Source organism: Microtus pennsylvanicus, chromosome 1 (assembly GCF_037038515.1).
Source record: "Microtus pennsylvanicus isolate mMicPen1 chromosome 1, mMicPen1.hap1, whole genome shotgun sequence".
NCBI lineage: Eukaryota > Metazoa > Chordata > Mammalia > Rodentia > Cricetidae > Microtus > Microtus pennsylvanicus.
In genome coordinates, this window is record NC_134579.1 from 87,177,434 (window position 1) to 87,754,149 (window position 576,716).

General features: G+C 47.0%; 4 protein-coding genes and 3 pseudogenes across 9 annotated transcripts; 2 read left to right on the forward strand and 5 right to left on the reverse strand.

Moving 5' to 3' along the window:
- The first annotated feature begins 46,271 nt into the window (after positions 1–46,271).
- On the forward strand, positions 46,272–116,743 carry Slc7a1 (solute carrier family 7 member 1). Of its 2 annotated transcripts, XM_075971911.1 has the most exons (13): positions 46,272–46,421; positions 79,269–79,357; positions 92,286–92,669; positions 96,279–96,437; positions 98,605–98,779; positions 100,902–101,020; positions 101,585–101,807; positions 103,652–103,791; positions 107,010–107,112; positions 109,168–109,382; positions 109,621–109,787; positions 110,208–110,316; positions 111,868–116,743. In XM_075971911.1, the coding sequence occupies exons 3-13, from the start codon at positions 92,300–92,302 to the stop codon at positions 111,969–111,971; spliced, it is 1,884 nt and encodes a 627-aa protein (XP_075828026.1). In that variant the 5' UTR covers positions 46,272–46,421; positions 79,269–79,357; positions 92,286–92,299; the 3' UTR covers positions 111,972–116,743. The 2 variants fall into 2 exon arrangements, with proteins under 2 accessions (XP_075828026.1, XP_075828036.1); XM_075971921.1 differs by lacking the exon at positions 79,269–79,357 and having other exon boundaries at positions 46,299–46,421.
- Positions 116,744–119,700: 2,957 nt separating this feature from the next.
- Mtus2 (microtubule associated scaffold protein 2) lies at positions 119,701–483,520 on the reverse strand. 3 transcript variants are annotated; one of them, XR_012910593.1, is made up of 17 exons: positions 483,123–483,490; positions 473,801–473,871; positions 368,052–370,423; positions 363,119–363,359; positions 334,305–334,499; positions 229,355–229,516; positions 215,199–215,297; positions 207,874–208,085; positions 159,719–159,785; positions 140,089–140,303; positions 135,233–135,338; positions 132,138–132,211; positions 129,126–129,224; positions 127,591–127,710; positions 124,339–124,436; positions 122,140–122,412; positions 120,372–120,406 (listed from the first exon to the last, which is right to left on the reverse strand). XR_012910593.1 is itself a non-coding variant. In XM_075971941.1 (16 exons), the coding sequence occupies exons 3-16, from the start codon at positions 370,200–370,202 to the stop codon at positions 122,199–122,201; spliced, it is 4,053 nt and encodes a 1,350-aa protein (XP_075828056.1). In that variant the 5' UTR covers positions 370,203–370,423; positions 473,801–473,871; positions 483,123–483,520; the 3' UTR covers positions 119,701–122,198. The 3 variants fall into 3 exon arrangements, 2 of the variants coding, with proteins under 2 accessions (XP_075828056.1, XP_075828065.1); XM_075971941.1 differs by having other exon boundaries at positions 119,701–122,412; positions 483,123–483,520; XM_075971950.1 differs by lacking the exons at positions 207,874–208,085; positions 215,199–215,297; positions 229,355–229,516; ... (3 more) ...; positions 473,801–473,871; positions 483,123–483,490 and adding an exon at positions 172,671–172,917 and having other exon boundaries at positions 119,702–122,412.
- On the reverse strand, positions 318,061–319,624 carry LOC142840177 (U1 small nuclear ribonucleoprotein 70 kDa pseudogene; annotated as a pseudogene).
- On the reverse strand, positions 336,207–337,479 carry LOC142837137 (dolichyl-diphosphooligosaccharide--protein glycosyltransferase 48 kDa subunit pseudogene; annotated as a pseudogene).
- A 46,423-nt stretch (positions 483,521–529,943) lies between the features above and the next one.
- LOC142847960 (beta-1,4-galactosyltransferase 1 pseudogene) lies at positions 529,944–531,220 on the reverse strand (annotated as a pseudogene).
- An 8,119-nt stretch (positions 531,221–539,339) lies between these two features.
- On the forward strand, positions 539,340–554,624 carry Slc46a3 (solute carrier family 46 member 3). Of its 3 annotated transcripts, none has more exons than XM_075971964.1 (6): positions 539,340–539,486; positions 540,106–540,318; positions 546,537–547,407; positions 549,371–549,454; positions 553,125–553,281; positions 553,908–554,624. In XM_075971964.1, exons 2-6 carry the CDS (start codon positions 540,130–540,132, stop codon positions 553,987–553,989), a joined length of 1,383 nt encoding a protein of 460 aa, XP_075828079.1. In that variant the 5' UTR covers positions 539,340–539,486; positions 540,106–540,129; the 3' UTR covers positions 553,990–554,624. The 3 variants fall into 3 exon arrangements, with proteins under 3 accessions (XP_075828079.1, XP_075828100.1, XP_075828090.1); XM_075971985.1 differs by having other exon boundaries at positions 540,106–540,238; XM_075971975.1 differs by having other exon boundaries at positions 539,345–539,581.
- A 6,578-nt stretch (positions 554,625–561,202) lies between these two features.
- Pomp (proteasome maturation protein) lies at positions 561,203–573,027 on the reverse strand. Its single transcript, XM_075971997.1, has 6 exons — positions 572,891–573,027; positions 570,485–570,582; positions 567,519–567,579; positions 566,939–567,040; positions 563,003–563,096; positions 561,203–561,374 (listed from the first exon to the last, which is right to left on the reverse strand). The coding sequence occupies exons 1-6, from the start codon at positions 572,891–572,893 to the stop codon at positions 561,307–561,309; spliced, it is 426 nt and encodes a 141-aa protein (XP_075828112.1). The 5' UTR covers positions 572,894–573,027; the 3' UTR covers positions 561,203–561,306.
- Positions 573,028–576,716: the final 3,689 nt, after the last annotated feature.

Here is a 576,716-nt window from a genome sequence, read left to right on the forward strand (position 1 = left end):
ATACAGGGCCTGCTCTAAGACTTTTTGTTTTGTTTTGTTTTGTTTTTGTTTCTTTTGAGACAGGGTTTCTCTGTGTATCCCTGACTGTCCTGGAACTTACTCTATAGACCAGGCTGGCCTTCAACTCAGAGATTCACCTGCCTCTGCTCCCGAGTTCTGAGATTAAAGGTGTGCACCACCACTGCCCAGCTATGGTGATTTTATCTCAAGACATTTAGTTATACTTGCAAAGATGTGTTTCCTAGGTACGGCCATATTCAGAGGTTCTAGAAGTTAAGAAATATCTTTTCGGGGTCATAATTCAACCCACTTCACTGACCCACTTCAGAATTCTAAAGGACTGTCATGCTAGGCCAACCTCTGGAAGCAGGACAAGCTTCTACAGGGACAGTAGAACCACGGGACATCTGGGGACAAACTGCCACACATGTCCCTTGCTGTCATAGCTTGCCCTTCTCTGAAGAAAATCAGCTGATGGCTTCATTCTGTGGCTGACTCTGAGTGCGCCTAGCTGGACAGGTCCTGCCCACAAGCTGGGCGCTCAGTGCACATCACCTGGCAGGCAGGGACGGCTTAAGACCAAGTGTGGGAATTCCCCCTTCCAGAGTTGTTATCTCATATCAACCGAGAAAGAAAGTTCTGGAGAGGTCGGATACACATGAGGATGAGTCAAAAGCAGCCAGGCTAAACTCCTTGCTCCCGAAGTACAAATTCCTCATCTTTTCCCTCCCAGGGGAACCCACGGAATGTTTGCCCGGCTTGGTTCATCCTGTATCCGTTATTCGCTTAGCTTTTGGCCTGGGTTATTGCTTTGTTTGGCGTGAGACAAAGTCTCATCATGCAGCCCTGGAACTCAACACATAGACCAGGCTGGTCTCACAGAGATCTTTCTGCCTTTGTTTACCGAGCGCTGAGATTAAAGGTGTGTGTCGTCCTCATTTCACTCAAAGCAGATTGAGACTCTTGCTTGGACAGGCCTAGGGCTGCTAACTGCTATTTAGGCAGAGTTTTCCTTTCCCAGCCGCCTGCTCTCAAATAATCAACACAGAGGCTTACGATTACTTATAAACGCTTGGCCAGTAGCTCAGGCTTTTTAGTACTTAACTCTTACATTTAAATTAACCCATATTTCTTTTCTATGCTTTCCCACATGGCTCATGGCTTACTTCCTCATTTTCTACACACCCTGCTTCCTTGGTGGCTGGCTGGAGTCTCCAGACTCTGCCCTTCTTCATCCCAACGTTGTCCTAGTCTGGTTTTCGTGTCTAACCTTATTCTGTTCAGCCTCTTTATTAAACCACTCACAGTGACACATAGCCACACAGTGTAAAGGAATATCCCCCATCACTGCCAGTCTTGGAGAAACTAAACAAAGGAGAAGCCAGCACTGGAAACCCTGGAAATTTGGGGAAAGGGAAGTTACTCGAGGGTGCAGACCTGAGATGCTAGATTCAGACGAGATCTGAACCCAAGATCTTCCGCTGGCCGTGGATATCACTGATGGCGGGTGTGGTGGTTAGAACGAGAACGCCTCCATAGACTCGTATATTTGAATGCTTGGTTCTCAGTTAGTGGAACTGTTTGGGAAGAATTAGGATGTATGACCTTGTTTGCTGTGGGATAATGCTTTCGTACACTGTAAAGATTTGTCACTCATATTGATTTAATTAATGCTGATTGGCTAGTAGCCAAGCAGGAAGTCTAGGTAGGGCCAACAGACTAGGGGAATTCTGTTCTGGGTAGAGAAAAGCCTTAGTCTGCAGTCACCACTCAGATGCCGAGGAAGCAAGGTGAAAATGCTGCACCGAGAAAAGGTGTCAAGCCATGTGGCTAGACATAGATAAGAATTATGGGTTAATTTAAGTTGCAAGAGCTAGTTAGTAATAAGCCTGAGCTAATAAGCCAAGCAGTTTATAATTATATAAGCCTCTGTGTGTTTCTTTGAGACTGAATGACTGCTGGACTGGGCAGGACAGAAACTTCTGTCTACACTTGTTGGAGGGGTTGTGTCACTAGGGGTGGACTGAGATTTAAAAAGCCCCCACTGTTCCATTAGCTCCCTCTGCCTTGTACTTGTGGATCAGATGTAAGTTCTTAGCTGCTGCTCTAGCACCATGCCCTCCTGCCTGCTGCCATGCTCCCTGCCTTGCTAGTCATGGACTCTGCTACCTCTGGAAGCATGAGTTTCTAATTGAATGCTTTCTTTTATAAGTTGTCTTGCTCATGATGTCTTCTCACAGAAAAAGAAGACAGTGTGTAGGTTAGCGTACTACCTTTGTAGTTGAAAGACTCCCCTAAGCTGGGCAGTGGTGGCACATGCCTTTAATCCCAGCACTTGGGAGGCAGAGGCAGGGGGATATCTGTGAGTTCGAGGCTAGCCTGGTCTACAAAATGAGTTCCAGTACAGTCAGGGCTGTCACATAGAGAAACCCTCATTCTCTCAACCCCTGCAAAAGACTCCCCTAGCATTCATCAATGTCTAGTTTGCTCTCCAGCACTGTAAGAAAATACACAAATAAACATAGGTACAGAGGCCTGGCGGTGGTAGTGCATGCTTTTAATCCCAGCACTCAGGAGGTAGACACAGGCGGGTTTCCCTGAGTTTGAGGCCAGCCTGGTTACAAAGCGACTTCCAGGACAACTAGGACAGAGAAACCCTGTCTTAAAAAATCAAAAAAAGAAAAGAAAGGAAGGAAACAAAGAAAGAAAGAAGGAAGGAAAGAAGGAAGGAAGGAAGGACAAAAGAGAAGGCTGGAGAGTTGGTGCATTGGTTAACAGCACTGGCTACTCTTCCAGAGGACCTGGGTTCGAATCCCAGCAGTTTACGACATCTGTAACTCCAGTTCCAATTGATCTGATGCCCTCTTCTGACTTCTATAGGTACTTCACATACATGGTGCACCAACAAGGCAAAATACCCAAACACATAAAACAACACTAAAAAAAAAGATATTGGCCTCTCACACCCATATTCTGACCCCACTGAACTCGGCACTAATGGGCCAGTACCAAGACTGTGAACTATTCACCTTTGCTGGACAATCTCTTCCATTCTCTAGCCTCTCTTGTCATCGCAAAGACTTTTCAATGCCTGGGAAGACATTCTCCCGATGATCTAATTTATGCAAAATCCAAGGTTAGTTTTCTCAATATTAGGGGCCAGGCAGAAGGAATCAATTGCAAAGTACCCTGCCATTGTCTCTAGACTACCGTTCTGGGCCACGAAAGGGTTGTCACACAGTGTCTAACAATCCGCCACTCTTACACTGTGTCCTATGAACAGGAACTAGTTTTCCAGTAAGGTCATGGAACATTCGACAGCTTTAAGGCTGTGGAAGAGGAGACTAAAGGGCTCTTGCGAGTGGCTTCCCAATGACTTCAGCAGGATAGCCTGCCTCACAGTGGGGCTGCTCCCGCCTCACCCTTCAAAAGGAAGCCATTAATTCACTTCCCACGCTGACCTGTGATTTGACCAGGGCTCCAGGCCTTTTCTTCCCCTCTCTTCCACCTCACACCATTTTTCTCTCTTTTCCTTCAGATCCAAGCTGTCCTCACTCCTGAACGGGCCAAGCCTCCTATCTGACACAGTTTCCCTCATCTCTTTGCAGGGCTCGCTTCCTTGTCACTCAAGCCTCAATTCAGAGTCACTTCCTCCGAGTCCGTGTTCCCCCCTTTCAGTCACTGGTCAGCAAGCCTGTTTTGTTTCCTTCTTGGCCTGTTTTTGCACAGTTTCGTTCGAAGGGTCATGAGTTTGCCATCTGTCTTCGCCACAGACAGCAAGGGTCGATGGTGCGCAGGGCTAAGCTCATGGTGCAGAGGCGGGAGAGGTGAGAGAAGGTTTGGGGATGCTGAGCTTGTGGGATGACGGGCAGTGCTTGGCTAGTCCAGGCTGGAAAGAGTATTCAGGAGAGGCAGCCAGGGGCACGGAGGGCTCTACCAGGGCTCAGCAAATAAAACATGCTTCTTGGCTCCACCACCTTCCTTCCAGCCTTGTCTGCCAAGGGGCAACCGGAACAAAGGTGAGGAATGCTCTCTGAAAACCTGGGAGAGGCCAAGGAAGAGCACCTGGATGGAATAGAGGCCCTGGGGGCCACAGCTGCAGCATGTGGCAACACAAACCCAGGAGCAGGAAGTGAATCAGTGGAGGCGCCCATGGGTGGCAGGCGGGACAGCCTCTGAACTCAGCGCCCGCGGCAGAGCTGCAAGCCCCGACTTTCAGACAGGGAGGCAGCATTTAATAACTGCTCAGAGACAGGCTGGTGAGTCAGTCCGAAGGCACGGGGATGTGAGCTGCTGCCCACCGAGGCCCAGCTCACGAGCTACGCTGGTTCACCTGCCAGGAGCCCAGGGCCTGCTGTTCCTGCTCAGGTTCTGCTGCAGCTCAGCGCACAACCCTTCCTCCTGAGTGCAAGGATTGTCTGTTCAACCTAGCTCCTGGGCCATCCCTGTTTGACGTTGCTGTATTACACTTGGCATTTACATGGCGATGCCACATAGAAACTCTTAATGAACAGGGCTGAAGATGGACTGGATATTCTACAGTATAGAACAATTAATTTTTTCCAACTTAAAGGTTACTATTTTTTGAGAATTTCATTCATGGATATTGTGTTTACATTGTTTCTATTCCCGCCTCTCCTCTGCTGACACACATAAGTGCGCATGCGCGCGCGCGCGCGCGCGCGCGCGCGCGCGCGCACACACACACACACACACACACACACACACACACACACACACACACACTCCTGCATGCATGCACGCAGGCATGCACCCATGCACCCTACTGAGTCCATTTAACATTGCTCAAAGGTACACGTGCTCAGGGCTGACAACTTGGGCTTAGATAACCTATCAGGATGCTTGTCTCTGGATTGTCCCTCCCTCAGCGGTCACTGATAGTCGGTAGCTCTTTATCGAGGGGTGGAGCTTGTGAGATTTCCACCATCCACACAACGGTGAACCAGCGTTGTCACTGCACGGCTTGTTTGGGCAGCCATATTGTTGATATTTATCGGGTCCATTCTTTCTCAATGAAGACTTTCTGGTCTCTGGCTCTTACAGTCTTCCTGCCCCTCCCTCTTCTACAATGTTTCCCGAGCCAGAAGTGTAGGGGTTGTGTTTGTAGATGTATTCCCTGGGGTTGGGGAGGACTTTTATTTCTTGTCCTCCAGACACAAAGGGTGAAGGCAGAATCTTGATTGTTAGGGCTCAAACCCGGGACAAGTGACTGAGATACCTGTTTAACACAGCAAAGCAGACGCTAACTGCCAGGTTCTCTCAGCATCCTTCAGTCCCAACCTGTTACAGGGCCCTCCTGGCTCTCTTATCCCATCCTCTACTCGAAACTCCAGCCCAGGGGCTGGGTTGCCCTTCCCTGTTTAATTCAGCCATTTGGATTACCTGGTCCTTGCGGCTACCCTCTTGGATCGTCTCTTGGCCAAGCTGCCCCTCTTGGTTGGTAGCTGTTCTCCTTTCTCCCTTCCTCCCTCTCTCCACACGGCTCAGGGTCACATCCACTCTGGACTCTCCAGATGTCCCTACCTGTGGCTATGCTCGCTTACAAAGCTACCGTAAACTTTCTCCTCCACCATCCCTAGGCGCAGTCATGTCCTTTCTTTTTTAGTTCCTTTTTTTTATTCATTTATGATGTTCACTTATTGGCTGTTAATCTTTTTATTGTTGAGCTGTAGTGTTCTTGATGCGTTCTTAAGCTAGAGGATGATGACAGACAGACAAACAGATAAGACAGCTAGACGGGTGGATGGATAGATAGATGATGGGTTGATAAATAAGTATATGGCGCTTGTGCACCTATATAACTTTTTTCTCAACTTATACTTGATTCATTTTATGACCGTTTTCTTCTTTGGCAAACAGAACTTTAAGGTCCAGTTTGTCACTGTTTCTATTTTGTTTCATTCGTGGTGCTGGAGCCCAAACCAGTGTCTTCTGAACACCTGCAAGTGCTGGGCCCGGCCCCACGAATGCTCTCGGCTGTGGTTAGTACCCACGAATGCTCTCGGCTGTGGTTAGTAGGCTCTGTGTCTTAGTCAAGTCATCTTCTTCCTACTCTAGCTTTATGAAGAGGACTTTCTGTTATTCATACTCTTATAGGCTTTTAGTTTTAACTTTTATGTTTACATTTACACCAACTGATATAATCCTTTCTTAATTATTTTATGGTAACCCTTGAAAGTTATTACTTTATAGTTGATTTATACATTTTTTAATCTAGTCAAAAATTGCTTAGTGTGTCTTAATTCTTTGTCATTCTCTATCATTTTTTTCTGTTTTTTTTTTTGAAACAGTTTCTCTGTGTAACAGCGCTGGCTGTTCTGAAACTCACTTTGTAGAATTATTTTAAGGTACAGGATGAGGCAGGAAATAAAGATTCAGGTTTTTCTCTGTAGCTATCCAGTTGATCTAACAATATTTGCTCGGATGATCTTGTTTCCTCCTGTTGAATGGCTTTGGCAGATCTAATGGACATACACTGATCATATAATTATTATCTGAGTCTGGATTTTGAATCTCACTCTGCTGACCTAGAAGGATTTCCTTCTTCATAACAATACCATGCTTCCTTTCTTTCATTTCTTTTTGGTTTTTTGATACAGGGTCTGATGATATAGCCCTGGCTGGCCTGAAGTTCTCTATATAGACCAGGCTGACTTCGAACTCAAGGGCTGTCTCTGCCTCCCAGAATTCTGGCATTAAAGGCTGCACCACTATGCCCAACTGATAAATTTATACTTTTTTGAACCTAGTTAAAAAATGTTTAGTGCTTCTTAATTCTTTGTCATTATCTATCAGTTTTTCTGGGTTTTTTTTGTTGTTGTTGTTTTGTTTTTTGTTTTTTTTTTTTGTTTTTTTTTTTTTTTGTTTTTTTTTTGGAGACAGAGTTTCTCTGTGTAACAACCCCAGCTGTACTGAAACTCACTTTGTAGGCCAGGCTGGCCTCGAACTCACAGAGATCTGCCTGTCTCTGCCTCTTGAGTGCTGGGATTAAAGGCGTGCACCACCACTGCCTGGCTCAGTCTGTCAACTTCTACAGCAAAGATTGCATCTTGAGTGGGATTGTATTGAATTTATTATGGTGGGGGAGAATCACTTGACAATATTATCATCTAACACATGGATGCACCATGATCTTTTGTTTACTTAAGCCCTTTAGGGTCCCTCAGAGTGTTTGTGCTTCTCAGTATGGACATCTTAAACATACATGTTAAATTAATGTTGATTTCTACACAGCCATCATTTGTTTTATTGAGCTTTAACTTCCAACTCTGCATTTTACAATATAGACCACTTTTGGTTTGTTATTAACTTTGCCCTCCACAACCTTAGTAAATTGCTTAGGAGTATGAACGATATTTTTAAGAGAAGGTTCTGCATGTGCCGCCATGTCATCCAGGAAGAAGGGAAGAGTTGCTTCTCCCCAACTCTTTGTGTTTTCTCATGCTGTCCACACCCTTCGGCCAAGCACTGAACAGAAACAGTGAGTAAAAGCCCTTGGCTTTTTCCTATTTTAGGGAAAAAGCATTCAATTTTGCCCAACAAGTACAAGGGTAAATAATTTCTCATAGAAACTTTTTTTTCAGATTAAGGAAAGTTGTTTGTGTTTTCTTCTCTCCTCCCCTCCTCTTCCAGCTAAAAGAATTTTTTTAAATCTTTATTTTATGTGTATGGGTGTTTTACCTGCTTGTATAGCTATGCTCCACACGCAGTACCCATGGGAGTCAGAAGAGGGCATCAGATCCCCTGGAACTGGAGGTACAGGTGGTTGTGAGTAGGTGCTGGGAATCAAACCAGAATCCTTTGCAGGAGCAGCTAGAGCTCTTAACCACTGAGCCATCTCCCCAGTTCCCAAACTTGTGTTTTCATAACTCGTGAATAGATGTTGAATTTTGTCAGTATTTTATTATTTTTGTTTTTCGAGATAGGGTTTCTCTGTGTAGCCCTGGCTGTATTGGAACTTGCTTTGTAGACCAGGCTAGCCTCTAACTCAGAGATTCACCTGCCTCTGTCCCGAGTATTGGGATTAAAGGCGTGTGCCACCACCACCTGGCTCAAAATTTTTCAGTATTTGAGCTTGAGTCCAAATGATGGCCCCTTTCTCTTTTGTTAATGATGGGTTATAGTGATTGCTTTCCCATCATTCCTGGGACAAGCCACAGCTGTTTTCCTTTCGTAGATGCCTTACTTCTCTTTCCTAAGATTTTGCTGTGAGTTTTTGTGTCCATGTCATTTGTTTTATTTTCCAGTAGCATCCTAATCTTATTTTGATAATAGTATATACCAATCGGGCTTGAATTAGAGAAATATAACCAACTGAGCTCTTTTAACGTACTGGTTAGGGGCTGGCAGGACAGCTCGGGAACTAGGCCTCGGGGAGGCAGGTGGGACCCTTAAGCAAGAGCTGAAGCTGCTGTGGGTGCATAGGTGGAATTCTTCAGAGGAGCCAGAGCAGCATCAGGAATCTCCAGACCATCTCCCTGAATTAAAGTCAGGCAACAGATGCCCTGGGGGTGGAGCTCAGTAGCAGCATTTGTCCAGCACACACAGAGCCTAGATTAGATCCCCAGCAATGAAAAAATAATCCAGTGTATAAAATAGTTGTGTGCTCATGTATATGAACCTTCATGTGCACCCGAGAGGTTAGCCTTCGCTATCATTCCTTAGGGGTCATCCACCTTTTTTTTTTTTGCCAAGATCTGTCACTTGGGTGTGGCACTTCCTGGTTAGGCTCTGCTGGCAAGCCAGTGAGTTCCAGGGGTCCAGTTGTCACTGCTTGGCCGGAACTGGGATTTCCGGTGTGCCTCACAGCACCTGACTTTTCACCGAGCACCTGACTTTTCACCGAGCACATGACTTTTCACCGAGCACATGACTTTTCACCAAGCTGCTAGGGATCTGAGTCCAATTCCGTATGCTTCAGCGGTTTGCATCCTCCCCCTAGCCCCAAATTCACCAACGAAGCTCGACAATTTACCAGAGATGTGGGTGCAATGGTACGCTTGTCACCATTACTGATTCTAGAACATGGTGATTCATTTGGCTATTTTCGGTGATATCTCTCTCTTTCTCTCTCTCTCTCTTTCTCTCTCTCTCTCTCTCTCTCTCTCTCTCTCTCTCTCTCTCTCTCTCTCTCTCTGTGTGTGTGTGTGTGTGTGTGTGTGTGTGTGTGTGTGCACCTGGGGAGACCAGAAGAGACAGTCAGATCCCCTTGAGCTGGACTTACATAGTAGTGAGCTACACGATGTGAAGTCTGGGAACTGAACTCGGGTCCTCTGGAAGGGCATTGAGAGCTCATAAATGCCGAGCCTGCTCCCCAGGCTCTAATTCTAGAATATTTTAATCACACTAGATTAAAGAAAATCCTTGTGTCCATTTAAACTCATTCCCAGTCACCTCTTGCCTGGTCCTTGGCAACCACTAAGCTACTTTCTGCCTCTGAGGATTCTGCCTATTTTGGATGTTTCAAATAAATAAAATTATAGAATGGAGAGCCTTCAGCTTGGGTCTTTTTTGACTTAGCATGATGTCTTCCAGGTTAGTTCACAATGTAATGAATTGTTAGTTCATTTTGCAAACCTTTTATGGCCCAACAACGAACGGTTATAAATACGCCAGTTTTGCTTACTCCAGTGGCTCACTAATGAACATTTGGGTTCTTTCTCCTTAAATAATCTTAAATAAATTAGGTTTTTGGGATTATCTTGGTGCCATATACGTGTGGACCTAAAAGTGCAACCTTCATCAATCAAATTCTGATGGAGAAATTGACACGTAGTCAGAGACAGTTTGACTGCTGAGCTGAGCTAGCAGGGCAGTAGAGATGGAGATCGATGTGAATGTCTACCACACACTCAAAACCCAGTTAGTAACCTCCCTCAAACATGGAAAGTGTATGCTAATTTTAGTGTGCATGGAACAGTAAATCTCAAAGTGCTGCCGCCGGAAAGATGTGTGGTGGTCTGTTTCCTATTACTGTATAACTAAAGGATTACCAATAAGATAGGAAAAGTAATAAATGCTTGAGAATTTAGTAACATTCTTTTCTTTTTTGGGGGGGGGGGATTTTCAAGACAGGGTTTCTCCGTAGCTTTTTGGTTCCTGTCCTGGAACTAGCTCTTGTAGACCAGGCTGGCCTCGAACTCACAGAGATCCGCCTGCCTCTGCCTCCCGAGTGCTGGGATTAAAGGCGTGCGCCACCACTGCCCGGCTCATTATTTTCTTAATTAAACTAATTTTTAAATTTTATATCCCAACCACAATTTCTTCTCCTATTCCCTTCCATTTCCCCTCTGTCCCCCCACCCATTCCTCCTCTGCTTCTGTTCAGAAAGGGGCAGGCCTCCCATGGGTGTCAACAAAGCATGGCATATCAAGTGGAGGTAGGACTAAGCTCCCCTCTTAAGGGATTTTTATTTTCATTCTATCATCTTCATAAAGTTATTATTAAGGTTTTCTTCTGCTTTAGCTGCTCTGGGGTGTTCAGGTCTTGCTCTCACGGGAGAGCTGGGTTCTGGTGGTGCCACGCTGCCCTTCCTGTTACCGACTGTGTTCTTACACTGGCGTTTAGGCATCTGGCTTTGGGATGATTTAGGTCTAGGTGCTGATTCCTGCATTTGTCTTTGTTGGATGGGTGTTTTATTTCTTGGTTTCTGTTTCTTCTCTGGTCTTCTTGGCCTAAGTGGCCAAAAGTTCTGGTGACTGGCGAGTCTTCAGGTCTATCCATGTGTCTCCACTGAGAGTTTTGGGACCTTGGTTCCCAGATCTGGTCTGAGTCTTCTTCTGAAGTTGTAGGCAGGGATATGGAAGCCAGGGGAGGGGGTGCCGTCTGGGGTTGTTTGGTGGGCTTTAAGGGGTGTCAGCCAGCAGTGAGCAATGTTTTACCTGGGGTGCCTAGGACCAGCCTGACATCTGCTAAAGCTCCTGGGGCTATAGGTGAGGGCGAGAGCCACAGGGTGTGCCCTGGGGATCAGGGGCTGGGGAGTGGGGGAACTCAGCTGCGAGGGAGGTCACTCACCTGTCCTCCTGACTGGTGTGGACTGCACCTGGACCCGTGGAGTCTGCAGGAGTTGTGGGGATGGGCTGGCTATGGGGAGGATGATATGGTGGGGGAGGTCGGGTGGTACAGTGGGTGTTGAGGGGACAGAATCCAGGGGGTGGCAGCAGTCCAGCTGGCTGGTGAGTCACTCCCCTGCTCGTTGACTTGTGAGGATTGCACTAGTAACATTCTTATAAAGAACTCATGAGCAAAAAGAAAAATCACAGAAGAATGTATTTTAATTAAATAATAATGACATCCTATAAAAATAGCTAGTATATATTATCAGAACTTCAGTTCTGCATTTCTTTTCTTTCTTTATTTTTATTTTGCTTTTCCCTTCTTCCTTTCTTTCTTTCCTTGTCTCTTTCTATCCTTTTCTTTTTGGGATGTGTCTCTCTATGCAGCCCTAGCTGTCCTGTAACTCACAGAGATCTGCCTGTCTGAGAAAGCAGACGAGCGCAGTAGGAACCAAACGGATGGCAAAGTGGGAAAAGAAGCTGAAGTGCACCGTACTCTTTGAAAGCAGTAAGACTGGCAGGCCTCTCGCTGCTTTATTTAACAGAGAAATGAGAAGCTAGCACACAGTGACATCGGGGATCAGTAAGCACTGTCCCCAGCCCCGTATCAGGAGGAAGACATCAACATAGGCTAGGAAGAACCTTATGGAAATAAACTTCACAGTTCACATAATGATCTTGGCAAATTCCTCCAAAGACACTGAGTAGCAAAATGGACAGAAGAGTAGGAAATGGGACTAATCCAATCTGTAGCCCAGTGTGTGTGTGTGTGTGTGTGTGTGTGTGTGTGTGTGTGTGTGTGTTTGTGAAACACTATAATCCTAAACCTCTATGCTCTTAATGGACAAGAGTCTCGGTATGTGCACGAAAAATTGGCAAAATTGAGTGGAGAGGTAGTCAGCTAAATGAGAGTTGATGCAAGCTGGGTGGTGGTGGCGCAAGCCTTTAATCCCATCACGCAGGAGGCAGAGGCAGGAGGATCTCTGTGAGTTCAAGAGCAAGTACCAGGACAGCCGGGGCTATACAAAGAAACCCTGTCTTGAAAAAATAATAATAATGATAATAATATTAGAAAATAGTGGTTGGAGACTAAGAAAAACCACTTACAATACTAATGGATAGTATTTATTACTAATAATGTCTGGAACACTAGATGTAGGATCAGTAATTTTTTTAGGTGTTTAGGATAAATTATATTAGTTCACAAAACAAGTTTCAGTGAGTTTTAGATAATCAACATCTTATAATAAAGCATTCTGTCCAACCACAATGGAGTGAAATTAGGAATAACAGCCACAGAAGACATCTGGGTAATTTTAAAATGTGCATGAACTAAACAATATAGTCCTAAATAGCCAATGGTTCCAAGGAACTCAGAAAATACACCACGATGGGAAAAATTCAAGCACCACTGTGGAAAAAGGTGTGTAGTATGGCTACAGTTTCATGGCCAGTTTGGGTGGATCGTTTTCCCATTGCGGGCAGCATGGGCAGCTCCATTCCGAATGGCTGGAGTACACACTTCAGTCTTTCACATTCTGTCCTGAAGAGCTTGCTCCACGTCCCCAACAGCTGACTTTATAATCTCCACCACCCAGTGAGCAAAGCCATGCTGTGCATCAGCTAAGTGAGGCGGGAGGAGCCCCATGGTGGTCGCCGCCGTTGGTCCAGCCCGGATGTGGGCTCTTCCAGATGGAGGTGTTTCTGTATCTATGCAACTTGACATTTTGTTTTCTATTTCATTATTATCACAAACAAGATTCCCTACTTTTAAAATAAATCTATTTAAGTATTTAACTTTATCCTAATTTATTTATTTATTTATTTCAGACAGGGTTTCTCTGTAGCTTATGAGGCTGTTCTGGAACTAGCTCTTGTAGACCAGGCTGGCCTCGAACTCACAGAGATCCACCTGCTTCTGCCTCCTGAGTGCTGGGATTAAAGGCATGTGCCACCACCGCCCGGCTTTACCCTACTTTATTTATGTATTTGGCATGTAAGTGAATGTGGTGGTGTATGTGTGTGTGTGTAAGAGAGAGTTTGAATGTATGTGAGTTCACCGCATGTATGTGTGTGTGAGGTGCACATATACATGGGTACATATGAGTATGGAAACTGAAGTCAACATCTGGCATTTTCTAAATTACCACTTTATTTCTTGAGGCAGGGCCTCGCACTGAACCAGGAGAGACCTTGTGCTTCCTAGTTAGTCTAGCTAGACAGCACACCACATAGAGCTCCTGTCTCTGCCTCTCAGGCTCTAGGATGACAGGTGACCACACACCTGTCCAGCTTTCTCATGGGCTCTGGGGATTTGAACTCAGGTCCTCGTGTTTGCCCAGCCAGCGCTTTATCCACTGAGCCATCTCCCCAGCCGCTTACCCTTATTTTAAAATACATTTCTTGGACTGCGGACCTCGCTCGTTGATAGAGTGCTTGCCTCGTATGCTCTTCTTTAAGTAAATAATTTGTTGTGAGCTAGTTTTCCATTTGGAGTGAGGTTGCCGAGTCATGTATAGTTTCCATCCGCCCAGCAGGGCCACCTGATGTGGACATCTTTCTAGACCCTGTGACCCTTGTCAAAAACAGCCGAAGTCTAGTGTTCCCACCAGTGCCTGTCTCCTGCTCCTGTCCTCGTTCACATGGCGTCGAGGCATCAAGCAGTGTCAAGTGCCGACCTCCATCTGGCAGGTGCTCGCTTTCCTTGACAGTCTTGACAACCGCTCGTCAGGAATCTCATAGAACGCCCCTTGGTTCGCCTTTCCTTGATGCTCCCTCGTGGTTAGACTGAGTTTCAGTTTTCAGCCTGATCGTATTTTCTCATCAGACGGCTGCCTGAGTTCCACGATTAAAGCTGCCTGAGAGAAGGAGCCTGGGCTTCCTTTCTTAGTTGAGTGAGCACCCTCTGCTGGCTCCAAGCCGAGCAGGGGTGAAGTCACTGAGGATATACACAGGCACCTCCCCTGTCCAGAGCTCCCCTAATTGGAGTGGCAAAGGGCTTCGTATGATCTCAAATAATCTGGCTTTATGACTTCCAAGTGGTTTCTGTTGAAGGGTAATGGCTTCCAATGACTAGGGGGACTTTGAAGCATGCAGTCACCTCCAGCACAGTGAAATAAGAACAAGAAGTGGGGTAGGGGGTGGGGGTGCAGGGTGGAGTGGTGGTGAAGGGGTGGCTTATGCAGAGGGCTTGCCTGGCCAGTGTGTGAGGCCTGGGGTTCCATTATTAGCACTGACAAAAAAATTAAATAAGAAGTGAGATGGGGCACGGCGAGGGGTGGGGGAGACTTACTCTACTCTTTGTCTGCCACAGATACGGAAAAACTGGAGAAAAAGCCTGTTCTGTAATCCGGGTAAGGCCTGTAGATGGCCCTTCTTCCAGACCCTCCAACGAACACTGCATAGAAAAGCATCCTTAGAAGCCAGGGAGGACCAAGGAGAAGCAGAGAAAGGCAGAAGGCTAGCGCGGGTTTGCTCATAGACACATGTGGTCTGAAGGCCACCGGAGCTGGAGATGCAGGGTGGAACGGGATGGGACCAGGGTCTTGAAGCTCATGTTGGTCTGAGATTTTAGTGGAATTGCCCCGTTGGAGAGAAGCATTTAAAGTGCAGAGTCAGCTTGCTATTTTCCAGTATCCCTGGAAACTCTACGGAGGAAAAGGGAGAGGGAAAGGGGACTGGAATCAGGGTGACCAGCTAGGACTCACTGTCACCCAACAGCCTGGCCAAGAATGAGCAGAAAAGGGGTCTTTCTGGGCACATTGTCAGAATCAGATTCCAGATGCTAGACTAGAAAACACCAAAGCACGTGATGCCCAGTTTAAATTTTTATAAAGACAGCGTAATTTTTTAGTGTATGTCCCATGAGAGGTTTCATTTGTTAAATCTGGCATCCCTAGGCCCCAAAGGGGAAAGGAGGCTGCTCAGTGGTCATAGCTGAACGGCAGCTCAGCATGAACGCTGAGCTCAGCTCTGCCCACGCCTGGGCTTAGCCACAGAGGCAGGTGCGAGCAGATAGGGTATCAGTCATCAGAGAGGACTTGCCTGGGGACGGACCATCCCAGTGAAGCTCAGGTGGCCTTCCTCTATCTCTCCTTTCTGCCCGCGGGCTGTCTAAAGTGTACTTAAAACAGGCCTGCTAGCCTCCTGTGTGCAGGTTTAACTCTCAGAGCAAATTCCATGCCCTGTGACTCAGTGAGCAAAAGCCTCTCAACAGAAGCTTCTCTCTGCCCTGAGGGGTCAGAACCTTTGGACCGGTTTCCAGCCTCCCACCCCCCCAGCCCAATGGGACTCTGTAATTAGGAACTTAGGCAGGTCGTTCGCGCAGATAGCGTCTGCCAGCAGCTTCACCTGCCTGTTTCTACTGGCCTGGAATAGAAAACACCACTGAAACAGAACCATCTAAACAGGTTTCATAAGGCTTTGCCTGAGGTGCCAAACACAGCTATGCTTTTAATGTGCGAGCGCGTGGTTCCTGTGCTCAGCAAAAGAATGCTAGGGTCTGCCAATTCAATGAGTGACGGAGCGGGACTGCAGTCTCGGGAGCCTACCACCCTCAAGTTACCTTGAGAATGCCTTTAAAGCCAGACCCAAACGTTTGGCAGAGGGGCTGCAGTGGAAGCGATGCCGGGTGCAGAGCCCGAAAATGTCCAGGAAGTCGTGCGATCATGAGGGGGACCCTCATCTGCCTCAGGAGCATTTACCTGGGAGGTCTGGGAAGTTGGGTGAACTGTTTCTAAGGCAATGAGGATGCTGGGACCCAGAATGCCAGATTTAACAAATGGAATGTTGCACTAAAAAAAGCGTGCTGTGTGAATCAAAAACCCAAAAACGTCAACGAAGTGGGTGGCTTATCAGCACGCACTGGTTATCTCGGTGTTTTAGGGGTCTGAAGTTCTATGCGTCATGGAATAAAATTGAAATGTGGCCAATACTGTGCTTCTCTTGAATCACTTAGGACAGAATTTGTTTCTCGAACTCCACACCTTCTCGAAGTCGGCACAGCCCTCAGCTACCGCCTTTTCTCTGTGATCAAGCGTTAGTGATCACTTTGACTCCACCTTCTCCATCACATCTGATACCGATTCTCCTGCCTTCTCCCTCACTTCTGGGAACCCTCCTGATTACACAGGATCCACCCAGATAATCCAAGAGACCACCCCCATCTTCTGACCATCATATAACCAGCTCAGCTAAGGTGTGTGAGGTTGTATAGTCCCAGGATAGTACAAGAGCTTGGGGAGACAGGATGGCACGGCTCTGGCTACCCAATTCCAGCATTGAGACCAACATCTGGTCTGCCTTTATTTTTGGTTTGAGACAGAGTCTCACAATATAGCATTGGCTGTCTTGGAACTCATTGTGTAGACCAGGCTGGCTTCAAACTTGCCTCAAAAGTCGCAGAGATTTACCTGCCTTTGCATCCTGAGTGCTAGGATTAAGGCGCATGCCACTATGATTGGCCACCTTTTTTTTTTTAATTATTGTTTGAGAAATTCATAGATGTTAATGAGTTCTGAGTAAATCCTCCCACCCCTAGTTTCTTTCCCTTCTGATCTTCCCCTACAGCTCCATCCTTTTCCCCTCCCAGTTTCATGGGGTCTGTTTTCAAATTCACTGAGTCCACTTGGTGCTGCCTGTATGTGCAAGGCTGTGGGGCCATCTGTTGGAACATGGGCAGTGTCTCCTGCAGACTGCAGACCACATCCCTGCAGAAATCTGACTTCCCCTCCCCCAGAAGCCATCACTTGCTGTGGGTTCCTCGGCTAGGGCTGGGACTTCATGAGCCCCTCCCCAGCCATGCTGGGATTTGGGTCAGCTTGAGCTTGTCCAGGCCCTGTGCATTCAGTCACAGCTGCTTTGAACTCATGTGCGCAATGGTCCTATCTTATCCAGCCAATCCTCTTTCGCTGTGGGTCTCCACTGCCTCTGGCTTGGACGACCTTTCCGCTCATCTTCTGGGATAATCCTTGACTCATCAGGGGAGGGATGGGCTTGGAGCCGAGCACACCTCAGTCTCATTCTCTGTACATGTACGACTTGTGGGGCTGTGTACTAATCCCCATGTACTGGGAAAAGAATGGTTAACACCCTTTAGTGAATTCGATCAACTTTGTGATTTCATCTTACCCCAGTCAGATGGCTAAGATTCAAGAAACCAAATGTCACTACGGTCAATGAGAGTACACACTGTGCTGCCACTACAGACATCAGCCTAGAGGTTCCTCGAAAAGCTAGACATGGGTCCACCACGTGATCCGGCTATGGTCCTCAGTGAACTCCCAAAGGACTCTCTATCCTACTACAGAGATGCTTGCTCATTCATAGCCATCCACAATAAACAGTCATTGGAAACAGCCTTGATGCCCACCAGCCGATGAGTGGATGGCAAGAATGTGTCACATCTACGCAATGGGATATCATATAGCTGAAGAGGAAATTGAACTTTGCAGATAAATGGATGGAGCTGGACATAATCATTCTGAGCAAGGTAACCCTGCCCCGGAAAGAGAAACATGGCACGTTCTCTCGTATGTGGGCCCTGGCTGTGACGCTTCATCTGGGTATTTAATTGGCGTGCCACAGAAGGCAGGAAAGTCATAAGTAACCAAGAATGGGGGAATGGAGGAAAGGGTGGTATGAAGGGGGGTATGGGAAAATGGAACAGGGAGGGGTAAATGGGGTCGGGCGGCAGGTAGAAGGGGAGTATGGGAATGGACAGCCAACACTGAAGGCCTTCTAAAAAGCTATTTGGGAACCTACAAATGGAGACCAGGTTTTGTGAGTTTCGTTTGTTTTTAACCAGAAGCTGTAATCCAGTGAATCAACGTCCCTGATTTGTCACAAGCATCTTAGAATAAAATCAAGCATTTTGCTTCTAGTAAAGACTGTATTCTTTCATCTGGAGAGGGCACCATTTTTTGTGTGTGTGTGTGTGTACTTTGAGTTCCTCTACAAGCATGGATATACTACTGCTCTCCAACATAAATATAGAATCTATTTCTTCCTGTCCGTTGTGCTGGGAGAAGAAAAAGCAAGCAACCATAGAACTGTCATGATGCCCTCCTAATTGGTCCTTTGCCTGCGGGCTCGTCAATCGATTGTCCTCCTTGCTGCCAAAATGCTCTCCATAAAAATCAAATGGGCCTGCCCTGGGCTGCAGCTGAGCAAATATTCAGTTTGCTCCTCCAAACTCCTTGTCCATGTTCCCACCCACGGCTGACCATGTGCATAGCCTCAGTTGGACGCCTAGACTGTATTACTCCATGCAGGCCGTGGGAGGCAGAAGGCGGTGGGGGGGCATGGAACTATTCTCCGGTAGTTTCTGCGTGACCAGGCAATGCCAGCTCTGTGGGTGTGTAGCCTGCAGGATAATATCAAATTCACATTGCTTCAACATCTATTCCTCCAGAATCTTCTGGCTGACCAACCATATGACCCTATTCTTTTTGTTGTTATCTTTTATTTTTGGTTTTTGAGACAGGGTTTCTCTATGTAGCCCTGGCTGTCCTGGAACTTACTTTGTAGACCAGGCTGACCTCGATCCATCAGCTTCTGCCTCTGCCTCCTGAGTGCTAGGGTTAGAGGCGTGCACCACTATTGCCCAGCTTGACCCTGTTCTTACTGTAGTCTAGACTCCTTGCTGTTTCCACAAATACATTGTCTCTTTCTTCTATTTAGTATTCTGTCATTTCTAAGGATGGCGTGAAATGGTTTCCCCTTCTTCCATAGTGTGCTGGTTGGTTTTTTGCCCGTCTGACACAGCTAGGCTCATTGAGGAAGTGGGACTTCAGCTAAGAGAATGCTTCAGTCGGACTGGCCTGTAGGCAAATCTGTGGGACTTTTTCTTAATTGATGATTGATGTGTGTATCACAGATTCTAATTGGTATTCATAATACCAATCCCAGCATCAGATATAGGGGTTAATGCTGAAGATCAGAGAAGCAGAGCACCAGCCGTTAGAGAGTTTTTGTTTTTTTAACTTCTACCAATGCTCAGAGCGCTCAGCCTGCATCTGTTTCCACCAAATCTCAGGCTACAGTGAGCTCCTGTCTCCTCCCTCCTTATATTCCTCTCTTCATCCAGCCATATTCCTTCCTGTCTCCACCTCCCTAGTGCTGGGATTAAAGGCATGCGCCACCACCTCCTGGTCCCTAGTGGTTTAGCTCTGCATTCTGTTTTTCAGACAAGCTTTATTTATTAAAACACAAACAAAGCTGGGCAGTGGTGGCGCACGCCTTTAATCCCAGCACTTGGGAGGCAGAGGCAGGCAGATCTCTGTGAGTTCGAGACCAGCCTGGTCTACAAGAGCTAGTTCCAGGGCAGGCTCCAAAACCACAGAGAAACTCTGTCTCGAAAAACCAAAAAAAAAAAAAAAACCCACAAACAAAATATCACTACATTTCCCCTTTTTGTCTAAAATAAAAAAGAATGCTATAACCATAAGAAAAACTGCATACAGTAAGCGTGATTACTATATGTAATACATAGGCAATAAACATATCAATAATGTCTAGCCCATTTGCATTTGACAAATTCAGAGAAAAAAACTCCATATCTATCCTATCTTTGTGAGTCCAAAGTCTTGTACCCAATTTACTTTCTATCATAACTTGCATTACCATCCAAAACTAACTTTTGACATCTCTTAGTCTTATACAATTACTTTAGTGAGTTTCTTTTCTGCATATGGTAAACAAGGAAAACTATAACTATCTAATATTTGACTCCCTCAGAGACCTGAGAAGAAAATTATATTAACTGAGTAAGCAGGAAGTACAAGCAAGCAACTTCCAAAAAAGTGAGAAATGAAAAAAAAAAAGCTGGCTGCCTGGACAGTCACCCGAGGTTCATCTGCAATGTTGGGGCATCCATCTTTGGCCTAAAAGCCTAGAATATTCGACAGACATTTTTATGAAGCTGAATTTTTGAATGTCTGTCCCACCTTGTCTTGACAAGGAAGGGTAGTCACTCTCTTTTCTGTCCTGCTTGTCCAGTTTGGACAGCAAACCACCAGCAATAGAGGCAAGAACACTTTCTTGCCCAATGGCTTACTCTTGCAGTAAAGAAAGTAAACTCCATGTGGAGTTTCTTTGATGTCCATTATCTTCTTTGAAGTAGATTGGTGCTGCCAGGAACAGACCTGTCTCATTGTCATAAAAAAAGAACCCGTGTTATTAAACCATCTTAAATGCCATAGTCTGTAGATGGCTGAAGTGTTTGAAGATGATCTGTTTATCTAAAGTATATCTGCTTGACCTTTCAAACTTACCTAATATTACTACAAGTTCGATTGTAATAGGTGACTAATTTCTAACCTGCATTTCCTTATTATCCTAAATAGTTGGTAATAAAAACTTTCAAGAACTAGAAATTTGCATTACATTGTTAAATGAGCTGTATAAATACAATACCCTGAACAAGAGAAGAAATGTATATACAGTGTGTTCTAACTAAATTAATCTCAAATTTGTATCAATATGCAAAATTTGATTGTTATACAAAAGTCCAATCCAATGTAGAATATTTAAAACTAGTAGTTGCCTTTTTAAAAAGCAGATTCAGTAATTTCCCTTTTTATCTTATCTATATCCTCCTTTTTTTTTCTTTTCAGAGTAGATTCAATAATCTACCCTTTTATCTATCATATCTGTATCCCCTTTTTATCTTTTCAGAACAAGAACCCTGAGTCTAATCTCCTTTGTTCAGCTTTTTTCCTGACCATTACCAGTAACAACTTGTAACCAATCCCCTTAAACAATGACAAATATCCATAAGCCCATGAATGACCAAAACCCACCCACCCCACCTCTTGGGAAATGGGTATCACGTTCTTAAATTTACTTCCTGCTGTCTGGGGGAGACAGCATGTCTGTATTCGGGCATGTGCACTGGTCTGCCCTCGGGGTCCTCACACAGAGAGGAAGGTGGGATAGCATGTTGTCTCTTGGTTGATTTTGCAAGTTCAGTGAAGCAGAAACTTGGTGGCTAATCCCCCACACAGGAAAGGGGCGTGTGTGGTGGCACCCTTTTCTCTCAGCTGACTCAGCACAAAGCCATCAGCTAAAGGGGCTCCTTATGGCTTCTATTCCCATCCCATAACTGAGCTCAGGACACCTCACAGTCCTGTTCTTAGCTTTGCTCTGATGAGTCCAGCCTATCCCAGCTTCTCGGAGGAGGTGTGGCCTGGTGCCTGGGATCTGGCCAAGGACACAAACCTAGAAGCAGGGCCTTCCTCGGGGAATTGCTTCCTGGAACACGAGCTCTTCTGTCCTGTCTTCCATCTTGTAGCCTGAGACTGAGCCAGCCCGGACTAGGAGCATGAGGTGTTTGTCCCAGGGATGGTAGCTTGGGAAGGAGCCCAACTCACTGAAGATTTTATGGAACTGGCTATAGACTAGATGCCCAAAAGCCCTGAGGCACTTATAGTGGAACTTTTTTTTTTCTTTTCTTTTTCCGACTTACCATTTGAACTATTTATTTACTGGACAGGGGCCCTACAGCAGGGGTAGGGAGATCAGAGGACAACTTGCAGAAGTCAGTTCTCTCCTCCCACCATATGGGTTCCACGGGCTGTGCTCATTCCATCCAGCTTAATGTCAAGGACCTTTCCCCATGGCTTCAGATTTACAGCACCAGGCATGAGTTTCCTCCTGTGTAGCGAACCTTAAATCCAATCAGAAAGTGACTGGTTACTCCCATAACCTACTGCCACTATCACACCCATGGACGTATCTTACCACACTGGTTATTACGGTAGCTCCCAGGGTTCACAGCTATGTGAGACTCTTCCCCAGTGGCCTGCATAGCCCCTTACAGTGCTGTAGGGAGGAAGTTTCCTGGCCAGTACCAACTTGATTTCCCATGGCTTGAGACTGCTATGTGTGGTATCTTAAGCAGTATAGCTTTACCACTGAGTTCCGGCAGGCAACCATTGTTTAGAATTTCCAGCTCAGGGTGTGTGTGTGTGGGGGGGTGCATTCCAGAAAGCCCACTATCAGCAGCTCCTTTCCCGGAGATGCCCGGGACCATGCCTACGGCTATTTAACACCTGGCCCATAGATCTGCCACCTGGGCTTTCCTGCCTTCTGTCTTCCGTCTCCTGCTTTCCTGAGAGCCACCCTAGGGTGCTCTGCTTTGCACGGTCCTGTTTATTAAATCTGGATTTATTAATTCGGTTTGATTTGGCTTATTGCATCAGCAGTGGAGGAACCCAGCAGCCGGGGATCCAATACGTACCAACCATGAGCGGTAGCAAGAGCCTATTTTGTTTTGGTGGTCTCTGGGACACCTCTGACCAATACTGGCCCTGGGCTTTTTATTTAGCAACCTATGGCTTCTGGGATGAAGATGGTCCCCCATGTAGGGTAATTCCAACTAATCTCTTTCCATGAATATGTGAATATCTATTATCTATGTAGCTAGCTAACTTACAGATTAGTAAGGGAAACATGGTCTTTAACTGGACAATTACGGTTAAATGGGATCACAGGATGAGGCTCTTATCCACTAGAACTGCATCCTCATAATAGTAATAGACAGGGTGACCTTGGTCAGAGGAATAGTCATCTGAGGACAGTCATGAGGCAGCCACCTGCAAGCCAAGGATAGACCCCTCAGGAGCAAGCCTGCTCTGCTGGGAGCTTTGGCTTCCGGCTTCTGCAGTGAAGAAGAGAAAACTGTCTCACTCTGCAATAGTTCATCACAGCAGCCCTACCACACACACAGAGGAAGTCACAAGTATTCTTCACTCACTGGGTGGCAAGCCTCAGGTCATTACTTAGTGCCTGCCACTAATGGATTCTGCAGGGCACACACATCCCGTGGAAGCTAGTCACGGAAAACTCAAATTCAGAGAAGCAACGTGTTCAAGGTTACACACGCTGAAGCCTTGACTCAGACCTCTAGTGTCAGAACACCCAGAGCTTTCACCGTTAGAGGTTAGAAGACACGCTGCCGAATCCTTGGAACTCAGTAGAGTTTCAGAGTTCTCTCTATGGTCCCCAAGAGCTAGCGGGCTGGGTCTGCCCTCTCCATTTCTCATAAGCTCCCAGGAAGAGCCAGCCTGCACCGTTGCTGTCCTTCGTGGGGCTGTGCGAGGAATATTTTGTTTAGTGGATTTTTCACTTTTGGTAAGGAGACATGTAGATGTCTGGGGTCAGAAAATCAGTTAAGCGTCTGTCTTAACTGCTCAACTGTACAGGGATTCTGGGAGACAGTTTTCCTCAGCTGTTATGACAATGCTTCTAACAATGTCAATTCCAGATACAAAAACATCAGCTCTCATTTTAGGGAGTCACTGGTCCACGGACACCCTCGTAGCCTGGAAGTCTCTGCTCTTCTTAGTGTATTCCTCAAGTTCCACCTGGCGCGGCATCAGCAATATAGAAAATGCACAGTTGCCTTGGAGAATGAGTCGGTAGTCTTTCTTAACGCTTCATAAATTTGTCAATTTTTCTCATCACTCTGGGGACAAACATAGAGTTTTTCCTTTCTTTTCTTTTTCCTCCCTCCATTAATTATCATTCAAAGCAGGAAATTAGAAAAACACTGGGCATTCCCTGTCTTCTGAACTGTCAGTTAATCTTCTTAGCATCAGGAAAGATCCTTTCTCAGTGTGTGTCATAGCCCAGAGACCTGAACAGGCTGAGTACTTCCCGAGCTGACGGGAGCATAATTTGCCTCTCTGGGATATTTTCTTGAAGCCCCATGTAAGCAAACAAACAACACAACACAACAACTACAACAACACCAAACTTCTCTTCTATTTTTAAGAATGCAGTACATTCAAATGTTCAGGACTGCTAGCTAGTTTTGTGCCTGTTTCTCCAGGGGAAAAAGCAGAAGTGAGGAGATGTGAAAAATCAATAGAGGTTGCATGAGCTAGCTCCTGCTCACATCAAGAGGCTGAAGTGCACTTTCTGAACACGGGAGCCAAGGATGAGCTGTGGGTACCACTTGACTTCAGCATCCCAGGCAGGAGGTGGATGTCAGCTGGAGGCAGGGATGGAGACTGCTGTGCTCTGGTTCATCTGTCCCAGAGGGAAACAAACACAAGAAGGACCCTACTCCCGCAAAGAGCCTTGGCAGTAAATAGTTTGCAGCCCGGAGGATAAAAAGGAGCCTGCAATGAACAGACAATCCCAGGCTCAGGTTGCTATGCTACACTCATTAAGAGGGTGGATTTTGCTGGATGGTGGTGGTGCACGCCTTTAATCTTAGCACTTTCTGAGTCCGAGGCCAGCCTGGACAGTCAGGACAGTCAGGGATACACAGAGAAACTCTGTCTTGGAAAAAGAAATAAAAAGACAGATTTTATGACATAAGAATTATTGTTTTCCCATTTCCCCTCACTGAGAAGTAGCTACCCCTCAAAGCAATGAAATTTCCTTTTAAATATTTTCATCTCGGGCTGGGTGGTGGCACACACCTTTAATCCTAGCACTCAGGAGGCAGAGGCAGGTGGATCTCTAAGTTTGAAGCCAGCCTGGTCTACAGAGTGAGTTCCAGGACAGACAGGATTACACAGGAAAATTCTGTCTACAAGGAAAAAAATAGATAGATAGATAGATAGATAGATAGATAGATAGATAGATAGATAGATAGTTCTATCTCTTATGACTCACAAACATCAGTTCTCACTCTCTGCTGACCTTAAAAGTGGTCAACACCCAGGAAAGATGTATGTCAAGGTTGATACTGCTGTTACTTTCAGGCCTACTATATGTGGAACTAGGCATGCCACTTAGTGGCAGAGCTTGGCCTTAGTATGATGTGAGCGTTCTTAGTTTGGCCCCTTCCAGGACAAATAAATAAAGATGGTACAAGGTAAACAGATGAGTGTCTGGACTCAGAACAGCCCGCAAAGAGGGGTAACCGCAAGGAAATGATGTTGGGACTTTACTCATTTCAAATATATATCTTTACAGTTTTTGAACCATCAAGAAATAAGTGCTAAGTGGAATACATCTTAATTGCTTGAAATAATTCTAGCATGGAGATTTTAAAAATGGTGCCCAACCATGACTCATTCAAGAGGATTGAATTTGTCTGCTTTCGTATTCGAGTCTACTTTTCTCAAAAAGAATAGGCTAAGGAATAGTTAAAAGTTTTTTTTGACAAGAGGAATTGAAAGACCCTCGGAGAGGACCTTCCCTCAGGAGGAGACCCCAGGACCCAAAGAACAGTCCGAGACCACTGGCTGCAATCAGCAAGAGGTTTATTAGGTGTACACAGGTACCTGCGGGCAGCAAAGTCTTTTCAGAGGACTTGCGCGCCTGCAGACTGGGAGAAGGTCTTTTTATAGGAAAAGGGGTGGCTGAAGCAGTCATACAGAAGCAAATGCATGGTTACAGGGATCTCATTGGTTGGTTGGAATGAGGTGAGGGGCATATGTGGTTTTTCCTCTCCCAGCACAGATGTATAGCCACAGATATCCTGTTTTGCAGATATCCTATTTTACAGATATACTGTTTTGTGGCTAGGGGCCCTGACCTCACCCTGCACTTACATTTGTTTTTTGTTAAAGCCTTGCAAAATGACGTTACAGCAGTTAAGCTGGGGTCTTTCATAGGGGCGACTGTTCCTTTTGTGAACTGCTAACATTCTAAGTTTGGCACATGTGCCGACTACAGGTATCCTGTTCTCCTAAGCAAACGGGATGTTCTCATGAGAGCAGGGTAGCTGCAGGTCCTGAGGGGGTCCTGAGGGTCTCAAGCAAACAGGATGTTCTCATGGGAACAGCCAACTGCAGGTCCTGAAAATCTTTCAAACAAACAGGGCGTTCTCACGGGAGCATGCTAGCTGCGGGTTCTGAGAAGGGGTCTGTAGGGTCATTCAGAATAAAGAAAATACAACGGCACCATCACCACTCCCATCCCATGACCTCTCTTAAAAATTAACGATCATCACTAGGCATCGTGGTATAGACCTTTAATCCTATCATGTAGGAGGCAGACAGATCTCTGTGAGTTCAAAGCCAGCCTGGTCTACATAGTGAGCTCCAAGTCAGCCAGAGATACTTAGTGAGGCTCTCTCTCTCAAAAAAAATCAAACTAAAAAATTGATCATAACATGTCCAGAGAGATGTCTCAGTGGTTAAAATCACTTGTTCTTACAGAGGATCAGTGTTCAATTCCCAGAACCCATATGGTAGCCAATAGCTGTCTGTAACTTTAATTCTAGAGGATCTGATATGTTGGGGGATATTATTTTAAGATATGTTGCTTTTGTTTATGCTGCTTTTGTTTAACTCTGTGAAGCTCTGATTCTTTGCCTGTCTAAAACACCTGATGGTCTAATAAAGAGCTGAATGGCCAATAGTGAGGCAGGAGCAAGGACAGGTGGGGCTGGCAGGCAGAGAGAATAAATAGGAGAAGCAAGGAAGAGAAGGAGCAAGACAAAACAGGAAGAGGGGGTTATCAGGGGCCATCACCCAGCCAGAAGCAGAGTAAGAGTGAAGGTAAGATATACAGAAGTAAGAAAAGGAAAAAGTCCAGAGGCCAAAGGTAGTCAGGATAGTTTAAGTTAAGAAAAGCTGGCTATAAACAAGCCAAGCTAAGGCCAGGCATTCATAAGCCTCCGTGTGTGATTTATTTGGGAGCTGAGGGGTGGGTCCAAGTATAAGAGTGAAAAACAAGCAACACCAATGCCCTCTTTTGACCTCTGCAGGTAATTCATACACATGATACACAGCAAAGCATCCACACACATGAACCAAAGATAGAGTTTTAATTTTTAAAGCATCGATCATAGTAAAAGTTCCTTGTTCATGCCTCCCAGCTGACCCCTTGTTGGTTGGCTCTACTCAATGAGTGCCAGAGAATCTGTGATTGCCCCTCCTCCTGTCGCCCACAGTCAGGGATGGAGTTCTCTTAGGCTCTCTAGCTGTGAATTCCAGAAAATGCCTCTCAGGAAGTAGGAGTTTGAGGAAAGCTTTGTATTGGTGACTGGCCATTTTTGCTTTCTCTGTAGAAACGCTTTTGTCTCTGGTAAGAGGGTATTGGCCAGCCAGAAGCTGCTCAGGGCCAGACCTGCTTCCTGGGAACACATGTTCCATGGCCACAGTTTCCACGGAAACTGAGTGAGGAAGGCTCTCCTGCACTCTTCCCCGAGGACAGTCCTCCAGAGCAGGCCTCCTAGCCCGTGCTAACCCACCACAGCTGCTCTCTGAGCTTGTGGGTGAAGCAGATGCAAGTAGTGTCCCTCAAGCTGTAAACTCAAAAAATGGAAATTGCTGTGGAACCAACCCTTTTTCATTTGTTCCTCTCTGATTATACTTGGAATTACATTTTCTTCAATGCATTTTCATGGTCTGCATGACTAAGTGCCGTAAGCCGTTCTTTGGAAATTAAGGATATAATTAAAAGTTTTAGTTCCTCCCAGTTTCTTGCTGGTAGTTAAGACGGGTTTCATCATCGTCATCTTTTTCTTTCTTTTTCTTTTGTTCAGCAGAGTTGGAGGATCCAAAGTTGCTTTTATGTAAATAAGGGAAAGAAAATTCACAAACTTCACAAATAAAAATAAGAACCATACACTAGGCATCTAAAGTGGCTCATCAAGTTAAGGCCAGTGCCACCAAGCCTGGCCATCTGCCTTTGATGCCCCATATGGTAGAAAGGGAAAACTGATTCTACCAAGTTGTCCTCTGATCTCTACGTGTGTGTCAAGCACACACACGCCCCCTCGGTTTTACAGTTGTACCAAGAATGTCTCCAGGACCCAGTCCTCTGCCAATCAGCAGCAAATTGGAAAAGATGTCCACAGGAACAGATGTTGCTCCTTGGTCCTCTGTAAAGAAAGGTCCTTGCTACGTCTACTCTACCCATCCATGAGGAGAGATAGTTCCTTGGTGGAAATGTCAGAAGTGGATCCTTCTAGATAAGATCTTCCTCCTTAATGCCATTCAGAGACAGCAACTTTACCTTGGAAGATTAAAAAGACAGTGGAAGGGGGCTGGAGAGGTTATTCAGGAGTTAAAAGCACTTGCTGCTCTTCCAGAGGGCCCCGGTTCCATTCTCAGCACCCACAGTGGTTCACATCATCTGTAACTCCACTGCTGGGAGATTCGATGCCCTCTTCTGTTCTCTGGGGGTACTGCAAACACATAGTGCACATACATGTGCAGGCAAAACATCCATACATAAAATAAAACAATTAATTTATAAAATCATAATATATGAGGTATAGGATCATCTCTCTCTCTCTCTCTCTATATATATATATATATATATATATATATATCATAATAATTATAGAACTTACCAAAATTCAGTGTAACTATAACCAATTATGCTTTAAATTTCAGGCAACAGTTATATTTTCAAAATGGCTCCCATAGCACCCTCAGGTCCCCAACTCCAACTACAAGGGACGGATAGGAACGATGCTCTTACGCAGTTGTAACTATTCTTCTCTTTCATTGTCCTTGCTAAGTGAGTCTTTGATCTACTTGTCAGTCACAGCTTCAACTGCATTTTATTCTGATGTGGTCATGATATGTGTCTTAACAAATCACTTAATATATAATCCACAATGCCTTTGCTCTCATTTCATATGCTGAAAAAAAAAAGGCTCAGGCCAGAGATGCGAGGACATGCCTGGGACAGACAGAGATGCGAGGACATGCCTGAAATCTTCTTTTCCAGGGCACTACTCTTGTCTTGTAGAGAATGCCTGTCTTTGCAGAAGGACAGACGCTAATAACCCAGTGCATCAAGAGGATCTCAGCACTAAACATGGGAAGGATCAAAAGGAGACAGCTAGAGGTCTCATCTCTGACTTCAGACGTGTGTAAAACCATGCTCTTGGGAAAGCTTTATTAAGCTTTGAGAATCAACACTCAGAGCAAATACCCGTTTTGAAGAAGCCCGGGTGACATGAAGTCTGAGAGTTGGGTTGTCAGTTTCTCAACATTAGTGTAAGCACTCAAGCCAGGTGGACATCAGCCAGAAAGAGAGTGATGTGCTGGCAGAATCCAATGCCCTTGGTTTAAAGCCGACTTCCTGGGAGTTAACATCAGACTTTTTTTCCTGGCCAGGTATGATTAATTCTTGTAATGATTCAGTGTGCTTCTGCCATGGCTTGTCCACATACTTTACTTGCATAATCTTCTGTCAAAACTCTTTAGGTTGAAATGCATAGAGACCAAGGAGTAGAACATTTCTGGAACATTTCCGTTGTTCCAGTGGATTCCAGGACCCGGTTCATTTCCCCATAAATTAGCTGGGTAAAACTTTGAACAAAGCAGGGCAGTTCTGTCCCTCTGGGAAGGTCTTTCCCTTTGGATTGCAGCAGCAGTAGGAAGCAGTGACTGCATTCTACCCTTGCTGTTCTCCATAGCGACAGGTCTCCACCATATCAGGAAGACTCAGCTCTGGCGTGGATGGAGGCACACTCCACGCTGCACTTTGGAAGATAGTTCATGAGTTGGGCATGTGATTCCTCGGCCGTACAGCGTGGTGTAGGGACAATGAATGCATATATTCTCCAGAAACTCTGCGGTTCTGAGAATGTCAGTTAGTGGTAGATCAACTGCCTAACTTGTGTGGGGTCTTAGGTCTGCTTCCCAGCCTTATACGTTCCCTAGCTAAAAGGAAGAGGCAAGAAAGGCAGAGGAGAAAGAGGAGGAACAGGGGGAGGAGGAGGGAAGCAGGAGGAGAAGAGGAGTGGAGGAAGAGGGAAAGGAGGAGAGGGGCAGGAGGAAGGGAAGAGGAAGGGAGAAGGAAGGGAGGGGGAGGGAAGGAGGAGGCAGCAACAATGGTGTGGGTGGTGATGGCTGAGAAATGAAGAGGCCATGAGTTTCCAGATTGCTGTATTCCTACCTCAAGGATAGAATTTAAGAAAACACTATATATATATATATATATATAATCTTTAATTCTCTCTCTCTCTCTCTCTCTCTCTCTCTCTCTCTCTCTCTCTCTCTCTGTGTGTGTGTGTGTGTGTGTGTGAGAGAGAGAGAGAGAGAGAGAGAGAGAGAGAGAGAGAGAGAGAGAGAGAGAGAGAGAATATGATAGATCGCCTGAGCTGAAGCCACAGGTGGTTTTGAGTGCTGACATGGATGCTGGGAACAGAACTTGGGTCATGAAAATTCAGCAAGTGATCCTAACTTCTGGGCATCTCTCCAGACCCCTTCAGGAGACATCTCACAGAAGCCAGGACAGAGTATCCTGTGATGTTAAAAACAAATCTGTTTGCAGGCACCGAGGCTGATTGTGTTCTCTAGCATCACCCATGAAAGGTTGGCCACAGGGTGGTTCTGTGGTAGAGCCCATGCTGAACATGTGATGTCCTCAGGTTGGTCCCCTAGCCCAAGAAGAGAAGGGGGAGGAGGAGGACCCAGGTGACTGCGCTGTCCTTTGGGACCCAGGCTACCACTTCAGCCTCTGCTTGAGACGTTTCTGGTTATCCAGAAAACAGAAAAAAATCACACCTGGGTCCCCAAAACACCTACCTGGGCTCTTCTGCTCATATTTCATTGTCCAAAGCAACACATATTGCCACTACGGCAAATCTGTTACGTGGGCAGATATAGGTGCTCTCCCAAACAAGGCTAGTGAATATGTGTGGACCTTAAAACCGTCAATAACCATGACTGGATACTTTCATCACTTGGACTCTTTTGAACATCTCTCGACACTTATTTTCCACTTATCTTTAATTTTATAAATGACACACAAATGCACCTTTATTGAAAAATAATCAAACAATAAAAACAAAATGGGCTCTCAAAATACTAAAAAGTGAACTAAAATATGACCTAGCAATGCTGTCACTGGGTCTATAGTCAGAAGCATTGAAAGCAGCACTTGCACACTGTGTTCTCCACAATAGCAAAGGGAGGTTACTGGGAGCCGATGAGGGCAGCAAGGGAAATGGAGTTTTAACAGCCCTAGCTGTTCTGGAACTAGCTCTTGTAGACCAGGCTGGCTTTGAACTCACATCAATCCAAATGCTTCTGCCTCCCTAGTGCTGGCTGGGATTAAAGGCGCGTGCCACCACCACCCGGCCTGGCAGCAAGGGAAATGAAAGGCACTAAAGAAATGACAAAGGCACGTACAGATAAAGCTGGGATCATATGGGCTGTGCTTGCTCTAATAGAGAGCACCCACTATGCAACCTGGAGACTCAGTATGTTTATTAGATTCAGCACAGAACAGGTGGCGCACACGTTAGCTAGTCTTCATGTGAGGTCTCTTTAGGGCCACAGTCTCAGACTGTAAGCATCCAGGGGAGGAAACTCTGGTTGACAGTCTCTGCATGCTTTGTCAACATTCATACTTGGACCGACCAGGAAAAGCCTTCCCACTTCCATGGTTTTGAAGAACTGGCGGTCCTCGACATGGCTGTGCTCAGATCAGTAAAACACATTTATTCAACTTCATCACTCCTTGTCCATTGCATCCTCTACTCCCCGTATGGAGGATGCAGCCCAGCATCTAGGTCCACGAGGGAACGGAGTGTGATGTAAACACTCAATGGATATGCCTCACTCAGCACATTCTGCTGCACGGAGGGGGGGGGGGGCGGGGGGGAACTACATTACAAAGGCTTTATATTCATTCTCAGCTGCCCAACGAATCTGTTTGAAGGGGCACTTAGAGGGTCAGGTTATGGATCACAAAATATGATGGTGGCCACCAGGGCTGGGGAGGTGGGAAAGAAGCGTTGCTCAATTGCTGAGGAGTTATTGTCTTAGAACCTGGGAAAGATCTGGAGATAGGTTTACAGTGAGGTGAAAATTTTAACTAGGGTGTGCCTGGAAAAAGGAGGACATTGATTGTGTTGGTCCTTTACCACCCGTGTGACAAAATCAGGGTTCTGTCTGCTTTCAGAGAGTTCAGGTTTCATTGCCTCTGGAACTGTGGGGGAGGATGAGTGTCACGTGGGGAGCGGAGCACAGCTGCTTGCTCCAGGGAGTCCGAAAGGGGCTGGGGAAGAGCGTATCTACCCAGAGGGACACTCTCAATTGCTACCGCCACCTGCTTTCTGGTCTCTAGCACCTCCCAACGATGCCCCTAGGTCACAACTCGGTCAGTGGATGACTCTGTTGAACAGCTCAGAGCCCTCCTGGTCTAGACACCTTTGAGTAATCCATTTCATTGTTTGGGGAATACTTAGGATATTTTTGGCCAGATACAATGTTTATATTAAAAATTTTGTGGGATTTTCACCCCCCTTCTACTTTAAAATATATCACCCGGGCCTGGAAATGTAGCCCAACATAGAAGAGCATAGCATCTGTGGAGTCCTAGGTTCAAATATGCAGAACTCCCCAAAAATACAAATAAGGATTGTCATGACACAACGTTGTTTATGAAAATCTAGAAATGCTTCTTTATAAAATAATTATGTAAATGAGCATATGCCTGGGTGTACATATGTGTACCATGTGCATGTAGAATGCACCTCACGTGCATTCTGGCCTATGGAGGCCGGAAGAGGGCGTCAGATCCACTAGAACTGGAGTTACAGATGGTTGTGAGTCACCATGTGCTGGGAACTGAACCTGGGTCCTCAGCAAGAGCAGCTGGTGCTCTTAGCCGCTGAGCTATCTCTCCAGCCCCTAGGAAGCCTTTGTGATGTAGTTTCTCCCTCCCTGTGATATCTGTTTTTCTTCCTCTGCTTACTTTCAGATCTTTTTCTTTTGATTCCCTGCAGTTTGACTATTGTGTGTTTTGAGTGTTTCTCTTCCTAATTGTCTTGTTTCCAGTTTGCTGAGTGTCTCCAATCACCCTCGGGAAAATTTTGCCATTTCTGCAGATGTCTTTTCTGCAGAGTGTGCGACTTTTGGACAGAAGCGAGTTTATCTTCCAGCAGCCCCCTGCTCTGGAGGACCTGGACTATGGTTCCTTCCGTGGGCTGTTAAGGCCTTTTGGGCAAACCCTTCAAGCATTCACACTTTCCATCCGCATTTCTCCAGGAGGGGAAATCACAGCGCTCATCCCATGGGGCTCCACAGACAGTGAAGTGGGAATGGCGCTCAGAAAGGATTCTGAACATGTGAATCCATGGTGAGCATTGTTCCATTTAAAACACTTCCCCAGGAAGTTTCTGTCAGAGTGTACCTCCAGCCGCTGATTCTCCATTGAGGGCCCTAAAGGCTCATTGGTCTTGTTATAGGGCTAAGGGCAAAGTCCCAAAAGATGATGGATGGGTAGGTAGGTGGGTGGGTGGATGGTTGGCTGGCTGCCTGGGTGGGTGGGTGGCTGGCTGCCTGGATGGCTGCCTGGATGTATGGATGGCTGCCTGCCTGGATGGATGGATGGATGGATGGATGGATGGATGGATGGATGGTGGATGGATGGATATATGGATGCCTGTATTAATGGATAGATGGATGGATGGATGGATGGATGGATGGATGGATGGATGGCTGCCTGGATGGATGGATGGATGGATGGATGGATGGATGGATGGATAGATGGATGGATGGATGGATGGTGGATGTATGGATATATGGATGCCTGTATTAATGGATAGATGGATGGATGGATGGATGGATGGATGGCTGCCTGGATGGATGGATGCATGGATGGATGGATGGATGGTACTTTTGTTCCTGCTGTACTTAGAAGGGGGAAAATGAGGTAAAGTCCTTCAAATGGGCTACAAGTGGAGAAAATCGGCAAATCTGAGCCGATACAGGTTTGCTAGCCAGTATTGGATAGCTGCATGTCTTTTCCAACTGATAGGCACAGTGTTGATCCTATTTTCAAGTGTGTACCATACACAATAAAAGGCAGTATTAGCAGCGTCAACCCTGTAGGATACTCCACTACAGCTGTTCCAAAGGTAGCTGATTCCTGCCAGGGGCATGCTCCCTTGCTGCCACTCACGGCTCTTATCTGATGGTGTTCTTCTGTACACACACACACACACACACACACACACACACACACACACACAATCTTCAGAAGAATGGCGATTGAATTGAACCTAGGATCTTACACATCCTGGGCAACCGTTAACCTGCCAAACTACGTCCTCAGCCCCGTTTAAAACTTTTAGTTGGGAACAAGATCTCCCCGTGTCAGCCAGGCTTGCCATGAGCTCACATTCTGCCCGCGTGGCTCTCTCAGCCCTGAAATTACAGGAATAGTGCTGAGATTACAGCCAATAGTTTCACACCCAGGAGAGATAAACAAGGTTGCCAAATGACCTCTGTCCTTCCCTTACTTTAAGACACTTGTGTTAGTCAAGGAGGTGCTGGCACCAAGTGAGGCTCCTGGGTGGCTGCCCGAGAGATCATTGGCAGTAAGCGCGTACCAGGCATGCGCAAGATGGAGGCAAGATGTACAGATAAGGGTAGTGATGACATCTGTGAGTTTCAGTAAGGGAGCCTGCAGGTCAGCGGAGAGGAAGGACAAGAGTCTACAGGCTCTCCACGGGAGAACAAGACCATTCTGGTGTTGAGAAGTTGCCACAGTTAACAGCCAGCTGATTGCTGCTTTTGTGGCAATGCATCTCAAATATGGGAAGAAATTTTTTGGTGCAGACTTTCAGGCAACACCACAAACATGCTTTCGGTTACAAGAACCTAAGCCAAGATCTCTGACCCTCTCTCTATCCCTCAACTTTTAAAACTTCTGCTTGTAGTTAATTGCCCTGGTAACAGCACCCAATCCTTGCTGTTTCATTTATAAACTTTAAAAAGGAAACCTAAGATTTATTTTCTTCTTCTTCTTCTTCTTCTTCTTCTTCTTCTTCTTCTTCTTCTTCTTCTTCTTCTTCTTCTTCTTCTTCTTCTTCTTCTTCCTCCTCCTCCTCCTCCTCCTCCTCCTCCTCCTCCTCCTCCTCCTTCTTCTTCTTCTCCTCCTTCTCTTCTTCTTGTTCTTCCTCTTCCTCTTCTTCTAATAGTTGTTTGTATATGTTAGGTCTTAGGCAGCCCAAATATTCAGAAATGAGCTCAAAAGCCAGCATTCCTCAGGAACTGGTAAAACTGGTTCTTATCTGCCAAAAGGAGTCATTTCCCTTCCTTCTGGCAGGAGGGACAGATGGCTCCCGTGACATATACCTGTGGCTGCATATTAAAGCCCACACGGGCCCCCAGGCCCCCTCCATCCCACACACAGGCACTAATTACACATTCCAAAGTCCACATTGGCCTCTCCAGGCTTCCCTCCTCCCAGAAACCCATTTCCCCTTGCTCCCTCTCCTCACTATTTTCTTTCTCTTCCTATTCACAATTCTCTCTTCTTTTGCTAGTCTCCCTTCTCTTGCAGATAGTCCTAGTCATGCCCAGTCTGCTTTCTTTTTCTCTCTGCTCTGGACTCTTCCAGATGCCTCTGGATATACTTGCTCTTCTTTTTATTCCTACAATAAAAGCCTCCCTTCTTCGCTGTACCACTGAACAGTCATGATGGCAGTTTCTTTTCTGCACCCCTTGCATACAGTAGGTACATGGGGATGTTATGACGGGCAGTATACACACTTGTAAACATGGCTGTGCGCATGTATGGAGGTCATATGCACATGTGTATATCTACATGGAGGCCAGGGGGGTCAGTGTTAGAGGTTTTCCTTGATAGCTCTCTGCCTTTAGTGTAGTAAACAAGTTTTTAAAAACACATTTATTTGGTGTGTGTGTGTGCGTATGTGTATATGCATGTGTGCCCGCCGTAGTGCACATGTGGAATTCAGAGGGAACCTGTGGGAGTCCTTCTGTCCTTCTGCCATGTGAATGCTGGGGACTGACCCCGGGTCGTCAAGCTTGCCAACAACTGCCCTTATCCACTGGGCCGTATCTCAGGTCCTCCTCACATTATCCTTCAAGACAGGGTCTCTCAGTGAATTCATCTAGTCTGCCTTACCAATGAGCATCAGGGACCCACCTATCTCTGCCTGGCACATGGGTTCTGGAGTTCTGGGTATGTGTTACCTTGTTCAGGTTTTGGTTTTTAATGTGGATTATGAGGATCTGAATTCAGAATGCAAGCTCGCCTGGCAGGCACCTTACTGAGCCATCGCTCCTGTCCTCAATGGAATAGAGAAAGTCAGACTGACACTTCCCAAAGGAAGAACAAACCACAAATACCAATTTGCATGTTAGGTCTTTGTGGTGGCAAAGTAATTCTACCCAGAACTTCCTCTTTGGTTCCAGGACCTCTTCTTTTGGTCCCTGGCACTTTGGGACTTTCTCCTCACATAGACACAGCTGAATCTGAGAACCACACATAGCCAGACCTGCAACCAGCACACAAGTGGCCTCAAGGAACCTCTGTCAGAAAGTCTGGCCTCTCTTACAGGAAAGGAGCTTGTGTTTTGCCTGAAGATGATGCAGCCACCAAAAGGAAAGCTTTGAGCGTCTGAGCTGAGACTATTGGGGTCCTCATAAAAACCCAAGAAGACACCCAACACAAGTTCAGTCGACTTCCGTCCACTGTGCAAAATAAGCTTGGGACATGCACTTTTCCCACATTGCCAAGGTCTTAGGAGCTGGCCAGAGACTAAGGGCAAGGCCAAAGGAAGGCCAGGACTCAGGACTGTGGCTCTGGCCGCAGCTCTGTCCCAGGCTTCTAACGGCTCACACTCCAACAGGGATCCAGAATAGCAGTTTCCATCTTCCAGAGTGAGGACAGGACTGTGTGAGCCTGGATGGGTCATTAGGCCGGTGCCATCCTTGTGTTGTTTGTTCAGATAACTGTGAGGCAATAAAAATGTGAATTCTGCCCAGTCAGCTGGGTAGACCCTCAGGGTCAACAAGCTGTTCTGAACAACTAACTGATAACTGCATCCAGAGAAAACTCATCCAGGAAATGGAGTCAAGAATAAAATAATCCGCTTGAAACCCGTACGGTGGTGATTCCCGCTTGTGTGTCCATGAGTTGCCTTGCCTGGCAGGAGCATTTAGAGTGTTCAGCTGACCTCACCTAGGGTGTGGTGGCACTAAAGACAAGGGCATTGTCTGAGAAGGAACTCAGCACACTTGGAGGGTTCAAGTCTTCAAGTCTAGGTCAAGGCCAGTGTTGATGGGGAAGGAGGGGTCATTTGAGAGCTAGCTCTGTAGCTCATGTGGAGTCCCTTCGTCTTGACCCCTTGAGAGAGAAGACGAGGCAAAAAGAGGAGAAAACATGACAAGTGTCTGGAGTGGTGAGAGCCCAAGGCAGCAGAGTATAACGCTGAGTGACAGGCATTAGCTCCTTTGCTGCACACAGGCAACACTGCCCAGGACAGGAAATAGCTGGAGAGATCACAGAGGCTGGGTAGGGTGATGTCTATTCTTGGTTGTCAACTTGTCAACATCTGGAACTAAAACTCAAAAATGGAGGACATGCCTGTGAGAAGCTTTTGCTTAATTTGAAGCAGGGAGAGCCACTCCTAATCCAGATCTCTGAGGCAGGAAGACACACCTTTAATCCACATCTTTGATTCAGATCTAATTTGAGCCATGCCTTCTGTTGGAAGTCTCTATAAGGGCATGGAAGAAGGAAGCTTTTGCTCTTCGCTTGCTTGCCCCTTTCTTTGCCATTAGTTCCATCTCTTCACTGGCATTGGGACCTACTTCTTCAGGATTCCAGTGTCTACTGAAGACCTGCTGAGACATCTATCCTCGTGGAATGAGCAACTACAGGATTCTTGAACTCTCCATTCATAGCCAGCCAATATTGGATTAGCTGGGCTGCAACTTGTAAGCCATTATCATAAGTCTTCTTTCTATATATGTATAGAAGGATTCGTTCTGCAAGTTTTGTTATTCTAGAGACCCAATGGATACAGTGACCATGCTCTGAGTTCTAAGCGGCCATTTGTAGGTGGTTGCGGTGGTTTGCTCATCGGGATGGGACTAGCTTTCTGTGTACAGTGAAATGCTAGCTACAAAGGCTACCACCCCATAGCTGTTCCCACACTGCACACTGGCCGCTAAAGGATAAAAGAATTACTGGCAGTTAACTGGTATTTCCTTGTATCAGCAAAGTATACGTTAGGAGAAAGTTTTTTTTTATGACAGCGATAATAATAAATGGTAACTTTTATAGGCTTATTATTATTCTGTCCAGGCAATGTTCGGGCGCCAGCAACCTTTACCTCCGTCCTGCCAGTAGCTCATAATTAGTTGTCGCATGCATATTTTAGATGAGGCAGCTAAGGCTGAGAGGGGCTGGTTACTTCCTGCAAGCTGTACTCTGAGCCTGGCTTTGCCATCTATGCTCTTAGCCACGCCACGGCACTGTGTCCTGCTTGTCTACACTTGTAGCAGGGGCGTTTGATGTAAGGTACAAAGGCAGGGACCTCATTCCAAGGCTGAGACGTGAGACCAGCATTAATGCAGGAATGGGTTGTTTAGTATTGGGCACAAACTGTGTAGAAACCTGCAGCATTTTTGCCTAAAGGTTATGGAGGTGAACCAGGTGTGGTCCGCACGCACCCCTAATCCCAGACCTGGGAGGAAGAGATGGTAGAACGCTGAGTTTGGAGTAGCCTGAGGTGTTTAGTAAAAGTCTTCCAGAAAGAGAAGGGGGGGGGGAAGATTGATTTGTTTCACCAAGTAGACATTTCTAGAGTTTTAAAAAGAATTGAAATATTTATTTTATTTTGTACTACAGTGTAAGAGGACTTAAATAGAAATTTTTGTCATGGTGTGTGTGTGTGTATGTACGTGTGTGTGTGTGTGTGTATGTACGTGTGTGTGTGTGTGTGTGTGTGTGTATACGTGTGTGTGCGCGCGCGCGTGAATGCATGATAAGCATGTGTGAGGGCACAAATGTGGCGGTCAGAGAATGACTTTGGGGAGGGGGTTCCTTCCTTCCACTGTGAGAAACGAGCAGTAGCGATAAACTCAGATCATGAGGCTTCCTACTTACCCCTGAACTCTCTCTCAGCTCGAGAGTTAAAATCTTTAATGCTTTGTCTGTCTTCATGCAGCATTGTGGCTGGCACACTTTCTAGAGAGCCAAAGAAGGGAATGGCTTCTGTCAAGCCAACTGCACTCAGAAATTAAGCGTCTCTTCAAAAGGATCTGAGTCGGTGAGTCACCCCCAGGTGCCAGATAGAAGGCTAGTAAGGGCCACTTGCACCCTTCCCCGGTTCACGAGGCAGGTGTTTGTCAGTGGGGACAGAGATGGAGGCCCAGGTCCTGATCCCCTGCCTTCTGGCAAGGGGGAGAAGACAGATATCGCAAAGAGGGTGGGTCAGAGCTCATGCTGTTGACCTGGCTTCGTACACACTATCGTCAGTAGGGTCAAATGGGAAAACTGTTGTCTTCCTTTATGGCTTAAGTAACTTGACCGAGGTCTGCCATTTGATTAGTACTGACGTCCAGTTTCACACCCACGCCTGCTCGATGCCAAACGTTCCATTTCCCCCACTCCGCAGTGCACAGGAGGCAGCAGACTCTGGGCTGATAGCATTGTGCTCCTGTCTGTACAGAGCCGAGCAGTGCTTGGCTTGGCAGCACATCTACCCAGTGAGAAATGATGAAGGCCAGGGGTGGTGGGGAGCTTCTCCGTGGCTCCCCCTTCTTTCTTTTTGGATATGTGGGCCGAGAAGGGGAACAACGACTGTAGGAAATACCCCAAAGGCACAAATTGATTTAAAACAAAAGTGAATGGAGCCAGGGGGTGGTGGCGCAGGTCTTTAATCCCAGCACTTGAGAGGTAGAGACAGGAGGATCTCTGTGAGTTCAAGGCCAGCCTGGTCTACAGAGTGAGTTCCAGGATGGCCAAGGCTACATAGTGAGACCCGGAATCAAAAAACCAACAGATAAAAAAAAAGAAAGGAAAGGAAAAAGTGTTAGATAGGATAGAATGGTGTTCAGTATGGGGGCTTGACTGTCTCTGTGACCTATGACTTTGGTGGCATGGGCTCGGCCAGACCATGCCCCAAGAGGTGCTGCTCATGTCTACTTTGGCTTTGACTGTCCACCCTCCTCTTAAACATGACTTCCATCATGTTAGCTTCCTTGGGCTATCATGACAAACCCCACAGAGTGGGAGTGAACATAGCGATATCACCGATGACCTCAGGGTTCTAGAGTCTACGAGTTCAAGGCCAAAGGGTCTGTGGAGTTGCTTTCTTTGGGGTCTTCTCTCATTGACTCCAAGACAGCTGCCTTCTGCTCTCTCACAAGGGAGGGAGGCCCCCTCCCTGCCTCCACTTTCCTTCATTTCCAAATCTCTCCTACGGACACCAGTAAGATTTCTTAGAACTTTTCATAATGGCTGTCTTTATCTCACCAAATATTTTAGAATGTGTTCCTATGTTGCTTAAGTATTTCCCCCCTCCATTTTGAATTTTTCATATGTGCTTATGTGTCCGTGTGTGAGTATGTGCACACGGGAGTTGGGCTCATTGGAGCTGGAGTTCCAGGCACTTAGGGAGCCACCTGACACGGATGCTGAGAATGAACTGGGGTCTTCTTGCAGCTGCTTGCTCTTAGCGGGGGAGCCAGCCCTCCAGTGAGTGACTTGTTCGTGCAGACAGATTTTTCTTTGGGTCACCAGCTCACAAAAAAAGAAAGATGCAGGGACTTATTGTTAATGATGATAACTCAGCTTTAGGTTAGGCTTGTTCCTAACTAGTTATTTGTTTTAAATTTATTTATTTATTAAAGATTTCTGCCTCCTCCCCGCCACCGCCTCCCATTTCCCTCCCCCTCCCCCGATCAAGTCCCCCTCCCTCATCAGCTCGAAGAGCAATCAGGGTTCCCTGACTTGTGGGAAGTCCAAGGACCACCCACCTCCATTCAGGTCTAGTAAGGTGAGCATCCAGACTGCCTAGGCTCCCCCAAAGCCAGTACGTGCAGTAGGATCAAAAACCCATTGCCATTGTTCTTGAGTTCTCAGTAGTCCTCATTGTCTGCTATGTTCAGCAAGTCCGGTTTTATCCCATGCTTTTTCAGACCCAGGCCAGCTGGCCTTAGTGGGTTCCCGATAGAACATCCCCATTGTCTCAGTGTGTGGGTGCACCCCTCGCGGTCCTGAGTTCATTGCTCGTGCTCTCTCTCCTTCTGCTCCTGATTTGGACCTTGAGATTTCAGTCCAGTGCTCCAATGTGGGTCTCTGTCTCTGTCTCCTTTCATCGCCTGATGAAGGTTAATATTCAGGAGGAAAAAACAAGGCCTTCTTGAATTTTGCATACAAATGGATGGAAATAGAAAACACTATCCTGAGTGAGGTAAGCCAGACCCAAAAAAAGGAACATGGGATGTACTCACTCATATTTGGTTTCTAGCCATAAATAAAGGACATTGAGCCTATAATTCGCGATCCTAGAGAAGCTAAATAAGGTGAATCCAAAGACAAACATATAGGCATCCTCCTGAATATTATCCTAACTAGTTCTTATACTTTAAATTAACCCGTATCTTTTCCTCTACGTTCTTTTACGTGGGTTGCTTACCTTCATCCTGTACTACCTGTCCCGTTCCCTCTCTGTCTCCCTGGCCACTCTTGGTCTAGAGGTCCCTGCTAAACCTCCTGCCTAGCTATTGGCCATTTAGCTTTTTATTAAACCAAACGCAGTGACACGTCACACAGTGTAAAGGAATATTCTACAACATGTTTGTTTCCTGTTTTTTGTTTTTCTCCCCCTTGAGACAGGGTCTCACTGTGTAGTCCTGACTAGTCCCAAACTCACTAAGAGCCTCCAGTCCCCCACCTCCCAACTGCTGGGATGAAAGGTGTGTGTCATCAGGCCGAGGTTTAAATGTCAGTAGACATAATAGCATCCCTGTGTTTAGGAACATGTGTTGGACATGAAAGTCTTCCAGTCACTGGGAAATGACCTTGCTATCAGAACAGGGCTAAGCTGAGAGGGGGAGCCGGGACTCTTCTTCAGTGATGACTTGGGCCAGGGTTCAGGTTATAAATTACCTGCAATCAAAGCTAGATACCGACTGATCTTGCAAACCAACCCTTGTTGCCTAGGGCGCTGTTTGAAAAATATGCTGTTAAAGAGAAACAAACAAACATAACAAAAGGTGCATGGAGGAGAACCAGGGAAGCTTGTGGAAGAGGGCAGGAGGAGCTCCCTCCTTGTGCTGACTTCAGTGTGCTTGCGATGGATTACTGACAGGCATGTCAGAGGGAGTCACCATCTTCTCAGAGCTCGGGGCTCTGGTTAGCTGGTGCTCATAGCCATAAGAAGCCTCAGTACTGGACCCCAGGTTTAACTCTCTTTCCTGACAAACTGAAGAGACATCAGGAATTAGATGACGGCTCAGAACACATTCCTGCTCTCTTCAAAACAAGAATGCTGGAGGTTGACACTTGAATTGAGGAGACAGATAGCCTGGTGCTGTGCCCCAGGCCTTTAATCCCAGCACTCTGAGGCAGAAGGATCTCTATGAGTTTCAGGCCAGCCTGGTCTACAGAGTGAGTTCCAGGACAGTCAAAGCAACACACTAAGACCCTGTATCAACCCTACGCTCCTAAAAATATTAAGAATCACATGTGAATATTCTGAGACATATGGTATGCAGTGGGCTAATTGTAGTACACCACCACCACCCTGCTAAAAGTAATTGAAGGTCTAAAGGTTCTGGGGTGATATGGATTTGAGGGGCAAGGAAGAAGTTGACATAAAACCTAATATTTTGGTACAACTCTGATTTTCAAGAAGGTTTATTAAGTTTATTGTAAATTTTCAGTGTAAAGAGTTGAGAGTAGGCACACAAAAGAATTAGAACTCAGGGTTAGAGAAATGACTTGGAGAAGCTCAGACTGCTTCTATAGAGGAACTGGGCTCAGTTCCCAGCATCTAAATCCAGGGGATCCATCGCCCTCTTCTGGACCCCACCAGTACTGCATGCATGTGGAGTACATACATAAACACAGGCACTCACTCCTACAGAAAAATAAATAAATCTTAAAAAAAATCTATGAAAAAGAATTAAGACTCTCACCAGGTGGTGGTGGTGCACGCCTTTAATCCCAGCACTCGGGAGGCAGAGGTAGGCGGATCTCTGTGAGTTCTAGACCAGCCTGGTCTACAAGAGCTAGATCCAGGACAGGCTCCAAAGTTACAAAGAAACCTCGTCTCAAAAAAACAAACAAAAAAAGAATTAAGACATTAAGACTCTCTCTAGGGGTAGCATATTTGAAGTGTTTTCATCTTGGCTATACACAGTATTTATGTACATATAAACATGTATATGTGGGTATATGCATGAACATGTCCACACACAGTCATGTGTGGCACAAGGATACTTGGACTTCATATATAATACTGTTCCTCAGGGCTATATTATCTGGTGAGGCTGTGTTAGTGGGTTCACTCTGTGATGTCTTGTACAATGACAGCCAAAGAACAGCTTTCTTAGAACATACTGACTTCGTATAGAAAGTTGGAATTACAGTGCAGATAAAACATTGTAAAACATTGTGCTGTTTTATAGTCTGAGCGCTTCCATATAGTTAAGAAACCTTTGGGAGCTTTATTTTCTATGGCCCACATAGTATTGAATCTTAGGAATGCTTCAGGCTGCTTTTAACCACTGTTTTTTTACATGCTATGGCATTTCTCCTTTTGCTGTGACAATTTAAACACACACAGTCTCACATAAACCTCTCTGAGCAGCTCTCATCATTTCTGCATATCTGTATTTTCTTCTACGGATTGTGAGCGGAGCTCTTCCTCTTGAGAGATGGCACATTGCTATTGTGGAGAGAAACCATCCTTTACCATAGCTCAGACATGCTGGCAGCCCTTTCAAAAGTCACTAGAGGGATTTGGTGGAAAAACAGCATCTCCTGGGTGACCTGGACCACAGTTGAGTTTACCTGCTTCAAACTGATCCTTTTTCTTGTTCTGCCCCGAAGTCCCTTTGTCTTAGCCACTTTCCTGTTGCTGTGAAGAGACTCCATGACCACGGCAACTCATATAAGGAAATATTTCATTGGTGGAGGCTTACAGTTCAGAGGGTCAGTCCATTATCATCATGGTGGGAAACATGGAGGTGCTCAGGCAGACATGGTGCTGGAGAAGGAGCCAAGCAGTTCTGCATCGGGATCAGCAGGCAGCAAGAAGAGAGAGTGAACCACTCTGCCTGGCTTGAGCTTCTGAAGCCCCAAAGCCCACCCTAAGTGACACACTTCCTCCAACAAGGCCACTCCTCCTAATAGTGCCAATGGGGGCGGGGGCATTTTCATTCAAACCACCACACACACCATCGCGGGTCCTGTCATTGAGGGCTTCCTCGTGTTGGTCTGAAGGTCATCTTCCTAATGGAATCATTGAACTGAGCCCTGTGCTAAAAATCTCCTAGGTGGATGGAATCTAGGTTGGTTTTTATGTGGAATATTTGTAAAGTTTTCAAGCCCAAAAACAAAACAAAAAAGAAAAAGAAATGAAAAAAAAAAAGATCAGGGGCTGGAGAGATAGCTCATTGGCTAAGAGCAGCAGTAGCTGCTCCTCCTGGGTTCTCTTCCCAGTACCCGCAAAGAAGCCCACAATTGCCTATACCTCCAGTTCCAGGGGGCCTGAAGCTGTCTTCTAACCTCCAGGGTTGCCTGGCGAAGCTGGCTTTACAGACAGAAAGGAATTAAAGCCCGCAGAATTCAATTTGCCTGCATACTAGAGGCGGGAGAAGGAGCACCAGGAAAGTAACTGGTTATCGGTGCTTCAGCTTGCTCTTTTTGCTAACGGGTTTAAGCAAAGGGAACTCTCTATTTTGACAGGCTAAACTGGCTATCCCTAATTCCTTGAAAAGTCAGTTTAGTTCAGCTTGGTGATGTGGGATTTTTATCGCGAGTGACTCCATTTTGATATTCAGCTTGCTCTGTCGAAGTCTAGTGCACTAACTTAGTCCTAAACAAGGACTGACAATAATTTTTAGGAGGACACAAATTTTTATAAATAGTAATGAAATAATTTGTGGAGGACACACAGTAGATGAAGTGATCAAATTCAGAGTCATCCGATGTTGACCAGCTTTGGCGGTCTCTGATAGGTGAGAGGCTTTCCCTCTGAGGATGGGACACCCTTCACAGAGAGGTCAGATGGTAAAGGTTTCTTTCCGAAGAGTCAGGAGACCTCCTTACAAGATTGGCAGGTATGTTATCACTTGCATGATTGACACTTCATTTAGCTGTTTTAAAACAACACATGTGGGCTGGAGAGATGGCTCAGTGGTTAAGAGCATTGCCTGCTCTTCCAAAGGTCCTGAGTTCAATTCCCAGCAACCACATGGTGGCTCACAACCATCTGTAATGAGGTCTGGTGCCCTCTTTTGGCCGGCAGACATACACACAGACAGAATATTGTATGCATAATAAATAAATATTTTTAAAAAAACAACGCATGCTTGGTGCCTTATTATAATCCCAAACACTGTTCTAAATGCTTTAACGCCATCGACCTCCTTCGATGTGTTCATTAAAGCTTTCTGCTGGGCAGTATACATTAATAAATCGTTAATTCCACAGGAATATCACATCTGTGACTGACGATGACCCCCATTACTGATAAAGGACACTTGAGAACACGTACATATCCATTTGTTTTTCTACGAAGACTGTGGGGCCATGAAGATGTTAATATCTCTTTTCTTCTCCCATGTCCCGTGATTATTGGGCCTTTATAGATGTAGCGCCCCCCTTTTTAAAAAAAAAACTTCATTTTTTGTGTATTGGAGTTTTGTCTGCCTATGTCAGTATTCCGCATGCGTGAGTTACAGACAGTTGTGAGCCACCATGTGGGTGCTGAGAATTGAACTGAAAGAGTAGTCAGTGTTCTTCAGCCCCGTAGATTGTAATTCTTGCTTTTGGAGCAGAGATCAGAAAGAATCCCAGAGATGAAGACTGATTTGGGGTAATAAACTTGGGGTGAGTCCCTCCGGAGTGAGCTGGCTCCATTGACCCATTAGCCTAGGGAGGAAGTACTGTATCAAAGGGAGGCTAGCGGGCTTTGGGGCCCTCCCTGACAGGGGCGAGGCTAAGGCGTTAGCTAGGACACTGCCGTAAAGAAGTCCAACGACAAATGAAGATTTACAACCAAGTCCTAAAATTTCTTTAAAGTATGTCTCATGTCTCACATCGTTTGAAGCAGGAACCCTGGTAAGGTTAGCTGTCAGTGGCTCCCCAGGCGGGGGCTGGCACGGCTCAGCCTGTGTCACCCATCAGCTCTGACCAAACCACCGTTGTAGCTGCTGGCGACCAAGGGCGAGCGCCGGGGAAAGCCCGGTCTCGGGTGTCCCCGCCCACAGGGGCGCGGCCGCGCAGCACACTCATTGGTGCTCGGGAAGGTGACGCGCATCACTGGCCGTGGCCGCGGGGCCCGCGGAGGGCGGCGCGCGGCTGATGAAACCGGCTCGGATCCCTCCCGCGCGCGCCATCCCCTCCGCCAGCAGGTGTGAGCGGTTCTTTACCCTCGGTTCCTACCCAGCTCAGCATCCCGTCGCCTCCTCGGTGAGTACGCGATCCCGGTGAATGTCCAGGGAGCTCTAAAAGCCTGTGTCACCTCTCTCTGTGCGTGGGAACCCAGGGCCTCGCTTGGCCGCTCAGACAGGGCGAGGGTTCTTCTTAACCTCCCCATCTCCGGGGATGCTGCGTGGGGCGGGCACCCGTATTCCGGTCGCCTCCTCCGAGTCCATCTTGGTCCTTTACAGGCGCGGCGTGGTGTATGATGCAACAGCGGGAGGGAGTGGGCAGAGCGACCCAGGTAGTCCGGCCACGCGTGGTCGTGCGAAGGCTCCACGTGGGCGCGGGAACTCGTCCACGCTGGCCGCCCCGGGTGACATCCGGAGCCGCCGCTGCCTGGGAGATCTTCCCTTACATGGCGCGGTGCGCGGCACCCCGCCCCGCCACGCGGTCCGAGGCAGTGTCGTCAGCCGAGTCGCGCGCAGGGTGTACTCCATCAGGTCCCCCAGACAGGTCCCCTGTAACCGGAGACCTGAGATTCCCGCTCTCCAAGTCGCTTCCGTAGTCCTCAGAGGTCGCTTTGGAGGGATTCCTTCTCGGGTGGATTTTCCTTGTGACCTAATTCGGCCTGCACAGACTGTTCTTCCAGATGGTGTGGAGTGGGAGGAAGTTCTTCCGGCTCCATAGACAACCTGTGCTCAGCGTGTTCCTTTCTGCGTAGGGGAAGACTTCCTGGGCACGGACAGGTCACCCGCCACTCGTGTCCGCAGAGCAACCTGGTGCCAGTGTCGCTCGCCCCAGTCCACGTCCTGGTGTGTTGAGATAGCCAGACATGTGCTGGGATAGCCAGACATGTGCCGTCAGGAAAACAAAACAAACCAAAAAACTACATTTCCCAGCACCCACGGTTATACTCTCACGTGCTGGAGGACACGGCTGGGCTTTCAAACATAGGTGTATTTTTCCTAAAGGCAAATAAAGTTTCCCTAGAACCCCGAATATTATCCCTGGCTGAATATCCTCTCGGTGATGGGGTCAGTTTGTAATTTACTTGGGATTTTCTTATCATTTCTTGCCCTTCACGTGTGGTTGAGATAATAGGAAACCACCCTGGTATTTTTAGTTGGTCTCAATGGAAATCATTATTTTTATATGAGCACGCCCTTCTGTCACTAAAACAAAAGGGTTTAAGTCATGTGACCCAAATAGAAATTTAGGGGGAAAGCCAACCCTTGGATGGAAACAGCTTTGAAAAGTTTAGCATTTTGAGATCATGTTTTATCTAAGGGTGAAATTTAGAGGGTATAGAAGAGGGCTTGAATAAACAAACAAAGAGTTGAGAAGAGAACAGAGATACCTCAGAGACTGGGGCTGAGTTTCACAGCCACAGGGCTTGGCCCATCATTACCGGGCCTTATGTATATATGTATGTATTTAAGGTGTGAAGACCACATGGTTCCGTTAGGGATTTCTCTTCTAAGATACAAGGTCATCATATTTGGTAGATCTGTCCCCCCACCCCCCACCCCCACCTTGTCCTGTACCCCACCCCCATACCCTTCATGTTGGTCAGACTGGCCTCAAACTTGCTACTTAGCAAAAGATGACCTTGAGCTTCTGTTCCTCTTGCCTCCCTCTGCCTCCCAAATACTGGGGTTACAGCCCTGCACCCGGGATCCAACCCAGGGTGTCCTGCATCCTAGGCAAACACTTTACCAACTGAGATACACCCTCCAGCTCAGACATTACTGAAAAGCTTTCAGTCATTTTCATGTATTAGTCTCGGGTGTGTCTTTGATATGTGTAGGGGTGTGCGCGTGCCACTGTGCACATGCAGAGGCCCGTTCTCTTGTACCTTTATGTGGGTTTTGGGGATCGAACGCGGGTTTCAGGCTTGCATAGCAGACACATTGCAAGCCGGGTTATTGTGTAGGCCCCAGATGACATTTTTAATGTCATTAGTGCATTGATTGGTGTTTAAGTCTCTTTTCTTTTTACTAAGCCCAATTAAAACAGGTACCTGTAAGGTGAACGGAAGCCTTCCTCCTTGCTGGCCATGGAGTTAGAGGTGTTTATTAGTCCTCGGGAGAGGTGTAAGCGGAAGTCCTTGTTAGGGACTTGTCCGGTAGCCCTGGGGAAAACTAGACTTCTGTGCCACGTCCCTCACAGGCATCAGCTGTGTCTCATCCTTTCACCTGGTTCTTAGCCATCACTCGAGGCAGGACCTGTAGGACCTTAGTTCAGTGGCTCTCCACCTTCCCAACGCTGCAACCCTTTAATACAGTTCCTCATGTGCTGACCCTCAACCATGAAATTATTTTGTTGCCATTTCATAACTGTAATTTTGCTGTCATAACGATTCATAAATCCTAAATGTAAATGTCTGATATACAGGATATTTGACACGTGACAGGATTCTTTGACCCTAGTCCTTTTTGTTTTGTTTTTCCCTAATTGGTCCTTTCAGGCTGGGGAGGTATGGGAGGGTGGTATATGTGCTTGGGATCAACACCTGGCCTCTAACATCCTAAACATATGCTAGCTACTCTGTCACCGAGTTGCATTCCAGGCCTACTGCCTGGATATATTTTATCAGGAGATTGACTAGTGCTTCTGGGTGAGGAGAGAGAGCAAGATGATGGGACAGGTAGTGTGCTGGGTGGAAGACGGACATTTACATAGTGTGTGTCCATGTGAATTTATGTCACGTGTTTGTGGGTGCCCATAGAGGTCAGAGAGAGTGTTGGATTCCTTGGGGCTGGAGTTACAGTCTATTGTCAGATGTCTGAGGTGGGTGCTGGCTGTGAACCTGGGTCCTCTAGAAGAGCAACAAGCTCTTGTAAATGCTGAGCCATCTCTCTGGCCCTGGAAATAAGGACTTTGGAAAAAAAAATCACAGAATAAATTGGCTATTTTATTTTGTCTGATTTAGTCCTTCAAACTCTTTCTGTATAGAGACCAAGGTGGCCTCAAACATGAGGTCCTGCTGGCTCAGCCTCCAGAATATTGGGATTATAGATATACACTACCATGGCTGTCACTGCAAATAACCTTTTAAAAATTCCTTGATTATTTAGAGACGAGGTCTTACTGCTTTGCTCTCAGCCAGTCAGGAACTCACTATCTAGGCCAGGCTTCCCGGGATTCACAGAGATTCACTTGCCTCTGCCTCCTGGGTGCTAGCATTCAAGGTATGCATGTTTACTTTTTAAAATTTGTATGTATATATGTGTACCTGCTTCTCTGTATGCGCACCATGCGTGTTCATTGTCCTCAGAGGCCAGAAGAGAATGTCTGATCCCTTGGAACTGGAGTTACAGGTGCCTGTGAGTCTCCTTGTGGGTGCTGGGAACCAAACTCTGGTCCTCCATCAGAGCAGCAAGTGTTCTTAACCACTGAACCATCTCTCCAAATAACTTTGGGTACCCTCACTACTAAGGGATAGGTTTGTACTGATGGAGCCTCTGGGGACAATCCACCCCAAAGCTGGGGTCTCTTGTAGTTTTGTCTGCTGTGCATCAGCTCCTTTGGCACACTCGCTCCTCCAGGTGTTAGTGTGGTGTTGTGATTGCCCTGTGGGAACCCTCTGAACTTAGAATTCCATCTCTATCTATCTATCTATCTATCTATCTATCTATCTATCTATCTATCTATCTATCTATCTATCTATCTATCTATCTGTTGGTATGACTGCTCTGTCTGCATATACCCCTGCATGCCAGAAGAGGGCATCAGATCCCATTATAGATGGTTATGAGCCACCATGTGATTGATAGAAATTGAACTCAGGATCTCTGGAAGAGCAGCCAGTGTAGTGCTCTTTTTTTTTTTGTTTGTTTTTTCGTTTTTCAAGACAGTGTTTATCTGTAGCTTTAAAGCCTGTCCTGGAACTAGCTCTTGTACACCAGGCTGGCCTCGAACTCACAGAGATCCGCCTGCCTCTGCCTCCCGAGTGCTGGGATTAAAGGTGTGCACCACCACTGCCTGGCCAGTGTTGTGCTCTTAACTGCTGAACCCTTTCTCCAGTCCCACAAAGCCTCTTTGTGCTATAGCTGATCTTAGATAAAGACCCGGTTTCTAAACTGTGGGTCAAAGGAGATGCTCCACCCTTTCCCTAAGAAAGGGCTGAATCCCAGAGTGGGCTTATATCAGACTGATGCCTCTTCTAAGGTCCTTCCTTGTAGCCAAATGTACAAATGCTTTTCCATAGTTCATTCATAATAATTGGCTGAGGCTAGAGATGACTCAGAGGATAAGAGCACTAGCTGCTCTTCCAGAGTTCCTGAGTTCAATGCTCAACAACCACATGGTGGCTCACAACCATCTGTAGTGAGATCTGGTGCCCTCTTCTGGCCTGCAGACATACACGCAGGCAGACCATTGCATATATAATAAAGAAATATTTTGAAAAAGTAACTGGCTATAGGTAACTTGTTGGTTTTTTAAGACAGGATCTCAGTAAGTTGCCTAGTGTATTAGCTACTTTTCAGCCGCTACGACAAAACACAGTGAACAAGGCAGCTGATAGGAGGAAAGGTCTCTATGGGTTCACAGGTTCTGGAGGGATGAGTCCGTAGTAGCCGGAAAGCAAGGCAGCAAGTAGCGTGGTGGCTGCAGTGGAATGCTGAGGGCTCCTGGAATTCTCTGTGAGCATAAGTGGGGTGAACTAGGAAAGGCACGAGACTTTGAAACTTCAAAGCCAGCAAGGCCATACTTCCTAGACCTCCCCAAATAGCGCCACCAACTGGGAACCATGTGTTCAAATACGTGAGCCTTTTGGAAATATTCTCATTCAAGCCACTACACCCTGGCTGGTCCCTGAACTCCTGGGCTCATGCAGTCCTCTGCTTTAGTCTCCTGAGCAGCTAGGACTACGAAGCACTGACTTCTTAGCTGCCTTTTTTTGGACTCCTTCCAGGAGAGTGGTGATTTAAGTGAGATGGTCCAAGTCATCTTAATCCAGAGTCTGGCTTGCATCAAGCCTAGCTGTTTGATTCTGTTTACTTTTCTTGAGATTGTACCTAAATTAAGGATGTTGGGAGGCATCTGGGCCTCAGAGACACCAGCTAACAAGTTCTCCATGCCATGCGGTCCTGGATTTGTGCCTTTGGCTTCAACTGCCAGGATTTTCCTTGAGGCTGATTCTGGACCCCGGTACAACCATATAGGCTACAGGTTCTCTTAGGCCTCAGGATCCATTCTTGGGCTAGGTTTGTCCCAGGATCTCTGGGATGCTCCTTAGCATTTCCTGTTGGGAGGGTGTGGGATGGAGCTTAGACGGACACAGTGGCTGCTATTGGTCATAATCACCATTGCTCTAATGACAGCATTTACCCAAATTTCCTTGGAGGTCTTCGTTGGGAGAAGTGCCAAGAACTGAGGGCTACCTCTGTTTGCTGTGACATTATTCTTCCCTTGAGGTACCCCAATGGGTAAGCAGAGGTGAGTGTTCAGGGACGGGCGAGCAGTGAGACCAGAAGGCAGGAGAATGTTTTCATTCCTTGCCGTGTTGACTGTCATCCTCCTCTGAGTAGCTTCAGCTGATCAGCCGAAGTTGCCTGCAAGTGTCCACCTCTGTGTTTTCTATGCTGGCCAGGCACCGTCAGCCTAGCTCTTAGCATCTCTCAGTAGGAGGGGAAAGAGTGGCTTCATAGCTGAGCACGGCTAAGGGTCAAATAGCTTAGGATGGCTTGGTAAGTCTGAGGTGTGTTTTCTCGAATTCTCCTGTTGTTCTTGTTATCCAACGTGTTGCGAGGGGAGGGGGCGGGGTTCACAACCCCAAACCAGATCCTGTCACCTCAATAAGCCAATTAAAAGAGCCCAAATACAGTGTGGCAATTTCTCAGAAAATTAGGAAACAACCTTCCTCAAGACCCGGTAATACTACTTTTGGGTATATATCCAAAGGATGCTCAATCGTGCCACAAGGACATGTGCTCAACTATGTTCATAGCAGCTTTGTTCGTTGTAGCCAGAACCTGGAAACAACCTAAATGCCCCTTGACCGAAGAATGGATAAGAAAAATGTGGTACATTTGCACAATGGAATACTACACAGCAAAAAAAAAGACCTTTTGAATTTTGCAGGCAAATGGATGGAGCTAGAAAACATCATTTTGAGTGAGGTAACTCAGACCCAGAAAGACAATTATCATATGTGCTCACTCATAAATGGTTTTTAAACATAAAGCAAAGAAAACCAGCCCACAAATCACAATCCCAGAGAACCTAGACAGCACTGAGGACCCTAACAGAGGCATACATAGATCTAATCTTCATGGGAAATAGAAAAAGACAAGATCTCCTGAGTAAATTGGGAGCATGGGGACCTTGGGAGAGGGTAGAAGGGGTGGGTAGGAGGAAGGGGGGGAGCAGAGAAAAATGTAGAGCTCAATAAAAATCAATTTAAAAAAAAGAGCCCAAATAAAACTAGAAAACAGAAACATTTATTCAGCAATTCAACACGGCCATCCTGGGAAGAGGGACAAAGATATCCAGAGAGGCCCCCAAGTTCATCCTCAGGATCCTGAGGTGAACTCAGAGTTTCTATAGATGGCCGAGGATATACACACCTAAGCAGTCCTGGGCAAGGTGTGGTCCTGCCCACTGCTGACCGTCCTTGTCTGGGCTTCAGTCTCCTGCTGTCAGTGGCCGGACAAGCTATTAGTTAGAACCCTGCGGAATCTCCTTCCAGAGACAAGGTCCCCTCTGGCTGGTCCTTTTCCTTCTCCCAGCTTGAGATTCCTGGAGAAATTCCTTCTTTAGGGCCCATTGTCTGACAGGCACAAATATCTCTTTAGAATATCTTCCTGTCTGTGAGATTCAGATTGAGGGAAGTGGGGACGGGTTGCCTTTGGGCGCTCTAGGAGGCTGTAAGTGGCAGAAGGGAGATTTGAGTCCAGGTGATCTGGCTTCAGAGTAACCCCCAAGTGCGGAAGGTATTTGGGTGTTAGGCTTGTGGGTCTCTGGCCTTGGGATGTTTCGGGCATTCTGGGTGCATATGGAGACTGTCCTGCACACTGTCCTGGCTGTCCACTCTGTTTTTAAGTACATGAAGTAGTTAGTACTCAGAGAGCCACCCCACCACTGCCTGCCCTCACGTGCTCCTATTTCTCTCTAGCCTGGGACTGCGGGTCTTCCTGGCACAGCTGGACCTGGGTTCCAGAGGCAGCTGTGCAGGGTGCAGGGCCCCGAAGCTGGCATGAGTGGCAGAGGCTGGGCTCCATTCTTCCATTCATTCAGGTCATCAGTGTCTGACTGGACACCTGCCCCAGGCCCAGGAGTGCGCATGGGCTCTGCTCCACATTGCACAGCGCCCCTCTGCAGGGGCTCCCGTGGGAACAGAGGCGAGCCTCTAATCTTCACGAGACCAATGGCAGCTGTAATCCTGACCCTGCTCACTCTCCTGGCCTTCCTTTGCTGCTTTCTATCACGTGACATGGGATGTCCCCCTTCCTTCGAGGCCCCCAGAAAGCCTGAAACAGAAGCTGGTGGTCAGGGCCTGCAGCAAACCTCTGTTGTAGCCCCTCAGAGCAACTCTTGGGATCACAGCATGTCACCCCCATTCTCCCTGGAATGAGTGGAGTCCAGAGAAACATGTGCCTTGGATGGATCCCTTGATGCCCTTTGGGCCTCTGGGAAAAGCGGTATTGATCAGGACAGTAATAAGAATACCTACCCCATTTTTCTCTGCCAGCTTGTTTTTAGAGTAACACTTCAAATTCAATGTTGTACGAGTTCGGGGGACTCCTAAGCTTCCTTAACTGTGGTCCACCAGCTGTTTGAGTTTCCCTGCCTCCTTCTTTCCACCAAACGCTCCCCCCACTTCAATTTACAAATCCCTTGTATTTAAAAAATGTATTTCCCAGAAACAAGGTTGGTCTCTTCGGCAGACTTGGTATGCTATCTTTGTTTTGGGTTTACTTGTGGGTGCTGGGCCTCATGCATGCTAGGCCAGTGCTCTGCCACCGAGTCGCATCCCAGCCTGATGGGAAAATACTCAAGTCAGAAAGGCATTCCTGCAGACCTGTTATAATCTAGCCCAGAGTCCACACTCGGCTCTCAATGCCCACACAGAGAGCTGTTAACAAACCTTTTGGGGTGCTCAGGATGGGCTCTTTGTACCTCTAAGTTCCCCCTTTAAAACATGTTTCTCTAAGTAAGAGCCTTAAACACTTGGGTGTTGCAGTAAAGCAGAGGATGGACCAGGTAGCAGTTCCCGCGCAAAGGCGTGGCACTCTTACCAGGAGACCGGCTTGTAAGAAAGACGCTTGCGGGGGTTTTCAGCTCCAGTTTACCTGACCACCCAAACCTGTTTCCCAGCACTCCCACACTCCAAGCAGAAGCCACACGTGTGGCCCAGTCTGCAGGCTGTCTTTTGTGCCTTCACCCACCCCTTGGGTGGCTGCCCACCTGTGTGGGCTGCTTTAGTCACCTTTGATGGCGCGTGTGTCCTATGTGTGTATCCTCCGGGTGGGGGAGGATGGAGAGTGCTAATAAATATCTGGAGCACATTTGAGACCTACAATGTTGCAAGCTCTCTCCTCTCTCCTGCGCCCAAACCCTTGCCTTCTAGACCCGGTAGAGATTAAGGGCCCTGCATGGCACTTGGCTGAGGGCCACGGCCTTGGCCTTTTGCTGGTTTTGTCTTGGCCGAATCATACAGCAGTTATACTTGCCTTCGGGTGACCCCCTGGGTCTTTTAGATGCCCCACCCTTGGGAAATAAAAGACACTTTCTGAATTGAAGTTTTGCCCCCGCTAGTGCCTGCTTCTCAAACTTAAGCCTGAACTGCAGACAGTTTCCAGTCATGCATCTCGAAGCTCCTATCTTTTCACTATTGCTTCGTGCTGCCCACGTTCTATCACGCATCAGTCTCAGAGTGAGCTCCCCCCTGCGTCTTGGCCTGGAATGAGGATTCTGGAAGGTTTTTTTTTTTGTCCATTGTCTGAAATTTGTTTGTACCTCAGTTTCCCCCAGATGTAAGCCCACAGCTGCATGAAGAGCCCTCTGAAGGTCACGATCAAAAGCTCCTAGTAATTTTCCATGGTTTGTTTGTTCTTCTCCAGCCCCAGACCCTCTCCTTGAAGGAGCTGGCCTTGACAGTTACTCTAGTGGGCAGCGGCCCAGAGTCGGGGTCCCCTGCTGAGCTCAGTCACTCCAGCCTGGCCGGAGCAGCACCAAAGGGCCACTCTTCAAAGAGACCCTTTGAAGCGCAAACATTTCCTTTCCTGAAAAGAAGGGAAATTACAATGAAAACGTATTGTTCTGTGCGGACAATGTTCGCTTCGATCAAAGAGGAATCCGGACTTATAAAGGTAGATTCACAAATTAAACCTGGGCGCCTCCTGCGTGTGTTACTGTCACCATGGAAGGGAGCACTGTGGGTCTCTAAGTCTGGTAAGGCTCCATTTCCTCTTTACCTTAGGGTCCTAGTCTAGGTCTGATATATTGTAGTGTGTCTCTAGCACATGCCTGAAAATGTCTACTGATAAGTTATGATATCTTCAAGTTAGAATATTACTTAGTCACCAAAAGTGGTACTTTCCAAGAATATTTAATCTTAGGGGAAATAGTCATTAAAGGTGAAAAAAAACTGGCTCTATTGCACAGAAAAAAAGAAAAGGTGGCTAAAATTAGATTCTAGGGACTGGGAATGTATCTCAGTGGTTAGACATGTGTTCACGAGCATTTGAGAGACCCTAGGCTATATCCAGCAGTGTAAATAAACAGTTTTGTTCACTGCTTATAGAACCTAAAATATTGTTCAACAAATGCCTACTGAATATTTATGTAATTAACAAAATATATTTAAAGGAAGCGTGTCTTTGAGGCGAATAGTAATGCTTTAGCAGGTGGAAGGGGGTCATAAATTGTTTTTAATTTCTGTTGTGATCCTGCCCTGGCTTCTGAGAATGGGGTAAGTTTTGTTCTTTGCTACCCATGTGTGCTGTGGTTGGTTCTTGGGTGCCAGCCATACAGGGTATGGGTGGATTTAGCATTCCAGTCAATGTTACAGGATGTTGAGTCCTTTTAGATTGGTTCAGTCTGGTCAGAGAGGGTCAAATCGTGGCCTGATTGTCACTAGTCACTGCCCACTGTGGTGGAGAACCCCTGCCTGATTGGCCCATGATTTCTCGCCTCTGAGTACCATCTCTAACAAGATATTCTGGCCCTGCGTCATGCCGGCTTTCGAAACGCATCATTTTCTGAGGTAGGGCTTTGCCTACCTGCAGCGTATGTTGGCTCTGAGATGTTCCTCAGTCAGGGACGGTGTCCAGCACCATCCCCTCTGTCCTCTCGCTGGCTCTGTCCCTTTGCCTGATAATGCAGGTGTGTGATGGGTGTGAGGTCCGAGAAGGCTGGTCTCAGGGACGCTTTCTCTGGTCTGGCAGTCCCCCCACACTGCTGGCCCCCGGGCCGAGTCTTCAAATTTCTTTGACTCCAAAATGCAGTAAGAAGTAAATTTACTTGTGACCAAGTACACACAGGGACACAGACTGATATGAAAGTTTGCTGGACTCTTCTTCATCTCCACCCATGGTACACGCTGTGTGTGTGCACACCCTAGAAATGGGTTGTGTAGCTGTTAATTTCAGTGCTTTGATTCCTTGGTTCATTTCATCCAGTGAGATTTGGGGAAGAGCCCATCCAAAAGGTTAATAACCTTGGCCTTCAGAGTTAAGCACTGTGGGAGGAACTGGAAAGAGTTGCTCACAGAAAGATAAATTTGAGGCTGTCGAGTCTGATGGCTTGAAAATCCACCAAAATGCCGCGCTATTAAGTAGTTCTTGCAAAGGCTGGGGCTTTTACTTAAGTGTTTAAAGTTTTGCTTGTGGCTTAGCAAATGAATACCTTGTCTGCTCACCCCAATTTTAAAATAATCCTAACCAGTGGAATCACTTGTCTCCAACAAGGCCACCGACTAACAGAGCTGACTTCCAGTTTATTAAAACAATGTTCAAATATCCGTCCTTGTCCATTGGAAGCTTAAAACAAAGAAACTGCTTCTCAAAATGGCTATTTTGTAGGGATGCAGGATAGTTCATTTGCAATGTCCTAAGAGAAGCGTGAAGAAGTTGTAAGTATTGTCAGCACTGTGAGCCTCTGGAAAGGAAGTCCCTGAATTTTTTTTTTTTGTATGTGCATGCATTCATGCATGTGTGTGGTGTGTGTGTGTGCACACGCACTGTTCTGTGAGGAGGGATAATGCACAAATTAAAACAATTCTTCCATATATCTAATTACCTCAAAATATATACATTTTTAACATTTATTTAATGTGTGGGGAGGGAGTGCAGACGCGGTGCCCCTGTGGAGGTCAGAAGACAGCTTTTTGGAGCTGGGGACTCTCATTCTGCTTGGTGTGTTCCGGGCTTCGATCTCGGGTCAGCAAGCTTTGCAGCAAGCACCTCTATCCCCTGAGCCATCTCGCCAGCTGTGACCTGGAAGTTTTAGCATCATGTTTGGTTTTGTTGAATAAGCTTTTGCTGGAAGATATTTCTTTTTGGGTTAGCTTTCTCCCGAAAGGGCCATCTTGGGTGGTGCTAGGCAGGAGCCCTCACGAATTCTCGGAGGAAGGGGTGCCTCACTGGTCTGAGAGCTTGATGCAATCAGATATTTAGAAAATCGGTGCCTCATTTGTCCGTGGTTTCCTGCCTAATTGTTAACGCCTCTTTGAATTTGCTCTAGCCAGTGAAGGCCTTTCTTGGATGGTTTAAGCAGGGAAGCAGTGTTAGGGAAAGCAATAGTTCTCTACACATTTCAAGTGTCTTGTCGGGCTCTCCAGACTTCTGCTGTACTGCAGTGAGTGTCCGCAGGGGAGTCTCACTGTATCACACTGCACAGCCTGGGAGTTAGTGAGAGCCTCGGGTTTCCAGAGACGGCTGCTTCCTTTTTCCAGCACGTCCAGATGTGCTGAGGAGCTGGCATTTTATTCTGAGAAACCCTGGGAACTGAAGCAGCGGCCAACAGATCCTCTACCTAGCTAGCAGCACTGTAAGAGTATGGAGCCAGGCGTTTTAGCCTGGCCCTTCTTGCAGAACTTCACAGTCTGTTTTGACTTAGTTGTGGGTATGCATGACATGCTGTCTTTTGCCTGTACCAAGTGGCTTGTGGGCGATATCATTCCTGCTAGATCTAGACTCCCAGGAAGGGCCTGTGCCTACAGATACAAGCTATGCACTAGTAAATATGATGACTCCAAGTGTAGAGGACATTAGAAGCATTTCCACTGTCAAGGCCTCACGGCTCACTCTTTCAGGTTCCTGCTGCCTTTTCATTTATCTAGAAAGAGTGCAAACAGGAGCCTACCGAGCAACTGGACGGATGTGCCAACAGGGGCAGGTGATAAAGGCTGACGGAAGGAAAAGGCTGCAAACACAGCCTTGAGAATTTTGCATAAGGTGCTTCTCCATGCCTTTCCTGTCTGGGAAGCCCAGAGTGTTTTTAGGGGTGTAGGCATCCGGGTGCCTGCCAAAGCCCTTCTCTGGGAACCTTGTGAAAACCATATGCCGTCCCGGAGGTCCTGAGTGGGTCTGTGAGATTGCGTGGAAGCAGTTTTTAGGAACCCTTGGAGGAGCAAGCCCCTGGATGACTGCAGGAAATTCAGATCGAAAAGCTGCCTGGCACAGAGCAGAGGCCTCTAAAGTGACCTTTCAGCTGAACTGTAGGGTTGCTTCTCCCCACATTCCTTGCCTGGAGGCCCCTGTCTGGCCTGCGTGTTCATTTCTAGCTAAGCTGGTTATCTCAGCCGACTTGCAGATAGGACAGAAAGTTCTGCAGGGGTGGGGCTCACTGATAGCCGAGGGCCTGGCGGGCAGGAGGGGGCAGAAATAAATGGAAGAAGACGCAAGAACTTTGTCGCCGAAAGGGGCTGATGGAGCCGAGAGGCAAGCCGCCCTCCCCATTGCTGGAGCTCTGAGTGGCATGAGCTGTCGCAGCTCTGCCTCCGTTTCTGCATTTGAAGTCACAGGTCTCACTTGGGGGGTTAAAGCCTAGGGTCAGCGTGAGGCTCAGTAAAGACAAACTGTTCTTAGGACGAGTGCTTACAGCGTTAAACTTCAGCCTCCCGAGGCTTCTCCAGGAACCCCACCCCCCGGGTTGCACATACTTGTGTCCTTGCTTTGCTGGTAAACGAGTAGGTACCAGTTAACATGCGTAGAGATGTTTCCAGAAGGACTGGGTGGATGTGAGATGGGCCAAGGCTTGTTCCCTCTTCCTCAGGAAATTCTTCACTGAAGAGGTGGATGCCAGGGGCTGTCTAATTAAGAGCAGGCACGGAGAAGACGAACCCAGCTTGGAGCGGGATTAGAGGGGTAGACTTGGCACTGTCAGAGCCGGCGTGGGTGCCAGGTTCCAAGGTCCCCTGCTTAGAGAGCCTTAAACCGGGGTGCCACTAAGAATAATATCTGGTGTATGTTGCGTGGTTAAGTCTTCTTGTGGTTTACGTTTGCTCGTTTTTTTAAGATCTCAGGAAGGGTGGCCAGGGAAAGGAGGTGCTTAGACATGGGTCCCACCCACCACCACCTCCCCAGGGGTGCCGAACCTGCCAAGAGGAAGGATTTGGCTTAGAAGCATTAGACTAAACCTTGGCTGTGTTGGCCTGTCATCGAGTTCAAAGCTGTCTGCCTGGTGCAGGCTATGGCAGAGGATGAGAAGTCGGTCCGCAAAGAGCCACGTCGGGGTCCTGTGCCATCCCAAGGGTTTCCCCGTTCACTGTGACAATGTCCCCCAGTAGACAGTCTCCCTAATTAAAATGGTTTTCTTTCATGTCGTCATAGAAAAAGAAAGGAAGGGATTGTAGGAGGAATGGGGTACCATGAAATGGCAGGTATTATGTGATTTTTCTTTTTTTTCAGTTTTAATTTTATTTTTACTTATGTGTATATGTGTGTAGGCATCAGGTCCCTTGGGGCTGGAGTTATAGGTGGTTGTGAGCTGCCTGATAGAGGTGCTAGGACCTGAATTCTGATGCCCTGCAAGAACAGTGTGTGTTCTTAACTACTGAGCCATTTCTCCAGCACCCCTATTTTTTTTAAACAGGATCTTACTACATGATCCTGGATGGGCTGGATTTCACTATGTAGAGCAGGCTGGTCTTGAAATCACAGAGGCCCCGTCTCTGCCTCTCATGTGCTAAGATTAAAGTTGTATTCTTCAATGGCTGTCTCACAAATGTCTTTTCTTTCTCTCTCTCTTTCTTTCTTTCTTTCTTTCTTTCTTTCTTTCTTTCTTTCTTCCCAAGAGACAGGGTGTTTTTGTTTGTTTGTTTGTTTGTTTTTTCCTGCACAATCTTGACTGTCCTGGAACTCACTCTGTAGAGCAGGCTGACCTCAAACTCAAGAGATCCACCTGCCTCTGCATCTTGAGTGCTGGGATTTACACTCCATGCCTGGCTGTGTCTCACAAATTTCTGTTGTGTTGATCCATTAATTCATTTGCTGTCACAGGTTTCTGTTAAATATATAGAAAGGTGCCATTTATAAAAACAGAAATCACCAGCAGTGAAGCAAATGTTATTCCCGCTTTTCCCTTATAATCTGGTAATCTGTAAGATGAGTTGAGCTGGGACCTTCCAAGGGCGGTCCTGGATGGTGATGGAGGTTTTTTTGGGGGGGGGCAGGGAATCGAGGGCTTAGGCTTTGCTCGGTGTCCTTAGTAGTTGGTCAGTGTTACCCCATCCGTGTGCTGGGAAGTGTTAATCGTGGATTGTTCTGAGAGAAAGCTGGGTTGGTTTGTGAGCTCTCCTTCAGGAGCCTAGAGTTTATAATCGTCTTCATCTAGGCTGTGCTCACTGGAACCACGCACTCAGTTTTTACCCGCCTCCCCAGGCGTTTAGGGTTAAGGGCACGTCATGACGGCGAGTCTGCAGCTGTGCCAACAGCCTTCGTGCCTTCCAGAGGAGGGATCGGGGTGGGTCACAGCCAGGGGATGCAATCCGAATGTGCTTGGAGGTTGTCCTAATTTGGTTCCTACTGCTATGATAAAGACCATGACCAAAAGAGCGACTCAGGGAGGCAAAGGTTTCTATCAACCTACAGTTGTCAGGAGGAGAAGCCAGGGGCGCACAGCAGGAACTCGAAGGCAGGAATGGAAGCAGAGACTGCAGAGGAGGAACACTGCTCACTGACCTGCTCAGTTTGCTTCCTCTGACAACCCAGGACCATTTGCTCAAGAGTGGCATCCTCTAGCTTCCGTATTCACCATGAATCAGACTTGGGGCCAATCTGAGGGAGACTTCCTCTCACTTGAGGCTCTCCTTCCCGGAACATGCTAGCTTGTGTCCTGTTGACAGAAAATCAGGCGGGACAGAGGTGCAAGAGGATGCCGTGATGGAGGTGCCGTGAGGGTGACGCCGCGAGATGTGGTGCATGCCACCCGTCATGATGCTATGCACGCTGAGTGTGAAAAGGCCAATGGGGAACGGGTCTTTTCAAAATGTGGAAATCCTGGGCTCTCAAGTGCTTTCAAACAGCCTCCGAACCTGAAGATCCAGGAAGGTCACCTTTGTTATCCCCTGCTGGCCACACAGAAGCAATGCCTGCTGGGTATTCATCTCTCTCACCGGCAGGTGAGGTAGACTCAGTGTGTGTCTACCTAAGACTCGGCTGCCTTTCCCCTGGCCATGGATGGGGCAAGGTGTTCCGACTCTGGGCCAGAGCCTCTGCTTTGGGATTTGGAAGGGATTCTTTAGGGGACTGTTTCCATTAGGATTTCCATCCCTGATCAGGAAGTCATGACATTTTGAGATTAGGGAGCCACCAAAGAGCACTGGGCAGTGAGGAGACACTGGGAAATTATGTGTCAGATAGAAACAGTGGTGACCATGTGTGGTGGAGAGAGAGACAGGAAGTCTGGGGTTGGGACAGTGACAGAGGTGGCCATCTAGATGCCTTCCCATGCCTGGTTTAGTTCAGAAATGACCAACAGGTATGGCTATAAGGGAGGAGAATGGGGCCCCGGGTCCCAATTCAGATGATCCGCCAGATCTGTGCTGCTCGAAGGAATAGTCCAGAAGAGCTTCTGCCAACAATCTCTTCATCTCAGTTGTAGAAAAGTGAACGAACGGCCTCAGGCCCGGCATTCCACGCCCAACAAAGCACCATTGGACGCTTATCCTGCTATGGCAGGGCCAGGCATTTCCTGGTGTCAGGTCAGTGGCTGCCATGTCCTGTTGTGCTGGGTGTCTCTGGGGGAAGGCTGGAATGTCGGGATAGGCCATGAGAAGTCTGGGTCCCCAGCTGTCTCACCGGGGAGGAAGCCTATGGTTATTTTTCAAAAGGTTCTTCACTAACCGTACACATCAAATACATATAGCTCCCATCAAAGAGAAACGAACGGATTTTTTATTTATTTATTTTTTCCCCATGGAAACGAACCCTGTTTGGATCTGGGGGGAAGCATTTGGGCAGTAGCCGAGCCCAGCTGATGCTCTAGGGGAGAGGTCTGGGAAAACTGTCTGGAGGAGCAGAGTCTTCAGGTAAACTTCATGGTATTCTCTGCATTTCCCGCCATCCCGCCTTAGCAGACCAACACGAACAGCAGCAAGAAGAGTTGAGGGCAAGCCCCCGACTGCTACAAGACACTGCATGCAAAGACATGGGCTAGGAGCTGGACGGAATTCCAGAACTTGACAGTAAAGGACTCTGAATGAGCCAGGGACAGGGCACTGTTCAGCTCTGGAGAGCCCTCGGGGGAAACAAAGGACTCTGAATGAGCCAGGGACGGGGCACTGTTTCAGCTCTACGGGGCACTGTTCAGCTCTGGCGAGCCCTCGGGGGAACGAAGAACACTTCCCAGTTACATGTGCAGGATGGAAGCCTGCTTGTGGTACCGACTGTTGGCTCTCTGGGTGGGTGCCTTGCAAGAAGAAATCGGTAGTTTCCAGTAGATCGTTCTCTATGCGTCCCTGCACCTGTGCCTTGCTTTCGCTGGACTCCGGATCAGTTGGGAAGCAGTTCAGTGTGGGTACCCAGGAAGCAAAGCGTGGCCTTTCACTCCAGTGTTTGCTTACGATCCTTTACATTTGTCTGGGTAGGAGTGATCTGGTGAAGAGGGGCGCCGTTATCTAGAGCAGCGGTACCCTTTGGCTCCGAGGTGTGCCCCGGTTCACTTGAAGTTCACAGAAGGACAGGGGGTGGCAAGGAGCCAGATGCACAGAAGTCTGACTTCAGTGCCGTCCGTGTTCAATATCTGCTCTCTGGACAGAAATCCGTTAAGGGTTGCATTACAGAAGGGCGAAAGTTATAGGCTGCAGGCTCCAAAGAAGCCTTTCTCTTCTGTTTGGGGCTGGGAGTGCATGTCAAAGAAGGGAGGCCGGATCAAGGGTTGGAGATGTGATCAGAGATTCAGAGAGTGGTGGCCAGGGTGGTGAGGAAAACCCCAGACTCTCCTAGCAGCTCCAAAAGTCAGTGTTCCTGTCAGACCAGAGAGTGTTTTGGAATAAATAAAAAAGCAAAAAAACTTTGCATAACTGATCACAAGGTAGGGAAAGCAGAAGTGGCCCTGGATATTGGTAGTTCTCTGGTACGCAAGGGACAAGGGATTTTGGAGTTCGTCACGAGTCTTTGGACAATGTTATCATGGGACACGCCTGCTCACAAAGGTTGCTTTGTGAGGCTCTCCCAAAGCAGGACACTTGGCTGGAGTAGACTTCACTTCCCTGCGGTAGTATTTCTAATGTTCTTGGCTCCCCAGACACAGGCTGGGTGGTGGGTGTTGGCAGAGAGGAACAGGGCAAGCTTGGGTCCCAGCTGTTACCTGATGTAGAAATTTCCCCGTGAGGAATTTTCTCTAGGGTATTTGCTTCTCCCCTCTGCATTCTTCAAGACTGGACAGAGCCGTGCCCTCGGGACATCGCTATGAAGTTAGTGTCGCTGTTCCCCTAGGTGCCCCTAGCAAGGTGCTTTGGTTACTACAATGGAAGCCCTATAGAAATAGTGCCATGACCCTGATGGTGGAAGTAGAGAAGGGTCTGGATTCCAGCCAGGCCACCGGAGGGTGTTGCAGTAAAAAACCAGAGCCAAGTCTGCTGGAGGGAAGGTGACCTGAGCTATCGGACCAGGGACCTTCAGCCCACCTGGCTAGAACGCACCGTGCACAGTTAGCTGCGTCATGCCGCTAGAGAGACTTTGATTTGGATTTTACAGTTGACCTCCGTTGTCCTCCGGTTGGACACAGTGTCTTATGACCTTTCATATTGATGCTTAAATCTGCGTAATTCAAGGAAAACACAGCAGTGACTTGACGGGCTAACAGGAAGGTGTGAGGTCATCTTTGACTCGGTGCTACCTGGTCAGGAAGGGTGCAGGGGTTCTGGTGTCAGAGAGGGAGGGTTGCAACTTCGGCCACGATGTGGACCAAACGCAGGAATTTGCTTCTTGACCTCATCTAACATCTTTGGGGTCCTGAGGATAGAGGGGGTTTCTTTCAGGCTCTTAGTACAGAGCTGTGTGTATAACAATGATACAGGACATTGCTGGTCTCTTCAGTATTGTTTCCCATGTCCTTCTCAACCCCTCTGTGACAGGGTCTCACTTTGTAGCCCCGGGTGGCCTTGAACTTGGCATTCAGTCTGCCTCTTTCCCAGGTGCACTCTTTCATTTTTTTACGTATCTTTTTTATTAAAATTCATTTTATGTATGAATGTTTTGTCCACATGTATGTGTGTGCGCCACATACATGCTTGGTGTCCTCAGAAGTCAGAAGAGAGCCCCAGCTCCTCTGGAACTGGAGTCTCAGATGGTTTTGAACTACCCCATGGATGCTGGGAACTGAACCCGAGTCTTCTGAGGGAGCAGCCAGTGTTCCTGACCGCTGCGCCAGTTCTCCAGCCCCTCTGTTTTTTCTTTTCTTTCTTTCTTTTTTTTTTTTCATTTTTTTCAAGACAGGATTTCTCTGTGTAATAGCCCTGGCTGTCCTGGAACTCACTCTGTGGACCAGGCTGGCCTCAAACTCACAGAGATCCACCTGCCTCTGCTTCCCTGAGTGCGGGGATTAAAGGCGTGCGCCACCACCAACCTTGATTTCATTTTTAATGGGGTTAGAGATAGTGGTTCAGTTGTTCTGAAAGTCTGCCAAGTGCTCTCCCTGCCCAGGCTCCTTTGCTCGATCAGAGGTAGGGCCAGCTATTTAAGCAACAGATTGGCCTTCGAGACATCGCTTCCTCTCTCCTCTGTCTGCAGTTTCAGCTTAGGATCGATTCGCAACCAGTTTTACTGGTGTCAGAGAGCGACAAACGGAAACTCCGTGGCCCTAAGAAGCAGTGACACAGAGCAAATGAGAGCCCCCAATCTTAACAGCATGCTAGCTGCATTAACTAGTTCCCTGCTGTTAGAAAATGTCTCTTGGGGCTGGAGAGACAGCTCAGAGGTCGAGAGTACTGGCTGCTTTTCTAGAGGTCCTGAGTTCAATTCCCAGCAACCACAGATGGCTCACAGCCCTCTGTAATGAGATCTGGTGCCCTCTTCTGGTACATGGGTGTACTTGCAGGCAGAATATACATAATAAATAAATATTTAACAAAAAAGAAAGAAAAGAAAGAAAATGTCTCTTATTTATCCGAGAGGTCTGTGGTCCCTTCCATCTGCAGGAAGTGTGTCCTACAAATCCAGGCACACTCATGGGAGCATACATAGGCTAAGCTTGAACATCTGGTGAAAATTAATAAAAACTGGCCCCTTTGGCTTTGAAGCATAGATGTAAGCTGATGGGGTGTAGCTGTTGGCACCTGACTGTGTGGCCACCAGTGTCCGGTTGAGGACAGACAATCATTTGGAATGTCAGCCTTTCAGGCCACCGTTTGAACCCCCGCCCCCAATTCGTTTACATATAAACTCACCTTTTAGCCCAACTCCACCGTCACAAACACCAGCCAGTGGAGGGGACAGACATGGTTGTCCTGCTTCGTGTCAGGACGTGTTTAGTAAGCGGCGTACTTCAGTGCCGAATCCGTGCTGTTGTCTCAGGCTCAGTTTGTTCCTAGTTCTGTGAGAGACAGCACAGCTCACAGCGGCAAAGCAAACGAAGGCGTCTCTTGTTTTGTTGTTCGAGACTGGGGTCTCTGTTATATAGCTCTGGGCCTACCTAGACCAGGCTGGCCTCGAACTCACAGAGATCTTCCTGCCTCTGCCTCCCTGGTGCTGGGAGCCAAAGCTGTCTTTTCTCTTTTTAAACTTAGAGGTGGATATGGTAGAACATGCCTTTAGTCCCAGGATTTGGAAGCAGAGGCAGGTGGATCTCTGTGAGTTCCAGGCCAGCCTGGTCTGCAGAATGAAGTCCAGGGCTACACCCTGAGACGCTTTCTCAAAAGAAGAGAAAAGAAAAACAACAAATGGACATGGGGCTTAACCACAGACTAAAGCATTATCTTCTTTAAAAAAAATCCCTTCTCTTCCCTCCTCTCTTTCTTCCTTTCTCTCCTCCCTTTCTTTTTTTTCCCTTGTGTCCCAGCCCCTTTCTGCTCATCATTGTCTTGACAAGGCATCTCCGGGAATCCTTCCAGCAAAGATCAAGAGCTCTTGGTCGTGGGTTGAATATAAATGTAAGAAAACCGAGGTGTTCTTTGATGTTTACTTGGTTGGCCATGCCCGCTCCCCCCACTTAAGAACAGTTGCAGCCTTTCGATGAAGGGGAAGAGGAACTGTGCCCAGCTCTGCTGTGGGAGGTGGCAGCCAGCTTCTTTCTGTCTTCTTTTGTCTAGGAGGAGGCGCTTACACGGGCTCTGTCAGGTGGGCGGGCAGTTCTATTGATTCTGTCTGGGCTTCACACAGGCGTTGGTGGTCTGGACGGCACACTTAGCAGACTGGGTGACTAGTGAAGAATGCTAATTCTTACAGGAGTCCTGGGACTTGGTAAGGTTTACTCTCACTTAATTGGCGCCTTTAATTATAGCAGGTGTCAGATTGCAAGGCCCGCCTTTAAGGAGTACTGCAACTGGTTCTTAGATATTACAGTGGCAGATGGTAGTTAGAATCTGTGATTGTCGCCGGGTGTGGTCCCAGCACTCGGGAGGCAGGGGCAGGTGGATCGCTGTGAGTTTAAGGCCAGCCTGGTCTACACAGCAAGTTCCAAGACAGCCAGGGCTGTTACACAGAGAAACAAAACCAAAACAAACAAGTATCTGTGACTGTCATCTCCACCACCAGCAGCTTGACAAGATCTAGAGTCGCCTACGAGACACGCCTGGGCATTTCTAGAGAGGTTTGAATGTGGAAGGAAGACTCACACTAGATATGGACTGATCATTCGGTGGTTTGGGGTCCTGACTGGATAATAAGAAAAGGAAGAGGTTAAGAGCACTGGGTTCAATTTCCAGCACCCACACGGCCCCTCACAAGTATCTGTAACTGTTTCTAGGTGATCCAGTGCCCTCTTCTGGCCTCCACTGCACACCACGCATACTACGCACATACATATATGCAGTCAAATCTTACAGAAAATAAAATTTAAGATTCTTTATGGATGGGTTGGAAACTATATAGCTCAATAAAAAAATCTTTAAAATTTTTTTTTTAAAGATGGGGAGGAAGCAGGCTGGCATCAGCATTCTCCCCTCTTCACTTCCTGGTTGGATTCTGTGGCCCTCTTCCCTCCATTCCTGCCATCGTGTCTTCCCCTTCATGATGGACTTTAACCCCCAAATCATGTGCTCTCTCTATGATTGTGTGTGTGTGGTTTTTTGAGTCAGGGTTTCTCTGTGCGGCCCTGGCTGTCCCGGAACTCTCTCTTAAAGGCGTGTGCCACCACCGCCTGGCAAGGCCTTCATTCTTCAGGTGCTCTTGTCAGATCTTTGTGGCAGCAATGATGCAGCATCCCAGAGGTGAAGTCCTCCGCTGGCAGGTACCTGTCCCTCACGGCCGTACTTAGTTCTTAGGGGTCTGTGGATACTGTGATAACTCAAACCGTTAGTGTGCGCCCCATTTCCGTAGACGAGCCTGCCCGGCACACTCTTGGCACTGGCTTTCATCTCTGAAAACGAAGCTGCTGCTTGGTAGGAGCTCAGCCCAGCTCTGCTCTCTCATCCCCACGCTTTGCCCTCACCCTCCATCCTCGTGTGGCTGGCCGTTTCTTTCTTCTACAGTTTCTCCGGGGTAGCTGAAGTAGGCTCCTGCAGGCACCAGATGGGGCCCCTTGTCAAATAAGGAAGTCGCCATCACTGGCTTGGTCTGGGGAAGTGCCTTTGCAGGAGGCAGTTGGCATGCAGGCTTGGAGACTGGGCCTTGCGACGTGGGATGGGGCCAGAGCTCTCAACAACACACATCAAGTTATAATACTGGACGCCCAGTTAAATTTGCAGCGGGTATGTTTTGGTATTCCCTCCTTTCTCTGATGCACTTTAGGGCCTTGCCAGCAAAGGTTAAGTTAAGCCTTCTGCCACTCAGTACCCAGGATAACTTTAATAATTTACAAAATGATTTTTTTAGCAGTACTTGGAACATAATGATGATATATTTGGGGCATACTTTCATTAAATAGTTACTTACTGTTCACATGAAATTTATCTCATGTTTGATTTGGCAGCTTTATGCTCGCTGAAATCAAGATGGGCTGGGCATTGCCTCAAGCTTACTGAGAAAAATAAGGGCATGGGATTTAAGGAAGACGGAGAAGGACGCTAAGTCTACCTTTGGACTCTTTAACATGGCTGCAGTCTCCTTCGTTAGTGATGTGCTTCCTTCATTGGCTCCTTAAATGTGGGTCCGTGTCCTTCTCTTGTCAGGGTGCTTGCCTCCGGGAGAGTCCTGCCAGGCAATGCTTGATTCTTGGTAAACCCAAACCCCTAGTTTTCAGCTCAGAACCTCACACCCCAAACTGGGTGCTAGATAATTCCATGTGCCCTCCCTGCTGGACACCCGATATCGTGATAATGTATTCTGTTTCATTTGACAGTCTCACTCAATAGCCCAGGCTGCCTCAAACTCACTCTCTTCTCTCTCCTGAGTGCTGGGATTATCGGCCTGCCTGCCAGCACGGTTTTGATGTAAGGATATTTCGACTTGAATTTAGGACATAATATTTTTTATCAGAAATATGCCATCGTTAGTGAGTTCTTGAGGAAAATATTTTCCCAAGTGAACCTCAGCTGGTCCTCAAATTTTCAGAGCACAGATAAGTCCTTGACAACCAGCTCACCATAATGAAATGAAATAAAGGCTATTGACAACCATGCCAATTAAAAGGTTTTTTGTTTGTTGTTTTTCAAGACTGGGTTTCTCCTGGAGCTCACTCTGTAGAGCAGGCTGCTCTCAAACTCCTAGAGATCTACCTGCCTATGCCTCACAAGTATAGGATTAAAGGCGTGTGCCACCACTGCCCAGCTCAATTAAAAGTTTTGAGTCCTTTATTAATGGACAGACCAAGAATGGGTCCACGCCTCTGGCAAGTCTCTTGGTGCTCAAACTCAGGGGTTCCAGACAAAACAAAAATTACATCAGTGCCTGAGCAGGGAGTCGGAATTGGGGTGTTCACATTAATGAGGGATTTAGAGTTGCTTGGTGACATCTGCTTTCCTTGAAAGGCTCAGGCATCTTCCAGACACATACTACGTGTGAACCATGGTCAAGGTCATGGGCCATCCTAGACTGTTGCCAAGGTGAATGTTATTGTCGGGGGTGAAAGGCTGAGAAATGATCAGGCAGGCACAAAGTAGCCTTGATACATGATGCCATTGCCAATATTGTCCTTTGTTTCTCTGTGTTCCTCCTGAGCCCTGTGAAAATACTGACCCAGATGGAGCAGGCCTTTGTCTGTTGTGTCTGTGGCTTTCGCTTGCTGGTCTGGGCATGCTAAGGGCTCATGTTGCTTGTTCTCAGTGGCTTTTATTGTCTTCCAGCGCAGAGTGTCCTGGTGGGAGCCCAGATGGCAAAGCCACACATGTCTTACTTCCTTTGCTGGCCTGGAACTTGCAAGGTAGACCAGGCTGGCCTTGAACTCACAGAGATCTGCTTGCCTCTGCCTCCCGAGTGCTGGGACCGAAGGTGTGTGCTAGCACGTGCTGCAAACTTAGTTATTTCTAATTCTAAATTTAGAATTACTATCAGCCATCCGGATTGGAGATTTGAAGGGATTAATCTTTGACTCATCCCTGTTTTCTGTGAGTCACACACAATAATCGATCACAGCTACTCTCTTCCACTCGCGAGGTTCACACCTTGTTAGTCAGGTTTCTCTCTCTGTAGGTGAAGAAAATCTGGGAAGTATGTCTTGGGCAAAGCATCCTGGCTCTTTTTTTTTTCTTTTTCTTTTTTTCTTTTTCGAGACATGGTTTTTCTGTGTGACCTTGGCTGTCCTGAAACTCACTCTGTAGGCCAGGCTGGCCTTGAACTCACAGAGATCTGCCTGTCTCTGCTTGTCCAAGTGCTGGGACTAAAGACATGGGCACCACTGCCCGGCCATCCTGGCTCTTCTTGTGGGGACTCCAGGACCTAGCTAGGTGTGATGGGGATGGATCTGGTGCCAGATGGCATGATGTGCCACCAAGAGCCACCGAGCCTACCGGCAACTGCCACGCCTGGTCCATCCATATTGTGCCTGGGTCCCAACATGTCACAGCCTCGGGGCTGAGCCCTGGGTGCCTTCCTGGCTGTTGGCTACCTGGCGTCTTTCCCGGTGACATTTCACTTTGACTTTTCCTTTGAAGAGGTTTCTGAAGGGAGATTGTTCCTCGTAAAGGCCAACAAAAAAGAGTGGATGATATGCTGACAGAAATGTAAGTTCAAAGGCAGGAAGTGAGATGGCTTAATACAATTAGATTGGAGAGGATTGGGTTAAAAAAAATGGGTCCTTGAAATTATTCTTTAATTCTTTTTCTTTAGCTTCTTAAAGCAGGATGTGGATGTATACACACTTTGGCAAAACAAATAACGGTGCTTTTGAGCATCCAGACCTCCTGGACAGAGGAAGGTGGCTTCCTGGTTGGGCTTTTTTCTCTTTTTCCCCAAGTTTAGACAGGAAGAATGGCTTCATGGTGGAGCAGGCAGAGCCCAGGCATACTGTGGTTTTGTCTGCCTGTGAGGTGTGTGTGAGTGTGGGGGCCAGAGGTAAATGGTGGCTGTCTTCCTCAACTGCTCCCTACTCTTACTTTAGACAGGCTCTCACTATGTAGCTCTGTCGGTCTGGGACTCTCATGTAGACCAGGCTAGCCTCAGACTCCGAGGTCTACCTGCCTCTGGCTTCCCAGGCTGGGGCTAAAGGTTGTGCACCACTGTGACCAGCTCCGCCAAGGTGTTGAGTGAGACAAGGAATCTTCACTGAACTTGGGGCTCACTAGCGACTGCTTGACCAGTGAGTTCTAGGGACCCTCCCGTCCCTGTCTCCGTCTCCAGCATGAGCTACAGGGACCCTCCTGTCCCTGCCTCTGTCTCTGGCATGAGCTACAAGGGACCCTCCTGTCTTTGACCCTGTCTCCAGCATTAGCTTTTTATGAGCTGAAGATTGAACTCAGTTCCACATACTTGTGTGACAAGCTGAGATTCACAATGGCCTCACAGATAAAGCTTTTGTTTTACTCTATAGAGACTGGACACCCCAAAGTTTAAATATATGAAAATGAAAATTTGAACTGAACTAGGCTGGCCTTATTCATAGAGGTCCTTCTGTCTCTGTCTACTGAGGGCTGGGGTTAAAGCCATGTGCCACCATGCTTGGTGAAACTTTATTAAAATAAAATAAATTATACATATGGGTTTTTGCCTGTGTGTATGCCTGTGCATCATGTGTGCAGTGCCCCCAGAGGCCAGAAGAGGGCGTTAGAGTCCCTGGAACTGGAGTTACAGAGTGGTTGTGAGCCACCATGTGTGTGCTGGGGACTGAACTCAGGTCCTCTGCAAAAGCAGTCAGTTCTCTTAACCACTTGAGCTATTTCTCCAGTTCCAAAACTTTCATTTTTAAAACTGTGTATTTGTTGTCCCTAGATCTGAGAATGCTTAAATGATAACAAAGGCCAGATTCCTTTAAAGGGCACACTGACGACTGTGTCCATGGTACATGGGCTGTTTGGGGATGGATTAGCTTGTTTTCTCATCCTTCCAGGCACCATATTTATTTCTTCTGCAGCTTCTTGGGGCCCCTTCTCTCACTCAGGCAGTGCGGAATGTCCGGCCTCCTGTCCCCTCTAGAGAGGAGGAGGGTCTCCTGTGTTGCAGGAGCGCTGAGGCGCGTGGCTCTGCACTGCAGGTTCACCCCACGCCTTTCTGTGTGCCTAGGATTTGAAGCAGCCAGCTAGCAATTTAGCCCCAGGAGAACAAATTACTCACGGGCCTATAAAAGCACAGCACTCCCGAGGCCAAGGTTTTCGGCACTTGCCCAATCCCCCACGGTAATTGCAGGACTAGCACAGACAGCCTTCTCAGGGACTTTTTTAACCTGTGGACTCTGGGCTCCATCCCAGACCTATTTATCTTTAGGGGTGGTTCCAGACACATATGCGGGAAGGAAGAGGTGTCTGCCACCACCTGCACAGAGTCGTTCCCATCAAAACCAGACGTCCCACAGCATCACAGGAAGTCGCCTGGCAGGCGGGTCGCCTGGTGGGTATTCCTTGGCAGCCACGAGGCCATGCCAGTGCGCCGATTGTGAACCTCCTGCTCACGCTGCTGGGGATGTCTTCCAGCTTGCCTCTGCCTTCCTGAACCGAGCACGCCTTCAAGGCGTTGCTCTTAAACTTTAAAAATAAAAATCTTCTTCGCGATCGGTTTTTAAAGTCATCTCATTTTCTCAGGCCCCGGACCACACACACACACACACACACACACACACACACACACACACACACACACACATTCTAAGTAGAAGGGTTCCCACGCTGCCCTCACTTTGGAGCTGAAAGCCTAGAAACCATGTATGTGGCCTTAGTTAGCAAAATGGTGTAGCCTTCCTTCATTTTATTCTGTGACCTGACACTGCTCTATGCAAGCTTCGAGCCGAGATTGGGTTTTCTGTTCCTGCTGGAACGGAACAGCTCTGCACAGGCTGGGTGTGTTTATTAAGCCGGAGTGCGTTTCGTGTTCCTGACGCTCTCAGAGCAGAATGGCCATTCCATGTAATAAAGGACCCCGTGAGGATGGTGGGGAGCATTTGCCGGCTGCAGCTGGGGTCCACCTTTTGGTCTGGAAGGGTGGAGGTAAGAGTTTAGACTGAAATATGTGGAGGGTAGGCTGCTGGCAAGAGCATCGTCCTGTTCCCTGGTGGTGATGGATCACTCTTAGCCATTCTGTCAGATTTTTTTTCTCCCATCAGCATCTTAAAATGTCATTTACTTGCTATGATGTTCATTGGTTTGAGTGAAACTTGGTGCTTTTTAGTGACTACAAAGTCTTATCCAGCCGTCACTGTGATTCTAGGATTTCCACTACTCACGCCTATGTAACCTGCTCATTGGCTCCTCTTTCCCTTCTCCTCCACTCCCCCAGTTCTGGACAAACACTAAGTTCTTTCTGTCAGGATCCCAGACATTTTGTACAAACGATCGGCTTCTTCCACTTAGCATGGTATTGTCCAGGCCTGTCCATGTTGTTGCCTGGGTCGGTACTTCATAACTTTCTGTGGATGGATGATAGCCCACAACACGGAACATTTGGGTTGTTTCCACTTGGGTGCTATAATAAATTTGGGGGTGTCTAGTTGTGAGTGGAGTTGCTGAACTTCTGTTTAGCTGTTTCAATCCTTTAGGTATGTGTTGGGGTCCCTTCGAGCCTCACGGCCTACAGGGAAATGATCCACGGGAGGTGAAGAATGGGCCAGCATCACCTTAGCAGGCACTGGGTCAAAAACTTCTGGAGTCTGGCCTCCCGCGTTTATTTTTCTTACATGTTTAAACACAGTAAAACTCCGGGAGAAAGTCTACGCGGGGCAATTATCACAGCAAAGCTGCAGGGGCGGCTGCATTGAAACTCTCTCGCAAAGGAGCAAAGCACCTGTGTGACCTTTACAATAACAAAGAATTTTATTGGCTGATAGCACTCAGGGTAAGGGCCTACGGAGGAAGGGTTTAGAAGAAAGGTAAGGATGGGTTCTGTTGATGGAGATTGAAAAGTACTTGTGACCTCTCTCATAAGGATGGGTTCTAGGCATTGAATAATAATGACTATCATTATCTATTATTGTTTATTAGTAGTGGTCTAGTGCTGAACTGCAACCTGGGGCTTTAAACCTGTTTACCAACTGAGGCAAGATGCACCAAGGAGTGGCACGGTGCCCAGCAAGGAATAAGGAGAATGGTATGGCCAGGTGCACTGAGAGGCACAAGAAGGGGCGTGGCAAGGCCTGGGAGGATGCTCTGGGCAAGGTGCTAGGTGCTTCAAGGGCTGGTTTTGGGGAGGGAGATAGCAATTGGTCTGTCTGCATCCTGGGGGAAGGCCCACTGAGCGTGTCCCTAGGCCACTGTCCTTCCGAGGCACCACTCCAGGGCACTGTGAGGGAGCCCTGTTTCCAGCTAGTTAGTTTTCTATGATCTACTTGGGGCCCTGGCAGTTGGCATAAGAAGATCTTGGGGACAAAGGGCTGTAGAAAGTGATTACTGAGGAGCTGCGGGAGAACATGCAGGTGTGGAGGTCTAAGTCTGCCTTGATTTTTAGGGGAAGCTTGAAGACATCCTTATGAGTAGCACAGAACCTTCAGCGCAGGGCTCCGCCCTTAGCTCTCTCCTGCCGGAGACACGTGCCCTCCCTAGTCAGGCCTTCTGAGCTGCTTCTGCCTGCTTCCATCTAGGGAGGTCCTCCCTGACCTCTCTGGGTTGAATCTTTGGGTCTGCTGTATCTCCCGCTCCAATATCTTTTTCTTTGCCGATTTGGGCTTTTTTGAGACAGGGTCTTGCACTGTATCCCAGACTGTCCTCAAACTCTCCATCCTGCTGTCTCAGACTCCTGGTGCTGGGATTATAGCTGTGAGCTACCTTCATTTCTGCACTCACTTTGTTGGTGATCTGTAGTGTGTGTTTTGCATTTGTGTGCCCTGCAGTGTGTGTTTTGTGTTTCTGTATACAAGATGCATCAGGTTAAGAGCACTGGCAGCTCTTTCAGAGGACCTTGATTCTCAGCACCCAATGGCAGCTCACAGACATAACTCCAGGTCCATGGGATTTGGCGCCCTCTCCTGGCTTCTGTGGGCACTGCACACACATGGTGCACATACATGCACACAGGCAAACACCCATATACAGAGAACTTAAAAAACAAATAAAACAAAACAAAGAAAAACCCCCAACAGCAGCAACCAAAGAGTAGCTCTCCTCATTTTACCCTCACTTTCTCATTGTTAGGGCTGTATTTTGTAGACAGGCAGACGGGCGCGTTGCATGTCCAAATTCAGGATGGGTGCCATTGTCCCCTTGGGCACCTCATTAATGAGATAATTCTTTATTTTAAAAGACAAACTGTAATTAAGAGCTAATCATTCACCCATCAAACAATTCTTTACTCAAATCCCTTTGAATAGCCTCCTCCCCTGGCAACATTTATCAGGGCAACTCATCAGCTGCGGGGCAGAGATCTCCTCGCCTGCTGAGTGTGAGCACCCAGGGCTGAAGAGCAGAATGAGATACAGAGAAAGTGTTTGTGGATCCATGACATTTATTCTAAGAAATCCTCCAAGAATGCATTTATTAAATTAAAACAAATACTTAACAGATTTATATGCCATCTCTGTCTATCATCAATCCATCAACCAATCTAAACTGTTATAGAGTCGCACTGTGTAGCTCAGGCTGGCTTCTGCCTATCTGTCTATTAATCAATCAGTCAGGATTGTGACAGGATCTCACTGTGTAGTGCAGGCTGGCCTTGATGACATAGGAACCATAGGTGTCCAGCTAGGAACACTACTTGGGAGCCACCTGTACGGCTTGCAGGGCAGAGTGGGCACCAGCGATCCTGTCTCTCCAGACCTTGCCCACTGTCTGTCTTCGGCAGGGGCTGCAGACTCATTCCTGGGCTGGTACCTCTATCCACGCTTCTTCTTGTTTCATGTGCTTGGTTCCTGTCTCGTGGTTTGGGGCCATCCAAGTTCCTCAAGGGATGTCGCAATGAGGTTTTGGGTTCTTGGGAATACGTGCTCATTTGCAGATCTTGCTGTGGCTCTTGGGCTGGGGATTTAAGAGTTAGAGTGATCTCCAACCCACTTGATTAGACGTGGAGCACTTTATAGTCCCCAGGTTCAGGCCGGGAGGCATGGCCTCCCCACCTCCCATTGAGGGTAACTCTTAGCTGGAACTGTGCTGTGCATTGTAGGTTATTTTGTAGCATCCTTGGCCTTGATCTGCTGGTTACCTGTTAGCCCTCCATGTGTCAAATGAAGATGTCTCTAGACATCGACAGATGTAGACAGATGTAGACAGATGTACCGTGGGGGCAATACTCACTCTCCTCACTCCCAGTTCTTCCATTTTCAGCCATTGTTTGATTTTTGCTCAGGGGTAAGACTCTCTCTCCTTCACTGGCCTTTTCCAGTGTTCAGCAAAGAAGAGCATTGAAGCCCCTGTCTCAAGGATTTTGTCTTGAAGGATGAATCGTCAAATTTGGAGCCAAATGATCTTGGTCCAGAGTGGACTGGGGTAATTTATTGAAGGCCTGAGGCTAGGATGTATATCTTAGCCATTCTCTGTAGACCACGCTTCCTTTTGACTGTCAGTTTTACTGGCTGGTTTCCCTGGCTTCCTCAGCTGCTCTCTTCCACAGTGCTGGCACCGCCCCGCAGAGAGGTAGCCTACTGAAGCTGAAACACGTGAGGAGCAAAACCCTCCATTCACGGCTACACAACAAAAGAAAGAAGGGCCTGTGTCGCACTGTCCCCTTGAAGGAATGCCCTCTGTGGCCTGCCTTCCTCCCACTTGTCCCCACCTCTTAACGGTTCCACCACCTCCCAATAGCCTGTAGACTGAGGAGCAAGCCTTTGCCGTACGGGCTTCTGGGGAACAGTGAAGAGGGAAACGATGACATGATGTTTCCAGACTGAAGGACGGAGGGGATTTCCCTGGATACTGAGACCCAGCAATGGCCACCTCTGGGCAGGAAGACTGTGCGAGTCAGTGGTCAGAGCCGACCAGAGAGAGACATGGCAGGTTCTGTGCACTTAGGAACTTAGAGCAGCTGAGCTGGCTGCACAAGATGGATCTAGTGACAGTCAGCATGGAGGGGGAAGGGAGACTTATGAGCCCTCACCCCTAGCTGAGGAGCTATAGATGTCTTCTGGGGGAGGGACTGCCAGTTTTCATTAAAGGTGTGGCTCCTCCTAGGTCAGCCACACTCCAGTACGGGGGTTCTCGATTCCTAATGCTGTGGCCTTTTAATACAGTTTCTCATGTCATGGTGACCCGTAATCATAAAATTACTTTTGTTGCTACTTCATAACTAGTTTTGCTACTGTTGTAAGTCATAATGTAAATATCTGTGTTTTCCGATATACTTAGGGGGCCCCCAAAGTGGTCGAGATCTGAAGGTTGAGAAGCACTGCTCAAGTGGATGGTTCCACACGCAGGAACGTATGGGAAGCGCAAAATGGAACTGATGGGTTATTTAAAAAAAATGGCACAGAGGTCAAGGGTCGGGGGTGGCTCTGGAAGGAGTTAAGAAGAGTTGGAGGTAACTATGATCAAAATACATCGCATGAAATTCTCAAGAAATTTTACAAAAAAAAATGGACCCTTAGCATGCCTGTCAGCATGGTCTCGAGACGGCCAGTGGTCACTAGCTTCCCAGCGCATGGGCTACAGGTTCCAGATGCATTCGCAGAGTCCTGCCGTGCTAATGGGGAAGATCTGACTCCTGACTTAGAAGTTGGGCGGGGCGATCTGCTCGCTAATACTTGAGTACCTAGTTCCCCTGGGCCGGCCAGTTTCCACTCTGTGCGTGACCACATGTTCACAGCCTCCTCATTCCCGGGAACCAGTGTCCACTCTGTGTATGCGTGACCACACGTTCACAGCCTCCTCACCCCCGGGGGCCAGTGTCCACTCTGTGTGTGCGTGACCACACGTTCACAGCCTCCTCACCCCCGGAGACCCCGGGGGATGCAGCTTAAATGCTGCCTGCTTTGCCATAACGTAATTGGTGCTGAATTCTTTGGGTATTAGGTGTATGGTATTTTTTTTTTTTTTTTACTGTTCTGCTTCTAACAAAGGAATTTGCAAGTCTGGAAAATCAGACTGAGTTGGTTGGAGCATTTCTTGGATTAGGAAAAGCGGTCCTAATGAATTTATTCACGATGCATTCCAGGCCACTAATCCCAGTAGGTTCTCCCTGGATTAATGCAGGGCACGCATTTTCTTTCGCTTTAATTTAGCATTAATTGTTTTATATACTATAGCAGAAAAATGTGACCCAAGCAAGCCTCCTAAACAGCTATTTAAGCCTTCCCTCCTCCACCCTTTCTCCTTTCTTTTTCAGCCCTGGGGATCAACCTAGGGCTATTTTGCATGCTACACAAGCACCGTCTACACTCGCAGGCCAGAGTCACCTTCTTTAGATCAGTGCGTTATGTTTCTTTTGGATATGACACCAAAACTCCATGTGGGTTCTGAAATCATATTGTGAGGGCTTTTAAATCCTGAAACACGTGGGTGTTTGCACTTTGGCTTGATCTCTGATTCGCCTATTTACTTTCTTAACTGATACACACAGATTCTTCCTAATGTTGGCATGTTGCAGTATGCCATTTAAAAAACAAATGAGGCTGGAGAGCTGGCTCATCAGTTACAAGCCCTGACTGCTCTTGCAGAGGACACAGGGTGACTCGTGGTCATCCGTGATGTCTCCCGTGCCTAGTCCACTCGGTGTCCATCTCTGGACTCCTTCAGGCGTGGAGCCCTGCTTACCACAGCAGAGCTTCCCTGGCAGCCCCAACTGGGAGGCTCTGGTGCCCAAACTGAGCTGTGTGACGATACTTTTTTCATCTGTCTTGCAGAAGCTTGGAACTACCACAGGCTCCACTGTGACCTCTCGTCCCCAGGCTCCAGTCATCTGCAGTAAGAAGGTTCACGAGTCCCGCTCCAGGTACCGTCTGCCCCTTGGTACCCCTGAACACGAACAGTTTTTGCACTAGACTGTATTATTCGTTTCAACCCAACCTAACCGATGACTGTAGCCCCAAGTTGTCTTTGTGTGTGAATTCGGACATGGACCTCGGATCTTGCTTGTGTAGGATAAACACTCTACCTCTGAACCTTGCACCCAGCCCTATCTTATTTTTAAAATTCCCAACTCTTTTTCAAGCTTGAGAGTTTTGAGTGGAGTTAGGGGTCTGGAGGGTAGAGGTTGAGAAATGAGGGGAAGCAGGGGGAGAAGTGGGGGAGTTGGCCAAGGTTGGCCAGAGAGACTGCCTTTCTTTTCTTTTTAAATAAAAGTAACACACACACACACACACACACACACACAAATGTTTGGGTTCTGCATAGAAAAAGGGTGCCACTGGAAATATACTTTTAAAATCTATTGCTCTAGTCGGGGTGGTGGCACACGCCTTTAATCCCAGCACTAATGAGGCAGAGGCAGGCGGATCTCTGTCAACATGGTCTACATAACGAGTTCCAGGAAAGTCAGGGCTACATAGAGAGGTTCTGCGCTCCCCCAACTAATTAAATAATTAATTAAAATCCAAGTCATTGAGGGGGGAATCTACTGCTCTGTTTTCTGTTGAATTACAAAGATTCACTGGTGTGGAGATTCCGTTCTTGCTGCGTTATCATCAGAAAATCTTGAAGGGTGGAGCTTTCAGTGTGGATAGAGGGCACACAGGGGTAAGGAGGGGTGTGTGTGTGTGTGTGTGTGTGTGAGAGAGAGAGAGAGAGAGAGAGAGAGAGAGAGAGAGAGAGACAGAGAGAGAGACAGAGAGACAGAGAGACAGAGAGAGACAAAGAGAGAGCGCAGCAAACCTCTCTCACACACTCTTACGGTCATTTCTGGCCAATTGCAGTCCTCATTCTGTGCCTCTGTGAAGAATGCACACATAATCAGGTTCAGCAGATCCTCCTTAATCAGAAGGCATTTGTGGGAGACACAGCAGGTGACCTGTGTCACGTGTGAGCCTTGCAGGGAGGATTAAGAAGGGCGGAGGAAGGAGCCGGGGAGCGCGGATCTGTAGGGGAGATTAGGCTACAAGCAATACCTGTGGATGAAGCTGCTGTCGCCTCATTAATAATGTCTTCCTGGCATTAACTCTGTTAATATTAATTCCATTATAATTAATAATCAGACCTTCCTGTCTTGGCCAGACATGGTTATGCCTCCGTCTTCATCGAGGACAGGGAGCTTCATGTAGTCTGAGTCCTGAGCAGGGGAGGGGTTGTCGTATACAGTAGGTGCTCAATAAATACTTGTTGTGCCTAAACAACCACTTGCTTTCTTCCCGCATAGCTAGTGCACTGTGAGGTCAGGGGGGTGTATGGCTCATCTTTTGTAGGTTCTGCAATCCTGGAATGATGATGGCCCAGGGTGGAGACCTTTTTTTTTAGAGACAGGATGGCTCGGAGCTCCAGGCCCCAGACCAGGTTGGTCATCCCTGTCCCTCAAGAGCTAGGATTAAAGGTGTGTGCCACAATGTGCCAGGGACATATTTTTGATGTAACTGTATTTTCTTTTTTTTTGTCAGTGTCATATGTATTTTATATATTTGCAATGTATTGTGGCCAATTTTCTTATGGTGTCGGACTGACTGGGCAGAGCTGCCGGCCAGGCAGGGTGAGGTAGCTAGCTCAGCTTAGAGATCTTTCTGCAGCTTTTCATCAAGTGGGCTATCCCAGCGTGGCAGCTTTGTCCACCAAACCAGCATGGAGGGGCTGCAAAGCAGATAGAGCCCCGAATAACTGACCCGACAGCGGGAGAGACAGCATCACTGTGGGGTTCTAAGGGTCTCTGAGGTCCAGGGCTGCTTCAGGCTGTCCGAGTGGGGATGTGGGAGAGCTCAGCTGGCTGTGCTAGGGTCTCTGGGCCCGTTAGTGTGCTGGCTGGTGGCTCGTTCCAGGATTCGCAGCCTTAGGGGGAACATGGTGGCATCGGCTACTCTTGAGAAATGCCTCAGTTTTTTGGTTGTACGGGAAAACGTGTTCTGGAATCTTAAAGGACTTTCTCATTGCTGTGGCAATCGAGGCGTCCTCAACGTAGGTTGTCTGGTGATGGGGTGGGGGGGAGGGCGACAGTGGTTCTTGGTTAAGACCTACGTGGAAGTATCTGGATTCTGGTTTTAGGAGTTCTTTAAAGGGCTGGGAGTGTAATGCAGCAGTGTGTCCAGCACATTCCATCCCCAGCGCCAAACACCACACACACACACACACACACACACACACCACACTCATACACACACATACCACACACTCATACACACACACACATACCACACCACACACACACACACACATACCACACACACACACACACACACCACACACTCATACACACATACCACACACTCATACACACACACACATACCACACACCACACACACACACATACCACACACACATACACACCACACACACACTACACACTCATACACACGCACCACACACTCATACACACACACACATACCACACACCACACACACATACCACACACCACACACTCATACGCAAGCCTCAGATAGACCTATGGCTTTCTTCTCGGAGGTACAATCGATTGTCAGAAAGAAGGGAGCATTTCACCTAGTTGGGTCTAGAATGTTGTTATGTGAGTGAGGCAGTGGGTCAAGTTCAGGTCCTGGAGTTTGTGCGGTTACCGTGTTACATTAGAACGATGAAAGCAAGCAGCTGACATATCCACTGACCTATGATAAAAATCGTTCTTGGTGGCCACAACACTCTCCCAGGGGGCAGTTAGTTTCATTCCTTTAGAATTCCTCCAGCATTCTGGGTGCCTTTCTCCACCTCCACCTGGCCTCTGTGCTGTTCTCTGATCGTTTAGATAATAATAAACATTCCGATCTTTGAAGACCTTTGTGTAACTGGCCCTTTTCTTCCTGTTCTCTGAAGGAATCTTAGGCAGACCAAGCTTTCTCTATTTGAGGCCTCCCGGGGTGGCCCTGTATGCACACTACACAGGAGGAAGCCTGTGGCAGGGACGCTCTGACTAGAAGATTTTGAAGACTGAGGACAGGCTTGGCCTGAAGGAATATTTCAGAATATAAATTCCGTCCTTTCAGAGTGAGCGTCTGAGGTTTTGGCCACCAGTGAAGTGTGGCTTGGAATAAGACAGGAAGACCTACGACAAAAGGTGGCATTTCCTGTGTAGGGGTTATTTGCGCACGACTTCTGCCTAGATAGTACCCATGGCAACCAGGGGTGTGTGTTTTGTGTACCTGAAGGCTCTTTGAGGAAACAGGGTCGAGAAAACTGGCAGGTAAGTACAGCAGGCTCTAACATTTGTTTATGCAAAGATGCTTTCACCAAACAGATTAAGATACTGTGCAAGGAGGCGTGGAAACACGATGCTGTACCCCAGCAACGGGAAGTCCTTGGACTTGTCATGTTGTGTTGTGCGCCCCCCCCTCAGTGTTTTTCATGACAAATCTGAATTAATCTTCCCCTAAGTCGAGGTATGAATCTCAAGGAGTAAGTCACATGGCCAGGCTAGACTCCTCTAGGGTTTGGTTCAGCCCATCCCTCCCTCCTGTCGCTCCCTGGCTTCTAACCAACACGGCAGTTGTCTGCTGCCCCATGTACCAGCTGCAGTGTGTGTGTGTGTGTGTGTGTGTGTGTGTGTGTGCTGTTTCTCCCTAGTACTGGCTGGAGAGTAAAATTCCCTAGGCCCCTCACAGCCTGCATCACAAAAACGTGTGCTGGGAAATGCCTCCACCCCTCTCTCCACCTCTAGCACAGCAGCCATGAGCTTTTGGCTAATCTAGGAATTATCTGCCCCCCCCAGCCTAATCTTCAGAATTCATGCTGGCTCCTCCAGTACCAGCTTGAGGGAGAGGTGGCTGACTTTTCTGTCTTAATTCTGAAGCTCAAAAGAAATATAGGAAAGCAAAAGCACAGCTGGAGAGGGCAGCCCTGGTCTTTTCTACTCTTGGCTATTTTATAACGCCAATAAAAACGGTTCAATACTAGTAATTTCATATGTGTAGTCAGACTTGTCTTTGGCACTGTCCGCTCCCCAATAACGACACGGAGACTTATTATGAAAGCTCGACCATTAGCTTAGGCTTATTTCTGACTAGCTCTTATTACTTAAATTAACCCATATTTATATTAATCTATGTTTTGTCTCATGACTTTTTGCCCCTGTTCCATCTTGCACCTCCTTTTCCTCTGTCTGCCTGGCGACTCTGCCTTCTTCTTCCCAGAGCTCTCTTTGTCCAGAAGTCCCGCCTATATTTCCTGCCTAACTATTGGCCGTTTAGCTTTTCATTAAACCAATCACGATTACACATCTTCACACAGTGTGAAGGAATAATCCACAACAAATACAGTCCAACCTGACTCTCTGCAAAAGACTGTTTCACTCAGTACATGGCAGTGACTACTAATAATATTGGAAGCGGTCTGTTCCGTGGGGTGTGGAGTGGAGTCTGGTGTGGGGCTACAAGCATTTCGGGGTTAGTTGTAGGGGGTTTCCTTTTGTATTTAATTTTGGAAATTTCCAGACCTGCACAGAGATGGAGAAAAACATAACAGAATCGCACAGACCTAATTACCAGCATTTCCTATGTAGACATGAGATGGGTTGAACCTGTCAGGGATCTTCTAATCTTCCCTTTTCCCTCCTTTCATTAGAGAGATTTCTCCCTCTAATTCAGAAGCATTACACACTTGTTATTGGGGGAACAGTAAAAATTCAGGAAATAAGAGGCCTATAATCCTCTAGAGAGGCAATAGTCTCAATCCTCCTGCCATGAAAAATATATATTCTTCTGTTTTACAGACATAAAATATTTCAAGTGTGTTTGATCTTTCTGATTCTGACTTGTCTGGAGTTCCCTCTACATACATTTTCCAAGCCCCGGTGTCTCTATGATTTCCTATCACAACCCTGGGTGGTTCATGCAGCTGAAACTAGCCACGTTTACCTCCCCCGGAGTCTCCCCCTCTTCACAGCCAGCAGCAGGAGGGGGTGGGTGATACCCTCGAAGTCCTTCTGCTGTGCTTGGAGGGATCAGTTCAGTTCTGCGTTCAGGAACTCGTTTCCCCAATGCCTGTCAGTCATTCTGTGTTTGTAGGTTTCGGATGGGGTGACCCAGTGAGAGCTGTCAGGCAGCAGGAGGCATGTTTGGACAAAGCTGTGTCCGGCAAGGCAGGAAAGAGAAAAGGTTTCACGTGCTTGTCCTGGCTGCTTGGGATTCTAAAGTAGGTTCAGGGTCAGTCGGGCTACATGGCTGGACTCCGATGGACACAAGACAAGTAGGTGCCTGGTGGTGTGACTAGCGTGCCTGAGGCTCTGGGTTTCATCCCCAGCACCAAAGAATAAACAATAACATCAAACCCAAACCGAGTCAAGTTAGCCCTGGCAGAGAACCCGGCTTTGGAAAGCAGGTGACTTGCATTCAGGTCCTGGCCCTGCTACATCTGAGCTATGTGAGTTGAGCAACATAACCTTCGCGGCTCCACCCTTCTCTCCTTATAAGAGGACAGACAGCTGAACTTCTGACTTTAAAGACACGCTGCATGGGCCTGGCCTGGCTCCGGTGTCTCGTCTTGCTTCTTCCTACCAGGCCCCGCTCACCAAGTTGTGTTGTTTTGTTTTTTCTTCAGTTCCCTTGATTACTCCTTTTCTGCAGCTTCTTCTCTTTGTCTGCTTTTGAACCATTGGATTTTGTAGGAGTTCCATGGTTTTTTGTTGCTGTTGTTGTTTTGTTTTTCTATGTTGTTTGTGATGGTGGGAAGACTTGAGGAGGAGTGAGTGAAGTTTCTAGAAGTCCAGGAGGTAAGGTGTGTTCCCTGGTTTGCATGTATATGGGGACCAGCCCAGGTTCGTTAAGGTCGTGCTGACTGAGTAAATGAAAGAGCTGGGAAAGTATTCGCTGGCTAGCCAATCGAAAGTGAAATGGATTTAGGTAAGGTGTGTTCCCTGGTTTGCGTGTATATTGGGACCAGCCCAGGTTCGTTAAGGTCGTGCTGAATGAGTAAACGAACGAGCTGGGAAAGTATTCGCTGGCTACCCAATCGAAAGTGAAATGGATTTTTGCATGGAATCCTCTGCTTTATTATTGTTCCTGGTCCTCTTTCAACATGTTTCTCAAAGGAGCCACAGAAAATTGCTGTCACCGTTCAGGATATCTTGAAGGCCCAGGGAAGTAACGGCCCCCACGTTCCATCTCAGGGGAAGACAGATGAAGTCCACTTAATGGGCATTCCTGCTCCTCGGACCCAGACCCCAGTTACTCCTGCTCCATTGGGACTGCCCCTGGCAGGCTTGGGAGCCTCCTATACCCCGTGCACATAGCTTGTCCCTGTGTGCCCCTGAGAGGATCTATGTCGCTGTTCTGGTTGGTGTCTTCCATACTCGGGGTGGGTCATTTCTGATTTGGGCTATCGGCTTTGAGAAGGCCTGTGTGTGGTGAGGCAGATGGAACCAGTGGGGTCTCTGTGACAAAGCAGGTTCAAACCCCACTGCTGTGAAGAAGCCAGAGCCGACCTCATGGCCTGCCTGTCTTGTGATCAAGATTTCAAAGGAAAACAGGGATACTGATGTGATGATAGAGATTCTAAGGTGGCTTTTAAGAAAAGCACAGTTGACTTTTTACATCGTCCCCCCATGCTTTATCCTGCTGGGGCCTCAGAAGACCTGCATTGCTGAGGCAGGGATAGTGATCTCCATGATTTGTGTGTGTGTGTGTGTGTGTGTGTGTGTGTGTGTGTGTAAACCATGTGCGTGCGAGTGCCTGCGCAGCCGGAAGAGGGCCTTGGGTCCTTAGGGAGCAGGCTGGGTGCCTCTGTCACACCCAGGTTTGTTTGTTTGGGCCTCTGCAAGGTGTATGTGGGCTCTCGATACTGCTCTGCCATCTTGGAGCCATGAGAAAGTCCTTAACTTCTTACATGGCTGAGGCTATGTTAGTGGCTTCTCCCCCCCCACTCCCCCGCCCTCCCACCCCACGTCTGTACCTTGGAGGACAGTTTGTTAGCATGGGGGTGCGAAGTGTCTTCAAAAGGCCTGTGTATTGGGTGGGTCTCATCATTGAGAGGTTATTGGATCTTGAAGCCTCTACTTAACCAATGAATCAGCCCACTGATGTTTCATGATTCAGTGGCATTCTTAGCTGACAGTGGTGTAGGTGGATTTTTCTTTGGGCTGCCAGCTGACAAGAAATGATGTGGAGACTCATTATTAATTATGAAAGCCTGCCCTTTAGCTTAGGCTTGTCCCACTAGCTCTTATAACTTAATTAACCCATTTATATTAATCTATGTTTTGCCTCGTGGCTTTTTACTTCTCTTCCATCTTGCTCCTCCTGTTTCCTCTCCTTCTCTCTCTGCCCAGAAATCCCGCCTAACTCTCCCTGACTAGCTATTGGCCATTCAGCTCTTTATCAAACCAATCAGCCAGTGCCTTGGCAAAGACACAGTAGAAAAGGATTTATTCCATAACACAGGACCTGCTTGGGGAAATGCGACAGGGGCATTCTCCTGGCTGTGTCTCGTCCTGGCTGCATTCTTTGCTCTCTCTCTGGCCCCGAGAGGAGCCTTTTTGCTGTAGCACATGACTGAGATGCTGTGACGTTCCTCCTCAGGTCTGGAGCCAGTGAAGCCAGAGGAAATCTTCCTTCCCTCCTGTTTCTCATAGGTGTTTGTCCCTGGTGGTTCTCCTATGGTTTTTGAAAGTTGTCCCAAGCCATGTCCGGCCCTCGACCCCAGGCCTCTTTCCTGCAGCTCCCCCGCATGACGCGGCTTTAGTTTTAGGATGGGAGGTCTGCCTTTGGCCCCTTTTGAATCAGCAAGAAGATAATGAGGCTCTCGGGCTTTCTGATGGTGTAAGAGGAGGTTGAGGTTAAAGTTATCAAGACCTGGACAACTGTCGGGCACTGCTGGCTGTCACAACAGCATTGTGCCTTACTGTGACAGGCTTGAGAGAGCCATTCTGTGTGTCTTGAGGGCCTCAGGAGAGGGCCACGTCTTAGAACCAAGGCTCCTGTGTGAGGTGAAGGGTCTGACTGGACTTGGAGCCTCTGCTGTGGGTGAGATGGCACATTTCTGGTTCTTCAGGAAAGCAGTGACAGGAGGCACAGCTCAGCCATTTTCTGGATCTGCTCTCCTCTCTCAGGCCCCCTTACGCTATGTGCTAGTTTCTGGAGACATGCAATTTTTAAAGATTCAGTATTCATTTAAATGAGTGTCTGTTTCTGATTACGTGTATGCAATGCTCATGGAGCCCCAGAGAGGGCATCAGATCCCCTGGAACTTGAGTTACAGACAGTTGTGAGCACCATGTGGGTGTTGGGACCAGAACCCCAGTCTTGTGGAAGATGCTTTTATCTGCTGAGTCCTATCTCCAGGCCTGTGTGGTTTTATTTGTTGGGTTTTTGTTTTGTTTTCTTTTAGATAAGGTTTCTCGGTGTAACAGTCCTGGTTGTCCTGGAACTTGACTTGTAGAACAGGTTGACCTCAAACTCACCAAGATCTGCCTGCCTCCCAAGTGCTGGGTTTAAAATTGTGTCACCATCGCCTGGCTTGTGTAATTGTTTTTAAAGGCTACATTGTTTTGTCTAATATTTCTGTAAATTCTTCATGGTTCTTGTTAGGCTGCTGTGTGAGGGGGGATGACGCTTTCTCCTGTCTTTTTCACGTAGTGACATCCAGAATGAAGTGAAATTTCAGTCAGTATTTGTGGCTCTTTCGCGTGTTGATCCATTAGTGCTGTCCACATGTTACGGACGTGGTTTCCATGAATGAAGGTTCTCCTGGGATGTGTGTTAAATGGCTGAGGTGTATCCTCCTGATACCGCTCCTCCCCAGACTCACAGCCTCCCCTCAGACTTGCTCTTTTGTGTTTTGTTCCTGTTGAATCCCCTGGGTCAAGAATCCAGTGCCTTGTGAACACATGAATTCACCACAGACCAGAAGTGAATTCCTTTGATCACTTCTTTGATCATCTTGGCCATGGTCATTGTCTTAGTCAGGATTTCTGTTGCTGTGAAGAGACACCATGGCCACAGCAACTCCCTATAAAGGAAAACATTTAATTGGGGCTTGGTTTACAGTTTCAGAGATTTGGTCCATTATTATCATGAGGGAGACATGGCAGCGTGGAGCTGAGAGTCTTGCATCTTGATCTGCAGGCAGCAAGAAGAGACTGAGGCACACTCTTTCCAACAAGGTCACACCCACTCCAACAAGGCCACACCTCCTAGTAGTGCCTATGGGGCTGTTTTCATCCCAAACCACCATAGTCATGACGACAGTCTTCTTTCCCTTTTCCTTTCTACCTTGAAATCACTTCCCCTCCATAACCTTCTCCTTCATCATGTCACCAATGCTCCTCCTCCACAATGGCCAGCATCCTACAACACTCTTTTTTTTTTTTTGGACCTGGTAGCAGGTCCCTATATTGTGAGCATCCCGCCCTTCATATGAAAGCTCCAAGCCCCCACACACCACGGTCCACCAGGTGCAGGGCTTGGCAAGCTCCTGTGTTGTCTCTAGCGACTGTGTGGTGTGGTTTCTTAAACCCTGAACAAATGCAGACTTTCTTCTGTTCCCCGCGGGAATGGTGGGTTAGTGTGTCACACCAGACAGCAGGCGGGAGCTGGCCGTGAGGGCACAGGCCATTCTGAAAACCCAGAAAGACACGTGTGTTAAGGTTTTAAAGGATGGCATTTGGGGACAGTGTCTAATAGCTTCTTTCTAACCCCTCTCTCCACACACCATCAGACCGGAAGGAATCAGAGATTAAATTTGAGACTAAAAAGGTCATACCCCTCTTAACTCTCCGCTTTGAGATTTAAAATATAGAGCTCAAGGAAATCTTTCTGAAGCCCTGGCCTATTGGATCATTTCACTTCTATTGTTGTTATTGTTATTATTATTATTATTATTATTCAAGGTGAGTTTCTTTGAGTAGCCCTAGCTTGTCCTGGAATTTGCTCTGTAGGCCAGGCTGGCCTTGAACTCACAGAGATCCACCTGTCTCTACCTCCTGAGTGCTGGGATTAAAGGTGTGTGCCACCACAGCCAGTCATTTTACTTCTGTTTTTACTTCTGTTTTTTGAAAGATTTTTTGTTATTGTTTTTAATTGTGTGTAACACACACATACACACTCGTCCACAGGAGGCCAGAGCTATTGGATCCGCTTGAGCACGGAGTCACAGGCATTCGTGATCAGCCTGATGTGAGCAGTGGGAATTGAACTTGGGTCCTCTTGCAAGAGCGGTGCATGTAACCACCGAGCCTGCTCTTCAGCTCTGTTTGACTTTTGTTTGTACTTGGCAATAGCTAGGGTACAGTTTGGAGATAGAGTTTCTGTGGGAAAGGAACACATCGCTCCTAAGGCAAGTGTTCTGTAACAATCAGTACGGAATATGACGGGGCAGAGACTTCACGTTGCAAAGACTCCTATCAATACCTGTAGTAAACATCAGTCGGGATGCTGTGTGCACATCACCCTCCCGCCGGAAACGGCTAGCTTAGTCTAGATCCTGCTTTCCTCACCTGGCGACTTCCTGTGTGAGTCCCAGCGGCAGGAAGTCGGCCTCCGATTTACTGCTGGGATTGCAAATGAATGGATTTCTCTATACAGAGATACCTCATCTCTTCCGCAACTGCTGGTGGTAAGTCCCGCTGCGGAAGCCTCGCCTGAGTGGAAGAGGTGGACCGATGCATCCAAATCACTGACATCATCTTCCTGAGAGTTTTTAAATATCTCTGAAGAGACACAAAGGGTGCTTCTTAAAATAAACCTTGAGTGTAGTGAATTAGTATTGCATCTCTCTCACCCCACAGGGTGGAAATGGACACCTTGCTGTCTCAGTTAGGGAGACAGTTAGTGTCCTCTTCAGCAGCCCACAGCACCTGGCACAGCCTTGCTCCCAGCTGTGCCCCCTCTCACTTCCCTGTCACCAAGAGATACGCCAATGGCAGAGGGCCTTTTTCTTGCATGTGTTTGGGGGGACGTGAGCTACAGCCCTGTGGTTACACTTTCTTACCCTCTTCCCAATGCCTGGAGACCAGGAGGACCTCTCTATCTGGCTAATGATCCTCAGTCTGAAGGCGACTTTGAAGTCCCTGCAGTATAAGTGAGTTGGTTCTTGGAGTGGGTGTTCGCTGGCGTCCTGTCTTTGCTGGTGGAGACCCAGGTAGGTCTGTCTCTAAGTATTTTGCGCCCAGGCTTAGCCAAAAGAGCCGTTTTGTCCTGGTCTGAGGTCTCTGAGTTCACTTTCTACGCTAAGGGAATTATGCAGAAATCCATTCCTGGGGTGTGGCTCTCAAGAGGCGATGTGGGGAAGTTGTACGTTTTACTTTCTTCAACACGCTGGGGCTGGAGTGAGGGGCAGCATGCCGTTTGCCAAAGCTGAACCTTCGCTGTCAATGGCTAACCCAAGCACTTACTCGCCAGTTGATTTTGTCCACGTGCCCGCTGTATGCAGCAGTATCAGGACTCAGTACTTCCTACTTCTCCTGGCACCCAGAGTCTTGGCCTGATGTTCAGGAAGCTTGCTACTTCCCAGGCACGCTGCCCGCTTAGCAGACACCAGCATCCAAAAATAATCCCTTCCTTGTAGACACTGGAAAGCCATTGAACTCTCTTACATGGACTTCACACTCTGGGGTTCTGGGATTTTCCCTCTCTGTGACCTGCCCATCATTTCCTTGAGATTCCGCCCCCACCTAGGTGTCAGGGGCCATCACTTCCTTCCCACCTGCAGGGCTGCCTGGGTCCCAGAAGTGGATCAGAGCACTGGGACCCCTGTGACCTTGTTTGACCCTAGTTACAAGTTATTTTTCCTCATCCAACAGGGGGGATTCCCAGGTCTAACTAAAACTTTTACGGGTCTCGATGATACGATTTTCTACGGAGCCAGCAGATAAAACACAGGAAGAAACAGCCGCAGCGACTTCGTGGCCTGGAGCCTGCGGTGATGTCAGGAGACAGGCACACTATCGCTGCCGTGGGTGGTTAGGAGTAGACTTTTCCAGACCTGAGACTTCTGTTTATTAGCGTCTTACTTCATTGTTGACCTAAATCAGGTCAACAAAAGACCAACTGATGGTCGAGATGAAAGCTGTGAAGGGCAAAAGAAAGAATAACTGTAGTCTTCCGAAGCTGTCCTGGTAGCTCCCCTCTGCACACGCCTGCTGCCGCTGACGTATACTCTTCCCCCCGAAACAGACAGCTTTATGTTTAAAGAAAGACGGTGAAGATAGTTCAGACTTCGCATAAAGCCTGTGCCCGGTTTCTTCTGTTATTTGTTTGTTTGCTTAGTCTACGGGTGGATCCCACGGTCTAGAGCAGTGAAGGCTGCGACCCTTTAATGCATTTGCTCATCATGGTGTGGTGACCCCCAACCATAAAATTATTCCATTGCTACTTCATTGCTGTAATTCTGCTGCCGTTATGAATCGTGATGTAAATACCTGATGTGCAGAATGGCTTGACCCACGGGTGGAGAGCCGCTGAGCTCGGGAGTACTGGCTTGCTCAAGACTTAGGGGTTTTAGTAATTACTCTATAATTTGGTTGTGTTTCATTATAATACAGTATAAGTCACAGCTGAAGTTGGGAGCAGTGTCACTCAGTTAGCTGTCACCTGTACCCATAAGAACTAAAATGAATGTGGAGGCCCCGGCATCTGGGACAGGGCAACTCTGTGTATCTGTGACCCCAAGACCATCCCCATGAAATCTGACGGTTGTTGGTGGAATGCTAAGCTGAAAATGTTGTAGCAGTGATGTTTTTTATAAAGGGCTTCGTCCCTGTGCTCCTTCCTGCAGCAACGTGAGATTGCAGGTGACACGTGGCAGTGGCTGAACCAAAGACTGAGTCTTTCTCTTCTCTGCCAGGTTTGCTCAGCACAATGGATTGCAAAAACCTGCTCGGCCTGGGCCAGCAGATGCTGCGTCGGAAGGTGGTGGACTGCAGTCGGGAGGAGAGCCGCCTGTCCCGCTGCCTCAACACCTTTGACCTGGTAGCTCTTGGGGTAGGCAGCACCTTGGGTGCTGGCGTCTACGTCCTGGCTGGTGCAGTGGCCCGTGAGAATGCTGGTCCCGCCATCGTCATCTCCTTCCTGATCGCTGCCCTGGCTTCGGTGCTGGCTGGCCTGTGCTATGGCGAATTTGGTGCCCGCGTTCCCAAGACAGGCTCAGCCTACCTCTACAGCTACGTGACGGTGGGGGAGCTCTGGGCCTTCATCACCGGCTGGAACCTGATCCTCTCCTACATCATTGGTATGTCCTAGGGTCTCCTCCTGCCTGCAGCCTTTGTCCTCTGACCCCTGTTTGTTACGGATGCTCTCCTCTCCCCCAAAGATTGACTGGGTGTATCTCCAGCGGCCTCCAGCTTGACAGCTGTGTGTGTGCCTCTCGCTTTTAGCAGGGAATAAAGGGTCTTTAGGAGTCACTGTTGTGACGTCACTCATCTGCATCTGTCCTGGTTCACTTTCTGTTGCTGTGACAAACAAGACCAAAAGCAACTTGGGGACACAGGGGCTTATTTCAGCTTACAGATTGCATTCCATCAGTGAGGGAAGTCAGAGCAGGAAGCTGGAGGCAGGGGCTGAAGCAGAGAACCTGGAGGAACGTTACTTACTGGCTTGCCCACTTATGCTACCCAGGACCATCAGCCCTGCGGTGGCTGGCACCCGTAGTCAGCTCATCCTCCATATCCATCATCAACCATGAAAAGCCCCGAAGACTTGCCTACGGGCCATTCTGGTGGAAATGACCCTTTAGTTAAGGCTCTCTCTTCCCCATGACTGCGACTTGTGTGAAGTTGACAAAAAGCTAACCCATGAGGGGGACCAAGCCAGGCCAACTACGACCATCCTTGCTGATCCATTGGATGCATAGGATAATTCTAACTTTAAAACGTAGTGTTGTTTTTGCTAGGCCCCCCTCCCGTCATTGCAGTAAATATATCACCATAGACAACACTTTGGGAGACAGAAAAGTACAAAGAATAGAAACACCCAACCTGATAACGAGCAGAAACAGTATTTACTGAGTATCACTTTGCTCTGGCCATTTTACTGGAGGTGTGTGATGCTAACAGTTAGGGCCTTCCCATTGTTAACAAGTTAGGGTTGAGTAGAGATGCAGGGGCTCGCATATGCTAGACATATGTCCTTCCACTAAGTTATACTCCCAACTCCTAAGTGTGTATGTGTGTGTGGATTCTCTTTATAAATCAAAATATCATAATGGTTTCTCCATGGCAATATTCCATTGACTGCTTCTTCTTGTGTCTATGGGTTTATAAGTACAAGACACCTTACTGCATGACCTTCTGCACTGTTTGGATTATACTTGTTGTTCTCATTAATAATTATACATGTACTTGTAGACACAGCCACAGTTTCTTCCCCTTGAAGCTACTTAAGAAGCAGAAGGTCTAGGTCTAAATTTCTGCCTGTTTTAAACCATTGTTCACTCTGATCCTCCATCCCACCCAGCCTTTCTTCCAAACAGGGTTCCTCTGTAGCTTTGGTGCCTGTCCTGGAGCCAGCGCCATAGACCAGACTGGCCACGAACTCACGGAGATCCACCTGCTTCTGCCTTTCAAGTGCTGGGATTAAAGGCGTGAGCCACCACCGTCCGGCCCACCCAGCCTTTCTTATATATATCACCAAGCGTTAGCATTAAACACAGCCCCTGTGAAATCCCAGTCTACTCCCCTCTCGCAATGAACCCTGGCCATGGTCCTGTCGCTGCCTTCAGGGACCTCCTGGTCCTGTCGGGTTGCATGGGGGATGCCATAGCCAGCTCGTTAGGCTATCACCAATGCTCAGGCGGTTCTTCTCTCTCCTAGCAGCTCCAGTGTCTGCAAGCCAGCAGAGCTCGCTCTAGTGGTTCTAATGTAAAATTCATCATTTTTCTTTTCCTGTTCAGCCTACAGCCTTGCAACCACAGATGCCGCTCACATGGCAACACTTCTCAGTGGGAGCGGAGCTTTTGAAAATAGGCTGTTACGTTTCCAGGCGGTTTACCTGGGCGTAAAACAGCCATGAACTTGAAGTGTTGGTTGCTGTTAGACCAACAAAATCACAGTCTTTCTCGGAGTCCCAGAGTTCTGAGACTCATGAAAACGAGCTGGGAATCCATACTCGGTTTTGCTATTGAGGGAGGAGAGTTTTTCGATTTTAAAGAACGTGACTATGGTTATGCATTTTAAAGTCGTGATTCTGAAATGGGAACAGGGTAGCCTGGGAAGGAAGGCTGGGGTATCCCGCAGTGCAGGGCTTGGAACGTCACTGCAGCAAGCGGCTTCCTTGAGCAGGCAGGGCAGACAGACCATTTTTCTCCATTAGGCTCATAGCCTTCGTGCACAGAATTCCTAATAAGTGGATGAAAAATGAGGTTAAAGTTTTGAGTTGTTGGAAAAACACTTAGCAGGAAAGCAAATAATGAAGTTGAGTCCTTGTGTGTATCCCCCTGCGTTCTATGGTCAATTCAGACCCTAGTCCTGGGCAGGGCCCCTGGAATGAAAGGAAAAGGCCAGGTGCGAATATTGGCTCTCCAGTGCTTAACAGACAGCACCGGAGAGGCAGCGGGCATCTTCAGAATCAAAGAAAGGGAATGAGAGCAGACAGTTCTGCCGGCTGTTGGGGCACAGCCCCCTCGCTCTCTGTAGCTAGGGCACTTGGGTCTGGCTCCTAGAAGTAAGATGAGCCTTCACCGTGGTCTTGCAGTCTGGGGGAAACCAGGACACCTGGGTTCAGGTACAAAGTGGCAGGCTTGGGTGGTATAGGCTTGGCCCAGAGATGATGTCACTTCATCTGTAGACCACCTCTGAGGTGAGTTCTTAGGGCATGGATGCCATTTTCCCTGCTGCCAATGGTTCATGGGAGGACTTCCCGAGCAGTGGTTACCAGACTGCATTAGGAAGTCGGTTTCCTGACTTGTCAGTGTTAGTCCTTTGAGTAAATCAAACGAGCAAATGATGTCAGGCTGCGTCAATTGCGGAGGGCAGTTATTTATTTTATTGTGATATACACATGCACACACATTCACGCTCATACATGCCATGCCGTGTGTTTTACCTGCACATCCAGATGCTTCCCCGCCCATCAGTGTTACATACTAATACGTAGATCATATAACTAAAGTATCAAAATGAATGTGGTATGCTCTTGGGATTTCAGTACTTGGGAAGCTGAGGCAGTTTGAGGCCAGCCTAGGCTGTATGCCCAGACCCTGCCAATCAACGCTCCCCTCGAAAATATAAATATAGTGAAAATACAGGCAGTCCAAGAGCAGACCCTCCACCTAAACTACAATGTCCCCACCTAGAAGCAGCGTCCCACTCCTGTCCCTCAAGGGCAGGGCTGACTGGTCATTGGCTCTCTCCGGCATTGCCACATGCGAAATATTGCTAGACCCTTAAAAGATAAAATTCACAGTGCGACTTCTACTGAATGCACTTTGCTGTCGCTATATTAACACACAGCTGAAAAATCCAAAGTCTGAATTTATGATCAAGATTTACTCTTGTATATCAATGTAGCGCGCGCGCGCGCGTGCGCGTGCGCGCGCACACACACACACACACGCTCACGCTCACGCTCACGCTCACGCACACACCCCTGAAACACAGTATAGATCTTGGCTGAGGATACAATGTACTTCTTTCTGAGCTCCAGCAGCCCCTGTGAGCATCTGGCTTCACCCCCCCCAGGCTGTCCAGCTGCCCCTTCTGTTGTAGCATAGGCTGTGGTTCAGCTTCCGCAGCTCCATGGTGACGTGGCAAGAAGACCCTGAATGGGCGCTGTCACAGCAGACGTGAGGAGGGGCCTCCGCTAACCACCACTCCTCTAATTGTCACCGTGTGTTCTGTGGCAGGTACTTCAAGTGTGGCGAGAGCCTGGAGTGCGACGTTCGACGAGCTCATAGGCAAACCCATTGGACAGTTCTCACGTAATCACATGGCCCTGAATGCCCCCGGGGTGCTGGCCGAAAACCCTGACATATTAGCTGTGATCATAATCCTCATCTTAACAGGTAAAGCCCCATTTTGACAGACAGGCTGTGCTGGGGGCAATGGGTAAAACTCCTGTTGTAAGATTACTTTGTTTCTTACACTTATTTGTCCGTTCATGTATTGGTGATACTAGCGATGGAACCTTCAGCCTCACCAGGCGTGACCAGTGCTGTTACCAACCACCAAGCAAGACTCCAGCCTCTCTTGTTTACTTGCTTGGTCTCTTTGGTGCCTCTCCCAACTTTCTATGGTTTCTTTTGTAATGTATGTAGATAGTTTGGTTTTCTCCCCATCCCCATGGTTGCTTACAGATTATCCCAGGGTTTGCCTGTGTAACAACTGCTGAGGTCTGTGGTGCAGTCTCCGGTGAGGTCTTGTTAGCACTGAAGGCTGTCCCTCCTTTTGACTCAGTGGGTGACCATTTGAATAGTAGTTCGTCTGCCAGGAAAACGTGGGGCAGCGAGCGCCCTCTGGAAGAGGAATGTACGCCTGGGCTCTAAGGCATCTGGCGCGGTTTTACTGACACTTTTGCAACCATGAAAACATCCTGTCACTGTGTAAGTCGCGCTTGCAGAATTTCAAAGTTCCAGGTGCTGCAGGACACCGCCAATGGCAGTTGCTCGCTGGTGACAGTGGTCTGTGTCCCTGATGCTCAGATGAGCATCTTTCTCCACAGAGCATTTGCTAGACCCACACGGAACATAGTTCTCATCAGACGTTAGAAGTTATGAAGTCCTGGATAAATCTTGAAAGCAGCATAGTTTTCCTTCCACACTGCTCAGCCGAAGTCACCTCACGCAGGCCAGCCTTGGCAGTATTCTCGGTCCAGCTGGCAGAAGCAAATATCAGAAAATAGGTTTGCACTACTCTAGTTAGGTTTTTGTTTTCCTGAACACGAGAGGGAGGAACACTGAAGAAAACAACACACAGGAGCCTAGTGGCATGTTCCCCTCTGATTATTGGCTCCTTCAGTATTTCTGAGTTCATCTGATGTGTTCAGTGGCTTTTAATAAATGTGTAGAGGTTGCCAATGGGAAGGGCATGGTCTCAGATCATACTGGTTGGTTCCTGGGTGACATTGGCCCCCTTCTCAGGTCTATCACAAGTTAGCCATGTGATAACTGTCTTTCTATCACTGTAGTTTGCGTCGTCTTAAGAAATAAGGTTTCTTTAGGCTCACAGTGTTTGAGGCTTCAGTTCGGTCAGCTTGCCCCATTATTTCAGGACTGCAGTGTGGAGGAATATTGTTATGGGACCATGAGACTGAGCCAAACTGTTCATTCATGACTGGATAGAGAAAGAAAGGAAGGGGCCCCATCCTGCCCTACATTCTACAATTCCCTTCAAGGGCAGCCTCCATAACTGTGATCTCCCAGTATACCCTACCTTTTGAAAGTGACTCCCAACAGCACCACCTAGTGGAATATACTTTAACTACATGAGCGCTCTGTGTGTGTGTGTGTGTGTGTGTGTGTGTGTGTGTGTGTGTGTGTGTGTAAGAGAGGCACTTAAAATTCCAAACTGTGGGAATCCCAAGGCTGTGAGGATGTTTTGGGGTCACTTGATTATTCTATTTTGTTTTTTAATGTGAGTTTATGAGCTAGAGCTGGTCAAACTTAGACATTATTTTATGTATACTAAGTATGAGGAGGGACCATATATGCTACCAGTTCCTAGAACACGAAAAATGGTCACTGCCATCATGACTGGTATCGCCAAGTAAACCTACATCATTCCTCATCGATAAACCCCTCATCCTACCAAGAAATTGAACCAAATGACGTTTCCTCAGAGAGAATAAATTCCTTTAACTTCCTTGTATTCTCTTTCCCCTGCTTGATGCAAGGATCAAGACTTTGCCCATCCTCCACCAAGGGCTTGCTCGTTGTGGAAGGCTGACTGCCATGGTCCAGACTTCTGCAGACCTTGAGGGCAGCACAGTGCCCTCCTCCAATCCCTAAGGATCAGGAACGCGAGCATCTCACTATCTGTGGTTGTTTCGATTTCCGCTCCTAGAACAACACACACTTCAGCCGTGTTCCCTGAGACTCGGAGATCTTTGGAGGTCCCGCGCCCATTGTCTTCCTCCTCCCCTGTCTTTTTGTCCCCTGTCCCCGCATGAACAGAACTCGTATATGGTACGTGGCCAACACTTCCACACGGCTTTCTGTTTGTGCCTTTTCTTAGGCTTGTTAACTCTTGGTGTCAAAGAGTCAGCCATGGTCAACAAAGTGTTCACCTGCATTAACGTCTTGGTCCTGTGCTTCATCATGGTGTCGGGATTTGTCAAAGGGTCCGTTAAAAACTGGCAGCTCAAGGAGGAGGACTTCTGGAATAGATCCAGCCCTCTCTGTGGGAACAAGTGAGTTTGTTTTATGTGTTCCTTTGGCATGTGACAGTTCTCCGTATTTGGTATTTTGAGTCACATACAGGTGATGCAGTTTGTAGGATAACACATACCTTTAAATATTACATGATTTTAACTTAACTTGTAAAAGTGCTTTGCTTTGTTTTCCTTTTCCAGTGAAGTAGCTGAAGAGTTTTATTTTTAAAAGATAATTGATTAATGTATTTATTTACTGTGTTAACCTAGCCGGCCTCCATCTCCTGGAGATCCACCTGCTTTTGCCTCCCAAGTGCTGGGACCAAAGGTGTTCAGCACCGCCGCGCTACAGTGTTTTCTGCAAGTCCCAGACATTGAGGAAGCAAAGCCCAATAGTTACAGTGTCATTTTAATCTTGGTCAAATTTTCAGCTGCATCTTTGTGTCTCAGGACACTCAAGGGGAAGTTGTCTGTGGTTCTGTTTTTATTAAGGCTAGTGCTGAAATTGCCACGATGAGGGGACTTTTGTGAGACACCGTGGCTTTCCCAGAGAGCGGCTGGCCACCTTGGAAGCCCAGATGTCTTCATTTGCTCTGTCCTGTGTGGTGACGACTCTTGGCGTCCATCACTCCTTAGTGCTGGACGGGGTGTGCGAACATACCCTAGATTTTTCCAGAAGGGAAACTAGAATAAGGTACAGACAGGGTGTGCCCACAGTGTCTGAAGGTGAGCCTGGCACACCTCTTCCACTTCCTCTCCCCGGCCCATCCACATGCTTCTACCCGCTACCCCCGTCTCCATTCTCTGCACCAGAATCCAGTGATTAACCACATGTAGCTACAGAGGAAGCTGGAACGTGCTGCCCGCGCTAGAGATCTGAGCCGTCGTGAACACCAAGTTGGGCACTGGCTACAACCTTTATTACGATTGCAATGGAAATAGGAAGGTGTTGAATTAGATACACAAAACTCCCAGTGCTACTATCCTCTAATGATCAGTTCAAATAAAAGTAGTTTTTTTTTTCCTTTTACAAATTCTGCTGTGGAGAAATGTGGACTTTGACTGCCTCATTCCCAAACATCCTGGAGTCAGTTATATTTACGCCACATTTATTGGTCCACTTGAATTGAGGGTGGAGTGAAGCCAACTCAAAATATGCTTTGAAGCGCCACGGTAGACTTTGGAAACTCTGGAGGTCACATTTCATTGGCTGCTATTTACAGGCGGGAGTGAGACAGCGAGGGCTTTTCTTGTTTCCTGGTGGCGAGTGAGGGCTCACGTTTGTAATTGCAGCTCGCATGGGCTAGCGGCAGTAATTGCGTTTCCCGGTCGTCCCGTCACTGGCCACCGTAGGGATGGTTTACACAGCACCCACGGACCTCCCAGACAGGGTGACATTTGTTGCCTGGGTGGGATTGCTGGGTCACAGGGGACTGCTGCTTTAGGAGCAGCTTTCTACAGGCCAGGCGCCCAGCTCTTCCATTTTCGTAGTCTATAAATGGTCGTAGCTAATTCATTTATTCATTTCCCCCTTTCCAGCTATAGATTTGCATTTTTTCACAATAGCCCTGTGTAGTCACATATGAAGTTGCTTGTCCCTCAGTGACAGCCCCACATCTTCCTCCCAGACTCCCTCACGTGGAGGACCCTCCAGCCATCTTTGTGAGAGCAAACACCCACACTTTATCTGCAGTAATTTCCCCCATTTACACGGGAGTTCAAGGAATGGGGCGGTTGACTGAAAATCAGTTGCCTGTGTAAAACCTTATTTTGTTTAGAAAGGTCTGGTTTTAGACTTAAGCTCTTGGTGCACACGGGGCCTGGGTCAGAGTAGTGTTCCCAGCCGATGGTTTCCTGGGGAGAAGACCGGGAAGAGCTCATACACAGCGTCAAAATTCTCCCGCGTCCCATCAGACTTCTGCCTCTCCCTATCAAAATCTTTACGTAGAAAATGTTTCTGGAAAAGTTAATAGTGTGTGCCATTGGGGCCCTGGGCCCTGGGGAGGAGAGGCCTGCTATCCTCTGAGCGCCCTTATTGGGGGACTGGGGACTGGAGGTTTAAGCACTGTGTTTTTTTTTCAGAGCAGCGCTGTCCCCCAAATGAAGCTGTGCAGCAGGTGTTCTAATCTTTGCGTTTTTTTTCTCTTTCTTTTCCCCGTAGTGACACAAACGTGAAACATGGAGATGGAGGGTTCATGCCCTTTGGGTTCTCTGGCGTCCTGTCAGGGGCAGCGACATGCTTCTATGCCTTCGTGGGCTTCGACTGCATCGCCACCACAGGTATGTGGACTCCCCTCCCGTGGGGCCCTGCTCCTTTGCAGCCACTGCTAGTAATTCCTTTCCTGTTGGCACACTCCACTCGCTGCTCTGGTCCCACAGGAGTAACTGTGTAGGTCTGTCGTTTCCTGCTGATCTCTTCTTACTCTCTCTGCTGCCTTCTGACCTCCCCTAGGAGCAGGGCCTGACAGGAAATTACATCATTGACGTCAGCAGGGCTGTGTCGTTAGCATGGGACAATGACAGTGCGGCTGCAGCCTGATTTCATATCTGCACGCCCAGGCCATTGTAATAACAACGTCCTGGCAGACGGACAAGGTCGGGCTCCCTCGAGCCTCTCAGCTTCTCTCAGCCAAAGGAAACGAGCCTCTCCCTTAGCTGACCTGTGATAGAGAGGTCAGGAACACCCTCTCGGGCTGTGGTTGTGTGGCGGGCGTTACCCAAGGCCCTGCTCTGTCACAGGAAGGGCAGGCTGAGCCCTGTGGGCATGCGCTTTAGTGTGATCATGTAGAGGATGCGACACCTCTTGCTCTGGTTCCCTCACCAACTGACATCTGCTGCTTCCAGGCGAAGAAGTCAAGAACCCCCAGAAGGCCATTCCCGTGGGCATCGTGGCATCGCTCCTCATTTGCTTCGTAGCTTACTTTGGGGTGTCCGCAGCCCTCACGCTCATGATGCCTTACTGCTGTCTTGACACCGACAGCCCACTGCCTGGTGCCTTCAAGTACAGTGGCTGGGAAGGGGCTAAGTATGCAGTGGCCGTCGGCTCCCTTTGCGCACTGTCTGCCAGGTGAGAGCAGCTTCCTGAGTGCTGCCAACCCCAGCACAACCAGTGGTGTGACTTGTGTGTGCGAACCCCAGCATCCCAATGCCAGTGGTGTGGCTTGTGTATACGAACCCCAGCATCCCAATGCCAGTGGTGTGGCTTGTGTATACGAACCCCAGCATCCCAATGCCAGTGGTGTGGCTTGTGTATAGGAACCCCAGCATCCCAATGCCAGTGGTGTGGCTTGTGTATACGAACCCCAGCATCCCAATGCCAGTGGTGTGGCTTGTGTATAGGAACCCCAGCATCCCAATGCCAGTGGTGTGGCTTGTGTATAGGAACCCCAGCATCCCAATGCCAGTGGTGTGGCTTGTGTATAGGAACCCCAGCATCCCAATGCCAGTGGTGTGGCTTGTGTATAGGAACCCCAGCATCCCAATGCCAGTGGTGTGGCTTGTGTATAGGAACCCCAGCATCCCAATGCCAGTGGTGTGGCTTGTGTATACGAACCCCAGCATCCCAATGCCAGTGGTGTGACTTGTGTGTGCGAACCCCAGCATCCCAATGCCAGTGGTGTGGCTTGTGTATACGAACCCCAGCATCCCAATGCCAGTGGTGTGGCTTGTGTATAGGAACCCCAGCATCCCAATGCCAGTGGTGTGGCTTGTGTATAGGAACCCCAGCATCCCAATGCCAGTGGTGTGGCTTGTGTATACGAACCCCAGCATCCCAATGCCAGTGGTGTGACTTGTGTGTGCGAACCCCAGCATCCCAATGCCAGTGGTGTGGCTTGTGTATACGAACCCCAGCATCCCAATGCCAGTGGTGTGGCTTGTGTGTACAAACCTCAGCACCCCAACGCCAATGGTGTGGTTTGTGTGTATGAACTCCAGCACCCTAACGCCAATGGTGTGGTTTGTGTGTATGAACTCCAGCACCCCAACGCCAATGGTACAGCTCATTGTGTATCAGTCCCAGTACTCCAATGCCAATAGTATGGCTTGTGCATTTTGTTGCTATAAGTTACTTGTGTTATTAATACAGGTATTCTCCTTTATCCACGGGGAGCTACACTCTGAGATCTCTAATGGATTCCTGAAACAATAGATCATTCCAAACCCTACATAAATTTGGCACAGTAAGATTGACACCAGTAGCTAAGGGTATAATAGAAACATTATTTTGTAGTGACCTTTAAAAAAAGTAAAACTATCAATTGCATATTTCTGGAATTTTCCATCTAATATTCATAGTGTCATTGACTACAGAAAGTGAAACTCAGTAAGGGGAGGCCACCATACTTTTGCGAAGAACTGGGGCCAACTTTGCATGAAGCTTGGCAAGGAAATGGCTTCCTGCTCCTGACTTTGACCTCTGAACCAGGCCCCCTCTTTGATCGCTGCATTTTTGGCTTCTAGTTTGGCCGTAAGGCAGAAGCTCCTTTAAGTAAAGAGTGGGTGCCTTTTAATGAGGCACATAACCCCCAACCGCAACACGCAGCAAGCAAGGCTCACACGCTTGCAGTGCTTCCCCGCCAGCTTGTGTAAACGGGAACTGTTTGCTAATAATGAGTGGCCTCAGCCAGGAATGATTGAAGGTGTCAGTGCAAGCGCTTCCTCTTGGATGTTGCTCCTGGATTGCACACTCCCTTATGTTAGGTGCTCCTGTTCTTTTCATTGCTCTTACACCTACAGTGTGAGTTCTGTGAGGCGCTGAGTCCCAGAGGCTTGGGTGAGAGGCGTTATGGAGGGTGTGGATCTTGGTGCAGGCAGATACCTCTCCTTGGTGGTGGTCACGCCTGGGTCTTCCGAGGCCTTTTTGGCCAGTGCCGTATTTTTACTCGCGTGTTTTGCCTTTTTCTCACCCAGTCTCCTAGGCTCCATGTTTCCCATGCCCCGAGTTATCTACGCTATGGCTGAGGATGGATTACTGTTTAAATATTTGGCCAGAGTCAATGAGAGGACCAAGACACCAGTGATTGCTACGCTGACCTCGGGCGCCATTGCTGGTAAACACTGGGACACGTTTCCCATTCTGCTGTTTGAGCAGCTAAGTCAGCATTCTTAGGGTGACACCTAGAAGTCTACTCGTCTGCGTGAACTGTGAAAACTGCAGCTCATCCATTAGCGCTTTCGAAACTACAGCTTTTTATACTCAGAACAGGGCTCACTAAAAGATAACTGCCTTTCAAAGAAAATTTTTTTTAGTGTGTGACTGGTGCCCATGGAAGCCAGAGGGGACATCACATCCCCCAGAACTGGAGCTCCAGATGGCTGTGAGCCCCCTGCCAACATGTGTTTGCTGGGAACTGAGCTCAGGTCCTCTACAAGAGCAGCCAATGCTTTTAACTGCCGAGCCAGCTCTCTAGCCCTAGATAACCGTACGTTTGATAAAAGACAAAGAAGGCAGGTTTCCAGAGAATGGGATGGAATTATTCTTAGAGTTTAACTTTTGCTGTGATCTCTGTAGGCAGAGCTCACACACGTATGACTATCCTTTCAAAGACACCTGTCTTCCCTGCCTACTGAGTGTTTCCTTGTGTAGCATTTGGTAGGCTGGCCTTTTGTAGGACTCATGGGTAAGCTCCAGCAGTCTAGTGTCCATGCATCTTAGCTTATAGATTCACTGGAGCATGAATGCCCTGAACAGTCATTTTTTTTTAAGCTTGTACTATCTTTTTCCCAGGGAGCATTTGTAGGGTTTTGCTGTTTGCCCTCAAATAACGATAGAGCCAGAGCAGAGGACGTTTTCTTTGCAATCGTGTTCATCCCCAGGAGTATAGCTGTGATAGATGAACTCTGTAAACTAAAGAACCTTTGGACAATATTGGGGGACCTGAAGGAAGCCCGCGTGCACACTGGCGTGCATCCGGCCGTCTGTTATTTCTTCCTTTCACGACTGAGGTTAGAGCCTCAGTTCAGCTCGAGAAGTGGTGAGCCAGGGTCACACCCAGGAAGGCAGAGCTGCTCCTGATTCCTGTTTGTATCCATGCCAGAAGAAGTTTCCTACAGAACCCTCATGGTACTACACAAGTTGTATCTTAGTGTCGTGTCAAATGGCAACTAGTAAGACCATTGACTATCTGTCTCCATCTGTCCTCTGTGGATTTTCAGGACAGGGTTTCTCTGTGTAGCCTTGGCTGTCCCGGAGCTCACTTTATTGAGCAGGTTGGCCTCGAACTCACAGAGAACCTCCTGTTTCTGCCTCTTGATCACTGGGATTAAAGGCATGTGACACCACCACCTGACTGACAATTGATTAAATTGTCATCTCAAATGAACAAATGATCTACTAGTTTTATTAGTATGTATACCTTAGTAAAGCATTTTAGTTTTGTGACTATTATATTAAAAAAAAGAAAACAAAATCATTTACCAATATTTCTGCATGTAATTATAGCAGTCAGGTTCTGGGCACCAGGTCACATTATGACCTGCAGACTCAGGTAACTGAGTCATTTGTTCAGTTCCCACAGAATTTGATATGGTTTCCTTGCTGTCCTCATAAAAGGATGTCCGCTATGACCTTTCAGGTGACTTTAAAGTGCACACACTTGTCAAGCCGAGTATTTGTCCATTTCCCCACCTTTGGTGGGATTAATATTTGGTATTCTAAAACCACCTCACACGGTAGCAGTTTGGGCTTCTCTGTGACCGAGAATGGAGGCGGGTGCAGCATGCATGGGCGGAAGGTGGTCTGATTGTATGGATGGCCTCCGCTACTCTCTGATCTTAGTATTCATCATCAACTTAAATTTGTTTGGCTTGCATTGATCTGGTGGGACTTCATAAACAGAGATGTTTATGGGAAATTGATAGTGTCGTGGTCTGCTTTAATTTGTATTGATTTGCGTGTGACTTGAAAATATCCCAAAGTAGATCCTGCCAACTTATTGTTTAAATGGGAACATTGGCATTATTCATTGACATTAATAGACACACAGGGAACTTTTAAACAAACGCATGTTTATCATACCACTGGAGACTGAGCTGGCATTTACTAGGCTAGTGCTGTACCATGGACTCAGACTTCTCAGCATGTATGTTCAGTTCTTCTAAAGGCCAGCGTTGGGTGGCAGGATTGCCAGGTTGGTTTGGTGTCAGGGATAGTACCATTTAGGGAACTTGTCACGTGTGAGGATGACGTGTGAGGATGACTCCTTACTTACCTGCCTAGGGTAGGAGCTTCCGGGACCTCCCATCCCCATTATCTCCTGATACATGTGTCTTTAGGCGATACGCTAGCAGGCCAGACACCATGGTCTGCCCTCTTCAAGGCTGGGTACCTAGAACTCTTCAGCAGTGCTGGCTGGCTGGGTGGATGGTGGATGGAGGAGGCATGGGTGGTTGATGGCTATGGTAGGATGGATGGAGCAAGGATGGGTAGTTGCATGTGGGAATAGAGTGTGGATGGATGGAGGAAGGGAAGATGAGTGGGTAGAAGAATGATGGAGGTAGATGCCCAGATGGAAGAGAGACATATGAGCAGATGGAGGATGGATAGAGAGATGGATGGGTGGATGGAGGAAGGCTGTTTGGATGAATACAGATAAATATGGATAGACGGGGAAGATGAATGGGTAGGTGATAGATATATAGATGGACGCATGGATGTGGCTGTCCATGAGTCACCAACATGTGGCAAAAGTCACAGTGGGGTCAGAATTGCAAGAATCTGATAAAAGCTGGGCGGTGGTTGCATGCATGGGAGGCAAACGCGGGTGGATCTCAGTGAGGCCAGCCTGGTCTACAGAGCTAGTTCCAGGACAGCCAGGGCTTTTAACACAGAGAAACCCTGTCTCGAAAGAGAGAGAGAGAGAGAGAGAGAGAGAGAGAGAGAGAGAGAGAGAGAGAGAGAGAGAAGAAAGAACAATAAGAATCTGGTGCAGATTCTGTGTCTCCCATCCACTAGCTATAAACTCTTAGCTGAACTTGCTAGCATACAGTATTCATCTGTAGTTGGGTTTACCTTGGAAGATTATCCAGAAGGAGGAGGTGGAGTAGGGGGAGGAAGAAGAAAGTACTCTATGCAAATGTCAATGCTAATTATTTCTATTTCTTGAGAACTTTTTCAACTTGAGCCTGTCTTCAACTGAGCAATATTTCTCTCATGGTCAGGCTGAGTGAGGGTGGGACTGGGTGTACCCCAGATTACAGGTGAGGGGTAGTCCTAACTATAATGTGGGCTGAGGGCCACTCGCAACCCTGATGTCTGTCTTCTCCCCAGCTGTGATGGCCTTCCTCTTTGAATTGAAGGACCTGGTAGACCTCATGTCCATTGGCACACTCCTGGCCTATTCTCTGGTGGCAGCCTGTGTATTGGTCTTAAGGTAGGTGTGGCTCTCTTGGTTTCCATGACAAATCTTAGACAGCCCCATTTATGGCTGTTTTAACATTTCTGACAAATGGTGCATGAGTTCATAAGGTGTAATATTCAGGCTATATTAGCTTAATTGGAGGCTGCTGAGTAGAAAGTGCAACGTGGTCAGCCCCTCCCTCCCATGTGTCTCTTTGTCATCTCATCCATGTGCCCCGCCCCCTTCCCACACGTAAGCCGGTCCCTCCTATCACACCCTCTATTTCTGTGGCTAAATGCTAGAAGGTTAAAGACAAGTCCGCAGCGCCGGCATTGGTCTGAGTCTGGGGTCCAAAATTTAGAAGGCTTAGGGCAATGACTTCGGTTGGCCCAATTGCTGGCATAGATGATCCTGGGAGCTTAGCCCCAGATTACATCAGCAGAATCTAAGGCCTATGAAACCGGGTCAGTATGATGCTTCTGTCCCGTAACGTGGTGTGGTGTAACTTTCAGGGAGGGACACTGGATTCTAATTGGTCATCTTTTGAGGGGAGTAGCATTAAATTGGCTTTAGAGCTACAAGAGCTTGGATCCACGGTGTCTCCCCCACCCACAGCTTTCCAGAGCATGGGCCTCCACTCCATCTTTGCTTGGATGTGGAGGAACAGGAATCTGCTCTAAGGACAGCCAGAAGTGGCCTGTCATGAGAACATGTATTCACAAATATTATCACTCAGCCAGAGCTCCCTTCTCTTAAGGAGTTTCTCCTTGGAAGGCAAATGGCTTCGTTTTCTTCCAGCACCCAATTTCCATAAAACTTAAGCTGGTCCCTACTAGTGACTTGGCAGGCTCAGCTCAGACAAGTTCATGCACCCCTAATTCAGTTCTAGGAGCTCCACACTAATGTGTTCCCTGAGCTCCACCCACTTTCTTAATTGGCCAAATCACCAGGCATAGCTGAATCTATGGGAAGAACGGTTAGCTGCCTTGCTGCACGCTCTTCTGGTACTTGGAACTGATTACCCACAAAGCAGTTCACAAGGTACCCTGCTTCGAAAAGCTGGCGAGAGCCTGTCTGGTTGAGGCAAGGACCCGCCCTCGTGTAAACACGTCTCATCCCCAGGTAGCTCGTTCGTGTCTTGGAAGTCATGCCACCGTCTTAGTTCTTCCCTGGCTCTGCAGTTACTCTAGGATTTATAGTAGCTTCGTCAGGTTAGGTCATGCAGACAGAGCTTGTCCATCCACCAGCCTGTGGTCAGCGATTCTCCAGTTTCCTGTAGCAAGTGGAATCCCCGTGTTACCGCTTCTTATCTTTGTCCTCACTTTGAGCTCTGGACAATGGCTTGGCGAGAAGGGCCCTAACGTTGTCACATCCAAGGGCCACTGCTACTTCCTTGATCAAGAGAACCTTTCTGGGACATTTCATTGGACTGCTGTTCAGTGGTCTCCCCATTGTTACACCCAGAGTGGAACACCAAGGTTGAGTATTGACCCGAAGTGGAAGGACTTGATCTGTCCTTTGTTCTTGTATTGCAAGAGACTGCACTGTTCTCTACCCATTTATAGCCCATGCCTCATGTCCTTATCTTTGAAGGCCCATTGAGAACTTAAACTGACGTGTGTGTATCCTTTCGTTTTTTTTGGGCGGGGGGAGCGGAGGAGTGGGCAGGGTTTCTCTGTGTAACAGCCTTGGCAGCCTGGAACACATTCTGTAGACCAGGCTGGCCTCAAACTCACAGAGATACACCTGCCTCTGCCTCCTGAGTACTGGGATTAAAAGCCTGCGCCACCACACCGGGTATGTGTGTCTTTTCTTTTCCATTTTGGCTTTTTAAAACAGGGTTTCTCTGTTGTAGTCCTGGCTGTCCTGGAACTGGCTTTACCGACCAGGCTGGCCTTGAACTCACAGAGTTCTACCTGCAATTTTATTTAGATTTAGTTTTTATTTTATGTGTAGGAGTATTTTGCCTGCATATATCTGTTCACTCCATATGTGCTGGTGCTTGAGGAGGTGCTGAGCCTCTATGTGGGGCTGGGAATGGAAACAAAAGCAGGAAACAACAGTTGTGCTGTGGTTATGTCTTTACAGGTACCAACCGGAGCAACCTAACCTGGTATACCAGATGGCCAGAACCACCGATGAGTTAGATCAAGTAGACCAGAATGAGGTCAGTGCCAGTGACTCACAGACGGGCTTTTTACCAGTAGCCGAGAAGTTTTCTCTGAAAACCGTCCTGTCACCCAAGAATATGGAACCATCCAAATTCTCAGGGCTAATTGTGAATGTTTCAGCCAGTCTCCTAGGTAAGAGCTCCCCTTTCCCTGGGAACGAGTTTGAGGTCTGTCTTGGTGTCATGTGGCTTCTGGTCCACAGGGAGGAGAGCAGGGTTGGTTGGGATGGGGAAGAAGGTGGGAAAGATGAGTGACACCCACTTTTCATTCTCATTTAACTCATGACCCGGATGCAGTCTCCCTTTGAAAGACTTGGGGAGATCTGTGGTTTATATGGGGGTTCTTCCCCACTCTTCTTTTCCTCTCTCAGCCGTCCTTATCGTCATCGTGTGCATTGTGGCCGTGCTCGCGAGAGAGGCCCTGGCTGAAGGGACGCTGTGGGCAGTCTTTGTGATGACAGGGTCAGTCCTCCTCTGCATGCTCGTGACAGGCATCATCTGGAGACAGCCTGAGAGCAAAACCAAGCTCTCATTTAAGGTGAGCAGGCCTGTAGGGGATGTACTGATGGGTCACAGGCATTTTCTGCCGGAAAGCTGGGCCCTTGTGACTGGCCAGTCCTGGGAATTTAAGCTTGGGGACCCTCGGAGCACAAAATGCCTTGCTAAGTCAGGGCATATCTCTAGAAACAGGAGCCCCTCTCTGACCCGGTCCTCAGTTAGTGGGGCACACACCTCGTCTCCAAGGGCCTCTTATTAAACGTCCTGATGTCATGGCATTCCTTGGCGCTGGAGGTGACTAAGGCAGCTACAATTTACAGATAACAATAACAGCCTAACCTTGGGGATAAAATGGATGTCCCTCTTCTAGGCTGTTATGAGGAATGTGTGGGGCGATTCTGTTTGGAGCACGCTGTTGAGTTTGCCCCCTCTCATCTGATACTGCCTCGTGTCTCTGCAGGTACCCTTTGTCCCCATACTTCCCATCTTGAGCATCTTTGTGAACGTCTATCTCATGATGCAGCTGGATCAGGGCACCTGGGTCCGGTTCGCAGTGTGGATGCTGCTAGGTACGCCAGGTCGTGGGTTTTGCTGAGCGACACACATTCGGTATCCCAGCTTCTCTTGGAGTCCACTGTGTAGGCTTGCTCGCTTTCCCTCCTGCTTCTTAGAGAGTTCGTGTTCCAGAACCTGCCTCCTTTCTCCTTGGCCAACATAAAGACACATAGGTAGTCAGTGGCCTGGCTCTAAAACAACATTGAACTCCTGGTATGTTTGTGGGGCCACCTTCCCCTTTCAGATACTTTTAATAGGCTGTTTCCCAAGAAAGTAATCTCACCAGGCTTGATCTTGAAGTTTAAAAAGCATGAGGTATGAGGGCTAGTTACTCCTAAAGCCCCAGTTATCCCAGACAGAAAGTCTAGGTTGCATCTCTTGGTCTGTACGGACTCTAGGCTCGTATAGTCCCTCTCTATGAATACCTCGTACAGAGTACCTCTGCGAGGGGCTGGAGAGATGGCTCAGAGGTTAAGAGCACTGGCTGCTCTTTCAGAGGTCCTGAGTTCAATTCCCAGCAACCACATGGTGGCTCACAACCATCTGTACTGAGATCTGGCGCCCTCCTCTGGCGTGCGGGCATACTTCGAGGCAGAATGTTGTATACATAATAAATAAATTAAAAAAAAACAGTACATCTGCGAGCAGGGCTGGTGAGGCCTGTTGTCAGGCGGGAGCCTCCTGATAGGATGGCATATATCTTGTTTGGGGTTGGTTGCCTTCGCTAGGGCTGATGGTGTGTGGCCCGGCCCCCATTCCTCCACCCCAGGCATCTAACCTTAGGGCTGGCTGTAGGTACTGGTTTCAGTCCTTTTCATTCAGTGTGTCTGGGTTGTGCTGATGGCGGGGGTTAGGGTGGGGGTGGAGGGGGAGGACACGATGACGACGGACACGGGACTGGCCTTGATGTGTGTCCTGGGACCCTGAAAGCTCATGAGTAGCACTTGCACCTTTTCTTTGTATGGACCTGGAAAAGGGACCTCGTTTGCTACCCATTTCTCGGTGGTGGAGGTGTCTGGGTTGTAGAGTGTGATGTCCTTTCCTGGACTCCAGGCAGCTGAGCCCTTTGGGACGGCATTCCTACGTCGATTGCACAGGTGGCCCTGAGCCATGTGCTCACAGTCCCCTGTGGGTCGTTCACAGTAGCCACTGCCGATGTGGGGAGCCCTGGGGGCTGGGTCAGTGCATCCTGTGCTCACTGCATTTCCTGTTGACTGCCTTCTCCGGTCTTGGAAAAAACAGAGCCCGTGGGCCAGTCTAGGCAGAGTACCTGCTAGAAGTCCCATCCTGGAAAGGAACAGTGTCTCTCTGGTACTCTGAGGCCACCTAGTGGCAGACAACAGCCTAACATCCTGCTACTCAGGAAGGCCAATGTGTAACCACCTACCTAGTTTTGCCACTGTGCAAGCAGGACACTGTGACTGTGACTGTGACTGACCTCACTCCTGGGGCCCTGTGTTGTCTCTACGGGTCTACTTGGGCAGCTCCCTGTGGCTCCTATGCCAGGGTGGGTCTGACAGCCCTGCCTCCTTTCTTCTCACCTCTGCTCCCCTCTCTACCCATAGGCTTCAGCATCTACTTCGGTTACGGGCTGTGGCACAGCGAGGAGGCGAACCTGGCTGCTGGCCCAGCAAGGACTCCTGACAGGAACTTGAACCAGTGCAAATGACGCGAAGCCCCACTCCCCCAAGGTGGCAGCGGTTGAGGGGTGCCCCTAGAGGCCTGGGACTTCACACTCCCTCCACCCATGCCGTAGGATCCGTCCACATCCCCGGTGTCACCAAAGGTGCTGTGAGCTGGACTGCAGCTTCAGCCACAGCTGACATAACCCGGCCAGACAGCCCTGCAGCCAGCTCCTGAGGTCCTGGTCACTTCCAGAAAGCTCCTTGGTCTCATATCCCCATGAACAAAGAAAACAGCCTTCCTCCCTGCCCGCTGGGCACTCTTTGCTGCTGCAGCCCCCAGCAGAAGCAAGGCCCCCTTCTCCTCTTCTTTGGAAAGCAGGCCTCCCTCCCCGGGACCACGCTGGTATTGTTCATGTGCACACTCCCGATCCTTAGAGCGTCTCTCTGTCCGCCCAGTCAGGACAGCCTACCCACCACAAGATCCAAGACTAACCCTATGAGATGGCAAGTCCCCAGCAACGCTGCCCAACGGCCAATCAACTGCCGAGTACCTAAAGAGAAGGAACTGACTCTCATTTGAACTGTTTCCAGGCTGGAGTGATAGGTCGGAACCTCAGTCCACACATCTTTTCCTGGCCTCTGACACGGTGACAGACCTCAGCATGGTAAAGGCCATTCATCTTAAGCACAGAAGGCGGAAGACCCCTAGAGGGATCAGTGGTGTCAAGGTGGGAAGGCCTGCTCTGCCTGCGAGGACTAGGGGACGTTCTCTAGTTCAATTCCTGGCTGGCTCTTGGCATCTGTCCTCACTGTCCTGAGTTATTGGAACATGAGGTCTTAGCAGGATTGAGTCAGGCTCTCAGGTTGCCTGAGGTTCTTCAGACAGTTGGTAGCTCAATGTGAGGTTGTGACGCTTTTTCTGGCCACTGACGCAATCCGTGTGGCCTCTTACATCTAAGGAGGGCTGTGACTCACCCCGCCAGATTAAGTTGGGGCTTAATGTTAACTTGGAAAACAGCCAGATAATTGCCAAGTGCCATCAGCTTGTGGCTCAAGGCATGTGGTCTTCACATGACATTGCTATTCTTCCTGTATTCTCTGTCTTTCAAGCGCTATGGTAGCTTTGCCTGCTGGCGGTGAGATTTCCACCCGGGCCTGGACCTTATGCTTCCTGTGTATGCCTGCATTTCCCCTCCCCCACACCCTCAGCTCTCTGGGTAGGGCATCAGGGACTCTGTGTAGACAAACCAAGGATGGTGAAAATGCCGGTGGATTCTCATTTCAGAGCCATTCAGAGCCAATCCCTCACCCCATGTTGAAGTGGAGAAGGCCAGTGTCTCATACTAATGTAAATGATGTTTTTGAAGCCTACCTATCTGGCCTTTGAAACGAGTTTGGTGGAAATGGACAGGGTACACTGATGTCTTCCCGTTGCTCTAGAAGGTTCTTGGAAACACAGGATAGCGTGTAGTCCACTTGCTGCAGGCCATAGGTATAGCACTTGCCTGGCATATGCAGGGCCTCAGCTTCTGTCCCCAGGACTCCAGAAAAGTAGGGAGGGCAGCTGGGCGGCCAATCCAGGCCCTGGCCACCTTCTGGGTGCTTTGCCTCACAGGCTGTCTGAGAATATTTCAAAGGGAGTATTGTAAGACCCTAAAGGTTGAGTTTCCAAAGATAGGTATTTAAATTTATGTAGATTGGTGCTGTAAAATATTTTTGATAAATATTAACTTATTTTGTTCAGGTCTTGATTATCTGTTGTCTTCTTAGGGCCTGTTTAGTATCTGTCTGATTTTTTTTTTTCCCTTGTTATTTTTCTACATAGACAAAGATGAAGAGAGTGCCCAGTGAGGTATTAGGAGAAATTTTTTTAACCTTAGTTTCTTTCTTTTAGTTTCCTTTTTGGGATAAGGTTTCACTCTGTAGCTGGCCTAGACCTAAGCATTGTAGCCCAGGCTAGCCTCTGCCTCAGCCTCCTGATGCTAAGATTAGAGGTGTAAACCACCACTCCAGCTTACCTGTCACTGCTTTCTGAGTGAAACCTTCCTGTCTGAAGCAGCGTAACCACGTGTTTACAATGACATTTCAGCCTGCAGCCTGTCACCTACCAAACAGGAAGGTGTGGTGAGGGATTCGATCCACCGCCATCTCTCTGGAGGACCTTACTAATGGTGGCAGATCTGCCCTCCATGTCTCACTGTATGACACAGAAGCACACACTGGCCCCAGTACCCACTTCTTCGTCAGAAAAAGATGCTCAAGGGTGGCTTGCATAGTAAGTTGATTGGCCAGTGTGCTTTTCCTAAGAGTGGGTGGTTGCCAGGGGAGCTGTTTTGGGAGGGAGGCCCAGGAGCCTCGGCACACAGAGTGGTCCCTGGAGGGCACCTTCCCTACACTTCTTGTCACACTACAGTTCCTTTCTCCTGAAAGAAAAATGCGCAAGCAAAAAACCAAAAACAAAACACGTTGACGACAATCCCTCAAAACCAGGTGGTGTCCGTCTCTTAGCCCCCAACCCACAGAAAGGTCCCATTCTGTTGCCCGGCTTGGCCAGTATTTCCTACCTGGTTGGGACTTAAACATTCTAGAAACATATCCCCATGTCTTGTTTATCCCCACCTAGAGTATTCACATTGGAAAGACCCGTTTTTCCATAAGTTTGTGCCCTTCCTGTCTCTGGGTCTAAGCTCATGAAGAAGCCGGTACCCAAGGAACTCTGCTTAGAAGTGGGGTACAAGATGTCTCCACCTTCCAGAAGGTGACTGATGGAGGAGGGGGATGTTTTTTATGGAGACATAGGGCCCTCTGTATATGTGTGGACGTATGTGTATGCACCCATGCCCATACCCCATCCCTGCCCGCACCCTACAGCCAGGCTGTTGTGGGTTTACTTTACAAACAAAGAAAAAGTCGAGTCCTGTCCAGGACACTTCTCTGGAAGATTGCTGGGCTTATACTGTTCTCGGTTGCTCACAGTTGGGTTTTACAGTGGCATCATCTCATACCTCCATCCGACAGCCATCCAGTCCCCTGAGCTGATGAGCTGGTTTGGACACCATGTCTTAGTGGCCAGAAGTGACTACAGGGCTGTGGGGGACATTGGGCTTCTCCACTTGCCCTTAGTGGTCAAGGGTTGGATACACTCCCTCCTGCACATTTGGCTCAGCCGGTGTGAGCTCACCAAGGGAATATGTAATCCACTCCGCCCTGTCTACTGCCTGCTGCTTTTCATGCATAGTGTTGGGAAATTCATGAGTACGTTTGTACCTACCCCTTCCCCCAGGCAGACCTGAATTGGCTAGCGTTTACAGTCCCCTCTAACGAGGAACTCGTCTAACACAGGATGAAGCTTGGAAGCAGCAGTGTGAAAAACTGGGTTCCTGGGATAAGTGCAGGCATGCCCCACAGGCCCACCCATACCTGTCGGCAAAGTCACGGGCACTGCTGGTCTGTGTACCTACCTACAATGCAAATATTCATGCCTGGCTCTCACCAGGGCCCATCCTTTCTGACTTGAATGCCTTATGTCCCCACAGATACTTAAATCTTTTTACTCAAAGCCAACTGTTCGGTTAGCATCCAAGCACTAAGGAATCTTAGTGGGGATCGAAGTGCCAGGGTGCCCATCCCTTGGGGTGTTGGTGGTGGGAGAAGGAAGTTTGAGTCCACGTCTGGCTGAGCTCCTAGCGAAGGGAGTCGCTGGCCAGAGAATACATGACACATGGGAACTGTTACAGAATTCAAATTCGGAGTTGAATGTATGTTATGTACACTTATTTTACGTAGTTTGAACCTTATGTTTGCTATCGTAATGAGAAGATTGTACATAAGGCTCCCTGGAGGAGAGCAAGCTGTCCAACTCGCCACACTCCTGAGGCCAACTTGGTTGTGATGGATTTTTATTTTTTTAAAGACAAAAAAATTTTTACCAATTGGCTTTTACCTCCCTCACTCGAATCTAGTCTTTCTGTACCCACTGCTCCATTTGAGCTGGGGAATACGGTGTGGCCAATGGTTTGGGGACACAGTGACCAAGGGGGGCTCTCCTGGACCATTCTGTTACATGTCTGAATGGCTGGCTAAAACGCCCCGGGGGAGATGGAAGATCATATCCAGACATATTCTCAGGGTGCTGGCATGCCCAGCGGGGCCAGGAAGCAAGGTTTAGGAAGACATATATGAACTAATTTATTGACAAGGGTTACTTTTGTGTTCCTTGCCAAGCTTTTTGAGTTTGGGACTTATTTTCCCATTTGAGAAGTTATAATATATATATATGTATTTAAGATATTTCCTGCTTCGTTTGTGCCTTGCAGCTTCGAAGGGTAAAGGATCACAAAGGGTCATGATACCGATGAGGGTTGGTTTATTATCAAACCTGAATAGTTGTGGTTTCTCCAGGACAATTTTTTTTCCTTCTACTGAACATGGAGCCGTTATTAAAAGTTATGTGTGGTTTTTCATTATGTAAATTGTATATATTTTTTTGCTTGTTTGAGGTTCTATTTTTCTAATAGTCTTCTTGCAGTTTCTTATAACGGTAATGTTAGATTAAGACTGATGCTAACTGTAAATCAAGCTGGTCTCTGCTGGATTCCCGTGCTTTAATTCTCTTTTATTTTAAGGCCAAGTGCAGGTGTCATCCATGACCTTTTTTAAGAATGTGAAACTTGTGTTTCCCCTCGTTGCTGAAGACATTGTACACTGGCCCCCCCCCCCCCCCGTCCCGCAAGTCCGTGTTGTAAAATCAAAGCTACTGTGTGGTACCTTCTCAAGCTTTTGCAGATGCTAATAAATCCTGTCTGGCTTCCACGCACACCGTGTGATCTTGGGTGTCCTAGCAGCTCTTGGCTGGTTCCTGAGTCTGTTCCAGTCTGAAGAGTCAAGGGCCTGCTAGGCACCTTCAGTATCTTTCTTCTGCCTTGCACACAGCCAGTGGCTATGCTACTGTGGCCTCGATTTTCCTAGAAGCCATTTGGGGAAGACTTTAGGCCTGACCTTCTAGATTCTTGCTGTCTCTCCATTTAACCCCTCCAGACTCACCTGGACTTAGGGTTCATCAGCCATCAATCTTAAACTAGAGGACTTTGGTCTCAGCAAAATCCCCCCAGCCCACAGACACCAGAGACTTGCCCTGGCTGCCACGCACACCGTCTTGGAGGAAACAGTTTTGTGCAGAACACAGGCTGGGCCTAAGACTGTAACGCATCTAAGGATGATGGATATCTGACTCCCTGGCGCTCTAGGGAAGGGCACACTTAGCATCTGTTCATTCATTTATAACACAGGAGGCAAGTCCCGCCAGTTGGACTTCAGGCCCTACTTGGAGAACAGTGATTCATAGGCTGGAAGCTTAGCTTTATCCTTGGTGCTTTCCGAGTTGACGGTGGTGGCAGACACCCAGGGGTGTATTTCTGGCACCAGGCACCAAGTCTAAGTGTCAGGCATCTATCTAGAAGGGTGCACATCACACACCTGGTTCCCCTTGACTGAAAGTTAGTGTTGACTCAGCACCCCCGAGACCAAGTTCTCAACACAAAGGAGATTCATTTGCCCCAGAAGAGAAAGCCATGGCTCATAGGCACATGCTGGTTTATAAAGGTAAGAAGGGAAACCCCGTGTTAGCATGAGGCATTTAATTTTAGTTGGGCATGTTAATTAGGTGAGCCAGAGGGGCTTTTGACTGTTGGATGTCAATACTTAACAAAGTAGTATAATAGCTGGACCTTGGTAGTCAGTCTCAGGAGAAGGAAGTAGCCAAATAAGGGAATAGACCTTGGTGGCTAGCTTTAGGAATGTAATCTAAAGGCTTTTAGCAAGGCAGAGGGAATGGGGGAAAAGGGCAAGGCCTGCCAAAGCCATGCTCGAGTGGGCTAGTGCCCCTTCATTGCTGACCTGGGAAAGCAGCTCCCTGAGCTCAGGCAGTGTTGGGGGGTACAGGGTGCCTCCACTGCGGTGCAGTTACTGTTGGATACAGCTTATGGGGGTGCAAGAATCAGCCCAGTCCCATCTCACAACAGTCACCCAGAGAACGCCCCATGCATCCTGGAACCGAAAGGCACAGGTGTCTTGATCCTGAAGTTCAGTCAGAAGGAAGCTGTCAACTAGGCATGGCGGCGCAAGCCTTTATTCCCAGCACTTGGGAAGCACAGGCAGGTGGATCTCTGTGAGTTCAAGGCCAGCCAGGACCACACAGAGAAAGCCTGTCTCCAACTCCTCCCTATCCCCTGCCCCCAAAAGGCTACCACTCTGGTCAGTTTGAATTGAGCGAAATGCAGCCTGGGTGGGTCCTGGCTCCTGCAGCTCCCCAGTGCCATCTAGTGGGTGACACTGGGTACTGTGCTCATAGACTTTAAAGGCATGCAAAGGCATCAGCAGTTTCCAGAAAACCCTTTCCAATGTGGGGTCCGGATAGGACGTCCTGTGGGAGCAAACGTTCCTTCACACCATTTGGTTATGAAACACTTCTGGTGAGTCATATCTGTCCCCTCTGGCTCAGTATTCTATGAACTGGAAGAATCTGTATGGCCCCATAGCCCAGAGAGTTGCCTTGTCTGCCAACTACACAGACCTGGGCAGAACATAAGGCTGCAGTGGGCGGGATCGGAAATGGCTGTTGTAGCCTGTCAGCCCTTGCTCAAAGGGATCAGCCCTTTCAGTTCACTGAGTTAAGCTTGCCCACCAAGCTAGAACTATTGTCTAAAGAGGCATGTGCACACATGTGCACAGCTGACGCAGACCCCAGAGTGGGCAGGCTCCAGACCCCATCACCATGCACGAGAGCCCGGGGAGTCAGAAGACCACGGTTGTCCATTGGTACCATCCACTAATGCGGCACCTCCTTTGAGAGCAACCTCTGGTGCTAACCATAGGAAGGGTGCCATCTGACAGGGTCCTACTTGACGTGATACAGGTCTCCCATACAGGTGATCTGAGATCGTCAAGGCTCTTTGATTCAGAAAAGGCGACGAGGGGTTCGAGTCCCAAGTTCCCTCTGCCTGCAGAGAATCAGCCATGGGCGGGAACACGGTTTCCCACAGCTGGCGTCGATCTCATTTCCTGAACATGCCAGGGGCTGGGTCACCACCCAAACCCCCAATAAACACAGGTGGTGGTGTCACACAGGGTGTGGATGAGAACAATGGACAGTGGCTACTAAAATGTGGGGGCATGCTATATCCCTGGAGAAACTAAGAGTTCAGGACCTGGTGACACATCGGGCATCAATCATTAGGTTTCTATCAATAATTCGGGAAGCTTGACTGGCATTCAAGAGACCCTGGGGGATTCATCATAGGTCCAGGAAGTGCCACGAACACAGGGCCCCCTAGTTATGGTCTCTCTGCCGTTCCTACACATTCCACCAAAATGAATACGGGGAACTGGAAAATTTGGGTCTCCCCCATGACTCCCCCCAGGCAATGCCAGCACCTGTGGGACACTGTGGGGTCAGGCTAGGTTGGATAAATGGCCATAATCCACAGTGGACGGCTGGTGAGAGGGGAAGAGTGGCCAATTTCGGGCGGAAATGAACAAATGTGCCCCTGACGTATAAGCCCATACGATCATAGGCTTGGCTCCCAGTTGGTGGGCTGTGGGGAAAGTACAAGCTTTGGACTTGCTGAGTCTGGGAGCAGAGGAGCCGCTAGACTTTTCTTGGTGGCCATCAACTCTGGCACACCCAGAAAGGGGTATAAAAATACCTTTGCTTCATTTCCCGGCATCTCGAGCCTGAATGGGACATGTCTCCAGTTACACACACCACACGGATATCATGGAAAATTCCTCAGATTCGTTTTAATAAGCTTTAGAGTTCAACACAAATATGGAACACAGAAACTGGAGGGGCAGGAAAAAGAACATTGTGCCCCTTCAACTAATCCCAGAGTATCAGACCCCCAAGCCCCAGACCCATCCTGACATCACCAGAACCTGGTCCCAGCCCATGGAGAGGGAGTGGAAGCAGGTCAGCAGGACCTCCTGGCTCCATCAAGAGCCTAGCCCTGTTTGGTAGGTCTGTCTGTGGCAGGAGGGGAGGACGCTGTGTCCCAGCCTGGGGATGAGGCCAGACACCGATTCCCACGCTTGAGAGGTCTAGATCACAGCAGCATGGAGACAGAAGGATGGTGGAAGAGGCACAGCAGCTCGGGCCGCCTGAATCTCAGGATTCAGTTCAAGTGTGGCACCATACGTGAGAGGTGTCTGTGATGGAGAAACAAAGCCAGGGCCATGGGGAAATTGGTTCAAGTGCCCAAGGTCAAGGCTGATTAGGGCAAAGCTCTAGTCCACCTAGTGAGGGTATATAGCTCTAACATCGCTACCACTTTGACCACAACAGTCTAACATACTGTACCACATTCTATACTCACATCAAAGTCTGTATTGCTGAGGACCCGCCATCCGCAGGTGCGGCTGTGGAGGCAGGTCCTGATTCGGAGAGCTAAGCAGCCACCAAACTTATATCTGCAGGTTGGGCCTGCTAAAAGAATAAAGAACTGTGTGTTGAATTGACATGGCATGAGCTACTCTTATGGGATGCCCAACTCAGTATCCCAGTATCATGCAGAGCCGAAGGCAAAGGACCTGTGTCTTCAGTGTGTCTCTACTGTGGATGTCTCCACAATGGGCATGGCCCATGGAGGTTAACTACAGTCACATGAACGAGTCGCAGGAGGGATGTAGACCACATCTGCCTCTGTGTTGGCTATGTGTGTCCTTGGACAAGCTGACACCGTCCCCAGGCTCTTCCTGGCTCAGTGGCTCTTCTCATCTTGGACATGCTCAAAGACAGGCCCATGCTTAGGAAGTGAAGGGTCTTTGTCACATACAGGAAACAAAGGTATCATCACCACTGTGCTGACTGATAAACTACGTCTCTTCTGTGGGTCATGCTTCTAATCGTCCATAGCACTACATGAATACCTTTCATGTTCTAATTCTACCATCTTAGAGACAAAGACCAGTCCAGCGGCTGCTGGCCGCTAGCCGCTGGCCGTTACACCGGCCTCCCTTATTTGGGAGAGCCTTCCGGGGCTAAGATGGGACCACAGCCAGGGGCAGCCCTGGTGATCCTCCATCAGAAAGAACATGATCTAGCACCTTTAGAACCGGGTCCCTCCCCCCACCCCCAGACAGAAAGGTTGGTTTCTGGAAGCCCTGACTAGAACCCCTGAGCCATCTTGATGTGTGGTGGTGATGGGGTTGAGTCAAAGAACCAAACTGAAAATGGAGGTGGGAGGGGGAGTGCTGCCTATGAAAGCCAATGACAGGAGCCCGCGTCCTTATTCCGCGCCTGGTCGAATGTGGCCCCTATCAGCATTCTTCCTTCATGAGGATGGACCATGCAGGGTATTGCTTTCCTCCAAGATCATGCTCACCCTTATTACAAAGGTCACACTCCTCCGTATCTTCCTGAGGATTCAGTAATAGCTTAATGATGGACTCGGAGATGCTATTTAGGTGGGGGGTGGAGAGGAAGCTAAACTGGTGTTTCCAAAACTATCATGAATCACTAATGGGAAAAATATCGGCCAAACCCCTTGGTGTCCCCACCCGCCCCACTACTTTTGTTTCATCCTCTCAGGGTGGGCGGAGTCACAACTAAATCCTGCAATGGGGTAGCAGGGACCCCACCTTAATAGACTAAGAAGCTAATTGCTCCAAAGGTAGTTACCATCTACAAATCGCTGGTGTTTGTGTTAAGCAGGGTACCACTCGGTGGCAGACAGAAATGCTTCTATCTCTTTTTTTTCTTTTTTTCTCCTTCTATTTTGGGTAGAAATATCTCCAGGAAACTACATAGAAATGCATTTTCATTTTCCAATAATTCTTAGGCACAACTTAGAAAACTGCTGACCGTCACTAAAATATGTCAGCCCATCATGTTATAAAAAACGCAATTCAGAATCTCCACGTGTGTATACCCACGTGTCTGAATATACCCACGCGGTCGTACAAGGAGGGTTTGTGCATTCCAAACGGAGCTGTTTGTAACCGACCTAAACATCCGCTGTGAAAGCTCATCGGTCAAGAACAATTGGAGTTGTTTCTCTTTTGCCTCTAACTACACTAATACATTTTGGGACACCGGACTCTGCTGCTTACACCTTTCTAAGCGTCAATACCAGGACGGTCTCACACGGGGGTCAGAGAGGACGCTGCCTAAGACGCACATGCAGCTACTGAGCATGCGCACAGGATGGCCGCCAGCACCTGGCCAGCACTCCCTCAGACGGACAGAAGCCTGAGCTCCTGGAGGTGGCAGAGCGATGTCATCTAGGTGTGGTGCCAACTCTGGCTGGAGAGGACGGTCCAGAGGAGGAGCCTCTATACACTGGGGACGTCGGGGACAATTTAATTGGGCTGGTGGGGTCCCCAGTTTGGAGCTTCCAAAGTAGTTCTTCATTGGTTCGGCTCAGTCTCTTCTTTTCCTGGGTCTCTTTCTCCACATATTCCTGGAGGTTAGCATTCTCCTCCGACAGTTGTCTGCATGGGGGAGAATGTCGGTCAGGTAGCAGGCCTACCAAGGACACTCAAAGCCAGCTGGTGGGCAGAGGGTAGGGCTCACAGGACTTTGCTGAGTAAAGGGAGGTGGAGCTTGGACGCAGAGCAAAGGCTAGAGGCTGGAGTAGAAAAGAGAGGTGGGTGGGCAGTGTGGGCAGGCTGCTAGAGGGGCACAGGAGAGGCTGCCTTCTCGAGGTAGAGATGGAGATTGTCCATGAGAACGGTCAGGGTACTGACTGACAGCTGTCAATCAGCCAGAAATAGCTCGCCACTACCTTATGCCCTGGGTCAATGCCTCTGTGACCAAAGTCATTAGCTCTGCTGTACAGCCACCTGTCTGCTGGACAAGCCCTAGGAAGCAGGATCGAGGCTCTGTTATGTTCTTGACTGGCATTCAGCATGGCACCCAGAAAAAAGATGCCTACTTACTGTTTGCTGATAAAGGTGGAAGAAAAGTCAATTGTGTGTGTGTGTGTGTGTGTGTGTGTGTGTGTGTGTGTGTGATGCTTAAGTTGTTGCCTTTGTTGCATGTTTTTAATGATTTTTTTTTACTTTATATGTGTTTCGCCTGCATGCATGTCTGAGAGCCACTTGTGTGCAGTGCCTGTGGAGGCCAGAAGAGGGCGTTGGATCCCCTGGAACTAGAAGGTTGTGAGCTGCTATGAGGGTGCCAGGAATTAAACTTGGGTCCTCTTGAAGAGCAACCAGTGATCTTAGCCACTGAATCACCTGTCTAGCCCATTTTGTATTTTTAAAAATGACAGCCTCTTCAAGGAATGAACAGGAAACACAGACACATCTTCCAACTGGATGGGCTAGAGTCCAGGAGCGCTACTCTGGACTAATGCCTGTACTTGCTGTCTGAGGAAGGTGGCTGGGTATGTGTGGGCATGTGGAAAGAGTGGAGTGTGAGTGTATAAGCACACAACTGTGAGTGTCAGTATATGAGTATAGGTGTGAGCATGTGTGTGCCTGTGTCAGCAGAAGTGTGTGCACACGAGTGTATGTATATCATACATCATGGCTGCACAGAGGAGAATGGTCCAGCTGAGTGAGAAAGGACTCGGGCCTGGGTCTCACTAGTGTTGTAGAATAATCTTTTTGTACACTGTGAACACGTGTCTTTATCAAGTTGATTGGTTTAATAAAGAGATGAATGGCCAATAGCTAGGCAGGAAGGGGTTAGGTGGGACTTCCGGGAGAGAGAGAAGAAGAGGAGCTGAATCTAGGCATAGGAGAGATGCCAGAGGACATGGAGAGGAAACAGGAGGTGCGAGGTGGAAGATAGGTAAAAAGCCATGAGGCAAAAATGTAGATTAATATAAATGGATTAATTTAAGTTATTAAGAGCTAGTGGGACAAGCCTAAGCTATAGGCCGAGCTTTCTTAATTAATTATAAGTTTCCATGTCATTTTGTTGGGAGCTGGGTAGCGGAACAGAAAGAGACTCATGACACACAAGCCTTGCTGATCAGAACAGTCTACAGCTGGCCTCCAAGCCCTGCTTTCACCCCACTCTGACCTGGGGTCTAGCGTGATTCCCAATCCTTCCTTGGAAGTAAGGCTGCTGAGAGAGGGTCCTGTAGGGACAAACTGACCTGAGCTTCTGGAATCTTGGGGTTGTCACCTAGCCATGGTTCTTTTTAGCCTTGCCAATTAGCCCTCTCCTAATCTCCAGGAAGTAATCACAGCACTTGCTGTGGCTGTGGTCTATACTCTCTTGTCCCAGGGAATGGGGAGGGATGTGACCCACAGCCAGGATGTGTTCTAAGGGGCCACAGCCATGTGCTTTCCTTCTGATCCTTTGAGAGGCGCGGGATTATTCAGGCTGGACACAGGGACATGCAGATGTTCAAGGAAAGCCATCTGAGCAGGACATGTCATCAGAAGCCAGGTGCGCTCACTCACCTGGTAACAACCGTGTTCTGGTCAATCCTTGCTTTGAGGTCCTCGTTCTGCTGCTGAAGAACTTGGATCTTTTCCTCTAGGATGATGTTCTTCTCCACCTAGGAGAGAAAAACTACTGAAGGACTCCCGCAGGCCAGCAGCGGCCCTGGCTTCGACACCATGGGGGGTTGCCAGGAACAGTTCTTCACTAACTGTTCTCCACAGTGGCCTTGTGGGCAGAAAGTCAGGTGAGATGGATAAGGGACCAGCGTTTCGCATTTCAGAGAAACAGGACAGAAAATACCCAAGTGCAATGTAGGTAGAAAAAAGCAGTGTGCAGTACACAAATGTGTGTGTGTGTGTGTGTGTGTGTGTGTGTGAGAGAGAGAGAGAGAGAGAGAGAGAGAGAGAGAGAGAGAGAGAGAGAGAGCGCTAGTTATGAGTTCCAGTTAAATAACTTGTTTTTTTCTGTTGTTGTTGTTTTTGTTTTTACAGTAAATGTTCCAGGTCACTGTCATGGTCAGAAAGAAGCTGTGGATACCACCAGAGCCTTGTTTGACCAGTGGGTCCTGTGTCATCTGAAGTGAATCACTGTCTCTTGCCAAGTGTGCACACTGCCCTACTCAAGAGCTTCTGAATTAACAGGGCTGGAGAGCCAAGTATTGTGGGCACACTTTTTCCTTTCCAGACAGAAACACAAAGCAAAGAAGCCTAGAAGCCTTAGGGCTCTTATTTGTCATGAAGGATACAGAAGCAGAGGTCAATTTTAAAAACAGGGAGGAAGTCTTGGCACCCTATTGGGGAAGCCTCTGGTGGCTGCTGTTCTCCACTTCATGACGTCTGTCTGTCATTGGGGGAACTGCTTTCATTCTACATTTAGATTTTTCTTTCTTTCTTTTTTTGAAGTATGGTTCACTTTGTAGCCCATGTTGGCTGGAACGTGTCATGTGACTAAGGCCGCCCTGGAACACATGGCAACCTTCCTGCTTTAGCCTCCTAGCTGCTACAGTGACTGGGGTGAGCCCCTGGGCCTGGATTGTCTTGTGGAAAGGGGAGCACACTGATGGTTCACATAGCTAATCTTTAAAGAAAACTGCAGCTTGCCTATGACTAGGCCTTGGGATCCATGCCAAAGCCTGGGGCAAGGCACCCGATCTTGCCTTCATCTTTATTCCCAGGAAGCAGAAAGTAGATTCCTGGGACAGGAAGACAGTAGGCCTCCTGCAAAGCCAGATCATGGCTGAACATAGCCAGATCAGCCCAGGGGCTTGCAGGTGAGCCTATGCAGACAGTCCAGCCACCAAGAGGAAGATGGATGGCTGTTTGAGGGTCACCCTGGCTGGGATACAAGGCAAGATCAGGTCAGTGCATCCCCTGAGGTTCGTGGTAGGCACTGGGTTGCTGGAATGAGCCACGTGGCCTCCACCACCCAAGACCATGGTAACGTCCCACGGTCTAGCATGCACCTACACAACAAGAGATACCTGCAGACAGAGAGCAATGCATGGACTAAATGCAGCAGCTGCTGCTGGGCCAGCTCCTGCTTTAAGTAAACCAGTTACAAAGAATGTTCCAGAAATGAATCAGGATGAGGTGTCCAGGAACTAAGTCTTCGAAGGTGAATGTGTGACACACACCTGTAATCTCAGTACTCAGGTGGTGGAGGCAGGAGGAAAACAAGTTTCAGACCAGCATGGACTAAACAGCAAGTCCGTAGCTGGAAAAACAAAACAAAACAACAACAACAAAAAACCTGTTTACTGGAAGTGGGCTATAAAACATTGTACAAGGCAAAATATGGTGTGTGTGTGTGTGTGTATGGATGTATGATGGGGTATCAAGATACACCTCTGAAGCCGGGCGGTGATGGCACACGCCTTTAATCCCAGCACTCGGGAGGCAGAGGCAGGTGGATCTCTGTGAGTTCGAGACCAGCCTGGTCTACAAGAGCTAGTTCCAGGACAGGCTCCAAAACCACAGAGAAACCCTGTCTCGAGAAACCAAAAAAAAAAAAAAAAATACACCTCTGAGAAGTGTTAATGTAGAAGGAATATGATTTTTTTTTGTCAGGGAGGGGTTTGATTTTTCTGTGTAACCCTGGCTGTTCTGGAACTCACTCTGTAGAACAGGCTGGCCTTGAACTCACAGAGATCCACCTGCCTCAGAGTGCTGAGATTAAAGGTGGGTCACTACCTGGCTGGAATATGATATTTTAATTTTCTTGGTTTTTTTTACCTTACTTTATAATTTCTTATAATGTATACATTCTCTCTTCCTTTTTATAGTAGCAAATAATTTTTTAAAAATAATAAACAGGGCTAGGGCTGGATGACTTTTGTGGGCCTGAATTTGTTTCCCAGCACACATGACCATCTGTAACTCAGCTCCAAGGGAATCTGATGCCCTCTTCTGGCCTCTGTAGGTACTACACTCACAAGCACATACCCATCCATACACAGTCATGCACATCGATACATAATTTAAAAATAAACATGAAAAAAATAATAAAAAAACTCATAAACCATTTATGGCTTTGGGCCAATTTCCTATTGAAGACTGACTCTTGCAGAGGTCAGTATCTCTACACTGTGAATTCCTTTCAGGAACACTAGCCCTTCCCTGGGTCTCGGGCCTCTAGGAGAGGGCAAGACATGGCCCTGTTTCCCTAGGGGTTTCCCTGAGTTCCCAGGGACCAAGCTGAGGACTGAGGTACAGAGACTTTGTTATGAACTGGATGCTCCTGTCCTCCCAAGACAGCTATGCTGATGCCCACTCCCTGAGGTGACAGTACCAGGAGGCGACTGACTCCTGAAGGTGAACCCCCATGACTGCTCTCTCTGCTCCTTCTGCCACGTGAGGATGTGGGAATATTCCACCAGGGTTGCCACGTGGCCTCAGCCACTCACAGGCTGGGTGCAACTGTCCCTTTCTGAGGCTTCTCTTCTGGGCTCATGGCAGCACCTACTGCCCAGATGAGCTACTGGAAAGGAAGGCCAGAGCTTTTCCCAGCCTGGGACATAGCAGTGCTGGACAGTTCCTGCTGCGGCCTTGGTGGTGGAAGGCCATGGCAAAGACTGGCGAAGTGACAAAGGAGGCTCCTGAGACTGCTCGTCAGAAGCCCTGGCTGTGTGAGAAGGGCTTCCAGGCTCAGCTGTGAGTTTCCTGTTCACCTGTGAGTGACAGGCAGGGAGGGGATGCCACACTGAGCACTGTCATCGGCAGGGACACTGAGAGTCACAGCCGTTAGTCTCCGGAGCAAGCAGAGCAACTCACCAGCTTCTCCAACTCTATAATTTTCTTCTCCTGCAGGTGGATTTGCTGGTTCTTCATCTCTAACACCTGCTTCAGGCTCTGCATGTCTTCTTCCAGGTGCTGATAGGGAGCCAATGCAATCTACAAGGGCAGAGAGGGTGCGCTTTAGGACAGCAGCCTGGAACAGCCCTCTGGGACCAAGGCTATGCATGTGTGCCCACGGTATCTGTGAGGGAGCAGGTGCCAGCGCTTCCGATGGGGAATTCCTGGGTTAGCACAGGCTCTGAACAGCCTTCCAGAGGACTTGATTCACAGGGCTCTGGGGCCTCACATGTCCCACCTGTGCCCGTGAGTAGTCCCATAAGTTCATGCCTACAAGATAAGCCAAGTAAAGCAGTGTGGATGGGGGAGATCTCACCTGGCCCCATCCCTAGATGAAGAGCTATGGGCAACCAATGGCTACTGAAGGAGGGAGAATCAGTCTTCTCCAGGGACACGCCCCCTGACAGGTCATCCAATCCCAATCACATGTGCTTGTGAGCAACACTAGATGGACTCCGTAGGTTCTGTCTGTCTGTCTGTGTGTTTGTCGCAATAGTAATCAAAGAAGAGGTCATGAAGTTGAGGGGAGCATGGAAGAGTTGGAGGGGAAAGAGTGTGGATTTAATGATGTAAATACAGTACTTAGGTATGAAGTCTAGCAATAATAAATGTTGAAGGGCATTTAGCATGCTCATTGTATTAAAGATACTCTCCTCTGTTTTAAAAGCCATTTATGAGAAAGACATGTTAGGGTCGGTGGATGTAAGCAGTAAAAAGGCAGGACATTGGTTGGAATTGGAATTTCAGGTAGAAAACCTTGAAAAAAAATTCAAGCCGGCTCTGGCCGTTTAGGCTTGTAATCCTAGGCCCTCAAAGAGGCAGAGGCAGAGGGGTGGGTGGAAAGTTCAAAGTCAACCTAGGCAATTTCATGAGACTCTGTCTCTAAATGGGAAAGAGCGGGAGGGGGGCTAGGGATTTGGCTCAGTGGAAGAGCACTTGTCTAGCCCACGTGAAGCCCTAGCTTCAATCTATGACACCGCAGGATAAAAAACAGTATAGTATTTCAGCAGAAGATGCTCATCCTCAACCTTCGCCTCTCTCCAACACTGCATCAGATGGTAGGAGGTTTGCTAGTTATTCTTGAAAAAAGTTAGCCTTTGACCTCATAACTCACATCTTAGTTGGTCCTGTCCTGCGCCAGCTTAAAACACAGTTGGAGAAGCACGGTGTGGGCTGTCTCCAGGCAGAGAGGAGTTTACACCATAGGCACCCAGGGACCCTGCCTGACGAGTGCTGTGGGTTTTGGCAGAAAGAGCAGGTTGCTGGAGAAACCTATGGTTATGGTCAGTCTCGGAGAGAAGTGCTGACAGGCACTGCATACACATCTTAATGCAGCTGGGACCAGCGCCCTCTGCAGCAGCAGCTTCAGTGTGGAGGCCTCGTCCCTAGGCAAGACTGCAGGGGAAGCCAGTTCATGTCCCCACCCACTAGGAGGCCCAGGTAGTGATGACTACCTCCAGCTGCTCTTCTGTGGTTTTCCGTAGGGCTTCCTCAAAGCGCTGGGCTCTGTCCCGCAGAGACTGGCTCTGAAAAGTCAGCATGTCCACCTGGTCCTGTAAGTGACAACAAGAGATGTTCCCCCGGGGCCACATGGATGGACACTAGGGGTTGGGCAGAAGGGGGCAGGTCAGTTTTTATCACCCTGATACAAGTTCGGAAGAGAGAACTTCAAATGAATTGCCTCCATTGAATCACACGGTATTCTCTATTGATGATGAACATGGACGGGCCCCGCCCACTGTGGACAGAGCCATCCCTAGGCGGATGGTTCTAGGCTGTATAAGGAAGGCAGTACTACTTCACAGTCTCTGCATCAGTTCCTGCCTCCAGCTTTCTGCCTTGAGCTCCTGCCTCAGCATCCCTCAATGATGGGCTGTAACCTGTCAGCCAAAGAAAACTTTTCTTCCGCAAGATGCTTTGGGTCAGTGTTTTCTCACAGCAACAGAAAACCGACTAGAACGTGGAAGGGAGGACCGGCTGCCTTGCCCAGGATCCTCTCATTCCAGGCTTACTGCTGACCCTCAACGCATCTTTCTGACTTCAGAGCTGGGCTGTTCTATGAGGGGAGCCACCCATTCTCCTCCAGTTTAGTTCTCTCCCCACTAGACCAGCAAGCAGCCCCGCCTTGTGGCCGCAGTCTGTGTGTGCAGAAGGAATGAAGGCATACATGCCTATGGTACACTGGGCTCCTGGTGAGCTTCTGAGCAAATGTGGCTAAGGAGATCCTCTCAGCCACGGTGACAGTGATGTCACCACAGCACAAGAAGGGTGCTTGCTGGTGGCTCTGAACTCTCCGTGACTAAACAGCACCTCTTCCCACAAGTCCCCCTAATGGCTCCATTTCTGCTGGGTTAAAACAGAGGGGCCAAGGGCTGTCATGAACTCTTCTGCAAGAGACACGACTCAGCCAGTGATCAGAAAGAGCCGGGACTTGCAAATGAGGTGACTTTGCACGACAGCCCCATGCGTGTGCCAGCCCACAGGGCTACTTCCTTCCTTCACCATGGCAGAGAGCCTCGGTTTCCCCACTTCCCTGGGCAGGTTTCTTTTCCTTTCTTTTCTTTCTTCCAGTTACTTGCCTTTCATTTTTAAGAAGCAAAAGTCCCCATATTGCCATTAAAACACGTGGGGACCATACGGATGCCAGTGGGAGTTTGCATTCATATGAGCCAAGGAGTCAAAATGTCAGTTTTGAAGAAGCTCCCGTGGGTCAGCACTGGGCTACGTCACCACCGCCTTCACCTTCCAGAATGGACTACAAAATGTCTGGTGCTATCTGACTTGCCATACTTCTTAGGAGTTACCTAAAGACATTTCTGCGCTCTCTCTCTCTCTCTCTCTCTCTCTCTGGTTTTTCGAGACAGGGTTTCCCTGTGTAATACTCCTGGCTGTCCTGGAACTCACTCTGTAGACCAGACTGGCCTCGAACTCACAGAGATCTGCCTGCCTCTGCCTCCTGAGTGCCACTGCCACCCGGCAGGAAGTATCTCTTGTAAGCCTCTTTCCCACCATTAAAAATCAAAACAACACAAAAGTCTAAACAACAACTACCCAGATGGATCTAAGCCATCCAACCGACATCTTCCTGCCTTGTTCACTCTTCCAAACAGACCAGCAGGGATGGAAGGATCCTGCCGCAGTCAAGACAGGAAGAAATGATTCTCAACCCATGTGGACTACTTTAGATCCTTCGAGTGGTCTGACCCAGCACGGGCCTCTCGGAAGTCAACAAATGGCATGCTAATAATAAACGCCGCGCTGCTGGAAGAGCTCGTGGTAGCTGTTTCTTCTTGGTTCTCATGCAAAACCATCTAGGGTTGTTCAGCCTCTGAGCTTGATCTCCTTCATCTGCTCACATTTGGAGAAAAAGCTACTGTTAGCCCCATTTCACGGGCAGGTACCTGAGGTGGACAGAGGTGCATCGCCATCCCACCTCCAGAGCTAGGAAGATCTGACAGAGTGCAGAATGGATCTCTAACTGCTCAAGCAAGCAGTTGCTCCAGGTGCGGAGTAGTGCTAAGCAATGGGCTTCAGTAACTCTATGCTCCACACGCCAACATTCAGCTCAAAAAGTTTGCGCCGGATGGAGAGGTACAGAACTCTACAGCCTCAGGGGGCAGGAGGGGAAGGGAACTCAGTTGTTGTACCTCAGTCTCTACGTTTTCTGCAACGTTCTCTCTGTGAGCTTGGATTCTTTCCTTGTGGGGCGGGCTCATTGTGACAGAGACATCACCAAAGAAGCAAGATTCTCACACACACACGTTCCAGTCCTGGGAACAGTATTCCCAATTTCCACACATGAGTGACCATGACATTTGAAAAGCCATGTTCTTTAGTCAGAACCTCCCCAGCTGGGATCAGGGCTTATCTGTCCCATCCCTGAAGCTTCCCAGGCAGCTCACTCTAGCCCTGGGGCTGCTGCTGGCCTTTTGAAGGCAGCTGGCTGGTCTCCTGAAGGCAGGGGGGTGATGAATGTGCCTGAAGGACTCCACACCCTCCCCCTAAAGACCAGGAGGAAGCCAGGCAACTCATTTGACATGAGACCAACACCCTCCTCCGAGCAACAATGAGAGGCAGAATGGGGGATTTCCATCCTGCCCATCTCCAGGTAACCTAAGTCCATCTTAAAACTGCCAGGATGTGGTCTAACCTTTGCAATTCTGACCTCTGCAACATTATTAGCGTCTAGAAGTTTCTCTTCCCACCCCCACCCCACTTTTCAGGTACCACAGACACAGCAAATGCTTCATTAACTTCATTAGCATTCTCTGTATTATTCATGAGGCACAAGTGGCTTCTTGGTGCTTTTATATTTTTTCCACAGCTCTGTCAGGGGAGGATCAGATTCTAAAGGATGGGGGATATGTTTCCATATTCGAGTACACAGTAGGCATCAGATAAATGCTAGCCAGTGAGCACAGTGCTGAGACCTCTTCATCAGTCAAGGGAACAAAGGAGCCACGAACCTGTAACGACAGACGCAGTTTTTCAAAGTTTTCTTCCAGTTCCTTCTTCTCAAATTCATGGGCAGATATCAGTTCTGGAAAGAAGGAAGAAGAAATCACATCGTTATGAAATGGACCTTTCTTCTGAGAAGCACAGAACAAGGCTGTTTGGGCGGATGAGGACACGTGACTTTGGGTACACAGATGATGGACGGCTACAGCAGATTCAAGGTTTCTTCTGCTCGTCGGAAGTCAGCTGTGGTGATCGGAACGTGGTTTGTGAGAGAAAGAAAGAAGTGACAGGAAGAAAGAGAGCTGAGAGAAAGCACATGCGTGTTCACCAGTACGTGTGCACACGTACTTGGGTATGCTGCATGTGAGGCCATGTGAGAACCTCTGTCAACAGCACCAGCTGAACGTCCCACCTTTCCTAACACTGAAACAGTTGTTTTCCTCCGTCCCCAGGATTTGCTTTCCCGGCTTCAAAGCATCCATGTCAGGCTGAGGAAGCAATTGGAGATGACATCTTGCCAACCATGCCAGCTTCACAGTGTGCTTGAGGGATCAGTGCTGAGTCAACAAAGACATCTTAGTGGCCTCTGGGTCATACTCTGCGGACTAGGGATCCCCAGAATTTGCTTGAACAAAGACTGGTTATAAGACATTCGACCTGAAGGAAAGGTTGACTGCTCTGTCTCTCTCAGGAGTTCTGCTCTGTGTAAAGTCACATCCAGGAAATAACTTAGACATTATGCAGATGAAGGTGATGATGTAGGTGATATAGGTTATGATGTTGGTGGTGTAGGTGATGATGTAGGTGATATAGGCGATGATGTAGGTTATGATGTAGGTGATGGAGATGATATAGGTTATGATGTAGGTGATGATGTAGGTAATATAGGTTATGATGTAGGTGATGATGTAGGTAATATAGGTTATGATGTAGGTGATGTAGGTAATGATGTAGGTTATGTAGGTGATATGGGTTATGATGTAGATGATGTAGGTGATGATGTAGGTGATAATGTAGGTGATGTAGGTGATGGTGTAGGTGATGTAGATGATTGATGTAGGTGATGATGTAGGTGATGATGTAGGTGATGTAAGTGATGATGTAGGTGAAGTAGATGATGTAGGTAATGATATAGGTGATGTAGGTGATTGACGTAGGTGATGATGTAGGTGATGTAGGTATTAAGAAAATGCATTCCGACCCCTCTAGAGAGGAAGAGTCTTATTATCTGGGTAAAGCCCATCTTATCCTGGGTAGACCAGCAATTTGTTTTTGTGGTATGACTAGAAGGGTGATGGTCTCCTTTATCAGCCTGTATCCTGTTTTTGGAACAAGAGAGTCCTGGGGATACCAACAATTACCATTTGGGTCACTAAGAGTTGTATCTAAAAAATCCACGTAATTTCCATGAGCACAGATCTTTATGGTGAAGAGGGCTGTTAAGAATCTAGTTTCCACAGCCAAAGTTTTCATCTCTGGAAAAATAAAATTTGTGTTTATTTTATGGACTTTATTTTTTTAAGTTTATTGTATTTTGTGCATGAGCGTTTGCTTACATGTATGTATGTGTACCATGTGCATGCCTGGGGCCCAGGAAGGCCAAAAGAACTAGAGTTACAGATAGTTGTGAACTATCATGTGGGTGCCGGCAACTGAACCTGGCTCCTCTGCAGAAACAGCCAGTGCTCTTAACCACCAAACCATCTCTTCAGCCCCCCAGTTTTATTGACTATATGAATTGGCCTTCTGGTCTATTTGCCTCTGTGTACTATTAGTTTTATTGGCCACTGAGACCATCACCCTACATATCACAATGAATTTTAAGCTCCTATTATATAGATTCATACCATCGCAACTTCATACATAACAATTCAAAGGCCTTGGATGGGGTGTCTAAAGCAAGACTTCATTGGTCAGAAAAAAAAATCGACCAGGCTTATTAGTGTGAAAATACAAGGGGAAAAGAAAGCAGGTACATCACAATTTACAGAATCCATACATTCAAAGCCCCTCCCCTGAGGGACTGTGTCTGTAGCTTGGGAATGAGCACTGCTGGGGGGGTCCCAACACCCCAAGGGAATGGAGAACAAATATTATTGCTTACTATACAATATTGGCTTCCCACAATGCATTTCTTTATTACAAAGTCATGATGCTCCGTCCCTGCTCTTTAAGGTAATTCTTCTCGACTCCTGCTGCATAGTAGAGTTTTGGAAAGTCTGGAATTTCGGAGGCAGGGTCTACATGCCATTCCCTTTTAAAGTCTCCAGGTTATTTCAGAGTGTAGCCGAGGGAACGGATGTGCAATTCAAGACACGGGTGTACTGGACCAGTTCTTGGGGCCCTTTTCTCCCTTGTCTCCCGTTTGGCTTATGGCAAAGGTGCTTGAGGGAGGAGACAGGTGAACATCAAGTACCCTACAGCCAGTTTGTTGTTAGAAAGATTATTTTAAAACAAGAAAAAATTGGGGGCTGGAGGGGTGGCTCAGAGGTTAAGAGCATTGCCTGCTCTTCCAAAGGTTCTGAGTTGGATTCCCAGCAACCACATGGTGGCTCACAACCATCTGTAATGGGGTCTGGTGCCCTCTTCTGGACTGCAGGAATACACACAGACAGAATATTGTATACATAACAAATAAATAAATAAATAAAACCAATAAAAAATTCCAAAGTAAATTCTCATATTGAAAATACATTGATTCAATGCTAACTTTGATTGCTTTTAATAGATAGTTGAACAACCAGCTGACTGGGAAAAATAAGCAAAAGGAGGAATTCAGGCTGGTAAGAATCTCATGGGGGATTTTTAATATTTCCTCAAGGTTTACAGAACTCCTCTAGAGGAGAGAGGTAAGCGCGAGGATTCATAAAGCTTTAGACATGGGCCTGGCGATGGAACCCTGGGCCTCCTATGTGCTAGCCACGCTCCCCCAGCCCTGCCTGAAGCCTCTCTTTCTAGTTCTTCTCCTCACAGGAATGAACACAAAAGCTTCAGTAGAAAGGGGGAAAAAGGACAGAAAAGAAGGAAAGGAGGGATCCTTTGCTCTGCCGCCAGAGGGGCTCAGCATGGCCACTCTGGCCTGCTGCTCATGGCTCGTAGATACCTTGAACTTTGTGGTCATGGTCATCCTGCAGGATCGTGATGGCAACCGTGTGGTTGTTTTCCATCTCCAGCAGAGCAGCCTCGTGGCTGGCAGTGATGTCTTCCACCTGAAGGAAAGGCATGGTTACTGGTTATCCAGAGAGCTGGGGTGGCTGTTGGAATCATCTTTGCTGCTGGGAAAACATAGGTGCAGCTCAGTAAGATGACAAAGCTAGCAGTCCTGCCAAAGACAAGTTACTCTGCCGGGATGATTGGCACCCCCAGTCTAGTGCCAAAGTGCCACAACCTAACTCAATGAAAAGAGATAGAAGCTCAACTCAGCCAGGCAGTGGTGGTGTGCACCTTTAATCCCAGCACTTGGGAGGCAGAGACAGATGGGTCTCTGTGAGTTCAAGGCCAACCTTAAGAGGGTATTAGATTCCCCCAAGAACTAGGTCTACTAAGATAGCTTCAGGATAGCAAGGGCTACACAGAGAAACCCTGTCTCAAAAAAACAAAAAGCAATCAAACAAACAAATAAGCCCCACCCCGGAAGGACTGTCCCAGAGACCTCTGCAGAGTCCTGGACCACTCCATCATGTTCTTCCATCACCCTGTCAGGAAGTGATGGGGCAGGAAGAGTTCTCCATGCCTCCTCCCAAAGTATCCCAGTGTCAGGTGAGTGGGAACTACTCTTTCCTAAGCTCTCAGTGAGCATCTACCCCTTCCGCCCATTTTGCAGATGAGGAAACAAAGGCTTAGGTTTGACATGTGTGGGGGGTGGGGTGGGCATGTGTGCAGTATGAGGCCATAGAGGGTATTAGATTCCCCCAAGAACAAGGGGTTGTGAGCAGCTCCACATAGGTGCTGAGACTGGGCATGGCTCCTCTGGAAAATTAGTCAGGGTTCCTTCTTCTTTTTTTTAAAAATAGATTTATTTATTTAATGTACACTGGACTTTTGCCTGTATATATGTCTGTGTGAGGGTGTCAGATCTCCTGGAACTGGAGTTGCAGACAGTTGTGCACTGCCTTGTAAGTTCTGGGAACTGAAGCCAGGTTCTCTGGAAGAGTAGCCAGTGTTCTTAACCACTGGGCCATCTCTTCAGTCCCAAATTATTTTATTTTTATTAGTGTGTGCGTGCATGTGTCTGTATGTGGGTATATGCAGAAGGCACCAGATTCTCCGGAGCTGGAGTTACAGGTGTCGTGGGCTGCCTGATGCGGGTGCTGGCGATGGGACACTGGTCCTCTGCAAGAGCAGCCAGAGCTGTTGAGCCCTGAGGGCTCTCGGCCCTTCCATCACTTCTCAAAATAGCTGCATCGGCTGCAGTCAGGAGTTTGACACGAGAGGAACTGGGGACATTTCACATTCCAACAATAATGACAATGAACGAATTTCCACTTGGAATAATCTATCCTCTCCCCCTACAACCTTTCTCTGTCTCCGTGTCTGTCTCTGGTGTCAGGGAACAAATCATCTTTATTTATGCTAGGCAAATACTCTTCCACAGTGGTTCTCAACATCCCCCCCCCCCCCCCATACTTCAACTTTTCAATACAGTTCCTCAGACCAGGCCATAAAATTATTTCATTGCTACTTCATAACTGTAAGCTGCTACTGTACGAATCATAATGTAAACATCTGATATGCAGGGTACCTGATATGAGACTGCCCAACGGGGTTGAGAACAGCTTTTCTAAGCTCTTCTACCAACAAGCAACCTTCCTAGGATAGTCTCTTCTCTCTCTCTCTCTTTCTCTCTCTCTCTCTCTCCCCCCCCCCGTCACAAATTATTATTTTTTAAAACAGGAAAACCACTGGTCAGAGCCAACAAGGAGCTTACAACATCTCAGTGATAATGTGGACCTAGAAGCATCATGTCACTACAATGACTGGGCATTATTGATTAAAGTGACCTGAGCCTCAAATCACTTGTGGCTCTGCGCTCTGAATCACTCAGAAGCGGGGATGACTAGAACAGGATTTAATCACCCAGTTTGTTGGCAGCAGGTTTTAATGGGATTTCTGTCTAAAACCTCTCAGTGTGAGGCAAAATAAAATAAGCAATTGGTTGAAACAAAGGGGACCGGAGAGATGGCTCAGATGTTCCGAGCACTTCTTGTTCTAACAGAGGACTTTGGTTCATTGTCCAGCACCCATAGCAGGCAGCTCACAACTGTCTATAATGTCAGTTCTAGGGGGGACCAGAGCCCTCTTCTAGTCTCTGTGGGTATCTGTATGCACAATAGTGCACATAAACACACATAAGCAATAGACTCTTCCCTTTCTGTTCCACTAAAATTGTCACAGCACTCTCTGTAAAAAATAAACACCACATATTGTCTAGAGGCACGGTTCTTACACACCCAGGTGTAAAGAGAAACCCTTTCCTCGGTCCTTGGTGGGACTCTACACTACTGATCTTTTACACAAATTTCTATGAGGAGCTTCAGAAAAGAAAGGTAGATACAAAGATAAACTTCCAGAAGAATCGATGTCCCTGTCGTAAATACGGCTCAGCTGGTAACAGTCCATTATGTCGGCAGCCAAGGTGTATGCCTTGGCCTGTTAGATGGCACATCTGTGATTTAGTGCTGAGGGATTACTACCATCAACACAGTAAAGGATGATGTCCTTTTCAGCCTCTGGGAGGTGCTTTTATGAATGAAATATTGACTTTCTAATTCCAACAAGCCATATGGAATTAAAGGAATGGCCGGAATATCCAGAAAGGTATCAATGGAATCTTGTGAGCTACTATTTCAACAAATGCTTGCTCTTCAGTAATTTCGGTCTCACATCTCTTTGATTTTAAAGACGACCCCCCCCCCCTTAGGCAGGAAATGGTTCTGCCTACTGTGGGACTCCTCTCTCCTGTCAGCTATTAATATCTATGGCTTCTCTTCCTATGGTACCAGTTTCTGCAGAGCAGGAGCTCACAGACAGGAAGTAGGAAAGCTCAGCCTGAGATGCCAAAACCCTCAGAAGATATTTGCTTGAATTTAGACCGGTTTTCCCAAAGGGCACAAAAGATGGGTTATTGTATTGTAATTGACAAAATCAGAGAAAGGTTATCCTCCACTGTCAGCCAGGGGCAAGCAGAGCGGTTTCAAAGAGAAACGGCTCCCATAGGCTCCCACACTTGAATGCTGAGTCCTGGGTTCGAGGTAGCGTTTGGGGATGTTTAGGTGGTGAATAAAGCCTTGCTGGAGGAGGTCGGTCACCGGGGGTGGGTTTTAGAGTGTCCAGCCTCACATCATTTCCAGATCACCCTCTGCTTCCTGTTTACAGGTGAGGATGTGAACTCTCAGCTCCCTTCTACCGCCATCTTGCCTGTCCTGCTGGTTGCTGCGTTGACTTTCCTGCAATAGAATCTTACCCACCGGAACTGTAAGCCAAAATAAGCTCTGTTTTCCATAAGCTGGTTTCTCGCCACGGCGTTTCATCATGGCAACAGAAAGATAACCAATGCAGAAAGCTTCTGTTGCCTGAAGAGCTTTCTTTTTCGTCTAGAACCTTGGGTAGAGAGAGCCCCGTGAGACCACTGCTGTCTACCGTCTGCCCCCTTCACAGAGATGGGATTCGGGGCTCTTCCATGGAGGAGGCTGCCAGGTCACCCACCAAATGGCACCAGCAATTTGGAGAAACAGCTATTCCCTGTAGCAGGACTCCGTTCTGGAGTCAGCTTGCTACTCAGCGGGTTACAGCGACACCAAGGGGAGGAAAGCTGCTGCCTAAGGCGAGCAAGGATGGAGTCATGGGCTTTGCTTTTAGCCACGTGCCAGAGGCAATTAACTGGGGATTTGGCGAGTCACTTCCAGAAGATGTGTTTTGAATGGAGCATCACGTGCGCTCATTTTCTCATTAACCTCAAACCAGATTAAACTACCATTTGCCCCCATCCCAGCTGCGCATCCTCATCCGAGGAGCCAGGGACAGCCAGCTCGTGTTTACTCCCTCCTGCACCCACCCACCAACCGGAAGCCCAGCCCCCTGCTTCACCCCAGTCTCCGAGACACTGGCCCAGAGCACGTGGTGGCAGGCCGAGCTGGAGCTTCCAGACCAACTCCATTGGGTTCCCACTGTAGCCTTTCTTCAGCCTAAAGGGCAGTGTCCCTGAGACCCACGTCTCCCCTGTACCGTCTCTTCTCAGCACAAGGTCTCCTGTGCCAGACATGCCCTGGGGGCTCATTCTGTTTGTGTAGAGTGTATTCTCCTGCCTGGCAAATAGAGCTGGCTGGGTGGGTGGGTTAAGAAGACATAACAGAAGGTGATAGGCTTAGTGGTCTCTGCCTGTTCAAACTCCTCATGGGGCGCTGTTCCTGCCAATCACCTGCCATTCACGAGGATGACTTTTTAAAAAAAAATGAAGGATTTTCAGGATGAGTTTTGTGGGATGAGCTGATGAGCAGTGCGGTCTTCAAAGAAGATGAGCAACCTCTGCTCACACTTCATGCGACAGAATTCTGGCGTCTTACTTGACCCTGGGACTCTGTCTTCTTACCTGTAAAATGGGGATAAAACCGGCATCTGGCAGGGTGATGGAGTCCGTGTACATCAAGTTTGGAAGTAGTGGCGGGTGCAGAACCTGGTCTACGCACAGGTTTACTTAACACCCCCCTGCCCACAGAGAATATGCGAAGAACAGATGACCAATAAGGATCACGTGTAAAACTGCAATCTCAGGTAAGTTCTCACAGAGAACTAATTTTAGACTTAGAAGGAGGAGAGGGTGTCATGGCATCTTCAGGGACAGCATTCTAGGCACAGGGTGCAGAGAGAGCCAGAATGAGACTGGAGAGTGAACTTGACCCATTTTCTCAAGTGCCTCAGGCTCTTCTCCCATCACCTGTGCGGAACTGCCAGCCAACTCACCTGCTCTTGGTGCTGGCATCGCATGCGCAGCAGCTGGTCCTGATGCTCCGCCCGCAGGCGTGCGCTCTCGGCCTGGAACTGCTGCTGAAGCCGCTCCCGAAGTTCCTGCACCTCAGCCTGCTGCTGCCAGCCTAGCCTCCTCAGTTCTTCCTCGAACCGCCTCTCCAGCGCCTCCTTCTCCTTCTGCAGCTTCTCACACTTGGCGGTGTTGAAGGCTGCAGGGAGCACGGAGCTCTTTAGCAATGTGGGGAGCAGACGCTGCAATGACCCACTGCGAGCCCACCTGAGGCTTTCAAAAATAAAACTGAAACAGGAATCGCTGGGTGGGGAGTGTAACTCAGCGGTAGAGTGCTTGGCTTGGCACTCACGAGGCCCCGAGTTCCACTCCCAGCATCAAAAACTGATTAAAGAAGTAAACAAATAAAAACTACGCCGTAGCCAGGGGTAGGGGCACATCTTTTTAACCCCAGCATCCTGGAGGCAGAGGCAGGGGATCTCTGTGAGTTTGAGGTCTAGTCCAGGTCATCAAGGGCTGGCTACACAGTGAGGCTCTGTCTCAAAAATAAGTAACTAGAGAAACCACAAACACCTCAAAAGCTAATTTAGCATAATATATCATCACAAAAGACTCTCTTCCTGTGAACAATTTGAGAATGAGATGCCTATTGGCTGTCCCTTTATGCCCCAATTCCCTAGTGTGTAGACCCTACTTACCCACAAGGCCAGCACACTCAGGAGATCTGGGACACAATGGTGCCACCCGGTGCTCAGAACTGTTGACACTGATCCAGTCAAGGTCCAATGTTTTTCTACTGATACAGCTTGTGCCCTATTGTTAGACATTTGTTTCCAAGACTTGCTGGTATAGATAATATTACAGATAATACAGCAAGCATATTCACCCATGTGCAGGGTCCGTTTTCATTAAAATGAGCTCTCGGGAGTGGAAGTTACAAGGTTTTAAAGACCACGGGTGTCATCATCCAGTGGTTGGTGCTTTCTTTAAATTCCATAGTTAGCCAGTAATAAATCTGTGACCACCAGGGGGCAGTATGGCACCTGGAAAGTGCCCTCGGGGGACACGCTGCCCCGAAAGACTTACTTTTCTTCCTAAATTCTTCTTTATGGCGAAGATATTAAGAGGAGACCATAAAAGGAGTGACGAAAAATGAGGTCTGAGGTGTTTACAGAGGGAGAATAAGTCGGAGAGCCACCAGCCCACCTGTTGTGTTTGGAGACACACTCTGCTCCTAGGGCATGGTGGCTGCATCAGAGCTGGCTCAGAGTAAACAGGAGCTGGCATCTGTATTCTTGCCTTACCTAGACAGGGACTGATGTTCCCAACAGCCCTGCTAGGTGTCTAGTAGGCAGTCCACACCCCACTGTAAAGAGCAGGGAGTGGACCTAACTAGTTCAAGGTGAAGGCAAGGTCTGCAGCAGAATCAGGAGCATGGTCAACCTCCATGATGCACCAGTATTAAAATATCTCCGAGGTGAGACCAGGCATTGGCATACCTTCCTTAAACCTCCAGTGTCTAGAACTGTCACCCTTTGCCCGTCTCTTTCCTTACAGGCAGGCAACGCCAGTGCCCTTTGTATTCTGTGCTCAGATAGGCAGGGAACCTTTGGATGGATATTGAGCTGTGGGTGTAGCTATGTGGTAGAGTAGGTGCAAGGTGTTGGGGTCCATCCCCAGCACCCAAAAGATATCTAGTCATTGAAGGAGTACCTGCTGGGTGCTGAGCACAGTTCTAGGCACAGGGGCAGGAAGGCAGGCTGTCACAGGAGCAGTGGCTTGAAGGAGAAATGTCCCTACTCTCAGACCTTTAATCATTTGGTCCCCAGTCGGTGACTGTTTGGGGAGCTTTAGGAGGTTTAGGAAGTATGTCACCGTGGGCAGGCTTTAAGCTTAAAAGAGAGAGGAAGAGCTGATGTGGAATGTCCTTCTGTATACATGTTGCTTTTATTGGCTAATGAATAAAGCTGCTTTGGAAGAGAGAGAGAGAGAGAGAGAGAGAGAGAGAGAGAGAGAGAGAGAGAGAGAGAGAGAGAGAGAGAGAGAAGGCAGAGTCAAAGAGATGCTATGTAGCTGCCGAAGGAGAAAGATGCCTACCGGTAGGCCACAGCCTTGTGGTGATACACAGATTGATAGAAATCAGTTAATTTAAGATATAAGAGCTAGCTAGAAATATGCCCGAGACATCGGACATACAGTATTGTAATAAATATAGTTTCTATGTGATTATTTGGGCCTGTGCAGCCGGGAAACAAACAAGCAGTCTCCATTTACAAAATGGCGCCCAACGTGGCTTCCTGAGAACGGAATTAAGGTAGACAGTGATGCAAGTCAGTCCTCACGTGGACATTCATTAATCCACGATCCAGTGACGCTGATGATTTCTGTGTACAGTGCTTGGCCCTAGCTGGGCTCCCTCCCTTCCACCTGAACTTGCAAAGGCCCTGGGTAGGCACAGTTCTGGTCCAACTAAGGAACAGAAAGGCCACTGATGGGGCACCAGCATCCTTAGAGGAGGGAGGTCAAGTTCCAGGGCCAGGTGGAGGCACATCATGAAGGCCAGTGGTTACACTATGGCATTATGGGTATGCTCCTGCAACAGCTCCCAGAGTCTCAGAAGGGAAGAAATAATGATTTACACTCTGGGTAGCTGCATGGAAAATGATGTATGAGACAAGGAGAAGAGGTCAGGGGAGGTCTGGAGTTCAGGCACTGAGCTCAGTGGCATCAGGTGACTTGGATGATTGGATGAGGGATGAAGCATGGGGAAGGACAGGTAGATGATTGGTTGGATGATGGATAAGGGATGAAGAAGGGGGATGGGGAGATGAGTGGTTAGATGATCAGATGAGAGATGAAGAGGGGGGATGGGGCGATGAATGGTTGGATGATCAGATGAGAGATGAAGACAGGGGATGGGGAGATGAATAGTTGGATGATGGATAAGGGATGAAGAAGGGGGATGGGGAGATGAATGGTTAAATGATCGGATGAAGGATGAGGCATGGGGAAGGATGGGTAGATGAATGGTTGGATGATGGATAAGGGATGAAGAAGGGGGATGGGGAGATGAGTGGTTGGATGATCAGATGAGAGATGAAGAGGGGGGATGGGGCGATGAATGGTTGGATGATCAGATGAGAGATGAAGAGGGGGGATGGGGAGATGAATGGTTGGATGATTGAATGAGCAGTGTCTGTCATAGAGTGGAGAGCACTCTCTAGCTCCCAGGAGTCCTCGCAATACTGTGACTCCGGTGAATACTGTGACTGTAGATAGCAGATGAGAAGAGTGTAGCCAGGAGAGAAAGTGCCGAAGGAAAATGGTCAGACGCTAGGAAGCCTCAGGACACTGACCCAGCTGTCCTGGGGGCTAGATGTGACCAACACTATCTGTTGGGCTTCTCAAAGTCATTTGCCCCCTGAGCTTAACATCAAAGAAGGACATTGGTTGCATTGCACACTCGGACCTTGCTATGGTTTGCATCTGAAACATCTCCCATGAGCTCAGGTTTTGCATTCTATTCTTGGTCTAGTGATATCTTGGGAGGGAGGTTAGAGTCCTTAGGAGGTGACAAAGGTTGGTCACCAGGTGTCTTTGAAGGGTACATCTGACCTCCACTCCTTGCCCTACTCTCTGCCTCCTGTTTCAGCATCATGTGCCTACCATAATGAGCTGTGTCACCCCAGAGGGTTGTGTGATACTCACTGAAAAGACAGGCGTGTGTGCGTGCCACTTTGCTTTGTTTATTCTTTTCCATTTTAAAACATTTCTGGGTATGGGTGTTTTGCCTGCATGTATGTCTTTGTGCCTGGTGCCTGCAGAAGCCAGAAGAGGCATCAGATCTCCTAGAGATGGAGTGACAGATGGTTGTGAGCTGCCATGTGGGTGCTAGGAATGGAACCTAGGTCCTCTGCAAGAGCAGTTAGTGCTCTTACCTGTTGAACTACCTTTCCGGCCCTGGGTATTTAAATTTCCTACAAAACATACCCCCAAAGGAGGAACGCTTCGATCACAGAGAGAAATGTGCTTTTACACAGAATTACTCGCTTCTTGGAGATGCAGGAAATGAGCACTAACAGCAGCGCTTGACATCTGTGTGCTTCATGGATTATGCAACAGTTTTGATGGGGATGTCCCCCTTAGGCTCCAGCATCTGCGCTCTTGATCCCCAGTTGGTGGCGCTGTCTGGGGATGTGTTACGGGCCCTTTAGGAGGTGCAGTCACGCTGGAGGAAGCAGGTCCCTGGAGGAAGGCTTTGAGAGGGTCTAGTTTGCTTCACTTCCAGTTTTCTCTCTTGATAATCTGTGGCTGAAGGTGTGCTCTCTCTCGGCTCCCTGATCCATGCCTCCCTACCAAGATGGACGCTTACCCTGGCATCTTAGTTGGTGCTGGATTCTACTCATGTGACCTGTATCTCAGAGATACCCTAGAGAGCAGTAACAACCCTGTTAGTCTTGTATTTCAGAAGAAGAGCTAGGAGAAGGAGCAGACATAAAAATAAAAACCCCAATGGATTTGAAGTCTGTCAGGAGTCAGAGCAGCTTTGTGTCACTCAGTGCATTCTTTAAGATGCGCAAGTCAGCAAGAGGATGGTGACTGGTCCCGTGTGGAACAGTAACTGCAGAGTGTCTAAGTTACGTCTTGGAGAGAGGGGAGGGTTACAGGCATGGTTTACGAGCAGAGGAAGAAAGAGGAAATTGATTAGAGATGGTTTAAAGCTTTCAAAAAGAGAAACCATGCTGTCCAGATGAGAACTGGTCACACACCACACACAAACAGACTGGCATTCTACAGATGTCTCCACGTGGAGCCTGCTCCTTTGTTTTGTCCATTTAATTTGGGTATCCAGACTTTTAAAGGCATCTCTATGGCATCAGCTTACACAACTCACTATGTTAATACCTTGGGCTTTCTGTGGCCACACTCTGCAAGGGAAGCTAATGGTTTCGCGTGGCCAAAGTGCTTGGTTATTTATTACTTCATGCCCCCCCCCCATGTAAAGGCATCGGAAGGTGAACCTTTTCATCTGACCTCAAAGATCTGACCCATAAGTGACCCAGGTTATACTTATCTCCATTGTGAACATGCCTTTTAGAAAGAGATTTTGAGGCTGGGCGGTGGGGGCACATGCCTTTAATCCCAGCACTCAGGAGGCAGAGGTAGGCAGATCTCTGTGAGTTCGAGGCCAGCCTGGTCTCCAAGAGCTAGTTCCAGGACAGGCTCCAAAGATAAGGAGAAACACTGTCTTGAAGAAAGAAAGAAAGAAAGAAAGAAAGAAAGAAAGAAGGAAGGAAGGAAGGAAGGAAGGAAGGAAGGAAGGAAGGAAGGAAGGAAGGGCTTTTGATGAAGGACTGAAAACTTTAAACACTGGTGAACATGTACTTTGGACCCCTTTCACCAGGGAGAAAGGACCCGACCCCCCCCCCCCCCCCGAGTTCTAGAAAATGCCTCCCTGGACCCAGCCATTTTCAAAGCCTCCAGGTTTCAGAGGCCCTACTCCACAGAACATCACCAATTTAGTCTTCTATCCCATGGCTCATGTGGCCGCATTCCCGGTTTGTAATAGGCTGGTGAGGAGGCCAAGTGCCGCTAGAGAGGAAACTACTGTGTTGAAGGTGATGGGTTCCCCTTTTTCCTTCTGCTTCTCTGGCTGTTCAGTCAGTGTATGCCATGGGGCTTGGGAGACTCGTCTCTGATGTGAGGTTTGCTCAGACATATGACGTGTGTGTATGTGCATTGTGCAGGTGTGTGTGTGTGTGCGCTGTGCAAGTGTGTGTGTGTGCGCTGTGCAAGTGTGTGTGTGCATTGTGCAGGTATGTGTGTGTGTGCATTGTGCAAGTGTGTGTGTGCATTGTGCAGGTATGTGTGTGCATGTGTGTGTGCATTGTGCAGGTGTGTGTGTGTATTGTGCAAGTGTGTGTGTTGTGCAAGTGTGTGTGCATTGTGTGTGTGTGCATGTGTGTGTGTGTGTTTACTATCTTAAATTTCACATGGAACGAAAAATTACCATTTTAAAATCTTCAAAGCTTAGTATCACCTAAGAGGCATGAATTTCCCATAAGCTTGGCACAGCATTCCCATCTCTTCAAACGCTTCAAGGGACAAAGCGGGCCACATAGAACTGTTTCTACTGACTAACATTACACATACACACAGAGCAAGCAAGGTATTTAGGCAATGCCAGCAGCCCGAGTATGCCTGTGCATACATGTATGTTATGTAGGTAGAGATAATTGATTCCTCATATGTATGTATATGATTTAATACATATTATTGATTTTTAGAGATTTACTGTTATTTCTCATCATGTACATGTGTCTCTATGTGTGAGCATGGTCATGTGAGTGTGTCAGATCCCCTTAGAGCTGGAGTTACAGCTGGTTGTGAGGGTGCCAGGGAGCTGCAAGAACAGCCTGTGTTCTAACCCCGAGTCACCTCTCCAGCCCTGAGTGTGTATATTGTCTAAGAACCAACAGTCCAACCCGTGCTCCCATTCAATGCCCTGTTTGGATGCTGGCTGGGCTGCCAGTATCCCTCACACAGAACAATGCCACAGTGACTTTAAACAAAGTCAGGACACCCCTTCCTGCAGAGTGCTAGGTGAGCTGCCTAAGGAAACAAGTTTCTCCTCCTGGGTAGTCTGAGGCAAATCCCCTGCAGCTGGTGATCATTCCAGCCAATGGGCTCAAGTCTACACCGCAAGGGAGCATCCCGCTGAATAGAACAGTCCCGCCTGCTTTCGTCATTATGGGGGTTTCTCTAGGAGCCCCACCTTCCCGCCAACATGCGGATGGCTCTACCTTCCAGTCACCATGACAGACAGAGAGGACACTGAGAAGTAAGTGTCAACTGTCAAATGAAGATTACATCTCACAGAGATGAGGCCAGGGTTTAATTGTATGCCTTTTTTTTTTTAACTTGACAGAAACTGGTTTAGTCTGGGAAGAAGGAACCTCAGCTGAAGAACTGCCCCCATCAAATTAGCCTGTAGGAAAGTCTTTGGGGGCGTTTTCTTGATTCATGGTCGATAAGGGAGGACCCAGCCCACTGTGGGTGGTGCCACCCCTGGGCAGGTGGGCCTGAGCTGAATGGCAAAGCAAACTGAGGCAGCCATGGGGACCACGCAGATCCTTCTTCCAGGTTCCTGCTTGAGTCCCTGCCCGGATGTTCCTGAACGACGGACTGTGATCTCCTCCCCAAACTGTTTTAGGTCAGTGTTTAATCACACCAACAGAAAAGTAACCCAGACAAATGTATTCATGTCCCCAAAGCATGTAGCATGGAGTCTGGCTGGATCAAAGCCACACCTCACTGGGGTCACTGATGGCCAAGTGCAAGGTGCCACTAAAGAGCTGTGGAGAGTGAGGCTAGGAGGAGGGGTGTCTTAGTCAGTGTTCCGTGACTGTGAAGAGATACTGCGACCATGGAAACGCCTGGAAGGAAAACATTTAATTGGGGTGGCTTATCGTTTCAGAGGTCTAGTCCATTATCATCACAGGGAGAAGCATGGCAGCCAGCGGGCAGAATGGTGCTGGAGAGGGAGCTGAGAGTTCTACATCCTGATCCACAGGCAGCAGAAGGAGACTGTGAGCCACACTGAGCATAGCTTGGGCATAGGAGACCTCAAAGCCACCCCCACAGTGACACACTTGCTCCATCAAGGCCACACCTCCTAACAGTGCCACCCCCAGGGACCGAGCAGGCAAATACCTGAGTCTGGGGGCCATCCTTATTCAAACCACCACAAATGACAACTAAGGAGAAAATCCAGACCTCAGGGAGTCCAGGTGGTGAATCGTAGTGAACCCCTTTCACGCAATCCTGAACAGGGCCAGAGTAATAACAGAAGGGAAAAAAAATTGTAGGCTTCTGTGATCCCCAGGTGACACCTTGAGATAGATACAGCATTTCTTCATGGTGGCACTGAAGAAGGGGACGGGCTGTGTAACGGCGTGGGCTGACAACTGTTGGGGCATCTTCCCATGTTGGGGATTAACCCCTCCAAGTCTCATTCCCTGAATGGAAAGATGAGATTTACACCACCCTCCTAGGCTAGTGCGAGGCTCAAACAGAAAAACTCAGTCATGACTTGGTACCATGCTGGACCCCATAGATCGCACAATGTCTAGCAGCTGGGGTAATGCCCATGGGTGAGATCGTGGCAAACAAGTATTAAATGCCCACTGTATGCTGGGTGCTGTACCAAGTGCTCACAGTATGCTGGGTGCCATCCTAGGTACTTGGGGGAATAGGTCACCGAGCTCACAGCTCTGGAAAGATGGCATAACTCTGACTACACACACTCCTGTTTTCTAGATGAGCCCGAGAAGACCTTTATGATCTGAGTGTGAAGTGCCCCCCCACCACCAAGACTCTTGGATACTAAAGCCTTGGACGCCATGGCTGGGCTTTGGGGAAGTCGTTGGATCCCAAGGGCTCTGGTTTCACCCATACTTCCATGATGGCATTCCTGGGAGATGCTGAAAATGTAGGCTGTGAGGCCAGCTAGAGGTTCCTTCTCCGCTCTCTCTATCCTGGTTGCCACGAATGAGCAACAGTGTTCTGCCAAGTCCTGTCTGTCACCGTCACCTTTTTGCACACCGCATGTCCCATAGCTACGCAGCCAGACGATTGTGGGCCAAAATCCCCGAGATCATGAACCAAAGTAAAGCTCGCCTCTGACCCCATTTTCTTAGGTATCCTGTATGTAATTAAAGGCTGACCACACAGTTCACACCAATCTGCATGTATCTCAAACCCTGGCTTGTTATCACTACACTGTCTTGAGCCAGGGATTTTCACAACTTGAGCACAAGTCAGAACCACGGGAGGGTGGGCAAGAGGGGGGCATTAAAACAGACCGGCTGTTCCCACATTCAGTAGCGTGGTTGGTTTACGATACAGCAGGTTTGAGGCAAGACCTAAGAGTCTACATTTCTAGCAATTTCCACGTGCTGCAGCTGCATGGTGCAGAAGAGAAACATGCACTGTGGAGCCCACCCTGAACTCGCCTCATTTCATAAGCTAAGCAGAGCCGCACCTGGTTGGTACTTGGGTGGGCGATTTATCGTCATATGCAAGACACTAAAACAACCGCTCAGTGGACCTTAGGAAGTGCAGACATCAGTTAATTAGGTTTGTGGATTAGCTGGGGTGGGCCATGAGATTCTTCATGTCAGACAAGCCTTTGGGTGAGGCTGCTACCACACTGAGAAAGTAGTAGGTCACCAGGGTCACTCAGCTGGAAGACCCAGAGAATCCTTCTTCCTGTGGCCATGTGTCAGGAAGGCCGCTTAAACAGTGGAGAACTGGCTGGGTTCCGCTACAGCTGGGAGATGGTCTGCATGTGTCTCTGACTCTCATGAACTAGCAGGTTGTTCCTGAGTTTGGCCATGTCGAGCTGGTAAAGCCTTTCAAAGTGGGATTACCTAATAGGGTCAGCGTGGGCATCACCTTCAGAAAGGGTTTGTGCTGGTGTCAAAGAGTGGGTTTGTTTTCTCAGGGACGGGTTTGTGTGTGCACGTGTGTTTTCATGGAGATCAGAGGACATAGTACCTTCAGGTCCTCGCCACCTTTTTCTTGAGACATTTGCTAGGATCTTGTCAAGCAGGCTAGGCTGGCCGGCCATTGAGCCTCAGGGATCTGACTGTTTCAGCCACTGCTGGGGTCATAGTTATACCACCATACTCAGCTTACATTTTTTTTTTAATCTTAGTTTTGAGGCTCAAGCTCCAGTCTTCCTACTTGTAGGGCAAACATTTCACTGACTAAGCTGTGTCCCCATGTCCCAGAATGGATTGTCATAAAGCAAAAGGCTAAAATTTCCAATCACTTTGTCAGGCAAAGAAGCTCCAGGTTAGATGCTCCCTCAGCGCTTACTGTGGTGGCAGCGCCCCCTGCAGGCCTCTCTGCCCACATGCAGCCTACCCTTTTAAGAAATTGAACTCTGGCTCGCGGCGTGCCTTCCCAGGACCTGCCCCACCCTTTCTAAGCACTTCCATCACCCTGAACTCTAACATCTGCTTCCTCAGCCCAGTGAGACAGTGGCCACTGACCACAGTCCCTATGAGTGACCAAGTCTGAAGAACGGCGCTCGGCAGAGAGGTGGGACTCACTATGCATCTTTTCTTCCGGATTCTTGGAAATCACTGCCCCCTGTATTTTGTGTATTTCATAACTGTGTGCCACGGGTTTCACAGTAGCAGCTACTGTATCATGGCTGGAAGTTTCCAAGGCACGGGCAGTCTGTGGAAGCGTCTGGGTGATTCTAACATGCTTGCACCTGGCCTCGCCAGGGTTCCTGGCTAAGAACTGAGGGTCTACAAACAAGAAGTCAGGCAGACGGCTGCCAGAGGACCTCTCACCTCGGTGCCATTCATGTTTAAAAGGCAATAATTTGCTCAGCCTCTGAAGAGCGGTTCAGCTTTCTAGGTAGACCTGCCTATAAAGAGATGTCTTTCTCATCCCAAGTTAATAAACTGGCCACGTGACTTTATACCAGGCTCCAGCCAATGTAGTTTAGGTGTTTCCCTGGAAGCCAGAGGCACTCTTAGTGTACTGAAATGCAGATTTCAAAATCTAGAGCACAGTGAATTTGCTAATCAATGCCCACATTTATCTCTCAGCCTGGTCTCTCAGGATGATGCTTTACTGGAACCATCATTCTGATTAGTTAAGCTCTGACCACTGTCATCAGCAGAAGCCTTTCAAATGTATTGTTATTATTATTATTATTACCTTTAATTATGTGTATATATGTATCTGTGTGTAGGTATGTGCATGTGAGTGCAGTTGCCTAAGGAGGCCAGAAGAGGGCACTGTATCCTCTGGAGCTGGAGTTAGAGGTAGTTGTGAGCCACCCAAGATGGGAGCTGGGAACTGAATCAGGACCTCTGCAAGAGCAGTGTGTGCTCTTAAACACTGAGCCATCTCTCCAGCCCCAGCAGGATCCTTTTAAAGAGAGAATTATGTGAAAGAGACTTGTGGATTTTCTTCATTCCTTCCTTCCCTTTTTGTTTGCATACTGGGGGTGACCCCAGCAATTGTGTTATACAAGTGCTCTATGACTGAGCCACATCTACAACCCAAGGAATTCTGAGGCTTTAGCTAGTTTACTGAAAGAGCAAGTTAAGTTTTCATGGTTATGTGTGATGCAAAAATCGGTCCAGCTATCATTGTTTTCAACAGAAATGGCTTTCCCCAAAGCACATATCCTGGCTGGGCAAACAGTTTTCATTTAAAAAGGCTACCCTGAAGAATGGATAGGCATGCACTGTAATTTAGATTATTTTGTTCCAGTTCTGCCACACCATGCGAGTAAAGTAAGCAACGGTACCCTGGAACATATAAACGTGGTCCTGGTGGAGGAACAAGGAAAATCACAAGGGCATTAGATATGAGGAGAAAAAACACCAGCGCTGAAGAATCTGCCTGGAGAAAAAAAAATATTTATGTCTTAGATCCAAACACAAGCCTTGCCCTTCATGCAAGAAATTGAGCGGTTACCATGAGCACATACTAATGCTTCTTGCTTAAGGCAAGAATACGTGGACAAAACACAACTGTCTTCATTATCTTGCCAGTACAGAGGTTGAGCCAATGACATCTTTGTGGCACCTTTGTAAAAGATCAAGTGTACGGAAGAACTGTTTGTCAGGGACTCCTCGACTTCCTCTAGGCTCAGCTGGTTAGCGCTTACAGATTTCTCTGGCCTCTGGCCTCCGTTACATACTCTCTAAAACTCTAAGACCCCTCCTGCCTCACTTCCTGGGGTCCTAGGCGCTGCTGTCCTTTGGTATTAACAGAGATGGTCCCAGGACACCCGCTGCCAGCAACAGCCAAATCCAAAGATGCCCAAGTCCCTTTTATGGACTGATGGAATATACACAGAACCTGTGTACTTTATGTTAGACTACATTGTTTAGGGCAGCATGACAAGGAAAAAAATCTACATGTTCAGAACATAAGGGAATTGTATACACTAACTTTTGATCTGCGTCTGTGGAATCTGTGGATGTGAAACCCATGACTACAAGTTCATAGAGACGACTGAACTTGCTGGCCTCTGACTCTGCGCATAAGCAGGCGTTTCTGGGGTCAGAGCCTTTGTCAGACTCTTATTTTACTGTTCATGCTTTGGCAAAGGGTTTGTCTCCTGCATCCAGTTAAGCTTATGAACTGAATGCAACAGCGACGGAGGAATGTGTATTGTGCTCAGCCCGGGGCCAGGGGCTTCTGATACACAGGATAATATTTGGTGCCCAGTAGGATGTTTGTGTATGAGAGAATCATGGCAGGAAGAGATTATATACACAGAATTCGTATGTGACCACAATTTACACTGTATATATTTTGCGAAATGTCTCAGCACATTACAGGATATATATTATATGTATGTAATTTCCTTGCTTTTTATTACGTTCCCTCAAGTACCATTTGGACCTTCCAGCATGACGGCAGTCTGATGTGGCCATGGAAGGGAGGGATGACAAGTCTTTACGGAGCTGTGATTTGGTATCTCTAACCACAGTTTCTTTACCTTATTCAGGTGGTCATGTCATCATCTACCTTACCTGTCTCCTATGGTTGTCATCAGGTTAGAATGAAGTAATTTACATGGAAAGCCTTTGTAAATTATATACTGTTGTTTATATACTAAATGCATAGGGTCTCAAATCATTGACAGGATTGGACTCCACAATGCGCGAGGGTGCCCATTCCCAAGGGAGTTTAGGGGCAGTTCTTTACCAGAGCGACAATCAATTCAAGTTTATTAAGATTTTAATTTTGTTGGCCGGGCGATGGTGGCGCACACCTTTAATCCCAGCACTCGGGAGGCAGAGGCAGGCGGATCTCTGTGAGTTCGAGACCAGCTTGGTCTACAGAGCTAGTTCCAGGACAGGCTCCAAAGCTACAGAGAAACCCTGTCTTGAAAAACCAAAAAAAAAAAAAGATTTTAATTTTGTGTGGATGTGTTGCTGAGGCTTGAGCCTGGGCATGGTGGTGTGAACGAGAATGACCCCTATAGGCTCATCAGCTTGGTCTCCAGCTAGCAGAACTGTTTGGGAAGCTTTAGGAGGCACTTCCTGGTTTGAGGAGGTGTGCCACTAGGGGTGGGGTTTCAAAAGCCCATGCCAGTCTCTGCCTCAGTCCCTCCCCTCCCTTCCCCTCCTCTCCTCTCTCTGCCTGTGGTCTGAGGATCAGCGTACCAAGCTCTTGGGTACTGCTCCATTGCCACGCCCTGCTTGGCACCATTTTTCCCACCATGGTGATCACGGACTAACTCTGAAACTGTAAGCAAGCCCCCAGCTAAGGAGCTTTCTTGGTGAGTTGCCTTGTCATGGTGTGTCTTCACAGCAACAGAACAGTGACTAAGACGCCAGGTTTTCATGCACAGGCTACACCCTATCCTTAACCCTGCGCACGTCATTACCATATATGGGGAGGCAAAACTAGTCTTAACAGACTCAGTATTAATGAAATCTCAAGACAAACAACTCCATAGAAAAATGATTAGAATGTGCTAAGCATATAGCTACAATAGGGCTTTATAAATATCAAAAAAGTATGTGGCGGCCACATAGAATAAATCAGTGTTTTTTTTTTTTTAAAAAAAAGTATAGCAGTGTGTGTGTGTGTAGTTGTAGCTGTAATGTATTTTCCATGGCAACCAACCCAGTCTCTGGGAATTGGCAGGTTCAATATCACCGTGCATGGGTAAGCACCTGTTTGGGAGAGAAACCCAAATGACTTTGGAAAATGACATTTACTAGAATAAAATTTAATCAGAGTGGCTGAGGTCATTGATTTGAATTTTTCCCATCTCATTTTCCTGCAAGAAGGGCAGGATTCCCAGACCTTGTCATGCTGGGTGGTACAGCCTGCATGGAAATTAGTCTTTCTGAAACTCTATCAACAAGCTCAAATTGCTGATAGCAGATGAGACCTCCGGGAGCAAAAATTTCTGTTTTCAAATAATACTCGCTCTTCACCATCTGATCACCACCTATGGAGTGGTTAGTGTATTTTGGGTATCTTCCCAAATTTTGTGCACAGATTGAATGGGAGGATTCAACTATGCTGACCAGAGAATTTTTGCAGCACAAATTTTGGCGTGTTCTATTTTTATTTTTGTATATATTCACAATTGCTTTTTCATTCCCTTGTTGACCATTGTGTTCTCCAGCAGATGCTGTTCAGTAGCTGGTGAGGTAGCTTACAAAGGCCATGAGTTCAGCTCCCAGCATCCGTGTTGGGTGACTCGCACTTGCCTGTAACGCCAGCCCCGGGGGAACTGGATTGGATGCCTGTGGCATCCATGGGCATCGTCACTCACTGGCATACACCCACACCCAGCCACACTTCTTGAGATTCTTAATGTGAGTGGGGGGCCCTAAGTGAGGGAGCTCCTTGGGCTACAGTGGGGAGGACCCACCTACATCTCCCCTGCTGCCCCTAACATTCCCCTACCCGGCTTGGATTCACACCAAACCCCACTTTTTCAGAGTGTGCACTGATTGTAAAAGTTCTTATTAAACATATAGGAGATTAAACACCATGTTGGCAAATATTATTGTAAGGTGTGTGGCTTTTGTTCATGCTGCATTTGTTTAACTCTGTGAAGCTGTGATTCTTTGCCTGTCTAAAACACCCGATCGTCCTAATACAGAGATGAATGGCCAACAGCAAGGGAGGGACAAGGATAGGCGGGCCTGGCCGGCAGAGAGGATCAATAGGAGGAGGAAGGAGGAAGAGGGTGAGCAAGGACAGAACAAGAGGAGGAAGACTTCAGGGCTCAGCCATCCAGTCACCCAGCCACACAGCCAGACACAGAGTAAGAAGGAAAGAAAAAAGAAATAGGGAAAGATAAAAGCCCCGAGGTCAAAGATAGATGGAATAATTTAAGAAAAGCTGGCAAGAAACAAGTCAAGCTAAGGCCAGGCATTCATAATTACGAATAAGCCCCTGTGAGTGGTTAAGCACCCTGTGAGTGAGCTGGGTGGTGCCCCCCCAAAAGACTAAGAAGTCAAAAGAGTAAAACATCACATAATAAAACCCACCCACGACTTGCTGTCTAGTATCTTGTTTCTGCTGCTCCAGATGATCCTGACAGGAGCCAGAATAGAGAACCACCTATAAGCACTGGTTCTGACTACACCGTAGGCACCACGGTTGCATTTATTCAAGCCCAAAGTGGGGAGGATGGATGGAAGCTTATCAACAGCTGTTGGTAGAACTTGGGGCAGTAGTTTTATGAGTTAGGAAGCAGCAACCATTAGACTGGAGATGGGCAACTCTACCCTAACATATTAACATTGGAGCTAGTCCTACTTTGGCAACTTCTTCTTCTCTACCCCGTCTGAACTCACAGCTTTCTGGAAATTCCGTCTCTCCAGCCTCCTCCTTTGCTCTGGGTCCCTGCCTCCTGTGACTCCTGTGAGAATCAACTGTTCAGAGTGTCAAGGACTGGTACTGGGGGGGGGGTCCTTCCTCTCTGCACCCGTCAGAAGTCATTGCTGAAGGCTTTGCTTTCTTCTTTAAGGAAAGCAAGAGCAGACCACAGTTCTACAGTTAATGGGCTGACAGTGGATCCCCACATGCCCTTCTGCCTCTGTTCTGTCACAAATGCAGTCTCCACAGTGGAGTGAGAGCTGGTTCAAGAGCAGAGCGTCCCCTGGAATGAACAGACCAGCCACAGTGCCACCAGGTACCTCTACTTTGTCTCTACTAGGGTTTCATTTTTGTTTTTTGTTTTTTTTGCTAATGGGCAGATGAATTCTGTTTCTATTCTTAGCACTAATGCAGAAATCAAATGACTTAAACTCAAACCCAGTACAAATCCGGCTGCACTTAGAAGTTTCCGGAGATGGCTAAAGGTTGTGCCACTGGGCTTGGCACGTCCAACCCAAGTGCATCAGACCGTCATCCTCTGTCCAAAGCCTGCTCATGGTGGGGCAGACATCTCTCCAGGGAGAAACTCAACCTGTAGAGGAGAACTCTGTTTTCTACCTTTGTACGCTAGCCGCTGTGCTTTGGCCAAGTCCTTCTCCAGCAGCTTCTTCTGGAATTGGCTTTCATCGTATAAAGAGGAACCCGAGGGTCCAAGAGGTCAAGCCAACTCACCCTAAGGGTCTTTGGAGCACCCAAGCCTGGAGTCAGCTGCAAACACACTCCTACTCAGGAGAAACACATTCAGAGGCAGACTTCAGCATCTCAGGGTACTGGCTCGTTGTCTTGCCCATGAAAACTCCGGAGACTAAGTCCCTCAGTGTTTTCCTGACACCCAACACAGATAACACAGGTGCTCGGGTCCTAACAGCTTGCCGACTAGGCCGGCTGGTTTTTTTCATAAATTTGATATGAGCTGGCGTCATCTTGGAAGAAGAAGCCTTGACTGAGAAAATACCTCCATCAGACTGGTCTGTGGACATTTTCCTGATTGACGATTGATGTAGGAAGGCTCTGCCCACTGTGGGTGGAACCACCCCTAGGCAGGTGGGCCTAAGCCTATTAAGAAGGGTACTGAGTATGGACCTGGACGGATGCAGTAAGCACCATTCTGCCTTCGTCTCTAAGGACGCTCTGAGGCACCATGCACACTGGTCAGGTTCACCCTGCATGAAGAAGGGCTTATGAGCAACTTAACTTCCTGGGCCCTCAAGCACCCACTCGTCTTTACACTCCCACCTCTTGGCCAGCGAGGGAAGTGTCACTAAGTCCAACAGCGCGTCACTGCAGCCAACACACGAGGCCCTGCAGGACATCTGAACACCCCAAGGTCAATGCTTTGTTGGGACTCCGAGGTCCTTGACATTCGGCCCGTACCAGTCACACTGCATTCCTTTCTAGGATACCGTATCTTGAGAAGCTGTGGTGCAGCTGTTGCACTGATAAAAAGCACAGAGGGGCACATCCTGTGAAACACGACCTCAGGGTGGCATTATCCAACCTGATCCTAAGGCTTGAGAGCAGGGCCAGCCAACAGCCCAAACATCACTCTAGCAAGTAACCATGGCTGCTTAAAGGGGACAAAACACTGCTTCATCTCCAATTTCAGCTATATTTTCTCTTAGTGGCCACTGGGCTGTTAGGACACACAAACAGTTTATGTCATATCTGCATACAAAGTGTCACTGTGAAGCATCTATTTGACCATGCGGTGGCTGTCACTCGGAACCAGGACTTTTGGGGATCTCTCTTTACCCCTGTGCCTCTGAGTTGCCTCCACAGTCCTATCAGGGGTCCTCGTGGGAGACTGGGTTGCAACTGAAGCAGGGACAAGACCCAGGGTTCACAGCTATGCTCAGTCACCGTCACCTGGGAACTTGCCTGCAGGACAATGCCTGTCACACTCACTGTTTTGTAGCCTTATCTGGAAAAAGACTGCTCAGTCCTATCCCTCGGGGCACTGGGGCTGAGCTGGAGGAGGGGGGGATCTTTGCAGCTAGAGTCGGAGAAGAAGAAACATCTCGCTGAGAAGGCAGACTCCATGGAAGAACCTTCTTTTTGTGACTCCCATGAGGAGACACCTGCGGCGGGGGGGGGGGGGGTCTCTCAGATGTATCATGTAACAGCACATCATCTGGGGACCCCAGGGCTCCTCCAGTGAATGGATGGCAAGACCTCCCCAAAGGGGGTACGAAAACAACACTTGACCCCAGCAAGGGTGCCCTCAGCCGCTCATGCAGGGCCCGAGGATGGTCTCTGTGGTAAGACCCCATAGTAGCAAACTAGAAGAGATGGTGGTGACTTCAAGAGACTCAATCTCCATGGAAATGGCAACAACAAAATGAGGGGGTGACACTTTTCCAGCAGGGAGACTGTCACTTCTCCCTCTCCGGTGGTTGCTTCTGCAACAGCTTCAGCACCGTTCTCATGAGCCTCGGGTTCCTGGGAGTGTCCCTCCCAAGCCCCACCATGGCTTGCCTCGCTGGCCTTTCTCAGCTAAACCTACACCTGGGTTAGTCCTCCAACTCTTTGGGGCAGGGGGCAGGGGTGGGGACCCTGTTGCTGTGGATCCCATGCAGGCAGGACAGGCATACAATACTGCTATTGGTTGTGTTCTCTCGGGGGCCCACTATCTGTGGGGAGGAGAAACAACCACTTCTGAGCCATTTCCATGAGAAAGGAAGCCACAAAGCTCACAGAGGAGGAACACTAAAATAAAAAGGAGAATCGGGAAAGCTACAGTTGAAGGCTACTATCTTGCTCAGCTGAGAACCCATGGCCACTAGACAAAGCCGGACAGCTGACAACCTGCCAAGGGTGGCCCGGATGGGTCAAGCTCCTTTACTTGTTGGAGGAGCTCACACCTGCATAGGTAGGCTGCTCCTGAAGTCACAATAGGTAGAGAGTAAAGGCATACTAGAGACTAGAACAGCGGGCCAATAAAAAAGGCCATGGTATGTGAATTGATTTTTGGGGACACAGAGCAGTGAGTAGACAAGAGAAAAAAAATGGCATGAAGAAGGCAGGGCCTCGGGACACAGGCCTGTAAAACCAGCTGTTCAAAAGTCTAAGGTAAAAGAATCACACATTTCACACTAGACTAGACTGCAGAGTGAGTTCAAGGTCATCCTGGATAACTTAATGAGATTCTGTTTCAAATAAAATATTTTTACAATGTCTGCAGCTCAGTGGTCTAGTGAATGCTTAGCATAAACAAAGCCCTGGGTTTAATCCCCAGTCCTGGGGGAAAAGGCAGAAAGAGGAACAAAGTGGGGTGGGGTAGGGTGGGGGGTTGGGACATAGCAAACACCTTTGCCAGCCCCTCATCTCGAGAGGAAGCCTGTCTCCTGTCAGGCTTCTAGGGGGTCTGGAGATTATCCTTATTTTGACAAAGTCTCTGAATATACCAGACCATCCCTTAAGATTACACATTTCGAGATGACCCCTCAGAATTCGGTTTAAAAAACACCAGACAGGTGTTTTTTAACCCTTCTTGAGACAACAGAGCTTTCATGGCAAGGCAAGGTGCACACAGATGCTGGAAGCCACGCAACACACATTTCACACAACCCAGGATGGCTTCGGAGGTGCCTAGAGGGAGGGATGCTTGTCACAACCTGTGATAGAGACTGATGGGCGTGCTGGGATCTGTGAAGAACAGCCAAGGCTGTGAGAGAGACTGTCTCTCTCGTGCCAGACCTGTAAGAATTATGGCTCTCTGTGAGGCTCTAGCAGATGCCTCACTGGTCTAGACAGGTCTGATTTGGCTTATTACAGGAGACACCCAGATACGAATCACACTAGGTATGTGCTTTGTGCTCCTCCCGGGTGTAGGGGGTAGGAGTATGGTCACTTTGGATAACTGATTACAAGTGGCCATAGTTAGTTACTTGTTTATATGTTTCTATGGAAAAGTGTGGCTTGTTTTTGTTTGCTTTTGTGTTTTTTTGTTTTTTTTTTTTTGCCACAGGTAGCTTGTCTTTGTGACTGAACACAGCTTGAACTCCACTCAGGTGACCTTTCTTAACCCTCGGGGTATAAACTGTCCGATGGGCTGAGTAAAGCCGGCTATTGCGTGAGGCCACCCAAAATTTGGGATCCCTTCTTCCGGGTCCCACCGCCTCTAGAGTGGTAAACAGTCTTCACGTTAGATGCCTCACTTACCGACTTCATCCCTGATGCTCGCAAGCTCAACTGTCAGCTCCTTTTCCTTCGCAAGCGCACTTTCGCTCTGAAAACAACAAAAGGGATGCTGAGAGGTAGAAGCATAGTCACGTGTTCAACAAATAAAGCCTAGTAAACAAGCAGGGCTAGCCCTGAAGCTGAGAAACGCCCTCCTTGCGCAAACCCAACAGAGCCAGGTCAGGCTCACTCGTTCGCGGTAATAATATACAGTAACACCCACAGCCGTCCTTTCTCTGTGTCACATGGTTCCATCGGCCTGGAATAGTTCTAAGAACATCTCTTATCCACACAGTAATATACTAGCATCTTTACTGTGTTCTATAAATTCTTGTTCAAGTTCTTAATGATAGTAGCCGATTCTTAACCATGAAAAAGCCCCCCACATACAAGCTTTTTTTAAAAAAATTATTCCCTTAAGTTTATTCTTTTGCCCATAACTAGTTAGCTGTCTAGTGAATAATGAAAATCAGAGCAGCAGCCCTGACATGCAACGTTTCGCTCCTAAGACCTGACGACAGCAAGGTTTCTATGAGTTTTGATCCACTCTGGACATTACTCTAAGGCACAGGAGGTACTGCACATCTGAAGTATTATTCAGGGCAAAAAGGCCGTTTGTAACTCACTGGTCACTTGTTTTCACATCAGTTACATTCCGTGACATTAAACACTTAAGCACCCGAAGACACACTACATATTCAGTCTGTGTTTATGAGCCACCGCAGAGGGGTCCTTAAGATTTTACTGCGAATGATAAGGAAATACTTCTCAGAAGCCAGAGACACCAGCTATTCAGAGAAAGTCCCTGTCAGTCAACAGAAGGTACTCCTAATGAAAACTGGCATCCGAAGGGACTTTCTTTGGCTAAACTGTGGACCAAACACATAACTTGGGTATCTTCAAGGCCTTGCAATTGTTATCTACAGTTTGCATGTTCAGTGTCTCCCCAAAAGGTCTGTGTTAGAGGCTTCATCCCCAGGGGTATGACCAGGAGGTGCTATGAATCTTTAAGGGGTGAGGTCTAACGGGAGTTAAGTCACTGGGACTGTACCCTTTAGGAAGATTGCAGGACACTGCCCTCTTTCTCTTCCTAGCCACAACGTATCAGCTTCTTCTGCCCCAGGCTCCCAACTGGTTCCATCCGGAGGTTCTATGCCCTCCAGAGGCCCAAAGCAATGGTTCATCTGATCAAAGGTTAGGACTTCTGAGACTGCGCACTAACTACCCCTTTCTGTTTATAATTATGCCAGGCATCTTATTATAGCATTGGAAGGCTAATTAGCCCAATGCTCCTTAATGACTGGCCACCCTTGCCTTTCGTGACCGTGCTTGTCAGTTTTCTGTCAACTTGACACAGAGTCGCCCGGGAAGGGGACCCGCAACAGAGGAATTACCTCCATCAGATTGGTCTGTGGGCATGTCTACAGGGCATTTTCTTGATTAATGATGATGCAGAAGGGCCCAGCCCACGATGAGAGGTGCCACCCTGTGCACATGGTACTGCATTGTCTGCAGAGCACACTGAGCAAGCCATGGGGAGCCAGGCTGTAGAGTCGTGTTCCTGCATGGTTCCTGCCTTAACTTTGCTCGAGGATGAACTGTAATTGGGACATGTAAGTCAATTAAACCCTCTCCTCCCCACGCTGCTTTCGGTCATGGTTTTTCTCACAACAGCAGAAAGCCAACTAGGACAGCGGCTACTTGAAATGCTGGTAGAGCGGAAAGAGAAATCAGCATTTCATTTAAGGTCCCATGAGGGATAACAACGCACACAGGTCACGGTGGCTCATTCTTCAAATGAAGAAGGGCTTATGAGCAATCTCAGTCCATGGGCCCCCAAAGATCTACTCATCTTCGCGCTCAATGATGGGCCATGATGATGACATGCCAGTCAAATTAAACCTATTCCTCGCCAAGTTGGTTTTGGTCAGTGTTCACCACAGCAGTCGAAAGCCAAACCAGGAGCGGTCACCACAACATGGGGAACTGTATTAAAGGGTCACAGGATTAGGAAGGTTGAGAGCCACTGATTTAGACTAAGGTAGTTTACTGTGGGCTCCTGGTGAACCTCAGGTCAACCAAAAGGCCTTTGCTAAGCAATGGCATGCTATTCACAGTGCTGGAAGGAACTCTGTTGTCCTGATGGCTACCTGGAGACACCTGGAGAACTAGCTCCAAGGTCCAGATGCTATTTAGCATGAACAAGCTCATGGGAGAGCTATCAGCGGTTGTTGACTAACAAGTCTCTGAAGAATGTCCACTGAAAGATCTGACTGTAAAGAGCAGTGGTCCCTGCGTGGTGACTCACTCAAATCCGTATGTGAATACTCCCCAGCTGACGTGGCTAGATGAGGGGCTCTGAGAGCTGATCCGGTCGTGGGGGTGGAGCTCTCATGAGTGGGATTAGCACTCTCGCGAAAGAAGCACTTGGAGCAGTTTACCTCTTTCCCAATATAAGCAAGACAACCGAGAAGGGGCCATCTTGGAGTGTGTGGGCCCTCGTCAGAGACTGGGCCAGCATTGGCGTTGGATTTCCCACCCTCACAGCTCTAAGACATAAACTTCCGTGGCTCACGCAGCAAAGGTGGAGACATTTTGCTGCATCAGCACTAATCAGCTCTGTTCCTTCAGCCTGAGGCAGTTCTGCTTTCCCTGAGTTCAGGCGGTGATTAGGCCACAGAACGCTGTCTTCCGAACTCTCAGAAGATGCCACTTCCAATGTCATGACTGTTACATGGGGTGATAATGGGATTGAATGAACATGCAGATATAATACAACCACAGTAGCACCTGTGTGTTAGGTGGCGTCATAGATGCACGGTTTCCTTTGACTTTATTTGTAGCTAGACAATGTCCATAGTAGGAGGCATGTCTCTGTATTAGTCATCTATGTTCAGATGGCTCTGGTTTGTTCTCTCTCTCTCTCTCTCTCTCTCTCTCTTGTTTATCATCTATATCATGTATCTACCTAACATCTATATATCATCTACCAATTATCTATCTGTTATTGCGGGATATTTTGATCACACTGTGACACTCCCAAGACTGTCAATAAAATTAAATCTTGAATCAGAGGGCAGAGTCAACCTTCAGCTGGCCAGAATTAACCATATTTTTGGCAGAGCCAGATTAGGATAGAGAGACACAGGAAGGAAAAAGGGAGAGGCTTAAAAAGGTTCACTTTTCTTTTTGGATCTGTTAAGGTTGAGAGGCAGGGTCAGCTGATCATTTCTCTATTGTCCTAGGATCTATCAGGTTTTTACACCAATATCTGACTCCTGAGTGTTATTTAATAATAGAACAATATGAGTAACTGCTTCACCTGTCATCTATCTATCTATCTATCTATCTATCTATCTATCTATCTATCTATCTGATCTACCTATTTATTTATTTTTGCAGCACAGAGACAAAACCCAGTGTGGTACACGTGCAAGAAGAGACAAGCATTGAGCTATATCCCTAACCCTGTGCTTTGATTTTTTTAGTACTTCTTGAGGCTCTGCACTGACTATATATAGAGTCTGCATGCATGTGCATGAATGTGTGAATATGTGTGCATGTGTGTGCGTGAATGTGTGTGTGTGCATGAATGTGTGCGTGTGTGTGAATGTGTATGTGTGAATATATGTGCATGTGTGTGTGAATGTGTGTGTGAATGTGTATGTGTGAATATGTGTGCATGTGTGTGCGTGAATGTTTGTGTGAATATGTGTGTGTGAATGTGTATGTGTGAATATGTGTGCATGTGTACGTGCCTGCATGTGTGTGTATGTGAATGTGTGTGTGTGAATATGTGTGTGTTTGTGAATGTGTGCGTTTCTTGGGATCAAACCTGGGGCTTCACACATGCCAGGCCTGTGTTATATGATTGAGCCACATCCCCAGCCAATTGTGACATAGTTAAAAGAATGTAGAGGAACAGAACGCCAGAACATGGAAAGTATTCTTATCTAATTGACCCCAGGACTTTTACACTTGTTCTAATGGTAGCCTCCGATGGCTAGCTGACAGCCATCCTGTACTAATTTAGTGCTTTGGGGAAGGGTCATTCCAGTATTTGCACTGCAGTAAACTAGTAAGAAAACTAACTTACTTCTACATCGAAAACAATTTGGAAAAGTCACATCCTCTGCTTCGCAAACACAGGTAGAGAGCTAAACTCTTAAGCATATTAATCAAAGAATAGCATAAGAAAGGCGCCTGTCAGAGTCACAAAGATTCAGACAGTATCTGGCAGTGAACTGTCAAATCCTAACAAAAACAGTAAACTCACCCCAACTTCAAACCCAAAGCAAATGCCTCCTTCAGTTCCCCACTGTAGCCAGCATCTGACGATGGGAACAGCACCCAGTGTAGCCAGTGTCTGACGACGGGCACAGCACCCAGTGTAGCCAGTGTCTGACGATGGGCACAGCACCCAGTGTAGCCAGTGTCTGACGATGGGAACAGCAACATCCCAGTGTAGCCAGTGTCTGACGATGGGCACAGCACCATCCCACTGCAGCCAGTGTCTGACCATGGGTACAGCACCATCCCAGTGCAGCCAGTGTCTGACGATGGGCACAGCACCATCCCACTGCAGCCAGTATCTGATGGTGGGTACAGCACCTTCCCACTGCAGCCAGTGTCTGACCATGGGTACAGCACCTTCCCAGTGCAGCCAGTGTCTGACGACGGGAACAGCACCATCCCACTGCAGCCAGTATCTGATGGTGGGTACAGCACCTTCCCACTGCAGCCAGTGTCTGATGGTGGGTACAGCACCTTCCCACTGCAGCCAGTGTCTGATGGTGGGTACAGCACCTTCCCACTGCAGCCAGTGTCTGACGATGGGCACAGCACCATCCCACTGCAGCCAGTGTCTGACCATGGGAACAGCACCATCCCACTGCAGCCAGCATCTGATGAAGGGTAAAGCACCATCCCACTGCAGCCAGCATCTCACAAGGACAGCACAATCACTGGGTGTGATCCCCCACATCACAGCAAACACCTCTGAACCTTCCAGGTGAGTGGCAGGTAGGAAATAAACCCCAAAAGGAAAGTGACCAAGCTCTAGAACATTCTGGGTAGAGATTATTTACTGTTTAATAAAGGATATCAAGGCTAAGTTCTACCAAACACTTTCTTTAGCCATGCTTAGAATAATTGGCTCTTCTCCCCACTTCTTCAAATACAGCCAATGCTTGGTGTCCATAGAGGATGCTTTCAAAACTCCTCCTTACCAAGGTACCTAAATTCACATATGCTCAAGTTCTTTACATCAAATAGTGCCATGTGTACAGAGAACCCGTTCCTATTCCCCTAGAGCAATGGTTCTCAACTGTCCTAATGCTGTGACCCTTTAATACAGTTCCTCATGTTGTGGTGACCCCCAACCATGCATTTTCGTTGCTACTTCATAACTGTAATTTTGATATTGTTATGAATTATAATGCAAATATCTGTGTTCTCTGATGGTCTTAGGTGACCCCTGCATAAATGTCGTTTTACTCCCAAAAGGGGTTTCTACCTACATGTTGAGATAGAAACCACCTGGAGAGTTCAAACCACCTCCCTTGGCTTACAATACTGAAGATGGTGTGAATTCCTTGTGAGCAGTTGCTTCTCTGTAGTATTTAGGGAACAACTGTGACCGAAAAGCCAAAATGCCCAGGCATTTTCAGTACCAGTGCATTCTTCCTGGATATTCTGGATCCACGGTCAATAAGGATGGCTGCAGAAAGCACAGATCCATAGGATGGCTAATACTGTCGATGAGCCCTGGGCTTTCTTCCCATTGATGGGGAGGTAAAAGAACTGTGTGGTGAAGGAAGCAGCTGGCTTGGAAACAAACACTGCAGGAGTTTCAACCCGAGCCCCAGTTAGCATCGAACACTAGGCACACCAAGATTCTCCTCTCCCCTCCCCTCCTCACCTCTGCAGAGAGATGGAGTAAGGGCTGAACTGGACACGGACAGGATCTAGCACTCCTGGTCCCACAGCTTGTCACGTCTGACTGCAGGAGAGGCAGTCAGCTGCCACCCATCTGACTCCGGAAACTTCTCTAGCTGTATCCCCGACCCTCCTGACCACCCAGCTCCCAACCCACCCTTGTCTCCACCCCGAGAGCTCACCCTACCCATGTGTATCCTTGATACTGATTTGTGGCTCGTAGGTGGAGACATGTCCAGTGTTTGCTGCCTCTTCCACACAATCTTCTGGGGTTGTAACCTCAGATAGGGTGGCTGTTTGGTTCTCCCTGTCAGTTCTAGATGAATCTTTCTGACGTCCCTGGACACATTCCTGCTAAAGAGGCTGGCTCAGCTCCGCCTTAGCTTGCCAAGGCCAGCCTGTCTGTTCTGGCAAGAAACTTTCTTCCGTCATGTTGGCTTCTTGAAATGATATCAACCCTTCTAATTTATGCATCAAGTTAGTTATTTTGTGTTTCCTGAAAGCCAAGCCAGAATGACGTCATGACCCTGCAATGGCATCCACAGCTAAGACTGTAGGACCAGCATTTTCTAGGTGAACACCAAGGGCTTTTTCCATTTGCTTTGTCCTTGCTGCACCTGCCCCGTCCCCATCATGGAACCACAGAACCCAGGAGAAGCCTTGATCTCCAGAGGCCCTTAGGTTCTGGGGACACTTGAGATGCCTTCTACAAGGACTTCAAACCACTCTTCTCACTGTTCCCTGGGTGATGACAAGACAGGGGGGACTGGGATGGGAGCAAGGCATCCTCTGACGTGGGGGTCGGATCAGCTCTTCCCTAATGGGGAATGTGTGGAAAATTCCCAACTGGTGCCAAGCACGTGAACTCCTGTGTTCACTCAAGAGGGCTAAATATAGACACCAGCATCAGCCATCCACATTGTCCTGGTGACAAAGTCCAGGCCTTGCAGAGTCCAGGGAAGCCATTTGTGACCGGGGACTGTTTAGTCTAAGACAGGCTTAACTTCAGATGGGTACCTGGGGAGCACTCACGGTCTCCCCAAGTCAGCAGCTGCAGCTCTGCAGCCTCACCTCCGTTTGAGCATGGGCCTCTCCTTCACAGTACTGGCTCTCCATTTATTTTAGCATGGCAGGGAAATCTTAGATGTGGAAGCCAAGATGACCAGGGACCGGGGAACAACGAGTTCACCCTCCTTCTCCAGACCTGAACAAAGGCGCCACAGCAGGCCTGCTCTCCCGGAGCCTACCCACCTTTGAAGACTTGGCTCTCTGTGCCACAGTCTTCCACAGACCCCTGCAAATTCTGCCATCTCTCTTTCCTAGCTAGACCCACCTGGCAGAGCCGAGAACCCACTCATTCCTGTGTCACCAAGCAACTGGACGTGTGGCCAAGCCCCGAGTCAGTCTGCCACACTCTGTTACCTTAACCTGCTTAGTCACAGGGAGTTACCTGTTTAGATGGCTGACACCACCTCGTGGGACTAGTGGTAACAGGAAGTGAAACTGTCTCTCCTAGTTAACATCACCTGTGTGACCACACTTGGGCATCAGCCAGCCATGCGCCTCCTTGAATGAGCAGCCAATCAATAAAACTAGGACTGCACTCCTGTATCCCTGGATGGCTTCTCCTCCGTGACTCCAGAAACAGGAAGCTTATATGCCACCACACACTGACTCAGTGCCGACTGCATGCCAGGCAAAAGGCATTTTGGCCTCCAAGAAGCCAGTGTCTCAGAGCGAGCCAATATACAAGCAATTACAAGAATAGTGCGAGATAGCCCAGCAGCCTAGGGCTGTCTTGGAGATTTAGACTGAGGTCAGAGGAGGAACAACAGGGTCAGTGAAGGGAGCTTCCAAACCGCACCAGGGGCTTCTGGGAACCTTTGTCACCCCAACAGACGGGCCCAGAATCTTCATCTTTGTAACTTCTGACCCTGGTCTGGGATATTCACTGAAGAACTGTTGTTTGTCTACAAGAGATACTGAGGGCCACTTATGAAATTCACTGTAGACTGAGCAAGCGTGCTCCTAAGAAATGTTTCCCTTGCCTGGTGTGTGTATGTGTATAAACACCAGGAACTCTTAACAGTCTTTGCTATGTTTTTTAAACGACATATCATATATTGTACTTATTTAACTGCACATGTGTGCATGTGACTGCCAGCGCCTGTGGAGGCTGCGTGTGTCAGACCACCGAGCTGGCGTCACAAGCGGTTGTGAGCCACCTGAGGTGGGTGCTGGGAAGCCAACCTAGGACTCCTGCAAGAACGGCCAGTGCTTTTAACTGCTGAGCCATCTCTTCAGCCCCCTTCCCAGAGTTTTAAGCTGCTCTGTGTAAGTGCTAATCACAAGGCACTAACCATGCAATGTGGGCCATGCTGTTCCCAAGCTAAGCAAAATAAGACCACACAGATCAGAAGTGGGAGGACTCGGGTGCACTGGCACATACCTGTAATCCCAGAACCTGGGAGGGAGAGACAGATGATTGCAGGTTCCAGGCCAGCTTAGGCTGAACATTAAGACCATGCCTCAGAGAAGAAAGGAGGGTAGGGCTCTCTCTGGTATTGGAGTGAATAACTGGGTCCTTTCTCTTGTGAATTAAGATGCACACTTCCACACTAAGCTTGATGAAGTTAGGAGTTTTCCTCTCTTCTCTGAGATAGCATTGCCTCTTACCCATGAATGTGGGTTAATTCAACTTGGGAAAAATGTGTCAAGCTGGGAAAGTATTTTCTTTGGTACCTTCAGATGAGCCAGTCACACAACACACACATCTCCACAGTAATTTCCATGCACAGACCATTCATTTTCAGTGTGGATATTAAAACATGTGACCAGATTTATAACAGAGCTCTGGGGAGGGGGGAGCCCTTGAGATGTGGGGTGACCTTTTATTCTGCCCCGGATTTAAGATAGTGCTGACGCAAGGTTTGAGTTAATCAATAAGTATTATTTCCCAAATAATTAACACGAAGCTCTTGTATTTGTATAATAACCTACTTTTCAACTCAGAAATGAAATTTAATACAAATACATTCAACACAAAGTACCGCTCATATTTAATCTTCTTCCATACACTCCCGTGTCTCATTGTGCAAACAGTACGCTCAAATCCTATGTTAAAAGAAACCAGAGTGACTGAACTTAAAAGGTCGCTCCAGCTTTTGCTCCTGTGCCTGCTGGGAGAATCACTTGTTAAAAGAAAACATCTTGTTTACCCCGGAGACAGTGGCTAATGAGGGAGCATCATCCAGGCAGGAAGATAACGAGGGTATCCACATCTGGATGCCTAACGAGCAACTGGAAAGGACAGAGACTGATGGGGCTAAGGAGAAGGAAATCGAACATGCAAGGCAGGGGCCTCCTAGAGGGAAAGCAGGGGAACGGGAAACGAGCCAGCATGGAGAGCTTTAACTCATTTATGCTGCACTTAGGAAACCTTCTGACTTTGTGTGGACCTAGTCACCTTCCCCAAAGCATGGCCGTCAAGCAGCCTTACAACCAGGTTACATCTCTGCTAAAAACAAAAGAAAACAACAACTCAGACAGATCTGCACTTTCCCATTAATACAAGTTAAGAAATGCAAGTCTGGCTTCTTGGCTGGAAAATTCTCTGCATTTTTTATGCATTGCATTTTCTTCTGTGTTTATCCTGAAAACTACCCTCTTGTGATTCTTCATGTTGAGCAAAGGCACTTTTCTCTTGTACTCTTTGCTTGTAGTTACAACCCCACTCCTTGTCAGTTTAACAAAACTCTACCCCATTTATCCAAGTGCAATTCAAAAATTCCACTCCATCTCCAAGAACCTTGTCTGGGATTCTCCCCCAACTTGTTTCAGAGTTGGGGAGTGGTGAGAACCTTCATTTAATTATCCTCTAGTCTGTAACTAGTGTTTAATTGCTCAGTGTGTGTCACTGTTGTCTATACAACCTGCAATTTCCCTGGAAAATCTGAGAGCACAAGGGAATTGGTAACTGATAAGAGGCTGTTCGTGCTTCTAAATAATTCTTTGATAGTCTCTGCAGCACCGACACATGGAGGAAAGCAAGAATAAACATGGCTAATTGGATAGCTTTGGGAAAGTGGGAAGACAAGAGGCATGGATGGTTTTTAAAGACTTATTTATTTTATGTGTATAGGCGGTTTGCCTGCACATATTTATGTGCAGCACCTGCATGCAGTACCCAAGGAGGCCAGAAGAGGGCACTGGATTCCCCTGGAACTGGAGTTATAGATGGTTGTGAGGTACCATGTGGGTGTTACGAATTGAACCCAGGTCTTCTACAAGACCAGCTCTCCATCCCCAACACAGGTCATTTTAAAGAAATTTTTTTTTCTCACTTGGCAGTTTTGTTTTTATTTTGTTCTTTAGGAAGAGTGCAGTTTCTCCTGGTGCACCAGGTTAAAGAGCCATCCCCAGGCACTGCTCTCTTAGCCCCGTCTCTAAAATGACTTTAAACGTTATTTTCACATCTATCATTGTTAAAAACAACACCTTAGCTCCAGTGTTGTCAAACTGCAAAAGAATGCATTGTTATCTCTTAAAATCAAATGTTCTCTCTCAGGGTTATGGGACACAGTGGAAAAGGTTTGGTTTCAGAGGGAGAACAAGCTGGGCTAGAGCAGTCAGGAGAACTTCCTAGTGACCTCTGCCACACATGAACACTTTTCAAACTACATAGATGCTCAGCTGTCGGGACTGACAGAGGGCGGGGCTTACCCAGATCTACAGCTTGACACACCCAAAGGCAGAGGGAATCCTGTCTCCTGGCACAGCACCTGGGTGACAGGTAGCTGGGGAGTGAAAGAAGGATCCAGGCATACTTCCTGTGAGGTTATCCTGAAAAGCAAGCAGCAACACAAAAAACGCTTGCTTTGGTTTTAAAAGAGGAAGTCGCCAACTCCTTCCCAGAGCACCTGTAAATATAGGGATTTTACACTGATGTGGGAACACTCTGCTGAGACATGGCGAAGAAAAAAATCAAGAAATATGGCGTGAGCATAATAAAAAGGGTCAATAATGCAATTCAACGTTTTGTTTTTAATCACAGAGAATTTAAGTACTGAACTTAGGGTTTCAAAGCCAAAACAAATGACAGCTACTTAAATATCACACTTCTAAAGAGATGAGTAATATCAAATTATTTTCCAAAATCCTTAAATGCAAGAATGACATAAGAAATATTATTTTTAGCAGTTTGATTTAAGAGAAAACAGGGGCAAGTTCACTTCAGGATATATTCATTCTCCCCCCCCCCCTCTCCAGCCCAGGCAGACCAGGATAACCTTAACCATAGAGATCCATCCCCCTGCCTCTGCCTCCCGAGTGCTGGGATTAAAGGTGTGTCCCACCCCTGGACAATCTTTATTCCAAAGGTAAAACTTTTTTTTTTTGAGATAGGGACTTATTATGCTGCCCTTGGTGGCCAGACTTCACAGTCTACCAACCTTACCCACCTCAGCCCAGCAGCTGAGATTACAGGCAACATCTCCGTGTCTGGCTTTATTTCTGGAACTTTTCGACCTGAGTTCAAGAGCACAAACTTTATGATAAGGTTGGGCATATGGCTTCTCTTTCCCTTCAGCAAAGTACTGTTAAAAAGCTCCCTTGAAGGCCTTTCTGCAACCACATCTCCCGAAAAAGAGCGGCTACAGTGGTGGTTTTTTTTTTTTTTTTTTTTTTTTTTTTTTTGGTTTTTCGAGACAGGGTTTCTCTGTAACTTTGGAGCCTGTCCTGGAACTCCCTTGGTAGACCAGGCTGGCCTCGAACTCACAGAGATCCGCCTGTCTCTGCCTCCCAAGTGCTGGGATTACAGGCGTGCGCCACCACCGCCCGGCTACAGTGGCGGTTTTTATAGCCACTTCCTGTATGTCTATTTCTTAACAACACACACATACACAGCGTAAGCTCTGACTCTGGCCAACAGATGCCAAACTCGCTGGCACGTCAGTACCCGAACCAAAGTCCTAGGTGAGTTTGAAGGGACAGCTTAGTTTTCCGAGATGGCGTGTGAGTGGTAGGTCAGCATTCATGAGCAGAGCTGACAGAAGATGATCCCCACTGACGGCCCTGTAATGAGTTTTAAATTAAGCCATATATTTCCCCGTCACCTGGTCACACACTATATCCCAAGCTATCTACGAGTTGATGCCACATGGGTAGAAAAGAGGCAATTTCAGGCTTCTCGTCCCTCGTGAGATTCCATTTCATGCATCTTTGATGAAATATATAGCACAAGAAGAGTTCTTGCTGGTAGTTATCTAGAGAGAGAATTAAAAATGCCCACGCCCCTCTGTAAGTGCCCAGACCAGGCAAACATCAAAAGCAAAGCCGGTCTTTGTGTTGAATCACTGTGCAGTGCTTGTTCTGACTCGATTTCACTTCTTCAGCTGTGGATTTTTTTTTTTTTGGTGAACCCCCCAGCCTCCCTGGCTCACCAAGGCTTGGCCCCATGCTACCTACCACTTTGTGACAGGAGAGTCCCATCGCCAACTCTATAGACCCTGTGCCTACTTCTCTGACATGGACAATCAAACCCAAGAGGAGATGCTCTTTACATCCAGAGTGATAAACTTTCCAAGTTCCAGTGTGGCTTAGGGAAAACATTGGTGCCTGGCTGACCCGCATCCCGCCCACACCAGAACATCTTAGGTTTCCCAGGTGCATAAAATGCACGAAGAACCTTCCCAGGATTCCCCTGGCAGTTTGGATTTCAAGACCTTCCCAGTATGTCTGCAAAATGCAACAGTTTTATCTGAGCCTGCAGGAATATAACATTATGTAAGGCTCCCGCAGAGCTCCGGCGAGCAAACGCTTTTCCGTGAGCACCACTCACGATCCAGCACCCTGGAAGGAGAACCCGGAGCTTCCTGCTCACCAACAAAGCACATAGGCATGCGAGGGAAGGGGAAGGGGGGGGAGCAGAGGTGGATGCTCGCACCTTCTCTGCTCGGACCAAGGAGGAGGGGAAGAGAGGAGAGGCAAGGCCAAGTACCTTCTGGTCCAGGCACTGAAGGCAGTTATAAAGCTTGCAGCAGCGGTGGCCCATCTCGGCGGGCTGGCTCCACAGCACCTGCATTCAACGTCTCAGCCGTGGTCCCTAAGCCGAGGTGCTGGCTCCCAAAGGGACGCTCCGTGGAACTGTCACAACTTCCATGTGGTCTCCAGGCTACCTTATTTCTCCTGATAACTTCAGCGATTGCGGAGAGGAGGACCCGGGAGGAGAGGGCGGGGCAGCTGGCAAATCCTCCTGCGAGGGAGGGGCGGAAGCCTGGCTGCCGGCGCAGCAGCGGCAGCAGCAGAAGCAGCAACAACAGCAGGGAGGGCCACCTCGGTCTCTGGGAATCCTCAGAGCCGGGCGGTTGAACTGTCGCCTGACAACCCAGCCTCTGACAGTGGCATCTCCCTGAGCAGACAGTCGGCTGCTCTGGGTGCGGCACTGTCTCTGTACCGAGCAGACACGCCTAGAGAGGAAGCAGGGCACACACAAAAGGAGACCCACGGGGACCCGGGGTGGGGGGGTGGAGGTAGACCAAGGCGAGCTAGCCTCTCTCCCAGTCCTAGCTGCCTGTCTGGCTAAGAAGTAAACATATATTTAAACGTGACGGATGGCAAGGTCTCTCTGTCCAGGGACTCCACTGTCCACAGGGAGGGCTCGTGAGCAAATCTTCATGCCCCAAACAATTGCTTGGGCCTCATTTGTTGACATCTTTACATGTAAAATGTATTTTACAAAACCTTAAGATCGCTGCCCTACACAAACTATACAAGAATCTTAAGGACTTAAGATTAAATTGGGATAGGAGGCAGCTGTTTCCCTTAAGCAAATGGCCTACCAGTCTTTTATGGGATTTGAACTTTCCAGTCAGCTTGTAATTTCTCAAAATGAAGAAGAGAAGGGGCAAGAGGCAAAAGTTTTCTTCAAAAGAAAAACAAAAGAAGAGACCTTGTATTTTAACCTGTATTTATGTAACCCGGGAAGGAAAAAATGCAAATATTTATAAAATTAGCTTTTCAGCAGAAAAATCCCAAAACTTACCATCAACAAAAATATAAAATTACAGAGTTAGATATATGACTCGATGATTAAGAGCACTCGATGCTCTTTCATAGGACCTGGATTCTGTTCCCAGTACCCTTATGGGGCAGCTCACAACCACCTGTAATTTCAGGTCCAGGGAATCAAACGTCTCTTCTGACATTTGACATAAACTCTTCCCGGGTCTTCCTCTCCACAACTGCTGAGGTTATCAAGAGAAATCAGGTAGCCAGGAGGCCTCATGGAAATTGTAACAGCTCCCCGGGGGGTCCCTTTGGGAGCCAGCACCTCTGCTTAGGAATGCCACGGACACACTGAAGGAAGGGGCTGCAGAGTCAGCCTGCTGGGACGCAACCACCACTGCTGCAAGCTTTGTAACTGCCTGCAGCGTCTGGATGAGAAGGTACCCTGGACCCACAAAGCATTACACACACACACACACACACACACACACATACACACACACACACACACGTGTGCACGGCTAAAATAAACCTAAAACAATATACACTTTTTTTTAAAGGAAATTTGCCTAAGGCTATAAACAGACAATGCATGCTGAAGCTAGGTGAACTTATTAACCTAGCAGATTTTCCCACAGATTTGAGTTAAGTAGTAGAAGCCGTGTGGATTTACAGAGGACTATTTGGTGATCAAATAAGAATAAACTGGAATGTTTGCCCCAGTGTTGAAATCAGAAGCACACGCCTTTCTTACTCCTACCAGATACATCAGGAGAATCTTTAGGACAGCAAATTGACTAGAACTAACAAATCATTAAATATCCAAGCTCTTTGGTCCAACACTTCCTCTTCTACCCCACAGCAGGGCTCAAAGCACCAAGCAAGGATACGAGCATGGGGTGTTCAATACAGCATCACTTGTAAACACGGAATAGCACTCCTGCCCTATGTTGTCAAGGCAGCCTACTATACAGAAAGGGAATAAGCTCTTGAAGGAGAAAGTAAACTTTTCCCCCAAAGCACAAAGCAAAGGCTTACTGGATATGGTGGCACACACCTGCAACCTCACCGCTCTAAAGGTGGAGACTAGCCTGGGCTACACAGTGAGACTCTTTCTCAAAAGAAAACACAACACAAAACAAAAATCCTACCCCACACATACATACGCATGCATGCATAAATGTGCACACACACACACACACACACCACACATAAGCGTACACACACATTTGGGTAGTTTTGAAATGATGTTTTAGAGATACTCCCTAACAACCAACCAACATAGAGTGGGAGGCAGAAGGATGAGATAATTTCTACTTGAGTCTCTTCCTCTGTCTTTATTATTAGGAACATGTTTTGGTTTGCTTTCAAGTGAAATGTATAGGGGAAAGGCAGGGACCTTCCACCATCCAGGCTCTGGGGAGTGGGGAGGCAGGTGTGGTGATCTGAACGAGAATGACCCACACCGCCTCACACATTTGAATGCTTGGTCTCCACTTGGTGGAACTGTTTGGGAAGGATCAGAAGGTACAGCCTTGCTGGAGGAGGCACGTCACTGGGAGTGGGCTTTAAGGTTTCAAAAGTCCATGCCAAGCCTAGTGCCATTCTCTTTCCATCTCCTGCTCGTGGGTCAGATGTTCAGCTACTGCTCCAGCACCATGCCTGCCACCTGCCTGTCACCACAATAACAGCCATGACAGCCATGGGCTCACCCTCTGAAACCATAGGCAAAATCTCAATTCAATGCTTTCTTATAAGTTGCCTCGGTGACGGTGAGACTTCACAGCAATAGAAGAGGAACCAAGACGTGAGGCTTTTGCTTTGTGGAGACGAGATCAGACCATTCCCTAGGATGGAAGACGCTCTTGCACTTTGACCTTACACCCAGGCTGAAACTTCTACAGAAAAGTCATTGTGTACAAAGTGGCGATTTTACACACTATATTCAGAACAGTGTGAACAGTAGTCAAAAGGCAAACGCAGTCCGAGTGTCCATGGGTAGCTGAAGGTTAAAAGGAATATATATGCAATGGAATATTGCTCGGCTTAATTAAAAGAAGAAAAAAATTGTTGACAGATCCCCTGTTGTCGGCATTCTACCACCGAGTCACACTGCCAACCTCAAATGGGAGACTGCACGCATACCACACAATATGGCTGAACTTTGAGGACATGATACCATGAATAAAACAGACTGTAAAAGAAGCAGGAGCCATGTGATAGGTTATCCTGTGTAAGCTGTCTCATTATTGAGTCAGAATGTTGCAGATCCAAGGTCAAGGAGCTATTTTTAGCCACCCACTGTCCATCTCTATGGCTGACCTAACAACCTTGTAACTATCATGTGCAACTTTCTGGAACGTCCTAACCAACTCCTAGCTTCCATCAACACAAAAGCTAAGGATGTTACCAGGTCACATCTGAGACCTCTACCAGAGATTTCCCTACTTCGCTGTGGACCCCTGATGCTTCCAATTTGGAAAACACTTTGAGTTATTACTTTCTTTTGCTCTGTAACTCTTAAGACTTTCTTGGAACATATTATTTGGGTTCACCAGAGCTCTCCTGGGGGGATTCTGTGTCTTGGAGATCTTGCAGGAATCTTTCCACAGGACCAGTGCCTTCAGGAGCCCCAGCAGGACCTAGATGGGGTAGATGCTAGGATGGGTCAACCCAAGGCCCAGTTGTGGCCCTGGGTTTTAGCCAGTCAGATCAGGTCAAACTACCTGGGCCACCTGACTTGGGTTCTGCAGTGGTGTAGGCTCCCCGATATGCATGTCCTAAGGGTGGGTTGGTCCTCACCTGTGGTGCAGGGTGGGGGCCCTCTCTCCTGAGTGCAGGGGCTAGCTCTCTTGCAGTAGTGGGCTCTCTAGCAAGAGGTAAGGCCAGCTTTCCCAGGGCAGTGAAAAGCAGGGCGGGCTCAGTACAGCCCTTGGATTTCATCTCACATCATTCCTGAGGCCTCCCGAGGTGCCACTGGCCACAGATATCAACACAGACCCCGGCTGCAGTTGGACCATGGGCCCAGACATGGCCTTTGGCAGCAGCTTAGGTTCAGGCAACATCCTGGCTTTGGGTAGAGGGAATGGCCACTCAGGTGGGTATGGTTCCAGCAGTCTTGTGGTCACTGGACATCACTAAGGCCTCAGGTTGCAACTGCAACCCTGAGCCTCTATGTGACCTTGAATGACAGTGTAGGACCCAGACTTCAGGTCAGACTCCCAGCGGCGGTAGTAGGACCATGGACCACAACATGGTCCTAAGCAGTAGCTGGGTCTGTATGTCCCCACTACCCCCAGCAGCAGTATGGCCCTGAGACACCAACCTGATCCTTGATCTCGGGTGTCTGTACAGCCTTTAATGGCAACAGGAACATCGGACATCAGCACAGACCCTGGCTGCAGTAGGGTCACGGACCCTAACATGGTCCTCAGCTGCAGCTCAGGCCCAGACGTCACCATGTCATTGAGTCACAGTGCAGGCCCCTCAGATGGATGCTTCCTAGTTCTTGGTCACCAACCTGGACTCAGGTTGCTGGTTTGACCCTGGGTTTCTTCATGGTGCTCGGTGGTAAGCTGAGCCGTGTATGTCTATCTGGACCCTGGTCACTAGAAGGGTTCCAGACATGGCCCTCTGCGGTAGCCTGGTCCCAGATGGTAGCACAGGCCAGCCATATCTGTATGGTTCCTACTGTGGCATGACCCCCTGACTCTATCCAAGTTGCAGGCTCCGACCCAGATCCCCGGCCTCTGTATGGACCCCCTGCTAATCTGTGCCACAGAGTTCAACGCAGACCCGAGCTGTAGCTGGGCCTTGGATGCAGACATGGCTCAGGCAGCAGCTTGGCCTGGTCAACATCCTTGTTCTTAGTGGTAGCCCTGGCCACCCAGATCAGGATGGCTCTGACTGCGTGTGGCGGCTGGACACCAACAAGGCCATACAGGATGCAGCCCAGACCTCAGGCTTCATGTGGCCTTTGGTGACACCATGGGGACATGGGTATTAATCTAGACCTCAATTGTGGTAGGACCACAGGCATAGACACGGTCCTCGACAGCAGTCTAGGCCTGGATTTCACCATGGCCCCAGGTGATGGCAAAAGTCACCCAGACCACTAAGGTTCCAGTGGCAGAATCACTCGTGAACCCGATCTTGGTCCAGGAGGCAGCGCAGCACTGAAGTCAGCATGGCACTCAATGGCAAGAGATGCCAAGGATATAAACACAGACCTGGCGACTATAGGACCAGAGACCCACATCCGGCCTTTTGTAGCCACCTGATCCAGACATCACCATGGACCCAGAGGGCAAGCTGACCTCCACCATCAGCCTGGGCCCAGGGACCCAGGCTAGCTTTTTTTCTGCCTGTTGGGAAGGTCTCAGCTAGGCCCCCTCTGCACAAAATCTTGTTCTGTAACTCTTAAGACTTTCTTGGAACCGTTTCCATATTAGGACACATTATTTGGGGCAAGCTAAATCTGTGTTCCCAGGCTGGGGAGAAGCAGGTAGCGAAGAAGGTAGAAAGCTAGGCCCAGGAGAACCCATGGTTAGCATATGGGAGCGAGAAGCCCACGGAGAGGAAGCTGGAAGTGTCCTTGCAAGGCTGAGGCCACCACGTGTACAGCAGAAGCCACCAGAGTGTCCTCGCTTGTTACAAAACTAAAGCCCACCCCCTGGGGTAAAGACTTACGACATTAACGTGACATGGAGAGCTGTATGCAGAACTATATGTAAGAGCATGTGCCAAGAAAGCCCACACCATGCAAATGAGTCCCCAAAGATACAGAAAGTGACAGAATCATCCCAATTCTGTGAGTGGGACTGTTTGAGTGTTGGAGGTACCCCGGGTCAGCAAATGCCCTAGTGGGAGTGGGAGGGGAAAAGGGGGTCAGCAGGCACAGAACTTCAGTGTTTCCCAAGACATTGCAGGCACTGGACAGACCACTGGCCGTAAAACGCTTGCTGTATAAGCCTGAGCTCCGATCTCCAGTGCCCAGGTTAAAAAAATAAAAAGTAAAAAGAAATAAAGAAAGAAAAGCTGGTAGGACTGAGAGAGGAGGAACCTTGGGGCTTCCTGGCCAGACAGTCCAGATTCAGGGACAAACTGTCTCCACAAATAAGGCGGAGAGGGACTGAACTCTGGCCTCCTCAGGCACATCTGCACGCATGCACACACACACACATGCACACACACACGCATGCACGCGCGCACACACATAGATACTGTAAAATAACACAAATGTACTTAACAATACTGAAGTATGTACTTAAAAACAGCTAATGCAGTTAAAGCCAAGAATGGTGGCACACACTTGTAACCCTAGCTCTCAGAAAGCTGAGGCAGGAGGACTGCCATGAGTTTCCTGCCAATTTAAGCTACTTAGTGAATTCTAGGTCAGACTGGGCTACACTGTGAGACTTTGTCTCAAAACAACCAGTGCCCCCCAAGGACATTTACAATAGCAAAATTTTATGTATGTTTTAAAAAGTACAATAAAAAAATGGCAGCTTGTATTTTCTTAGATACAAATAGGCCCTGGGCCACAAGCTCGGATGCAGTCAAGCTTGAGGGAGCGGGAGGGCAACAGGAAGCTCCTCAGGCCAAAACTTTTCAGTGGGGATGTGTACTCAGGCAAAACTATCATCCTGAAGGAAAAAGTTTCTTTCTAAGCCAGGATACTCTGCCTTATTAGAAAGCTGCTATTCACTCATATATAATATGCCACAAACCTTGCAAATGCCCTGTCCATGGAAGAGAGAAGAGAGAGAGAGAGAGAGAGAGAGAGAGAGAGAGAGAGAGAGAGAGAGAGAGAGAGACAGACAAGGGGGCAGGGCTAGGCTTCCTACGTGGCTGGGGGTGTGGATTGAATCACACATGGTTCCGACATCCCACCTGTGGTATGATTGCCCGGGGTTCAGCATCATACTGCTCTAGAATAGCTTCCTTCTCCTCAGTCAACATTAGAGACACACTCAAAACGAGTAATAAAAACACCATTGGAACCTACTTCTAGTCTCAACAGTTCACAAAACTTTGGCACCTTTGTTTCATCCATTTTTTCCTATTTTGGTTTTTCAAAACAGGGTTTCTCTGTGTAGCTCTGGCTGCCCTGGAATTCACTCTGTAAACTACGCTGACCTCAAACTCACAGAGATCTGTCAGCCTCTGCCTCCCGAGTGCTCCATAATGGACTCCATCCCTCTGGAAATAGGAGCCAAAATACTCTTTCAAGTCACCTTGGTCCTGGTATCTTAACACAGCAACAGAAGAATCAAGAGAACATCTAAACGACTTCTCTCACAGCAGCTGACCACAGCCACAGAAATCCACAAGGTTTTCTGGTCTGCACACAGCTCCAACTTGTTTCCTGATACTTGCATAGCAAGATCCTGAACTATGTCAGAACAGAGGCACAGACTGGACTATTTATTTCATTTTAAATCTGACAGCATGAGATGTCAACAAAGATGTTTTCGCTCCCCTTTCTGATGTATTAATGATAAATTTTGCAAGGTACCAAAAGGTACTGATTTTTCGAAGATCAGAAAGTCATTGTACTTTGCAAACATGACATGACAACGCCCCCCCCCCACACACACATAATGAATATATTGATAAATTCTGTCAAAAAGAGTTAAGCTCCTGTCTTCCTAAAATAGCCATTTAAGCAAAACAGGGGGGGATCCCCAAAGGGGCTGTTGAGCTGCTGCACAGAATAGCTGGTTGCCTCATTAAAGACAGGGATTTCAGGCAACCCGGTTAATAAGTCTGGCCTCGCGATGAAAAACACCATCGGTTTGTTTAATACGCTAAAGCTTGTCTGTAGCTCGGATGTACCCTCAGTGGAGGGTGAGCCCCGTTTCTCAGCCAGCACCTGTCTTGGTTTTCTTCATTCTAAGTCATTGGGCCTCAGCTCACTCACCATGAACCAACAGCCAAGGGAGTAGCCTCCCCCTTGTATCTTTCCTTTCACTAGCTCCTCAAGTATGGCTTAACAACTGTACCCTGATTTTCAATGCCTCTGCTTACAGTATTTGACTTTATAAACGACAAGAAAGCGATGTACACTTAGTAAACACTGGACTACAAAATTTGAATTTGGATCTTTCTTAGGTAGGCAATATGGAGCTTGGCTAACTTGAGGCAGTGACTCCATCTCCCAGTTAGCCCCGTGGCCTCGATGAGGAGTCACATGTAAGTTATGACCTGCTGGCAAGCTACAATGGCCAGTTAGGCACACTGTTGATTTATAATATTCTTTAACATCATGTTTATAGGGCTGGGTTTGAACCCAGAGCCTCAGGTGTAACAAACATTCTACCTCCAATATTTTCAGCCTCCACTGTGTTTATCAGGCATAACCCCCCTGTAAATATCTGTCATAGTTAGCTGCAGTGTGTCAATCTGAAACAAACCCAGAGTCTCCTGGGAAGAAGGAATCGCAGCTGAAGAACCACCCTGAAGAACCGCCCCTGAGCAACTGGGTTTACATCTCAGCATCTTCTTAATTGCTAATGGATGTAGGAGGTCTCAGCCCACTGTGGGTGGTGCCATCCCTAGGCAGGTGGGCCTGGACTATAAAAGGGAAGTAGCTGCTCAAGTCAGAGAAAGCAGTCAGTACACAGCATCCCTCCACGGTTGGTCTCTGCCTTGGCTTTATGATGGACTGGAACTCATCAGCCAAACACACCTTTCCTGTGCACGCAGCTTTCTGTCAGGGTTTTCCCACAGCAACAGCAAAGCCGACCACACTCCCTTCATGGTCGCCTTGTCTTGTCATGCCAACAGCCGCCAACCTCTCACTCCCCTGGACCTCTCCTACAATCCCATTCTTCACCCAGTTGCCGGGGTGACCTTCTAAACACGGAAAGCAAGCGCCATACGAGCATCACTAAATGGCATTTATGGTAGCTAGACATCATCCCATGAATGGTGAGAACAGATCTTCAGTTTTCCTTCCTTCTGTCCCCCTTATGCACGGAGGTGCAGGGCCAATGCCTTCATGCCCCCTCCCATTCCTTCCCCATCTCCCCAGCTCGTCTTCCTTCCCCCGGTTTCCCTTCAGCTTGGATATCATGCATACAAGGGTATGACAGGGATACACAAAGAACCACACAAATGCCTTCATGGATCTGGAGAAAGTCCAGGCTCTGAAAATCACACAATCATGCTTGATTTGTCCTTCTGAGTTCAACTTGTTGTGCTCAACCCAATGATCTCCAGTTTTATCTATTCTTCTATGCAATGACAATAATTTATTCTTTGGGAGGAATGGGAGGGATTGAGACAGAGTCTTATGGTGTAGCCTTAGCCATCCTGGAACTCCTTATGTAGACTGTAGATCAAGCTGGCCTCGAACTCACAGATATCCGCCTGTTTCTGCCTCCTGAGTGCTGAGATTAAAGGTGTGTGCCACTACACCTGGTTAATGGTTAATTTCGTTCTTCTTTATGGCTGAATAAAACTTCATTGTGAGACCAGCAAGATGGCTCAGTGGATATTTTGAAGCATCTTGCACGCTGGAATGAGACTCACTTGGTGGTGGTGGTGAGTGGTTTTGATGGGAGTTGAACTGCACTTGCAAGCATTTTATTGACAATTTTTGTATCTTTGTACACCACAAAGATTGGCCTATAATTTTCTTTTCCATCTTCCCTCTTTTTTTATTGTGACATTATCTGATTTTTAAAATCTTTTTATTGATTCCTTGTGCATTTCACATCATGCACCCAGATCCTATTCAGCTCCCCTTCCCTTTGCCTTCTCCCTCTGCCCCTGCAACCCACCCCCAAAATCAAAATACAATAAAATTAAAAAGAAAAGAAAAAAATCTCCTCATGAAAGCCGCAGCGTGGCACAGTAAGCCATACAGTGTGCCCCTCAGTCCACACATCTTTCCTTGCAAGTGTTCACTCCAATGAGTCATTTAGTTTGCTTCTGCTGGGCCCTTGCTGGGACTCCTCTTGGACATCTTGCTGTTGCCCTATGGCATGGAGATCCTGCTACTTTGGAACTGCAGAACCTGGCTCTTTACATGCTCCAGCAGATCACAGATGCGGTGGACATGGGAGTGGGCCAACTCATAGCCCTGGTTTTGAGCCTGGGTGGTAGCTGATGTAGTCAGCCCACCAGCTCTCCCTCATCCTGATCACCAGGGGGCGCTCTCTGGCCCCGCCCCAGTGAGCTTGCCCGCTGCTGCAAGCAAGGAATGAAGCCGGTTCTCCTGCTCTGGCCGGTTCACCTGCATCAGGCCAACAGGGTCAGCTCTACTGTGTGCTGCCCAGGGGGGGTGTAGAAACTACTCTCCCTAGTGCTGAATTTTATGAGGCACAAGACCAGCTCTCCCACTTTCATGACCTTGTGGCCAGCTCTGCCATCTCTCCCTTGCCCATGCCACCCTATGGCAGATGAGGGGCTGGATCTGTCTCTGCCACTGACTCAGATCCTTGGAGCCAGCTCACTTGCATCCCTGTCAACGGTGTCAGCTCTATTGTGCTGCCCAGGAGAGGTGCAGGGCCTGAACCCCCGCCTGAAAGCTGCAGTTAGTGAGGGGCAGGATCAGCTCTCTCCTTCCTGACACAGGAAGTGAGGAGCAAGGAGCAGAGGCATTATCTGGTTTTAATATCAGGGAGATACCAGCCTCATAAAACTAATTCAAAAGCATTCCTTTTTATTTTATTCTTTTATTTTATGAATCAGTTGGAGGAACACTGGTGCCAGCTGTTTAAACATCTGGTAGAATTCAGCTGTAAGTTCATCTGGAATACAGCTTTTTCTTTTTCGGAAGACTTTTTATTACTGCCGTAGTCCCAACTGCACATTATCAATCTGCTTAAATTGTTTACAACGCCTTAGTTTAGTCTGGGTAGGTCTTGAAACTTATCCATTCTTTTTCTCTCTCTTTTTTTCCAGATTACTGGAACAGGTTTCCAAAGCACATGTTAGCGATTGCCTGAGTGTCCTTGTTGTCTGTCATAATGCCTCCTTTTCCATCAGACCCTTAGTAATTTGAATCTCTTCCTTCTTTTGGTTCAGATAAAGATATATCAATCTCATTTCTCTTACCAAAGAACCAACTCTTAGCTTTGCTGGTTTTGTTTTTGCATTGCTCTTTTTACTTCCGTTTCATTAATCTCTGCCTTCATCTCTCTTATTGATTTTCATTTACTGGCTGTGGGTTTGGCTTGTTCTTAGTTTTGAAGGGCTGGAGAAACATCAAGTTTTCATTTGAGATTTCTGTGTTTTAAAAAATAGCTATTTCTTTATTTTTATGTGGGTTTACTTTTATGTATGTCTGTGCATCCCACGTGTGTAGTTCCTGAGGAGCCCAGAGGGGGCGTTAGAGCCCCTGAAACTATGACTGGGAGCCACACACAGGTGCTGAGAATTGACCGCGGGTCCTCTGCAAGAGCAGCCAGCGCTCTCAGCCGGGAAACCCTCTTTCCAGCCCTATTTTCTTCTATTTGTTTAAGACTTGGCTTGTGTTTTCCAATGTGTCTTACTTCAGGGAAAGTGCCACGGGCTGCTGGGAAGACACATGTTCTCCAGTGGCTGTGTCAAGTACTCACTCTGCAGATGTCTGCTAAGTCCATCTTAATTACAATGTCACTTAACTCTGGCTTTTTGAGGCTGTTTTTTTGGGGGGGGGTGGAGGGAGTCTTGGTTGATCTGTCTACTGGCAAGAGTGTGGCATTTAAGTCACTACATTATTAATATGTAGAGATTAATCTATAATATAATGCATGAAAGTCCTTGTCTAGTCATATTAAAAATATCTCTCGCATCACCACCTTCTTTCCTAGATTTAGAGACCTTTCTGCTATGATTTTATTGAATAATTTTCTATGGTTCTAGTTTGAATTTCATCATTTATGCTCGTGAATCATACATTTGGTTTTTAAATGAAGTTCCAATGATCTTATAAGTTCTGTTCATACTTTATCTTATTTTTGTCATTGTCTGAATGTTCTAACTTATTTCTTTTGTCTTACATCTCTAATATTGTCTTCCCCTTGATCCATTCTATTGGTGAAACTGTCCCCTGAATATAATGATGTACTGAGCCTTTTCCTACAAATTTCAATTTAATATTTTCAATATTTCTCTTTTATTGCTGTATCCTGTACAACTTCTTTCAGGGGCTTGGACCTGACTGGGGCCAGCAAGGGAATAAAGGAAAGACAGACACACATAGTTGAGAGAGAGAGAGAGAGAGAGAGAGAGAGAGAGACAGGCAGAGAGGAGAGAGAGGGGGAAAGAGGGCAGAGAGAAGAAAGGAGAGAGAGAGGGAGAGACAGAGACGAGGAGAAAGGGAGAGAGGAGAAGAGAGAGTGAGAGGGAGGGGGAAGAGAGAGAGAGGAAAAGACAGGGATCAGGTGGGGTTGGTCTGAGGTCTCTGCTGGAGAAACTGCAGCACCCTGGAAGTTCATCATGTTTATTTTAGAGTTGAACAGGGAGGTGGGGTTATTATATACAGCTAGACTAGGAAGAGGGGTTATGGCATATGGATAAATAGGCAGGCGGGTTTTTGTATACAAGGGCAGGTTTAGCTAATTGGGTAGGGGCCATCTCTGTATGGGAGCTGTCTTCAGGCCATCAACACTGGGCAGGGGCGGTGGTGGCTACAGTGGGCATTTTTACACACACCCTGTCAATACTCTCACACAGACCAGAGGAAAACTTGGCCATTTCCCCATGGGCCTGAGGCTTTGGGGTTCCTTGATATGTCGGTAACAATGTCAACAACCCACATTCTCTCAGCACGGCACTCATTCTGGGCATCCTCTGCTCCCCACACTTTATTAGACCCCCCCTTACGTATCCCGTATTGTCACCCTTATTTCACCCAGAGACTCAGATCCCGTAATCTGTGACAAGTGTACCTTGGTACCGACTGAACCAAACTCTAACTGGGCTTCTAGGAGTCCTCTTTTTGTCTGGGCCTGGTGTATGGGTCTTGCCTTTGGCTGAGAGCTACAGCAAGGTCCCCTCATATCTTTTCACTGCCTTCTGTAGGAGTCCCAGGAGTTCCTTTAGGGACCCCATTACCTTCCTGGTGACTTCCTCCCCTCTGCCCCATCCCTGCTCATTGGCTATTAATCCCCAGCTGTGTGTTGTCATGGAGGCAACTAATCTTTCTCCTATTGCCAAGGTCCTGATGCTTATCATAGCCGTCCTGAATAGCCTACCTTATCACGAAAGTGTCAGAATGATTTTTCTTCAACAGGACAGATTGTACCTGGCAGAAGCCCAACAACCTCAGCATGTATTTTTTTTCTGCTTTGTTCATTTTTCCTCACATGATTCAAATTGAATTTTAAATTTGCTCAATTCATATCGTCAAAGCAGCCTCGGTATAGAATTCCTTTATCGTCCCTGTATTTACCAAGGGCTTCTGTGATATGCTAGGCATCATGAGATTGCTTCTGCACTGAGACGGGTTTACTGTTTGAGGCAGAGGACGGTATTTACCCTGCTTGATGGGCCAGGGTACTAGGAAGGGCTGGGCGAGAGAGCTCGGAGATCATTTCTCTTCCCAGGAGGCTAAGGATCTTTCTAAACTACAAGGTGAATTTCTGATCCTGATGCTTCTGTGTGCATTCACCTGGCACACCCTAGCTCTGCACTAAAGCACACTTGATCCAAGGCCCCAGGAGGACAACGGCCATCAGTGGCAGGATGCTCCAGCAACATCCATAGGCAGCCTGCACTATGATCTCAGTGATGGGGATATATGGGGATTACTGCCATGTGGGGACAATGTAGGACTGGAGAAAGGCTAAAAAAATTCTCTAGCTCGGCCTTCTTCTGAAGGATAGAAAAAGACAATGAGAAAATGCAGAAGAAGAAAGCAATAAGGGGACTCTCTTAGTTGTTCCTGCCCCGTCTGCTTTCCGAGCACCTCCTCTGTCTAGGCAGTTGGCCTGCATCCTTAGGCACCCGTGATTACCTGTAGCATCACCGCTCAGGAAGCAGGAACTGCCCTCTAAGAACGTGCTAGAGCTACAGAAGCAGGCGAGACGTGGTCTTCTGTGCGGGCGCCAGAGGAACATGTATTGAATGAGAGAACAGGTTCTGGTGGCATCACCTGGTGTGTCTCACACTGCCCGGCACATCTGCAACCTGTCCTAGGATGCACCTGAGGCTGTCTCTCACAGTGGCAAGGAGTCTATGTTGACCTTGTTCCCTGCTGGACCCTGGAGCCCAGAGAAGCGTCCCCGCCACCAGAAATCCCGGAAGAAAACTAAGAATTAGATGACTGTAACTGGGAAGAGAGGTTTAAAGGGATCTTAACAGTAGTGTTACAGCCTGACGGGGCGGCCCACAACTGTATTGTTAAGCTAGATATTTTTAGGTCACCGCCACTACCAGAGCGAGAGATGTGTGTCTTTCGTCAGTTAGAAGTGACTGTTCTAGGTGAGCGGCTTAAATGAAGACAACATAAGTAAATGCCTGGGGCCGGAGGCTGAGAGCTGCCCCATTCAATCTCCTGGCTGCTGATAAGGCTGTATCTCTTGGAAGCCCTGGCTGTCGGCAAGATGCCCCCGGCAAGATGCCAGCACCTTTGTAGGGTTCCCATGTCCTCAAATGTCAGGGCTGAAGATAAGAGGGACAAATCACAGAGAACACAGCTCTTGGGAGGAATGAGGTGTGGGGCCCTCATTCCTCTCAAGTTTCTGTGGGGCCCAGACAGTTTTTAAGAGGTTTGAGATATCATATGTGACCCCTTCTTACCCACGTTAGATTTGTGGTATGTTCTAAAACAGCATCCATCAGAACCCAAAGCAGGTCGGATTCTGGGTTACAGAACGCGGGTGTATTTTAACCGCCTGGAAGGCATACATGATGGTTTATGAGACGTTCAGGCAATGTGGGCCGTGTTGCTTCATTTTGTTAGGAAACCCTTTTTTTCCCCCCATTGGACGAAAAGATCTCTCTTCTCCCAGCACATCCTCTCACAGAATATACCCACACAAAGGAACCACTTTGTATGCCCGCCCAGTAATTTTGCTACCCTGACTTTGGGGATTTTCCATGATGTAATGAGAAAATCAAAATACCAAAAAAAAAAAAGAAAAACACCCCAAAACCAAAAACACCAACAGAAATGCTCATTGTCTTAAAAGCATTTTTTTAAATATTCTATCCCCTTTCCAGGCTTAATTATATATAATGTAGGTCATTTTGCTTGACGATGAGCCAAGCTTGAATGACTGTCCTTGAACCACTGATGTGTTTCTCATGGGTAAGATGCCCCACTGTAAAGATGTTAAGGATGACTGTTTCCTCCCTAAGTGGGCCACTTGGTTCTGCAGAACAGTAACAAGCTGAGAGGACTGGAAACTTCTGAGTGGTCCCCAGGAGACTGTGGCTCCTTTCCTTCCTGCCTGTTGAGAAAGTGGAGCCCCTTCATCAGCACAACCCGTGCAGGGTGCTGCAGGGAGGGCATGCGTGCACCCCTCTGCTCTGGGGCAAGCATCTTCCACTCGACCTGAAACACTGAGCGTGAGCAGTTTCTGTCACTGAAAGAAGGAAGGGAGACACTGGAGGTAACGTGGTAGGGATACAAAGTGAAAGACGAGGATTGAAACCTCTCTCCAGATATACAGTGTGAACACATGTGCCCCAAAGGCCCTTCTTCCATGTGTTGAAGGCTTCCCCTCTAGCCCAGGGTGTTTGTCCCAATTTGGCTTCTGTTGTTGTCCTAAAACACTGACCCAAGTGCAGTTTGTGGGGTGGCCTTTGCTCTCATCTTCCAGTTCATTAAGAGGGAAGACAAGGCAGGAACTTGAGGGGAGAACCAATGCAGAGGCCATGAAGGACTTGCTCTCCCTGGCTTGCTCAGCCTGCCTTCTTAGACAAACCCAGAGCCACCTTGCTGAGGGGTGGAGTCACCCACAGTGAGCTTGACCCTCCCATGTCAGTTATCAGACGCCCCATGGTCATGCCCACAGGTCCCTTTGATGGAGGCAAGTCTTCAGTTAAGACTCTGTCTTCTCTGTGTCCCCCTGGCACAAACCAGGAGCATGCTACTAGAGAGGTGGCAGAAAACTCAAGGTATAGAGCCAGCCTTGGTGAGAGGCCTTCCAGATCCTGGGGTCCAGCCTCCTGTCTCTGCTCTGCTCTCTGGCTTTCATGAGCTGAGCCACTAACTTCATGGAGCATTCTCTACCATGATGAGCTCCCTCACTACAGGCCCCATAGCAACACACAAGGGCCTGAGACTTGTACAGCTGTCAATCAAAACAAACCTTCCCCGTTTTCAGTCGAGTGTCTCAGCGTTTTGTCACAGTGATGGAAAGCTGACACAGAGACGCAGTAATTATTGAAACTGATAGGCAGATTCTCATGCATCATTTATTCATTTTTTTTCATATGTAACACCCTACTCCCCATCTTGTTTAAGGGAAGCCACCCATTCTCTCCTGTAGCAGAGCATCCAAAAGGGCTTATAGGGCTACTCTGGCACCTCAGATTATGAAAAAGCATACTCTGGTTTGAATGTGACTCCCCAAATTCAAATATTACAAACTTAATCTACGACTCAGCAGTACTGGGAGGTGGGGCCTAGTGTGCAGTTTTCGGTTACAGCAACTAATGCTGTTATAAAAGATTTTCCAAGGTTTTCTCTTGGCCTCCTATGTTCTATAATAAAAATGCCCGGATGATAACCTAGCACCACCACCTTGACTTCCCAGCCTTCAAAACTGTAAGAAAGGTTTGTCTTCATTATATGTTATTTAGGCTCAAGTATTTTGTTGCAGCATCACCAAACAGACTGAATCAAATTAGACACCGCGTTTTCTCCTTTCCGTTTAGGTTTTCTCATCTACTTAACAACACTGCTTCGGCTGGAAAGTCCTCCATGAGGTGGGGAGGAGATAAACGCACGCAATTTTCATGCCACTTGAACATATGGTTGTCATCTGCCAATTGATGTGGGAGAGTCTTCTGTTTTGTGTTAATTTCATTGGTTAAATAAAGAAACTGCCTTGGCCCTTTAGTAGGACAAAAAATTAGGTAGGCGGAGTAGACTGAACAGAATTCTGGGAGAAAGAAAACCGAATCAGGCAGTTGCCATGATTCTCCCACTCCAGACAGACGCAGGTTAAGATCTTTCCTGGTAAACCACCTCGTGGTGCTACACAGAATATTAGAAATGGGTTAGATCAATATGTAAGAGCTAGCCAATAAGAGGTTAAAACTAATGGGCCAAGCAGTGTTTAAAAGAATACAGTTTCCATGTAATTATTTCAGGGCATAAGCTAGCAATGCGGGTGGCCGGGTGCCGGGGATGCAGCCCGCCGCTCCTATTACAACAGCCAATGGAATAGGAAGTCAACAAGTCAAAGACATATAAAGTCTTCTTTATTTTTAGATTGACTTTCTTTTACATGCATGAGTGTTCTGCATGTTTGTATGTATGTATGTATGTTTGTCTATGCATCATGCCTGCTGCCCATAGAAGTCAGAAGCAGCGTTCGATTTCCCAGAACTGGAGTTATAGGGGTCATAAACCACCATGTGGGTACTGAGGCCTGGACCCAGCTCCTTTGTAAGAGCAGTATGTGCTCTTAATTGCTGAGCCATCTCTCCAGCTCAAGAACAAACGTCCGCATTAGCGGCTGGACCTGGAGAGCAAATACTGTCCATATGTATGCTATAGCAAGCAGCCTGCGCCCCCACTGCCTCCCAGAGCAGCAGCAGGGCTTTCTGACAGTTTACTGCTCAGGATAGAGGGTGAAACGTGCTGGCTGGTGGCTCTACGGGTACCGGCACTGTCCACATGACTTCATGTCTCCACGGGCATCACAGAGCACTCTAGGAGCCCAGATGGCCATGCTCCAGGATCCCCATCTTCCACTGTTTCCACTTCAGCAGTGGCGTGTCTCTGACGGCGGTCCCCAAGCAGAGACCAAGCCTCCTGCCAGCACATCTCCACTCCTACCCAGCTTATTTCCCAAACACCTACCTCTCCACCCACCCACCAATGCTCCCATCTCCGTGTCCCTACTGGGGTCTACAGCCTGTCGTCTGCTGCCATGCAGTCTGCTCCTGGGGGTCTCTTCTGGGCTCTGTGCCCATCTGCTGTCCAGATGCATGTGTGCTTGGGTCACCCTCCACTCAGAAGCTTCTCTCTGCTCTTAGTGACCAGAGTCCCTATCATAGATCAGGTTCCACGGAACTTGCTCTCCGGCCCACTTCCCCAACCCAGGGCTTTTCCTCATCTCCTTAGCTCTTTCCCACTCCATGGAGCTGCCATGGTCTTCCTGCTGTGTGCTTTTCACACGCAGACTGTCACCTTCGACCTTCTGCAAGGTTTCTTCAGGAACACTTTCTTCTGTCTCTGCACATGTGCCATGTCCTAAAGCAAGCCACACTCCCTGATATCGCTTTTCATATTACCCGAAACATGGTCAATCCCTTCACCAGAGGGCACGAAGTGTGGCCTGCTGGCCCTGAGTTAAATCCCCAACCCTGAATAGTTTCATCCCAGGGCAGGAAACAGGATGGTGTTTGGGTAAACAGTCACCTACATGGAGTGCTGGGATTTCAAGTCACTTCCTTGTGGGTGATCTCAAGTTTCCCTCCTAAAGGACTCAGGCGATAGACAAGGGCATTGAAACAGAAGAACTCGTGTGCTTGGTGGCCAGGGCCGGGCCGAACGTCTGCCCTTCAATGCCGAGCTTTCTCTACTGTGTCTCCTCTTCCTTTCCCAGGCTAAGTTTCAGTCCGGGAGCCGTTCACCAGGTGGCTGCAGAATGTCACGGAGAACACAGGCTACAGTGTTAGTGCCCCTGTCTCAGATCCCAGCCTTGCTCTGGTTTACTTTTCCAAAGGAACTCATTTGTCTGAGCCAAGACAGTGCTCAGTGCAGAGTTAACATGAAGCTGTGTGTGGTTAGCACCTACCTGACGGCTGGGGCGGACAGTGCAGGCACGCATGAGGAAATGGCTAACTAGAAAGAATAATGACAAATGAACGATTCTAGCACCCGCTTGCTTTCCTGAACGGGTTATTCACGCCATTGAGCCTTGGTATGTGCTGCAAGCATCGCAGCTTGTGTGCACACGGTGTCAAATCCATCCCCTTCACCGAGTCATGGATCAGCTCTCTGCGTCCTTTCTTGTCACAACCACAGACTTCACTCTCACCGTGCCCAGGAGCCTTTGTCTGCCTCATTTCTTCCTGCTCTCTGCCCCTAGGCACTAGCTCCCCCTCAATCTGGACAAAATCCCCAATGTCTGTTCTCTTAGGACTGACTTTAGCTGCTTGCTCCTGACTGCGGAAAGGATTCTATCAGGCCACAGAGGATAACTTGGGTTATTTCCTTCCCTTCTTTCCTTTACTAATTCTCTCTAAATCAAGGTCAATGTTTTGCAAGAGCTGCAGACATAGAGAGTCACTGTGTGGGAAGCTATTTGGTAACATGTTAAACTCCACTTGTTTCTCCCTTGCTGGTGAAGGGTGTGCACCCAAGAACTAACCGCCCCGCATGTATTCTTTCTAGAAGAATAAGTAACCTGTTCGAAACAGAAGTTAATGGGGAAATCACCCTATCACAACTCACTGGACATGTCAGAGCACCCCCAGAGAATGAATGTGGGTGCAAGAGTCCCCTTCCTTCTGGGAAATCTGCACTTGAAACTGCTCTCGACAAAGATGAAGCAAGTGTAACACACGTCACGTCGGATAACAAGATAAACTCATGACAGCTCACACCTCCAAAACCATTCTCTAGTGCCAACTGAGAGTCCCAAGTGTCCAGTGTCAGGGTGATGTTTGTCATTCTGATGCTAACATGCCAGCCAGAGACTGTCCCTCTAAAGGGGTGTCATGAGAGAGGCTGACAGACTGTTGCTACTCCTCCTTATGTGGATGGGTGCTGGAGAGATGGCTCACAGGTTAAGAGCACTGGTTACTCTCGCAGAGGACCCAAGTTCAATTCCCAGCACCGACATGGCTCCTTACAATGAGACCTGTAGCTTCGGTTCCAGGGAATCTGATGCCCTCTTCTGGCCTTCTCAAGGACTACACACACACAGTACATGTAAATACATGTAGGCAAACACTTTTAAACATAAATAAATAGCGGGACAGAGTGAACAAGCAGAGGATAGTTGGATGCCTTCAAGTCTTGGGGCTCCAACTTCCAACTGTGCACCCACAGTTTCGTCAGACTCTCTGAGTGCTGCTTTCTCTCTGGCATCTGAAAGACCCTCTCATGAACTTAGCTGCTGTCACAGCTCCGAGGCCTCATGTGCTAGAACCCAGTCAGTCAGCACTCTGCATCCAGTTCTGCAAGTCCAATGCAACAGACATTACACCGAATGCAGAGATGTGGCCTATTAAAAATATGTCTGACATGTAGTGACAAAAAATGTCCTATCAGCATCCGGAGTCAAGCACTGTTTGTAGCAAAATTAAATCAGTGGATCCCAACCTTCCTAATGCCGTGACCCTTTAATAATATCTCTTGCTGTGGTGACCTCTAAACTATAAAATTATTTTCATTGCTACTCCATATCTGTAATTTTCTGTTATGAATTGTAATGTAAATATCTGATATGTGACCCCTGTGAAAGGGTCATTTCCCCTCAAAGAGTTTGTGACTCACAGGTTGAGAAACACTTGGTTAGATCATGATTCTACTCAGTTGAACCCCACATCATACCATACTCAGAAATAAGCCACAGCAAATGCCCTAGCCAAACCAGGTGGGCTGAAGAAGACACTGTCTCTTGTCCTCTTTTCAAGATTTTCTCCATCAGAAGGCAAATCTTCAGACTTCCTATCAAGCATGGGACTGTCTCTCCTTTCTTTTCCAAGAATTCATCTTTTCTTGCCCATCATTCACAATGGACTTGGGCTTCCTCACCATTCTGGTGTCTGTGAGACTGGAAACATCCCATGGACTTCACATGAAGCGACTGTCTGTTTGCAGAGGGTGAGCTGCAGCTCCTGACCCTCCTCCGCTAACACTGCTTACTCCTCCAAAGACTAGCCTGTCTAGTGAGCACTGCCATGGCGATCCATGTTGGCACCAACACTGAAAATCTCACTTTCCAAAACCACTCATTGAACCTTCTCATTCATCTGCTCCCAGAATCCCAAGTCTCTGGATACTTTACTCTTTAGTTTGGAGAAATTTTAATTTTTTTCCTGTCTAATTTGTTTGTTGTTGTTGTTTGTTTTTGTTTTGAGGACTTGAATCTTCACTAAGTCCCATTTTCACTTTCAAATTCATACTCACATTCTTCAGCAGCTGTGTGTGTTGTGCATGTTTGTGTGTGTAAGCATGTGTGTGCAATGCCCACGGTGGCCAGAAGAGGGTGTCAGATTCCTCTGAGTTAGAGGAGCTGTGAGCTGGGAACTGAGCTCAGGTTTGGTGCATAAGTAGTAAATGCTCTTATTACCTGAGTCATCTTCCCAGCCCTAAGCATCTCTCTTGCTTAGCACAGAAAATGCAGTCTCTTCAGCTCCTCCCATCTCCCTTCGTTCTGGTTTCCACTCCATAAGCCAAAATGCTATCACAGGTCAGACTGCTGGTGTGTGTGCAGGGGGCCTGTCTACCTCCAAATCCACGAATCAGACCGTGGAGGCCCAAAAATGTGAGCCTATTTCCACCTTGTCTGATGGTCAGAGAGTTGGGAGGTTGCCCAAAACGGTTGACAAGTGTAGCTACACAGCCTGACTCAGGATGTGATTACTTGGTTCTTTGCTATTAAGATGGCTCATACAAGTAGATCCATTCCATCCTGACATGGTCAGGATACACAACTGTATTTCTGTTCCTTCTTTTGTAATATGAGTGGCTGCCTTCAGTGTCTAGGGTGGCTTCACTGCCTAAACAACAGAATGCTAATAACTTGATGCCTCAAAGTGTTAACAACTAACTCTTCGAGTTGTCCTTTGTATCATGTTAAAGAAGTCATTTGTTGCCTTCTTCCCCCTTTTGTATTGAGGTATAAAAGCTATGGAAAACTGAACACGGATGACTTCAGTATTCACTGGCATGCCCTCCTGGTACTATTCTATGTTTTCTGGTTTATTATTTTTCACACATCTCTGAATTCATTACTAATATTTCTAAATCCCCATGCCCCTATCCTGGGAAGAGGTGTTCTTGTATAGGCTGATGTCTGACATCTGACTACCAGTGTGCATGCAGGGAGTCCATCACCCTGCAAATCCTTGAGTACTCTCTGGTTATTTCCAGGAAGTTCACTGTTCTCACACCAAGTCACCTGCCTTGATTGCAGGGTCCAGTGTTCACAAGCATGCTAGTAGCTCCCTCACATGGCTCACACCAATCCTTCACATCCAGAACTGTGCCAGGGTAAGGAAGCTGCATTGATGGTGTCCTCACCCTCTCAAAGGAGACTCAAAGTCCCCAGAGCAATTACAACCTGCCCGAGTAGGTACATGAAATCCATGTTCCCAACAAATTGATTAGCCAATGCATAAGGCTTGAAGCTACATCTGCCCTCAGCATATGGCTGATGAGATTGAGTTTCTAAGACTCAGTTACTCAGGCCAAAGTTGATTCCTTGTATTTGAATAAAGTTTGGCAAATGTGGTAAAGACTGATCAACTTTTTCTAAGTATTTAAAACCCTACCTCTACTTTCTTTGGTTCTTTGAGCCAGAGCCTCACAATGTACCTAGGCTGGCCTAGAATTCACTATGTAGCCCAGACTGGCCTGGATGTGAGACAAACTTCTTGCTCCAGGCCCCTGAGAGCTGGGATGAAAGGCTTGAACCACCACGCCTGGCCTCCATCTCTTGATAACTCTCCTGGGAATAGAAAGCATCAGAAGCTTGCACTAGGAAAGATAAGTTGCATATTCATAAGCTAAGTTGATGCTTCATTTACATTGGCCACCTGACTTGGGACAATATTTGTGTCTACCATGGTAGTTCTGCTGGGTAAATTTGACTGTTGTCAGGAAAAGATGTCTAAGGCAATGATTTTTATGTTCGTCTCCTGTTGAGTGATAATACTGGGCCAAAAGGGTCCCGAGAAAGTGCTTACATTGCAGTGTGTTTAGTGCCATTAGCAGCTCCGCCCCCAAATGTGGGTGGAGAGAGGGCTCAGGCCTTCAAAGCACTGGCTGGTTCCCAGCACTCGCCCACAGCCATCTGCACTTTCAGTTGAGAGGGATCCAGCGCCCTCTGCTGCCCTCTGGAGGCACTGTCTCACAGACGTATGTGCAGGTAAGATGTGCATACACATTAAATAGCTAACCTCCTCCAACCTGCCCTCTGTGGCGCTCAAGGCTGCTCCTCAGTGGCCATCTGGAGCATGCTCCCACAGCTGATGGGGATGCAGCCTGGTGGGTGAGATTGCTGCCTCAGCTTACACACTCCTGCTTTCTTCCGTGTTACTCCTTTTAAAAAGAACTATTCCTCTTTTATTTATTCCTTATTTTTTTCTATTAAGCCTCAAGTTTTCAGGTTTTGGTTTAAGGATTATAATATGAGAACTTAGACTTTCTACATGTCATTAGAATCAGTACATGCCCACTGTGAGTGGGGTGTAGAAACATACAGCCACTCTTCCCTGTTCTTATTTTCTTGGACAGATTTCCATAATTATTTCATCTTCTGTGTTTATCAGTTTGATTATGCCATGTCTTGGCATAGATCTCTGTAAGCTATCTGAGGCTCAGAGAACTTGAATCTGTAGGTTTTTTTTTTAAAAAAAAGATTCATTTTTATTTATGTGAATGTGTGTATGCCACTTAGGTGCAGGTTCACTCAGAGGCCAGAGAGGGTGGACCCCTGGGTGCTGGAGTCAGAGGTGGCTGGGAGCCTCCTGACACAGATGCTGGAAACCAAACTCTAGATAAGAACAGCAAGCATTCTTGGCCACCTCTTGAGACATCTCTCCAACTCCATCTGAGAAGTTTTCAATCGTTCTTTCTTTTCTGCTTGTTTGTTTAGAGACAGGGTCTCACTATGTAGCTGTGACTGTCTTACAACTCACTATGAAAACCAGGCTGACTTTGAACTCACAGAGATCCGCCTATCTTTGTCTCCCACTTGCTGGATTAAAGACATGTGCCCCCAGTCTGACCCAATCATCATTAAAAATATTTTTAGGGTCCTATTATTTTCCATGAAGCCCAGGTGAGAAGTGGAGATTTGTAATCAATAACGCACATGTTACACTGACAGCAAATCTCCCCGGTTTGCCGTTTTGACCACTAGCCAAGCTCCACGTGATCCACCAGTCAATAAAATACCAGTCAGAATAGCAGAAGGCTCAGACCATAGCTGGAGGCAGGAGCTTTGCACGGTATCTCCCCCCGCCCAGCTTTATTATTAGGGACAAATAAAAACTGTGTACTAACATGTGCAATCGCACATGTGGGTATGTGCACACGTGGTGAAGCTACTACCACCCAGCTAATTGAGACGGTCATCACTCCATGTGGCTCCCTTTGGGTGTGTGCTTGGTGAGACACTTATCATCGCTCTTGGCAAGTGTAAACTATGCGATTCAGAGCCGCTGACTCTACCCACCATTACAGCAGGTCTCCGGAATTTATCCCCAGTCTCGAGTTTACTTTACTCCAGCCCTCTGTCTAGCTGTCACCCGGCCACACCTGTCGCTACCTGCCTACCTTCCGGCAATGCTGGGAAGCTCAGGTGAGGAGCTTGGTAAGTGTTGCATGGGGACGGGCCTGGGACTTTCTTGAAAGAGATTCTGTGTGATTTCCATTTGATTATTCTGAAATCTAGCTAGCATTTGACAAATCCATGATGACTAAAATAGTACACAAGACAGGATTTGATTAAAAGGCACCCAAGTTATCCACAAAACAGGGGTTGAAATACCTTCATCATGAAGGTTAAATGAAATTATGTTCGTAAACATCCAAAGGCAGAGTTGTGCTCATTATACTCTGGGGCTTATGATTACATTCCCCCTAAACTGTAGATGCTTTTTTAAAAAGTGGTTTCTATTTTGAAGCAATGGGGCTCTTGGGTCTATACTAACTGGACATTACGGCCGTGCCTATGTCGCTGGGCTCAGAAGAGCCAGCCTGTTATACCAGCAGCTGGTTTCACTGCTCTGGGCTTTTGTGAACTCCCTGCAGTACTGTGTGTCCTACTGACAATCTTCCTGATTTTAGGGCAATCTTCTAGTTAGTTTCCCAACTGGCACAGAGATGGAAAGGGTTTATCTGGCTGACACTCCCACACCACACTCCATCGTCAGCGAAAGCCAAGACAGGGAGTGAAGCGGAAACCACAAAGGACCGCTGCTCACTGGCTCGTTCTTTCTCGCTTGCTCAGCTACCTTCCTTATACAGCCCAGGCCAGGCAGCCTAAGGACGGCACCACCCACAGTGGACTGCGCCCTCTCGCACCAATCAGCAATAGTGGAAATGCCCCACAGGTCATACTCCCAGGCCAAACTAATGAAGGCAGCTCCTCAGTTGAGATTCTCGCCTCCCAGGTGTGCCTAGACTGTCCCAAGTTGGCTAAAACTAGGACATCAGTTTAGTGGGAAATTAGCAGAGCCATCTTATAGAATCAAATGACAATGTACAGAATTCCCAAAGGATTAATAAGATATTAAATTATATAACCATTCTGCCTCTCTTTTTGATAGTGTCAGCATAGCGTATCTTTCTCACTGCTTTATTTTAAATTTTATTTTTATATGTAAACGGAGATCCTTGTAGACAGCATGTAGTTGAGTTCATTAAATAACTTCAGACCGCCTGTCTTTTAGTGGGTTTAATTAAGCCACTCACATTCCAAGTAGTTGTTCATATAGTTGAACTAACCGCTCTCGACTGTTTTCCATGGCTTGTCCTTATTCTCTTCAGGGGCTAGATCACGGGTGTGGGTCTGACTGTGTGTTTGTGCCATATAGAATTGCATTCATGATGTGCTTCCTGGGCACATAGCTGCAGCATTGCGCACACCTCATTGTCTTCACGATCTGATGATTGGGAAGGGGCGCAAGATGAAGGAAGCTGTGTGCTTTCAGTTTCAAATGGGCTAATCTGTGTCCCATTGGGGTAACATGGAGGAGGAGACATTCACTCTCTTGGACAATCCCCCCAAGAATGGAAGGTAGAGTTGGTGTGATTTTTCTGAGCACAGATTCGCAGACTTTTATTTCTAGACGGCAACCTCTAGGTGGCACCACCGCCACTTCTCTCAGGCAGGTTCTGCCACCTGACCACAGTGAGCCAGGGACACTTAGTAACTCTTTTACTAAGGAACTCTTGATTCACACTTCCCTCAGATACCAAATTCTAGGCACTTGCTACTTCTGTATCTTTTTACCCACCATCAGGGACCTGGCCTGGAACCGCTCTCTCATTTGATGACCAAAGCCTGGGGTTCGCCTGCTTCCTCAATCTTTGCCACATCTCCTGTCTCCTTGGGGACTCCCTCACACCCCCTGGCTCCACCCTGGTTTTTGCACGGGGAGCGGGATGGCTCTTAAGACACGGTCCTGCCTTCTCCTGGGTCTTCTGTGAACACTCTGCTGTCAATGTCCTCCCTTCTTTCCTCATTTCCAGGTAAGCACGGCCACTGGCTGGTGTTTGCATTGTTCGTGACTCCTGTTTAGTGACACCCAGGCCAGGTGGACGGGAACACCTTCTGTGTGCCATCTGAGACAGGTTCTCACAGCTCACTACATAGCCCAGATCGGCCGGAAACTCTGGCCATCCTCTTGCCTTAGCCTCCCAGGTACTAGGGTTTCAGACGGGTCCTTAGAGAAATACCATTTGTGGCATTTAAGGATAAGACAGCCTTAGAGTTTGACAAGCTCAACGAATTCTCAGAACACTCATTCTAGGTGTCCCTGGAAATAACACAGTTGGCCATTTTCCTTTATTAAAAAAACAAAATTGCAATTAGGCCATTAGCAACCTCATTTCCAGAAAAATCAAATCTAGGAAAGACAATGAGTCCGGTCCTGGTAGAACAGACTCTTCCGGGCTGAGGCAGTAAGTGCTAAGTTTTTTAGAAACTTCTCTTACTTAGTTTGTTTTCCTTTGGTGGACTTTACAACATTTAAGTGATCTAAAAAGAAATTTCCAGGGCTGCCAAGATGGCTCAGTGATTAAGAACGCTGGCCGCTCTTGCAGAGGACCCAGGGTTGACTCCCAGCACCCACACGGTGTTGCTCACAGGAGATCTGACACCCTCTTCTGACTTCTGAGGACACAGGCAAACTCAGGGTGCATCTACATACACCCAAGTGAGCATTCATATGCAGGAAATAAAAATAAATTAGTTCTAAAAACAGAGAAGAAATTTCTAGTAGAGATTCTGTGGTTGCACAAGCCAAGAATGCACAGAGGTTGGGAGGAGTGTCCCCGGGCCTGTCCGCCCTGCCACGCTCTGACTGGTAAAGAGTACTCAGTACTTCGTCCTGGATGAGTCAACAGGCGCACACTTCACTCTGACCAGCTACTTGCTGCTCACGCAGGCCAGGTTCCGAAGGCATTCAAGGAAAGCCTTTTTCTCCCTACACAGTGCCCACCCATGACAAAAGGACGTTCTTTCATTGGAAGGATGAGCAGATGAACAAATGAACAAAACGGGGGAAGCAACCTCACGCACAAAGCGCGAGAGGTGAACGGATGGGGGCAATGGCTCTACCTCAGTCAGGTATTGGGTTTTACTCTCCTGCACCTGACTATCAAGTTTACACTGTCAACAAAGTTGGGGTGCCTCGGGCCTTGGACTGAAGATTTTCTTTTTTCTTTTTTTTAATGTGTAGCCCAGGCTGGCCTCGAACTCGTGATCCTCCTGCCTCTGCCTCCTTCAGCAAATCCTACCGGCGTGCGCCACCACAACTGGCTGGACTGAAGATTTTCGTAAGCAGGAGAAGACTTGGCTCTCTCGACTTATTTTCTAGGTGTTCTATGAACAGCCCAGGACAGGGGTCTTTGGGGAGGACTTTTACCTCCTGATTTGGGGGACATTTAGTATCTGTAGATTATGCTGTGACACGTCTCAGAGGAAAAGTGGGCGCCTCACTGCAGGGGCGGGTGGCTACTCCCATGTCACACAGCCTTCCTGTCTTGCCGCATCAGGGAGTGAGTACCACTCCGCTAACATTCGTACCACGCTCTCTGCTGACTGACTGTCAGGCAGCCCAACTCCTAACAGTTTCTCTAAGGCTTTAGCTTTTCAGACAAAGTAAAGGAAGAGAAGGTGATGGCAGGGCACTGTTTACGGGGAAGGCGCACAGCGCTATGGTGATAGGTCAAGGACCGAGGGGAGGGAGCTACTCTGAATATCAAACTGCTTCTGCTTTTGGTCAAGCGTACTCACTGATCATGAACATACTTGGGGGCGGGGTAGGGGAGCAGGAGGAAGAGACGCCTGGAATGGGAAGTCCTTCAGCTGGTGAAATATGGCTTCTCTCTTGCTTTCAGGGCAGGTATTCATCCGACGAAGCCTCAATTTAAAATATGACTGCTTTCAATGGTGAGAGCAAGCCAACTGTTGCTTAGGAAGGATTCTCCCTCCGTCCTCGCTCTTCTGCGTCATCAGGCACCCTGCTTGACTCAGGACTGGAGCAGGTGCTGTGGGGCCTTAATGAAGACACTGGGGAAACTCCGCCATGAGGAGCCTGCCATCCTCACAGAGGAACGTGGGCCTCTCAAACAGAGCCTCGGGCCTAAAACGATATTCAGATGTTCGCAATGGTTCATTAAGAGCTTAGAGAGAGGGAGCAGACTCACCCACTGGGGAGGCAGACACACGGGCTCTGCTCTGGCGGCTCTCCCCTCTCGTTCACACCCCCTCATTCCCAACGACTGCTCCTCCGCGGAACTCTTTCTTCTCACTTGGTTTGTTGTAAGGGCAACAGGCCAGAGATGGCCCCTGTATCTCCTAGGAGCAGCATGCATAGCTACCCAGTTTTGAGTTATGTTTTACCATGTGTGATGATGCTTTTCCCCCTTCTCACACGGAGCAGAAGCAGCATAGAGGCTGGGGCCGGGATGGAGGCGGCATTGATGTACGGCGCAAAGATACGGCTGTTGGTTCCACTGTGTTCTGTAATTGTCATCAGAGACCTGCAGGTCTCCCCCAGTGTCCCCAGACATCATACGAAGGTGACGGCTATACCAGCTGGAAGAATTCAGTGAGGGTTAGAGTAATGTCTCCAGAACCTCAGGCAGTCTGTCACCCGGGGCTGGGCAGTTATTTGGGAACCCCGAGCCACTTTCAAGTTTATTGAGGCTTCCACAAGCCCTTCCACATGGCAGAGGCAGTTGATCAAGAAAGAGCTCCTGCTATTGCAGATGAAACCTTTTAAAAATACACACCTCTAAGTATTAACACATACCCACAAAGCCAGAAGAATAGAACGCTAAAAATCTTAAGTCTAATGCTGGGAATTTGGGTTTGTGTATTTCTTTCTGCTCTTTCATATTAAGAGCTTGTTTCCAAACTAAAATAGTAAGTCCAATGAGATGACTGTAAGTACGTTTTTCACTAAGTTTAGAAAACACATGCTATAGTTTGGCCCATATGTTCAGCTGAAGATAAAGTTTTCCTGTCCAACTACCTACTCCCAAATAACCAACATGGAGGCTTAATGTTACTTATAAATGCTCAGGGTTGTTACTAGCTAACTCTTACACTTAAATTAACCCACATTTCTTACCTATGCTTTACTGTATGCTCATGGATTATACCTCATTTTCTACAAGTCTGTCTCCTTAGTGACTGGCTGGCATCACCCCAAACTCAGCCCCTCTTCCTCCCAGCATCCTTAGTTTGATTGTCCCACCTAACTTATCTTGCCTTGCTATAAGCCAATCAGCTTCTATATTAACCAACAACAATAACACAAATTCACAGTGTACAAAAGGATTACTCAGCAGCACAAGGCTTTGCTGCAGTGATACTGTGGGAAGGTGGAAGATCCGTCATGATGGAGAAGGCCTAGAGGTACTGAGGTCACATCTCTGAGTGGGGAATGTGGAACTTCAAATCCCTCTTCTTTCTTCTTCTGCTCCCTGGCTTGTGACATGAGTAGTCTTTTCTCTGGAATGTATCTCAGCATTTCCTCAGGTTTTCAGAAATAGTATTGGAAATCTAAGACATACAGAGACTTTTCACATTGACTCCCACGCCTTTTCTGCCTAATCTATAATACCTAAAAAGCAGAAGTCACAATCTACCATCACAATCAGTGTGAATTATGAAAACAAAATTCAACATTTAATTATTGGATAGATATAATAAGTCATATTAAAATAAAAAAGAAACACCCCCCCCCCACACACACACACACAAGTACTCAATGAAAAACACTTGGTTGTACAGGACCACTGTCTGGTCTATTTCATAGATCACCACTAGGGGGTGCTACAGGGTGGCATTTGGAGAAACAACAAACCAAGAGGAAGATTGCAGCTTGTCAGCGGGACCCTGGAGTGAGCCCAGGAGGGTCATGCTCATTACCACATCCCTGGAGGTTTGGGACCATGTTTTTCGGCAGGTCTGCTTGGCCTGCCGAGGGGCAGAGCTGTTAAGAGCAGGCAGGTGTGAGGCTATGCTGGCACCTACGTGTGGCATCTCAGAATCCCTGGGCACTGGGTGAAGCTGTCAGAGCTGACCACCTCCACAGTCACTCTGCTAGGATGGGGAGTCCAGCTGGGCTTCCATGCTGTTACCAGAGACTAGATGAATTTTCAGTGCGTCCTTCAAGACACACTCAGCACTTTCAGGACAAATTTACTATAGCAACTGAGCTGGATAGACCAGCCAGACTACTGTTTATGGATAAAGAGCCAGTAGCCCTTATAGGAAGTGCTTAGGGACAGAAACGCTTCTGAGTTTTTTTCTTCAGAATTCAGGATGTTCTTACAGTGTACATAACGAGTTATCTCGGGGATGGGATCTAAGTCCGTACAGGGAGTTCAAATAAGTTTGTTATGCACCCTTGAAGCACAGGATAAAGGTAATTTTATTCAGTATTTTTTTGTTTTGTTTTGTTTTGTTCTTTTGAGACAGGGTTTCTCTGTAACTTTGGAGCCTGTCCTGGAACTCCCTTTGTAGACCAGGCTGGCCTCGAACTCACAGAGATCCGCCTGCCTCTGCCTCCCGAGTGCTGGGATTAAAGGCGTGCGCCACCACCGCCCGGCTTTATTCAGTATTTTAAGAGTGCAACCAGTCTTAGGAGCTCCAGTGAGAAATGTTGCGCTTGTGCCCTGTGAGTTTTCAAAAGGTTTCGGTGTTGGACCATCTCAGATTTCACACCAGGGATGCACTACCTGTATAATGACATCTAAGCGGCCAGGCTAGGCGTCCACCCCACACATCCTCCTGAGAGCAGAACCATCAGGTGGGTTCTGGAGATTTCCTTGCCCTCGCAAAAGATCGCTCTCAAGGATTTCCGCCAAGTGCCTCTCCCCATTAACTCTCTACATCCTCAAATGACGACGACCTCAATTGACCTCAAATGACAAAGAAGTAGCCTCCGTCAGTCAGAAGCGGAGACAGCCACGACTCAGGACAGGGGACAGAAGCATGAAGCCGGGGAGGACACACACGGGCGAGGCTGCTGTTGCCATCAGGGACTATGGAGACACGTGGAGAGCAGGGAGGGACCTGTTGGTGGTATTTCCGCTGGCCAGCACGGTGTCTCTCCAGTCCACCACATTCTGCCACTCAATCCACCATGGCAGCGGTTCTCAACCTGTGGGTCGAGACCCCCCAAACAGGGGTTGCACCGCAGATCTCCTTCCCCGCGGATCTTTACGTCATGATCCCTAACAACAGCAAGACCACAGTTATGGGGTAGCAATGAAACACTTCTGTGGTTAAGGAGGGGTCACCGCAGCATGAGGACCTGTATTAAAGGGGTGCAGCATTAGGAAGGTTGAGAACCCCTGCACTATGGACCGCAAGAGGTGTGTGCTCTGGGGAACTTACAAGTGAATACACAAAAAGAGACTCCATTTGAGGCTGGCTGCAGCGACCATGTTTTCTTGTGGCTGGTTCCCTCCCACCTGGGGACATTTTTTCCCCCACACAGGGACAGTGTATCTAACCTCCCACAGGGGTGACATGGGTGCTGCTGCTCCGTAGTCCTTGAACCTCCAGAGAGCCCCACTATTCGAGGCTTCACCCCATGTCTGACCTCTGGGCTCCATCTGCTAATGGCAGACCACGTACAACCCCCAATGGACGGTGGAAGCCAACGATGACACCAGTTACAGATTCTGCCTGTTTGCTCCCTGACCATGCCACCACAGCCCCTTTCTCCTGGGGTTTATCTAGAGGAAGAGGAATGACCACACACATGGTATGGATGCTGAAATCCTACGGACTGTTTTAGAGGCCTGTCTGGAGCTGCGATTTTACTGAAAGCAATGGAAATCATGTCTACCATCCCTCTTGCTGACAGACAGGCCTGGGCAACCCCCCCAGTGGTAGGGTCTGATGGAGAAGCCTACATGTCACCTGCTAGCTCTCCTGGGCTTCTAACTGAAGAGTCTTGTACGTGCCATGGAGGAATACAACTTGCGGTCAGCAAGAGGTTTCCTGGGTCAGAGAACTACAACACTATGTGAGTGGATCCTTAATTTTGGCCCAACAGCTTCTTACTTGCTATGGTGTGATGTGGGAGTGATTTCTTTCTAATCTGTTGCTTTCATTGGTTAATTAATAAACTGCCTAGGCCCATTTGATAGGCCAACCCTTAGGTGGGTGGAGTAAACAGAACAGAATGCTGGGAGAAAGAAGCCGAGTCAGGAGTCGCCATCATTCTCCCTCTCCAGACAGAAGCAGGTTAAGATCTTCCCTGGTAAGCCACCTCATGGGCTACATAGAATATTAGAAATGGGTTAGATCAATATGTAAGAGCTACCCAATAAGAGGCTGGAACTAATGGGCCAGACAGTGTTTAAAAGAATACAGTTTCCGTGTAATTATTTTGGGTATAAAGCTAGCCATGCGGGAGGCCGGGTGCCAGGAACGTAGCCCGCTGCTCCTTATTATTTTGGGGGTTAGCTAGCCGGATGGCGGGACGCAGCAACAATGGTTCATAAGGTTTAATTTGTAAAGCACAACACACATTTTCAAAGACTCTCTCTGTGCCCTGGGACATGTTTACTTGGATGAAATAGTCATGAAGGCTTTGTGTGACTCTGGGAAGGCCAAGTGGAAGGAGCAATCATAGCAGGCAGTGTCACAATGTAAGTGTGCTCAGTTAGCTCAGCAAACACACAACTTCCTTTCCTACTGAAGACTTGACAGCCCAGGGAAAATCTGCACCTTACCCTAGACAAACTGCCCGCTTCTGCATACCTACCATGGTGAGGCTCGCCTCCCTGCCACATAAACATGCATTTGTAACGTATAATTCGTGCAAGGGTAGACTGTAGATATCCATCACTCTTCATGGACACTAATATGACCATTTCAGAAAGATGGGCAATGTAAATTTGTTACTGGGGTGAATTTTTCTGGTTGTAGAGGAGGCTGGGACTATTGGTAAACATGAATCTTTACTGTTAGCCATGCACCATTGCGGCCCCTCCAAAGAGCAGCTCGGAAAGGGACTCTGTGCCCAAAGCTTAAGAACAGAGGAAAATCAAGGCAGAGGGAAGAAAGCACAGGTTGGGTTGATCCACTAGAGGGCAGGGAGGGAGGGGACAGAAGGGCAAAGAGCTGCCCTCCACCCTCAACGCCGCTCCAGTGATTAAGGAAGAAGTCTGTGGCCACCGTGCAGCTTAAGGTCTTATTGTTTTGTGTTTAAAGTAGCTCAAGTTCTAGACACTCCACTCTCTTATCTGGGAGGCGTTGATACCATACTGTTACCGCGTCCTATTTATGCACGCCAGAGGACCCTGGTGTGGAGCTCAGAATGTTCACCCTTTTTTAGGACTTGGGTGTGTTTGAGCCTCCAAAACCTCCTACTGAAAAAGGGGGCCTTGAGAAAGAATTCATATCTGTCTCCAGGGAACAGACTAGCTCCTGGGAGAACCATTGGCATAAGACGGTTCCGTGTTTGCCCTGCCGCTCCCTTCCACATGCTCACTTGCCCCGTGTGGTAGTTTGAATGTCACTGGTCCCCATCATCTCATAGGGAGAGATGGTATTAGGAGGTGTGGCTTTGTTGGAGTGAGTATGGCCTTGTTGGAGGAAGTGAGTCACCGTGGGGGTGGGATTTGAGGTTTCCTATGCTCAGGATATTGCTCGGTGTCTCAGTGAACTTCCTGTTGCCTACAAGCTGAGATGCTGCCATGCTCCCCGTCATGATGACAAGGGACTGAACTTCTGAAACTGTAAGTGAGCCACCACAACTACATGTTTCCTTTATAAGAGTTACCATGGTCATGGTGTCTCTCCACAGCAATAGAAACCCTAACTAAGACACCCGGCTTCCTCTCTCCCACACGCCTGCTTGCCCTTCCGCTCCACACCATGATGTAAAGCAGTCTGAGGCCCTCACCAGGAGCCTAGCAGGTGCTAGAGCCATGCTCTCAGGTTTTCAGCCTCTAGAACTCTGAGGCAAAATGAACTTTCTTTTTCTAAACAAACTAACCATTCTTAGAGATTCTTTTTTTCTAAATGAACTACCCATTTTATCAACAGCAACTCTGAAAATGAGCATTGTATTTGGATCTCTAAAATAAAATTAATTTCCACCGTCAAGCACACGTTGGCATCCAGATGACCCCAAACGTCTGCAGACAAGAACCCCGCATTCTGTATTTCTAGAGAATCAGTGCTCAGCGAAGACCCTTCTCTAGCCCATGCTGTTGGGCTCAGAGGAGCACACCCTTCAGGCCCGCCCCATACATGTCCCACCAGAAGCCAAGGGAGATGACACTGAGGTTCTGTCTCTTTGTGTCCGCAGTCAAAACACCAGAATGAGCCCATCTCGTTTTGAAAATGCAAAGAAGCACACACTGTCGTGTTCAAACGTTTCCTCTTGAGCTCTTCGTATGTTTCTTTCTTGCCCACTTTTTTTCTTCTGCAATCAAGGTCATTTATTCTTCCTTTTAGACTAGTTTCTTTGACTAGTTTGGGGTTCCTGAAATATTCTAGAATGCTGCAGGAGATTCACTATCCCCAAACTCTATCCCCCAAACGCTAACCATTGCACACACTTTCCATGAGCATCGCTATCAGCTCCAGGGCCCAAGTGGCTGAAAAGACCTTTAGCAATGACAGCCATGGCCTTACCTTTCTGAAGAAGTGTTGCGTGGAGACAGCCAGGGCGTCGAAGCCACGGATGGCCCTCTTCAGCTCCCCGCGAGCCAGGCCCAGCTGCCTGGCCTGCCACTCACACCTGTCCCTCAGTCGCTGGGCCAGCTGCCGCTCTGCCTCTCGGGCCTGCAGGTCAGGCTTGGGTGCAAACCCATTCCGAGGAGCAGTGGTCCTCTGCTTTGGGTGCCCTGTGAAGGGAGAGAGTGGTCACTTGTGGTATTCTGTTCAACTGCAGCCTCTGACAGGAGCTTCCCAGACCCGCAGCGCAGGGAAGAAATTGCTCACAGTTTGTCGTTTCAAGTATTATGCAGACAGAACAGGCTGGGGCTTAGGTCATTTAGTCCATTTACCAGTTTTACGTGCCAAGTTTATGCTTAGAAAACAGTAACAAACACAACCCCAAATTTCTCTCAGCATCCACCATTTCTTTAGGCCTGCTTGAAGATAATGAAGTGAGAAGTTTTTCTTTCTTTCTTGTGTCTTAATAGATTTTTTTAAAAAAATGATAAACTTCATTATAAAATTCTTGCAAATAAATAAAAGCATCAAACAGCAAAACCAACCAGACCCACAGCCTGTACCAGATAATGAACTTACAGTTAGAATCAGCATTCAAGACAGAAGCTGTGGGGCTTCACATTAAATTGTACATTGTCTGTATTGAATCTATTTTATGTACTTATTGCCTTTAGACAAATGTCTATTGGGAAATCAATCCCGCATCAACTCGGGTAGAAGTCGGCTTCTGAGAATGTACCAGAGAGCAATGGTGTGATCCCCTTCCTGCCCTTCGCATGACCCTCTTGTGACCTTGTTCTTCAGCGTCAAGGTCACGTAAGTGAGAATATCTATGGGGGGCTTAGTTCCTACTGCACTAATGTCTTGGGGACCTCCAGTGTGACTTCATATCATGCCCACAGCTAAAGATATGGTCTAAGCTCCCCATTCACTCCCCCCCCCCTCGCTGCTTCTTATTTTCATTACAAGTAGAATGATCTTTGCAGAGCTATGAGGTGGTTCCTTCAGGAAGCCTCCCTCTGTTCCCACTGCAGTGTGAAGGAAGCCACCACTCCCCCACTCTGCCCACAAAGCTCCCGGGAGGCAAATGTGAGGTGGTGTAACTCCCAGAATGAACCAGAAATTTGCCAGGGTCCAAGGGCAGGGTTAGGGAGGGACGGAGACAGGCATGGCCGGGTTAGGGAGGGACAGAGACAGGCATGGCCGGGTTAGGGAGTGAGGGACAGAGACAGGCATGGCCGGGTTAGGGAGGGACAGAGACAGGCATGGCCGGGTTAGGGAGTGAGGGACAGAGACAGGCATGGCCGGGTTAGGGAGGGACAGAGACAGGCATGGCCGGGTTAGGGAGGGAGGGACAGAGACAGGCATGGCTGGGTTAGGGAGGGACAGAGACAGGCATGGCAGGGTTAGGGAGGGAGGGACAGAGACAGGCATGGCCGGGTTAGGGAGGGACAGAGACAGGCATGGCCGGGTTAGGGAGGGAGGGACAGAGATAGGCATGGCCGGGTTAGGGAGTGAGGGACAGAGACAGGCATGGCCGGGTTAGGGAGGGACAGAGATGGGCGTGGCCGGGTTAGGGAGGGAGGGACAGAGAGGGGCATTTTAGGCTAAAGTTTGAGGAAGGTAAGGCTCCGGGAAAGAGCTCATTGGAAAGAAAACCATCATGGTTAGGGACCCACGGGCCACCATCCCTCCATTGAGGCACAGAGACACCTTCTCCCCACAGGCAGCCAGAGAGCCTGCAGGTGGCCATGACCTGGTATCTGAGACATGGTCTTCCTGTGTTAGGGCAGATGTCCCTGTGCCGCCTTGAGTTATTCCGGGGCTCTTTCTCTCTCTTCTGACTTTTGTTTCCTTTCTATGATCCCAGGATCAGGATACAAACCCCGAACCTAGCATCTGACGCATGGAGACAGAGCAAGGTGGACTGGCACGTGCCCATGGTCTCATCCGATGAACGACTTAGCAGCAGACATGGTAACAGTCACGAATAGACACCATAATAGTTTTAACAAGACCTCAGAGACTGAGGTGGGACCTCACAGGTGACACGCCTTAATCTCTGGGACTTAGGCAGAATTGCTCCTCAAAAATTGCCTATATGTGATGAAAATATGTTCTATTCCAGAAAACATACTGAAAGGTTTTAGGCATCTCAATCCTGAACTGTGCATTGCCATGGCACTTTCAGTACTGAGAAACAAGCGGGCGGCTTCTGAGGCAATCTCAGCAGAAGCAAGGGGAGGTTTCCTGTTGGGCCCATGAGAAGACAGGGTCGGAGGCTCTGAGGAGAAGCCTCTCTCCCATGGCTGCTGTTTTTCATCTTTCCGTGGCGAGAAGGCTGGTGATTTTATAAAACTCTCCTGCACATCAGTCACCGTGCCGAGGCACTGAGTGTCTGGCGCCTTTATGATAGGAGACTTTTCCTCCGGAAATTCAAGAAAGCCACAGTGAACTAAGGCTGACCGTCAGCACAGTCCATGGGGTCAGCTCTGAGCTATTCTGCTTCCCCTGCCCACACTGCCGTGTGTGTGTGTTTATAGATTTATAAAGTTATTTCACTTTTATTTCTCTCTCTCTCCGTGTACATATATTAACATGTATGTGAGCACACTACAGGTCAGAAAAGAGTCTAGGAACTGGAGTTAAAATCAGATGTGAGCCACACGACATGGGTGCTCAGGACTAAACTCGGGTCCTCTGCAAGAGAAGTGTGTCTTCATTTCTATTGTTTCAATTGTTTCTATTGTTGTGATGAACACCATGACCCAAAACCAAGTTGGGAAAGAAAGGGTTTATTTGGCTTACACTTCTACATCACTGTTCATCACTGAAGCAGTCAGGACAGGAACTCAGACAGAGCAGGAACCGAGAGGCAGGAACTGGTGAAGGGTGCTGCTTCTTGGCTTGCTCATCATTACTTGCACAGCCTGCTTTCTTATAGAACCTAGGGCCACTATCCCAGGGATGGCACCACCCACTATGGACTGCACCCTCCCCCCATCAATCACTAATTAAGAAAATGTCTTACAACTGGATCTTATGGAGGCATTTGCTCAATGTTCCCTCTCTGCTGACTCTAGCTTCTGTCAAGTTGACCTAAAACTAGCCAGCATGGTTATCATTAGGTTAAGGAAATGAATACTCCCATTGAAATTTCCTTTTTAAGCTGGCATTACTATTATTACTATTACCGTTACTATTACATTGCTGTCATGCATGTACTCAAAGTTCCAGTATTCAGACAAATGCAAACAGGCAGCTCACATTTCTCCTCTCGGGGTCACCCAACAACTGACATCTTGGCCAAGTCAGCGGCTCCCCTAAGAACACTCACTTTTGGAGCCAACACAATAAACTTAGCTACTCTGTGACATTAAGTGACTCAAAGAAACAGTCCTTGTTTAGGGCTCCTTGTTGGCTGTACCATCATTCTCAATCACTGTCAAGGGCTGGCCAAAGCCCAGGCCCCAGAGCTTCCCCACTAGGAAGGAAGGGCTGAGAAATTAGGTTGGCCGTGGACTTCACTTTTGCTTCGTTGAGAAGGGTTTGTGATGGTGAATCTTAATCCTCACTGTGGCTGCACAAATTTACCATTTTACCAATATCGTGCTAAGGTCCTTACCTCTAAATTAGCAATGATCAAAGAACTAGATGAGCACTCATTTGCTATGCCCAACAGACAGCTGATTTGATATGCTTCTTGATAGGATTTTAGATGCTTCCTGTCAAGACTTTCAAGGTCCCAAATACTTAATTCTTGTTATCGAATGTTATCTTTATGTCTGGTGTCCTCCTAGGTTCAGTGGATGAGCAAGGAATGAGGTTCATCTTGGCCTCTGGCCAACGACTGTCCAAGAGGGACCAACCCAGGTCCCTGGCTCCTCTCTGCCCAGGGTGCTTCCCATTTCCTCATTTGTGGGGCTACTCTATGTCTCCAGCACACCCCATAGGGTTAGGAGCTTGCCCTAAGTCTAGACTGCATTCCCACTGCCCAAGTCCTGCCCCGGCCACAGTTTCTTTCAAACCACAAATCAGGGTAGGGCAGATGGAATGTATGCTGACCACAATGACATGTGACAGCTTAGTCCCAGCGGGGAGGCCAGTCACTGGACATCAGCACAAAGGCGAATGTCAACAGTTGTTTGCGTGCAAAGTCTGAGCTCCCGACAGTTTGCGTGCCAAGGTGAAGCACTGGGGAGGCCACGGTGTTTGAAAATGGAAAGCAACTATTAAAAATTCATTTGCAGCGTCCAGTCACTACCCGAGGAGAGCCAGAGATGGACAGGGTGATTTAATCCAATCTGCAGAGCTTATCAGATACAGTAACAGAGCCGAGCTGGTGCCTGCGCACTGATAATATGATGGAAGGCCATGACCTTCACACTTGTAAACAAGGTGGAAGCAAGGACCATACACAGCTTTGATGGCTTCTCGGTCGGAGGGAAAGTCCTCTGTGGAACGTGCTCATCGTCCTAGCAGAGGCAGATCCCAAGGGCACGTGAGGGGAGTTCCTTGTGGACTTGAAGATAGCTTTGTTTTTATGACCGTAAGCATGGTTAGAAGGATTTCTGAGACAGAATTCTTTTCCTACTCAGTACTAAACAGGACTACCGTTTGCCAAGGATTGTCCAGTGTGCTGCTTGGTTTCTGTCATCTTGACACAAACTAGAGTAACGCAGGGACTGCCTCCATCTGACTGGCCTGTGGTCAAGTCTGTGGGCTATTTTACTGCCATTTTACTTGAATGCAATTAACCACCCTTGACCTCTGAGGAGGAGGGAAGGGCTGGGGTTGAGTGAATAAGCAATTCTACCTATGTGCCGAAGTGTCTAGGCATCCCTAAAAGGTGGGGTCGGAGTTGCTGGCCTGGCTAGACACATCTAGAGAGCACTCTCTAAAGCCACAGGGATGGATGCTGTCAGCAGGGGACCTCTCTGGTTCCCATCCTAAGGACACTTCACCCCATGCTTATCTGTGCCTACTTATGACTTTCAGGGAAGCCACTACTTCCACTTACTGGTGAGTTACACAGATGAGCATCAGGGTGAAGTGTCCTTAGGCACTGGCAAGGAGGTGGGGGGACTGAAAGCTTTAGGCACTACTGCTGGAAACGCAAACGACAGATTACTTTAGGAAAGAATTTGGCGCAATTTAAAGAAGTTAAGTGTAGTTGGATTTTTCTTTGGGATGCCAACTCACAAAAATGACATGGAGACTTATTAAAAAAGCTCAGCCTTAGCTGAGGCTAATTCATAACTGTTCTTACAGCTTGAATGAACCCCTATCTTTTAGTCTACGTTCTTTTACACGGTTTGGTTACCTTGACTCTGTACTGCCCATCCTGCTTCCTCTCGGTCTGGCTGGCAACTCCGTCTTCTTCCCAGCATTCTTTCTCTGCCCAGAGGTCCTGCCTAGCTCGCTATTGGCCATTCAGCTTCCTATTACACCAATCACAGCAATTCATCTCCACAGTGTACAAATATCCCCCAACAGGTAAGCATATCATTACTACATGAACCATACATCCGGGGTCTTAGGGTTGTATTGCTGTGAAGAGACTCCATGATCATAGCAACTCTTTGAAAGAAAAGCATTTAATTGGGTGGCTTTTAATTTCAGAGGCTTAGTTCATTATCATGGTGGAACATTGCTGCGTGCAGGAGAAGTGTCTACATCTTGCTCTGCGGGGAGCAGAAGTGAAGACTGTCACACTGGGCATGGCTTGAGCCCACCCCACAGCGACACACCTCTTCCAACACGACCACACCACCTAATAGTTCTATTCCCTATAGATTCATATATTTGAACACTTGGTCTGTTGCTACTGCTTGGGTAGGCTTAGGAAGTATGGCCTTGCTGGAGGAAGTCATCACTGGGGGCTGGCTTTGGGGTTGTAAAGCCCCCCACCATACCTAGTGACTGTTCTTTAAGCTTCCTGTTTACAGTATGGGGTGTAAGCTCCTGGCTTTCTGTTCAAGCCACCATGCTGGCTGCCTACTGCCCTCCGTGACAGCTCTTACACCTCTGGAACCTTAATCTCTAATAAACTACTTTTATAAGTTGGCTTGATCTCCACCAAGTCCTTGCACAACTTCTAGGGACCTTCCATTTGGAACTGACTGGGTTGACGAGGAAATAAAGTACAGACAGACAGATGAATACATGGACAAAAATTTGGGATTGGGTGGTCTGGGCTATTGACTGGAGAAACCAAAGTACCCTGAGGCTCTCTGTGTTTAATATATAGAGAGGTGAGATTATGACATCCGCTGAACAAGGAGGCGAGGTTATGACATTAGCTGAACAAGGAGGTGGGGCTATGACATCAGCTGAACAAGGAAGCAGTTTAGCTGATCTCAGCAGGGACAGTCTTGGTAGAGCAGCAGTCTTCAGGCTGTGAGCATCTAGGGGAAGAAAGCAATGGTGGCTGTATTTTGTACACACTGTCTCCCTCTGAGACGGAGGCACTGGGTCCCAGACATGCTGTGCCCATGTCAACAGCATGTGTTCACTTGGGACTTCCCTGTGGGTCACGCTGTTTTGCTGCAGGAGCAGCAGCAAAGTAACTAACACACTGGAGAAAGGGGTTACTAAAGACGATAGTAAAATGGAAGTGTATTACACGATTCTGCATACATGAGGCTTTAGGAAACACGAACTACTAGACAGACTAGACCAGAGCTGGTTGGGATTGGGGTGTGGTGGGCTGTGCACGTGGGCCTGACATGACCACCAGGACATTTTGGAAGAAGATGGATGGATGTTTTCTCCTCATTAAAAGCTGTTAGCTTCACGGGTAAGAGCACATGTCAACACTGACCAAGATGTACACTTTACATATAGGTGATTTAACCTGTATTGATTTTTAATTGTTTGGCATTTTACTGATATAAATATTTCCATATTTCAACTTTTAAAACATTCTTCTTTTTAGGCATAGACTGGAAACAGTCCAAAAGCTAGATATTATTATACACAGCCTCTGTTTCTCTTCCTTTTATGAAATACTACTTGAGCTGAGACCTTCAAAGTGTGATTTGTTTCCCAACTGAATTATTTTCACATGTTCTCATAAGAGCTCATAGCCTTTTGCAAAGAAATTCTCCCACATATATGTGGCATAAACTCTTGTTTTTATAGGTAAAACTCATGTCCTCGGGTACAGAATGAGGAAACCCCAGCCCCTGTGCCAGGCCAGCATGCACACATTACGGCCACTTGAACGAACGCAGTGCCAAACTGGGGCCTCGCAAAACAGCACCGCCCACGCGTGTAAGTACCTGGTGAGTGAACCTTGCTGGAAGATGACGCTGTTCTCTTGGGAGATGACACGGCAGGTTTGTTAGCTTCCGTTTCTTTCTGTGATTCTTTCTTTGTTCCTACATAGGGTTTGTAAAGAGGAAAGAAAGAGAAAGGGGTGGTTACGGGAGGCACTGTTACACAGGCTGCTGTGGAGAAGGCAGCTTAATCAAAGGCAAACAAAACAACAAGGAAATTGCTGGATACTTCGTTAATAGTCAACACCCCCACCCCTTTGCCTGGGAGGTTGACACATTTATAACAAAGGGAATTTAGTTCCCAGTGCCACTTAAAATCGGCCCACTTGTCTCTAGTTTGACCATAACACCACTTACGCTGGTAGGCTCAGTACCCAATGACCTCACAAAACACCTAGGGATTAAAATGTCATTGTACTTAGGCACCAACTTGGTCTACTGAGGACAGGGAGGGATGGGATAGGTAGAAATACCCGCCGAGCCACTGGGGACCTCATTGGGCTCTAATTCATTTCCAGAGGTGACCTAGAGATCACCACCCCCCTTGGTTGTAGCTGAGCCTTCCTGGATATTCCAGCTGGTGGGGCAGGAGGGATAACCTGGGCATGGGGGACATAGCAGCATGTGTAGATGCCCTCAGGAGATGACCGGGCCGCACAGTGCCTTCCCTCCGAAAGCTGAAGTCTGCTCACTGTTGCTAGGTAAACTGCCATTGTCAACTACATGTCCAGTCGTTCGTGTTCCCATGAGACCATGCAAGGAACTCTCTCCAGGCCCATGCCCTGTTGACACTGACAAGCCAGGCATGTAATTTGACAGACCCCAAAGGTTTCTGTACAGCAATCATATGTTTGGCTTCGTTTAACAGAGGCCTAATTGCCAGCATGTGAATGGGTAGATACTGTGCCCATTTTTCTCCCTGATAGGGACTGTTCTTTTAGTTTGCAGAACAGCCCTTCCTCTGATATTGAAATTATGTTTTGCCAAGTCTCCCTCTTCAAACATTTTAAGACCATCCTTCACTTCCAGTAGTTTTAGGTTTTAACATGTCCGAATGCACACAATCCCCGACCCATTTCCAGCTCTGAAGTTCTGAGAGCAGTATTAAAGGTTTATATGCCCCCACACATTGACGGTCTATCTACTGAGGCTGCAGGGGGCTGGCATCTGGAGGCCTTGAGAGCCCGCCCACCATTTCCTCTTCTGAATTTATCTGGTTATTTGCCTCGTTTTACTTGGTAATTTAACTTTGAAATGGGCTCAAGAGCATAAGAAAAGGAATTAGTTTGGGGTCCATGTTTTCCCTCTCCAGGGGAAGAGTCCCTTCATGGCCAGCGCAGAGTGATTAAGGACGCCCGTGGTGATCTACTGAGACGCCTCTGCAATGGCTGCCTAGCTCCTGCCCTCCAAAACATCCCCCGTGTTTCCCAGCTTAAGTGTGGAGCCATTGTCAACCTGACACACCTGGAGAGAAGGACCCTCAACTGAGGAACCGCCTCCATCAGATGGGCTCTTGGACTTGTCTGTGGGATGTTTTTGTGACTCCTAACTGATGGATGAGCGCCCAACCTACCATGGGCGGTGCCATCCCGAGGCGGGTGAGTCTGGGATACATTAGAAAAGTAGCTGAGCAAGTCACGGACAGCAATCTGCATTTTTCATTGTCCTCTGCTTTAGTTCCTGCCTTCACGTTCCTGCCTTGAGTTCCTGGCTTGATACTGAGTCTTCGATGATGGGTTGTGACCTGTCAACCGACTAAACCGTTTTGTCCCCAAGTTGGTTTTGGTCATGGTGTTTATCACAGCAACAGAGAAGCAGACTAGGGCAGTGTGGGGAATTCAGACGTGTGTACCAGAGTTACATACACACCTATCCAAAGCAGACACGTGTACCAGAGAAACGTACACACCTCCCCAAAGCAGATGTGTGTACCAGGGAAATGTACACACCTATCCAAAGCATACGTACACAGCTATCCAAAGTAGACATGTGTATCAGAGAAACGTACACACATCCAAAGCAGATGTGTGTACCAGAGACATGTACATACCTCCCCAAAGCACATGTGTGTACCAGACAAATGTACATAACTCCCCAAAGCACATGTGTGTACCAGAGATACACTGAGACAGAGTTTCTCATTGGGACTTGGGACTGGCCAGTGAGGCTAGGGTAGGTGGCTAGTGACAGTCAGGGAACTGCCTGTCTCTGCCTCCTTAGTGCTGGGATTTCAAGCATGCACCACCATGTCTGGATTTCTCGTGTTCTGAAGATCAAACCAAGATCCTCACAAGGTAGGCGTTTCAGTCTCCAAGCTATCTCCGCAGTCCTATTTCTGATACATTTTTAGAACCTGCCTTCTGCCTGCCTCTTGCGGATTTGTACGTTGAAACACAATCTCCAGTATGATGGCATTATGAAAGGCGGGGCTTGGGGGAACCTTACTGCCAATCTCCAGTAGGATGGCATTATGAGAGGCGGGGCTTGGGGAATCTTACTGCCAATCTCCAGTAGGATGGCATTATGAGAGGCGGGGCTTGGGGAATCTTACTGCCTGCTGTTTATAATGCACTCACCTTGCATTTTTAAACAGCAGGCTGAATGGGATTAACACAGAACTTGTAGGTGCTGAGCTAGCCTGGGGTACTCAATCACACCTAATGGGGTTGGTGCCAGTCCTTTCTGTCTAATGTGAGGGTATGAATGTTACAGGGCCAAGGTCACAGAGCTATTATTGGTAACCACTATGGGAATCTGGTTCCAATTTTAAGTGCACCCCCACCATGCAAATTCTACATGGTAGAAACAAGCAACTCACCAATGCTCATACATAATTCTGTTCCACTTTTTCCAACAGTCACGTGGAAACAGATTATTGTTCTACGTGGTCTTTTCAAAAGCCAAAAGGTGTGTGCAATTAAAAAGAAAGAAGGTGTCCAAACGAGTTTCCTGCTGGCGAGTAACTTCTCGTGTGTGACACAGGCCACTGATGTCACATCCATTCTGTGCCAGCTCCAAGTACAGGGCTCTGGGCACAGTGTGAGCTTTGCACTTAAATGCATGGGTTTCATCCAAGCTTGCAGTCTTCTGTTTTTGTAACTTTGGGCAATTACCAGGTTTCTCCAACCAACTTATCAAGGGGGCTGCGATGTCAGTTTGATCCATTAATGCTGTTGCTGCCCTGTTACTTAATAGTGCATCTATGGGCTAGCTAGACAGTTCACCCTCATACGTTGACAGCTCAACGTTCAGAATCACTCTGAGAAAGGAAGACGATGTTTTTCAGGCTCCTGTTTTCTGTGCCCCTATGCTGACTGTTGCTTCTCAGTACGATTCCTCAACAGTCATGATGAAGCTGGAGAACCAGTCTTTACACAACACGAGAATAATTAAGTCATACTCTTCTTGAGTGGCATCTGCACGCCCCGTTTCACAAAATTCAGCAAATTATAACTGAGCTCATGAAGATACATATTAATGCCCTATTTGGGAACCTTAAGTCAGAGTCGTTGTCCTTTACAACCAGCCAGTCTTTTAATAGATAAATAAAAGTAGTATATTAGAAAGAGAAGCAGCTTTGGGGAAAGACAGACCTCACCCCAAGTCCTGATCAGCTGCCTAGATACTCTGACACTGGGAAAGCCAGCTCCCCATCTATAAGCAGAGGAAAAGTGGAGTTTTATCATATCACTTGGTGTTGAGGAAGAGAGACAAGAGCCCTTGGGTGAAGACTGGCATGAGAGTATGTTTATGTTGGTGGTGGTGGTCATCAAGATGGCTAAGTGCCTGCGTCGTCATCGCTGCGTGGCCAATAAGTGGGTATGGGGCGCGAACATCGGGCGGGTAGCGATGTTGCAGTAGTGACTGGGAATCAGACCCTAAAAGAAAAGGATGAGGGATGGAGTGAACAGTGGGAGAGAAATCACAGAGGCACAGCACGGCTCGGCTTAGCAATGTAGCTGGAGGTACAAGAAGGTAGCATGGCAGGGAGAAGGTGGGTGGCAGGGAGGAGGTGGGTGGCAGGGAGAAGGTGGGTGGCAGGGAGGAGGTGGGTGGCAGGGAGAAGGTGGGTGGCAGGGAGGAGGTGGGTGGCAGGGAGGAGGTGGGTGGCAGGGAGGAGGTGGGTGGCAGGGAGGAGGTGGGTGGCAGGGAGGAGGTGGGTGGCAGGGAGGAGGTGGGTGGCAGGGAGGAGGTGGGTGGCAGGGAGAAGGTGGGTGGCAGGGAGGAGGTGGGTGGCAGGGAGGAGGTGGGTGGCAGGGAGGAGGTGGGTGGCAGGGAGGAGGTGGGTGGCAGGGTGGAGGTGGGTGGCAGGGAGGAGGTGGGTGGCAGGGAGGAGGTGGGTGGCAGGGAGGAGGTGGGTGGCAGGGAGGAGGTGGGTGGCAGGGAGGAGGTGGGTGGCTGGGGTTCTGACTATGGGCCTTGGATCCACAGGCAGCTGGGACTGCTAAGGGTCCTAAGCCAGGGAGTAGCAGGACCAGACGTGATGGAGGAAGATACTTTCTTAAGCTTAGGTTTTTCTCTGCACCCCATAAAGACTACGCCTCTACTCCCAAAGGCACTGTTAGTGTTTGAGATCGCATCAACGCAATGCACCGGATCACACAAGCCTGGACAGGAACTCAGCGATGGACAATTCAAAGTTCCCCACTCCCCAGATAAAGAGGTGGGGCAGCACCACGGTATCCACTAGCATAGCGATGCACACATGGCACCATGGGCAGATTTCTGCAAGGCACAACTGTCGAAATCCACCACGGAAGCCATAAGACCATTTGCATGAATTCCTGCTGGACTCGCTCCCACACTTCCTGAGGGTTGACAGGCAGAGTGGGCGGCAGGTACGTAACCTTTAGATACAATCCCCCTACAAGCTCTGACATAAGAGTTGAGATGTTAGTATCCCACTTTCGAAGAACTCCTACAAAAACAAGGCTGGTTTTACACCAGCCTGCTGGTGGCTTGGGGTCAAGGTGGGTCAGTGTTGTGTGCAGCCTGGCACTGTGCAAGTGCCCTAGAAAGCTTCTCAAATTATCAAATACTATTCCCGCAGAGGATTAGGATTAGAGGGGACAGCAGAGGAAAGAGACGATTTCTTCCCACTTCTCATGTCACCCTGGGGCCAGACAAATCCCTATCCCACTAACTGTCGAGAGGGGTTGCTGGTCTTTTGGTCATTTTATAGCTTCCAAGTTCCTTTGTCAGGGGAAGGAAGGAGAGAGTATTTGTGTGTGTGTGTGTGTGTGTGTGTGTGCATGTGTGCATGTGTGTATACATGTGTGTGTATACATACATATATACACACACATATTCAAATTAGCAAGGCATCAAATTGCTAGCAACTCCATGACTGAGATTTTTAAGGGGAGACATGTTTATTCCTCCATACCAGCAATGGCTGGAAACTTCTCTCAAAAGTCAGGTTTCTTCTACCTGGTGTTATCTCCACACTCAGCCTCAGCCCTTTACACCACACAGTTTCCTGTGCATTCATTTCCACTTCACAGCCCTTATGACAACTGTAATAAAACAATTATGTGGTAATTATGTGACACCTTGTGCCATGTGGGGACAAGGATTGTCTTATCGCATCCATCAAGCGCTCCCCAGGTAACCAGTACAATGCTTAACTCAGAGAAGGCTCTCGGTGCCTGTGTGTGGATGGAGTGGATGCCCACAAACATATCCAACAGTCCCTGCTTCTGGGACACCTTAGAGAATGGCACGCTTCTGACCTTTTTTTTTTTTTTTTGGCTGGATAGCACAGCACACGGGTCATTCTGGAACAACCCTCACACGGCTCTCTTGATGACGTGGGGAGCTCCCCTAAGCAGACACAGCATACATCATCCAAATCCCATCTTCCGGGCTCAGTGACCTCACGCCACACAAAGGGCTTCCATATTTATTGCTTTCATTTTTCTTCTGGAAACATTCTGAATTCTTCTGCTCTCCTCCAGCCTGCTCTGTTCCCCCACACAACCGCTGGTCCTCCCATTGGCTTCACAATGACAAATCAGCTCAGCCTATGATAGCAATTCAAACTTGGCCCTGGGGAGGCTGCTCAACACCAAGTAATAAGAGGAGCATCTACACTGAACTGTGGATGCTGCTTCAAACTGAACTCTGTCTCGTTGCCTCCCAGTTCTCCTTCTAGGATGTTGGTGAACATCCCTGAGCCAACAGGAGTAACCATGCTGTGAGCACTATGATTTGCTCATCGCTATCCAAGGTGAGCTTGGGAGTTAAGCACAAGAAGTCACGGGAACCAGGCATGGCTTTTAAGAACAGCCCCTCCCCTCAACTGTCTTCAACAAACATTCCAGCAACAAACAGGCAATGGTCCACTGCTTGCCTTCTCTCTCTTTTTTTTTCCCTAATGTTCAGTCTTTCTTTCCAGCTCTTTCCCAATGTCTTTAATATGTAGTCAGGAAGGGCGGGCAGTGTGTGAGCAAGGATGAAGCAGGAAGAGCCAGTGGCAGCATCTTCCTGGTCATCGAGCATCAACCTTTCCCGTGAACACACGCAGATGACTTTGATCAGCAACTCACATTTTGAAAATTACAGTGTGCCCAGAGATCCTTCCATGTGTGACGCTTAATTCAACATTTCTCTAAAGAGGCAAAAGTCATTCTTATGACACATGGGGTTTATAGTCTGTAGACTGACAGCCTTGCGAGACTTAGGGAATATTTTTATTGGGTAGAAAGAAACTTAAATGATAAGTTGTTTTCTACATAACCAGAAGAAATCTTTTCCCAGCTTAGCATGGAAAGAGTTGAATTTTATATGCTCCATCATATGCGCCTGACAGAATCAGAGGCACGTTGACCACGAAGTAATCTATATTCTGATCAATAGTTTCAACTGAAAACACTTTCCTATTTATCAGACTGGTGCGGCCCTGTTACCAAGTCAATGCGTGAAGCCTGGCTATTTCTGTAAAATTATATGGTTCAATGCACCAGAAAGGGATTTCGTATTTGACATGTGAACAACTCAAAAGCTTTTCATGAGGATCTTGAAATAAAGCCCTCTCCAAGGTCCAAGGCCAAGGTCCTGAAATACTTGGGGACTCTCCACTTACAGCCTGAGCAACAGAACATACGTGGTGTGGGCTCTCTCCTTCCACCACATGGCTTCTGGGGATCGAGCCCTGGTTGCCAGGCATGGCAGCAAGCACCTTTCTCCACTGAGCCATCTTCCCGGCTCCACAGAGTATCATGAGAAGAAGCTTTAGAGTGTGTTTCCATTTGTAAAACCTCGCCAGTCCTCGCTGCAGTTGTCAATTCTCAGCCCTATGACTTCAACATTTGTGACAGGGAGAAAGATGAGTGACAGCCTGCTTCTCAGTTTGCTTTTGACTTTGCTTTGGGGGTCAAGAAGCACTAAGTATGGTGTTTGCGTTTTTCTCTTTTTGCCCCTTGGATGTTTAGACTTGCCAATTCCTCACACGCCCTTGCCAAGGCCTGTGTCACATTGCCTTGCCTGAACACCCTGCACTGTTTCAGGGCTTGGAAAGTAGGCAAATGGTAAACACTTAGCGACTAAACAAGCACCATACAGAAATTATTAGATAAGTCACCAATAAAGAGCAAGCCATTTTGCCTTACCTCCACCTCACGATGGTTTCCTGGCTTGTTAGAATTAACTAGACTTCAGATAGAAGATTATGAACCTCTTGCTTCCACCCTAATTATTAAGTTATAGATCCATTTTTTTTACTGTGAGTTCCTAAGGGAACAGCTGTTCTAATTATCCTTGCATCTAAATCATGGATACAGCACGCGCTTAGACTTTCGTTGAGGAATGAACCAGGAAAAAAAGCATCCCCCACAAAAACTTCCCATTAGAAATCCAGGTTAGAGGATACAACTGAACATCCGAAGGTCTGTCCGGTGGCTGGCACAGGCCATCTTCAACAGTAGATGGGAATCATTAAGCAGGTGGTACAGAGGCATGAAAGCCCAGCCACCATTAGCTTCATATTGATTGGCAAGTTCAGAAATGCTGCCAGAGCTAGGATGTGGCTCAGTGGGGAGAGCACGAAAAGGCTCAGAGTTTGATGGCCTGTGTTGTGCAAAGCAAAGAAAAAAGAAAGACAAGGAAGAGGAGGCAACGGGAGAAAGAGGAGGAGAGGAGGAAGAGAAAAGGAAGAGGAGGAAAAGGAAGAGTAAGAGAAGAGAAGAAGGAAAGGGAAGAGGAGGAAGAAGAGGGTGAAAGGGAGAAGGAAGAAGAGAAGGAGTCGTTTCCCATGTAGGGTTATAACAGTAAGGATGCATGCTGTCTAAGAACTCATTCCCACCCTCACAGCCCAAGCCATGCAATTGTTCAGTATGTGACCAATCTGCAGCCCTGCCCTCTGTGGGTCAATTATTGTGACAACATACACCAGCAGAAAACTTGATTTTAATTCACTTAGAAATGCAGAGCCATGCAATAAGTGCCAAGTGAGAAATTCCGTAATACAATTTAAGTACTATTGACAGTCACTGTGAAATTTGCAAAGGTCTACCAGGCGTGGAAAGGAAAGTTATGCAGTATATTTAAAACACACTTTGGCTTTTTGGCTAACCCACCTCTTGTTTTGATGGCTTGGTTGCAATGCTTATGATCTCCTCCTAATCCCAGCTGGGTGTATACATAAACAAAGCCTCTTAACCTCTTGGTAGTGGAGACAGGACAGCGAGCAGTTTGCTCTAGCCTGGCTCAAGCTGCTATCTCACCCAGTCAGTGAAACTGGCAGGGTGGAAGCCAATGGCTAGGATCAACTGTGCATTCCATTTCGTGGCTAGAAATGTGGGCAACAGGCGATGTCAGGCTCCCAAAGGGCACATTCAGGGGTTCATACCATGAGTGGTGTGAGATCCTCAACTTATTTTTATAACAGAAGGGAATGGGTAACATTTAAAGAGTTCCTCTCTTGAGTCATTGGTGGGAGAATGCCTAAATGTGCTTTATATTTTTGCTTGTTTTGAATTTTAAGACAGGGTCTCCCTATGTAGTTCAGACTGGACTAGAATCTAAGATCCTTCTGCCTGGTCTTTGGTGTGCAGGCATATCGGAGTCTAAAAACTCTTATGTCTCAGGACTAGAGAGATGGCTCAGGAGTTAAGAGCATTTGTTGCTCTTACAGAGAATCCAGACTCAGTTCCCATCATCCACATGGCAGCTCAGATTCACCTGTAACTACATATAGTTCCAGAGGACCCAGTACTTGCTTTTGGCCCCTGTGGGTCTTGCAAGAACACAGATATATATGCTGGCAAAACACCCTATATTAAAACAAAAATCTCTAAAAAAAAAAAAAAACCCTCACTCTATCTATCTATCTATCTATCTATCTATCTATCTATCTATCTATCTCTTGAAAATCAAATGCAGAGCTTCCCAGCTCCATTCAAGGATAGTTCTGAGTAGATATGGTCAATACTTAGCAAATTGATGTGGGAGTGTCATCTATCTATCTGTTGCTTTCATTGGTTAATTAATAAAGAAACTGCTTGGCCTTTGATAGGCCAGCCATTAGGTGGGTGGAGTAGACAGAACAGAATTCTGGGAGAAAGAAAGCCGAGTCAGGCAGTTGCCATGATTCTCCGACCCCAGATGGACGTAGGCTAGAATCCTTCCTGGTAAGACACCACCTCGTGTCTTAATAACACAGATTATTAAATATGGGTTAAGCAAGATGTGAGAATTAGCCAATAAGAGGCTATAGATAATGGGCCAGGCAGTATTTAAAAGAATACAATTTGTGTGTTGTTATTTCCGGGGCTAAGCTAGCCATGTGGGAGCCGGGCGGCAGGAAGGAAGCCCGCAGCTCCCAGTACAACAACAAATTGCACTCAGAATTAGCTAAGTGTTTTACGGCTGGGGCTGTGATTTGCTGCAGACCCTGGAGGAGGACACAGAACTCACAGAGCAAGCCTGAAATAGTTGCCAGCCGTGGAGAAGACACTGCAGAGGGAGAGCTGGAGGCTCCTGCCCGCTGTGTCTGCCACGTGGGCCTCTGGTTGGGCTTTGTTTCTGTGGGTTCATAAGAAGCACACTTCCTCATGCTTCGGCACTAAAGTGCTGGAGCAGCAAGGCTCCTATTGACTGTGGACCAGCGGAAAGGGCGGGAGATGCCTCTAGCTTACTCTGGGGAGCTGGTACACCTCGCTGAACACCCACAGAAAGTCTCAAGTAATTTCTAGTTCTCATTGTCTCCTTGCCCCAGAGTCATCAGTGGAGAGAACCAGCAGGGAGTGGGGCCTCTCCCTCTTTCAATGGGTATCTGCTAGTAGCCTGGGGGTATTTTGGGTTCCCTGTTGGTGGCAAAGGATTTGGGATAAAGGAAAAAAGGCGTGTGTGCCTACCTTTAGCTCCAGCACTTGAAAGGCCAAATCTGAGTGTTCAAGTCTAGCCTGATCCACATAGCCAGTCCCAGGCCAGCTAGCAAAATCAGGGTCAGAGAGATGGCAGACACAGGAATCCTTAGATAATAACCTGGGCGAGAAGAGCTATTAACAGCAAAGTTCCTGAGGAGGCCACACTACGTGATGACCTGAAGGAAAGACACGTTGGCTCAGAGAAGGAAGTATTTCTATATAAAATGTGGAAGAAATGGTACATCAGACAACCTAAGTAGCAGAAGTAACAAAATGGTTTTTAAAACTTGCTTTCTCTTTATTTTCAACACTTAAAATATCCCACTTTCATTTAACTTTGCCTCCACTAAAGCACTCAGCCAGTCAATGTGTTTACCCATGAGCTTATCCTACTGCATTTTCCTGGGGTCTAAAGTTCTCCATTTTAAGCATGGAACCATATATTTATTCAGTGTGTGTGTGTGTGTGTGTGTGTGTGTGTGTGTGTGTGTGCGTGCGTGCGTGTGTGTGTGTGTGTGCGCGCGCATATGTACACGTGCATATGGAGACCAGAGGTCAACTCCAGGTATCTTTCTTTAGGATACAATTCGCCTTCTCTTTTCAGATAGCAGTGTCTCACCTTGGCCTGGAACTCACACATCGGGTTGGCTGGCCACCAAAGCCCCTGCGATCTACCCATCTCCTCCTGGGTCCTGGAATTGTGAGCATGTACCACCATGCCCAGATGTTTTACATGGACTCCAGGGATCAAACTCAGGTTCTTATGCATGCATGGCAAGTAACTTACCAATTGAGCTGCCTAGCTCACTCCTGCCTACTTTAAATGGTAAATACATTTTGATACAACTTGAGCTCATTACTCTTGCTTTAGTTACTTACAACTTTTCAGTGGACAGAGCTGAGATCTCTTCTTAAAGATCAATTGTGGATGAGGTCACGTGTCACCCATATGAAGTATGATTAATAAAAACTCAGAGAGAGAAATTGGGGTTCAACCTGATGATCCGAAAAGCAAAGCAGCCAGCCACTGGCTCTTACCTAGGCCTCAGTCCAAAATGGCGATCCTGCCTCCAGGAATCTCAGAATGAGACTGAGCCTGAGAGCTGTCTCCTCCCTTTTTATAATCTTCTCTAGTTCTGAGATTAAAAGCATGCCCTGCTACTGCCTGGTTTCTATGGCAGCTAGTGTGGCTACTGGGATTAAAGGTGTGTGTTACTGTTGCCTGGTCTATAAGGCTGGCCAGTGGGGGCTGTTTTACTTTTCTGATCCTCAGGCAAGTTTTATCTATTAAAATACAAGTGAAATGCCCTTATGTCATCTCATCGCGTGGCACACAAACTTAGACTGTCAGAACACGCAGCGTCATGAGGCGGCAGCACCACCAACAGGATAGGTTACTGACAACCCGCTCCGGTATCCCTGTTGGAGTCTTCCTGAGTCTAGGGAATATCCCAGCAGGGAGCTATGCCGAATCACTGGGCTAAATTAAGTCACCTAATTTCCATGCTTCTGCCGCAACAGGCTTCAACATTTGTTTATTACCTCATGTACTCAGTTATTCATCTGTTAATTGAGATAGGGCCCTGCTATTTTGCCCTGGCTGGACTGGAACTTGCTATGTGGACCAAGCTGGCTTCAGATCCACAGAGCTCCACCTGCCTCTTGACTGATGGGATGACATCTGCATAGCATCCTGCCCAGCTTCTGCAGGACCGCTCAGATCTGCTCTTCTAGAACTTAGCGTCAGTATTCAATTGCACTCAATACTGAGACGATTTTTAAGTCAGGCCAAAAAAACAAGTGTCCAAATCCTGTCATTGACTCCAATCTCTAGTCTTCCTCCTAAATCTCTCTTTTTCCCCTATGCATAATCTTTTTAAAATTCATAGTTTATTTTTCTATTTCTTTTCTTAGCATAAGCACATAAATGGTATCACATGTCCCTATTTAGATAAAACTATTCCCCATCTTAGGTCAGCCATACTGCCGAGCATCCCGGAAGTGTTTCTGTCCAGTCCCTAGGAACAGGCAGGTGAGGGGCTTTCAGTTCTCTTCAACTCTAGACACTGATGCACTGGACTTTTGTTCATCTGTTTTGGGGGAAGATTCCTAAAGCTCACCTCGAACAACACATGCGTTTGTGATTCTGCAGCCTGCCGACTAAGTCCTCTTTAGGGCAGTGGAATATTTTTTATTCCTGACAGGAATACCCCAGGAAGGCTGTCATTGGTATATAGCATCTGTCACACTTCGGGATTTTTGAAGCTGTGATTCTCTATCTGTCTAAAACACTTGATTGGTCTAATACAGAACTGAACATCCAATAGCTAGGCAGGAGAGGGACAGACAGGTGGGGCTGCTGGGTAGAGTGAATAAATAGAAGGGAAAAAGGAGAAGAGAGAGGAGTGAGGAAAGGAGAAGAGGATGCTGGGGGCCAGCCACACTGCCAAAGACATGGAATAAGCAGAGAAGAAGAGAAATACAGAAATAGAGAAAGGTAAAAATTCAGAGGCAAAAGGTATTTGGGATAATTTAAGAAAATCTGGCTAGAAATAAGCCAAGCTAAGACCAGGCAATTATAATAAGGAATAAGTCTCCATGTGATTATTTGGGAGCTGGGTGGTAGGCCCCCCAAAGAGCAAAGATAAAACAACAACCACAGCTGCACAAGGGCTTGTTACATCTTTCAGCCCACAGTTCATCACGAAGAGAAGTCGGCAGCCACTGATGCAGAGGCCACAGAAGAATGCTGCTTCCTAGCTTGCTCCCCAGGGCTTGTTAAGCCGGCTTTGTTACACAGTCTGGGAGCGCAAGCCCAGGACTACACAATGTCCAAGATGGGCAGGACCCTCTCACATCAATCTTTAAGCATGAACATGCCCCAAGGCTTGCCTATAGGCACTCCGGTGAGGGCATTTTCTCAGCTGACATTCTCCCTCCCAGATGACTCTAGCTTGAGCCAAGTGGACAGAAGAAGAAGAACAACAACAACAAAACCTAACCACACCTTGCAGCTCGCAATGCCATCCAGTTCTTATGCATGCACAGTGGTAGACAGCTGGCTATAATCACAGGAGGAAAATAGGGAGGAAAAAACCACCGATCTGAACGCGCCCTCTACAGCGGATCCGGGCTCAGCCTCCCTTCTGTCTTCACAATGCCGAACTTTACAGTGGAGAACTAGGAACCATACCCAAAGACACTGCTAAGGGGGACAGGTTCCTTGTGTGAGATATGGAGGAGGAAAGCAAGACGGAGCCAAACATGGGCCACTGGGGCAGTGTCTGGCCACAGTGGCCTTCTCTGGAATCCCTTCACACGCGTGGGGCATGGAGAGGCAGGTTGTCTGAACTACTTAAATGGAGCTAGTCACAGACACAACCATGGCTCTGGAGCCATTGCTGGGACACAAACTACCCAATCTGCTGGGGTCTGTCCAGGTTTGCCGGCTTAAGTTCACAGCCAGCAGAGGGCAGCAGTTCCCTTTGCGTTCTGAAGCCCTGGCTGAGCTTGCCCTAAAGCCTTTCAAATGGTTTCTAGAGCCAAGGTTTGCCCCTAGCCAAGGGCCAGTCTTCTTAAAAACAGCTTGGCTCTTGCTTCCTCAAACCAAAATGGTGTCATTGAGAGGGTTAGCAGACAGGCGGAGGAGAGTATAAACACAAGAATATGTTGTAGTATTTATTAACTTTAAATGCCTCTTAAGACTCCTCCGTCATCTCTTCTAAGCAGCGGTTGGACATAGGGACTTTCAAACACTCCACTGTGGAGCTCCTGAAAGGCGGAAGGTCTTACCAGCAGGCGTGGAGGTGGATTTTGGTGCCGGAAGTAAACTTCTGCGTGGTGTTGTTGCATTGGAGGTAGATGCAGGGGCTGCCCGACTGGCTCCCTTGGGTGTGTCCTTAGAAGGCAGAGTTGGCTTCAGAGGTGGCTGCTCTTCAGTCCCAAAGGTGGAGCCTGTGGGAAGCAGAGAGCAGGTTCATTACAACTTCATGAAAGGTGGATGGACCCACCTGCCATTCAGGCTTGGCCAGCCAATCCTAAGGCCGCCATCTGCTCAGGAACACACCTTTCAGTGAATGACCTTGAAAAGCAATGGAAATGGCTGTGGGAAAGAGCTCTCTTTAGTCAGGACGTAGTATCTGTGATTCTGACCCTCTGCAGTGAAGGGAACTAACTGCACAACGGTATGCCCATGTGCATGCACGCACACATACCTTGCTTACATGTATGTGTAACAGTCTGCTGTCACAAGCATCAACTGGGGAGTTTGTGGGGGTGGAGGGAGCAGTGTTCTTCTGAAATGGAGCGTGAGAGATGGAGGAGAGTTGGGAGTATAAACACACACAGTCCCCCGTGGTTCCCAGACCACTTGTGGATATCAACACAGGATGGTAGATGACCAAGGTCCTTGTGTGAAATGGTATGATGTGCGCATAGGTTCTATAGAAGCTTCCATGACCGTCAGATCAGGCCCAGAATGTTGGTAACGCCTGTGTATTAATAATACAATGTAAACGCTATGCAGAGAGATGTTATGGCCGAGGTTTAGGGAGGAATGACAAGTTCTGAGGATATTGGCATAGACACAGTTTTTGGCTGAGAAGCTTTGCTCTGCAATTGGTTAATTCACAGATGTAGAACCTACAGGTATCCAGTGATGGGGGTTACATATATGTTAATTCACAGATGCAGAACCTACAGGTATCCAGTGACGGGGGTTACATATATGTTAATTCACAGATGCAGAACCCACAGATATCCAGTGATGGGTGTTACATATATGTTAATTCACAGATGTAGAACCTACAGGTATCCAGTGACGGGGGTTACATATGTGTTAATTCACAGATGCAGAACCTACAGATATCCAGTGACGGGGGTTACATATATGTCTCCCTGGCCAAGGACATTTGTTTCCAGAATCTGGGGAATCCAGAAGAGGAGGCCTGGGGTGGGGGCAGAGGGTAGGGGGTTAAGGGTGGGGGAGGAGGTAGGGGTGTAGGGTGGATATGAGGATATAGGGTGGGGGTGGGGATTTAGGGTAGAGGTGGGGTGGGGATATAGGGTAGGGGTGAGGGCAGAGGGTGGGGGTGGGGATATAGGGTGGAGGTATAGGGTGGAGTGGGAGTAGGGTCAGAGATGGGGAAACCTTCCAGATGCATGAGGTTGCATTGCTGCTTTACTTACTTATTTTTACTGAAAACTTTAAAATTTTATTTTAGGGGTGTTTTGCCCACTTGTACCTATGCAAGACACATGTGTGCAGTATCCATAGAGACCAGAAAAGGGCATCAGATCCCCTGAGACTGGAATGGTATAGTTGTGTGAGTTACCCTGTGGGTGCTGGAAATTGAACCCAGGTCCTCCAGAAGAGCAGCCAGGGCTCCTAACCACTGAGCCATCTGCCCAGCCCCAGCTTTACTTATTCAGAAGGCAGAAGGAATGGATGAGTAGCTGCAGTTTGCTACCCAGAGAGAAGCAGTCTCTGTCTGGAGGACCGTTTGTCACAAACAACTGCTCCGATACTCTGAGGATCCAGGACCCAGGAAGAGCAGCTTGGGTCCGAGTCCAGTAGAAACAGTGTGGCCTGAACTATTCTTCGGCATCTTCTGAAACTTTGTATGTGACCCTTAAAGACAATGATAGTGGCCTTAAGAGAGAAGGCTTCCAAATGCCCCTCTGGTAGAAGGAGGTCTGGGATCTCTTCTGCTAACTGCGAGAGGCTGATCAGGGCTCATTTGGAACAAACCTGCCCATTTGTGAAAAGCAGGTGACGATAACTGGAAGACAGACAAGGCACTGGAGAGAGACTAAATGTCTTTTCATCTCTTTGAAAGGAGGGTCACCATATTTCACTTATATTGGCCTGCATAAAAATGAAGGCATTGAAATCAGGAGCAGAAGGAGAGAGAGCACGAGCAAGGAACTCAGGACCTCGAGGGGTGCACCCACACACTGAGACAATGGGGATGTTCTACTGGGAACTCACCAAGGCCAGCTGGCCTGGGTCTGAAAAAGCATGGGATAAAACCGGACTTGCTGAACATAGCGGACAATGAGAACTGCTGAGAAGTCAAGAACAATGGCACTGGGTTTTGATCCTACTGCATGTACTGGCTTTGTGGGAGCCTAGGCTGTTTGGATGTTCACCTTACTAGACCTGGAAGGAAGTGGGAGGTCCTTGGACTCCCCACAGGGCAGGGAACCCTGATTGCTCTTCAGGCTGACTAGAGAGGGAGAGTGGATGGGGGAGGGGGAGGGAAATGGGAGGTGGTGGCGGGGAAGAGACAGAAATCTTTAATAAATAAAAAAAATGATGGCATTGTTAAAATGGCCTCAACATTCATGATATTTGGAGATTTCATTCCATTATTTGGAGTCTGAGATCACTGCTTTTCTCCCCAGAAAGACCTGAGGGTCTTCTTAAAATTGGTGAGACTAGCGTTGTTCTGGGAGAAAAGCCGCTTTAAGAACGACAAATAAGAACTGGCTACTGCTTGGAGCAGCTGGCATGGCACAGTTCCCTTCGGTCACTGTAGAAGCCTCTAAACAGTTCTAAACCCGGCTAAGAGAATGTGCAGGACCTCCACAAGCCCACAAGAAGCACCAAAAGTCCACAGAACAGGGTCTGCGGAGCCGGTATCAGATAAAGAAGCATGCGAGGAGCCTGTGAAAACCCAGCGCGGGGTTGGGGGTGGGTGGGGACATGCATCCCAGGAGTAAAAGACTGAGTGGGCCCAGAATTAAACAGCCATCGCTCAATCAGTCAGCGCCTGAATTCAGAGACGTTCTAAGCGCTTGTGGGGGTGTTTCAGAGGTAAGTGGGGCTCAGCTGCTGGAGGTAATTCATGGGGAATCAGCTGACGTGCACCCCGCTGCCGCCACCATAATCTATTCAACGAAACACGCGGTGGAAACGAAATAGAGTGCTCAAGTCCTCACACTGTCTTTTATTTAACAATTTATCAAACATTTCTTAAGACCAGACTGTTTTTCTTTTGGTAACATTCGCAGGGTTCAAAAGCCCTGTTATCAAATCGTCTCCCATCTGGCGTCACGTTGTTACATGCAATTTATCCAGTGAACATGTCAATTTAGAGACTTGGCTGTCTTCCAGGATGGCAAGGACTTGCTCCTTGAGTCAGGAAGCTATGCACTTCCCTCTGAGGCCAGACCTCTACCACCTTGAAAAGAAGAAAAGTATAAAAAACGTAATTCCACCCACCACGGGTAACAAACAGGCCCACTCTTTGAAAACTGGCTCCCGTTGGCCAGTCATCAAAGATGTCTGTTCAGGAGGAGAAAAGCATCCTGAATCTGGAAATGGCCCCTGATGTCTAGGGATGTCCACGTACTTGACCCCATGGGGACAGCATCAAGCTCTTGCTTGGGAAGAGTTTAAAAAAAAAGAGATTAGCAGCATGGTACAGCACCTAGGTGACCAGCAGTGACAGGTCCCACTTAGCCACCTCGTTCCTGTGAACCTCCACTGCTCTGGCCTGAAAGAGGCAGGCAATGTATCCACCTCTTCACCTCACCACAGGAGAGCAAGAACACCAGCCAGGCACAGACATGGGAACCGTCCAAGGCAAAGATACTGTCCCTCACACTGGCTACATCCTTGTGTCGGTCTCTTCATTCATGGGGGTGGGGGTGAGAAAATTGGCATTATAGACTACCATGAAAATTGAAGGCTAACGCCAGGGGACTTTTAAGTTGATGCAGGGGTCTGGAAAGATGGTTCAGCAGTTAAGAGCTCTTGCCAGAGGACCAGGGTCCAGTTTCCAGCACCCATATGATCACTCTCCACTGACTGTAACCCTAGTTCCAGGAGAACAGGCACCCTCTTCTGGCCTGCTTGGGTACCAGGTACATACATGGTATACGCACACACATGTAGGCAAACCCTTACACATAAAATAAGAAAATGAAAAGTTAAAAAAAAAGTTCTTGCAGGAGTTAGTGCAAGACAGCACATTCCTGCCTGGTACCCTGGATGCTCTTAGGTCTTAGTTATTAACTTGCATGCTGGCTTTAATTTCTACGGTCAGTCATTCTAATAAATCCATTTATCCAAGGGGCTTGGGAAGTCTTTGAAGATTAACATCAGATCGCCTGCAGTACATAGAAAGAGAAAAAGGGGGAACGGCGAGGAAAATCCAATCATCCCATCAGGATAAAAGGCTAAAGAAAAGATGGAATACAATTGCTTTAATAAAATATGACGAGCCATTTCACACAGAAAATGGTGGGAATAATAGCAAAATGGATTGCTAATCCCAAGGAAGACAAGACAATACCCATCTTGTTACTAGTAAACTGATTGGACAGGAGGAAATGTGTTCAGCTGCCCTAAGCCTCCACACATGCGTTCCAGATTGCTTGTCGGAATTCACCTGCAGACAGCCAAGCGAACACGGGTGACATCAGCTCTTCCACACTGCAGTCCGTTGCCTGTGTTACTAATTGATTTGAAGTCTCCATCAGGCTGTAGAGTTGAGATGCTTTCTTCTCAGCTAGGTACTGATACTCAAGTTTTCCTTCTCTTCCCTAAGATGCCCATCCACGGCATCTACCTGGCTTTATACCAAGTTTATTCTAGTTCTTTGTATACAGCAGATGGCAATCTTTGGTTGGCTGTATATTTTCAATATTAAGTGGTTTCTCACTAACACGTGACCTGTTTTTTATAGCGCTTCTTGAGCAGAGACTAGAATCTCTGTGATGAAAATAACGGGCCAAGCCTAGGCAAGACAACATTTTTAAAGGTCTTCTTTATTCTTCCTTTTGTTGTGGACTAGTGTTTTTTGCCTGCATTTTGCCTGCAAGTACATGCATGCAGTGCTCTTGGAGGCCAGGAGGGGACGTTGGATCCCCTGGAACTGAGCTTGCAGATGCCTGTGAGTCCTCGGGTGCATGCTAGGAACCCAACCATATCCTCTGCAAGAGCAGCCAGTGCTCATAATTGCTGAACTCTCTCCAGTTAAACCAAGACAAATTTCCAAGTAAGACTATGAAAGATGGGAGACTCATCTGGTGTTTCACTCTGGAGTGAACACACTTGGAATGGTATTGGCTTCAAGAAAGGAAATCAATGAAGTAGAACAGCTCAGAGGCGAAGCTTCGGATGACAGAGAGTCAGGTCTGGTCAGGCCTTTTCCTTTAGTCCTGGATGTAAAGTGAACTACGTTCCCCATCCTCCCTGCTGACGCCTGTGATCAAGTTCAAGCAAATGGGCGAGGCCATAAATGATGTCCCTCTGTCTCAGGGATGGTCCATATATTCCTTCCACAACAAGTTACTATACCCCATCTACCAGACGAATGTCTCTTGAGCACATGCATGCACGCGCGCGCACACACACACACACACACACACACACACACACGAAGAATTATAATAAAATGTATAGACAGATGTTGCTGTTGGATTATAAAGCAAAGTTTTGGGAAATAGGTTGGCATATTCTCAAAATGTTATTGGTACAGTTACCAAATGACCAACAGTTCTGCTTGAGGTATATGCCCAAAAGACATGAAATCACATATACAGCCTAAAATCCGTGCATAAACATTGATAGAGACATAATTTATGATTGAGTGGAAAAACCCAAATGCTCATTAAACAATGAATGGGCACTGGGAAGAGTAGGGGAAGACGTCACTATCACCCTGAAGAGTACAGAGTGATGCCACATCACCTGATGCCAAGCTGGGCCCTCAGGACCTCCCATCCACACTCAATGCTCTTCTCCAGTCTTCACCTACTGGGAAGGCCAATCACCAAGACTAAATTTTAAAAAGAAGAACTGATTATTCAGGAGGGGGCAGAAAGATCGCAAGAGCCTGAGGACCAGGAAGTCTGACCTGAGACTGTGACTCCTAGAAATGGAAGGGAAGCTGGAGCCATGATACCTCAACAATACGCTGCCTCAGCGAGATCTGAGAAATGGCAGCTCCAGCAGACAAGCTAACATGGAGGGGTGCAAGTCTCATAGGGTCCCACACGAGGACAAAGAGCTATGGATAACTGCTGACATCTGAGAGAGAGAGAGAATTAGCCTCTCCCCGGGATGAGACCCCTAACTTGACCACCAAGTGATTCAGCGCGTTGTATTTGTATATTGATATGTGTGTGTGTATGTGTGTGTGTTTAACAATAATGATTTTTAAAAAAAGGCCATGAATTTGAGAGTGAGTAGGGCAGGCATGGGAGGAGCTGGAGGGAGGACAGAAATGATATAATTATATTTTAATTTTTAAAAATTCAACAAAAGAAGAATTAACAGCAAAGAGGGTCAGAACTAGCCAGAACAAAACGAGCTTCTCACAGAAAGGGGAAGTTGTAAAAAAGGCAGAAAGCTAATAATAATGTAGGCATACTATTGCAAACTCTAAGGCACATATTTTATTGATTTTGAATACTTATCCCAAGTAGGATGATTAAGCTACTCTCTTGACTGCTTCTTTCAGGACTATTCCCAAGCAATCAGGCTGCATAATGTTCTGTGTGCATGATTAACCAACTGATGCATATTTCATTCATTTAATGGCATTTATAACTTGGTGACAAAATTCAGCTGAATTATTAAAGTACTAACTGAATGTTTCATATCCTGTCTTTTGCATATTTTAACTTCTGTACTGGGGCTGGCTGGCATGCGGAATTTCCCTCACGGGGTCATATGCTAGCGCCTAGGTCACCAGCTGGTGGCACTCTTGGGAGAGGTTCGAAAACTTTGGGAGGTGGGACTTAGCCATAGGAAGGTCGTGTGTGTGTGTGTGTGTGTGTGTGTGTGTGTGTGTGTGTGTGTATCCTGGTATGCTATTCTTAGTCTCTTCTTATTACACTGTCTGCTTCCTGTGGAAGGAGCTCCTCTGCCATATACTCCCACCACCAATATGTTCTTTCAAAGGACACTGGGACAAGTAACTGTGGAATAAAACCCTCTGAAACCAGTAGCCAAAATCAAACCTGCCCTAAGTTATGTCAGACAGACAACTAACACACTGACTACATATGTGTGTATGTATATATGCATATATATGTTATGTATGTTTCTATCTCATACTAAAGGGTGACCTGGACATCTCAGTAACAAACTCTAACAGCTGCTATTATTATTATTACATGACCATGTGGATGAGCTACCTTTCCTGTGGCTGTGACAGAATAGCTGTCTGAAGCAACCTAAGGAAGGAGATATATTCTCATGGTCGGGAAGGCATGGAGGCTGAAGTGGCTAAGTCCATGGTATGAGAACTCATGGCTTATTCCTGTCTTTGTGGACTGGACTCAAGAGTACCCAGGCCAAGACCAGAAGCAGCTATTACATTCATGACCTACCCCCAGAAGCTTACATCTGCTAGCTAGGTCACAGTTCCAAAGATGCCCAGACAGTAGTTCCTCGAGCTGGGAACTAAGGTTCAAGTTCATGAGGTGCTGATGGGTATTTCACAGTCACCCTGTAACATTCCACTGTTGATCTTCATAAGTTCATACCTATCTTGTCACGCAAAATGCACTCTGTCCAACTTCAGGGGTTCCCATAACTTGGTTTTTAAAGATTTGTTTATTTTTACTTAATGTGTTTTGCTGCTTTTACCTGCTTATATGTATGTACCTCCACCATGTATGTACAGTATCCAGGAGGATCAGAAGAGAGCATTGGGTCCCTTGGAACTGGAGTTACCATTCATTGGGAGCCACTATGTGGGTTCTGGGAATCAAATTCAGGTCCTTTGCAAGTGCCATGTGCTCTAAACCTCATGGTCACACAGATGGCCCTGGTTGATTGCTGGATTACAAAATGAAAGAAATCATGTGAAATATATATATATATTTCACTGGGCTTAACAGTCTCAGAAGCTAAGTGTTAACATCGCCTCAGCCTCATCCCCTACATGTTCAAGTTAAAGTGTTTCATTAAGAGGATCACACACCAAGACCAGGCTGGATGCATCCAATGAAGATGACACCGGAGAGGACACAGCACAGGAGCCATCTTGACAGAAGCAGAAAAGGCCTAGAACAAAGGTCAGGTAAGTGTCCCGAAAGACAGGATAGAGGGAATTACCTCATCATAATTCAGTATGTCTATGACAGGCATTACACAAAATGAGCAAAACAAGCAAAACATTCCGTTTACAATCTAAAACAAGACAAGCATGTTCACTGCTCCACCTTATTCTACATAGTGTTCAGAATCTTAGAGGAGAAAAACAAGAGGACGAAGTTAAAAACAGAAAAGAAAGAAGGCAAAATACCCCCATTTGCAGGTATCTTGACTATACTTACCAGACCCTGAAGACCCTACCAGAAGATTCTAGAACTGATAAGCACTTTCAGCAAAATAGGATAGAAATAAATGTAGACACACAGCAACTTTTCCATATTCCAACAACAAACTTGCTAAAAAGAAACCAGCATGAAAACTCCATTAGCAACAGTGTCGAAAAATGAAGCTATCTAAGGGAGTGGAAAACTTCACAATGAAAACTTTAAGATACAGAAGAAAGAAACTGAAGAAGGCATTGAAAGATGGAGAGCCTGGTCGTGCTAAGGGATCAGTAAGGTTTATACGGTGAAAATGTTACCAAAAATGGTATAGACATTCACTGCCATTCCTTTCAAAATCCCAATGAAATTTTCCACAGAAATAAACAATAACAAACAATCTAAAACAAAACCCCAAATGGAAAAACACCAATTCTACAATTCATATGAAGTCTTAGCAGAAAGGATAACGCCAAAGGCCTTCAACACCTGGTCTCAAATTATACTACAGAGCTATAGCCACAAAGCCAGAATGGTACTGGGACGAGGCAGACGCATGGGACAGTGGGAACGTAACCAAAGACCCAGATAGAGCCCCACATAGTTAAAGTTGCCTATTTGTTTATAAAGATGTCAAAGTTACACCCCTAAGAAAAGAAAGGCACATTAACACGTGGTGCTTGGAAAACTGGATGTCCATACATAGAGGAATGAAGCTAGAATTTGTGTTCTCTCCCCATCCTGAAGAAAACGACTCAAAATGGATCAAAGACGTTAATGTATGGCCTGAACTCTTCTGAAACTCTGAGAGGAAAACATGGGTAAAACATGTCAAGACAGAGGCACAAGCCAGGCAATAATCTCCCCCAAATTGACAACATTACCTTAAAATGAAAAACTTCTTCACAGCAAGAAGAACCACCATACCTAAGAGAAAACCATGGAACAATAGAAAATCTTTCATGTCCCCACATCTTTCAGGGGATAAGGGCACAGGATCTTGAAAGAACTCTAAAGTTCCAATACCAGTTAAAGGATTCAATCAATCAATGGGCAAATGAACCTGACAGACAGTTGTAAAAAAAAGAAATTCAAGAGCAACAATAGTGTCCAATATTCTTAGCCACTAGAGAAATGCAAATTCAAACTGCAACGAGCTCCTCCTATCTTAGCCTAATAGGTATCACCAAGAAGACAAACCAGCAAAGGGTGATGTTGGGGAAGGCAAATCAGCATGCTGGTGAGGATATAAATGTGTGTGCTTCTGCTGCGGAAATCAGTATGGAGGTTCCTCACGAAGCTAAAAGCAGACTCTTATCATATGACCCGGGGGATACCACTCCTTGGTATGCACCTGACGAATTCCAAGTCAGCACCACACAGAGACACAGCCATACTTATTGCACCATCTGAGAGGGTCGAGATACAGAACCAGTTATCCATCAACAACAGGCTAGTGGATAAAGAGAATGCAGCATGTAAACACAGAGAGTGTTATTCATCCATATATATATATATGTATATATATATATATATATATATATATATATATATATATATGAAATTGGTCAGAGCTGGCGAATAGATGGGAGGAGACATCACCACGTTAAGTGAAATAAGCCAAGCTCAGAAAGCAAATATGCTTTTTTTCATATTCTGAATCTAGACTTAAGCCCATACCTGTATGTGACATAGAACAACCTGGCTATCCCATGAAGATGGGATTCCCTTTTATGAAGATTTATTATTTTGTATGTCTATCTGTGTTCTGGCATGACTTATATGCAACACATGTATGCAGTGCCTGAAGAAGCCAAAATGGGGTGTCAGATCAGAGTTGGCAGATGGTTGTGAGCTACCATGTGGGTACTGGGAATGGAACCTGGGTCCTCTGTAAAAGCAGCTGGTGCTCCTAACTGCTTAGCCATCTATCCAGTCCCAAGGTGGGATTTCTTATAGTTGTAAGAAGAAGTACATTTGGCAGCCTTTTGGAACAACGAGAAGCCGAAGATGGACTATTCGGAATACAGGAGGTGACCAGCGATGGTGGCCGAAGGAGCTGGTGGAAGGGTGGATACAAAGTACATGTGTATGCTAATGTCATATGGAAACCTACTATTCTATATACTAACAGAAAATTTAATTACAGGAAAATACGACAAAGGCGCTCAGTGCACTTCCTGGTACACCAGCATCGGGGAAGTGGCACTTCCTGGTACACCAGCATCGAGGAAGTGGCACTTCCTGGTACACCAGCATCGAGGAAGTGGCACTTCCTGGTACACCAGCATCGGGGAATTGGCACTCCCTGGTACACCAGCAATGGGGAAGTGGCGGCATGGGCTTTGATACACCCAGGAACCCAGCATGGCGCCTCGTGCAGAGTCCGTCAGTCCAGTTGTTCTGCCTGCTGTCTTTCATCTGCTAGATCTCCCTGGCCTCCCTATCTTCCCAAGAAACCCGCAGTGGTCCCACGCAGGAGGCTGGCTGTAAAGAGGAAGCACTGGGAACTGTTCCCTCTTGGCCCATCTTTCCCCCAGTAACCTGCATCCTAACAAACGGAAGAGCATCCATGCCAGCTCAGTTCTCCTTCGTTCAACACAAACTTAAATTTCTTCTGGGCTAAGAAGTAGCCTCGGAGCCTTCTCCCACACAGAATTCCGGGTGTGCGGGAAATTACATTCACCCAAAGATCAGAGACTATTAGCCCACCCATCCAAGGCTCTTTTGAGGTATAAGGAATACCTACACCATCAGGTGCCCATTAGGGGGAAAAATCCTTCTATGTCCACAAGAACGTGCTAGATTCCTTCTGTAGAGCCCAGACTCCCAAAGGTTCCTGGATACATGGTGACAGCAAGGCCTTTAATGGTCAGATCCCAGAGTGCCAGGCAATGCCACTGCAAACCTCACACTATTTCAAGGCAAAGCCAGAAAGCAGAGGCTTTTAACAAGTGCTCTTCCATAAGGTTAATCAGAAAACTAAAGGAAAGACAGGCAGTGCACGTTGTGGGGGACCTGGTACTCAATGAACGCTGCCTGTCAAGCTCATTCAGCGCTGCATGCTGTGTGTGTCTGCTCAGTTCCTCTGTGTTGTGAATATGGTGCTCACTCACCAAAACTCACAGCGAGGCTCATTTCTGCACCACAGCAGTGTTGGGGGTGGGGCTGGTAGATGTGTCTGGCTTACAGGGGTAGAGCCCTCATGAAGGGATCACTGGTTTTCTATCAGAATGGCCTATCTGCTCCTGGAGTTTGGCCCCTTTTCTCTGTGTTTGTTCTGTGAGTCCGTTGGCTTTTCTGCCACACACACAATAGCACCAAGCCCTCACTACAAGGTCCCAGGTATCAGACATGCCAAGATGCCCGTGGCTTTCCAGAGCATGAGCCTGGACAAACCTCTTTCCTATAGAAGTCACTCAGTCCCAGGCACTCTGTCATAGCAGTAGTGGGAAGATTAACAAAGCTCCTTTGTGGGTTCTCAAAACTATTCAAATAAAGATGGCTGGTTACTAAAGGATGCCATGATGAGGGGATGTCTATATGGACTCCCTCTGTCGTAGAAGCACTCCCAAAGGGTCAATGCCAGCATCACCAAACCCAGGACTTCTGAACTCTTGGCTCTTCTCTGCTCTGGTAAATTCTATTTAGTGTTTGTCAGGACCGCTTTGAAAAAACCAATAATATAGTCAAACACTGAGGGAGGGAGGCTAGTTACTTAAGAAACCGAGGGCTCCTAAGATACACCAAGAGATCTTTGTGGAATTCAAAGCAACTGTGTGCCATTCCTCTGTTCTATCAGTTAGTCTCGCTGTAGCAAATCCTTCTCCCTATCTTAAAGCCTAAGTCATCATTATCCACGAACACCCCTCCTTTGGTTCTTCCTTGTTGACTCCTTTAGTATTTACTATCTTAGGGAGACAGTGAAAGTGTAGCATTTTAATTATGTGCTTGATATGGGAGTTCTGAAAAGATAAGATCATATGATTTGAACTCAATTTAAATTCCGTGGAAGGTATTAGCACAGTATAAGGAATTACAGAAATGATCAAGGGCTTTCATACAGCAGCACTGACTAAAAGAATTCTGAGAAAGTTGGGCATTTGATTTCTGATCTAAATTTTTTTTTTGGTCACAGATCTATTTAATTAGCCATTTTGAGACATCTGAGGTATTCGTGAATTTATTCCATGTCAGACACTTTTATTGAGCCCTAATTTGGCAGTAAATTCCATTGGGATCTTGAGAAATCAATTAAGTATTAAAAAGTGAGTCACTGTAACTAAACCCCAAGCTCTTTTCCATGTATGTACAGATACCTCAGCTGCCAGGATCTGGTTATTCCATCAAGGTGAGATTTATCTGTATTAGTCACCTACTATTTTTATGTGTATATGTGTGCCTGTGTGAGTTTATATGCACTATGTGCATGCAGTGCCTGCAGAGACCAGAAGAGGGCATCAGATCCCCTATAAGAGTTACAGGTAGTTATGGGCCACCAGGTGGGTGCTGGGAACCAAATGTAGGTCCTTTACAAGAGCAGTAATCACTCTTAACTGCTGAGCCTCTTCTCCATCCCGAGATGGAGTTCTCATAAAAAGAGTGGCCTACTTAGAAGCCTCTAGGAAACGTGAAACCTTAAAGAGGGGAGGGAATTTTAACAGCCTCCCAGGAAATGAATACCATGTTGGTTTTGTGTAGGTGTGGCAGATGGAAAATCAAAATAGCACTTCTCCCTTGAACTCTAAGCAATATCGTCTCCCCCTCCTGGGTTCCAGAGCATTCAATCTCTTCCCTCGGGGTCTCCAGGGATGATCACTTTCACGTCCTCTTTCAGCACACTGGCTGCATTTCTCTGCACAGTTGCAGGACTCCTACTTATGCCCCGCATCTCTCAACGCTAGCTGCATCTCAGACCAACCAGTGTGTGTTGTTCTGTGCATTCCTGGGTATTTATCTGCAGCCCTGGCCTCTGCCTAACTAAGAGCCACTGGTTAAATGAAGGGTTGTACTTGTATTAGTACAAAAAAGGGCTGGAGAGATGGCTCAGAGGTTAAGAGCACTGCTCTTCCTGAGGTCCTGAGTTCAATTCCCAGCAATCATATGGTGGCTCACAACCATCTGTAATAAGATCTGGTGCCCTCTCTGGTGAATAGGCATACACGCAGACAGAACACTGTATACATAATAAATAAAAATCTTTAAAAAAAAAAGAGTACTACAAAATGAGCGCAGTAGCATAGAAAATTCTTCAGGGTTGGCTTTCCAGCTAAAAGCACCCACCCACTTCTTAGGCTAATTCTCTGGACCAAGAGGAAGTGGATAAACACACCTTTTCAATATTGACACCATGTAATAGCTGTTCAGAAATGGAGGCTCCCTGCTGCTCATATTTATGACTCTGCTTAGAGTCAGCCAGAAGCTAGAAAGTTGTGCAGAGCTACCCCAAGTCCCTGAGAGCTGGACTATGCTCCAATAAAAGGTATCTCACTGACATGAATAACGTCTGCTAGGGAATATTATTTTAAGGTGTGTTACTTGTGTTTATGATGTGGAACATTTGTTTAATGATGTAAAACTGTGTTGCATTGTTTACGCTGCATTTGTTTATCTCTGTGAAACTGTGATTCTTTGCCTGTCTAAAACACCCGATGGGCCCAATTAAGAGCTGAACGGCCAATAGCAAGGCAGGAGCAAGGACAGGTGGGGCTGGCAGGCAGAGAGAATAAACAGAAGGAGAAATAAGGAAAAGAATGAGTAATGAGAAAAGAAGGGGAGGAGGACATCAGGGGCCGGCCACCCAGCCAGCCATGAAGTAAGAGTAAAAGTAAGATATACAGGAGTAAGGAAAAGAAAAATCCTCCCTCTGTGTTTACTTGGGATCTGCATGGTGGGTCCCCAAAAGAGCAAAGAACAAAAGAGCTCAAAGTAAAACATCACACAATGAAGAACTGTATAGGGGTCGAACAGGAGTGGGAGGGTGGTGGGGCTACAGAAGAAATTTACTTTGCAGACTAGAGGAGACTCACCCCTTCACCACAGAGTCCTCATGCTATGCGGAGACTCAGTTTTGTTTTAAATACAATGTTTCCCATGCTCCAGGAGAGCTTAAAACCATCTATAGCTGAAGAAGTCCCTGAACAACTGATTCTCCTGCCTCTATCTACCAAGTGCTGGGACTGAAGGGGGAGACATCATCTGGTTTTATGTATGTATATATGTGTATGTATGTATGTGTGTATGTATATATGTATGTATGTGTGTGTATGTATGTATTTTGATTTTTCGAGATAGGGTTTCTCTATTAACAGCCCTGACTGTCCTAGAACTTGCTCTGTAGATCAGGCTGGCCTCAAACTCACAGAAATCTGCCTGCCTTTTCCTCCCATGTGCTGGGATTAAAGGCATGCATCACCACCATCTGGCTACATCTGGTTTTAATAAACATTTTTTAAAAATAAAATTCACATTATTAAATGAACTCACATTAAAAAAAAACACCAGGCAGCTAGATCCAGGTAGCCATTTGAACTGTGAGATGTTCATTGAGAATTGTAGAATTTGAGATTGGGCAAGTATTTGTTTGAATGGCTACCTTAACCTACTTATTCTGGTGCCTTAGTTATGGTTTCTATTGCTGTGAAGAGACACCATGACTACAACAACTCTTATAAAGGAAAATATTCCATTGTAAGGGCTCACTTATATAGTTCAGAGGTTTAGTCCATTATCATCATGGCTCAAAGCAAGGCAGCATACAGACATATATGGTGCTGGAGAAGGAGCTGAGAGGTCTTACCTCTTGACTCACAGGCAACAGAGAGTGGTCTGTCTCACTGGGTGTGCAGCTTGAGCATATATGAGACCCTAAAGCCTGCCTCCACAGTGGCAGCCTTCCTCCAATAAGATCACACAACAAGGTCAATCTTCCTAATAGTGCCACTCCCTTTGGGGGCCATTTTCTTTTAAACCACCACATCTAGTAAATAGTTTTTAAGACATGAAGATTACTAGATTCATATTTTTTTTTAAAAAGTGAATTCTGCCTTTCTCTGCTCCAGCTGGGTCTCCCCTCTAATTAGAGGGCCTGTGGTGCAGGAAAATTGTCTGTATCCTGTCAATCATGTTTTAAATAAACGCTGATTGGCCAGGCAGGAAGATAGGTGGGAAAACCAAACAGGAAGTAGAAATGATGCAATGAGAACAGGAGAATTCTGAGAAAGAGAAAGTTGATTCCTCCCACTCCTGCCGAGACCACCAAAGCAGCAGGATGTGATCTGCCCCACTGAAAAAGGTACTGAGCTACATGGCTAACATAGATCAGAAAAAATGGGTTAATCAAGATGGGAGAGTTAGCCAGTGAGAGGCTAGAGCTAATGGACCAATCAGCTTATAATTTATGGAGACCTATGAGTGATTTTCTTTGGGGCTAAACAGCTGGGGGTACCAGGCAGGACAGAAACCCCCAACAAGCAGGGCCCCAATCATGTTACAGGCCTGTGATCACTGAGCTGTATGGTCACCAAGCCCCATGGGAGATGTACCACAGCACTGAGGACAGACATGTTAATGACAACCATTAACTCCTCCTCATCTGCAAGCTCTTTGGTAACCCCAAAGAGCAATGTCAGGACTTAGAAACGAACTTACCTTGGATTCCAGGAACAAGAGAGCTTCATTCTCCATCCCCCCCCCACACACACACAAAGGAAAGTCATTATCTGTGACGGTGATGGATGATGATATGTATGGAACAGAGGTGACTGTTATGGGAACCAGATTGCTCCTTTAGAGTGCCAACAGAGTTGACAACCTCGTGGGGTCACCTGGAATGGAGACAGTGATCAACTGGGCATAGGCTGACCTGGACTATTTAATTATGTATCTTCTGTCCTCTGCCCCAACACCTCCTGTGCTTAAACCTAAAACTCCCATCAGTATCCAAAAGGCAGACTTGGGCGTCATGAGGACCCCTTCATCCACTCTTCAGCTCAACGTGCCTCATCAACTACATTTTCTTTCTCTGTCTTTCACACAAAAACAAGAAGAATCATGTACCTGTTATCCGATCTATGGTAAGTACTAAAGGAATGGCAGACCCTTCAGCAAGCCACAGACTTCACGGCTTTGGCTTACGGATGCAATTGCTCTTTTGAGAGACTCAGTCCCAAAAGCTGAAAGGCCTCCTCCACTCGAGCCAATCAGTGACGCTAGGGCTGGGGTCTGGATTGAAAGCATCATCTGTTCCCAATCACAGGAGTTTGGTCTATCACATGGAATCAAGCAGTATTTATACCGTCTTTTTTTTGCCAATTATCATAAAGTCTAATGAGCTTCATAACCCACATGCAACCTTTCAATTTTATGAGAAATAAGCAAAAGCTCGGGTTTATCACTTTCTATAAGGAAATCCCCCAAGGAAGGAACCAGCTCTCTCAGCAGGAGCCTTCGGTCACAGGCAGTCAGGTCCCCTGGGCTGCTCAGATTTATGGCTGACATGGAGGGGACCAGAGGCCTTCACATCCTAGGTCGCCTTCTTCCCCTTCAGCTGCTTTCCTCCTGGGATCCTCCAACAAGATCAAAGTGCTTCGCCCACTGAGGCCTTGCCCCACGGGGAAGCTCTGGGACAGAACCCACATCAGGGCTTCCTTTCCACTACCAACCCCAGCTAATGATTTTTCTTCCACCTCCTTTTGGTTCCTGCTAAAGAACTATCTGAACAATGCAGACATGTTCATCAACGGGAAATACCTAGCAGTCAAAGCACTTAACACTTACAGATGAGAGTTTAGCCACTACAGCGTTTTAATTAGTGCCCTTAGTCTGAATGCAGGGCCGGAGGTGACACAAAAGCTTGCCTTGACTAAGGGACAGTTGCTCTGGGCCGGGTAGGCGGGGAGGGGTAATTGCTGTGTCCCAGCTGGACAGTAAGTCACAACAGCAGAGTGTACAAGAATGACCAGCCTGCGGGCTTAAGCAGAAATGGAATAAATTGTTCTCTAAAATATTTATGAAATGCAACGTCTGCCGTGGCCTGCTTCCCTACGGAGACTTCTGGTGCTGTGAGGCGGCTGAGAGGAATGAAAACCTAGCCTGCTCCAAGGAAGGAAATGTTTATTTGAAATAATGGCAAATTGTGCTCATCCATGTGTGCCTACACTAGCGCCCCCTGGTGGATATACCTCACAACACCCCAAACTGTGACTATGATGGATTTTATTCCTGAGTTAATGTTCTTTGGCCCAGGTGACATAAGAAAGGAGAATATTCCATAATCATATGATCCTTTTAAGGACAGACGGGGATGTCGAAAAGTCGAAGCCTAAGAGTAATTCAGCTAGCTTGAAGGTTAGGAGGTAAGGGTGGCTAGTCTCTAGCTGCAGAGAGCTCTCCCTGGACTCCCAGTAAGCAACCCCAGGCAGTAAATTCTGACAACGAAGAGTTCATAAGTGAATTCTGCCCCAGATGCTGGAGCTGAGACATCAGCCCAGTCAGGGCTTTCAGACCCGGGCAGAGAAATGACCTCTGCTACACGTAAGCTAATACGTAGGTGACTTAGGTCCTGAGGTGTGTGGGGACCGAATGAGGGAAAACAGGACCTCCTAAAGACTACACATACACCAACCATCACCACTGTTGGTCTGGCGTGGTGCGGGGCGAACTGGGTCTTCAGGGACAGAGAGCTGCCCAGCAGGAAGGATACTCTGAGCCTGCAACTCACTGTGCTCCAGACTGGATGGGCTTATGCGCCCACCCTGATGCCCTGAAACCACGTATTCCAACTGTACAGGTTTGGGCACCCGCCCTAATGCCCTGAAACCACGTGTTCCAGCTGTACAGGCTTGTGCACCCGCCCTGAGGCCCTGAGACCACGTGTTTCAACTGTAAGGGCTTGTGCACCTGCTCTGACGCCCTGAAACCACATGCTCCAACTGTACGGTCTTGGCACCTTCCCTGATGCCCTGAAACCACATGCTCCAATTGTACGGGCTTGGCACCTTCCCTGATGCCCTGAAACCACATGCTCCAATTGTACGGGCTTGGCACCTTCCCTGATGTCCTGAAACCACGTGCTCCAACTGTACAGGGTTGTGTGCTCGCCCTGATGCCCTGAAACCATCTCCTTTAGTAAATTCACCGTATTTTGGTAAGACAGTCTCAGAGAAACGTCATAATCTTTCTGAACAGAAATTTCCAAATCTTTAAAAATGGGTTCTGGTTAAAAATCGGGAGAAATAAACATGTATCAGAGGCTTTGACACAGAATAGATATTCAATAAATACCACTGTAGCGGATTTGTATTACTATGACAAATACCTGGGGGCAAATCAACTTTAAAAAGAGCAAGTTTGTTTTTAATTCATCGTACGAGAGGTTTCAGGCCATGAACAGACTGCTTTGAGCCCATGGCAGCAAAGCATGTGGCAAAAACTGGTTTATCTCAGGGTCGGGTGCAAAACGAGAAAGAGAAAGAGGGGCTTCAGAACAACGACCCATTGATCCTTTTGAGGGCATGCACACACACACACCCCACATCCGTCTCCGATGACCCAGGAACTTTCACTGGTCACCATCTCTTATAGCTCCCTCCAAACAGAAGGGCTTTTGCTACTTGCTTGCCTCCAAACCTTGGAGCAACCTGTTCCATTGAGAGAAGCAGAACTGTGGCTGAGTGAGTGGGTGTGGTGGGTCTGATAGATTACAAAGGCAGTGATGTAGGGTGGGAATTGAAATCTGAGTCTGTCTGATTGTAGCTGAGGATGTTCCACAGTCGGCAGAGTTGCTGGAGAGATGGCACAGGGGCTAAGGGAGCTTACTGCTCTCTCTAACAGAGGACTCAGGGTCAGTCCCCAGTACTAATATCAGGAGATGCACAAACACTCTTGACTCCAGTTCTGGGGCATTAACACCCTCTGCTGGCTCCCATGAGCACCTGTCTGCAAGTGATGCACATAAAGTCACGCAGATACACACACACACACACCAAGTTACTAGAGCTGCCCCCAGAACCTTGATGGCGTTTCCTGCATCTGAATAGCTCAGAATTTGGTTTTAGTTACTAGATTCCCCTTCTAAAGAGGGCTGTCACCTCAACATCACCACCATATCTGCCCCACTGACAGCAGCAGGAGCCCACAAACCACAGGGAAGTGCTCCATCTCCTTCCTATCATCTTCAACGCAGTATGAACAAGATAATTGTACATTTAATTTGCAAAGAGAAAGTTTTAGGATTTTTAGTGCAGTCCTTAGAGAGGCATGAATCTAGTTGTTTTTCTAGGATTACTTTTTTTTTGTAACTGTTTTCCAGACAAATGCAACTATAGCATGAATGGTGGTACTCAGGAGCCAAAGGAAATTCAAGTGCTCATCTTTTTTCCTTTTCCAACTTTCTCTCGGTTTTCTTCTATAGATTCCATCAGCTCCCCCATTTAGCTGCTCCCGGGTTTACCAGATGTCTCCAATGAGTGAAGCACAATCTTGTCTCCCCAAACTTGATAGCTGGTAAGAAAGTGACTACAGTTTTACACGGAGCTAGTCAGAATTTTAATTCCGGGGTAAGTGTATGACAGGTGGGGCCCCACTAGCAGACACTCGCCGGGCTGCAGGGCCAGTCCTTACTTCATGCTGTCTGAAATGGAAAAGTTCCAGATAAATGCCAACAACAAGGGTCAAGGCTCGTCAGGTCCCTTCCTTACCCTTTCCCCGCCGGGATCCTTCTGCCTCCACCTACTCAAAACCCACCTTGGCTGGTCCTGCTTCCACTTGCTGTCAGCCTTGTGATTACAGAGGCTGCATTGGGAACTGCACCTGTATGCTCCACAGGGGAAGATCATTTTGTTGGTGTGTAGGAAGCACTCAGAATACAATTCCCAGGGTGCCTTGCATCCAAATGAACAATTTGGGAATCTGTTCTTTAAGAAGCCATGGTGTGGCGTTGTAACTTCAAAAGCAAGAAGGCTTGGAGGAAATGAGGAGGAAAGCGAGGACTCAGGCTATCCGTGCCAGGGAGCCGTGCTGCTGGCTCCACGCCAGATGCCAGGCATTTCTGGATCAGGCACACAGAAAGCTGGGAACCTGAAGGATGAGATGAGGTGGAGGTAATGTGAGCTGGCAGTGTTTTCCTGTTTCTGTGAAGTGGCCCTTTATTTTCTTGTCCTGGGCAGGAATCACTGATGCAAACAGAAAGCTAAGTGGCTCACAGGCTTGGGAGGTAAGAGGCACTTTCTTCCACGCTGAGACAGGACCAGGGAAATCTTCCCCCTGTGTGCTGATAGATGCTTTTCAGGAAGAAAGTTCCACCACTATGTAAATGAAACACAGAGCGGATCAAGAAGATTCCTTGTGCCTGGCTTCCCTAGAGCAGCAGCTGGTACCCACTTTCCAAGTCCAAAAGCTTGATGCCAGTAGGCCTGGCTTCTGAGGACACTGTGCTATGTCAAGACAACTCGACTGTCAAATGCCTGCAGCCAGCTCCGTGTAGAAGCATGTCTACACTTGATCTTAGTCAAAATGCCAAAGTGATGGCACAAAGCTTTCCTGAAGCCCATTCTCCTCTTCCAGTTTAGAGTTTGGGTGCAGCTTCCATCTTTATGTTGACTTATTATTATTACTATTCTTATTGTTGTTGTTGTGAGACAGAATTCTCACTATGTAGCCCTGGCTGACCTGGAATTCACTCCATAAACCTGGCTGTTCTCGAACTCACAGAGATCCGCCTGCCTCTGCCTCCCCAGTGTTGGTAGCAAAGGCACTCACCACCATTCCTAGCTATGTTGGCTTAGTTTTTCAGTCATTTCTATGTGCTCACTCCTCCATGGATCCTAGCCAATCAAATATGCTCTGTGTCAAAGGGAGCCCACAGAATGGAAGTACTCCGGAACTTAAACATTTAAGAGGGAAGATATAATATATATTGGTATACAATCATTCAGTCAGCTCCAATCACCCCCAACGTCCTCACCCGCATCACTGCCCAACGTACCTACTATGCTTGCTCTTTCTAGTCACCCAATATACTATGTAGTGTTTGGAATTTCTATTTTAATTCGTTCATTAGCTCTTCTCCAGTTAGAACATCAGCTCGAAGGGGATTTGCTTATTTTATTCACAGATAAGTCTCAAGCACCTGGGATTATCCTCCATTCACTGGAGACATCCGGTAAACCTTGGAGCAGATGAATGATCAGGTGTGCCAATCAAATCTACAGAAGAAAATCAGGAGAAAGTTGGAGGAGAAGAAAAAGTATGGGCTCTCTAACTGAATCTTCAGGCAGAAGGGACGAGAGAGACCCCACAGAAGTCACATGGGAGCCCGGCAGGCGGGTGGGACATACTCAGTAGATGAAATGAGCACTAATTGGTGACTGATCAGATGTGGTGGGAGCAGAGGTTCCTGTTGATAGCAGCCAGGGTTTTTGTTTTGTTTTGTTTTATCTCAAACAACTGGGGCAATGAGACGGCTACTAAGAGTGAGCTGGAACAGAGCCAGGAGACAATGAATGAGCCCGGGCCATGATGAGCTCACACTGAGTTTGATGGGGCACAAAGGGAAGTACTGGATGTCCTCTTGAATGCCTCTCCTAAAGAGAATCCTCCTGGACAAGTCTACCAACAGTGTGCCCAACCACACCACGAAGGAATAGAGAAGAGAGGTCAGGAGAGAAACTGGGTTAGAGGTGGAGATATGGGAGTGAATAGTAAATAGACAAAGAATAGAAAGCCTGGGCAAAAAAGGATCCAGGATGAAGCCCTTTGCATGTGCGCACATGCACACATACACACACACACACACACACACACACACACACACACACACACACCTTATAGTCATTGCGATTTCCACCATCTGTCTCTCAACTTCAAATGACAAATCTCCATGAGTCTCTTCCTTCTGTATCCACACTTAGAACTACCAGTGATGGCCAGCGGGCACCTTATGCCATTCAAATGAACCAGTGACTGAGCATCTGAGGACCACTAGAGCCCAGGTGACACCCCTTCTGGGGGTCCTGGCCAAATTAGACAGCCCTGGTGAGCACTCGGGGTGACTTCTTTCCATAAGTGGGTATTAGATGGAAAAATTAAGACAATAAACTAAATGAAAATCTCTCAAACAATTAAGAAATCCTCCAACATACTTGAAAATTGTGAAGCAGTTTCTGTTAAGATAGAGATGGATACGCTCGTTGATATTTACCACACTGAAAAGACATTTAAAATAGGATGTCTGAAAGATGAAAATTAAAATTACTGATTCAGGGAAAGCCAGAGAGGAGGAAAGAGAGGAAGGAAGAAGAGGAAGGAGAAGGGGGGAAAGAGACAGGAAAGAAAAGGAAAGGAAAGGAAAGGAAAGGAAAGGAAAGGAAAGGAAAGGAAAGGAAAGGAAAGGAAAGGAAAGAAGAAGGAAGGGGATTTTACTTTCGTTATGATTCTTAGTAGCTTGCAGGCAGAGGAGTTCACAGAAAGTGCTCTAAGACCATCTAGAAGAGACATTCATCTACAGAAGGGGACATGGAATTTTCAAAGGCAGATAAAAACAATAAGGAGTGGGCTGGAGACAAGACTGCTCTTGAGAGCATGGGCTGCTCCTTCAGAGGACCAGGTTCAGTTCCCAGCACCCACATGGTGGCTCACAAGCACCTATAACGCCAGCTCCAGGGGATCTACTGCCTTCTTCTGGCCATCACAGAAACTGCATACACATGGTGCACATACAGAGAACAGGCAAACACTCATATCCATAAAATAAAAATTTAGGAAACAGCAGGTCTTCACTTTTCCAGCGAGTATATTCACTATTCACTTCCAGGTTGCGAATGCTACACCTAACCACCATCCTAGAGATTGTGACTGTCAGTGAAATGTTCCACAGATACAGGTGATCCGGAAAGTCTGGGGCCAGCACCATGGAGTTGTAACACATGGCTCCGACACTGTCATCTCCTTGGTCATTGCTTGAGAATGGGCCGCCTGTTTTTCTCAATCCACTTCTACCAAGGCCCCTTGCATTATCTCTGCTTGATTTCACTGCTTAAACCACAAACCCCCCGCAGAGCGCACGTGGAAGTTTGTCCACTAAAGCAAGAGCCCGGAGTAATGGAGCCTAACCGTGAATGGAGCCACGATGAAGCGATGCTCAGGTTTGGCTGGGGACATCGGTGTCTCTTGTCATCATTTGAGAAAACAACAGGTCTGTGGCTTCCTCAAGGTCACAAATAAAGTGATCAGGCCCGGAGCTGGGAACAACCTCGAGATGCGCTGAAGCTAGGACTGGTGCTCTCTCTGTTCTCCTGAAGGATTTTTCCATTTCATCATTTCATATTTAAGGTAACCTGTGTTTGAAGCATATTAGCCGAAAAACATCCTTTAACTCTCTCTTCTCTCCTATGACAACAATGAACAAAACCAAGGAGGAAGGAGCTCAGTAAGGACACTGGGATGAGGCTGGAAGATGCCCGAGTAGCATCCTTGCGGTACAAGTGTAAGGACCTGAGTTCAGATCCCAGCCCTCAGGCAGAAGGCCAGGAGAGGCTGTGCTGCCCTCTAACAGTGCTGTGGGGAACAGATGCGATGTGAGGATGATTGGGTTTGCTGGCTGCCAGCCTGCTGCTCTAGGTTCAGAGAGATACCTTGTCTGAGGGGTTCTTCATCTACACATAAAGGCACGGGCACCTCATAGACATGTGTGTACAACATCTCTCTAGATAACTAATCATTTATATCCATATGTCTATAACATATATGTATATGTTTATATGATGTATATATAGCATGCATGAAGTGAAAAATGGCTGAGCAGGGAGGGAGGAACAGTTTTGTTATTTATAACGGTTATGTTCTTGGGGACAGACAGATGCCTTAGCACTTAAGAGCACATACACCAGAGGTCAGGTGGCTCACAACTGTAACTCCAGTTCAGGGGACCTGCTGCCCTCTTCTGGTCTCTGAAAACATAGCACTCCCTACACACACACACACACACACACACACACAACACACAATTGTTTGTTTTTCAAGACAAAGGTTCTCTGTGCAGTCTATGCAGTTCTCTGTGTACCACATGCACACCTGCTGTCCATGGAGACCAGAAGAGGGCATTAGATCCCCTGGAACTGGAGTTACAGATGGTTGTGAGCTGTCAAGCGAGCGCTGGGAACCCAACTTGGGTCCTCTGGAAGAGCAGCCAGTGCTCTTAACCATGGAGCCATCTCTCCAGCACTTGACTTAGGGATTTGAATCAGACCAGATAACCCAAAACTAAATCATCCCAGATGATGATGTACTGAAATTTTGATGGTCTTCAGAGATTCCAATTCAAGAAAAAAAAATAACAGGTTTTGACTTTATATCAGCAAAACACTGTTTTCAGATTCCCATAGTGTAGAGGCATGAAAAACACCATAAGTAAGTAAGTAAATAAATAAATAATAAAGGGTAGGGAGCACACTTGACTTTATAAACAAAGGCCAGAGCCGGATTCTTGGCTTTGCTCTCACAGCCTCATTAAACTTGCAGAAGTTTCCCACAGTCTCACATCTGGTACCCGCAGCCGGTGTCCTGGGATTCTCTTCCAGCTATAGGATGGCTAAAGGAGCCAGACCTGTTTCCACACAAGGGGCTGAGTTTCCAAACGCCGCCACAGCTTGTCAGCAACCATGCTGTGAACAGTGTTGAAGAATAGCGGCAGTGATACGCTTTAGACAGATCCTGGGATGCTCAGACACAGCCCTCTGGAGCAATGGTCACTTAACTGACCCTGTTGGCACCTGTGGATCTGTTTACTGACGCCACCAGCTACACACCCTATAGTAATAGAGGAAAATAAAAACATAAAATAATGACCCATAAGGGCTATTTCAACCCAAATTTTCAAGGAAGTCTAGGAGGAGAAACTACTCGAAGCTTGAGAACAGGTAGGATGCCCCACTGGTTTTACCTTCCAGAACCAATGACCAAACTGACCTGTGGCTTTGGACACGCATGTGAGCAGAAAACTGTACTTTTCTATTCTTTTGGGCAAAGAAGGCATGAAACAGGAAACTCGCGAGTAGAAAGGAGGCAACGTCAAAGGGCAGAAGCAGAAAAAGCATCCTACACTATGGCCCTGGTTTGCGTCTCTGTCACCATGACCAAGAGTGTCACAGGGAGAAAAGGCTTTAGTTAATCATCCAGTCCGCCTTGGAGGGAGGCCAAGTCTGGAACCCGGAGGAATGCTGCTTGCTCCTCACGGCTTGCTCAGCCTGCTTTCTTATACACCGAGGGCCACGTGCCCAGGGGTGGCACCTCCCACCGTGGGCTAGATCCTCCCACATCAATCATGAACCACGAAAATACGCCACAGACTTTACCACAGGCCAATCTGATAGAGGCAATACCTTAACCAGCGTCCCATCTTCCCAGGTGAGTGGTTTGCATCAGGTTGATAAATACTACCCAATGTGGGCTTCTCTTTCCTGTATAATAGTTATCATAAATGCCCCTGCTGTGTGCACATGAGCACTTATAGTTATCATAAATGCCCCTGCCATGCGCACATGCACGCTTCTGCCCCCACAGTCTGTTCCGTCCCTCTTCTAGGCCGTGGATTGTCAGTAGTCAAGGCAAAATCTTTCATAGCTCCCAATACATCATGGCCCTGAAATAAGATTTTTTTTTGTGAAAAATCTGGATGAAACTAACTTCATTTGGCTTCCTACATTTGTATGCTCTGCATGTGCTGAGTTATAATTGACAAGACTGAGTATAGTGAGGGCAGACAGCTCGGGTTTGATACACATTAACCTAGTTAGCTGCCGTAATACCCTACCCATTACCTTACTGTCTCACATGTGTGTGTCTGTGTGTGTGTGTGTGTGTGTGTGTGTGTGTGTGTATGTGCGCTGATGGCACTTAAAATCCTCTGTCTTAGGGGACTAGAGAGATGGCTCAGGTCAAGATGTGTGTATTGCTCTTCTAGAAGACCTGGGTTCAATTCTTAGTAGAATTGGGTAGCTTACAACCCTCAGCAACTCCAGGTCTAGAGATCCAGCGCCCTCTCCTGGCCTCTGCTCACAATGCGCTCATAAGCTGCACTCGTGTGCATTTGTGCACGCACACACACATACACGTACTCAAGCACATACACTTAAAATTATAAAATAAGTCTGATTGCCTTAGCAAATTTTCAATACACACTACAGTCACATTGCACCAGCTCTCCAGAACTTTCTTCAACCTGCCTAGCTGAATCCTTGGATCTGTTGACCAACACCTCCCTATTTCCCTTCTTCCATTCCTGATCAGCAGCCTTGTTACTGCCTGACTCTTCAAGTTCAACGCTGAGATGATTTCCATGTAAGCGGGATCCACAATATTTTCTCTGTGTGCCTGGCTTGCTTTATTTAGCATAATGTCTTCTAGTTTCATTTACAGTGTTGGAAATAGCAGGATTTCCTTCAAGGTTACATAGTATTTCATGTCGTGTACAACGTTTTCCTTGTCTACATACCTGCCAATGAACAGTTATCTCCGTATCTTTTCTGTTGTAATAAGACTGTGATGAACATTGCAGAGACCTCTGTCACATGGTGACTAATTCCTTTAGCCATGTGCCCAGGTCGCTGGACTGTAGCCAATGTTCTCTATAGGAACAAAATTGATAGATTGAGTGTTTCTGTAAATACATATGCAGCTTTTTAGACTCCTCCCAGCTTGCATTCTGAACCATCTAACCATAGCTGTCTCACTCTTGAGACGCCAAGAATCCAGTAGTTTCTCAGCTCATGAGGTCGATGTCTCAGAAGCTTCAGCCTGGGACGGTAGCCTCGGGGTCCTGGAGAGCTGCTAGGCTCCAGTCTGCCCGAAGAAGCTGGTTCTAATACCAGCAAAGGAACACCTCAGCACGGGGTAAAAGAACTTGCCCAGAAGAGTGAGGGCGGTAGGCAAAAGGCACCAGGTCTTTCTCCCAAGTCCTTCTGTGTGGGCCAACACCAATCTTCCAGATTCAAATAGTCTGATCCAGGAAATCCCCCGCAGGGGTACCCAGGGCTGTTTTAGTTGATTCCAGATGTAGTCACATTGACAGTCAAGATTAGCCATCAAAATAGGATCCTTCTATTTCTAACTGTTGATGGATTTGCATACTATTTTACATAATAAACAAGTTAATTTACACGACCACAAACACTGCACTAGGGTTCCTCTCTCCACATCCTTGCCAACCTGCTTTTTGTGCTTTGTGTGTGTGTCTGTGTTTATGTCTGTGTGCATTCCCAATAAAGCCCTAAATAAGTTAAAAGTATTCACAAATGCTACAATTACTTTAGATCCTAAGTAAAATAAGAAAATAAGTAGAAAATTTTAATGTTAGAAATGACAGAAAATGATTCCTCATAAATAATATACCTAAAAACTAAAACCCATCCCATGAACATATTGTAGATAACAGCCATTCAATTAAATCCTGCTAAGATATAAATAACCATCTAACCAGCTTATAAATGAACACAAATTATCTCTTTATGTTGAAAAACTAAATATTTAACTAACAATGTATGAGACCCGTTTTCAGAAGTGCTAACTCCTGTTTTGTGGGGAAGTGACCTTGAAAAACTTCTTTTCAAAGACTGTCTTGCAGAATAAATCCTGGGCTGGTAGGGGGTATGAAGAAGAAAAGAAGAGGCGCAGGGAGGTCAGAGCACCAGAGAACAAACACCGTGATTTTACAGAGTGGGCACAGACAAATTCCCCGAGTGCAGAGGTCAGAGGAGGTCCCAGCAGGCGGCACAGGAAGAAGCTGAAGAAAAGAACTATCTCCGCAGAGTACATGGGATTGGCTACCCATGTGACTACCAATTGAGTCTGACCCTACTGTGCAGCTTTCCACCCGAATCAATGCCAGGGAGACCACATATCTTTTTTTTTTTAAGGTTACAGGAAAAGACAGGTCCAGAATAAAAGCAAATAACTATCGCAAGAGTGAAGAAAATCATCATCAGCAATATTTAAATAACCACACAGGAGGCTGGAGAGATGGCTCAGCAGTTAAAAGCACTTGTTGCTCTTGCAGAGGATCTGGGCTTGGGTCCCAGATCCCACATGGCCCTGCAGGATTGTCTGTAACTCCAGCTCTAGGGGACCTGGCGCCCCCTTCTGACTTCTGTGGGCATATGTGCACACAGGAAAAACACATTTGTACATAAAATAAGAATAAACAAACCTTTGAGAACCAAATAGGTAAAAGGAGATAAAACATGCATACTAAAAAACATACTAAGAAAATACAGTCTACACAAAGACTTACTAACTCTAGACAAATTTTCCTGGAAATGAATAAGAAAACAATGACTGCTTCAACACAGAAACAGGTGAAACTGAAAGACCTGGACAAATCCAGACCTCCCCAGCAGGAAGAAAATAGCCAAAAATCCAAGCAGGAAGAGAAGAATCAAAAATCTAGGATTAGCCGGTTCAGTGACTGTGTTTCAGGAACTAGCTAAAGATAAAGTTAGATTGTAATCTTGAGAATAATCTTGAGAAACAGGGAGTTTCCCCCTTGTGATTTTAGGAACTAGCTGATTATGACCTTGAGTGATCTTGAGAGGCAGGGAGTTGTCCCCTTGTGACTTTCTGTGACACCCTCCCTGCCCCTATAATTGGGCTGTGGTTTCTTTCTATAAAAACCCCTTCTCCCGGTCACTCGGGGTCGAACTCTTCCCCTGCGTGGGTTATGAGTCTCGGCCCCAGTGCACTGGTTCCCATCTCATCTCATCATTAAAGCCTCATGTGATTGCAGCAAGGATGGTCTCTCGTGAGTTACTGGGGGGGTCGTGTTATCCCGAGACTTGAGTGAGAGTCTCCCCACACCGGGGGTCTTTCAAAACACACAGGTAACGTGTAAAAGAAATACAAAGAGACAGTAAAAGTGAGCTCTCAAAGAGAGCCGAACCATGGTCCATTTGAAAACACAGACTACAGAACAGGAGAAATCTGCAGAACATTCAAGCACAGGGGAATAATATACAGAATATATAAAGAGCACCAAAAATCAAATAGTGCAGTCAACACATGGACCATGGAACAAAGTTTTCAAATGAAAAAGAATAAACAGATCAATAACTATGTGGAAAAGTGTTCAACATACTTAGGCCCTGGAGAAAAAACAAGTGAAAATCACGTCACCCCGCCCTCGTCTGAATGGGTTCGTCAAGAAAACAAATAACACGGGGATGTGAGGTAGGAAGGGACATTTAATCATTGCTAATGGTGACGCCAATCAATCTAGTCACTGCGGAAATCCAGATAGAGGTTCCTCACGAAGCAAAATCTGTAATACCACTTTCAAGTATATAGGCAACAGAGGTCAAAATCAACTAAGTATAGAGATCTGTGTACACGCATGTCCAGGGCAGCATTATTCACAACGGCCAAGATATGGAATCAGTCCACATTCCCACTAACAGTGGACTGGACGAAGACAGCGGTGTACACACACAGGCAGAAGCACTGAGTCATGAAGAGAAAGACATTATGCATTTACAGGAAGTGAGCATGCTAAGGAAAACAGCATCCAGAGAGAAAAGTGTGATGTGTCTGCTCTTGTACGTAGAGCCAGGACAAAGAATAAAAAAGGAAACCGTGCCGGGCGGTGGTGGCGCATGCCTTTAATCCCAGCACTCGGGAGGCAGAGGCAGGTGGATCTCTGTGAGTTCGAGGCCAGCCTGGTCTACAAGAGCTAGTTCCAGGACAGGAACCAAAAGCTACGGAGAAACCCTGTCTCAAAAAATCAAAAAGAAAAAAAAAAAAAAGGAAAACGTGGGGCGTGGAATTAAATGGGCAAATGCTATGGGAAGTAGGGGAACTGGAGAGGGAAGAAGTGGGAATGCTGGAGTGTGACAGAGGGGCGAGTCAGGGCACGCTGCATCACACACACACACAGGGATGCCATGTGGAAGCCTGGACTTATTACAAGTAACACTTTTTTTTAAAAAAAAACAACCTTTCCTCATTCTACATACCAATCCTGTTTCTTCTCCCTCCCCTCCTCCCCTCCCCACACCTTCCATCCACCCCACCCTCCATCCACTCCTCAGAGAGGATCAGGCTTCCCATGGGGAGTCAACAAAGTCTGGCATATCACGCTGAAGCAGAATCAAGGCCCTCCTCACTCTATCCAGGCTGAGTAAGGTATCCCTCCAAAAAATCAGTTCAAGCACTGGGGATAAATCCTGGTCCCACGGCCAGTGGCCCCACAGTCTGCCCCAGCCACAGAGTTGTCATTCAGAGGGCCTAGCTTGGTCCTATGCAGGTTCCCCCGCTGTCAGTCCAGAGTCAGTGAGCTCCCACTAGCTCAGGTCAACTGTTTTCTGTGGGTATCCATCTTGACCCCTTTGCTCATATTACTGCTCCTCCCCCTCTATGGCTGGACTCTGGGAGCTCGGACCAGTGATTTGCTGTGGATCTCTGCCTCTGCTTCCGTTAGTTGCTGGATGAAGGTTCCGTGATGACAATTAAGGTAGTTATCAATCTGATTACGGGGAAGGCCACTTCAGACACCCTCCTCCTCTATTGCTTAGGGTCTTAGCTGGGGTCATCCTTGTGGATTCCTAGAAATTTCCCTAGTGTCAGGTTTCTTGCTAGTACCATAATGGCTCCCTCAATCAAGATTATCTCTTTCCTTGCTCTCCCTCTCTATCCTTCCCCCACCTTGGTCATCATGTTCCCTCATGTTCTCCTCCCCACTTCCCTTCTCCCCTTCCACCTTTCCTTCTTGTCCCCCTCCACACTCCTTTTATCAGGAGATCTTATCTATTTCCCCTTCCCAGGGGGACCCATGTATGTCTTTCTTAGGATTCTCCTTGTTACCTAGTTTTTCTAGGGTTATGAACTATATAGGCTGGTTATCCTTTGCTTTACATCGAATATCCACTTATGCGTGGGTACATACCATGCTTCTCTTTCTATGCTTGGGTTACCTCACTCCGGATGTTTTTCACTAGTTCTGTCCATTTGCCTGCAAATTTCAAGATGTCCTTGATTTTGACCACCGAGGAGCATCCACTAACACTTTTAATATATGCAGGAGGCTGGCAGATACCACGTTACCCTAATGGTGACAACAGCACAAAACCAACCTTAAACAGAAATGCCTTCCAGACCAGCTTCCAGGGACTCTGAAGCTGCCCAGCCCATCTGCACAGTCAGAAGACCCCAGGACCAACTTAAAGCTGCCGACCCTTCCTGCCGCTTCAGAAAACTGGGGTCGTTGAGCACAGCCCGACCTACGAACTTGAGAGAAAGAGGAGGACTGTGGTTTATGGCGCAGAACCCTCGCACAGAAACCAGTTCAGAGGCAGGGAAGCTCGGTTAAACATGAATAACAAAATCCTGATCCACAGCGGGATGCATTTACACTAACTTCAGGAGGTCTCCGTTTGGGGACCCCTGTGTTTTGTGACTCCACCTCTGGAGTGTGACCAGAGATGCGCTCACACTGAAAGTCATGGGAGAGTGCCAGAACTAGAGGGATGCCACCAAGGACTGCCAGCTGCTGAAATGTGAACATCGAGAGTATACCAATTACACTTGTGCCACTGGGATCAACGTACCCAACAGAAATGGGTAAGGGTAGGATTTGCTTTGCTCACGATTTTAGAAAGTTGGTTCATGGCTGTCTGACCCAGTGGGATTGTGCAGAGAATGTCACAGAGGTGGAAGTAGGTGGCAGCAGGGTCTTTTCTTCTCAGGAGGCAGGAAGTAGAGAATAAAGGGAGGATACAGGAAGGAGCCTGGGCAACGCAGAAGCACTCCCCCCAAAAGTCCACCTCTTATTTCAGTGTCTTCCAATGAACCCCTCAAGGGACTAATTTTCTCAGTAGGTCAGGTGTGCGTTGCACTAACTCCCACTCATTCCTTAATCCAGTCAAATTTACAGGCAAAATTAGCCAGAGTCTCTACAGATGGAGACAGGTTGAATCCCTGAAGGTTTATGGGTCAGAGAGCCTGGCATGCATAAAAACACCAGAGGCCTCTTCACAGGATGGGAGGTGATGATTGACACCTAGTGTGACCTCTTATCCCCCATCTGTGCGCTGGCAAACTCACACCTGCACACATGCACAATCACATGAACACATACACACACACACACACATCATAAACACCATAAAACAATAAAAAACCACCTTAAAAATTCCCCCAAATGTTGAATAATTGCAAAAACATTTCAAATGTCTTCCACGCAGAAGCTGTTTTGCTTAAGCAATGCAGAAGTTATACAGCTGAATATGTGTCGTCACTGAGACTAACAGGAGTGCCTCCATTCATTAGCTAATGTCACATCCTGGTCAGGTCCGATACACTGTAAATCGGCTTCGGTAACCTGAGGCTGTGTAGATGCACACACCAATGGAAGTAATTCCTCAAAGCACTTTCCAGGGAGTGAGGGATCAAGGGCGATGAGAGAGGCTCAGAGTCATTCATAATGGATACTGATGAATCCCACCACCACCAGGCCTGCACACAGTAGGTGTTTAATAGCCACTGAAGGAAAGAACTGAAAACAATTCTTTTGCCTGTTTCTGTACTGTTGGATTTAAAAACAAAACAAAACATGAAACCAGATTATCATTCCAGGCAGAGAAGTCAATCTACATACGTCACAGCAAATATGACAATCGGCCCTTTCCACTGTTTGAAATTCATTGAATGACCGCTCAGCTCTCTATTTCCCCTCAGGAAGGTTTACTCAGTCCTGCGTGGGTTTCTTTAGAGAGACACCTACAAAAATAATTGCCTATTACTTCTGTTCGCCATGTGAGGTGCAGGGTGGCAACATTCCATTTCAATCCTTCAAATGTCTGTCTCAGATGACAATAACCTTCTGAAATGGGGAGACGACGAAAACGGCTTTTTTTTTCCATTCAGAAAGCATTTGAAAGGCTCGTCTCTTTTTTCCAGTCACCCTCACTGTGTCCTGGTGACAGCAGACAAGCTTCCCTAGAAATTGCTGCTTTCGAGACAGAATTAAAACACCGAGAGGCATCGCGGCAAACTCAGAACACCCATGCGTGAGTGCCAGGGCAGAGTCGGGATCCTCTCTGCTCCAGGCCCCGAAGCAAAGCCCGTCACCAGCTTTTCCATCAGCGGGGATACAATCACTTTGTAGCTTTGTGCTTCACACGATCAGACTTGCAAGAAAAGAAATCCATAATGGCATCTGTCTGGATTACCATTCTACCAGTTTTACTTCCGGGGAGGGGGAGGGGATTTTGCCCTGGGTACATCCGATGACTCAGTCCTAAGAAGTCTGGAAGGGGGGGATGGGGAGTCACACAGCTATGCAGGCTGTCCATCTCACTTCCATCAATCTCAAGGCTGCCTGAACAGAATCGAGTTTCTAGTCACGCGTCCCCACTATGCCAGATGCCGCAACACATTTTAAAACAGCACACCAAAACAAGATGGCACCGGGCAATAACTAAATTCTGTTGCCACTGGAAGAATAAATTAGAAAAAAAAATGTGAAATGTTGTTAAGAAAATTTCTCTGAAAAGGACCCAGCAAGCTCAAACATCTGACCAAGCATTCAGGTCACGTGGCATTTATTGACTCTGCTCTGAAAGGCTTCCAGATAATCTTAGCATCTTTATCTTAACAGGCCGGCCCACGACCTTATTGCCCGGTCAGGGTGGGAGGGTGAGCTCCAAGAAACACTCTGACAAATCCCTCCCAAGTCAGCTAAAGAAAAAAAAAGTCAATTCTCAGTTCAAACACTGTAGCCCTTATAATAATGCTTTCAGCATACAGCTACATCTAAAAAATGTATTACAGGTTTCTTATACTTTTTATTAAATTTGTTCTTTGGCAATTTAAATGTGTGTAGAATATGAGCAGTTTTATACACCCCCACAAACATCCCTCCCAACCTGTCAACCGCCCCCTTCCTCGTGGACTCAATTCTTTTTGTATTTTTTTGTGATTCACTGAGTTTAACCAGGAATGGCACTGTGACCATCCACTGAAGCCTGCAGGGCTCACCAGCATCTCCTCACAATGTTTCACAGACATTTCCCCCAAGGAGGGGGAGCAGCTGATGTGGAACCAAAATGATCTACCAGTCTGAAGAAAGCAGAAAGCATTCGGCAATAAACGCTGCAGCACAGGCAATGGGAGAAAATCTGGATGGTACCAGTGCCTAGGCCCAATGTGCAGTCAGACCTACTGTGCAGGTCAGACCTATGGTGCTCAGACCTACTGTGCAGGTCAGACCTATGGTGCTCAGACCTACTGTGCAGGTCAGACCTACTGTGCGGTCAGACCTACTGTGCTCAGACCTACTGTGCAGTCAGACCTACTGTGAAGGTCAGACCTCTCTGAGGTCAGACCTATGGTGCTCAGATCTAGTGTGCAGTCACACCTACTGTGCTCAGACCTACTGTGTGGTCAGACCTACTGTGCTCAGACCTACTGTACTGTCAGACCTCCTGTGCAGTCAGATTTAGTGTACAGTCAGACCTACTGTACAGTCAGACCTACTGTGCGGTCAGACCTACTGTACTCAGATCTACTGTACGGTCAGACCTCCTGTGCGGTCAGACCTACTGTGCAGTCAGACTTAGTGTACACTCAGGCCTACTGTGCAATCAGACCTACTGAGAGTGTACAGAATGGCTCAAGTACATCAAGTGAAAACCCATCACTGTTATTGGTTAGCCTCCTTCCGCTTCCGATGTCCTGTTAGAGCAGGGCTTGGTGTCAGCTGCACAGAACTTTTTCCCAAGAAAGGCCAAAACTTGTCGTGTCCTGACCTGGGGGTCAGGAGTGAGGAACTTGTCTCAAACCTGCTTCCCAGTACCTACTTTTTTTTTTTATTTGAGAGAGAGAGTGAGTGACGGTTTCTCTGTAGCTTTGGAGCCCATCCTGAAACTAGCTCTTGTAGACCAGGCTGGGCTCGAACTCACAGAGATCCGCCTACCTCTGCCTCCCGAGTGCTGGGATTAAAGGCGTGTGCCACCACCGCCCGACTCCAGCGCCTTCTTTTTAAGGAATCCCAAAGTTCCCTCAAGCTCTAACTCTCTCAGAAATTACGACCGTAAACCCCATCTAACCAGGGTTCTCAGAGGAGACCTGCAAGCCGTGCAACAAGTGTGCTCTCCTGAGGCCACACCCTCTCGGGAAACTGGCCAATCATCGGGCGAAGGAGCTAAACAGATAGGTTTTCAAAATAAGAAATACAAATGGCCAATACATACATACATACACATTACTGTTTAATATCCTTAGCCATCTGAGAATGACAAATTAAAATCAGATTGAATTTCCACCTCACCAGAGTCAGAATGGTTATCCCAACAACAACAGCAACAAAACCTAACAAAAACCAGGGGGTGGGGGTGCTGGGAAGATGGCACAGCTTGCCAAGGTGCTTGTTGTCCATTCTGATGACCTGAGTTTGACCTCCCCCCCAAGACCCACAGTGGAAGGAGAGAACAGACTCCCACAAACTGTCTTCACATGTATACCATGGCATGCATGTGCCCCCCCCCACATAGAAATGAATACATGTGTTTTTAAAATAACACGTATGCGTGCAGGGATCTTGGGGAAAGAGACCTTTGTATCCTGCGGGAAATAATGTAAGTTTGTGTTCCCAGCATGAAAGCAAGCATGGAGGCCCTTGTCAAGTTCTCCATTCTACCACTCCTGGGAACATACCTCATGGAATTGAAGTCGACCCAGCACAGGGATGCTCGCATATCTAGGGTGACTGCAGCACTGTGCACCAGAGCCAAGAGAGGGAAAAATCTAGATGCCCCTCAGTGGGAGAGCAGATGAGAAAGGGTGGCACACATGCCCAACGAGGTTTTATCCCACTGTGAAGGATGAAACTACGTCACTTACGGGGACAGATAGGGAAGGGAGACTGTGGTAATATAAACCAAACAAACAGTCCCATTTTCCTCTTGTTTGAAGAATACAGCTTAAAATTAGGATTTGAAAGCAGAGGGGTATGCGAGGGGAAGAAGAGGTCTGTTTTCCAGAGGACCTAAGGTCTGTCCCCAGCACCCACTTCCAGTGCCTCAAAACCGTCAGTAACGTCAATGCCAGGGGATCTGATGCCCTCTGCTGTCTTCTGCACACCCATGTACACATGGCGGATATTCCACAGATGCGTGCATGCATACACATAAAGAGAAATACATCTTTTTTAAGAGCGTGTTTATATTATATAACATTTTAGGGTGATCACTTAAGTCTATTCATTGACTCCTTTGCCAAGAGAGGCTCTGTCAAGGCAAATCTAGTAACATGATGAATTAAATAGACTCCCTAGTAATGATAGTTCAAGTTACACACATAACATGCATTTAGCTACACTGTGCAAAACCAAGTTATATTACTAGACTGCTTTTGGAAGAAATTAAAAAGAACATTTATTAAAAAGAATATTTGTTTTCAGCATGGAAGGAAATTCTGTAGTTAATAACTGGACCAAGGACTTGGGTCTTGACTGCTGCAATCTGTCTATATACTATAGCTAATCTGCTAGATGCCCATAGTATTCCCCAAATGTAGGAAACTATTGGTAAGGCCATCAGCAAAATCTGCTCAGCAACCCTTCCTATTCTGAAGTCATCCTGCTGGCTAGGTTGCATAGCATTGGAAGGAGTTACGTATGCTGCTGGAGGAGAAAAATCCTTATTTTTATTTTTGTGCACACATTTTTTTTGCCTGCACACATGGTGTGCATGCAGTACCCACAGATGTAAGAAGAGGGCATCAGATTCTCTGGGATTGAAGCTGCAGGTGGTTGTGAGCTATCATGTGGATGATGGGAACTGAATCCGGGTCCTCTGCAAGAAAGCTAGTGTTCCTGACCGCTAATCCATCTCTCCTACCCCAAGAAGATTTGATATCCATTGCCAAGGTACCAAAGTTGAGTAAATCTTACCCTCAATTGCAGGCTGTATCACTCAGAAGTCCCTCCAGTTCCATCCCTACCATGCAGACCTATGGACACATGCCCCCAACAGCTAGAGGCAGGTGGCAGCTTGCCCTGGCATATCTTGGCACTGTGGGGATCTTCTTTGTGTTTCTCAAGCCAAAATGCTTTTGTTCCAGGGCAGTGTTGTCAGGGGTGAGGGAGACTGCAAAGCCACATAGCAAGAGCCTGTGCACTTTCAAAGCTGAGGCTGGGAGGCCATTTGTTTGTTTGAAATATGTATTTCAGCAGCTGGAGAGATGACTCGGTGCTTAAGAATACCTGTTGTTCTTACAGAAGACACAAGTTTGGTTCCTGATGGAGGAAGGTCATTGGTTAAATAAAAAGAAACTGCTTGGTCCTCCCTCATTGGTTAGAAGATAGGTGGGAGGAGTAAACAGAACAGAACGCTGGGAGGAAGAGGAAGTGAGGTCAGACTCCGCAGCTCTCCTCTCCAGAGCAGACGCTTCAGAGAGACGCCATGCCCCAGCTCCGACCCAGGATGGACTTAGGCTAGAATCTTCCCGGTAAGACCGGTGCTCACAGATTATTAGAGATGGGTTGATTGGGATATCAGAATTAGCCAGTAAGGGCTAGAGCTAAGGGCCAAGCAGTTTTTAAAAGAATACAGTGTCCGTGTAATTATTTCGGGGCATAAGCTAGCCGGGCAGGCGGCTGGGTGTTGGGGACGCAGCCCCGCCGCCGCGCTCCATATCTTCTAACCAATGAGGGAGGACCAAGCAGTTTCTTTTTATTTAACCAATGACCTTCCTCCATCAGGTTCCCATCACTGATATCAGCTCACAACCCTTTGTAATCCCACCTCCCAAAGATCTAATGCTCTGTTCTCACCTCTCTTTGACAGTTCTATCCATGTGATGCAGAGACCTACATGCATGCAAATGCACACACACATTATATAAACACACATGTATCCTTTAAAATTTATACTGCATACATCATGCATACATGATTAATTCCACACAATTATACAAACATTACATTTTCTTTCCCCTTCACCCTTCTATCACCATTGCCCTCTTTTCCCTCTCCCTTCTTCATCCTCTCTCCCATCATCTCAGATTATCAGAATCACTTTTCCTGGGTTCAGATACCTAGCACCCTTGTAAGAACTGAGCATGGTGGCCCTGGAGAGGCAGAGACAGGGGTTGCCTGCAGTTCACTATCCAGCCAGCCTGGACAAATCCAGATCCTACTAGAAGTCTTGTCTCAAAAAATATAAGGTGGAGAGCAACTGAGGTAGAAGGCCAACACTAACCTCCAGGTTCCATGTGCATCTAACACACGTGTACAAAGCACGTGCGCGCGCGCACACACACACACACACACACACGGATTTTTATATGTTTACTTACATTTTGCTTTAATCATAGAAATTCCTTCAAGTCATTGGCTCTAATTCATTCTCCCTAATGGCTGAATGACACTACACGATGACGTTCTGCGGCTGGATAACCACACTCTGTCTCTTCAGACTCTGCTCTTGAATGCCATTCACACCGTTACCAAGACACCACAGCATGAGGTCCTAGACTTCATATCTACACACTAATGTTTTTATTTCTGAGAGACTCCCCAGCATAAGATTCTAGACAAAAAACTGTGTGTCAAATTGACAATGGTTTGCCAAAAAAAAACAGCACTAATTCTCAAATTTAAGTGAAAACAGTATCGGGGAGAAATGTAAAATCTGCATGATTATCTGGAAAAAGATAGAGGCTTCTCCTCTCTGTCAAGTCTGGGAAGCCCCAGGTTGAACAGGTTCACAGTCTGGCAGAATATCATAAAGACCTTGTTTTACATACGCTGTTTTGTCCAGCATCGAGTAGATAATGCTGAGTTTCCTTCCAAATTCAAAGCAACTCCCCTCCCACGTTGGGAGAGATCGGTCTATCGTTTTACTCTCTTGTTTTTTCACAGAAGGAAAAATACCAACTTAGATTTTACAGGGGAGCCCTCCAAATTTTCTCAATTGGTAAATCAAAAGCTGTCTTACAGGGAATTTCGATAGTCATGATCAAATTTTTGTCTTGGTCCCTGGCTGAAGGAGAAACCAAGCCTTTGTAGGTCCACAGAGTAAGGACCTGAAAAGACCTGCCCTAGACACATAGGTACATCCATCAAGCTGGTGGACCTGAAAAGACCTGCCCTAGACACATAGGTACATCCATCAAGCTGGTGGACCCCTTTCAGGGGTAATGGCACAGATACCTTTCCAGGTTGGATGGAGCCCGCTCTCTGCAAGTTAGAGCCCTGGATACTTCAGTTGAGTGAGAGAAAGCCTGAACTGCCAGTGTTGTCTGTACCGATTATTGTAATTTATTCAAATTACTCTACCGGCTAGTGAAAGACACAGGGACATCTCTTATTCCCCAAGCAAAGATCTTAATAGTTAAGAAGCTTCAAATATAAATAAAAGTAATTCAAGTTTTAAAGAATTTATTTTGGCCTTCTGAGAACTCTGATAAAGCCTTCTATAGTCTTCAAAGCTATTGAAAAAAAATTAATGTTTATCTCATGTTTAAAATTTAAAGACATCAAAGGAAAGGATCTTGATTCTGTTCCGGGAATTCGAATGGGTTTCCTTGAAGTGTCAAGCGATGCGGGGAGGGGGGGGGTGGCGGGGGCTGTCAGAGGGACAGCGTGGCTCTCCCAATCCTTCTTCTTCTAAAGAGCTTTGATATTTTAATATTGCAAATAAAACACTGCAGCCTCTTTTGTCAATCCTAAAAAATAAATATGAAAAGCCACTTCTAAGTTTAGCACCTAAGTTTCACCATACTGGTGAAAGCCCAGCGTCTATCTCCTGGAGATAGGAGCCGGCTATTTTGCATCTTTAAATACTTTTTTCTATGCTGGAGATCAAACCCAGAGCCTTGTGTAAGCTGGGTGAGGACTTTACGCACCTTGCCACACTCCCAGCCATGATGAACGTTCTCCTTGACTTTAAGCTAAACGCGAATGTAAATGTGGAAGACCTAATGAAGACAACATGGGCACACTTGAGGTCAGATGACACGGTGACAATTACACACAGGCTAATCCGACCTCAGTGGAACAGACTCCAGCCAACATGAGAGAAAATTTAACGTGGCATGTTCGTAGACACGTACCGAATTCTAAAGGACGTATCATTTCTAGGTTGGGTGGCATTGCTATGCTCCATCCAAAGCACAGAAGAATGAACACATGGCATTACTGCAGGGAGGCTGTGGCTTCTTACTTGGACTGTTCCATGAGAATGGGTTATTACCAGGCATGTAATCCCATGAAATCACCCTTGCTCTTAGCAGAAGAGCTTCTTTCAGTTGGCACAGGAACCCAGCAATAATTCGTGAGTGGCAAAGCAGTCAAACATCCTCCAGCCCTACCTAAGCTGGCAAAAGCTTGCCGATGTTGATTCTCTGGGACAAGGAAACTACAGAGAATTCATTTCCACGGCACGAATGCAAACATGGCTGTTCATGCCCTACGGCTCATATAATCTATTCCGATGTCTCTTTCTAACCATCTTTTCTGAACTAATCTTCAGAGAGCAGAGTGTGACACCATCCACCAGAAGACTCACCCCCATTCTGTCACAGGAAAGGCAGACAAGGACAGAGGTGAAAGGACACAGAAGGGCACCATGGGATAGGTCAATACTAGGGTAATACCACCTAACCTGGAAAACTACTGCCTTTCATCATGTCTGGGAACCAATCTGCATGACAAAATATGGTCCTACTTGCTGGACAGCCTTGGCTCTGAACATGTGCCCATAACAGTTTAAAAATATAAATACAGGTCACAAGAGCCATCTTCCAAGCGAAGACAGAACTGAGGACCAGAACTGGAACGTGGACTTGGACCTTTTCATTGGGACCACTGTCTCCCCAGTAATGATGCAGAGATTTATTATTAATTATAAAAGCTTGACCACAGCTTTAGGCTTGTTCCTACCTAACTCTTACAACTCAAGTCATTTCTGTTGATCTCCATATGGCCATGTAACTCATGGATTTCTGTGTCCTCCAGCAGGCCGTGCCCTTTTTGCACCTCCCAGAAACCCCATCTTCCCTCTTTCCAGTTCCTCTGTGTCTGGCTGTCCCGCCTATACCTCCTGCCTAGCTACGAGCCATTTAGCTTTTTATTAAACCAAGCTGAGTGACACAGATTCAGAGTGTACAAAGAGATTATTCTACAACAGACCTTCAGATGAGGCAAGACTTGATTTCAGAACCCTCTGGGCGCTCTCTCTCTCTCTCTCTCTCTCTCTCTCTCTCTCTCTGTGTGTGTGTGTGTGTGTGTGTGGGGTGGGGATAAAGGGGTGGAGACTCTCTGCACTCTGTTGTTCAGGGCAGACAGTGAGCCCCAAGAAGCCGTTCTCTCCCACCTGGACTCTGACCTCCTGAGTAAGGTAGACTCAGCTGACCAGGAACCATGGCTTCTACGTTCTCCCATGCTACTACATTCTGGTGCTGTGACTGAACAAGTGGCAGTGTTTGATGGGACAGGAGCTGAAGCCACCTGCAAGACTCGAGTTCTAGGTGGAAAGGAGCTGGGAAAGAGCCAGGCAGTCAGAAAAACAAAAAAACACAACTTCCTGTTCAAAGTGGTTGTAAAAGAGCTGTGGGGGCTGGAGAGATGGCTCAGAGGTTAAGAACATTGCCTGCTCTTCCAAAGGTCCTGAGTTCAATTCCCAGCAACCACATGGTGGCTCACAACCATTTGTAATGAGGTCTGGTACCCTCTTCTGGCCTGCAGGCATACATACAGACAGACTATTGTATACATAATAAATAATTTTTTTTAAAAAAAAGAACATTATGACTGAACTTTAAAAAAAAAGACTTGCGGTGAGTGAGGGGGGAGCACACATTCTGAGCACATCAGGTGGGGAAAAATGCCACACACAAGAGCTGGAGGAGCAGGACAAAGACAGTAAGCCCCAGACCCTGCGGGCCAGTCTTGTCTTGGATAGTGGCTCTTGTCCACGGGAGCATATGTCCTTTGACTCAATATCTTTCCCATTGCGTCTTTCTTTGTGGCTCGCTGAATTTTTTTGAATGGTGTGAGACCCAAGAGACCCTGTAACAGGACCAAGAGACCCCAAACTATCTCGATGCTGTGATCTGGACTCTAACGGCAATACTGTCGCTCACGCTCATGAGCAGACGTCCATCCGAAAACCTCCATGAAGGAAATTTCTTTGCCGTTTCTCCTCGCTCTCTAGCCCATTCTCTCCTCACATTCCTTGCCTCTTTCAGAGTCCCTCTGGCCTCTAATGGTGCAGCAGAACTCTCACATGGGTCAACAACCCAACAAAAGCCTGGTGGTAGTGGCGCACACCTTTAATCCCAGCACTCAGGAGGCAGAGGTAGGTGGCTCTCTGCGAGTTCGAGGCCAGCCTGGACTACAGAGTGAGACAAACAAACAAACCAAACCAAACCAAAAACCCAAACCAAATACAAGAACAGAATTGTTCTGGCATTCACTCATCCCCGCAATTCCATCTTCCTTGGAACCTTAGGTTCCTGGTGCTTTTCTGCGGCTGCCCTAGGAGGACAGCCCACACCACTGTCACTTCAGGTGTCTCCTCTATTCCATGCTCCATCTCTGCCCTCCCGCACTCCTCTGTATGAAGGGCACCGGCCTCTGCTTTCCCACCCATTCAGTCTCAGAGACTGGTTACTTCCTGCTGAAATTTTGACTCTTTTCAGTGCTGCTTCTGCCATGAGTGTTTGAGGCAAAAAATTTAGAATATTTCCCCCTTCAGAACTTAACAGTTGGGGTGTGTCAGCGGTATGAGGGGCAGAGGTGAGCGGGCACAGCTCTACTCACTCCCAGCAAAACCCCGAGGAGTTCGATGATTAGAAACCCTTCATCTTTAAGGGGTCTCAACTCCGGCCAAACTTTGGTTTGTGACTTCAAAGCAAGAATGTCAGTACTAGCCAGTGTGGAGGGTTTATCTCCATCAGGAGATATTTTAATATAGACGTAAGAGATAAGTCTAAGAGAAGAGTTCAGAAGGATACACCTCAGAGCGTGGGTATGGGATTCTCAAAGGGTTACTCTGGAAGTCAGTACACGCTGAAGGCTATGCTGAACAAATACGCCAGCCAGAGATAAACACCATACAATTCCATTTTACTGGCATTTCAAAAGCACTCAGAATTATAAAGATAGAATGGAAGCCACTGAGGCCTGTGAGGGAGGAAAGTTATTATTTAATGAATGCAGTTTCATGTTTGCAGACTAAAATCGTTCTGGAGATAGACAGCGGCGATATACATATATGCTTCAGTGTGGGCACGCATGTCTCGTGGTACCCATGTGGAATTGGAGGACACCCTTACCATCGGCCCCACGTTCCTCCTTGGTTTGGACAAAGTCTCTTTGTTGCTGGCTGCTGTGCAGACACCATGAGCTTCCCCCCTTCTATCTCAGCACAGGGCACTAGAATTACAGGTGAGGATTACTGCGCACAGCAAGCATTCACCCGCTGAGCCATCTCCCCAGCTCTGATATATATGATAAAAAAAATCGAAATAAACCAACACACACCTAAAAATAAAATCTCAAGAATCCGGGAAAGGTTGACTCTACAGATTTTTTCCTGGATCTATTAAATTTGCAGTGGGTTAACCTATGCGCCTTACTTTGATTTTTCCGACAGCGTCTGTAATTCTGAGCTTGTACCTTGATGATCCTTCCTCTCCCATTGCCAGGGAGAGCTCTTTAGAAAATTAATCTGATGCATCTACCACCTTTCAAAGTCCCTGGCTTCAGGCTCCGTAGCAAGCCCTCAACACCACCTTTCTACAGGTTGTCTACAAACCGATTTCCAGCCTCACCTTGTAGCTCCCCTGTCATCTGATGCTCTTAAAATACCAGCCTCCTTTAGTCCCTTCAACACATCACAACATGTTTGCACTTGGTGGGGTATTTTTTTCTCTCTCCAGATGCTGTCTTCTGACGGTGACTTTGGCATCCCTGGGATTTGATTCTGAAGGGTATAAATCAGTAAATGATAGCTTCACTGAGTTTGACTGAAGTTTGTCTCAACCTCAAAACACCCCTCCACTCCAAATCTGTCTCTTCAGTCATTGCCCACAAGGCTCTGCGAAGACGTAGGAATGCGCAGGCACAGACTTGAAGCCCAGATTCATCTCGACACCATGGAAAGGGCTGTACACCAGAGACATGGCCCAGTATTTCTCTGTGTGACTAGGACAGAGCCCGGGAGAGTGGCATCTTGGGGTATTCACATTAGAAGTGTTTTGTATTTTTATTACACTTCAATAGATTGGCCAGGACTAGGCTAAGAGCCTATACAGAATCGTCCCTAACTTTCTTCCTCTGTGGTACCTGTGGTACCTAACACAAAGGGCTTGATGTGATGGACTCAGTCGCCAAAGCTTCTCTAAACAGGAAGACCAGCCCAGAAACGCTGTGCTCAACCAAACCGTGTGCTCGGTGTTCACCACTGCTCTCTGCTTCCTACAGTCCCTGTCAACACCTAACCTCTGCAGTTGGAGGGTGACAAGATGCTTCCGCCTTTGATCTTTGTCCTACCATGTAAAGTTATGTCATTATCTTGGCCTTTACATACTCTCAATCCTTGGTGAAAGAGGAAGGAAAAAAGGGAGGGAGGGAGGGAGGGAAGGGGGGAGGCAGGGAGAGAGGGAGGATGGACAGGGTGGAGAGGTGGCTCAGTGATTAAGAGCGACTGGGGCTCTTGCAGATGTCCAGGGCTCTGTTCCTGGCATCTACTTGGAGGTTCACAACTGTCTAATTCCAGATCCAGAGGATTCCACACCCTCTTTTGGCCTCTGCAGGCATTAGGGACACATGTGGACCACATATATACATGCAAACAAAACACTTGTGTACACACACACACACACACACACACACACAATTTTTGCTTTAATGAAATGTAATATTTAGAATTCTCTTCCCACCCATAGAGATCAACCGTCTTCTCTCAAACCACAGCATCTCCATCCTGCTCCTTAACCAAGCTGGGCCTAAATACACGTGCACATCAGCGCCGTCTGCAAGTGTCCTATACACAGCCCGACCATGGCCTCGGAGATAATGTAACCATTGGGCTTTAAAATAAACAACTGGGCATTTCCAGGAGCATACTGGAATGCCACATGGTTAGCATTTTTAACAAAGAGGTCTCGGGTCCTGAAGAGAGTGGCGGCCCTATTGTTTTGTATCTTTAACTAACGCAGACCCTCTATCAAATCATGCCCTCATTAAATTCCAGGCACAATAGCCTCATAAAACTTGATCAAAAACAGTTAAGACCTAGATGAACTTTATGAGCACACATTCGCATGTGCAGAAATTACTTAATTTGAGTGATTTAGTACCCAATGAATTTTCCCCGAGTACTATCAAGGCTGCAATAAAATATCTCGGCACAAAGCATATTTCGAGATTTATGACATCCTTATGGACCGCCGTGCTGCTAACGTCTCTCCTGCGCTTTATTTACCACTTGGGAAATCTTTGTTGCCTTATATTCACCACGTCAAAAATCCCAATATGCACGCGATTGGAACCCACACTAGAGAGCAGAGAAATTAGCGAGTATAAAACGCCACAGTCATTACCAGCTACTGCGCAGCCATACCCACTGCAACCTGACACACACGGAACTGACTTTTCTCCCTGAACCTCATACGAAGCTTGCTGTGTGCCAGGGAAGAACAGACAAACTGCTAGGCGCCCCAGGGCAGCTAGGGGCTAGAACTTGGTGAGAGGACCAGGGATTCAAGTCCGGCTCCAATCTAACTCTGGATAGTCTTTTGTTCTCAGGAGCTCATCACCCCAGTTTTCCAGCCTGTCATTGTTGCTATAGGCTACCTTCCTGCACAAACCCTGCAGAAGAGCTTCCTGGGTAACGGGGAGCGTGGGTGCCCACTGTAACTGCCACAGTGTAGATGCCAGAGCATCCCTGTCACCTGGATTTCAAGGAGACAAGCTTTAGATTTCAGGCTGGTCTAAACTGCTTCTCAACGTTGTTGTTGATTTTTTCTATACTTCTGAGTCAGGGTACCAGTGAGCCTCTGGTTTAAAAAAATCCCTAAGAATCCAATCCCGTCAATGACGGGATGTTAAAGCCACCAAGCATGGACATTCTTTCCGACATTTTCCTGTCACTTTGTGCTGTCTGCTGTCATCCAAAAAGACACCCCTCAAACTCAATTTGGGTATCCTGAGATAACCAATGTCGCTAAAGATGGAGACACTTCAGACAAATCAGTAATATGAGATTCTGACCAACAGACCTGGACAGTCTGCCTGAGTATGCTGTGCCCCAAACTTCCGGGTGTTAACCTGCACAGCCATGAAACAGTCGTCAGGTGACAAGCCTCTTGAGTGGCTCCATACACCACCATGTGGCAGGCAGCAGGTGAGGTGGCTGCTTGTCTGAGCAGAATTTCCCATGGCTCTCCTAGGGTGGGAGCCTACAACAGTTGGTGTCTTCTCCAGGGGAAGTGTTTGAGTGGGATTGTTCCACATTACAATGGAAGCTCACACTATGGCCAAAATCCACTGCGATGATATTGCGGGTCACAGAAAATGGGGGTCTGGCCCTATTTGGATTACCAGAAATATCTACAAAGCAGCCCTTTGCTGACAGAGTGCCAGAATGCTGGCACTGGGCGACCTCCAGGGTGTGGAAAAGCCAGCACACTGTGGCATACACAGGGAAAACTCAGACTTGAGATTCACAACCTGTACACTAGAACACACTGCCTGCCCAGTTCAGCCAACACACCGCCACAAGCTAGCACACTGATGCTCAGACGGGTGCCCTCCTGAATTTGATGGAGGAGTCACTGCCGAGGCCACAGAAAGGCCACATGACTTCTGAGACTGTCTTCCAAGCCAGCTTCCCAGCACAGGGCTCAGCAGATCCAACAGGACATGTGGTCCTCAGATTCCGACCAGCTTGAGTTCGAATCCAGCTCTACAGAGAGCTTGTGTAGAGATGGAAGGAGTATGCTTAAACCCTTCCTGCCTCACTTTTCCTATCTGGGTAGTAGGCTGAAATAGGGCTCATAGGTGAGAGCTGAGTCAATATGCTACACACCCTGAGTATTAAAAGTCCGTCAGAGTTACCTGTTGGCTGTGTGGGCTTTGTTATTAGCATCTGTGAGTTCCTACCTAGGACAGCGCTAGCTGCTACACACTCATCGCTCAGAGCGGAGGCTGAAAGCCCAAGACTGAGGTGCTGACAGTCAGGTCCTACAGATGCCAGCCTTGCTGGCATGTAGGTGGTCCAGACATCTCTTTGTACCCCACATGATTCAGTGGGGCCAGAGCTCTGGCATCTTTCTTTTTCTAAGGATACTAACTCCATCATGGGGGTACCTCTCATGACATCCCTGAACACAATAGCCTCCCAAAGGCCTCACCTCCAAATGCCATCACACTATGGGGTAGGACTCCAACACACACACATTTCGGGGCAGTGCACCCATCCAGCTCATCCTAAAAGAAGACAAACACTTTCAGACGGTTCCACGCCAAAGAAACTTTTCTGTCTAGAGCAGGGGCTCTCACCCTGTGGGTCGGGACCCCTTTAGGGGGTGTACATCAGATATCCTGCATATCAGATATTTACACTGTGATTCACAACAGTAGCAAAAGTACAGTTATGAAGGAGCAACAAAATGATTTTATGGTTGGGGTCACTACAACATGAGAAACTGTATTAAAGGGTCTCAGGGTTAGGAAGGTTGAGAACCACTGGTCTAAAGGAAGGATTATACTTTAAGGACCACCTCCACCAGGAGAAAAATTACATACATGTGCATAGACAAATTATATTGTACATCTATACATATGTATATATATATATATACAAACCAAGTATATAATGTATACACATGCCTTAAACATACACATAAATTATGTATATACATACATACATTTATGTGTACGCAAAGTATATACACACATATATTAAAACATGCACACACATCTGTTACTTTCTTTTCTAACTTGGAGAGGAAACCTAGGGCCTCTTGCATGTATGGTAAATACCACTGAGTCACACATCTCCACACACAACACATTTCACTACAACAGAAACCAGGGAAAGCAAAGAAAAAAACACACGATAGAGCCACATAGAAGAGCAAGAGGTCCGCCAAGTCAGTCACCAGACAAGAACGAGTCAGCAATGAAAGTTTCCCTTTGGGGTTCCTTGCCTCCGAGGATATCACTAAAGAGGTTCTCAATACAGATTCCTGCCCTTAATGTTTGGGAGCCATGCGTGTGAAAGCCAGTCACAGGCAACGTTTATCCCGCCTACTTTGGTGGCCTCAGCTAAGTGCAGGCATAATGGAGCTAACAGTCACCCATTACAGCTGTGTCCAGCTGTGTCTCTTCCCCCTCCACTTTCCTATCTGACTTCAAGGCTCTTCCTCCCTCTACGCAAATGCAGTTTTCCACCAGCTCCCTTTTTACTGTGTATCCTGGGCCCACTCACCATCCCATCCTGCTGTATCGTTGTAACAGCCCTACTGAGTGTCTATACTCAACCCCACGCCCAGACGCCTCTACCAACAGGCTACTTAAGTCAAATTTTCTTCCTCATAGTCTCTGCTCAAAACTTTCTACTGGCTTTACAGCTCACTTAGCGTAAAAGGCCAAAGCGAGAGCCATGGCTCCCAAGTTCTAGGCTGTATTCCCCACAGCTCATCTCTGGCCACTGTCACTGTGCTCAATCCCACAGCCACACTGACCTGAGTGTCATAATCCCACAATGCCTTCAGCTGTCTCCATACACTAACCACCTTAACATCTCCCCGTGTTTGCTCTCCAGAAATGAGCTCCCTTATCACTTCCAAATCATTGCTAAATCTAACCTTCCATCCAATTTAAATTCCCAACTTAGTCTGGTGTTTCTGACTTCTTCTTACCTTTCTTTCTTCATATTTAGCACCATCTACATGCATTTTCTTATATTTGCTTCTGTCTCCTTCTAGAAGCATGCTCTGGAAAGTCAGAACATTTTTCCTCCTGCCTTTTTACATCTCAAGAATCTCAACAATAACCTTTCAGAGTGTGAACCCATAAAGCCTTCGCTGGACTTCAGCGTGCCGGGTGCTGGTTCTAAGTCGATACAGATGAGAAGCGACACACAGTGCCAAGAAACGATATTCAAACAGGGCTGCTGTGGCCCACACATGTTGCTGTGGCTTCCTGTGCTCCCAGTTTATCAGCCCCCTCAGCCCCAGAAGTCAGACGCTTAAAGTGGTCTAGATTTTTGAAATGGTGGGAAAAAAATTCTTCCATCAATCACAGGAAAGGAAAGGGGTTTTCAAGGATGTACTAAGCCGTGTGCACATAAATCAAGTGGGCATGGATGAAGAAGTCCTCAATTACATTCTGAAGTTCTAGGGTGGATGTTCATATAGTAACTAGAACAGAAGGTCTACACTGACGTCCACAGCTGCCTGTTAAAACCAGGAAAACTGCAGGTTCTACTTTCCCAAATGGAATAACATAAACCTCTTAAGACTGGCTAGCATGGGGCCCCGACTTGTTTCCTTTGACTGAAACACAACTTCCCTCTGTTTAGTTTTGTTCCTACAGTACTTGTGTTGAGAACAAAACCCAAGACTGGGCATCCGTCTGTGTCAGTGATTCCCCTCGGGTGCAGAAAGGCGCTAAGCTTGTGTGGCTCGCTGGGCTGCAGGCCGCATGCGGCTCCTGGACTGTGCAGAGTAAATCAGTTACCCATGTGACACAGCTGTGTTGAGTCGGCTTTTGAGGGACCCGTTCCCTCTGCCACACTAAGGATAGCTCAGTCATCCACCCCGCTCAGAGAGGGTTTACAGAGAAATAATTTAAAAAAAAAACCATTGAAAACAAATAAACAAACAACAACCACCTGTCTTTTTAAGAAATATTTTGTTGTTTTTTTTTTCAAAGAAAATCCATCTCTTGGAAACCAAAGAGAAAACTGATGAGCTGATTTAGCAGCAAACAGGGTCTTTCTTTACTGAACACTCTTTATCGTCTACATCTGAGCTAATCTCATCCACTCTAACTGCCCGCTCCAGTATCAGTGACTTAAAACACAGCAACTGTTACAAGTGTTCCAGAGAGTTTATCTATAACCCATCCGTAAAACTTCTAAGTCTGGGGAAAATTCCTATAGCCACTTTAAAATGAAAGGGTTTGCTTTGTTTAATGGTAAGAGGGAAAAAAAATCTGAAAACTATGAAAATCTGCAATAAGTTGGTAAAAACCAGTATGGAGCAATGCGGCAAAGCAAATATATGTCCAGATGTTTTGTGTACATGTATGTACATACATGTGTGTGCGTGCCCTAAACATCCCTTTGTAACAAAATGCAGGGCAATGTGCTGATTTTGTATTGTTACAAGTTACTACACAACTTGTGCTTGTAGATTTGGTTGAAGGATGGACTTCTTGTTTTTGGGGGGGTTTTGATAGTGTACTAGTCTACGCTGTATCACTGGAACAAGATTTCTGATGCTGGGTACTTTAAAGAGTAAACGCGTTATTGGACCCATGATTTTGGTGGCTGAAAAGATCTGACTAGCATGGTGCCAGTGTCCTAGCAAGGGTTCCCTGGAGGCATCCCAGCATGGTGGAAGGATATAAATGGAACTGGCTGTGTAGAAGCACGAGGTAGCCTCGCTGGAACAGCCTAGAGATTAGGGTCAGTTCTTTCTGAGCGCCAACCGCTCACTCATCACCTAACCCCTGGCACAATGCCCGGGTCTTAGGGGTGAGGGCATCACGGCAGTGGCGGCGGACATTGCTGTGCCTGCAGGAACATGACAGCCAGGGAGGAGAAAGAAATACTATTCGTCCTCACACTGTCGCCTTTGTACTCATTTCAGGGCCCGTCCACCCACGTCTTTCCTCGTCGCTTGATTTCCGCAGAAACGCCCTTATAGACGCCGAAAGGTTCCTCCCCAGACTGATCTAAACCCCATGAAGTTGGCAAAGTTTACCACACAGTGCTCTGGTGCTTCTGTCTCCAGAGAGAACTATTACACGGAGTCCTAACCAGACCCCAAATCTCTGGCACCCCGACTGTAAATACCCCAGGCTGTCCATGTTGTTTCTCCACTGCTGCCATAAAACACTAGCCAAAAAGAACTGGACAGGGATTTATTTGGCTCACGTGTCCCAGTGGTCATCACAGTCCATCATCAAGGGATGCCCAGGCAGGAAGCTGGAGGCAGGAGCTGAAGCAGAGGCCATGGACCACTTGCTCCCTGGGGCCTGTTCAACCTGCTTTCTTATACAGCCCAGGACCACCAGTCACCTGCCCAGAGGTGGCACCCTCCACAGGGGGCCGGGTTCCCCCACATCAATAATTAGTCAAGGAAACATCCTGCCTGCCAATCTGTCAGAAGCAAGTCCTCAGCCGAGGTTCCTCCTTCCTAGGTGACTCTACAGAACTGCAAGAAGAGTCAGTGCACAGTGGACTTGTAAGGAAGGCATTTCTTTCATTTATAAGTTAATTAGCTTAAGGTATTTTGTTATAGAAGCTCCGATGGACCAAGACACTGAGTCAGGCCTTGGGAGTAGCATCAGGAGCCACCTGCCGCGAGAACAGAACTGAGTCCTCCACAAGAGGGACGCGGAGATGACAAAGGCTGACATCCTACCAAGCAGCAGGGGGAAGGACCCCCATTCCCATCACTACGCCCAACACAAGCCTCTCTGAAGTCAAGTGCTGGAGGGGGAGGGGCCAGAAGGAAGGGGGAGAGAGAAGCCTCTCCGCAGGGTGACAGTCAGAGGCTTTGAAATCTGCACTGAAATAATGGGAACATTTCAAAGTCACCGAGTAACTCCCCAAAGAAAATGCTGTCCACTCTGCAACCACAGAGCTTCCCGGAAGGGATAAAGTGTCATTCTCCGTTGTCAACAGAAACGGTCACCACTGAGAGAGGTGAGTCCAGCTAGAGAACTCGGCTGCTCCTTACGCTCATGTTGGACCTGTCCTTTCCAGTCCACTCAATATCCCCAACACAAAAGCCTGTGTTTTCAGGCAGCGGCCATCGGCCACACGCTCAGGAGGCAAAGGCCCATATGTATCAGTGGGAGCTATTGTTTCACACACAGCAGTCCCTAGTGAGCTCACTCTAGCTAACAACCCAACAAAACACCAGGACCCCTGGAGCCTTCTAATACCAGGCTCAGTTTGCGCAGAACACCAGCGAGCCCTCCGTTACCTTCCTAAAGCAAGGTTTTCACCCCACATACCAAGCAGGGAGCACATGCCATCCAATGGCTACTACCATGAAGGAAGCCCATTTTCCTCTCTAGTTGTGCTTACAATGGCTTCAAATGGCAAACGACTGTAATTATGGATGGAGGGGGCGATTCTAGCTCCCCTGGGGGCAAAGGAAATCAAACCCTTTCTTTATAATCACCCATAAATATTTATGCTTCTCTGCCCATTAGTCCCACACTCCCAAAATGAAAAACATCCCCCCACCCTCCCACCCTGGTATAGCTTTCATTATTTAAAGAATGATACAGATCCAAGGTTTTCCATATAAAACAAAATGAACATTAAGTTTGTAATATATAGATAATGTTGGATTTGGGTTTTAAGTTGTTTTCAGGTAGTAATTTTCTACAACAAGGTGAAATAGTGATACACTGAGAGCCGCAAAAATATATTTTTCAGACCTGGCTTTTAGATATAAAACTAGAAGACTTATATTCAAGCTATCTGTTTGATTAATGAATGTGGTACTGGCCAATACTGCCACTGAGGCGTGAAGAGGCTGAATGGTTATCAGCAAGGAACGGGGTGGGAGTGGGGGGAGGGGATCAGGTGGGGGTTGGAGGAGGAGCTTCAACTCAGGGACTGGAGGAGACCTGCTAGGAAGACAATGGCACTTTTGTACGGAACAGCAAAGAGTTAATTCTTGCAGAACATAAATCTCTGGGAATTTAATTTGCACGAAATCCTGGCCCATAAATAATTACCATTTGCCTCACTGGGACAAAGGGACCAGCCATTCAATTTATACCAGTCAAGTTCCATAATACTATGTAGGGGAAATCCTTGCCTCACGTCAGATTATGTGGGTATTGGGTGAAAAGTCTAAGCCGCGCTGAAAGGCAAATTAAAGTCTCTAATCAATAGAGAGCAACAGATTCATTAAGCAAATTGAGGGCAATTCTAGAATGCCAAGCAGAACGCAGTTTGGCTGGTCTTTTACGGGCATATCATTTGTTTCTGCAACGCGGACTCAACCACATTTGCATCCCATAAAATTCCTTCAAACTGTATAATTCAGTATGAACAACCGTGACAAACACTCCTGAAAAGAGCGTGCAAGCTGGTTCTGAGGACTTGCTAGATTTTTTCTTCTTCTTCTTTTAATGTTGAGGTTTAAACAGTGTGAAGAATTTCTCAAGGGTAGAAGAGTAAATAGAGATGTGCACATGGCCACGGGACCCCAGCCTTTTGTTTTCAGTAAATTGGTTTCTTTGATCATCTTGGTGGTAAAGAGAATACATTAAAAGCGTGCCCAAATATCCAATACGCCATATAGCGCAGAATAAATGTTGGAGCATATTGTCCTCTTTTTGGGTAGCACAAATACAGCTGGGACAAATGAACCTCTATAGCCACCAAGAGCTAATGGCATGGGGGGGGGTAGCTGTTACCTTATAGGCATGTTGTTTCCTAACTGATGTGAAATCGAATTTCTTTCTGTGAGCATAGCCTCCAGTGTGCCTTCTATGCCATGAGCTATGTCTACACTTCCTGCATCCAGGAGCCAGACTCATCTAGATAACAAACTAGGCATAAGAATAAGGAAAAAAAAACATGCCAATTAAAGCCTGGATTTGGGGTGAAGGTTTCTCAGAAGAAGCTAGGCAGGTTCAAGCATCATGTGTTTGTGATTTTCATCTCAGGAAATAGGGAAAAGGGACATTGGCTTTTTAACTTCACAAGATCCAGTGAGCAGTGAGGTGCAAATTTAATTTCTCTGGACATAGGTGTGACCCATTGCTCATCTTCTCAGAGCGCTTGGATTGTTCCCATTGTTCCCCATCCTAACCTGTGGGAAAGAATCAATATGCCATTTTCATCCTAATCGTTCAATAATCCCCAGCTATGATTCCCTCTAAGGAAGTGAAAGTCACCCAACAGCACAGAACAGCTCTAATCCTTTGGCTCCTAAGCCACTCCACCCATGCACACAGGATATTACAGATGATCAGGGGATAGTAGGTCAAAGACCGGAGCTTCATATATAATCAAAGTGGAGGTGAACTGATTTTAAAATACCGAGCATCATAAAGACTTTTGAATTCTATTACCACTTAGGCCTAGAGAGAACACCACGCGAGCTTTAGAACTGAAGGAGGAGAGTGGAGACTTCTGACCCCCAGGCATTTTGGATTCTGTGATTTAAACATCCTAGGGTATGGATTTGTTAAACAATGTCCTTTCCCAGTCTGTACTCACAACCATAAACAAACCCTCACAGCAGAATGCCTGATACCAGGAAATACTGGGGATCCAGACAGATGTTCACGTAAACACATGCAAAATGTCAAAAAGAAAAAAGTCACCAAAGAAAAATTTTTATAAGGAACAAAGAAAAGGATTCTCCTTCCACTCACAGAAGCAAGTCACAGATATAAGAAAACGAATGCCTACAAGGGAGCCTGGAACATGGAAAGGACACGGTAGCTACACACGGGAAGGAAGAATGAATCCACAGTGATAAAAATCTCGAAAAACATGATTGATTTGCTCTTACACTGCAGCACAGTGTTCAGGGTCAGCAGAGAAAAAGATGCAGGATGCCTTGCTCAACATTATTAACAATCTTTAGAGGGTGGCAGCAATACTGTATGAAGCACAAGGCACCCCTGCATGGGGTTTTCACCAGAGCTGCACAGGGCATCCGCCAGGCAGCTGGCCTTGCTTCTACACGTCACCGTGAGCTCTCCAGGGCTTCTCTACATTTTCATTTCTATTTTATGTGTATGAATTTGTCCACTCGTGCACCTGGGCACTCCATTCATGCCGTGCCCCTGGAAGCCAGAAGAGGGCGTCAGATCCCACGGAACTGGGGTTACAGGAGGCTGTGAGTCACCATGCGGGTGTGGAAGCCGAGCCCAGGTCCTCTGCAAGAGCAGCCAATGCTCTTGACTCCTGTGCTGTCTCTCCAGTCTTGCGCTCAGATCCTCATGAAGATAAATAACAATTTGGTCTGGAGCTCTCTTTGTAATTTCCTCACAGGTGGTGTTCAAGCTTGAGTATGCATTTGCATATTTTTATAATAAATCGGAAGATTAATTTCACCCAGAGTCGAGACTCCTGAAGAAGACACCGGGCAGGACCAACATTTAACTCCCCATGAACTATAAGGTCTGATGAATCTGCTAATTCGTGGCGTTGTTTTGTTTACTTTATGGAGTGCTTCAATCTTCTGAGCATGCTTTCTACTCAAAGGTCAAAGTGAGTTCATGCAGACAAAGCAAACCCTTGATTGACTCATCCCCAAACAGTTAAACCCATGGATGGGTCTTGTGTCGGCAGTGTCTTTTAGGACAGAAGACATAGCATGTACCCACGCTTTAAGAGCAGAGCCTGGCAAAGTGAGGTGACCTGCCTACCATTACAAGGGAGGCCCCTGAGGATCACAAAGGGATTTCTACTGGTAGGTGCTGGTTCTCGAGGCCACCACCCTGTCCTATGTCTCCAGATACCAGGACAAGGACTATAGCTTGGTTCTGTACATACATCTGCCCCCTCGTCTTAACATATGAACCCTTTTGTTTGAATGGGGACCACGTGGTTAGGGTGTGATTCAGGAGGGGTCAGCAGGTTGGCAGTGGCCTCTTGAGAAAGCTGTTTTATTACATTTGTTTGTGGTGTGGCATGTGTGTGCCATGCTTGTTAGAGGTCAGAGGATGTGTGAGACTTAATTTTTTTCTATGTGGGACCAGGGATCACAGTTAGGTCACCAGGCTTGGCGGCAGGTGCCTTCGCCCTTCAACTGCTGAGCCATCTGAGTGGAGTGGTTTAAAAAAAAAATGAGCCCCAAAGGGGGTGGCACTATTAGGAGGTGTGACTTTGTTGAAGTGGGTGTGGCCTTGTTGAAGGAAGTGTGTCACGATGGAGGTGAGTTTTGAGGTCTCATATATGCTCAAGCTATGTCCAGTGTCTCAGTTCACTTCCTGTTGTTGCCTGCAGGTTAAAATGTAGACTCTCGGCTCCTTCTCCAGCACCATGTCTGCCTGCACGCCACTATGCTGCACCATGAGGACAATGGACTGAACCTCTGAAAATGTAAACCACCCCAATGAAATGGTTTTCTTTGTGGGAGTTGGAGGGGTCATGGTGTCTCTTCACAGCAAGAGAAACTCCGACTTAGACACCAAAGAAGCTGTTTATAAATGGAAGAGACGGAAAAGATGGTTCCATGGATGGGGACACTAGACATGCCTGAGGACTTGGGGTCAATTTCTGGAACCCACATGGTAGAGGAAGAGAGCCAACACATTTGACCTCTACACACGCACCGTGCGCCCTTCCACTGATGCCACCTCATAAACGAATGGGAAAAAAAATGACTCCTTATTCAGCTCCCATTTCTTCATAAGGACTGGAACACTGGTCCAATGGCTTGATTTCGAGCAGCCGTTGGGACTGAGAAGTCAATGAAATATTTCTGGCACTGAAGCATTGAAATGAAGTTGGGAGAGAAGCAGCAGGAGTCTGGGTCTAGACCACCATGCACCATGCCATACAGGCCCTGAGACTCTCTAAGTCTCCAGACTCCTCCACATAAGAGGAAAATTCTTCCCTATTTAAGCCATAAATATCTAGGAATTTATACCACACGCAGACCACCCCTTTCCTGATAGAACCCACAAGACCTACTTTCAACTTCCTGTGTCCGTCAATCTCAACTTGAGCGCTTGCCTTCTGTCCATCTGCAGAGAAGCGCGTGTGTGCACATGTGCAGGTGGAAGCCTGAGGTTGACACGAGGAATCCTAGCTTTTTCACCTCATTCACCGAGGCAAGGTCTCTCAATCAAACCCAGAGCTCAGAGAACTGCCTAGTCCTACTAGCCATCCTGCTCTGGGATCTCCTGGTTCTGCCTTGGGGCTGGGATTAGAGGTGGGTGGTCCTCCTGCCTGCTTCCTACCCTCTGCCTTCTCCTCAGCCTCCAACTTCACTGAGCCAATATTAGGTCTCTTTCCTTTGCCCCCTGACTGAGAACAGCTCCATGCTTTTCCCACCGCATACTTTTCAGCACAGCTCACTCAGAACACTATGTCAGCCCGTCATCTGAGCTTCCCCAGGGACAGGCCTTCCAGCCTGCCAGCGATCAGAACACGCAGCAGCAAGTCAGGCCAGACACCTGGTCACCAGGTCAAGATTTGATTGCGCTCAGTGTTCTGTCCTTAGATAGGAAACACAGTATAATGAAATACAAAAGGCTTTTCTTTAGCCCCTGCACAACCCCCCCACCAGAATGGTTTTCTTTAGGTCGACTTGAACCCGTCCCTCCCCCCGCCACTCTCTCACACTTAGTCTCAATGCTCTTGCTAAGCTGTGGGATAATCCTTTTGTACACTGAGAATATGTGTCTCTTGCTTAAGGGACCTTCTCTGAGTGGTTTAATAAAGAGCTAAATGGCCAATAGCTAGGCAGGAGAGAAATAGGTGGGACTTCTGGGGAGACAGAGGAACTCTGGGAAGAAGAGAGGTGGTTCGAGTGGAGCAAACCCATGTACAGTATGGAGGAAAGGCGACGAGCCACGTGGCAGAATGTCAATTAATATGATTGAGTTAACAAGTTACAAGAGCTAGTTGTGAACAAGCCGAAGCTAAGGCCAAGTATTCATAATTAATAAGTCTCCGTGTCCTTCTTTGAGAGCTTCCATGTGGGGAAGCCAAACTGCAGGCCAGCGTGCATCCTATATCCTGACCCTCACCACAGAAAACAAAATGACAGCAATGACAACAGCGGGGCGGAAGAGGAAGCAAAGGAAAAAGAAGCCTTCTGAGACAGGGAGCCACAGGGCCTCCTGACTCAAGCCTAGGACGGCCGCCATGACTAAGAGAGATACTTCCGTCAGTCGACACAGAACGCTGCCGTGAAGAACTATTTTACTGACCAACAACAGCCAGAGACAAACACTGATTGGAAAGAAAGTACCCAGCACCCTCTGGGGCTGGAAGAAAATCCCTGGTCTCATGCACACCTTTAGCTCAGACTGAGTGTGAACCTCACCAGGCTTACCTAGACCTGGGAGCTCCTGCCCTGTTCAGTATGGGAGACTCTGGCTGGGGGTGGTCAAGGGACCCCAGGTGGCAGGGCTTGTTAGAAAGGGCCAGAGATCTTAGCACTGTGTGAGGTTTGCGGTGCACACAGCGTTCTCATCAGATCCTCATCAAATGATTAAAATTTCCAACTCTAGAGCTTCCTCCACCCCATAGGACTCTCAGAAGCTGGTACCTGTAGGTGTCACCCTGTTACCCAAATATGGGGTTTATCAGAACCCAGGGCTGCTGTGGCCCTCAGCAGGCACTAAGTGGCCGCTCATTCAGCCGTATCTCTAGTCAAAGGAGAATGCCCTCAACAAAGTTGGTAAACTGAAACCACACTTCCTCAACTACAAATCGTCTTCTAAAAGGCTTTTTCATTTCCCTCCGTCTTTTCTCTCTTCTCCGATTCATTCATTGCCTCCTTGTGTGCCTTCTGTAGCCACGACTCTCACGCTGAGCTTCCTCACCCTTGGCACTTCTTTCCAAGCAACTCACACACAACCTTTGCTGCTTTCCCACTAGCCACTCCTGCAGCTCCCTGCTGAGCCTTTCCCAACACATCCACATGCTCCTGTGGCCAAACGTCCAGGAGACCCGCGGCAGACAATACTCTAAGTAGACTCAGGCCATAGGTCAGCCAATGGCAGAAGCAGGCACCCGCGGCTTTGCATTCTGTCCTTTTAGCACCTCTGCAATGTTCTCAGAACCGCACTTCTTCCCTCAGGGTGTGACGGTGTGACAGTGTAGCCCCCTGTGACCGAGAGAGCCATCCCAAATTGTAACACTGAATCACTAGCTGGAAATGACCTCGTCTGCTTGTCAGACTACAACAGGAGAGCCAGAACAAAAGTCCCGGGTCACAGGCAGGCTGTGAAGATGAGGAATATCTGTAAAGGGAGCCGGGGAGATGCAGCTTTCGTTTGCGAGTGCACACTGCATACCACTGTGGGCAGCAGCCTTCCTGGCAGCTGACGCAGGCTCCTGCACATAATGCGAGCATTCTGCTAACGCTTCCAACACAAATGCACTCTGCCCTTATGTGACAATTCCAGAGAACAGACCTTACACTCAAACCTTCCCCTCTTCTAGATGATGGTTGTTATTGCACTTCGAATGATGAGGCAGTTTGGCTTCTATGAAAGCCGATAGATGGAGACTTCACTAAGGACCACAGGAGGACTCGCCCTTGGTTACTGAACTCAAAATTAAGTCCCACTTTGGTAAAATGTCAAGTATAATTTTGGTCTCTTCAGCACCTATGCAGTCTGTGAATCAGTGGGGCCTCTTTTGGACAGCATTTAACCCAGTGAGCCACAAGCACTGGGATTAAGGTCACTGCTGTCACATGAAAAAGTCTTTGGGTGGGTCACACTAAAAAAAAAAACAACTCCTCATTTGTGGGTGATCAAATCACCAGATTCTATTGATTCTTGGGGCGGGGAGGGCCCGTGATGCCCTAGGCATTCTAACAGCACTGTACACTTCTCTCTCTCTCTCTCTCACACACACACACACACACACACACACACACACACACACACACACACACTTATACCCCTAGAAACACAACACACACATATACACACATACTCATACCCTTACATACAAACACAGACATACACAAAGCCCTAGACACATAAACGCGCACACACATACTCATACCCCTATATACACACAAAGATATACAGAGAGACACACACAGATATACACATACACATTCACACGACTGGTCAAGCTAGAGATGCCAACACCAAGCATGCAGACATGGGCACGCTATCCTAGGAGGATTCCCAGCTCCTGCTTTGAACTCTCATGATGTGATCCCACAATAATGGTACTGATGACTTGAGGAGGTCCTTCACAGGACTGGAAATAAAATGTTTGCCGTCCCCAGTACCATCTTGCTCCACAAGAAAAGCCTTTTTATCTCTTCTGGAAATGACACAGAACAAGTTAAGCAGCAGTACCTTGGGCAGGTATGTCTGGATTTTGACCCTGCTCATGGGCTGGGAGGTTAATGAATGGAAACATGAAGCAAATAGCAGCTACCTCCCTACTGCGAGTGTTGAAGGAGCACACAACAGAATGCTTGCCTATGTGGGCTGGGCAGAGCTCCGGGGAGGAGCATAGCCCACACACACTCCTGTTCATCTGTTCATCAAGGGCCTAGGAAGTCAGGGCTTCTCTACGCTAGGCTGAAGGGGAAACACCATTAATATTCTAAACAAGCATGGGCTAGAACCAGAGAACCAGCCCAGAAGTTCAAAGTGAAATTCTGACTTAATGGCCAAAAGTGAAGGGCCAGGTTTTGCGTCACACAAAAATATTCAGGAAAAATTTCCTCCCTATAGTTCCCTGTAACAAATAAACCCTCTGTGCAACAATTCCCTTGTACCCTATAAAGATTTGTCACTCAGATTGGTTTAATGAAATGCTGATTGACCTGTAGCCAGGCAGGAAGTATAGGTAGGGCGACCAGACCAGGAGAATTCTGGGAAGAGGAAAGGTTCAGTTTTCAGTCGCCACCCAGATGCAATGCAGAGGAAGCAAGACGAAAATGCTGCACTGGGAAAAGGTAACAAGCCACATGGTTAAACATAGGTAAGAATTCTGGGTTAATTTAAGTTGTAAGAACTTGTTAATAACAAGCCTGAGCTAATAGGCCAAACACTTCATAATTACTATAAGCCTCTGTGTGTTTCTTTGAGACTGGACAACTGTGGGACCAGGCAGGACAGAAACTTCCATCTACAAAAGCCGCTGGACCTGTTTGAAAACTTCTCATTGACATAAACATTAAATAAGCATCACAATAAACAAATTTATCATAAAAAACATAGTAGATGTAAGATGGTATGATGGAGGAAGGTCATTGGTTAAATTAAAAGGAACTTTTGGCTCATTGGTTAGGAGATAGGTGGGAGGAGTAAACAGAACAAAACGCTGGGAGGAAGAGGAAGTGAGGTCAGACTCGACAGCTCTCCTCTCCAGAGCAGACGCTAGAGAGAGACGCCATGCTACCTGCTCCAGGGAAGACGCAGCTATGAAGCTCCGACCCAGGATGGACTTAGGCTAGAATCTTCCCGGTAAGCGCACCTAGGGGCGCTACACAGATGATTAGAAATGGGCTCAATTAATATGTGAGAATTAGCCTAGAAGAGGCTAGATAGGAATGGGCTAAAGCAGTGTTTAAAAGAATACAGTGTCCGTGTAATTATTTCGGGGCAAAAGCTAGCCGGGCAGGCGGCTGGGGTATTGGGACCCAGCCCCGCCGCCGCTCCATATTACTACAAATGACGCCCAGACGTGTGGCTGAGTCCACAGAAAGCCTGAGAAAGCTTGGGAAAGAGTAAAGCATGTTTTCTTGATTGTGACAATTTCTCTGGTCTACTCTGCTTGCCAGAGGCAAGCAAGCGCCTCATCTAAGAGAGGCTTCCTGTCTCAGCTTTAGCTGCAAAGCCTGCAGCTCATTAAGAGGTCCTGCCACGAAACACTTAAACGATGTTGACGAAAAGCTGAACACATGCTTTTCGGTTTTAAGCCGTAGCAGGAAAAAAGCTGTGCCATTTAAAAATGACGGCTTTCTGGGCCATCCTGTCAGGGCAAACTCTGACTGTTTGAGGCAGGAGGGCCGGCTACTGAGAGAGGATTTGAGTGTTGTCTGTTGTAGCTTGCTGGCTGGCAGGGACCGTGAAACGCCATAGAGGTGTGGTTATAAACATGGCTGCAGCCTGTATATCCGCCATGAGGCTGGAAAGCTAAGGAATGGGCTGGATCCAGCCGTCAAAGCCACGGCTTTAGTCCTACTGATATTGCTTGGTAAATTAAAGACTCATGTGGTCAGAAAAACAGAGAGAGATACAGTAAAGAGAGCATCAAAGACAAAGAAAAATTTTAAATGATTTACTGTGTGTTAAAAATATACGCAAGCTAAAAGTTAAAGTTCTTAAAGTAAAAAAGAAAAGGAAGAGAGTTGTTGTGTGTACACACCTTTAATCCCAACACTTGGGAGGCACAGGGAGATAGACCTCTGTGACTTCAAGGTGTGGTAGCACACGCCTTTAATCCCAGTGCCTGGGAGGCAGAGACAGGCGGATCTCTGAGAGTTCAAAGAGAGCCTGGTCTACAGGGTTATTCCAGGTCAAAGATATGCGCTCAAAAAGCAAAAAGTTAACCTAGGAATGTCACAGCTTAGATTCTTAAGCGTCTAGTGATTTAAAGGCGTAAATCAAAAGTGCTCCTGGATAGTAAAAAATTGCAGATTCACAATAGGACAGATTCAGACTACTGAATGAGTCACACTGTTGGATGAATGTACGTAGGCTTAGGAGAGAGAAGAAAAAGAATATAGAGAATAAAGTTGATGATTAAAAAAAAAGAGGTAAAGTCTTTAAAGAGACAGAGTACAGATAGTTAAGAGATTAAAAGAAATAAAGAAAAATAAGCTATGTAAAGATGGAAAATTCACAGAGAGTCTGGATTATGTACATTGTGTTTTCTTCAAAATTTTTGACTGTGAAGGAGCTAAGTACAGAGAGACATTTCATTATATGGGCTGCCCAGTGGAACCAGAACGGATATCATGAGGGTATGATTTCAGAATTTGGATCTAAGGATATGATACTTTGGAAAAGAGATTCTTCTTTTGTTTTCACAGAGGATGAGACTCTATGGATTTCTTTTATTCCGATTTGGTATGATGGACCACGTCCTTCTGAAGGGTTGCTGTGAACATCTTCAGAAAATTGCTTTGCTCAACTGCCAACTGAGATGAAACTAGCACACAGGTTATACCATGAAAGACCTAATTAACGACGCCCCCATTCAGCAGGAAGCAGTTTGGAGAGAAAAAACTGCGCCCATGTTCCCAAATATGGTTTATAAATGTTCTTTTACATTTAAAGGGGGATGTGATATAGATATGAATAATTTGCATTAGTATAGATTTTGCTTTATTGATAGAGATTTACGGTCAATTTTGTTATATGTATAAATGTTTCTGATGTAACTTTTACTTGATAACTGTTTTGTTATATGTAATTTTGCTATGTTAAAGTTAAAGCCTTTTTTTGTTTAAACCGAAAAAGGGGAAATGATGGAGGAAGGTCATTGGTTAAATTAAAAGAAACTGCTTGGCTCATTGGTTAGGAGATAGGTGGGAGGAGTAAACAGAACAAAACGCTGGGAGGAAGAGGAAGTGAGGTCAGACTCGACAGCTCTCCTCTCCAGAGCAGACGCTAGAGAGAGACGCCATGCTACCTGCTCCAGGGAAGACGCAGCTATGAAGCTCCGACCCAGGATGGACTTAGGCTAGAATCTTCCCGGTAAGCGCACCTAGGGGAGCTACACAGATGATTAGAAATGGGCTAAATTAATATGTGAGAATTAGCCTAGAAGAGGCTAGATAGGAATGGGCTAAAGCAGTGTTTAAAAGAATACAGTGTCCGTGTAATTATTTCGGGTAAAGCTAGCCGGGCAGGCGGCTGGGGTTTTGGGGATGTAGCCCCGCCGCCACCCCTATTACAACAATGGTACAATTTAAAAAGACATTGGGTCAATGAAGCTGTACCCATCATCCCTCACTTAGGGAGAATGGACACAGAAGCAATGACCTCCCTCTCCACTTGTCTTTGTCCTCTGCCTGGAAGGAAAGACTCCAGCATCATACGTATATAGAGTTTAGAGGTCATTCCTAATATTACTTTACAGGCTTATATTCTAAAACTTATTCCTAATATTACTTTTTTCAGATCTTAACTTTCCTAGATAAATATGATGCTTCCTTTTAATAATCTAATTTTTTTTTCTTAGTGGTCAGATTTAGAAGTCATGAGGCTGGTATTAGTTTTCAGTATTGAGAGGGGATGCCTTTCAGGTCTGTTTACATGAAGCTCTAAGTGAATATGGTTTAGACATTTCTTTCTGAAAGAGAAAGAAAACAAATGGTTACATTATTAGAATTGCTTCGCTTTTAAAAGGCTTAATTGTAACTGGTTCTACAATGCTGGGAAATGAAGTCTTTAGAACCCCAGGAGCCATTTGTGATTTTAAGTGTCAAAATACAGGCTATAATTGACAGATGCTTCCGCTTTCATTCTTCCATGGAACTACCAACAAATACCCTGAGGATAAGGGCTGAAAATTACACACAAAAATGAGAGAAAACAACCAATGTCCATAAATGTATTCAAAACCAATAGTTAAACTGGGATTTATTTTAAGACAAAATTAATATTTTTAAGGTCAATAAAATCTGAGTTCAGGAATGCACATTTTATAGTTAAAATGATAGGCTTCTGCCATGGTTTGGATAAGTGTGTCCCAAGGGCCTGTGTGTAATAGCTTTGTCTGTAGCTCATGACGCAGAGGGGAGGCGGAAGAAGCTTTAAGAGATGCCATTTCAAAAAGGTAATATACATCAAATCATACAGATGGAATCCTAGAAGCTTTCTTTTTATTTTGTGTGCATGGTGTTTTGCTTATAGGTATGTCTGTGCGCCGCTTGTGTGCCTGGTGCCACTGTAGGTCAGAGGAGGGCATTAGAGCCCTGGAACTAGAGTTACAGAGGGTTATGAGCTACCATGTGGGTGAGAGGAATCGAAGCCAAGATCTTTACAAGAGTCACAAATGCTCTTCACTGCTGAGCCCTCTTTCCAGCCCCTGAAGTTGGTGTTTTTAGTGAATACAATCTCTGGCGATGCATCAGGTGTGTAAGCGGTACGTTGTTCTTCTTTATTACAAACTGGTATTCTAGAGTATAGCGGTACCACGGGTGTTTAGTCATGTGCCAGCCAAAGGCCTCCTGGGTGGCTTCTAGTTTTGGTCTCCTGCCAATGAATCTGCTGTAAACATACCATATGCATAAACACCCAGGAATAGAATTGCTGGGTTGCATGGTTATTAAATACTTGGATTTACATGAAAAAGGCAAAGGTCTTTTAGAATGATTGTACCATTTTATGTTATCCAATTTTCCCACATTACTGCCTGTATTTGGCATGCTGTTATTTTTAATTCTAATATGTGTGCAAAGCGTTATCACATTGAGTTTTTTGTTTGTTTGTTTTGAGACTGGATTTCTGTATAGCCCTGGCTGTCCTGGAACTTGCTCTGTAGACCAGACTGGCCTTGAACTCAGAGATTTGGCCCCTCTCCACACCTGTCTGTCTGTCTGTCTTTGTGTGTTTCTGTCTCTATAAGTGTCTATCTCTCTGTGTCTGTCTCCGTTCCCTCCACTCCTCCCTCCCTCTTATACAACCTTTCTTTCCTGGTTTAGCTCCCCTTACCAGCTCTGTCCACCATCCTGACCTTTCTTAGGTCTGGAGAGAAGGCACCCAGCCCCAACTTCGCAGACTGGCCTGGGAGAGGTCCGGGGCAACCAACTCCTAATTTGAGTCAGCAAAAATGGGGACCAGTCAATCTGGTAGAATCACTGTGAAGTGCAAAGGAGAAAATAGGCCAGAGTCACCCCACGTTGCCACTTGGTGGGTTCTTCCCAGCTGGCAATTTTTAGAATGTTTTTTATGTGTGTGCGTGTTCATATGCATGTTCATGTGTGTGCAGGTGCACAGACATGTGAGAGTCCAGAGGACAGCCTCTGCCAACATTCCCCACATGCCACTCACCTTGCCCAAAGAGCCCCAGGCACCCCTGTCCCCCGTGTGATGCTACTTCCCAGTGCTGGGATTGTAAACACCTGCCAGCACATAAGCTTTTGTACCTGAGTTTGAGGCTCATGGCCAGGTCCCCATGCATGTGCTACAAGCACTTGGGGTCATCTCTCTAGCCCAGCAATTTCTCTAACCTCTACTTCAGACCATTTCTTCCCTTAGTCCATGTGCTCGACATGCCCTTGAGGGGCCCTGTGTGTGCACCAGCACTTACAGCTGGGGCTGCTAAATCTACTGCAAGGGGGCACCCGTGCCACCAGCCACGGGCAAGATTTTAAAAGACACAACGATAGGTTTTGTGTTTCTTTAAAGTTTCTATCTTTTTATTTTATCTCTTGAACCCTCTTGCAAGAGTTTTGAATTCTTGTTGACTAATGTTATACCCAACATGTATCATTTTGACTTCACTCTGAGACCGATGATTTACTAAAATGTTAATCTACCCGTGGAAATCCATCCAAGAACAAGGCAGGACGGTGATTCTGCCTTAGTGAGCACGCAGGCTCATACACATTCCTCCGAGGATTCTGGGAGGCAGTTCTCTCTGGGACAGAGAGAGGTGTGGGAAGCCTGCAACGGCCACAGTGAGCCCTGAGGATGAGGTTTCTGCAGCCCTCTGGGCATTCCCTATTATTCCATGGTAGACAAAGAATTTGATTGACATTAAATAGGTCATTGTTGAAAGAAAAAGCATTGCCATTTGGTAAATCAAACCCAATTCTAATACTTCTTTGTAATCCTGGGTTTTGAGCATCAGAGATTATTAAAGTTAAAAACCACCATGTGCTCAGTGTACAGATGAGAGCTCTTACATCCCAGGGGAGGGCGTGGTGCACACAACTGTGATTACCCTCAGGGCATTTTGGTGTCTGTGGGCAGAGAAGCAAAGTAATGGTTCTTGCCATCCCCAGAGTGATTTGGATGAGGTTCCCCCACATACACTATGTCCTCCCATGACCAGGGAAGCCTGGCTCCCATCCACAAAAAGAACATGCTCAGAGAAGCTGACAATTTGCCGAGAATGCACAGCCAACAAAGCTGTTTATTTATTTATTAAAGATTTCTGTCTCTTCCCCGCTACCGCCTCCCATTTCCCTCCCCCTCCCCCAATTAAGTCCCCCCCCCAGCCCGAAAAGCAATCAGGGTTCCCTGTCCTGTGGGAAGTCCAAGGAACCCCCACCTCCATCCAGGTCTAGCAAGTTGAGCATCCAAACTGCCTAGGCTCCCACAAAGCCAGTGCGTGCTGGCCTGGGTCTGGAAAACCCTGGGTGCAGATACCTTTTAATGTGCAACTTGTCTACTGCATGCAGAAAGCAGAAGCGTCTGAAACAACTGAGAATAAAGCAAGGAATGGGGTTTTGTGGTCAATGCAGACACTAACTTTATCTGAGCAGGCTCTGAAGCAATGGGTGGACATAATTAGGATCAATACATCAGCCAGAGTGTGTGGGTCTGTGGATGCCACCCATCTTCTGGGTCAGCATGTGTGTTATACTACTTAAATATTTTTAATATTAGCCCCTCCATGATGTCACACTAAATAGGAAGAAGCAAAAAGCAAAATACATTGCGTTATGATTATACTCACAGGTAGGTGCTTACGTGTAGGCATGTAATCATGTCTAGATATGTATATAAATAAAAATATACCTGCGTGTACATTTACAACCATATAGATATATTTATATGTATCTCTGATTATAGTCATGGTTTAATATCTGACTTCTGCTTTAATAAGAGCAGATTTGTTTATTTTGAATCATGGATATGAGTGTATGCTTGCATGTATGTATGTGGCCACATACATGCAGTACCCACAGAGGCCATAAGAGGGAAGAGGATTCCCTGAAACTGGAGTTGCAGGCAATTGATGGCATTGGTGTAGGTTTTGGGAATTGAACATGGGCTCTCTGCATGAGCAACAATTGCTCTTAACCACTGAGCCATCTTTACAGCCCCTGACTTCTGATGCTGATATATATATATATATATATATATATATATTTTCCTGGGCATCTTATCTTAAAGTACACCTACCCTGTCTCAGCACTTTATGATCCTGTCCATGCCCCTGCCGTCTCCAGCGGTGCCGTGGTGAAGTGTGATGTATGGCTGAAAGAGGAAACTCAATAGCTCCATTCTGTCTCGGGTGATAAGATCAGAAGCGCTGGAGTTTCTGTTTTGCTAAGGGCACCACAAATTATACAGTGATAGAGAAAGAGCCACGCTATCAGCTCCTTTTAATGAAATTCTGATCCCGGTAAATCCCCCAGTTCACTCAAATCTTCTTTCCCTATGGGGGTGGTACAGAAATCCACACATCTCAAGGCTGAAAAAGCATGCTTAACGCTATCAGAGAGGGCCAGTCTCATCAAATATAGGTAAACCTTTCAGATCTTTTAAAGCTTTGCGATGGCGTTATATTTTATCTTTATCAACTTTCCCAAGCATGAGGATTCATCCTTACAATCCAGAAGAATGAAATTGGACCATTAAAAGCAGGAGCAATATTCTGTTATAGACTCATAATGCTCAGGTCATGCCCCTTCCATTGGCAGCAGGCAGCATCTGCCCCAAGCGAATGTCTTCTCTCCCCCTTCCGCTACCACAAGGGGCCATTTTTATGTGACTTACATCTCTCTGTTAACGCTACCTTTTCCTCTTTTTGAAGTGCCTAATTTAACAAATTGTAGACTCGAAATAGAAGTGAGAGCCACGGGTGAGAGACTGAGAAACAGGGTCACTATGGGCCGTGTCATTATGCCACAGCGAATGTATGAAGCCAACCCAGTCCTTTTAAACAATTTCGAGTTTTAAAATTTGTCCAGAACACTAATGAGAAACACACACGTGGTAGCTACGACAGGCAAGTTTGAATTCTTGTCTTCCAAGTGATGTCCCCAACATCCTAGGTTTTGGTCCGGTAACCTGATGAGAAGGAGCCCATACATTTTGTGCTCTGATAATAAAACTATATTATTTATGAAATTGACTCTTGACACAATGTGTTTTGAGAAGGATAATGGCTAATTGGTTTGGTGGCTTTTAGCGGGCGATAGGACTTTCTGTGTTTAATAATGAATGAGATCATAACCTTTTAATTTGTTGCCATTTCCACGAAGACAATACACTCATAATAATCTAGGAAAAAATGGAAAGTGGTTCTATGGATTCATTTGTGTTGCTTAAAAAAAAAAGAACTGGAAAATATCTGCAAATCAAAGAAGAATCAGATAAAGTGTTTGATACTTCGCGGCGAGACAGTTAAAGATAGGAGTCTAGAGCTCTAGAACCATTTTCCACGAGTCATACATATTCTCAATTAGGACTCCATTTTCCATCCATCAATCTATGGAATGTAATAAAATGTTTTCTCTTATGTTTTCAGTAGCCCCCAAGCAATGAGCAACATGCTAGACAGCCAGGGCTGGAACATCAGAACAGTTAGCAGATCTACCTCCTAAGATCTGAGCACTCCTCTTCTTGCCATTTCTGAATGGAGGAAATTCTTTTAAATATTTATTTTACTTTTATGTATATGAATGTTTTCTGGTTTTTATGCATGTACCACCTGCATGCAGTACCCAGAGTGGCCAGTAGAGGGCATCTGATTCCCTTGGACCTGGACTTAGGAGCATCACAGCTGCCATGTGGGTGCTGGGGAATTATCCTCTGCAAGAGCAGCCAGTGCTCTAACCATCGAGCCATCTTTCCAGCCCTGAAAAGAGGTTCTGAAAAAGGTCGTGACCTTTTGAACTTCAAAGTTCCTTGACTGAGCAAGGGAGCACACACACGGTGTCTTAAAATTTACACATTTCCCTTCCATCTCCCACCACATAAAACTGGAAGACTTCAAAATGATGAAGACTAGTGTGTGTTCCTCCTCCAGCCTGGATGGAGTGGCTGATGATATGCCACACCCTGCCTTGATTCTCACACAGTCAGATCAAAAGCTCCACAGTACCTCAGACAGGAACCACTGTAGTAAATTAGATACAAACTCAGGGCCATGAAATGGCTCATCTGGTAAGTGCACTTGCTGCCAAGGCTGACAACCCAAGTTCAGACCCAGCAACCTACGTGGTTCAAGGTCAGAGCTGCTTCCTGACCTCCACATCACACATGCACACACCACACACACACACAAACACCACACACACACACACACACACACACACACACCACACTCAGACATATCACACACACCACACACAGACTACATGTAACTTAAAAACCAAGAATGAAATTGCTCATGTTCTAAAGACACTGAGTGGGTCAGAGTGTACATAACTCATACTGTACCTCAACATTCCACCCTGGGCAAAGAATAAAAAATCTATTACAGAGATGTTGGTACTTTTGGTAGGAGGGTGAAGGTTTGCTGGACACTTTATTTGGAGATAAAGTTTTAGGAAGTTAAACGCCATTACCATTACCAAGGAAGTTTCAGAATACTATTGGGAGCAAATCTCACACTCCTTCAAGAGGCCCAGCAAGCACGAGGGTCCACAGACCGACCCGGGCTGCCCCTTAGGAGGCTACGTTGGCTCCATCTTTTCCCATGTGAAGGCGCATTTTCTATGTTACCATAACTGAGTTGAGCTTGTTTCCAAAACCCTGAATGATAGTGATCTTGCTATTACAACTGGGTTACTTAGGGCATCTGGTAGGCTGCAATACAGATAGACAGAGATTTCTTTGAAGAAGACGCTGAGTGGTTTGGGTTGAGGAGCCATGGTCAAGTTGTGTAAACACAGTTTCAGGAAGTGTTTGTATAAAAGGCTGTGGAGAGGCAGAGGCACACAGTGCGGGCTGACAGTGCTCCCAGGTGGAGCACTTCAGATATGTCTTCCCATGCTCTTTAGTTGACCGACTATGGCACCTAGACATTACCCATGACCTTGGCCTTAGGGTGTCTATGCAATCATAATTATAAATTTTAAGCTAAAATAAAACACTTAAGATACACATAAACGCTCCTTTGTCTCACTTTTCTGATAACTAAAATAGCATTTGTTCTTGGAGCTATTACATGCAATCTGTGATAAAGGTTAATCATTGTGTGATCTGGGTAGGAAAACTCGATACACCCGCCTTAACTAATGACACCCAAAGTGACGCAGGAGGTGGGTGCCAACCCTTCAAACTGATTTGTCTTTGATGCGTTCTTTTCTAACAGGCGCCTGGAAGCGACTGTGGCAGACAGATTCTGAGGTGTGACTCACCCCGGTGACACCAACCTGCAGTTGTTCACAGTCTGTGTGATCCCTTCCCTCTGAGCGTGGGAGAACATGAGGCTTCTTATAAGCTGCAGAAGATGGCAGAGGTGAGGGTGTGTCCCTTCTGGGATGGTGCATACAAGTCTCCATATTAGGCTAGAGAGATCTGAGAACGTGAGGGGTCTCGCTGAATAAGCCCAGAGTTCGAGGAACCACGGGTGACCTCTTGAACTGCAGTACTTGGAGCTGACAGTCGTACATACTCTCAGACGGTGGTATATAAAACCAGACACCCTCAGTCATACGGCCACAAGCAAATTGTTTTCTCCATCAATGCAAGGGAGGAGAGAAATGATTCTTTGCCAGGAGAGCCACCAGGCGAGGGCACAGTGCTTTCAGGCAATGGGCAGACTCTGCTAGGTGAGCCAGGCTAGGTATTTCTGGCCTGGTAACAGAAGGAGAAGGACTGTGGTTCAGAATAACAGCTTGTGTCACCTGTTCCACAGCTACCAGAAGCCGATACAGTTGCTTAATCATTTGGTGTTCCTGTCTTCTCTGTGGCCTGCCCGCTGGATGAGTTGCTAAGGACTGAACAGGGGCTGATTCTCAGCACAGTTGTGTGACAGTGTGTTCTGAATGAGGAGTCTGATGGATGAGGACATGAAGAGGTACTTAATTCTTCCAGTGACATTTTGCCTAGCTCTTTTATGTCTCCCGGTTAACCAACATGCCAACACAACCGGAAATACTTCTCTTCTTAAGTGACCCATTTGTCTTCATTAAAACAGAGCCATTGCCCCATTTTCTGGTCAGACCGTTAGATTAACTCCTTCTGAAATATTCTGTAGCATTCTCTATGGTGTTTATTAACTTAAATAATTTCGTGACATCAGCTATTTCCATGAGCTGGCTACGTCTCTCCAACTAATTATTTCACAGGTGAGACGGCAATTCCTAAGGTGCCCCATTAGCGTCTATGAAGGGGTTTGTACAAATTTCCTTTCTCCAAAGCAGCTCGAATCCACAGGAGAACGTCGTTTCTCAATCTGTCGTCAGGAATAATCATCTCACTCAGACTTCCACATAATCAGCGCTTCACGTCAGTTACCTTGGTTAGCTAAGTAATACCCAGAGGTAAGGCTTTCTATAAAAATTCCATTTGGGGGTAAGAAGGAAGAGACAGAAAAACGTTTTCCAAGTAGTCCTATATGTTTACTTTAATATACATCATCGGAGAGATATCGAATGCAGTATTTAGAAAAGGCAGGTAGAACCCTCATCAGCCTTGGCAACCTGTACATTCCCTGTAGTTTCCTATGCCTTCCATTTGCTTGTGTCTATGCCACACAATAGCTGGGCACAAGCCCTCATCAATTCTTCTTCAGGAATAGCCCTGATCTGGCGGCTTAATCTCACCATTGACGAGCTGACACAAGGGTTGGAGAATGTCATACCGAGGCTGTAGAGATGGCTCATTGGTTAAAAACTGGGGTTAAGTTCCTAACACCTTGGAACAAGTCGCCTGTCCCTGCCTGTCTGAGCACTTTCCACACAGCCTTCAGAAAATTTACGTGAACCTTCTCTGTCATCCCATCAAAGGGAGACACTTTCTTGTGTGTTTCTGGGGTGCCTTCTACTTAGCCTGATCCTGCTTAGCCACCCTGAGTTATGAACACATTTCCTTCTGTCTGTCTGCTCAGCCACACGGAATGCACGTTAGTTTTAAGCTTCTCACTGTGACCTCCAGTCTCTGTCATACATGTGATGCTCAACCTCTGCAGGCTGGAAATACAGGTGGGCAGAGTTTGCAATGAGGTCTAATCAAGTTTTCTCTGCTTCTGTTGCTTCAACCAAACATGAATACAGTGTATGCCCAACCATCAGTTTAGTTCTGAATATAACGTCACTCATCTCTGCTGGCTGAAGGGGCCAGGGAACTCCTGAGGAGTCTCTATACCCACCCTGGTCTGTACTACCCACCCACATCAATTCTCCTGAGCAAGGATAATGTTAGACTTGATTCAAGGGTCATCATTTGGATTGAAATGTCCCCCAAAGGCCATGTCCCATGTGTATCCACTGAGGGTATTGGGTGGGGGGTGCTCTTAGGAGCCGAAGCCTAGTTGGAGGAAGACCTGGGAAGGTAGCATCTTGTCCCTAATCCCCTCCCTGCTCTCTTGTTTGCTTTCTGGCACCATTATGTGGGAAGTTGTGTTCCACAAGATGGAATCATGCCTCGGTACTGTAAATCTATTAAAAAAAAAAACCAGCCAAGGAGGACTTTGGCTCCAGAGGGAACTTAATACTGCTGTTCACCCAGTTTGATGCATGTCTGTGTTTATGGCCCGAGAAAAACGTCCCTCTCACCCAGAGATGCCTTTCTTTTCAGGAAACAGAGGTGAGTTCAGAGAGCCATGGGTGCGCACCATGCTGAGACTAAAGGACAGGTGAGGGCTCAGCCCCTGACAAGACATTTGTATCACTCCTTAGGACTCAGAAAACACGGTGGAGATGGGGATAGAAAGAACGGAAGAGATGGAAGAGGGCAGGAAGGGCTGCAGAGCGCCATCTTCTAAGCATGGTATGGTGGCGGCGTTCATGAACTTACAGAGCCAGGGCCTCCGGCGCTTGCCTCACATAGTCCGAGTCTGCACAACAGTCAGCTATGGGTAGGGAGGCGGCTCACAGGGTCCTTTCACTTCCTGCTGAACCATCAGCGATTAACTGACTCTAAGATAGGGGTGGGGTGGGAATAAAATTGGGAGGGGTAGACAGTATCAGTTTTGACACAATCTAGCAGAAGATCCCAACTGCACAGCACTGTACCCTGACCTCAAGTTGCAAGTCTTAGTCACAGGTATTATATCATCATCCGTATTTCTGAAAAGATCAGTTTTAAATCAGAGGTTCAGAGAGCAGCTTAGGGAACCCAGATGCTTTCCTGACACACATCACGATTAAAAAGGAATTCCCAAAGAACACAGACAAGACGGCACACGTACTGCAGACCCAGGAGGGTGGAGCATCATGACCTACTTCCAGAGTCCCCAGAGGCGAGGGTGCAGGACTGACCATCCCAGCCCTCTAGTCAGGACTTGATCTTCCAGGTCTGCAGGTGGATCCAAAGCTCTCCAGGGGACACCAGCCTGGGGTACTCTCAACACATCACCATGGTACAACTGCAAGCCGGATGCAAGGAAACAAACCAAAACATGCACTTCGTGACATCATCACTCCATACTTGGTGAGAACACTCCCTCCACATGAGTGAAAGACAAATTCAGATCTTTCTAGACGAGCCAATTTCTCTCCACCAGACCTGTCCTGCAGAAAATGCAAAGGCGTGGGACCGAAAGAACTCCAGAGAGCAACTTCACGCTGCATGAAGAATCAAATCTCTGAATAAAGCAGACACACAGGCATCCACCAAAGCCACACAACACCAGCCTGTGTGCTACGAGACTGAGGAGGACCAACCATGTTTAAACAGCAACTAGCAAAGCCATGCCTAGTGGCACGAGACGTTCATCTCAGCATCTGGGAGGCAAAGGCAGGGAGATCTCTGTGAGTTAAAGGCCCCCATAGTCTACGTAGCAAGTTCCAGGTTAGACAGAGCTGCGTAGAAAGACCCTGTCTCAAAAACCAAACACATTATTAGTTTACATTTTTTTCATTATTGAAGCATTGGATTGTAACTCAGTGTTTTTTCTTCATATTTAAGTGATTAAGGGATTAAAAACAGTAGTATGTGTATCTGAACATGTGTGCAAAATGCAATTTTGTGACATAGACATGGTGAAGGAGCAGAGTTTTAGCATGCCACTAAACTGCTATAAATCGAATTAAAGTTTTAGGGTGTTAGTGTAATCCCCACAGTAACCGCAAATAAAATAGCTAGTGTATAAAAAAAGGAAATAGAAAAGGAATTATGACACTTCACTACAAAAGTAATTCATATAAAGAAAATTACAACAGTCCAGGAAATGTAAAGCACACCGGAAACAGACAGCACACGGGACACGACCCTCCTTGCTGGTAATTACTGTAACTATAAATGAGCCAAACTCTCCACTCAAAAGACAGACGAACAGCTCGGTGACAGACAAACCAACAGGGCCCACATAGATGCAGTCTACAAGATCACTTAGGATTCAAAGACACAAAGAGGCTGCAAGTGAAAAACAAAACAGAACGGAGATGTTCTATGCAAACAGTGAGGTGAGGAGGAGAGGTCGTGTGATTGATGTGAACGGTGATTATTGCGATCGTGAACGCACAGGCTGTGGCTGAGTCCGTGGGACTAAGAAAGAGGTGGAGAGGGAGGGAGAGGGGACCAACCGGGAAGAAGGGTTGCAGGACTTGGAGGTGGATGAGGGAACTGTGGAGTGACAGGGTCACAGTGCACTGCACACAAGTGTGATGCCATCAAGATTGTAAAAGGGACCCTGACAACAGGGTCCCTATAAAAACAAAAACCCCAGTTAAGGAACTTAAATACGAAGAGTACTCTTTAGGTAGAAAAAAAAAAACACTCCCAGAATCCACGGAGTTATTGCATGCAAATCCCAGCTCCATGGGTGGGCTACCTTTCTACAAGTTCTTGGCGTAGGTAACCCCAAGGCCCCCCAAAACATCAGAGTGTTAGCACTGGTGCATGCTATAACTAGATAATAAGGTGTTACTGGTGAAATAGCACACGATTTAACTGTAAGATGCGGGGAGACCAGGCTGCGCACTTCCTCCGGGCTGGCTAGCATTCACAGTACTAGAAGGCAATCACAAGCTCCTAGGGCTTACTCATCACAAGCAGTCCTGCTTGGTCATGGACCCTGTACGCTACACCTCCACCACGCCAGGCAAAGCATGCTCGCTGGTGCAATAATGGTATGCTCGCTATGGGGATAACCATCTGTTCTCCAGTTGGATTTAAGGTCTACACCACAGAAGGAAATCCATATGCTGCACCAAAAACCAAAACAAAAACCTAAGGCCCTGGTGGGGAAGGTACCACTGTTGTTCTGAATTGTTTTCTAAACATTTGTGTGCACATATTATTGCTGCTCTTTGTCTTCTTCAGGAAATCTTTTTCTGCAGTGGGCTCTGGTTACTATGGAGACACCCCCTCCCCAAGCCAGTCAAAGTGCTAAGAATGAGTGAACATTTCTGTAACTCAGGGGTTCCATTGCTCAGCCCAAAATGGTAGAAAATAATATTACCCCTGCAGCCTCCCCTGCAAGGCGCAGGGAACACCGCAGAAGAGAAGGCAGACACAAAGCAAGAGCCGGAGGAAGGAACCGAAAGCTGTGAAACTCTGTCCTCTGGGTAAGATATGATCTTGCCCTCTTGAGATTTGAGAAACTGTGCTTTTCCACATGGACTCTCACGAGACCGGGCCTGTTAACATTCCCTTGTGGAAGCAGAGCTCACCAGATTCATGAGGGAGACCACCCTGCAGAGAGATTCACAGGACTCATGAGGCAGCACACAGGCTCCTCTCCTTCCCGAGAATAAATTAATGGTTAACAATGGCTGAGGCGAGGACTCTTTCTCAGTGATGCGACTGCCAAGTCACAACAGTGATCAGTTGACCAAGTTCCTGTGGTCCAGCACCCCATCCCATGCTTCCACAAGTAATCCTAGTTAAATCAATTACTTCTCCAAGCTGAACTGAGTGGACATAATTGTGTGTGAGTGTGTGTGTGTCTGCTGTGGGCACACTATTGGATAAGTGGATTAAGTCATGTCTCCCCAGAAAAATGACATTTAAGTTAAAATGATAAAATTTGCTGTGTATCATACCCCAGTTCTAAAACAAGTAGGGGGGACTTAATTAGGAACTTAAATATGGTATTAGGGAGTTCACAAAAGATTCTGGGTAGAACAGACATCTTAGTGATATTGAAATTGCTCAGCCAGGATCAGATTATAATTGTCAAGGTTATTTTGTTCATTCAATAAAGTTTATAGTTATATATAAAGTATATACAAAAATTATAATTAAAGTATGCAGTTATACATAACATGCACACACACACGGATGAAATCTCAGAGTTCTAGAACAAAAGGACAGGATTAAATCTCTTAGCACAGAGAGAACTGGATGATACTTGACACATACAGAACGAGGAAGTTCCAGGTCTAGATTGCTATGTGTAATAAACATAGGAAGGGTAAGCACGCCAGAGGATAAAGAGGCAGAGAGCTACAGGCATTGGGTAGAGGGGCAGCTGACATTGACATGGGGCAGCACAGAAGGCCACGTGAGCAGATGAAATATGAGCAGAAGCTGGCCCATTACTGCCGATCTGGGGATCAGCACCCAGGGCCTCAGGGAGCAGTGAGCCTGGAACAGAACGAAGGGCAGAGTCACTCGGCAGAGTGAACAAGGGAGAGAGAGGAGACAGAGACAGCGACCATACAACCCTGAGGGTCAGGCGAATAAAAGCCAAGGTTCGGACTTCAGTGGAAGGAGGAGTTGGGAGAATTGGAGCGAAGGCCTTCTGATGCCATTCAAACACAACCACTTGCCAGGGATCTTGAGACCAAACTGTTACTGAAAAGGAAAACTGTAGCCCCGCCCCCCCCAAAAAGGGATGTGTCAGCTGTCTGTCAACTACAGTAATGCTGTGACAGACTGTTGGAAACCCACAAGTTCCTCAAAATCCACAGTCCAGAGTCTTCAGTGAAGGGCACTGAGAGAACAGCCAAATCCTGACTTTTCTTGGACTCCGTCCATCCTGTCCTCTGCATTTCCGGACAACACAACCCGGCTAACCTGGCTCTTCAATTCACACTACAGAAAGCAAGGCTCTCTGAAACACAGTCTGCACCACTTCCCCGTGGCAGTGAACAGCAGCAGACAGGGCTTCAGGCAGTCTATGCATAAAAACCAAACAGCTAGCACTCAGGGGGCAGAGGCAGGCAGAAGGATCTCTGAGAGTTCGAGGCCAGCCTGGTATACAGAGCTAGTTCCAGGACAGCTAGGGCCAGTATACAGAAAACTTCTGTCTCGAAAAACAAAAACAAACAAACAAAACAACAAAAATCAAAAAGGCTTTTTTTTTTTTCTGTCCGTAGCAGGCCATAACACTCTGCTCCTCTACCACTGACCACAACACCTGGCTCCTTCTGAGGAGAGCAATTTTCTGTTTCACTATGTCAAGTGAAGCAAAGCGTAGGGGGAGTTCTCTCTGGAGCTCTAGAGTCTAGGCGCTGACACGCCCATCGCCCACCATCAGCCATAGACACGCCCATCATCAGCCATGGACACGCCCATCATCAGCCATGGACACGCCCATCGTCAGCCATGGACACGCCCATCGTCAGCCATGGACACGCCCATCGTCAGCCATGGACACACCCATCGTCAGCCATGGACACGCCCATCGTCAGCCATGGACACTCGCACTGTCAACCAAGCTCCTCCCATCACAGCCACATTGCACCAACTAATACAATAACTAACAATGCTGTGTGCAAGACACGGCAGATTTCCTGGAGATGGGTCCAAGGGGAAGATGGCTCCCCAGGCTCTTCCCAGGGGAACCTGCCATGCGGAGCCCCAGTTGGCTGCTTTGTAACTCCAGTTGTAAGAGAAAACTGAGAATTGTTCACATGAAACCCATGCCCTGGCCCAATGACAGAAATACAAAATAATAGTTCTCCCAAATAACACGGCTAAATGACTGTCAGCCCTTTCTGAATTGTCTCGGGATGAAAAAAATAAAACAAAGACAACAACAACAACAAAAAAAAAAAACGGACTGCCAAGGAAAAATAGTTCCACAGCGATCTCTGGATTTATTAGTAATCTTGGCACTAAATATTTATAAGCCATTGAGAGTGCACAGCATCCATAATTCTGTGAAATTGTGCTTGCCATGCTTAGAAAAACCCAAAGAAACGTTTTACCAGGATCCACATTTTAGGGCAGTTTTCTCAAAGCAATTTCTTTGCTTTATTATTTGCTATTTTCTTTTAGAAGAGCACCATTTTTTGATAGAGAATACAAGAGTGCCAAAGATAAGGGGTCCCTTTTCCTTTTGTTTCTCATTTAATCACTGAATGTGTTTAACAGTTGCTGAATTTTACATACAAGCAAAGCACCAAGGCCTTGGAACAATAGCACCTTAAGGAGAAGTTAGTGTATGTAGCAGTAGGTAGTATATTTATAATATACCCGCCTGTGAGCATTATGTGGCTGAATCAAAAACGTGCATAGTGGTGAGAAGAAAAGGAACAAAATAAAGTAAAATTCCCAAGGGCCATCATTCGGAGACCTTCATTGCTGAGTTTGGAAATGTCAGTTTTTGATACTGTAATAAAATACACGAGATAATCAACTTAAAGAGAAAAAAGAAAAAAGGTTGATTTGCACATCTGGGAAGTTTCAGTTCACGACTGATCAGCCACAGAGTTTTGGGCCTGTGGTGGCGCAGCACATCACTGTGAAAGGGTAAGGCTAAGCAAGCAGCCACTAGAGAGAGAAAGAAGAGACCGAAGAGAGGAGGAGGGAAGAAGGGGGAAGCAGGAAGAGGGATCAGAGGACAGAAGGCGGAGGAAGAGGAGGAGAAAGAGTCCAGTGTCCTATGACCAGCCCTCTCACGCCTATTAAGGATTCTAGAACCTGGAGTGACACACAACCAGCCTTTTGGAGATGCCCTAACTATCCCCTAGTGCGGAAATGTTTATCTGCACTCAGATAGATATTAACAGTTCTTTCCTTTTCATTGAGATGTAATTCACTTACCACTGGGACACTGAGCGTTGTGAGACCACTTTGCTGAGCTTCAGTGTATATGAAATGGTATGCCTTTATATCCTTACACTTTCTAGTACTCCACCAGTACAAAGTGAGACATCTCTAAGGCTCTCCTATACACATGCTTTCTTCTCCATCCTCCTATTGCCTAGTGACTGGCCTGTCCCCTGTCCCCGGGGCTAGTCTGACCTGGTCTCTGTTTCTCTAGCTTCAGCTAACTCTGACCCTCTTCTACACTGCCTCTGGCATAGTTTTTCACCTACAAATATGACATATCCCTTGCTGGCTCTTGGAGCACCGTATCGCCTGGCATCCATCCTTCATTGCCCAGGTCCACATGCCTGCCGTGGCAGTGTGTCCCTTGAACCTAGTAGCCATCTCGCTGCTAGGTGTGCCATGCCCGCTTGATTTCACATTGCTGTCCATGCCATCTGCAACCTCTAAGTGTTCCTTTCGGGTTCGTTTTCCTCTATCACCTCTGCTCTCCCAAGCCACCTTTCCAGAACTCCCACTCACTCTGGACCCAGGCATCTCCAACCACCGCATCCTATAAACAACGGATTAATATTGACCTCCCTGCCAGGCTGAAGTTCCTGAAAACTATGGGTCCCCTGATCAATACTGATGAGTTTTGTCAGCTCAACACCAAGTGGTGTCACCTGGGAAGAGAGGACCTCCACTGAGGAACCACCTCTGTCAGGGGCCAATTTCCTCCTAAAATCATTGCAGGAACCATCACCCTGGGGAGTCTGCAGAGAACCCCACACCCCTAATTGTGTTAGGAATCGTTCTATTGACAGAGCCTACCCCACACCCAAATTGGCTGTTAATGGAGGGCTATCTGTTAGGAACCCACCCCACATTCCAAACTGTCTAAAGAACTAGGTGTGTCAACTCGTGACTTCCTGGCCTAGGTGACCTGACCGAAGGTAACCTCCTGGCTACGTGACCAACACGGACCATGTGACCAACGTGAACCATGGAGCCCAGGCCCCTGTGCCCATCCCCCAACTCCTTACCCTATATAAGCTGTACCCCATCTCTAATAAACGGAGGCTCTGACAAACTTAGAATGGCCTCCTTCCTCTCTCTTAGCTCATATATTACAGATAGTGCCTCTCCGGGACCCTGGAATAACTGAACTGCCAGGCAGGTTACTAACCCTAGACTAAGTAACCCCCCAAAGGCAATCAACACACCTCCTTCAGACTGGCTTCTAAGCAACTCTATTGGGTAGTTTCTTGATGAATGATTGACGTGGGAAGGTCCAGCTCACTATGGGTAGTTCCACCCCTGGGCAGGTGTCCTGAGTTAGATAAGAAAGTGAACCCTGAGAAAGCCATGGAGAGCAAGCTGGTGAGCAGTGTTCCTGCATGGTTCCTGCCCTGACTTCCCTCAATGATGATCTATGATGACAGAGACATGTAAACCAAATGAACCCTTTCCTCCCCAAGCTGCTTTTGGTCATGGTGTTTATCACGGTGGTAGAAATGGAGCTAACACAGTTTGTCCAGGTCTGCATTTACAGCCCCGTCACAAGCTATGTGGCATACAGGATGTATTCAATAAACACTTACTAAAGGCAATTCTCAAAATCTCCACCCATGGCAGAGAGGATGGGATTTTTGTTCCCATTTCACACATGGACAAACTAAAGCTTGGGTAGCAAGAACCCTCTACTGTCAGCAGAGATTTACCCCCACGCTGTCTATGTCAATACTGTCTCCCCCACAAGATCAGAGCCGGCCTATACTGCAGTCAGAATGACATAAATTTTGTGCCTAGATTTTTTTACAAACTTCGTTTGGCTTTTGAATAAATCAGTCAGTCTTTTGACAGATGAAAAGTTCTAAGAGGGGAACCACCTTGGCACTTCATCCCCTTGCATGGTGCGAGTCACTCAGGAATGGTCACATTCTGGGAGGGAACAACACTGCTGAGCCTTCCACTCAGTGATGTGAGTTCAAGATTAAGTCACACACACACCCGTCTGGAGACTCTCATTCCCTCTGCACCCCAGCTCCAGTCCACCTGCTCCTTGTTGACTGCGGCACTGTGGACGTCCCCACAATTTCTAACAATCTCATGAAGCTCTCGGCCCTCTAAATCCCTCTTGGCACTATGCTCTTCTCTCTTGGGGCCGGGGAGGCGCACAGGGGCTGAACAAGATCCTCTAGGGATTCACCGACTCTACAGTCTGAGCACCCGGTGGCTCTCCTGGGACTTAAACCAGAGCCACGAAGAATGAGAGCCTTGGAATAGGAGAAGGGTCCCACTCCGGGGTTTCCCCCCAACCCAGAAGCCATATTTAGTTCCTACAAACGTCTCCAGATCCAAACAATACAAGGACACATCTGAATTGATAAGTCCAACGTGTCCCAAATTTGACAAAACTATCACAGGGAAAGCGAATCAGCCAGTTTTCAGACTCACAATGTCCAGTCTAAAAATAGGGTCTTTCTTGATGTTACTTGTGTCTGGAAAGGGTTCTGGACCATGGGAGCCAGGCATGGCAGAAAAAAAGCAGAGGTCAGGCTCTGGACTCTGTTAAGCAGCTAGATCAATAGAGAGGCAGTAGAAACATGGTCAAAGCAGTGCAGCTTCCAAAGGGGAATCAGAAATGCTGCCTGCTAGCACGAGGGAACAATCTGGGCCTCGGAGGAGAGGCATCACTAATCTTCCCCCAGCATCTCTGGGAGCAGATCTGGCCTCTGCTGGGTTTCAAAACAAACCTCGTGCCAGAATTCTCAAAGAATCCTATTATAGAAAAAGAAAAATCCCAGCGAAGCATGAGGTCAGGGGGAAAAAATCTCCCAGCTCTCGGCAGCTGTTTATAAGTTGCTCTCATCCAAAATGAGTCACACGCGGGCAAACCACCGAGCCCAAACCCCAAACGGGCTGCAGAGAATTGCAAAGGACAAATCATGACCTCAATCAGGAACCTGCAGCTCTGATCTAAAATGCCTGGGACCAGAAGGAGAGCCACACATTTCAAAGTCTTTCAGGGTCTGGAATGCCTGTGCATGAATAATAATATCTTACGTTCTGTTGTCAACCTAACGCATCTGGGAATAGGGAGCCTCAACTGAGGAACTGCCTCCATCAGACTGGCCCGTGGGGCATGTTCTTGGTTGCTAACTGATACAGGAGGACCCAGCCCACTGTGGGCAGCACCATTCCTAGGCAGGTGGGCCTGGGCTGTGTAAGAAAGGTAGCCGAGCAAGCCAGAAGAAGGAAGCCAGTAAGCAGGATTCCTCCATGTTTTCTGCCTCCAGGTTCCTTCTGGAGATCTCCAGACAATGGACTGCAACCTGTAAGATGAAATAAGCCCTTTCTTCTAACTGGGTTTTAGTTGTGCTCTTTGCTGAAGCAATAGAAAGAAAAAAAGGGATAAAGTGAGGTACGCTGGGGACACAATTCAAGCCTGAGGCAAAAGTTGAGTGTTTTCCACCTCTGTCACAGTTCTTTCAGTGCCACTGCACAACGTGGCCTGTCACATGAGGTTAGTTGTCAAATTTTTCCCATAGACAGCATGTTGATACTCAACACTTAAGATTCTGGACTTGTGGTTTTTACATTAGAGCTGACTGATCCGTAATTGACCCACTCTGCTGGCTGGTTTTTTGGAGTCATCTGAAAGGAGGGAGAGGATCTCAGTGGAGAAAATGCCCCCATAAGGTCTATTTCCTTAATCAGTGATAGATGGAGGAGGTCCCAGCCCATTGTGGGTGGTGACATCTCTGGGCTGGTGGCACTGGGTTCTATAAGAAAGCAGGCTGAGCAAGCCATGGGGAGCAAGCCAGTAAGCAGCACCCCTCCATGGCCTCTGCATCAGCTCCTGCCTGCAGGTTCCTGCCCTGTGTGAGTTCCTGCCCTCACTGCTGTTGATGAACTGGGAGCAAAATAAACCCTCTCCTCCCCAGTCTACTTTTGGTCGTGATGTTCGTCACAGCAACAGCAACACTGACTAAAACATCCACTCATTCTCTGAGGACCGTGAGCGAAGGACACAGGGAAGGCAGTGGTCACCTTTCATGATGAGACCAAGAGGCCATGAACAAGACAATGAGCAGAGGGGCTTCCGTTTGCAGGGGAGGAGAGCAACAACTTGTCTTTTAGGAGGTATTTGGCATGAAAAGTTACTTATAAAGGATAATTTCTTCCGGAAAGACTTGCTTTGGAGTTTGATGGATGCTAAGATGGCTGGACAAAGCCCATCCAGAGTCTGAGACTCAATGGATTTGGTCCTAACCACACATTCAGAGGACCCCCCTAGCGCTTGAGTGAAAAATTATACCTGGATTGGCGACTCACGAGTAACTAACTGGGTACTAGGTCAGTACTGGACTGAGCATCAGCAGCCTAGTCTGGCCATGTTGTCATACACAGAGAAGTCCAGCAAGCATGGGAAGACAGGATGCTTATTCTAAGGAGGAGACTGAAATCAGGTATGGTTTCTCAGAAGAAGCACCAGTAAGGGCTGAGACCAAGCCAAGTGTGGGTAGGAGGAAGCAGGGGAGTACCAGATGCAGGAAACCCAGGGAAGCTCCAGAGGCTGGGCTGTGAAGATGCCACTGCTGGGGGTTACGGCTCTGCACCCTGGCTAAACGTGGTGACCAGGAGGAATCGCTGTGGTGTTCAGGACCCACACGATGCCTTTTCCTCCCATTGCCCTGGGACACAGGAACCAGTGACTGCACAGGCCGATGGAGAACTGCCACACAGAGGCCAACTGAGCCCCAAAGCCATAGAGCTCCAAAGCAGAAAGGCAAGACTCCTCCCCGGGGTCTTCTACCCGACTGTTTTAAGGGGCAGAGAGTCACAGCCCTGCTGAAGAGAGTTGTTTAGGACTTGACAGAGACAGGAAAGGAGGAGCTAATGGCAGGCACAGAGAGGTGGAGAGCAGTCCGGTAAGAACTGGAGGGACAGGTGGTATAGACACAGAACACAGGTTGAGAGAGGAGGCTGCAGGGCTAGTCACAAATCAGCAAGGAGAAGGAGCAGTTGGAGGTGGCAAGGGCTCCGGGTGTGGCTACTGGTGTGAACTGTTAGGTGGGACTGAAATTTCTGGAATCCCAGAGGTAAGGAACTAAGATAGACCAGCGTGGGGCAGGCATGTATCCCCATACGTTCTTAGGGGAAGGCAAGGGGAGCCTATGTGCTTTCACGTCTTCACAGCCCACTGAACAACAGACCCTTTGTCAGGAATAAGCTGTGTGTTACATGCAGTCATACAGTGGCCTGCCGTAAATGTGTAATCCTTCCGGACCAATTAAAAGTAATATTAAAAGAATGAGATGAACTGATGGCTCATGGTCTATAGAGTCAGTAACAAAGGTTTCACCATGAAGACTCAAGTCTCCTTAAGGAGAATGTCCTTTCTCCCAGTGTGCTCTGCCCCACTGACACTCATATTGAAGCTTAGTCCTCAGTAAGACACAGTAAAAGGCAGGATCAGGTAGGACCTTTAAATGGTGACCAAATCTCCATCCTCATTAACCCACTACCGTGGTCTGTGGATCCTGGGCTACCCGATTATCTTGTGGGTGGGTCGCTCATCGTTGGCTTGGTAAGTCCACGTGATTACTTTTGCTTCCCAGGCCTGGCCATGTGTCTCTCTTGCTTGCCTCAAGACTAAGCCAGCCAGAAGGCCTGCAGCAGAGGTAGCCTCCTGACCTTGGACCAGAGCTGTGGACCCCTACAACTGGCCCAGTCCATGGTCAGTGCTATCAGTACTAGAAAACAGATGGGCGCACAGTTGACTCCTTTGAATTTGGAATACTGCCCATTGGTTCTTTTCCGAAGGATCACAAACTTTAAGGACCATTTCAAACAAAAAGCAAGACCAATATCTAGGAAACAGGGCCAGAGGCAGGCAGATCTCTGGGAATTTGAGACCAACATGGTCTACATAGCACATTCCAGGCCAGTCATTCATATTTGTGAAGCCTCACAAAAAGAAAAAAAATCACAATAGCTGGCCCTTGCAGGAAATACAATGTATAATCTCTCTGTTTTCTAAGGGTTTGCAAGAAGCCCTCAGGGCTTTCTTCAAAGTCACTGGCAAGCAGTGTTTCCATTTATTAGGTTTTGTCACTGAGTCAGCTCAGGACTCTGTGTGGGACGCTGTTAGTTGTAGTGTGGCTCCAGTTAGCAGGTGCACATGGTGCCCCTGATGTCTTGAGAGCGCAATGTGCTTTGACAAAGAAAACCCAACCTAAGTCTGCACAGGAAAGCTGCCTGTCCTTGTGGAAACAGTATGGTGTTCTTGACAAAGGGTTTGTGTGATTCACCACAAGGTGCAAAACGAAAACACCAGGAATCAATTTTTCCTCTCTCGTTTTAGAAGGCACAAAGTTGATGTCAGACTCGCTCCTGTTGACCACAGTCACACCTTGCTTGGCAGCCCTGTGTGTTTGACTTGAGTTGCAAACTACGCAAGAAGTTAGCTACTGGTTTTAAGCCAATGGAGCTACTCAAGAGGTTGAATCTGATGCATCTTGCTTAGGCAAACCTCACGATTCCATGGAACATGTATTGGTGTGATGCTCAGCAGGCATGGAGCCAGGCACTAGACAGTTAATACTTGGGTATTTTCTATATGCTCTAACTTTGATTTTCCTTTCACAGCTCCTATGATATCTCAATTAATGTACTAACTGGTGCTAGAAAGAAACATGGCCTTCTGCAAGCTGGCCAGGTGCTCTATGAGTGAATGACACCTGCTGAATGACACCTGCTACTTTTTAAAAGTACTTTTAAAAAGACTTATTTTTAATTACATGTACATGTGTGTCTGTGCATGGGTCTAGGCACCTGTGAATGCAGTTGCCCATGGAGTCCAGTAGAGGGCACTGGGTTCCCTACACCTGCAGCTAGAGGTGGTTGTGAGCCACTAACCATGTGGATTCTGAGACTCGAACTCAGGTCCTCTGGAAAAGCACCAAATGCTCTTAACTACTGAGCCATCTCTCTACTCCCAGACTTGCTATTTTTCTTAAAATCCATTCCTGCACGATAAAGTCCTTTTGCAGAGTTTAAGAGGAGAAAGCAAGGATCACCAGGGCAGGGGCAGGAGTCTGTTTCAGGGAAGGGACATTTTTGTTTCTCCCATTTCCGGCCATCAGGTGGGTGGAAACTTAAACTCTGACACCAGGCTCTGAGAGATAACCAAACAGTTCTGTTTGGGACCCTGTTTCTAACCCAGTCACTCATCTTCCTTTGGGGAACAGGGGAGTAACTCATGCAGCCAATTCTAGGCAACCCTGCTCCATCAGATGCCACAGAAGGGAGGGCGCAGACGCCCGTCAGCTCTTCCCAGATGGCCTGATGAGCATTAATAACAGGCTATTCTCTTCCTGTCACCACACAGAACTATGCATTTGGCTGGTGAGAAGGCCATAGGGATTAGGATGGTAAAGACAAATTCCCTTATTAATGTCTAATCCCCATTGGGGGGACTTCCATGAGCTCCATCAGCCCACGGCCTCTATTTTCTACTACTCAGGGGCTGAGATCCCCTTCCCATCCCACACCGTGGCAGCAGCTCACCTGCCATTCCCAGCTCTCACTCAGAGGCATGGACTCGATGCAAGGGCTGCCTTGGACATCGACTGTGACAATTCTTACTTAGGATCTAGAGATTCGACACACACCAATTGTGCTGCGTTTTATATCTTCCAGCCTACAAAAGGGGCTCAATGACAGGCTTTTGTTCTCAAAACACAGTGGGGTATGAGGTTCGGAAAAAATCATTAAGAGAGAATCAGTAAGCGGGCTGCAGAATCAAGACCTGAAGTTGTGCCCTAAGCCCTGTGGTCCTTCCACACCCAGCATTTAACTAACATAGACTTGTACAGTACCTAACTTCATTACTGTATTTCTTTTAATGTTTTAAATATGTATCAGCATGGCATTACTTGCCCAAAACGGATCAATAGTTGATCCTTGGTGTCCACAGAGATTGCTAAGACCCCTGAAGACGCCAGACCCATGCTTGCTTGACCAAGCCTTCCACACAGAACCTATGCATCCCATCCACGGACCTGAAACGGTCTCTCGATGACGTACAAGCCTAAGGCAGTGTAAGCACTCTGTCAATGATTGCTTTAGGGAATTACATCTGGGACGATGCCGAGAATGGAAGGGTGTCTGTATTCAGGACACACAGTTTTCTCAAGCATCGTCAATATGCAGATGACCGAATCCGTGGTTGTAGAATTTATGACGCAGAGAGCTGGCTGTATACATAGCTCTTTATATAAATGAATTCTTTTAATCATGAAATTAATTTTATTTTTAAATCCAAGGGATCAGAACAAAAAACAACAAAAAAACTTCTACCTCAGAGGACAAGCCATGGTGGAAAGGCTAGGAAGGCAGACAGCGAAACAGAAGCATGTCCACAACACAGGAAGCTTCTTCATTCGGGAGCTGCCTCCATCAGATATCCATGTACCCATCACCACCCTCTGACTCTATGTACATGTCTCGACCATCACTACCTAGCCCTTCTAGCCCATTGTCCTGACCACTGCCGACGTTCGGTGGCTCCTACGTTGTTCCCGGTCTCGATCCAGGCCCTTCTCCTCTGGGCCATCAGGGCCAAGCTCTCCAGGAGGCCCATCATCAGGAGCTGCATCACCAGCTTCAGAGGGTTCAGTCATGTCGTCGCCGCCGCCACCACCACCTCGAAGCTCCTCTTTTCGCTCCCGCTCCCTGCGTGCTCGCTCTCGGCTCCGACTACTTCGGCGCTTTCTGTCTCGGTTCTTGTCCTTGCTCCTCTTTCTGGATCTGCGCTGCTCATCCTTGTCTCGACTCCAGGAGCGCCTCCTCCGGTCCCAAGAGCGGGAGCGTCTCTGTTCTCTCTCCTTGTCTTGTTCTTGGCTTCTTTCTCTGCGCTCCCGCTCACGGTCCCGGTCCCTGTGTGAAAGTGGGGAGGGGCCCGGCCTCTCATCATATCGGGGAGTGTCTTCTCGGCCAGAATGCCTGATGTTCACATCTGCACCACCTCTTCTGTTCCCAGCATGGCCACGTCCTAGACGCCGGGGCCTCCAGCCTTTCACAGTCCGGCCCCTCTCCACATCCACAAGGACCCTCCTGCCATCTATCTTCTTGCCATCTGCGTGCTTGTAAGCGGAGTGCATGTCTCGTTCATGCCTCGTTCATGCTCATACTCGATGAAGGCATAACCAGGGGGTTTCCCAGAGTGCTTACTGTATACCATGTGGATTCTTTTGATGGGTCCATACACCTTAAACTCTTTTCAAAGCTTAGATTCTGTTGTGTCAGTTCACTCTAGCCACGAACAGAGTCTTGAAGGCATCGCCCTGAGCATTGGGATCATTGTGAGAGTCCCACATTTTCAGCTCTGTCTCCACTTCTTGCTGTCTCTATTCAATCTTTTCCCGTCTCTTTCTCTCCATGCGTTCCTCCCGGGTTTCTGCCCTTGTTGGAGGAGGGGCATCTCGAGGGTCCTCAAATTCTCGGATGTACGGTGTAATGCCACAGTAAGGATGGTTGTGATGTTTCTCATGTGGCAGCTTTTCCAGGGGTGGCAGGAACGGGATGGGGTCTCCAGGGGCAAAGAGGGCCTGAAGGTTGGGAGGCAGAAACTGTGTCATCTTCTTAAACCGCGCAGCGTTCTCCTCAGCCTGCGGTTAGTCTCAGGCCTCCCGGCCGCCTCTCACCAACAAAACCTCCTGCTCTGGCTTCCACTTGGGCAGCGTTCCAGTCAGCTGTCTTCAGAGGTCCGCGCAGTACGTGCAAACCGGGACGCTGCTCACCACCCGCACGGCCTCAGCTCGCGACCAAGCGGTGAGTGGGTCCGGTCTCGAATCTATATAAATGAATTTTATACAGTAAAGTCTTGTGTAGTTATTGCTAGTGTGTATGTGTGTCTATGCATGTTCATCCATGTGTGGGCATACATGCATGTGTGTGCCCATGGGTGTAGAGGCTCCAGGCTGAAGTCTTCTTCTATCTCTCTCCAGCTTACACATAAAGGTAGCATTTCTCACTGAATCCAGAGCTCGCTAGTCTGGCTAAATGGGCAGCTTACTCCAGGGTACCATCTTCACCTCCCACATTGAGATTACAGCCGAGCCTTGAAGCCCACTTGACTTTTCCATGGTTCTGAGGATCTGAATTCTGGTCCTCAAGTGTTTTACCTGCTGAGGCATCTCTCCAACCCCAGAAAGTCACTTTTAACCAAATAAGTACAATCTCTTCACTGCTGGACTCCTGCCTTCTATATTCATCACTATCTTGACACTCAAGCATCCAGCATAGGTAAAAACTAGTCAGACCTCCACATGGTTGGGCAGGTTTTCTTTCTTTCTTTAATGTGAGAGGCATTAACGACACTTTCAGAAATCCATGCCTGACAACGCCTATCAAATCTCTTCTAGGTAAGTTTCCTTACGGATAAGTCAATTGTTTCTTATGGATGTCACATAAAACACCTGCATTATTGCTTAAAATGAATACAAATTATGAGGCATTTTATGATCCCTGAAATAACAGCCTCAAGAAATATGGTAAAATTTGGAATGTGATTATTTGTAGCCTTCTGATTCAGGCTGTTATTGGAGTGGACTGAGGAAGCAAATATGAGCAAGGACCTCAGGGAAGAGGCCCAGGATGTTCCAGCCACCTGACAGGAAATTCATGCTGGATTGAACATCCCTCATGATTCAAAACTGGAAAAATATGGATTTGCTTTTGCGTTAATTTTGAAAATGCAAATTAAGAAACTGTTACAGGCTGGGTGGTGGTGGCGCATGCCTTTAATCCCAGTACTCGGGAGGCAGAGGCAGGTGGATCTCTGTGAGTTCAAGGACAGCCTGGTCTGCAAGAGCGAGTTCCACGACAGGCTCCAAAGCTACAGAGAAACCTTGTCTCGGGAGAAAAATAAAAGAAAATCCGAAAAGAAAAAACCTGTTACAATTGGCAACTGTCTTTTGTTCCATCCTCACAGTTCCACCCCAAAGCCACCCTAGTACCACTTGCTAATGGGGACTTGCAGAGATAAACTAGGCACATGCTAACAACGCAGACCAGCTTCCTTGGTGTCTGTCTTTATATAAGCAATTATAAGCACAAGTGGAACTTGCTTTTGAAAGTACGTTTTACATCCACTTGCAATGAGCTCCTCGATTTATTATTATTATTATTGCTTAATCATACTTTAGCGAGTCCTGCAGGTGGTTTGGGATATCCCGCTAGCCTGCAGTGAGCATCTCTGAGCCACTGTGAGTGGTGTGTGGCCGTGAGTTATAGGCACAGAGGAAATATCTCAGAGGAAAACGCTCAGTTACAGGGGACGTGCCTTTGGAGTTGTGTTCAATTTTGCCACCATCCCATGATAAAAATCATATTAGTTCATTTTCTATGCCTGTCAGAAAAAATCTTGGAAGAAGTGCTCCGACGTCTTGGCTGTGTGCTGTCAATCTCCTGCAGCATGGCTTACAGAGGTGGCTTCTGTCGCAGGCCCCTCTGAACGTGTGCGTTCTTGCTCCAGCAATGGTTATATACAGCCTTCGCTCATGTTTAAATTTCTGTCGGGATGCTGTTGAGATTATTTCTGCCTCACTTTGATCTCTTCTGCAGAATGATTCGATTTCGAGGATAGAGAAACTGTGATGTACACTAGGCCCCCGGGGGATCAAGGCGGCCTCATCTCATAGGGAGGTTGAACCCTGCTTGGGTGCCCTGAGAACTGTGGGTTAATTAGCTTTGCTTTTCCCTCTTCCTTTTGATTTTTTGCTTTTCTGGAAAGAGGTGATATTATAGTTCCAGCTTTCAATTTCCACCTTCAGTTTCTATAATTCAAAAAGACAAATGAACTTTTATTTTTTTGAAGACAGGGTTTCTTTGCGTATCCCTCGCTCTCATGGACTTCCCTTTGTAGACCAGATAGACCAAACTGACCTCAAACTCACTGAGATCCACCTGGCTCTGCCTCCCAAGTACTGGGATTAAAGGCTACCACCTGACCAAGTGAACATATTTTTGAAGTCTCTCATAAATACATTAACAATAAGTAAATAAAAAGTGGTATAATGATATACACACTTATATAAACCAAATATTTTGAATGAAAATGAAATTATGCCCTGGCAATGCTAAAGCATATATGGGCAGCCCGTATATGGCGGTTCTGTTGAACTGGTCTGTACTGGGTTTCATGGTCTAAGTGGATGAGGACGACTGACCAGGTCTCTGCCTCAAGAGGGCACCAGATCTCATTACAGATGGTTGTGAGCCACCGTGTGGTTGCTAGGAATTGAACTCAGGACCTTTAGAAAGAGCAGGCAGTGCTCTTAACCTCTGAGCCATCTCTCCAGCCCAAGCTGGCTGCAAACTCAGAGATGGGATTAAAGATGTGAGCTGCTGTGCCTGTCTCTCTCTATTTAAATAATCATAGATACTAATGAAGAACGTGCAGCCACAGAGTATGTTCAGGGGCGTGACAGTGTGCCAGACACTCCACGATGGCCATCCTCTTCAGTTCCAGTTCGTTTAGGAACAGAGGAGAGTATGTTTTAGCTTGTCAATGATGGCAGTAGAAATTGTCTAAGTCTGCTGGGATGGCCTTCACTGTGGCTACCAAGGCCCATGTATCTCCTTTGCCCACTTTTGTCTACTGAGTGTGTTTTATGTAGTTGGTGTGTGCATGTCCACACGTGTGTGTGGAACAAAGGTGAACTCCAGATGAACTCACTTAGAAAGCCGTGTTGCTCTTTGAGGCAGGGTCTCCCACTGGTCTGGAGCCCATGGGGGTAGACTTATTCAGAGTGGCCAGCAAGTGGTGGGATTTGCCTATCTGTACAAGGAGACCACATGCCCAGCTTTTAATTATGCGTGTTTTGTTGATTTTTAAGAGCTCTCTACTTGAGAGATATGATTCATTTTATCAACTTGACTGGCCCAGAGGAAGCCCAAATCTTTCTGGGAAGGTACATTTAGAGATGATAAATATTAGGAACTCTGGATGGGGAGGGAACCTGTCCTCCCCATGAGGATGGACATCATCCAGTCCTCTGAAGGCCTTGGTTCTCAACTGATTGATGACTTGAGCAAGGACCTTAGCGTCCTCTGATGTCAGCCATCTTGGTTCTCGGACCTTCAGAACTGGGCCAGCATCTTCATCAGTGGCTCTCCAGTTCTCGGGTCTTCAAACCACACCATCAGCTTGCTGACAGGAAACGGTGGGATTTCTCAGCCTATAGATGGCCAGCCAACACCTTCAGATAAAGCTCATACATATCCTGTAGTGTTCGTTTTTCTGGATAGTTCTTACTTACAGACTAGTGTGGTTATTAGTATGATCAACTTTGTTAGATTTAGAATCACCTCAGAGATAAACCTCTGGGCACACCTCTGACGAGTGATCTAGATCAGGCAAATTGAGGTAGAACGTCTTGCCCACTGTGGGCGGTTCCATGCTGCAGGCTGGGGTTCCAGAATGAATATGAAGGAGAAAGCGAGCTGAGTACAAGCATCCAGCTCCCTGGGTTTCTTGTCTGTGGATGCAAAGAGACCTGCCACCTCAGGTTCCCGCTGCCAAGGCTTCTCTGCCATGAACTGGAGCCCAAAATAAACCCTTTCTTCCGTAAACTCTTCCGCCAGGGTCACACAAACAGAAGCAGGACACCAGGGATAGTGACCATTGTCATGAAGTTTGCAGACAGGTCCTACCTTAATATCCAACCTCTAAGGTTTCTGCCTCACTCCCTGACCCAGCAGTTTTAAATTTTGTTTCAGCTGAAAAAATTGAAAAGAAATTCCCATTGTTCTTTTGATGTCTTTCTTTATGGTTTTGGTGTTGGTAGGGGTGAATTTTCCTCTACATTAAGATCACATTGTCACACTGACACCTATATTTGCTTCCTGTATTTAACAGTTTCAGTTTTTAGAGAAAGAGGTTCGGCCCAAAGTTCAATCCTCAGAGCTGCAAACAGACTATTAAATTGTAACATCTAATTAAGTAACATTTGAGTTTCTAAACCACATACAATAGTTTTCAAAACATCACATTAAGAATGTATCTAAACAGCAGGGGCTGGAGAGATGGTTCAGTGGTTAACAGAACTGGGATGTTCAGTTCCCAGAACACACATGGCAGCTCTGTTACTTGAGTTCCAAGAGATATGATGCCCTCCTTCTGGCCTGTGCAGGCACTGCATGTATGTGTGGTACACATACAGGCAAATGCTCACACACATAAACTAAAAAGAAATTGAAAAGTGTACCTAGACACTTTGTCATACTTGATTTCAAACTGCAAAATTTATAACATTATATCTATAACTAAAAGCCATTGTTTGCTATACAAATCAAAACACCCTCATAAACCAAATATCAGAGGATGCTACACAGGTGTGGGTGTGTGTGTGTTATAGTGATTTACACACACACAAATACATGTGTGTGCACACATACACATGCAGAGGTTATTTCTCCAAGGACTGTGATGAACCAAACAACATTATTTCAAATCTAACACAATTTAAAACAATGCAATCAAAATACAAAGCAAACACTGGAGGCTTCTGGGAGTTTGGCATGGCATCCTTACACACACAGAACAATTTTAATAAGGAGAACATGCTTCGGTAATGTTAAAAACACAGTGGATACCTAAACAAGGAAGGTGGTTGGTTTTTAAATTATTGTTTAATTTTTTTAAAAACAGTTTATGCATGTGGGTGTTTTGCCTGTATGTCTATTACCTGTGTGCAGAGTTTCAGAGGCCAGAAGAGGGCATCAGATCCCCTGAATCTAAAGCTGCAGATGGTTGTGAGCTGCTGTGTGGGTGCTGAGAACTGAGCCCGGGTCCTCTGGAAGGGCGGTGAGTGCTCTAAAGCACTGGGCCATCTCTCCAGACACCACAGGTGTTTATTCCTATGAGCAAACTCCTGCACGGCACTGCACATCTGTGCAAGCTGAGCAGTGCAATGCATTGTGCTCTGCTATAACTTCCATGTCAGCAGGTGACAGGAATGTTTTTGGCTCTGGGCTGCGGTACAGGACTGCCACTCCAGCAGCCTTTTACCAACAGCGGAAACGGAGTTATGTGGTATCGTCAAGAGAGCTGAGGTTTTCTTCAATGGAAGGGTGTCAGACACTGCCACTCATTTTACGGACAATATTGTTTACATGGAGAGCACAGTGTCCATGGAGAACACAGAGTCCACGTCCTCCAGGTATGACTTTCAAACAGACAGGAAATACACATGTCTTTCCTCACAGTTTCTGAATAGATTCATGAAAGAAGAAGTCTAGAACCTTCTGAGAACTTCCATCACGGTAAGAAGTCACAGAACCAGAGACCTTGGATCTACAAAGCCACCAGGAATCTACCATCCTGGTGGCCACTGGCTGTGCACAGGGATCATGTAACTTGTCAGGAGGTGACAGGACAGGACCTGGCCACCAGATCACCTTAGCCTCTATTCCGTCTTCCTTGCTGTCTCTCTGGAGTCTTTTTAAAAAATATTTATTTATTTATTATGTTTACGATATTCTGTCTGCGTGTATGCCTGCAGACCAGAAGAGGCACCAGACCTCATTACAGATGGTTGTGAGCCACCATGTGGTTGCTGGGAATTGAACTCAGGACCTTTGGAAGAGCAGGCAATGCTCTTAACCGCTGAGCCATCTCTCCAGCCCCTCTCTGGAGTCTTACCACCATCATGGCAATACCCTCCTGAGCGGTCTACCAGGAATTTCTTGTGGCATGCTATATGCTCTGGGGGAGGGGACATCAGCAAACCCTTGCCATGTGCATGCTCTGCTCCTTCAGGTAGGTCGTTCCTTGACTTAACATCCATTAACCCCTCTGCGCCCAGAGAATTTCCATGCTCATCACATAAGCAACCCACTCTGCTCTCCAGGGATTGGTTGCTCATAGAGAATCTCAGCTCATAAACAGACCTACAGATGGTTGGGGCAGCTGAACTCAGCTTCCTATAGACACTCCGCCAAGAAAATATAATGTCAATTTATGGTGTAGGGCCTCAGCAAGGGAAACACTTCCATCCTGCAGCTCAAGCTATTGTGACACAGATTTTCTGGCTGCTATAAATCCCAAGGGTCTTCTAGGGCCTCTCACCCTGGTGCGCATCCTTAGAGTGTCACTTCAGCAGCTGGCCCGGCCCTAAATCAGGTGGGGACCATGGCGCGTTAGCTCACGAGTCCTTCCTCAATCTGCTCCTCTGACTGCGGTTGTCTTGATGGTATTTAAGTTATAAGCACCTCCCATCCCGGCCATCTACGACAGCCAACAGGAGCTTCCGAAAGACCCATGTGGCTAAGCGCACGCAAACGGCACTAGCCAGGCTGTGAAGGGTGTCCAGGAGATCTGTAAAGGACTCCCCAAAGAGAGCATGAGGTCAATGGAGAGGTAAACAGACCCCAGTGGGCAAGCACATCTTTGCTACTTCTGCACTTTCAGGGCCACCGCTAGACACCTACTAACAAGCACCTGCCCGCCCCGACGGCTGCCCCCGACCGCCTGCCTAATTGGCCGCTTCCCCCAAGGAATCCACTGTGCCGGGGTCTATCCAGGCTCATTTGCCTTCATTAGCCAGCCTTCCCGGTGGCAGCAGAGTCTCCGGCACCATCAGCACCACTGGAAACATGCCTCGTGATTGACAGCACCCGGGATGTTACCATTATTCATTTTCCAATCCAAGGAGGCAGAAGCAAAGGGTGTTGGCAGCTCATGACTGCAGCTGTCTGGCCTGTCAACTCCCTGTCACACACAGGTTGTTCTGAAACGCAGCGCCGGGAAGAGGCTCGGAGTCTCGGCTTTCTGTCGCAGTGGCCGTGGGGCAGCTGCTTTTCCACTGGGGATCCATTCCAGGACACGGTGGCACCGATGTCCGCACAGCAGCACAGGGCTTGTGTAGAACGCCCACAGATCCTTCCGATCCACACATCACCTCCAGATTAGTTACACTACCCAGTGCTATAGATGAGCATTAAAAATACTGTTTTAAGGTGATGTTTAAGACATGATGATATGAGGGTTAGTGCCGGGTCTTACTGCAATTTGCTACGCCATGTTCATTTGCCATCCCTGGGAGGCCTGCTCTTTTCTGATGGGAACGAGAGAAGAAGTGAACCTTGAGGAGAAGGGAGGTGAGTCAGGAAATGGGAGGAGTGCAGGAAGTAGACACTGTGGTCAGGATGTAATGTATAGGAGAAGAATTTTAAAATAGAGCGAGAGACATGATGATAAGAAAAATCAGTATGTGTTTGATGCAAACACATTTTTTTCCCAACAATTTTTTGATATAGGCTTGACTGGATCTTCAGATACAAAGCCTGTACGTAGATACAGAGGGATGACCTCTGCTCTTAAATAAGGGTAGAGGAGGTTAGGGGATCAAAGGCCTCGCCTCAGCTTTGGGCTAGCCTATGGTAAGTGTACATGAATATATATTTCTCATGTGACTGAAGAACTCCACGTGCCTGCTGCCCTGTTCAGGGGTGACGCTAGACACCAAAGGGAGCAGGTGGAGAAGGTGCTGGCACGTGAACAAGACGATAGCAGTTAAAGAGCTGAGGCAGGCCATACTCCCCCAGGACTCTGAGATGTAGGCGTCCCCCTGTTAGCACACACCTGGAGTAAGAGGACCAAGAGTCCTTGGTCAGACAAACCAGGGCACAACCATCCAAAGTCTCCACAGGGCTGAGCAACAGAGACCCAAATGCTGTGGTTACAGCATCTGCCTTGCTGCTAGACATATCCACACACTGTAACCTCGCATTATGCACTGAGCAATACACAAGGAAAGGATGGTGGAGTAGCTCATCCTTTGAACAGAACGTCCACAGGCGGAGATGAAAGCTCTGAGGCCAGAGAAAGTAACGTGGCCGAAAAGAGAATGCTCTCCTGTGGGAAGGACATGGAGACAAGGAGGTCGTCGCTCAGGAGGTTTTGGAAGCAGTCACCCTACTTAGTAATCCTGTGACCCTACATTTAGAAGAATAGTGGTACATACACAGGACAGAGATTAGAGGGTTCCCACCTAAACAGCGATGTTCCGACATCTTAGCTATAATGTGGGGGTTCTGGGTCCTCATTAGATCTTTGTGGGCAGAGCCAGGCATTTATATCAAAACTACCATGCACCAGAGCTTTCTTTATATATGGAGTGTAAAAGAATGCATAGTAAATGTATCTAATTCCTTTTTATTGGTCTGCTTGTTTTCCCATGTGTTCCTGCTGTCTTTACAGGTCTTGAACTGCCCAACAAGTAAGTATCCATGGAGAACCCCACACAGCCCTCCCACAGCAGAGATGGTGGGGCTACAGAGGCAGAACTATGGAAAAGCATCTCACAGTTATGGCTCAATGTTCTCCAAAGTAAGCCAACATTCCATACTCATATCATCCACCCACACAGGAAAGGCCTAGGAAGAACCTCCGAATGCCTGCTTGGTCTGGTTGAGATGCTCTGTTATGGCTCCATAACCAGGGACAGAATAAACACACAGCCCTTGTCCTAGTTTGCTTTCTGTGGCTGTGATAAACTACGACCAAAAGCAACTGGAGAAGAAGAGGGCTGATGTGACTTACACGTCCTGATCGCAGTCAACCGCTAAAGGAAGTCAGGGCAGGAACTCAAGCAGGAACAGACACGGGAACCACAGGAGAACACTGTTTACTGGTTGGTTCTCCATGACTTGCTCAGTTTCATTTATACAACCCAGGACCACTCTGCCCTGGGATGACCCCACCCATAGTGCCCTAGGCCCTCCCACATCAATCATAATCAAAAAAATGCCTCACAGACTTGCATATAAGCCAATATTACGAAGGTATTTTTTCATTTGAGATTTTTCTCTTTCCACATTACTCTCCCTTTATTATACGTCTTCTGTGTTTTAGAATCATTGAGAGGGGATGCTGAGTTGTATGAAGGGCTAGTATCCTGCTTCACCGATGAAGGATCTGAGGAAATGTGTGAAGCGCTTGTTGGGTTCAAGGGCCTGAGTTGAGATCTCGGTCTCACAGAAAGCAGTGAGGCTTTGCTCATGGGCTCAGGGGTTCAAATATGTGCATTGAGGAGCATGCAGTGAAGGTCAGCTATTTACTTCCGGGTGACCGGGAAACAGGAACCAAAAGCTACAGGCAGACTATCCCTTCTAAAGGCACATCCCCAATGACCTAACTCTTTCCCACTGGGTACCACCTCCCAGTAGTGCCGGGAGTTGGTGACCAAGCTTTAAATACAAAGTCCCCAAGGAACACTTAACCAACCCACAGAAACATTTAAGTTCACCAAAGTAAAATGACTACCAAAATATTATCCCTGGTTACAGAGACGTCATGTGTGCGAGTGTGGCATGTTTCTCTCTTTAACTGCTGGTTCCATAGCTCAAGGTATCTTTTCTCCATGAAGTATACTGAATGATAAAAATATGACAATAAAAATATTTTTATCATCTGAAAAAGCCTTTGACAGATGACACAATGATGATGTGATTTCTGATACATTTCCCCAGACTGCCCAGGTCAGGAGAATAACCGTTACTTGCAAGGTACAGAAACCAGTTTCCCAAAGAAGCGATGCTAAGTCATATGCAGAAAAATCGTGTTCTTCTGTGTAAATGAGTAGAGAGAAATAGGAAGAAAAAGAATGTGTGGGAACCACTGAGAAAATTGTCAGCAAGACTCAAGGAATACGACTCTGTCTTTTCCTTAGGAAGACCACTTCAGATTCCGAGGAAGACGACACTCAAATCTATCAGTGATGTTTGTTTGACTTCTGCATTTTTACAGAAAATGAGAGGCACATTGTGGATTTCATTCTCAGCCTTCTTTTCTTCTCCCACCCAAACCGAACTGAGATAACTCGGATGAAGAGCGGAACACTGAAAATCAGATCCCGGCAAACGGGAAGCTGTGTGAAACCCTTCACACACCATGAAATCGAACATTCAGCCCCTGTCCCTGCAGACACTGAAAAGTCACAGAAATAAAGTCAGCTCCAACTCTCAGTTCTATTTTGAGCTGAGGGTTTAAATACCACCAGCTTAGACTAAGGTCACATTTTATAAATATATTTAAAAGGGAATCTAAATGAAAATATTTCCTTGAACGCTATAAAATGTTAAAGACCTACTGGGCAGTGGTGGCACATGCTTTTAATCCCAGTACTTGGGAGGCAGAGGCAGGCAGATCTCTGTGAGTTTGAGGCCAACTTGGTCTACAGAGCTAGTTCTAGAACAGCCAGGGTGGTTACACAGAGAAACCTTGTCACAAACAAAACAAAACAAAACAACAAAGAAAACAGTTAAAGACTTGGCAACTGACTTCCCTTGTCTTTGTTTCTTTAAACGCCAACATGATACTCAACTTACAGCCCCAAAGTAAGAGAATTAATCCCATGAAAATCCACTTCAAGCCTCATAAGTGATATGTCTTAATTTTTATTAAAAATTTTTCTTTTATGTGTGTGGGTGTTTTATCTATATGTATATATGTGCAACACTTGCATTGCTGGTGACAGTGGAGGCAGGTGAGGGTGTTGGGTCCCCTGGAACTTGAGTTACGGATAGTTTAAAGCCACCTTGCTGTGCTGAGAATCAAGTTGAGTCTTCTGGAAGGGCAACAAGTGTTTTCACCACTGAGCAATCTCTCCAGCCCGAGTTTTGGTTTAACACTCAAAGTTATTGATCACTATGTGTCAAGGTGATTATAAAACGTTTGAACTAGAATGAGAGCCACATCTCTGACTTCAAAGTTTCTACAAGCATGACCAGAAAAAATGAAGACCACTCCCTTGTCCCCTATTGGACACTGTTAATCCAATATAGTCATTTTCCCATCTGAGCTTTTGAACCCTTGACACTGACATGGCCCACAGATGGAAACTGCTCAAGAAAAAAATAATTATCCTTGTGCAAAGCCTTATTCTAAACACTCTGTATCTAATAGGGATATTCCATTAGTCTTACTGACAGTTTTAAACCTAGCTCAATTATTATTAACACAGTTTCACTATGAAGACACAGGAGTGATGTGGGATGTTCCTCTGTATACTGTGAATCTGTTTTATTATCATTGGTTAATAAAGAAGCTGCTTTGGCCTATGGCAGGGCAGAATATAGCTAGTTGGAAAGTCTGAGGAGAGAGGTAAGGAGAAAAAAGGTGGAGTGGAGGAGACTCCAGAAGCCACTGGAGGAGTAAGACGCCAGAGTATTACTGGTAAGCCATGGGGCACGTGGTGATATGCAGATTATTAGAAATGGCTTAATTTATATGTAGCCAGTAAGAAGCCTGAGCCATTGACCAAACAATTATAATTAATATGAAACTTTGAATGATTATAAGAGGTTGTGGGGGACCAACAGGCAGAAGAGAAACCAGGTCAGTGGGACCAGGTGAAACACAGAAAATCTCGAACTACACAGAAGTACAAACATTTGCCCAAAGTCATAGGTCTGGTAAATGCAGAGATGGTATACAAATCTCACTGTGTCTAGGGTGCTCGTCCCCTTACCACTATGCTGCAACACTCTTAAAAAACAGAACAAGTTTTATTGGCACAAGGCAGTCAGGCTTTGGATCTCAAATTCATGGCACAGTGTGGACAGCAAACCATTCCATGTCATGTACTTGAAACGTGCTAAGAGGTCAGATCTACAACAGAACTAACACAGCATACACAGCAACTATACAAAGTGATGGAGGTTAATTAGCTTGATGCGGTAATCACTTCATAATATAGAGATACGCTGAAATCTCACGTTATATGTTTCAACTAGTTAGTTTTTGTCAACTCAATACAAGCCTGAGTCACTTGGGAGGAGGAACTCTCAACTGAGGAATTGCCTCCATCATACTGGCCTGTGGGCATATTTGTGGGCATTTTCTTAATTAATGGTTGATGTGGAAGAGCCCAGTCCACTGGGCACGACCAATCCTGAGCATGTGGTCCTGGACAGTATAAGAAAGCAGGCTGAGCAAGCCATGGGGAGCAAGCCAGTGAGCACCACCCCTCCATGGCTTCTGCATCAGCTCCTGCCTCCTGGTTCCTGCTTTGAATTCTTAGGCTGCCTTCCCTCCATGATGGGCTGTGACCTGTATCATGTAATAAACTGTCTCCTCCCCAGGCTGCTTTTGTTCATGGGGTTTCAACACAGCAACAACAAGCAAACCAGGAAAGAAAAAAAGTTGAAACTGTGTCGATTGTTAGATTATAACTCAACAAAACTAGAAGAAAAGGTCAAAGGCGTCTATGATCTTTCTGGGAAACATTAAATGTAAAGATTTGAAATAAAGCTAATTGAACTCAATGGTATCTTTACAGACTTTCTTCTTTTATTACTTGGGGCAATTTTCTTTTGTCTTATTGGTCTTTTGTTTGTTATGATTTCCAATTCTGTGGGGTTTGGAGGATCGTTTATTGTGTTTTTATTTTTATTATTCTGGCTTGTTTATTCACTTTCTGTTCGCCTGGAGTTCAGTGAATGGGGAGGATTGAGGGAGAGTCAAGGAAGAGGAAGCCAGGATCAGAATATATTGCATGACAAAAAAAAAAGGTTTTTCAATTTAAAAAAAGAGTAGGAGTCTAATGGTTGCCTAGAGCTGAAGTCTAGATGGGAACAGGGAGAGCATTAGGGATTCTAGGTTTCTTTGGGGAGGGATAATGGAAATGCTGCAAGGTTGATTGTAGTGATGTTTGCACTACCCTATAAATATACTGGGGGAGAAACCATTGAATTTTATACTCTAAAGAAGAGAATTGTATCATGTGTGAATTATATCTCAATAAAGCTGTTATTTTAACAAGGAAAAGGGAAAAAAATAAAAGCAAGTCATGCGGATGGTAGGATTTTAACCTTCTTTATGGAAAATCCAAAACACACATCGATGGAAAGTAAGTCACACAGTAACCCCACAGCCCATCCTCTAGTTTTAATGGCTTTAAAAAAAATTGCTAATCATGTTTTTAATCAATCTTCCACCACTCCCAGATATTTTGCTTTGGTTTTTGTAGTATTTTACACTACAGCAGAATGTTGCCATTATTGAAAACATTGGATACGGAGTAATCGCTATGAAAACAGGACAGGGTAGCACGGCACTTGCCTGGAAGGGTCCCACAGGAGGCCAGGTCTGCCCCACAGCAGCCCTCCTGTCCCTCCTTCTTCCGTGTGTCAGAGGCTACGCAGCCCTCAGTCACAGCTCAGACTCACCATCATCCTCTCTCTCCAGTCCCCAAGAGGGAAAGGACCCCTGGGGCCCCCATCAGAGTCACCTAAATGGAAATACCTGGGGGGTGGCGGTGGGTACTCTGGAACTGTAGATGTGAAAGGTCAAAAAGCTAACCTCTGCCAAATGGGCCGGCCAAGAAAAAGACGGCTGTTCTATAATAAAACTATAGAGAAAAGCTTCAGTTTATGGTTTATATTAACAACTGTAAACAGGCAACTTTAAAACCAAACCAATCAACCAACCAAAAATAAATAAATAAATAAAGAACCATCATGAGTTCAAACTGTACTCCCATCTCGGGATGGAGTTGATCAGTGCCCAGATCTGCAGAATGAAAACAGACATCAATAAGGTCTAATCTCAGATGAGAAATAGCTTCTCGGGAACCTGACCCCTCAGGTCATTGGCGGCTCCTTTTTCCATGAATAAAAAATGACTCCCTCTTTGCCAGTGGAACATGAGATGGGCTGATGGCTGTTTTTGTAGGAGTTATTAATAACACTTCTTGTCAATTCCGATCTTACTTAAAATGCGAGGCAGATACAGATAATCAAATGAGCTACGTATGTAAATGCATTTTTATAGTATTCACGAGCGTAATGCTGAGTTAACATTGCAAAATCTTTCATATTAACCCTCATTTTCATTGATTAACCTTCCGAAGAGACTGGTGATTTTCTACCCCCCCCCCCAGAACCCAGATCCTAGGCAGTAATTAAAAGGATACACGCTCATCATAAGAAGTAAAACTCAATCATTTCGTGAGTTTTATCTCATTTTTCTAAGTCAAGGTGTCTATGATTGGAAACCCTGATACTTACTCATGAATGACCTCAACAATAGTCTCAGGAAGATTCTTTTAAGATATATTCATTTTAGTGTGTGTGTATGCGCACACACGTGCATGCACACGCACACTACATGCATGTATTGACTGACCACAGAGACCAGAAGAAGGCATCAGAATGCTTAGATCTGAAATGACAGGTGGCTGAAAGCAGCCCAGTGTGGATTCTAGGAACTGAGCCCGGGCCTACTGCAAGGGCATTAACTCCCCATTATCGAGAAACGGAATAGTGTCCAGTAGGAGGTTATTTTTCCTTGGTGGATGATTGAAACACAGTAACACAATGACTGATTCAAGTTGTAGATCCAAGCTCTTAACTAACCAAAAGAAACAGTACACGGGGTCCTTAGGCATCGTCCGCCCTGCCATCCGCCCCCAGCAGGGCGCAGTCTCCTCCACCCACCCTCAGCCCCTTTGCCCCACTCACGGGTGACTGGCCGACTCTGCTCCAGCTGCACACTGTCCAGGGATTGGGTGCTGGGCACCGCAGAGACACTGGAACTCCTCACGAAGCCAAAGGCCGCCAGCTTGGCTGCTGGGAGACGTGAGTACCCAGGAGGACGAAGCCCAGATTTTGGTAGACTGGATTTTGCAGCATTTGAATTGGAGGCTTTCTTGAGATCTGTCAAAATGAATCAAAAAGAAAACTTCTCAGTGGATAGCACGATGCAGAAGGCTGCAGAGTCTGTCGTCCGCCATGAGTAGACTAAACTTGCAGGCTCCAAATCTGCACACTAGCAAGCCAATCTTTAATAGAAAGGCCCCTTACCAGGGCATATGCTTCAGGGGACTCAAGCAGCCACTACCCGGGAATGTTCACAGTCTCACTTGTAGAGGAACTGAGGACCGACAAGTGCCCACACTCTAAGCCCAGGAAAGGCTAAAGGGATCGGAGATGCAGAACAGAGACTTGCAAAACTGCAGGTTACCTTAAATTTGTGAGAACAAGATACACCTTAAAATTTAACACACCGTGGGCTTTAACCACAGGTGATTAGCCTTACAGAAATGGGTTCCAAGAATCGTCCAGACGGCTAACCCTCTTGCTTTGGGGTAAGGTTAGCCAGACTGCAATCCCCAAAGACTGACTGGGCAAACTCCATGCTCCAAGCCCTTGCTCTACCCTGAGAACACTAGTATCTCCTTGTAAAGAATGGTGCCATGACCCGTGTCCAGCACCCACTGTATAGTCTGGTAGGTGCCTACAGCGGCGTTGTGATTTCTTTATGTTAGCTCAAACTTCAAATTAGTTCCTAGGTGTGTACCCAGCCAGGGAGCACAAAGATGACGGTGTTGTGCTGTGAAGCAGGGTCTCTGCACCTGCATGGCCCTTTCAGGAATGGATATACGTAAAGGAACAGAAACAGAGTGGATGCTGGATGAAAGATGTCTGGCATTATGCTGGCAGAGTGGGACAGCAGGCAACGCCTCTCTTCCAGGCACTTGGTGATTAGTTCTCAACAGAAACACACACAGGCACCAGTTCAAAAAGGCCCCAGTGCTGTGGACAAGCATGACTCTCCGAGAAGTATATGCTTAGAGACCTCAGAGCAAGTGTCGTTGGACTATGGCCTGAAGCCTGGCAAGCAGAAGGCGAGGCTACAGAGAAGAAACTTTGAAACACAGCTGTGTAGTGCGTGGCATGGTGGGAACCTGGTTCAAACCAGAGAGTTGTCACGTGGCCTTTCCCTCCAGCCATAATGTGTCCACCTGACACTTCCACCGTGGAGTGGAGATTACCTTGGCTTGGTAGCCATGAAGGAAGGGTCCTGAGGGTCTCATTAGGAATTCTAGCCATTACACTGGCCCCAACACAGAGCTGCCATTGATCTCAGGAACAGCTGAGGTCGCCAGGAAGTAGAAGGCTAGCCAGAAGGGGCAGCGTCCAATCAGGATGGGCTGGGGTGGGACTTCACAGTGATACAACTCACATAGCGCTCCTCTAAGTGATTCCTCCCTTGCCTTCTGTAAGCCCAATAAGCTCATTGGTTCGCCAAGCTGAGCTCTGGGGGGTAATCCCGGGCTTTGGTGGCCTATGGGGGTGAAGAGACATTCGTTCTCATCTCTTTGGTACTTTCGTGGGGGCAGTGGTTCTCTTTGTTTTAGAAATGCGGGTGGCTGTGCATGTGAAAAATGCCCCAGAGCGATTCAAAGTGATTCAAACTTACATTAAAAAAAATGCTTCCTGTCCACGCCCCTAGTCATCACTCACTCAGCAAGGCTGTGGCATTTACATGGCCTTTACAAAAAAAACAACGACAACCTAAGCAATCTTTGCTAGTGAAGTCCTGTTGCCATCTGCCTGCTGTACAGAGTCCCAGGTTCTGGTTCAGTCCCACTTCTCCTTCAGGCATAGAAGGCAGATGAAGATCAAGAGCCCAGCCATCGTGCAGAAGGCACCGGCATAGGAGGGACAGGCCGAGGGGCTGAAGCATTCCTTCTGTGCGTGCTCTAGTGGCCTCACTGACAGCTAGGCCGAGGCGGATTGTTGTGGGTGGCCTAGGTGGCCAAAATCTTCTTTAAACTGGAATACGCCCCACATAGTAGGGCCCTGAGCTGGACACTGTACTTGCTACCTTTTCTCCTCCAGAAGGACCTCGCAAAGGGGTCACTGTGCAGGAACTCTAGCTGAATGCCGTCACCATCAAAGGGGACCCCCTTGCCACTGGAGAGCTGCTCAATCACCTTGCTGTACTCCACAAGGTCAGTGGCAGTGTAGACACTGGGTGGGGTTGTCACGCCCACCTGGTGATGAGACACAGGGCCACTCAGAAGATGCCGTCCTACTTGAACATCAATTGGTAGAGGGCCACAGTGAGCTCACAGGTGTCTGACAGAGAATGCCTCTAAGCGCCGGATGTGATCTCCGGCACTGTTGAGCTGAAGAAGGCATCATTGAAGAAATCCAATGAACCGTGGAAGGTGACACGGGCACTGTTCTTGGCTCAGAGCCCTGCGATCAGGAGGGTGTTCTTCCCACTGCATGGTGGTACTCAGTAATGGGCTCTTCTGGGAAGGATGCAGAGGTTGAAGAGCCTGCTAGGATGTCCTAAACCAAGAAATTGTCACTGTTCCAGCTCCTTGGAAGAAAACGAGGTTGAGAGATAATTTTCCATCGATGGTTGGGGCCTTCATCAGGTTCTCAGTATCAATCACTTATGCTGGCCAAAGTCTGAGACATCATAAGTGTGACCATCAATGACAACTGTTTTCTCGTCATCAAATTCAATCCCACACTCACTGCCCAGTTCCTGAAGAGGGTCAAAGATATCAGAGCTGGCAGCAAGCCAAACACTGCCCACCACCATCAATGGAGGCACCAATGTTGCCTCCAAAGTCATCCACTAAGCAGAGAAGATGATGAGACGGTCATAGGGGAACTCCCAGGGCCTAATGAGGAACAAGCTGGAGACATCTGCAGTCCTGAAAGTGAGCTCAAAGCCCCGGTCCTTCAGGCTGAGGAAGAACACTGAGTGTGTGTTCCACACAGTGATGTTGTTCAGAAGCACGAGGGTGCGGGGGGCCACTGGTGCAGGTGCAGCTGAGCACAGCCAGCATCAGCCCACAGAGGTGCCAGCGGTGAGGTGGGGATCCATCTTCATCTTCCAGCGAGAGAGGCCAGCACCTGGACATCTCAGTCACATGTCACTAGGAGCAGGTATGACGACAGAGAATCTTCAGGAGAATATGCAGACGCAAGCTCCAAGAAGCAAGTCAAATGTTGGGAATGGCTGCACAGGTAAAGGACCAGCATTCACAACGGGAATCCTGAAGAAACACCCAGAGGTGTGACCCCCATCAAAGATCTTAACATGAGACCTGAACCCCGGAAACTGCTAGCTAAGGTGTAGGGAGGGGGCTTAATGATACGGGCAGAGTCACAGACCTTCTTCATGGGACTCTGGTTGCTCAAAAACTAATGTCAACAATCAACAAACGTGATTAATCAAGCAAAGGGATAGCCTACAGGATGGGGAAATGTGCAGCTTTGCTAGCTACACATTGGAAAAGAAGATTAATATCTACAATACAGAATATACAAAGAACTCAGAATATCGCACACAGACACAACCCAATCCATAAATGCTAATGAAATGAACAGTTCTTCAAAGATGAGATGAGTGTCTTCATTGATCCCCACCCCTCAAGGGTCCAAGAGCTGTGGAGAAGAGGAAGAGAAAGATGGTAGGAGGCACAGGGGATGGAGAACACGAAGAACAGTGTCTTCCAGACACAACAGGACTGACACACATATGAACTCCCAGAGACTGAGGCAGCCTGCTTAGGGCCTGCATGGGTCCCATGGCTGGGAAGGGAAGTGGACATAAGCCCCATCCCAAACAAGAATCTATCTCCAGTTGACGGCTCCTTACAAAGGAACAGTTAGTTTTCTCCAGTAGAGCCTCTCCAGGTATATAAACCACACTTAAGGGCAGGCCCCACGCCCAGGAGTAGAGGGCCAAGACAAAAGGAACTCAACAGCATTGTTTGTAGACTTTTCGTCTCATGTTATATTGTCTGGGATTTTTTTGTCTTACTGATCATTTTGCTTGTATATTATGGTTTCTGATTGTGTGTTGTGCTTTCTAAAAAAATTCTGGTTTGTTTGCTTTTTTGTTGTTGTTAACCTGTTTGTTTTCTAAAGAGAAAGAGAAAGAAAGATGTGGATTTGTGTGGGTAGGGAAGTGGAGAGGATCTGGGAGGAGTTGGAGGAGTGGACCTCATGATCAGAATATACTGTATGGAAACTTCATTTTCAGTAAAACAGAGAGAGAGAGAGAGAGAGAGAGAGAGAGAGAGAGAGAGAGAGAGAGAGAGAGAGAGAGTCAGTTTTTGGTGAGAAAGAAATGTGAAGTTTTTTCCTTTTACTAAGTTCAGTGTTTCTGTAACTGTTTGCCATGGATGCACAGAAGGACGCGATGGTCTCTAAAGGCCCTGAAAAGCATCCACACTCTAGATACCTCCAGTGATTACCCCACTTCAAAGCACTCAGTCGGCGACTGCCTGAGCCTCTGCAGTGGAAAGCAGAGCTGCGTGTGTCAACAGCTTACTAAACCAATCTATTAAAGGTTGGAAGTAAAAGTGAGCGATTACAACAGCAAGGGACAAATAGACCCTTTCCTTGGGCTCAGCCACACCACCACTCCTTGTACTTATCCGAGGCTCCAGGTCCACACATCACAGAGGCACCTGCCCATCCCTGTCCACTGCTGTGTCACTCACAACAGCAGCTGCGGGACCATCCCAGGTATCCAGCAGCAGAGGAATGGTTAAGGAAAATGCGCGCACACACACACAATAGAATGTCGCCAACCATAAAGGACAATAAAGCTGCATTATTTCCAGAAAAATGGATGCAACTGGAGATAATCCTATTAAGTGGACCAGCCTGAGAAGACTCAAGGGCTGTGTGCTTCCTCTCATCTTATCCTTGTGGTTTTGCTGACAACTGGACAGATTTGGGGAAAGGGAGACTCAATTGCATAAGTATTTTCATCAGGTGTGAATTAAATCGCATTAAAGCTGCTATACTGCACCAGAAGTCTAGGAATATATAGGGGGCACAATCAAAGTATGTCATATGCATATGCAAAAATGTCATAATGAAACCAATATTATGTATAACTGTTGCATGCTAATAAAAATAAACTTTAAAATAAAATATTGAATAAACTAGGTTCATAATTTTATTCCCAGCTCAGCAATGGATTTAAGATAGACTCATGATTAGTACCCAATGTATATCAGTATCTTTACAATATCTGGGGGAGGGCAGAATCTTAATAATATATTAGCCCTGACTAGCCTGGAACTCGACATGTGGGCCAGGCTGGCTTCAACCTTCCCACCTCTGTCTCCCGAGTGCTGGTCTTAAAGGTACATTCTTCCACACCGTGCTAAGATCGTTACTCTATGTTGGATCTATGTGGAGGCTGGAGAGATGGTTCAGCACTGGCTGCTCTTGTAGAGGACCCACATGAGGTTCCCAGCACCCGCATGGCAGCTCACAACCATCTGTAACTCTGCCCTCTTCTGGCCTCTGAAGGCACTGCTTGTACATGGTACACAGATATATATGTAGGCAGAACACTGATGCACGCAGAATAAAAATAAGTAAAATGTGTTTACTTTATTTTTGAAATTGTAATATCATTTGTCCCTTTCTTTTTCCCATTCCAAACCCTCCCGTTTATTCTTTCTTTGTTTCTTTCAAAGTCACCTCTTCTTTCATTATTGATACCTCGTGCATATACGTGCATACATAGTTTAACCTGTTCCATCTGTATAACGTTACTTGTATGCATGTCTACAGGGCTGACTACTGGGTATTGGATCACCAAGTGATCCTCCCTGGGAGGAGCACCTCTCCCACTCTCACCACTCCTTACTGCCTGTCGTTCTTTGTGTAGGGCTGAGACTCGCGGGCTTTCCCTCATCTGTGTTAGTACAGCTTTTGCTGTTGTACTTGTTCAGCTATGTTTGGGCAGTCACGTGGTGAGACTAGTTGGGTGCAGCTCCCGGCATTACCAAGAGACACAAACTCATAGCCAACTCCCGGATTCTCCGACTCTTACAGTCTTTCCACCCCTCCAGAAATGTTCCCTGAGCCGTAGGTGTAGGAGTGTTCGTAGATGCGTTGCGTGGGACTGGGCTCCACAACTCTCCACTTCGACTGGTTGTGGTTTTCTGTAATGAGCTCTGTGTGTCACAAAGAGAAATTTGCTTGGAGGTAGGAGCCTCTGACGAGGGAGAGCATTTGACGTTTGTCTTTCTGAGTCTGGATTACCTCACTCAATAGGATCTTTTCTAATTCCATTCAAAATAAGTAAAATCTTTAAAGGGTCTGCCCGGGCTAGAGAATTTGATCTGTCATTGTGTGTCCTCTACAAAAACACTTCCACTCGAGAGGTGGAATAAGTGCTTTGGATTCCCCATCAAAGTCCCTTCGGAGTGAACACGAACATCATGGGGACGCTAACTAAAATAAATTCAAAGCTAAGAAACATTTTTAAAACCCTGGGTTAAAGTCTATGGCTCATGCAAGGGAGCCAAACTGAACTCATTTATTTTAATCAAAGCTCAATTTTCTGACAAGTTTTTGCCAGAAAGCAAAAGCAAAAAAAAAAAAAAATCCTTCTTGAACAACAAAAGAGATTCCGCTGTCTGCTGAAAGCTGCAAGACGCACTGCTATTTCAAAGTCGTATTATATTTCCTTTGAAAAATAAATTCTTTGAAGAAATCAAATCTTCCCATTTAAATGAAGTGAATTTTATTTGTTTGGGCTTCATCCTTTTTGTATGGATTCTCCTTTAAAATAGGACTCTGTGATACTAAACAAAATCTCAGGCAGCTAGAATAATATCACTCATTCGTGATTCAACACTGTACCCATAAAGTCTCATCGATCATTGTCCCACCGTCATGTATCCCAGAGAGTAAAATTAAAATGTTAAGAAAGTAAATTGTCATTAATCCAATTTGGTATGAACTGGAGGAGAGAGAAGGAGGCTGCGGTATAGTTAGTGGGCTGCTTGCCGGCATGCATACCGTCCCGGTTTTGAGTCCCCTCACCCCATAAACCAGACACAGAAATAACACCTGAAGCCTCCACCCTCAGAGGTGGATCACAGAGGTCATCCTTAGCTGCACAGAGAGACGCTGCCTCAGAATCAAAAGCAGAAACCTGGAAATGGTAGAGTGACGGCCATTCACGACTCCAGCACTCCTGTGCCAGGATGGCAAGTGGAACCAGGAGAATGGCCGGTAGTATTACTGGACAGCAGCGCAGCAGAAAGAAGGGAGAGCCTGCCTCCGCGAGCGGAAGGGGAGGGCCTCTGACGTCCACACACAGGTGCGTGCGTGGAAGCGCGCACCGTATGAGTTAATTGACCAAAGGGCACCTTGTCTACGACGGGAACAAAGTCAAGGTCGCTTCTAACTTGTCAGAATTGTAACTGAACACACGAGTGGACACATAAGCAGATTTTGATTTTCGTTTTGATTTGGTTTTCGGACAGGTTCTCACTGTGTAGCCCTGGCTGTCCTGGACTCGCTATGTGGTCCAGATTGGCCTTGAACTTACAGCTCTGCCTGCCTCTGCCTCCCGAGTGCTGGGATTAAAGGTGTGTGTCACACACACACACCTATAAGTAGGTGTTTTAATTCTATAACTAATGAAGACACAAGAGAATCACATGATCATTAACAATGACTTCAGGGCATTATTTCAAGGATGGTTTTTCCTTATAATTTTATATTTGGAGTCTTTATATCAGCATATTTATGTGATTTGGGCCAAACTACTCATTTATTTCACTTTTCTTCCCAGTTACTTTTCTGAGCACTTTTTTCCTCTCTTTCCCAGATCCTTAGCTATGCTCATATCAGCGAGGAGCCGTTCAGCCTCTCTGCACCTTACCTGACAACATGCGCACACAGCGGCTGTTTTTACCACCTTTCTCCCTTGCTGAGACAATTCTCTGTATAGAAAACCTTCGGTGTTAAGATGGCCTCTCGTCCCAAGGAAAGCAGGACACAGAAAGACCAAAGCAAGCAGCATGCTGTTCAGTAGACTGGTGATCTGGGCTCAACATGACTGAATTCAAACTCCCAGACCCTCAATTTCCTCCTGGGAAAGAGGGAGGATAGAGCCACTGTGTTGGTTACATTTTCTTTTGCTGTGATAAAACACCATGACCAAAGCAACTTATAGAAGGAAGAGCTTATCTGGGCTTACGGTTCCAGAGGAACAAGAGTCCACGGTGGTGGTGAGGCATGGCAGCAAGCAGGCATGGTGGCTGGAGCAGGAAACGAGAACTCACATGCTCAACCATGAGTCAGAAATAGAGAGAACGAATTGGAAGTAAGCAGGACACAGCTATGAGCTCTCCAAATTCACCCCAGGGCTGCACGTCCTATAACAGGGCTGCAGCACCTAAAATAGTGCCGCCCACAAGAGACCAAGTGTCGAGACAGATGAGCCTGTGAGGGGGCATTACTCATTCACTCTGCTCCAGCTATCTACCCATTGCTATGCTAGAAGAGAGAGTATTGGCTAATACATATGAGCACCACTGCACACAGAGATATGGGCTTGCTGTTTTCTCTCATTGATGCCACACTCTCTGAAATCGAGAAGCGCCATCTCTTTAACAAGAATCAGGGTACGTAACAACCGATTTCTAAAATGACTCTCTAGCAAGCCCGGCCAGGAGATGAGGATCGCCCTGGTGAGGGACACACCACTGTGGCGGTGGTAGCACACAACTTCTGAGTGAAAGTCAGGAGAGACATTGAAGGTCCGCCCTTTCCCTCTCTGATGGCTACCTCAAGGAGAAGCCAGACTTGCTTGCTATGGGAATATTTAAACGCCACTCCCGCGTGGAGACGTGAGAAGATGCTTAAGCCAGCAACCCCGACATCACAGAACTGGATCCTCCATCCTTGGTCAAATGATCAGATTTGCATCAAACTAATCAAACTCGATTGCTTACTCAGAACCATCCCATCAAGATGTTCCCACAGAACCACCAGAAGGGAAATGCTTGCTGTACTTTTTAACTTCTGATATTTGGGATGGCGTGCCATTCAGCAACGTGGAGATTCAGGTATCTGAAGGCAGGAGCCATTATCACAAGGACTCACTCCATAGGCACAGCTCCAGAACCAGGTCCAGATGATGGTATAAGGGACTTTGGGGTAAAAGGAGAAAAGGAGTCTGAGTTTAAGGAGCTTCATAGAGAAGAAGCTAATTGGCATTTAAAAAAAAACTGACAACAAGGGCTTAAAGAAAATTATGGGGCGTGAATCCATGCTAATAGCTAGCAAGTGTTACTGAGAGAATATGGACTTTGGAGAGTGTACTGAACGGACTTAGAATTTTCTACAAATCTCCAGGTGGGGCTGAGGGTGCCACGGGCGTCGTGCTTGTTCTTCTGGAACTGTGTAGGGAGAGAACTAAGACCAGCATTTCGACAGAAAGTAGTTGTTAGGCACGCGAGGTTAGCATTTGCTGGGCTGGAAAATCCTCATGAAAACAAGAAGGAAATTAAGGAAAGGCTTTTGTTAGTGGTCGTGTCCAGGCCGCTGTCAGAGAACCATGGTCGAATGAGGACAGCATGATATGCCTGCATAGTCTTCCAATGAGACCTCGGAAAGATAAAGACGACACACACACAAAAAAATAACTGTCAAGCAGTTAAACTGCTGAGAAATTCAAGGTTTGTGCTTGCCAGAGGCCTTGACAGGCGCTCAGTATACAGATTTTAATATGTATTTATTTATTTAGTGTATGTGTGCTGTAGTGTGTATGCACATGTGGACAGAGGTGTATGCGCCCAAGCACATGCGTGTGGAGGGAGGCCAGAGAAGGACTGGGCCTGTCTTCCTCTATTAATCTCCTCCTTCTCTTTGGGGGCCAGGCCACTCACTGAACCTAGAACTTGGCATTTTAACGAGGCTAGCTGACCAGTGAGCTCCCAGGATCTGTCTACCCTCCAACACTTGTTACAGGCACATGACACCTTACCCAGATTTTATGTGAAGTTGAATATTTGAACTTGGGTCCTCTTACTTTTACTCACTGAACTATATCCCCCAAACCAAGAAAGGTTTATTTTGAAGGGATTTTTCAGGAGTAGCTTTTACCCGACAGAGTAAACCTAACAAAATTCAAAGAAATCCAAGTTTTGTAACAGAAACCTGGCTGGCTCAGACTGGAACAGTAAGAGAAATTCTTAAATGAAAGGAGCTATTGATTAGGCAGAAATCAGACTGAGAACACTTTTAAGAGTTCAAACATTTTCAGGAAAGGGAATAAAGGTGAAGGAGCAGAAGCAAGAGCTCAAAAGTATAGAGGGAAAAGCTACAAAAATCATCAAGGCCCTGTATAACCTCTGCATTGCAGCATCATTTCCGAGCAGTGATTCCTGTGTGTTTCCCATCATGCCTCTGCCTTCAGTAGACACTCTACTGGAGTTACTCTATGCTGTAGAACCCCTGGCTCTCAGGTGTATGTGTGGTGGTGGGGGGGGCTACTTTCCCTCTTTAAACAGATTTTCCTCAAGACAAGCTGGATTCGAGGTGATATCCTCACCCACATAGAAGCAGCGTCATTCTTCCGTTTTGTTCTACATCTGTCGTCTTTAATTCGGACGACAGTGTTGTGGACACTGAGCTGACAATGTAAAGAACGAGGCTCTCTTCCTCTCCACCAGCCTGTTCACACAGTCCCGGAGGGTGCTATGCAGGGCTGCTGGGGAAGAAATGGCATCAACCGTCTTGCTAAGCTGGGCATCCTACCACCCGTGGGACCAACCTCCCCGGCAAGATGTGTCTACTTGTGCAGCAGTGGCCACTGCTCATCGGAACACGGTCAAAAGAATGGCCATTGGTGCACCATGCCTTGGGGACCTGAGACAGAGGCTCCAGGAGAAAGGCAGAGGGCCTTTCCCTCAGGTGTGTTTTGTTCCCTGGATGGATCTTAGATGTGATCTCTTGTTCCCTGTGACAAACATTTACATTCAATTTATGACAGGCTTATTCTTGTTGGATGTCAGATCACAGCTATAGAGCCCAATCTGGTTTGTGTCCCCTGAATCTGAAGGTGGCCTTCTGCCTTTCTTTCATGCTTTCCCAGATATAATCTATAATTATATATGCCAGGCATTGTGTATAAGTTGGTTTGCCCTAAGAAAAGTCCTGGAAAAGGGCTGCTCTGCTAATATTTAGTATGTGCTTACTTATGGTTATTTGCATGTTTTTTGGATCATGTTTTTCTGAACTCAAACAACCTTCCTTGGATCATTGCTTCCTTTGTTACATTCGTGTATAAAAGCCCCTGAAACTGAAGTAAGGTTGTCTACAGCATGAGCCTGTGGTTCACCACACTCTTTAAGGTCCTCAAATCCCACATCTTGCAGACAGCTCTGCACAGGTTGGTGAGTCGACAATGTTAGGAAGGTAACCAACTATTCTCTGCTTGGATTCTCAGCACCTTCTGGGACTAACCCAGACAAAGAAGGGCCATGGCAGGAGGGAAAACATTTGCTTTTGATTCTTCCCTGCGCCGATTTGCCCTGTTGTTGCAGCTGTTGCTGACTGTGGATCTCAGAAACAGCATATCCAGGCCATTGTTGGCTGAGGACCAGCGATTCTTCAGGAGCCTTCCAAGTTCAAGTGCTAGATTGAGACTACTGAGGCACACCAATATATCATCCTATTGGGTCTGTTCCTCGAAAAAACCCTAACTAATACAATACCCAAGAGAAAAAATATGCATAAAACTCATACAAGATGAGAAGCAAATGATCACATGGTCAACAACAGACAAAATCCAGAAACGAGCCAAATCTCCACTAATTGATGCATTTATAAATAAACTGTGGTCTAGAGAGAAAATGGAAGATCAACCATCAACAAAAAATCCTTCTGGGCTGAGGCCCGTCACCCCTACAGTCATTTGTTGCAGCCGTGTGCGCCAGCATGGCTGTCTTTGAAGGCACAGCCTTGAAGGAGTAAGTAAGGCCACATTCAAGGGTGGTGCCTTATTCAGTGACTGCGGAGGAGACGTTAGTGGCATCTTTCCCCTTGTGTGTGCACACAGATAAAGGGCGCGTGAATGCCCGGAGAGAGGACTCTCACCCATAAACCAAGAAAGGTCTCAGCAGACATAAACCCTTCCAGAATCTTAGATTTCTGACTTTCAAAACTGGGAGAAAAAATAATTTCTAAGCTGCCTGGTCTTCTCAAGATAAGGAGACAAAGGAACGAAACACTGTGTGTTATAAATCAATCAAACTTGGACATTCTGAAGCCAGCAGAAGAAGTCAGATACCAAAGGCCACACACATGAGGTGTCTAGAACAGGGACATCTATAGAGACAGAAAGTAGGTTAGTGAACGTTAGTGGCTGGGGCTTCAGGAAAATCTGGAGTGACAGCAAGTCAATATTTTTTTCAGAATGATGAAATGTCCTTCAGTTACTGTGGTAATGATCGCATATCTACGAAGAGTCAAAAAGCCCATTGGATTTGTCCTTTAGATGAGTGAGGTATGTGGTGTGCATATCATGTCTCAATAAAACTGTTGACGGAGGAAGAATGAGAAGGCCGGGTAAGAGGCTAAAAGAAACCAAGATTGAGACAGCAACAAAGGTACAGGGAAGCAGGTAGATGGCCAAGTAGGGTAGCCTGTCTCAGCCCAAAAGATGGTGGCTCAAACATGTGCTGGTGGCATCGGCACACACCGTGGTCACCTGTGCTCAGCATGAAGGGTGGGAGGTGATGCCCGAGCAAAGCAAAAAGGAGAAACACCAGAGGGAAAATAAGGATGAACGTGTCCTGGTCCTGCCAAGCCTTCAGCACAAGTGCTCAAACAGTGATGACAAAATAAGCTAAGTGGATCCGAAGCTAGGAGCAGGAGAGAGGGGATTCCTAGCCCAGTCTGGGCATGCCAGGCATTGGGGTGCCAGTGGGGGAGGAGGAGGACGGGGAGGAGGGGGAGGGCTCAGGTAAGCAGCAGTTAGTCAGGTTGGGAGAGAAGAGGGAAGAGAGAGCAGATGGCATCACGGAGCCCTGCTGGTCAAGGCCTCCATGGTATTAGGATCGCTGCTTCTTGGAAAACAGCATAAACCGTTATGAAGGAGGGAGAGCTGCTCCTGACAGAGGGTTGCAGAGGAAAGGGGTAGAGGGAAGGGAAATGAAGAGAGTGGCAGCAGGCAGAGAGTAGGGACAGGTGGAGAGCTGGCCTGAGGTCACAGAGTAGGGACAGGTGGAGAGCTGGCCTGAGGTCACGGAGTAGGCACAGGTGGAGAGCTGGCCTGAGGTCACAGAGTAGGGACAGGTGGAGAGCTGGCCTGAGGTCACAGAGTAGGAACAGGGTGGAGAGCTGGCCTGAGGTCACAGAGTAAGGACAGGTGGAGAGCTGGCCTGAGGTCACAGAGTAGGCACAGGTGGAGAGCTGGCCTGAGGTCACAGAGTAGGCACAGGTGGAGAGCTGGCCTGAGGTCACGGAGTAGGGACAGGTGGAGAGCTGGCCTGAGGTCACAGAGTAGGAACAGGGTGGAGAGCTGGCCTGAGGTCACAGAGTAGGGACAGGTGGAGAGCTAGCCTGAGGTCACAGAGTAGGAACAGGGTGGAGAGCTGGCCTGAGGTCACAGAGTAGGGACAGGTGGAGAGCTGGCCTGAGGTCACGGAGTAGGCACAGGTGGAGAGCTGGCCTGAGGTCACAGAGTAAGGACAGGTGGAGAGCTGGCCTGAGGTGGCAGGGTCAGCAGGCTGCAGGTCTTAGTGCTTAACTAGTCTTGGGTACATATGATGAGGAAAAAGTAAATCTTCATTATGAATTCAAAAGGCCTGCACACCTAGACGATCTCCTTATGTCTGTACACACACATGTCCCACCACAATCACACACATTGCAAATACGACAGTTCACAGAAACTTCAAGAAACTGGTCAGAATAGCCTTGTGCTAAGCATCTCCTCCTACAAGAAAGCACCCCATGTAGTCACTCTGTGACCCACAGAGTAACCCCAGAGAAGCGGGTGACACGGAAGATGGGAGGAACACAGTGACTGAACAGGGAAGGGAGTGAACAGAGCCAACATGCGCACACGTATGCATGAACACACGTGCACACACATACACACATATGTACACATAAACATGCATACATATATACATGTGCATGTGCACACTTTTGTTAACGACACCACACAAGCGTACATAGCCAGAGAATAGTACGCAAAAGAAATAGAAGCTAAAAACACTTCTAGTTGTTTTTCCAAAGGACCTGGGTTCGATTCCCAGCATCCACATGGGAGATCCACAGATAGACATGCAAGCAAAATCTTCACACACATAAAATTAAAATAAATACATCTTTTTTTGGAGACAGGATCTCACTATGTAGTCTTGACTCCCTTGGAACTTGCTATGTAGACCAGGCTGGCCTCAAACTCACAGAGATCCACCTGCCTCTACTTCCCAAGTGCTGGGATTAAAAGTATGTGCTGCCACACCCAGCTAAATAAATAAATCTTTAAGGGAAAAGAAAAAAAGAAATCCTTATCAACAGTAGTGGCTCACTGGCGCTATTCAACATCTAAGCCAGAAACGAAAGCAAACAAGAGTTACTTACTGAACTGTATTTTGTTTTGTTAGCGTTGGGAGCTATGAACCATATAAGGATTTAAGAAAAAAGAATACTGGGCTGGAGAGATGGCTTAGAGGTAAAGAGCATTGCCTGTTCTTCCAAAGGTTCTGAGTTCAATTCCCAGCAACCACATAGTGGCTCACAACCATCTGTAATGAGGTCTGGTGCCCTCTTCTGGCCTTCAGGCGTAAGGCAGAAAGAATATTGTATACATAATAAATAAATAAATAAATAAATAAATAAATAAATAAATAAATAAATATAAAAAAAAGAAAAAAGAACACTGCAAAACTAGAAATAATCTACAAGACCAAATAATCCTATTTGTGTATTGTCTTTTCAGTTGAGATTGTAATCATAAATTTACCATCTTCTGATGACTTATTGGAAAAGATATGCCTTCTGGAGTAAGGAATGAAGAGATAGCTCAGCAGTGAAGAGCACTGACTGCTCTTCCAGAGGACCCAGGTTCAAATCCTAGCACCCACATGGCAGATTGCAATTGTCTGTAATGCCAGCCCCAAGGTATCTGACATATCCTTCTAGCCTTTATGATTACAAGACATGTAGGTGGCACATAGGTGACACAGAGGCAAAATACACATAAAACAAATTTTTAAAAACCCTTTATGGAGTCCTTGAGTAAGCACAATTCAATACCTGCGTCTGCATTTCTATTAGGTCCAAATGTCAGCCAAAGTGATCGGGTTTAATGCAGTGGGATCCAAATATCACATGGCCTATTTGCCACTGTACCGGAGTAAAGCAATGACCAGAAGGTGTGTCAGAGATGGGAGCTGCAAGTTGGGAAGATGAAATGAGCGTCAAAGGGCACGTCCAACAGCGGGAAACAGCTGCAGGCACAATGATACCAACACTGCACATTGCAGGCTGTGCGGTGCACAGACAGCAGCTGTCCGGGAAGACAGGTGACCTTGTGCTAGCCAAGGCTCATTCAGTCCTAGTTCTGTCCGGGGCCGAGTCATTGCCTTATAAACACAGCTGAAGAACCGTGCTCAGATCTCGTTCACATCAGTGATTTTCAGGACGGGCTGCAGCAGCTCAGAAGCAAATCCAAATGCACAGAACTTTTATGAGCAGATTCTGTCGACTCATCTGCTCCCGATCAGCGGCTTCGGCAGTTCGGGTCGGAAGAAGAATGAACGCAGCTGCTGCATTTGCTACAGAAAGCACCCAAGCATCATGCCATGAGAACAATGAGAGGCTTTTTCCCATGGATTAGACTTAAAAGCACAATTTTCATCAAAGCCTTTACAATCACAGACACATTCCACAATACTAACCAGATCCCTAAGCGCTGTGCCCAGTACTTACTTCACTTAAGCAGAAATGGAGACCACGGCCAGATTAAGTGGGTAGAACATTTTTTTTAATTCTCTCCAATGGAAAATGTTTTCAAATAAAAGCAGCTATATTTCAAGTGGCAGCATTGAAACTCCCAGCCAATGATCACCCAGGTTTTCCATTCAGCAATTCCTAGACTTAAACATCAGGCAGGAGCTAGAAAGGAGATAGATACTTACAAAGCCAGGTCCTCCAACTGCTCTGGAACACAGAATGTGGGAGGAGGTCCCAGACTGCAGGAGGAGGAAGAGGAGTCGTGAGGAGGCAGCTGACTGCTGCAGAGGCAGCGGCCACTGACCTTCAGCATGGCCAGCCAGGTGAGCAGACACAGCCCAAGGGCAGGCGAGCACAGAGGAGGGAGACGCTCCTGCGGGTACAGGATGCCCAGTTCCCAGGGACTGACCACCACCTCTACCCTGGCCAAGCCCCAGCTTGAGGGGAAACAGATGCCCGGGGAATTAGCACAAATGAATCCGAATTCATTCAGTATAGCCAGCAGTGAGCAATCATGGAGAATTGGAAAAAATTTCCCAAACCAAAACCATGAAGAGGAAAGAGCAACTGCCCTGGAGACATTGAGAAGAATGCTAACAACCTTTAAAGTCACATCATTAATATGAGAAGATGCTGCCACGATAGCATAAGGGATAATGTGCAAGGGAAGGAAGCTGGGAGTAACTGAGAGTGCACTCTTCGACATTAAAAATGGGAAAACAGAAATTCAGCAGAAGGTCGAAAATGAAGCAAGCCTAAAAGTCTAAAATGTCTAAGGAAGATTTGGCAGGAAAAATCATGCAAATAAAAGGCAATGGTCCACACTAAATTAAAAAAAAATAACTGGAAGTGAAAGAGGGATGGAGAGAAGGGGAAGGGGAGAGAGGGATGGAGTGAAGAAGAGAAGTGGGGAGAGAAACAGAGACAGAGAGTGAGGTTAGTAGCAAGAACATCATGGCTATCAGCAGTAAGTAGATCCAAGGCTTTATTTTAACTAGTGCTTCTTCTTCTCCCTCTTTTCTGACATAATGACCAATTTGTGTGCCCGTTTACACACACACACACACACACACACACACACAGAGAGAGAGAGAGAGAGAGAGAGAGAGAGAGAGAGAGAGAGAGAGAGATACACACACACACCTGGAAACCCCAAAACAATAACGAGAAGAGAGAATTACAAAACGCACTAAGAAAAAGAAAATAGGTCACCTACAAATTTTCTTTTATCAGATTGGCATAAAAATGTCTCTTGATGAACAACAGAAGTTGTGAGTTCTTGAAAGAAATCTATTTCCACGCTAGAAAATGACTTTTAATACAGTGCGTGAAGCTTAAAAGCATCCTCAGAAATAAAAAACTCTGCCCTGTGGCCATCTCTGATCCCTCTTTCTCTGGAAATTAACTCCTGGGATGCACGTAGATAAAACAAACATGTAAACCAAAGAGTGCAGGACACGGGGTCCTGGGAGGAGCGGGGTAAGAAGCCTTGAAGACAGAGACCGAAGAATTGAAAGTCCCAGAATGAGGCCCTGAGGGGAGCAGCAGAAGGTCCTGAGAACAGACAGAGCCCGGGACACAGCTGGCATCCAGGCAATGCTCACACCCGATTCCCTCGCTCACAGACTCAGCCTGAGATTCTGCCTGCCCAGCCCCCTCCATGCTTGCCACCTTCTGAACCTGTGCTTGGAGGTCATGGTTTAGGACCAGGAAGGAATAGAAGACTAGAGGACAACCACAGTCCCATGTTCGTCAGTTTTCCAACACTGTAGCAGATCGTCTGGGAAAACCAACTGTTGTGGCGTGCTTTCTGTGGCAGTGCTGAAACACTCCCAACAAAAGCAACGTAAGGGAGGAAAGGATTTATTTCAGTTTGCAGATTACAGTCCATCACTGAGGGAACTCCAGGCAGGAACTACTTCCTTTTCCATATAGCATTACCTTTAATCACGGAGCTCACTTCCCAACCAAAGAGGTACAGCAGAAACCATAGAGGATGCTGCTGGCTGGCTGGACAGGATACATACCTGTGCTTAGCTACCTTTCTCATACAGCACAGACCCACCTGCCTAAGGATGGAACCACCCACAATGGGCTAACCCCCTCTAACAACCAACAATCAAGACAACCCCTCACAGATAAGCCCACAGACCAAACTGATAAGTATTCAGTTGAAATTTAGGCTGTGTCAAATTAACAGAAAGAAAACAGGCTTCTTGCTAGTCTATAATTGGACAGTCTATCTGATGTGGATGCAAAATGATATCCATGGGGAACAAAATATGTACTTCCTGTCATGATGGCAAAAGAAAAGGAAAAGACCAAGATGCACGAACCCCTTTAAGGATGCACACCCAGCAGCCTAAGGACGTCCCCCTGGGCCCTACCTATCGAAAGTTCTACTGTCTCTCTGCATTGTGGCCATGGGGACAGACCTTGGACACATGGACTTCAGGGGTCATGTTAAACTCCAAACTGCGGCACATCTCCTCTGAGAATATGAAAACCTGAAGAAAAGACACTGTTCTGGGGATCATCTATAACGAGAAACAAAACAGACACCCTGAGATCCCACAGTAACTAGAGGCCAAGAATAGGCAGACACAAGTATCCAGACCATTCGTCCTCTTTTCATGAGGAAGTAACAAGTAGAGATGAATTAACTGATCACACAGCGGAGCTGCAACTGGCATCACTCATCCTTGGGTTTTCTTCCTTCTTCCCCCCTTCCAGTCTATTCTGAAGTGAACTTGACCCACGTTGTGAGAAGGCTAATGATACATACAGTGTTAACCGGATATTTGGGTACTGGGGTAGAAATTACTCATGCATGTGTTTCCAGAAGAAATTAGCAACTGAATTGGCAGGCTGAGGAGAACAGAGGCTTTTCCAGTGTGAGTGGGCATCAATGTGTTGAGATCTGAGTAGAATCAAGAGATGGGCAGAGACTGAATTCCTTCTGCCCGAGTGCTGGAGCCGGGGCATGGATCTTCCCTGCCTTTGTTGTACCGTCAGCTTTCCTGGGTCTACACCTTGCAGACAACTGTCATGGTGATGGTGCTCAGGCTCCATAGTCTCATGGGTCACAAACTCATAACAAAAGTACTTATTATGCCTGGGACATCCCTGTTCGCTCATTGGACAATGTACACACAGCCATAGCCGATGTCTACATCACCGATGTTGGAAATGGTTTGAGAGTGAGATGTATTACAAGCCGAACATCAGAACAGACCAAAATGCTTCATTTTGCACCTTCCAGATTAAGTCTCAGGGCTATCTGCTATCATTAAGATAACAAAGAAGGGGGCTGCAGAGATGGTTCTGGGGTTAAGAACACTGGGTGATTCCCAGCACCCATATGGAGCCTCACAATCATCTGTAACTCTAGCTTCAGGGCTCCAATGCATCCCTTTGGCCTCCAGCATACACATGGTGCAGATACACTCATGGGGGCTCATACATATACACATAAAAATGAATGAATAAATAAATATTTTAAAGCTACCCAAAGGAAAGCTGGAGGCAGAACTTAGTAGAGTCCTTGCCCAGTATCTGTAAGGCCTTGGGTTCAATCTCCTGCAATGGAGAAATTTTAAGAAATGCCAAAGGAATTGCAATTTGGCCATGTTCTCTTGCCATCTGATTCAATCATAACTCAGACGCCATGGTGGAGCAGAATTTAGGCGGCGGTAATATATTGCTCTCTTAATCCAGGACCTAACACATCTTGCCTGTTCTTCTTTCTCTTTAATCTATTCCCCTCTTATCTGCATTTGAAGAGCAATTGCCTTTGCCTTACACCCCAAGATGCATCCTTCTGCACACGGCCACAATCCCATCATTCATTATTCTCTAGGGGACACTTATGGCCAACTTCTCCCCTGGGCCTCCCTCTCCTTCCTAGTCCAGATCATCTCCGGCCACACTCTGAAATGCAGCCTGGCCCCACTCCCCGTTCCAGCAAGCACCCTGACTCTTTTCTGCATTTGCTAGCACCTACAAACCTATCTGTTCTGACTGCTTCTGCTTCCACACTTTCCATTCATGCAGCACCCCACGAATATGTGACTTCCACCCCCGTGTTTGACTAAAAGTGTTCACTGAAAACTAGGTCACCAACTGCTGCCTAATTTCCCATTTCCACAGCCTCCTGGCGTTTCCGCTCGTCCTGCCTCCTGCAAAACCATATCGGTCACTTCCTGCTTCAGAAACTCCGCCTTAGACCCACACACTGCATTCTCATGGAGTCTCTTGGTCCCCCTCCCCTAGGGTTCAATCTCCAGCTAGCTTTCTGCTTCTGTTGCTTCCTAAATTGGTCAATCTCCTTTTTACCTATCTAATTTTACCTTGTCTCCACTTCGCAGAAACTGTTTATCCATTCTCACGGCTTCTGGACACATTCATGGGGCAATCACCCAACACTGATATCCTTGCTCAGTGTTTCTCTGTAGCCAAATACTCCTTTTAGATATGCCTGTCTAATGCCTAGAGGAACCTCCAATTCTCACGTGTCATTAAATTGTCCACTATTACCTCCAATGCCATCACAGATTCCCCCAGGGTTCCTCTAGAATTACAGCCGCCTCCACAGCGGATCCTGATCACCCTCTTGTTCCACCTTTCCACTTCCCCAGCCTGGCAAACTCCTGGGTATCCTTCAAGCTGCTGCACGACTCCCCTTCTCCGCAGCATCTCTACTGAGCCCCGCTCTGCCCACACGAATACGCCTCCATGTGTATTCTCGACGACCACTAGCAAATACTTATTGTGTCTATGGCCATTATTGGTTCAACTCCTTGTGCCCCACAGAGTCCTGAAGCTGTATATCCTGAACATGGACTGGCGCCTGGCCCACATCAGGCCTCAGAAAAACAGGAATAGGCTGGCCGAGTCCAAAGCAGCCACGGGTCTTCTCAGATTCTGCCTGGTTCCGTTTGCTTGATTTTCACCATCACGGCAGAGCTGAGTGAATTGCGTTGAACCATGAAAAGCCTAACGTGTTTACTGCCTAGCCTTCAGTTGGCTCACCCTGCTTCAAAACACTCAGGCTCTTGCCATTTCTTGATGGTGATGGGAACGCACCAGGTACCGCCACAGTGCAGCCATAATTAATTTATTCATTAATCCAAAAGACACTGAGTTTCCTTCTGCTTTTTGAAAAAAAAATATTTCTAACTCATTCTTTGAAAGTTCTGTCTCTGTATACAATGTAATTGTGATATATATATATATATATACACACACACACACACATATACCTACTTCCTACCACCTCCCTCCTGCTCTGCCACAACCTACCAATCTGCTTGTCCTTCTAGAAATTGTTATTAATAACGCACTGAGTCCAGGGTGCTGCCCAGATAAGTATGGGTGTGGGGCCACCCACTGGGGCATAGGCAACATGCCAGCATCACAGACCCAAAGCAAAGGCCACCTCCCCACTCAGCAGCCATCAGCGGCTAACAGACACATAGCAAGGAGTGAGACAGGGCAGTCCCTCCCCTGGACATGCTGGACTTCTGAGTGGCTTCATCACGTACAGGTCTTGTGCAGAAACGACAGTTGTGAATGTGTGTGTTTGTACTGTCACGGTGAGTGCAGAAAACAGCATCTTACCGCTCTCCCCTACCATCTGCTCTCATGCCCCTTTGCCCTCCCCCACTTTCTCCAATGACTGCTGAGCCTGGGGGAAGGAGGAGAAAGAGACAGATGCAGATGGCCCACCCTCGGCTGCTCCCTCACGGCTGCATCATTTTTAAATCCTTCTGTTCTCATAGGCTGCACGCTGTGGAGGGCTGAATGCTAATAATTATGCAAAAGCAAAGTAAGATACTGGCAAACCTTCCCCAAGACACTGAACGAAACACAGGGGATGGCGGGTTGAAGGTACCTGGCTGAGGAGGGGCTGCTGTCCCATGGTACGGTCAAAGCTGTATGTCTCTCAGATGCAGAGACATGGATGATGAAATGGAGTCAGCTTTGGAGGGTGTTGTGGGAACGGCATTCTGAAGGCCATAGTAAACACAAGACTGTCAAGTCAGAAAGAGAGGCTACAGCATGCCTGGAGTGATGGAGGCCACAGTGGTCAGTATGTATGGAGACAAGAACAAGGGGATCCAAAAGACTTGCAGGAGAAGGCCAGGGAGAAGCTGGCCCCAGGGCCTGGGAGGCCCGATGAGAAGTTTTGATTAACCAGTGGCCCTGAGTGTCAGGAGCTAATACTGAGCTCAGTCAGCAGCTGGAAGCTTTTGATTCTGCCATTCTTCCCATTTTAGAGACAATGAGATAGAGGCTCAGAGAATTGCAGACCTGGTACCTAATGAAAGGGACCTGAGAAAAATCAGCATGAGCCCTGAGAACACATCCCGCCCCCTCCACCAGCCTGACTTCTACAGCGTGGACCCTCATCTCAAAGCTATGATGCTCACAAAAACAAGGTGTCTACGTTGGGTGTATAGAGAGACGGTTCCGCAGCTAAGAGCACTGGCTGCTCTTGCAAAGGACCAGGGTTCAGTTCCCAGCAGCTACATGACATCTGTAACGCCAGTTTCAGGGGATCTCTGCCCTCTTCTGGCCTCTGAGAGCACTGCATGCATACAATGCACAGCCATACATGCAGGCAGAAACACTCCCGTGCATAAAATACAAACAAAAATAATTTGATGCCTGGCGGTGGTGGCGTACACCTTTAATCCCAGCACTCGGGAGGCAGAGGCAGGTGGATCATTGTGAGTTAGAGGCCAGCCTGGTCTACAAGAGCTAGTTCCAGGACAGGAACCAAAAAAAAGGCTGCGGAGAAACCCTGTCTTGAAATTTCCAAATAATAATAATAATTTGAAAATGAAGTGTGGCGTTACAAAAACATGGGAAATATGAAAAAGTATAAAACATTAGCATCTCATGCTCTTCTATGAGGATTCTTATGCAGGGCTCTCCCATGAGAAAAGATTCCTCATACAACCCCTACCTTGACCTACATTCAAAACAGACAATGCCAATTTCGTATTTGAAACCTAAAGATTCCTAATTCCTCATCAACAAGCAAAACAAAACAAGAACTCTTTAAGGTTAGTCTAGCCCTGAAATCTCTTTAATACTTGGCCCCAGTTTACCCACTGGTTTTGTTTCCAGTGACATCCACCCTCTCACATACACCTCTTCCATGCACAGAAATGGCCTGCTTCCTAAGGAACTCAGAACCCCATGTCTTTGTCATGTGTTTCCTCTGGGGCCTCTTCATTACACCACATCCACTCTATGAAGTCATTTGGGCCCTGTTCCTCCCCCAGGTGTCCCACCAGGGTGTCCCCACTCAGTCCCTTCCTTTGTTAACACTGTCCCACAACCTACGTGCTGTTCGGCACAGGCCCAGTGCCAGCAGCTTCCTGACAGCTTCCATGGGTGTCCAAGCTTCCTAGTATCCAGCCAGGCTCCGATCTGCAGAGCAACTAAATGTATTAAGACTTGCTGTCTTACGCCTACACTATTATTTGCTTCGGTGCAGTCTTGGAATGGAAAAATAACATTTTCATTCTAGAATTCTTTTTTATTTTCCAAGATGGGATTTCTTTGTGTAGCCCTGGCTGTCCTAAAACTCAGTTTGTAGACCTCAAACTCAGAAATCTGCCTGCCTCTGCCTCCCAAGTGCTGGGGTAAAGGCATGAGCCACAACACCTTACTTCATTTTAGAATTCTTATCCATAGATGCTGATCACAGGCTTGTATTTTGCTAAATTTTCAGCTGCATCATCAGCTGAACAGGGCTGGTTTCAAATATTCCAATTCCATTTATTTGCTTTTCAAAATATGTTAATAATTTCTTCACTTTCTAAACTTGGTGAGATTGACCCTAACTTTTTTTAAAAAGTCCCTGCAAGAAAATCTGCAGAGCATGTCAAAATCCAAAATAAATTTTATTTTAATAATCAGAATCTATACCACTGATGCCTACATCTTGAAAAAAAGTGTTCCAACTTAGCTGATTGAATTTCTCTAGCTATTTATAGAATGAAGTTTTATCATCTATCCTTCAAAAAAATCTTTCAACGCCTCAACTGCTCCTATCAGAAAATATTACATTTCTTTCTTGCATTGCCTCATATAAAAGCACTATGCTTTCAGGGAGAAAAATGAATGTGTTTCAAATACATTACCATGCAAGAAAATTACATTTCTCCACCCGACACACTTGTAGGTTAACAGGTTCTGCATGTTGGGGCCATTAAAGATTTGTTTTTGAAGAAAGAACATAAAATATACAGAGCTTTGAAAAGACAGTGTAGAAACGCAGGGTCTTCTCCTAACTCTGGAAGTGGAGGCTGTAATAGTAAACTTCTCTGTGGACAATCATGGCCTCCACCAAACAGATTTCATGCCTGTATAAAATGATCTGCAGCCTCTTTGTGCTCTGAGTGCTCAAATGTCTTGAGTTTCACACTCGGGCCAGAGGGCGGCAATAGCTTGGTTTTAGAGATGACTTTGGAGTCAGAAAGAGCTGGCCTCAATAAAAAAAAAAAATCAGAAAAGATTTAAGAATCAGGAAGCCCTTGGGTCTGCTGATTCTTCATGTGGTCACATCATGATCTGTAAGTCTTAGGAAATAGCAGCGACTATGAGACAGGAACCCTTGAAGGAGCTGCACTGTGGGGTGGCACGGGGTGGCACAGGATGGCACGGGGTGGCACGGGGTGGCACAGGGTGGCACAGGGTGGCACGGGGTGGCACAGGGTGGCACGGGGTGGCACAGGGTGGCACGGGGTGGCACAGGACGGCACGGGGTGGCTCGGGGTGGCACGGGGTGGCACGGGGTGGCACAGGATGGCACGGGGTGGCACAGGACAGCACGGGGTGGCTCGGGGTGGCACAGGACGGCACAGGATGGCACAGGGTGGCACGGGGTGGCACGGGGTGGCTCATGGTGGCACGGGGTGGCACAGGGTGGCTCGGGGTGGCACGGGGTGGCACAGGGTGGCTCGGGGTGGCACGGGGTGGCACAGGATGGCACGGGGTGGCACAGGAACGGCACGGGGTGGCTCATGGTGACACGGGGTGGCACAGGATGGCACAGGGTGGCACGGGGTGGCACAGGACGGCACGGGGTGGCACAGGACGGCACGGGGTGGCTCATGGTGGCACAGGACGGCACGGGGTGGCACAGGACGGCACAGGATGGCACAGGGTGGCACGGGGTGGCACAGGATGGCACGGGGTGGCACAGGACGGCACAGGATGGCACAGGGTGGCGCGGGGTGGCACAGGACGGCACGGGGTGGCACAGGATGGCACAGGGTGGCACGGGGTGGCACAGGACGGCACGGGGTGGCTCATGGTGGCGCGGGGTGGCACGGGGTGGCGCAGGGTGGCACAGGATGGTGCCATCTGTCTGTCCACTTCTTGCAGACTATTGCACTATACCCAGGTGCCTACAAACCCAGCAGAGGAAAGGAGGCACTTGGGCCTCCCCTGACTAACTCAGAGCTTACAGGGCTAAGAGACCCTTCAGAGACTCCCTACCTGGACTGAGAAAAAAAACACAGTTAACATATTAGGATTCACGTACCAAACCAATTCTTAGATTTTTTTTTAGAACACAAGAGCTCACTTGACATTGGAAATGTGTAAATGCTGGGTCACAGAGGGAGGCATCCATGCTGTCACCAGCACTCTTTCGCCAACGTGATGCTCTTCAGAGCTTTGGGTGACACCTTGTAAAACAGGCATGAAAATGCCCAGTAGGTAGGACAGAGATTCCAAATCTACAAAGGATGAATGGTGGTTAAACACAAAACCTCAGCCATGGACAGACATGCGCCAAAGACAGGGTAGATAAACACAAAACCTCAGCCATGTGCAGACACGCGCCAAAGACAGGGTGGTTAAACACAAAACCTCAGCCATGTGCAGACACGCGTCAAAGACAGGGTGGTTAAACACAAAACCACATGTAGTGACACACACCAAAGATAGTCTTCATTCAGGGCAAATAAGCACCAAGTAAACAATCTAGGACTAAAAGCGTAGACACAGAAGCAGAACTTTATATTCATTAGCGTCAAGAACGCCACCGGAGCCGAAAGCTTTCTTGGTTATGTAAAGGACATCCTACCCGTGAAGCATCAACAGCATAGAGTCTGCCGTGAAGAGTTAGGAAATGAGGACAATCAACACGTGTGCAAACACACGCAACTGGCGTTCTCAGCAACGCCAAAAGAGCCCCGGCAGGGTTGTGGTCTTGAGAGGAAAGAATGTGAGCACAGTACACCCCGCCGTGACTCTGGCTGTCTGCCCGGAGGCAGTTTCCAGCCAGCATCACGGGAGGGAGGAATGTGAACAGAGGAGGAGTCTTTGGGATGCTCAAGACACCTAGGGTGTGTGAGGCAGACAGCAGAGCGTCTTCACGTCTTGAGACAGACTATTCAAGAACTTCCATTGCAGTCTTGGAATGAGACCAGCATTTCTCAACCTGTGGGTCATGATCTCTATGGGTTCAATGGCTTTCAAAGGGACTGCATACCAGACATTTCCATTACGATTCGTAACAGTAGCAAAATTAAAGTTATGAAGTAGCAGCAAAAAATAGCTTCACAGTTGGGGGTCAGCACAACATATTAAAGGATCACAGCATTAGGAAGGTCGAGAACCACTGCTCTCGGTGACTATCAATCTCGAAATAAAAAGGAAAAAAAAAACCACCCAAGGATGAGGGAACACAATTTTGAGAAGAGTTGCTAGGCAGCCAAGGATAAAACCTCACACAAACCACAACAGCTTGAATTTGTTCCATATCCCCACAGCCCAAATGGAGAGACCTTGTGAATACTCAGCACAGACTCCAGAAATGAGCCCTACAATGTGAACTACTGGGTGGTCTGCTTTCCACAACTCAGTCAAGGACTTCTTGCCTCAAATAGAGCTGGACCATGCCATCCTGGCTCCAAGCCCTTCAAGGGCTGACTCACAATGAGTCAAATCCCCACAATGCCATGGCTTTATAAGACCCCAACTCCTCTATCCTGATCACATTCCCCTGCCACTCTCCTCTCTGACGTCTTTTTCTTCTTCCTCAGGGGTGGAGCCTTTCACTGGCTCCTCCCTCTGCCGGGAAAGCTCCTCCCTCTGACGGGAAGGCAATATTGCAGGCATCCACGAGGGTCTCCCCCTCCTCTTCCCTTGAGAGTGGCTTAAAGGACACTTTCTCAGGAAGGCCTTTCTGATCACTCTGTTCAAAATGACCATCCCCTTCCTCTTGCCCAAACCCTCCTCTTCCTCCTTCACCAATGTTCTATTGTCTTCAGCATTGCGTATTTACCACAACCGACCACGTAACTGACTGACTTCAGTCAGCCTCAGATTTTAAACTTTCAGCTCCCAGAGGGCAGGATGTTTTTGTGTATTGACTGCTTTGTCTCCACACCAAGGCCAGTGCTGACAGCCCCCCCGGAACCGTTGCCTACTGACTGAATCATGGTGGACTTGTACCGGCTCCAAGCACAGGCTATTCCATTAAGAATGACATACAGCTGTCATGAGAACTACGAAGACAGAAGCTTATTTAAAAAAAAAGACTAAGGCCATCAATAACTCTCTGAGTGTGTGACAATTCTCAACGTGATAAAGAGGAAAGAGATGAAGAAGTTTCCCTCCAACTATAATCGCCGTGCTCACGGAGCATGGTGACTCGCATCTGTGATCCCAGCACTCAGGAGGCAGACACAGGAGTGACTTGAGTCCATCCTGGCATGCAGAGTGAGTCCTAGGCCAGTCTGAGCGACAGAAGAAACTTGGCTCAACAATGAGATGGTGAATTTCCATCAGAACCAAGGACATGGGACTTTCGTGGAACTCTACAGCAAAAATAACTGCTATAAACTTTCTAGAAAATTAGTTGGCCTTAAAAAAAGTTCTAACAGGGGCTGGAGAGATGCTGCAGAGATTAAGAGAACTTGTTGGTCTTTCGGAGGACAAGGGTTCTAGTCTCAGCATCCACCTGACAACTCACAATGTTCTGTTAACTTCAATGACAGGGGAATCTGATGCTCTCTTCTGGCCTCAGTGGGTACTTCATGCCTGTGGTACATATGTATACATGCAGGCAAACAGTCAAATACAGAAAATAAAAAAGGTAAATACATGTTATTAAGTTTAAGTATACTTTTACACAATAATTAATTTCAAAGAATTTATCCTAAGGATAATACGCAGACTTCTGTATACAAAATGTAAATATTAATGTTATCTCAAGGACTATAAAATAAACAGAACCCAATTGTGGTAGTCATCACTCTTACACAGTTCGGGACCCTGAGTCCAGGGCAGGGTGCTGCCCTCAGTGGACTGGGTCTTCCCAGATCAACTGATGTAATGAAGACAATCTCACACAGACATGTACACAAGCCAACCTGATCTAGACAATCCCTCATTGAGACTCTCTTCTAGCAAACAAAACTAACACCCAGATCAAGTCTTCTGAGTCTACAGGAGTTGTAAAGAAAGGAGAAACTGGAAGAAGTCAGGAGGTGATAGTAGGACCACTGATGTGAAGATGGCAGGAAGATGACAGCTCCAACAGGTGAGTTCTCAGGAACATCAATGTCTACAGACAGACGGAGGGGTGAGGAAAGGCTTCTTTAAGAATTAGAGGCATTCAGAAGAAGCCGCAACATTTCATAGTTAATATTAAACACACAACAGGAAAAGAGAGCAGTAACAAGAGGCTTAATTACCTGAAGGATCAGAACCGTAGAAACCAGCAGCTGTTGTTATTGGTCCGGGTGGATGAATGGCACTCGTGGAAGACCTCTGGCTTGCGATCAGGATCCTGCTTTTGGTAGATGGGAGGCGGGACATTGCACCCAGTCCCAACTGGGGCTTAAGGAGCATGGCCGAGCGGTAGAAAGTGGGAGGGACTTCATAATGGGTGTAGGGAGGAGAGCAAAAGTCTTCTTTCCCAGGGTGGTCTGTGACCTACGATGAGAGCAGAGTGCATAAGTCTAAACGGGCAGGAGACCTATGCTCAGATGACAGCACCTTGATGCCATTAGTTCCTCGGTCAAGTGCTGTCTCTCAGCCCAGTGTCCCCGTCTCTATGACGACACTACAGCTGAGTGAGCTCTTCAGTCCCTGCCAGCTGTAATATGCTACCAATCTATATGTCATACGGAGAGAAACAGAACTCAATTTAAATTCGTTTCTCAATTTCATTGATATAAATGCACTGACATTTGAGTGACTACTTATTAAATGAACAATGTTGGGGCTGGAGGAAGGTTCAGCAGTTAGAGCAATTGCAGCTCCAGCAGAGGACTGGGGTTGGGTTTCCAGCACCCACCACAGTGTCTCACAACCAACTGTGTCTTAGTTACAGGGGATCTGTCACCCTCTTTTGGCCCCCTCAGGCACTGCACACACATGGTGCACACCCACGCAGGCAGGCAAAAGACCCATACACATGAAATAAAAACAAAATAAATAATGGTAATGAAACGAAGAGATAAATTCTATCAAATGTTCAAAAACGCTTAAAACCTTCCTTATACCTATGGAGAAAGTACATGGTTTTATACTCACTAATCTTAAGTAAATTAACTATTGTACTGTATTTAGTCAACAGAAGATTTAGAAACTATTGTTAGCAAGGGAGAAATGTTTATTTGCAAAAAATAGAGAAATTACTATTTAAAATTTGTAGGCCTAATACTGTATATTTACGTAATTAAAATCAGATTTGGGGCACAGTGTGATGGCTCAGAGGGTAAAGATGCTTGCTGCTCTGCCTGAAGACTTGAGTTCAATACCAGGGATTCACAAGATGGAAAGAGAGAACTGACTCCTGCAAGTCGTCTTCTGACCGCCACTTGTGTGCTGTACACACACACATGCACACTCACACACACATGCACACACTCACTCTCGCATCCACACATGCATACATACCCACACACATGCACACTCACATCCACACATGCATACACATCCACACACATGCACACTCACACACACATGCACACACTCACACTCGCATCCACACATGCATACATACCCACACACATGCACACTCACATCCACACATGCAGTCACACTCGCATCCACACATGCATACATACCCACACACATGCACACTCATATCCACACATGCATACACACCCACACACATGCACACTCACGCACACTCACACTTGTACACATACACACTCACATGCACACATGCACACTCACATCCACACACATACCTACACTTACAGCCACACTCACACTTGCACACGTGCACACTCACATTCATACACGCATGCATATTTACACTCACGCACGCACATACCCACACACTTACACGCACACTTATACACACACTTGTACACATACACATGCACACACTCACACTTGTGCACATGCACACACATGCACACACTCATTTGCATACATGCACACTCACACACACGAACACTTGTACACATGCACATAGGCACATACACACATGTACACACAAATACTTGTGCACACGCACACACACTCACACACACACACACACACATGCATGAAAATGGATGCTGAATGCTCTCAGGAATATTTGGGTAGATTCCTCTGGGATAACCAATCTAGGCAAGAGTCCCATGGGCTGCTCAGTTCAGAGAATGCGTCAGCAGTGTCTACACATAAATATTTGTTAAGTAATCAAGCTTCCCTCCACCATTGCCTCTGCTAATAACATAATAATACTATTAATTTTTCCTTTACTTAATCCAGAATACAATCTATAGTAATCGTGTGTATGTATGTATGTATATATATATATATGTACATTATAATGTAGAATACAATTCATAATGATATAACTACATCCTGCTCTCAGAACGTCTGCTCTCACACAATTTGGGATTTGGGTATTAGGGGTGTAACTCTACCCCTGACCTGCTTTCTAATACATTGTTTCTTTATATTAAGCAAGCAGAAAGAAATGGCATAGTCTATTTAAGTTATAATTTTAAAAAACAGTGCTGGAGCAATGTCTGAGTAGATAGCTCTATTAGTTAATTTTGCTCTAAACCAGAATTTAGGCTGTATATCAAGCTGCTATGTGTTCGGGAATTACAAGTATTTCACAATATCTTTTAACAGGGCCTCTAAAAGCTTTGATTTGAGCTGTTGAAGGCATAAGCCCTATTTTGATTCCCTTTTAATGCTGAAATGGATACAAAGTTCTTTAAACTGACATCACTGAAACAAAGGATCAGGCACTTTAAGTTTCATTATGATCACACTGTGAAATACTCCTGGCTTTGAGGCTGTGCTAGGCTGGGTGAATCTCTTCCTTGGAAAGAACATTCACCATCTGCGCCGGGACACAACTGTTATCATCATCTATTGTCTCATTAGCCATCTCCGGCTTTTCTTTTCTAGACCCTTCTTTTTAAAAATGTTGGGTGCCACTTGTCCATAAGTAAGGGTTTTAAGATTGTAACGTCCTGATCTGATTCTTCAGAACCATGTCAGAGCCCACTATTCTGTCCTTCAACAGTGGCTTTACTGATTCCAGCAGCGGCCATCCCCACCGTTTTGTTGGGTAATCTTCTGGTTGGAAGCATGGACATGTCCTCTGTAGTTCTTCTTGTGCTGGGTGCTTGATTCCAAGATGGCGGCACCACTACTGAAAGCTAAGAGGTAACCTCTGCATGATGGAACTAGGCCTCTCTCCAGATGAACCTTGACGGTGCTCCCTCCCCCCCATGGACTGAGACTCTCTCTCCAGCATCCTTAGGATGCAGCTGTCAGCTGCTTTGTCAGTGACAAGAAAGAGAAAAGAAAGGTAACACAAACATAAACTCTTTTACAAGGTGAAAATTTTGCTTTTCATGACTAGTTTATGCATTTTTAATTAAACCTGGGAATCCTGCTTTCCTTTCATCTTTACCACGAAACAAGACAGGTTCTGTAGGTCTGAACACAGTGATTGACACAAGCGTTCCACTGACCTCCTTCTCCGGTTGGGGGTATTTTTAGAGAAAAAGTCTACGAGTCCACAAAAGATGCCACGGATTTCAAGCACAGTCTTAAAAATCGAAGGATATATGCAAGCAGATTCCTCCTGCCACCGACCCCTCCTGTTCTGTCCTGCCCATTTTCCCTAGGCTCACTGTGCATGAGCTTTCTCTGGGGAGATATAAAATTAGTTATCTGCACTCAAATTGGCACATCATTAAGAGCTCCCAAAAATGACTCCTGCAAGGAGCTGGAGAGACGGCTCAGTGGTGAGGTGGACCTGGGTTGGGGTCCACAGGCCGCAGCTTGTCACTATCTGTAACTCCAGTTGCGGGGGATATGATGCCCTCTCCTGGCCTCCATGGGTACAACATACAAACAGTGCACAGACCCACACGCAGGCAAAACACACACACACACACACACACACACACACACACACACACACACAAATAATTTAAATGGCTGCTTAAAGCTCATCCTGCTTGATATGTAAAATGCATTTATTAGGGGTCACTCACAGAGGAGTAGACAGCTACGGACAGTTGCATTTTCCTGAAGTCACTTGTGCTCTCTGTCTATAAGATCACTGAATGCTAACGGCATAAGTCAGAATTGCTGCAAACCTGAATTCGGAGCGCTAGCTAGTCTTTAAGTAACAGAGCTGACTATAGGCTCAGACAGAAGGAAGCACAATGCATGCCAGACTCTCAAGCCATTTGTTGATGCGTACGCCATCCCAGCCTTCATCAGGGATCCTTCTGGCCTTGGCAAACACTGCTCAGCTCTTGAGACGATGCCAGGCTGGCATGAAGCGAAAGGACAGCCTGCTAAAGGTGCTGCCAACTCAGTTCTCTGTTGCTTTGACAAAACAACTGAAACCAACTTGAGGAGCAAAGGGCTCTTTCGCCTCTCTTCATGGTCACAGTCAGTCCTGCATGCAGGGAAGTCAGGTCAGGAATTCAAGGCAGGAACCTGGCCTGACTTTCTCATAGTTTGCTCAGCTTGCTTTCTTGTGTGCTCCAGGACAACCAGTCCAGGTTGGGCTCAAGGCACAGCAAACATGCAACAAAATAGCAACCGTTACTGCTCTTACTGCAAAGAGGTTAGCATAGTCTGTCTTGCTACTATTTTTGTATATATTAATGTAAGACTTTCTATTGTATTTCCTGATGCAGGGTTACACCCAGTTGCACAGGCTGGCCTGGGACTCAGTTTTCCTTTCTTGGCCTCATGAATATTAGGTTCACAGGTGAGTACCACTGCACACGGCTCAGCACAAGGTTTTCTCCAAAGTGAAAGACTCCCCATTAAACCATTAGTCTGCTCAGCTTGAACACTCTATTGACTTCAGCTTTTCCCCTGCTTTGGCCTGGTTCATCAATTGCTACTCCTGTATTTAAACGTGAAGCTGACTTAAACAAGCCCTTGTCTAATTCCACGGCTTGTGCTCAGTAAAACGTACATGAGCCTCCTTAGATATTGGGTCCACTCAGCCTTGCTATCGCACCGTGTTCTAGACAGCCTCTTCCAGGAACAAGTTTCTACTTTGGTGCAAGCCTGTCCCTGTGTATCTATGGTTCACTTACAGAGGACATTTTGGTTCAAATTTCACTGGGGGGGACAAAAAGCCAGACTTAAAACCACAAATATATAGTCCATTTTACAATGCCTCCCTCTTACCTCCTGCAGAAATTTTTCGCTCATCTGACTGAAATGATGCCCTGGGGGCTTGATCCCAGACACCATCAGTCCAGACGGAAAGACCCTCGGCTTCTGCAGGTCGGGCTTGAATTTCTCATACATGTTGGCAGATGGCTGGAGGTCACGGTTAGCTGTCTTCTCCTCTTGCGGAAGAGGCATGCCACACGCAGGAGGGGCGTACGGAAGCCCCACGGGGACCAGTGAGGCATCCCCCTGACCCAGGGCCTGGGGATTCCTACGGATGTAAGTGATGATCTTGGGCCTCACATGTTTGGGCTTCGGCATAATGACGGGCTTTGTCTCCATCCTTTCTTCCGCTTTCTCTGTCTCCAGTTTCTCGGTTGCTTCCTGAGAGGAAGGTGTGTCCTTAGGAAGTGTAAGAGGCTTGGGGATCCCACTGGGGCAGGTGCTTTTGTCAGGCACTTTCAGGGATGTGTTTAACACCTGCCCGCCATCAGTGGGGGGCAAGGCCACCGAGGGTGACCCCGTGTCCATACTGACCTGAGAACTGCTAACTGGGGGAGTGGAATGGTGAGGCAAGTTCACAGTTGTCTCTGGGTGGAGGGCAGCTGGGGTCCTGAAAACCGAATCTCCTCCAGATGGAGCGACTTCGGTTTGGGCTGCGTTTTCTAGAAGGCTCCTATTTTCAGTTACAGATATTGTCTCTCTGCTCTCCCTGGCTTCCAAGGTGCCAGTGCGAGGGCCCAAGAGCTCAGAGGAGGCCTCGGCTCTGCTCCCTCCTGCAGAAGGACCCGAGTCCAGTGCCTTGGCACTGCTCCCAGTACTGCTACCCTGCCTCCTCTCCTCCCTACTGACCTCGGAGGGCAGGCTTTTAGTTGGATCATGGGGAACAGAAGCTAGGTGGCCGTCCCCCTGTACAAGGTCGCTGGATGTTTGCCTCACCCTTCTACCTTCGCCTGGTGACGTTTTACTGCTGAATCTAGTAGCTCCGTCTCCAGAAGGAACAGCACTCTGCACAAGGGTGGCTTGCTGAGAGCCCTCCACACCAGTTCTGACTGTCATCATTTCTTCCGGGCCGCTGCTTTCTCCCACTCCCGGCTGATGGTGGCTGCTGTCCAGTTGACTCGTGGCTTCTTGTTGTGCTTTCTCACGTAGTTCCTTCCTCTCCATGGGTGACACACTTTTTTCCTCATGACATCCCAGGCTCTGTGCCTGGGCTGACTTTAGTCCCTGCTCCTTCCTGGGTTGGATATATTTGAGTTCCACTTGGGGCTCCCCTGCTCCTTGACTTACATGCACTTCTGGATAACTGGGGCTGGAAATTTCCTTCAGGGCTGAACCTGAACTGGGAGTCCATTCTGGGCAAGCTATACACTCGTTGTAACCGTCCAGGCCACGTGTCCCCTCCACCTTGGCATCTGATGGGATGGACCTCCTGGCTTCTGAGGTAGATGGTTTAGGAGGACGCACGTATTTCCCATCTGAGGTACCCTCACCAAGAGAAAAAACTGTCCCTGGAGAGTGACCAGCTGATGTCCCCTGTGGCCCCTCCCCATGCCCAGGCACGTGGCCCTGTGGCTCTGAGGTATCCAGCCCTTCGGGCTGCTGAATCTCCCGAATGAGACTGCCAGCTGCAGCTCCTGGGTTGCCGGCTCTTTTCAGTTCTTCATTGTCAAGGGTCTTTGCCAATTTGTCCTTGGGAGTGTGCCGGGGGATTTCAGCATCCCTTTTAGTTGAAACCTCTGGACCGGCTTGTCCCACTGCATTCCTCCAGGAGGATAGACTTGGTCCCTGGACACTCTGGGGGGTCTGTAGGATGCCTCTTTTCCCTGTGTGTTCTTCACCCAGTAGTCTGTGAACAGCCAGAGAAGGCTGGAAATCCCTCTGGCTGGTGGAGCCAGCCTGAGACCCTAACCCAAAGCCCTGCAGCAGAGAGGGCTCCTTCTGGGAGTGGCTGTGGCATTGTGGTCTGCTTAAATTTGCATTTCCAATCTCAGCATCGAGATCACACGTCCCAGGCTCATCGTGCGAGGAGCCCACCTCCAACATGATTTGATTGGCATTTGGATCGCCCATGCTTACGGTGCTCCCATTATTATTTTTTGCCCGCTCTTGGTGATCTCTCAACTGACTGAAACAGGATTTCTTTGGAGCCAGTGGGATACTCATGGTCACCTCTTCAGTGAGGGCACCTAGCCATGCAGTCCCCCTTCAGGCTTCAGGGCAACAGGCAGCCCTCGCGTTACCTGTCCTCTTCCGACAATGTCACATCTAGACACCACTTTGAACCTCTTCAGACAAGCTTTGGAAGCAACAATTGTCTTGACACGTAGCAAAACAACTCACTATGCTCCATTGCTGCTCAGTGAAAATTGGTCAGTCCATGAGACCTGTAAAGAAATAAAAATACAGTCACTTTAGAGAGAAGACAGCAGTAACCATGAGTAAGGGACACATGCAAGAGCTAGGTGGTGACACGCGCCTTTAATGCCAGCACTTGGGGGGCAGAGGCAGGCAGATCTCTGTGGATCTCTGTGAGTTCAGGGCAGCCTGGCCTACAGCATGAGTTCCAGGACAGCCAGAGCTGTTACACAGAAAGACCTTGTCTTGAAAAACCAACAACCCACCCAACACACACACAAAAGAGACACAGGCAATAATCACATAGATGTAATCTTTGCTGTTATTTCATTTGCTTATCTCAAAACCATTTCAAACAGGGGCCGTGGCTAGGCAAATATGTCCAAGCTATGACATCATAAGGATACATTTTAAAAATGGAATATAACAGGTCTTACATGTATGTTGTCTTAAAGGTGTGGGGGGGGGTTATAAAACAAAATAAAAGCAATCTCTTCTCTTTACTGAAGTTTTACTTTTTAGTTTATTTTCCACAAGTTAGCTATAATCTAAGAATACATATGAAAAATTCCAGAAACAAACCATCCAGAGATCTCAAATAGGGTAGCGGTTTTTGTCATGTGATAAAACTGTGTGCTGTCCCAGCTCTGTCATGTGGGGGCTCTGAATCTTCTCTTCGACCGTCTACACACTTCCTACCCTTCAGTCTCTTAATGGCGTCTGTTATCAGACTATGTGCCACAGAGAATGAGGTTTGGGTCCAGCCACTCACTGCCCCTTTCTAGCCTCTACACCACTCACATCCCCTCATCAAAGGCACTGCACACGTGACGCCATGGCCATCAGGGTAAGCATGACACAAGCCATTCAGGGAAGAAAAGCAAGATCCCAAGAAGATGATGTCCGTCACAGTACACGATCATGACTGCTCTGTTTCATTGCTAGTCATTTGCTAATTGTTTTGCTTGGCTGAACATCTAAGTCACACTCTGTCATGGGTCTATATGTAGAGGGAAAAGGCACCACCTGTAAAGCCAAGCATCCTGGGGATCTTGAGCTGCATGTTCACCAATGACAGCAGACAACAGTTTCCGTGGCTGAGAACCGTGAGCCCAGCATGCTTGTTCTACTGTGGCGTCTCTCTCCATCCCAGCCTCCACCTTCCTAAGATCCAATAACTGGCCCCAGCATCCTTGCAAATCCCGAGGTACGTCCTCTTTCCCACTCACTTCTTTTCCACCTGCACACACATACACGTTTTTCCACCTGAGTGAGGTCCTTTCGTAGAATCTGGTCCTTCATTGGTTTTGTTTTGCTCTATGTCCGTTCCGCCCCCCCCCCCCAGGACAGACCAGCACAACTGTGTCCACTCTACGTGTCCTGGGAACATGGACTATTGTGGACACAGCCTCCGTCATTTGCTGCCACACTGATCTGGGGCTATTTCCACACCTCCCTCATGGTCCCCACTTTCCCTCTTCCCCCATCTTCCCCAGTCTGTCCTCAGCCTGCCAGTAGCACCCTGAGGTGATCTCAATACAACCCCTAGCTGAGGAACTGAGCCTAACACAGGAGAGATATGTCACAATCGCCATTGCTTTCTTGTTTCCATTTTGACAATGTATTCTGCCTGAAGATCCATTTGTCCTCTGAGCACAAATACTAACAGCATGTAGTCAGATTGATATGACAGCCATTTAAAAAGAAATTGGACTCTCCAGGCTGGAATATGAGTATCCCGATGAGTCAAGGAGAGCAAGGAATTCACAAGCATGGCCATCCACAGAAGGGCACCACCTCTGAGTCTCTGGAGATGGAAGTACAGACACAAAGCCAAGAGCTCTCTTGGTCTGACTCACATGAACAAACAAAGCCAAAACAACAGAAGTCACAAGGAAAAATGGGACTTCTAGACAGTGACAAATGCCCATAAAATCAGCATTTTGCTAGAGAAAGCCTTGCTGTGTTTGTTTGGTTTTATTTCTCTTGTTTTGTTTTTTAACATAAATTTCTTTTACTTGATATGCATGTGTGTTTTGCCAGCATGTATGTCTGTGCACCATGTGCATGCAGTACCTCAGGAGGACAGAAGGGGGAGTCAGATCCCTTGGAACTGGAGTTACAGGTGGCGTTACAGAGCAGATATGCCAATGCTGGGACTTGAACCTGAGTCCTCTGCAAGAGCAGCCAGGGCTCTCAGCAGGTGAGTCATCAATCTTTAGTCAATACTGGGGATTTTTAACAGCATCATTAACATTTAATAGGACCACTGTAGCATAAGAATCCATTGTTGGCCAAAATGTCCCTTATAGATGATATTAGTGCAATGGGACCTTGGGTTCTTCTATCTGTGCCCATCTGTAACCACTGGGTAGGCTTAGCTGTCTTGAGTTCACATGCTCTACAGTTGGGCACCTTACCTAGAAGCTTCTGCGGTTGAAGGCATATCCATTTTTGAATCACAAAATGGATCGACGGCATCTGAATACTCCCACATCATCTCTTTATCCGTCTTAGATTCCAGCTCCCTGGGAGCTACATTTTTTTTTTCTGGCAATGCATCATTAAAGTGGCTCTCACACAAAAAGAACCTCAATGGCTCCAACACCACATCATCCTCATCGTCACCCTGAGTCACTGACTGAAGGGCAGGCTGGAGTCCGAGCCACGCGGCTGGAGTCCGAGCCACACGGCTTGAGAGCTGAGTGTTTGATGATCCTTCTGCAGTCGGAGACTTAAATACTTGAAGAGTTCTACTTAAAACACAGCTGCCTCATTCAATAACCCTTCCTAGGGACACCATGGAAATCCAGCTCCCCAAAAGCTGCCAAACAAGAGTACGCATGGGGTTTTTCAAGTCCAGCGCCTGCACATCTCTCCTTGGGGACCAATACTGCTGAACTTCTATCACAGCCATGTTCTTTCCCCTTCTTCTTCTTCCAACCAAAGTGCCCCTCCCCCAAGTTCCTTCCCCTACCAGCTCTCTGCCCCTCCCCCATCCACTCCTCTCATTCCTCCTCCACTGTTTCTCTTCAGACAAACATCACCCAGCCATGGTACATCCAGTTGCAATGAGACTAGGCTACCCTCTCCTATTAAGGCTGGATGAGGCTATCCATTAGGAGAAGGGGTCCCATGAGCAGGTAACAGAGTCGGAAACATCCTCTGCTCTCAGTATTAGGAATCTCACAAGAAGATGACATTATACAACTGTATCATATACACAGAGTGCCTAGGTCAGTCCCGTGCAGGCTCCCTGGTGGTCGGTTCAGTCTCTGGAGCTTCTATGAGGCCAGGTTAGTTGGTTCTGCGGGTTTTCTTGCGGTATCCTTGACCCGTCTCACAGCCATGTTCTTGACTTTACTGTCTATCAACTTTCACAGACACTCAAATTTGAGAACGTGGAAAGCCCTTCATAACAATGTTGCGGTGCTGGCATGCCATGTATGCACATCTCCCTTTATATATGCAAATGCCTTTAAAGTCACTTACAACCACTATATAAAGCAAATACTAGCATTACATTGTTTGGGAACAGTGACAAGAAGAGTTAGCATGTGCTCAGCACAGATGGGTTTTAAAATATTTTCCATCTGTGATTGGTTGAACCTACAGATGTGAAGCCCTAGAGATGCGGGGGGACAGCAATTGTGTATTTAACTTTACAGCAGTTAAATGGGCTTTGTATTAAACTGTGTGTCTTACTCATTTGAGGAGACTACAAGCTTACTACATTAACGGTCCAGGAGCTTCTGTCCCCCTATGGCTTCTGGGACAGCTGTTTTCAGCATAGATACGTCAGACGAAGTGACCCAACTCCACCCCAATGTGGGCTCAGAACAGCGAATGCTCACTACTCACATGTTAGCGAGGACTCTATTTTTTCAGCTGTATAACGGTTGATTGAAATGCTAAAGTTGCTCTTCCAAGTGAAGAAATAACTACCTCCTCCCCAGAGCTTAATCAAGGGGAAGTATGAAGAAAACTGCATTCTGGGGTTGGAGAGATGACTTAGGGCTTGGGGGCTTAATACTCTTGCAGAGAACCCGGGTACAATGCCAGTACCCAAGTGGCAGCTCACATTGTCTCTGCCTCCAGTTCCAGAGGAATCTGATGCCCTCTTCTGGTCTCCATGGGTACTGTAGGCATATGGTGCACAGACACACAGGCAGACAAAATACCCATACATATAAAATAGTAAAAATGATATTTCTAAAAAGTTTTTTTTTGTTTTTTCGAGACAGGGTTTCTCTGTGGCTTTGATTCCTGTCCTGGAACAAGCTCTGTAGACCAGGCTGGTCTCGAACTCACAGAGATCCGCCTGCCTCTGCCTCCCAAGTGCTGGGATTAAAGGCGTGTGCCACCATCGCCCGGCTAGTTAAAAAGTTAAAGAAAACTACATTCTGATTGCCATGTGCAGTTGTCAGTCATTTGTTTTTTTTTTTAAAGTTGGTTGCAGGGATTTTCCTATCACTAAAAGGAAAATGGCTTTCAAAAGATTAAATATTATGCTTACAGTTTCCCTCAACTACCAAGTCTGCTGTGTAAGGCTGTTTGAGTTTTCATATGCATATTCAAACACGTAATGTGCCAGCTATCTTAGTGAATATGGCAACACATTGCCCTCCCCCGCCCCCAGCAGAGCTTCAGTATGGCAAGCATGCAGAGTCAAAATTCTTAAGTTTTAAACTTTAGTAGACAACTTTCCTGAGCAAATATCTGGTATCTACAATATTCAGTTTATTTAATGGTGTAATTTTATATGTGCTCACAAATGATTGCTTATGACCCCACCTGTTCCTCTACTTTAGCATCTCAGGATGGAACAGTTGCAGGCATTCAGATCCTTGTCCTTTTTTATAGTGTTTTATATGTGAAAGCAGCCTTTATTTAAAATGCTTGGGGGGAAAGAAGTGTTTCAAATTCTGCACTTTTCCCAGATTTGGGTAGACATAATGAGATGCCACAGGGATATTCTCAAGTCTAAACAAAGGATTCATTTATACTTAGCATGCACTTTTTATGGGTTACTTAAAAGTAAAATCACACAATGCCTTTAATGCATATGCATTTTATTGCAACCTGTCACAAGGTCAGAAAGTGACATGTTTTGCTTGTGGTATTATACTGGCACTCACAGTAGTTGATGTTTGTGGGTCAATAGGATGGTTCAATGGGTAAAAGTACTGGTTGTCCAAAGACTTGAGTTTAGTTCCAAGAACCCGCATGGTGGAAAATGAGATCATACTCACACAGTTGTTCCTCAGAACTCCCCATGCCTATGAGACATGCATGTACTTAGACACACACTCTCTCTAAATAAATAATAAATAAATAACTGTAAAATAAAATACTAATTTTTTTTAGGATTTTGCGTTTTAGAGAATTGCTTTCAGATTAGGGGTACTTAATCTGCTTATGTTTTCTCAAACTAGCAGTCTGAAACATGACCCTCTGCAGGCTAAAAGAACTGTATAAATTTAATCCCACTGTAATGTGCTTTATTATTGGTAGGGTACACAAGCGGAGGCTCAGTGGCTGTCCGTGGTGCTGAACTCAATGCCAGACCAAAATGTAAAATTTCACACCGAAGTGTGAAATGCTATTTACTCAGTTGGAAGTCCAAGAAAGGGGGTAACTGGGTTTTTATTCAATTAAACCAACCTGATATTTAGTTCATTGTACTTGGTTTCCTCGATAAATATGTTGCATGCCCATCCAAAAGAAAGCTTCATCCTGACTGTCCAACAGGATGTGTTTGTTTTTAACATTTACAAAGTCCTTTTCAGGGTGTAATTTCACCCAGGAAAACTAAATATCCATTACTTTCCTGTTGTGATCATTTCTCTTTTTTACTTGTTTTTAATTATTTTTTTCTGCAATGGAAAATTCATATTGTCAATTTTTAAAAATATTTTTGTTGCACATAAAAAGGCAAATATCTGTGTACATCTTCCTATTCTACCCCCTCCCAAGACATAGAAGTTGATGTGTGGGATCTGGAGCTTGGGTCTTACAGTTTCAGGATGAGCAATAAAAGCCAACTTTTCAGCGTGTGTGCTATGGGTTTCTTTCCACAAAGCACATGGAGAAAACACATCATCACAGAGTTTCACTCTGTAGCCCTGGCTGACCATACTGACCTTAAAATCACAGAGATTTGCCTGCCTCCGCCTCTGGAGTGCTGGGATTAAAGGAGAGAACCATCACGCCTGGCCCTTCACTACCTTTAATCATTGTTACACAACAACTTTTCCTATTGTTAGGTTTTAGGTTGTCTGGGGTTTTTAATAGTTCTCCTAAGAATGCCATTGAGTAGGTGTCTCTTCAGAATGCTGTGCAAGTGTGCACACCTGTGGGATAAGCATGCCAGGGAGCCTGGCACACAGCAGGCGTCCTGTAGCTGTTTGTTGGTAAGTGAGGCACTCACTGCCTCACAAAACAAGTGCCCATCCTCACCATTCCCCTCAGGTTCCCACTTCCTTCCATATTCTCCCTCAAAACCTCCGTGACTGGAATAATCAGATCATTTGTCATTCAGATTGGTTTTTTCTTATCAGGATTTTCCCCCTTTCTATTATACCATAATTTATATTCTATGGACTTAGGTATCTTTTACTATAAAGTTCTTCAAATGTTGACCAACAGCTTCCATACATCATCTTGACTGTAAAATGGTTCTAAAGGTCACCAAACTTGCACCGGCCCCAGACCCTAGCAATACGTGATCTGGTTTCCATGTCTACACATTTGTGTTTTCCAGAACTCTCCTCCATGCAATGTCCAGTGTTCAGATTTTGTGCTGTGATTCTTGTGTCTCACAAGGTGCGCCCAAGGCTTACCTGAAGCTGCATTTGTGTGGAGATTCATGTGTCCCACCCTGTGTGTTTAGCCACTCCCCGGGAGAAGGTTACTGAGTTGATCCCTTCTTTTAATGATTATGAATAAAGCTACCACAAACATTTATATGCAGCCTTTTATGTGAGACCCAAACTCAGATGGAACGCCACGTGGGAACGGGACATATGATCACTCTGTTCTGAACACCTCTCACTATCCATGAAGCTCGGCTCTATTGTCTGTTCATGACTCTCTTCCCTTCAGGTCTGCATAGGCTCCAGGAGAACAGTGTCTCTGCCTCCCCGTGCCTGCCTCTCTCTAAGCTCAGGACAGTCCCAGGCACAGACATGCAAAAGCATGACATGGCAGAGTAGTTAACATATGAACATACAGCGGTTATGAAAGCACGCACAAGACTGCCCAAGAGCAAGCCAGACAAAACCCAGTGAGGGTGCGCACAAGGTCCCACCCCTAGCTGAGGAGCTGCTGGCAGCTGATAGCTGCTTGAAGAGAGAGAGAGTTTGTCTTCTTTAAAGGTGTGGCTCTGTAACATCAAGCAAGCGAAAGTGCTTCAATACCAGCCATGTATTTTCAGCACCAGAATGGGCTCCCTATGACAGACAGTAGTCTGTTGTTTCTGTTTTGTATCTTTCTGTTCAGCAATACCTGTGAGGAGCAATACTGCCCCTTTTACTGGCAATAGAGAGCCGAGTGACTCTGGAAGCCACTAGAGGAGCTGCGGGCTCAGTACAATCTCTGTTGCACGCCATGGCAAAGTTCATAGGGAAGAAACAAATGCCATTTTGTTTCGTTTTGACTCAGCCTCTAGTGGGGGTGCACAGAGTTCTATACAGCATTCGGATGCTGTGTTTCCTCACATTGACTATCTCTGGAGCCAAGTTAGTTTTAGGTTTTATTTTTCACAGCAGACATGGAAGATGGGACATTCTTAGAATTTAGATTTTACCATGATTAGATATTAACAAATTAAGGGCTTGCTTCTGGTTGTTACAGAGGGAACAGCCTTGCCTAGTGCTCATCTCAACACTCTCTATCTAGACTATCAGTGCTATTGCAGACATCAAAACCAGGAATCTAGAAACTTCCTGTACGTTAACTCAACACAACCCATCAACAAGGGCTATGGAGCTGACTTCCAAAGTCCACCACCAGTCCGTTACTTTCCCCTTGGGGCCACCACTATCATCACCCACAGACTTCACTCACGAGTCTCCTGCCAGGCCTGCCAGTTTGGGCTCTGGCTTCTCCGAAGGGCCACTTAAACGTGAAAGCTAAAAAGGTGGCTTCAAATAAAAAGGCAGAATAACGGTCTCTTGAGAGCCAGAAGAGCAGAGGGAGGATACAGGAAGTCAGAGAACAGATACCAGAACACAGTCAGAGGGAGGAGTAAGTAAAAGGGCTATATTGCACAGCAGAGTGGTATATGGTGCTAACGACAGCCTGTGGTACATCATATTAAGAGCAAGAAGAAAGGACTTGAGGGCCCCAGGCATGAAAGAATGGTAAGCAGATGTGAAGCAATGCATCTGGATTCAGATCCCATCATTACACATGGCATACATGGATAAATACAATTGTGTATCAGTTTAAAACTTCCAAGTAAATTTTACAAAAACTAAAAACAGAATGTCCCTTTCCCTCCACCTGAGGACCAATGAGGTCCCTTGACAAATAAATCACATCAGGACATTTCCCAGCTCCCAAATCTCCAAGAACATCCTTGCCAGGAGCTCTGTGGCTAACTTCCAGCCACTGTTTGAGCTGTAGCCGACTCCTGTGCCACGTTGATGCCCAAGACCTCAGCACTGGTGTTGTCCCTGACTCTCCACAAGTGGGACTCTCTGATGTCTAGGTCTCAACAGAAATACGCCCTGCCTACACAGGCTTGCTTATACGTCATTTTGTATCCCCCATCTCAGTACCCCACCATGTTGCCTGCAACATTTACCGGGCACTCAGTGTGTCACATACTGGCTCGTGGTGTTTCTCATCAAAGGAATGAAAGCCCCGAGAGATAAAGAGCTAAACCCTGATTCTCACCGAGCTCTGTGACAGCAGTAGAATTCAGTACACTGTCGTGCTTGCAAACACATTCATAGGAAGCATTGCGGAATGTTTCCCAGTTCAGTTTGCTCTTACCCAGGGTAAGTAAGGCCTTGCTGAGAATGTAACTGTCACAGAGTTAGTAACTGTGAGAAATGGGAGGAAGTAAAACAGTAATGATCTCAACCTTCTCACGCATAAATGAAGAAACTACAGGCCCAAGTGATTGATCATGAGATTTACTTCAAGTTCTACAGCTGGCCCTGTGCCTGCAGAATAGGGGCAGACTCCTCTCTCTGTCTCTCTCTCTGTCTCTCTGTCTCTCTCTCTCACACACACATGTGTGTACACGCATGTACACATACGCATGAAAACACACACGCATGCATGCACACACTCACACATATACCAAGAAGTTAAAAAGGGGGGAGGTTTCATGGAGAGCTCTGAAATGGACCTAATTTATTAAACATCAAATAACTTAAAAGTATAAACCACAAGATGTAGTGGAGCACGCCTTTAATCCCAGCACTGGTGAGGCAGGGGCAGATGGATCTCTGTGAGTTGTGGGTAAGACCAGGGATATACAATAAGACCCTGTCCCACATACATACATACATACATACATACATACATACTACAAGAACAGCAGGAAACCAAAGATAAGGAATAGATCCAGTCCTCGCAGAAAATGCAAATTCTTGAGGGAAAAAGCCATAATGTACAACAGCTAATGGTTACCGTGACAAGCGTAAGGCCAGGTGTAATAAACTAAGATGCCAAACGAAAACTCTAAGGACCTCATGAGGAAAGGAGACAAAAATTCCAACTGAAGGGAAGGGATACTTGCTCCTTGCGGTTAGTGATTGTGCGGAGGCCTTGAGGGTGTGACATTCAAGCTGGCCACCAGGCACACATAGCAAAGCAAGCATCCTTCAAGGTCTGAGCCCGGGCTTCATAGGCCATCCCTATTCCATCCCAGATACCCATCTCCTTAAGCTCCATTCGGTTTTCCCTGGCGGTGGTTGCTAAGGAAGAGAAGCCACTGGGAACTGCCGAGTAGTGCCTTCTAGGAAAAAGATTTGTGGGGAAAATAAGGCCTGAAATGAGGCATAGGAATTATCCAAGGATTGCCTTTATCTTTGCAAGCCCTGCCTGTTCTGCCAGAGAAGCTGGGTGTTATCTGTTCCAATGAAGGCAGAGATATTTATATTTCCATCTAGTTGAAGAGACTGACAGCTTCAAAATAGCAAGAACACTGCTCCAACCACTAGGAACTGGTGGTACCTTCTTGACTCTTACTCTGTAAGGTGGGTGGGCAAAGCTAACACACTGAAGATTAATATTCTGCCTATGAAATATATGATAAGGGCCCAGCAGCTCAGATAATGGTGTTCTGTGCTGGGGTTTATTAAAAGGAGACACGGATTTCAAATCTAGAAAAAAATAAACAATTTTTGAGTGATGGAGAAAGAAAAAAATGTTTCATCCGGCCTTCATCTTGGCTCCTCGGAGAGGTTTTGATCTCGGTCTTGAAGGAGCGGGCAGTATTCTTTGAAAAATAGGATTAATTCAGATGTCTGTTTGCAGGGCAATTGCTTTTCTGTATGCATGGTGACTGCTGGGCCTATTAACTCAGCCCAGGTGCTTCTGCCTCAGCTACCCGTGTGGCACCTGAAGCCAAGCTGAGAGTCAGACTGCCGCCTTTATCACCTCACCTGTGCAAGAACCAAGAACGAAAACTTTCAGTGATGTCTGCCCTTCCGCTATTCTTTCCACAAGTGCTCTGTGTAGAGATTTCCAGCAAACCTACTCCCCGGCCCTCATTGTTGCAGCTAGACCAGTGGTCCCTGCCTCCTATAGAAAATGAAATCACTGAATGGGGCAACCACAGGAAAGTCTTCAAAAGCATCTCAGCAGGTGGGGAGGGCAACTGGCTCCCGTGGGGATAACCAGAGAGGTAGAGGGCTAGCCTGGTACAACAGAGTCTGAAGCATGCTTTCGCAACTCCACTGCTGCCCCCAAGAGAACTCATTTCAAGATGGCCGAATGCTTGCACCATGCACACTTTTTCCTCCGCACCAGGGACCCCGGGAATGCACCTAGGGTGGAGGCCGCTTGCCACCCCCTATCTCCAGGGACCCAGACTGTAAACCTCAGGCCTTGTGTGTGACCTAAAAAGCAAAAATCTATCTTTTCAATCTCATCAGCATTAAGTACTGCTCACCTGAATCTCAGGTGCCTGCACGGGGTCACTCACTATATATGGGACTCCTTCATATTCCCTTTTTAGAAAGAAGGTGAATTTCTTTCATCGTTTATCAAAAGCTTACCACCCTCTCCTCTCAAATGAGTCAGATGCCTAAGGGGGATGAAGGTTAATTGTTAACCCCAAGATGCAACCCAGAGGAAAAAGACCGTTAATAACCAGAAAGAAGAAAATGAGGTGACCAAGAAAAGGAGGAGTTGTTGAATCAAGCAGGAAAGGGGTTGGGGGATGCAGGAAAAGGAAAACAGCTGACAGACCTCGGCAAGCAATAGCTGCGTCCTGCGATGTTAGCCTATAAGGGGAGGGGACACTAAAAATAAATAATTAAACAAGATTCGGGAGAAGAGATGACTCAACACGGCCCAGTAATGAGGTAACCTGCAAACGCAGTTAAGCCTCACACAGCAGGTGGCTACTGCTGACTTAACCTGGGTTTGATGGTTTGGGGTTGAGGGCAGGGTTTGTGCAGCCAGAGACCTGCAAGCCCCACTGTTAAGAAACTGACTGCAGGAGCAGGTACGGTCCACATAGCCAGGCTAGTAACAGAGAAAGAGGGGGTGGAGCAGGAAGTGGCACTGGTGGCAGAGAGCCAAAGGTCCCCGCTGGCAGCTGTGAGTCTACCACAGGTAGAAGCATCTGCTTAAGTTGGGACCCCTGAAGGAAGGAAGCCACTTTGGTCACCATGCTGCAGAGGAGGAGAGAGGAGAGCAGGTACCTGCATCCCCAGAAAGCAAGGGTGGGGCCGGCAGAGGACTGGGGCCGGCAGAACAGAGGAAGGAGGGCAGAGAATAAGAACTCCCCCATCGGGAAACTTCCCTGGCCCAGGGGCTTACAGCGCTGAGAAATGCAGAAACTGGCAGGCCTTGTCTTCATCTGCCAGGCCCTCCCACCCTAGCTTGGGGCAAGCAGCGCTGCACCCAGAAGCAGCAACCTTGGGGGTACTGGGCCATCACGGAATCCTCCAGCAGGAAGGAGCTCCTCTGGTCTCAATCACCATCTCGGGGGCCCCACCTTTTACCCACAGCAGAGTACCCCGGACTTAGAGCATCAGCTTCTACCAGGGAAGTCTCCCCACCAGATGCCCAGCGCCCAATAGCAAAGCCTTGGGAATGGACAGTGTCACCATCTCAAGAAGGGCCTCCCTGAAGAGCAGAGAAACCTGTGTGTCCCAGGTGGGGGTGGGGGGTTAGACAAGGAGCCTGGATTGCCCCCACCCCACTGAGGGAGTTTCCCTCGACTCCCACCCACGGCTTACATATAGATTATAAATATATAAGGAGGAAGGAGTGGGTCGGGGGATTGGAAGTTGGGATCCTCAGTTCCCCTCTTCTCTTCCCGTGGTACCCCATCCCTGGGACCATTTGTTAAAAAATAAAGAGAATTTTAAAAGAACAAAAGAAAAGAGGTAGGAGAAGAAAGGAAAGGAGAAGAAAGAGAAGAAACAGCCGCAGACATCCAGCATGGACTAAAATCAAAACAAGACAAGCATACAGAGCTCATTCTTAGAAGGAGTAAGATACCCAAGGTCAGAGGCTGCCGGGGCAGGGAAGACACAGAAGAGAATGGGCCACGCACTGTATGTCTTTTATTATAATAATACAAGATAAACGTTGTAAACACTGCTTTCTTCTGGAATAATACAAACTTCAAGGTGTGCAGATTCTTTTCAGACAGGACAAAAGGCGCAGACTGGCGATAAACATGAACTTTCTAGTTTAATCTGAAATTTGAAGTTTTGGGTATTTGGGGGAGCACTGGGATAGAAGCCTGGAGTGTCACAGGTTAGATGTCCTTGATGCAGTGATAGGATTCTGGTTTCTCAAAGTGAACCAACAGGAGGAGAAGCAGAGCAGGCCCTGAGCTCCCCAGTGGCTGAGTAGGCTTCGTGCACAGGAAAGGGATTTAAGAGAAATTCTGAGCAACTTCAACCAAATGAAATAAGGGTGTCTGAGAGCTGCATCTTTGACACCTATGACGCAAACTGCAAGATGCCCCAGCTGCCCGTGGGATGTCTCACAGGCTGAATATCTGGGACTCTCAGAATGCTGTCCCAACCCCATAATGTAAGGCAGTGGCAAAGGGGCACAGGGCCACTCACTGATTCCAACTTTCTTCCCAGTCTGCATTTGAATACAAGTGAAAACAGGCTTATGGCTTTGTGGTGAAGACTAGGAAGGAAAAGCTTCCTGCAGCACACCCGTCACCTGGTGGGTCAGATGTAGTGGCAGCATTGTTTTAAGAAATGAACCTTTAAGGGCTCAGAAGGTAAGGGTGGTTACTTCTCTGGCAAAAGACCTAGATTCAATGACCAACACCCCTACTACAAACTACAACTCACAAACTCCTGTAACTCTAGCTCCAGAGGACCTGACCTCCTCTTCCGGCCGCCTCGGTTCCTGCACACACACGGTGAGATTGTGCAAGCCAGAGGCAGTGGATCACTATAACAAAAGTATTTTCAGGACACAGCAGGGCAGTTGCACACCTGAACCTATGGCGATTGTGAATGCATGCACAGGCCGTGTGCAAGGTCAAGTCAGACAGAAACCCCAGCATGAAGGAGGAAGGTGGACATAAAAGCCTGTCTCTTGATGGCAATTGGTAGCAGTCGAGAAAGGGGAAGTTAGTTTTCTTTAAGGGTATAGGGCCTGGTAGGTCAACCACACTCCAGTGGATGACCACACTTGCAAGAGTATATAATATGGGCAGCATTAGTTATAGGTGGATAAGGAAGAGGAGGCGATCTGGGAGAAGCTGGGGGTGGGAATATGATTAAAATAGGTTATATGAAATTTTCTAAGATTAATATAAAAATATAGAAGGCTCATTACTGTGTTGCTGTTTGGGCCACAGGATAAGGAAGGCCCATGGGGCGAGGAGGAGTTTGGCCACTGTTTTCTTTTGCTCTCTCCCAGCAGCATCCAGGGCCCAGTGAGCCAAGTTTGTGCTTCTCTTTTGCAGAAGTTTGGAGCATCGTCCATCCATACCCGGGGATTGTCCATCCATACCCGGGGATTGTCCATCCGTACCCGGGGATTGTCCATCCATACCCGGGGATTGTCCATCCATACCCCGAGCATCTTCCATCCATACCCGGGGATTGTCCATCCATACCCGGGGATTGTCCATCCATACCCGAGCATCGTCCATCCATACCCCGAGCATCGTCCATCCATACCCCGAGCATCGTCCATCCATACCCGGGGATCATCCATCCATACCCGGGGATCGTCCATCCGTACCCGGGGTTCGTCCATCCGTACCCGGGGATTGTCCATCCATACACAGGGATTGTCCATCCGTACCCGGGGATTGTCCATCCGTACCCGGGGATTGTCCATCCATACCCGGGGATTGTCCATCCATACCCAGGGCATCTTCCATCCATACCCGGGACATCCTCCATCCATCCTTGATGCCTTCTCAACTCTGTTCTAGAGCCACCCCCATGTCCACGTCCCCCTCTTATGTCACACGGCTCTCTCCTCTAGAACTTGGATATCATCATTGCAGGACGAGCTTTAGCCTCTGTTCTTCTAGAGACGGAATACACGTGTGGCCGTCTGTACCATGGAGCGAGGGGTGTGTGCTCTAGGCAGAGTTTCATCTTTAAAAGAGCTGGTTCTAGTTAGCAAAGGAAAAGCGTGTTACTATGGGCCATCTGCCAGGACACAGAAATAGCTGCATTTTGGAAAGGCATTCAAACGATATTGTTCTTTCTCAGCATCGTCACCATGGTGCACGTTCCTGGAAAGCAGAATCTAGGCTTGGCCATCTCCCAGGAGCCACACTGCTGCCATGAATGTGATGCACCAGGCTAACAGTACTAAGCAGTCAAGTGGCAAGGTCCTCATATCCTAGCCAATGAGGAATAACATCTGGACAGCACCGAGAGGGGACACACCGGCCACAGTCAGCCCTACCTCCATCCTGGGCTGTCACGATACCTGTGCCTCACTTTGTGCTGTTTGCCTGTCTTTGCTGATTGTAGTTCCTCCTGTATATGCCTCCTCCCCTCCTCTCTTCATCTTACTTCATCCACAGATCTTCCTGCTCTCTGGGGCACAGGCTTCAGCTTTATAGGCACGGTTGGTGATTGTAAAAATATAAAATAACATCTCTGCAGTGGAAAGCAAGGCATTCTCACAGGCATTAAAAATGGATTTATAATGGATTTCAGCAATCTTCAGTATTTACTGAAATGAAATCAGGATCTCGAAGCGATATCTATACACCTACATTCACAGCAGTATTTATGGCAATAGTTAAAACATTGAGTCAACCCAAATCCCTTGCTGCGGGTGAATGGATAAGCAAAACACAATCTTTACAAATAATGGGATATTTTAAAAGGACAGGAATTCAGATACATGCTGTAAGGGAATGAAGATAAAAATAATCCCATCACACAACAAATACCGCGTAATGTCCCTCCCATAAAGAGCTAAGAATAGTGAAACACACATACGTGCACACACACACGCACACACACACACACACATGCACACACAGCAGCAGCAGCAGAATGCAGACAGAAACTGCAGGAGGGGAAACAGTGATTTGTTATTGAATGGCTATGGTTGGCTACAGATGGGAACATAAAGAGAATTCTGGAGATGGGTCGTGGCAATGGTCGTACAACCACGAGCACTTTAATATCATTGAGCTGTTCATTTAAATGTGACGAGGACACAGGGGTGGAGACAGCTCACTTCCTGCTCTTCCAGAGACCTGAGTTCCATTCCCAGAATCCACATCAGGGGCCTCACAACCACCTGTAACTTCAGAGCCAGGAGACCTGGCGCCCTCTTCTGGACTACACAGGGACCTGCATGCATGCGGTATATATACACACGCAAGACACGTAAAAAACTTTCCTTTAAATGATGAAGACAGCAAGCACACTTATGTAGTGGGTAGTTTTGCCACAGTACTTCTTATAAATAGGAGTAGCTAGGACTAAAATTCTTCAAAGGCCTGGAGAGGGCTGTGCCGGACAATCAAAGACAAAGAAGTGACAGTGCGGAATACCAGCTTCCGAAGATGGCTGTGAGCTGCTGAAGAGGCGGTTATTAAAGCAATATCCATTAGCACTTTCCTAGAAACATGACAAGCGTACAATCTGCTGCCAGTGTGGTGTTGTGATTTGCTCTCCCTGCTTCTGGTCGGTGGGCAGCCATCAGAAAGCATCGCCTTCCCTCAGCCCACACTTCCCCACCGCCAGCTGGTGAATGCTGATGCCACCAGGCAGGTCCTGGCTTTCCATCCTTCCCCCCACCCTGCTTCCGCCAGATCCAAACTTCTGTTCCCTTTTGGCTCTGAAAACAAACAGTAATGTGAAGGCGCCACCATGGAAAGTCCTTTGTTGGAATATTAATTTGATGCCTTCCTTTGCTTTTTCTGTTCGTTGCCCCACGCTGGCTCAGTATCCCCTGTCATTGCAGAGCTTGGTGACTTCAGAGTTGCCAGGAAGATCCTTTCCTTCCTGGCTTTTGTGTCCAGGTACGTAAACCTGAGAAGGAAAAGAAGGCTTCGAGCCCCCGCCAGAGAACTACAGAGAGGGTCAGGAGATTCCTAGTGAGAACATTTCTCAAGTCTGGGCGAGACTGGGCTGCGATTCTGAGGCAGGCAGACTCCAAGCTGAGTGGACTCCTGTGCCAGCAGGGCCCAGAAATGAAAATAACAGCTACAGCCAGTCCCAGACTTTGATCCCAGAATGCACCAGTTCCCAGGAGACAGGCAGTATGATGAATGACCTAAAGAGACCTTGTGACATCTCAGGAGGGGTCAGTGGGGATGAGACCCTGGATCAAAAGGATGTCCTTGGTACCTAGGGGGAAGGAAGATGCTGTAAAACATACTGAAGATGTCAACTCTCAGGCTAGAGGGATGCTCACTCTGAGGTGCAGAGAACTTGATGCTCTTCTCTAAGACCTCAGTTCAGTTCCCAGGATCCGCGTCGGTGGCTCACAACCACCAATGCCTCTCCCAAATTTCTGTGGGTACCAATGCCTTTCCCGGATTTCTATGGGTATACGCACTCATACGCTCCCCATAAACACAGCTAATAAATAATAATGAAAATACCTTAAATATCTTTAGAAATAGAGATCAAATCTCCTGCCAGCCCAGAGCACAGAAAGGTCCAGAGCTGCCAGTAAGCTCTAGAAAATGAAGAGGTGCAGGTTTCATTCCTGGCACATTCCTTTGCTCTGACAAAGTGGAGAAACGCATTCTCAGTGGGCGAAACGTTTATTCCGCTTGGGCTGGAAGGTGAAGGCAAACCTCACCCACACGTGACCCCGTGTTGTCTCTAGCATTCTCTTCTGTGTCACCAAGAGCCGTGTACAACTTGCTGCCTAAGGTGGCACCAAAGCAGCCAAGGGTAAGAAAATCAGACAAACCAACACAAACTTTTACCAAGTCTACCCACTAAAGCTTGCCCTGGCCCTCCTATTTCAAACTGTGTTTCTCCCTCCCATCAGCCAGACTCACCTAAACCTGCTAGGGTGATCTTGTCACACGGCTCTGCACTGACAGATCAAACCCAAACTCATGATCTACAGGGAAATCCTTCCCGCTCTAACCATGGTTCAACTCAGCCACAGGACACACCTTTCCAACCACTCTCTCGCAGGAGGAAGTGTCTGTGAATTTCCCAGCACTTGCCAGTGACTGACTTCTCTTCTCCCTAAATCCCTCTGGCCTTGCACATGACAGTGGCAGAGGGAAAACAGCTCCATGACGCCCCCCACATGGGTGCCAATGCCTCACAGGCAAAAGATGGGTCAGCTCCCTTCTGCCCACAAACAGCTCATGGTGACCGAACGGCGGGAAGCACCGAGGGTAGACACATCACCTGAAGACTAGGGAATACACCAAGGCATCCTTTTCTGGGTTCAGGAAGCTGGTGAGGTTTTGTTTGTATGAGTGTATTGCCTGCATGTATGTGCGCCATGTTTATCCAGTGCCAGCAGAGACCAGAGAGGGTGGCAGATCCCCTGGAGCTAGAGTTACAGGGGGCTGTGAGCAGCCATGCAGTGCAGGAGCTCTGAGTAGAACCTGGGTCTCCTGCAAGAGCAATCAGTGCTCTTAGCCACCTCGCCATCCCTCTAGCCCTTTTTTTACAATTTGGTACCAGGAGTACATATGGATTCCTTTTAAAAAAAAACCTTCTCTATGCTGGGCAGTTGTGGTACATGCCTTTAATCTCCCAGCACTTGGAAGGCAGAGGCAGGTGGATCTCTATGAGTTCGAGGTCAGCCTGATCTACAGAGTGAGTTCCAGGACAGCCAGTGCTACACAAAGAAATCTTGTTTTAAAAAACAAACAACAACAAACAAAAACAACAACAAAAAAAACCTCTCTACAAAGACACAACCATCTTAGCTTCTTTGTGGAAGAGTCTCTCATTGGTTGAGTCAATTTCATTCCCACAGTTCCAGACCAGTAAGCCTGAGTTTCCTGAGGCTGCCTAGTCTCCCCAGACCTTCATCCCAAAAGCCAACATCATGTAGAATCTGATCCCCCAGCACACTCCTGGCATTTTCCAGCATGCCCGACAGAGCATGGTAGATTGCCAAGAGTTCATCAAAGTCTCCCTCCGCACACCTTAGCCTCTGAAAGAGTTGGTAAAAACCCATTAGCATCTGTTCACTAGAGACTGGTCCAAAAGCCATGAATCAAAGCAGCACACGGCTGTGTTACAAACCACTGCCTGCACCTGCCAGGAGCGCCGAGAGAGCAGCAGCCAGGGCTGCACAGAGGCCTGCTCTCCAATTAAGCTAATATTTTAGACATGAGCTCACCTCGCTTTAAAATACGCTACGTTCAGAGGGGAACGGAACTTCACTTCCCCCTTGAATTATTCAGAACCGTGTCTAATTTTCAGTACACATAAATATGTTCTGCTTTAATGAAAACCGTTCCCTCCGAGGAAAGCCAGGCCTTTGCCTTCTCAGAGGCGGTTCTCTGAATATTTGGTAATTCACGGACTTTTAACATTGAAGGGTCAAAACATGATTTGGAAGAACTGTTCCTGTTCCTTGGGCATCACTTGCGAGTTAATTCTCCTGCGCTCCTTCTCCTTGATTTCACTGAGCAGTTTCTTCATGTCTTCTTTAAACTCCTTGGATTCTGATGAGGTTTATGATTGCTTTTTAAACTTCTGTGTCCCGGAGTCCATCCAGGTAGTTCTCATCGACGGGCATTTCTACAGAACTGGTAAGTTTGGGAGAGAAACTACTGGCTTGATCTTTCATAGTGCTGGTATTCTTCTGATGAGGTCTGGGTATATGGATTTCCTTTGTTAGTTCAGGCTAGAGCCTGGAGGGGGATGTGGTGGTCTGGGTACCACCTGTCCATACTTAGTAAATACTTTGGTCATATTTGGCTAAAACCTTTATATATTTATATTTTATGTTCATATATATTTATGGATTTACACATTTATAGTCTAATCTTTCCCTTGGTGGACACTTTGCTTACAGACCCGTATCTCTGACATTCTCCTTCCTCCAGTAAGAGTTGTTCATTTCCTTGGTGGTAGAGTTGGGGCAGACACTGAGTGACAGACTGATTCCTAAAACATTATTGATGACGATACTTGCTTTAATGATACACTTGTACAACGTGAATCCCAGGGAGCAGGAACATGAAGACAGGACAAGGGAGTTAGGAGAAGCTTGCTCCCCACTTTACACTGGGAGAAGTTGATGCTGCAGTTCTGGGCATCGTGAGGGTCTGCCACACCCACACCCTTGCTATCACTGCTTTATTTTCAGGTCCGACCCGTGTCCTCCATACCCCAGGAGCAGAGGTTCCCGAAAGAGCCGTGTGAGTTTGGCCCTCACTTCCCATCTCTACCGTCTACTTATTCCCTTGTCCACATGACAGGCTCTCACTGTTGGCTGCACCCGGAAATCACCTGCTCCTTCTACCATGGTCTGGCATCCGGGCTCCTCCACTGCTCGCTCTGCCTTCACCACTCTGGGTTGTGGCCTGTAGGGTTCTATCACACAGCAAGGCAGAGAGTGCAGCAGGATCACTCATCCTACCCAGAGTCACAAATGCACAGCTCGTTGACCAAAGGGACCCAGCGGTATATGCTCTGCAGTTGGTTGGTTTTGTTGGTAAAGTATAAGTATCATGGAATTTATCACTTTAGTGATTTTTTACATACAGTATTTTGTATCATTAAATACACTCATATTACTCCATGAGGGAATGTCTGTTTTCTTTTAGATTTATTTTATTTTATACGTATGAGTGCTTGCCTGTATGTGTATGTGTGCACCACAAGCAAGCAGGTGCTTGTGGAGGCCAGAAGAGGGCATCGGGTCCTCTGGAACTGGAGTTAGAGACAGGCGTGAACTGCCATGTGGCTGCTTGGAACTGACCTCGGTCCTTCCGAAGAGCAGCCAGTGCCCTTAACCTATAAGCCATCTCTACAGCCCTGACACTTGCTTTTTATGGGAAAAATATATCATGCTACTTCAAATATATTTAGAATTAGGAACATTTCATACAAATATCCAAGCAAAGGTCATCAGAGACATGAAGATGGTGCCCTCTTCAGGCAGACAAGTGCCTCGGGCTGCCCCAAAATTGATTCATCACAGGTTTTAACTTTATTCTGACGGCAAGGCCCAAAATGTCTTGACATTGTTTCTTTTATTATTTCTCCATCTCTTTCCCCTCCTCTTCCCCATCCCTCCATTTCTTGCCCACTCCTTTTCCCCATCAGCCTCTGAGAACTCTGGAATCTCTCTCCTCCTCTTCTCTTTCCCTCATTCAGCCCTGCCAAGGACCAATGCTTCCCACTGCAATGCTTGCAAGTGGCCCTGGTCCTCTCTGCTCTCCAGTTGCTTTCCATACTCTCTGAGTCTCTCTCATGTTTACCCGGTTTCCTCCTTGTACCACAGAGAAAAGAGATTCCCTGCATGTTCTTAGTGAACCACACATATCCACTGATGAGACCAAATACTAAGGATTGCCCAGGGCTCAAAAAGCCTACTGGACCTGGTTGTGAACCCCAGTTCTGTTTCATATGTGCTGCAATGTGGGGCCAGTCATTCAACCTCATTATAAGGACTAATAATCTGTATCTAAATAAGCAGGGTAATAATTTCCATCGCAACAGAACTTTATGAGTCTGTGAAATTGCAAGCAAGCGCTAAACTCAACCATCATATCCCAGTTATGTGCTTCCCAGAACAGAAACTATGAGGTACACATGACTACTGAGCACTTAACAAAACCAAGAATTCAAATTTCTATGATACTTGATGTAAATTAATTTTAGGTTGAACTTGCACTTCATGGGGCCCGTGGCTCCCACTGGGTGGCACAGCTCCGGAACCCAGATACATGAGTTCCTATCAAGCAAACTTGGGGCATGGTTTTATGAGGCTGCTGTATGTTCCAGTGAGTGACCAAAAACCCTCAGAGGCCACAGTGAGCATTAAAGCATCACGTTGTACCGGCAATTTGTGTCTAATAAAGAGGCAAGCAAGGGCAGGACTCCAGGATGCTGGGAATGGAACTTCACTCAAATGGAGATGCCTGCTGCTGAGTTTCCATTTAGGGGTCATTCCAGGAAGCTGACCCTCCCACCTGGAGGATGGAATGGGGCCCTGTTCTGAGCAGCAGGGGAGTTCTCACATACAACTTTTATTAGCCTCTCCGGGGTCCCCATCACCCGCGACCAAGCCTAATCAGATGGCAGCTAGACAACACCACACAGACACCACCAGACTCGCACAGCTCTGGAGCACATAGTCTCCACCCCTCCTCCAGGGCTTGGTGCCCTTCCCACCTCATCCTCTCAACTTGCGGTGCCAGAAACATCCTTGTTGCCTTCCAAGAACAAAGCATTTAGACCCAAATAACTTCTCAGACTGTTAGAGGAAACCTTGGAAGCTGTCTTTTCCAATAGTCTTCTACAAATTAAGAAATCAAACTGAAGCCCAGACAGAGCATTTGTCAGGATTTACTAGAGAAACAGAACCAATATACTCTGAAGGGAGATTGAGAGAGAAGGGTGGGAGAGAAGGGAGGGAGGGAGGGAACAGGGGAGGGAGAGAAAAGGGGTGGGTTTATCTTAAGGAATTAGTTTATATGATATATAGGCTGGATCCCAAAGTCAGCATAGCAAACCAGCAGGCTTGACCAAGGAAGGGTGATGTTAGAATTCTCTGAAGGCTACCTGCCTGTTGGCCAAAATCCTCCTTCCTGGGCAGGAAGGGCCCCGTCTTCCAACCTTCAGCTAACTGTATGAAATTCACTCATCTTAGGAAGACATTCTTCTTTATCCAAAGTCCACCAAAGTAAATGTTAGCTCAATTCAGTCATGCTCACAAAAACAATCAAACAAATAAAAACACACCTCGAATCATCGCTGGTCAAAAACTAGACACAGTGGCCAAGCCAAATCGACACAGAAAGTTACCCATGACAGAGTTGAAGTAACTTGACTAGGGGCTCTGAATTAAAGTCAGAGGTGAATCTAAGATCCGCTTTTTAAAATGCAAGAATATAACACGTCCTCTGTGCCTGGAAGTGTTTGAAAAGATAAGGAAACTTTTGGACAAGCAGGGTTACTATGACCCCCACACATGCAGTACCGGTTATTCCCATGAGACTCTACCGCTCAGAACACACGGTGCCAGTTTCTTTCTGCACTATTGTCAATAGACCCAATATGGGCAACCTGAGGAAAGCAAGATTTATTTGGGTCAAAGGTTTCAGAGTTATTTCAGTCCTCAGTCCTTGGTTCTTTCCATTCTGAGCTAAGAGTGAGGGAAAGTTTCGTGGTCGTGGCAGAAGGAGCATGTGGCAGAGGCTGCTCACCTTGTGACAGACGGGACGCAAAGAGAAGAAATACAGGACAGGGCAGGGCAGGATATAGTCTTCCACAAACATCCTCCCTTGTTACCCACTTCTTCCACCAAGTCCCTGCCCCCGGTTTTTCACCGAGTCCCAAATGCACCATCATATAGGAAGCCCATCAGGGGTTTACCCATTGCCTAGAACACAGCTCTCAGGACACAATCATTTCCCAAAAGACCATGAGTAGTGTCCAAGTTCTCGGTGCATGAGCCTGTAATAGTCAAACCATGACATTCATTTATTACTAAGAACCACAGCATGCTTGTTTTATAGAGAGTACTGACTGTATTTGCTCATCAGCTCAAACCCGAGACTCTAGCGGATTTGGGGAGAAATACAACTGCAAGCAGCATGTATCTATAGACAGATGCAAAATGCTTTAGGAGTGGAATGATTCCTTTTTTCCTTTCTAAAGATCAAAACATGGGGGATGGAGAGATGGTTCAGCTGTTAAGAGCACTGGCTGCTCTCCCAAAGGACCAGGTTCAGTTCCCAGCACCTACATGGCAGCTCACAACCATCTGTAACTCCTCTTCCAGAGGGTCTTATCTCCTCTTCTGGCCTCTGAGAGTATGACACACATGTACACGTACATGCATGCAGGCAAACACTCATACACATGAAATAAAAATAAAAAATAAAATTAAGAAAATCAAGACCATAGCACTAGGACCTAATATTTGGGAATGCCCACATATGCTCCTAAACACTAAAACACAATCCCCTTAGGATGCTGGTATCAACACCAGCTGTAAGGGGCAGACACGCATCATCCTTTTGGAATCTTTGCTGAATGTAACACATTCTCAGCCACCCCAAAATAAACCAAAACTGTACACTTGCTAATCTAAGTTTGTTTCATTATTTCAGACTATGCCATCACTCCCAAAGTCCATCAATCCTTTATCCAAAATCTTGAATACCAAAAAAGAAAAAATCTAAAAATAGAGGTTTTATGACCAGCCTGAGAACAAAACATAACTTAAGTGATACGAAGCTATTTGCAGTCCGTTTACAAATCCAGCGGAGAGTGAACGCTCCTGGTTCACTTTATAATATGAACCTACTTCATACATGGTGAGGACATCCCCCCACTAGAGTGCCGTGTTGTATTCGATACAAGTACGATTTAAAAACCTGAGCACCGTGCTCTGAATACGGAATGCCCCGACGGGCTCACCTGTTTGAATTCTCCACTCCCAGACGCAACGGGGCTTGGCAAGCCGAGACGTGGGACTTTTACAAGGTAGAGGCAAGCTGGAGGCTGTGGGTCACCAGGGCTGGACCTCGAGTTTTATATCCCAGCCCAACTTCCTGTCTACTTCCTGCTTCCGACTGCCAGCGACTAACTGCCTGCCTCTCATCCCTGCCACCACTCCTGTTCCACCATGACGAACGGTGTGTGCCCTCAACCCGTAAGCCACCATGACCCTCCCCGCTCCTGCCTTTGCTCTTTTCATCGCATTTTGTCAAATCAAGGAGAAAGTTAAGCAGTACAAAAAACACTGGTACTGAGCAGTCAGACTGGAGTCGGAGAGATGGTTCGAGGCTCGTAGTGTTCTTGTGAAAGACCCTGTTTTGGGTGCCCAGCATCCACATCGTGGCTCCCAACCACTAGGAACTCCAATTTCAGGGGATGTGATGCCCTCTTCTGACCTCTGAGGGCTCCTGCATACACCCGAGCACACAGAGTGTATACACTCAGGAACATACACATACAATAAACTCTAACAAAGAAGTAGATTATTGCCGTCATAGAGCTGGCCATGTGTCCTTAGGTGGGTGGTATGTGGAAGAATTCAAAATGCCAAGCTAGAAAAGCCCTTCAATATTGTAAGCACGGTGTAAGGAGCCACTCTGACGGCAGTCTGGGGACCCGGAGGCCACGGGAAATGCAGATAGTGGAGGCAGAGCTCACGAGGTTTCAGAAAGAAGCAGGGATTCTAGTGGCAATCGGGCTAGAAGCCATTAGGGTTACAGACTGGAAAAGAGTCTAACTGAATCCTGTTGGGGCTCTTAGAACGAGGGAGCATTTAAAGGAGATGGATTCGTGCTTGGCAGGGGCATGTCCTGCCCTCTCCTAACTACCACCATTCTTGTTCTTCTGTGTCCTTTCTGCGACTGGCTGGATTCATTCACTATAACCCCCTCACGGTATACCCACTACAGCACATGTCCCAAGCTCTCTCTTCTGTGTCCTTTCTGCAACTGGCTGGATTCATTCACTATAACCCCCTCACGGTATACCCACTACAGCACATGTCCCAAGCTCTCTCTCTGCTTAGTTTTTCTTTAGGCAGTTTCTCTATGTAGCCCTGACTGTCCTGGAACTCACTTTGTAGACCAGGCTGGCCTCAAACCCACAGAGATCAGCCTGCCTCTGCCTCCCGAGTGCTGGGATTAAAGGCGTGCGCCACCACCGCCTGGCCCAATTTTTCTTTTTAAAGGCCGAAAGCACTTAGCTTGTGGGCAGAACACATTTTATGTGCAGTGGACACTTGGGCTATTCTGAACCCTTATCTACCATGAATAATGTGGCTATGGCCACGGCTGCACAGTGAAGGCTTTGAGTCCTTGCACTTAAACTGTGTGGACAGGGACCCGAAGGAGAACTGCTGGGTAATGGGGTGATTTTCATGCTCTGCTCAGTCATCCGGGGAGCCTCACACCATTTTCTACAACAGTCACGCTAAGCTGCACCCTCACAACAGTGCAAACTCGCATCTCCCCATGTCCCACAACAGTTACTATAGCCCTGTTTTCCATTTTTAGGGGTTTCGGGTTTGTTTATCTTGGGAGGGTTGTGAAGAGACAGGGACCCCCGTCACCCACACTTGCTATGTAGCCAAGGATAGCCTTGAAGTCTCAATCCTCCTAATTCCACTTCCTATGCCCTTGGGATTATGGGTCTGCAGCAGCACTCCCAGGTGTGTGTGTGTGTGTGTGTGTGTGCATGCGTGGGGGCGGAGCATGTGCATGTGTGCGTTTATGTGTGTGCGTTTCATACATATGAAAAAAACAACTTTATTTAGCTGTTTTGGTAAGAAACGTCTCCATGGGTCTGAAATGGAACTTGCTTAGGTTCCCATCTCTAACTTAGAGGACACTGACATTTCCTCCTGACTTCCTCTGACTTTCGCATCTGTTCCATAGCCCAGATTCAAGGAACCGGCTTTTCTTCAACTATCCTCACTGCTCATGACTCTGGCCTGCCTTTATCTGTGGACCCTCTGCTCCTCCCATAAATAGGTTGTAAATATTTGACTTAAGACACCAGTGAGCTGCTAAGAGAAATGTCTATACTGTCTGTCACAGCCAAGGTTGACTCATTGCCTATGGCCCCACATGTGAACAAGACAGAACCTTTAGGGAATGCCAGCAAGGCCTCAACGCTGGAAAGAAGCCCTCTGGCATCCCCTCTCTCCCAGGAGAATACAGATTTGTTCACACTGGAGCCTTGAGGTGACACATTAGTCAGCCAGGCTAAGCCCTGGACCCGCCATCTTGGCATCTGCAGGATCCATAAGGCAGGCCAGACAGAGCCTCACAGTGCCAGTTCCCTGAGGCATCAGGGCCACTGATGACAGCGAGGGAAACGCAAGTGACACGGTGGTCACTGGGCAGGAGGCCCACTGGCAAGCGCCACTCGGGTCATGCTGTCCTTGCTCAAATGAAAATGCCAGACTCAGAGACACATCTCCCAGCATGTGAAGGAAGTAAAAGATAATCTTGCTTCTCTGTTCCTCCCCTCCCTCATTTGTGTTAGGTGTAATTCATATACAATAAAAGACATGTCCTGTACAATTCTGCAAGTTTTGACAAATACAGTCATGAAACCACATCAAAATGTAGTCATAAAACGGTTCCATCACATGCCAACATTTTTTTCCTGCTCCTTAGGAGGCAGCCCTCCCTAAGTCTGCACTCCCTGGAAACCATGCATCTGTTTTAGGTTGCCATGGTTTTGCTTTTGCAAGAATATCTGAATAAAGCCATACAATCCTCAGCCCCTTGAGATGGTCTCTTTTAGCATGCATGATATGTGATTCACCTAGGTGGATTCACGCATCTACTCAACGGTCTCCCTTTTCTGTGTCTTCTAATTGTAGTAAAATATACACATATCAAGCTGATTGTTTCGGCAGTGTTTAGGGGGAATTGCGCGCGTTACCTTGTTGTACGACTGTCATTGCTGAGTTCACTCTTAGAAGCTGCCTTGGAAAGTTATTAACTTAGCATTTAGTTCCCCTCATAACCCCTTGGCGGGGGAAAAAACTCTGTAAGTCGGACTGTGCGTGTTGGTGAGGATGGTAAGGATGTAAGAAGCCTAGCTGTCTCTTACCACCCAGTAAGATCCAGGCACATGGCTGTGGCCCGCGAGTGATGAACAGAGCCCCCCAATCCCCATGGTTATGTTAGCCATGGAGATTGTATCTCAGCATTCCTATGAGAAGGAAAAATGAAGATCATAAACCCTCAGTGACTATGAAAATTATCCATATATTTCCCCAACCCAACAATCTCACTTCTAAGACTGTAGTCTAAAGATATATATGCACACTTACAAAATATCATAGTATCAAAAGCAAGGATAATATCAGAAGCAACCCAGGCAGCCATCCATAGAAAGCTATATAAATCATGGTACATCCACTTCCAAAAAAAAAAAAATACATGCTTTTTTAAAACCAGAGAGATGCCACTATGGCTCCCACATGGGAAGAACTGTAGGGTGGATCAGCGGGGGACAAGCACAAAGGGCACGGTGATTTCTGTGTAAGAAAGGAACATGGGGCGGGAACACACACTTGTGGAGAGAACGGCCCCAAAGATCCTGGGAAGATGCCTACACCCTAGATGACCTAGAGGAGAAGGAGAAAAATGTAGTCCATCCTACGACATGCCTTAATAGTGTCTTTAAAGAAAACGTTTTCAGCAGTAGAAAGACATGACCTTTAGGAGGTGTGAAACAGGAAGGGGTGAAGAGTGAAATATTCCTTGGGAACACAAGCGTCAAACTGGACAAGAAGGACTTCTTCACTGTCAGTTTTTGGTCGCCACAAAACCCACACTTCGCCTTTTACATACTGATGATACGCAAAAGCTCTTTGGTATTTATTTTTCTGAGTCCATCATACATCTGGTGAGTCTGAGAAGGTGCCTTCTGGTCACACAACTTGAATCTAAACACATCCCTACAAAAGACAAAGAGCCTCCAATTTTCTTTGACACCCTATGTCTATTTCCCTTCAGGGAGTGATGACTCTTGACAAAAAAAATGCTTTAAGCAAAAAAAAAAATTGCTCCAAATTTAAATATTAAAAATTATCACTAAAACAATGTTGAGAGTCATGATTCTCTACTAAGATCCATATAAGAGTTCTTGATATTGGATTAAGACCTAACGTGATTTTAAGCATGCTTGAATGCAAAAATTAAGTATATTAATGTTCTGTGACTATTTAACAACCCACCCAAACTTAGCAACACACACCACACACACACACACACACACACCACCCTCTATTAGCTCATCCTTTCACGTGACTGTGCACTCTGTAGAGTTCTTAGGAATTCTGGGACAGAATCTGTTTCTGAGTTTATTGGTTCAGGGACTGGCCAAATTCTCTTAATTGCACTTGGAGAACTGAGGCCCTGCTTCCTTGCTGGCTGTTGGCAGTGGGGCTGGTCTGTGTGTCTGGAGGCCGTCGTATCACCTCTCATCCTTCCATATGTCTGGGCTTCCCTTTCGTCTCCAGATTTCTTTGCTTTCTCCTGCCACATTCCTCTGGCTCCATCCAGAGACGATCTCTGCACTTTTAAGACTTAACCCCACCAGGCTAAGTGCACTCTTGTGAGGTCTGTGACTTAAACTATACCTGCCAGATCCCTTTTGCCCGAAAACACAACATATTCCACTGTTTGAGTTGCCCATCCATCTCTGAAAATGAGTTTTTAAAACACAATCGGGGGCCGGAGAGATCACTCAGCAGTTTAAAAGCATTTGTCACTCTTACAGAAAAGCAGGGTTTTATTCCCAGAACCCACGTGGCAGCTCACAACCACCCATAACTCCAGTTCCAAGGGATCAGATGCCCTCTTCTGACCTCCACAGGCACCAGGCACTTAGATGGTGCAAATACATACACTGCAGGCAAAACACCCCTGTGTGTGAAATAAAATAAATATTTCTTTAAAAATAAATATAAAATGATTGAAATCTTCACAATTTCATGAATAAGGCAACCTGGGGCACGGTCTACCATCAGTCAATTCTATACAGGGATGGAAACACACAAGCTCATCTTTATATACAACTGACCCACTGCCTCAGGGCCTAGGACTCAGCAGGTGCCAGAACTGCACAGGTAGCCCTAGTGCAGCAGAGAAGGGACCAGACCAAGAGAGAAACAAGTGAACTGCTCAAAACGGTAGCCAGAAGATGGAGCTAGCTCTCAAGAGTTAAGTCCTAGCATCAAGTCGCCCCAGAACAAGATGGGGTGTTGTCTTTAAAATGGAATCAAAATCCAAGTTCTAAGTTTGAAGCAAAGTAAATGGAAGCCATCATTGTGTGAGGGTCCCCTGGGCAGTTCAGGTGGGCGGCCGTGGGGTCATCTCGGAAGCTGAGTGTTTCCTAAAACACTAAACTTTCAGCCTTCTGGAATTCTCTCTGCTTCGCACTTTCGTTCCCATTGTCAAGAGAACAGAATCAGACAGGCCAGGGCTGACACAAGGACGGTCACAAGGGAATAAATTCAGAGTGATGTCACAGTTTAACTTGTAACTCTTGTCCTCAACGGCATCTACACCCTAAAAACCACAGTGGCTCACACCTGCAACCATCCAACAGCCAGCAGGCCGAGGCAAGAGGATCGCAAGTTCAAGGCCAACCCTCAGTCTCCAAACACAAGAAGGAAAAAGGACTCTTTGCAGCTAACCGCCACCACCAAACAAACTGAAAGAAATCATATATAGTCCTTGGTTTCACTATTTTTTTTCTTTAGAATGAAATAAAAAGATGTGGTAGCAGTGTTTAGTAAGAGAAGGAAAAGCATTTAATTTTCAATGATAACCCTTATTTACAGAAATGAGTTTTTGCAACAAAATCGGGAAATTTCTAATTATGTTCCAGTTGAATGCATAAGCATAGATGGAGTTTGATGGTCCCCTGACCTTGCGAACTGCTCCTCTCAGAGCACATTACCCACAACGCATCTGGTTGAAGTCCTCGACTGTGACCGATCACATGGCCCGCCTTAAACAAGACTCCCTGCACTGGGGTCTCTTTCACCCTTCAGTTCCTCCCTAAAACCACTTGAAGTCTGGAAGAGATCCTAAAATCTTCGCCGGCGTGAGCAATGCCAAGACCCCCAGTCTATAGATGCCTTTGGTAAGCAGAGGAAGGAGGGACTTGTCACCCTAACCAGGAGGCTGCTCTCTGCAGCCCAGAGGAAAGACAGCGGTCTGGAAGGGGTAGAGCCACAGCCTGGAGGCACATGGGCTGTCCTCCAGTGACCTTGGCAGAGCCTGTGGAGCTTTGACAGCATTCCTGGCAAAGATATAAGCAGATCAGACAGGGTCCACATGTCAATCACGGCAGAGAGAGCAACAAGGTCCTGGAGGCATAGGTAGAATCTGGCCCCACTAGGGCCCAGAGGCAGGCTGTGGTCCTACCAGGAAAGGGTTCTATCCTGAGGAATAAGGAATAACAGGCTGGGGGAAGGGCCTGTCCACAATACATAATCTGTATTCAAGAAAGCCTGCCATAAGCCACCATATCACAGTCATTTCCAACACATGAGAGAGATCACAATCTTCATCAAGTTCTGGGATGAGGAAGGTGCACGTGCCAAGCAGGTAAGAATATGAAAAGCATACACACAGGCCCTGGGAGGCAGCTAAGGGCAGGAGCAATGCCTATGTGGTTCAGGGAAGTCTCCTAGACACCCCCGACCCACAACTGGTAGCCGGCTCCCCATGCCTGGCCCTGGAGTTCTTGTTAGATAGACTCCGACTCCTGCAGGGAGCATTAACACGCTGTGTGGTGAGACTCCCTTTCAACACACACACACACACAGAGAGAGAGAGAGAGAGAGAGAGAGAGAGAGAGAGAGAGAGAGAGAGAGAGAGAGAGAGAGAGGCACATTTTGGGTAAACATAAAGGAATGTGTTTCCTTATGGCCTTTTTAAACACCCCCCTCGCCTTAGTGTTTTTTAATAGCATCTTCCTCCTCTTCCCTGACATAACACACACCCCCATTAAAGCGCCGCCAGTTAAAGTCTCTGCCCCTTCTTCCCACTCCCCCTTCATAGCATTTGCATCCTACTACCCCTCCCCTAGCACTTTCTTGCCTCTTCTCCCATTGGCCCTTTTGCTTTCCTGGCTTACAGTTACTTTAGGTTATGTACTTTCAAAGCTAAAGCTTTGTAACCAGGGGCCACAGGTCAGAGAGAACACGTGGTGCTTGTCTTCCTGGGTCTGGGTTACATAAATATGTGTGGTATATATAATTTGTATGCAATATATAGAGCGCAGTAACGAAGAAGAGGTCATGAATTTGAGATGCAGTGGGCTATGCAGGAGGAATTGGAAAGGGAGAGGGACGGGTAAAACGACATAAATCTAGTTCCCATGTATAAAATTTACAAGAGTAAAAATGGAAATAAAAATGGCCAGCTATGCAATTTCTATTGTTTTGTTTTTGTGTTTTTGAGACAGGGTTTCTCAGTGTAGGCCTGGCTGTTCTGGAACTTGCTCTAGACACCACATATATGACCTCAAAGTCACAGAGATCTGCCTGCCTCTGCCTCCCACGTGCTAGGATTAAAGGCGTGCGCCACCACCACCCGGCTGTATTTTCCATATTTTAAGAAAGAAGCAAATATATGAATGTTGGTCCTCCCCATTCTGTGCCTGCAAATGATGTTTAGCTTTCTTTTCCTTTGCTTAAGCCCGATCTAAGTTCACACCATCGAACTCACTCCTTCCTTTATTTAGCTCTTCTCAGCACTTAGAACTGTGTCTGCAAAATGAGGCATAGGGCTCCGTCTGTGTCACTCTTGTCTGAATTGTTCTGCAGAACAAGACTAAGCCTTCTGCTGTACAGAGTTCTTTAAGCCAGAGAAGAGTTTTCATCGGTGGGCAGCTGTGATATTTGGCCTTTCTCACTTAACTCTCTTTGTTTCTTACACACACTGGTGACTGCCAAGTGGAGGAAGAGGATTAAAGAAATACCACAAGCAGCAGTCGGAATGTAACAGGGAAAGCACACAGCTCTTTCCTCTGAGAGGTTCTACTTCAAGCAGCAATGTTGCGGAACTTTGTGTAAAGTCACTTTTCCTTTTTCATCACCCTAAAACACCTCTGAGGGGTGGAGAGGGACATGGAGCAGTCTGGGAAGGCATATCAAAGGTGTACAACTGTAAATGTGCGTTGCTGAGAGGAGGGGGCTTTATTCATTGGTATTTGTTTAGGTTTGTTAACTTTTACTTTATGTGTATCACCATTGGCCTGTATGTGTGTATATGTACCACATGTGTGCAGTGCCTTCCAAGGCCCAGAAGAGGGCACCAGATTCTCTCGAACTGAAGTTACAAGTGGTTGTGAGGGGCCACGTGAGTGCTGGGAACTAAACCCAGGTCTTCTGCAAGAGCAGCCAATGCTCTTACCTGCTGAGCCAAATTAAACAGGCAAAACTTAATGGCTTTGGAAGTGAAATGGGGTTTGAATTTTGAATTTAATAAAAACTAAGAATCTTGCAAGTAAATTCTCTACCAACCAAAGTACCAAATTAGTTCAGTACTGTTTTTTAAAAGAAATTTTAAAAAATAACCAATATTCTTATTTTGTAAAAAAAGAAAAAAAAGAAAAATCTCAATTTAAAAAACATATTCTTTCTCAGAATGCACCTTCTTCCCCACACTCCAGTAAAGGAAAAACTTTTAAAATTTATTTAATTTTGATTACAGACTTTTGCCCCTGAGATAAGAACAAAATCATGACGATGACAATGATAATGTATTTGCGAGGCTGCTAGCAGATTATAAGCATCTGTTATAAACTTCATTTTTATTGAGCAACTGTTTTGTAAGAGACAAGGAAATCAGGCCAGAGGGGTGGCCTGGGAGTTAAGAGCACCACATGGTAGCCCCCAAGGGCTCCAACCCTCATCTGGCCTCCTTGGGTACTGCATGCCCATGGTACACATACATGCATGCAGGTAAAACACCCTTGCCCAGTAAAGAGAAATAAATATTTCTTAAAGCAGGTAATTAAATCAGCTTACGGGGGAGGAGGGGTTGGATTCCCGGTGCAATTCCCTCAAATCCACTAACTATTACAAAAGTTGAGTTGCGGCCATTACGTCTTTCATTTCCCCCTCCTGAGAGGAAGGGCAGCTGGAGCCCGACTGCCTGACATCACATCAGCCCTCTCCGCTGCCCTCCATCCACTTCCTTGCCCCTCACTCCTTGTCTCTGTACGGGGCCCCACCACCCTCCAACGTAGAACCGAGTACTCTCTCCACCTTGGCTGGGGTTCCAAATGGCCCGGCTCCCGTACATGTGATATAGCTTACTCCTTCACTCACCAGCAAGCATAGGGATACTTCCATCTTCTCTTGTTACAATAACATCCTGCTTACTTTAATTTCCCATTGTTGCTCATATCCACTCTCTTGTCAAGCCCCATAGCATTTCTGGTGATTCCATTATGTCTCCTCTTTCTTCTCTTGGTTTATCACAATGACTGTATTATTGATACCCTTCATTTTTACTCTCTCTCTCTCCTATGTGCCTAATGCATCCTATCCTGCTGGCCTACATTTCTCCTGTATCTTCCCTGGACGTGAAATTCTTCGACAGCCATGACTACACATTCAGCTCAGATCAGACCCACCCTTCACTGTACAAACTTTTGCCATGTCCCACTCAGACTAAATGTCAAAGTTCTTGTCACCTCACATCCCTCCGCCTTTGCTCGTGCTATGCCTTCCTCCAAGCCTAATGTCACATCTTGATTCATCTACACCAGGACAGCTGTCTCCCTACCTCCCCGAGGACATTGTCCCTGACCTTCAGAATGGACAATGAGCTTCCACAGCTGCCTGTGTCTGCCTCGGTCTGCCTTGTGTGACTCTGTGAAGATGTCCTCTCCTCCTCACACTGAGAGCACAGAGAGAGAGAGAGAGAGAGAGAGAGAGAGAGAGAGAGAGAGAGAGAGAGAGAGAGGAGCTTTTGCGGCTCATCCTACACCTGGCACTTCAACATCCTTTGACATAAACTGCTACAGAAAGGAAAAAGAAGCCAAATTTTAAAAGCTGAAGAAAACCACAAAGTTGTTGTGCCTCAGCCTCCTCGCAGCAGAAACTGGGCTCAATCACACCTTGTCTGTGGTAAAGGTTGTTGAGATAATGCGCACCAAACACGCGGCATAATATTGGACCCAGGGGAAGCCCTCAACAAGTGTTATCATATTAAGAAAGATAATCAGAAGCCTTGGAAGGCAGCTCAGGGGTTAAGAGTGCTTGCTGCTCTTACAAAGAACCAGAGTTCAGTTCCCAGCACACCACAGTAGGTGGTTCACCGTGACCTATATATAACTAGGCTGCAGAGAGGGCTCAGTTGTTAGAAGCTAAGCTCACAACCAAAAGGATCTGGTTTCCATATCACACTCTTCTGTCCAACATTGGGACTGCACTCTTGGAGTGTATATAAACACAAACACACATACAAATAAAAATAAATCTTTTAAAAATGAAAAGAACAAGACAAATCAGTGACCTTTACACCACAACCAAGGTAATAAACTTATCAAAGAAATGGGTTATTATAACTCACACTGAGAGGTTCCAGCCCATGATCAGATGGACCCATGACACAACTTTTTCCAGTGCTACAAGACATTATATCACAGCATAACTCAGTAGCTGGATGAGGGCAACCAATCCCTTAGGGGTCACTTTCCAGTGACTAGAAGAGGGGCCAAGGGAGGCCAGGTTCCACCTCCTCAAGGTTCTACCACTTCCAGCCACACAGCCTTGAATACGTGGGCCTCTGGGAAACATTTAAGATCAAAGCTGTAGCATAAGAATTGAGAGGATTAGACAGGAATGAGGCACACACCTTTAATCCCAGCACTCAGAGGCAGAAGCAAGTGAATCTCTGAGTTTGAGGGCAGCCTGGTCTATAGATCTACTTCCAGGACAGCCAGGGATACACGGAGAAACCTTGTCTCCAAAACAAATAATAGTTTAAATATAATAAATACTGAGAAGACTTAGGGGGACTGAGCTGCCATCAGCCTCTTGAGAAGAGTTTTCTTACAGAGATAGAGGCAAAGGACTGGAAAACGTAGCAGTGATCCTGGGGTTGGGTCCAGAAACTCCCAATGAGAAGGCAGACTGGAGAAGTCAGACTAACAGGGCTAGGGTTGAAGAGGGGAGGAGTTCTCTACTTATGATGGGAGCCAGGGGGATTCAGGAAGGAGACAAGACAGCTCTGGATTCATGTTTAGAATGAAGACAACTTACCTAAGTGTGATTGATTGCTTCATGGCTCTGACTACTGGGGTGGGGAAAGATTGTGACTCAAGACTCCAGCTCACTCAGGCTCATACACTCAAGTAATCTGTGATTCCAAATAAGACTTCCTCTGGGTAAAGCCCAGGAGAGCTAACTGGTCTAGATTTTCCCCAGCACTGCAATGCCCTAGGTTTGATGGAACGTCCCTATGGAACTTCCTTTTCCCCTTTGAGGACTGAAAGATCATGGCTCGGTCATCACATTTCCCTCAAGGGAGGCCGAGGTTCCGGATGCACAGACCCCCGACCGCATCTCAGACTGTCTCATGAACTATGCATATTTTCTTTGCACACACAGCTGGGGCCATCTATTATCCATTCTACTGACTATCTGATCTATTAGTGCACCGAGGCTTCCCTCCACATCATGAATTAGCTATGTGGCACTTGGGTGAGCTGTAAAACTGTCAGGATGTGACACATATAAGAGCCCTGTGCAGCAGAAAGTTCCTCTCACTAGGAGACCTAAGAAATCAACGTAAAGATGGCCCCGACATAATCACATTTGTCCAGCTTTAAGATGTTCCGTTCTGGAGGGCAATGGGTTGTATGCTTTGTCGCTTGTTTGTCTAGTCCCCGAACAAATATTTGTTAGAATCTACTGTGAATTAGGCACTAGGCATGAAGAAAAGAGACAGATAAGCAAAATTCAGAATGCCACAACCCCCTGTATGCCCAGTCATGCATCTAGAAAGAAAGAAATGAAAGTCACAAACTGGGTCACAAGGAACCAAATTAGACTTCATGGAAGTTTTGAAAGTTTTAACCAATGTACAGTTTTATGGCCTTAACACAGAAATTGCTAAATTCACATAAGATGGGTTCGGCCCAAACTGCTTTGAAAAGCCTCACATTGTATTTTGAAAACTAAAATCAAGCGATTTTTATAAAAACCAGGCTAATCATCAACACTATTCCCACAATCTCTTAGAAAATGCATGAACTTTTCTATCAACCCTGAAACGGTATTTCTATGAGACATGGATATCATAGATCTGGGATGCAAGTAGCTTCCTCATCCTTCGTTCATGCTCCCCATCTTCTCTGGGCCCATCTAGACCAACATGTCCCCAACCAGAGGCCAGGTCTGCTTCGGCTCTACAACCACACACATCGAAGGCGGAAAGGAAGAGGAAGACAATGGAGGCGGCATGCTGCAGGAACACGTGGACAGAGCGTCATCCTCGGAAGCTACCAAGACCCGTCCTGGGTGTTGATGTGTCCTCATACTCACCCCAAACCCAAGGCGGTGAGGGCATCTGCACTGGGCCTTCTGCCCCGGGTGCGATCCATCCCATAGTGACCGGGAGAGCAAATGGCTCATCCGGGGACCTTCCTAGGGCTCATGTCCTTCCCAGCAGATAGCACAATAGCAGGCAGGTCTCACCTTCTTCTCCGTGCTCCCGCTTTCTGACTGGTTATTTATCCTGCATGACCAACACTGCTGAGGTAAAAACTGGAAGCCGTCTCCATACTTGCTCCCAATACTTAGAACTGAGCTGCTCTCAGCCTCCCTAGTAATCAGGAAAAGCCAATGAAAACTGCAATCGGAAACCTGTCACAGAAACCCAACCCCGGCGTGTGGTGAGACGCAGCGGCAACCTTGCGAATGAGACACTGTCATTTGTGAGATCGATTCGGCAACCAGCAATAAGGCTGAAGCATCAGGTGTCCCAGGACCACAGAGGACCTTCCCTCCTTCCCTACAGACTCCAGACTGGAGGATTTTGCCCTGTCCCTTGATGGGCAGCAAGAATTACATCCTATACTAACACATTATCACCTGTGTTCTACTTGGCTTTCTGTTGCTGTAATAATCGCCATGACCAAAAGAGCCTGGCCAGGGAAGGGTTTATTTCAGCTTAAGGATGACTGTCCTTCCTTTAGGGAAGTCAAGGCAGGAACTCAATACATGAGCTTGAAAAAGCAGGAATCGTGGAGGAACACTGATTACTGGCTTGTTTCTTCTGCCTTCTTCAGACACCTTCCAAGGGACGCCACAACCCACAGTGGGCTGGCTCCTCCTACTCCAATTAGCAACCCAGGGCTTGCCCCAACAGCTGTGCTCACAGGTCTGCCTGCGGGAGGCTTGAGATTTCCTTCCGTGTCTAGGTTTGTGTCAAGTTGACAAATTCTAAACATCACAACCTGAATAATCACACATCCAGTGGAAAGAGACAGTTAACAAAAAGCTCTTTCAACCAGCAATCGACTTCATTATCATTTACAACACACAGTTTATAATCTTGTTTTTTATATTGGTTGAAATCTATTAAACTGAGTTCAAGGCCCACTAATGGGTAATAATTTAAAATAATAGCCCAGGGATACCTCTCATGTGACATGAAGTTATCCATTAGAAATGCTGTTGCATTACTTTGGCTAGAAGTGAAAAGTTAAAAATAATCTCAATGTCTATCACTTATGGACAAGAAAAATAAAATTTCATATTCACATCAAATCCATATCATTTTAAAAATGAGCTAAATGCATTCATTTTATTTGCCAAAAGCAGTCTTACAAAGTATACTTAAAAATAAAAACAAATCTACTGTATTTCCTTGGTGAGATAATATATATATGATTCATATATATACATATACACATATACACACATACATGTGATTTGAAATAATTGGGGAAACACTTCTATATGAACTGTGGTTTTCATTAGGGGTAAGAAATGGGAGCCATTAAGATAGAGATTTGTGGCCACAGCCTTTGAAGGTTTATTAATTTGATATGTATGAATGTCCACCTGCACGTATGTATGTGTATCACATGTATTCAGTGTCCAAGGAGTCAGAAGAGGACAGCAGATCCCCTAGAGCTAGAACTGCAGATGGGTGTGAGCCACCATGTGGGTGCTGGGAATCAAAACCAGGTCCTCTGCAAGAGCAGCCAGTGCTCTTAACCACTAAGCCTTCTCTCCGGCCCCTTATTTTTTTCCTTATAAATCTTAAGCAAATTCAAACAAATTCATAATCCTCTTAAATACAGATATGCATACAAGAAAAACTATTTTTATATCATTTAAAAAGTCATGAAATAAATCTTTAAATTCATTTTAATGGATTATCTTTTTGACGGACATTTTTCTCCTCTAAGACACAAACCTCAGAGGATTGAAGACCCTTGCAGAATTCAGAGCATTTCAAACGGAGTCTCCTACACACACACACACACACACACACACACACACACACACACTTTTATTGAAAATAGATTTGTTTCTCATATAATATATTCTGAGTAGTTTTCCCTCCCCCTACTCCTCCCACTTCCTCCACACCTCCCCTCCCATCTGGATCTATCCCCTTTCTGTAACTCACTAGCAAACAAACAGGCTTCTAAGGGTCAGTAATGAAATATAGTAAGATCAAACAAAAACTACTGCACTCAAATAGGACAAGGAAAAGAGCCCAAGAGAAGGCACAAGAAGCACAGACACACTCAGAATCCCATAAAAATACTAAACTGAAAGCCACGATAATACACAAGGACCCATAGGGTAAAAAGAGAAAAATACCTTTCTTAAATTTTGTAATATATAATTTATATATTACAAATTATACTATAAATTATAAATCATGTAATATATTATTATTGAATAATCTAATATATTATGTAACATATATTATAAATTACATAATATGTTACATTACAAAATTTAATATATGTGAAATGCATATATTACAAAATTTAAGAAAAAATGAAAAGGGTAAAGCCCTGACATGACATTATGAGACAAGGAACCTCCAAAGATGCTGCTGAGTTATTTGCTGCTGGCATCTACTGCTGGGCACACAGCCTACAATAAGGGGTCCTTTATGTTAACATTTAGGCTTTATGGCAACTTGACCATAGGTGCGAGCAACCTAAGCTGTTGTGGTTTTAGAAGAATTCCCCCCTGGGAGCTTTAAGATTGAGAACACTGAGACAGCTGAGCCCCAAACGCACACCACATCCTCTGAACCAACTGCTGCTGGTGCTGAACAGGCACGATTTTCGCTGACTCCTCACATGGCCACCTGCTAAAACAACGTGCAAAGACTCCTCAGAAACCAATTACATGGTAGATTAATAATGCTAGCCATTTCCTGCAACCAAGGGTCCTAAAAGAATAGGAAGGTCACTTATCAGAGCAGCCTTTCAGTTCTGCACCCGCAGCGGCTGCGCTCCCGGATGCTGGCACTGTACCCAATGTGAGGATGGGTCTGGCCATCACCCTCACCCTCCAGGGGCAGCTTTGTGCAAACCTAAGATGCTGAACAGTAGTCAAACTTGGTTTGACCTAAGTAAGTGTTTCTTTCTCCTTACTAATCACTCCGTGGGTACAGCTTCAATACTGCCAGCCTCCATCCCATCAGTACCTTGAGAACTTTGCAGACACTCAGCAACATTGAAACCATAAATCATGTCGGTTGTCTCTCTTGCCCGCTAATACGCAACCTGCCTTAGCATGACTTGTTTATCTAGCATAACTGTCTGTATAAAACACACACATTTCATCTTCTACCTCATCGACAAGGATGCTTCAGCTTCACTGAAGGAATGGGCCAAGGGAGATAAGCACACTACAATCTCTGTTATATTAGCTACATGAGGCTCTCTGCATTTGGACAAATGGTTTAGATGCTTGGAGGTGCTTTCTAGACTTCTTAAAATCACACTCATTGATTGTGTGTGTGCATTCATGTGTACATTTGCACAGGGGCATGCAAGCCACGGTGCGTGTCGAGGTCAGGGGTCAACTTTCAGGAGTCACTTCTTTCCTTCCACCTTGGGTTGCAGGGATCAAGCTCAGGTCATAGTTGAGCTAGCGCACCAGCTCACGGCTCTATTTCTGCATCTATGCTTTTCTGTGTAAGAACCAAAGGTTGTATGTGGGTACGTGCTTGCATCTGTGTGTGTGCATGCATGCAAGCATGTGTGTGTGTGTGTGTATGTGTGTGTGTGTATGTGTGTGTATGTATGTGTGTGTGTGATAAAAAGCACTGTAAAAACAGGCTGCTGCTATTGCTTATCAGCAGTAACAGCAATTGATGTCATCTCTGTTTACATATTTGCACGTTATAGCTCGTTCAATTTTTTTTTGTTGCTCTTATTGCTACAACCCCTAGTGGCTTTAATATTTTTCTCAACTAATTAATTTCAAACCTCTGATATAATTTCTTTTTCAGCTTGAGAGAATGGGATTGCTCTTCAAAATAAAAACCTGAGGGCTCCTTGGGCTGCATCCCAGGTACCCTGCCACATGGTCAATACATCACGGAGTTCCATATCAAACTCCTAATTTTTTTCATTAAAAAGCCATTTTTGGTGTAGTCCAGTAGGCCCAAACTGCATATATGGCTTTGACTCACCAACAAGAAGAAAGAAATGAGACTGATAAGTACGCTGATAAGGTGTATTCAGATTTTAAAACAGACTTCAAGGCACCTAACAGCCATCTCTACTTCCTGGCATTATTCTTAAACCTGTGTCTCCAAACCAAGGTGTATATATATACATATACAAACACACACACACACACACACACACACACACAATACTGGCCTGTGAGCAATGCCGCGTGGCTAACACATAGGAGATTTAGGGCTGAATCTGTTCTGAACTGCCCCCATCATGCGCCTTGAACACCAATAACAGGTGTAATAAATGCCGTGTAGATACCTGTCACCTGCCCTTAGCACCAGCAGAGAGGGCTTTAACTCTAAGCCTGCAGTCACTAAGACCACGAAGGCCTCAGGAAAGCACACTCTTGTAGTGCTAACTTTCCGCTACTATAACAAAATACCTGAAATAATCTAAATGAAAAGAAAAAAATGGATCTAGGGTTCCGTTTGGGATGTCTTACTCCATGGCTGTCTCTCTTCACTGCTTCGGGGCCTCTACTGACATAACACATCATGGCGGGTGTGTACATGTGGCGCAGGAAGACAGATACACAGCACACGGTGCCAGGAAAGCAAAGCGAGAGGAGGGTCCAAAGACCCTTCGAAGGCACACCCCCAGTGACCTCACTTCTTCCCATTAGACCTCGCCTTCTAAAGATCCCACCCACCCTCTATAACACTGTAGTGTGGCTGGGATGGGGGGGGTCTTCAGCTCATGATCTTTGAGGAATATTTATCTAAACGACAGCAATTAAATAAAACCCTGAGTGGTGCTTCAAACTTTCTGTTCCCTTCCTCGTGTTCTAATTCATGGCTCCAGAGCACAGAGGGGGAGGGCATTCTATGAAGGGTCACACGATGAGTATTTCGGGCTCCACAGGCCACGTGGTCTCCATCATGGCTCACGGGGCAACAGGAAAGCACAAAGGAAACAAAAATGACAACGGTGAGCATGCCCACTCCGTCCCAAGTAAAGGTCGGTAGTAAGGAAAATCTGGCACATGGGTGGCTGGCTCTGATGCAGAAGCTTACGCAGACTAGCGCAGTACTCAGCCGCCTCCACGGTCGCTGAGGAATGTTCTACTACAATAAGTAATGCGCAATATCCGCTCTTTTGGATATATAAGTATCTAGACCCAATGGGCATCAATGTGCACCAAGCTTAATACTGATTTCTCCATTGCCAAGTAGATAATGAGTATTAAAATAATTTTTTTTTGCATTTCTGAGAAAAATTTTATTGGCCTTTTGGATAAAATTTATTTGCCAGGAAGGATGATCCCATCATACTTCTGCTGGAACCAGCGCATGGCTTCCTCTTTGCTGATTCTGTGTTTGGCCCCAATGCAGCCTGTCCTGTGCTTCTTGTCTGCAATGCTGAAACCTGGCCTGCCCAGCACCACAAAGAAGTCCAGGCCGTAGATCCCAATGTTTTTTAAACTTCATAAGAATACTTAATGAGCACCCATGAGATGGTGTGGACGATAATGGCACTTGTCACACAAGCTTCACCATTTGAATTCCGTCTCTGGGACACACAGAAAAGTGGAAGTTGAGGGGATAGAACGGAGTTCACAGAATTGTCCTCTAAACCGCACATGCTTGCTCTGGCAACATGTGCACTGTATACACACATACGCACGGAGAGAAAAGTAAAAATTTAAAAATACTTAGTAATAATTGAAATTTAAAATTGTAGCTTCATTAAAATGGATTTTATTAAAAATTTGAAGAACCAGCAAGATAGTTCAATGGTTAAGCCACTGACTGCCAAACGTGTGGACTGGAATTTTAACCCTAACACCCACAAAGTGGGAAGAGAAAGCCGACTCCCACAGTTGTCCTCGACTTCCACATGTAAGTCCTGCCACATGCCCTCCTTCTGCACCATAAAAATAAATACGATGTGGGGTACCCTTCTGTATGCTGTGACTATGTCTTATTACCATCGGTTAATAAAGAAGCTAATTTAGCCAATAGCCAGGCAGAAAAGAGTTAGGTGGGAAATCCAAGCAGAGAGACAGGGAGAAAGAAGATGAGACAGTGTAGAAAGTCAGAGAGATGTCAGGAGCCACTGGAGAAGCAAGACCCGAGTTAATAAGCCACAAGCCTTGTGCTAAAATATAGACTATTAGAAATGGGTTAAGTTGTAAGAGTTAGTTAATAATAAGCTTGGGCTAATAGGCCAAACAGTTAGTAACTAATATTAAGCCTCAGAGTGGTTATTCGGGAACTGGTAGGTGGGAGAGAAAAAAAAGTCCAGTAACATAAAAATAGTAATATTTTTTTTAATTTAAAGCTATGTAGTCTGGCCTGAGGAGCACAGTGGGCCATGCTGACCAGCATCTCATTGGCCCGAACCATCTCACACCATGTGCGCTTCCAATCACAATGTCTCTGATAAGGTCCCTGGATGGCATCACCCTCCAATTTGGCACCAGGCCTTTGTCATCTTCAAGGTCAGCAGCTTAAACCAATCCCTACATTCCAAGCCTCTGGGCATCCAGCACACTCAGAGCTTTCCAAGATACCATTACAGGAGAAAGAGGGCCTTAGAGTCCAAAAGTCAGAAGACCCTGGCTGCCAAGAAGGCCACACAAGGTGGGAAGGGCTCCCTCTGTGATGGGTGCTGTCAGGGGACTCAGGACCCTTGCCTCATGCACCAATGCTATTCACCAGTGCATGCACATACATGCACACATGCGCATACACACACACACACACACACACACCTCAGCCTATCTCTGCACCAGACCCTGGAAACACAATGAGGACGTGCTGACTTGGCAACCAGTTCCTGGTTTCAGGAAAGTGTGCCTGGTTCCTGGGTAGCATCCAGTTTGAGGCATCTGACCTTGAGTTGCAGGCTGGGGCAGCCAAGATGCCCTCTAGAATTTTAAGATCACCTTCAGTGATGTCATGAAGACCTCCCGTTCTGCACTTCCCCTTCCATCCCTCACTGAACATCCCCCATGGAAGACATTCTCAGGACCCTGTGTGTACTGGGGTCAGCACATAGCACTGTGTGCAAGTCAGACCTCAGACAGGCTCTATTACAATGGAAGTAAAGTGGGTTTTTGAAGTTTGTTTTATCCAAAATAATAATGATTATTTTATTCTAAAATTTAATATTAGCAATTTTAATCTCTAGTCTGCCTTTTATTTTAATGTGTAATTTTGAATATTTTATGAAGTAATTTTGAAATTTATATATTTAATGAAATCGTGTATTTTATGTGCTTTGGACATGATTACTTTTAATCCATTATATGTTTCAGAAGTGGAACAAGTTAAGAATTATTTGGTAAATAGAAATTACAGAAGTTAAGTTCAGGAAAGAAAATTGTTAACATAAAAAAAACTTCAAAGAAGCAATCGATTTAATTTCTATGGTTTACCTATTTTTTTTTTATTTAGGCATACATCTGTGCGCGGCTGTGTGCACTTGAGTGCGGAGGCCAGATGAGGGGATGGATCCCCGGGAGCTGGAGGTGCAGGCGGCTGTTACTGCCTGAGGTGGGTGCCCGAACTGAAAGCAGGGGGAAAAGCCATGGGCTGGAGAGGCCGTTCAGCCTTGAAAAGCTGAGCCTCACAATCAAAGCCCCAACAGCCGAGGCCTCTCTCCAGCAGTCACTGAAATGTTGGGAGCGTGAGAGCTGAAACTGAGCAGGCTGGTGGGGAAAACGAGTCATGCAGCAGCCACAAAGAGCTCATGATAATGGTGTTTTCTTCTACATAAAAGAAGTAATTAGAATTTTTCCTATAGTTTTGTTTTGCTTATCTCCCATCTTAAACAGGAGGATGTTGTACAGAGGATTCGAATAAATTTTAAAAAATAGGAAAATTAAGCTGCTTCATCTTGCTTTCTGCTTATAAAGATTAGAAATAAGCATAGTTATGAAGCATGTTATTTCCATAAATACCTGTAAATCCTTTTTAAAGACTCTTTTTCCATACAAATATGTGTGGAAACATATACAGGAAAATACATATATAGCATATACAAATATATTATATTGTATAATATGTATGTATATGGACAAACATGAATATAAAATACGTTAATATATACCTGAGTATATTTGTGTGTATATACATGCTTGAATACTATATATCACATGAGTATATGTGTATATGTACACACATTAATACATAAATATATGCATGAGTTTATTATATCATGCATGTGTATATTACACACATGGATATGATATATAAAAATGCACACATAAATATACGGGCACAGAAATATTTGGGAACAAACATGAGAAGAACTTACTCCATGAAGATGAACTTGCTGCCAAAAGCACTAAAAGTAGGCAATAAAATGTTCTTCATACATTCCAAGTTCTGAGCCAGTCAGATAAAACCTAAGCTTTTAAAAATTCTTTAATTAAATCAACTAATTTGTTGCTCTAAATTTACGAGTGCAAAATAATAACTTCTATTCTTTGATCTTTATGAACTTTGCTTGTGTAAATTTATAACCAGATGTGGTGGTGCACACCTATAATCTTAGCACTTGGGAGGCTGAGGCAAGAGGATTTCAAGTTTGAGGCCATTCTGAGCTACAGACTGAGAATCTGTCTCAAAGGAAGCAAACCACTATCTCATCCAGGTTTCAAACTTTTCTATAGCAACAGCAGAGTTGCCGAGGCAAGAGGGACCGTACTAAGCGATTTGTTCACTAGCTTTGTAACTTTATTTATTCTAGGTTTATACCTTTTAAATGTATAAGCACACGCTATCAGGACGATCCTCAGCACTTTCCCCAGCTTTGTAGTATAAAACATATTTTAGTTCACCCAAATCATGAAAACAAACATGTCAAAAAAGAATTTTCAGAAGATATTTTTATGGAAAAAGATGTCTGACTGGCAATGGTCCTTAAGAAGGAATAACTGTCGTGGAACCTTCTCAAAAGCTGACCACATACTACGTAACAAAGCAAACCTCAAGAGATACAAAAGAAAACTGGAATAATCTCATGTATCATATCAGATCACCATTACTTAAAGTTAGAATTCAACAGCAACACTAATTTCAGAAAGCTCACAAACACATGGAAATTAAACAATGCTCACTCGCAACACCAAAGGGTCAAGGAAGAAATAAAGGAAGAAATTAAAGACTTCCTAAAATTCAGCGAAAATGACCACACAACATACCCGAATTTATGGGACACAGTGAAAGTAATATTAAAAAGAAAGTTCATAGCAATAAATGCCTGAATAAAGAAGCTAGAAAAATCCCACAGTAGTTGTAAATCCCAGTCTCTGGCCTCCATCTTTGGAGGCCCTGCCCCTGTGCCCCTTGCACCTTGACACCTCCAAGAGGAGGATCAATGTAGCCCACCAAACCTTAACCACTTCCCCAAGGAGGGTCCAGGTAGCCCGCCAAACCTTGACCCCTCCCCAGAGGAGGTTAGGACCACTCACCCAGTCTATTTAAACTGCTCCCCAGAAAGTCAACATGTGGTGTCCACCACCCCCACCCCTGCCGTGGTTCCCCACAGCGCCACCCAAGAGCCCAGGAGTTCTAATAAACCTGGATATCTTTTAATTCAGCCTGTTTTGATTTGGTTTGTTTTGATTAGGCTTGATTGGGATTTTTGCATCAACATGGAGCTCGCGTTAGAAAATATTTCTAACATCTGGAGGTCCCACTGAGACAGGGCAGCCTCTTCTGGAAGCCTATGGCCACACATCCAAAGCACCCTTGTCCATAACCCAAGTTCTCCACACCAGGCTAAAACTGGTTCCCAGACTACAGGGCTGCTGGTGAGTCCCTTTCTCTTGGCCATGGTATAGGGTTTTGGGGAACCCATTTATGCTTACTTTTGTCGACTGTCGAACTCTTGTGGAAGAAGCAGGCCGCACCAAGAGTCTGATTTCAGCAGCTAGGCCGGGCCTAGCTGAGGTGAGTTTTGTTTGTTTAGGGATGCCTAGCATTCAGTTTTCACAGCCCCATTTTGGCCTAAGAGCTATTTTAGTGGACACGCTGTAATAGACTCAGGCCACGCAGTTGGGCATAGACTTTAAGATGGGCCCTTGCAGTTCAAAGCCAGACCCACTGTTGCCCCTGGGATGCCTCTTACAAAATCTTTATAAATTGGAGCTGTCCAATACAATCTGTCCCAAATAGCCAATTTCCCTATGCACTAAGATTTGACCTCAATACTATCTTGACAATGGGACGCATTGGCCACCAGAAGGAAGCCTTGAGCTTACCATCCTCTGGAACCTAGAAAATTTCTGTCGCCGTGGGGACAAATGGACAGAGCTTTCATATGTCCATGGTTTTTGGGCTCTGGCTCTCACCCTTCCCTCAGTAGCCAGTGTCTAACAGCACTGGCCTTGGTCACTAGGGCAGCGACACCTCCAAATTCCCAGTCATCTGGAAATTGGGACGCCGACAATTCCAGCTGGACCATGTAGACAGAGGCACTGGCTCCTCCCCGACTCCCTCAACACACACTACCCACCTCCCTCCGGTGGAGCATCATTCTCTATATTCCTCTCCTTCCCTGTACTCGACTACACTCTCCCTGGCCAAACTAGAAGTTCAAGGTCAATTTCCACCTTACCCACCTTTCTCCCTCCTCCCACTCCTACCTCTTCTTCCCACCCTTGGACCCATTCTGTGCACTGGACTCGTCCCTCCAAATCCTCCACCAGTCTCCTCCCATACCAGATTTCACCATAGCTCTGCCCTCTCTGGGGAGTGGCGGGAATTGCTGGCATTATGAAAGTCCATGTTCCCTTTTCTCTTCCAGATCTCTCTCAGATAGAAAACCAGCTGGGTTCAGGGTTCCTTTTCTACTAATCCTCTGCCCATATTAAAGAGTTTCGTTATTTGTCCCAGGCCTACGATCTAATCTGGCATGACTATTACGTCATCCAAACTTCTACTCTCACTCCTGAGGAGCAAAATAGAATTCAGGTAGCAGCTAGGGAATATGCAGACCAGACTCATTTGGTCCCTGTGGGAAAAGTGGCTGTGCCGGCCACAGAACCACACTGGGACTACAAACCTGGCCAAAGCAGCCGACAGAGGCAGGACATCATGGTTCGTTGTCTACTTTAGGGTATGGAAATGGTCTCGGAAAAAGTAGTTAATTTTGACAAACTTCAAGAGATTACACAGCTAGCAGATTAAAATCCAGCCACTTTTTTAAATTGGATACAAGAGACCACGGTCCAATATACCAGCCTTCCCAGTGGGAGCCACGGTCTTGCCTTCCATTTTATTTCACAGTCAGCACCAGATATTAGAAAAAAAAAGTTAAGAAAGACTGAGGAGGGTCCCCAAACCCCTATACAGGAATTGGTGAAAATGGCCTTTAAAGTTTTTAACACCTGAGAAGAAACAGCCGAGTCTTCCCGACAGACAAGGCTACAACAAGCAGGCTCAGGCCTTAGCAGCAGCCCTAAGCCAACCACAAGGATGGCTCCATCCCTGAGGAGCCCAGTGTAACTCGACCTCACAGAAAAGCTGTTACAAATGTGGCCTAAGTGGTCATGTGGCACAATATTGCACTAAACCTCCTACGAGGCCATGCCCTATCTGCCAGCAACCTGGACCCTGGAAATCACAATGCCCCAGTGCGGGCTTGTCCTCTATGCCACGCCATGGAGGTCTGCCGGGCAAGTGAAAGTGTGCCAGCCTTCGAGCTTCTCAGCCTTGCAGAGGATTGACGCTGCCCAGACTTGGCATTTCATTTCCCGTAACCCTATCTGAGTCTAGGGTAACGCTGCAGGTAGTGGGTAAGTCCATTACTTTTCTTTTGGACACGGGAGCTACCTATTCTGTTCTAATATCTCACTCGGGCCTTACATTCCCCCCACCAATTTCAGTTATGGGGGTAGACACTCACTTAAAACTTTGCCACTGCCCTGCATTCTTGCAGAACAATTTTTCTCTCATTATTTCTTAGTGATACCCACTTGCCCAGGACCTCTACTGGGTCAAGATATCCTTAGCCACTTCATTCACACTCATTTTAGCCCCCACACCCTCTCCTGAGCCACACTTTCTCCTCACTCTGACAGTCTCACAGGTTCCTGCCCCAGACTGTTCTGTCCCTACTCTCCCTGATCCAGTAGATACCCAAGTATGGGACACTTCTACTCCTGTGGTTACTACTCACCACCAGCCAGTCCAAGTTTGCCTTAAAGACCCTTCATCCTTCCCTTCCAGACCCCAGTTTCCTATTTCTGAAGCCCAGTGCCGAGGCCTCACCCTTAAGCCATCTCACCCATCTCCTATCTCAAAGACTTAATTCCTATTAACTCACCTTGCAACACTCCAATTCTTCCTGTGCGTAAGCCCTCTGGTGCTTACCGCCTAGTTCAAGACCTCAGCCTCATAAATGAGGCAGTCATTCCAGTTCACCCTCTGGTTAACAGCATTTACATTCTCCTGTCTAACGTCCCTCCTATCACCTCCTACTTTACAGTTCTAAACCTAAAAGATGCCTTCTTTACTGTCCCTTTGCACCCTGATACATACTTCCTCTTTGCCTTTACCTGGGAGGACCCTGACTCTCAGTTCTCCAGACAGCTTACATGGACTGTTCTCCCTCAGTGTTTCCAGGATAACCCCCATTTCTTTGGCCAAGCTCTTGGCTTGAGATCTCTCAAACTCTGACACAGGTCCTAGCACGCTCTTCCAGAGCGTGGACGACCTACTTCTCTGCAGTCCTACATTGTCTCTGTCCCAACAGGCCACCTCTGCACGCCTGGACTTCCTCGGATCCCTGGGATATCGAGTTTCACCAAATAAGGCTCAGCTGTGCTCTCCTACCGTGGCATATTTGGGTGTTCAACTTAGCCCGGGGTCTAAGACCCTCACCTCTGACAGGGTCCAAGCACTGCGGGATTTACAGCCCCCAACCACAGTGGCTCAGATCCTCTCCTTTTGGGGTCTGTTACGGTTCTTTTGCCATTGGATCCCTAACTTTTCCATTACAGCCAAGCCTCTGTACCAGGCAGCGGGAGAGACACCCACAAGGCCTCTCACGCACCCAGCTATCGCTCATCGCCATTTCTCTCTACTGTGAGATGCCCTTCTGACAGCCCCTGCTCTTGTTCTTCCAGACCCCACAAAGCCTTACCATCTCTATAAAGATGAGGGGTCAAGAATGGCCACAGGAGTTCTCACCCAACAGGCTGGGCCTTCAAATCAGGCTGTCGCCTTTTTATCCAAACAGCTAGATGTCACCGTCTGTGGATGACAACCATGCCTGAGAGTCCTGGCAGCAGCAGCTGAACTCACTTGGGAGGCTCTCAAGATCGCATTGTCTGGACTAATCATGGTCTATTCTACCCATTACCTCTCAGACCTTGTGAGACACTCCTCTCTCTCCCTCCTTGGGCCTTCATGAGTCCAGGCTTTTCACTTACTGTTTCTAGAAAACCCCCAAATTATTTTGACTTCCAGTCCTGCCCTAAACCCCACAACTCTCCTTCCTGTTCCCTCCCCCTCTGGTACCTCCTCTCACTCTTGCCCAGAGGCTATAGAGGCTTTAACCTCACCTCTTCTAGACCAGCCACTTACGGATTTCCAATTCACCCTGTTTGTTGAGGGAAGTTCCCTTACATATAGATAAATCAGGAAACCGCCAGGCAGCATATGCAGTGGTCACTTCCACTGACATAGTCGAAGCAACCCGCCTGCCAATGGGAACCTCCTCACAAAAGGCCTAATTAATTGCCTTGACTAGGGCACTCCAAATAGCCAAGGGCCAATGGGCTAATATCTACACTGACTCTAAATATGCCTTTTTAATAGTCCATACCCATTCTACACTCTGGAAGGATTGGGGCTTCCTTACTACCAAGGGCACTCCCATAGTTAATGGACCCCTTATAGCCAACCTCTTGGAGGCCCTCCAGCTCCCTGCAGAAGTAGCCATTATTCACTGTCAGGGACACCAATCCTCCAAGGACCCTGTGGCCTTAGTCAATGCCAAGGCTGACTCAGTGCCCCCAGGGACCTCCAGCTCCTCGGACTCCACAGAACATATTTTGTTCTTAACTCCCTCCTGTCAGCCCTGTTACCAACCTAAAGAGAGGGACTAGCTTATAAAAATGGGGGGGGGGTCACAAAAACAAAAGATGGATGGTTTTAAATAACCGTCTCATCATTCCTCAAGACCAGGCATTGTCAGTCATTTCAGACATCCATCAGACCTTACACATGGGCCCCAAAGCTTTTTTCCCCTTCTTGAAGCCCCTTTTTGACCCCACCCATCTTCGAGATGGTGTTTCACAGGTTCATTCCTCCCACCAGACGTGTCCCAGGCCAATCCACAGGGGGCTCCCACATACATCAGTTTCTACACGAGCTTTGTGGACACCACCGGGGCGAAGATTGGCAGGTTGCATATGCCTACTCATAAAAACTCCGTTATCTCTTAACACTTGTGGATACTTTTACAGGATGGACAGAAGTGTTTCTGGCCTCCAGGGAAACAGCAGATGTGGTGGCTCAGGTACTCCTGGACCACATCATTCCTCGGTTTGACATTTTACGGACCATTTAGACGAACAATGGCCCAGACTTCACTTGCAGGGTCAAGGAGCTCGTGTCAGAGGCTCTCAACATCTCCTGGAAATTCCACACCCCTACCATCCACAATCCTCGGGAAAGGTGGAGAGGGCCAATAGACTCATCAAACAACAGCTAACCAAGCTCTCCATTGAACTCAGGTTATCTTGGCCCTCCCTTCTTCCCATTGCCTTTACTTGCCTCAGGGCCACCCCACATTCCTCTACGGGCCTGAGCACTTTTGAGCTGCTTTTTGGCAGGCCGTTTCTCCTTAACCATCACCTCCCAGTCCAAACTCCTCCACTGGCGGGGTACCTACCCTACCTCTCCCTTTTAAGATCCCTTCTCCGTTCACATGCTGACAGTTGTCTCTCTGGTCCTACACCAGTGGACCCTAATGCCCCTAAACCTGCCCCGCTCTCCCCAGGGGACAGAGTACTCCTTAAACAGTTAACTCCTAGGTCTCTCGAACCTCAATGGACAGGACCTCACACGGTAATCCTCCACACCCCCTCGGCTTCCAAGCTCCTGGGGCACCCATGCTGGTACCATCTCTCCAGGCTAAAGGGCACCTACTCAAGACACTTGGTCTGTCCAGCAATTAGGACCTTCCACCCTCCAGTTTTCCAAGATGCCACAATGAAGGGCCTACCTGCTCCTCATCCTGGCTCACTCAACTTTGGTGATACAAACAAGATCGGTAGTAACAATATTTTTTTCCTAGACAGCTGCCTTCTTACCTCCCCCTGGCGTCTCTGGGATAACAGTACATGGGATGCCTTTCCAGCTACACCTCTCGCTGAGCGTGGACCCACCAGCACCCAGCTCTCCCTTTCCCCATGTCGCCCCATGCCCGCAGGAAGTAGCCAGACTTGAGTCAATGCCCCCTTTTCCACAGAGATCCTAAATGTTGGTCAAAATATCACCTCAGCTTTCTGTCACCCCTTACGGAAACAGTCTGGAATGTAAATCCCAGTCTCTGACCTCCATCTTTGGAGGCCCCGCCCCCGTGCCCCTTGCACCTTGACTCCTCCCTGACTGCAAAAAGCATCCCAACAGGCTATACAGTCCCTGTCAACTGTGCCGTTTCGTCTTCATCAATGCAACACAAACTCAAGCCACCGGGGAAGAGGGAATGTCAGCCAAAGAATTGCCTCCATCAGATAGACACGTGGGTGAGTTTCTGGGTCACGCTCTTGATTAACAATTGATGTGCAAAGGCCCGCCCATTGAGCCTGGGCTGTATAAGCAAGGCAGCCAGCAAGCCATGAAAAACAAGGCAGTCAGCAGTGTTCCTCCATACCTACTGTTTTAAGCTCCTGCCTTGGCTTCTCTTGATGGCCAGCGACCTGTAACCCAAATCCACCCCCTCCGCCCCAAGTTGTTCTTGCTCATGGCATAGATCCTAGCAACAGAACTCAAACTAAGACAGCTATAAGAGTCCATAGCCAAACCCGCAGATCCTGGCCTGCATGACCCAGAGACCTTGCTGGGTACCAGGTCTGCCAGGCTTAGTGGTCATGGCTGTAGTCAAGGTAAGCTCTTAGGATGCTAAGTCAGCAGGATGGGATCTCAGTCAGGACCACATGCCTCTCCTGGAGGTGACCCTCAAGAAATGAAGTAACATGGGATGGAAAACAAGGAAGACAGAGAAGCGCCGAGTGTGGAAGATGGCGTCATCCTGGAGCACCAGCCTTACAGTTACCAACAAGGGAAAAAAAAGGTCCTGGACTGAGGACGTGAAAGAGGTGATTATCTTTTATAGATATTTGTATATTGCTAATGTGTATGCAGACACTTTGTTTTCATTAGAGGGCTGAGTTTTGAGTTCAAACTTTCATAAATAAGAGACAGCAAGGAGAAAGAGAAGCAGACGGAGGTGGAGGGAAGAGAAAAAGGAATGGGGAAAGGGGAGGTTGGGTGTCCCTCTCACAGCCTCTCTGTCTTCTTGGCAAACGACAGCGTCAAGAGGGAGATCCTGATGGAGCCCAGTGGAAGTGCACACTCACACGCAAGTCTAATTTTAACGCTTTGAAGAACCGACAAGCAACTTCCAAAGTGGCCTCGCCGTTTTACAACCTTCAGTGTAAGAGGGTAAGTTCCAGTTCTTACATCCTCACCAACACTGCCCCATCCTGTGTGTGTCCACGGGTTGTTCTTCATGCCAGCCACCACTGTTATATCCTTAACCCATTGGGGTGTGTGTGTGTGTGTGTGTGTGTTATTGTTGTTGTTTTTAAATGAATAAAACATGGAGTTTTTAGTTTATTTGGTGAGAGAGCAGGAAAGTGTGCTGACCACGCTCCCAGCAGTCCAAGTTCCCCATCGCATAACCAGGACTTGCTAGCTCAGTTTTGGAAGTACCCATAATTGCTAATCCCATCTGTCTCTCTCTTGTTGATGCGGCTGCCTCCAGAGAATCCCCACACCTTTTCATCTGCTATTTTGGCATTGTGTGGGCCGAGGAACCAGATACTCAAATCCTTAGGAGATACATTTAGACGGAGGAGGGATGACAGACTCCCTGCTTCATGAACTAAGCTTTCGGCATGTCTTTAGGGTACTCTCATGTCCTTCTGGTGACGGTCCACCACACCCACATGATCTAGTTAGATGAAATTGCACCTAAATGACTATCAAGAAGGCCCACAGCGTCTGCGACTTGATTTTACCTTGATGGAGGTAGATCTAGCCCACAGTGTCCTCATGAGAACTGCTGCAAACTGCTGGGAAACCATCTAGCGAGATGCACCCTGACCCAGGGGAACACCAGAGGCCACGGAGAAGCTAAAACTTGGGGACTCCAAACCACTGTGCAAACTAAGCAGGAGTAGTGGATTAAATGCGATGCCTAACAGGCCCTACGCAATATCCACTCACTCTATTCCTATTAGAGAAACGCAGCACAAAGGTTTGGATCATCTATTAGCTTAGCGGACAGGCTGAGCTACGCCTCTAGTTTTTGTGAGAAGGCCAGGCTTAATACTCGGTTAAAACCTCCTCATCCCCTCGGGGTACATTTTGTATCTTCTAGCTCAGGCATATCCCAAAACATAGAAAACATGCCATTGTTGCAGCCCCACCACCACCATTCTGTAACACTCGGAATCAATTCTTCATGTCATTTTGCAGGACTTGTCCACATCTTTGTCTCTGAAAGAGAAGACATGGCCCCATGAAAGAGTCTAAACTCAATGTGAGCTTCCCTCAGCTTCAAGTTATTATTTTCCCCACCTATCAGAATGAGGGAAATACCTTCTGCTAAGTTTTAAGTTGCTACGTAGAGAAAAAAAAAAAACACTGTATAAAAGAAACAAGGATACCTGATGAATGGCGACATAATTATCATAATCATTTGCAAAGCTGGAAAGGCAGCTCTCCATGAAGGGAAAGAACACTGGGTCGTCCACCTAAGCCATTAGCACCTGTGGGCCAAAGTGCTGAGTCAACCCAGAATCCACCCAGCGTCTCCACACTCAGGCATTTGCGCAATGGAGTCACCCTTCAGCACAGGACACCTGCAAGGGCAGATGCAAAGCCCCTGACTGTGCAAGCCATCACTCTCTAAAAGATACACTCCCTCTGTCCCCAGCACACACGCGTCCTACCTCCCAGCTGGGCCCCCCATGCTCCCCATAATTCCTTGCCCATTTTCGCTCCCCCCTTTCATCTCCCAGGAGCTTGCTGGGGACTTCCTCCCCAGTCCCACATCCTCCTATATGATCTGGATTTTAGTTCATGTGTTGGGCCCTGAGCAGTGCCTCCCTCTCAGAAAAATCCCCTGCCCTTTCAAATCTGCAAGCCATGGATTCCTTGAAGTTTCACTAGAGGTTCTAGCACAGCAACCAATCAACAGTTGTTCCCTACCGGGGAAGGTCGTCCTGTGCAAACAACCATGCAGCTTTAAGGGGCAAGCACCAAGAGCAGCAAGACAGAAACCCTAGTGACCGATGAGTGACAGGTGTTAAAGGCAGGATGCCCTCCCTTCCTGGCTCGCATCCCCTCTGAGAAAAGACTTTGGTGGGAAATAGCCAGATCTGAACAAGAGGTTCTGAAGAAAGGTAGGAAGACAACCTGCAGTGGAGGTGGCAAGGTGCCCAGCAGGAGCTCTGGCCAATGCGCCACACTGAACTGATGTGGACCACACCACACGATGATAAAAAAGAAAAGAAAAAGAAAAACTCAAGGAAAATGGCTCCCTCCGGGCTGAGGGATGCTAAAGGCTGATGCAGAAGAAACCTAGTGACTGGACAAGAGAATTCAGCAAGGTCTGGAGCAGAACAAGGCAGCTGGGCTCTGTTGACACAGGGAAGTGGGGAGCATGCCACGGGGGCCAGTGGTGGCTCCGCTGAGACCGCTGGATTGGGTCCAGGCAGCATGCCTCCCTGAAGTCAGGCTAAGCGTGAGCCAGAGTTGTTTCAAGAATGTGGGATTTCTGAGGACAGAAGGAGAGGCAAAGACCACGGGATCTGAAGCGGGGAGGAGGAGTCGTATTTGACTTGAAAATAAGGCTTTCACTTTAGCAGTGAGAAGCTCTCTTATGTGGCCATTCATTTTCCCAGACACGACACCCAGGAAAATATCACATATGTGGGTCACACAGAGAGGCTTGGTGATAGTGGGGTCTTTTTATGGCAACATCATTCAGCTATTTATAGCAAGCAATTAAAAAGGCTCTAAGTGGGCCACCACATTCCCATCTGGCGGCTCTGGCTGTGGTGGCATAAAAACAGGCGATGAGATAAAAAGCTTCTGCACAACACCCGTGTTACAGCTATACAAACACCATTATTGGATGCTTACAAATCCGCCGTTAGGTGGGCTTTACAGTTTATTTGTAAAGTCACTTAAAGTATGCATGGAATGAATTACACACCATGCAGGCCACATTATGAGAGAACATAAGGCTTATTTCATGCCAAGCTGGCATTAAAGCAAGCAGGTGGGCAGACACAGTCAGGGGGACCTGCCAGGCAAGCAGGAGATGGACTCAGGGTAGCAAGGAGATCATCCTTGAGCCACACAGACCAGAACAGGAGTCACAGCTTTGCCCGTGAGGATGACACTGGGGATGCTGGTCCTTGGAACTTCGGTTTCTGACATATAAAACCAGTACCTAATGTCTGTGGGTTTTTTGTTTGTTTGTTTGTTTGTTTTGCATACAGTGTGCCAATCGACTCTGGCACTTGACACGGCTCCGCAAATGACAGCTTCTTTATGCACCATGAACACAGCACAGGCCAACACCCCTAAGTGGTGAATCTACAGAAACAAAATCCCCCAGGAGCAAACCTCCTACAGTCCTGGTCACTGGCAACCTCCTGGCAAATGGGCTTCACCCGACTATTGCGCATGCCCGGGCATATGGTACTCGAGTTCTCAGAAGTTCCCCGTGCCTCGGCTGCACTTCAACACTATTTCTACCACAGCCCCTTCCTACTCAGGACTCCACTGTGCTGACCAAACCTTGACATGGGTCACTGTGAGTATAGTGATGAGCAAAAGAATCCAGCTTCCTTCCTAACACAGTCCAGCTACGTCCAGTGAGAAAATTCTGCCTGTGACCTGCCCGTTCATAGACCCCATAATAATGCCAGGTGTGAGTTTCACCTTGTAGAACAAGACTTAAGCCCCAGCGAAGGTTACCATTACTATTCTGCTAAGTATACATAACACTGGACCAACTCCTAATGACTTACTGTTATACCATACACTAGTAGGTCTCTCAACCCGCATTCGAGAAGCTTCCATTTGCAGGAGATGGGGATGAATGCAGAGATCAAGCCACTGGTGAAGGCGCAGAGGGAAAGAGCCCGTGGAGTGCTCAGCCTTAAATAGGACATCTGTATCACACCTCCACCTCCCAGGGCTCGGGGACCACTGCAGATGAGAAGGCGGGTGAGTGTGAACATTAGAGATGGTAGAGGACTACAAGCATCCGGTGTCTTCTGGGAACATGGGGGAAGCTGCACATATGAAACCCCCTCACCCCCGCAGTCACTGTGACAGCATGGACCAGCCCTGCGCAAGCCCAAGCCGACAGGGGAGGTGGGCATGAAGTCCCACCCCTAGCCATGGAGCTGCTGGGAGACAGAGGATCAGCTTTCTGTATGTGTACAGCCCCTGGGAAGTCGATCGTGACCACGTCCCAGTATGTCACATGCTGGGTGGCACAAATGGGACTTAATGGGTTCAAAATTAAAGAAGGGCACAAAGTGAAGTGGGAAGGGAAGGGAGATCCGAGAGGAGTTGGGAGGGGCTGGATATGACTGAAACGTATTATATAAAATTCCCAGAGAACTGATGTATACACATACGCAGACAGTGCCGGCAATGCTCTGCTGTATAAAATGCACAGGAAGTCACTGTTTTTCCTTCTTCATAGGACAGAAGTCTTCGCTGGCTGTAACGTCCACGGTGACTTCTAATTAGGAAGTGGTGTACGCTCTAACGTCAGTGTGATGCTGGGAACTGATGTGACCCCCACTGCCACCGTCCCCGAAACACACACAAGGTGAGTCACCTCCTGAGCTTCCTGAACAAAGATCCCGCGTGCTTTCATGGAACTCTGTCAGGTGGCACACATCGCCATCCGTGCGGCGAGTCAAAGAGAACAGCCTGCAGTTTCTGACCTCTCCCTGGATGTTTCAGAACTTAAAATTTTCACTCTTTCATTGGCAGAATTTAAAAACTAGTTTGCCACATAATATCCGTTTATCTCTATTGAGTCTAAGTCTAAAGTCTCTTTTCTGCCTATGCAAGATTAGTTCATAAATACCCCCATCTGTGGATCCCCAACTCCCTTACGCAGGATGGTGTGCATCCTCTTGAGCGACTCAGTAACCCTGTCACCGAGAATGCCGAGCGCAATGCAAATACCACGTAAGTAGTCCTCATAATGTACCTCGGAACGCATAAGTAGAACATCTGTACATCTACACTATACATGTGAAGGCTTTCGATCCCTCAGTACAGATTCGTGAATACAGATCTCATGGGTTCAGAGCGCCCACTGCATCTGTCTATCATACTGATTTTATCACAATGTCCTTTGGTGTGTGTGTAGCTCGGTGTTTAATGTGGAAAGTATCAAATCCCTCTCCAAGAGTTTAAAGTTAAATTTTGTTTTTAAAACATTTATTTCATGTAAAGTGTATGAGTGTTTGCCTGCATGTATACCTGAGCACCACATGTGCGCAGTGCCTGTGGAGGCCAGAAGAGGGCATCAGAGTCTCTGGACCTGGAATCACAGATGGTTGTGAGCTGCCAGGTGACTGCTGGGAACTGAACCTGGGTCCTCTCCAAAAGCAGCAGGTTTCTTAACCACTGAGCCACCTCTAGCCGCTTCAACATTCCTTTCAGCTTTAGCTCATGGTGCTAGCTTTGCCTTTCATTGCCTGTTTGGAACAAAATGAACACAACTCTCTCTTTTTTAATCCCACACATAAATCAAACGACATAATGTAAAAGTCAGGTGTTAATTAAAGCAATAGGCTCTAACAGCAAACATAAAGAAGGGGTTGTCTCTATAAACTCAGGGTTGGATGGAGATTTATTCCAAAACAGAAGTAAAGACCAGAAGATGTGCATTCGACTATATAAAGATTCATCAGTCCTCTGTAAGAGCCAAACCTGTGACAACCAAGTTTTTATAAGCAATTTAGGGAAATATTTTCATTATAAAACTTTACCTTTTATCTTTTTTGAACTGACTTTTAAAGTTAAGACTTTAAAAATGCAATGAGTTTCATTACGGCATGTATCATTAAACTCTGTTATTCTTGGTAATATATACAGCCTTTTTAGAAAGTAGCAAGCAATACCACCCAGTAGAAAATGGTACAAAATATATAAATATATAATTCCAAGAAAAGCTAACATGCAAAGGATATGGTATATGAAAATCTAATGAAACCCAGCGTTTTCCACCCAGACTAGAAAAAGTCATTAACGGTGGTTGCTTCAGGAACGGACCTGTCACAGATGGCTAAGGACAAGTGTTATAAAAATCTTAGAAATGATCTGGCAGCATCCACCGCTGAGATTATACTTTAGTAAGATCCAGAGACTGCTAAGGTTTTCTTTACAATAAAAATATCACCACAAAAAAGCATGCAAATTCACTCTCTGTACCAACATTTCTCCCGGCAAGACAGTAACAAAATGAATGCCTGCCAGCAGGATAACAGTGGAATTCTCATTAGTGGGTCCATGCCACGAAATATTATGCTGCTATTAAAGACTGAATTAGAGCTATACAGGTTGGATTGGTGTATTTCTATGAATTCTGTTATAACAGAAAATTAAGATTTAGAAAAATATGTTTAAAATACCCTACACAAGCTGCCAAGGGAGAGAAGCAATCAGTAGTTCGACCCAGCTCTAAAGCCTGTGAATCACGACAGTGACTGGCATAGCAATTTCTCCCTACATCCTAGGAGCAACCAACACATGCCTAATTGGACTAGCGGCCTGCTCGGCCGGAGGGAATTCATGTCTGGTACAGTGCACTGTGGATGGACACACTGTCATCAGGACAGTGCACTGTGGATGGACACACTGTCATCAGGACAGTGCACTGTGGATGGACACACTGTCATCGGGACAGTGCGCTGTGGATGGACACACTGTCATCAGGACAGTGCCCTGTGGATGGACACACTGTCATCAGGACAGTGCACTGTGGATGGACACACTGTCATCAGGACAGTGCGCTGTGGATGGACACACTGTCATCAGGACAGTGCGCTGTGGATGGACACACTGTCATGAGGACAGTGCGCTGTGGATGGACACACTGTCATGAGGACAGTGCGCTGTGGATGGACACAGTCATCAGGACACAGTCATTGGGACAGTGCGCTGTGGATGGACACACTGTCATGAGGACAGTGCGCTGTGGATGGACACACTGTCATCAGGACAGTGCGCTGTGGATGGACACAGTCATCAGGACAGTGCACTGTGGATGGACACACTGTCATCAGGACAGTGCACTGTGGATGGACACACTGTCATCAGGACAGTGCACTGTGGATGGACACACTGTCATCAGGACAGTGCACTGTGGATGGACACACTGTCATCAGGACAGTGCGCTGTGGATGGACACACTGTCATCAGGACAGTGCACTGTGGATGGACACACTGTCATCAGGACAGTGTCATCAGGACAGTGCGCTGTGGATGGACACACTGTCATCAGGACAGTGTCATCAGGACAGTGTGCTGTGGATGGACACACTGTCATCAGGACAGTGCACTGTGGATGGACACACTGTCATCAGGACAGTGCGCTGTGGATGGACACACTGTCATCAGGACAGTGCACTGTGGATGGACACACTGTCATCAGGACAGTGTCATCAGGACAGTGCGCTGTGGATGGACACACTGTCATCAGGACAGTGTCATCAGGACAGTGTGCTGTGGATGGACACACTGTCATCAGGACAGTGCACTGTGGATGGACACACTGTCATCAGGACAGTGTCATCAGGACAGTGTGCTGTGGATGGACACACTGTCATCGGGACAGTGCACTGTGGATGGACACACTGTCATCAGGACAGTGTCATCAGGACAGTGTGCTGTGGATGGACACACTGTCATCAGGACAGTGCACTGTGGATGGACACACTGTCATCAGGACAGTGCGCTGTGGATGGACACACTGTCATCAGGACAGTGCGCTGTGGATGGACACACTGTCATCAGGACAGTACGCTGTGGATGGACACACTGTCATCAGGACAGTGCACTGTGGATGGACACACTGTCATCAGGACAGTGCACCGTGGATGGACACACTGTCATCAGGACAGTGCACTGTGGATGGACACACTGTCATCAGGACAGTGCACTGTGGATGGACATACTGTCATCAGGACAGTGCGCTGTGGATGGACACACAGTCATCAGGACAGTGCGCTGTGGATGGACACACTGTCATCAGGACAGTGCACTGTGGATGGACACACAGTCATCAGGACAGTGCGCTGTGGATGGACACACTGTCATCAGGACAGTGCGCTGTGGATGGACACACTGTCATCAGGACAGTGCACTGTGGATGGACACAGTCATCAGGACAGTGCACTGTGGATGGACACACTGTCATCAGGACAGTGCACTGTGGATGGACACACTGTCATCAGGACAGTGCGCTGTGGATGGACACACTGTCATCAGGACAGTGCACTGTGGATGGACACACTGTCATCAGGACAGTGCACTGTGGATGGACACACTGTCATCAGGACAGTGCACCGTGGATGGACACACTGTCATCAGGACAGTGCACTGTGGATGGACACACTGTCATCAGGACAGTGCACCGTGGATGGACACACTGTCATCAGGACAGTGCACTGTGGATGGACACACTGTCATCAGGACAGTGCACTGTGGATGGACATACTGTCATCAGGACAGTGCGCTGTGGATGGACACACTGTCATCAGGACAGTGCGCTGTGGATGGACACAGTCATCAGGACAGTGCACTGTGGATGGACACACTGTCATCAGGACAGTGCACTGTGGATGGACACACTGTCATCAGGACAGTGCGCTGTGGATGGACACACTGTCATCAGGACAGTGCGCTGTGGATGGACACACTGTCATCAGGACAGTGCGCTGTGGATGGACACACTGTCATCAGGACAGTGCACTGTGGATGGACACACAGTCATCAGGACAGTGCACTGTGGATGGACACACTGTCATCAGGACAGTGCACTGTGGATGGACACACTGTCATCAGGACAGTGCGCTGTGGATGGACACACTGTCATCAGGACAGTGCACTGTGGATGGACACACTGTCATCAGGACAGTGCGCTGTGGATGGACACACTGTCATAGGGACAGTGCGCTGTGGATGGACACACTGTCATCAGGACAGTGCGCTGTGGATGGACACACTGTCATCAGGACAGTGCACTGTGGATGGACACACTGTCATCAGGACAGTGCACTGTGGATGGACACACTGTCATCAGGACAGTGCACTGTGGATGGACACACAGTCATCAGGACAGTGCACTGTGGATGGACACACTGTCATCAGGACAGTGCACTGTGGATGGACACACTGTCATCAGGACACAGTCATCAGGACAGTGCACTGTGGATGGACACACTGTCATGAGGACAGTGCACTGTGGATGGACACACTGTCATGAGGACAGTGCACCGTGGATGGACACACTGTCATCAGGACAGTGCACTGTGGATGGACACACTGTCATCAGGACAGTGCACTGTGGATGGACACACTGTCATCAGGACAGTGCGCTGTGGATGGACACACTGTCATGAGGACAGTGCACCGTGGATGGACACACTGTCATCAGGACAGTGCACTGTGGATGGACACACTGTCATCAGGACACTGTCATCAGGACAGTGCACTGTGGATGGACACACTGTCATCAGGACAGTGCGCTGTGGATGGACACACTGTCATGAGGACAGTGCACCGTGGATGGACACACTGTCATCAGGACAGTGCACTGTGGATGGACACACTGTCATCAGGACACTGTCATCAGGACAGTGCACTGTGGATGGACACACTGTCATCAGGACAGTGCGCTGTGGATGGACACACTGTCATCAGGACAGTGCGCTGTGGATGGACACACTGTCATGAGGACAGTGCACCGTGGATGGACACACTGTCATCAGGACAGTGCACTGTGGATGGACACACTGTCATCAGGACAGTGCACTGTGGATGGACACACTGTCATCAGGACAGTGCACTGTGGATGGACACACTGTCATCAGGACAGTGCACTGTGGATGGACACACTGTCATCAGGACAGTGCGCTGTGAATGGACACAGTCATCGGGACAGTGCACTGTGGATGGACACACTGTCATCAGGACAGTGCGCTGTGGATGGACACACTGTCATCGGGATTACAGCCATCTCTCAGAACACTGCAAGGCAGGCATATAATCTTTAAAGACACATTACGGCTGGCAAACAGTGTGTTCGCAGCTGAGCGTTGGCCCTGGCATCACTGACATCTCTGACAGAACCAAATGGGACAGTTGCCAGGACCAATCTCAAGCTCTGATATTCAGACAAGAGAGACCGAGTAATCATGAGTTTTAATCTCTCAGTCAGAGAGATAGGTAATAAATTTTTGTGGCATAAATAAACAATGTTCCATTGCTTCTCTGACATCGGGGAAGAATGAACAACAGAGCAGAACTAATAACGCAGAAGTAAATTTCATTACATACAAGAAGGGGAGGCGGTGCGAAGACGGCTTGGGAAATACCAACTACAGACTGCTCACTGTGGGCTCCTGTGTTGTTCCTCTGCCCCTCCCCTCTCCTTCCTCCTTCCTCCTTCCACCTGTGTGTGTGTGTGTACATATGTACGTCTGTATATGAGTATATGTGCTGCTTCATGTGCATGTGTGTATGTGTGCATGTGTATATATACATGTGCATATGTATTTTGTATATATATATGTATGTGTTTGTGTGTGTGTAAAGTTATACATATGTATGTGTGTTTATGTATGTGTACAGGTTCACTTATGTATGTATGTATGTGTAATTTGTATATGTATGCATATATATATGTACATATGTGTATGTATATACATTTGTGTGTCCAGATGTATACGTGTGTGCACATATGTGTGTATGTGTGTCTGTATACATATACATAAACATTTGAATAATCTGTACACTTCATTTCTAATATAAAGGTTGATTTGTTCCCAAATCACTCATACTCTTAGATTATAATATAACCCTGGAGGGGCCCAAATGAAAGCATTCTATATTATAGAGATCCTTGATCTGTGGTTGGTTTTGAGCTGCACTTTTATCCTCAGACACTTGTGAATCTTCAGGGAGCTTGATTCAGCTTCACCAGGCACATGCTACAGGGAGAAACGAGCTACCCAAAGCCACACTTCTCTAGGACCTCGGTCCCATAACCCCGTTTGCACCTTTGCCGTCCTTGGGAACATAGTGTGGGGTTTCTTATTATCGAGGTGGAATCCACACACAATCAACCACTGGGAAGAATTCAGTGACATTGGTATAGTCACAGTGCAAACCACCACCTCCGCCTAGGCGCCAGCCTTTCTCAGCACAAAATGAAACCCACAGCCATTAAGCAGAGTTTCCCACCCTCCCCGCGCCTCAGTCCTAACCGCCAATCAAGCCTCTTTCCAATTTGCGTTTCTTTGGTATTTCGTACAAACGGAATCCTACAACGTGTGGCCTTTCGCCAGCACGTTCTGAAGTTGAGCGACACCACAGTATGTGTCAGTCCCCTGCTCTCCTTTACAGTTAGAAACACTCCGTGGAACACACACCACGGTTTACTGACCCATCTGCCTTTGGGTTATGTCCCCCTCAGTTACCATCAATATTATTTCATGCTACGTGTACACCACCTTTTAATTTCCATCTACAGGGAGTAGATTGCCCATCTGGCGGGGAGTGTGGGATTCGAGGCCCTGACTGTCCTTGAATTTACAGATCTGCCTGCCTCTGCCTCTCGAGTGCTGGGATTAAAGGTGTGTGCACCACCGCCTGACTTCCCATCCACCTCACCTCTTGGTGAATCCTTAGACACTGTTTCCCCTCAGTTACTGTTAATAGCTCTGCTATAAATATATATGACATTTTTGGTTTGTCTTATATCCTTTTGTCTTGCTTTAAAAAAATCTGCCAGATGTAGAATTCAAATTTTAAAAAGATTTTTTAAATTTTCATATTTAAAAATGCATCATGAGCTAATAATAAATAAAAAGGAAAATGTTTTCATGTATAACAAATATTTAACTTTATATAATTTGGAAACTTTTTTTATTGATGCCTTTGTGTTACCCCAACTTTGGATCAGTTTATTGATGCTTTTGTGTTACCCCAACTTTGGGTCAGTCTAGATAGAGAAACAATTAGCAATTTAAAAGGAAATTCTGCCTTAGAAATATATTCTACACAAAGTAAAACAGAAAAAGTTCCTGTTTTTTTTTAAAAAAAAGTCTTATTTGTCCTTTGATTTCTCCAATTTAAAATACCAAGCTGTCAACTAGCTTGCTCTTCCAAAAAATTAATAAAAACAGCTTTCGTGGCTACAAGAAGGTTGACTATTAAAATATTAAAAATTAACATGTGTCGGAGAAGAAAAATGTCTTAATATGAGGAACGCAGAAACAGCCCAGACTCCCACACCCACAGGGAGACTCCAGCTTCAGGATGGTGAAGGGGACATGGGACATTACGAAGCTCAGGATGAAATGGAGACAGAAAGACAGACTTGCCTTACAGGGGGATGGAGGTGGTGGCTGGGCTGTCCTGGATTGCTTAGTTCATTCCTGGGGGGGGTGTCTAGAACCAGGAAAGTAGGTGAAGAAAAACAGGTCCCAGTTCTTGTGACTACATACCTGGACAACTGCGAGGGGTGCCGAGAGCTCAAGTGAAAAGCCCGGTTTTAGCTTATGCTTGCTTGGGGGTTGGCATTTTACAGTAGGCCAGATGGGTGTCTGGCATCTGCCCTCCTTTGCCACGTTCTGTTATAGATGGACACCATGAACCAATCAGCCTGGAGTGGAGAGGGTTTATTCTATCTTACAGGTGAAAGTCCCATCGTGGAGGGAAGTCAAGGAAGGAATTCACAGCAGGTCTTGGAGAGCAGAAACCACAGAAGGACTCTGCTCACCAAGGCTGGCTCCCCTGTTTATTCAGCTGCCTCTCTTAGCAGCCCAGGACCTCATGGATAGTACCGCCCACAGTGGGCTGAGTCTTCTTACATCAAGCATCAATCAAGACCTACCCACTGATCAATCTGATGGAGGTAAGTCCTTAGTTGAGGGCCCCTCTTCCCAGCTGTGTCAAGTTGACAACCCACGCTTATTCTAATAGTATCTTACATGGAAAAGCCCTGGCGATCTCAAGGCAAGAATGGCCCAAAAGGAAAGTATGCAGCCTTTGTGGGTTCTCGGGGCCTTCACTTCCCCAGCATTAACTCTCTTTCTACCTCTCGGACTAAGGACTCCATAGGATATTTGGGAAATCTAATGGCTGTAGACCACGTATGTTAGTAAGCATGAGGCAAAGTTATTTTTAATATCAAATTAATTCTATTCTGTAGCCCACAGTCCTGTCTTTAAAAATATCTAACCTAGTTTGCCATGTGCACAGCTGGCTTTAGGGGAGGCAAGAACAACATCACGACCTGTAGGCCCATATTTCTATACGGTGTGGCAGCCAGGCTCTGAAGCCATAGGCCCACCTGAGGTGGGCATGTAGACCTGCAGACAGGCTGTCACTGCCCCAACAACAGCCAGGATGTACTGCTCCTTTCTCCTTTGTTAAAATTGTAGATTGCCTGGGGAAAGGTGTTTGCCAAAGCTGATCACTTAGTTGCAGGTGTTTCCCTAGCCTGGAGTCCCCTGGAAAAAGAATACTAATGAGGTATCCACCTTGGGACATGGGGGGAGGGGATAAAGATGTTTTATATAATAAATGCGGGTAGATCTTCAGGATGGACAGAAGCCTGAGATGCCCTTCCATGATGATGGTGTAAGCTGTGTCTGGTTATTTCTCGCGCCTCCGTACTGATCCAGTTAGGGAAAATACTTTTCTATATTGGGGCCTTCGGTCCCTGACAACGACCGATCGCATCAGTTGGGAAGACAGCACTACCCTTATTCTAGGAAGTTCTTGAGAAATCAAAGTTTTTCTCACTTGCTCATATGCGTGAGGGGCTGGAGCGTAGAAGCGCATGCGCTTTCTCCAGTGCATGCGGAATCGACAATGGGGTAAATGGGAGGTATGGTCCGGGGACAGAAATCTCCCAGATTAGTTCTTTTTTTTTTTTTTTGACAGTTTAGAAAAGTTTGTTACCAGGACTGAGGTCTAATTTTTGACACCTTCACATAGAGCTTCATAACTTTATAAACTGATTTTGTCTATGAGTTTTCAGATGGAAACAATATAAAATACAACACCATGAATCTTGAACAGATTGTTGACACTGTCAAAATTTCCTGTATGACCCAAGTGGTAGTCTTTAGCCCTCAAGGACAGCTGACCTGTGTCCTGCACCACAGGCTGACCTTCAGCTGGGCTCTCAGGATGCATGATGTCTACCTGCGCCGCCTTCTCTCCAGCCCGAGTTTTGGCGTGTTTGCACAAAAGATTTGTAGAGGTTGTAAGAAAAATTTCAAATCCTGGAAAGATGACTTCAAACTCTCATGCGAGAGGTTGATTCAGAATGTGCAACTATCTCTGAACTTTGTTTGCTTTTATAAAATCCTCAGAAACCGGAGAACTAGACAATAAAATGGCTGCCAGCCACCACACTAACCACGATGGGGTTTCTGCGATTAAAACGTGAAGGGGAATTTACCTAATTAAAATGAAGTGCGAGCTGTCTCGTTTGATTAGCCTTTTCCTTCACGCTCTCGGGTCCCATAGCGAAACACCCTGGTGCCAGCTCCCACCCACGACTGTCATCTTAATGAAAATTGACTTTAATAAACTCAGCCAATTCCTGTCCACCACAATTGTTAATCCGCGTCGATCTCATTTCACTACCGGAAAAGCCGTTATGAATCTGTTGGCACTCCGATTTCCCTAAATGATTTTAATTGTTTTTTTATTACTCATTCGGTATGATCATCATCTGCTCTTCATAACAAAGTTAAGACAAACTTAACCGCCATAAAGTTGCACTATCTTCAAGTTCATACCTTTCAGAAACCTGTCAGATGGACTTGTGTCTGTGGACGCTAATCACCAGTTCGCCTGATGTTATGAAGCCAGAATGCTGGGAAGCTGGGAATCCCAGCCCTGAGATGGGTGGAGGAAGGAAGGGAACCAAGGGGCTGCTGATTCAAAGAGGGCCATAGAGCAGCCTGAGGAGTCTGAAGTGTCTTTAGAGCACTCATATGGAGTATCTGAGACGGTGACGTACCATGCAGGGTGCGTTCTCTTTAGCGTTCATTTGGAAGCTCCGCAGCCATAGCTACTTTTCCTGCTTCTTGCTACAGTAGTATGCGCTTGGGTACTGTTCTTCATTGCCACAATATTCAGGTGGTAAAACCATAAGCGATGGGGCCCAGTGGGAGGTGATAAGGCCATGGGGGTACTGCCCTCCCAAGGGACTTGCTCAGTTCTAAGGGACACCAGTTACTTCCTGGAAGAGGAAAACGAGAAAGACTGGCCACTCCCCTTCTCCAATCTCACCATGATGTCATCCACCACGGGACACAGCCGAGGAGCCTACCGCAGAGCTGAGGACATGGGGCCATGTTCCTGGGCCTGCAGACCTGTGAACTTCTCTTCGGTACCAGAACTGACAGTGTCCTTTAACAGGATGAATACGTCTGTGTGACAGCCGCCCCCACAGGAGATACTAAGCGATAACAGCACCTCCACAAAGGGCATGATGTTTACGTTATGTGCACTGCCCACAAAGGGCCTGATGTTTACGTTATGTGCACTGCCCACAAAGGGCCTGATGTTTACGTTATGTGCACTGCAAAAGCTTCTTCCATTGAGTGCTCATCACAACTACAAAGTCCACTATGTTTCCTAGGGTGGGTACGAGGGCAGAGGGACTCCAAATCTGCTCAAGGCCACAGCACTACAGTCAGGACCCAAGGCCACCTCACATACCCACACCTGGGCCCTGAGCACCAACCAAGACGCAACATCTCTCAGGAGCATCTTCCGTGTAGAAAGAACAGTAAAATGTAGGTTCGCTCTGGGGAACTGGGATTTCTCAAAACGCAGTATTTAGTGTTCAGAAAATGTTCTGGCATCTTAAAAGGGAGTCTATGGTCAGCACTTCTGCACACACACACACACACACACACACACACACACACACAAATGATCAAATGTTAGCTTAAAATATTTAAACTCGGCGTATGCTCACATATAAATGTGAGTACCAAGCTCATTTTCATGTGTTCAAGGAAAATGTTAGTCGTCCATAAATTAGGAAACTCAAGAATTGAGCCAGGAATTCCTCACTTTCCAATCATCACATAGAGGCAGGGCTGTTGTCTAAGAGGCCTGTGTCGCTCGGATGACCACCGACCTCTTCTGCACCAACGATGTTATGTCAAAGATGCTTCCCTTCGGGACAAGCCACAGTGGAACTGAGTGACCCAAACCAGCCTGTGAGCAAGAGGCAAATGTCCCCTCACTCACGTCCCCATCAGACTGGGGGAGCAGCGGCATTAATTCTTTACGATTCAAGTGATAACCGAAACAGTCTTAATAAGAGGATGACCTGCCTGACAAGACAGGTTTGAAGCTGGTTTATCTCCCAGAACAGGAGGCGGTGAGCATGTCCTTTCTTAAAGAAAACAGCCATCCACCACAGATCCTATCTGCCCTTCGATGGACACACACCGATCTTAATGCGATTTCCATGCCTTTCCAGAGCCCAGCGTGCAGAAATTATCTCCAGATATGCAAAGATAGTTCCCTGATGGAGAGAGCCCATGTACCCAAGCTACACAGACAGATGCCCACAACCCTCCCCACCAACCAGGACCAACAGTGGCCACAGATGGGAGGCAGAGGGGAGGGAAAGCCCCTCTGCCAATCACCCACACATGGCCACAGCAGATATTTGATTGGCAGGATTTGAGCTCTTGACCAGACAGAGCAGGCACATATACCCATACAAAAGAAGGGGGAGATACACCGTCACATTTGACTATTTCCACGGAAGAGGAGGTAAGCATGGATCCAGGAAGGAAAACAAAATGCACGGGTCTGCATTGGATGGTGCGGGTCCTTTAGTCCCTGCATTCTGTATAAAGAGAAATCTGCAATAGCCGGTTCCCTAGACCCGGGTCCCTTAGGAAGTGCACCTTAGTGCTCCCTCCCCAAAAGCAGACTGCATCCATGGTCAGCATGTCCTGATACTCAAGCCAGCAGGAGTGGCTCAGCAGATCATCCACCACCCCGGAGGAATCACATGAAAAGCCCACTGACAGCACCACTATGTCCCCCACAAAGGTTTGCATGAATGTATCCAATGAGGGTCCACACCAAGAGACTGAGTGGAACATTTAAGGTGCGGGCATGGTGTGAGCCTTAGATCTCTGCCTCTTGCTCCTGGGAAGTCAATCTCACATGCCTCGAGTGGTCCTGTCAAGAAAGCGGTTATAACAGAGCATTTGCCATCTCTCTCTTTATTATTATTATTATTATTATTATCTCTGTATTAAGCTGCTATCTGCTTGCTTCCCAGAGGTCTCCCTCTGTTACTCTGCACTAGCAGGCAATACGGACAGGGGTGGCCCTCACTGAGAATGGGAGAAGCCATCTGGACTTTGAGCATCAGTGGCTGTGAGCCTCTGCCCTTCATAAGCAGCCAGCGTGGCGACCCCATCACAGAGACTGAAAACTGATGCACCAGATGTGGCCAAAGGAAGCATTCTGTTCCCAAGTGGGAACAAACAGCACTCTCCGCCGAGAATCACAGCGAGGACCGTGGAAGATGGGGCTCAAATGCTGACATCTGCCACAAAAATCCCTTGGTCCCCAAAGGACTCTCCTCCCAACCCAGGCACCACGGAGCTTGCTGGCTCCACCACCACCACCACCACACACACACACACACACACGCGTGAAACATCTAAAAGGTGCTTTATGGAGCACTCCCAAGGGCCTCCCTGAGCAACCCATGAGGAGGAGGTATCCCACACCTAGTGTAGGGCTATGGCTTAGGAACTCACAGCTTTTAGAAGCAGGGTTATCTATCCAAGCAAGCATCTCCCTCATAACTCAAAGTTGTTTTGTAAACTTCCACTTTTAATAATCTCACAGAATAATAGGTTTCCAGGGTGGGTAGTTAACCAAAACGGAAGCATTCTGAAAAGAAAATATGGAAAGTCGTAACAATTCTCCACTAGGAAATGCAGGTTTTCACTTTGTCCCGGGTGTTGCAGATGACAGAATTGTCTCTGTCCTACCAGGCCTCCCAACAAATGTCCACCTACTCTGAAGCAATGCATCATTGTCCACCGGAGTCCACCAAATGGTTGTTGTGGCAGTTGGTAAAAACCACAACCCTCCCCTGCCCACCTCAGCCCTCCTCTGTCTACACCAGACCTTCAGTGCCTACCCAAGCACTCGCCTGACCACCACAACTCTCCCCTGACCACCCCAGCCTTTCAATGCCCACCTCAGCTCTCCCCACCCCTCACTTGCCCTCCCCTGACCACCCCATCCCTTCCCTGCCCATCCCACCTCTCCCCTGCCCTCCTCAGACTAGCACCCCCCATCACTTACAACTGGTAAATGACCCTGGTAATCAATCAAGCGCTACAGAGACACACTGCTGATAAAACATTAACCACGTTTTCTTTGATCTTTCCCTTTCTCTATCTTTTTGTCCTAGATCTCAAATAGATTAAAATTAATTGAGGGCAGAGAAAAATGACCCCCTACAGCTCTATCCACTAGACCTCCCTCAATGGGAGTGTTCTGTGCCCATGCATCTCTTAGAGGAGCCGTCAGCGTTGGCAAGCGAGACTAGGAAATACGACTGTCCAACCAAGGAACTGGATCGCTCAGACTTAACATTTCTCTCAACTTTTTAGTAGCTTGCAGTGGCTCTGCACCTTGATGGTGCCGGTATGTTATCTCATATGTGCACAGCGTTTGTTAAACAAACTCAACACAAGCACTTCTCCCCGGCCATGTTAGCAGGCCCTCTCTAGGTTACTGAGACTCAGCCACTCACTGCGCTGCAGGACATCAGCGCTCACCTCCATCTGACTGTTTGTGCCCCGGTACCCAACTTCCTGGGGGCCTCCAGAAATCACTGCTCTGCATCCAGATCAGGGTGTTTTCGGTTGTTTGGATTTGGGCCGTTTCACCTAACAGAATGCCTTCCGGTGACACCGGTTTTGCTGTAAATGACAAAGAGTGCTCTTGTCTGTGGCTGAGTACTGATCGATGGTGCATAGACACTCAATCCAGTCATCCGATGATCGGTGCCTAGGCTGGTTCCTTATCTTTGTTATCAGTGACTGAGCTAGCCCACAGCTGACTATAGAGCTAGAGGAAATGAAACCAACATACCCGAGAGATACTGTGTTTAACTACATTCGCGTACATTAACATCTGTGCCCCTGACTACCACCATGGAGAACAGAGGTTTCCTGCCTCTCTATGGCCTCCATAGGGACAGCACAAGGCTTTGGACTTGATGTCTCACGAATGTAGCTCTCACAGTCATGAACCCTCAGGAGATGAACTAAATCCTAAGGATACCAATTTTCAAACAGTCGTAAAGTAAATTTCCCCATACTTTCTAATAGATACACATATTTTATGAGCATTATTTAATATAAAATAATGAATATAATTACCTTAACTGGCTGAATTAGCATCGAGAGTCACTTGGCTCCAAATTTAAAATCCTATCTATGTTTTTGTATTATAAAAGTCTTTAAGACACTTTCAATCCCAACAGAAGCATAACTCATTATCACACAGAATAGAAAAAAAAAGCCAATAAAACCTATAAAACAATGTGCCTTTAAAACCAGCAATAAGAGCCGGGCAGTGGTGGTGCACGCCTTTAATCCCAGCACTTGGGAGGCAGAGGCAGATGGATTACTGTGAGTTCAAGGCCAGCCTGGTCTACAAGAGCTAGTTCCAGGACAGGCTCCAAAACTACAGAGAAACCCTGTCTCGGAAAAACAAAACAAACAGAACAGCAATAAAAGGCTTATTTTGCTGTGTCCTCTGAGCAGGCTGCGGTCCCCTTTGGTCAGATCTGGGAGGTAGGAAACCCACAGCCGGGATGGAGACCACTTTACTACCACTGGTTAATAAAGAAGCTGCTTTGGCCTACAGAAGGGCAGAATTGAGTACAGCAGGAATTCCAAGCAGAGAGAGGAGGAAGAAGGCGGAGTCAGAGAGATGCCACGTAACTGCCAGAGGGGAAAGATGCCCACTGGCCAGTACCGGTAAACCACAAGCCTTGTGGTGAAATATAAGATAATAAAAATGGATTAATTTAAGATAGAAGAGCTAGCTAGCAATACACTTAAGCTATTGGGCCAAACAGTATTGTAATTAATACAGTTTCTGTGTGATTATTTCAGGTCAGGGCAACCAAGAAGGAACAAGCAGCCTCCAACAGCAGGGACCACCTCCATGGCAGCAGGGGGTCCTCCCTCCTTGTTCTTCTGAACACAGCTTGGCCCCATGCGGCTTGCATCTCAGTCCTCAGATCCTTCTAGGGCACTAACTCTGACAGGCTGGCTCTAGGCTCTGAAATACTCCCTAAGGCCCCTTGATTCATCTTTCCTGCCTTTTCTGTTTTATTTTACTGTTTTTTATTTCTTCAGGAGTGGGGCCTCCAACTTTGATCCCAAAGCCTAAATTAATCAAGTCATTAAGCTCAACTATGTATCTAGTCTTTGATTATAAAATTAAGCTCTGATTGAAAATACTGTAGGATATAGTTTTTTTTAACTAGAAGGATCGTGAATTTCTATAGAGAAATAGGTGTGTCAACCCTGGTTTGAACATAATGTATATCTATATTCAAACTTCACATAATAGGGCTAGAGAGATGGCTCAGAGATTAAGAGCACCGCATGCTCTCCAAAAGGATCCTGGTTCAATTCCCAGCACCCACAGGATGGCTCACAACAAACTGTAACTCCAGCCCAAGGGGATACGATGCCCTCTTCTGGCCACCATTGGCACTGCACACATGTGGTACACAGACACACACAGGCCAAAAAAAAAAAAAAACATACTCATTAAATAAAATGGGGAGAAAAATACCCAGATCACAAATAAAAATATCTTGATGTATTAAAATTTTCAAAGCATTAGGCCACCCACATCTCCGGTGGCTCCGTGCTCCCACGCTCACAGCTGCAAAGACTGACCTTAAGCAAAGCATTTCCTCTGTTTACTACAATCTATGAGACAAATAGGTCCCAGCTTTTGCTCTTTATTTTGAACCTCAGCTTGTCTCCATTAGTTATCAGGGGGAAAAAAACCCATTGAGGACACATCCCACCAAAGGAATGGTGAAGCAATTCTGGGTGGCAAGCACACAACCTCTAACCCGTTATACCTTTCCAAGCTCCACGCATGGTGGACAGCATCAGTCCAACTTGGTGCCGTAACAAAATACCATAGTCTATGTAGAAGCTGTGGCTTTAAGAACCACTTGGATGGTACGTCTCAACTCAGGCAGCTTGTCTCTGATGCTTTGGGGAAACACAGCTCCTCCAGGGATCTAGTCAAGAGCAGTGTCTTGAAATATTCTGCACTTCATGGGGAACTTCCATTCTGGTATCTCAGAAAGATTTCATGAGAGGGTCATATCGATCTCTCAGAGCAAGGCTGATGGAATCACACAAGGAACCCCCAATACACCTAGACATGGTCACTCCAAGACAGTCCCAACCACAGATCAGACTGGCCACCCAACAACAGTCAAGAAAGAGCACTGGCTGTTTTCCCAGAGGACACAGGTTTGGTTCTCAGCACCTACATGGAAGTTCACAAAGGTTTATAACTTCAGTTCAAGGGGATATTATGCCTCTTCTGGCCTCTGTTGGTACTGCTTGCACACACTGCAGACACAAACTATAGCAAAGGAAGGGCGTGCTTTGTGCTAAGATCAACATTCCCAGGACACCATAGGCTGTGAATATGAAAGCTCAGGGCCACTCAGATATGTAGGTAACTTAATGCTTTTTAAATTTTACTTTTAAAATACTTTTTAAGTTTTTAAATAATATATATAGCTAATACATAAAAATTTCATATTTATGAGGTAATATGTGGTGTCGTTTTTTTCCATTCTGTTTAGTTTTCACCTTTGACACTCGGGAAATGATGTCTTCCCTTTTATTTCCTTGGTTATTACAGTCTACACGGCCCTGTGTCATTTTTCTACATTCAACTGGGCACAGACAGACTTCTTAAAGCCTTCCTGAACGCTCTGTGCTTCAGAACCAGTGACCTTCCTGCTTCCGGTAGATCTTCCTGTGTGGTGAACAAGTAACCTGACTCACTAGGTAGCATCTCCAAATGGCTCCTCTGTCTCCTTAGGACGTCAGGAGCATGCCTAAAGCTCCAGATGGCCCGACAAAGACAGTCCAGACTTCAAACTTGACATCTGAGGTTATTCCTCGCTCCTCCAGAACCCCGTGAACACAGTCTTTTTCTGGGTACACAGCAGGCTCTCCTGGCTCCTCAGCCCTCACCTGCCACACCCACTCCTCACCCCATTTCTCTGCACACCTGATTCTACAGACTAGCATCCCGTGTGACAGACAATGCCTCTCTAAGCTTCCCTGGATGCAAGTAAGCCCTCTGTGTTGGCTAGTGTTTTAACTTGACACATACCAAAGTCATCTAGAAAGAAGGAACCTCAATAAGAAAATGATTGCATCGAATTGGCCTATAAGCAAGTCTGTGGATTAGTTTCTTGATTATTGATTGATATGGGAGGGCTCGGCCCCAGCTCACTGTGGGCAGAGCCACCCCTAGAGGCAGGTGGCCCCTGAATTGTATAAGAAAACAGGCTAAGCAAGCCATGAGGAGCAAGCAAGCAAGTGGCACTCCTCCGTGGACTCTGCCTCAGTGTCTGCATCCAGGCTTCTGCCTGGAGTCCTTTCACTCAGTGATAGCTATGACATGTGAATATATAGTAAATCAATCCTTTCCTCCCCAAGCTGCTGTTTGGACATGATGTTTCCCACAGCAACAGGGAGGCTAACCAGGACACCGTCCTTCCTGGAAACTCCTCCAGACCCCACGGAATTTTCCCTACGCTTGACCTCTGCCTGCTGCAGCCCGCACACGAGACTCACCGCAAGACAGTAAGCCCCGGCTCATGTCTGGACAATGTCCTTTATATCATAGATGTTTACAGAATTAAGGCAGCCAGGACCATGGGGGACTAGGAGGAAGGGAAAGTGGCATTCAGGTTACCTCATTTGTTCATTCTACTTGCTCTTATTTCCGAAGAACACATTCCCTGCTGTCTTTGTGCTTTCTCATTCGGAAACTTATTATATACAATGTATCATCATGTGACTTTCTTTGAACTCCCTCCCAGCTTCACAGCTTTCTATACTTGCACGGCAATTACTTTACCAGGGAGTGTAACATACCGTGTAAGATACGGTAGGCTTACCTACCTTCCGGTTCCCTTTGACAGAGGCAGCCACAAGGGCTCCCCCGATTTCTTCAACAGTCCTGGATCTTAATAAGAAGAATGACTATCAACTTTCCACACGCAAGGGAGATTCTGGAAACACACTGGCTGTGTGCAGGTTCCAGGTGTACCAGGAGTCTGCCCGCACTAATCAGTAGCAGAAAAAAAGTTTTCCATGTGCCCCTGGATAGATCTCTCCTCCCCTGGCTCACTTCTATAAGAAGCCTGGCAGGCTATAGCCTGTGCTGAGAAAAAAAGTTCCCAATGTCTGGGGACAGGAAATAGAGGATTCTGGGAAACTCTGCAGCTTTTTTAATTATGTAAAGAGCTGGGAGGAAGAAGAGAGAATAGAGGTGGTCCCTGTGGTATAGAAGCATAAAACAGAAGCCATGGGAGCAAGCTCTGCAACCCTACAACGTTGGCACCACCACTGGCAAAATGAAGTAAGCTCCCTGGTAGCCAGGGTAATATAGGAAAGATCACATACCTTACAAAGCACGGGCCTCACTGGTGAGATCAGACAGCTACATCTCCCACTAACGTAACATAATCCAATTTTAGATGGCACAAATGTGGCTTTTTAACTATTAATTAGTCCACCATTATTAAAATATAGATCTAATAACAATTAACATTGTGTGACTCCTCGCTAAAAAAGGGGGGGACTGTGTGACTGCTTTACTTTTTTTAACATCTATTTCTCATAAACCCCTACGAGAACAGAACAGTTCATATCTTCATGTTTCACTGGGCAAATAAAACACACAGAGATGGACTTGCTTGCTCTAGGCTGCAATACCAGGAAGAGAAGGAAGCAGACTCCACACTCTGAAGGAATGATGCTTTCATATCTAGATGATGTATTTAGGATGAGGCTAAGCCCGATGTGGTGGTTTGAATGAGAAAGGTTCCCCACAGGCTCAGATGTTAGAATCCTCAGTACCCAGTTGGTGGTGCTGCTTGAGTAGGCTTAGGAGGTGTGGCCTTGCTGGAGGAAGTACGTCACTGGGGACAGGCTTTAATGTTTCAAAGTCGTATGGCATGCCATTCCCAGTTGGCTCTCTCTGCTTTACACTAACAGTTTAAGACGTTAAACTGTTTCAGCCTCCATGCCTGCCTACTGCCAGGTTCCCCTCCACAGTGTGGTGATGGACTCCGATCCCTTGGAACCATAAGCCCAAATCAATCCCTCCTTCTATAAATTGCATTGGTCATGGTGTTTTATCACAGCAATAGAAAAGTCACTAAGACATCTAGTAAGGACATAATTCAGAGACACAAAGTCAGTAAATCATGTCAGACTGTATCTGGATGTGGCAAGCGTGATACACACAGCCCTATATTTGAGGCACCTCTTTTCTAAATGTTGCATCATGATCTTTAGATGTCCTCTTGACAGGACTAGCCCCAGTTCCTGAAACTCAGGCCATTTTATAATCATCAGAAGTAGAAACAAACTAGCAAAGTGGAGGCTGCCCCAGGTCCACCCTGCTCTGTAGTCTGAGGCAAAGGTGCAATATTGCACAGCAAGCGGGTGGTAAGGCAGGTAAGGGCAAACCCTAAGAAAATGTCACTAGGGACCCGACATCCTACCCTACCACCACAGTAGACAGGTCTGTCTTCTCACGCTCACACTCCACCTGACAGTAGAAACACACACACACACACACACACACACACACACACACAAGCACGCACAAACACTGTTGGGGTGCTTCAGGGCCATAAATGTTCTCTGAATGCCATTGTCTTAAACTCTCCCGATGAATGCATTATTATTAGTTTAGAGTCACAAAGTGAACTTGGCATTTTTCCCTGCCTTCCAAATACCAAAGCAAGAGGAAAAGAAAAAAAATTACAAAACCAAACTTGCCCTTTCTTTTGAGATGCAAATCCCAGCATGTAGCATCAAGTCTGCCCCGTTTGATCCAGATTTGCAATGAATACATGAGGAAGGAGGAGGGTGCAGAAGCCTTTGAAAACAGGCGCACCCTTGCAAGGCCAAAGATCCATGCTGAGAGCACACTGCGGGTGTGAACCCCTATTGCAGAGGTATTATGGAATAAGCAGGCAGCTTTGCAAAACTCACGGTGATTGCTCTAACAGAGGTCCGAGGTCATGAATGTGTGCTTGCCCGCCTCTTGCCGGCCAGGAAGAGACAGTGTTATTAGGGAAAGAAGCTGAAGGGTTCCAGGGTAAACAACACGCGACTTAATCTAGTCATCTTGGCAAGAGAGACAAACTCCTAAGTGGCTTCCAGTTTATTTTCCCTGAAAGGAGGGCCTCCTCCGTGAGGTCTGTCCCTTTTCTGAAGCCTGCTTCTCACAGACCTGCATGTGAACAGCCACACACCCTGGGAAGCTAAGAACAAATGAACCAGGAGACTGTCACCACCAGCATCACAGGAAAGAGAAAAGAAATCAAACCGACGCTGGAAAAGCAGCTGCGCTGTCAGGAGAACTCGAGTTTTTGCGGAGGACCCAAGTTCAGTTGCCAGCAGCCACATGGAGGCTCACACCCATCTGGAACTCCAGATCTGGGGGATCTGATGCCCTCTTCTGACTTCCAGGGGCAGCAGGCACATCTGTGGTACACATACAAGGATAATTAAAAAAATGGCTAAACTTCTTCAATATATATACTTTTAAAAAGAATGTGCCATTAGCCCCTGGTTTTGGTCCTACTCCAACCAGCAGCATGACTTCCAGGCTCAATACCTTCTCCGTGGAAAACAAGCCAAACAGCGGAGGCATACGCTGAGAACATCCCAGCAGGAGAAAGGAAGCCATGTTTATTCCCCAGAAATACGAAGTGCCCGGGAGTGGGCCTGCACCGACATTCCTTTGTATTGGTGCAATGCTTTAAACGCCAGCCACTGCTCATGTGTCGGAAACCATCCTGTCGCTTTTATATTTTCCCTCTAGAAACCATAAGGAGGGGATTCTAGAATAAATAAATTAAAAATGGGACCCCCTCGCCCCCGAGAAAAGAAAATACACGAGTCTTCAAAGCTTTACAGTTTTCTTCTAACTTATTGGGAGGGGCGGTGGTAAACGCAGGGTTGTCATCTCAGCTACGAGCACCAAAGTGTGGGTGTTTATCATGGGGCTGGTGTTTTCCCTCTCGGTTTACAAAACCCAAGACATGACAGCAAGCCTTATTCAGCTAACTTGCTGTTGTGTGTCGATACCGGGACCCACCCTGACTAGACTTACGGCGATCTCTATAGAAAGTATTTTTTTTTCTTTCCCAGTTAGCTGCACAGAACACATCCTAGCAAGGACAACCATCGAGAAGAAAATACTGACAGTCATCCGTGTTATCCACAGTCGCCTGAGTTTTCCAGAGTCGCTGTGAGTTGAGCATGGTGGACACACCTTCCTCTAAAATCGCGTTAAGAAAAACATGCTCACCAGACCCGCCAGACCACACACTGCTGAAATACAGTTATCAGCAAACGCTGGCTCCGTCCTTAAGCACCGGTGAGTGGGCTCTTGCAGTAACTGAACTCGTCTTCTCTGGGTATCCAAATATTCTAGCGTCATTTCTTCACTCAACTTCACCATCCATCGCTTTGGGTGTTATCCCATAAATATCCTCATTTTCTCACACTCTCACCTCCATGAGTTGGAAGCTCCGCCCACTTCCCCTCCTCTTTGTTCCTTATAGCAGGCTGATGGATGCTGGTCCTGGAAACCATACAGTCATGGCCATCAAGTTCCAATACACGTATAGTACCAATGTCAGCTGGTCATTTGATACTAAAAGGACATTCTCCTTTCCTCTTACAGTGATCTCCCTGTCTCTTGTCAACTTGCAACCTCTGCTTGGCTAGCAAGGGGCTGGTTTTGATTAGAAACCCTGGAAACTTTCCTAAAGTTTACAGAACAATATGCCCTGTCCAAGAGAAACTCGCCTCTGTCAAATTGGCAGCAATAATTTTTCAAGAATGTTTTCAGACACACAGAGAGTCCCCAGGTCAAGTTTTCAATGTCAAAGTCAAGTATCAGTCAGACATGAGATAAGAAACCAGAAAGTGATAATGGGATCCCCAGACCCTCTCTACCCTGGACATTCTGACATCACTTTCTGATCTCACAATGTAAATTTCCTAGTTTGGATTAACAAAGAAACATGAACATGATTTTTTTTAAAAGTTTGGAAGTAGGGTGGACCTGGAGAGATGGCTCAGCAGTAAAGAACACTGGCTGCTCTTGAAGAGGAACCAGGTTCGGTTCCCAGCACCCACATGGAAGTTCACAACCATTTGCAAACCTGTAACTCCAGTCCCGGGAGATCTGACACCCTCGATGTCTTCTGTGGGCACTGCACAGACATACATGCAGGCAAATCACTTGTACACATGAAATACAAAATAAATAAAACTCTTTAAAGTGGTGGGGTAGTGGATCTGTGTGTTTCCTGGCGCTACACAGAATACCTGAGACTGAATATTTGATGAAGAAGCAATGTGTTTAGTGCACAGTCTGGAAGGCTGGAAGTCCACACGCATGGTGCCAGTTCTGGGAAGGGTCCCCCTCATGATATTATATCTAATACATGCTCTGATGGCAGGTGGCATCAGAATGGGATCATCACACGGCAACACAAGACAAGAAGCTAGAGTGCGGGGGGAGTTTTTGTGGGTATAACTCACTTTCACAGGGTAACCCCAAGACCAACAGGAGTTGCGTGGCAAACACCTTCCTCATGTCTTCAGGGAGGGGCAGCCCCAGTGACCCAACTACCCCTCATTCAGCTCCTTCAAGGTTCCACCACCTCCCTGCAGAGCCACACTGAGGATCAAGTCTTTAACTCTTGTCCTTTGAAGGAAACCACATCTAAGCCACAGCAGATGGCAATTACTTTATAACAGATCATATCTCCAGGATGGCATGTTTAATGGTGTAGATCATATCGCGGCTCTTTCTACAGGGAGTGACAGCATTAGCGCATCTAACTCCTCGTGAGTGATCTAAAGGAAAGCCTCCCCTCCCCTTAGTTTTCTTACCCACCAGGCAGCACACTAAAACACTATTTTTTTTATGCCAAAACAAACTCAGTGCTTGGTATTCCAAAATACTGGATTAAAGGCCACCAAACTAAGCCATCGATTCAAATTTCTCTGAGTCTCAGTCCCCTCATGGCCAAGCCTTGCTCTGCATGCCATAGGTAGGTAGCCTCAGCTGCAAAGCATGTGTTTGCATATGGTAAGTGCAGAAGCCTGCATCACCCGGACCTGAGCGTCCTACAGGACAGGTAGCAGGGGAGAGGCATGGCCAGACAATCAGTCATCTGAATGCGACATTGGTTTTTAAGCAAGCCAACAACGACAGCAGCAACCGAAGAATTCGATTACAGTTGATGGAATCAGGAGATAAAGTGTACACATACCCAGACTGCCGTGGATTACTGGGAAAGCTTCCCAGCATCCTCGGGTGGGTTTTTGCCAACCCAAGGGCATCCGTACAGTTGCTGGAGGACTTACCATAACTGCACAGCACAGTTAACTTCCTTAAACTGAACACGTATCAGCAAATCGTGTGAGATTTTATGATTCTGACCATATGCCATCGTGGCCACGTGGCATCCTCAGACTTCCGCTGCCTCACAAGTTATAAATAATGGAACCAATTTGCCTTCTCATCTCCACTAAGAAGGAGGCTTAGACGGAAGGACTGGGAAAGCTTTTTATACATATAACTCTAAAGTCTCTTCATTGTAAATTATTTTTAATAATGCCATCAGTTATGTGATACCAACATGCTGTTTAAATAAATGCTTTCATCACATTTGGAAGTAGGACAAAAATGAGCAAGATGCAAATGTTTATCTCCCAGAAACAAAAGCAATTATAGAATAGGAGGGAGGGGACAACGAAAAGGATCCGTTTCCTGCTCTGATTCCCAGCACCCATGTCAGATGGCTCACAACTGTCTAAAACTTGAGCTCTGGGGGATGCCTGTGTCTCTACAGGCACCTGCACTCACATGTACACACACACACACACACACACACTCAAAGTTAGATAAATACATTATAAAAATGAACATGAGAAGTTAAAACCATTAGGTAAAAGCAAATTAGCTTAGCGAGCTGCCCCTGGCAGCTGACCCCATGCTAAGTACTGTAGACACAGAGCACTATCCTCTATCCAGTGCATGCTCCTTCCTGATGAGACAGACCCAATTCCATCTCGGTACGCAGCCAACCTCGGCTCACCTGCTCAGGAGAAGCTAGGCCTGCCCATAGATCCGAGGGGAGCCCATCTCCATCTCCAGAGCTGGGCCAGGGAATGAGTCAATTAGGCCAAAGATAAAGCTCAGAAACCACATTTCATATTTACCTTTGGTAAAGACTTATCTCAATAGCCTTCGAAGACCTTAGGAAACTTCCTCTGGAGTATGAGGAGAGAAGCCAGGACACAGCACCGCTGTCTTTAGGATCCCCTGAGGATGTGAGGAGGGCGGAGCCAGGATGGTCACATGGGCATAGAGGTATACTCATGATGTCATGTTGAGCTATGTCTAAGGCATGTCTAAGATCCAAAGGCAATCCTTGGAGGCCCTATGGCCTCTACGCATCAGAACCTACACTGTACGGAGAACACAGGCACAGATTCAATAGTAAACATTAAAGCCATCAGACGCCTAGTGTCCCCAGACTATCATTCCCAGCATGTCTGGGTGTCCCCAGCTCACCAGAGAGCATCTCGTCTCCAACAGGAAATTAACAAGAACTTCAATGCCTGTACTTAACAGTTCAGAAAGAAATTAACAAAAATATGGAAGGCAGAGACCAGGACTAAAATCTAAGGGCTAACCCAGAGTCATGCTTCAGCTATGCCTAAGTATTGAATACTAGCGTCTCCGAACAGGCAGCCAAGGGAACACGCTCCTGTTTGCCACTGCAACACACATCTAATGCTCACCAATTAAAAAAAGAAAGAATGACATGTCTTGGTAAGCAAGCCAAGCCATGAGTGGAAATATTCTGCAACATTATAAGAAGCACAATAAAAATGCTGAAATCTCTGGGAATATTTTCCTAACAATTTTTTACTAATATGTTCTTAACCTCAATGCATGGAAACCCAAATTTTATTTAGATATGTAGTTTTATTTTATTCCAAAGTACTGAAATGTTTGTGAACATTCTAGAGCAATCCCAACTAACCAGTTACACAATTTAGCCTAACGATTTTCACCCAAGAAAGAGGCTAAACCCCTAACAAGCCAATAGTACACAATGATATAAGAGGATTTTTTTCCCCTTCCGAGGTTGAATCCAGGTTGAATTCATTCTAAACAATAAATAAGCTGGCCTATTACAGCTCCTTTCTCCAACTTGGGGCTCTTACACATTTGCCCCCTCTTGCGCAATGTTCCCTGAGCCTTAAGACTGAAGAGTCTTGGGCTTTTCCTAAATTCAAGAACTAGTTTAAACCAAATAGAGATGAGAAAGGAAAAAGGAAAGAAGCTCTGTTCGGTACCCCAGAGAGCTAGGACCATTAAGCAAGTCCCACTGAATAGTAGATACAATGTATTGCTTGATTAATAACAGCAGCTGCCTATGCAAAGCTTGCCAAGGTTGGATACTGATGGGCTCTCACCATCCTTCTCCATCCCCCCACCACCACCACCTCCCAAGTTGTGTGGCTACAACTTCCAACTTTCTTGCCGTTTCAGGGCTTAGCTGAGAGTTAGAAATTATTTATGAAACTTAAACACTTGCTCCAGGTAGCAAAAGTATGATGTTGCATTTTTTATTTATTCATGACCCCACTGCTGTCCTTAAAATCTTCCCCTGAATTATTCAATTCACTTACAATTTCAATCGGCCTCGTATAAATGATTAAGTAAGTGTATGTTTGAGGGGGATGCGGTCATTTCAGCATAGCAGGCATGGAGGCCATGGCGGAGGGGTGAGGCCATCAGATCACAGGGTCACAGGTAAAGCAAAGCCCAGATGAACACCGTGACAATTAAAAAGAAAACCAACCATACTGTCTTTACAATGGTCTACATAACAAATATAACTACACACATCCTTACATATGCTTATAAGAAGAAGAGCACAAATTAAATCCTTTGATACGCTATAAGTTACATAATTATCTTTAAAATCAGATAATTACATCAAGAGTGTTGATAACAGCTCATTACAATATAATTTTAAAAACCTGGCTTAAAAATCACAACTCTCCAGGCAGTGGTAACGCACACCTATAATCCCAGTGCTTGGGAGGCAGAGACAGAGGCAGGCGGATCTCTGTGAGTTCCAGGCCAACCTGGTCTAAGAGTTCCAGGACAGCCAGGGCTACGCAAAGAAACTGCATTGAAAAAAGAAAAGAGGCTTTTTCAGATCCAGGCCAACTGGCCTTGGTGAGTTCCCGATAGAACATCCCCATTGTCTCAGTGTGTGGGTGCACCCCTCGCGGTCCTGAGTTCCTTGCTCGTGCTCTCTCTCCTTCTGCTCCTGATTTGGACCTTGAGATTTCTGTCCAGTGCTCCAATACGGGTCTCTGTCTCTGTCTCCTTTCATCGCCTGATGAAGGTTAATATTCAGGAGGATGCCTGTATGTTTTTCTTTGTGTTCTCCTTATTTAGCTTCTCTAGGATCACTAATTATAGGCTCAATGTCCTTTGTTTATGGCTAGAAACCAAATATAAGTGAGTACATCCCATGTTCCTCTTTTTGGGTCTGGCTTACCTCACTCAAAACCGGACTCGCTGAACATAGCGGACAATGAGGACTACCGACAACTCAAGAACAACGGCAATGGGTTTTTGATCCTACTGCACGTATACTGGCTTTGTGGGAGCCTAGGCAGTTTAGATGCTCACCTTACTAGACCTGGATGGAGGTGGGTGGTCCTTGGATTTCCCACAGGGCAGGGAACCCTGATTGCTCTTTGGGCTGACAAGGGAATGGGACTTGGTTGGGGGAGGGGGAAGGAAATGGGAGGCGGTGGCGGGGAAGAGATAGAAATCGTTAATAAATAAATAAATTTTAAAAAAAGAAAAGAAAAGAAAAAAGGGGCTGGAGAAATGGCTCAGAGGTTAAGAGCACTGACTGCTCTTCCAGAGGTCCTGAGTTCAATTCCCAGCAACCACATGGTGGCTCACAACCATCTGTAATGGGATCTGGTGCCCTCTTCTGGCATGCAAGCAAACATGGAAGGAATGTTGTATATATAATAAATAAATAAATCATTAGAAAAGAAAAGATAAAATCCATAATTTAAATTTTTCATACAGAACATTTCTATTCTAATTTCCTGCACTTCAGCGGGGCAGGTGTTCGGGACCAATAATAAAAGGCATAAAAACCGCACGCCAAGAGGTCCAGACAGCAGCAGCTCTCCACGGTTCGAATGCACTGCCCTGCACACTCCAGATGTTCTGAAGTTCAGATATGAGGCTCCAAACATCTGATTTTCACTAGAAGAAAAAGGCACACTGTGGCCAGCTTTGGTAAAGTTTCAACGTGAAAATGGCCAAAACAATGAAAAAGTACAGCTAATAGTCGCCACCACAGTGGCCAAAACGAGCAGCAAGTCCAGTGTACACACGAGCTCCAACACCACTGCGAGCGTCTTCCTGCTAGTTAGCATCCAGATGTCTACCTGGGGCTGCACTAAGAGATTCTGCTCATGAAAAATGAAACACACGGCCAGTGGATGCTCCTCCCCACAGCACACACGGGGCCTTTCAAAGACAAAGTCGAAACCTCACAAGCATGCTATCCGCTTTCGAAATAGAAGGGAGCGAAACGCCAGACTCCAAGAAGCAGGGTGTTCCAGATCCTTGGACATACAAAACATAGCTGGTTTGTCTCTGGTTCTGCTGTCAAGAAGGAGCTTGGCTCGTTCATCAAGAAGAAAGCAATTACCAAGCCCTACAGCTGCTAAGCATGCCCCAGCCTGTCACTGCCTTGTCACCAACCCTCCCAGGAATGTCACCACAGGGAAAACTCCGTGGCTCAGCTCACAATGGGCACAGATGGCAGAACTCCGCTTCTCACCAAGCTCCTAACAGAGGCATCCTGAAGTCATGAGCGGAAGCAAGGGCCAGCCGCATGGCAGACCGCCAAGTCCACGTGAGATTTTACCTTTTCTGTGTCTTGCATGCTTTCCATTTGATGACGACACATTAGCAAAGTCCTGTCCCAAGAGACTGGAGAAAGACCTCACACTAGGAGGAAGTGAAAGAGACTCCACTCTCTCCACGTGCGCGCATGCTTGTGCGTACATGCTTTCAAAGCAGCGTTTCCTGAAGCCACAGCTCTCTGGATTGCCTGCCCTGGAGCCCAACAGTGCTCATTCGAGAGGCAGCACCACCACCTGGCAAAACCTTGCAACTGTTCGACAGTTCCTGGCCCCTATTTTTATCCTACCCTTGATTGGTGGTCATGGGGGGGGCGTGTTAATTTGTGGGGTTTTGCTAGTAAGTCACTGTATTTTAATTTAGGAATGAGTAATTATGATTTTGTCTGAAATTTATCAGATGGTGGAAAAAATAGAAAGGCCTTTTAACATATTTGTTTTTATTATTTAAAATGTGTGTATAGTGTGTGTGTGTCTTTATGTGGGTCTGTGCACATGAGTGCAGATGCCCACAGATGCCAGAGGAGGGTGTCAAGCTTCCCCTCCCCATGGAGCTGATATTACAGGCCACTGTGAGCCACCTGGTGTTGGTGCTGGGGACAGAACTCGGGGTCCTCTGGAAGAGAAGTGTGTGCTCTTCACCGTTGGGCCATCTCTACAGACCTCTCTCTTGCCCGTGTCCTGATTCCCCAGGGGCCTACAGGACACGGTGCACCGACTTATAACATCCTTGCCTCTTAGAATCTCACTGCAAATAATGATAAATTATTTTTACTTATTTACCTCTGTCCCGCTCTAAAAACACAGCTGAGGCATCTCCCTGTGAATTCGTCATAAACATTCCATCCCCTCAGGCCGTTACTGAGCTCATCTAGTGCCCAAAGCATGCAAAATTTATTTTGGCTCTGAAGGTTTTACTGAACTTCTAGAATATTCTATTCCCTCCAATTCCTGTCCTCCTACGCACAGCGCTGCAAGAAACAGCATTCTATTTTTAGAGACTCTTTTAAAGAGAAAAGAATGCCACACCTTGTACCTCATTTGGCACTGACGGCCTCTGCCGGGGTGCTGGCTGGTGCTCCTTGCCTAACTCAAAGAATAGCGTGAAGAATTGCTTGTGCATCTCAGTGTTTTCCTAGACCACTCCGTCAGGCCATCTAGAATTTAAGCACACCCAGGGTAGATTCATATGGAAATGACCAGCTTAAACCCAGCACTCACGAGGCAGAGGCAGGCTGTGAGTTCGAGGCCAGCCTGGTCTACAGAGTGAGTTCCAGGACAGCCAGGGCTACACAGAAGAACTCTGTCTTAAAAAGAAAAAAAAAACTATCCAAATCATATAGAAATGACCCAACAGAACACAGAGGCCTTCCTTCTTTACACTGTGGAAGTCCCCGGCTAGACTTCCTGAATTTCACAGTGATAGAAAGCATTCAGTAACTACCAAATTTAAATTCTGAATTTTGTTCTTTTCTAGGAGACAAATAGCTGACATGAAATGGTTCTGAGATGCTGGGTGGTAGCATCAACTGGCAGCTGCCCGCCAGGCCAGGACCAGCAGAGGAAATAATGACCACAGTCGCAGGCACTGCGGAGCCAGGTGCTCACTGGGCTAGGTGTACTGGATGCATTTTCAGGCTATGACATTGTCAGCGTATGCTGGGTTTATTGGATGGAATCTCATCAGAAATCGTACTGGGGAGTTTTATGTCAGTTTGACACAGCTAGAGTTACCTGAAAGGAGGAAACCTCCACTGAGAAAAATTCCTCCATAAGATCCAGCTGTAAGGCATTTTCATAATTAGTGATTGATGGGGGGAGGGCGCAGCCCATTGTGGGTGTTGCCATCCCTGGGCTAGTGGTTCTAGGCTCTTTAGGAAAGCAGGCTGAGCAAGCCATGAGGAATGAGCCAGTAAGCCGCACTCCTCCATGGCCTCTGCATCAGCTCCTGACCCCAGGTTCCTGTCCTGACTTCCTTCAGTGATGAACAGTGATTTGGTAGCATAAGCCAAATAAACCCTTCCTCCCAAAGTTTCTTTGATCATGGTGTTTCATCATAGCAATAGCAACCCTAACTAGAACGTCAAACAAGGCATGCCTATATTATCTGAAACAGAAGAGCCGAGTGGCTGAGCTTATGGTACACACGCCGCACTAACACCTTCAACCCTCTCAAACTTCTTCAGCCTTGGACTACAATAGAAGGATCAGCCGGGTGGTGGTGGCGCACGCCTTTAATCCCAGCACTTGGGAGGCAGAGGCAGGTGGATCTCTGTGAGTTCAAGACCAGCCTGGTCTACAAGAGCTAGTTCCAGGACAGGCTCCAAAACCACAGAGAAACCCTGTCTCGAAAAACCAAAAAAAAAAAAAAAAAAAAAAAAAAGAATGATCAGAGGATGGGCACAAACCCACAGACAATGTGAGGCTACATACTGGCTAGAGGCATGAGTCACTGAGTCAGATCATGAACTGCGTCAAACTTGCTTGTCTTCCTGGGGACCAGTGTGTACCTCAAACTAGCAACAAATCCTCCCTGATGGGATGGTTGTGCATGACCTCAGAGGTCTGACTCAGAAAGAGTACCGGGCATTGTACTCAGGAATGACATACATTGATACACATATAGATACATACATGCATGCATACACGTGGTGGGGGGACACGACAAAGTAGCCTCCAGATCTACTCAAAAAGCTCAAGAAGCCCATTGCTGAGTAGACTAGGGAAAACAACAGCAGGAAGAAGGACAGGAAAGGAGACCTTGAACCCCACGAGCTTCAGGTGACTTCTTTGGACAAAGATGAGGCAGGACCTCCATGGTCCTTCCGCACAGTAGGACTTCACGGCCCTCCCGCACAGTAGGAGTTCACAGCCCTCCTGCACAGGAGGAGCGTGCTCAATCTCCCCCTCCGCCCATGCACAGGAGTATAGTGCTCAGGGGAGGAGAGGGAAAGGTGTGAATAACTGGCATATGTCTGTGTTTTCTGTATTACGTCCCTGCTCTTCTCCCTTAGCAGAGAAATGATAAATATTGAAACAGATACTGTTTAAAATTATAAAACAAATAACAAAATTTCAGCATGCTTGAGAAATAGAAAAACATTCAGAAGCTTTCACCCTACTGGGAAATATCTATGATTATAGAGTTTTATATATATATATATATACATGTTGAACCAAAGTCATTTGTATATAAAAGTGTGATTCCTGTTTTTCAGTTACTGTGTCCCATTAGGGTGTTTTCCTATGTTACGATTATCTTCAAAAGCATCACTTTTAATGTCTAGGGAATTCGCCCAAAGGATATATCCAGTCCCTGAGCTTTCAAAACCCTCATGGCTTTCCACCCTTAGAAATGAGCCCACGAGCAAGAGCGTGTGTGCAGAGGGCTCTCTTTCCCACCATACACTGGAAGGACAAACCCCAGGAGCAGGAGAGCGGGGCATGGGGTGTCCCACACTTGCTGATTTTTGTTTTGTTTTACTCTGTTTTGTTTTTCAAGACAGGGTTTCTCTGTGTAGCTTTGGTGTCTGTCCTGGAACTAGCTCTTTTAGACCAGGCTGACTTCGAAGTCACAGAAATTCGCCTGCCTCTGCCTCCGTAGTACCGGGATTAAAGGCGCGCACTCTAGACTGATACAGTATTGACATATTTGTGGTGCAAACAGCCTGCTTCAGTTGAGGAAGGTCAAAGAACGCGGGGCAGTAGGAAGAATATCGATAAACACGGAAGAGCGGGCTAGCCTCCATAGGAAATATCAAATGGAAAGAAGCTGCCTCCTGAATTTGAGGAAACATGAAAACAGTTCTTGGAGTGGAAAATACATATTCAATATGCTTGGTGAACTTTGGGAAAGCAAGAAAGGTAGAGGGGTTTGCTTTTATAGAGTAAAATTCTTAGATTCCTTACAGCACTTGGAAGGCATCCGACCTCCAGGGCACATCAGCTTGGAATCCTTTCTTCTTCTGGCTTTCCTAGGATTCAGTCTTGCTGGCTGTCTTTCTGCTGTCTCTCCCTTTCTAGTATCACAGAAGTGGGGGCTATCCCATCAGGCCTCACCCTCCTGATCAGCTACTTTTCCATGGCTGGGATGAAGCACAATGGCCAAAGCGACTTAGGGAGGAGTTTATTTTGCCTTTCAGTTAAGGGAGGGATAAGAGTCCAGCGCGGCAGGGGGCGTGGCAGCAGGAAGCAGGCAGGGTGGGAGGGATGCGGATGCGAACCTGGGAGCTGGCACCTTAAACTCCAAGCCAAGCGTGAGGCGGAGAGCAAACTACAAGTGATAAAGATTTCTAATTGCAAAGTCCACCCCTGCCCCCCACCCCAGCAGACTTCCTCCAGCAAAGCCACACCTCCTAAAACTCTCCAAACAGCACCACCCCACACGGGCTGCGTGTTCAAATGTTCAAGACCTCCGGGGACATTTCTTGTTCAAATCATCACATACTTCATATTTTCTCGATTTCAAGAAATTGGTGACACTAGTTATCACACCAATAGTGTTGAATAACCCCATTCCACTACCTTGTGCTATTTCTCTTTTCGTATTCCTGGACTACATGACTTTAAACTCTTGGACTTAAAAAATAAATAAATAAATAAAAAATAAATGACTCAGACTGCCAGCATCCTACACTTAAGAAGCAGAACTTCTTAAGAAGCCATCTTCCCAGCTTTCCTCAGCTTACACATCCCTTGGCGAGGCTTCTACAAAATTCTATAACCAGAATGTCCCTTGGGAACTGTGTTAACTTGCTACTGTGAATTAAAGTTAAGCTGGCCGAATACACTCATGCCACGGTCCTCAAGCAAGCCAGGCACCTGACCTGTTCCCTGGGGCAACATCAGTACCGCCCTTAAGGTCAGTGTCTACTCTGCTTGGGGGCTCCAGGATTTAAATGCTGTGCTGAATTAAGAATCTGCACTCTGGTCAAGTGGTGGTGCACACCTTTAATCCCAGCACGAAGGAGGCAGAGGCAGGTGGATCTCTGTGAGCTCGAGGCCAGCCTGGTCTACAAATCAAGTTCCAGGACAGCCAGGACTACACAGAGAAACCCTGTCTTGAAAACAAAAATAAATCAATAATTAATGAAATAAACAAACTTTCATTCTAGAGCCAAAAACGATAAACCCAGTTTCATTCAGCTCTGCCTCCTCTCAGCTGTGCTCAATGGCCAAGTAAAGATGCTTTTTTCATGAATTTCAGCTTTTCCCACCAACGTATTGCACCCAATACTGACTAGTCCACAGTGAGAATTAAGGGATTTGAACTATTTCAGCATGTAGTAAGGTACCTCTTCGTTCTTTCTTTTCTTTTTTCATCAGTTTTTAGTTTTTTCAAGACAGGGTTTCTCTGTAGCTTTGGAGCCTATCCTGGAACTCACTTTGTAGACCAGGCTGGGCTCGAACTCACAGAACTCAGCCTGCCTCTGTCTCCCGATAACTGGGATTAAAGGCATGGGCCACCAATGCCCGGCTATTTAGTCATTTCTTAATGATTTACTTTTAGTAGTAGGGCATGTTTAAGACGGGTGTATTTTAAGTTCCATTCCTCTAGTTCAACTTAACACAAATCAAGAGTCAGCTGTAACTGTAGCTTTAAAATCCAGCAACAAGACGAGACATGTACTCAATGCTATTCTTTGGGGAACAAAGTCCTTACTCAGACGCTTTCCGGTTTAACTCCCGTGTTAGCCTACTTTATGTTGCTATAATAAAACGTGTGAGGCTGGATAATCTCATAAAGAAGGGTTTATTACTAAACTAACAGTTCCTGAGATTAAGGGGTTGGCAACAGCCTTCTAGTTCCTAGACAATACAGAGCTTCACCTGGACAAGAAACCAGCAACCCCTGGTCTCCCTCTCCTACTTCTTATAAAGTCCCCAAAATTTAACTATGAGGGCTCCGCATAAAGACTGTATTTAATTCTCATCCCCTCTCACACGCCCTGCCGCTTAACACCCCAGATTAAGTTTTCACCATCGTAGTACTTCACAACCGAGATTAAATCTCAACATACAAATCCTTGCGAAACACACGCAAGCCATATCTAAAACCACAGCAACTGGGTAGCAATAAAAGTGCATTTTAGTATTCGGTAAACAGATTTCTCAAAGAGATTTCCCCAGACGAGCGGCAGAGCTCCAAAGCAAACAGCAAATGCACACAGCTGCCAACATCAGCATCATGCTGCCCGCGCCGGAAGGGGAGGACAACAGCCCTTTGTGATGATCACCCGTATTGTCTGGGCTTCCAAGAGCGTCTCTGCACCTCTAGCCATTCCGTCAGCTCTGCAGAGGGCCACATCCTTAGAGATGCCCAGCGCAGTAACCTGTGAGCTTCAAGACATAGCAGGCTGAGTGTACATTCTACCCAGATGACTTTGGACCTCATTACTGCTACTGATTTCCTGGTCAATCTGGGAGTTTGGTACATGGTCAGCATCCATTCACTCAAATGATATTCGGTATGTGTGAATGAATAATGTGCTCACTTGGCAATGAAGCAATCTGCAGCTCATAAAGATTTTGTAAGACCCTTATTTTAGGGATTAGAGAGCTGGCTCAGAGGTTAAGGGAACTGGCTGATCTTCCAGAAGACCTGAGTTTGATTCCCAGTACCCACATGGCAGTTCACAACTATCTGTAACTCTAATTCGAAGGGATCTGATACCCTCTTCTGGCCTCCTCAGGTACTGCATTCACAGGGTATACAGATATACAAGCAGGCGAAACATTGGTACATATAAAATAGCAACAAGTTTTTAAAGATACTCATTTTAAATGCATCAGTTTCCCTGTCTTTTATCTGTGCTTTTCCCCAACACTGTTCTGCCTGGGAACATCTTTCTCCCCAGCACTTTAATCCCAGCACTCGGGAGGCAGAGGCAGGCAGATCTCTATAAATTCAATGGCCAAGTAAAGATGTTCACGAAATGGCATTTAAAAACGTAATCTAGGATCTTTCAGAATCATTAGCCCTATGTTGAGATTATACAAGTAACTAAAACAAGTTTCTGATTCTGCATAGGTCCATCCACTTCAGTGATGTTTTCATTGCCTTTCTCTACTGCCTGTCCCAACCCAAGAAAAAAGTCTTAATACTAGAACACAGAAGGAAAAAAAATAGCATAGAAACAGCTCTCCAGGACACCTCATGGCCCTTGGGGAACAAACAAGCTTCAGACAAGAAGAAACTTCCACCTCTCCAAGAATGTATTTTTAGCTTGCAAATCAATGATTGTCCCACCTAATAATGATATTCCCCTCCTCTCTGGCAACAGGGAGATACACTCAGCTTCTTACACACACAAAACAAGGTAATTGTCATCTAAAAATATAAACCCAGGGTAGACAGGCGGCCAAATGATCTCAGAAACAGCAAACAAATCATCGTGATAAGGATGGGTACAGTGACAAAAACTCAACACTCGGCATGGGGTTCCGGAATTTTACTGTATCTGTCAGAGATTTTCCTATGAAATGAATCAACTGTCTAAAGTCTTGTCTCCAAAATGGAATAGAGACATCAAGCGAGACCACGCCAAGAGTAAAAGTCCTCTGCAGCAAAATCAAGCTTCATTTTTCTAAATCCCTTGCCTTTCCACGTTTCTCATTTTGATGTTAAAAACAATCTCTGGGCAATGTATGTTTTTAATACTGTTGCTGCAAACAGAGCTTGATCAAAACCCATTGCCACTGGAAATGCCAAACAACATTATAAAGTCGAACCTGGAGACAGGGTCCCTGGGGAGGCCAAAAGAATGGCTGGCCCAGTGTTGCCTTCTCAGACCAGGAATGAGCTCGCCACACAAGAGCCAGCCGCGCTTTCTATGCTGTCCTTGGACCTTGGGAAAACAGCCTGGCTTGGTTCTCCCTGCATCCAAACACTGAATGGAGCGGAGGGCAGAGCAGACCTCACTGACAGGGTCTCACATCACACTGCGCTTCATTCTCATCTGCGTCTCCACGCGAAGTTTATGGACATCCAGCTTCATTTCTCTTCATTCTCATCTGTGTCTCCATGCGAAGTTTATGGACATCCAGCTTCATTTCTCTTTCTCTGATAAAGTGCCTAACACAAGGCAACTCCGGGGAGAAACAGCTTCTTTTAGCTCTCAATTCCACTGCTGCGGGGAAGTCAAGGCAGCGGGAATTTGAAAGAGCTGATCACAACCACAGCCAGAGTCAAGAGCGGGGCGCGGGGCGCTGGGGAGGAAATGAATGGTACCCAACTCACCTCCCCACCCCCACCCCTCACTAAGGAGCCCAGCCTGGGAAATCGGAATACTCACTTTCAGGATGGCTCTTTCCACCTCAGTTAACCCAGTTACCCAAATCCCTCACAGGCTCGCCCACAAGGCCAACGGGATCTAGGCAGTTCTTAGTTTAAGACTCCCCTTTCCCAGTGACTCTGCACGACTTGGAGTTGACAATTAAAACTAAGCGTAACAACAGGCACGCACGCTAAGAGCCTCTTTAGGCCTCCGGCCCTGTGTCAGAACCCTCGCTCTCACGCTAGGGTCTAGGACTGTGCACAGTCCCCTGTAGGTTTGGCAAGCATCTGCGCACGGGGCAGCTGCTGGAAAGAAAGGGGAGGACTCTCCAATCCCCACTGCCTACTCAAAAAACACCAAAGGTGTGTTGGTCCCTCCGCTGTTGTTTAGGTAAGTGCCCTGCCACACCACTACAGACCGGTGCCTACTCCCCATCCCGCCAGGTTTCCACAGAAGAGTTTCTCCTGGAATTCTTTGTTTCTACCCACTCCTCGAGGTACTAATGTCAGCTCCTGTAAGCCTCCCCTCTCCCCGCATGCCCCAACAACAAACCAGAGCAGAGAAAAGAGGAGGACCTGCATTGTAAAGGATTTCTAGGGAGAGTTTCACAAACGACAAAACACGGGTAGAGCCGCAACCTGACAAAGGAAAGTCCAGTCAGAGGCAGGAATGAGAGATACAAAAACAGCTCTGGACAGAAGGGGATGAGCAAACAGAAAGAGGAACCATGGTGCATGCATAGAACAGTCTAGCAACAGCAGATGGTTCATACAGGGACACGGAGAAAGGTTAGGATGCACGTGCGAGCGGCTCTCCCCATCAGAGGGTCAGATATGGGCCAGTGGGAGTGGCCCTCCCCATCAGACGGGCAGCTCCGCACCCCCACCCCCTGCCCTAGCAGAGCCCAGGGTTGTCTGCGCTTGCTCTGTAGCATCAGGTAGTGGCTGGGCGTGGGTCCTGCTATCAGCCAGCTGAGCCTGCATTTCCTCTGAGGACTCTGTCAGGCCTGCTTCTCCTATTATAGGTTTGTGTCGAGTCTGCTTTTTGGCACAGCTGTTTCATAGAATATTCCTCTGTGGCTGAAGCCCGAGAGGGCTTGCAGGATTGTCTACAGCGTTTCTGCGCGATCAGCTTTCCAAAGAAGCTGATGCCAGAGTCGACTCCAGCACTTTCTCGAGTCCCCCTTCGGAGAGCAGGTGCCTTACTTTTTTGCTAACCTAACATTTGCTTTGAGTCTTAGAGACGACTCTCAAGACACCTTGGCAGTAGCAACTGTGTAACTGTGAAGTATGAGAAGAGTCTCTGGAAAAAGAAAATGCGACCGTTTCCAGGAGCATGGCAACGGTGGGTTTTGTGTATTCCCACAAGTGCATATGAATGGTGGTTTATGTAACAGAGTCTACAGGATCCTGGATATATTAGCAAAGTTCTTAGAAACACGCTAAGCAGTGATCAAAACAATTTAACTTATGGATTAATAAATAACAACAAGGTTGTTATAAGGAAAGAAACCACCCAACAGAATCTAAAATAAGTCACTAGAGAAAACTCCCAACCGCACTCCCACACCCCACGTCTGCCTGCCGCCCCTTCAGCTCCTTTAGCTCACAGTTACTGCTGCAATTAACACTGATGACCAAGTCTAGGATTTAGAATTTCCTAGGAGATAAACCTCTGGACACATCTGTGAGGGGGTGTCTAGATTTGGCTCACTGACCAGGGAAGACCCACCCTGAATGTGATGGCTCCATTCCAAAGGCGGATCCTGGACTGAACAAGAAGAACGTGGGTGTTGGAGAGGTGACTGGGCAGGAAGGAGCACCAGCGCTTCCTGCAGAGGACCCACATTCCGTTCCCAGCACCCACATGGCTGCTCACAACCATTTATAATGAAAGCTGGTGCCCTCTTCTGGTGTGCAGGCAGCACTGCATACATAATAAATAAATCTTTTAAAAAAGAAAAACAGAAGAAAGAAGGAACTATATTCAGGACTTCTACTACAAACGCCCCTCACGTGATATGCCAGGAAGAATGGTGTCTGTGCCTGCCGTTCCACAAATGAATCATTGCCTTTGCCTCTCAGTTCTTCTGCGTACGGCTGAGAGAGAAAGGAGACTGCACACCTTCCCATCCCCTCCCATAGCGACTCCACCCGGCACTCTGCTCCAGAGTAGCCAAATGCTCAGGTGCTTCGTACCATTGACAAATACTCAGGAAGCACCCAACACAGGTCAGGCCGCCATTGTCTGAAGAGCCAGGAAAATGGCTGGGAGCCGACTGCAGCATTCCTGCCCAGATTTTAAGTACAAAGACTATTATATAAATGGAAAAATAAAAACAAAATCTCGAGGGGCATAATGGCACATGCCTTTAACCCCAGCACTTGGGAGACAGCAGCAGGTGGACCTTTAGAGTTTGAAGCCAGCCTGGTCTACAGAGAGAATTCTAGGACAGCCAGGCAGGAAACCCTGTCTTGGGTGGGGGGATCCTTCACTGGGCAGGAGCGGATCTTAAGTTGTGTCTTCAAAGGGCCCTTTGGTTCATTTTCCAGCTGTTGTACTGAACCAAGCTAGCCCTTCAGAAGCACAGCTAGAAATGAATCTCCCTGTGTGTAATCCCAAAGATTCTGCCCCAGGAAATCACAGCCAAGTGTTGGTGTCAACTCAGACTCTTGGTTGGAGAAGGAAAAAGATCCACATTGTGTCCAAAATGTGTGAATGGAAGCAGAAACCTTATCAAAACATCTGACAACAATCCATCCATCTTCAGTTCCTCTGCAGTTTCTGAGATGGTTTCACGCATGGCCGACCCCTTCGGCACCATGAGCATTTCCAGGGACTTTTCCGAGGCTCCGACTGTAACCCTTCTTCTCTAACAGGCAACCTGCTCAGATACTACACAGCTGCCTGCGACCTGCTCCTGAAGGGGATTCATTTTGTCTTCCTACCAGGATGCTTACCCAATTAATTACCAGAGGCAGCACAGTGCCAGCAGGACCCCACCCCGTGTGTGCCCTGGTGACCTAGTTAGTAAAATCTGGCTTCACATCAAATGGACCACAGAATTAATCTTTCATACAGAGGCAAATATAGCAGGACACAGATAGTGGGGCTGGAAGCCCCCTCTAACAAAGGACAACAAAGAGGCTTACGTGATTGCTACCATTTTAACAGAATTGACCCCCAACAGCCATTTCCTAATATCCCAGGTCCATTTCAATATTCAAATGTATCTGGTGTTTTCTTCTGCATTTTCAGCCTAAGGAATAAATGTATTGGAAAACGATTGCTCTTGCCCTCCCAGGGAAGGCTTTCTAAAAATCTGGTCCATCTAACTTATTCCTGAGAGTCATTGTATTTCTTTTAATTATATTTGTTTATTGGGCCTGTGTAGGCACAAGCTTGCATGCAAAAGTCAGCAGACAATATGTGGGAGTCTGTTCTCTCCTTCTCCCATGTGGGTCCCAAGGAACAAACGCGGGTCACTGGGCTTGGTATCAAACAAACACTCTGATCCACTAAGCATCTCACTGTCCTTCTGAGGGTTGTTTTAAAGCAGAACATGAGACTTACACGCACTGATTGTGTTCCTCATGCTCCAGATATGAAGCTATTTTGGTCACATTTGGCATCCAGGTATTTCAGAATCAGAGTGGAGAATCAAAAAAAAAAAGACAAAGCAACATATAACAGTCTCCCAGCACACCAGGAAGCAGGGTGGCGGACAGTTGCCTCTGGTCGTACTCATTTCCAGGATGCCCCTGGCCTTGGTCACCTGTTATCCGCTAGTGACAGAATTATCTGCTCCATTTGGGACAAGACAGGCAAGCCTGAAATGCACAGAACCACAGAAACAATTTCTGACCTTATCCTGGTCAGCTTGTCAACTCAACAGAAGCCAGAGTCCTCTGAAAGGGGGGAATCTCAATTAAGGAACTCAGGTAAGATCTGGGCTGAAGGCAAGCGGTAGGACATCTTTTTACTTAGTGATTGATAGGGGAGGACCCAGCCCACCTCCGGACACGTGGTCCTGGGCTCTATTAAGAAAGTAGGCTAGCAAACTAGGGGAAGCAAAGCAGTAAGCAGCCAATAACAGTGCCCTCTGCCTTAGCTCCTGCCTCCAGGTTCCAGTCCTGTTTGAATTCCTGTCCTGACTCCTTCAGAGATGGACTGCCTTGTGTTAAGTATAAATAGAATAAACCCTTTCTCCCCAAGTCACTTTTGGTCATGGTGTTGTATCACAGCAATAGAAACCCTAACTAAGACAAACCTAGAAGAGAGGAGCCCATCATCCAAGGTCCGTGGATTTAGGCAAGCGAGTGGTAACTGGTTGCAATGCCAGCTCCCATCTCTCCACTCAGGACACACCTTTTTGGGTGTCTGAGAAACATTAACATGAGATGGGCTCTAGGTCCTGTGCAGAACTGAGCAAAGCAGCCCCCTTCCCGGAGAGGTCCTGACCACGTGACTTGGTGTAAGGTCCTTCTGAGCAGCTTCCCTTCCCATGGAGGTCCTTACCACGTGACTGGCATCTGGTCCTTTTGATGCATATACCAAGCAGAGGACTGATTCTAGAAGCCTAAGGGTGCCCACCACAGGACAGCCCACTCATTACCCTTTCTTAGGAAGCTATCCATCCTGGTTAAGTCTCAGTTCCTGCCAGAGATACATATCTTTGCCCCCATCCTCCTCAAACTTGATAGCCTCTTAAAACGAACCGGGCCCATTACTAGGACCGGGCCGTGCTAAGACCCATCAGATCGTCATCAGAAGAGCTATCACTCTGTTTCATTTTAACATTCATTAAGCTTCTGCTTGCCAACATTTCCCTTGGTGTTTTCTACAAGCAAATGATCATCCTCCCCGCTGGAAGGTGAGGAAAAATGAAACACAAAAATTATTAGTTCAATATCACAGGTGCCAAACATCAGCTCCAAAAATATCTTCATTTCCCTACTCTCCATGGTATGTTAAAGACAAAGGGAAAACCAAACACACTAACTCCAGGATAAGCTGAAAAGCAATTTCCGGGGGCGGGGTGTGTGTGTGTGTGTGTGTGTGTGTGTGTGTGTGTGTGTAGAACCTTTCTGGTTCTACTTTAATTCAGTGCTCTCTCTCTCTCATAAAAAAAAATATGAATCTTTTCTTCAAAATGTTGATTATATGTGTGTTGACAGGGCAAGGAGATTATAGACATAAATAGCAGAAATTCACCTAAACATCTCGCTGATTCTCCTAATTGCCTTCCTGTGCTTCTGTAGTAACAGTACCAAGTCCTACACCATGCCAAGACAGCCAGGACATGGGTCATGAGGGTGTGCACACACACAAGTTGTGTGTGTGCAGATGTGTACAGATGTGAGCATACGCACATAGAGGCCAGAGAGCAACTGTGTGTCCTCTATCACTCTCCACCTTAATTTTTGAGACAGGGTCTTTTGCTGAACCTGGAGCTTGCCAACTCAGCTAGACTGGCTGGCCAGAGAGGCCCAAAAGTCCTCCTGTCTCCCCCTACCCCCAATGCTGGCATTATAGACATGTACCCAGTTTTTTTTATGTTGGTGCTAGGGATCCTAACGCAGGTCCTCATACCTGACTGAGCCACCTCCCCAGCCTCTCTCAACTTTTCAATCACTATTCATATGCTCCTACCTTCTACTCCATATCTGTCCCCAAAGTACTATGCCCCTTCCCCTGTGTCTGTCTAGCAATAGCTACCAAGCACACATCAACACTGAGATACTAACTTTCGGTTTCATCAGAAGATTAATTATGAAAACTTGCAAGGAAGGAAAGGCTGGTCATTATGAACATACTCAACAACCTGAAATCAACTCCCTGGTGCTAAAGATAATACAGACTTAAAGGGTCTTTGAAAGTCTAAGTACCACACAGCTGGCAACTGGTCCTTCTGTCTGTGTGTTGCTTTTCTTGGTTAATGAATAAAGAAACTGCCTTGGCCTGTTGATAGGGCAGAACTTAGGTAGGCGGAGAAGATAGAACTGGATTCTGGGAGGAAGAAGGCAGAGTCAGAGACACCATGGAGCCGCCAGAGTCAGACATGCCGAATCTTTGCCGCTAAGCCACTGCCACATGGTGATATACAGATTAATAGAAATGGGTTAAATTAATACGTAAGAGTTAGCCAATAAGAAGAAAGAGCTAATGGGACAACCGACGGTTTAATTAATACAGTTTCTGTGTGATTATTTCTGGGCTGAGCTAGCCCAGCGGCCGGGAACCAACAAGTGGGTCTCCCGCCAACAGGTAACGTGACTAAAGTGGGAGGGGATCTGAAAACACGCTTTACAACACATTATCTGAAAACATGCTTTACAACATGTTTCTAGTTTGCCTTCTGCTGCTATGAGGAAACACCAAAACCAACCTGAGGAGAAAAGGGTCTATTTCAGCTCCTACTTACAACCTATCATCTAGGGAAGGCAAGACAGGAACTCATGGCAAGAACTGAAGCAGAGACCACAGCTGCCTTCCTTACACAGCCCAAGACCACCTGCCTAGGGATGGTGCTGCCCACAGTGGGCTGGACCCTCCTACATCAGTCAGAGATCAAGAAAATTCCCCAGAGACAGGCTTGCAGACCAAGCTGATAGCGGCAACTCCACAAATAAAGTTCCTCCCTCCTGGGAGAATCAAGTTAACAACAAAGCCCAGAACCACAGGAGCTGGTCAGGAAGTTCATTTAAAATCGCTTCCATTTTCTTCCCTAACTTTACACCCAGAAAGATCCGACTACCCCAAACCTATAGAAGCTTCGATACGTCTGTTAAATTCCTTTCAAACCACCTAATTTTCCAATAAAATCCATGCCTCAAATTCCTAATTCTCTCCTCCGTCTCCTATGACAGAAAGCTCCCTTTCCCACCGACCAGGAATTAGGTCCAGACAAAGCAAAACAGCATTCAGACAGCACTGTGGGAAAGGCCACACTTGGGAAGCACTCGCTGCTCATATGGACATCTCAATGACTTTTTAAATTGTATCTTCTTTAAAACTTGGATACATTCCTGATAGGTAATTTGACTATTTGCATTATAATTTTCTAGCATATGGTAATAAAATGTCTTTTTTCAACAATCGGTTCGGCTCAACAACTTTTCAATTAGACAGGAATAAAATGTCGTGTGGAAGGAATGATTTTGTCTAATTTGTACGGAACGCCATATGGGCTAGCCACTCTGACTCCCTGAAGCCTTTCTGAAATGTCTGAAAATCTCCGTGGCCATCGTTGCTCACTATAGCTTCTCCTCTTGGTTAAACGGGCTTTGTTTAAGGAGCCCTGACTCGGACGCCCATATGACTTTGTTCTCTTGTGTTTGGGTTTTTTGGTTTTTTTTTGTTCATCAGTTTCCGTTTTTGAAAAAGCGGTCAAGCCACTCAGCCTAAACTTACTATATAGCACAGGCTGGCCTCCAATTGACAGTAATCCTCCTGCCTCTGCTTCTAAGTGCTGGCTCTGCAGGCGCGAGGCCCCAGGCCAGGGTCTCTGGGTAATTTCGTTTAGCAAGCACAGTTTACCAAAGCCTCACCCACCGCTGCATCTTCTTGCCCCATTTCTGTCCATCAATGTGACTACAATAACAAGATAAGCTTTTGTTGAGGCAGATGATTAATTACCACGGAGAAAGAGAGGCCCATCCCATCTTCAAAATCATTAGCAAAACATGAAGCTTGAATTTGAGTTTCAATTGCCATCGGAATGTATTCTTCACACTTGTAAAAAGACAACACGAAATAAGCTTTCGTGTGAGAACTCGTTTCCAGTGGCTTATTTAATTAATGATATAACAAAAATAAAATAAATAAAACCAGTGTGGTAGAAATTATTGAAGCCAGCCTACTAGCTAATAGTAACAGCTTGGCCCAATTCAATGTGTGTGATCTTCTCTGACAGGATAAGATGGGGGGTGGTCTCTCCCACTGTGGTGGGCTTGCTGAAGCCACGGCTTGGTGACTTTCCCAATTGCCACTGGGAACGCGAGGAGCGCCAGATGGGTCAGCAGTGGGTTTGCAACCCCGTTCTGTACTGCGAGTGCACTATATTGTTCGCACCTGCTAACAAATCTGACGTGATCCACAGAGTTCCTTTCCTCTTCACGGTGGCACAATTGAGATACCAGGAAGTGGGACTAACTCAAGAGGTGAGTGCAAACAGAATAATGAATCAAAGAGCACTGTGTGTGAGCTCACCTTGATCCCTCAAACAAGCTTCTGGGTCACTGGTGACAATCTAGTCTAGCAGACAATCCAGCTGCCGCCACCTGAGAAAGAAGTGGAAAGAGGAAAAGACAGGAAGAAGAGTCAGCAAGTGTAGGCATTAGCTCTGTGATAACGCATCCTGTCGAAATGGAGTCTGTGCTGAGTTCTTCGCAGGAACACACCAGCTCTTCCCGTGGGCACCATCCTCTGAGCTCCCGCGCGGGCTAATGCTAGGATCTAGGGGCTACTTAATCTTATTTCCCGATTAATTCCCTGTGGATTACATGACTGCATTTTCTCTCTGCCTTCATCCCTTGAGTAATTAACAATCTGAAAAAATGATCATAAAAGCCCCACAGAAATGAGCTGTTTGAAGAAGTTGACATCCTTTTCGTCAGGGGAAAGACGCTTCTGATACTTGGTGACTGTGTCCATTTCGTGGCTCCTATTGCCTCAAATGCTACCAAATTTGTCCTCTTCCAGTTTTTATTTTATTTTACCTCAGGAGAAAGTAAGAATCAATGGAACTATGAACCCTACAACATTGAAGGTATCGATTATGCCCTTTAAAAAGTTACTTCCAAAAAAATTTAGCAAAATAAGAAAATGCTTTTCTTTTTCTCAGCTGTACAACACGAAGATTTGCTGTTGCGTAGTGGGAAAGACACAAAATTTCCTCCCAAACCCTACTGGGATAGATATCACAAAATTCTTGCTATTCTTGGGTTCAGTGACACAAGATTCAATAGTCAACCATTTTTACCTGAGAAAAATGGAAAATTTGAAGTTTTTCTGAAAAAAAGGGCAAGACTGGAGGAATGACATTATAAACAATTAGTATTCAAAACTATTTATTGCTCAAAACCTGCCCATTTTTCTCCTCGGTGTCAATGGTCCAGATATACTCATGACAAGTGGTGCTCAAAAGGTAGTAAATGGATTCTCTCCAAATCTGGAGCTTTCTGTGCAGCTTTTCACTTCTTTCTCTCCATCCACAGTAAGTGGCAATGCCTTCCCAGCATCCTCCTGGTAATGTAGGCGGTCTCCCTCCAAGCAAAGCTGTGACCAAAAGGACAGGCATGGGGGAGGCAGGAGAGGGGAAGAAGAGCCAGGCTGAGAATGGATGCCAGGGGTTGGAAACCGGTAGCAGGTGCCCACGTGGGAACCACACACACCACCTCCACACTGAAGAAAATCAGCAACTCCACAGCCAAGCCCAGATGGAATGAAAAGAATTCACTCCTGTCAGATAATGTATTAATAGCCGGTCTATCTTAAGAACCACCACAACCCCCGTCGCCACTCTCAACATAATTCATAGTAGGCACAGCACTGTTGGAACGCAAAGCCAACAGAGGAGCAGCCGTGTGAGTCCCTAGGTACCAAAGAGTTACATCTTCAAAGACGCCTTTCCTTCTGAGCGGGAGCAGGAAAGGGTTGAGAGTATTTTCCTCCCACCAGGAAACCCACGAAGTCAGCAGCCTACCACTGGTCCTTCGGTTTTATCTGGGTTATTTTCACTTCGTTTGCATGGAAGAGCTTGCTCCAGGCAAATAAACCTATTGATCTCTTGAGTACCAGTCGCCCGTTTTCTGTCCCTGTTTTCTAAGCTGAGTCTTTGAGGATAGAATGTAATATAAAACACAATGCCAACATTGTTGCTGGAACTCTGCAGCTCAATGAAGAGTTGAAGTCGGCAAGCTCAGGGAGAACCAATCGTTTCCTTCACATCCTATCAGGGCATCAGGTTAAAGGAGATGCAAGGTGCAAATGGCATTCAGAGGCACTCCCTCTGCCCTCTGCAGCGTCCCTATAGTAGCTTCACCTCAAAACAGAGACTTTGTATCCATCCAAAAAGAATAGGTTCCCAAAAAGCCAGGAGGGGAGGGGATGGAAACTTGGATTGGTATGTATAGTGGGAAAAAAAAAAGATAAGTTTGTTTTCTTTTTTTTAAAATAAAATAAAATAAAACAGAGATTTAGTCATCTACACTGACCACGGCAATGCTGAAAGTGTGTCAACAGTGGTTGAGAGGAGCTCTAATAATCAGAGAAAAGCAGGTGGTGGTGTTATTGACGACCATATAGAACTACTAAAAACGAAAAAGCTCTGACCATTTGCAATTACAACCGTTGGCAGCAAAGAGGAGACCAAAAAGTGATTGTTTTCTACTAAAGAAATAGGGATTCAGAAGACAGCTCAGTGGTTAAAGAGCTTACCACACAGAGCAATACGACCTAAGCTCGAGCCCTATCACCCACATAAAGAGCTGGGTGTAGTTGGGATCCCTACACTAGGGAATCGGAGGCAGGTGGAGCCCCAGGCTCACGGGCCAGCCAGCCTAGCTTAACTGACACGTCCTGGGTCGCAGTAAGAGACCCTGTCTCAAAACGCAGGAGGGACGACTCCTATGGAATAATACCCCAGGCTGATCGCTGGCACACAAATAAGCTCACATATGAAAACATATATGTAAAAGTATGGACAAAGTTAAGGTGGTCCGTGAAGATTATATATGCATGGGTGAACCCAGGCTCAATAAGGGCATTCTGCAGAAGACCACAGCTGCCTAAGAAGCAACTGGTCAACCTCATAGAGAAGAACCCTGGGACACTGTGAATTACTACTGTAGTCAGAGCAGTACATAGAACATAGAAGCTGGTGTAACACCCTGGGCCTCAATACAGAAAAGGAGATGGACTTTGCACCTTGGTGAACAACCAAAAACAGGTATCTACACATCTAAAACAAAACACCCTAAGCTTGACTCTTATGTTCTGTCTTAGGGTTTTATTGCTGTGAAGAGACACCATGATTAAAAAACAAGCTGGGAAGGAAAGGATTTATTCAGTTTAGACATCCGCAGCACTGAAGGAAGTCAGGACAAGAACGCAAACTGGGCAGAAACCTAGAGGCAGGAGCTGATGCAGAGGCCATGGAGGAGTGAAGCTTACTGGCTTGCTCCTTAAGGTTTGCTCAGCCTGCTTTCTTATATAGAACCCAGGAGGACCACCAGTCAAGGGAGGCCCCACCCACCATGGGCTGGGCCCTCACCCATGATCAGTAATAGAGAAAATGCCTCACAGCTGAATCTCATGGAGGCATTTCCTCAACTGAGGCTCTTTCCTCTCCGATGACTCTAGCTTGTGTCAAGCTGACACACAAAACCAGCCAGTACATGCTTCAAGGACATATATTCTTGTTCTCTAGGTGCCCCTGGGGTGCAGGCACATTGAAGCACCAGTATGACCTCAGTGTATGTGGAAAACTACACGGGTTCTGTTTCGCACTCTACACGCACGCTATGCACTACGGGAACTCGGCTGAAAATTTAAAAACATACACACAGACAGAGACAGACAGACGGGGCCATGGGGACATCCTTGAGATAAGAATGCCAAGGATGCCCACTTCATTATGCTCTGGGACAGCTTATACAGGGCTCTGGCCACGCCCCAGCTCTCGGGATCTTTCAGCTGCAGCCTCATCAGAACCCACTCCCCTGCCATCAGGGTCTCGTGAGCAGCTGCAGGCTGCTCAGAGCAGAAGAAAACAAGTTGTTTACAAGAAGTTCAGGGTCTGGTGGTCCGCAGTCGCCAACATGTATGGAATCTACAAGGGAGACGGTCTCTATAGTCACAGGAGTCACAGGTGGGATCACCACTAGAAATCTTCATAACAACCCTGGGGTTCCAATACCCCTATACTGCAGAAGACCAAGGAGAAATAAGGAAAGCCAATGGCTTGTCTGCGTGCTAAAGCAAGAACACAAAAACCCCACTGCAAGGGTTTCCATAGCTTGCTAATGGGAAGAGAATCCAAGCTCCCTTGCAGGTGGCTTCCCACGGCTCAGTCCCCAGCTCCAGCACGGCCACACCACTCCTTTGGCAAACCTCTCACACACCTGCTCCAAGTAGACCAAGCTCCTCAGAACAGGCTAGCACAAACCCCTCCCTCTCCTCCTGCCTTCTCCTGAAGGGCTCCGCCCCTCATCTTCCTACGCATCACCAATCACCTACGACCTCCTGCCTTCTCTCCTGAAGGGCTCCGCCCCTCATCTTCTAAGCACCACCTATCAGAGCCCTTCTTGTCCACCTCAGCCCCATCCACAGGACTGACCGCTGCCTCCATTAGATTGTGCAGTAATGAGGACAAGGACACCATCCCTGTCCCCAATTAGGGATGTCTCACCACAGCAACGGGTTGGGTGCTTTTTAAAGAACCAATGTGAATAAAGGTCTTAGGATTATTAAATACGGTGCTAAAGATGACGTCAGAATTTCAGGAACACAGTGGTATGTTTCTAGAAGCTTAAAGTCTACGATAAAAGTCACCAAAACAATAGCTATTTATACAGACATAGCTGAGTACCTGACATGCAGCTTTCTTAGTATAAAATACAGAATTTTGAAGCAGAGGCAGGCTTCTATGTTCCAGGTCAGCCTGGTCTACAGATCAAGTTCCAGGACTGCCAGGGCTACACAGAGAAACCCTAGCTTGAAAAAAATAAAAAATTAAAGTAAAAAAATAAAATACAGGATTTGGGGGCTGAAAGATGGCTCAGCAGGTAGAGGAATTTGCCACCAAGCCTGATGACCCAAGTTCTATCCTTGGAACCCAACTGACTCCACAGAGTTGTCTACTGATTTCTGCATGTGTGCCATGTAAAATTAGCAAATTATGACCATATTAGATTAAATGAACTAGTGAACTACACTGTCACTAATTCTGTTTGGTTTTACTTTTCAAGGCAAATACCAGAAAGCATTGCATAGATGGTTCACATTATTGTATTTATGTTGGGTAGAATTACTCTATAGGTAGAAGCATCCTTGTCTCTGTATGTATCTTAAAAGTTTTGTTTTACGGGCTGGAGAGATGGCTCAGCAGTTAAGAGCACTGACTACTCTTCCAGAGGTTCTGAGTTCAATTCCCAGCAACCATATGGAGGTTCACAACCTTCTATAAGCAGGTCTGGTGCCCTCTTCTGCATGTAGGCAGGACACTGTATACATAAATCTTTTTAAAAAGTTTTGTTTTATATAAATAGATAAATTTTGATATGTTTTGTTTTTCTATTTTCACTTTTTTGAGAACTTCATACATGAGTACTGCATTTATATAATTTCTGCCTCACCCTCTCCCCTCTAGGTCTTCCTATACCCTTTTCACTCACTCTCAAACTCATAACCTCTTCTTTATTATTGTTACACACACGAGAAATAAAGGTAAAAATTAATTTCTTTGTTTCAGGAGTGTTCAACCTTTTGCTTTTGAGACACAATGTCCCCTGTAAAGTTTATGCTTCCGAACAACAAATCAAGTTACAAAAAAAAAGTCTCAGTGTTTTAAATAAGTTTACAATGTTGAGCCATGTTTGTAGCTTTGGCCACACACAGCCCCTAAGAGCCATGGGTTGGACACTCCCGTAAGTATCCAGACTCTGGTATTTTGTTAAAGCAACAAAAAGCTATGACATTCAGTGATGGAAATGGTTTTTACAGAACAGCTTTAATGTCATGTAACGTACACATCATAAAATCCACACCATTGGGGTCTGTTGTTGGGGAAAAGGTTGTTTTGGGAAGGAGTCTTGTAACATCACCTAAGTTCTGAAACTGCAGATCTTCCAGACCAGAACACAAGCCACAGCTGAGAATAAGGGAAGTCTGGTGGGTTTGATAAAGGACAGTAGATATGATGATGATGATGATGATGATAAATGGATGGATGATGGATGACAGGTGACCAGTGATGGGTGATGGGTGATGATGATGATGATGATGGATGATGAACTGTAGATCACAGGTGACCGGTGATGGGTGATGATGACGAAGATGATGAGTTATGGATGACAGATGACAGGTGACTGGCGATGATGATGATGGATGATGAATTGTGGGTGACAGATGACAGGTGACAGGTGATGGGTGATGATGATGATGGATGATGAATTATGGAAGACAGGAGACTGATGGTGGGTGGTGATAATGATGATGGATGATTAATTGTAAATGACTGATGGTGGGTGATGATGATGATGGATGATGAATTATGGATGATGGAAGACAGGAGACTGATGGTGGGTGATGATGATGATGATGATGATGAATTATGGATGATGGGTGACAGGTGATTGTAGTGGGTGATGACAATGACGATGGATGTTAAATTGTGGATGACAGATGACAAACAATGGACGGATAATAGATGACAAGGGACTGATCTTGGATTATGATAGGAAAGTACATAGGCACGTGCTGGTGGGAAGATCTGAAGACATTCAAGTTCCAATATAAAGGAAAAGTTGGTTCAGCAAAAAGAGACCCTCCTCAACTCTTTGCAAGAGACTCCTTCCCAGGCATTGCTTAAAGGCTTTTTATCTTCTGATAAAACTGCCAATAGACAATCCGGTCCTTCCCAACCTGCTCTGATTCTTGTGGGTTATTTCTCAAGCCTGGGTTTGTTTGTGCACTATCTAAAATTCCTACTTGAGAGAGATGCTAAGGAGCTTGTACAGGAAGGTCCAACAAAGCCGGTGCTCTTTGTTCCCATTAACATTTTTTAATGAGTATCTTTCGGTGGTTGTTTTCTTTCTTCCTTCTTCCTTGGCAGCCTGCCTCTGAGATGTGGATGAGCTGCTGCCTGCTTTCCGCACACACCCTTTCCCCAGGGCTGCATCTTCTCCAGATTGCACTCAACTCCAAAGAGAAGTCCTGAGAAACTACAAGAGCTGGTGCTGGTCTCCAGGAACCCATGTGGTATCAGTAGCTCCACATGGTTTCCAGGGACTGGGAATAGCTCAACAGTTAGAGGCACTTCCGGCTCTTTGAGAAGACCTGGGTTCTATTCCCAGCACTCTTATTTTTAACTCCAGTTCCAGGGGATCTGATGCCCTCTTCTGGCCTCCATGGGCACTGCATGCACAAGCCACACAGTCATACAGGCAGGCAAACACACCCATAAAATAATTTTTTAAAAAAAGGCTATTTTGTAAGGCAACATTTATGCATAACTTAGCAAATGGGACAGTTTCCAGGGTCATAGAAACTTGGGTTTCTGTAACTGGGGGTAAGAGGGTATCAAGAGAATCCTCCCTATTTTAAAAAGAATCCAAGAACTGGAGAGATGGTTCAGCAGTTGAGAGTACTGGCTGCCCTTCCAGAGGACTCAGGTTGAATTCCCAGCACCCACATGGCAGCTCACACCTGCCTGCAACTCAGTTCTAGGAAATCTGACACCCTCACGCCAATGCACATAAAATAAAACTAAATAAAAAATAACCCAAAACTACACATACAAACCTAAGTGTGACCACAGAAATGCATGGTCAATGCTCCTCCCAGGGCCCCTGAAAGTAGGTCCAGGTGGGGGACCAGAAGCCCAGAAGTCACCAGCTTCCCAGCCTCTGGGTCTCTGTCAGCAGGTGAAAAGGGTTTCAGGGGTTTCTAGCCAGCTTTTGGGTCTCCAGAAAATGCTAAACAGAACATTTATCTATTCCAGCAGCCCTCCGGAGCCACACTGTTCTTATCTCCGGTTCACAAACCACCATCCCTGCTGTTCCCTCTCATTTGGAAGCAGCAATTCATTATAAAAACCAGTGTGTATGTGTGTATGTACGCCAGTGTGTGAGAGAGCACACACACACACAAGCCTAGATTTCTTTTAGACATCCTCCCCCGCGATTTCAGCTCTGACAGCCTAGTTCCATGCCAATTATGTAATGGCCAAAGCAGGGAGTTTAACCGAGTACCGAAAAGCACCGGGGCAGCCCTTACATAAGCTCCCATGAAGCCTCGGTGAGCCAGCCCCAGGTGTGGAAATGTGGGCTTAGAAAAGATGCCGGTTTTCTTCGGTCCTTAAGAATACCGAAAAGGCTTTTCGCACTTGGTTGACTAGTTCACACTCTGATATAGTATAAGAAAATGTCAATTCAGTGGGAGAATAAAATCCTTAGTGAAACCTGATTTTTTTTATCGTGAAGACAAAAAGGAGCGCCCCCACGGGACTACTGAACTTTCAGGGCTCCCTCTGCACAACGCACAGTACCCCACTAAGCCTCCCATGGGTATCCTCTGGGTCCACAGCAGCTTTTCTTTGCAGGAAAAACAAGCAAGAACATTACTTGGATGAAAACAGACACAGGCTGAAATGTATTAGCTTCTCTCCCGTCGAACACAAGTTTCTGTCCCCACATTCCACCCGCATGACCGAGGTACCTCGAACCCTCAGAGCCACACCTTAGGCTGCTGAAATGAAGCGATGCACACCAACAGCCTCACTCCTGGCTCCACCTGACAATCACCAGAAAGCCATAAACATAACAAACACCGTCGCCCCAACCAGTGAGAACAAAATATAAGGGCGTAAGACAGTGGTAATCCCTAGACATTCGCGTCTCCTAAGCTTCCCACTTTCATCTTTTTACCTGAAAAACAACGGTGTGAGGGGATCTTTAGTAACTGTCAACTCACAATCAGCCAGTTCCGCGGAAGAGCAAAATAAAATTACCTAATAGTTTAAAAACCATAAAGGCTGTGAGGGGGACGTCTTTTTCTTTAAATCCTTAGTCAGAGACGTCCCGCTGATTTTTATAACTTTATAAAAAAAAAACCTGTTCGTGTTTTAACCCTTGAAATCCTGCTTTATTTTTTAAAAGGACCTGGTGTCGCCTTTAAAAATGATATCGAAGCCATCGCATGCTGATCCTGAAGGAAAGTTTTGAGCTAAGACCGAAATCATGGCTCTGGCTTCCTGCGCTCTTACGGTCTCTGGTAACCGCTCTTAACTTTACCAACCAGCAAATATTTTTGTTAGGCACTTACATAACAAAGAGTGCACGCGCCTCTGGCACGCCGCCAAGCGTACTTCTCTGGGTGTTTGTATTTAAAATAGAACGGTAGTAACATCACTTGCAAGCCTGTAGTTCCTTCCTTGCATAGGCTCAGAATGAAGGGGGTTGAAAAAAAAAATGGATGTAGCAAGCCTTACCATTCTAGAGCTCCAAGGAAATAACACATCGGTGCTAAATTAAGACGAAGACACGGACCGAATTATCCCGAGCCGGGGGTGGAGGGGGGGGGTGCTAGGGAGCTCGCTTCGGCTAACCCGCTGTCGCCTCTGAAACACGGTGTTCAACCTGGCATCCCGGGAAGGTGCGAGTGGGCTGCAGCCTCTCTCCGGCGGAGCAGAGGATGTGGGCAGCGGGAAGCGGGCACTCTGATGCCAGGGAAGCCAGCAAAAGGCGCCGCCTCCGCCCCGCTCTGCACCTGTCTCCAGCCGGATCGGGACGCGCGGACAGGAGTCGCTCACCTGGGTCTGGAGGAGCCAAGAAGGATGTACAGAGAGGCCAGGGCAGCCTCCGGGAGCATCCCGGGCCGCGCTACCTCCGCAAGCAGCTCCTTCGCAGCTGGAGTTTGCAGCGCCCACGCGTCCAGACTCCTGAACCACCCGGGTCTTCTGCAACTTGACAGAGCGTGGGCAGAGGTGGCGCAGGTGGCAAGCTTGGGGCACCGGGGTACCTGGGGCCGTGGCCACAGCCAGCCCTCCGCCCGCGCACTTCACCGCTGGGCACCGCCCAAGCCGCCCGGCTCCGATCGAAAGGATGGCCGGGGCTGAGGACGCCTCGCCGGACAAAGACACCGCTGCCGCCCACCCGCCAGCGAGGTGCGGTCCGCGGTGACAGCAGCCCGGCTGCAGCGGCCCAAGGCGCGCACCCCCTCCCGGCCGCCCGGAGATGCTCACGAGCCCGGGCGCCTCCTCTCGGCCGGAGCCCCGCGGCGGGGAGCCGAGCGCCCTCTGCCGACCGGACTCGGGCCTGCAGCTCATGGGGCCACAGCGGCCCGGAGCATCCAGCCTCCGACCCTAGGGAAAAGAGAGAACCTGAGGTCGCCGACCTAAAGCCCAGACTCCCATGAGTGAGATATGCTGTTCTCCGCTCAGAAGAGGGAGCCTCTTCTAATTGTGTGCAGTAGGAAAAATTGAGATCCAGAGGGAAAACTTGTAAGGGATGAAGGGGAGACCAAAGTGGTCATTTAAAGGGTTTTGTGTGTGATTGTGTGCGTGTTGCGGGGAGGGGGTGTCTTTTTGTTTGAGACAGTGTCTTACTTACTATGTAGCCCAGGCTGGCTTGGAAGTCACAAGACAGCCTCCTGCTGGGGTTAAAGGCGGAGACCACTATCTACTTTCCCCGAAAGGTTTGTTGGGAAAAGCAGACTGCTCTTGTCTCAAAACAAGCTTATTTCTGTTTCGTAATTAACAACGTCTCTCAGAAATAAACAGGAACGCAGGACTTCACAGGGAGACCCTACCAGGTCGCCTGAAAGCGGCGCACTTGGGAAGCCTGAAGACAAGCCATTCACGGCCTCTGGTTCGCAAGGCTTGGGGCAGACTGAGAAGAACAGCAGAATAGCGAGGCGGTTCTGCCTGGCGGGGTGGGCTTGCTCGCTGGTGCTTGTGCGCTGACTCTCTTGGGAGTCGGGAGTGTGGGAAAGCGGGCTCCCTCCTCCACCCCAGCACTGCCCTACTGAGCAACATTTTATACCAGCTGAATTCTTGTACTAACTGGACTATGGTAAGGGAAGGGAAATCATGAAAGCTTACTTCTCACACGGCTGTCTTTTTAAATTAGTCTGTGTGGCCTCCCTTTTCCTCAGGAAGAATCTAGGGTACATTTTTTTTTCTCGCTTTTCCTGTCACCTTCGAGTGTTAACAAGCAGGTTGACTGGCTGTTATTACAAAGTCCAGTCCAATCTAAATCAAACTTTAATCTCATTTCATTTACGCCTTCCCCACTACCCTCCCCTAGCTCACAAACTCCCAGCCTGGCCTAAACAGAATAAATAGAACAGCCTCCTTGGAGCCCTTCCCTTCCCTATTAGGGCGTTCTGTGAAGCCTGGATCCTCCGAGGTGGAAGCAAAGAGGTTCTGACTCCACAGCTCCCTCCTCAGGCCACTCCCTCATCCTCCAGGGAAGCACACAGGCCGACCCAGCCTTCTCTACCTTATCTTCTCATGGTGTCCACCGAACTAGAAAAGCTCTAGTTAGCCTCTTCTTTGAGCCTTTTTAGGGAGCCATCGCCAGGTTCAGGAATATCCCCACACCCCAGATGACTGGCACCAGCTTCTTACCTCATTTCTCGTCAGGCTCACCTTGCCAGGTCGAAGTGAATGAGCCCTTTCCCTTTTACCCTTATGGCACTGACCACCAACTGCTGAGCCCACAGAATGCCCTCCTAGCAAGTCCCATAGAAGAGAGCAATACTCTGTTCCGGTGTGGGCCTACCTGTCTCCATGGCAGCACAAGGCAAGGCACTGAGCTCCTGGGAGCATAAACAGCTGACAGCATCCAGCTGTGACTCCCTGGGATCTCCCAGAAAACAGAGGGGACGCCACCACTTTGCTGACTTTCTCTTTGTTCGCCCTTTGATTCTGTCGGAGTCCCTACTCTATAGCATGGTGTTATTCACACCCTCGAGGTACCGTCCTCCCCCTCAGAGAATCCTCTCTGGAGATATCCTCATAGATGCTTCCAGAGTGTATCTCACCCACCTCCGAGGCGGTTCTAAATTGTTGACCAGGAAGTTGAATGGTTACAAATGGTAACTCGGAAAGGGCAGCTCATGTCCAGCCCACATACAGCAGTCATGTCCTGTTGAAATTTTTTTCCATTTTTTTTTTTTTTGTTGGACGAGCAGAAATGGAAAGCCAGGTTGGTTTTGCTGTTTGTTTGTTTGATTGATTGATTTGCTCTAAGTCTGATCCTGCTGGGGATCTCAGAATTCCCAAACTACAAGTCACCTACTGTGCCCAGTAGCTATTCCAAAACAAGCAGCATTTTAATACTTGCACATTTTAATTTAATTTGCATTTTAATATATTTTAATGCTGTAATGGAGAACGGTGAAACAGAATCGAATGTTCTTTTGGAGGGGAGGAGGGGATAGAATCAGCAGGTATCTCAGTGGAGGTCACCACCACTCACAAAGTGGAGCTGCACATACCGTGGATACAGGTGGTTTGTTCCCAAACCATGAAATCAAAACAGCAAGACAGCGTGGTGGTCTAAAGAAGAATGCCCCCCCCCCCAGACACTTATGTGTGAATGCCTAGCCCATAGTGAGTGGCACTCTTAGGAGGTGTGGCCCTGTTGTGTGTGACTTTGTTGGTAGTAGCGTGTCACGGCTGAAGTGGGCTTTGAGGTCTTAGAAGCTCAGATCTGGCCAGTGTGACACAGCTGCTTCTGCTGCCTGTGGATCAAGATATAAAACTTTCAGAGTCATGTCTGCCTGCGTGCCACCACGTCCCACCATGATGATAATGAACTTAACCTCCGAAACTGTTAGCCACCCCAATTAAGTGCTTTCTTTTCTAAGAGTTGTCATGGTCATTCTGTCTCTTCACAGCAACAGGACAGTGAGTGAGATGGACAGGAAAAGAAAATATGCAATATTCAGAACACTACTGACCACCCCAAAGGGTATTTAAACTGCCACACACACCCCAGACCAAATATGTGGTTTTCCAGTCTTCCTTTCCTGTCTCATCTCTTGGGGACTGGAAAGCCATCTGGGAGCATTTATATCCATCAAACCTGGGTTTTTCTAATTTGATTTGTTTTGATCTAATTTGGATTATTGCATCGGTGGAGAAACTTTATCAGGTTGCAGAAACTTTTTGCTCCCCTGCATCAAGAATGTCAGATTGGGGCTCATATATTTCTGACTCTCTGGCGCTCTCTCTCTCTCTCTCTCTCTCTCTCTTTCACACACACACACACACACACACACACACACACACACACGCACACACACACACACACACACACACATCCTGGTCTGTGTACATTTATAATGAAGACTGTTATGCCCAAATCCACGATGTCCCTGAAAAGCCAACAAGGAGACGAGTCCCATATGTAAAAGCAAAGAGCCTTTATGTTAATCAAGTTTGCAAACTTGGTCTTTCCACATGTCCAATGTATTGAAATAACTGGAGAGCTCCATTAAAATAGGGTTTTATAATAGTAAAGGTGGGGGAGAGCGGTTTCTGAGGTTTTAAGATCCCTGATTGGCTGACATTTGTCTAAGGGTGTCCTGATGAGTGTGTTCTGGCAGGTGTTCCTATCTACAGCCGTTGGAATGCCCAGTATTTTCTTTGGATGATCTGTTCTTGGGTGGAGGTCGGGTAATCTCAGCTTGTGGTTCCTCCTGCAACCGGGCATTGCCTCAGAGTAAACTACTGAGACTCAGGCCTCCATTTAAATTCATCTATGGCCAGAGTTTTACTCCGGCAGGTGATAATGGTTGGAAGTAAAGAACTGCCTTTGGGTGACCTGCCCACACTTAGCTTATCATGGCTGGCCCCCACAGAGACATCCCCAATCAACCAGCTCCTGAACCACCACCCAGCTCCTAGGGCAGTGTTTCCAGCAAGGTCAGGTTGTGGAGGGGCTCTGGTCCCCCCGGCCCCTCCCCTCTGCCACCAGCAACCTGGCACCAGAGAAAAGTCACACTGTTTCACCCCAATCAAGCAGAACTCAGCACCGGAAGCCCTTGAGGCACACTTCTGAGCTCTGACAGTGTTGTCACCCTTTTCCTCTTCTAGCATTCACTGGATGCTGAGTGCAGCCTTTGAATACTGCCCGTGCCTCCTCCTTCCTGTCTGGACTCCAGAGCAGGACACTGCAGGTAAGCAATGCCTGGGATTTACCCTTGGCATAGACCTACACGATTTTAAAGAAGCCTGGTATTCTTGATGATATTCATTTGTAACCCAGAGCGCCGTGTGTGATTAACAGCCTGCAGGACCTAGCATAGAGCACTTCGGCTGGATGCTGCTCACACACACATACACACACACACTCACATACATACATACACACACACATACATACACACAACACATACACACACATACACACACACGCACACACACATACATACACACATACACACATATACATACACACACGCACACACATACACACACACATACACACATATACATACACACACGCACACACATACACACACACACATATATACACACGTTTCCCCTGTAGGGTTGCTTCTCCTTATATTTGAGACTGCGCTGCCTTTGGTTTCTGGTAGAAAAAAAAGCAAAAGTCATAAATTTCTGTCCCCACACAGAAGGCAAATTCCCCTCAGGCAATTATGTTTGCCACAGCTGAAGCACCAGGAAAATAAAATGGCTACCATCTTTTTTTTTTTAAATGCCATTTGAATTACAAATGCATGAGCCCCTTGAGAATATAACATTAATTTGAGGCTGTAAGGAAAGTACTACCCATATAAGGGTCTGTTTTTTTATATCCTGCTTTATATGCTTATGGGAAAATAAAATACACTTATTATGGGAAAGCCTGTCAAGAAGTGTATGTATATATTATAAAATGTGTAGTGCACAGAGGTCTTTGGAGGAAGCCTGATATATTCAAACCTAGTTTTCCTAATGTCCCAGATTCCCTACTTTTTAGTTTATGTTATAGTTTCTAAATACATGCACACAACACACACCCAGCAAGAGCACAAATATATATGTGTAAATTTTAAAATTCAAACACATATACATGAGAAATATTTCTCTTGAGGTCAGTGAACACTGACAGAAACATTAGGACATTATGATAAGGGCAAAGATGGAAAGATGCTTTGGCTGTTTAAGAACACTGGCTGCTCTTGCAGAGAACCTGGGTTCCGTTCCTAGCACCTACATAATGGCTCACAACTACCTGTAACTCTAGTTCTGGGGGATCTGACGCCCTCTTCTGGCCTCCGTGGGTACTACATGCATGTAGAGCATACAGAGGCTTACTGGTAAAACATCCGCAAACGTAAAAGTAAATAATTAATTAATATTAGAAAATTAAAAGTATTAAGTATTATACGTAATTCCCAGGCTATACTTTGCCTTGTATTTCAATGGTTTCTTAAATCTTACATGATATGTTCATTTTATAAATTAAAGTTGTTCAATTTTTTTGTTATTGTTATATTTATGAACTTAAACAATCATTTCCCACCATGAGATTTTATAACTAATCATTTTCATTTTCTGTTTTTCTAAAGCTTTTAAGATATGTAATTCTAGAATCTGCCTGGAATTTTTTTTTTAAAGGCCCCATTCCATGTGATATAGAGGAGAAGTCTAATTCAGTTCTATTTCCAGTTTGGAAAAAAAAACATTCAAATTGAAAACTCATTAGGCTTATGTGAGTAGGTACCATTTTAGCTAACGTGTTTGTTTTTCTCTTTACATTTTTAATTAAATTAGCATAATGATTTCACTATGGCAATTATGTTGTGTTTAACCAAGCTGAAATTAAGCTTTGCTTTCTGTCCAGTTCCTCTAGTGAATTTAAATTTACCGATGCCTCCTAGCAATTCACATTGCTCTTCTTTATTAGCCCAAATAGTGTAGTTTCTTTAAAAACATATATTTCCAAAATCCCCTGCTTGGTATAACCAAGTAGCCCAGGTGCAGCACAGTGGCAGATTGTCCACCATTCCCAAGGCTCTGCATTTGATATTGACATTAAAAATAATAATGAGAAAAATCCAGGGGCTGGAGAGCTTACTGCTCTCACAGAAGACTTGGGTTTGGTCCCCAGGACCAACATAGTGGCCCATAGCCACCTATGGCTGTAGCTGCAGGGACTTTGGTGCCCTCTTCTGGCCTCTAAGGGTACTGCACAGTGTAGTGCACATGTATGCAAGTAAACATTCACACATATAAAATAAAAAATAATTCTTTTACATCTTTTACAGAAGCCAAAAAGACTAGGGGCTAGAGAGAGGTGGTTCATTTATTCAGAGCACTTACTGCTCTTCCAGAGGATTTCAGTTTGACCCCTAGCATCCACTTCAGGTGGCTCCCAGTTTCTAATAACTTCAGCTCCAGGGAATCCAATACCTCTGGCTTCTGCAAGCACCTGCATTCAAGTGCACATGTATGCACACACATGCACACATGTCCATGCATACACAAATACACACACACTTTTTTAAAGACAATAAAAACACTGTGTGACTAGCACCCCCATAGTGAAGGTATGTTGGAACAGATGGGGTGTCATGTGTCCTTTGGCAGACCCTTCCCTGATGCCCCTAGGCTAGAATTTGCTGGGAAAGCCCACATCAGGATGTCTGTAGGACTTACAGCACAATGTGAATTTGCTTACATATTTCTTCATCCCATCTGGCTAAGATCACTTCATTCTAGTTGGTTAGTATCTGTTCTGGTCCTCAGCACATGGCAGAGGCCAACAGATGTTGGTGAGTTGTCAATCAGCTGATGGTAGGACTGCCCTGGGTGATGTCAGAGTGGGACTTCTAATTGCTGAGCTTTGGTTCTCTTTCCAGAACAGTTTAGGACATGCATGAGCAGCCATCCCGTCTCTCAACATAGGAAGGTGGTGGATGGCCCATGGATACCATATAGGAGATAGAAGGTGGGGAGGATACAAAATGGTGGTCCTAGTTTCTAACATTCAGTTAGTCTGGGAGTTGTCATATATTGCTGTCTAGTTTGCTTTCTGGAGCTGGAATGAACACCATGACTAAAAGCAACTTGGGAAGGAAAGGGAAGCCAAGGCAAGAACTGAAGCAGAGTTCATGGAGGAACGTTGCTCGCTGGTTTGTTCATCATGTCTTGCTCAGCCTGCTTTCACAGTGAGCTGGACCCTCCCACATCAACAGCAATCAAGAAAATGCCCCACAGATACGTCTGCAAGCCAATCTGACGAAGACAATCGGATTGTCTCCTCCTATGAGATTCCCTCATCCTATGTATGTCTAGTTTTATGTCAGCTTGAAAGACAGACAGACAGACATAAGCACATGCCACTCTACTTGGCATTCAGAGAGGTGCAGACAGAGGCTTGACTCGTATGACTAACACTTCTGCATATGCACAATGGAAGCTCAAACTTCACCTACTTATGAATCACCACCGTGACGATCACATGTATACAACACACACACAGATAGACACATACCTATACACACAACACATGCATAAATACCACGACACACATATACCCCACATACACACCCCCCACACACAAATACACACCCACACACATACATCCTATACATATCATGCATAAACCCACACAACACATACATACACACCACACACACAAATACACACCCACACACATACATCCTATACATATCATGCATAAACCCACACAACACATACATACACACCACACACACAAATACACACTCACACATACGCATACCACATACATATCCACTACACACACGCGCACACACACACACACAAAATGGGATAAGAGAAAAAAACTCAACTGATTTCAATGGCATTTTCCTCCTAGGGTTTAAAGCCATCACTATCCAAAAGACAAACTGCTATAGAGGCAGGAGAGCAAAGGTTATTATATTATTAAATTATTCATGATTTCCAATCATTACAGAAATATTTCCCAGACTTCAACATTCCTAAAGAAGAAAATCCATGCATAAATCCTGGTCTCGAATAGAATTTTGAAATTCTTTGTTTGTCCTTTCTTCCTTTCTTTTTTTCTTTTTGTTTTGTTTTGTTTTTAGAGACAGGGTTTCTCTGTCTGTCTTTCTTATTAAACAAGTCTCACTATGTAATCCTTGTTGTCCTGGAACTCACTATGTAGATCAAGCTGGTCTCCCAATTCACGGAGATCCACCTGCCTCAGCCTTCCAAGGGCAGAGACTAAAGGGGTACCACCACCATGCCCCAGCTGATTTTGAAATTCTTGCTATGGCTAACTTTCTTTGGATTTTGAGGTAAATATCCAATCTGCCCAGCAGAGGGCAATCAGCCCACAGCACAGTGCTGGCCGACTGCGGAAGGCCGTGGTCACTAAGGCAAATGTGCGTCCCTTGTCCCCAGACAAGAAAAGAAACTTGTTCCTTTGTTGCGCAGCCTCTCTCCACCTGGCATTGCTAACTAACATCACGTGCCTTCCGGCAAAGGGATACCGGAAGGCTGGCTGCATGTCAGGCCTTTAACATGCTGGGGGGTAGGGGGATAAGAGGGGAGTGTTCCGGTCATGACTAATACACAGAAGGACAGGCCCTCACCTCAACCACTTGGGTACAGAACAGCATCAGGTGACCCAGACAACCCTGGAGGTGGCCGGCAGCCATGAGGCTCCAAGCCCTGTGCTCAGCCCCCATCCTCCCATGGGATTTCACTCACAGGGGCTAAACACAGCCATTAAGACATGAGGGGTTCCGAGATGCTGGCCTTACAGCCCACATGAACCCCAGTGACAGAACAGAGCACAGCCAACCCTAGGAGCTTCCGTAACTCTCTAAGCCTGGCCCAGACCAGCCTCTCGGCTCAGAGCTCCTAAATCTGCAGTGTGCCGAGCCCTACAGGCTTCCTGGAGCCCTCAAGAAAGTGTGATGGTGTTATCCACAGGCAAAGGCTGAGGATATCTCAAACAGACCAGCTCATGAACTCTACAAGGTCCCTCCAGGTTCTTATCTCCATCAAAGAAAGAATTCAGAGGAGATTGAGGAGGGAATTTCTTAGGCCAAGGAGTGTGGTCCTCTCAAGACATGTGGGACTGTAGCATAGCTCTACACACAAACCTTACTGGAAGGTAGGATTATTCCTGAGTCAAGAAGGACCTCACAGGACAGGCATTGCTGTATTGTTGAGCGGCAGTACTCTCTAATAAGTACTGCTTAAATTTCAGGCCCCTTGCTCCTTGCCCCATCATTAAATCTAAAGCTCAAGTCAAAACTAGCATCGTGCCAAGTGGTGGTGGTGCACGCCCATAATCCCAGAGCTCCGGAGCAGAGGCAGGCAGATCTTTGTGAGTTCTAGGCCAGCCTGGTCTACAGAGTGAGTTCTAGAACAGCCAGAGCTGTTACACAGAGAAATCCTATCTCGTAAAAACAAAGATCAAAAACAAACAAGCAAAAACAAAACAACCAAACTAGTATCGAACTAGGGATCTTTAGAGAATTTTTAAAAATCATTTTTTAAAAAAGCCATGGAGCCAGCAAGAGAGGTGACACAGTGTTCAGGAGGCAGAGGTCACCTAGGTCTGTATAGCAAGTTCCAGACTGATGACAGCTACACAGTAAGACCCTGTCTCAAAAACAAAAGCAAAAACCAAGCAAGCAAACCAAGTCGTGGTAACTTCACATACTGTTTTCAGATTTCCACAGCCCCTAATCTGTGATATTTCTGCACACCAGTAAGGATTAAAGGATTCTGGCAGGTTTGAGAAAGGTAAGCACAGCACTGGTAGGCCTTGCCTTCCCCCTTCCCTCTCTCTTGTAAACCATAGATTACATCCCTAAAGTTAGCCACAGTAGTCTATTCCCATATTTGCGCACTTTCTTATGCTAGACTCATTCCTAAGGCTGATCACTGATGTCCAGAATCAAAAGCCCCCTTTGGCTGTCCTAACATGCACAGTGCAAACATGCCACTGCATCCCAGCCCTCCAGCACCCCAGCCCTCCAGCATCCCAGCCCTCCCTCCAGCATTCCAGCCCTCCAGCATCCCAGCCCTCCAGCATCCCAGCCCTCCTGGATCCCAGGCCTCCAGCACCCCAGCCCTCCCTCCAGCATTCCAGCCCTCCAGCATCCCAGCCCTCCAGCATCCCAGCCCTCCCTCCAGCATCCCAGCCCTCCCTCCAGCATCCCAGCCCTCCAGCATCCCAGCCCTCCCTCCAGCACCCCAGCCCTCCCTCCAGCATCCCAGCCCTCCCTCCAGCATCCCAGCCCTCCCTCCAGCATCCCAGCCCTCTCTCCTGCACCCCAGCCCTCCTGCACCCCAGCCCTCCAGCATCCCAGCCTCCCTCCAGCATCCCAGCCCTCCCTCCAGCATTACAGCCCTCCCTCCAGCATCTCAGCCCTCCCTCCAGCATCCCAGCCCTCTCTCCAGCATTCCAGCCCTCCCTCCAGCATCTCAGCCCTCCCTCCAGCATCCCAGCCCTCTCTCCAGCATCGCAGCCCTCCCTCCAGCATCCCAGCCCTCCCTCCAGCATCGCAGCCCTCCCTCCAGCATTCCAGCCCTCCAGCATCCCAGCCCTCCCTCCAGCATCCCAGCCCTCCCTCCAGCATCGCAGCCCTCCCTCCAGCATCCCAGCCCTCTCTCCAGCATCGCAGCCCTCCCTCCAGCATCCCAGCCCTCCCTCCAGCATCCCAACCCTCCCTCCAGCATTCCAGCCCTCCCTCCAGCATCCCAGCCCTCCCTCCAGCATCCCAGCCCTCCCTCCAGCATCCCAGCCCTCCCTCCAGCATCCCAGCCCTCTCTCCAGCATCCCAGCCCTCCCATTTTCCTCTTTAAAATCACACTTGCAAGATCACTAGCTGCTGTTTTCAGCCTAAGTCAGAGATCAGCCACTCGTCTTCCCTGCTTGATAAAGTATCCATATCTCTCTGAGTGAAAATAGGTGTTTGGGTGTGGCTTGTGCCTAATCCGTGGTCCTGGAGGGAGCGCCCCTCCCCCATACCCCTACTCCTGATGTGTGCCAGACCCTTCTAAGAGTGACTGGGTCACTTTTTAAAGTCACACAATTTGTGGTGGCAGAACCAAACTGGGAGACCAGAGGCCGGAACTCCTGCGTTTGTCTCTGGGCTCCGTTGAGATTCCTGTGCTACACAGCCTGAGCTCCTCATTTGATTCAGCGATCAGCAGACAACAGGCGGCATCTTCTGCCCAGCACTTTGTAATTGATTCTGCTTGTTTGCAGAGCTCAGCTTCCAGGGAGGATGAGCATAACAGTGATTTTTGTTTTCCTTCTCCTTTTCTTAATCAGTCCAAACATACTCTTGGTCCCCAGCAGTTGCAAGTAGAAGGTGAAAACACACAGCAGTGGGCCTGGACTGTGAAACACCACAATAGACAGGCATGTGTGAGTGCGTGTCTGCGTCTTATTGTTACCGTGATCTCTGGGTTCCTTGTCTAGCTCTGAGCGGGACGCTAGTCCCAGCCCATTGACTGCCATTAATTAGCTACATCTGCGTTTCGCACAGGACTTCCTCAGTGGTGATCAGGAATGTTCAGTGGGAGACCACACTCTGCATTCCTTCGATTTGTGTCCTCCTATTTAAACTGCAAATGGTGATTGCTTCTTCCTCTTGACGTGAAAAGCTTAGATTTTATCACCGAGTCCCTAGGCTCCTGTTTTATCAAAACCATTTTTTTTTAAACTCTGACCCTAAGTAGCCGGGCAGACTGGACGCCAGAGATAACTTTTAGATAATTATCTCATTTCCTAATTGGCAATAACTGTCACCGTGTGATGACCTGATGTGTATTACCAAAGTGACACCAGACTGCACAAAACGGCTCCTTCCCTTGCACGACAGCCACCAGTTTGTCATTCCTTAGTCTTTAAAATGAAAAGACTCTACCTGACCTGTACATGCTTAAAGAGAAATCACAGTAATTGATTTAACACTTTGGGGCAGGGCATAACAATTTGGCTATCTAAGGTAGCACAGTAATAATATCACTGGTAACAAAATAATAATGGTAATACTAATCTTATTTCTGTGCTTATGTTGAGATGGGGGACAGCAGAAGGTCTCCAGGAGCGGCAGTGACAGACAATTGTAAGTCATCTGATGGGGGTGCTGGGACTCAAACCCAGGTCCTCTGGAAGAGCAGCAGCAACAGCAAGTAGGGTTAGGGTTAGCCACCTCTCTAACAATAATAATAATGTCACTGTTTACGGCCTAGCTGTCTCCGATAGAACACAGACTTGAAAACTGGAAAGGGCCCTGAGGATGCCCCAGTGCAAATCTATTTTGTAGAAGAGTAAACAGCGTGCACACCGCGACCAGAGCTTCAGACAACAATTTTCAAGATGTTGTCACTAAACCCGGGGTGGTGGCAACGAAACCCCCAGGCTCTGGAGACTGAGGCAGAAGGATTTTAAGTTTGAAGCCTGAGCCACACAGCGAGACCGACCGCAACCAAACAAAGCTATTTCTACAGTGAACTCTTGGACCGAATTAGATTCCATAATAAATTTTATGTCTTCCCAGGAAAATGCTTTGCTCTTTTTGCTAAAGCAAAGTAAGTGTCTGTGGATATGCCCAAATCGCTACCTGGCGTGCATAGAAGCTGAGCTATGATCTGCTGGGAGCTTCCAGGAAGACATTCGCTTTCCTGGCACTGAAGGACACAGAATATTCACAGACAGGTCCTCCTTTGCCAAGCCTAACATCTGAAAGGCATCAGATAGCACCAGCTATGCTGCGACAATTCTATCGGCTGACCAGGAAACTGTTCTTCACAAGCTCACGCGCTGAAATGCTCAAATACCAGCTATGTTCTGGTTTGGAGGTTCTGAAATTTTTTAATTTTTTTTTAATATTTCATGCATGAGTGTTGTATTCACATGATTTTGACCTCCCTCTAATTTCTCCCTTGTCTCCCACCGCCACTGCCTAGCAAATTCATGACCCTCTTCTTTAATTATCACTGTCAACACAGAGATACACACGTCTGTGTAGACATAGATAAACTCAGTCCATTTAGTGTTGCTCGCATGTCCGTGTGTTGAGGGCTGACCACTTGGGGCTGGATGATGACCTACCAGGGGCTCGTCCCTGGAGAAGACTGATTCTCCCTCTCTCAGTAACCATTAATTGCCCACAGCTCCTCATCCAGAGGCAGGGCTTGTGGAACCCTCGCTCCCCTATCCATGCTGGCTCTTTAAGTTATCGTTGGTCATAGAGTCTGAGAAACACAGGCTGTGAGGGAGATGTCAGTAGGATCACAGACCTGACACCCTCTGGGTGGCCACCTCCTCTGCCCCCATGCCATGGAATGCAGACCAATGTTTTCTGCTTCCTGGGCTCCTAGTCAGTGCACTGGAGGTGGAAGTCAAAGGCGTCCATGCTTGCTGGGCACAGTTCTTCCCATCTGATGAGATTCCAGGTCCTTTGGACTGTGGATCTGACCTCCTCCCATCTGATGGGATTCCAGGTCCTTTGGAGTGTGGATCTGACTTCCTCCCATCTGATGAGATTCCAGGTCCTTTGGAGTGTGGATCTGACTTCCTCCCATCTGATGAGATTCCAGGTCCTTTGGAGTGTGGATCTGACTTCCTCCCATCTGATGAGATTCCAGGTCCTTTGGAGTGTGGATCTGACCTCCTCCCTGGACCGCACACCAGCGGCTTGCACTCTGCCCCCGCCCTTCCCCACTATCATGCCCACCGGCCTTGCTTCTTTCTCCGGTCATATTATGTACCCTAATATCCACATCCTGAGCTCTGGGCACTCCAGAATGCGACTGCCTGCCTTTGGAAATAGGCCTGGGAAGGATGATGAAGGTTAGTGGGCCATAACAGTGGGTGGGCCCTAACCCATGCTGACTGACAGGAAGAGAAGGTAGAGACACAGACATACACACAGGGAAAAATAGAACTCTACTAACCAGTGAGAGAAGCAAAGAGAAACCCCTTACCCACAGCCTTAAAGTAAGAGAAACTCTGACGCAATAAGCAGCCTGGTCTAAGGTAGTTGAGGCAGCTCAGTCACCATTTACAGAGGATGGGACACCACTTTCTTCATTCAACTACCTTATATGAACGAAATGGTTACCCAGGGAGAGAGAGAGACAGAGAGAGAAGGAGAGAGGGAGGGAGGGAGAGAGGGAGGGAGGGAGGGAAAGAGAGAGAGAGAGAGAGAGAGAGAGAGAGAGAGAGAGAGAGAGAGAGAGAATGTCTGTCTGTATTAGTCTCAGACACATCTGCCATGTACAGGCTGCCAATGAAACCTACAGACCTACAGTCCACGGCAAATTAGAGTCACGAGTCCCCTAGCGGTATAACTACAGGTAGTGAATTCTGCCAACAGCCATGAACCCTGGAAGAGCTCCAAACTCCATCTAAGAGTCACCCTGGCTGATGGCCACATTACAGCCTATGGAACAGGTCCTGCTAAGCCATGCCTGAACTCCACAGCTGTGGAAATGTAAGAGAACGAAGGGGAGGACTTTTACGCCACAAAGTGCATGGTTATTGCCTACATAGCAAGAAGGCTAAAGCATTCCTGCTGATGGATTTTCTATATCCTAGCGTCAGAGACAGAAGTGAGACCAGTACAGTCACACGACTCTAGGCCAGGCATGCACGTTGAAATCCAGCAATCACACTGGACCAGAGAGAAGAGAAGTTAGAATATGTGGAACTCCCTGCCACCCTCAAACCATTTTTCACCCAAGGTTTGATATGAGTAAAACCACTGCATAATTTGAGAAACACTAGCAAGCTAACCAAAAATGGGCTTCACTTCCTATCCTGGCTGTCAGTTTGCCACAACTACAGTCAACTGGAAAGAGGGAACCTCAACTGAGGAGCTACCCAAGGCAGATTGGCCTGTGGCTGTGTCTACGAAGGCTTGACGGTTGACTGGAGTGAGAGGGCCCAGCCCACTGCGGGTTGCACCATCCCTAGGCAGGTGAATAAATGATGCTCTAGAAAGACAGCCGAGCCTGAGCCTGAGACGGGGCAGAGTGGGTCAGCAAGCAATGCTCCTCCATGGTTTATCTGAGCTCCCACCTGGAGTTTCTGCCATGACTTCACTTACTGATGGACGGTGACCTGGAAGCGTCAGCCAAATAAACCCTTTCCTTCCCAAGTTGTTTTTGGACAGTATTTTATCATAGCAACAGAAAGGCAGGCCAGCACACCTTGCTATCTGGAGATCTCAGACGTGCATCTGCAGGAGATGTCTCTATGCAATGTCTGCGGTATCTGGGGTCATTCTTCTGAAGCACTTATGTCTGAGCCCCACCGGCGACCCTGCAATCAAGTCTGTAGTCCTATCAAGGACCCTCATATCCGGGAACTAGTCATTAAAAGACATCACCTTAACTGCATTCCATGCAGTGAGATATCAGACACGGAAACGCAAATACCGCATGCTCTCACATACATGTGGAAGTTAGAAACTCTAACTCACCACAGCAGAGAGGAGAACAACGATTACCCAGGGGTGGGCATCGGGGAAGGGCGGGGACGGAGAGGGGGCCGTTGACAGGTGTAGGCATCGGGGAAGGGCGGGGATGGAGAGGGGGCTGTGAACAGAAGAACTTTGAACATTCAGAAGCACAGCAGACAATATACTTGGCATTGGCAATTGAAAACTTCTAAAGAGAAAACAGGATTTGTTTCTATGTTCCCATGCTGTGTTGCTGCTGTGAGGACCGGATTTCAGTTCAGGCACAGAAGGGGAGCCAGGGAGTTGGCGGTGGACTAATCACTCAATTGACTTTCCTCTCTGAGGGAGTAAAATTTAATTCTCTGGGGCTGATGAAAAAGGGAAACAAACACACACGTACACACACTCACATAAGAACACATACTCACATAAGTACACACACCTTTAGGGTCTTTCCATCATCTCTCTCTTTATTTTTTTCTTACCTCTATCCAGATGTATCCCTTTTGTCCCTCTTGATGTCTTCCTTCTAACAAACTTTTGTTTTTACAACTTATATACCCCAGCAAAACTTTTCAAGCAGTATAAGAATTACAATGTAGTTACATTCTATTTTAAGTGGATGATTACAATGAATACAAGTAAAAATAATGTTTTCCATATCCCTTACATAATCAAACATTTTACATATTACAGGTGAAAAACAAATTATCTCCAAGAACCCACCTACGTTTATGTCCAAGCAACTTGTTATAGATTAACAGGGTGTAAGCAAGCAAGGTATATTTCTCAGCCAGTCCTTTTACTGGCAGATGGCATTCTGCGGTTACAAGGAAAAAATCGGTCACTTTATTGTTTATCTTAAAAGGTAACCTTATAAAAAAAATCTAAAAAGAATCACAAATCTAAAATTGTATGTATGCAAAACAACCAGTCACCCTGAAGAGAACACCTGATCCCACCTGAGCCTACCTTGCTGAACCTCTCAGTTCATTGGGACCACTTAAAAGAGCATAAATAAGGGGTTCCTACAGGAGTGTCAAAGGCATGCCCACACCAGAAATCCCATCCCACAAATGTCACATCTCAGGAGCTCTTGGAAGGAACTGCAGGCTTGGAGTCTCCTGGTATCAGCTTTTGATACTATTTGCATAACTTTGGGTAGGGGCCTTGGGAATCTTGTAAGTTTCAGGAACTTCTCAAGCCTTGTAAATTTTGCTGACTTCCTAAGTCTGGAGTGGCCTCCATCCTGGCTGAATGTTTGAATTAGGAGGCTGTTGGTACACAACATCCCAATACAAAGACATGATGTTAAAGGTGGTGGGTATGCCATTACCTTCACATGGTCATTCCGCACTCTAGATATCTATTAAGTGTCCCATAATAGGTAAAATTATGAACTGATTATTAACATCACTTTAATCCCATTCAAGATATAATTGGAATTATGCAATCAAGTGCCCCAATTTTTTTTTTACTTATTTTAATCTCTGCAGAAGAAAGAGACCTACTCCCCCTCCAAAGCCAGCTCAGGTCCCCATTCCTATCGTAAAGCCATCTCCGTCTCCATGCTCTCTGTAGAAAGCTGTTGCCAGCTCATAGGCTGATGTGCAACCTGTTCACTTTGTCCCAGTGCCGGCACCATGGTCATGCTGCCCTCACCCTGGACCAGGCTCCAGGCACAGGTCAGTCCCTTCGGATCCATGTCTTCGTTAAGGTTTCTACTGCTCTGGTAAAACACCATGACCAAAAACAACAACTTGGGGAGGAAAAGGTTTATTTCAGTTTACAGTCCGTCATCATAAGAGAAAGTCAGGGCAGGAAGTCAAAGCAGGAGCCTAGAGATCACAGAGGAATGCTGCTTACTGGCTTACTCTCCTTGGCTTGCTTTTTAATATAACTCCAGACCATCTACCCAGAGATGACATCACCCAAGGCTTGGTCGTTTCACATCAATCACAAACCAAAGAAATGTAGCCACAAGCTTTCCTATGGAAGTATTTTCTTGATAGAAGTTTCTTTGAGTGGTCGATCAGGGTTCCCTGCCCTGTAGGAGGTCCAAGGACCACCCACTTCCATCCAGGTCTAGTAAGGTGAACATCAGGTGCTCAACCAATGGGTGGGAAATACTTGTGACATACACCAGAGAACCTTGCTCTATTTGCTGTCTGGGCTGTTGCAGAGAGGTACCATCCCTACATTTTAGTTTCTCATCAGACCCGCAGAGAATGTTATGTGTTGTAGCACTGGAAATACTCAGCTAAGCCAAAGGACATATTTATTGGTCTAAATCTTTTGAGTCTGGTTGTATAGAAGAATGAGACCCATTGAAGGAGGGTTTATACAATATGCTATACCCAGTGAATCTGCATATAAAATGGATTGTATGATCTATTTATACCTACCATATCTACCATCTAACAATCCAAAAAAAAAAAAGAAGTTTCTTTGTTCCAGATGACCCCAGCCTGTGTTAACAAAAAGAACGAAGAAAGAAAAGAAGAGAAAACCCTGCACATTTCCTAAGCAGAAACTCTATGATAGAGGCTGCAGATGTCCTGACTCTGGGGAGGTGACCTCCTGGAGAAGCTCTCTGAGTCCCAATTGACCTCTGACAGCTCTGGCCCTCCACCGACAAGATAGGGGTGTGAAAGGCTGCCAAGAATGCCAAAGTGTTGATTCCTCACACCACCTGGTGTCCCTTTACCACACCTCGGCTTTCCCTGCTGTGACCAGTGACAGTCAGTGTCCCCTCTGCCCCCTCTACCACTACCTCAACATACTCGTCCCTCCGTGCACATAAGTTCCCGGTGACGATTGTTCCAGACATACCTGACTAGTTCTCACTGAGCCATCTCTCCAGCTCACTGATTTACATTTTGATGGATCTCTGGCTATTACACTCATCTCTCTTAGCACAGCAAAATAAATATTTGATCTACAAAAGATGGCATCATTAAGGGTAAACTACAGAAACCATTCATTCCTGCTTTGAATGAGTATTGACTTTTTGTATTATGAGACCACTCCACAGAGAACACTGTGGTGATATTTTGTTTGTACTCTACAAATAAAGCTTGCCTAAAGATCAGAGGGAGGGGCTAGCCGTTAGTTAACCATAGAGTCTGGAGGTCTGTACAGACAGACAGGAAGTGAGATGGCTGGGCAGAGAGAAATAATAAGGCGAGGTGGAGAAAGGAGTTCAGTCTCTTTTTGGGCTGAGAGTCATAGAAGTAAGATCTCTAGTGGCTGCTGCTCGGCTTCTCTGATCTTTCAGCTTTCACCTCCTAATATCTCTCTCTGGGTTTTTATTATTAACGTCAATTAGAACTCGGGCAACAGAACATGTTTTCTATGGACGATTTAAGGGAGGGGGCACTTAGCATTTTTTAATATTTTTTTATTACTATGTATACAGTATTCTGTCTGCTTGTGTACCTGCAGGTCAGAAGAGGACACCAGACCTCATTACAGATGGTTGTGAGCCATCATGTGGTTGCTGGGAATTGAACTCAGGACCTTTGGAAGAGCAGGCAGTGCTCTTAACCGCTGAGCCATCTCTCCAGCCCCTTAGCATTTTATTTTTGCCAGCAGAGTATTTTCCAGTTAAAATTGCCATTCCACCCATAGATTATATACGACATGGTTAAATCCTTTGATCACAGTCATCAAGTCTATTTGGTGGGGGGGTACTGGTCAGGGCTAGAGCTGTGGCTCAGTGGGTAAGAGATCTGGCAGTGGACCTAGGTTCGGTTCCCAGCACCCACATGGCTGCACACAACCATCTGTAACTCCCGGTCTAAGGGATCTGATGCCTTCTTCTGGCCTCCGCAGGAAATGCATGCATGTGGTGCATAGACATACATTCAGGCAAACCTTCATACATAATTTTTTTAAAAAAAAAACCTTTAAAATTCTAGTCATCTTATCGTTTGCATCTTTTCCAGTTCCCATCTCCATTTCATGTACCTTCCTAATAACGGCACAAGGAAGAGGATAACTGACAACCGGAACTGAGTCCTCACTCACCCAGGTTGCACAGCTGCAGGACACACCTACATCCTCACCACTCTCCTTGCTCCCTGGGTGGCTGTTCTTGTTCATCTATTCCTGGATTCCCAGAAGCATCCCTGACATAGTCCCATTCAGTCCTACTTCTATGTAATGCAGGAATAAACAATTTGTAGGCAAATTGGCATAATTCACTTCCGAAGTAAAATCATTTCCATTCATCTTCAAAAAAAAACCCCATGGCATTTATGAATAAGTCAACCCTTTATGATGCATTGTTTGCTGTGATCTATTTCTTCCCCTCTGAGCCGCCTCAACCCTCCAGCCCCAGGTTCTCTGGAATGCAATGAGTCACTGGAATCCAGACACTGAAACATCTGGCCTCAGCTCTGGCCCTGGATTGCTCTAGAACCACGGAACTTATTCATCAGTGGGGGCTTTAGAAACATCCTCTCCCCAAGGATCTAAAAATATTGCTGTCCGTGCAATCATCGCTAGCGGAGCTTATGTCGGCTTACTCTCTTCCTGACAGACACAGCATGATGACATGACCCAGGGTCTGGCCAGCCTTTATTGAATGCCTCGCGTAGTGCCAGGGACACAGTAGTTTTCGATACATGTGATATATCTATTGGGAGTACATCGAAAAACTCTGGCCCTGCCAATCCAAGCATCAGTGCGGAGGCCAGAGAAGCAGGAACTTGCTGCTGAGTCAACAGCATGCCCCCAGCTGGTGCCCTAGTTTCTGCTGGCTGCCCCTGTGGACGTCCAGGCAATGTCTTTGCCAACCTCACAACTGCCTTGTCTCCCTATCCCCCTTCGCCTTACAGCAGACTTTAAAGAGATGAGAGACCAGGGAGAAGGGAAGCATCCTGAGGAGGTCACCACCAACACGAAAGTGGCTCATGTCAGACTCTCGGTGTGTCAGGAACTGAATAGTCTTATAGTGGTATGAATGTTCATGGACACTTACAGAGGAAAAATCTGTAACGCAAATATTTAAGTCAATATTTAAATATGAATTTCTAGACAGGTAAAATCAATAGTGATAAACTACGATGTGTTCATTGAGTATTCCCAAACACTGCCTGCCTTCATTGTCTTTCTGTTGTCGTGGTGTATTGGCTTACAATAATAGATTCTACTTCATCATCGAGAAGTCCAAAGCGGGAACTCAAGCAGACAGTCACTTCCACGGTCAAGAGCAGAAAGGGAGGAATCCATGCACGTCTGCCCCTGCTTCTACCTGCAAGCGTCTGGCTTTCTCCTGTCCTCTGCCGCAGGCTTACCTGATGTAGGCATTTCTGCAGTTGAGACTTTGGTGATTCTACACTATGTCAAGTGGGAGGCTAAAACTGACCAGCACAGTGCACTTACCATGTTAATATAGTGTTTCATTTCACAGCACAATAATTTTTATTGACCTATATTCACTGTGTACAGTGATAGATTTAATGAGCATGTTTTCATCCAAATATATCAGTTCCTTAATATATTCACTTGTCACCAATACCCTGTCTCATTCCTAGTTTTAGCAGAAAGATTTGAATGTTTCCCCATTCTGTTTACCATTGTCTATACATCGTCTTGTATGTGGTTCTTATTGTATTGAAGTATACTCTTTTATTCCTAGCTTCTTTGGAGTTTTTATGAAGTGATACTGAACTTTGTCAAAAAACCTCTTCTGCATCTATTGATATGGCCATGTGATAGTCTGTTTGTATGATGTATTACAGTTACTAATTTGTGTGTATCCAACCATCCTGGCCTCCCAGGATTTAAGCCAACTTGATCGTAGTAAATCATCCTTTTGATGGGTTGTTGAGTTCGGTCTGCCAGCATTTTATTGAGAATTTTTGGATTTTTGTTCATCAGAGATATTGGGTTGTCATTTTCTTTTATGTGTCTTTATCTGGGTCAGTGTCGGAACAATACAGGCTTTGCAAATTGAGCCCAGTAGTAATCTTTTCATTTCTGTTTTATAGAAGAGTTTGAGGAGTACCCACCGGTGTTAATTCCACACTAAAAGTCTGGCAGAGCTCTCTGCCTTAGCTCCATCTTCCTTGAAACTCTCCCACTGTAAAAGTAAAGTTGGGGGAGAAGAGAGCATGCAAGCTGAAGCAAAAGAAAAGAAGGATGAGGAAGAGGCTAAATTAGTGTGTGTACCCAAGAAGACAGAAGAACAAAAGTGAGGGATGCTGAAGGCCTGGATACTGGAGGCCAGAGTGCTGGGAACCAGGGTGCTGAAGGCCAGGGTACTGGAGGCCAGGGTGTTGGAGGCCGGAGTACTGGGAGCCAGGGTGCTGAAGGCCAGGGTACTGGAGGCCAGGGTGCTAGAGATCAAGGTGCTGGGGGACCAGGGTGCTGGAGGCCAGATTACTGGAGGCCAGGGTGCTGGGAGCTAGGGTGCTGGAGGCCAGGGAGCTGGGGACCAGGGTGCTGGAGGCCAGGGTGCTGGGGACCAGGGTGCTGGAGGCCAGAGTGCTGGGAGCCAGGGTGCTGGAGGCCAGTGTGCTGGAGGCCAGGGTGCTGGGAGCCAGTGTGCTGGGGACCAGGGTGCTGGAGGCCAGGGTGCTGGGGGACCAGGGTGCTGGAGGCCAGGGTGCTGGGGACCAGGGTGCTGGAGGCCAGGGTGCTGGGGGACCAGGGTGCTGGTGCAACCATAGGACTGTGTGCTACGGTTGAAAATAAGTCTCAGTAGAGCTGGAGCTCCACATCCCCTCTCCAGGACCACCTCCTGCCTTCCTTAAAAAAAAAAAAACCACCCCCGCTGGCCCTCTGTCCTCCACCTGCAGCATTCTGGACTAGTTCTAGCCTCACTTGTGAGCAAGTGTAACTTGTACAAAATAAATTATCCTCTCAGTCTCGGGTGAAGAACAGAAAACAAAAAATGTCTAGTGGAATTCAGCTGTGTCCATCTGGGCCTGAGTGGAATTTTTTTTTTAGTTGGGAGACTATTTATTACCATTTTCATATCATCCTTTAATCAATCTGCTTAAGCTGTTAATATCCTTTTTATTTAATTTTGGTAGGTTGCATGTGTTCATAAATGTACCCATTTCTTTAAAATTTTTTGATTTATGAAAATATAGGTTCTCAAAATATGAGCTTCTGAATTTCATTTGCATATGTTGTAATGTCTCTCTTCAATCAGTAATTTAATCAATTTGGATCTTTTTTCTCTCTCTTTTGGTCATTTTAGATAAGGACTTGTCAATTTACCTTTTCAAAGAACCAATTATATGCTTCATTGATTCTCTGTATTACTGTATTTATTTAATCCTTCTCTAGTGTTTATTATTTCTTTCCATGTTCTGATCCCAGGTTTAGCTCAGACTTCTTTTTCTAGGACCCTGAGAAGCATCATTAACTTATTCATTTAAGTTTGGTATGTATGTATTTGGTTTTTGTTTTGTTTTTGTTTTTTTTAATATTTATTTATTATGTGTACAATATTCTGTCTGCATGTATGTCTGCAGGCCAGAAGAGGGCACCAGACTTCATTACAGATGGTTGTGAGCCACCATGTGCTTGCTGGGAATTGAACTCAGGACCTTTGGAAGAGCAGGCAATGCTCTTAACCACTGAGCCATATCTCCAGCCCCTGGTTTTTGTTTTTTGAGACAGGGTATCTCTATGTAGTCCTGGCTGTCCTGGAACTTGCTTTGTAGACCAGGCTGATCTTGAACTCACAGAGATCACCTGCCTCTGTCTCTGTGTGCTGGGATTAAAAGCATGTACCACTCAACCTGGCTGAGTTTGGTCTTTTTTTCTTTTTGTTAAGATTTATTTATGTATGAGTGCTTTGCCTGCATATACACCTTTACACCAGTAGAGGGCATCAGATTCCCACTGTAGATGGTTGTGAGCTGGGAATTAAACTTAGGACCTCTGGAGAAAGAGCCAGTGCTTTAACCATCTGAACCATCTATTCAGCCCCTAATTTTTTAAAGTTATTTTGTTGTTGTTTGTTTGTTTTGTGTTCTGAGATAAGGTTTCTCTGTGTAGCTCTGGCCATCCTGGTACTCACTCTGTAGACCAGGCTGGCCTCAAACTCAGAGATCCACAGCTGTGAGCCATCAGACATGGGCATTTTTAAGCACCAGGCTTCTCTCTAGCCCCTTGTCTGTTTAATTTTAAGTGAGCCATCATGATGAATTGTCCTTGCTTGAGTTCTGTCCCCAGTGCTACTCAGGAGGAAAGCTAACTGCAATAATATGTAAGGATGGGGCAGCCGTCCTGGTATTAACTTGAGGAGAAAGCACCTGTCCACTTCTTTTGACTCCCCAGCAAGGTTGAGGCAGAGGCAGTAGGATACTAGTTGGGAAATGGAGTTGATTCTTTTTTGGAGCTAAAGGTATTAATAATTAAGAAGCAAAATGGAGAGGGCCTGAAGAAAGGGGGTAAAGAACATGAGCGAGTCATTGAGAAATCATCTGGAAATTATTACAGAACAGGAGAAGAGAAAGGCAAAGCAATTCAAGCAAAAAAAAAGGCTAAATCAAAACAACTAAAAATTGAAGTTAAAAAGCATAATTAAAAAATAAAAATTATAAGTCAGGCAGTGGCGCACGCCTTTAATCCCAGCACTCGGGTCAAAGAAAATGGCTCCTGAGACCCGAGAAGGCTGAACTTCTTTTACAAGACTGGACAAGGAGGGAATACTTTAAACTAAGGAAAAGGAAGTACATAGATAAAAATTTGTTTTGTTTTTTAGGAGGATGGTTGTTATAGAAGCCTTCTTCCAGGAAACCAGTCCTTTCCCACCTAGAGGTTCATGTTTCCTGAGAAAAACACAAATAGGCCCCCACCCTCTCTCTCTCTCTGTCTCGCATAGTGTGGAGATTCAGTTAGTTATTAAAAAGCTGCAGACCCCCAACCCCCGATGTTATCGGTACAGGAAGGGTATGAGTAACTTTGAAGAGAGCCTGGAGAGTCAAGGGGCAGAAATAAAGCAGGGAGACAGGGTGTGGACCTGTGCAGCTGGACAGCAGGGCAGTATGCAATTCTTCCTCGAAGAAGATGGCTGGGTTTCAGCCAAGGATTAAGACGCAGAACACTCTAGGACAGAGACCTTGGGAATAAATCACTCTTCAAATGTCTCCCTTCCCCTCTGGGAAGGAACGTGAAGGGACTAGTTTTAGTGAACCGCAGCACCTCCTGGTGGTGGACTGATGAAGTGCAACTCGTGTGGTGTTTGAAAATGGCCTATGAGGCAAACGGGGAAACAAACAACCTGTTAGGGTTCCAAAGAAGTAAGATTTCTCTGGTTGGGACGCTCTGGATTTTCTTAAACACCAGACTGCATCTCCAGATGTGCTGGCTCCAGCTTGGGATTTTGTTCCAGGGGCCAGAGACAGGGCTCAGGCCCCAGCATGGCGGGTGTGGATTATACAGGCAATCAGCAGGGGTACTGGTGCTCAGTGGGTAGAAAATCAACAAGAGAAAGTATCTGATGTGGGATCCTAGCTGCGTTGATCTATTAGGCTCACCAGGAAGACAGGCGAAGATGTGGAACCTCCTCAAACGTCAAAAGCGAATGCAATAACTGAAGTGTGTCTGGGGGGCGGGGGCATCTTAACTGACCCCTCAGGGCTCTTTAATAGAATTAGATTTTACAAGGATATGTTTTGATGCACCCAGGACAGGATCCTCTGTTACCCAACCAGGCCCAGTTCGCCCACTCAAGTGAGTGGTCTTCCGAAGAGCTTATTCATGAGGGAGTGAAACCCACACAACACAAGGAGGGCTCCCCTGAAGACATGCTTGAAGGGGACTATGGGGTAGAGACACAGGCTTGTCTGAAGCACAAAGGAAGGGACCGGAGGAAAGAGATGTGATGCCATCTGTCACGTGATGTCATCTGTCACGTGAGCAGTTAAACTTCATGGTTCTTCCAGTAACGTGTCAGAAATTGACCATAAGGTGTGGGTAGAGCTTCAGGCTTCTGGTGAGAAAGGTGACTCAGGGGATACTTGTGCGGGTCCCCCTGAAGGTTGGAGGCTTCAGTTTGAGATCAACAAACTATCCTCAGGGCCCTAAGACATAACATATAAGGAGAGTCCTTCAAAGTTGTACTACAAAGTACTCCAAATAGAACACGCAGAACTAATACAGACAGGCCTGAGTTTTCATCGGGGAGGCAGCAGTTCTGACCAGGATGGGCATGAAGGTGATCACCCGGGAAGTGGCAAACAGGTGAGAACGCATGGGTCTTTATTCTGTCCCTAAAGACGCTTGCTTTCTGGAGAATTTCTGAGAAATGGCATGGCCATTAAAACAATGACTCCCGCATGTCACTGTGTAAACACCGTACCCCTGGATCAAAGAAACTGCCCATCAAAGAAAGTGGACCGCGCCAGTAATTCCACCTTTCAGATTGTTAGGTAAGGGCGAGCAGAATAGGCTCGATAAGGCTGTTTCTTTAAATGCTGAGGATGTTAAACATAACGACCCTCAAGAAGTCTGAACCAAGCATCTCGTATGATCCGACCCATGATGTGCTAAAAACCACCCCGCCACCCTCCTGTGAGGTCAGTACTATGGTCACCATCTGAAAGATGAGGAAGCAAAGGAAACAGCTCAGAGAGTCCATTAACTTGCCTAAGGCTACTATGACTGCCCCCTGAGCTGTGTGCTGGCCTCCTTCCTGGACTATATAGGATGCTGTACTTCCTGGCACCTGCGGGTTCCCAAGCGCCTTTCAAAGTGCTCGGCAGGCGTTCCCTCGCTGCTCATAACAACACGCAGGAGAACAGGCAGCGTGGAGACACCATGTCACAGCGAGAACCTGAGACCCACAGAGACTCCATGAGCCGCCCATGACAGCAAGCAAGTGCCAAGGGCCAGAATGGGACTTGAAGGCAGGCGACGTCTGCTCTGAGGCCAAAACCTTCACCACCTCTGTCTTATGCAGCCCCAGGTTGCTGGGTAGTTTCTATACAAATAACCTAACAATTTGGCTCTTCTGGGTTTCCTTAAAGTCGGTTTGTGTTGGGTGATTCGGTTTTTCATTGTTTTGTATTTGACAAGGTCTCACTGTGTAGCTCTAGCTGACCTGGGACTCGTTATGTAGACCAGGCTGGCCTTGAACTCAGAGATATCTACCTGCCTCAACATCTCAAGGGCCCAGAACTAGAGGTTTGTATCACTCTGCACAGTCTAAAACAATAATTTAAAGCCACAGTAAGAATGAAGGAAGTTGTGGCAAGGAATACCCACACAATGACAAGACTTGTCATTGTAAGAACTGGTAATATCACTAGCAGTGACATACCAGAAAAGATGGACTTCAAATGTGACATGCCAGAAAAGATGGACTTCAAATGTGACATGCCAGAAAAGATGGACTTCAAATGGGAGGATTTGGGTCGCTAAGTCAGAGGAAAGGGAGACCAGGAAAGAAAATATGGCTATCCTCAAACACCTGAGCAGGAAAAGCTTCTGAGACAACGCAAGACACAAGCTGATAGAGAGCCCAGTGCTCCCCACTCATGATGATACAATGCCCAGTACTGCCCACTCATGACGATACAGTGCCCAGACCTCCCCACTCATGATGATACAGTGCCCAGACCTCCCCACTCATGATGATACAGTGCCCAGTACTCCCCACTCATGACGATACAGTGCCCAGTACTCCCCACTCATGATGATACAGTGCCCAGTACTCCCCACTCATGACGATACAGTGCCCAGTACTCCACGCCTATGATGATACATGCCCAGTGTTCCCCACTCATGATGAAAGAGTACCTGATACTTCCCCATCCAAGGTCATATAGAACATGATACTCCCCTACCCAAGATCATATAGATAGCACCCAGTTACTCCACACACCAAACACACACAACATCACTTCAGTGTACTTGAACCTGGCCTATTAGACTCCACTGTCTTCCTTTTTGCACTCTTATGGCTCACTGGACTCCATATCTATCTGTTCTTGTAAGAAGAGCTGAAACAAGTCAGGTGGTGGCGCACGCCTTTAATCCCAGCACTCGGGAGGCAGAGGCAGGCGGATCTCTGAGTTTGAGGCCTGCCTGGTCTACAGAGTGAGTTCCAGGACGACTCAGAGAAACCCTGTGTTGAAAAAACAAAACAAAAAAGTGCTAAAAAAAACAAATAATAATGCTGTGTCAAGTCCAATTTGTCACTTTTTTACTTTGAGATACAGGCCCATCAAGTAGCCCAGGCTAGCCTCTTCCTTCTTTTTAGCCTCCACAGTAGCTGGGATTACATAAAGTTTATTTTACAGTAAATAAATACTTTTGAAGACTTCATACTGCACAAGAATTATTGTCTGGGGCTGGAGAGATGGCTCAGCAGTCAAGAACACTGACTGCTCTTCCAGAGGACCAGGGTTCAATTCCCAGCACCTGCATGGCAGCTCACAACTCTCTGTAATTTCATTTCCAGGGGCTCTGACACGAGTGCACATAAAAATAAAAAAATAAAAAATAGAATTATTATTGTCTGTTCTGGACTGAGCAGTCAGCCCTCCTTACCCCCTTCCTAATCCCATGGTAGAAAGTGAAAAGTCTACCTGGAGGCCGTTCCCTGGCTTCTCTTTAGCCGGATGCTAGAGGGTGAGAATGGGTTGGAACAGAACGCGTTAGAACATGGACACTGACACACACAGACACACACGCACACGCACACACACACAAACACGAGCACACACACATGAACATGAGCATACACATGCACACATATACGAACGCGAGCACGCACAAGCGCATGCACACACGCACATGCACGCAGAGCAGGGGCAGGGAAGCAGAGAGGGAGGGGGAGGAGAGCCTTTGCACAATGAAGTCTATTTCCAGCTCATGTCCCACGTGCAGTGTGGACCAGGTGGGGAAGTGTTAGCATCCCCAGACTTTGGCTGGTGGAGAGTCACTTCCTTCGTACTGGTAGAATGGGAACCGATTTGGGCATAGACTCTCATGTCACCTTCTGCCCACATTTCTTGGGCAGAAGCAAGTCTGTACAGGATGTGTACAACTTTAAAGGAGGCAATAAAATGCAAATTTAGACTGTGCTGAGAAACAGAGAATTCACTTACGTCCAACCCTAATGACTGGGACATCCCGTAAATGTCACCGGAGAAAGGAAATTGGGGCAGAGTACAGAAGTGTGTGATCACCCCCCCCCCCCAAAAAAAAAGAGGCCTCTTTAACTCTGTGACCTCAACTGAAGACTGACATGAAGATTTTCCCAAGACCAGTGGCAGGTGTTGAAAAGGAAATCAGCCAGGAGCTACTGAGCCCCAGTACCTTGGGCCCTTAGGTAAGCCACAAAGTCCATCTCAGTGTTAGCGGTGTGCTCAGCCCATCCGCCAACAGATAGCCTCCGACAGGGTCCCCTGGAGTGAGCAAATGAGGCCACCTCGGGAACAAGTCAGATGCTGTCTTCCTCAAGATCCCATTATGAAAGAAAAACTTCCCCTTCCCTCCCCAGTCCCTTGGCCAGAGCCCCAAACTGTCTAAGGTCTGGAGTTACCCCGTTTATGAATGAACTGCTGCCTGCTCAAATCAGTGTTGTAACAGGGCGAGAGAAGTATGTGCGGGCACTCGGGAGGCACTGCAGGGAGCTGGCGGCTACTGATGCACACTGACGGGATGAAGAAGACGTGAAAATATTGATGTAAGAACTGGACACTGAGCTCTGACATCACAAAGCCTCGGGGTTGGCCTATGCGAGCTTTAGGTAGAGAAAATACTTGAGATTGTCTTGTTCACGGCCCATGATTCTTTTTTTTTTTAATTTTTATAGATATATTTATTTTACTTTTGGGACATGAATCTTTGGCCTGCATGCAGGTATGTGCACCACATGAGTTCCTGTCGGAGTCTATGGAACTCGGGTTATGGGTGGTTGTGAGCCACCATGTGGGTGCTGGGAATTGAACCTGGGTCCTCTGAAAGAGCAGTCAGTGCTCTTAACTGTTGAGCCATCTCTCCAGCCCCAGCCCCGTGATTCTTAACGAATATTTAATAGCAAAGAGTGGTCCAGTAAGAGCTGGAAGGATTGCTCAGTGGTTAAGAACCCTGGCTGCCTTTGCTGAGGACCCGGGTTCGATTTCCAGCACCCACACGGAAGCTCACAAGCATTTATAACTCCAGTCCCAGAGGACACAATGCCCTCTTCTGGCTTCTGAAGACACCAGACATGCAAGTGGTACACACACATACATGCAAGCAAAACTCTCAGACACATAAAAGTAGTCCTGTAGCTAGGCAGTGGTAGCACATGCCTTTAATTCCCAGCATTTGGAGGCAGAGGCCAGCCTGGTCTAATACGTGAGTTCCAGGGCAGGCAGAGCTTTTACACAGAGAAACCCTGTCTTGAAAAACCAAAAGAAGGGTAGGAAGGAGGAGGAGGAGAAAGATGAGGAGGAGGAAGCAGAAGATGAGGAGGAAGAAGAGGAGAAGGAGGAGGAGGAGGAAGATGAGGAGGAGGAAGCAGAAGATGAGGAGGAAGAAGAGGAGGAAGAAGAGGAGAAGGAGGAGGAGGAGGAAGATGAGGAGGAGGAAGCAGAAGATGAGGAGGAAGAAGAGGAGGAAGAAGAGGAGAAGGAGGAGGAGGAGGAAGAGGAGGAGGAGGAAGAGGAGGAGGAGGAGGAGAAGGAGGAAAGTAGTCCGGTAGAAGATGTGTGCTCAGCCTGCCGTCTGTGATTGGATGCAGCCTCTGCAAACGGTATCATGACTTTGATCTTTAGCTCACTGATTCTGAATGCAGCTACTACGCCAAAAGGGCCTGCTATTCCTGATAAATTTTAACTATGGCTTTTGGTGAAATGAAACAGTATACAGAGCCAGGACTACTGGAAGGGAAGGGAAGCCCATGACGGCAACATTCTCACATCTTCCTCTGGCGGCACTCTGGAAGGCTGATGTCGGTGCACTGGACTTCTCTTACTGGGGAAGCCCTAGAGTGTGTGACAGTCATTCACTCCAAGCCCCTGTCTTGGCTCTGTGACCCTGAGAAAGGAGAATATACACCTGAGCTGGCAGAATGAGGATGCGCGCAGTTCACAGGAGAGCCCACAAGCTGCTGGCGGAGTGAGTGGCCTCCGCTGCTTCCTGCATTTGCTCTGCTCTGCAGCCAGAAGTTACCTGAGCACGGGTTTGCTTCTTGCAATTCGTCATTTCAGTGAGGTGCACGTTCATCAGGGTCTCACTGGAAGAGAAAGAGCCAGAGCACACACTGCGAAGCGCTGGCGATACAGCTTTGTTAGTAGGGCAGGCGGCCAGATTTAACCTCCTAACAGCAGTCCAGGTGATAGGGGCGCGTGCGCAAAGCTGCGATGTTGCTCCCCTGACGCTCAGGCTACCTGGGAAAGTCTGCGCGGACCAGACTGGACGCGTGAAGTGAATTAAAGCTCCTGAAGCCTGCTTTTATGCCCATCTTATTAAACGCTAGAAGTCCACCCGACCCTGCCAATACCCAATGACCAGCTCACCTGCCTGAAATCTTTACAAAGTGACCAATGTCTATACTTTCCTAGGGAGACCTTCTAATGTGTGCCCAAACTACTTAAAGTACATATTTTTAAAAACCATTTTTAAATGCTGACTTTGGGGTTTGTCTGTGGTCCTGAGGACTAAAGCCATGCCTCACCCGTGAAAGGAAGGAGTACCTTGTGTGGATTCCAGGCCAGCCTGGGCTGCAGAGTAAGGTCCTGTCTCGAAAACTAAACCAGGTTCAGAAGCGCCATGTTAATGCCTGCCATCAGAGCCATCTACTCTGAAAAAAAAAGTTTGATTGTCCTCTGGCGAATGCGTCCTCATGACTACTTGTTTTGGCAATTCGAGTGAACAGATGGTCTAGTCAGACCCGAGGAGCTCACACTGAAAATGTTTTTCTTTTCAGTAGCATTGCCTCTAACATCCAGATGTAGCTGGTAATGATGGGCTCCGGACACACCACTCCAAAATAGGCACCGTGGTGTGCAAGAAGGCGAAAACAGAAATGCCACTGTCACTTCCTCTCAGGCAGGAATTAAACCCAGGAAAGAGGCTGTGGGTGCAGCTGGATTGTCCAGCATGGTCTTAGGAACCATGAGGTCCTGGGCTTGATCCTGAGCAACAACTAACAAACCAGGCAAGGTCTTCTGACCGCCCCGAGAGGTACTGTTCCTACAGAATCACAAGGGAAGAGTCTGGATAAGCCGTCTTTGATAGCCCACCTTATTAATACAAGATGGCACTTTATTATCCAATCCCTTATCCCTGCGACAACCTCCTTCTTCATCTAACCAAACCAGAAGGGAGTTGGGCACACCTCTCTCCGGCTGCAAGGCTCCATTCCAGGGGTCTCTGGGCCGGTCAGCACGGCCTCCCATGCTTGAAATCCCCTTTATCTGGCATTTCTAGGAGACACCATCTCACAATAAATGCCCTGTTCCTCTGGCTCTCATAACCTTCCCTCCCCCTCTTCTGCAGTGACCCCTGAGCCTTTGGTGCAGGAACTGTGTTGCTGATGTACCAGCTAGGGCTGGGATGACATGCTCTCTGCATCAGACTAGCTACACCACAAAGTCCATCAACACGGTGGCCTAGGCAAGACCCGAACAAGGATGACACCCGTGGACATGCTAACATGGAAAGGGAAAACTTGAGGGGCCTCACTCAACCCTAGCAATGAACTGGGGGCAAGTGGGGAATGCTGAAAGTGGGGAAACCATCGTCCCCAGGATAGAGCCCTCAATTGATTATCCAGTACCAAGTGGTCAGCTCTAAGATCATATACATACAAGTAACATTATAAGGATGGAGTAGGTTGTATTTTTGTGTTTATGTATTTAGGGATGCATGTGTATATGTATATATGATGTATGTATACATATGTGTATATATATAGTAACAACAATTAAATAAAAAAGGAGATCATGAATTTGAGAGAGAGCATGGGGGTTGAACAGGAGGGTTTAAAGAGAGGAAAGAGATGGGGGAATAATGTAATTTTATTATAATTTCGAAAAATAAATTATTATTTTTAAAATCTATTTTATTGTCTTTAATAAAAATAAGAGGCTGGGGCATGCCTTTAATCCTAGCACTTTGGAGGCGGAAGCAGGAGGCTCTTTACCAGTCTGTGTCCAGCCTGGTCCACAACAGAGAGCTTTGAACTAGCCCAGGGCTACACAGTAGACCCTGTCTCGAACAACGACAAGAAAACAAGACAATAAAAACCCTAGCATTAAAAACCTGTAGCCAACTCCTTTCATTAGGTCTTCATTCTCTTATGAATTCTTCCTACCCCAGAAAGTTCATGTTAAATGGATTTGTGGGCTTTCCCCTTACTGTGGGAGTCTCTGCTGCGGATCTAGGAGTGCAAGGGAAGACACTGACGAGCTGTTGAGACATTTCCACACGGTTGGTGGCCATCCAAAACGGTGTTCTCCGAAGGGTGTCCATGACACACTGTTCTGGTGAAGCGGCAGAGAGACAATTCCCAGGCGACAATGGGGCTGGAAGTGATGTGACGTTTGTACGTGATGAGATACTCATTTCTCAAATAAAAAAGATCCGCGAAGAGAAGAATTATGACTACTACTTACAACAACTTTTCATAAACATCCCCAGGTTCCAGGCACAGGACAAAAGACGTGACTCACCCTTCACGGAGGGCGGCACAGCCAGGGAAGTGGCCCTGGGGAGGATTGCTTCCGCAATCATGCCTGAGGGTGGCTCTCCAGAGGTCTGTAGGAAGCTGATAATAGGGCATTTTGCTGGAGGGTCGCTGGTGAAAATCTAAGTTTTGAAGAGGATTTCCTCAGTTAAAAATGTCTCATTTCCAGATCTTGCCTTGAATTTTTACAGGTCCATGATTAGAAAGACTTCAGGCTTGAAATGACAGACATCGAACTGACTTGTTTGCCACTGTGCCTCAAAATGGGATAGTGCTTGAGAGTGTGGCTTGGAGTCTCCTTCCTGTTGCTGCTCTCTCTCTCTTTCTCCCTCCCCCCCCTCCTCTCCTGTCAGCCCGTTGCTGTCGTATGCCCACAACCCTACCTGCAGGAGGCCTTCCCATAGTTGCAGGCATCAACATGTACCCGCCGCACTTCTCAAAAGGCTATACCCCAGTCTCTTTGGTCCCACTTGGTCTGAGGTGGGGTTAAGAGTCTGAATCTTACAAACATTCTAGAAGGTTCCTCAGACCTTCAGAACAAGTCCAGAAACATTGAAACCTAGTCAGTTTCTCGTATTAAAAAAAAAGTAGAAAAAAAAAGTAGAAAGTGAGTGTCTGATGTGAGGAAGTCTCAGCCCCTTGCACATTGCTGGCGGGGATATAATACAGTGGCGGTGGACAGAAGTCTGCAGTCCCTCCAAATGTTGTGGATTCAAGTGCAGTGTGATCCAGGAACTCCCATGCTGGACATACACTGGACAGGTCTGAAAGCAAGCTCTTAAAGAGGCTGTATGTTCATCAAGCAGCCCAGATAGCTATTAATGGATTTATTGCATATAGTTTGTATATGCCGCGGAATGTGGCACAGCCTCGAGAAGGAAGTGAGCCCTGGCCAATGGATGAGCTGTGAGAACATCATTCTGCTCGAAACAAAGCTTTCACAAAAGATGAATCGCTCCAAAGGGATGCAGGACCTAAAGGAGTCCAATTCATTTACAGTTGCATGGAATGGTGAGTGCCAGGGCAGGGAGCAGAGGGATGAGGGATGGCTGCTTAGGGTACAGATACTCATAAGATGAGGTGCTTTGGGTGGATGGCTGTGATGGCCGCACAGCGCTAGGAGCTGGTCAGTAGCAGTGAGCTACAGACTTAGAAGTGGGGAGCATGGCCAGCTGTAGCTGGCGCACACCTGTGACGCCAGCACTGGCGAGGTGAGGAAGGAGGGTCGTTCAAGGTTGTCCACAGCTATAATCCGAACTCAAGACCAGTGTGAGCTGTGTGGGACCTTGTCTTGAAGAAAAAACAAGAGGTAAATAGTATTGAATGAATTCAACAGAACTGAAAACAGTTATTTTAAAATCAAACGGCAAGGACATCTCTCAAAGAATGAATTACTAACCCCGTGTCTTTGTTTCTCAGGCAGGAGGTGGAAAAATCTGAGTCAAAATTCTCTAGGACCCATAGAGACTGCGCAGTCTGCACAGTTGGCCAAGCAATGCACAGCGCAGATCCGCATCTCATGAGTTGAAAACCATCCACATTCAAAGACAGCTTGTAGAGATCCCAAGGTCAGGGCTGGAGAGAGGGCTCAGTGGTTGAGAGTGATGGCTGACCGCTCTTCCAAAAGACCAAGGTTCCATTCCTAGAGCTCACATAACAGCTCACAACTCTCTGTGACTCCAGTTCCAGGGGACCCACACTCTCACACAGACATATACATGCAGGTAAAACCCCAATGCACACAAAATAAAAATTAGAAAGAAAGAAACTAGTAACGTAAGACATTGGTCACTTCAAATTCATCATTAGATAGCTTCCCCATGCCCTCCTAAACACATGCTTCCTTAGACAAAACCGACTACAGTATCAATGCATCGCCGCTTACTTTAAATCTGATTGGAGAGATGGAGGACTGGTGGAGAGCACTTGCTCTTGCAGAGGACCTGAGTTTTATTCGCAACATGCGTGTTCATCAGTTCACAATCCTGGCAATCTGAATTCCCGTTCTGGACAAGCACAATGTGTGCTTGGGTGTGTTCGGGCGCACGCACGTGTGTATGGCAGTGGTGTTAAAGTCTCTGTTTGACAGCTAGGTTTCAAGTTGGCTTCGGACCTTCTAGCTCTACTCTACTCGCCCTCCCCCAAAGAACTTCTAGAAACTTGCCATGCTCCAGAGCCTTGACCCTTGACCAAATGCAAAGAAAATGGTGGCAGTTGGTACCCAGCGACAGCCCGCAGATTTCTGGCTTCACAACTGACTCCAAAGTCACACCCAGGCTCCCTGTGGCCTCCTATAAAACCTCCTCCCAACTCACCATAACCTAGCCCTCCTTTAGCAGTTTCTGTGGATGACATGCCCGGGGTGACACATGACAACACATGCTCCACTAGGGGCCGTCAGAGGGCAGGACACAGAGGCCACAGCTAAGCCGCCAGGCTTTCTTTCCTCCTGTCTGATTTTCAGGAAGTTTCCTTCCAGATCTTTGAGCACTTCCTGTCCTCCTCACCTCAGTCACGGGTTAGGCTCAACGTGACTTTTTTTTCCTATAGGGCGTATATGGGACTCCTAGAGGAAACAGGACAGACATAAATACACTTTTGTTGAGGCTATAGGACCTGAGAACAATAGCCCATTGCTAGTAGGGACAACAGCTGAGCAAGGGGTGACTCTTTTTCTGCACAAAAGTGACAATTATATTCTTCATAGCCTTTTCTATTGAGCTAAAAGCCCATCTGCAATTGCAATCGCTTCCCGATCCACTGTCCACTCCAGAGTGGGTAAGGGGACCAGGTAAGGCCTTAGCTCCGACCCCTCCCCCACAGGTCTTCACCACACCGGAGCATTTCCTTGTCAGAACACAAGACAGGCAGACAGTGACACTCCAGAGTGGTGGGAAGAGGCTCCCAGGTCATAGGATCAAGATTTCACGTTAGAAGCAAAGCTGCCTTCCTCAGATCTCTTCCAGGGTGTCCGGCGGCCTTCCCTAAGGCTACATCCTCTCGTAACAATTACACCCACGGTCCAGGCTCCGTGCATTCTTTTATCTGCCCTGTGGGGACCTCGAAGGAAGAGTTTTTCTAGGTTTTGAATTCTCAATACACATGACTTTTATTTCTGAGATGGCTCATGAGGCCCTGAATTCTGATGTGCAAAACGTGCCAGTGTTTGAAGCCCTGGGAACTTGGGGAACAAGAGAAGCAGGTGCAGGGCCTGGAACTCTTGTTTCTGTCGAATAAGAAGCACTGAGTCCCAACTAAGAAGGAGCCAATGAGAGTGAAGGGAGAAAGCGGTGATAAAAGTCTGTTTGGCCTCACCCTCCCCAATGGCCCTCCACTCTGGTCACTCTGAGGTTTTATTTGATTTTGTTTGGTTTTTCTGAGACCAGGTTTTGCCGTGCAGCCAAAGCTGGTCTTGAACTCACCATTCTCGTGCCTCAACCTGCTGAGTTTGGGATTACAGGCTGTGCCACCCTGCCCAGCTTGATGCTGGCCTTGCTTCCCGAGGTGGCTCATTTTGAGGGATCCATGTTTGTAGGCATAACTTTCTGGGTGTGTTACCAGCGTTTCTTCCCAAAGAGAGAATAAGAGAAATGGAGGTGTGTGTGTGTGTGTGTGTGTGTGTGTGTGTGTGTCAGACCTGGTTTTGGGCAAGCTAGAGGAAGCTGATCCTTGAGGCAGACCCTGGGCTTCAGGAAGCTATTGGAAGGTGCCACTGGGCACAGCTGAGAGAGGGAAGGCAGAAGGAGGAACAGAGACTAGACTGGGAGCTCTGGAGTGGGCTGGCCCTTTAAAGTGACCCGGTCTAAGGTGGCAAGGAGGGGGGAAGTAAAGGGGTGATGAGGGCATTTTTGGCTTACATCCCGGTGCACCCTAAACCGAGCCTCCTTATTCCTCATGTCCTGAGGATGTGAGAACACGGCTGTACTGGAGACAGAACCTTGAGTGAGGTGATTTAGGTCAACTGAAGCAACCGGGGCCCTGTAAGAGGAAGGCGAGCCAGCAGGGAGCTGGGGAGAGGTTCTGGGAGGAAGGGTCAGGTGAGGAACAGTGAGGCTTGCCAGGGAGGGAGACTTGCCTTGCTGCCGCCCTGGCCTCAGACTTCCTGCTTCCCAGCGTGGGGAGTGTTCAGCTGCAGCAGCCTTGGTCTGTGGATGAATGAGTCGCCCTCACAGACCTGCTTGCTTGGTTGAAGCACCTCGGTTCACCTGGATAAGCCTGAGAGGGGGAGCGCTGCTGCCAAGCTGCACGGTCCCAGGCTCCACTAGACTTGGGACTGCAGCGACTGAGCAGGGTGAACTGGGAGGAAGGGATGGCAAAGGACTCATCTCAAACAAAATCTTTAAAATCTCTATAAAAATTACCTTTGTAAAACAGCATTCTAAATGAATTTTATATTGAAGCCTTTTTTTTGGTTTTTGTTGTTTTTGTTTATTTGGTTTTTTTTTTTTTGTTTGTTCGTTTGCTTTGCTTTTTAAGGCTGGAAGCAAAGAGACTCAGGAGAATTGATCTTCTGAACAGAGGCAACCTGAGAATCAGGCTAGACTCAAAACGAAAGTTCCCAGGTGGCAGCTCCAAATCACCTTATCTGTTTGAGGTCACCTTCACCGTTACCACATTGCAAAGGATATAAATACACTTTTAATAAAAGGCCAGTTGTATTTCACTTTTTTCATAACAGTTGCCAGCGTGGACTTTGGCCCCAGTAGCCATGGCAACTAGAGCAGAATAATACAGTGCTAATAAGGCCAATGGCGATGGCCAAGGAGATATTGCCATTCACTAAGGGTGGAAAAGTGTAGGGTCAGGACAGCCTCATCAGCAAGTGACCTACAGAAGACGTTAGGTTACAGGAGGTTGAAGACCAACCGGGACAGGCTTTTGTGGTGATATAGCTATTTGGGGGTCACCCACACTTCTGTAAATAACCCTTCATTCATGCTTGTCTATGAAAAACCACAGTGAACTCACTGGGTTCACCAAGTTGGCCTTGGATGAGGTTGCACTTTGGTTTGTTTCTGGTGCCCATCTTCAGTAAATAGGCATCGCCCAGGGAAAGTGACCCCGGGTCCTAGACTAGGAGCTTCCAGCCCAATGTAGCTAGCATTCTGTGGTCTGTTTCCAGGGTGCAGACTTGGCACTCTTCCCCACAAACTGATTCTGAGCTATGAGGAAAACCCACGGGACCACATTGCACAAGGCTGCATTGCACAAGCTCCTCTGGAAAAAAAAAAACAAATAGCTCCCTCCCCCAGCCAATCCCCGACACGGGAACAGCCGCAGGAGAAGCTCCAGAGAGTAACATGCAACAGATTACAGACTCTGGAGCTTTCTGCTCAGTTTGCTGGCAGCTCCCCCTACCCTTGAGATTCTCTGCAGCTCAGAGAGATCTCCCAACCACACAGTTTTCTACTCTCCACAGCGAGGGAGGGGCCTTCTAGAAGGTTGCAAGTTTCCACTGCTCGAGCTTCCTGAGTGGCCCTCCTGGAGGGTGTGTTTCAAATCCTAGGGGCACCGATATTCCACAACCTGGCTTCATTCCACAGAGGGAGCATGCCTGGAATAAGCCTGCATGTCATCTACGCTCAGGAGATGGGTGACTGCCGATAGCTCATAAAAGGTCACTGAAGACACACACACACACACACACACACACACACACACACACACACACACACACACACACACACACACGGCTTTCTGTCCACTCAGGCCACTGTAAATCCGGATCTCTGGCCTCCATCTTTTGAGGCCCAGCCCCTGTGCCCCTTGCACCTTGACGCCAAATTTTGACCCCTCCCCAGAAAAGGTCAAGACCACTCCCCCATGCTATTTAAATTGTCTCCCCCGCCAAAAAAAAAAATTAAACACATGGTTTCTCTCTTTTCCCCCAGTGATCGCATTGACGGCTTTCAGGTTCCCCTCGGGGCCACCGGAGAGCACAGGAGTCCAGTTAAACCTGGATATCTTTTAATTTGGTTTGATTTGATTTGATTGGGATTTTTGCATCAGCAGAGAGCTCCTATTAGAAAATATTCTTAACAGTCACCATGGAGGCATGGCACACTTCCAGGTCGCTCCACATCTCCCCATTAATAAACTGTCTCTTGCTGCAATTCTCCATGTGTCTCTGTACAACTTATTGCAGAGGGGCAGAAGAATCTGGAAACTTCAGTGCCTGTAGCTCCATCCCAACACGCAGGCACACATCTTCCTTTTTCCCTCCTCCCACCCTTCTATGTGTCCCTTAATTCCATCACATTATCTGGACCTCCTTGGCAACAGAGAGTCGCCGTATAGCGGAAGAAGCCAGAGTTTCCATCTGTAGAGACTAAGGCTGCATCAGTTACTAAACAGACATGTTCGCAGAAGCAGTCAAGTACAGAGGGGAGAGTCTCAAGTCTACCTCCTAGCATACATGAGGCTCTGGGTTCATTGCAGGAAAATTAAAGTTAAAAAGCAGAGGGGCATGCCTGGAGAGGCGGCTTACTGGTTAAGAGCAATGACTGTTCTTGCAGAGGATCTCAGTTCAGTTGCCAGCACCCAGATGGTGGCTTACAGCCATCTACAGCTCCAATTGCAGGGGATCCAGCATGTGTGTGGTGCACAGACAGGGAAATGGTCACACACATCAAATAAAAACTTTGGTTTTAAGTGCAGAAGCAGAAAAGCTGCCACGCAAGGACTGACCCCAGCCACACTCGCTGGCTGGAAGAGAGTTGCAGGACAGTCTGCCTTCTGGAATCTTGAACAAGGTATCAGCTTGAAACTGTCCTCAGCCAGCAGAGCCTAGGGAGGCTGACTGAGGTGAATCCTGTGTGGAGGAAGCACCTCTCCCCAAGGCCGCCCAGAAACTATTTTCCATGGGCAATGTCCCTTGCATAATATAATGCATCAAAGGCAAAGTGGATTCTTTGAGAAAAAGGTAGTGAGAACAGGAGCCAGAGGAAACACACCTACACAAACTTGTAGAAAGTATACTCTGTGAACCAATTATGCCTGATATATTTTTTAGATTTATTATGTATACACTATTCTGCCTGCATGTGTACCTGCAGCCCAAAAGAAGGCACCAGGTCTCATTATCGATGGTTGTGAGCCATGTGGTTGCTGGAATTGAACTCAGGACCTCTGGAAGAAGAGTCTTAATCACTGAGCCATCTCTCCAGCCCTGCCTGATATGTTTTAGGAAATAAGAAAAATACCCGGAGAGAAGCGTGCCCTGCTGGAGCCCAGTTCATCTTGGAACCTGAATTCTTCCTATCTTCCTCCTTGCCTTTTGTCCTCAGCTAGCTAAAACCTTTCCTCGTGGTCATAAGATGGTTGTAAACATTCCATATTCCACAATCACGTGACTTCCAGGGTCCATAAACAGGAAGCATGTCCTTCACATCTCTTTTTAGTTCGGAACATCCAGGGAGACATCTCTGCACCCGTCCTCGGCAAGGATTATAGCACCTGCCCATTGCTAGATAACCAAATGCAGAGAATGGTTGGCTTAGACCGCTAAGGACCAGACCCCCCAGAGTTAGAGACAAAGGCCTGAATATAGGAACAAAGCCAGAGCTATAACAAGGTGAAAGCAAACATGTGCATGGTGGGGAAAGTGGGAACAGAGGGGGGAACCCATCCTTCAGCGCCTCCTCCCAGGTCTCCAGGCTGTGTAATTTGTTGGCAAGTTTTTCTAACTGTTCTTTTGGGGGTTTTGTCATTGCGTGTTTGTTTTGGTTTGGGTTTTGTTGGGTTTTCGAGACATGGTTTCTCTGTGTAGCCTTGGCTGTCCTGGAATTCGCTCTGTAGACAAGGTTGGCCTCAAACTCAAGAGATCCGCCTGCCCCTGTCCCTTGAGTGCTGGGATTAAAGGTGTGTGCCACCACGGCCCATCTGTTCTTTTGGTTAGTTAGAAATAACTGCCCCTGGGGCTGGAGAGATGGCTCAGAGGTTAAGAGCACTGACTGCTCTTCCTGAGGTCCTGAGTTCAATTCCCAGCAACCACATGGTGGCTCACAACCATCTGTAATGAGATCTGGTGCCCTCTCTGGAGAGTAGGCATATATGCAGACAGAACACTGTATACATAATAAATAAAAATCTTTAAAAAAAAAAAAGAAATAACTGCCCCATTCTTCTCAGCCAAAGCAGATTTTCTAGTGTAAGATAAGCACATATTTTTATAGGGTGTCAATGCAGAACAGAATAGCCCACTGGCAATGCTTGATAGATTCTGTGTTACATTTTAGGAGGAAATGTCACATGTTGCAAGTGACTTTCAGCCCTCTAATCCAGTGACAAGTTTAATTCCATGGGAATCGATCAGCAAGTTGTGGGTTTGTTTGTTTGTTTGGGGGTGCAGTGGGGGGGTCATGATCTGAATTTTGACTATTTAAAAAAGAGAACATACACCCAAAAGCTTGAGGAAGGATAGGGAGGATGGTCCAGCGAGTCAGGCACTTCTCTTGAAAGCCCGAGGCCCTGTGTTTGATTCCCAGAACATACACAGAAAGTGGAGTGGTGGCAGGCACCTGCAATCCCAGCACTGAGCAGGTGAGGACGGATGGCTCCTGGGACTAACGGGCCAGACAGTCTAGCCTAATGGCTAGATCAATGAGTCCAGATCGATGAGAGGCCTTGTCCCAAGGAGGTGGTCATGCGTTCCTGAGGAGGACACCTGAGGTTGTCTTCTGGCCTCCACATGCGTGTTCACATACATACATGTGTGCTCTCACACACAAACACACACACAATGTTTTTAAAGCTTGGGGGAGAAGAAATATAGAATCAACATGTGGCAGGGCCTGGAGAGATGGCTCAGAGAGGATCCAGTGTCCTCTTCTGAGCTCCACAGGCACCTGCACACATGGGCACACACCCCTCCCCCACAACCACGTATGCACAAAGCTAAATATAAAATATTGTTTAAACCGGTGGGGGTTAGAGATGAGGGGTGACTGCCTGGAATCGCAAGGGTTACACAGAGGTTGGCATTGAAGTCATCTGCCTCATTAACTTCCTTTCGCCACGAGGCACACCACGGGGAGAATAAGGAGGGCCATTTGAGTAGCTGAACCCTTAGTCAGCCTGGGCAATAACCTGCCATAAATACCTGCAGTGCTTCCGTTTCCAGTTTTCCCATGCACGCTGGCTTTGGTAGAAGCACTGATCACAACCCTTCGCTCTAATAAGAAGCTGAGTTTGAAAGAGAGGCTCTAGGAGAGGGTGGCCCTTCTCTGGATTGAGAGCCCATGCCTGCTGGCATCCTCAGTTCTTGTGCGTAGATCCACTGCTTAGTGAGTAACACGTTTTTAGGAGCAGATCCCCATGAAGCCAGGGTGGATTAAGACACACCTGGACTCCCCATCGCATGCCAATCCCTGGGCAATGACGCTGTCTTTTCTTCCTTTAGCTATCACAGATCCTAGCTCTGGGAACTCTAGGTATTTATCAAGGTCCTCCACTTCTCACCTCTCCCTCCACTTTTTTCCTGCTACGAAAAGTTTAATCCACTTTTCCTGTGAAATAAGTAACTGCCGGGCATTTTGGCTTTCAGGGAGATTTTAACTTGAGCGTTTCTAAAAAATTGGTCCAAACCTCAGATTTTGCGATATTGCATTTTTAGAATGACACTAGGTGACCCTAACATAATATCTCATGGCTGGAATCTTTTTTTAAAAAAAAAAATCTTTCAAAAAAAAAAGAAAAAAGAAAAAGATGAGTCTAGGGCCTCCCTGGAAAGCAACAAGAGGAAATCATGGAACTTCACAAATACCATGTGTATCAAGAAATCCTTCCTCATTTAGAAAGCCTAGTAAGACTAGTGTGTCCCTAAGTGTATGGAACTTTGCAATGGATACCATGGTCATTTACTTGTAATTTGACATTTCAGTAAAATTATCCATGTGTGAACAAATGTTAGGAGCAATAAAATACTGTCAGAAAAAAAATCTTTCTAAAGATTGATTCATGCAGCTGTGCTGATGCATGCAGTGCACCTGAAAGCCAGAAGAGGGTGTTGGATCCCCTGGAACAGGCATTACAGATGGTTGTGAACCACCACGTGGATGCTGGGAGCTGCACCCGGGTCTTTTGTGAGAGCAGCTGATGCTCTTAACCACAGAGCCATCTCTCCAGCTCCCTCGTGGATGGAATATTATTTGACAAAGATTCATTGGTTGAAGCCTTAATCCTTGCTGTAACTATTTGGGGGGCAGGTCCTCCATTGAATATTTCCAAGGTTAACTAGGGACACCATACCTAATAGGGGAGGGAGAGACCCCAGGGGAAAGGACATGAGGACACCTTGAGAAGGGGCCAGCGAGTGTCAAGAAGGAAAGGCTTCTTTAGGCCAGTCCCCTTTCACCTTGGCCTTCCCCCTGGGAAAGCGCCCCGGTACCAGGGCACAACTGCAAGAGCTCCCTCCTTCTCAAAACACCTCCCTGCCCGGTCATATGTCTCAAACAAAAGGAAAAGAAAGCGCCGTGCATTATAAAACTGGCTTATGTAAGTTTGGGGGGGTATGCAAATTGCCTCCCCAATCCCCCAATGCTAACTTTCTAGAATTCTCTTTTAATTCCCTATCCAAATGGAGTAACGAGTGTGACTTTGGTTCTAGATTTCTTTTTCTCAAAAGCACCCATTTCCAACATGCTCAACCCTGCCGCTTTTTGCTGTCACCCCCTGATGTCTCCCTCTCGGTGGAGAAGCCCGACAGGAACCGCCTGCTGAGGTAGGCTGTCTTCTGGCATCAGTGCCAAGAAAGAATTACCGTTGTGCCAGACCGAAAGGTAATACCAGGTATAAGAGCAGTTGGGCGTTGTCTTAAAGCTAAAGAACCAGGTTTGTCCACTCCAGCAGACGGTGGAGAGACAGGTGTGGAGGGTGATGAATGGATGGTATCTTTGTTTTCTGCTATAACTGCAGAGCTGAGACCGGGAGATCACCCACGCACACTGGGAAGCTCAAGAGAATGGCGCTGGAATCTGGTGCAGCCTTCTGGTGGCATCCTAAGGCATTCTAACAAAGCTGAAGATGTCACATGATGATACAGAGCGAACCTGCTAGCCTAGGCCTCTTTTCCGCCCACCTCTTAGTACCTTATCTAACCCTATCTCCCAGCGGCTCCAACTCCATATAACATTAACACATGAATATGGCGACTAAGTTCCCATCACCTGAGCCCATTTTCTCTCTCACAGTCCACACACCCATTGCCACGCCCCTGTGAACAAAACCTGCCTTGCTGTCATTGACAAGTGTATTGAAGTTTTCCTTTAACCAAGCTAAAACTGGAAGTTCATTCACAGATCTTTGGAGACTAAAAAGAAGAACAAGGGCTGGTGAGATGCTCAGAGGGCAAAGGTTCTTGCTGCCAAGTTCAGTTCCCGAGAACCCCATGATAGAAGGAGAGAACCAGTTCCTGAAAGCTGTCCTCTGACTTCCACAAGTGTGCCACGACAAGTGTCCCCACAGGACACAGTAAATAAACAAATACATAAAGGAGTCCAGATGGATAAAGCTGCGGAGAGAATGCCTCTGAGGAAGGAGCAGCGGGTGGAGGCAGAGCGTATCCGGGTGAGCAGGGGACAGCGGCCAGAGGGCACCGAGCAGCAGAACAATAGTCAAAGAAATAAATATCTGAAAAATAAACAGGAAAGAGAAGGTCACCAACAGAGTTTAGCTCGGTTATATTCTGAGTTCCCTTGCAGTCCACAGGGCCCGATCCCCAAATCCACAATGTCCTCGCCCCTTTTCTGAAACTGTGGGGTACTTGCAGCCGAGCCAGCAGGCCTTCTGAACACCTTCAATCATCTCTGGTTGATTAAAATACCCGACACAGGCCGGGCGATGGTGGTGCACACCTTTAATCCCAGCACTCAGGAGGCAGAGGCAGGCGGATCTCTGTGAGTTCGAGACCAGCCTGGTCTACAAAGCTAGTTCCAGGACAGGCTCCAAAGCCACAGAGAAACCCTGTCTCGAAAAAAAAAAAAACCGACACAGCATGCAGGCTGTGTGTGCTCAGTAGACACACTGTGTGCTAGCTCAGGAATAACAAAAAGGAGAAGAAGCCTGTACATTTCAATGTTTGTAAATGTTTTATGAGTATTTTTATTAGGGTTTTTTTACGAAGATAGATTCATTTCTGCACATTTATATTATTACATTTCAAAGGCAAAAATGCAATTGTCTGTTCTGAACATCAGTGTCAGATACAGTCCTCTGTGTCCCCCCCAGGCCCCCCAACCCCCTTGCTGTCCCCTGGCTGCCCCCTGTGTCCCCAGCCCCACCCAACCCCGTTCCCTTGAAGAAAGCTGGCCTAGCATTTCCTTCTGATCTTTCCCAAAGGCCCCTCCACCTAGGTCACCAACAAAATGCCAGACAGAAGTCACAGGTTATGACATCATGGTTATAACTCCAGGGTGACTGAACCCTCACCCTCGAACACTCAGTGGGCATACTGACCACAGCATCTCCCAGTCAGGCAAGCGTCCGGGTCCAACATGGCTTTGTGTTGCCTTGAGTGTGGGGTCAGAGGAAGACCTGAGATCTCTAGGAGGTCAACAAGCTGCCGGGGGAGGCAGGGAGAATGACAATTTCCCCTGACTCTAAGAACGAGCCCATACTGCACGTGAAAGAGATGTAACAGGAGCAAACAAGAAGACAAAGCCGACTTTGGTTTTAGTAGCAAAGATGACATCACTCAGGGCTTCTGTCTCCTTTCCTTTAAAAAAAAAGTCAGGATCTAAAGACAGAAAGGTGGACTTCTCCATTTCCCCAAACCCTTCTCACTGAAGCTGGTGTCCATTTTAATGACCTTAAGGCATGAGGAACAGACAGAAATGTACATGTTGCATGGGTGGACTGTTTTAAAGGCAGTTTCTAGCCCAAGCAAGCAGCAACAACAAACGAGCAAACAAACCAGACAGACCAAGGCTCACCATCAGCACATCAGCACACTCCACTAAACCCTGAGTGATGACGGGAGGCTTTGGCACCACAATTCCCCTCCCTCTACTCCAGGTTCAACTGTTTAAATCCTTCTGCTAAGAGAACACATACACGCACATGTACACATACATACACACATACACACAAACTGATTATAGTTACATACCAACGAAAGAAGGACAGAACACGAGACTGCTTGAAATCTGGTGGTTTTTCTGTTAAAACAAAATTAATTTTTCAACAAGTTCTACCAATTGGAATCCAGCAGCATCTCCAACTTCTCATGCAGAGACACAACATCATCCAGAGACACAACATCATCCGGAGACATGACATCACCCATGAAGATGGACTTCTCACCCATTTCTCAATTTAGCAGCTTCGACATTCTCCGTGTTACCGCTTACATTGGGTAACACTGTGGCCTTGTCCAAGAAACCATGAAGGTTGACAGTTTTTACACTGTCAAACATCCAATCCTGAACCAAGCTGTGGGGAAAGAATTCTGTTCATCTGGGCCTTTGGAAAAGGGGGCTGCATGGAGAGGCCTCTAACCAGGACAATAGAAGCGTAGCCGAAAAGGTTCCTAGTCATTTCTCAGCTTTGTTTGCGAGGTGTCCCGACATCCACTGTAAGTTTTGAATGTAGTAGGAACTTTTGTTTATCCAACACCTGGTAAATAAGTGAATTAACCGTCTAAGTGCACCATCTGAGTTGTGTGTGCAAGCCTATCAAACCTCTCAGGACAGGGTTCGTGTCTGCGGTCAGTTTTGTGTCAGATCTTACCACACCGCCCGAACACAGTACTTGGACAAGAAAGGAACATGCCTCTATAAACTAATCTGTTAGAAACATCTTTTTCTCCTTCCCAGGCCCAAATCTGCTGGTGGTGAGAAATTGCTGTTTGCTGAGAGGCAGAGACATGTTGCAGAAATGTCTGCTTAACTATGCAAAGATGTGTTGCATTTGTTTAATTAGGAAAAAGTGTGTTGCTGTTTTACCTTGCCTGCCTAAGGCACCTGATCAGTCTAAATAAAAAGCCAAATGGCCAATAGCTAGAGAGAAAGTATAGGCAGAACTTCCAGGCAGGGAGAGTAAGGAGGAGGAGAAAATTAGGCCCAAGGAAGAAAGAAAAGGAGACAACAGGGAGACACAGGGGCCAACCAGACACAGAGGAAGCAGGAAAGTAGGGCATACAGAATGAAAGAAAGGTAAAAAAGCCCCAAGGCAAAAAGTAGATGAATAGAAACATTAAAAGAGCTAGTGGGATAAGCCCAAGCCAAGATTGAGCATTAATAATTAATAATAAGTCTCAGTGTCTTTATTTGAGAGCTGGTCAGTGACCCAAAGAAAATTCTAGCTATAGAGTTGCCTCCAAAATAATGCTGATAAGGCAAGCTGAACCCAAACTTGTCCATCGCCACAGAAATGTGTCGAGGCTGGAAGAAGCATTTGTAAGTGTTTCAGTCATCCACTCGAAAGACGTGCACATTGCTGAACACGAAGTAGGGGTGGTCATATTCCTTTAAGGCCCCCTGGAAAGTCTACATTGAGGAGCTTAGCGCAATTGAACATGGTGTCCCTGGCCTTCTTGATGACATAGACACCGCAGTAAAGCTGCTGGTGTTGCAAGACTGGACATAAATAATACAGCCAATATTTGAGATGCTCCTCTATATTGCAGAATGAGATGGCCTCCTTGTGGGGAGAGATGCAGTTCTCAGGGGTGTGTTAGCCGCCCATCTTTATCTCCCAGTTCTGTCTTGTCATAAACTCCAGATCCACCCATATGTTAAGTCAATCCTCGTGGAACCAAGGAGCAGTGGGGACTCCTCAGGACAAGCAGGCAATACTCTGGGAGACCCTTGTAACATAGTCAAGTTGCTCAAGGGACCCGGATCCTGGCAAGGGTGCAAGGAGGTACTCAATGGAGGTGCAGGCTGGAACTCCTGGCAGGGATGTGCGCTAGTGGTGCCCTGGGGACATGCACCTGCCAGGACAGGAGCTTCAGGTCACTAAACAGGTAACAGAGAGAGTCACTCCAAGGCACAGCATGCAGAGGGCCAGGAGCCAGTCACGGCTCCCATGTAAGGTCCCCAGGAACTTCAAATGCTGCCATCCAGGAGTTTCATCTTCCGGCAGCTGCTCCTGGGCCACCGGTGAAGAACAACAATGAGCCTCCACCGCTGCACCGGGATCAGCGAGCCTCCACGGCTGTGCCAGGGTTTATACTGACTCTGGGCACACGGGAGTGGGTGAGGCTGCCTTCTGGGCATTTTACGTACATGCATGCTTGTTGTTGTGAACCTGTCTCTGTCTCTTATCAGCATGAAAGGGAGATAGCACCCGTAAACTGTGAATGGGTCATTAGGAAGCACCGAAGCGTGGGGCTGTCCTTGGGACATAGTTGCCCTAGTTCCTTAACTCTAGGGAAGTACAATGGTCGGGGACTTTGTAGCCTGAGTAACGACGCAAGCGGCTGCTGGTGGAAGTAGCTGTGAGAGTAGAAAGACGGGGAGTATTGCGAACCCGACTCTTCTTTGGAATCACCTTGAACCTTGGAACTCACTATGCAGACCACGTTGGCCTGGAATTCACCATGCAAACCATGATGGCCTGGAACTCACTTTGTAGAATATGCTGGCCTGCCTAGAACTTGCTATATATACTGTGCTGGTCTGGAACTCACTATGTAGAACAAGCTTGCCGACTCTGCTTTTTCCAGTAACCTTGAGGTTTTCCAGTAACCTTGAGGGATTAAATGAAAATGCACATTATTCTATTAGGATTTGGCTGGTGTATGCCAGTCGGAGCACCCCTCCTTGGTGATTAGCAGCTCTTTACTGCTAGCTGAATTTTTTTTTTTTTTTTTTTTTTTTTTGGATTTTTGAGAAAGGTTTTCTCTGTAGGTTTTGGTGCTTGTCCTGGAACTAGCTCTTGTATGTCTTGTAGACCAGGCTGGCCTCGAACTCACAGAGATCCTCCTGCCTCTGCCTCCCAAGTGCTGGGATTAAAGGCATGCGCCACCACCGCTAGATGAATTCTTGTAAGAGACTTTGCACCTGCTTGAGCTTCCTCCCAAGGACAGTGCAGGGAGGAGCTGGCTGACTATACTGCTCTTTGTTCTGCCTTGTGCCTATAATTGGTGCGTCTGCTGGCTGAGAAACAACTGGGGGCTGGTTGGCATTTACCTTCAGTCCTCCTGCTCTGTCCTGTGTTTCCCTTCATTTGCCTCTTCCTTTAACCTCAAGCCCCATCCCAGGTACCCACTGTTGTAGACCGGCTCTGACAGGTCTACAACAGTGTATTCATTTCACCTTAGCCTAGCCAAATGATCTATATCTTAAGAAAATAAAATACTAAAGGTCGGAGAGCTGGCTCAGAGGTTTGGAGCACCGCCTGCAGTGCCTGAGGTTCCCGGTTCGAGTCCCAGGTAAGTGAGTTATGTAATGTGTGAATGTATCTGTCTGTGCTGTGTGTGACTGTGTCTCTGTGCTGTGTGAGTGACATCTGCATGCATAATTAATCGAAAAAAAAAGAAAATAAAACACTTGCCCATTGGAAGGTAAAAGATGGCGTGCTTATTAATTGTCCTAATTGTGTGTTCATTTGATTATGAAAGAGGCTAAACAGTTTTTCTCATTCCTGAGGGAGAATAAAATTTCAGTTAGAGCTGCAGTTAGCTCAGGACTTCACATTTTAGACTGGTCTATGACACTATTTCCTCATGTTATGACTATATCATATACAAAATACAGTTCTGGCCCATCCTTATTCCAATAAAGTGGGGAATGCTGTCATAAATGCAGTATCTTGGAAAAATCAGGGCATTGGAAAAATGAACGTATCAGATGCTTCCCGGAGCCATATTTAGTATCACTGTGTGATTTGTGGGTACGAAGCAAAGCCACCTCGTTTCACCCATTTGCACCATTCTAAACGTGAATGTAGTTAGGCTCCAGTCAGCATGGCTGCTCTGTTCTCAGAGCATGCGTCCTCCTGCAGCTACGGTGACCAAGAGAGGTAAACAAATAAACAAATCCAACACATAGACTGTGGTGGTGCCGAAGGAAGAGAAACAGGTCGCTTTCATGCTAGAAAATAGTGAGGGCTGGAGAGATGGCTCAGAGGTTAAGAGCATTGACTGTGGGGCTGGAGAGATAGCTCAAGAGGTTATGAGCATTGCCTGCTCTTCCAAAGATCCTGAGTTCAATTCCCAGCAACCACATGGGGGTTTACAACCATCTGTAATGTGGTCTTGTGGCCTCTTCTGGCCTGCAGGCAGAAATACTGGCAGAACAATGTACACATAATAATAATAATAATAATAGAATATGACAAATATATTTTTTAAAAAAAGAAAATAGTGAAAGATGGTCAGAGCCAGTTTCTCCACGGTGACATTAAGGCTAACCCTAAGGTTCATGTTAGGTTTGAACATCTCACCTGGAAGTTCTCCTAACAGAAAGAGTTTCCAAGGACGTGTGTTAGCAACGAATGTATGTGGCGATACGGCCTGCACTGGTTACTTAGTTTAGGTTTCACGAGCCGGGATCATTTGGGAAGACGGAACCTCCAAAGGGAAAACACCTCCAATCAAGCTGGCCTGTAGGCAAGCCTGTGGGGTGTTTTCTTGATTGATGATTGATGCAGGAGGGCCCAGCTCAATGTGGGTGGTGCCATCTCTGGCCAGGTGGTCCTGGGTAGTCCAAGAAGCCCGGACCCAAAGAAAATTTAAGATTATGGTCAAGTCCTGACTGTCGTATTCTGTGAGGCTGATCATCACAGCCAGCAGTCTTGAGGCTGTTCCGGATGTAGAAGTTTCACTAGTTTGGTCTGCAGAATGCAGAGTGACCCGAATATTTGGGGGTCTTTGAGGCCATGATAAAGGAGGTGGAATTTAACTCTGGATTCAGTGACAAAGTATTGAAGGTTTCAGAAAGACCATGATTTGTTACTGCATGGGAAATGAGTTAAAGAATAGAGGCTTCCCGATGAGAAACTGCAGTGATAGTTCCAATGGGCAGCCTGGGACAGGGACCTGGGACAGAAGTGAGTCATCTAAGTCCCTACACACGTGACCTTAGCTCAGTCTGCTACCCTTAAACCTCCTCCCTCACATAAACCCATTAACGGTTAGACCAGCGCCTTCAAGGACAAAATATGCTCTTGGAACAATAGAAGCTGTTCTCTGTACATCACCCAAAACTAGGCTACATGTAACTGACCAACAAAGACTTAGATTCAAACCCAAACAGTATGGAAAACCCACCAGGAAGCTGAGTCTTTTCTATGGGGCCTCCTGTCCATTTACCCTGCTGTGGTGGGCAGAAGATCTCTATGAATTTACTGTACACATAAGCCAATCAGAACTCTCCTGCCTCAGAGGGCCTATTCATTCATTCTCTGAGGACTCCCTTCCTTGAGAGGTAAACGCCTGCCCATGGGGGGCGGGGCTTACTAGGTCTAAAAAGACGCAGTCCTGTTTACTGTGAGGTCAGGCTGCTGTCTCAGCTTCTAGCTTCCCACTGCGCTGGGGAAGTGGAACTAGAGAACAAGATGACCACCTCTCAGGCAGGCAGTTCTCAGGAATCAACACCCTCACAGTGGGACACCTCTGGTTCCTAGATACTAACCCCAGTTCCCTTTCAGTTCCCTTCCCTTAAGGGCCGCAAGCCTCCTCACTCTGCTCCTCCTGACACTCCCCTGCAGTCCCCCCTCCCTGCCCCATGCTAGGCTGTCCCTGCCTACCACCAGCACCACCAGCACCTGCATTTCTGACATGAAGCTTCCTTAGGGCATTCAGGTGGCGCAGAAGTAATACGTAGTTATCCGCCTCTTCTCCATCAGCCTTCAAATGTCACTTTCCAATGAACAGTGGGGAAACATCTTAGTCGAACCAAGGAAGAGCTATTCATCCTAAATGCTCCAAAGCCAAGGCGCCCACATGGCTTAGAGTCACACACAGCAAACAGGCACAGATTAAGCTATGTGCAGAATGTAAAACATTCACCATGCACACGGTGATCAAATAGTCAAGGGTGATACCCACGACTACCTGCCTCTGCTGACTGCACAGGTGAGGTCCTGATTGACACAGGGAATGGGAGGCTAAGGGATTATAAAGAAGATTACATCTGTTGAGTATCCCTAATCCGAGAATCTGAAATGTTTCAAAATCCGAGATCATTTGAGCATAAGCATGTCCCTAATTAGAATATTTCACATTTTAGATTTTCATATTAGGGATGGTTAGCCGGTAAACTCTATGTAAATAGTACCTCTAAGCAGTCTTCCCAACCCCTGACATCAGAAACACTTCTTCTTCCAGTCCTTTTGGGTGATGGACATTCAGTCTAGCAGTGGAAGCTAGGGTGTTTAGGTGAAGCGGGTGGTTTTGAGGAGTGGGGTGTGGTCGGCATGTTCTGGATAGCCAAGTCACAAGCAAGGCAGCAGGAGTGGGAATGGGATTGGAACCACTTAGTATAAGAAATAGGCTCCTGGCCGGGCAGTGGTGGCTCAAGCCTTTAATCCCAGCACTCTGGAGGCAGAGGCAGGAAGATCTCTGGGAGTTCGAGGCCAGCCTGGTCTACAAGAGCTAGTTCCAGGACGGGTACCAAAGCTACAGAGAAACCCTGTCTTGGAAAAAAAAAAACAACAACAACAAAAAAAATAGGCTCCCAAGGAAACTGGGAACCCCCACCCCCAGCCCTGCCAGCAGCAAGAAGGCGGGGTCTGGTCCTGGAATCTAAACGACCTGTTTATCAGTTCCTAGACAATGAAGGTCAAAGAAGAGAAGTTACAAATTTCTTAACTAGATAAACTTAGGTCTCTTTCCGCAAATCATTGACTGGAGTCATATGCTCTTATTACATTTCCTGTCTACAATTTGCACTCAGGAGAGAGTCCTATTCCGCTTTTCTCAGCTCTGTGTTTCTGTGAGGGGAGCTGAGGCCTTCTCATCACACCTTAGTCGATCTGATCGGAAATGAAAAGTCCCATTCTTTTCTTTTTGAAAACCAAGGTTGGGAGTTGCCAGGGTTGGTTCGCTGTTTGCCTGCAGAACAGCGGTTCTCAACCTTCCCAAGGCTGTGACCCTTTAATACAGTTCCTCATGTTGTGGTGATCCCCAATCATAAAACCGTTTTCATTGCTACTTCTTCACTGTAACTTTGCTACTCTGATGAGTCATAATGTAGATATCTGATATGCAGGACAGTCTTGGGCGATCCCTGTGAAAGGGTCATTCAACTCAAAGGGGGTCACGACCCACAGGCTGAGAACCACTGCTTTAGACCATGGCACTGTCCCACAGAGCATGGGCCCTGTGTACTTAGTGTCTGCTCACGCATCAGGGAGGACTCCACATTCCCCTACAGTGAAAGAGTTTCTCCCAAACAGCACGGCATGGCACTGTCCCTTCAGTGCTTGTCCTGGATATAGCATTTGTATAGTCAACCCACTTTTTTGCTTCTGTTAAATTATTCACTTGCATTTAATTTACTTCTGTTTGGTTGGCAGGGTGGGGTGCAAGCATGCACAGCATCTGTTTGGAGGTCAGAGGACAAGTTAAGGGAGCCAGTTCTCTCCTTCTACCATTAGGGCTCGATGGTTTGAACTCAGATCGTTAGGCTTGGCAGCAAGAGCCTTCAGCCACCAAGCCATCTTGTCAACCCCTTAGTCCATGCCTTTTCTCATGAGCCTGACATATTAGAACAGTCACACCCAATATGACGGGAAGGAGACACACATATAAGGACACCGACACTAAATGTCACTACTTGGTGACAATTAATAGTACACTCACTCATATTAAAATTCCTAGGTCAGTGAACTAAAACAGTAGAATTTCGAAATTATCCTTAAGTTCCTGCCCTGAAGATCACACCTGGCGATCCACTTTACGCATTTATGAATGCATTTATTTGTTTGTTTTTAAAATTGTTTTGAGACAAAGCCGATGCCCAGGCTAGCCTCAAACATGTGATCCTCTTAGATCTGGGACCAGCTCCATCACGTTCCCTCCTCCTCCCCTCTGTATGAGGCTCTGCAGTGGTAGCCTCATCACAGGTGATGGCCCCATCAACCTGCATCTTTGAACAAAAACAACTGAAGTGAAGTTTCCCAGGATCAAGACGGACATGATGCTTGAGAGGTGGTCACTGTCCCAGGCCAGTCGATCTTGGAGCATGGTCTTGACCTCTTTGATTTGTATTTGAAAAGACAAGTCTCTCAACTGAACACTTCTTGGAATTAAGCTCCTTAGCCAGATGTTGCGAATCAACCAAACTATGTAGAAAGTAGACTCAGCTAGCAGCTTAGCTTAGGCACCTGAAGATTGTGCGGTGCTGGGAAACTCAAAAGTACTACTGCCCGAGTCACTCCCTCGATGCCCCCTGTCTTTTTCTGGGGCAAACTCTCTGGTACAGAATTTTTACTGCTTAGTCAGCTCTTCTCCACAGCCCTTCCTACCCTGAAGGTGTCCCAGATTTCCCACTTAATGCACTGTGTTGCCATCTTAAACTCTCATGGACAGATGGCTCATTTGTCAAGAACAGGGACTTGTGCGGCAGAAGACCCAGGTTTGATGCCCAGTACCCATTTGTATCTCACCTAGATTACAAACACCACCTGTATTCCCACAGCCACTCCTTTGTCAATTAGGGCTTGGCCCACATCTGACCTTGACTTCTAGATAAGATGAAGATGCTTTCTCCCCAGAATTGTCCCCACTTCCTGGTAGAACCACTCCAGCCTAAGGCCTTCCTTTTTTGGATAGGACCCCAAACTACGAAACTTTGGGTTTTCTTGTGTTGGCTTTTCTTCCTCAGGAAGTAATACCCTGTGGGCTTCAGGTTTGTTCCAGTTGTGTGTATGGGAGGCCAGTGGTGGTTTTCTCCCTGTCTCTGAGGTTGCTGTGTGTGTTTTGTGAGTTTTACTATAACCTCTCAACAGAGGAAGAGTGGACATTCAGAGAGATTTTAAAATCCCCTCCAGTGGGGGAAGGGGTGACCGCAGAGACGGCTCACTGATTAAGAGCGTTTGCTGCTCTTGCACAGGACCTGGATTCGGTTCCCCAGCACCCACATCTGCCTGTAACTCCAGTTTTAGGGGATCTAGCAGCTTTCTGTGACCTCTGTACAGGGTGTACATACACATAAAACAAGATAAATATTCACATAAAAATGTAATAAATGTTTATTTAAAATTTTAGAACTCTTTTCTCTTGTCCTTCCTGTGTCTTGTCACATTCTTTTGGCAGACACTCGTTGGGTTCACCTGTATGCTACGGTGAACTGCAACCTAGCAACCCTAGCCTGTGATGTCTGCAATCACTTTTTGTTGTTTTCCTTTTAACATATATTATGTTATATATAGTATTACTATATATTACATACAATATATGGTTTTTGTTGTTGTTTTTTTGAGACAGGGTTTCTCTGTAGCTTTGGAGCCTGTCCTGGAGCTAGCTCTTGTAGACCAGGCTGGACTTGAACTCACAAAGATCCTCCTGCCTCTCAAGTGCTGGGATTAAAGGCGTGTGCCACCACCGCCTGGTTTACAATATATGTTATATAGTATATATAATATATTGCATATAGTGTGTATATACATATACATATATACTTACACACACACCCACACCCACACCCACACACACACACACACACACACACACACACACACACACACACACACACATCTTCCCTGCTTTGGACAGAAGTCTTGCTATGTAGTCCCAGCTGTTCTCGAACTCTCGATCCAGCTGCCAAGGTGATCCCCGTGCGACTCTGAGGCGCTCAGTGAAACCCAGTTCCTACCCAGAAACACTTGGCAGAACCTGCGGGGAGCTGCCGGGTCACCCAATCTGCCGGGTTGTTGGGGAAGAGCCAGCCGGGCCTCCGGGGGCGGGCACAAGAGAGTGACACTATGCTAGGCCAATCCCAGCGGGGGCACCGGCCGCGGGATCCAATCGCAAGCGATCTGGGGAAAGGTGTCAGCTCTGGCCGGAGATTACCATCTGCTGCTGGCTCGGGTGATGATGCTCGGCTGCCGAGTCACCACCAGGACCCAAAGACCAAGACTGCGGAGGCTTAGGGAGCAGCCGGGACTGAGTCCGGAGCCACTAGAGACCAGGAGGTGCGCTTATCTTGCTTTGCCTTTAAATAGGGCTCCAGTGACTCGCTCCAAGGACGTCCCTCTGTTGTCGTCCAGCTCCAACTCGCTGTCCCCAGGTAGGGGGGCCCCCCGGCACTGGAAAGCCGGAGACGCTGCGCCCTACATGGGTAACTGAAAACACAGTCCTGAAAACGGTCCTACCTGAGCCTAGCCAGGCAGGAAGAATGTAACTGTGGGCTGAGTTTAAAAAACAAAAACAGAAACGCCCCTTCCGAACGGTAGCTGCTTTTTGCAAGGCCCTTAATCCGCAGCCAAATAACAACAATTGCGTAACCTCCGGGTCCCCAGGGAACTGCATTGTTTACCTAGTGGGAACTAGCCGGTGCTGTTAGGCGCAGCACTGGACGCTTCGACTAAGCAGAGCCAGGGAAGAACTAAGTCCTGAGAGAACTTAGCTCCTTGGAGAAGAACCGGGAACTCTCTCCCGGCAAGGGCACTCTCGGAAATCTGGAACTCTCTTTGCTTACTCACGTTTATGACACATTGTTCCAACTTCCCCATCTTTGAGAATTTAGCCTCTAGGATAAGAAATCAACTGATGAGTTCTCTTCCCTGTCCCCCCATTCCCTCTAACAAACAGACCCCATCTGCCCACCTGTGCAATATGAAGACTTCATTCATCGAGCCCGCCATTCTCCTAAACGCGTTTGCTATGACCCTGAACATCCCGCTGACAGCGCAGTACGTGTACCGGAGGATATGGGAAGAAACGGGTAACTACACCTTTGCTTCTGGTAGCAATGTCTCTGAATGTAAGCAAAACAGAAGCGACCCGATCTTTGCATTCCGGGAGGTAAGAAATGAAAACCTCCTATCCTGTGGTTAATAGGGAATAGAAACAGGTTCCAAACCAGAGGCTTGCCAGGCAAGACAACCCCAGCCCCTAACCCCTCCCCTCCCCAACACACCCAAAAAAAGGTCAAACCCAGGGCCTTCTCTCGGTTCCTCCTAACACCTTTAATGAGCCTCTTTGTAAAATTCCTCCCTGTGTGGGATCCAGCTCTTTTCTCTTTAGAAATCTCACTACAACCGCATCTACTCTTTGTTCTCTTGAAAACAAAACAAATGTCTGAAAAACTGGACCAGGACCTTTGTCACCCATGGGGGTGGGGCAGCATTTGTTGAGGTCAGGAGGCTGGGACACAATATAAGTGTTGAGTCATGTGCCCACATCTGGACTGGGGAGTGCTCCCTTTGACTCTTGGTATCCTGCAAATGTTTAGCTAGACATTGTGAGGCCTTCCTCTGTCATCACTCTGTTGGGGCTGGAGGCCGTCTTTGCCAAAAGCCTGCCATGCCCAAGTCCAGAGTGCAGGAGGCGACATCAGGTGTTTTCCTACACTGTCATATTTACGAGCTCGGAACTGCTCTAGTGAGGGAAATTTTGCGGAGACAAGAGTGGTGCTGCTTTCACAGACACCGAAGAAAAGGGATCACTGAGTTGCCTTCCCTCATCTGAGGGTCTCGCTGTGCAGTGAAGTGAGCCTGAGGTGGGGACATGGCAGAGGACCCCCAAGGGAAGGCCTGAAGCCACCCCAGCTGCCCCAGGGTATCAGGTGGAAGCTGGATGGGACAAGGTCCAGCTGCTTAGTCAGGCCTGTCCTTACTTCCTCATGCTGGGGGAGAATTTCCTTGGAACAGAGCATTTCTGACCAGCCACAGGGCCTGCACAGTCACACACAGAAGGGCAAGAGCCTACTGGAATGGTTCACCGCCCTCTCCAGAGTCTGTCTGCTCAGGAGGCTGGGGAAGGAGGGTTGTGAGTTCAAGGCCAGACTGGGCGACCCTGTCTCAAGGTAACAACAATGATAAAGGGGAAGGAAGGCTAGACAGCTGGCTGGAAGAAACTGAGTTCAAGATCACATGACTATGACATCCAAGTTAGATTCCTCATCTCTTAAAAAAATAAGTTTCAATATCCATCTCTCCCAGGAGAGAGAGGGTCCCAGGAGCTCATTATTTCTGTGTGAATCAGGGATTTCCTTCGTCCCTCCCCAGGTGACAGAAGCAAGCCCCTTGGAGAGTAGAGGAGAAGCACAGTGTTAGCCCTTCCAGATCTGGCTATTGACAAGCCCCCCACCCCCAACCCCCAAATACGCTCCTAGAGCAGCATGGTTTCCTGCAGAGTTTAGCCAAACTTTCAAGTTTGATTGTTTTTTTCTTTTCCTTTTTTGTTTTGTTTCCAATTGTTCTGATATTCAAGAGACTGTCCTTATTCCAGGTGTTGCCCCCAGAGTTGTTCCGTGCTTTCCCTAAGAGCAGGGAACTAGACCTTCCCACACTTAGCCCTACCCTGCTGCCCACAGCTGAGGCAGGACCAGACAAGAAGCGGGATGATAGCATCACCTTTGCCTAGATCACTTCCTTCTGGACACTTTCCAGATGCTGCCCTTGTTTGACTTCTCAGAGAACACCCTCTTCCCTCTCTCTGAATCTGAGAGCCTTGTCCCCTGCTCCGAGCTCCATCTCCGGCAACCAGCTCTGTTGTGTGAGCTTGGCCTCTTGATTTTCAAATGAGGTGGGACTAGGGGTTTGGGTTGTGGTCACAGCATAAGGAGCCAGCCCTGGGAGAGGACTAGAAAAACAAAATTCCTTTCTTACCAACCAGCCCCAACTGTCCGTTGTGTGTAAAAGGACACTGAGCATTGCAGTAGGGAGCGCTGTACAGCTCAGCCATATTTGTCTGTCCTTCCTGTCCGAGTCTGTTTCTCTGTTGCTGTGATAAAACACTGACCAAAGCCAGGCAGTAATGGTGCACGCCTTTTTTTTATATATAGATTTATTTATTTATTTATACAACTTCCTGCTTCCATGTATACCCACACGCCAGAGGAGGGTGCCAGATCTCATTACAGATGGTTTGGAGCCACCATATGGTTGCTGGGAATTGAACTCAGGACCTCTGGAAGAGCAGACAGTGCTCTTAACCACTGAGCCATCTCTCCAGCCCCTGGTGCACGCCTTTTAATCCCAGCACTCAAGAGGCAGAGACAGGTGGATCTCAGTGAGTTCAAGTCCAGCTTGGTCTACAGAGTGAGTTCCAGGACAGCCAAGGCTACACAGAGAACCCCTGTCTAAAAAAAGCAGAAAACAACAACAAAACAAAAACCACTGACCAAAAAGCAACTTGGAAAAGGAAGGGGTTTATTTGGCTTACAGGCAGAGCCCATCATCCGAGGCAGGAACCTGGAGCAGAGACCACTGAGGGAGGTGCTCTGTGCTCCCCTTGGATTGCTCAACAGCCTTCCTTACACAACCGAGACTGGCTGCCCAGGGATAGTATCACCCACAATGGGCTGGGCCCTACTCCACCACTTATCAGGAAAAATATCCCTCGGACCTGGTCACAGGCCAATCTGATAGAAGCAGCTCCTCAGCTGAGGTTTCCCTCCTCCAGGCTGACTCCAGTTGGTGTCAAGGTGACTACTGAAGCTGACCCTAGCACATCCCAATAACAAACAGACCCATGTATGCCTGTGTGCTAACATGGAAGGTATGATCTTACAGTTCAGGGTGTAGAGACAAGAAACTTAAATTAGAATGGTGACTCAATGCTGGTAATTCTAGCACCTAGGGTGCAGAGGTAGGAAGATCATGAGTTCAAAGCCAGCCTGGGAAACTTAGTGAGACAATCCTGTCTCCCTAATTCAAGGGCTGAGGATGCAGCTTAGTCATAGGTAGGTTACTTGGCATGCACAAGGCCTTGGACTCAATCTTTATCCCCACAAAATAACTCGTAATAAGCCTTATGGTAGTGAACATCTGTAATCCTGGCACTTGGGAGAGAGAAGCAGAAGGGTTACAAGTTTAAGACCCACTTAGGATATATAAAGACACTTGTCCCAACAAATTAAAAATTAAAGAATAAATTGCACTCTCTCACCTATATTTGGTATTTGAAAGCCTATATTTCAATGACAGTCTTATTTTCCAACCTCTGTTTATTAACATACACATATATGTATAAAATCATCTTAGTTAGGGTTTTATTGCTGTAAGGAGACACCATGACCACAGCAACTCTTATAAAGGAAAACATTTCATTGGGGCTGGCTTACAGTTCAGAGGCTTAGTCCGTTATCCTCCTGGCAGCAAGTAAGGCAGAATGCAGGCAGACATGGTGCTGGGGAGGTAGCCGAGAGTTCCACATCTGGATCCGCAGGCAGCAGGAAGAGACAGTGAGCCACTTCTGAATCCTCAAAGCCCGGCCCTAGTGACATACTTCTCCAACAAGGCCATACATTATTGAAGAATAATGCCACTCCCTATGAGTCTATGGGGACCATTTTCATTCAAACCACCGCCACAATACACACACACACACACACACACACACACACACACACGTAATATTGCTGAGAATGGAGAGTTACAGCTAGTGGCCACCTCTCTATGGGAACCCTTTCACAGTGGTGGGCACTTTTGGCTAAGAAGTAAAGAAGTGGGGGGGGGGGGCATTCTAGCCATGCTTGTTGAATTTTGAGGAAGAAGGAATTTTCCAACCACTCGCTACACCATTTCCTTGTTACACAAGTACCTCTCGAGAAGTAAATTGGTAACAGGACTCTGCTCTGCAATTTTTTTTTAAAAAGATATGCTTGTTTTTAGTGTATGAATGTTTTGCCTGAATGTATGTTTATGTGCCACATACATGCAGTAAGTGCCCTCAGAGCCTGGGAGCGGGCATCAGATCCCCCGAGTTACAGATGCTTGTGAGCCACCACATGGGTGCTGGGAACAGAATCCGGGTCCTCTGACAGAGCAGCCAGTGCTCTAGCCACTGAGCCATCTCTCAGACCCCATAGCTTGTGCCTTGTGTCCCTATTATGACTCCAGATGGAACCGGGCTTTGAGTTTCCTGTTAAAAACAAAACTGTTTAAGCACAGACGGCAGAGGTGGAGGTAACTGTGAAAGACTGGGGGAGGAGTAATAGAAGCAAGCGGGAGACAGATTTGGGTGGACCGATATAAAGCAGGAACCCTGCTGGGAAAACCTGCTTGAAAAGTTGGTTAAAAGATGACTTTGCATTTATTTACTCAGGAAATATGGACGCAATGGCTACTGTAAGAACGCAAAGATGTGCACATCGAACAGGCAGGGCTGAGCACTGAACGGGCCCAGGGCTGGTGCCAGGCAGCTCATATGTCTTTCAAATGTAAACCCTCCCAACAGCCTGCAGAGTTCATTTTTATCCCTCCCGTCAGAAAAAGCAGCAACAGACACAATAATTTGATGATATCCTCTATGGCCAGCAAGTGGCAGAGCCTTATCTTCTTCAGCCATGTGTTGGTTCGGTACCCACCAAGAGCCTGCCTTGTGCCCAGTACCGTTCTCAGAGCTGGTGCCACTGTGTGTAAGAAGGCTCGCTTGTAAGGTCTTGCTCCCTATAGATTAGGTTAGAGCGGGGCAGAAAAACGGTTCTTTGTTTGTTTGTTTGTTTTCTGAGACAGGATTTCTCTTGTGTGGTCCTGGCTGTCCTGGAACTCGCTCTGTAGACCAGACTAGCCTCGAACTCAGAGGTCTGCATGCCTCTGCCTCCCAAATGTTGGAATTAAAAGTGTGTGCCACCACCTCCCAGCTACATTTTGGTTTTTTTGTTTTTTTTTTTAATTTATTTATTTACTAAAGATTTCTGTCTCTTCTCTGCCACCGCCTCCCATTTCCCTCCCCCTCCCCCAATCAAGTCCCCCTCCCTCGTCAGCCCAAAGAGCAATCACAGGACATGTGGCATTTTACAATGGGACATACTATGTGCTAAGAGCAAAAGACCCATGTTGTCAGAAAGCCGTCAGAGAATTAATGTAAAATGCCACATGTCCTGCGCATGAATTGGACAATACTGAGACATGACACACACAGCATGTCTTTAAAAGAATTTTAAAATTATTTTTATGTGTATGGGTGTTTTGCCTGTATGTATGTATGTTTGTATTTGCACCATGTGCATGCCTGGTGCCTGTGGAGACTAAAAGAAGACTTTAGGTTCCCTAGAACTGGAGTTACAGTTATGAGTCACCACATGGATGATGGAGCCCAAACCTGGGTCCTCTGAAAGAGCAGCCAGCGCTCCTAACCACTGAACCACATCTCCAGCCCTACAGATATCTTTAAATAGCCCCAAGTTCTTCCATCCAATGGTTGTGTAATGACTGTCACAGTTGCCCAAGTGTGTGTCCTTGTGTACCCATGCCCCTTTGTCTATCATCATTATATTCTCAGTCCACAGACTGCAGCTGTCTTGAGCAAGGCAAGACTCGCCCCCTGGCTCTGTCTCATTCCTTCTTTAGTAAACAAAGAAATCGAGTCTCGCTCATCTGTCTGTGAATGCAGAGGCTCAAAGGGGAGCAGAACTCTGCTTAGCTAGAGTCTACCAAGCAAGTGTGTGAACCGTCCGCTTCCCTTCTGTAGCCTAGTCAGGAAGACCCATCCCAGCAAGGGTCATCCCCCAGGCTGGAGAGCCGGAGTCGGGGTGATCCCTCAGTGCAAATGGTTCACATGGTAGGGGAGGAAAATTACCATTCTATTGCTGGCCCCAGAGTCTGTGACATGCACATGGCCTTTGGAGGAACAGACACCCGTGCATGCAATCTTCTTCTCATAGTTTTGAGTCTCTACCACGAGTGGTGTGTAGGCGTCATAACTAAGTGTGGGCATGTGACCTTCTGACATATGCTTTATGAACTGCATGAAAACTTAATTGGGTACTGTCCCCCCACCTACCTGAGGCCTCCCACTCGCTACCAGCAGCGAGATCAAGGAGGCAGACACTGCTATCTTTTTGTTTTTTGGTTTTTTTTTTTTTTTGTTTTTTCGAGACAGGGTTTCTCTGTGGCTTTGGAGCCTGTCCTGGAACTAGCTCTGTAGACCAGGCTGGTCTCGAACTCACTGAGATCCGACTGCCTCTGCCTCCCGAGTGCTGGGATTAAAGGCGTGCGCCACCACCGCCCGGCACTGCTATCTTTTATATGGTCATTGTATCTGTAAACACTTTGTCTTCTTTGTCCTTCCAGGAAGTTCAGAAAAAGACATCTCTCTTCAACCTGCAAGTGGAAATAAGTGGGCTAATTCCTGGTCTGGTGTCTACCTTCATGCTTTTATCGAGCAGCGACAACCATGGACGGAAACTCCCCATGGTTCTGTCATCCCTTGGCTCTCTAGCCACCAACGTCTGGCTGTGTGTGCTGTCCCACTTTGACCTTCCTCTCCAGCTTCTGATTGCATCCACCTTCGTTGGTGCCCTTTTTGGGAATTACACCACGTTTTGGGGTGCTTGCTTTGCCTACATTGTCGATCAGTGTAAAGAATACAAGCAGAAAATCATTCGGATAGCCGTCCTGGATTTTATGCTCGGAGTCGTTACTGGGCTCACGGGCCTGTCATCCGGCTATTTTATCCGAGAACTGGGCTTTGTGTGGTCCTATTTCATCATCGCCGCAGTTCTTACAGTCAACCTGATCTACATTTCATTTTTCCTCAGTGACCCCATAAAGGAGTCCTCATCTCAGATGGTCACTATGTCCTGTAGGGAAAGCCTCAAGGACTTATTTTACCGGACTTACCTGCTTTTTAAAAATGGCTCCGGAAAGCGGCAGTCTCTGCTCTGTCTGCTGATTTTTACCATTGTCATTTATTTTTTTGTGATCATCGGCATTTCCCCAATTTTTACACTCTATGAGCTGGGCTCTCCGCTCTGCTGGGATGAGGTGTACATAGGCTACGGTACAGCTTTGGGAAGTGTCTCCTTTTTGATCAGCTTCCTAGGCATATGGCTTTTTTCTTATTGTTTGGAGGATATTCACATTGCCTTCATTGGCATTCTTACCACCATGCTGGGAATGACGCTGGCTGCCTTCGCCAGGACCACGCTCATGATGCTTCTGGGTGAGTTACACATGTGTCTGGTTTCTGTAGGAAGTGGGAGAAGGGGATCACTCTTGACACAGAGCTCCCTATGAAGCCGTTCTCTTTCAATTTAAAGCAAATGGCCAGCTTGCCAGAAACCAATAATTAAAACACCAGATTTCCTAAAATATAACAAATACACGGGATCATCATGATTTTCCAAATCTGCCTATTTGCCAAGAATACGTCCTTGGTGCGAGTCAGTTCTTGAGCATTGCTTTCACTGAAATGCGTGTTCCTTAGAATGTGTGTTGGGACAGGCGATGGAGCTGTGATGTGGACTCCTGGTCCAAGGCAGCTGTTTCTACCATGGAGGTATTTGTTAGTCATTGCCGCTTGCTAAAGAAAGTTTGACAAATCAGAATTAGGCTCGACTTCCTCCTATATTGCTGCGTGACCTTGGCGAGTTTATTCCTCTGAACCCTTTATTCTTTCCTCGTGCGATGGGCACAAGAAAGCTTCATTCAGAAGGGTGTATAACAGGTCTTGGAGAACTAGAAAGCACTTTGCATAGTGCCTCTTAGACAGGAGAAACCACATCCCCGTTTCACAAGACCACATTAAGTCAACACGTACAAATACTCTGGAAAGTGTAAATACAGTATTTGCAAGAGCAAATGTCATTATTTTATGATATGATGAAATATGATTCTATTAAGAAGCATAACTTGCTGGGCTGTGGTGGCGCATGCCTTTAATCCCAGCACTCGGGATGCAGAGGAAGGCGGATCTCTGTAAATTCGAGACCAGCTTGGTTTACAGAGTGAGTTCCAGGACAGCTAGGGCTGATACACAGAGAAACTCTATCTCGAAAAACCGAAAAAAAAAGAGATAAATTAAAACTGGTGGCGATGGCGCACATCTTTAATCCCAGCATTTGTAAGGCAGAGGCAGGGGGATCTGTGAGTTTTGAGGCCAGCCTGGTCTACAAAGGGAGGTCCAGGTGAGCCAGGGCTACATAGTGAGACCTTATTTTTTATATATATATATAAATATAACATGTAATAATTTAATATATACATTAAACATACATTTATCATCTGTGTATATCATTATATATATACCACATATATATATATGTGTGTGTGTATCTCACAATTTAAGAAGAGAGACAATTGTGTTCATGAAATTTCCAGCCAAAAAAATGAGCCAACGAAACAATAAAGAGGCAAACCTATAAAGGAATCCTTACAGTAAGGGAATAAGATCCCCAAGAATGTAAAGTCCAAAGAACAAAAACCATATAAAAGGAGTTGGAATGGTGGCTCAGCGGTTAAGAGCAGGTCCAGCCCGAGGACCAGAGTTCAGTTTCTTGGCTCACAACTACCTTAACTCCAGGTTCAGGGTATCTAGAGCCCTCCTCTGGCCATCATGGACATATACATGGGGCACAACACACACACACACACACACACTAATATAAATGAAAATAATAAATATTTTTAAATGGGTAAAAGCTGCTGGGCAGTAGTGGTACACACCTTTAATTCCAGCACTCAGGAGGCATAGGCAGATGAATCTCTGTGAGTTCGAGGCCAGCCTGGTCTACAAAGTGAGTTCCAGGACAGCCAGGGCTGTTAGACAGAGAAACCCTGTCTCAAAAAAAAGGCGGGGTAGAAGCTAATTAGTAGTCAAAAGTTACTAAATAAATTAAATAAATTGTTACAGCATTAGAAATGGGTCTCATTTAGACCAAATCAGGCAGACTGAATACACATGGATCAAAACATTCGTGAGTACTATTTGTAGAACCAAAACCAGAATTCTAGAGTAAAGCAAGCTTCCAACAGCGTCAGTCCTCTGTTAGCTAGGCAAAAGCTGCGGGCAGCTGGATCTTCAGAGGCTGTGAGTCAGGCTGCTCATAGGAAGAGCTGTTTAGGCCAGCGAGCTTCCCGACTTAGCCTGATTTGACTATTGATCTGGTCGTCTGTTCATCTCACAGTCAGGATTCCGTTCTTTTTCACCATGATGCCGTTCTCTGTCCTGAGGTCCATGCTGTCGAAGGTGGTCCACTCCACTGAACAAGGTGAGTTCGTGCTAAAGGCAAGAACAGATGTCTCCCAACTTCAGCCTGTACGATCGATGCCGGCAGCTTCTGAGCCGCCTACCGGGCTTTCTGCCGGGCTCTCCTTTGAAAGAGAAGCTTAACACTTTGGAAGAGGGGGCCCTGTTTGGAAGCCCTGATTTAGAGGGCTTCTCTGGCTTTGTCTCGGCCAGAAGAAGGGGGGGGGTCTTGGAGTCAAGGGCTCTCTCACTGCGAACCTACGGCGCTCCTAAACTCCTAGCTGCACTCTGGCTACTAGGCCACTCTGGTTCCTGGCGACTGAGGGCCTGGATGATCTTCTTCAGTGGACCATGCCCAGCCCTGTGTACTCCCTCTCCATCAAAGGAGGGTCCAGTGGGTGGCTTGATAGGCAGGTCTGCCATGGCCTTGGAGTTGTAAGTGCCCGGGGTCTACACCCAGGTATGAATGGTCCTTTCTGAGTCATGCAGCAAGGAAACTCCAGTGGGATGGTTGCAGGCTGGGGACAGCTCTCTCACCATTGCCCGGTTTCTAGAAGGAACTCTTAAAAAGCCTGGGGACTCCATGTTTCCATCTGGCCTTCCACAGTGTAAAGATACATCACACTCATCCCTAACCTTTAGTAACATCTAAATCCTGCCGTCCCTTTATGTCTGACAGGAAAGGTCCCAGAGCCCCTCACAGACACCAACATTTTGACACGCTACAGTGGCACATGTGTAAAATTGTCAGTCGGACTCATTATTTTGCACACTAACCAAAAAAATCATGAAAATAATTATAACAGTTTTAAGCTGGATAGTATTTGTATATAATTTACATATAACCTCCAGGCTTTCCCCATCTCTAGATGACCCCTAATACCTAAGATGATATAATTTTGTGAATAGTCATTTTGCTGTGTTGTCTAGGGAACAATGACAAAAAATGTCTGCATGTGTTTGGCGCCTACCTATAGGTTTGGTGGGTGAAAGGCGGACCCTTCAAGGGTGAAGCCGGCAGACACAGAGGGCATCCATGCGTGGGTGATAGTGACCTTGGGTTCCATTTTTACGCAGGGCCCCAGAAAGGTTTTCTTCTGGGCCTGAACCTGAGGCCAAGTTGGAAACACAAATCCAGGGGGATTCCATGGAAGGTAGTGCAGAGGAATGGGTAGTGTGGAGACAGCCAGGCAGGTGGCCCAGACAGACAGGCAGAAAGGAGACATCCTGACCCAGCTCTGCTCTGTTCCTTTGACCAAGTGCTTCAGCCAGGTGGCCAGCGAGGAAGTCCCCAAATACAGATGGGAGCAGGGGAGATGAGAGCTTCGGGGATGCAGGCAGAGAATCACCACAGGGCGTAGTTAAGAACAACCGTGAGTTACTGGCATGCAGTGTGGGCCTCCCTCCGTAGCCTGCGACATCATCAAACTGAGGTACTCACCTGTCTCGTATCTTAGCCTTGCGAGGATGTTCCTGCGGGAGTACATATGAACTGCTCCTAATAGCACGTTTGGATTTGTCAGTTCTGTCAACACTGAGAAAAACTGCACTTCAATCAGTTTTAAAATATTAGTATTGGTTCTTGGCCACTTGCAAACCGAAGCTGTGTCTTCTCAAAGCTGTTCATGGACTGCCGTAATGGTTATCTAGAGAGCGCTTAGGAGGAGAAAACTCTGAACAGGTGCCGTGGAGAAACTGGCCTTTGCCTTTGGTTTCAGCAGTGGTTTCTTTGATGGAACACCAACAGAATAGCAATAAAAGAAAAATAATGTAGATAAAGGAGCTGAGGGTGGCTCAGTGGCTAAGGGCACTGGCTGCTCTCGTAGAGGACCTGGGTTCTGGTCTCAGCGTTCACATGGTGGCCCTCAACCATCTGTAACTCCAGTGCCACCGATCCAGTACCCTCTTCTGGCTTCCATGGGCACCAGGCATGCACATGGCGCACATACAGAACTTGCAGGCCAAACGTTCGTACCCATGAAATAAATCTAGAAATCATAAATTATCTTGTTCCTACCTCTGAACTCAGAAGTGCCTTAGATAGTGGTGAAATTGTCATCACTCGGTATATTCCCATTCTTGTATTTTTTCTAAACAGCCACTCTGTGCGAATATGATGCACGTTAGAGTAATCGGGGAAGAAGGGGCACACCACAGAGGCCACCAGACGCCACTCACTCCCTGCAAGCTGAACTCTGATGCTTCAGAGACTTGGGCATAGCTCAGTGGGAGAGCACGTGCTTGAATAAGTAGAAGGGAGAGAAGGTAGCGTGTTGCTGATGTTTCTAAAATTCCCTGTGCTTGCTGTCTTGTCCTGACGCCACTCACAAACTCATGGTGAGCATAAATGGGGACACAATGAAACAGGTGTTTTGAGTTGCTCAGTTTGTTTTCAAAGTCTAGAAAGTGCACTCATTCGGGTGCATTTAATCCAGCTTATCTCTACAAGCACTTAACACACTGGATTGCCCAGGGAAGTCGAGCAACAAGCTACGCTATGCCATAACAGCATATTGTGTGAGACAGATGGTATCTGCCCCAACCTATTTATCTTACAGTCTGGGTTTTTTTTTTCGTACTGTAGCACTATTCCTGGGTATAGCAAGAGACACAAATAATATATTGTAACTAAGCAAGTAGGAAAGTCAGTTAAACTGGCTCCTTGCATCACCATAAATCATGAAGGCAGTACATGCTACTGGATGATGGATGGGTATAGAGTCCTGAGTTAAACCTTTATTCATTCCTTTGACAAATGCTTGCTAAATGGCTGTCATGCACCAGGACAATTGGGCCCCAAGGACATCAAGGCAAGCAGAACAGCCATGTGTATGGGATCGATAGAGCTGTAGCTCAGTCAGAAGGAGACACATAAATGCCCACACAGTATTTTCTATCTGTAGCTAGATTTCTGTCTAATGGGTGACTGGCCTCAAGGCTGTGGGAGAAGGAGACACTACAGTTTCCAAATGAGTCAGCTGGAGGTACCTTTGTCAGCTTTTCCCGCAGACGTCAGTGCTCAGCTACTGGGGTGTTCCCTATCTCTCCCATCAAGTCCACGGGGAGCACCATGCTGTTGTTGTTGTTGTTTGAGGCAGGTTCTCAAGCTAAGAATGACTTGAATTCTGATTCTCCTGCCTTCACCTCCTGAGTGTTGGGATTACAAGTGAGTGCCACGACACTGGTTTGTGCTGTGCTGGGGAGGGGACCCCGGGGCTTCTTGCATGCTAGACAAGAGCTGTGCCATCTGAATTGCATCCCCAGCCCCTTCTCAAGGACGTGAGTGGATGGATCACTTGAGGATCACATGTCGTGTCCTGTGGTTCTTTCTTCCTTCCTTTCTTTCTTCCTTCCTTCCTTCCTTCCTTCCTTCCTTCCTTCCTTCCTTCCTTTCTTCTTGCTTGTTTTTTTTTTTTTTTATTGGAGCAGAGGCATTCAAGACAAGGTTTCTCTGTATGTAACCTTGGCTGTCCTGGAACTTGCTCTGTAGACCAGGCTGGCCTTGAACTCAGAGATCTGTCTGCCTCTGTCTCTGCCTCCGGAGGGCTGGGATTAAAGAAAGGCACCTGCCACCCTGGACCAGCTCTGTGGCTGTTTTCAACAAACAAATTCTCGTGGTTCACTTTTGACTATTGTTTTGTAATTCACCCTTTTTCTTTTTCTTTCTCCCTCCGTACCTCTGCCCCAAACAGGTGCACTGTTTGCTTGCATAGCTTTCTTAGAAACACTTAGTGGAGTCACTGCGACCTCTGCCTACAATGGTATTTATTCAGCCACGGTTGCTTGGTACCCTGGCTTCATTTTTCTGCTGTCTGCTGGCCTCCTCATTCTCCCAGTCATCAGTTTATGGTAGGTACCTCATGATTTTCTCGTAAGACATACGGCTCAATGAATCTTCTAACTGTATATGCAAAACAACACAGGTTCTTGACATTTGGCTTTGGAGGATGCTTTTCTAAAGAATTGTTGGTCATGAACACATCTGTTAATAATTTGAGAACATAGAATGAGACAATGTCAGTGGCCATTGATAACTGGGAGGGGGGTGGAGATGGCCTTAGGTCACAGATGTAAGGAAGTCATTTTATGGGCACTCTTAAGAAGACTATCTTGGGAGCTGGAAAGATGGCCCAATAGTTAAGATCACTGGCTGATCTTACAGAGGTCCTGAGTTCAATTCCCAGCATCCATATGGTGACTCACAACCATCCATAATGAGATCTGGTGCCCTCTTCTGGCTTGCAGGCATACATGCAGGCAGAACACTGTATACATACATACATACATACATAAAAGAATAGTATCTTGGGGGTGTAGGAGAGAGAACTCATTTATTTTAATAATTTAAACCGCTATAAATAATGAGTCAGTGAGGTTTAAAATGCCTGTCACACAAGCTGTGTATGGGTGGAAACAAGAGAATCTTGGTTACTTATGTCTTTTAACCCCTTCCAAATGCTCATTTGATTTTGTAGGGGTGTCAAGTACATTGGCTGGGAAGAGGGAAGCTACACACTCTTTGCCCCAGAAGAGCCCAGTGAGCACACGTCAGAGTGACGACAGTCGACAGGAACGCATGCACACGTCGTACACACAACTCCGGAAGAGCATACACCCCACAGTAGCAATCTGTGTCTCCAGGTCCTTTCTCCTAAGCCATACAAGCTGTGAGGCAGTGCCCGGCTCTGCTGCTTCTGGGGCCGCCCATCACCCTGTGTTCTTCAGTACAGACAAGAACAGGCCTCAGAGCCCTCCTCGCTTCTCCATGGACCAGACAGAGTGGAGAGTGGAGGAGACCTGGGGAAACCGCAATAAGACTTGAAGCAATAACCTCACTGACAGGCTCCAATCTCTCACGTGGAAACCAAGGAGTCCCAACCTCGGCCTGTCTGTCTGTCTGCACAATGGGCTTCTGACTGCTCAGGGATTTTGAAGACTTAATGAAGAATTTTTATGCTGACTAGTCACTGATATGAAAATAATGTTCCAGGCGTTTATACCACTTCCTATAGTTGACCTATCAAGGCTCCAGTGATGGGTACAAAAATCCTTGAAGAGAAGCACTTTTTAAAGTAAATAGTTTTCACTTCTCCTAATATTTTATTCGGTGACAATCTTGACGATGTTTTTATATGTAATGGGGGAGGGAGTACGAATTTAGATTGTAAATAAAACTGTCTTAAATTTTAAAATTGAGCAGTCAGCTCTCCATGTATAAAGTCAGTCATACCTTGCAGCCTGCTCGATATCTCGGGCTCAGTAGAAGGCTATCGTGGTCCACAAACCCTGCCTGGGCTTCCCAGCTCTGATCGTTTTTACCTTCCTGTCGCCCAGGCTCCACACTGTGCTGCGAGGATGTTTCTAAAACGCAGATCTTTTCCAGCTAGAATTCTTCAGCAACTGTTGCTCATAGGAAGATAATCAGGCAAGCATGTGACCACAGCTGGTCCTGCCCCATCCCATGTCACAACACATTACACCCATACGCAGACCCACCCTCGTCTCCCGAACGCCGCGTCTCCTTTTCACACTGTTCTGTTCGTCCTTCCTCTCACTTTTCACTGAAATGCCACGCGTCAGCCAAAACTCTGCGTTCCCTGTACAGCCAGGGTTGTAGACATTTGTCCGCCCTCCTGTAATCTCCGCAGGGGTTCCACAGCCTGTTATATAGACAGGAATCCCATCTAGCATTTTCCACTGGATTTTTTTTAAAGATTCAATTTATTTTTATGTGTACGAATATTTGACGGCACGGTATGTCTGTAGGTCATATGCATGCAGGGTCCACAGAGTCCAGAAGAGGGCGCTGCGCCATCTGGAACTGGGGTTACAGATGCAGGTGAGCCTTCATGTGGGTGCTAGGACTGAACCCAGGTCCTGTGCAACATCAGCCAGTGCTCTCAACCACCGAGCCATCTCTCCAGCCCAAGATTCTATTTGTTCCTCCCATCACTACTCGTCTTGAGGACTGGGACAGTCTTTGCTTGTCGCATGCTCAGTAAATGTTGCAGAACTAAATTTGATGACTACAGCTTCTTTCCTTTTATTTGTAAGAACTGTTTAAACCTACAACTTTAATGGCTTATGAAGTAAGCACTCCCACAGTTACTAAGCTAACCCTGCAAACAGATTGAAAAAAAAGTTGGGCTGTGTACCTTTCAAGTTGATTGTCCCTCTTTCCATGGGTTATTCAATACCTTCCATTTTTCTTTTCTTTACTGTGTGTGCAGCTGTGTATACATTTGTTTGTGCCTGTGGAGGCCACAAGATAGCTGCCGCTCTGGTTTCCTTCCTTCTTTCCTTCCTTCCTTCCTTCCTTCCTTCCTCCTCCTCCTCCTCCTCCTTCTCCTCCTCCTTTTTGAGATTGATCTCTGTAGGGGAGTGCATTACCGCTGTGGAGTAGCAAAGGTATCCTGACTTATCAGGAAGCCAGGCTATACTTAGAGCGGTGATTGGACAGCTCTGGAGGGGTAGAGCCGCAACAGGACAGCTCAGCCCTTGAGGAAAGGTGTCCTGACTTACCCGGAAGCTGGGCTACCTGGAGCCACAGTAGGACAGCTCTGGAGGCTTGAGCTGCAATAGGACAAACACAGTCATGGAGGGAAGGTGTCCTGACTTATGGGGAAGTCAGGCTACTCGAAGCTGGGGTGCGGTGGGGGATGGGCTCCAGACAGGATATAGCAATCCTGCTCCTCTCTTGGAGAGAGGCTACAGCTGAGCTCTGCTCTGTTGCCCTGAGGGAACATGCTACCAGAGCTGTTAGCTTCTTCCACCAGAGATGTTACTTCTGCTAACACTCTAATAAAGGGGAAGCCCCTCCAGCTCAGGTGAAAAGTTCTTCTCTGCTCAGCCTTGCTTAGCCCTTCTTAGGAAGCCTGTCAGCGAATGAAAATCTTCACCCAAGACTCTTTTGAGAGAAAGTTTTTTTGGAGGGAGTAGTCCAGGAGAGTGGCTGCCTCTGTCAGGGAAGTAAATGGCAGCCTGCTATTGAAGAGGCAGAGAGGCTTATATAGGGCTTCTTAGGGGCGGAGTTTTTCCAGGGAGAAGAGGGATTGGTTAGTTTTCCTTGCTCAGGGATTGGTTAGTTTAGTTGGTTAGGGGCAGAAATGGCTCTGATCACAGGGTCAAACAGTGTTTCTTTCACTGGTTTTTAACGTTTTGACTCTAATCTTCAGACCAGGGCATATTTCTTTCACTGGCTCTGATTCTAGGGACAAAGTGTGTTTCTTTGGCACTGGTTTCAGAGTCAGGGCACGGTTTTTATTAGTCCTGGGTCTGTTCTGTTGCTCTCCAAGGAGCCAGGGCTGGCTGGCCAGTGAGTCTCCAACTTCCCAGAGCTGGGATTCCATGTCACACTGCCAACCTGGCTTTCTTGATAAGTTCTGAGGGACTGAACTCACGGCTTCCTGTTTGCAAGGCAAAAAATTTTACTGACTGAGCCGTCCCCCCAGCCCCTTTAACAGTTTTTTTTCTTTAAAAAAAAAAAAAACTTCTTTATTGATTCTTTGGGAGTTTCACATCATGTACCCCAATTCTGCTCACCTCCTTGTTCCCCCATATCCTCCCCTCACCCCTGTAGAGCACCCCCACAAAAGAAAGCAAAACAAAGCAAGCAAACAAAACAAGACCAACAATAAAAACCCAAAAACAAAAACAAAACCTCTTCACTTTTCCTTCTCTCCCACCTCTCCAACACCTCTTCATTCACCCTGCTCCTTTTTCATATTTCAAAATGACACCGTGGTCATTCTACATCAACAGCAGATGCAGACGGACTGGACACTAAGAAGCATCATCATCACCACTGTGTGCATACTCACATCCAAAACAAGAAATGCACAATGAACCGCTAGTGTGAAGAGCCTATGAAAACCACGTCAGCAGGGATGGGGTGTGCTCAGTGGCAGGGCACTTGCCTACAGGGTACAAGGTCCTGTGTTTGATCCCAACACTGCTGATGGGCAGAAATGCATCTCCACAACCCTACCTGTCCTCACCTTGACAGTTTACAGTGACTACCCATTGTAGAGACTAGACAAGATGATCTTTTTTGAAAAGAAAATCACAACTTTGATCTTTATTTCTTAAAATTTAATTCTATTTTATGTGAATTGGTGTTTAGCACGAGAGGGTAATGGGGAGAAAGACAAATAGGTTTTCCCACTTATGATTCTAGATTTACATATGAAAAGAATGAACTGAGGGCTGGAGAGATGACTCAGAGGTTGAGAGCACTGACTGCTCTTCCAGAGGTCCTGAGTTCAATTCCCAGCAACCACATGGTGGCTCACAGCCATCTGTAATGAGATCTGGAGCCCTCTTCTGGCATGGAGGTGTACATGCAGAAGGAAAACTACAGATCTCTAGAAGGAAAAAAAAAAGATGAACTATTTGATGAGGCAGGAGGAGGCAAGACAAAGTGTGAAGCACTGAATAGGAGCAAAGTACATTGAGGTACTGTATCGAATGTCATGATCAAATCCACCACCTTAAAAACATACGTTAATAAATAATACAAATCTTACAAGGAACAGGGTGATGGTAGCACACACTTTTAATCTTAGCACTGAGACAGAAGCAGGTGGATCTCTGAGTCTAAAGCCAGCCTGATCTACAGAGAGAGTTCTAGGATAGCCAGGGCTACACAGAGAAACCGTCTCAAAAAATAGGGATTGAAAAGATGGTTCAGGGATTAAGATGACCTGAGCTCAATTTCCAGCATCCTATGTTCACAAGCCCATGGTCACAGCCATCTGTAACTTGGGGCAGGGGATCCAGTGCCCTCTTCTGGCCTCCTCAGGTACTGTACACACATGGTGCACATACATACATACATACAGGCAAACATTCATACATATAAAACAAAAATCTTTTTAAAAAATTTACTAAGTTAACTCTTTAAGAAAGCTGTCATCTAATATCCACAGTACAGCCTGGCTATTTAAAGAAATAATATTAAGGCAGGATTGGTCTTTATAGAATCCAGAACTCAAAGGAGAAAAATACTCCTTTGGTTCAGCACTTTAGGAAAGGTGGGCTGTCTCACATCTCCTGAATCAGCTGTCATGGGAGAGGAACATGTTTCCAGGATGACCATCCAACACCCAAATCATAACGTACAACCACTCATGAGCTTTATTCTCCATCTTTTCATCCATCTCTCTACGACATTATTGTAGCTCAATGGCTTGTTACCTGTGATCAAAGCCCAAAAATATCAATGTCTTGCAGAGAACCAGTCACGACTTTATTACAAGACACTGAGGCAATTGCTTTAGCTTATTATCAGCTGTTATCTATAACAGCTATTACTGTTGACCTTTTACTTTATAGATTATCAATTTTATTATTTATACCTTGTAAATTAATAGCCATTTAATTTGTAAATTAATTACCATAGGCATAGGTTTGAGAGAAAATAAGAGTTAGGTAATAATCACATTTTCAGGCATCCAATAGAGGACCAAGGAAGTCTAGATGAGCTTGAAAACAAGTGGAGGTTGCATTGGGTTCAGTGTTCTAAAGAAATGCTTGTGTATCAGCCTGAGCTATGCAAGAGTGGGAGAGGAGGGACGGGAGGGGGGGAAGGAGGGAGATGGAGAAATTCCCCTGCTTTCAGGATCTGGATTATCTGAATTCAGTAGACCACACTGGAGTCTTGCAATCTACTTCAGAAACTAACCCAGGGCTAACAAGATGGCTCCTCAGATCAAGGTGGTTGTCACCAAGACGACCTGATGTACAATCTCAGGGACCCAAATGGTAGGAGAGGACCAACTCCTACAAGCTGACCTCTGACCTCCACATAGATGCTGTGGTCCACACATAATAAATAGCCATACATTTAAAAGGTACTTTTATTGAGACCTTCATACAGTATATTTTGATCAACTTCAACACCCCCAAACTCCTCCCCAGAACTATTGCCTCCACCCTTACCTCCCTGCCCAACCAATTTCAGGCTTTTTTTGTTTGCTTTTAAAACCTTGGAGCTCAATTTGTGCTGCTCAGCTACTCTTGGGAGTAGGGCCTGACCTGGCGTGTGGTGGTCCTAGCAGGGATCACATGTTTAAGGAAACGCAATCCCTTCCCCAGCAGCTATCAAGTGGCACTAGCTCCTGAGCTAGTGGTGAGATCGTGCCCACACCCTGCCTACCTCCACCCAGGATCTTGCTGACTTGAGCTTGCACAACCCCGTGCATGTTTCAGAGTTCATGTGCCAACTGAGCTGTTGGGTCTAGAAACAGTTTCCGTGAAGTTGCCAGAGGTGGTCAGCATGACCCCAGTGAAGATAAAGTGTGGGGGGACCACAGATACCCACCTACTACACAGGAACTGATTAGAAGGCAGCAAGCATATTTATAGTTTTGAAGGCATCAGTGAACATGGTGTCCAAAGGAAATGCTGTTTGCCAAAGCCCAATTTCACGGGTTAAAATCCCAACTCTTGTTGCACCCCTATTTTGTATGCTTCTCCTTTATCCCTAGTGTTATGAATTTTAATCAAATACTGATACTGTGATCAAAGCTTGGAGTCCTCCCTACCCCAACCTCAATCCCGAGGGGGAGGGGCTGTGAGTTAATAATGAGCTTCCATGGAAACCCCTCGGGAGCTACGATGCTCGCAGCCTCTTCTACCTGGCTGTGCATATGTCTGTAAGGATACCCTTGTCAACAAATGGCAGTGTCTTGAGCTATGCTCACAAACCACTGAACTGATTCAATGAGGGGGCATAGGAAACCACCCCTAATCAGTCTGTGACTAGCACAACTCACAACAGAGAACTCAGGACCAATGCCTGAGTCCTGCCTTGGGGGTAGTGCTCTAGGGCAGAATCCTACCTGGCTCTAACTCCAGTAGACAGTCAAAACTGTGAGCAACAGGAGAGCCAGTGTCTGCTGGAGAATCACTTGCTGCTGCAAGTACTGAGTGGTATACAGAGCCCTTTCCAGCAGACCTGGAAGCTTCCTGTGAAGGACCTGGAATGTGAAGCAGCAGACTGGTAGCAACGAGAACATTAAACTGTTCTCCAACATCATCAGAGGGCATCTAAGAGGAAAACTGCAGAGGGATGTGCAAATCTCAAGGAACCCAAATGATTTCCCAACTGCAAACAAGCACCGTGGGCTCTAGATTAGGAAGCACCAGTAGATTTTGCTTCTCAGCTTTAGGCTGTTCATTAGCAGCTTTCTTAGGACACTGAAGGCTATTTTAATATAAATGAGTCTCACACTACAGCGGGGAGACAGGAGGTGGGGTGGTGCCCACCCTGCATTGAGAAGGCAGGTGGATCTTTGAGTTCAAGGCCAGCCTGGTCTACAGAGTGAGTTCCAGGACAGCTGGAGCTACACAGAGAAAACCTTGTCTTGGAAAACAAAACAACACTAAATAAAAACCAAGAAATCCTTAGTCAGGTGTGATGGTGCACGCCTTTAATCCCAGCACCTGGGAGGCAGAGACTGGAGGATCCCTGTGAGCTTGAGGCTAGCCTGGTCTACACAGTGAGTTCCAAGTTAGCCTGAGCTAGATGATAACAGAGACCCTGTCTCAAAACAAAAAACAACCCCAAAACAAAAACCCCTAAAGATAGTTATCTAAAATCAAGTTTACAAAAGAGGAGAAAGCAGGCTGAGCTGTGAACTGTGGAATTTCTAATGTTTAGCAGAAACATATTCAGAACCCAGGAACTTGGGCTTTGCTGTAACCTCATAGCTCAGAAACCACCTCTTGGCTTTACTCACGACCCAAAACTAAAGACCCACACACACACTTCCAAGTGACCAAGCAGTCTCGTCAGTACTTTAATGTTGTGTATGCCAGACTGTAGCGGAGGCAGCTACAGGTGCACTTCTGTGTTCCTGAGCGGCACCCGCATCACAGCAGGCCCAGCTTGTGTTCCACCATCAGGTGTGGCTCGCCCATCAGCTCACTCTGTGACGGATCTGGAGGGAAACAAAACAGGCACAGGAATGACTCTTCAGACACAGACAGTAAGTTCAGGGGTCATCGTATGAGAACCTGACTCAAGAAAAAGAACAGGGGGTTGGAGACATGGTTCAGCAGCTAAAAGCGTTAGCTGCCCTTCTAGAGGACCCAGGTTCGAATCCCAGCACCCACATGATGGCTCAGAACTGTCTATAAATCCAGCAGCAGGAGACCTGGCGCCCTCCTCACACAGACATACATGCAGGCAAAACATCAATGCACATGAAAGCTTTTTGTTGAGACAGGGTTTCTATGTGTAGCCCTAGCTGTCCTGGAACTCACTCTGTAGACCAGGCAGGCCTTGAACTCAGAGATTCTCCTGCCTCTGCCTCGGTAGCACTGAGATTAAAGGTGTGCACCATCACCACTGCCCAGCTATAAGTAAATCTTTTTTAAAAAAAAAAAAGAATGAAAGAAAGAAAAAGTTTTTTTCCAAAGTTCTGATGTTTCCGATGGCTTCTCACCTAAGCATTCACATTGCAAAAACATTTTTAAAAGATTTATTTTTACTTTATGTGCATTGCTATTATGTCTGCACGTATGTCTGTGTGAGGATGTCAGATGCCCTATAACTGCCATGTGGGTGCCGAGAATTGAACTCCAGTCCTCTGGAAGAACAAGCAGTCAGTGCTCTTAACCACTGAGCCCTTCTCTAGCCTCTGCAAAAACATTCTATCTTTTCTGTTTCCTGCCCCATCACAGACAACAGAAATCAGAATTCCAAAGCAAGAACATCTGAAACCCCACCACCTCGTGTTAAGAGACTAGAAAGCTGAAGTGGACTGCGGTAAGACACCAAAAGCCTTCGATGGGTCCCCTCAACAGGGGCTCCCTGGAAAGTCTCTGCCCTCTCAACACTGTCCGAGCCCAGTGCACCAAACCAGAAGTGTGCACAAGAAACTAATGGATGCGGGAGCAAAGGGGGCTTGCCGAAGCATGGAGAACCTGCTTGCGTGGTGCTTTAGGTTTTGAACACACAGTTAACGCTCCTTCAGCTCTGCCTTTTAATGCTCTGATTCTCAGAATGTGCCATCACTCTCGCCAAAACACAAGTACCCAGCAGCAAGGCACTAGTCCGCAAGTTAGGAGACATGCCCTGAGCAACCAGGAGACAGGAGAAGCCTTTCCTGGAACCAAAGCTCATTTGCCGTAGGGAGGTGAGGACACCTCGAAAGCCCCGTTTTATTTCCTGGTGCTCTCGTAAAACGTGCAGAACTGAGTTAGCCAACACTCCCTGAGGAGACCGAGCTGCGGTCCAGGCAGTGCGCAGAGGAGCAGCGAGTGTGCAGGTCACTCATGGATGAACAAGAAAGACGCCAGGGAAGGGACACACACACACACACACACACACACACACACACTACCCAAGAACAGGACCGATATCAGGAGTAGAGCAGACGCTAAGGAGACTAAAATGCACAATCTCAGGACAAGCTGCCCGGAGTGATTACCATGAAATCCCATCTTAGGGCTGCAAATAAACACAAATGACTCCAACCAGCCTTGATTCCGCCGGGGACACCGACTCTGTTGGTTGTGATCCCCTTGTACAGTACAGGGGTCCATAGTGTTGAGCGTCACTTACCATTAAGAATATCCTCAAAACCAATGGTCTCATCATTGCCCCGCAGAATATCCAGCGACAGGTTTGAGCTTGGAAGGAATGGAAGACGCTGAACCTGGGGGAGAAGAGAAAAGGCTGGCGTTAGAAAAATCGAGGGGAAAGGCAGACTGTGTGCCATAATCCCATGCTCTTCCACGCTTTATTTGAAAAAAATTTACAAAACTAAGTAAAACTGCAGTTTAGCCAGTGGGGAAAAAAGAATTCAATTTATGTGTAGACCAAGTTTTAAAGTGTGTTGGCATTGGAACAGTAACTTTTACAAACTTAACTAACCCTTTACGTTTGCCTGTGTTTATGATCACTAACTAACCCACCATGTCTGCCTGTGTTTATGACCACTAACTAACCCACCATGTCTACCTGTGTTTATGACCACTAACCCTTCATGTCTACCTGTGTTTATGATCACTAACTAACCAACCATGTCTGCCTGTGTTTATGACCACTAACTAACCCTTCATGTCTGCCTGTGTTTATGACCACTAACTAACCCTTCATGTCTGCCTGTGTTTTAGGGCATTGCTTCTGTTGGGAGCGGGGTCACACACCGTGTAACTGTTGTGGGGTATTTGCACACTGTATGAAGATGTACTACTGTGATTGGTGTAATAAAGAGCTGAAGGGCCAATAGCTCGGTAGGAGGCACAGGCAGGACTTTCAGACAGAGAGAGCTCTGAGAAGAAGAAAGGAGTCGCCAGCTGGGCAAAGAAGAAGAAGGACATGCAGGAGGAGAGGTAAAAGCCATAAGCCACAGGGCAGTAGATGAACAGGTAGATGAACAGAAATGGGTTAATTTGTTATAAGAGCTAGTTAGAAATAAGCTAAGCTAAGGTCAAGCTTCCATAATTAATAAGAAGCCTCCATGTTGTTATCTGGGAGCTGGCTAGCAGGGCAGAGAAAGACTCATCCCACGTGATGAAAAGCAAAGCAAACTCCCAGAGCAGAACACAACACCTCACTTGAGCACAGGGAGACCAGGTTTCTGAGGAGTCCCAGGCGAGCGAGCATCGCTCCACTGAGCAAAGGACACCTCACTTCTATGCTGTTCTGCACTGCTTAGAATAAAGGGAAAACACAACCTTTTCAAATGCACTGGTAACCGACAATGCAGACCAAGCTCACTTATAAGGCTTTTAAATCAGTGTCCTTCAGCCAATGTAACCTCTTCTGCCAAGCCCTAAAGGCAGGTAAACTGGCAACCAAGTGAGGTATCAGCAAAGCACAGGCTGTGCAGGCAGAAACATCTGGATTCACATTCTGACTGTCACTGACCCAACCACAGTTTTGTGTAAGTCACCATCTGAGGGAGCAGACACAGACAGGTGTGCTACAAAGCCTGCACATGGCAACCACTGCCACAGCCGGCGCTCAACACACTCAACCATGCACAGCCTGCACACGGCAATTGCTACTACAGCCAGTGCTCAACACAACCACACACAGCCTGCACATGGCAACCACTGCCACAGCCGGCGCTCAGACACTCAACCACACACAGCCTGCACACGGCAACCACTGCCACAGCCAGCGCTCAGCAAACTCAACCACACACAGCCTGCACACGGCAACCACTGCCACAGCCAGCGCTCAGCAAACTCAACCACACACAGCCTGCACACGGCAACCACTGCCACAGCCAGCGCTCAGACACTCAACCACACACAGCCTGCACACGGCAACCACTGCCACAGCCAGCGCTCAGACACTCAACCACACACAGCCTGCACACGGCAACCGGTGCCACAGTGGGTGCCCAACACACTCAAATATGACCAAACTCAGTTTTCAGTCCTGCTGCAAATCACTTAACACTTTACCAAGAGGATGAGGTGGCCAGCAACCGATGATGCTAGGACTGAAACCCCATCACCATCTGCAGAGACAGTTACGGGGAGACCCACCCTTGCCATTCAGAGTGAAGATACTATTCTCAATTGCCAACAGACTAAGGTGTTATTTGATTTTTACAATGTGAAAAACTTTCTCCAGATGTCACTCAAAATCAAAAAAGAGGAAGCATGGAAAGGAGAGAAGGAAAAGGAAGAAACAGAAATAGAAACAGGAACCTATAAGTGGAGAATAGAGCAAAGGGTCTGGGAGACGGTTAAGTCAGGGACAACCGCGAAAGAGCATCCAAAGCGGGACTTGCAAAATACAAGCAAGGGACCAGGAAAACAAGGACCGGACCCTGAGCAAAGCTTTTTGACAAAACAGTAGTAAAAACTCAGGCCATCTATTTTACTAGCAATCTGTAACTTACATCAAGGCAGAGAGAAAACAGGATGCTAACAGCTCTGTGGCAAACACTGTTCCGTGGAATCTTCAGGACGGCCCTGTGCTGTTCGCACTGTCTTTCCGTCTTACACCAACAAGGAACTGAGAGATGGCTCAGCAGTGAAGAGCGTGGGCTGCTCTCCCGGGAAACCAGGTTCCCAGCACCGATATGGACGCTAAGAAGAGCTTGTAACTCAGTTCCCAGGGGATCTGGCCTCTGCAAACACTACACACATGGTGCATAGACATACATGCAAACACGCATGTAAAATAAGACTAAATAAACCTGAAACAGCAACAAATGTGCTTCAGACTGTTACTCTTGAGTGTTTAGATCAGATGGTATAGCCTATACTCAGACTTGAGCCATTTCATTTAAAGCCACTTTAGAGCCTTATTCTGGTAAAGCAGTACTTAAAGTAGCTTCCAGAACCACCAGCCTATAAAGCCAAGACTTAAGGTTAGCTGGCAAGAGAGAGGAATCCACAGTACAGGAAACAAATGCAGGAAGGCCCAAAGCAGGAAGCAAGAAGCCAATCCATCAGGCAGCTGGGTTTCATCCAGAAGGCAAAGTGAGGAGCGTATCCAGTGAGATCTGCATTACAGGCCCTCGGGATGGAGAGCAGGGGCCGAGAGGAGCAGGGCGAGAATCGCTGCAGTAGAACACACAGGCCGAGTAAGGACCAGACGTCTGGGGGTAGGAGAGACAAGGCTCTGAGTGAGGCGACCACGGCTTATGCTCCAGTCTGCCTTAGGCAGAAGCCTATTCGCCCGTAAGTCATGAGCACTAAGGAGTTATTCTTCATGGGACCATGGGAATTCGAGGTGCTGGGTGGGCCTTCCACCAAGGACCAGGAGAACTTCTAAAAGTCAACAGGAAATGAGAAACGAAGAGGACAGGCAGAAAACAGTCAGGACCAGGAGAGCGGCACTAACAAAACCAGCACTTCAGCTAACAGACCAAAGGAACCACACACAGTGGGAAAAGGGTCTCGGAGAGGAAGGGGACATAGGCTTGAGGTCTGTGAGCATCACGGGAAAAAGGAAGGAGCTTTGTGTGTCTAATACTACAGTGTTCAAGTGAAACGGGCTGAGAAAATGTCTGCACTGTTCGGGAGCCACGGGCACAGAGGAAGAGGAAGCAAAGGTGTCCAGGACAGACAGGGAGTTGTTCCCGGAAGTAGTATGATGCGATGGAACCTAGAACACGGGCACGGGAGAGCTCGCACAGGCGGAAGGATGTGTGCGCACAGCCACTCCTGAAGCAACGGGTTCACCCAGCTGTATATGGACAGAAACCTACAGAGGGCAGAGAAACAAAGTTTCCAGACACTGCATCTACAACATGAAGATGCTCTCGATTTAACAGCTCTGTCTCGGGCTGGAGAGATGGCTTAGCGGTTAAGAGCATTGCCTGCTCTTCCAAAGGTCCTGAGTTCAATTCCCAGCAACCACATGGTGGCTCACAACCATCTGTAATGAGGTCTGGTGCCCTCTTCTGGCCTGCAGGCATACAGACAGACAGAATATTGTATACATAATAAATAAATACTTAAAAAAAAAAAAGCTCTGTTTCTGTGAAGTAGGAAGCTACCTATAGAGAGCCTCCATGAAGACACCCACCTGCTGTACCGCCTTGAATTCCATCTGTAACTTCAGGGGAGCAAACAGTCCCTGGATGTTCCTCAGGGTGGAAAAGTTCATCTTGTCTTGGTTGAGCTGGAACTGGAGCAGAGGGAGCAACTCTGACCCGAGTGCTTGTTACGATGGCACCAGCGCCGCTCTGAATACACCACGCTGACGACACTGAGGCTGAGCCCCTCCCACAACTGATATAAAGTGTACTGGCTAATTTGGCCTTGATAAATTTAGTAACGTTAATGTCTGTACAGCTGTGTGTGTGTGGTGTACCTATGTGTTTGCGTAGATGTCAGTCTGCAAACGAGGGCAGAGGTCAACACCAGGCCTCTTTTCAATAGTTCCCCACCTTATTTTGTGAGACATGATTTCTCACTGAGCAGAGCTCACAGATTCAGCTGGGCTGGCCAGTGAGCTCTAGGAATCTGCCTGTCTCCACTCCCAGCAACTCCCTCCTCTGTACCCAGAATGGAATCCCAAAGGTCTTCTAATGTGAACTCAAACCCACACCTCCTTCTATTTTTCTAGCAGAGGATAAAAAGAAAGTCATAGGTAAGATACTCACATTTTTTTCTGATAATTCAAGAGGATGGCTGGGCAGAAGTTCATTTTTCACAGAAGAAAACCTAAAGGGAGAAAAACAAAATATTTAACATAATTCACATCATTCTCCACCGCAGAGTAAGCTGCACGTGTAACTGGAGTTCCGGGCCAGGGGGTGGGCCCAGTGGGCAAGCAGTAGCAAGCAAGAGGGCTGGGGCACAATCCCCCCAACACCCTCAAAACTGTGACTACACAACAGGAGTGTGCATGAGAGCTCTCTGGAGGTGAGAACCTTGTTCTCATTGTGATGGTGCCGACCAGTACAAGAACAGAAGTCTTTGTCAAAACACAGAGAACTATGAATGAGAAGACAGCCAGATTAAAAATGTGTCTGCTATAGACAACGGTAATCAAGATTTCAGTTACTAGCGGGGGCTTTCCAGAGATGGATACTCACTCATGTCCTCTGTCTGTAACAAAGAATTGATAGCAATGCCACTGAAAGGCTATGGCGAGCTATCTTGACATATTTTTACCAATTACCTGTTTCCACTGAGTTTCATTTTTATTTTGATGTCTTTCCTAGATTCTCATGTAAATCTTCTAATAAAAAAATTTAAATTGTTTTAAAAGCGTTTACTAAGCGTGTGTTTATTCTCCCTGCCACTTTGATGGGGCCGTCTCCTAGGACAAAACAGCTAAGGCTCGTCAATACGAAGTGTGTCTTTTCTAAAGCTACGTCAAACCACATGCTTAAGGTACCCACAGCTGGATCCAGACCAGTGGTCACGGCCAAGCTAAGGACTGTCTAAGGCAATGTCTGGGGGCTGAAAGAAACCCTAGGCACTGGGTACTGTCTATGGACAGACGTCTTCGGAGAGGCAGGCCACAAAATCAGCTCTTTGAATGCAGTCTTACTGGCTAATTGGGAAGAAAAGAAGTAACATTTGGTGTGGAAGGAAAAACTCACCAGGACGAGTTTGGCAACTAGCCTATTAATTTTCTTTAAAGATTTATTTAATCTGTGAGTGTCTGTCTGCATAAATGTATGATGTTCCCCCTGTGCATGCCTGGTTCTCAGAGCCAGAGGAGTGTACCTGATGCCCTGACGCCCATAAATGGAGTTACAGGCCGTTAGGAGTAAGAACAAGTGCTCTTCCCTGCTGAGCTGTCTCTCCAGCCCTCTGCCTAGTAATTTTATAACAAATCAAATTACACCTCAATAGTCTACAAATCCCAAAGGGATTATGGACGTGCCCAGACCCAGCACCAGAACTCTATTTCATTGCAGAAAAAGTCAACGTTCAAATTAAGATATAAATTCCTTACAATTTATGGATGGGTATTTATGGGAAGCCCTATTGGTCTTGTGTGACTGAGCAGAAAAGGGATGTGCCAAGGACAGACTACTAGAAACATGTGTCTAAACACAAAGGAAATTACAGATGCAGGCACGACAGGGAGCTGGAAGAAAGAAACAGCAGCAGCCAATTCTCACTGCCTGGTAACAGCAGGTACCAGTTAGGTGTTTCCAGGGACAACTCCCACAGCAAGAGATGCGCTGTTAGTCCTGTCGTGTCTGAGAACACAGTCAGTTTAACAACCTGTCAAGAGACACGCATCCAGGGGACAGGAGAGCTGGAACCCACGCCAGGCAGCTGCAGCATATCACCCTTTCTCTCCCCCCTTTTATTGTTTGTTGAAAATAGTCTTATTTCATACAATATATTCTGATCAATTCTGATCACCATTTCTCCTCCCCTAGATCCTCCCAGGCCCCCCTCACCTCCCCAACCACGCAAATCCACACCTTTTTTCCTCATTAGAAAATAAACAGGTAAATAATAATAATAAAAATAAACAACCAGAATAGAACAAAAAACAAAGAGCCAAAGAAAAAGCATAAGGCACACACACAGTCACCGAGACACGAACATTTGTAAACACAGGAATCCCATAAAAACCAGAATCATAAGATATGAGCAAAAAGGCCTGTAAGGTTTGGAAGAAAAAAAAAAAAACCACCAAAGTTACGAGTTTGTTTTGTTTTGGCTATTGCCCACTAGAACCTGCCCTTAAGTGTGGTTTGTAGATGTACTCTTACTTCACTGAACAAAACTCCTTTCTCCTTTGCAAGAGGTTACCAATTGAAGGTAGCTTCTGGGTTAGGGATGCGGGGCTTGTCTACTTCCTGTCTCAGCACTGGGACCCGATCTGGCTCCGACCTTGTGTGGGCTCTGTGCTTGCCAGCACGGTCTGTGTGAGTTCCTATGTACGCCGGTTTTGCTCTGTAGAGAAGGCCTTGTTTCTCGGGTGTACATCGTACCTTCTTAAGAGAAACTTGGGTGTTCACGTGTGTGCACACAGCACACAGGTAATGCATAGGCAGGCGAAGTTGACATTAAGTGTCTCCTGTGTTGCCCTCCACCTTATATTCTGAGACAGGGTCTCTCACTGAACAACATATTGTTCAGTGAGATTGGCTAGGTTGACTTGGTTTTTATATGGGGGCCAGGGATCCAAACTCAAGCTACACTTGCTCAGTCTGGGGTCAATCATTTTAACTGCTACATTCTAGTGTATCCCATAGAAAAGTTAAGTATTCCAGCAGTTAGTAACATCAGGAGGTCAATGCCTCTCTGAGTTATGAGCAGCTAAGAATCCTACCAAATCAAGGGCCAGGACAATCTATCTCAGTGGTGGAGCACTTACCTCCCACTGTATGGGATCTTGGGTCCAATCCCCAGGAAACCCCACAGAATCCTACCAATCATCCCACAGGTACCATGCACTAGGGGGATGCTTTGCTCTTACTCTGATGAGATGCTTATCCCAATGCAAGGACCACACACAGGCCTCTTCCTCGCCACACTCCATCTGAGGAAGTCACTCACTAAAACCCAAACCCAACCTACATTTACAGCCTTTCAAAAAGACCCACACGAAGCACTTCCTCAGCGCAAGGCATAGCCACAACCCCCCACGTACCCTTTCCGGAGAAGATCGTGACTCTCGAAGGACCTGCTGGCTGAGAGCTCCGTAACTGGAATGCTGTCCTTCAGCTGCGACCCTAGTCCTCTGGCATTCTGCAACACAAAGTCAGCACAGCAGTTAAAAGACAGACACAGATAAAGGTTGTGTCCTCAAGGAGCCTGGGATCTACACAGATACAGCTGGAAGTAGTGGCAGCCATCACACAGGGTACCGTGAGTAATACCACATTTGGGGACTCTTCCCCAATAGGGAAAGCATTTTATCAAAAAAATAACATAAAGACATGAGCATACAAACAAACTACAACCAGTTTGAGACGACCAACTAACATATTAATGAAGTGGCAAATTTCAAAGATGGATAGAGTCTCTCTCTCTCTCTCTCTGTCTCTGTCTCTGTCTCTCTCTCTCTCTCACACACACACACACACACACACACACACACACATACACACACACACACACAAAACACCTGAGTTCTGCCCTAAAATTGACAGTCATGGAAGGTTTATGGTAAGACCAATCAGACTCACTTCACTGGAAAGAGACCTCCCTTAGTTTAAAGCAATGTTTAACAAAAGGTAAAGGCCGAGGACAGATCACCGATCCTTAACGACAGATCTATGAACAACAATAAAAGACAAGGAGTTAAGGAGCTGGAGAGATGGCTCAGTGGTTAAGAGCACTGCCTGTTCTTCCAAAGGTCCTGAGTTCAATTCCCAGCAACCACATCGTGGCTCACAACACATCTGTAATGAGATCTGGTGCCCTCTTCTGGCCTGCAGGCATACACACAAAATATTGTATACATAATAAATAAATAGATAGATAAAAAAGACAAGGAGTTAAGGATAAAAAAGACAAGGAGTTAAGGCATGACACCTAGGAACATGAGTTCATAGGAACTAATGAGAAGGGGGGGTTACTGTAAGTAAAAACGCAGCTAATTGAGATGTTGTGAAAGCTACAAGCAGCGCCTCTGGAACGGATACACTGTCACCTACAGCTAACATCACTATCTGCTCGGGTACAGAGAGGTGCTAGCCTGTTGGTAACCTGGTGTCTAACACTAGTCTCGAACCAACTATTCTGAGAACACAACTTTTTGATAGATTTCGTTCATGGGGGGTTATGTCACTAGCACCCCCTGGGTCTTACTTGAGCCTCACCAATTTTCCAATTCTGCATAGCAAAGTTTCCCTAAAAAATACAACCTTGAGGGACAGTGGTGGCGCACGCCTTTAAGACCAACACTAGGGAGGCAGAGGCGGGCAGATCTCTGTGAGTTCGAGGCCAGTCTGATCTACAAGAACTAGTTCCAGGACAGGCTCCAAAGCTACAGAGGAACTCTGTCTCAAAAAACAAAAACAAAACAAACAAAAAATCAAAACACAACCTCACCACCAAACTGCTAAAGACCTCTTTTATGCTTCATTAACACTAGCGAAACAAAGTCCAGGGTCCTGAATCCGCAAATCAAGAGCCTACACTGTGCCCATCCCTTCTCACAGGAAGCCATGGTGGATCAGGAAGAGAACCTGTCACCTACTCTGTGGCTGTCAGGACCAGACCCATGTGATGCTTTCCCAATGCTAACTGACATCACCCCTCTACATTCCTCCTGCGGACTGCTTTACTGAAAAGTGATAATGAAGAGTTCTCTATGCACTCTAGTATTGCGGTCCCCATGTTTCCGATGTCCTGGAAAATATCAGGACTCCGTAAGGACTCCTAGTACAGTGTCGGATAAAAGTCAGTCTACAAAGATCTAAAACCATTCTCTTTTCAGAGTGTTCCTCACACTCCTTTACAACAGTCAGCGGTATTTGCTAACAAAAGCTTTCTGGGCGTGGTCAGGTGAGCGGCAAGGGGTGCTTGTATCAGCTCTGTGCCACGGTGACTCAGGAGTCTGCTCAAGGAGAAACAGAAAGTGGGAAAGGAGGAGAGGCCAGAAGGGGGAGAGAGGGAGTTCAAATACTAACCAATACAGACAAAGTGCGCCCCAACTCATGACATGGGGAGAGATGTTTGTAAACCCAGGCTGAGTTGTATAAATGCGACCAGCGGTCGTGGGCTGGAGACTCCAGTCACCCCGAGGGAGAGGGAGAGTGGCGGTATAAACACCCACACAAGACTCGGCTTTCAGATGTGCCCTGTGCGTCCGCGCCACTACCGGGAAGGAGCGCGCAGGCCTGGGAGGCCCCGGAGACCGAAGCGCGCGGTCCTAGGGGAAGCAGCACCACCCGAGAGCGTGCAGCCCGAGTCATGCCCACGATAAACTCCCTTCGGGAGCGCGCAGCCAGGATCATCCTCGAACCAGACACCCGCCGGGACCGCGCAGCCGCGATCGTGTCTGCGCCACCGACACCCGCCGCGAACACGGCCATTCGCGCTCACTCACCATCTTGGAAATCGCTCGGCACAAACCTCTAAACCCGCTACAGTCAGCCGGCCAAGCTGCTCACTTCCGTTTCCGGGGCCGAGCCCCCCACATCCGCCGGAAGTGCGTCCGTCCGGCCAGGAAGGAAAGAGGGCGTGGGAGGAGTAGGGAGTCTCTCTGTGCCGGGGCTCCCACGCTTGCGATCCCGGGGGAGTGAGGGTCAAGGGCGCAGGTTGTGTGTGCGCTGGGCCTGGACTCGCGTGGACGGCTTTAGATAGGCGTGTGCAGATGCATAGACTTCCCATAGGCTATACAAAGAGGTCTGGGGCGCGATTTGCATGAAGTTCTACTGGTAAAGCAAAACTCGGACAAGAAGCTTTTACATTTTTATAAGTCGAAGATCCAAGGCTTGGTGTGTATGGGACCCAAAGAAAGGAGCAAGCTAACTTGGTCACTGAGCTACAACCGCAGGCGTACTCCAAGGGTTATGGTGTGGGTGTTATTAAACATGGGGAGGAAGGGGGTCATAACCTTTGTCCCAAGTCAGGTCTGGCCACCCGACCTCAATAAGGCAGAAAAAAAAAAAAAGAGGCTTAGTCAATGGGAAGACACAAAGGGTTGGAAGCTCATTGGAACTAAATCCTTATTTCAATAAAGTGTGTGTGTGTGTGTGTGTGTGTGTGTGTGTGTGTGTGTGTAGCAATTTAAGTCAATGTCATCACCAATTTAAGTCAATGTCACCATAGTTAATATATATTAGGCTCTTATAGCTACATACATACTCTCATATCAACATACTGCATATCCAACATGAGTCAGATCCCTACGTCTTTTCATTAAATTTAAGAATTTCTTAAAAATGCTTTGTTTGACTGGACGTGTGTATCATGTATGCGCCGGGTGCCCTCACTCCTTTGTGATGGTTTGCTGTATTTGATAACACAAGTCTGGGAATCTCCTGGACCTGGAGTTTTAGGTAGATGGTTGCAAGCCACCCTGGGGGTGCTGGGAACTGAAACATGCCCTCTTTGCGAGCAGCAGGTGCTCCTAATCACAGAGCCATCTCTTCATTTCCTTTGGCTCCCATTTCTAGAGTACAGTACTGCATGGAGGACAAGGCTGAAGCAGCCTTGCTTTGGGGAGAGTGAGGCAGCTGGTCACTTTGGTTCTGTGTGGGGGAGCATAGAGAGATGAACGCTCCTGTCCCTCTTGTTTTCATCTTGGTATTTTGCCTGGGACCGCCGCCCATGGGATGATACCTCCTCCATTCAGGGTACCTAAGTTTAGTTAAACTGTGGAGTTGGCCTCACAGGTATGCCCAGACTATGACTCCTAGGTCAGTGGTTCTCAACTTTCCTGACCCCCAACCATAAAATTATTTTGTTGCTTTTTCATAGCTGTATTTTTGCTACTGTTGTGAATTGCAGTGTAGCTATCTGATATGTGACTCTCTCAATGGGGTTGTGATTGGGCTTCCTGGTTAAGAGCACTCGCTCCACTTCCAAAAGACCCAGGTTCATTTCTTATCACCCCTGTCAGTGGCTCACAGCCACCTGTAACTCCAGCTCCGGGGATTAAATACTCTCTTATGGCCTTGGCAGGCACTGCACTTGGGTACACAGACAGATGCACATGAACAAAAATCAATTTTAAGATGGTTAACCATCACGATACCAGTATTGCTTTGATCCATGAGCTCTTTATTAAGTGTTCACTACACTGCATTTAAAATATCTATTTACATGTCGTCCCTCCAGGAAAATTCTAGCTTCTCATATGCATTAGGAAAACTCTTAAGAGCCTCTGAGTGATGCCATGGACTACATGGCACCCATCGCTGCTTGACAAGATCCCATTTCAACATTGCAGACCACGTTCCCCCTTTAATGATCCTCATTTCTCTTTGGGAGATTTTGAGCAGACTTTGGTAAAGGATAAAAACGTGTACAACGGTAGCCTCTCTAAACAAAATGGAACCAGGAATCCCATTGTGCCCTCCTAATTACACCAGGAACAGGAAAGTTGGCGATTTCCTAGGCACACTTGGTCCCAAGGATGAAATGCTTACAGTTCTGACCCAGAGCCTGAGGCCATTAAAGGCAAGAGTTCAGTTAAAAGATGTAGAGAAACCAGGATGGCGTGGCATAAGGCGAAAAGAGCAAGATCTCAGGACCTTCCTTTCGAGCGTTAGAAGGAGAACAGGCCCATATAGTAAGATTAAGGAAGAGATTACAGTATAGTATCTGCTCCCCAGAAGTCCTTTTCTCAAGGTCAGGCAGGCAGTCGGATAAGGGTCTCCACTTCAGGGAAGTTTCTGCTTGCTAAAGCAGCCCTTCTCTTCATCTCTGGCAAGAGCAATTTAAGGGCCTTTCTTTAACAGTTGGTGCCTATTGTCAAGGCCAAGGTTAGTTTATTTCAGTCCCTGATTTCACCCACCCCCTTTCTCCCAGTTAATCCTATGTGCAGTAAAAGGTACAGACTTTTTTCCACTACATGCTGCTGGCAGTCATCCTGATTCACCCTCAGATTGTGTCCTTGTGGTAGCCCCTCCATCCCCATCCTCTGTCCCCCACGCCCACCTCCCACCGACTCCACATATCCTCTTTGTGACCTGAACCCCCCCAAAGCAGGTCTTTGACAGGTTGACCCCGTAGTTAAGAGCTACTCTTCCCAAAGATCTGTGTTCATGTTCTAGCACCCACCTGGAGGCTCACAAACATCAGTAACTCTAGTTCCAGAGGAGATGACGCCCTCTTTTGGCCACTACAGGCACTGCAAACATGGTGCAGATACACATGCAGGCCAAATACCCAAACACAACTTTTTTTTAAAAAAAATTGTTTAAATTATTTAAAAGTTGCAGTTTTAAGTATTGTCTGACTGGGTTGAACTGATTGGGAGGGAAAAGATACTAATGAAACCCTCCAGCTCACAGTAAAGCTGGGTATTGGGAAGAGGGCACCAGAAGATACAGAAGGGCAACAGAACGGAATACCTGCCACACAAATTATCCCATAACTTCAGAAACGGTATGGCCATGGCCGTGGCTATACATTTTTCAATTCCTTTTTTCTTTCATTCTTAATCATTTTCAGTTAGCACACAAAGCATAGGTTTCATTGTGTCGTTTTTCACAGTATACAACTACTCTTTCTTCTTATTTGTGCTACCTCCCCCATCCCTCAGGCTTCTGTGGTGTATTGTTTTTTTAGTTTCTTTAATTAATTAATTAATTAATGTGTTTTACATTCTAGCCCCAACCTCCCCTCTCTCTTCTCCTCCCAATCCCTCTCCCACCTCCCCTCCATCCCACCCTCCTCTGTATTTGCCCAGAACGGGGCTGGCCTCCCATAGGGATCAGCAAAGGATGGCGGGCTGGCTCTTGGCAACCTATTTCTCGTGCTGGATTGGCTTGCCCAGTCTGAATACTGGGAGGTGCTTGTTCTTGTGGCAGCTTGATATGCCATGGCGTGTGGCATCCCCAAGCTAGCCACAAGGACCAGTATAAACTCTTGTTCAGGCACTTCTTGTCATAGTGTTCTCATAGCTTACTTTCTGATTGTGACTAGACATACCTTTTCCCCCTCCAGTTTCTTGTTTGCACTGGCAGGTCTTTACATACCCTACTACCAAACGAGCTAGTTCTTATCCTTTGGCTATCAGCTCAGTGATTCCTTACGTCATTGCTGTTACATGGTGGGCAGCACACAGGACCATTTTATCACGTTGTATTTGGGGAGGCACTGCGGTATTGGGAAGGCAGCTATGAACTCAGGGTCCTTGGGCTTATTTAACATGTCTGTGTTTCCTTACTTCTAGAATGAGAAAATGGTAGCGTTTATCTCCG

Coding starts and splice junctions, on each gene's coding strand:
- Slc7a1 (XM_075971911.1), top strand. CDS start 92,300: ATGGATTGCAAAAACCTGCTCGGCCTGGGCCAGCAGATGCTGCGTCGG. Junction 101,808..103,651: donor CTTTGCGCACTGTCTGCCAG/GTGAGAGCAGCT, acceptor TTTCTCACCCAG/TCTCCTAGGCTCCATGTTTC. Junction 107,113..109,167: donor GCCTGTGTATTGGTCTTAAG/GTAGGTGTGGCT, acceptor ATGTCTTTACAG/GTACCAACCGGAGCAACCTA.
- Mtus2 (XM_075971941.1), bottom strand. CDS start 370,202: ATGAGTATCCCACTGGCTCCAAAGAAATCCTGTTTCAGTCAGTTGAGA. Junction 132,212..135,232: donor CCATGACCACAAAGTTCAAG/GTATCTACGAGC, acceptor CCTTCTTTCCAG/AACTGATATCTGCCCATGAA. Junction 127,711..129,125: donor CCACAGAAGAGCAGCTGGAG/GTAGTCATCACT, acceptor CTGCCCTTGTAG/ATTGCATTGGCTCCCTATCA.
- Pomp (XM_075971997.1), bottom strand. Junction 563,097..566,938: donor AATTCAAGGCGGTACAGCAG/GTGGGTGTCTTC, acceptor CTTCTCCCCCAG/GTTCAGCGTCTTCCATTCCT. Junction 561,375..563,002: donor TTTTGAGGATATTCTTAATG/GTAAGTGACGCT, acceptor GTTTCCCTCCAG/ATCCGTCACAGAGTGAGCTG.
- Slc46a3 (XM_075971964.1), top strand. CDS start 540,130: ATGAAGACTTCATTCATCGAGCCCGCCATTCTCCTAAACGCGTTTGCT. Junction 540,319..546,536: donor CGATCTTTGCATTCCGGGAG/GTAAGAAATGAA, acceptor TTGTCCTTCCAG/GAAGTTCAGAAAAAGACATC. Junction 553,282..553,907: donor CTCCCAGTCATCAGTTTATG/GTAGGTACCTCA, acceptor TTGATTTTGTAG/GGGTGTCAAGTACATTGGCT.